The sequence below is a fragment of the Mustela putorius genome, unplaced genomic scaffold (assembly GCF_011764305.1).
Source record: "Mustela putorius furo isolate JIRA1106 unplaced genomic scaffold, ASM1176430v1.1 tig00000228_pilon_pilon_pilon, whole genome shotgun sequence".
Lineage (NCBI taxonomy): Eukaryota > Metazoa > Chordata > Mammalia > Carnivora > Mustelidae > Mustela > Mustela putorius.
The window spans coordinates 6,195,989-6,645,497 of NW_025421322.1; the positions used below are offsets into that span (position 1 = coordinate 6,195,989).

Consider the following 449,509-nt stretch of genomic DNA (forward strand, 5'->3'; position numbering starts at 1 on the left):
GTTCCCTTTAGTGCCCACAGCCAACCCCTTCTAAAAGGTCTCCAGTAGAAATTCACTGGGGTCTACTCTTACAAGTCAACGTTCCCTCAATGGGTTTTCTGGTCTACCACCTTAGGCGGTTAAACTTTTTGTCCTTAAGGTCCTTCTTCCCTACACTTTTCTCTTCTCTGCTAAAGGGGTGCATGGTTTAATTTTGGACACTCCGGAATTCTAGGAAACACAGTGGGGGAACCTCTGAGCAGCCAGAAGTAACAAAAGAGAAGAGATGTTGAAAGGGCACTGAAGACAAACTGCCAGCTTGTTTCCTGCCTAGCAAATACCTCTCATGCAGCACTCAGGAAAAAAAAAACTTGATTTCTGCTCTGCTGTAGACATAGACGTAGATTACTTTGTGATTGTATTCAAGGTGCTGGACAAAACTTACCAGTTGAACTGTGAGCTTGGTCTCCTACTTCTTTGGTAATAACTTCAACCCACCCACCCCCCCAACATACACACACCACCAAGACTATAGCATGTGGTATGGTGCTGGGTCACTATTGAGTGCTGTGTGAGCACAATAAAGTGCTTAAATACTGGTACTGGAAAGATACGTTTTCTGAGTCTGTCCATCTGTCTGTCTGCATTGTATGATATACTGGTAGCACCTGTGAGATTTAATAAGGGTTGGCAGGCTCAGCTGTCCAGAATTTTGAAGTATTTTGACCATCCTTTCTAGAGAACTCTTAAAAATGCCACCTATCTCTTGGAATAGTGCTGAGAAAAGAAGTCATGAAATAAGTCTCTTTAAGGCCCGTCTCCACTCTGAGCTGCCCTAAGGGGTTAGCTCCACACTATGGAATGTTCTCCAAATGGCCATTTTTTTGGTAAGCCCAGGGACGTCTGGGATCATGCATGACACATTAGCACTGGGTATGGCAAGGTCCAGGACCTATCTAAGTCACTGTCAGCATTTAAGTGTAGAGAATGTTTGACATGAATATACTATCGGTTATACCCTTGGCCTGCACATCTTTTCACTATGCAACAACCTTTCTATTTTAGGTGGATTTAGCTGATTTACTACTGCCTCAGAAAATACAGGTCTGAGTGTTCTTTGTTTCTTCAGCCACCTCAAAACAAATGTCAACAGAGCACTGAGCCAAGAGAGGCATGTGTGAAGCATCTCCATTTCTTCCAAAGACAGTTCTCGTGATCTCTCTGCCTTGACTTAGGGGAACACTCAGAATTCCTCCTCAACCAGTGGGCCCCCTCCATTCCTGGACTAGGCTGTGAGGGGATCCAGCTGCGTTGGGTATTAGGACAATGCCCTGAAAATAGGAGTCTCGGTCTTGGAAATTTGCTGGAAATTGCCAGGTTGGCCTCCAAAAGGTGCGGGAGTGCAGGCTCCCAATCAGGTTGGCCGCAGCTAGCCACCTCACCATCGGTGCCAGGAACGACAGGGGTGTTGTTCACGTTCAGTACTCATGAGTATCCATTGCCGGACCACAGGGACAGACTGAAGCAAGGCCAGATCCCCTGCAGGCCAACTTAATTCCTACAGGAGGTCTGGTCAGCCCACGAGTCACCTAATGTAGCTGATCTTCAGAGCCTTTTTCCTGGAATGATGGAATTCTGTGCTGCAGGTGAGGCAAAGACAACAGCCAAAAAACAAACAAACAAACAAACAAAAACCCAAAACAACCCTCATCTGAATGTGTTTTGAGGCTGTGGAGTCTGCATCATGTCATCTTTTCTCTCGATGCTTCTCCAGACCGAGAGGGTGAGACGGGAGAAGAGGATGTTCATTTGTCACTGAAGAGGAAGTTGCCTCCCATTGCACCCAATGTTCAGACCAGAGTTTGCAGCTGCAGTAGTGAGGAAGGAGGGGAGGTGAGAAGAAAGTGAATGCCTACAAGTATGTGAGTGGAGAGAAGGAAGCCCAGGCGCAGAAAGAAGAGGAAGAAGAGAGGAATGAAGCCCAAGGATGCTTTGGGACAGGGCTTTGGGCTCAGCACCACCTCTGGGTTCCCCTCCCAAACCCTGGCTCCCATGTTTCTAGGGCAGAAGCCAAACCTGAGCAGGGGTGAGGGGTGTGTAGGCACCTGGACCCTCACTCAGGCAGATTCCCCCTGGGGCAGCAGTTTAAGCAGGAAACCCAAGTGTCCCAGACACCCACACGATATAGTCAATGTGCTTGAATGCCAAGTTGTTGGTAGTTAGTTAAATTCTGGGGAATCAAAAGTTATATGTGGAGTTTTAACTGCACAGGGGGTCTGCACCCCAAACCCTCTCATTGTTCAAAGTTTATCTGTATCTTATTAAATCCATTTGTGCAAGGGGTCCCCTGGGACAATAGAAGAGATGTAACAGCACCCTTAGCACCACCCCTCCCCCACCCTAAGCAAGGGTATGAACACTCAGCCACTCTGTATTGTCGTCCTTCAAGTCATAAGCCACTTTATTCCAGTCCCTTGAACATCACAGACTGGCTTGATTTCAGACAGAACAGACTCCGTTTCCAGAGGTCCCGCACCACAGAAATGACAATGAACAGCCCAGCAGAGGAATGACCTAAACCTTTCGTCATTCAGCCTTCTGGGTGCTGCAGAGTCCCTTGGCCAAATTTAAGTGCATTGGATTAGACATGCAAAGCCCTTCCTGGGAAGGAATAGAAGGAAAAAAATAACCATCGAGAAAATACAGACAGGGTCAGCGGCCGGCCAGGACAAGACTATTTGTGTATGTCCCAGGCGTGTCGGCATTCATTAGCCATGGGTCTGGCTCTGTCTTCTCTCCTCAACAGCTGGAACCCCTCTTCCTTGCTCCTCAATCCAGCTCTCAGTTCTAGGGAACTGGGTGAGTCTGGCTCAACAAGATGTCCTGACCGAGGGTAGAGCTTAGGCAGGCTTCTAAGGGGGAACTGGTGGGAGGCAATAGGATGTACTGCTGACCATGGCCAGCATGTTTGCTGGGCTCCTCACTCACTGTGCCCTCCACCTCTTAGTTTAATTCCCTGGTTTTCCAACCCAGATCTTACCACTCGGCCCATGGAGGAATTTGGCAAGTCTCAGGACAGACCTGTTGTGAGGAACGGACACTCAGAGGAAGAGGAAGACAATTTTACCATGTTTAGGTCTCCAAATTTCATCCTGGCAAGTTGGTTCATTTTGGTCAACCATGGAAATTCAGATTTTTGCTACTACTTAAAAGGGACTCAAGTAATAAAGAAGAGTCTGGAGTTGGAATGGGCTCAGCGTCATCTTCCTCATAGTTATGTTTGTCTTTCTGGGGGTCGTGGTCTACAGGGTGTAGATAAACCCACTAGGGATCTCTCTGCCTCCTCCCTGGGCAGGTCCTCCCCATCTGGGTCCTTGAGTGCTTGGACTTCCCCAGGCCTACTACTCGTGAAACTATGACTGACTGACTTGAGATCAGCAATTTGTACTCCAATTAGTGTATGTGAGGTCACCAGCCAAAGAGTGACTCAAATTTGCACTGTCCCTTCTGGAAACAGAATTTGGCATTCAGAGAACATGGTGATGGGAAATACTTTTGGATTCCCCACCATGGGCCCTGGAAAGCACAGATACTCTGGGCCATGCCTTCTTCATGAAGAGTCAGCTCACTGCTCAACCTTGAACCCTATGAAGGGCCCCGGGGCATGGAAAGGTCAACACTGCAGATACAGCTCCTTACTCATCATGTGGGTTAAACCATTGGGAAGTCCCAAGAATTTGTGTTTTTGTTGTTGTTGTTGTTGGTTCGACAGCATATTGATCTACTCAGAAAAACACCAGACTTCCAGTCTACTCCCATTGAGCTGCTGGGCTGAGTGGGCTAACGGTGACTTCACATCTCTTGTAAAGACGAACCTTCTGATGCCCAGTGGACATGTCCTACTTAACTGTGCCCTACTTCTATCCTGTAGACACTACCACTCTGGAAATGCACTCAAAATTAAGGTTGGGCCCTAGTCATGGTGACTTTGAACTTCTCTGGAATATATAAAATATACCTGTTGATTGGTGCATTTGTGCAAAGACAGATATGACTTTAAAACAAGACACAGACATTCATTATAGTTGGCTTACTTCACATTAAGCTACTAAAAACAGTCTTCTGTAATAAGATTGTATTAGTGCTCACTAAACATGCATTTCATTTAAACAAGGCAAAACACTTAATTTGGTCTGCAATACCCAATATTTTATATACAGCAGTCTTTTTTTTTTTTTTTTTTAATCACAATAGGCAACAAGATGGGTCTGGTTTTGTTAGGTAAGTTACCATTTGTGTTTAATTTTCAAAGAAACTCATCTTAGCTCAACTAGTGTAAACCATGTGAAGAAACAGCTGAGCCATCTTTTTTCCTCTTCTCTATGAATTTACCTTGAAATGTTCACAGCTTAGACACTACAGCCTGCTGGGGAAGAGGGTGGAGTGGAGGCCTCCAGGCCCCTTTCAGAGCCCAGCCCCAGGGGGTCCCCTGTCCTGGGGAACCTGGAAGCCACCACCCGGAGGGCACGAGTGGCTCCAGACCCAGGTGGGGAGTTTTGTTTTTCAAACAAGCTCTTGGGAGCTGGCCATAGAATCCCGGGACTGGATTGCTTGGCCCCCTCTGGCCTCCCCAAGTCTTCGGTCTGAGAACAGAAACATTGGAATCAGAAGAAAAATAACAATAGGAATGATGAGACATCATAGAACGACGAACTGCACACAGTCCGTGCACGATGGCACGTCCATGCTCTCCACAAGCACGTTGGGGCTCTGGGCATTCCCACAACAGAGGAAGCTGAAGGCGGCACGGAGGAAGGTGCGTCTGACCGCACGGGGGACAGCATCACCATCAATATTGTTTGGCAAAAAAGAAAAAAAAAAGTTTTGTTAAAAAGAAAGGTGGAAAGGGAACAAACACAAGCAGCAGCTCTACAATCCGTGGGGTGCGGAGCTCAGAACTGGCCGGCGCTGCTGGGGTCGCACTGCAGAAGGCGCACTATGGACGGGTCGCTCTTGGCCCCACGGATGAACTCCTCCAGGGACAGTTTTCCTAGAAAGCAAGAGGACAGATGAGCCGGGGGCTGGTGGCAGCTACACGGATGTAGGGTCCCACCACATCTAGGTGGCAGCAACCGCTCACCTTTTCCCTTCCCTCCTGCTCTCCCACCCCACCACCGTGAGCGCCTCGGCCCAGCCAGCACCTAGGACAGCGGCCCCCAGGACAGCGTGCTGCTTCTGGGAGGCCCTGCTCACAGGGGTCAGATGGCTACATAGGACAGGTTCCCAGGAGAGGGCAGGCGGTTCTCACTCGGTGTTTGTGCAACAGATAGCTGAACTTTGCCTTTTTAAGAGAGCAGGCTGCACTCCTAAGGCACCACTTCTGTCATGGGGTTTCCCCAGAGCCTTCTGGCCTCTTTGCGGTAGCCTTAGCTTTGCAGCAAGAGTCCCTCTCCCTCCATGGGAGCAGAGGAGCCCACACAGAATCTGGGGGGAGGGCTCCTTCTTTTGGACAACATGTGAGGAGGCTGCCCCTCCATCCAAAGTAAGAAAGTAACGAGGCTGAGGGGAGCCCTCAGGTCAATCCGAGCAGGCTGGAGGACACAGACTTGGGGTCCCACTTTTATCTGTGGGTCCCCTTCCTTGCTGAGTAAGCTGGGATATGTATGGGTCTACCTCCTGGAAGGTCCCTCTGTCGTATAGTTGGGGCAGGCAAAGCTTCTTCCCCTTTCCTGGTGCTTCCAGAAGGTCCCATTCTCAGGGGAAGCTGCTGGGGCAGCTCTAGATAGGAGCTTCCAGAGGGGACTTGCTCCCTTGACCCCAGTTAACACTGAACTTCAAATAAATAATTTGGGGGGTTCATTTAAGTGTGTCGCAAATATTGCATCGGGAATACTTCTCTAAAGAACATTTGTTCTTCATCAAAAATTCAAATTGATTGGGCCTCCTATATTCCATCTGCATCCCAACATCTAAGGTCCACTATTCTTGAGTTCAGCCTCCCTTTTCACTTCAGATTGTTTGGAATCTCCTCCTTGGTTTTGAACTGTAGGGGGCACCCTCCGGGCAGAAAGTGCTGGCCACTTCAATCCCCTCCTCCCCTGGCTGACACTGGCTGGGGAAGACCACGTGGCTCCGGGAAACCCAACACCTCGGGGCATGCGCAGAAGAGCCCAAGCGCACGCCCTGGGCAGGCTGGGGTGAAAGCCGCCAGGGTCTGAGAGGAGTCATACCCAGTCCCTCTCTGCTTTCCACTGAGCTGACCTGCCCGGCTCCAGCCTGCTGTGGTCTCGGCCTGTCCCCACCTTGGTCCCTCTCTGTCTTGCACCTCCAGGGAGCATGTGAGATGAGCCCTTTCACAAAGACCTGTGAGCCAGGTCCTTGCGGCTATCTTGTCCCTTAGTGGCATCTGCCTGCCTGAGTGGCCCCAGCCCCGCCCACAGTCCCCACTCTGAGAGAAGCCAAGCCCCCACAGCCTCCTACCATCTCTGTTGGTGTCCATCTGGCGGAAGATCTTTTCTGTCCTTTTCTCTGGGGTTGACTCATCTTCAGGCATTTTCATTACAGAGGAAACCATCTTATAGATCGCCTAGGGACAGAAATGATGTGATAGTAAGACAAGAAGTAAGCATAGTAAGATAGTAAGATAAGAGCTTTATTATTAAACCTCCCAGAGAGAGGGGCGAAGGGAATGGCCCCGATGAGCCCAGGGAGCCAGTCCTGTTCCTGTTGATGTGCTGTAGAAAACCAGAGTGTGGTGACCAGCAAGGGTGGCCTGGCCAGTGGGGCTGGCTCCAGCCGTGAGAAGCCAGCAGGAAGGCTGTGTCGCCCCCTGTGTCTCAGACCCTCACGTGCATACAAATCCTCTGGAGATCTTGTGAAAATGCAAAATCTGATTGAGCAGGGCTGGGGGTGGGGGGTGGTCATGGGGCCTGGGATCCTGCATTTCTAATAAGCTTCTGTGTGGAGCTGCTGTTGCTCCTGAGAACCCCACTTCTAGCAGCAAGGCTGAGGGAGACATTCCTCAGGCCAGAAAGATAGGCCGGCATCTCTACACAAGTCTTACAAGGATAATAAGTGCCTGATGGTCTGCAGTTGTCTGCCCACGCCTTCTCCCAGGTAGACATTACCAATCCATCCCGATGCTCTCCCCCACCCCAACCCGCCTGGCCCCTAAATGCAGCAGTAGCCTCACACTGCTTCCCAGCATGTTCCCAGGCATCCCCAAGATGAAGCCGTGTGCCACCCAAGCTCTGCACTAAATGATTATGCAACTCGAGGCTTGAGATAAATCGGGTACATCTGAACTCTGATGAGCAAAAACAGGGTTCTACTGAGTTTTGTAAGTAGTACTGAAACGGTCTCCCCCAATGCCACGGACCCCCCACACTACTCAGTAAAGGCCCTGGAGGCCTGTTGTCAAATGTAGTTTGGTAAACGAATGTGTCCTGGGACACTTGGAAACAAAGGGACATGGGGACTTGGATCAAAAAGGCCTTTCGACGTTCCTCCCTGCCTATTGTATCTCATTCATACAGTAATGTCGTTCTTGTGGGTGGTGGTTCTCTTCCTGGATTCTCTACCTAAATCTTTTTAGGCAGTTGTGGGAGAGGTGTTCCTGAATCTCCTGGGTTTCAAGAGCTGTTCCTGAATCTGCTGGGTTTCAACTGCTTTTTAACTCAAAAATAATCTTCCTGCCGAAGTGCCCATCATGGGGCAGCCTGCCCTTGGCCCCCACAATTGTTTGGTCTGTCAAAAGCTATGGGTACTCCCCTTAGAAACCAGGCACACACTGTGGCAGACAGCTCCAGGGGCTTGTGGATTTGAGGGCCCCCCCCGAAGACCCCAGGTGAAGAAAATCCCTGATCTCAGTTTCCCCCTGTCCCATAGCTCATGCATTCACCCCTTCCCTTGGTCATTCCCCACCTATTTATTGACCAGCTATTACATGCCAGGCCTATCTGTCCCAGCCTGGCCCTCATGGGGTCACTGTCAAGGCAAATGTAACAGGGGACCCTTCTTTGCCAGGAGGATTAGGGCAGGCTTCCATGAGGAGTGAGGCCAGCAAGGAGATGAAGGAAGTGGAGAGATCCCAGAGGAAAACGACAGAGGGAAAGACCTGCGTGGATCCCCAAGTAGGAGGAATGGTAAAAAGGTGGAGAGCATGAGCACGAGGGAGCCTGCTACAAGATGTGGCCCCACAGCAGGTCAGGACGGACCCATGGGGCCCCCCCCAGGGAGCACGGGAAGGGATCTGTCATTCTCCAATAAGCCACAAAAAGATAGAAGTGATATGAATTTGGATTTACCTATTTGCATATACTCTCCAAACCTCCCTCTTACTTACAAGCAGTGGTATTCAGAGAATCAAAAAATTGTCATTCATCAGTTTTACTCATCAGTTATTTATTGAGTGTCTACTGTGTGCTAGGTGGCAGACAGTCAATTGTCAAAATGACCAACACAGTGTTTCTTAGTCTGTATCTCCCCAATCCTCTGCCAGAGTGCTTGGGCGACACTGTATTGGTGACCAAAAGCACCCCATTTTGTATGACCCCCATTTAGATGGGTACAGTGATTCCAGTGTGTCTTCATAACTCTTGGGGAAGCCTTCATCTACGCCACCTCTGGCTCCCGTGGTGGTGAGGAACTCTAAGCCTCTAAAAGTTGGGTCTCATGAAATCCTCCTTCTTGGAATTCTGATGGCAAGTCAACTGTGGACTAACCCAGAGATTAATTCTCCTGGTTGAACAAATGAATGAAAGACCATGCAAACAGATGACTTTGTGTGAGAAAATGAGGCCCCTGCATTCAACCCAAGGTCTTCAAGAGATTTAGCCTTTAGCGCTCAGGCCAAAGAAGTGGGGTTGGGACAGAGAAATAAAGATGGGTTAATATAAAAATCAAAGAAAGTCAGGATGCCTTTACATGAGTATATTTGCAAACAGGACTTCTGGAATGGGGCAAAGGCACAATGTTTAAGTGTATCGCAGGGCTTAGGAGGAAGTGAGGGCTCGCATTCCAGACGTCTCTTTTGTAACTCTAGATTAGATTTTTTCTGTTTAATGCGCATCAACAGACAGAGATTAGTGAATTATTCACAAAACCAGGTCTATGACGTGTGTGGCACCAGAGCAGTGAGTGAAGAGCTGAGGTGACAAATCCCAATGGTCCCAAGATGAGTAAGTAGATGGCAGCCTGGAAAAAACCACATTTGGGAAATTGTCCCTTTGTCCTCTTCCCATGGCATCAACAACCCAGAGCCGAATGCACTAGAACTTCAGAATCTAAGGCTCCCCAGCACGGGGAGAGAGAAGACACAAGGCCAGGCAGCCATCTGAAACAAATCATGTCTTTTATTAGCCCCAGTTCCCCCCCTTCCCCAAATTTAATGGGATTAAACCATGAAGAGGCCAGGCGACTTCCCTACTTATTTTTAGCAATGTCAATGAGAGCCCCGGCAGGAACATCCTGTTTTTAATTAAACTTGAAGAGCCCCATTCTTGAATCTGGGTAAACACAGAGCTAGAGGACACCCAGCTCTGGCTCTGCCCCTACGTAGGCTTGGGATGGCGCCGGCCCTGTGACCGGGGCTCTCTCTAGCTTCCTCATAGCCTATGTTTTTCTTTCTTTTTCCCTCTGAATGAACCACCTCTTGGGATGCTGGAAAAGGAGTCACGTCTGCACTGATAAAAGTTGTAGAATGATTGCAGGGCAGGCACAGTTCCAAGAGTTAAAGCACAACCTTCTCTCTGAAGGAAACCAGACCACCTGTTTTCACCAGAAGATGGAGGGTCCCATGACAACCAACCAAAGGCACAAGAGGTTAGGCAGTACAAGGTTGCATTTAGATTCTAGATAAAGAAGAACACCCCGCATAGAAGGATATTGCCCACCAGGAAGTGAGGGTGGAGAGAGGCCATGAGGATCTTTCTCGGAAACACTTTTGAAATAGGATCGATGTCCGTGTTTCTGGAATGGTGTAAGTAGTTTCTTGTTTAGTGCTTAGAAGAATACATGCAGTCAGGAACTTTCCTAATGTTCTCCCCAAGGAGCTGTAGGTACTTTTCCTGGGAGGGGAGGAGATGACACAGGCCCTGCCCCCTTTCAACCAAAGCAGCTCCATTCTTCCTTTAGGTTTCATGGAAGACTTTGCCAGAAAAAGAGCAAACTCATCATTGCCCTCCCAAAACTTGTCCACCCTGTGGTCAAGTCAGACATCTTTGGTGCCTCTCTGTCATCTATCCTCACATCTGGCAGTCAGCAGACCCATTCAATCAGCCTCCTTCATATTTTCTGAAATCGGTCATTCCTCCTGCCATGGTCTTCTGTCAAGTCTGTGGCGGTACTCATCATTTTTCGATAAGGACAGTTAATGTTCTTTTTCAATCTTACCCAAAGTGCAATGCAAAAGCAGCTTCAGAGAGCCCCCTCCAAAGGGCCCTTTTATTACTGTCCTAACAGATGTTCCAGAGCTGTTATATTATAGGCCTTCACGTGTGGGGGGTGAGGGGGTAGGGATGAGTTTGATTGTGGAATGCTGACTTTGTGAAATAGCAGAGCAACAGCTCAGTGAAGATGTCACAAAGAGTAGGACATAACAGGGGCGCATGGCTGGCTCGGTCAGTAGGGTGTGCAGCCTTGATCTCTGGGTTGTGAGTTCCAGCCCCCCGTGGGGTGTAGAGATTACTTAAAAATAAAGTCTTAAAAAAAAAAGTTGGACCTAACGGAGCTGGAGATCTGGAAGTCATCAGCTGTTTCCTCCTTAACGTGGGGTTACCAAGGTTGTTGTAAAGATTCAGTGAGAGGAGGCACGTGCCGCAGGTGAAACACTGTCCTGCCAAACGTCGTGTTCATCCAGAAGCTAGCGGAGGTGAAAGAACTGAGGTGACCTTCTTTGGAAAAAGGGTTTTCACAGCTGTAATAAGGTTAAAATAAGATCAGGCTGGATTAGGACAGGCCCCAACCAATCCAGTGACTGGAGTTCATGTAAGAAGAAAGAAATCTGGACTCAGACTCACAGGGAGAGGGTCACAGCTGATGGAGGCAGAGGCTGGAGTGACGCGGCTGTGAGCCAGGCACACTGAGGGTTGTGTCACCACTGATGCTAGGAGAGAGGCATGTAACAGATGACCTCCCCTGCCGACCCCCAGGAGTCTCCAGAAGGAACTGACCTTGTCCACACCTTGATTTTGGACATTTGGCCTCCAGAACTGAGACAATACATTTCTGCTGTGTGCCAAGCTGCCCAGTCGATGATAATTTGGGACGGCAGACCTAGGAGTCGGACACAGCGTGGAAAGCCCTTGGCACGGGGCTAGCCCTTGGTGAGCACTGAGGAGAGGAGACTTCTGCAGGAAACACGGGCTGTAGTTGGAACTCTGCTTGGAAGTGTCCATGTTCGGGCAGCAGAAGAAAGACGAGGAGGCCATGAAGGCTATGGGAAGGCCACGAATGCCACAGGGAGGGACCTGCTGGAGAGGGGCACCTCACTCACATCACCAGATAGCACACTCCATGCTAAGAGTTAAACCCTTGTCATAAGATTAATCCCCTAATAAGAGGGTAAACCAAACACAGTGGCACGCACGAAGATTAGCTCTTCCAGAAAGTCAGTGGTCTAAGCAATGACTTTACAGCTGCCTCCAGGAGAGAAATCTTAAGTTGCATTCTGGGGTTACATCTGTGGTCCACGTTCAAAAATGGGAATTAGGCAAGGGTGTGGAGCTGAATTCCCAGGGGCCATATCAAAACGGATTAGAAGCTCTTGTCCCATCACCCACTCCCCACCCCCACCCCCGGAATCAAAAGAACCCAGTCTTTAAAGCTTCCAAGGAACATATTAAATTTTATAGAGTATCTATGGCGTCAATTTAGAAAGATGATCTGGAGAGAAAATGCAAGTGCCACTCAGGAAGTGGCTCTGAAAGAAGGTAAAGAAGTTTCTCTGGTCCTCACTTTGGTCCTCAGCGGCACAGACACTCACAAGTGGGCTGGTGATCTTGCCACCAGCTGGGACTAACCCGTGCCTTTGTTTGGTGCTCCTGGAGGGCAGACATTTGCCTGGCCCCCACCGTCCCCTCCTTCCTCCTCATCCAGCTGCTCTGTAGGTATGTGAGCCTTTCATCACATGAGGGAATGAGAAAAAAATTTCTAATACTGCTAAAAAGAAACAGAAATGAAATCTTCCATGATGAGCTGCCAAGATGCGCCTAATCTCCTTCCCTCAGGTTGCACTCATTCCAAAATCCATGAAAAGGTAGATTAAAGGTGTCCTGACACCCGCCCAGCCTTCATTTAAAATGCCAATTAGCCCATGTCACAACGAGGAGGGAGAGTCTGATTCCAAGACAGTAATGATCTGAACACCAGTATTTTCGAAGCAATCATTAACATCCAAGTAATAAATATGCTAATTACAAGATTTCCAACCTAATTTTCAAAGTAAGTTTCCTGAGGACTGTTCTGGGTAACATGATGCCAGCCTGGGTATATCCTCTCAGAAAGTCTCTAACTTGAACTTGAGAACCAGTCCAGCTTTGGGGCATTCCTGGTGCCAACCACATTCTCTTCTGGAAAGCTGGTCATTCTTTCGTCAGAGTCCTGTGAGCATCGGAGTAGCCCGGAAGGTTTAGTTATTCCCAGATGGGCTGGTGTTTGGTGGGAAAGGTAAGAGATGAAGAAGGTCAGGAACTCCTAAAGTCATCTATTCCAGAATATCTGTGAGTTCCATCAGTTGAGGGTTTCGTGGGGTTACCTCCTTCCTCTTTGTTAATATACATTTTATGACTAGGTGAATTCAACTTAAAAGTTTTTTTTAAAAAAGACGTATTTATTTATTTATTTGACAAAGAATGAGACCGTGAGAGAGGGAACACAAGCAAGGCGAGTGAGAGAGGGAGAAGCAGGCTTCCCGCTGAGCAGGGAGCCCGACACGGGGTCCTGGGCTCTGGCACCATGACCCAAGCCAAAGGCAGACAGACACCTAATGACTGAGCCACCCAGGCACCCCTTAACTTAAACTTAATTGAAGATTCTATTACCTCGTCCTTTGGGAAACCATCTCCCTTTATTTAGCAGGAAAACATCCTGTCCTAGCTCTGGGAATTGCAATAGAATAATGGTAGCCAACATTTACCGAGCTCCCTCACAACCCAGGGAGTGGCCAAGCACTCAAGGGCAAATCAGCAACGTCCCTTCCCCACTCCCTCGGCTCCTTCCTTAGACCCTGAGCTGGGACGGGTGTTCAGTGCAGGCCTGTCTCCAGCTGGGCTGACAGGTGGCTACATGAGGCAGAAGGCTTCTCCCAGATCTTGGGACCCCCATCTGGAGGAGAGGACCTGCTGTAACAGGAGGAAAAGGTCAGAGCTGTTATCTGTCTGGCTTCTGACTCCTGAGAGGCAGTTTTGATGCAGTAATAAAATACTGGGCCTAAACCGTGTTCCTAAATTTGTCAGTTGAAAAAAAACAAACACGTGAACGTGAAAATGTTCATTTAAGGCTCTAAAAATAAATCTGCATATGGTTTTGTTTGTTCATCCAGATGTTGATAGAGCACAAAATGATTTTTTAAAAAAAGGAACATAACTGCATTTTGGCATATGTGGTAGACTGAATAACAATCCCCCCAAAGATATGCAGGTTGTTACCCCCAGAACCTGTGAATATGTCACCTTACATGCTAAAAGCGTGATGGGAATTAAGTTAAAGACTTGCGATCACAAGGTTCTCCTGACAGGCGTCTCCCAATGTAATGGCAAGGGTCCTTCTGAGTGGAAGAGAGAAGCAAAGGGAGATGCCCGGAGAAATGCTGGTGTGAGAAGGACTCAATCCATTTAAACTTGCTGACTCTGGACATGCAGGAAGGGGGCCACAAGCCAAGGAATGCTTCCAGAAACCAGGAATGGCAAGGAAACACATTTTACCCTAAAACCTCCAGAAGGAATGCAACCTATGGACACCTTGATTTTTCGTCCAGTAAAACTGAGTTCAGATCTCTGACCTGGAGAACTGTTAAAATCATAACTTTGCGTTGTTTTAAGCAACTATGTTTATGGTAATCTGTTAGAGCAACAAAAGGAAACTCCCTGGGTGTTATGTCAGTATTGGAGTCTACAACAGACTAAAGCTCGCCCCATAAAAAATATTCTGTGGTTGCCAATGCTAAACTCCGAAAAGCAACCTCAGGGAAGAAAAACTGGAAAATTTACAGAATCCCACACTTCATTCTTGTCGAGCCTAATTATAAACTCATTTGGACCCCAATCCACACCTTGACCAGTCTTTAGGGTCTGTCAGTGAACACCATGAATTCGCCTTTTATTAAACTGCTTGAATTTATGAGTCTTGGAAGAACAGAAATTCACCCAAGAATTCACACTTCGGTGCCTGCCATCGAGTTGCCGGTTTTACTCACTTTAACAAATGGAAGCGTCCTTTGTGAATGATTCTGGGGCCCACATCTTGCCCCCGTCTCATCACCCCCTAACACAGATGTACCTAACACAAAGCAGAAACCCAAGGGACAGTGACTGGTCTGAAGTAGGCGCAGATCTGCAGAGGTCCTTGCTGGAGGGCGGGAACCAGCTGCAACCAGCACCCCCTCCGCGCCCCACCCCCCAAGAACCCGCACACTGGTACACGGCTTCCTGGGACAGGCCCAGCGTCCGGAGTGCTGGCCTTCGCTTTCTAGGTGGGGAGAGAAAAGAGGAAACGAAAAGAACGGAAAGTCTGATAGTGTCCTCCACATTCCAGTTCACCCTGTCACCGCAACCCAGGGCTCAGCGCAAGAATAAGGCAGAATCCGGAACTGTCCGTTTGCAAAGGAGCAGAACAGAATAACCTAGTCCTTCGTAGGAAAATGGCTCTAAATTTAATTGAATTTCTTTGGCAATTTGGAAAGCGCCTCGGGGTGCTGCAATGTTTCCTCCCCACGGTTATGAATATTAATCATTGGAGGGCGGAGTCCCCATGGTCATGAATATTAATCATCGGAGACAGGGCTGCAGGAAACAATCAAGGAGACTTGAGGTTTCCATTTGCAGGCTCCTCAAAAACCCTGAGTACATAAGCATTTATTAAGGACTCCGAGTCCTTCCTGTGATGACCTGGAAACTTCCCCTGGGCCTGTGAGCGGACTGAGCTACTTATGGTTCGGGGGTGTAGGGAAGAAAATGTCTTGTGAAGCTGAATGACCCTTCGTTTCTATGGTCCCTTTCTACATTCCATGCTGAACACAGGGCAGGGGCTCAGCGAGTGCTTACTAGAACTTTCTGGGTGTCCTCTGCCAAGTCCCCACCCACCCTTGCAAACCAAATTCCACAGCCTGGGGAGGGTGTCTGTGTTGCTGCCCACACTCTATATTCCCGGGGCCAGCTACCTAGTTGGTGCTGGGAACTGTACGTGTGAGCCCATGCTTGAATGGTCTGATGTTCAGAAGCCCAAAGATTCTGGAGGGTTCTCCCTGACTGAGGGTCAACATCTTCATCAGTACCGTCCACCAAACCCCTGCCTGACCAGGGGCAGCCAGGAGAACTGCGCAAAAATGTTCGACAGGAGAGAACACAGTGGCTAACGAATTCTTTTTTCCCTTAGATCCCAATCAGGAAGTCATTCTCTTCAAAAGGAGAACATAGTCACCCCCTTTCTCTGCAGCGGGGCAGAGGACACGGGGGCAGAGTGCAGCACTCCCCCACCCCCAAAAGGAGAGACAAAATAAAGCTAATTAAAACGAATCACCTTTGAAATTTAAATGTTTGTTTAATTAGCAAAGATGAAGAAAAACCGGAAAAGTGCAATGCCACGGCAACTCCTTCATTCACTCAGGCAGCGTGTTTGGGAAAATAGCTTGGCAGAGAGCATCTAGCATCAGAAATCAGTGCTCCTTCCCTTTGGCCCAGTAACTATACTTTTGGGAACCCATCCTAAGGGGATAATGCTAAATATAGAAAAAGCAGCACGCACAAGAATGATCTGTTATTTTATACTTAGAAATTACAGTGTATATATTAATAAAACCTGGAAACAAGCTATATATCCAACAACAGAGGAAGAGAAAGTAAGTTGTACTGTATGACTATTATGCAGCTATTAAAATATCATTTTATTAAAGTTTTTATGACATGAGCAATACTTGCATTATTATGTTGAGTGAAAAATGGCAAGAAACAAAATTTCATATACTTTATGAAATCATTTAAATGATGGAAATAAGACCAGAAAATATTATTTTCTAATACTAGAAAATTAATAGCAGTGATTCTCTTTGTATGTGGAGTGGGAATATGGAGAATTCTCTTTTGCTTTTGTATTTTTCTGCACTGCCCATATTTTTACCACTGACATTATATTATTTTATACATTTATCCTTGGGGGAGGTAAGAAATTCTTTACTCTTTTTTTTTTTTTTAAAGATTTTATTTATTTGGTGCAGAGAGAGAGAGAGTGAGAGCGAGCGCCCAAGCAGGGGGAGCAGAGGGAGAGGGAGAAGCAGGGTCCCCACAGAGCAGGGAGCCTGACAAGGGGCTCCATTCTAGGACCCTGGGATCATGACCAGAACTGAAGGCAGATCTCTTAACCCACTGAGCCACGCCGGCACCCCTGAAATCCTTTATTCTTGTTTAAGATCTTGGCTCTGACAGATTAATTTAACATACCGCATTCAGATAGTCCCGGCTCCAGGGGAAGGAAGAGCCACATAAAGAACTAGCTGGCAGGGGCGCCTGGGTGGCTCAGTGGGTTAAGGGGCTGCCTTCGGCTCAGGTCATGATCTCAGGGTCCTGGGATCGAGTCCCACATCGGACTCTCTGCTCAGCAGGGAGCCTGCTTCCCTCTCTCTCTCTCTCTCTGCCAGCCTCTCTACCTACCTGTGATCTCTCTCTGTCAAATAAATAAATAAAATCTTTTAAAAAAAAAAAAAAAGAAAAAGAACTAGCTGGCAGATCTGGGAACTGGACTCCTGCTCCGCCCCCAGCTCCGTGTGCTCCTGTCCCTCTCGCTGCCCTTTGGGGTGAGGCCCCAGGAGCAGACCCCAGGCCTCAGCTACAAGGGCTCGATGACAAGGCAGTCATGTGGGTCTCTTTCGGCTCTGACATTAGGCTTCTGCAACAGGCTCTCCCTGGTTCTTTCCTTGAAAGCAAATGCTCCCCTGACTCCACCCCCAATCTCACCAGCAGAGGACTGCTCTCCCTGTCCTGTGTCCCACCCTCTCCCTCCCTTCCAGTAGCCCCACCTGTCCTCCCAGGGGCTGTAGATCTTTCTCAGAACCTCAACACTCTGGAAGGAGTGCTGACTTCTGAGATGAGCCCTCCAGGAAGCCAAATGCCCACTCTCTTGGACTGCTGTCTGCTTCCAGATGCTTCCCTCTTGTGCCCGTTCTCCTGCCAAGATGGTGAGTGATGGTCAGCCCACCCACCTACTCCTTTTTATTGCCTGCAGCTGAAGCTGTCCTGATCATCCCCTGAGCTGTGTCTTAGTCCCCCTAAGTTCCTCCCTGAGTCCCACTCACTGCCGATCAAGCTGGTGGTGGCACGACCACTTACGGCTCCTTATGTCTCTTCCCTACCTTCCCTTGGGGTCTGACAAGGAAAATGTGGCCAACACCAGGGCCCCTTCTCCTGGCCTGTTCAGGGTATTTACTCTCGGTGAGTGATCTGGGGCAATAAAATGGAGTGCTTACTTGATTCTACAATGTTTGCATTTCTGACGAGACAGAACCCAGCCCTGTCCCTGCCTTTATTCAAGGGTCTAAGAGAGTTGTCAATTAATGATGGTGGGGATGATGAGCTTTTCTGCTTTTCTGTATGCCTGGCACTGGGCTAAGCGTTGAACAGGGAGAGTCACACCTAATCTTAAACTAACCCCAAAACATGGGTGGCAGTTCCCTTTCACAGATGGGGACACTGACGCTCACTTAGGTGAATTAAGTTGGTCAGAGTCATAGAGGTAGTGACTGAAAGGGGCAGGGTTTGAACCCCAGATCAGAGACTGATCATTAGACACTGCCCCAGGGGATATAACCCCAAAGTCTCGAGGTCTGGGCAGGTCCCGGGTGCATGGAGGGGCCATAGTGAGCAGAATTTGCTGAGGAATGTATGTTCATCTGTGGTGGTGGTGGGGGAAGTCACCACAAAGCAATCAGGTGACTAAGGCCAAGCAAGAATGGGGACCCAGTGTTGCCAGATCTGCGCTTCCAAGAGATGCCAAAAACTCTGCATGTTTATGTGTACTCTTCTGTTTGCAACTATGGGTTCAGCATTTTCAAAAACTGCGCAGGCCGAATCAAGGCTGCACCCTGCCCCATGCTGGATAGAGCCCCTGCCAGTTCTTACCTGGGACTCATGCCCTTGGCTTTGTAAGAGGTGAGGGCTACGTACCTGCACGATCTCTAGCATTTCCGCCTTGCTGATGTAGCCATTCCCATCCAGGTCATACATGCTGAAGGCCCATTTCAGCTTCTGCTCCAGCTTCCCCCTCGATGTCACGCTCAAGGCTATGATGAATTCTCTAAAGTCTATCGTCCCATCGCCATTGGCATCAAAGGTGCGGAAGACATGCTCTGCAAATTTGGAAGCATCCCCGTAAGGGAAAAAGTTCCCATAAATTTTCTTAAACTCTTCCATTGACAAGTGTCCACTGGGGCAGTCTCTCAAGAAGCCTTTATACCACTCCTGGATCTCGTGCTCTGTGAAGTCTGTGCTTTCCAGCAAATCCTGCATGACCTCCGGGCGCAGTTTGCTGTTCTGTTTCCCCATCCTGGCAGCGAGGATTCAGCTGCAGAGACAGAAGAAGACACCTCGTTTTTAGACCTGTTCTTTGGAGGCACACTTTAGAATTTGTACCTGTTCCTCTGGGGAAAAGAAATGGACTCTTTGAGTCCATAACATGGTCTGGTTGTCCAATTCAGCCAAACAGAATGACAGAAAGACAGGCAGTCCGAAGATGTCAAGTGGAAATACCATGGACCAGAAAACGGATGCCTTCTCTGTACTGAACCAGGAGGAAACAGGGATTCATCATGAAAGAAAGAGGGAGAACAGGAGGGATGGGGAGAGTCAGAGCCAGGGCCAGAGAAATGCGCTACTTAGTTCTGCCTCATCTATTTGCAAGAGGTCTAGCCCGACATGAAGACGACTGAGGCTGTAACACGCAATCCCAGTATGAGCAGGGAGAATGTGAGGAGGAGAACTGGAAGAAAGAGAGAGAGACAGAAGAGGTCATTTATGATTTATTGCTAGAAAATACGTCCAAGGAAAGTGCTGCTTGGGGACCTTCTGAATATTAAGAAACAGGTATGAGTAAGGACAATACAAACCCATTTAATACCATTAAACGCTACCAAGCTAGATGGGTTCTTTAAATTCACAAGGTCAATTCACTGTCAGTGTTGGGTTCAGATGGTAAAGATGAGGCTTTATAAATGGTTTACATGCGTGCTTACAAAGAGGCCAAACTTTCCTTTTTAAATACAATCAACTTAATATTGTATTATAACAGTGGTACACACTCATCAAAACAAAGTAAGACAGCACAGCAATGCATAAAGAAAAAAGTTAGCAACACTTCAAATCTTCACACTTATACATAACCTTGAGGTCATTTTGGTGTGTGTCCTTCCAGATTTTTTAAAGGCATGCTTATGTAAAATGCTATTAACATGTCTTAGTACATTTACACTTCAAAAAAACAAGAATATATATACTTTTGTTACCTATTTTTAAACTTAACATAATGTGGGGAACAAAGGCAACTTTTGTTAGATGGAAAAAAAAAACCAAAACCCTAGAATTATCATCATCCTATTCACAGAGCCATCACCATTAAGTAAGTGAACACCAGGCACCGGGAGTGTGTTGCGTGCCGTGGATTCAAAGAAGAGTGAGATGTGGCCCCTCCGTCTTCGGAGGCCCCCAGCTGTAAGTTCAGAAATGGTGGTGGCAGTTAGGGGACAGACAGTACAACAGATATGCAACTCCGTGTTACCAGGGTAATGGATGTGGCATGATGTGAATACACAGATAGGGCACCCAAGCCAAAAGGCAGCATAGGTGCTATCAGGAAAGCCTTCCTGGAGGAGGTGGTATCTGAGCTTTGTTCCTATTTCCAAAGTCTTATGATTTAAACACCGTCGAGAAAAGCCCCTTCTCATACAAGGGGGCTCTACACTTACACTTTTCATTTTTCCGATATTGGAAAAAATCCTGAAAATAAAGCTTGGGAAATTATAGGCTATTTGAAAGACCACACAGTCCCATTTTAATTGTGATTCCCAATTTTCTTTGAGGTTTTCTCTTGTGGTGTTTATTTAATGTCTGTCTCGGTCTCTCTGCAGGGTCAGCCCCTTGAGACACAGTCTCTACTGGGACTACTTTTCCCTCTCCGGCTCCTACAAATAACATTTGGCGAGTCAATGAAAAAAGCAATGACCGATGGACAGCTGAATCATCACAACATGGAAATCTGTAATAATCTTCCCAGAAAAGAAGTCTTTCCCCTACAGTGATGAGGCCCTGGACGTGCCATAGGATTTATTTATTTTATAACTAGAAGTTTGTATCTTTGACCTCCCTTTACCTGTGCCCCGCCCCCGCTCCGCCCCCCCAGTTCGGGAATCTCTTCTATTGAATTGCCTGCAGCCCTGTCTTCTGCCCCCAATAAAAATAAATTCGTAGAGGGCAGTGTTTGCATCTCACACCGCTCCAATTTCTTGCTTATATCCAGAGTTCAAGAAATGCCAAGCAATCTTAGTAAATGGCAAGGTGACTGATTTTGTTTTCTGAGTTTCGCCCTGGAGGCAGAGCAGGCTCCACCCCTGCTCCTACCTGGGAGCCTCGGAAAGGGCAGGGAGAGCAGAGCACCCGGTCCTATTAAGCAGGACCAACAGTGGCAGGGGCACGAAGAGCCCTCTTTGTGTGGAATCAAGCAAACACCGTTTTATGCAAGAGCAAGTCTAAACTCCAGCTCCAGATGAAGCACAATTTATAAATTGAACCTTCCAATAACTTTCCTTTCCCTTGTGTGTCCCCCCCCCCCTTTTTTTTTTCTGGAGGGAGAAAAGTGAAGTTAGAGAGGCTGGTTTGTATTAGAATTTGAAAACTGTCATTTAGTTGCTAAGTTGGCAATTTGCCTGAGGCAGGAATTCAGAAACACGAGGTAATACATAATACATGGCTTTACAGAGCTCCGGGACATTTTTGTGAAATTTATAAGTAATTTCGGGTTTTCCTTTTTGGGGGCTCTTTAAAGTACAGTTCTTCGGTGTGGTGTTCAATCAAATCACCATCCCTGTACTTTGCTTCCGTGCAAATCACCGTGTGCCCAGCCTTAGGAAAAAAAAAATACCATTCTGCCATTTAAATATACTCTCTTAAAGAATGACTTCTTTTTTCTGGGTCTATACAACACCGTTTCTTCAGAATTAAGCTTAAGTTCCTTTCTCAATGTTTAAAAAGTGCTTCTCACTTATTAGCTGTTTTTGTACTCGAAAGAAATTGCCTCAACATTTTGGCTAAGTCTCCCACTGAGACTGATCTGTGTGTAGCTATTTTTCAGTAAACAGTAATTAAACCACATTTACAAATTCATTAGCACAGAAAGGCCATAACACAAACAAGGCAGAAGAGCATGGCATAAGTGATTTGGGAAGCCGCGTTTGCAACTGAGTCCAGAATTTGTTTCCATAGATAACTACAAATACTTGACCAAGTATGATGTCTGAACTTGAGACAACCATCTGGACTTGGTTAGACTGTACAACAGAAATCTCAGGGGACATAGGATAGTGCTTCTTTCCCTGGGGGAGGAGGGGAAAGATAGAGGAATGCCTGGCAATACCTTTTTCTTTTGGATGACGGGAATTTCTGCCTGTTTGAGTTGAAAAGGGGATAAAAATACCATCAGGGGACTGCTACGTTCATTAGCAGTCCAGAACAAAATCGTCTGGAGACAAAAGTTGCACGTTGGGTCAAATCCTTTTCATTATTCCATTTGGTTATTAAGACATTAACTTTGTGCTAGTAGAACGTAGTGGGGGAAAAAGATTGTGGAATAAAAATGCTTGGTTTCAAAGCCTGGCTGAATTGCAGACTAGCTCTTGGGCAGTTAAGTAATTCACTGAACTTTTTGGTGCACCTCAGTTTTCCTATATATAAAATGAGTTCAGGGGCGCGAGTTTGTATTTCACTGATTTGAGAATTAAATGAGACCGTCCTATCCATAAAGCTCTGGTGCTGAGCCTGGGCCAGACGCCGTGGTAAATGAAAACCACATCTTGTCTTTGATGGTCCTTTATCCATTATTCTGTTGAGACTTCATGGCAACTCTGAGTGACAGCCGGGGCAGCTTCCTCCATTTTAGAAGCACAGAAATGAAATCTCAGGCCAAGCTACTTATCCAAAGTCACACAGCTTGGGAATGAGGCAGCCAAAGGGTAAGTTCCGTTTGCACTTGGCTGTCCACTGGTTTTACCACTGTGTCCTACTAACTCCATGGACAAAGCACAGACAGGAGTTAAGACAACAGTTCCATAGGAAGTCAGAAAGAAGTAGTTAAGAGAGAGGAGACGACCTCCTATTAGCATGCATTCGTTTCACAAATAGGTGCCAGGTGTCTCCTAGGAGAGAGGTATGGCTGTCACATCAGGGAACAGACCAAACCCTAGTTCTCATGGAGCTGATTGTCTAGTGGCAAGAGACATATGATAAATAAGATCAATAAGGGGAATGTTGGAGGGAGTTGCTCCAAGGAGAAAAGTAAAGAAGGAAGGGGGTTGGGGAATGCCAGGAGTGGCTCGGTGGGTGTGGAAATGTTAACTAAGAAGTCAGGGAAGGGGGCGCCCACATGGCTGAGTCGTTAGTGTCTGCCTTCGGCTCAGGTCATGATCCCAGGTTCTGGGATCGAGCCCCACATCAGGCTCCCTGCTCAGCAGGAAGCCTGCTTCTCCCTCTCCCATTCCCCCTACTTGTGTTCCCTCTCTCACTGTCTTTCTCTCTCTTTCTGTCAAATAAATAAATGAAATCTTAAAAAAATTTTTTTAAAAAGAAGCTAGGGCTGACCCCATTAAGAAAGTGACCTTTGGAAAGGAAGAGAGGAGTTGAAAGAGGAAGCCACGGAGATGGCTGCAGAGGCTATTTCAGGCTGGGAAAAACAGAAAATGAGAAGGGCCTAGACAGGGAGCAGGCTTAGTGTGTCAAGGATGCAGCTGGAGCAGAGGGAGGGAAGGAAAAAGAATGAGGCCAGAACGGTAACAAGGGCCAGGTGACGTGGGACCCACAGGAGATGCTAAGGGTGGTGGCTTCCACTCCGAGTAAGACGGAGCTATGGCAGGAGTTTGGTTTCTATTTTAACAGGCACTCCCTGGCTGTTGCTTTGAGAGTCAACTAAAAGAAGGTAGCGCAGAGGCAGGGAGACAGTTGAGAAGCCACAGCAAGGACCCAGACAAGAGCCAACGGCGGCCAGGACCAGGGTGGCAGCAAGCAGAGAAGGTGATAAGTGCTCGGATTCTGATACAGCTTCAAGGGAGAGGCCATAGGATTGGTTGATGGTAGGTGAACAAAGAGAATGGTCCAGCATTCCCAAGGTTCTGGCCTAAGCAACTGTAAGGATGAAGTTGACCCTGAAATGGGAAAAATGCAGAAGGAGGGCTCTGGGCTGAGAGGCAGAGGCATGCCTGTCCGTGCGTCTAGGCAGGTATTCCTTCTGGGATGCCCAGCATATATCCAGGTGGAGATGTCAGGTGGGAAGCTAGATGGCAAAGTCTGGGGTTACAGGAAAAGGTCAGAGAGAGAATCAATTCGGGAATCATCAGCATACAGCGGAATTCGTAGCCAACGACTGGATGGGAGTCCCAAGTCAGTGGCGGTGGGTAAACAAGAAAAGGGGACAAGTGAGCCCATATTTGTTCTGACATGTAGACTTGGAGGAAGGAGAAGGATTTGGTAAGGCACAACGAGAAGGAGACCAGCGAGGCAACAGGAAACCAGAAAGCTGACTCTGCCTGCTTCTCGGCTATGTCCTCCGTACCCAGCTCAGGGAGCACCTGGAAAGCATTCAGTGCAGAACAGAAGGAAATGTGGCTCTTGGTTCCCTCTCCAAGTGTCCCCGCCACCTGCCCCGCATCTGTGGTGGATGCCATCTGCCACCCAGTTGCCCACTCCAAAGCCCGAGGAATCTTCTGTCATTCCTTTCACTTTTGTCGCCAAATCTGTTTCAAATCCATTGACTTCTCAGCATTTCCATTGTCACCACCCTCGTCCAAACTGCCATCATCTCTGTCCGGGATTCTGGATTCCCTCTATCCAATGGGATATCCCAATCCCCTCTCTCCCTGTCACCACCAAGCCCCAGTCTCTCCCCATGGCCCCCCAGAGTGACCTTTTAGAAACACACAATAGATAATGTCATTCCTCTGCCTAAAGCTCTAAGAAAATAAAATCCAGACTTCTCTATTGGGCCCCCAAGGCTCCGTGTGAGCTGCCCTGGGCCACCTCTAACTCATCTCTCAGTCTCTGTGCCCAGGTCCCCTGGCCTCCCACATAGCCCATCTTTTACCTCTAAGGACTTTGCTTTAGGGCCTTGAATAAGACTTTTAAGTATTAAATATATCTCAACACTTTAGTTTATACACCTATATATATAAGTTTTAAATATAATTATGATATATAAAATATGTTTACTAAATATATATATAAAATATATATCCTATATCTTATAAATGTATAACTATTTATGTAATGATATATATTTATACATATTATTTTTAGCTGAATCTGTGCTGCATTTCATGAAGTGAAATGCACCCCAACTCTGTGAGAATAGGTATTTTGTTACTCAGTAGTTTACTCTGGGATGGGCAGTGTGTGAAATTTCCCAACTTACTTTAGGTCACACCCAGTCTCCCAGGGTCCAAAACGTAAACCTAGGGTTAATACTGACCACAGATGAGAAAGGAAAAATATAGATGAGAAGGCACCAAACCACCAGCAAACAACCATGACCAGGAATCTAAAACATAAAGTCAACTTCCCTTTTAAAACAAAGAGAAAAAGGAATATGGTGAGTTCCCCAGGGAAAGGAAATGGTGAGTGGTGGACGCTCTTTTGGAATCCAGGCGCTCCCTTCTTTATATCTTGCTTCTGGGATTCCTCGTCAGGTTCCACAAACGCCGTGAATTAATTCTTGAAAGCCCAGAGTGAGATTTTCCAGAGAAAAGCCCAACTTACTCTGGAAATCCTTGTTGACTTGAAAGAAGTCTCAATGCAAACTGCATCCAGGGCCCCTAAAACGGAATTTGCAAGATGCTAGCGGCTGAAGTCAGGTCGAGCGGGAACAGGGAACACAGACCCCACAGTGATTCCAGAAAAAGACCAGGTTGATTAAAATGTGTGCCTATGTGGACATGTGACCTTGTCCTCTGTGAGTTGTTTTGAATTTCTGACCGACGGAATGTCTACATTATGGAAATGTAACCAGGAAAAGTTTCCTAAAATGTAAGGAAGGACATGGTAAGAATTATAGATGCATGGGAACATGTGTCCATCTGCGATGACATCAGATGTTGTGGCCATCTGAGTTTTGTAGGTGGCTAAGATCCAGCAAATTCATTTCCAGATCAGTTGTTCCTGATTGTCACTGAACAAAAAAGGGGGGGAGGGGACTACAGAAAAATCTGAAGCGCACTCTGCTCCAGAAATTTTTTTTCAATGGAACTTGTCTCTTAGTGGGAGTTTAGAAGGAGAACTTATAAATAAACTGACGAGTTTATATATAGTGCACAAATTAGGAAATAAAACAGCAGTGCATATAAGGAAGCATTAAAATATTAAGGAGGGGGAACGTAAGTCATATAACAATTTCACTAACTTCCTTTCCTGTTGCCCAAAGAATATTCTCTTCTCTGGCCTCTGGCAAGGGTAGCTGAGACTTACTTCCTACAAGTCCTGTGCCTCACAAAGGTGGCCTTGTTGACATGGCCTGGAGAATGGTTCCCTTCCAGTGCTGCCCCCAGGCCACCGCACCCGTGGGGGTGGGCAGGCAGATGCACACCTGTGACTGATTGCTGGTCACACGCCTGGTGCTTGCTTGCTCACCTTGCAAGCAGAGGTGACAGGGTCTGAGATGAGCACTGAACCCATAGCAAATGCAGCGAGAAGGGGACTCACTACTAACAGCCTTGTTCTCCTTGCTGCCTTCCCCAGGCTGTGTGGCAAAGCCCAGGAGACATAGCTGGTTCTCTCTGGGTGAGCAGGCCTTACAGTCTCTGAACTACCTGGGCTCTAGTTCTATGGGCTCTGCATTTCAGACTGCAGAGGGACTGGTCTTGGGCTCTATCCCAAGTCTGCTTTCCATTATCACTGCCAATAAAATATATACATTTTTAAAGATTTTATGTATTTATTTGACAGAGAGAGAGATCACAAGTAGGCAAGCAGAGAGGCAAGCAGAGATAGAGAGTGGGGGAAGCAGGCTCCCCGCTGAGCAGAGAGCCCGATGCGGAGCTCGATCCCAAGAACCTGGGATCATGACCTGAGCCGAAGGCAGAGGCTTTAACCCACTGAGCCACCCAGGTGCCCCAATAAAACATATTTCTGATAGAATCTGAAAAGAACATTGTCAGACAGCAATTCCCTCCCCCAAATGGAAATATCATTTTTGGTTTTGCTCTTTACCAAAGTGATACATCATTATTGTAAAAACTATAGTTGGTAAGAGAAAGATACAGAAATTAGATAGAGATATAGATACAGAAATTAGAACGTGGACATTCCCCCCCGTGATCCAACATTACTCTACAGAAGATAGCTCTTGTCAGTTTCATGTGTATATATCTTCTTAGGCATTTAAATGCACATAAATGAAATCTGTACCCTCCAACCACAAATGGGATCACATGATACTATTCTTCAACCTTTATTTTCACTGGAAAGTATGCTGTGGATATTCTTCCATATTATATACATGGAGGTATCTCATCTTTTTAGATTGCTGAATTTTCATTGATTGATTCAATGGACAGTACTGAGCACTGACCTCTCCAAGCATCGAATTGAATTGGGTAACTAACAGGGGTGTTGCCAAAGTGAGGCTTACTTACAGTCCTTTGGTGTTCCATTGCATGGTATTCGTTTAACTAATCCCTCTTGAAGGACCTCTAGGTTGATTCTGCTTTTCTTTTATTCTCTTGGCATTTCCCTTAGTCCTGCTTCCGGGATTCCCTGGATAATGTATATGACAAAGAGGCTCTTGAGGTCTTCAGTAAGTACCATGATCTCAGACGGCCCCTTCAAAATCCTCCAACATTTTCTTCTGGAGCCCTTACATCCTCACTGTACATTTTGCAAAAGTTTACACATCAACTAGGATTAGACTCGAAGAAGCATTGGAATTGGATTGGGAATTCCATCCCAGTCCCTTGGACTGCCTGTGTTACAGGCACACATGTAAGAGTGTAGCCTTTACTATGTCTAGCACTGAGGAGGGCACACTCAGCCTGCTCTCTTAAGAGTGCATGACTAGGAGCATGAAATGCCCCTTCTCTAGGTTTGGCCTAAAGAGATCTTTTGTCCAAATGGCACCATAAGTGTTCTGCTTTACGATGGGCTGCCTGACCTTTATTCACACCCACTCCTCTCTCTGCTGCTTCTCATGCAGCTCATGGCTGACTCCCCACCACTCCCCACTCCCTCCTGGATGGCCAGCAATTAGAGATGAACCAACACCATATGCTTCATGTGCCCTAGTCACTAAGTGGCCAGGGCCATACTCAATGGTCACCTTCCAGGCCTGCGGAAACCACAAAGCTGTCTGAGATGGAAACCGCTAGTGTGCCTGAGGTTGAGGGATTGCAGATGTTCCCTTGCCATCAGACCTGCCTGGCTGCGCTGCCTCAGGCTGGGGGCCAAGTCAGTGCTGGCTGCCATGGTGGAAAGAGTGGGGATTTCTTGGGGGGGGGGGTCCTCAACACTCCTCCAGGGCTGTCATAGGCTAAGACCCTACCATGGCTGACTTCTGTGGAATTCTGATCGCCAGAAATGGCTACTTAACTAAAGATGCTAAGTATTTGCTCATTTAAAAGATAGGTATTACTACCTTGGGTTTTGATCAAACAATGAAGGAGAACAGTAAGCCATCATGGGCTGAGGAGGACAAACAGGTCAGCTATGGGGATCCAGGCCTCACCAGCTCACCAGCAGCCGGAAGTACCAGAGGAGCTCTACTCCCTGTTTTTAGACATCCCCTAGGGGCCACAGATGCATTTAATTAATTGCTACAAGCCCCTCCATAGAGTCTAAGAATAGTTCATCATTCTTCTTCTTTTTTTTTTTTTTTAATTCAGCAACATGTGTTTAACATCTACTGTTTCCTGGCTTCGCATAAATATTCCTATTAAAAAAAATAGTATCCTGTATAAGATAGGAAAAGGAAGGGAATCTGGGATTTGGGTTGTAGCTCAAAGCAGTTTTCATGAATATTTTGTTTTCATAATGTTGGTATAGAGTTGGTGAGAGGGCTATCATACCTTGGTTTTACTGGAAGGACAAGAGGTTCAGAGAAGCTGACTGTCAGGACAAAGGTGTACAGCCTGTGACCACAGACGGGCAGGATCAGAAGCACCCCTGCCATTCCCCAGCCCTCCTCACCCCTGCTCCATCACCTGTGGGGTTTGAAGGGCTGCTTCTGCTGGAATGTACCAGTCGAGCACTTCCTACCCCAGCCAACATGGCTCAAGTATGAGTGTCCGTCCAACAAACGTCCGGGTGAGAAGACTACCAAGAAAACGATGAAATGGCATCTCTTTAGCTCTAGCTCCTTTTGTGTGCTCCAGCGCGGTGTGGGGAATCAGAGTTGGATTTGCCCGCAGAAGAATGAAACAGAAAGCTTTATTATCATACCAGGTTATATGAACTTGGGGAAGTCATTTGACCTCTCTCTTTGTCTCACTCTTTTCCAGAAAGTAAGCATAATGACACCTTTCTCCTAGCGCTCTCTGAAGGATTAAATGAGAAAAAGGAGTCCCAGGCAGCCGGGAAAAGCTCAACATCGTGTCTTGCATCCAACAGATGCTCAGGACCCATCCACTATTAGTCTAAATGAAGTAAGGGTTCAGTGGGTTGTTTACAAAGATGAGCCTTCCAGTTTGGGGCACATTCTCCCCCTTGCTTTAATGGAGAATTAGAAAAAAAGAGTCAACTGTCACACGAGGGAAGAAAATAAGAGAACGCCAGTAAGCTTCCAACCTGACTCCCTTCCCTGGGATCACTTGCCAAGTGTGACAGGCATTTGTAGATTTGTATGCAGAGAGGACTCCTGCCAGACCCCCATGGCTGACTATTTTCCCTGCATGGAAGTTATTATTCTAACCTGATATTAAGCAAGAGGTCCCATTAGAGAAGCAGCAGATGGAGAGAAGGGCACTATTTCTTTCTCTAGTCTTCTGTCCTGAGGCTCGGGAGGGCTAAGTGGGGTTTGGGTAGAATCAGAGCAGGCTCCAAGAAACCCCAGAGCTTTAGCCATCCAGCTCTGGAAAGGTACTAGTGCTATAAGGACGACTCTAATCCAGGGTCTGGCTGGACAAGACTGGTATTTTCAGAACAAAGTGGATACATATTAGATATCACTAACAAACACAGGATATCAGTGATCACCTGAATCAAATTTTCCTCACCTGGGGAACGAAATGATTCTCAGTTTTTTCATTATTTTCTTAAGCCAACTTTTCATGAGAAGATCAGAAGTAAACAAACAAAAAATACACACATGAAAAAACAACCCACCCCAAACCTCGATTCATCATCGGGGTGGGGGGGGTGTGTGTAAAAAGAGCCACAGAGAAATCCTTGTATCTCAAGTTCATTTCTAATTATTGCCTAATTTCTTAATCCAGGCCTTTAGTCTCTCCTACCTGAGCTCAGAAATAGTAACTGCTCTCCATCTTTAAGTCTCCACTTGATCATGTCATGTGTTCCTCAAAAAGCTTCCATGTTCCCTACTGATGATAGATTAAAGGCTAAACCCCATAGCCTGGTATTCTGTGTCCTTCAAGGTCACACCCAAACTCACAGGAATCACCTAACTCCTCACTCGCCCCTGATTTGGGCATGTGCTTTTATTGCCATTCCAATTCTTACAATGGCCAATGAACAAAGCTCATAAGAGAATAAACACAAAACCCTTTGTAAACATTGAGGGGTTTCCTAACAGTCAATAATATAACTGTGACTTGCTCCTTCTCTACCTGCTGACTTACTTGGCGTTTGGATGGAGGTTATTGCTTCCGCCACTCAGCTGCCTTTGCTCTTCTGAGTGAGCCTTAAGCTACTCATGGAGTTTCACTGGTATTTGTCTAGAAAGCTCTGAGGAAGACATAGGTGTGTGAGGATGCCCAAGAAAAGATGGCTTCCTTCTCTGAGATGATTTCCCATTGACCATTGCTTGTGTCACTTTTAAGAACTCCATGAAGCGAGGACAGTGTGGATATTCACACATTTTGGTGCTAAGGTGAATGGCGAGGTGGCTGGCAAGCATTCCTGGTGACTGTTCAGTTGGTAGTAACCAAAGTTACTGTGCATGGATTTCTCCTCAGTGATTTTTCTTCTAAAAATATCTGGGGAGCTGACACCTTCTTTGTCTAGGGCCAAAGTTCATCAGGAATGGTATTCGGTTTGGCTTTCTCCTCACATTTTGTTTTGCCCAGGAAGCCGAGTGCTCCTGGGATTTCCTGGTTGGTAGTATTGTCACTGTAAGCCAGCAAAGGAAAAGACAAAGTCCCCCCGAATACAACAGACACTCTTTGGGCTGAGCTCCTTTCACGGGAGGGGCGACAAATCACAATGGTTAAGTACATGGGGATTGGAATCAGAGGGCCCTCAGATCCAATCCCAGCGACAGGACGTACTAGTTGTATGGCCCTTAGGGACTTCGGCTTCTTCATGTGTCATTCCCCTTAGTTGTAAATTGGGGCTTTTGTCAGGATTGAGTGACACAAAGTAGCACAGTCGGCACTTCCTAATATTTCTTCAACTCTTCCTCCTCCTTCTCCTCCTCTTCCTCCATCATCACCGTCATCATGTTATTGTCTCTCTAACCATATATCCTATCTTCAAACTCCTTCCCTCCACTTCAGCTTCTCTGGTCTCTTTCCTCCAATACACAAGCCATGTTCCCTCATTAGGGTCTTGTCCATGCTGTTCTCAGATGTCCCTGTTTTCTGCATCTTCATGGTTCAGATGTTTCCCATATCCCCATGGCTTAAATGCCACCACCCTACATCCCATAGCTGGACTGCCTCCCCTCATCTCCTCATGGTTCCGATCTTCCCCTCACCCCCCACCGGATCCTCATGACTCCTTCCTCACTAGATCTACTCCCATGTCCTTCTCTCGGCGGTGCCTTCCGTTACCTCCTAGTACAAATTTTAATACCTTCTGTTCTACTTTGCTGATTACCTTAACACTTGGAACACACCATCACCTTAATTCTCACATATCTTACCTCAGTAGATCCTTGGAATAGTATGAGAAAAGAAAGGGCAAGGTGAATCGTCCCCTCATTAAACCGAAGGCGAAGATTTAAAGGTATTCCCAAGGTTACATGGCTACTGATGTCAAAGGGGGAATAGAGCACAGATCGTCGTACTTTATCCATGGAGCAGTGCCTCACAGTGAAAAACAGAGCAGGGCCTCAGGGGGCATGTTGTCAAGTGTTTGAAGATGTGTGTATGTTTGTGTGCTTGAGAAAGAGACTTCCTGTCTAGCTAGTCACACGCTGGTTACGATTTCCACTTCTTGTTAAGAAAAAAAATGGAAAAGGAAGCTTAATCTGAAAAGAGAGAAGGTGAAAATATATCTACAAAATGAATAAAATACAAAAAATCTAAACAAAGGATTCCCTACTATCTGTGAAAGAGACGGTGCACAACCCTGCATACGGTTTCTGTGTCTACTCAGGCAATCTCTTCCTTTAAAGGCCGTGTGTGCCTGGGTGGGTTTATTCACTTATCAGCCTGTTACACCCACCTACCCCCTTCCCCGCAGGAACCCCCTCACACTTCTGCTCCTTCTCAATTCCAGCCAGAATGGTTCATTTCTATTGAGCTGTCTTATCTTTTCTTGTCCTTATGTTACAGCAAACACTAGCCAAGACGGTAGTGATTTCCTCGCATATCACTACCTGGGTTAGGATCCACTGGAGTAATATCAGGTGGTCTCTACCCCCTGCTAATGTGGCAAGGACAAGCCGAGGAGGTGTCCTGCATTCTGTATCACCCGGGCACACACAGAGGGACCCACCCCAGGCATCCATGTCGCCGAACCACAGAATGTCCCAACGTCATTAGAAGAAACTGTAAAGAAAATTACATCCTGCCTTTTCCTTAATGAGTTGACTTCTGGCCTTTTCTACTTAATCTCACTGTTCCAAAGGGCTTATTAGTACACGTAACTTAGTTGTTAGTTACAGTGTCAGCAAATACGCCCCGGCATGGAGCCACAGGCTTGAGTTAAGGAGAGCAGACCTTCCTGCTGTCACACATATAGTGTATTTCCGTATTGTATCTGTGTCTTTCAGAAGCACCATTATAATCATCTTACAAGGGACTGGAACTGACAACCTAAATCCTTCTCCTTGCTGGCAGATCCAAAGATTCAAATATGTTTACCCCAGTAGGAAAACTTGGACTTTATGGATAGGGTTGGAGCAAAAATGACTGTCGTAAAAAAAAGTAATGAAAATCTGAAATGTATCTAAATAGCTTCATTGAAGAAAAAAGCAGTAAGGAAGTGTTGCATTCTATGTAACTATTCTGTTTGAATAATGGTGAAGATAAGTTTGCCAAGACTCTCTCTCCCTTCGTTAATGAATTATGATATGCAACAAAGTATAAAATGATAACTGAGTATTATTACAATCTTCTGAGTCAATCACTTCTTTCTTTAAGACCAGCATTTTCCATTATAAGAAAATTATGCAAAAAATCAGACATAGAGCGGTGCCTGGGTGGATCAGTGGGTTGGGGCCTCTGCCTTCGGCTCAGGTCATGGTTCCAGGGTTCTGGGATCGAGCTCTGCATTGGGTCTCTGCTCAGCAGGGAGCCTGCTTCCTCCTCTCTCTCTGCCTGCCTCTCTGCCTACTTGTGATCTCTGTCAAATGAATAAATAAAATCTAAAAAAAAAAAAAAATCGGACAGAAAGTAATAATAAAGAACACAGAAGCACAGTGAGAGCACTAGAGTTGACCCACTTCAGTGCTCAAAGCTGAATTGGATTCATTTTTACCTAAAAGCCAAAAATAAATTTAAAAATCAGCATTTGACCTGTGGTTTGCATGGAGTTTAAATCATTTCTTTCCTTTAGATCACAGGTCTTTCCAAATGCATTACAAGGTGTACCTGTAAACATTTAAATCTGTCTGCAATAGATCAAATAATGGGATTGAAAGTGAGAACAAACACCACTCCTGGCATGAAACTGAGAGCTCGGTGGGATAGTGTACAAAGGCTTAAGGCAATGTCTTCATTCCAGGAGATGCCATTTCCCTTTGAATGATTTCCCAAGAATTTCCTAAGCACATGCTGTGTACCCAGGGCGGTGCAAGAAGTGACAGTGGATTCGAAGCACAGACGGAGTCCAATGGCATGGCATGGCTGGGTAGACATCACTGGTCGTCCCCAGAGCCCACTGTTTCCCGTCACAGACGTGGTCCCTACACTCCAGGAGCATCATCTAGGCAAGCCAACGAGGTGTTAACCAGGAAGCACTGCGGGTAGGAGTCCTTTCCACTGCGACATTGGGTTCAGAATGTTGGGATTTTGCCTAGAAGCCTACTCATTAAAAATGGTTCAGGTGGCTTCTCAGTCCCAAGGGAACAAGGCAGTGCGCCAGGTGAGTACATAGAGAAAGTGATGCTCTGCTCTGGAACCTTCCAGGCCCCTCAATCCTCAGACTCCCTCAAAAAACACAGAGATGTGGAGGACACTACAAATTCTGCCTGTTTTCTTTTGTCACAAACACCAGAAGAAATATGATGACAATAAACTAATCCCTTCACAGATTTACAAGGACATGCTATCGGATCTGAATTATAGGAACAGCCTGAGGATGAAGCTTGCATGAGAGCTCTGAATACAGCATCTCAGGGCCAATTTTGTGCGAAACCCGTTCCTCTCTGCTTGGGTAGGTACTGAAGAAGGGATGAATGACAATACCCCACCCAATATTTGGTACAGCAACAGTAAGGGGGAGAGGAGCCCTCCACGCTACTGTGTTGGACAGGAAATCACGGAGGCAGCTTAGAGTCCTGGAGCACGTATCCTCACCTCACTCCTAAGAGAAGGTGGAAAAACCCTGAGATATAAAGATGACTTGGAGCAAGTCCCCCCGTGTGACTTCCAAGGAGAAAACAATTTGTTGGTGGAAGGACTGAAGACCGATCAAGGCTCAGTCCCTGCGCCATCATCCCATTTCCATCTCCTCTTTCTCCCTCTACAGCTCCCACTGTGCCTGGCATTCAAGGTCCTCAAGATCCTGCTCAAGAACTCCAGCCCAATCCCTCTGCATCCATCCAGCTTTCTTTCTGACATCCTAATGGGTGTCACTAATTGGGGCAACACAGCTTGGCAGTTGGGAGGATGGCCTTTTTGGATAAACCTAGATAGGTACCCTGTCTCTGTCTCACCAGAATCTCCCACACCCCCCACCTCTTCCCAAAGCAAAAACAAAACAAAACAGGAGAGAAAAAAAATTTAGCTTCTTGAAACTGCAGCATTTTAAACAACTCCCTTTCCAAAAAGAATCGTGGCTTTACATTTGCATAATTCAGAGTCCACTTGGGTGTTTTTCGTAGTCGAAGAATTAGCCCCAAAGTAATACAGGGATCTCTATCTCTAGCAAGACAGATAGTGTTTGCAGATTTTCAAAAGACTTTTTGTTTTTGTTTTTGTTTTTTTTAAAGATTCTCCCTGACAAGGTTTAAAGAAATCTATAATGAGAGTTTCAGGCTGAGCAGGGACCCTGTCTCATTAGTTTATTTACCATAGATCTTCATTGTTCAAGTCAGGCTTGGTCCAGAAACTACCTCTGAGAATTTTTATTTACCGTGTGTTCCTACTGCGATGGGACACACACAGCCAGTGTTTCCTGGCCTTTTAGAGGTCTTGGCACACACAGAAGATAAGGTCACCTGTGCAGCACCCTGGGGTAGGTGGGTGAGGGTGACAAAGGCTCTAGGAGGTCCGAGGGCTCCTGACACCCCTGGAGGGGGTGTGTGAGACTTCTTGGTGCCACAGTATAATCATTGTGCAACATGGGTGTGGTGTCCTTTGCTCTTTTCACCCTGGAGTGTGTGCACGTGTGTGTGTGTGTGTGTGTGTTCGTACGCCAGGTGTCTGTGTAATGGTGCAATAGTGTCTTGCCAGCTCTGTGGGTTTGCTCTGCGTGTTTTACAGTCTCCTCAGTAAAACTTTTGGGGCGCCTGGCTGGCTCAGTTGGTGGAGCTTGTGACTCTTGATCTCTGGGTGATGAGTTTGAGCCCCACACAGGGGGTAGCGATTACTTAAGTAAAAAAATAAATCTTAAAAAAACCCCACCCAACCCTTCAGAGCTGCTCCTTTGTCCTCTGACATTCATTTTTAACCAGGTTTTTGGTTTTTGACTGTTGATTAGAAAGAAGCCCTTAATATAATTACATTATCCAGAAATAAGATCATGTGCCTTCTTTTAAAACCATTTTCTTGTTATAATCACTTCAATTGTTTCTAAATTAAGCCTTATGAATGGCTCGGCAGAATGGATGGTCTTCACGGGCAGAAATGCTTCCCAGAAGAACCAAGCCTTAGTGCTAGAGCTGACCTGTGGCATGGGCCTCCAGCTTAAAACATCCACTCTGACCTGAACCGTGGAGTGGCCTGTCCCAGCAGTCTGGCTAATGATAAGGGGCACTTTGATTTCCCGAGGTCTGTATGTTTATAGTTCCCAGAGGGAAGGGGAGGGGATGGGCAGAACAGGATTTGGGTATTTCCAGGTCTCAGTACAACATCAACTAACACTACCTCATGGAATGAAATGGTAGCCAACACACACCAGAGAGAAGCTTCACTCTCCCAGCAAAGGCCATATGCAATCCTCCTCCAAGATGTTCCCATTCTAGAGACAGGGACGCTTGCACTCCCTCTGTAAAAATTCTCTTTCCTGTGTTAGCAACCAGATAGTGCTTGGCAGCAACTTCCTGTCGGAACCTCAGCCCTTCCTGCCTAGACGTGGATGGTGGGAAGTGAGCAGCCTCGCGTCTCATCTCTTGCCAGGCAATGAGGCAGGCCTGCCTCTTTGGAGAGGTGTTTGCATTTGGCCCTGGGAAATCTGAACGGTGAAGATGTCACCCTTCCATGCAGCGGGCTCTCCGGGCTCTCTTAGCAGGGAAGGCAGGCTGGGCTTCTTCCTTTCTCCCTTCCTCTCTTCCTCTTTCTTTCTTCCTTTTCTTCCTTCCTTCCTTCCTTCCTTTCTTTCTTCCTTTTCCTCCCTCCCCACTCCCTCCCTCTCTTCCTTCCTTCCATCCTTTCTTTCCTTTCTCTTTTTCTTTCTTTCTCTTTCTTTCCTTCCTTCCTCCCTCCCTCCCTTATCAAAAATGAATTCAAATGCAGAAACAGCCTGAGTGTCATTGCGCTTTTATGCTCTGTTAAAAGCCAAGGTGGCAAGAAAGCAAAGCCCATCAACAGATCAATGAATAAACAAAAGGTAGAAGATACACACCACACTATTATTCAGTCTTAATAAAGAATGAAGTTCTTATTCATGCTACACCATGGATAGACCTTGAAATATTATGCTAAGTGAAATAAGCCAGCCATAAAAGGACAAATATTGCATGAATAGTCAAATTCAGAGAGAAAGAAAATAGAATAGAGGTTAGCAGGGCTAGGAGAAATGGAGTGAACAAGGAGTTAGTGCTTACTGTGTATACAGACTTTCTGCTTGATGAAAAAGTTCTGGAAATGGGCTGTGGTGATGGTTGCAAAACACTGTGGATCTACTTAATGCCACTGAATTGGGCACCTAAAGATGGTTAAGAAATTTGATGTTATTTCTATTTTAGCACAAGAAATAGAAAAAGAAATTAAAATAGAAAGAAAGAAAAGAAGAAGAAAGCTTTTGCACAGCAAAGGAAACAGTTAACAAAATCAAAAGACAACTGACAGAATGGGAGAAGATATTTGCAAACGACATATCAGATAAAGGACTAGTGTCCAAAATCTATAAAGAACTTAGCAAACTCAACACCCAAAGAACAAATAATCCAATCAAGAAATGGGCAGAGGACATGAACAGACATTTCTGCAAAGAAGACATCCAGATGGCCAACAGACACATGAAAAAGTGTTCCACATCACTCGGCATCAGGGAAATACAAATCAAAACCACAATGAGATATCACCTCACACCAGTCAGAATGGCTAAAATCAACAAGTCAGGAAATGACAGATGCTGGCAAGGATGCGGAGAAAGGGGAACCCTCCTACAGTGTTGGTGGGAATGCAAGCTGGTGCAGCCACTCTGGAAAACAGCATGGAGGTTCCTCAAAATGTTGAAAATAGAACTGCCCTATGACCCAGCAATTGCACTACTGGGTATTTACCCTAAAGATACAAACGTAGTGATCCAAAGGGGCACGTGCACCCGAATGTTTATAGCAGCAATGTCCACAATAGCCAAACTATGGAAAGAACCTAGATGTCCATCAACAGATGAATGGATCAAGAAGATGTGGTATATATACACAATGGAATACTATGCAGCCATCAAAAGAAATGAAATCTTGCCATTTGCGACAACATGGATGGAACTAGAAAGTATCATGCTTAGTGAAATAAGTCAAGCAGAGAAAGACAACTATCATATGATCTCCCTGATATGAGGAAGTGGTGATGCAACATGGGGGCTTAAGTGGGTAGGAGACGAATCAATGAAACAAGATGGGATTGGGAGGGAGACAAACCATAAGTGACTCTTAATCTTACAAAACAAACTGAGGGTTGCTGGGGGGAGGGGTGTTGGGAGAAGGGGGGTGGGGTTATGGACATTGGGGAGGGTATGTGCTTTGGTGAGTGCTGTGAAGTGTGTAAACCTGGCGATTCACAGACCTGTACCCCTGGGGATAAAAATACATGTTTATAAAAAAATAAAAAATTAAAAAAAAAAAAAAAAAGAAAGAAAGAACTATCCCGAGGTCCTGGGATACCAACTCCATGGAAAAGAAGGGCCCCAGAATTCTGCCCTGACTTCCCATCATCCACATGTCCCTGAGGGCAGAGCTTTTCTGAGTGGCCAAGACAAGATCAAAGCTAAAGGAAACAATGCTCTTCACAGGACCTGGCAAAGAGCACTTATTAAAGCAGTCCCATTGACAAAATAACGACTCCATGATTGTTTCTGTTCATTCAAGGGGACAGCAGGCCCTCGAGGCAGAGAGGGGCAGGCAGGAGCCTGCTTGGACCTTTGACCGAGTTGTCACCCAATAAGCCCGTTGTAGTCTCCAGCACATGATTTAGGATCATAGGTATTATTTATTTTTAAATAAAACTGTAAATTCTCTAGATGTTTCTGAAAAGGAAAAAAAAGGATGATTTCCATCAAACAATGGGATTTTTTGACTACTGTAACTATAAAACTTAACTCCCTCATTTCTGCTTATGAAATATAAAGAGTTTCTGATTCTTTGTGCCATTATAAACAGATTTCCCCCTAAAATGTTTCTAGAATATGTTAATTTTTTTGGTCTCCTTAATAATCCTGGCTAAGAATATCATAACTGGTTATATATATACATATGTATATGTGTATATATATATTTCTTTTAGCCATGACATAAAGCAACTGCCAGCTATAATTCAGTGGAGTTAAAGAGAAAGAGCATAATTTACATCTGCATCTCTATTCCTAATAACAATTGTAAAAATAACTAAAATATTCTGGACCTTGTAGTCATGGAGACACTTCTACCGCCAAAGCATAAAATATAATTTGTTGAGGAATGTCTAGTAAGACAGAATGAAAACTAACAGAGACAAGCAAACCTAATCAAAGTCTTTAAATTCTAGTTTCTTCTTCTTCAATTTGGATTAATTCCTAACAATTTAGTGCCTGGAAGTAACCACAACAGAAAATACCTGGCAAATTTAAAAAGCTTCAGACTAATGAAAACAGAAAAAAGAAACCCACATGTCAGAAATCCAGAAACAGTAATCATGTAACATGAAATCATCCTGCGTTCTTTCATCTGGAAATGGAGTTGTCTTATACTTTATTTTAAGCAAGTAAGGTATTTTGACCAGATTCCAATTCTGATGGACCCCGAAATGGGGAAGGAAAGCTATGTGATGAGTAATAGAGAAATAAGATGGAGCCCCTATTCTGCAAGAGCTAGCTGTCTAGTGTACCCACACACAATGAAAGCTGCATGTGTGTACCTTACAGGTAATTTAAAATATCCCAGTCATCACATTAAAAGTTAAGAAGAAACAGGTAAATGGATTTTACTAATATATATCATTTAGCCAAATGTATTCAAAATATCATTGCAACATGTAATTGACTTAAAATTTATTAATGAAGTATTTTACATCTGTCTTTTTTTGGGTCGTTGTTCTAAATCTTTAAAACTCAATATGTATTTTGTACTGACAACCATCTCCCTTTGGGCCTGCCACACTTCAGATGTGTAATAGCCACATGTAGTCAACGCTACTGTATTGGACGGAGAAGATGGCAGGAAGCACAGAAAATATGCAGGACTCAAACGCAAGACCAGCCTCACCGGGGCTATCTATAAGAGCCCTAAATAAAACATCTGTGGTGTCTTCAAAGAGGTGGTTACATCTGAATTGAGTCTTGAGAGTCTTTAAGTTAGGAAATGGTCTACTCAGACTTGTACTGTATAAAGAGCTGACAGGTGGCCAAAGGGAAGATCAGATCGTTGGGACAAAGATAGGAGTCAGCAGTCTAGACAAGAGATGCTGGGGACCAGGGCAAAGGTCAGGGTAGATTTAAAAGCTATTTTGGTGGGGCGCCTCAGTGGGTTTAAGGCTCTGCCTTCGGCTCAGGTTCTGATTTCAGGGTCCTGGGATGGAGCCCTGCATTGTGCTCTCTGCTCAGCAGGGAACCTGCTTCCCCTCCTTCTCTCTGCCTGCCTCCTTGTGATCTCTCTGTTGCATAAGTAAATAAAATCTTTGGGGGGGGGGAGCTATTTTGGAGGTGGAATTAGGAGATACAGTGACTGACTAGAAATGATGAGACAGTGTTGAAGACATCCTACATGGTTACCCAGCAACCATTTCTTTGAACCTCTCTGTTAACAGAAATGTGATTTTGTTCAGGTGTTTTGCATCTTCTCCAGTGCCTCTTTTGGGGGATGGGGGAGGTGGGAGGAAGATGAGAGGATTCCTAGACCCAGGAGGGTGGATCTTATCTAGCATAAGCCAATTACAGTAACTTTATTTATCATTGATTGGCTTAGGAAGGAACATGAAATCCAGTTTTGGCCAATGAGACTTGTAGATTAGTCTGCAAAAGTGAGGGTGGGATTCCCAGAAGGGCTTCTTAGATCTTAAGAACAAATACAAGGAAGAAAGAGTATTCTTCTGACTCTAGTGTGGAGAGTGGTGAGGATATAATGGCTGAAACTACCGCAACCAATGTCATCCTGAGCTGAGTCAACCAACATTGGAGAACGGCAGAGTGGGTATATGGGCTCTTGATGACGTCATTCAACCATGGAATTACCCAACCTTGGAAATGCTCCACCTCTGGACTTCTTGTTTTATGAGAGAACATATATATGGATTATTTCAGACATAAGGGAGTCATCACGTATTTGCAGGTGAGAGCAAATATTCCTAACAATAGGGAAAGGGAAGAATCTAGACAATGCCTCAGCCACTGGTAATAGCCATGTCTTTCCTCTGTGCAGCATGTTAGACAGCATGTGATAGTCCAAAAAAGACTGCTATCACTTCTTGAGCTTTTTCTATGTGTCAAAAACTGTTAAATGTTTTATATACAAAATCTCATTTACTTCCTTATTTTATCTCCTCATTTACAGAGCTGACAACAGCTCTCTGAGTGGGGTATTATCATCACCATTTAACAGATGAGGAAACTGAAATTCAGAGGGGTTAAATTATAAAATCAAGGTCTCAACGTTAGTGACTCGAACCCAGGTATGTCTCTCTGTAAAGGTTATATCCTTTACCACCATAATATAATAGCACAGAGCAAATCCCTATGTTTACTGAACAAATGAACCAATTAACTGAACGAAATAAACATGCTCAAAGAGATTAACACCTTGCACAAAGGCACCCAGCTAAAGACAGGTCCATGACCTGACACAAGGCTTCCAACCCCAAAGTCATTGTCGTTCCTACCACATTTTGTGACTATCATTTCTTCCCCAGCTTCACTGAGGTATAATTGACAACCCATGCCTATCATTTATTTGGCACTTAGAGACCGCTTTAAATGGTTCCTGGAAATTTCTTTGTGTATGAGTCTTTTCTCTGAAACCAGATTAATCAATTCCTTTGGGTGGCGCAGCTTTTCTTAGCTCTCATGGCAATTAGAATAATGTATTCTTTTTTTCCCTAGCCAACAGCTTGATTTTAAAATACAGTATCTTCAATATACAGATCTATCATGGTTAGTATGACCATAACTCTTGGTTTGCCCACAATCGTCTTGGTTTACACCTGTTGCCCCAGCTTTATTATTAATAGAGTAATATCAATACTCAGAAAAGTAATCCTGTTTGGACAATAAACTGTATGGTCACCTTAATCACAGTAAACGATAACTCAGTTTGGTCTGTTCAGCTATGCTCTGTCAACCACGCCCAGCATAGCTGTTTTCTAATAAAGATTGATCCAACAGTCATCAAGGTTCATAGTCAACACTCTCTCATGCACAGAGGCTACCATACCTCCCCACCTCTTCTGTCCCTCACTTATCCCATATTCTCCTATCTCTCAAAATCTCTTCTCCTTTGTATCACGCGTTTCCCTTCCAGCAGCCTCTTTCCAGCCTGCATCTCACATTCTAAGGCTTGCCAGCAGAAATGGGGTAATGGGTTTGAAAAGTCAGGGAAATGCATTCTAAGAATCCTGTTACTGTCCAGCAGCTGTTTGTGGCTGAAATCTTTGCATCTAAAGATTGACACCCCTTTCTAAACAGTAAGATAGGAAAAAGCAAACCTTTAGTGGCTAATCTTCTACCTTTTAGCCTCTATATTGTATGTGAATATGTAAATACTCTGGGAATGTGGGGTCATATGGTCAACTAGTATATATAAATAATATATATTTTTAAAATCTCTTATTTTTTTTTTTAAGATTTTATTTATTTACTTGAGAGAGAGAGAGCATGAACGAGGAGAAGGTCAGAGAGAGAAGCAGACTCCCCATGGAGCTGGGAGTCCGATGCAGGACTCGATCCTGGGACTCCAGGATCATGACCTGAGCCGAAGGCAGTTGTCCAACCAACTGAGCCACCAGGCGTCCCATAAAATCTCTTATTTTTTTAAATATGACATCTAAACCAGCAAAAATGCATCATAGTAGCAATAAGAGATTCCCAAAAAGTTAATGCCATTGTGAGCTCAGCTTAAACTCTTTTGAGTTCTGGAATTAATTATGACTAATGAGGTGAGAATAAGAAGTAAAAGAATTCTTTTTAAAAAATATTTATTTATTTATTTATTTATTTATTTATTTTAGAGAGAGTGCATTAGTGGGAGAGGCAGAGGGGGAGAGAGAGGGAGAGAGAATCTGAAACAGACTCCGTGCTGAGTGCAGAGTCCAATACCAGGCCCAATCCCAGGACCCTGAGATCACAATCTGAGCCAAAATCAAGCGTCTGATACCCAACAAACCATGCCACTCAGGCACCCCAAGAAGCAAAATAATTCTTAAATACACTATGCATATTGAGGTATCTTGTCAGAGGAGATATACCAGAGATTAAATTTTTGTTCTCCCTCTTTTTTATTAAGACAAATGGCAAAAACGAGATCCCAGTGGCCTCATTTAATAAATGTAGAGCTAGAGGCCTTGCTATCTATGGAGAGGAGTGTTTCAAGACCCTTTATTCTAAAAATTTAATAAAAAATCTGGTTCACTGTATTAAAAACCTTGGCAAAGACATTCCATGAGGTGGCAGATGCTTTAAGAGGCCTTGACTCAGCACACGTGCAGCTCACTGACAGCCTACGAAGTGGCTGTATAGGGGAACTCTCTTGGTTGGGACATCCTCTTGCCTGACTTGTCTACAGAATCAGCGAGGAGTCCCTGAAGCAATGAACGAGCAGTGACTGTCAGACTACTAGGGTCAGTGTCCTACATCACCACTGTGTGACAGTGAGAAGCAACTATGGGAAGACCAGTAAGACCTTAGCAATTTAGGGTAGGAATGTAGAAGTCAGGGCCACTTCTGAACCGAATAAGCCCCGGAGATTGCTAAACAATTGAAGGATCAGATCAAGAGAGACATAGTAGCTTTCCTGCTTGTAGGATAATGGGAATTCTGAAAATTTAACTAAAAAATAAGAGAGATGTCATTTCACTCCCCATGTTGTAGAATAGTTCCCCCAGTTGTAAATGCATCTGACAAGAGAATCTGGCTAGATGAGATTGTTCTGGTAAGAATCTGGCTCAAACATACATTATACATAGTGTGTTTTGTTTCGTGGTTATTGAATTTATCTTACTAGAATCTCTGCTCTGCTATGCACTGTGTATGTTATTGACTCTTATTCACCCTAACAATAAATTACACCACAGTACCCATGATAACTTCTGGAAGGATTCATGCAGTCAAAGGCAATAGTGTCCCCTTCCCACTTGCCTATGTCTCTGTCTTCTCTTAAAGATTTGATTATTCCTTTGCCAACAACATCTTTCCAATAAGCAAAATGATCTCATGCTGTAATCCTTTTTTCTTTCCTTGCTTGCTCCTGGGCTCCATGTCAATATTTACACATCAGCACTCACTCCTACTGTTTGTCTATGATGGCCTTCAGATCTTGTCCTCAACCTCTCATCAAATAACCTCAGATTTTCCATTATTTAATATCATTGCACATAACATTTCCACTTTGACAGGAAAACAACTTTCCGAAGTGCAGTGCTAGTCTCTCTTTTTAAAAAAAAAATTAGCTGAACACTTAGCCATGGTGAACCGTGAGAATATTATCCAATGCTGTCTACTAATTTCTCACTATTCCCTCAACATTCACTGTCTCTTGGAAGTCAGTAAAGAATGCAGCCCAAGCTCAGAAGGCTGCTGGACCAACTCTTCAGAGGGGCTGGCCATCACTAACTCCTATGATTCCTCTTCCCAAAGAATCTAAGGAAAAAGGGGGAAAAGAAAGGTGAGAAGGAAAGTTGGCTGTTTTTCTTCCTTTCCTTAGCCTGATAAGTTATCTTGAATTCCAACAGTTCAAAAAACCTCATCTTCGCATGACATTATTTTTCACTTTCAGAGAGTCCCTGGTTTTTACCCATTCTATTCACCACAGACATCTGCTATCAATCCCAGAAGAGTTCATTTGATTGTTTCCCCTTTCTCCATCCCTTGGCCACACTGCCTTCATTTCTTTCTAGAAAAATGCCCAGATACAATCAGCCTTCAACAGATACTGACAGAGTGAATGTGAACATGATTTCTTGTTTGCACTAGTGTATTCGTTTCCTAACTAGTCTTCCCTCAAGGCTGTTCCTCACACAGCTACCAGAGAGGCCATTAAAAAAAAAAAAAACCTCACATCTCTCTATGCCACTTTGTTGCTTGCAAGCACCAACAACACCCCATTGTCTTCAATGTCAAGTTTAACTTCTCGGCCTACATGACAAATTTCCTCAAAATCTGGTCCCCACCTGTCTTTTCTAAAGCTTTTGACCCTCTCTTCACTCATTCCTGCTGCAGTCACAGAGCGGGTAGGCTCTTCTGAAATGGCCACGAGTTCTTGCCCTCGCGCCCTTCCTCATACGGCCCCAGCTTCTACCAAATAAAGCCCCAATCAATGCTTAGTCTCTAGCTACAAATGAGCACTCACTGAGCATGTTCTGGCTGTCAAATGCTGTCTTGAGCACATTATATATCATTCCAGTATTTCTTCTTTTCTAGTCTATTATTATCCAATAATAACAATGAGATTGGGCATTAATTCATTCCCTAACTTGTGCATCCACTTGATAATGTCAAATCCAGGATTTAACCCCATCCACCTGCCATCAAAGACCAGCTATTCTTACCCACCAAGTATACCATCTCCCACTCCACCCCACCCCACAGCCATTTGTCTCTAGCTAGTGCTCACCACATTATAGGAGAGTTGCTATTGCTGGAGGAAAGTTCCCTGGGGGGGATTATGAACGCCTCAATAGCAAGGCTGGTAGTTCTGTATCTGTATACCTCCAATACTCAGCCTAACGCTCCACATAGGTTGTGCAAACCCCTTCCTATTAGGTAACTGAATTTGAGTCTACGTCTCCAGTAACAGGAAGAACTTCGATCCCTGTTGGATCAGATAGTTTAGCCACATGTAGATCTCAGAGCTCTTTTACCAGAAAGAACAAATCCAGTGACTCAGTTGGATAAGCAAGTGAATCTCTACTTCCATCTCCAACCTACTCTGTAAAATTATTATTTTGAATTCATCCAGAGGAACCTGGCATTGTAATATTCACGGCAGCTATCTGCAATTCGACCAGCCAGGCATACAAGCAGAAACCCCACATTTTCCAAAACAGCACTGCTTAATCTGAAACACTTTTTGGAAGACAAAAGAAGCATTCATAAAATGAAACAGTAGTGAATGTTGATAATGAGAAAGTTGTACAACAAAGTGTCTTGCTGATTTATACAGTGCTTCCATGCCAATCGCTAGAAGAAATTTTTATAAAGATTCTGTCTTCTAAGCCTCGGCAACATGCCAGAGAGGTTGTCAGTGTCTTTGAAGAGGAGGAAACTGAGAGGGAGAGGGGATTGGGAGGGGATTGGGGGGAAGGAAGGAGAAAGAAGGGAGGAGAGAGAGAGAGGGGAGAGAGACTGACTTGCCTTTAATCCCCTAGTACATAGGGGAAATTGTAAGCAGTAAAGTGAAGAAAACAAGACTTTATTTTTCCCCCCTGGAAGGAGCACTCATCTGAATTCCAGGCTGGTCTTGAGAATATCGCAGGGACCTGCATACTCCCAGGGCTGAGAGAGCAGTGTTTTCTTTTCCACTCTTACTTTACTTCAGTTGTACAACAAAGGGTTCTAAAGAACATGCTAGACACACACATCCCCAAAGAAGAACAGAAAAAGTCACCAAAGTTTCAGGTTGCCAGACTGAATTTCCAAGGACAGCAATCTCTATTAATAATTTCCTTCCCCTGTGTGAAAAAAAAAAAAATGTGAAAATATACAGCTACCCCCAGAGCCTAACATGGGTAGCAGTACCTGATGCTCAGAATGTTGGATAAAAATGTATCATCAGGGGCGCCTGGGTGGCTCAGTGGGTTAAGCCGCTGCCTTCGGCTCAGGTCATGATCTCAGGGTCCTGGGATCGAGTCCCGCATCGGGCTCTCTGCTCAGCAGGGAGCCTGCTTCCTTCTCTCTCTCTCTGCCTGCCTCTCAGTGTACTTGTAATTTCTCTCTGTCAAATAAATAAATAAAATCTTTAAAAAAAAAATGTATCATCAACAGCTCACATCAGAGGGGAGGCTGGCCTGGTCCCTGATGAAACACTGCTCCGAACTTACTCTCCCTTAGCCATTCAATAAAGGGCGTTCACTCCTGCGTTCTGTCACTGGCCATACCAGACCCCAAGAGCTAAGTCCAGAGGGTGGGCAGTAAACAAGCTGGCCCAAGGTTATGGCTCCAGTCCCATCAGCTTGGTTCGGACATGACTTTCTAAGAGCTGCGCACTGATAATACGAGATTAGGCCTGGTTAGAGAACATGTCATCCCCTTTCCCCCCGCGGAACACCTCAGATACTGACTGTTTGTCATGCTAGGAACACACAGCCTGGATTTTCCACTCCTCCCACGCTGCTTGGCTGGCCTGGCTAGCAACAGACTTTATTTTTACAGTGCTTATCACCACAGCTTTACCTCCAGGCCAGGGGGCCCTAAGCAGCTGGAAACAAGAGCCAGCTGGGGGCCCAGCTGAGAGCCAGCCACTTGGGAGCCTTCTACACCAGGAGAAGAAAAGGACTGGCCAACGGCCATACCACTAAATATTCTGGGAAGGACAAATGACAACACGAGGGGGAAGGGAGCCTGTTCATCCTAAAGCAAATGCAACCCGTGGATTAGGGGTAGCTGAGGTTCTGGGAGAGCCCTGGACTGCCTTCACCAGAGGCAGCAAATTCCTTGCTAATTCGGATAAATGAAGAAAGGCAGGTGTGCATGAGTGAAATTCCCAAGCCATAGAGCTCAGGCTGTTTCTTTCAAGTCCGTAAAGCAACTCAACTTCATTTTAACCATGAGTTCCAATATGAGGTGTGGTCATGCCCTCTGCTACTGACTCTGACTCTCACCAGGCAGAAGCAGCAGGCATTGAAATGCGATGGTTCGTGAAGTTAAGCCGTGCAGAGGTCTGCTCCCATGAAGATGGTAAAGATCATCCCTGATACTCTTCTTTGCCATATTTACTTATCCCGGCTGGCCTTCCTTCAGAAGCATCATAGAGATAAACTCAGGGTCAGTTCAGTTCAAATGATCGCCAACTGCCAGTTAACTGATGAGGTTTTTCCTTTACGGCTCGAAGGTTTGGGCTCCGTCCCTTCCTCATGGGAGCTGGGAAAAGTTTGAACAGATGTTCAGATCCACGGGGAGGGACGCTTTACTGCTGCTCTATTTACTTCCTCCAGCAGGACCCATTTTCATTTCCTTGTAGACTGGAGAAAACAATTCCACCAGCCTGACGGCCACCTGGGTGAGGGGAAGCCTGGGATCCTGGTTCCCATAAAACATGATGCATTGAGAAGGGAATGCAAGCGTGCCCCGAAACCACACTTACCTCTGGCTTCTAGTTCCCCAAATGAGGTCAGCAAATCTGCTGCAGCAGTAAGTAGCTCAGTGTCTGGGTGCATTCATGAGGCAGACAATCAGTGGGAACACGAACTCATTTTGCACCTTGAGCCTGTTTTACCACAGGCGGCCTCTCCAGCAGGAAGGGGTGTGGGGGTGTGCAGAGAACCTAGCTCTGACAGAGCTGCCCTTTGACATTTATTTTCCTTTAGTATTTACCCTGGGATTGACTGATGCTTGTTTTGGGCATTAGAATAAGAACTCTCCATAAAATCTCTTGGATGAAAGTGTACTAACCAAACCACCCAATCAACAAATATTTATTGAACATCCCCAGGATGCGAGGTGCTGAGAAAGGAAGGTGCGGCTCTGCCCTTCAAGACCTGATTTAGTTGCAGGTGGCAAAAATATTTACAGACATAGGGACTCTCAGTTGTTTCCCAACATCACTCTCTCCTTGGTCTTAGTAATAGAATTGCCCAAGCTGGGCACGTGGCTACAGACGGTGTTTCTTGGCTTATTTTCAGTCTGGTCATGAAACTAAGTTCTGGCCAGTGGATATGGGATGCGAGTAGACATGAGATGTGCAATCGTTACAAGGAAGCCACTTGTTTACTTTTCCTACCCACTGCTCCCTCCCCAGGGTCTAGCATGTGTATGTGGGAGTGGGAGCTACATTCTAGCATCATGAGAATACAGTACAGTAGGGCAATGACATGGGAGGAGTTGGGCACCATATGACCCTGGGAGACCATCTCCGCTCCCTTGACAAAGCCATAAAGGAAAAACCTCGTCCACTTGCATGCCGCTAACTGGCAATTGGCAATTATGCCTTGATAATTTATCAGTTGGAAACAGAGAAAGAAAGAAACTCCTCTGTCTTCTTTAAGCCACTGTTATTTGATCTCTGTTAAAGCAACTGAATCACTATCCCAACTAACATATATATATTTTCCCTAATAGATGAAGAATTTCTAGAAGCTTCTTTATTTCCCCAACCCCAACAAGGAGCCCACATAGAATAAGTGCTCAACTCATATTTGTGCATGATGATACAGCTATAGTTCATAAAAATCCCATTTTGCTCTTGTGAAATACTTTAATACCATTATATGTACTATAAGAAAATAAAAAGATTACTTTGTAAGAACAACTCTAGAATGATGTCTAGCTTGACTTTTTAAGAGCACAACAAGAAAAGAAGACCTGGGGAACATAACATTAACCTGTTAATGTAAGAAAGGTGAGGCTATTTCACAAGAGAATTTTATCAGATGACCAAAAGGTATAGAAAGATTAAGAGAACAGGTTAAGCATAGTCACATCAATTAGTATTGGTCTACAGACCCTGCTATCTGCATAAGGTCTACTTTTAATAGAAAATGGAAAACAGATGCCCAATAACAGTGCTGGAGAAAGGTACCTAACATCGATTGGTACTTCTTGCCTGTGACTTTGTTAAGTACTGTTTTAGAATCACTTTACTCCCTATGAACTGTGTCGCCTTGGCAAATTCTTACTTCCTTTGAGCATAGTCTACTCATCTCTACAATGGCAAAGCATGCAACCAACATTTATTTTATGTATATCAGGCACTGTTCTAGGCCATGTACCCGAGGCCGAAAGATAAAACCACAACCAGCGTGAGTAAGGAAATTATATGGTCTGTAAAAGGTGAGAAGTACTTACAGATAAAATGAGAGCCAAGGAGAGCAAGAAGATAGGTGACAGCAATTTCAAGCATGGTGTTAACAAGAGTGCACCATGAGCAATGGCAATGGCCCAGATTAGGGTAGTAGCAGTGCAAGTGGCAAGCTGTGGTTGAATTCTGGATCTGTTCTGCAGATGAACAGGATCTTCAGACAAGGCTGTATGTGGGATGTGAGAGAAGTGAGGAATCAAGGGTGACTCAGGTTTCGACTCAAGACAAATGGGAAGGATGTAGTTTTCAAGCAGTACAAGGAAAGGTGTAGGTAGAGTAATCTGGTCCAGATCAGGAGTAGTCCCAAGGTGCCCAGGTATTTGGTGTAATACTATCCTGGGAGTTTTTGTGAGGGTGCTTTTGGATGAAATTAACATTTGAATCAGTAGCTATGGGTGGGCCTCACCCAATCAGCTGAAGGCCTGAACAGAACAGAAAGACTGACTCTTCCCCAAATAAGAGAGAATTCCTCCTGCTTGACAGCCTTTGAACTGGGACATGGGATTTCTCCTGCATTTACACCCAAACTGAAACATTAGCTCTTCCTGGGTCTTGAGCCTGCTGGTTTTCAGATCAGAACTAAACCATTGGCTCTCCTGGTTCTCAGCCTTTGGCCTCAGACTGGAACTAAACCATCATTCTCCTCCATAGCTTGCCAACTCACCCTATAGACCTTGGGATTTGCCTGTATCCGTAATCCTTATAATAGAGAAACATCATCTGTCCATCCCGTTGCTACATTCATCCATCCTATTGGTTCCATTTCTCTGGAGAACCTGATTAATGTGCAGTGCTAAATACTAAGGGGAAAGCACAGTAGGCAGCTGGATGTGAGTCTGGAGTTTGGAACTGAGTTTAGGGCTGGTATTATATATTTGGGAATCACTGGCAGAGATCATCTTTAAAGCCAGAAGACTGGGTGAGATGACTGAAGGAATAAATACTGATAGAAAAAAGGAACAGTTCCTAAGTCCTGGGTGTCTGCAATGTCTAAATATCAGGCACCTCAGCCACAGGGATTGAGAAGGAGTGGCCACGAAGATAGGAGGAAACCAAGGAAGCGTGTTATCCTGAAGCCAAGAAGAGAATCACATCAAGGAGGAAGGAGTGTTCTCTTCTACCAAATGCGGCTGATTGGTCATTGCCATTAGTAAATGCCACTGCATTTAGCAATTCAGTGGCCATCAGTTACCTTGACAAGAGACACAGCATTGGAGACATGGGGCCAACGCCTGGTGGTGCGGGTTTAGGAGTAAATATGGGAAGGGGAGTTGGAGATAGTGAGTATGAGCCCTCTTTAGAAGAGTTTTGTTCAACCTACTGAGTCCTCTCCATGGTTTTGCAATGCAGACATTAATACCTCTGTCCCTCATGCAAGGAAACAGACGTTAAGAGAAAGTGAGAAACTTTATAAAACCACATTTAGTCAGTGGCCAGGCCAGGATTCAATTCCAGGTTGTTCGAACTCAAAAATAGGGATTCTTCACCATGACAGTCTATTTATTGCCTCTGGTAACAGCCTGCTACTCATGAAGCCTGCCTCTCTCGGGGAGCTCAGGCCTGTAAGTCCTCCGGGGCAAATGGTGACTGTCCTGATTTCCAGGGAAGGTGGGAAGCTCCTGGCTGTAAGCAGTGTGCAAAGAGAGTTAGATCCTTCTCCAGTCCCAACCTGTAGGAAGGCAGTGGACAACACAACATCCTTATGTGGACTTCTATACACAGCACTCCGTGAAAATGGCCCTTACCTCCCATCCAAGGAGAGGAACTGACAGTAAGCTGCAAATTCTGTTTTCAGAGCAGGCGGGGCAGTGGAGAGCAGTCCTGTCCTTTCTTGCCTAGCACGCTGGTATGGACCCAGGGGGCTTCAGATATAGTTGCTGCTCCTGCAGGTGCCACATGAAACAGAAGAGGACGCTGTGGGAAGGGAGGCTGGGGGAGATGGGGGGCTGTGGGAAGAGGTTCAGGACTAGCCTTGACAGTGAGAACTCTTGGGGTCTCTGGCTACTGTCAAACCCCAACACGTACAAAAATCCAATATATGAAGATTAAATCAGGCTGCGATGTGACAGATTCCTTCTAAAACCCGCACGATGCGTTTTTGTTTTTTTTTCCTTAGTGAAAAGTAAGTAGCTCCTGGATTCTTTGTTCATGCTCAGCATAAGATTTGAGTATAGAGCTGTATGGAAATTCCCTGAAGAGAAATGGGGTGTATATGTGGGGGAGGGGTAAGAATGAGGAGAGAGCCCAGTGCTCCTGGTAAGACGACGATCCTGATACCTCGATTCCAGGGACATCAAGAGTGAGCAGGTGAAGAGCTTAAGGAAACTCCCTCGGTTAAGACAGGATGCCCTGGAAACAGCCATTTCAATTAGTGCTAGACTGGCTTGAAATGAGGATTAAGAGGTCATTTCCAAACTCGAGGCTAATTTGCACAGCTCCTCTCATCGGCAGTGTGGCATTGCCGATTCTCACTTACAGAGCTCCCCCAAAGCCTTAGGCACCCTTCTCATTCCCAGTGGATAACTCTGATAATGCTTTCAGAAACGCCCTTTATGCTTTCCCACGCACACCTACTTATTTTCAGTTACTAACTTCGATGGAGAGTGGGTTTATTTTGTTTTGTTCTGTTTTTCATAGAATAGCCCATAGGTAGTGCATTCCCTACACATCATAGAGGCGTTCTCCACAGCTTTTCCGAGGTCTCCCCATCATCTCTGTGTTATGCCACAAACATTAGAAGCCTGGTCATCGGCAGAAAAATAAGCAATAAATTCCATTTTAGGTTGGAACAACTGAACTTCATTCATAATCTTAAATTTTTTTTCTTGGTTACAGATATGATGCACGCTCCTCGCTGGAAACAAATTCAGCCAATACAGAAAAGCATAAAGGATAATGTGAAAAATTTCTAACAATCCCATCCTTCACAGAGCATGATTAATAGTTTATGTATATCCCTCCAGATTATTCTCTGTAATACATGTATGTTAGAGATCCGTGACATTAACTTCTTCGACTTGTGTGAGAAAGTTTGTGGGCATGTATGCAGATGCATTTTTAAGGATAAGGACTATAACTTCCATCAGTTTTCAAAAAAGCTCACCATAAATATAAATATGTATATACCTAAAAATATACAGGTATGCAAAGTATATATGTATATGTAAAATACATATATGAATATATAACATATAAAGCATAACATATATAAATATATATGTATATGCATTTACACATTCCTATTTAAAATCTAATCATAACCTACATATAACCTTGCAACTCATTTTTTCCTCTTATGGATATTTTTCCATTTTAGAAGTAGCTGTCGTTCCTGCTGTCATTTTATTATCACTTGGTTTTTCTCCCTTTAAGTGCCTAGATCTGGGGCTTGGGGACAGAAAAATTTGGAGTGGACATGTGGCTCCACCATTTACAAGTTTCATTAAGTTTGGAAAGTTCCTCAGACTTAAGAAGTCAGCTTTGTCGTCTGTAAAATCAATCAGAATTGGGCATCTGGGTGGCTCAGTGGGTTAAAGCCTCTGCTTTCAGCTCAGGTCATGATCCCAGGATCCTGGGATAGAGTCCGGCATCGGGCTCTCTGCTCAGCGGGGATCCTGCTTCCCCCTCTTTCTCTACCTGCCTCTCTGCCTTCTTGTGATCTCTGTCAAATAAATAAAACCTTTAAAAAAATCAATCAGAATTATAATAGCATTAATGCAAGGAATAAATAATGAAATCTATTTTAGGCAGCTACCACTTGCAGCGTCTGGCACAGAGTAAATATTCAATAAATATTAGTGCTTTCGGGAGGTGGAATGCACTTGGTCCACGTTCTTGTATCTGACAACATCTGGAGCAGGATTTAGGATGACAATAAAGTGGATTACTGAGACTAAAACTGAAGGCACATTCTGGAATCAGATGGTATTTTCCGTTCCGCGGAAGTAATTTGGCAAGCAAATAATGATTTGTACAGCTGTAAATCTGCCAGGGGCTCAGGTGTCAGCCGCGATCAGCCTCCCAGCATGGCTAAAGGAATTGCCCATGGACTGAGCTGATCTGGACCCTCTGGGATCTTCCTCTTCTGTGATGTTGAGAAGGCCGTGATTTGTGCCACGTCTCCTCACTCGTCACTGGGTTTGTGCTGCACGTTCAGTGACAGTGCAGTGTCCTGCCTCGTGTGTTAACACGCATGGCTTTGGCCTCCCAAGAGCTCTCCGCCCTGCTCGTGTCCACTCCTGACCTCTGGTGTGCCCGGCAGCTCCGCGCCACGGCAGGCCACCATGACCGCCACTCACAGGCAACAACAATTCCCTAGGCACTTGCTAAGTACTTTGCACCTTAGATGGAGAGTCGCAGGCGCCCCCTAGAGCCCCAATGCTTGTGAATGCCACCCCCACAGCTTTTGATGCTATGTAATGAGTTACATGTTACACTTGCAAGACTGTGGTGGAAAGGGAGAAAACACCAATTTGGTACCCACTGGAAGTGTCCACAGAGCAGACTCCACAGCAGGCTTTCTTCTCCTAGGAGGTCTCTCTGCTGCATGATTGGTTCAAAGTCATGGTCCACCCCTGCAGACCAGAGCTGCAATGAGCTCCTTGAGCTTTGGGGGAAGACCAACGAGAAAACCGATTAGAAAGGGTGCATTACTTTGTGTGCGTCTGGCAGAATAATGGGCCCCAGAGATGTCCGCATCCTAATCTCTGAAACCTGGAAATTTGTTGCCTTACATGGCAAAGAGGTTTTGCACCTACGATAGAGTCAAGAATGGTGAGACGGGAAAGTTATCTCGGATTACCAGAGATAATCAGCCCAGTGTGGTCTCAAGGATGCTCATAAGCTGGAGGCAGGAGTATCAGAGTTGGAGAGAAGTCAAGACAGAAGAAGCAGAGGTCAGGGTGACATGGGCAACCTCTAGAAGCTAGAAAAGGCAAAGAAAGACCCTCCTCTACTGTCTCCAGAAGGCAACTCTGTTCTGTTGACCCATTTTAGGCTTCTGATCTCCAGGACTGTAAGATAATAAATGTGCGTTCGGGCCACTACATTTGTGGGGATTTGTTACAGCAGTCACAGGAACTAATACAATGTCCATATCCCAAGTATCTTATAACAATACTGTCCAACATTAAACTAGAAGTCCTATACCAAATTTATTTGAATCCATAGGTTAATGTTTTCTGGTGCTTCAAAGAGCCCATCCATCATGTCCTAATTCATCTGGTTCTCCCTCTTCACAAAGGAAATGAATTATAATAAATTACCTGTGAGCTTTTAACTGGACACTGACTATAAACTCTACATATTTCCAAAATCTAGTAGTAGAAGGCCTAGGCATGCTAGCCTCTAACTGAGATACGCTCACTCACTGATCCACAGCCTTACAAATCTAAAACAGGCAGGCATCCACAGCCTTCCAAATCTAAAACAGGCATAAAACAAAATGCAATCCCCCCCCCCCTTTTTTTTGCTGAGACACTTGTGCACATTTTCAATATCCACCTACAATAGCAACTTTCATCAGGTTGATTGTATGAAGGTTAAAAGGTCTTCTAATTTTGATTTAAATAAATGACTTGAAGAAAAGAGTGTCCCTGTTTGTTTACAAATACAAATTTAGAAGCACTGTGAAATCTCAAACAAAATTAGCCACCGGGGAGGAAAGAAATCAAATAACCCAATTAACCAGGGCCGAGCCATTTACGTTCAAGGGACTCAGGGTAATGCAGGCCAGCCGGACTGAACAGAGGAGAGACAAACACTGATGGAAGAACCAGCAGCCCCAGAGCAGAATTCAAAGAGCAGAGTGAAGATCATTAGCGGATTGATGAGGCTTTTGTTGTCCTGGTCATTGAACATGAAAAAGAGTCCGGTAGCTCTGGAAGGTTCCTAACCATCATCATTGATATTTGAATAAGACAGGAAACATCAGATTTCAGAAATGCATCCTTTGTGGCCATACATTTCAGAGAGTAGGCTTTGGGTTTTGGAAAACCTGCTGTGTAACCCTGTGCTCTCCAGGCGGACCCCACTATAATTGATGTTTCTGTGTAGATACAAGATTGCTTTGAAATAGCTAAAGCAACATTAGTTGGTTCTCTTGTATTATTCATTTCTCCAGTCAAGAGCTCCAAACAGCTACGTGCCTGGCACCCTAGACTAAGTCTCTTAAAGAAATCTCATCTAAAGCTTGCATTATACTGGTCAGCTTAAATTATTGTGATTACTTTCTTTTTCTGGATTTTCCCCATCACCTACAGTCTCCTTGTCAAATGCCTCCTTCTGATAGTAACAATTTACACTGAACAAATGGTTTAAAAGTGCCAGAATCACTACATAAACACCTTATTGCTTTCTTGCAAAGAAGTAGGATGGCAAATAGTTGCTATTTCTTTACCAGGAAAAAATAAAATTAGAGCGAGTGGCTTGCCTCTGTGTGCCAGCTGTCCTCTGGGACAACAGGGCCTCTTGACCCACTTGGCAAACAGCATGAACTTCCAAGTCTCTTTTGCGCTCCCAGAGCCCAGTGCAGAGACAGACACAGCCTAGATTTCCCGAAAGTCATGATTTCAAATAACTTTATTTTCAAAATAGTGACTTGTTTAATCCTTACACAGGTTGAAGACTATTAATATAAATGTTTAAAAAACATGGGGTACCTGGATGGCTCCCTGGGTTAAAGCCTCTGCCTTTGGCTCAGGTCATGATCCTAGGGTCCTGGGATGGAGGCCCGCATCAGGCTCTCTGCTCAGCGGGGAGCCTGCTTCCTCCTCTCTCCCTGCCTGCCTCTCTGCCTACTTGTGATCTTTGTCTATCAAATAAATAAATAAATAAAATCTTTTAAAAAAAATAGATAAAAATCTTTAGACTCTGTTACAATTCAGGGTTAAAATAATATATTCACTGTATTTTTATACATTATCATGTACATTAATAAGCTTTAAATTTAACTCCCCCAAGTCAAGCATAACTTACAATGCACAAGAGTTCAAATGAATGAGCTTTCTTTCCTAGTCATCTCAGCCTGTGGACCTGATAATAGTCCCAATTCCTCCCTATCAAGTTGGTTGCCTTGCTTCTGCGCACCCTCTCCAAAAACTAAAAAATAAAAAGTGACTGCCATCCAATGAGTGCAGATGTGTGAACCCACAAGCAATAAGGAGCCCCCGTCTCCTTGCACAGCAGTGCCACGGTTAGGCTGTGTGTCTGATGTGACCCTTTGCACAGTTTTAGCAGCAATTACTTTAGCATCATACTACCTCTATATGAGCAAGTCAAGGTGGGTTAGAATGGGAGAAAACACACAAAAATGTATCATTCCTGGGATGCAGTAGCCCAAAGTACAGAAGAAAAACTTTACGTTATTTGGGAACCTGCTGAAAATAAACACTATTCCCTATAAAATAGTCAAAGAAAATAGTCCATCTTGTTCCATCTCTCTTCTCCATTTAAACATGCAAAGCCTATGGTTATTTATTTAATTTTTCTGTGTTGAATGCAACTTTCTTTTTTTTTAATTTAAATTAAATTAGCCAACATATAGTATATTATTAGCTTTTGAAGCCTATGGTTCTAAAACATGCTTGGGGGTAGTCTTTACTGCGCATACCTAGATTTTCAAAAAGGTTCAGACTAGATATGAAAGGGCCCAAGAGGACATTAACAGATGGGTCTAATTCATAAGGGAATCATTTGGATTATATTTTATATTTGTGGAGTTTAATTGTTGCAGACTACTTCCATTACTGTTTTGGAGTGGGATGCCAAGATTATTAAGAAGTCTTTTGGGTACGTAGAAAAGAGTGGCACCAAGTTGAGACCATAACTCACATCTCTTGATTCTTGGTCCTTTTAACAAAATAATCTCAGAAAACACCTCCTCCATCAAGAGTGGGTCAGTTGAATAGTTAACCCTGAATACCGAAGGTACTTTCTATGGCAGTAATTGGAGTTATAAGTAGTAACTAGATTATTTCATTCATCCATTTAATGAATAATTATTCTACAAATAAGCACTATTTGAGTCCCAACTATGTGCCAGAGAGAAGATCAAGACAGGCACAGGCCTGCCAGCCTCTAGTCAATAGCCTCATCTTACTCCTTCTGTGAATGGTAGGGACCTGGAACGAGGCCATAGAGGGTTCTACACACCCCTGAGAAGGAGGAAAGGGTGTTAAGGCAAAAGCCTCAGGAGTTAAGATGGCAAAAGAACCATAGGAGTTAGGTTCCAAGAAGAAAGGGTTCCATGGCCCAATTAGTTTGGGAAACACACCTTACCATATATTCCCCTTAGACATTTACAAGCAAATTAAAAGGACTGAAAAGTTTTTTAATTAAGAAGCATGCTAAATTTCTTTCACCTAGCAAATATGTTTGTCATGGAACATCCCACAGAACCTGCCTTCTGTGGGTCCCACTGTGGGAAATGCTGAGAGGTCCACGGTCTTCAAGCAGAGTCAGAGTGCTCTGCTTTAGAAACCCCAATCTTCTCTCAGCACACATGCTTGTCAGAAAGGCCTGCTAACACACTCAATTCCAGAACCTCCTTGGCTTTAAGCAACTTTCAAAAGAGGCAGAGATCAAAGAAGCCTTGCTGGTTCCCAACAGGGGCTTTGGAAGTATTTTCCTACAACCACCTCCTTCAGCCTCAGGCACCTTCCCTGGTTTCTGGATCAGGGATTTTTGAGGGGCTTGGCTCTATAAACTCTGACTTTGGTAGCTGTCCATCCTCTTTGACTCGAGTCTTGTCATAACCCCTTTGGCTTCCCGGTAGCTGTTCTCATTCTTTGGTCCAAGGACATGGCCTCACCCTGGACTCCGCAGCTTTACCCTGCAACTCTGTGGCCGAGGGGTCCTCTTGTAAGGTTTTATGCATGAAATCTCTTGCTTCTGAATCAACATACGGCTCACTACCTTAAGTCTAACCTTGTGCTGCCTTGTGAGAATGAGTTACCTTGAAGGCAAAGGTAATGGTCCAACCCATTTTAATCAAGAAAATTTCACAGTGATCTAGTTACCTTAGAAAGATTGAGGGGTGGGGCACTGAGGTATAATATATTATCTCATTTCAATGTCCCAACAAATGATGAGGAAGTTGCAACTTCTACCTATTTTCCAAATCAGGAAACTGATCATTTGAGAGATAGTAACTTGCCCGAGTTCACAGAACTTAAGTGATAGAGTCAGAATTATTTGAATCCAGGCAGTCTGACCTCAGAGTGCACACTGCTTGGAATCAATAAGCTTCCCTTGATCCACCCCCCAGGGTCCCCAAACAAGGTCTACCTATTCACCTTCTGGAACCACTGCCCAGGAACATGGCACTCTTCTGAAGTCATGATCCTGAGGCAGCCTGGGTTCCCAACATCACCCCTCCTTCAGCAGTCTGGTCAGCACACCATCCCCTGGGTTTGTTCTCTTCTCCCTGTCCCTCTGTCAGAGCAATGTATTTCTACTAGAGTTAACTAGGAAACTACTCTGTGCTCATGTTCCCTTTCTGGTAACTAAATGGTTTTAAACCAAGCTAAGTGTCTATGTCTCCAGAGACTGCATATGCAGGGTCTCTAATGGACACTTACCATCACTGGGTCAGGTTTCAACTTCAGCATCCCATGAATCCCTGTTTGCTTTGCATGGACTAACATTCTCAATCTCCCTGCACCTGAGCTTCCTGGAAGCTTTTTTTTTTTTTTTTTTTAAACAAACAAACAAACAAAAAAAGCAAGAAACCTATGCCTTGGCCACACCCCAGACCAAAGGACCAAGAATCTCTAGGATTGTGACCCTAGCACTGGCAGTTTAGGTAATTCTTATATGACATGAGAGTTGAATACTCCTGCCCCACATGTAGAGCTATGTTGTTAAGTGGAAATACGTTTTCTAAATTTGGGTCTTTGTACATTGCACAGCGCTGGTGAAAGATGACAATCTGCTTATCGGAGGGGGGGAAGAGGGTTTAAGAGTCATAGGCCTGACTCTGATCACCACATACTATTGGGTCAGAATCCGCTCCTTTGGGATTTGGTTTTCTCATGAAATAATAAGGGATTAATACTGACTTACCTCAAAGGTGAGTAATGAAAAATGATTATTTCAGGTGGTCACCAGGTACTATTTAGGCAGAGTTAAAATATGATTTTCCTCTTAAATATTACCAAGAAAGCCCCAGTAGCTGCACACGAGAACCGGACTTGATTGCAATGAAGCAGACGGCACAAACTCACTAATCACCCGTAGATGGCTGCTGCTCTTTCCTCCCATTAATATCTGTCTTCTGGAGAGCAATTTAAGGAAATAAATCAAAAGGAAAGGACACAGGTTCTTTGGCACGCTCCCAGAAAACCGATGCTGTCTTGCTGACAAACTGTTTCCCGAAAACAGGTGTGCCCTGACTCAAAGAGCGTGGGGCCCTACAATGAAAGAAAATACCCAAAGCATTCTTCCACTTTACAAAGTCTTCTTGAAATAGAAACTCCCCTTGTGGATCGTTAGTTAACTTATTACTCCTGGGGTGAAAAAAAATCATTCCAAAACAGAGATGGAACGCTGAAAAGATCACGTTAACCAGTGGGGAATTAGGATTTAGCTTATAAAACCTTTGCAGGAACTCGTGATATTTGAAGGGAGGTTTAATCTCATGAAGCTAGAAAGAGCTCGAAGAGAAAGAGATATATTTAGGTTGCAAGATACAGTTTTCAGGCCCTGCCAACCACCATCTCATGTCACAAGCGATGGGAGCATGGGCAGTGAGGCAGGGTAGAGGCTCTCACCGACACGGATGTGAGGAGGCCCACCTGTGGCATATCAGCCTCCGTTTACAGCTCCTAAGAGGTCAGCACCAAGGTCAGCCTCCTTTGAATAAGAACCATCTGATACCAACTCCTCGTGTATTTATTATACCCCAAATCCTATGCACTAAAGAAGGCTTTCTAAGGAAGGCATGCTTTCCTTTCTAAGGCATTCCTTTCTAAGGAAGACAATAGGGCATGTTCCCTGACCTCCACTCCCTTGTCAACTTCTTAGGACCAGATATTCAAATCTAACAGCCTTGATCTTTTGGGAAGTGTCCCTAAAAAAGCAGAGGGGTAGGACTGCCAGATAAAATATGGGAAGCCCATTTAAATTGGAATTTCAGATAAATAACTAATTCATGTTAGAACATAAGTATGTCCTAAATACTTCATGGGATATACTCATAATGAAAAAAAAATTCTATGTTTATCTGAAATTCAAATTGAACTGGGTGTCTTGTATTTTTACTTGCTGAACTGGATAGCCCTACTTAAGAGATCTGTAGGCTCTGTTGTAAGCTTTGTGAGTTAGTCCCATTCTTAGGTTGTTCCTCGCAAATAAGGAATTTGGAGTTGTTTTCTAGTTGTGGTAGTGATCTGGGACGATAACCTTCTATTTGCGTCCGATCTTTTGTGACCAGTGGCATATATCCATAACAAGAGTTTTCAGTGATGCGAGTGATGCTAAGTGGCCATGCCGGGTTGAGAGTGCAGATTGTGACTTTATAAATTACCAATCCCTAAAGGCCAGGGTTGCTTGCAAGGCCTAAAGCGGTGCCAGTATTCTAGAATCACTTGTTAAATCCAAGGGCACAGCCATTTGCAACAACATGGATGGATCTAGAGGGTATTGTGCTAAGTGACACAGGTCGGATGAGAGAGACCAATACCATAAGATTTCACTTAAAAGTGTCATAAAAAAAATCAGATGAATAAAACAAAAGGCAGAATCAGATCTATAAATACAGAGAACAACCTGATGGTTGCCAGAGGGGAGGTGGGGGTTGGATAAAATGGTGAAGGAGAGTGGGAGACACAGGCTTCCAAATTGAATGAGTAAGTCACGGGAATAAGAGCCATGGCATAAGGAATATTCAGTGGTATCGTAATAGTGATGGTTGGTGACAGATGGTAGTAGCTACACTGTGAACACAGAATAATGCATCACTGAGATATAAACCTGAAACTAATGTAACATCATATGTCAACTATACTCAAATAAAATAAGAATAAAAATAAATACATAAATAAAACAAATAAATCCAAGGGCACAGAGCTTGCTTCCTCCTGCTACGTGCTGAGCAGCCACATGCTCGACTGAATGAAATTCCTGGTGCTGGGTGGTCTGTCTACAGCAAGAGATCCTTGTAGATGGAGAGGCCTAAGAGGTACTGGTGGTTGTCAAAGGTTAGCTGCTGAGAGTTAAGAATCACCTTGAAAATCTTGTGAAAAGGTAGATCCCAAGCCCCAGGCTTCTGGATTCCAATTCCAAAGTCCTCACTTGAGCTGCGAAGTCCTCACTGCAATTTGGACCCCGTGCTGGGGCTTGTGTTTACACCTTGTGCCTCTCCCCCCCAGGACTCCTGGGAAGATCCCAGTCAAGAGCTGGGTGCCCCCACCCACTGACCCAGCAGCTCAGATTCCATCAGGACTTCGAATAATGAGAGGACTTGAACTCTCTTCCTGTGTCCTTTTCGTGCAACTGTTTCTCTCCTTACGTCTGCAGGCCTGACTACTGCCAAGGCTGCCAAACACGAGACCCTTTATGCCAGTCGCTTTATAACGTTAGCATTTCTGGATCTGGCTTTCCTATTAGCACGGCCTGGCATTTCAATGATGCTCGTTAAGGTAGCTCCTGGGTCATATACCTGGGGATGTCCTGCCTTACACGGTCCCACACCGAACACCACACAGCTTCACTCTTAAAAACAAGCCCACTGCAATGCTGAGAAGTTGAGGGTGTGATGACGAGCCCTTTGAGTCAGGGTCTCTGCCTTAGCAGGTGAGGAGCAAGCCCACTGGGAGCGACATATTTCCCAGACTGTCTTGTGTTAGGAACAAATAGAAGGACCCTCGGGAGATGTGTTTATTGAGCGTCTAAATCTGAGAGTGATTTGGCCCCGAAGACGAGAGATGGGTGATGGGGCGGAACAGAAATGACTGAGACGGAAGCAGTAAATGGCCTGCAATCTGAAGCAGATGCCAGCACCTACCTGGGGTAACTGCAGGCAAATGTGCTCCTTGAGTCTAATTTCAGAAAAGGTAAACCTAATCCCTCTTGGATTTCATTCATTCTTCCACCTGTTTGACAACTATTTATGGAACACCTGCTATGTGGATAGAATAACACATCTTGAAGTGAAAAGACTTGTATTAATTAACCAGAAATCGAGAGCCTACTTGCCCTGAAAATCAGTAGTTTTTTATTAAGTTACCAGAAATGGGAGGCGAGGTCCTCAGACTTCTGGAGAGGACTTCCAAGTGGTGAGTGAAGTCAGAGGCGCTGGAGCAAGGAAGTTCTGCCAGGTAATTGTGTGAGAGGCAGAGCCCTGCAACAGAGGGGCTCCTGCTGTACCGGTTTCCAGTGGGCTACTGGAACCCAGTAGGGCTTGGAAGCCCCATTCTAAGCGTCTGTGTTTTCACCTCCTGCAAAGTGAGGCCTCAACACAGGTAATGCTATTGAAAACAAGTGTAAGTGGATCTTTTCACGTAAACTGGCAAAGAAGACTGGTGTAGGTTTTAACTTGTGATTATAAAGAACCAGGAAGGATCCTTTATCAACACCTAAGGAATTGGGGAACCAGCATTTTTGCCAAAATACTATCGTTCTAATTAGACCTGCATTCACTGAACTGGCAAAGATCAAAGAAACTCGTAATAAGACTGCCACTGAGCACAAAAGGATACAGCAGAGATTAGAGATTGTATTTGGATGAATCAATTATCTATAGCAACTATGAGAACCACCACCAGTACCCCCAAAAGGCCATGCCCCAGTTCACCTTGGGTTTTTTTCCATGATGCTCCTCCTGCCTGAAACACCCTTTCCAAAGCTTCTCCTGACAATCAGGAGGTCAGTGGTCTTGTTTTCAGCACAGAAATACAACACACCTGTTTCCAAGGTCAACATCAAGCTTGTTCATTCCCTTGTTCATTCATTGAGTTATTTTGTTCTTTGACCTATACTGGGCACTTAATGCATGTCAGCCCCTATGGGGTACATTGAGGATACAGACATGAAACACAGCACCTCATTTATCCTCGGGGAGCATGAAGTTTAATGGAAGAGACAATAGAAAATTATACAACTATGTGGTTAGGGTTATAATAGCAGTTTTTATTATGCAAGAATACTGGGGATGTTTGGAAGGCCTCTTAGGAAAGGCAGGGCTTGAGTGGAGTCCTAAAGGATGAGGAGGCACCTGTTGGAGGAAGATATTATGATCTATGATGGAATCAGCTCATGTGACCCATCTTCTTTCACTTTGCTCTCTATAAATGATCTATTTTGATCATATATCTAACCAGGATTAGAAGTGCTGTCTGAGGCCATGAAAGAAAGAGAAATGGCCTCGCAGAACAAAAGACATGTGCCCTGGTCTCAAGCGCTAACACACGGGGATAAACATTCTGCATGTTAAAACAACTTCACTTTAGGATGACAGCTTAAGCATGCAAGTTCATATATTCTATCTCCCAAAGTTCCACGGAAATGGCAGAAAATATGTATGAGAAAGAATAATCTGTAACAGGGATGGAAATCAGAAAAGGTTACCATCTGTAGACAGAAATTCTTAAAAATTTCTGGAAAATAGTGAAGAGACATGGTTTGGATTGAGCCAACAAAAACTACCAGAGATTAGATTTCAGAGAGAGATGATGTAGAGGTGAGAGCTATTCTTCCCAATAGAACCCCTCCGGAGAATGCAGGTCTAGGGCCACAGAGAGAAGGAGCAGACAGGGGAATTAATAGAAGGGCTCTGCAGAATGCTTCCTCCCTCCCCCTTTTGCACCCATCCCAAACTCTGCACAAAAGGGCAGTACACCTATGCAGTTCACTGCTCAAAATATAGTCTTGCTAACTTGGGCACTTTGGACAGTCAAAAGCTTGCCTACCTGCTTCTTATTCTCAAATAAGAATAATATTCATATTCATATTCATAAATATGACTGGTCCACTCAAAAGGCAACAGTTATTTAAGAAAAACCAAGAGCATAAAAGAGAAGGATCCAGAAGAAAAACAGAACAACTGATGCCAAAGGAATTAGAGTTGAAACAGGACACAGAAGATAACTTTTTTTTTAAAGTGTTATTACTGTTTTCAGGGAAATTTAGGAGAATATTGTATCCATAAAAAGGATACCCTTTTTATGTATCCTTTGAAAAAGGAGCCATTTAAAAAAAATTTTTTTCCCTAAAACTAAAGATTTTAAAAAGACCCTGAGTAGAAAGTTGAATTACTGACATGAAATGACAAAAATAAATCTGAAATCTGGAAGACAAATTTGAGGAAACTCTGGAATCCACATAAAAGAAAAAAGAGAAAGGGACGTCTCGGCGGCTCAGTGGGTTAAGCATCTGCCTTCGGCTCAAGTCATGATCTCAGGGTCCCGGGATCAAGCCCCATGTTGGGCTCCCTACTCAGCTGGGAGTCTGCTTCCTCCTCTTCCTCTGCCTCTCCCCCTGACTTGTCTGCTCTCTTTCTCAAATAAATTAATATATAAAATCCTAAAAAAGAAAAAGGAAAAAGAAAATATTAGAGAAAATTTAAGAATATAGAGGAGAGAGATCCAAGATCCAAGAGATGTAGTATCTTCTGGGGCTAAATGATATAATATTCTTCCAAATAAAAGCTATTGGAGGAGAAAACACAGATGATAGAGAAGATGAATATTTCAAAGAAATAACAGGATATTTTCCTGAGCTGAATAACCCTTAAATCTTCAGATTAAGACAGCTTGAAGGGGACTAATGAAAAAATGACATACTTAGACATTTCCCAGGAAATTTTATGATCTCCAGATACAAAGAGAAAATTCTAAAAGCTCAGGGAGGGAGTAAAAAAGCTACCTGTAAAGAGAAAGGCAGTAGACTTTGCATCTGCTTTTCGGTTTGCTAGAACACATTGGAACAAAGCCCATAAAATTGTGGTGGAAAGTTATTTTGAAGCTATATTTCAATTATAAGGGCAAAATGAAATCTATAAGGAATTAGCCCTTCTGCTGTTTTGATGAAACAACTCAAAAATATACTCTAGAAAAACTGAAAATGAACCCAAGAAATAGGCAGACCTGGAAACAATGGAAATAATCCAGTTCTGATGGAAAGATAACCTAGCGGAACAGCCTATTTAGTCAGAATTAGGAAACAGGGCTGTGAAGAAATCTTCAACAAACAAAAGGTTATCACGATCGACTGGATACTTAAGAATCAAGAAGTAAACGATGACAGGCCATGTATGAACTTAGTTCCTCCAAGTCAACCAGAGAAGAGAAAGAAAATGAGAAATGCTACAAGATAAATATTAATAAAAGAAACTCATGGTCTCAATATGAAGCAAACTAAAATACAGTTTGCATTTAAACAACGGACTCTAAAAAACACTGGTGTCTGAAGCACGTGAAGGTAAGCCTCTGTGGTCAAGGTTAATAAATATAGTGAATCCCTCTAAAATCTCTGTGAGTTCTAGTTCACTGGGTAAAATAACTGCTTCCCTATTGTATGATTTATGAGTTTTTTAAAAGAAGGTTGTAACTTCATGGGTTTTGTTTCTTACAGATTATGCTTTTTTCTAGGTTTTTCTTTTTCTTTTTTTTTTAGGATAATATTCCTAAGGGTGGAATTAAGTTTCGAACGCTGGTTAAAAACCTTTTATTTCCCCAAATGTATCTTTGTTTGATTACTTATGGTCTTTTTTGATCTTCATGAGATGGTTAACTAAGCTTCAGTAACTGAAAATATAAACCTATACCTATTAAGAAACAATTAGCTTTTAAGAGATGTTGATTCCCCAATCTCTTTGTATTTGATTGATTTAAAATTTTTTTAAAGACTTTATTTATTTCTTTGACACAGAGAGATCACAAGTAGGCAGAGAAGCAGGCAGAGAGAGAGGAGGAAACAGGCCTCCGGCTAAGCAGAGAGCCCAGTGCAGGGCTGGATCCCAGGATTCTGGGATCATGACCTGAGCTAAAGGCAGAGGCTTTAACCCACTGAGCCACCCAGGGGCCCCAACTGACTTAAAATTTTTAACTGGCAATTCAATTTCATTGAAATCCAATAATTCCTGCTTTAAAGAAATCAATACCTGAAGTTCAAATCCTCAGGTTCATTTTGGAGTTCTTTTTCTTCTGTTAAAGTAAAATGAATTATAATGCTTTTTAATTTGAAAATATTAACTGTGCTTATTTTAGGCAGTAGAATATTAAGAGTGAGGTTTATTTTCTTCTTTATGTCCTTCTATGTTGTCCAAGTGTTTTATCACAAACATATATTGCTCAATACTTAAGTTATGTAAAATAAACATTAATAGAAGGTAAGTATAAGACTATTTAAGTATATCACTGGGACCAGAAAGTCTCAGGTTCAATGCCTTTCTTTTATCAAGCAAAGTGGCAAGCTGAATAACTATGCAAAAATTACACTAAATAAGATTTAAGTAGGTGGTTTGGAAAAACACGTTTCAACCCATCATCTGCACTGTGTCTGAAATCTCTGCATCATGGAATTCTGCATAAACCCTGCCCACTTGTAAACCTAAGAAACTTCCAGTTACTTGGGAACTTTTAATAGGGATTTTACTAACTGAAGAGTGTATATACAGGAGAAATTATAGGTTCATTTTAAACTTTCTTAAAATGCACCTACTTAAAGAAAGTAAAATGGTGATTAGCAGGGCCTGAGATGAAGGGAGAATGGGGAGTTAGTCTACAATGGCTACAGAGTTTCAATTTGGGAAGATGAAAGAGTCCTGGAGAGGTATGGTGTTATGGGTTGCACAACACGAATGGCGCTTAATGCCACCAAATTGTACTCTTAAAACTGTTAACATTTTAGGTTAATTTTATGTTTTGTATATTTTATCACAATAAAAAAAAGTCCCTGTTTTTTAAGTTCAGATGTGATTTAATGTGATTTCAGTGAGAACTTTCCTTTTTTTTTTTTTTTTTTTTTTTTACACAGTATCTCAAAATCAGTACCTTTTTGTCAACCTGTAGCATAACAAAGTTTTGTGCCCTTAACCCTTTGGGACTTTACTGAAGTAATCCTCCTGGCAAGGATGCCCCGTCAGGGCAGTAAGGCACCTCGGTCCAGGCTGTTTGGAAGGCCAGAGCAAGAAGTCAGTTCTTTTCAGAAGAGAAATGGACTGGGCTTTTAAAGTTGGACGTTAGCCAACATTTTTGGAGGTGACTATAGCAGATTTTAATAGTAGTTATCTTTACAAAATGAAATTTGGACCAGGGGCTGCCTTTTCTTAAATAGCTTCTATTCTGTGAAAACATCTTCTGGAGAAACCAGCAAATAATCTCATGAAAACCGTAACTTGCAGTTAAACTTCAGCTCCGTTTCTCTATAAAGAAAGTTCCCGAGAGAGTGAGGGGTTTGAGTTAACTGCCCTCAGTTCAGGGATCACTAAGGGTGCCATGGCCGTTCACGGCCAAATAGCCAGGAGGGAGCAAGAAGCAACTAGGTGTGCAATGGGCTCAGGAAACAGAACTGATTTCCAAACAGGCACAACTGCCAACAGCAGGGGTGAGTCATGCTCTAGAAGCATAAAGCACAGCCTTTACTCTCTGTCCTCAGTTGCGTTAAAATCCTTATGTGGTTGGACACTTCACAACTATATCACAGATTCAATTCCTGACAGCCACTGGACCTTGGGGACAGTACCAACCTGCTGAGGGCCATGGCAAAGTTATCAGCAGTATGACTCCGTCACATTTTTCTGGAAGGATTAACAAATGATGTTTTTGTTATTCTTTTACAGTGTGTGTGTAAATATATGTAATATTTATATAAATATATACATATAAATATATATGTATATATATATATATATAGTGCACAGCTCTGTATGTATAATTTATAATATTTTTCTTGAGAATGGGATATTTTGATTAAAAACATTCTGATAGTGGGGTGCCTGGCTGGCTTAGTCAGTAGAGCATGGGATTCTTGATCTCAGTGAGTTCAAGCCCCATGTTGGGAATGACAAACCTACTTAAAAAAAAAAAAAAAAAAAAAAAAGAAAAAACAAAAAAAATTCTGATAGTTGCCAAACACATAATCTGATGGTCAGTTTTCAAAGACTAGATATAAGGAAACATGCTTCCAACTAAACTTTACTGAATATATTTTAGTCTTTCATTGATGACTCAATTAAAAACATCAGAACAATGGTGCAATGTCCCACAGGTTTCATTATGAATATCAATTATCACTACAGTATAATTCTATGGAAAATCTTAGGAAGGCTTCAATCTTTCATCTGGCTTGGGTTTTATGTGACTATGACTTTGCTAAAAACAGATTATAGTTTTAAAGCTATGACATTACATAGCTCTCCCTCTAGGTATCACCCAGCTAATGGTAAAAGGACCATTCACACAGCATTGAAGGCAGAAAATAATTCATATTTCTTTTACTTTAAAAAGTTAGAACTTTCCTATGAGAAAACAGAGAAAAAGGAAATACTTAACACATAGTGGGGCTTTAAAATAAATTTTATAAAGCAAAAGTAAACAGGGTTGTTAAAATATTGTAACACCATTTGACACATACATCACTTACCTGTTCCCAAACTCACTAGCTTCCTGCTGTCTATCTGGTCAAATCCAGCTTACCTTAAATTGGTCAATTCTAGATCACCACAGACCCACCTCAGGTATTGTATGGTTGTTGTTGTTTTTTTTCCTCTTTTCCAACCATTTTCTCAATCCCAGATGGGTGTCAATTTCTGTTACCAGGATGTACTCACAATGTTTGGTACTCATGGATGACCCTCTCACTTTTGCAGTCATGCCAAATATTCTCCATTTTTTAAGACCCAGTTCAAAGCTTAATTCCTCCTTGAAGGAAGATGCCTTTCAATGTCACATATCATTCTAGGGTTAATTCTTCATCATTACCAGAGGTTTAATGAGTAGATACAATGTGTTGCATGCTACACTAAGCATTATGAGTGGTTGGATACAGCTCTACAATTTGTTGTATGTTGTATGTTGTCTAGCCTCCCCATTGGACTATAACCTTTTCAAAGACTGGCTGGTCCTGTATTATGCGTGTAGTATCCTGCTTAGCTGGGACTCCTTGAATGAAGTGTGACATGTATTAATTATTGAAACATTTGGATCATTGGACCACATCGGCCTGGTGTTAATGGTAAGCAAATGAGAGACAACTGGAGGAAACTTACCAGTCCTTGGACACAAAAGAGATCTTTCCATAGGTACGTGACAACAGGGCCCACTATACAAAATTAATAAAGAGTGAATGAACAAATGAATGAGTGAAAAAAACAATTAACCTTCTAAAGGCATGGTGGGAAGACCATCAGGAGAGGGTGGCATTTTAGTGAGAAGACAATCAGAGGTATTGATATCTCTGCAGCAGAAGAGACAGCAGGGTCTCTTTGAGTGAGGATATAAGGGTTATAGTTCTGAATATTCCAAGTGCTAGATGTCTGGAGCCACAGGCCAGTGGGACAGTTGCCATTTTGGCAGCTTTGTAAGAAGACTTTGCTGAATGAGCTTCATTGTACCTGGCCAAGAGGAATTCCCTAGCTTTACTGTAAACCATTAGAGCAGAAAAACAGGCTTAGAAGGATTGGAAATGAACCAAAGGAGAGTGTCAAGAAGACAGTAGGGCCTGACAACAGAAAACTGGGCAGCAGATTAGAGTAGGTGTGAGCAAGGGAGACAAAAGCAGATAAGGAGGGCTAAGCAGTGACCAGGGAAAAAGAACACAGGTACTACTGTCCACACAGCCTCTCCAGTGGAGAGGATCCTAGGTGGCAGAAACAATGAGGGAAATTTTACTAAGGCAAATAGTCAAGTCTCAGAGTAGCCCAAATCTTCCAGAACCAGCAACAACATTAATAGGTAGGACACTGTTCTGAATTTACAAACAAGATGCCCATTTGTAATTTGGTAACTGAAATATATTTTCCTCTAGAAATTATTTTAATTAGGTTAGGTACTTTTCCCAAATCATAAAAACCTATTTAAATAATATGTACCTGAAGTTTAGTCCCTTACACAGGTGTTTTAGTCATACCTAATTACCCCGTATGTCCCAGCTACTCTGGCTGCTTAAGAAATAATGCCCAAACTGATGGACTTAAAACAACAACAATGTTTATTTTGTTCATGAATCTGCAATTTAGGGCAAGGCTCAGCAGCGATAGCTCATCTCTGGCCCACTTGGCATCAGAAGGGAGAGGAGGACTTAAGAATTAGGGCCTGGAATCCTCTGAAAGCTTCCCACTCCTATCTCTGGTGGTTGGTGCTGGGTGTTGGCTGAAACACCTACATATGGCCCCTCCAAATGGTCTGGACTTCCTCACAACATGGCAGCTGATTTCCAAGAGTAAATGTCACGTGTGAAAGAAAAAGAATAGCCCAGAGACAAAGGAATTGTATCTTTTTATGATCCAACCTTGGAAGTCATCTAGTATTGTTTCCACTGTGCTCTATCAGTTGGACCAATCACAAGCCTATGTAGGTTCAAGGGGAGGGCAACAGACTCCTGCTCTTTATGGTGAGTGGCAAGATTCTAGAAGAGCATTTGGGAGCTGATATAATTATATGTGAGTAAAGAGCCAGGACTCTAGGGTCATATACCTAGAGTTCTGTTATATATCCTTGTGTAACACTGGGCTATTTACTTAAGCTCTCTGTACCTCAGCTTCCTCATTTGTAAAACTGGACACTGAGAAGAAAAAATAGTTATTTTGAAAAGAGCTTAAAAGTCTATCTAGCTCCCTAAATGTTTGCTACTATTTTAACACCAGGAAGATACCCACACAATTTTGGGCAGTGGTACTTCATAGTTTTGGGGAAATGGTGGTGGTAGCCGCACTATCAGAGGAAGAAAGTTAATGATAACAGTTGACATTATTGAACACCTAATACCCGTCAATTACTATGCCAAGTAAGCTGGCTTAACAACCAGTAAGGTAGGCACTGATATTATCCAGGAAAGAAAACCGTGACTTAGGTAACTTGTCCTAAGTAACATCTGCAAGTTGTAGATGTAGGACTTTCCCCAGATTAGTTTAACTAGCTAGAAGTCTGAATTCCTGGACAACTGTGTGGAGTAGAACCTTTCTCCTAGGGGTGCCTGGATGGTTCAGTTAGTTAAGTACCCAACTCTTGATTTCAGTTCAGGTCATGATCTCAGAGTCATGAGATGGAGCTCCATGCCTGGCTCCACACTCAGTGGGGAGTCCGTGTGAGATTCTCCCCTCTGCCCCTCCTCCTGCTCATGTTCTCTCTCTTCCTTTCTTCTCTCAATAAATAGATAAACCTTAAAAAAAAAAATTTTTCTCCTAAATCTGATTTGCGGGTGAGTGAACAATGAATGGTATTATGCCATTGGGAGTACTATGCCATTGGGATTTGGGGTTATGTAGTAAACCTATCTTGACTGGATTAGTACAAGAAAGATAAGATAGATACACAGTTGACCCTTGAACAACGCGGGGTTTGAACCATGCACGGGTCCAATTACACATGGATTTTTTCCTGATAAATACAGTATAGTACTGTAACTATTTTCTCTTCCTTATGATTTACTTAATAACATTTTCTTTTCTCTAGCTTGCTTTATGGTAAAAATACAGTGTATAATAATATAACATACAAAATATCTGTTAATTGACTGTATATGGTATTGGTAAGGCTTATGGTTAATGGTAGGATATTGTAAGTTAAGTTTTGGGAGAGTCAAAAGTTCCATATGGATTTCCCACTGCATGGAGGCTTGGCACCCCTAATCCCCATGTTATTGAAGGGCCAACTGCACTTGGGCACTACTAATTTAAGGATTCCTTTCTTAAAATAAAATAGCTCTTGTTATTCGGGTAAGACAGCATATTTGCCTAAAAGAAAATCATTCTTTAGGTCAGTTCCTACCAGTCTCATTCTTTTGCTGATTTAGAAGACAGCCTTTGGCCCACTGAGAATAGGGCTAGGCATACTGATCTGGAATGCCTGACACTGATAAGAACAGATTGCTTACAAATCAGGCCAACTGTTCACCAGCTGAAGAACACCCCTTCAAAGGTTTAACTTGGGTGTAAAATCTAATGGCTCCCAGTTGTTTGCTTGTCTCTTTTGTTTTGAAGTTTGTTTGTTTCTGTTTTTAAAAGTAATTCTCATTTTGTCTACACTGGCCAGCATGACCATGAGGAAGAAACTGTGGCTGTTGAGAGACATAGGATCCCTAAAAGTGGATTTTAAGTTCCATGATGGTAGAGACCTTGCCTGTCTTGTTCACCGTAGTATCCCTGGTGTCTGGGCTAATGCCTGGCACACAGTAGGTGAGCAAAGCTTGTTGAATATATGGAAGACTCAGTGCTTGAGTTAAAGCTCAAGCAAACAAAAATCAGAAGTTCATAAAATAAGCTGAGTTTTCTATGCCAGTGGCATATATCGCTCAAAACTATGTGCGGGAAGGGCCCCAAATTTTTCCTGTAATATGGAGATGCGGCAGCCAGTTAATAAACACTTGGTTCCTGTGGCATCTGATGCCTGGGAAGGCATAGGATGGGATAAATTTTGATGGATGCTATTTTTATCCCCAAGGATGTTGTAAATATGGTCATCACAAAATTGGTTGTGGTTTTCGTTGTATGAATCACATGAAAGTCTGTGGGAGTCAGCTGAGCAGAGTCAAAGAATAGAACGCTTCTCAACATTTGCCCCTAATGGATAGGGTTAAAGTTCATAAAAGTAAAAAAAAAAAAAAAATCTGGAATCATTCTTTAAAAGATTCATCCTCGCACAAAAGCAATATGCAGCCTTAGCTTTTCCTACAGTCGTTGGGATAGAATTCAGAAAATATGAATGATCCTTCCATTAGGACAAACAACAGCTGAGTATCATTCAGATTAAGAGAGTTCTTTCCTGCAAATCAAATATAGAACTTTAATGTCAGCTGAGTATACTACGTTTGACATTAATGTAAACTAAATTTTAAAGAAATGCTGTGTCTCTAATTAAAGGCATTTATAGAAATATGTCCCAAAAAACTAAGGTTCACTGCAGAGATAGAAAGAACAGACTGTCTTTAGTTTGAAGAACATGGCTCCAGCGAATTTAAATATTTATCATATAATTTTTATATAGAAGTTTTAATGAGCACTAACTTTTATGGCATCACTTCTGGAGACAATAAAAAAAAACTATATTTTGGGATGCTATTTCTAGTCAGATTTCCATCATGGGGCACGATTTAAATAACAGTTGATTTCATGAGGAGTAATGGCACATTCCTTTCTGAAGTTAAAATTTCAAACACCTGCCATCGAAGAGGCAAACAGTACAGCTGGGAGTCAGAGATTTTTAGACTTTTTCCAAGTTTCTTTATCAAGTTGCCTCTGAGACTCAAAACCCCCAAACCAGGTGTTCTCTTCTTGTCCAATGACTAAAAAATGTTTGAGAAAAATCCTCTCTCATAATTCCCCAAGAACACATGAAGGAAAATTGCTAAGCTTCCATTTCAAATGTTAGGGATTTGGATTGAGTTTAGACAACAGCTTGTACAAAATGTCACGGCTCCAATTCTCTTACGCTGAGACGGGGGATGCTGATGTAATAGAGCAGCTTTGGACAATCTAGAGGCAGGGTTGGAAAGGTAATGATACATGATGTCAGCCAACCAACCAACTGCAAAGCTACCTAGTAGGTTGGAGAAGAATTGTAGGCAATATCTCCTGCAAATTCAAAGTTACAGGAGTTACCTCCTGTATTGTTCTCAAATAACCAATAAGTCAAATAGAATCCTGAGTTCAAATTACTTAGGAAGTGTCTCCATTCTCCATTTCATTTTGAATGTGGCCCATCCTGGGGACCTCTGGTAGATAAATTAATAGGCTCTATCCTGAGTAACGAAGTTAGTATTAAAAACTTACGGATTCACACAAGTATGTGCTTTACATTACACTGGGAAGTTATGTAAGTTCTCGAATGATCTCACATAACATCCTGCATTCTTCATCTGAGTACTCCTGGCTTATTTTCTCCGAGTGGATAAAAGCCATTTTGTTGCTAGCTTTAGTCTTACTTCTGTGGTCCATGGTTTTAACTTGCATAACTTATGTTAACACTATAAGTCCTTCCTCTTCACTCTTTTCTAATGAGGTAAGAGTTTCCCAGTCCATGTAACATAAGAATGTTTATGGATTTCAAGGAGGAAAATGAACGAAAGTTATAGTTTGGTAGCTGTCTGGATATACCATTCCTTTTCACACAGAAATTTGAGAATACTGTGAAATTCACACATTCAGAGAATAAAATCAGATGTGGAACTGGACGTGGAAATGGTGGCGTTTTGTCCAATGCAGTTCTACGAACTTTCGGCCTCATTTGCTTACCTATCATTTAATTCAGGGGTGGACAGAATTCTAGGGAATCCAGGAACTTGGATGGGAAAAATATGACACTTTCAGGGTTTTGCCATCGGTCTCAAGCCTGCTTCCCTCTCTCTCTCTGCCTGCCCCTTTAGTATGATTTCTCTTTCATTAAAAAATGTAGGCTACAAACACAGTACCTGTGATTTTGTCACCAAGAGAAATCACGGATGTTCTCACATCACATTACAGTTGGTACAGATATTCCGAAATACCTTCTACACTCGTCACTACTTCAAAATGATGGTAGTTATACCTGCTGCTAGTTTGTATTATTTAAGAATAAATTATTAACAAAACACATATCACAATTGCAAAAAAAATCTGGTTAATGTATTTCAATAAAAGTGGTTTCCTCTGTAATCTTGCATACTTTAACATACGCATTTAAAAGCATCATTCTGAGAAGTCTATAGGCTTTCCCACGTTGCCAAAGAAGCCCATGACATGAAAAAGGTTAAAAATCCCTGAACTTATACACAAAGCAACAACCAGGTTTCAAGCAAATCATTCCTCGCTGCTATCTTTTGAAGCTGAAACAAACTTGACCTTGAAATCAGCACAGTCTGACTGCTTTAAGTAAATGACTCTGATGACAGTCATTTTCTTTTTATTTTGCCACAAGAAAAACCTGTGGATTCTAGAGCATCTCTGAGATCATAGCATAGGGTGCTCTCTTCTAGTGATAAACTTTATCATTGACATTTTGTCATTGACACAGACTTGTTCTCTTATATTTCACACTGCTGAAATCCAGTGTATTTTATAAAGGCATTGAATATAATCATTTCATAACTTTAATTTAAAATATCATAGAGGGAAATATATAGAAAATCTTTGCTGTATCTTTGCTATCTAAGCTACATTACTTATTTTTTATTTTTATTTTTATTACTTATTTTTCATAAAAGAAGCAAACATCAAAGTAGTCAATCAAAGATAGAGCTTTTAAATGCAATGCTAACGGTCCTATCCATGCTCATTTGAAATGTTGCAAACCGATTAACATATTTCTAGGAGTGTTAAGAATGTGGTCTCTGAGTTACTATAATTATGAGATCAATTAAATGATGAGATGATGCCTCAGTAGATGTACCTTAATTGTAAGCACATTAGACTTTTTGGAAAATCCTCTGTGGGATCTCTGGCCAAAAACAGATTTACCAAATGTCAGTCAGTTCAATGAATATTCAGTCATTGAAAGCAATTGAAAAATTATTGTTGCATCCACAATTATTCACTTATCACTGAACCTAATACTGCTCAAAATTCTTATCTTCAAGAGAAATATAAATGCAATTAGAATTCTAAAACTAAAAAAGAACATAAAAATAAGAACAATATATAATTTCATTACCTTGAGATATAAGTCACATATCACAAAATACATATTCATATACACAGTGAAACCATTATTTTCTAGCCATCAAAATAGTAAGTATATTAAGTGTGCTGCTCTAAAATTTTCCTATTTCTCCTGTTGGATTTGTAAGATTTAGAAACCTGATTATAAATGTAGGCTTCAATGAGCTTAAATGCCAGAGGTTTCCTTTGAATTATTAAGTACAAAAGTACCCAATCTATCCAATGATAGAAAAATCCAAATTTACGAAACTTGGGAAGAAAAGGAACTACAACAGTGCAAATAAAACAGTTTGCATTGTATACTGTGCTAGGAATAAGGAGATAAAAAGTCTTATTAATCACCATTACCAAATTACTCATTCAAGATCTGGAGCAAATTTTAGTGACTATTTATATCTGGATTTGAATTAAAGTAACATCTACTATTGTTTCCTTCTGTGGGCAAGATTTCAGTTCCTAAATACAAGAACAGCTTGCATGACTCCTTAGTGAAAACTACCCAATGCCATTCTCTTCACAGCTGAATTTTCAGAGGAAGATCCTGAAAACGGGCACTTTGCTCTAACAACCAAAACCAGTGACAGGCATACACACATAAGAGGTTTCACCCCAACTTCCCTGGCATATTCCAGATTATTTTTCCTCTAAACAGGAAGCTGTTGACAGTTTCCCTGGTATTTTCAGACTACCCTATTTACAAGAAAAAAAATCCCAACTTTTGTTTCAAAGTATAATGTTCTTTCCCGCTGTGCCTATTGTTGCTAATTATGCATGCTGCAAACAAGATAGAAACCAAATTCCAAACTATTCTAGGCTGATTCAGAAGGGGTAACAATTGTAAAAAGAAAAAAAAAAAAGCAGTTAGTAACATTGCAAGACTATGCTGGAGTCTTTAAACCCAAAACAATGCTGAAGGGAGGATTCCTGGAATTCAACGGGGAATGTTTGGCTCCAGCTGTAAAATCCGTATCTCTGAATAATGTCATGTTAGCAAGTGTTGAGCAAGAAAGGCGATTATATTTTAACTTACTTCGGAGAACATTAATCCAAATTTAACCAAATTCCAGAGACTCCGCACAAAATTAGCAACTAGAAGCTGCTTCACATTTTTCCCCCTGGTACAACAATCATTGCTCATGACGATAAACTTGTAGGAGGTAAAAGAGAGGGGGGAAAACCACAGTCATCTATAAAACATATAACTACTGTGTATAAAGCAGGCTAATTACCTCACACCAAAGAAGTGCAAGATTTAACAGTCCATGCTCTGCGGCCCCAGGGGAAGCAGGGGTGCGGCGGTAGGAGCAGCAGCAGGAGTAGAGCAAGCAGCGGCAGGAGCGGCCAGCATCCACCAGATTCTCCCAGGCCTTTGACTGTGTGGACTCAGCCACAGACTCTGCCTCCAGCTGACGTCAAAGTCCCTGTCACATGGCCAGATGAAAGCCAAGAGAGCATTGGTTGTCGTAGCAACCACAGAACAGCTCTGAAATTATTTCAATAGGTCATCTGTCACTGTAGGGTGTGTGTGTGTGTGTGTGTCTGTGTCTGTGTCTGTGTGTGTGTGTGTGGTTCTACACACGCACCCCACAATCATCAGGGACAGCTCCCCAACACCCTCAACCTCCGAGGCTGCCACTCAAACGTTGCCTACAACTTTCCTCTTTAAGACTTTGGTGTCTGTTCGTTACAGTTCCTTGCAGGAAAATGCATCTGTCGCTCTGAAGTTGCTACTGGTCTCCTTATCACCAGAACGAAGCATGCATGTCTCTCTCTGGAGCAGAAGGAGAGAAACTGAAAAATCCTGGGGGTGGGGGGGGGGGCGCGGTAGTTTTCTGAGCTAATTAAAGCTATTTGTAAGCAAAGGGATAAAAACAGAAACTCAAGGGGATTTGGAAGAAAAGATGTCTTGACCCCGCAAGAAGCCACGTCGAGGTCCTGAGACCACGCTAGCGATGGAAAGAAATAAAAGAAACACGGGGGGTAATGGCCCAGAGTTGGCTGAGAGAATCTAATGACCCCGACACCGAGTGGGATGGGGCGGGGGGCAGGGGGGAGGTATGAATGCCAGAGTCCCTCACTATAAAATGTCTATGCAAGAATGATGAGTAGTAAAACGGCACCACTTTAAAACGACCTCGTGAGTACATTTAGAACGTGTTTAGACTCTCGTGTGGAGGTCACCATACAGGGGCCAAATCCTCTCCTCCTAATGCTCCCAGGCACAGCCGTTTGGGGCTCGGGGCGGAGTAAATGGGGGACTGTCCCACAGACGCCGAGCACAGTGACAGCCTAGAGCAGCGAATAAAGGCACGGTCCTGCATGGTCCTGCACGGTCCTGCGCATTTCTAACTTCAGCTTCACTTCCTTTAGCACCATCCCCGCTTCTTTCTAACTCAGCCCACGTGCTTATTTCCCAGGGCCTCCTCCCTCTCTATTAACAGGAAGTCAATTAAACAAAATGAAATGAAGGTATTCTGGAAAATACACGCAGAACATGTATACTCATTCAGAGGGCACAAGGGCTCAAAGGCAAGGGGAAAGAGCCTGCTCTCAAGACCGAACAAAGGACCTTTCCATGGCAGTGTCATCAGGATCTCTATTCTGGCTCTTAAAAATTAAAAAAAAAAAAAAAGTTGCTCCAGGGCGCTCCAAAATATATGTACTGCCGAAGCGAGCACAAGGGTGCTCCAAAATATAAAAGGAAGCTAAACCACCTGAGCCACTTGAAAAGAAGGAAATTTCTTCATTGTCAGAAATTGCTTCTTGTTGAACAATAAGACCAATGTCCAAACTGCGGCTATAAAATCCTCCCATTCCGGCTTCCTCTTCTTCCACTTGTGTACCAGCCCCAACTGGGAGAAAAGACAGATTTGTATCTGAAGGGCTATCCTCCTGATGCTATTAGCTGTAGCAGTGCAAAAGTCAAATCAAGCTGCCCATGCTACAGTGATTTCAGAGACAGGACAGGTGGGAATTTACCTGTCGGCACAACAACAGGGGGCTCATTGAACCCAATGTCCATCTAGATGGATCGGGATGTCTCACCCGGGTCAGATTTCTGCAACAGCCACAATTCATCGTTTTGCAGTTTGTTCCAGCTATGTCTGGGTTTCTGTTCAGAAATGCATATCGTAGTAATGCGTGGATGGGCAGAGAGGAGGGAAAGCAGGTCCTTCCTGACTTCCAGGGCCCCAACTCCCATGAGCTGCCTGCTTTAGCATCTCTCGGACTCCAGATCCCTGGCTGCCTAACTCTTCCTCTTTCTGCAGCTCGGGCTTGAGGAAAGCTGCAGTACCCAGCTCTGCCGATAGGTGATGTCCTCTGAAACAAGAAGTGCCTGGTTCTGAAAATGCCGAAAATTCAAGGGCTTTCTATTTGAAAGCTAGTTTGAAATTTAGCAAAAATCTAACACCTTTTCGTTTTGAATTTTTGATTATTTTTAAGACTAGGTATACCTTACTATATATTGATTTGGGCTTAAACTCATTATAAGTTAGAATACTCAGTGGACTAAACTTCCAAATGAAAGGTAGATGCGCTTAAATCCTCTTTCTGTAGCATGCTTCCCACCTGTTATCACTCATTTTCACTTTGCAAACTACCTAGGATTAGAAATTCTTCTTACAGCTAAAGAAGCTACCAGTCACCTGCAGCGTTGAAATCGCGGTGATGATCTCTTTGGAGCCAAAAGTTTCTACCAATTTGGCTAATTAATCCAGATGTAGCTGAAAATATTATAGGAAATACAGAAAAGGGTTTCTCCATTCACAGCCCGTCACATTGAGGGAATATATGTCCCTTTACTTTTTAAATGACAACTCATTTTTTTAGGTGAAAATGATTCAGTGAATTTAAAAATACCCATTCAAAAATAGTTCTGCACCGTAGTTTTCGCTTGCTGTATGAACGTCAAGGCTGCCTATTATTAGTTTGACCACTTTCCCGGAAATAATTGGTAAATACCAAAGAAGGAGTCTGACTCAGGTTCACACACCTAAAATAACAGGTAGTATGGGACACTGAGCAGAAAACTATAAATGGCCTTTTATTTGATGTTTCTAGGTAAAATGTTCCTGTCTCCCCATCTTAACATTAGTGGGAAGGCCATGGAGCTATTTTTTGGAGACACTGGGTTCAAATCTCATCTGGGCAAGTTACTTCCATCCTCTGATCACCAGTGCCTACATCCTAAGATTGTTGTGAGGATTATAAAGTTAATGTATTCTAAAATTCTGACTCCTTACCATAGGGTAGATGGCTTAATGTGTATGTCATTTCGGGTTTGTCCTTCTGATTCTGATAAGTCTACAAAGACTTATTGGCAAAAGACACACTCTTATTCATTTCTACAACTCACAAAGAGTGCTCAGTAAATGTTGAGTGTCTCAACTATTGGGAAATCACTGCTGAGCAACAGAAAGAAATGGTTCCTTTTTCTCCCCCGCAACAGAGAAGAAAGAGCTCCCCTCAGCTCCCCAAAAAGGCAAAGGAAGGAAAAATAAAAATAAAACCATGGAGTTATCACAAAATTTTCTAGCAATGAGAGGGTTCAAATAAATTTCCCAAGTAAATCAAACTTATCTCTGCTAAATCATGAATACTTCTCATGAGTGTTCATTAATTATATGCTGATGTATTTTATGGCTATTACTGTTGATGTTGGATAATCTTTTATAGTAAGTGACATTAATTGAGCACTTAATACATGTGAAGCATTGTTTTAAGTGCTGCAGAGATATTAAATCATTCACTACAATAACCCTAGGAGGCAGGTGTTATTCTCTTTTTCACATTTCACAGCTGATGAACCCTAAGCATAGAGATGACAAGTACCTTGCCTACCTAGTACATGACAGAACCAGGATCTATACCTGGAAAGCCTGGCTTCATAAATTCTGGGAAATTATTTACATTTGATGTATTTTTGGAAAGAACTGAATTGTTTCTTATGTTTATTTTATACATGAGGATTGTTTTTATTTTCAATTTCTTATGAGGGAGAGAAGGCTAATTTATCTTTTCTATATCTGAGAACTCTAATGATCTCAATCTAGTTTTGGCCTAATGAGTAAATATGGCAAAAAAAATCTAATCAGGAAGATTTGAATCAAGGAAAATGGACAAAGTGCAAAGTGAAAATATCCTGAATAAAACTGTGCCCAAATTATTATAGTTTTCACTGAAGCAACTCTTTGGATTGAACTCGCTTGGGTAACTTCTGTTGCCCATTATGATGGAGTTTCATGTGTTCCATCCAATATTCTCACTGAGAGAACAATAAAAGCTGGAGTTTAAAAAAAAAAAGTGGTTGGAAGGCATCAAAGAGCAGCAAGGCAGAAAAATCCTTAAGTTCCAAGATCTCAGATAAAAGGAAAAAAATCTACTGATAGAAGCCCAACATTCTCCACGTTATCTGCTGCTTTTCTCCTCAAATTATTTGATAATTCTTAAGTGGTGCGGGGCTTCTAGCACTCTTGAAGACTAGAGAGATAAAAATTGGGAGTACAGATATTTAAAAGCACAGAGGACTTTGGGGATTAAGAACCTGATTAAAAAAAAAAAAAGGTATCAGAGAGAAGTGATACTAACTTCGTGAACTGTTTTCCCATTGAAGTATTTGCTAATTCCTAACTGATGTTAAGCAAAAGAACAAGAAGTAAAACATAAAACTGCAGCAAAGAGCATTAAAACATGAAGGGAGAGCTTAGCAGTCTTATAGTGCTGGGGAGACAAAAATTAGAGTTCAGGATTCTCCAAGGAGTTGGAGCTGGTCAACACCCTGAGTTTTCAAGCCTCCTAACTCAAAGGCTGTGCCATGGATGTAGTGTAAAACAGGAGATAGAGGCACCCTCACAAACACCAGGACCCATCCTAGAAATTTTAAAATGCCTAGTTGGATCGAGGTAATTTGTCGCTATTCTATCTTCTAGAAAAAAAAAAAAATTAACCCTCTCTAAAGAAAGATGACAGCAGATAGAACCTCTATCATTTTTCACACGCTACTTCCAATTCAGTCCAAAATCATTAATCATGCCAAGAGATAGGTCTAACTGACCAAAATCCAAGAGGAAAAAATAGACAGTAGAGACAGATCCAATGGTGATTCTCCTTTTGTAGTTATCCGACAGGGAATTAAAAATAGCTGTAATTTTAATATGTTCAAGGAAATAAATGGCCAGAAGGATAATTCCACCTGTAAAAAAATTAAATCTATGAAAAAGGAACATATTCTAATAAAGATCTGAAAAGTACAATAACTGAAATTAAAAACTTAATAGATTGGTTCGAGAATAGGGAAGATATATCAAAAGAGAAAAATAGTGAAATGAAAGGTAGGTCATCAGACACTATCTAGACTGAAGTATAAGAAGAAAAGAATGGGAAACACAGAAAACAATGTAAAAGACATGTGGGACATGATGAAAAGGCTAACATGTGCATTTGGAAGAGGAAAGAAGAGAAAAGAGGTAGGACAGAAACAATGTTTTAAGAGAATTGGCTGAGACATTTCCAGAATTTATAAAACAACAGATTTAAGAAGTCCTATATAACCCAAACAGGATAACTACAAAGAAAATCACACATAAATACATCATGACCAACCTGCTGGAAGCTAAAGACAAAGACAAAATTTCTTAAAAGCAGTGAGACCAGAAAGTCATATTAACTTTATAGGCAAAACAGAAGACTTTTTAATAGTAAAACTCAACAGTAAGACAAACAATCCAATTAGAGAATCAGCAAAAGACAGGAAGCGACATTTCCCCCAAGACTATATACAGATGACAAATAAGCACATGAAAAGATTTTCTAACATCATTAACCATTAGGGAAACGCAAGTTAAAAAAAAAAACCATAATGAGATATCACTACACAACTATCAAAATGACTAAAATAAAAAGTATTGAGGATACTGAATGCTGGCAAGGATGCAAAGAAACTGAATCACTCATACATTGCTGGTGGGGTTGTAAAATGACACAGTCACTATGGTAAATGGTTTAGCAGTTTTTAAAAATATTACACAGGCAACTACCATATGACTCAGTAGTTGTACTCCTGGCATTTCAGAAAAATGAAGACTTAAGTTAAAAGCTTGTACACAAAAGTTTATAACTTTGTGATGGTCAATAATTGGAAATAATTCAGATGCTTTTTTTTTGTTTAAGATTGATTTACTTATCTGAGAGAGAGATCACGTGTCTGTGTGTGTGCACTCACACAAGTCAGGGGAGGGGCAGAGGGAGAGAGAAATCTTCACGCAGACTCTGTGCTGACAACAGGGCCAAGTGTGGGGTTGGATCCCAAGACCCTGAGCTCATGACCTGAGCCAAAATCAAGAGTTGCTGCTTAACAACCTGAGCCACCCAGGTGTCCCCAGATGCCTTCAACAGGTAAATGGATAAACAATTTTAGTATATCTACCCCTTGAGATACTACTCAATACTAAAATGGAACAGAATACTGATACACATAAAAACCTGCGTCAATATCCAGAGAATTTTCCTGAGTGAAAAAACTAATTCAAAAGGTCACATACTATATGATTCATTTATATAACATTATTAGTATGACAAAGTTATAGAAATGAAAAACAGATTGGTGGTTTCCAGAGATTAAACTGACTATTCGTGGAAGAGAAGTGCTTACATTGTAAAAATACAACATGAAGGATCCTTGTGGTGATGAAAATTCTACACCTTGACAACTTCTGTATCAACGTCAGTGTCCTGGTTGTAATGTTGCACTATAGTTTTGCAAAATGTTACCTTTAAGGGAAAGTGATAAAAGATATTTGGATTCTCTCTGTATTGGTGCTTTCAGGGGCATGTGAATCTACATTTAATGCAAAATGAAAGTTTAATTACATTTTTTAAATGATGATAACATGAGACATTTTCAGTCAAAAACTGAGGGAATTTGTTCAAAAGAATTACAATAAATTTCTAAAGAGAAAAGGGAGAAAGAAATAATCGCAGATGGAAACACAGAGATATAGAAAGGGCAACTGTTATATAGATAAATCTAAATTATTACTGATTTTCTAAAGTGATGTCTTATGGGGCTTAAAATATATGTAGATTCAAAATATAGGGCTAAGTTAGCACAGAAGGTAAGAGAGGATAGACAGAATAAAGATGTTCTAAGATTCTTGTATTCTAATAAAAATACTAATTAATAAGTTTCTAATAAGGTAAGGATTCACAGTGCAATCCTTGTATCCACTAAAAGAATAAAAGAAGAATGCATAGCTAATAAACTAATAGATTAGGAAAATCACTTTTAAAATTACTCGATGCCCAAAAGAAGCAGGAAAGGAGGAAAGAAAATAATAAGATAAATAGTAACATCTAAGATTTAATCTCAAACATAAATCATTACCAAAATACTCAAACTGATGAAATATTTTGGTTAAAAGATCCCAAACATCAGATTGTGTTAATAACCAAATTCAAACTTTTCTGAATATAAGAAATGGGAAGTGATATACAAACTACCAAGCAAAAGCTGGTGTAGCTATATTACTATCAAGAAATAGTAGTTGATAGTCATACAAGCAAGAAATACTACTAGAGATATAGAGGAAAACTTCATAATTCACTTTTCTAAATATGCATATGCACTTAATAAAATAACATTAAGATATAAGTAGAAAAAACCATAATCATAGTACTGATTTATCATATCTTTCTCAATAACTCATAAAACAAATAGGAAAGAAAGGTAGAAATATAGAATATTTCAATGACAAATTAACCAACCTGGCTTAATTAACATATGAAGGATAATCTCAATTACAAAATACACATCTTTTTTCTCAAATCTATTTAACAATATTGACTACCTGCTGGACCCTAGGAATATCTCAACACATTGTAAATGATCAAAATCACAGAGTATATACTCTTTGTACACAGTGGAGAAAAGCTAATAATCAATATTAGAAAGACAAATAGAAAACCTCTAAATGGAAACCAAGCAATACATTTCTAAGTAACCCACGCATTAAAAAGGTTACATTGCAATTTAGAAATATTTTGAACTGAGCAACAAAATACCATGCATCAAAACTTGCATGCACCTAATGCACTAATGGAAATGTGTAGATATGTTAAAACAACACACACACACACACACACACAGTTCTACTTTTAGAATGGCACTTCGAGGAACTCCATGGACCTGCTCCCCAGTGAAACAAGTATAATCAGTGAAAAATACTTTAAAATATCATGAAGTCTCTGAAAATCTTATTTACGACATATAGCCAACAAAGAAATGTTTATTCAAGAAAATGTACTAAACTTGATAAGAACGTTGAGAGTCTGTGGCACTTGAGTCATGACCCACTTCCTCCCTAATTCCTCAGCTCAATTTGATGGAAGCTAAATTCTGGGAAGTTGTGACCAATAAGATAGAGCTCCTTCTACCTCAATCAAAGGATATAGAACCTCACTGGAAAAGGCAGGCCATCAGCATTTCTCCTGTTCTGGTGTTAATTCCTGATGAGTACAGCTAAGAGGTTGGCGGCTCCCTTCCTCTACCTCAGCCCCACTCACGGAGAGTATAGGTTCTACTCCAGGTACAGTAGGTAAAAAAATAAAAATGAAACAAGATGGGATTGGGAGGAAGACAAACCATAAGTGACTCTTAATCTCACAAAACAAACCGAGGGCTGCTGGGGGAAGGGAGATGGGGTTATGGACATTGGGGAGGTATGTGCTATGGTGAGTGCTGTGAAGTGTGTAAACCTGGCGATTCATATACCTGTACCCTGGGGGATACAAATATATTATATAGTTTATAGAAAATAAAAAATTTTTTAAAAAATGCCGGGGCCTTATTGGTCTCAACCCAGTTCACTTTTAGGACAGAGAGTCTAAGTCAGAGGCTATCTGAGAAGCCCAGAAGCTACCACCATTGTCCAGTGCCGAGAGTAGTTATTCAGAGTTTTTTTCAGAGGCAGTCCTTAAGAATACTCTGACGATCTTCCCAAAGGAAATGACTTTATTTGAAATAGAGTGTGGGGAAGTTCAAGTTTAAGGGTGGTCTTGAAAACAATGGAGATCTGGGTGGTAAAAATTCATAGGAGACTGAGAAAAGGGCAAAAGTTAACCTGCAGACCAGTAGTTTACCAGAAAGAACCAGCTAAGAGGCAGCTAAAAAGAGCCCTCTTGGAGTCAGAACAAACCTCAAAGACTGACTTTAAAAACCCTTTGGTGAATGTAACTGGATGGTTATGGAGCAATTTATGCCCCAGAGCATCATAAGAAATACTAGCCCGAATCAGCAAAAAATTAGTGAAGCCCAACAGTTGGGTGTGATACCATATGTGGCAGAGGGCACAGCAGAGATCCGGGCCAGAGACAAGGAGAGCTGTACTAAAACTAGTCTTCCCAGGGTGACTGGGAAGTCACTGAAAACAGTGGTATGAATAGCACCCTTGTATTGTGCACTAAGGTTTACTTTCAGGATTCTATTTCATTTGACCCTGAACCAATACAAGCATTTAATTTTTTTAAAAGATTTTATTTATTTATTTGTCAGAGAGAGAGAGAGAGAGCGAGCACAAGCAGGCAGAGTGGCAAAGGCAGAGGAGGCAGAGAGAGAAGCAGGCTCCCCACTGAGCAAGGAGCCCAATGTGGGACTCGATCCCAGGACCCCGGGATCATCACCTGAGCCGAAGGCAGCCCCTTAACAGACTGAGCCACCCAGGTGTCCCCCTTTTTTTTATTTTAAGATTTTATTTTTTTTGAAGCATTTAATTTTTTAAAAGGCTGAATATCCATACCTTAAGTCTCTACCTCAAGTAGTTGGGGAGAAAAAAGGGCAAAGTAAAGCAAAGAAAGTAAAAGGAAGGAAATTATAGAGACAGCAGAAATTAATTCAGTTGAAAACAATGTGCAATAGAGAAAATGAGAAAGCCAGAGCTGATTCTTTAAACAAATTAATAGAATTTATAAGCACTTAGAAGTATGAGCAAGAAAAAAACATCACTAATATCTTTATTTTAAGATATTAGTGATTTTAAGATATAAGTGATTTTTAAGAAGGACATCATTATGGGTCCTACAGATGTTAAGAAATAATAGATTTCACAGGTTCTTGGACTAGAAGATATCTTAGTGGTCAGCCAGTCCTATCTTTCTTCCAACCTGCTGCTTGAATACCCTCCAGACAGAATGAGCTCTCCACTACAATATGTCAAGTCATCCATTGTAGAAATGTTCCAGCTGTTAGAAAGTTCTCCCTTATAATGACCCAAATGTCCCTTTCCTGTCACTTCTACATTGCTCCTTGATGTTACAAAGAGTAAATAGAATCCACATTATGGCCCTTCAGAGATCTAAAGGAGCAGCTATTATGTCTACAGCTGCAAGCTGTCCCCCAATATCCATTTTCTCCTTCACAGAAATAGAATCCTTAGCTGGGAAACCGCTGCTCAGAATAAAGACTTCTCCAGCCTCCCTTGTAGCTCTGTGGCTTAAGGACAGGTGGATTGGATGTAAATAAATATGTCACATGATGCTTCTAGGAACTTCCTTGAAAAAAAAAATGAACAAACAAACTTGTCTGAACCCTTAGACTTTTCTTTTTCATTCCGTTTACCATCCTACTGCTTGGGAGCATGGAGGCGATGGCCACCACTGTAGACCACGGAGAGGTGGGCTATATACCCTAGAGATGGATGGTGAAGTGAGCTGGAAGAAGCCTGGGTCCTGAAGCCTTCATGGAGAAAAGCTGCCTTTCTAGTTCTACATTACTTTCCTCCAGGCTTGTGGCGGTTGAGGGGAGAAAGAGTGAGAAAGGGAAAGTCCCTAAAAACATTTTTTGGGAAGATTTTATTTATTTATTTGTCAGACAGAGAGAGAGCACAAGCAGGGGGTGTAACAGGCAGAGGGAGAAATAGTCTCCCCTCTGAGCAAGGAGCCCAATGCAGGACTCCATGCTAGGACCCTGGGATCATGACCTAAGCTGAAGACAGATGCTTAACCATCAGAGTGACCCAGGTATCCTGGGAAAGGGACACCTCATTTAAGCACCTGGCTGGCTCAGTCGATGGAGCATGTGACTCTTGACCTTGGGATCATGAGTTTGAGCCCCATGCTGGGTGTAGTGTTTATTAAAAAAAAATTTTTTTTTAAAGTTGGGGATTTTGTGCAAGAGAAGTGCTACATGTTAAATAAACTTGTGGAACTTCATGAAACTCCCAGGAATCCTTAGAGAAGAAAACAAATTGTAATATAGCCAAAAGCATTGCAGGAGAAGTCCTAGATAACAGCTCTTCATTTCTCCAAACAATGAAACTACTACTCTTTAGTTATAGTATTCATGAAAGACTCCTTCAAGTCTTTCTGGACAATGAGGAATCACATGGCTTGAAGAGAAAGAAATAGGAGAAAAGAGAAAAGAGACAACAAAATCATTCAAAGAATAAAAATGGCCTCTTCTTTCACCCTGCCGGCCTTTTCATAGATTGAATGAGAGAAATAAATTCTTTTTTCAAAGAGAGAGAATTTCTCATAGCAAGCTAACGATTTCATTTTATGGAAAAACTGTCCACAAATCATCTTTATATTTAATTTCCCATACAAAAGAAAAGCTGCAAAATGTCACTTTTCCATCAGCAACATCTAATACATTTAAAGCAAATATTGTAATAAGATCTTTGGTTTTGCTTTTTTAGAAAGATTGCTTTAAAACCATAACTCTTTCTTTGCTGTCAGACTGATACTGCTGCACATTTATAAGCCTGACTTTCACAAATCATCAAGGATTCCTACTTCCAAGGGATAAGGAAATAAACCCAAAAGGAGTGAAGAATCTAGATGGTTTCCTTGTGGCGCCTGTTGAAAATGCAGTTCCTATCAACAAGAGGGAAGCAGTCCTGAAATTCATCTTCAGCCTGAAGTCATACGTTTTGTTGAGTTTTTGTGCAAATTGTTGGCATCAAAGATTTTTGCCATGTTAGAATGGAAAGAGTATGAGCTTTGGGATCGGGTACACTCACTTAAATGTAGGCTTCCCCACTATGACTTTTTTATCTCGTTGACTTTGGACAATTTACTTACCCTCTCTGAGCCTTGATTTTTTTTTATCTGTGAAATGTAAACACGAATGACTACCTTGCAAGGTGGTTATAAAGAATGATTTTCAAATTAGTAGTGCATCTGCTATAGTTCAAGAGACAAAGCTAATATTCACAATTAATTAAATAATAATTAACAGAGGTGCTTATTAAGGTCCAGTTTACCTTAAGTAGTGCTTTTTAAAAAAACAAATTTACTTAGAGTGTGACTTTCTGTTTTCATTGAATTCCTTAAAGAGTAAATTATGATAGTTCTTAATATCAGAACTACGAATCTCTATTTCCATAGCCTATACATCTATTTAGTAGCATTTAATGACAGTTAAAACCACAGCAAAGAATCCTCTTTAGCCTATTAAATTATTTATTCCTCATAAAAGAGGGAAAATAGGACACTAGTTTATTAGTTTGCCAATATTAGCTTTGCTTCTAAAAACACCATCCCAAAAAAAGCACATACCACATATTCCAAGAACTGCAAATTTATAGGTTTTTAAAAATGTAACTATAGAGCAAATGTTCTAACACTATAAAATATGTGAATCTTGCCTTAATAAAATCAAACATATCTAAATCTTAATATAGCACAGTAATTAATTAGAACATTTAGAGCATAACTACTTCCTCTGGTGCATATAAAATCTAATTCAATTACAGAAAAAAAATGATTGATTATAAGTTTTTAGAAAGTCATTTTACTAAAGGAGGTATCCATCTTCTTGACTATTGTCTTAATTATCAGACTGCTTATTTCACTTATTGTGTTTGGGTAACATAATAGATTAATACTCTCCCTTTCTCCCACCCTCTGAGACCTCTCTCTTCTAATCCCAGGAGAATATGAATATGTTATTTTACATATCAAAGGAGAACTAAGGTTGCCAATCAGCTAACCTTAAAATAGAAAGACTATTTTGGATTATCTGATGAGCCCAATGTAACCACGAGGGTTCTTAAAAATGGAAGACAGGCAGAAAGATGGCAGCTTGTAAAGGTCTTGGCCCAATGTTGCTGGCTCTGAAGACAGAGAGAGGAGCCATGGGCCAAGTATGCAGGCAGCCTCTAGAAGCTGGGAAAGAAAAGGAAATTGCTGTCATCTGAATGTTCATGTCCCCCTAAAATCCATTTGTCAAGAACCTAACCCCCAATGTGATGGTATTAGGAGGCGGGCCTTTGTGAGGTGATTGGGTCATGAGGATGAAGCCCTTATAGAAAGGGTCCAAAGAGCCCCATTGCCCCTCCCACCACCTAAAGATACAGCAAGAAGTGTGCAACCTTAGAAGACTCTCATGACCATTCTGGCACCCTTATCTTCGACTTCCAGCATCCAGAACTGGGAGAAATATATTTCTGTGCTCTATAAGCCATCCAGTTTTAGATATTTTTGTTACAGCATCCAGACTCACTAAAACAGAAGTGGACCCTGCTCATCCTGTTCTAGAACCTACACAAGGGATCACAGCTCTGTCTATACCTTGAGTGTACCCCAGTGAGACTCATTTCAGATTGCTGACCTCCAGAACTGTTAGACAATAAATTGGGATAATTTTTTATAGCAGCAATACAGGTGAGAAACTGTCCTGCGCACACCTTCTAAGCAAGACTTTACAGAGGAGATGAAGATGAGTGTAGACTCAAGGAGCTAGTAGGACAGAAAAAGGAAGAAAGCACATATCCCAGGAGAAGCAAAGCAAAGTGCCATGAGGCCTCAGGGGAGGGAAAGGCTCCTCCCAACTGGAAGCAAACCCACTACTAGAAAACCTGCTGTAGTGTCTTGACAGCAATCTTCCCAGAAGGCAAAGGGTTGCCCTACTTGACTTTTGGTCATTCCATCAAGTCCTCTGATTCTAGAAATTATATCTACAAAATGATTCGTGTTGCAATAACAATATTTTCAAGAGCTGGCCTGAATGTGGCTCAGGTCAGAGAACATGCTGAATGGCAAGCAAGAAAAGAAACCAAGGGACCACACTGCTGTCTTGCTATCATCTTCAGTTAGGATCTGACCCAGAACTACAGGAAAGGGTACATTCTCTGACTGGCTGGGATGAGATGGTTCATGGCCAAAGCTACTCTGGACGGCTGTCCTATTGAACCCACCTTGAGGCTGTTTTAGTTTCCTGTACTCTTACCTGTGGGAAGCCACAGCATTGTCATATTGGTATGAACCAACCAACCAAAATATAGGTTCTCTCTCAAGAGGCACAGTGACCACTAAAAGGACACTGGGTGGAGATTCAGGAGATCCCCAAATCCCAGCCCCTCATCACCACCACCAAAACAGTCTGTGAGTCATGCTCCTCACCAAAGCTTTTAGGGCCTTGACTTTTTTTTTTTACCTGTAAAATGAGATGTTTAATCAGTAAGTTTCCCATAATGTTAAGTTGCCAGTATCCCCAGAGCTCAGCCGTGGTATCAGAAACCTCGTCAAGAAGAAGCAAGAACCCACAGTGCCTAGATGTGCTTGTGCCCCCAGGGCTGGAAGGCGTTCAGAAACATTTATGGAGCAACTAGACTTCATGCTCAGCTTTTCTCCAAACAACTTTTTGTAAAGGATTTTACCATGAAATTCTCCATTGCCAGTAGAGATTGCTGAAACAGGGATGGGAGAAGCAATGGTTGGGGTGGGGGGCGGTGAGGGTAACCCTCACCCAGGAAGCAGAATCAGGAGTCAAGATGAAAGGAAAAATTCTGACATGCGATCCACTTGGAAATGAGTAACAGTGGGACCTTCCAAAAGAAGGAGAGGAGGGGTCTGGAGTCAGAGGCACAAAGCAGGAGAACCTGGTTACAGCCTCTGAGCTCCCCTAGGGCCTCTCCAGTTCCTACAGTTCCTCCATGGGTTCCAGGAGCCATCTCAGCAACGTATCAGTAACTTCATTTTTTGCAGAGTCAGCTAGAGTGGGTGTTCCATCCTTTGAAAGCAAATGAACTCTAATACAAACACAATCAGCACGTCTTTGTCCTTCACTGAATTAGTGCCATTCACTTCTCAAAACTGGAAAAGACCCTGGAGATCATAGAGCTCGATTCATTCATTCATTTAAAAATCTTCAGGGGCACCTGGGTGGCTCAGTGGGTTAAAGCCTCTGCCTTCGGCTCAGGTCATGATCCCACGTCCTGGGATCAAGCCCCGCATTGGGTTCTCTGCTTAGCAGGGAGCCTGCTTCCTCCTCCTCTCTCTCTCTCTGCCTGCCTCTATGCCTACTTGTGATCTCTGTCTGTCAAATAAATAAATAAAAATTTAAAAACAAATCTTTAAAAATCTTCAGTGAGTGCTTTCTGTGTGCCAGGCACTGTGCTAGGTCGGGGGAAATGCAGCAGTGAATAAGAAAGACACCGACCTTGGCCTCATGGAATTGACAGCCATGAAGAACATTTCAGTTTGCACAACAGGAGAGCTCCCTGGTGCTAGCCCGGGAGGACCTAACTCTCCCTGGGATTTCAGAGACCATGATCCTTGAGTGAAGAAGAGAGGGGAGGGAGACAAGCTGAGGAGTTATAAGACTTGAGAAAACAGTGAGTTTGAACGCTCGGGGCTGGGAGGTAGCCTGGCACGTTAGAGGGGTTGTAAAGGGGCCAGGACGGCAGAATGCTGAGAGGACTGAGTGCCACACCGGGAGTGAGCAACTGTGGAGCTGCATGTGGCGGCTTCATAAGCCAATGTAGCAAGGTAACTGAGCCCTTGCTCAAGGACACACAGCTGACAGGTGAGGAGAGCAGCCTAAGTCATCTGAGCTCTAAGATAAAGATCAATTAACATTTTTAAAGTAATGGTCATTTAAAATTTCCTTTTTTTTTTTTTAGATTTTATTTTTTTCTGATTCTAAAGCAGCACATGCTGATTATGGAACAAATGTGTCTTTTATTGGCACAAAGACCACTTTTATGTAAATGGCCCTAGGTGGGCTCAGGACACACCTTGCATGATGTACAGTATCACATGACGAACCTCAGCAAATCCATCCTCCCCAGACCTCAGACATCTTCAGAATGTCTTTCATTATCAGATTTGTCCAGATTGAGCCACAGAAAAGTCGGCTGCTTGCCCAATTTTACTGCCTAAAACTGGAGACTGGAAGATCACCTAGTGAGTCTACTCAGAAAAGTATCTCTAAAAAACATCCACACATCTCCTCATTTCTTCATGACCGGGTCTCCAGAAAATTCCTATCCATTTCAAAATTGGAAGACGGTATTTTAATCACTGCACCCCAGGAGCCATGTAAGATGCCCCTGCCTCATCCCCGCATTCCTGACGGCTCCTGTTCCTTGGTCAAACCCGAACTGCCCGTTTCTGATAAGGCTTCCTGTGCCAGCGCAGAAACCCCCTGTTCTTCCCTCTGCGAAGGTTCCCCGCAAACCTAATGGAACCAGCATTTTCCCCTTAGTTGATGTGGTGAGCAGACAAGCTCGGGAAGCCTGGGGAGCAGAAAAAATGCTCGATCAAGATGCATTTTCTTCACAGTTAATTGGTAGATCATTTTAGGAGTTCATGCCTTAGAATTTGTTCTTTCCTGATTGTCATTTTGTTTCCATGCCACCCATTAAAAGAGTCTCTTTGCCCGACCTAGTGGTTCCCAACCTAATAATAACTATGGTTTCAGCCTCTTGCCTTGAGTTTCTGACAGCATAAATAATGCAGGTGCACAGGAATAAAGTGTGGCTATGCTGGCTTTTGCTTCTTTAGCCAATCTGCTACCCCCACCGCCCCCCCAAAGTAGAGACTGAATTGATAGAAAGATGCATTTACCGTCCAGCTGCCAAGAGGGCATGGCCAACAATGAGGATTTCAGAATAATAACCCTAAAGAGAGGAGCTTCAGAGTGTCCCATTCACTGCGGCTGGCGGGCCTCCTGAAAGAGGCATTGTCCCCAGCAGGTCAGGTGGAAGACCCCTCCCATGAATGCCGCATTCTGCGGAAATGCGAAGCCATCCATTTTTTTAAAAAACCGTCTGACACCAGAAATTTCAAACGTGATTCGGTTCTCAGGGAGCAATATTATCCCCTCACAGGTGTGGAATAATCAGGCATCTAAGAACAGCAGTCTCTCCGAAAACAGCTGCAGACAGTATAAAGATACAATTCGTCCATTTTAAATCTGTGCAGTGGACTCTCCAGCTTAATGTTTGCATTCTGAGTGCTGTGGGAAGGTTGGGAAATCTGGCTTTCCAGCTGCTGGGAAAAGGAGGGGCCCTGAGAGGAGGGCTTTGCCCTGGGCTTAAATATAGTTTTTAAAGTGCTCAAGTATAAAAAGAATAAAACGTGACACAGAGAAAGGCTCAAAAATAAAATGTTCCCCCCCATTCCATTATGCTGCTCAAGACCTTTTCCCCATTTCCCCCCCACCATGTTCTCTTCTAACCTTTAATTTGACAAATAAAAAAATAAACATAGAATTTGGGGGGTTTGTTTTACACTTGGCACTGTGCTAAGGGCTTTGGGTAAATTATCTGTTTGATCTTCACAATGGCTGCATGAGGTAAGAATCATTATTATGGGCTAGAGAAAACTCAGTCTTAGCAGAGTGGTCATCATTTGCTTGAGATGCCTGACCTAATTTGTAGAGTTAGACAATTTATGCCAGAGCTGGCACTCAAATCCAGAAGCCAAATGTTTTAGAAGCCAAAGGTTTTCCATTTTTTCCCATTCAATGTGGGTTAATGAATACCTTTTACAAGCCTTCAAAGTCTCCATATTTATCCCTTCCAGTTGTTCCGCAAATGCCAACGAACAGATACGCACAGTATAGTTAACCATTCCCTGCTTGTTGCAGAATTCAGTTACTTCTAGACTTTCCTTATCATAAATAGCATTAGACAAACATCATACACTGACTTTTTTCTTTGACTTGTATCCTTAAGAATGATTCTAATGAGAGCGATTACTAAGTGATGGTTATGAAAATTGTTGTGCCTGTTGATACTACTTCTCTTCAGACTTTTTAAAAAAGATTTTTTAAAAATTTGTTTTAGGGAGAGAGAGAGAGTGAGAGAGCATGAGTGGGAGGGGCAGAGGGAGAGGGAGAGAGAATCTCAAGCAGACTCCACGCTGAGCGCTGAGCCCAGTGCAGGGCTCCGTCTTACAATCCTGAGATCATGACCGGAGCCAAAACCAAGAGTCAGTCACTTAACCAACTGCACCACCCAGGTGCCCCACTCTTCAGACTTTTAAGTGAACTGATTGTTTTAATTGCCACTAGCAAGAAGCAAATATACCACTTCTCCACAGCCTCATAAGCTCTGTACCAGATATATATGTATATATATACACATATACATACATAAAATAAAATGTGTATTATACATGTGTATATATATGTCAAATATAACATATACATAAAATCATATATATTTATTTATTGTTTCTAGCTTAATAAATACCAAATAATAACTTGCCATCACTTGGATTTTTATCTCCTGAACTACCGGACAGGTTGAACATGTTTTCACATAAGTGTCTGTCATTTGTATGTCCTTGTCTATTATATTTAGGACCTCTGCTTCTTGATTCACTGAGGCTCGGATTTCAGTCCCTCACTAGACAGAGCTTTGCACATTCCAAAACAGATCTTTCTCTCCCCTACTCCCAGTTTACCCTGGTGAGATGATGACGACGATGATGATGGTATCAGCTCAATGTTAATCTCACACCTAAGTCCCTGTCTTCCTCATGGGTTTTGTCCAAGCAAAGAAACACTACAAAAGGCATTCAGAACCCTGTGCCATAAGGAGATTCAAGCAAAGAGCTCTAGAAGCTCAGGATGGGCATCTCCACCCATCAGAGTGTATACGGTTTCTTTGATCTCATAGTAACTTTACAGTGGGAAATATACGTTGGCAACCTTTTTATTAATCCTATTCTCTCCACATCCAGGTATTTCCAGGGTTGTGAGCAAAAAACTCTTAATGTTTTCCAGGAGATAGGGCACCACATACTGGCTGGAAACTGGTTAGGCAGAGTTCTTGCCCCAACTCTGGAAATGAAGAGCTGTGAAGCTTTTTCTGAGACATTGCTTTCTGGGAGGATAAAAGTAATTCTTGTCTCACAAGGCTGTTGTAAGTCCTAAATGAGAAATATCTCTGTATCACCTGGCATCTCTATCAAAGCACAGGTCAATGTCAGTTGCCTCCCTCTAAAACCTTCCAAAGAAACAAGTTATAAAAGATAAACTACAGAATATATTGCTTGATTTTTTTGCGGTCAGATCCCATCCTTAAATATCAGATAAATGAAAGCTATTGAAAATGTGAAATATTTTGCAGGATGAAAAACCATGTGAGCATCTCCTTATTCATGAAGTGGGGCCGCGGGGAGTGATACACTGGGTTGTTCTCTGTCAGGTTCATCCAAAACACATTTCACTTCTGTGCAAAGGAGAGAGATGAGCTAGTCACTCGCCTATTTGCCCTTATTTCTATTCCTTCCCTTCTGTGCTCAGGTCTGTTCTGCAGGGCGTGGACCCTACAAGCCCCACTCTCCAGAATCCTGCCAACTGACTTCCAGTTGGATCAGGGCAGTGGGAGACACAAGAGTGGGGGAAGGGCGTGTGTCTGGAGGAGAGAAGCCATTGTTCCCTTCTGCTTCCGGCTATGGTCCAGCCGGGTGGGTGTGTTCTGACGGAGCCTGGGTCCAGGGGGTACTGGCTGTTTCAGCAGCATCAGGAGGTTTGGAAGTAGATGCAGACTCCAAGGGGCTGCAATGAGTATGTACCTGGGCCCTGGGGCACCTCCACTTGAGTCTTCTGGTAGTAGCAGACTTACATTCTCGTGTCCGAGTGAACCGCCTCCCCCTTTTTGTTCCTTCAGGCCTTACTTTTAAAATCAGTCCCCTCCTTTAAATCTCCTTTGTGTGACACACCTAACATAGTTTTAATTTTTCTAATTAAAACTGAACTGATGTAATTAGTCAAAAAGTGAACGAGAAATCCCTTTCTGAAGACTGGGATCATATTCAACCCAAACAAAGCCCATGAACTATGGTCTAATTATTTTTATGAGCCTTGTGGGGATATAAAAATGTCCTTTGATATTTTACGTTTCTGTAGAGTTCAAAAGTTTTCTGACAACAAATGGCACCTCCTCGTAGAATGACAGGATATTTTTTGGCAAGTAGTTACTATTTTAGAAAATTAAATATAGTAAGCATGTAAAATGCAAAAAAAATTTTTCCTGCTGTTAGCAAGGCCATGAGATTTTCTACGTAATCAAAAGAGAAGAAAAAGAGAGAGCTTGAAACTGGCTGAAAAACTAGCTCCTGGAACTTCCGTTTACCTTCAATGCTCTTTCTTCAAGTCTAGGTTTCCATATGTAAGGCCTTGCCATTGGCAAATATCAGTCTAACCAACATCCTGAGTTTTGGTCCACCTTGTAATTTCAAGGTGCTCTTTTGTGGCCCATCCTGGCAGGACGTTGAGCAAATACAAACCTAAAGATCATCAGTCTCCAGGCTTCTGAAGGTCAACAGCATAGAGAAAAATCATTTCTAGAAAGAAGAAGGAGCCAATGGGTACTTACACATCTGATAAGTCCTCAAAATACTAGAAAATTCAAGACTGTACTCAGAATGTGTTGTTCTTAACTGGGGGTTAATATCAGAATCCAGGAAAGCCCTAGAGAGAAGCCATGAACTTCTGAGTGTGGTGGAAGATGACAACTACCCACGGGCAGCACTGTGGGAGTAATTATATAGGGCAATGCCAATGGAATCAACTGAGAGAAAATTCTGGAAAGATCCCTCTGTCTGCCTTCCAAAATCCTAGGAAGAAAATTAAATGTAGCAGCTTACTTATTGATCTACATGGGGGCAGATTGCCTTTCAAATTTTTATTTCCTTTTGATCAGCTGTCAAAAGGAAACAGTGCAAATCCTACAATTATCTTGAACAAAATGTCATTTAATTGTCATGTAACTTCTATATCCAGTCAATTGTTTCTTTGTTCTGATCTCAAAAATAAGGGAAGGGGAAAAAAAAATACCTTCTGTAAGTAGAGCATGGAACCTATGCTCTGTTCTAACTGTGATCTTGGCCTGTTCCCAGCCTCCATATAGAAGCTGGAGTATGTTATTATTACTGGCAGTATTTCTTACTGATAAGTGCCAACTTCCCTATCTACTGAGCCCTCTCAGTTCCCACTGGCCTTTTGTACCATGGTCTGATGGTGTCCAAGTCTGTGTCCATGAAGGAAACATTGTCATTATTCTCCCAGCATGACAACAGCTTCCAAATTACAAATAAAACCATAGAACTGGGGTACGAATATGTGCAGATCCTGTTTTACCTTAATAACCCGCTGTAACTCTCTTTTTATCCTCCTGCTTTATAGATATCCTTACTTTTTGTTGTTGTTGTTGTTGGTTGAACCACTGTTCCTGCCACCTCTTCAGACTGTGAATTCATTAAATTTACTGCTCTCCTTCATCAATAAGACCAGCTGAAGAGGGCAAAGAACTGTGTGTCTCCCCTTCTCCCATTTGCCCAGCAGTATGGAAGTCTTTCATATTAACTTTTTTACTAAATCCTGACATGAATGCTGAGTTGAAAGTATTATCCCCTCTTACAGGTGACAAAACTGGAGATAATCAAATTGATGCAAGAGTAGGAGTAGAATGGGATGAACCCAGTATTTGAACCTGGGTCTGTTTGATCGGAAAATGCAAGCTCTTTTGAGTGTGCCAACACTCTGGAAGTCAGACTGGTCAGAGGCCATCATCATTCCACACAAGCTAATTGTAAAGCACATGATACTGAGAAGAAATCTGGATGTTCTTAACTACTGGCATCACTACACAATGAACTTTGCTTCTGAAATGTGACCAAGAATCTTTCCCAAGAGGCAATTATATGGGCATTGTTTTTCCTCCTTTCCTTTCTTTGTGAAGTGTCCCAGTGGGACTACACCCACAGATGCAGCTTGCAGAACTTGCTAGTCTTGTCCTACCCTATAGTGATTCCTCTGGGCTTGGAGGTCACCACTGTCTTCCAACAGCAAGCACTTCCCAGAAGGCCAGCTTCGGACTGCTTCCCGCATCTGCTGTCACCTCTGAGCAGAAGGATGGGTCATCCAATTAACCCAGAACACACAGTAAGGGTTCTCCTCCGTTTCCAGTGTGCGCAGGACAGGATGTGGGGCGTCACTGTCTGGAGGGCTTGTCCATTCACTGCACTGACACAGGGAACAGCTTGAGGGCTAAGGAAGTGTTACAGCACCTATGAAGACAGGAAGGGACAGCCCCAACTGGAGGGTTCTTGAGTACCTTGTTGGATCTGGGCCACCTTAGAATGTAGCTAAGAGAAGAATAAGACAATCCTCAGGATGGGTTTTTCCACCATACCTGGGATAGTTCAAGAAAGAAGCTAAGGGTCATTTTGAACTAGACCTAAATCATACTTTGGTCTCCAAGCTAATTCAGACTCCCTGGAACTTCTGGAACTAAGTGGTGGGTTATCCTATAGCAGGATAATATGCCAAGTCGTTCATTTCAGTTCTGACCTTACTGTACTTTTCTACCTCTGTTAAAAAACAGTCAGCAGGGTCTGAGTTCCCTTGACTGAGAGCAGGGATCCACAATCTTTCTGTAAAGAGCCAGATAGTAAATCTTTTAGGCTTTGCAGGCCTGTCTATCTTTGTTCAAATACTTAACATGGCTGTTAACAGCAAAAAAGCAGCCCTAGACAATAAATAATGGGCGTAGCTGTGTTCTAATAAAACTTTACTTAAAAATTAAACAGGATGGTGAGTGCTGTGAAGTGTGTAAACCTGGCAATTCACAGACCTGTACCCCTGGGGATAAAAATATATGTTTATAAAAAATAAAAAAATTAATAAAAAAAAATTAAACAGGAGGCTGCCTGGAGTTAGCAACAGGTCATAGACTTCTTAACTAAAGAGAATTTAGACATCAAGGTCAAAAGATGTTAACTAAAGACTATTTCCCTTATGATTTTTGTTTCCAGAAATTAAAGCTCATGGAAGGTTCTCAGGGGGAGGGAGAGAGGTTAGGGCTTTGGATGGCAGAGAAAAGCATCTAGTTACATTAATAAAATATTACCAAGGTTCATGGGGTTCTGTAAGTAGTGAGGACCAGCACCCTCCGCAGCATTCAAAATAAATGGGGAATGAAAATAAAATAAATGACCGCTTCCCCCAAGTATTCAAAATAAATGGGCCCACAGAGAGGACTATGAAGTTGTCCTGGGAAACAAGGTATTCATCTCTGGTAATCAGTTCCATGTGTACAAAGGGGCATGGCAGCAAACAACAACAACAACGACAAAACACTTCAGGAGAATATAGGAATTCAGTAATGAGCATTTCAGCCAAGACTACTTCACCATCCCCAGGATTTTTCTCTGCAAAAAACTTCCTGGGTCTTTCCATGATTCCTGGGTTGGAGTGTTACAAGGTATTTGAATGAGGGACACTCAAATATAACTGAGATTGAAATATTTAATTAGACTTTTTTCATCACATGCAGTGTAAAATCATCTGCTAATGCCCAGTACAGCATTCTATACCAGATAGGAGCTTGCTCAATTCTTTTACAAAAAAAAAAAAAAAAAAAAAAACAGGGAGAGAGGGAGGGAAGAAGGGCAAAGGAGAGAGAGGAAGAAAGATAGAGAGCAAGAGGGAGACAGAGAGATTGAGAGAGAGAGATGGGTAAGCATGTAGATGCTTTGGAAGCTTTGGATAGATTGAATTTTAACCATAAAATAAGAAAAAGCATAAAGCAAGATGGCTCGGTAGTATAATTTCCTTTCAACTACTATTTATTATTCATAAAAATGCTAATTGGCAAGCAAACTTTTCATAACCTCATTTAGGAGGGTCTCTGTTTAACAGTTGAGCGGACATCAGGATACCCCATAAATCACCATGCCTTGGCTTTAAAAGCACTTCTGTTTGTAGAGTCATTATGGAAATACTCACGGATAAATTTCAAGACAATCTAACTGCTCTTTGGAAGCACAAATAGCTATACAAGAAGTAGATTAAGCTTAGTTCACTGCTTTATCAATGTATTAGTTTCCTGTGGCTGCTGTAACAACATTACCAAAATATGGTGGCTTAAAACAACAGAAATGCATTTTCTTAGAGTTCTGAAGGCTATAGGACTGAAATATGCATGGCTGGGCCAAACGTAAGGTGCTGGCAGGGCCAAGCTCTCTATCCAAAAGCTCTAGAGGAGATTCTGTTCTTGCCTCTTAACAGTTTCTGGTGGCCATCAGCTTCTTTGGCTTATGGCCCTCTCACTAAAGTCTCTGCCTCTAGGTCACCTTGCCTTCCCTTCTGTCTCTGTTAGATCCTCCTCTGCCTTTTGCTTAGAGGGACACTCATGATTGAAGTTAGAACCCATCCAGATAATCCAGAATAATAGCCCACCTCAAAACCCTTAACATAATCACATCTGCAGGCACCTTTTTCCACATACGGTGAGACCTACAGGTTTCAGGGATGAGGACCTGATGTTCTGAGAAGGCACTACTCAATCTGTTTTAATTCTCGAACAAGTCACTAAGCCAACAGCATTTGAGACTGTGGCTTCTGCTTTGTCTCTGTGATCATGTGCATTGGCGAGAGACTTCCAAAAGACATCAACAGATAGCTATCCTTAAATCATCGCCACATGGGCCACTTCGAGGATCCATGCTGCATTCGACGGGAAAGGTATATCCTGGAATTGTGTGGTACAGTGGCTCCAAGTATTACATCGGACCAAAATGGCTTTCTGTCTGACTCAAACACCCAGAGCTGTATTGGGAAAGGAAGGATTCCTTGAAAATCAACCTCTGTGACCAAGAATATACACCCCCAATCATCCTCTTTCTCATAATAACACACTACCAGCCACTACATTTTCCCTTTAATTCTCTTCTTTCTTCCCCAAAGATTTTATTTATTTATTTGAGAGGGAGAGAGCGAGAGCAGGAGTGTGGGGTGGGGGCAGGGGGAGAGGGAGAAGCAGACTCCCCACCTGAGCAGAAAGCCCAACGCGGGTCTCCATTCCAAGACCCTGGGATCATGACCTGAACTGAAGTCAGAAGCATGACTGACTGAGCCGTCCATGTGCCCTTCCTTTAATTCTTAAACAATTTACATTTTCTACTTCAAACCCTTGCATTCACAACTTGAGAATTAGTTCTGTAGAATCCCCCAAATGGGCACGGCTTATTTCCCCAAAGGAGATTTTATGATTTTTCTAAGTGAGGCACTGTGATAGGTACTGGGAAAGCACAGTTCCAGTGGAGATGAAAGAGTAAGTTGGTTATTTCTATATAATCTAGTGATGGAGCGAATTCAACCACCTCCCACTGCCTCCACTCTGGCCCAAGCCACCTCAGACCATTTCTCACCTGGATCTCTGCAAAGTCTCCTACTGGCCTTTGTTTCTGCACTCGCTCCCCACCCCCGTTATGGACTGAATAGTCTACCAAACTGCCCAAACTGGTACTCTGAAAGGTGATGGCATTAGGAAGCCAGGTGTCTGGGCGGTAATGAGGATGTGACAAGGTTGTGAGAGTGGAGCCCTTGTGATGGCGTCAGTGTTCTTCTCAGACTCACGAGACGCCTCACTCCAGGTCTCTGGTCTCTACCATGTCTGGATAAGTCAGCAGTCCAAAAGCCTGGACAAGAGCTCTCACCAGATCCCAGCCATGGTGGCACCCTGTTGGACCGTCAGCCTCCAGAACTATGAGAAAGAAATTCCTGTGGTTTATAAGCCATCTGGTCAGTCTATGGCCCTGGTTACAGCAGCCCATTTGGTCTATTCTCTGCAACAGCCAAAGCAGTCTTGTTGAAACAGAAGTCTGACCAAGTCATGTCCTCTGCACAGAACCTGCCAGGAACGTTCCATCTCACTTGGACTAAAAAGTCATAAGCTTTGCAAGGCCCACAAGATTCTGCGCAGTCCGCCACTGCCAGCCCCACCCCCCACTGCTTCACCTGTCTGACCTCAGCTGCTTCCTCTCCTCCTAAACCCAGAGCAAAGCACAATCCTTCCTCAGGGCTTTTGTCCTTACTGTTCTCTCTGCAGCATGAACTCTATCCCCAGACACCTGCAGGACTCGACCTCTCCCCTCCTGTAGAGGTTCATTCAAGCATCTCAGTGATGCTTTCTCTGATTACTGAATTAAAAATTACAATGTACTCCCTGGCATACCTGATTTCCTTCTCTCCCTTGTTTTTCCCTTATAACATTTATCATTATCTAACTTACTAAATGACTTATTCATTTTTAAAAATGATGTATTTCCCCTGCATACTATGTAAGTTTCATGAGAGCTGGGATTATTGACCGCTCTGTTCACTGTCTATCCTGTATGCCCTCCACCTAGCATGGTGACATCTAGTAAGTGATGAACATGTATTTGTTGGATCAAAGGGTGATGAATGGATGGACGGATGGATGAGAGGATTGATAGATGGAAATACGGGTGGATGAGTGTGTGGATGTGTACACAGGGCATTATGGGAGTGAAAGACAAAGACACATGACCTAGTCAGAGGCAATGGGCTTTGGGAAGGCAAACATCCCCCTTTACCTGGTCACACCCTTCATGAGTCAATCAGACAATGATTATGTCTCTCTCGCACTTTTATTCTTCATGACATTTTTAAGTGTTAATTTTCTTTTCCCAAAGCTCATTTTCCAGATAGTATAATTATCACTGCAGAAAAGGTCAGCCTATGTATTAGGTCTCATATTTTAATAAAAGAAAAATGAGCAAGTCATCCCAACTCGAACAATTCCTTTAATATTTTGACAGAAGATAACCTCAAGGAATTTACAGAGAACCTCTCTGTATTACACGAGATTGTCACGGTCATCATCCATTTCATTTCACAGTGTTATAAAGACTCTACTATATTTTAAAGGTCTGGTTTTTATAAAGTTAACATTTTGTATATTTTTGGTACTAACTACTTTGTTATAAAACTTTGCTGTGTATGAGTCAGGGAATGACTTTCATCTGGCCCTGTCTTTGTCTTGGTGGTCATATTCACCTAGGCTTTCCAGAAAATACTTTTTAATTAAAGAAGCAATTGAATTGTTGAAGATGTACCCTTCCCAGTACATTTTCCCATACACGGTATACACGCATGCACACACATGCACACGCATGCACACGCACAGTGTAAAGTAGCTCTTTAAGCTCTGAATTAAAATTCTCATAATTCTGGATTGAAACAGCAATTGAAAGTAGCAGATACTCTACTAGGCTGAAACATATCGACAACATATGTGCTTTTAAAGCATATATGGACACAGCAAACATCCCACCATATATCCTCTGTTCAATCCTTGCTTCTTCAGCCATTCTGCAATATTTTCTACTTCTATTCCAGTAGTATTAGCTGACAAAAAAGGTATTTTGTCACTACATATTTTTTTTGTATTATTTCAACATTTTAACAGCACTAGGAAGAGCAAGTATTTACCCAGTCATATGTAGCTTTTTTTTTTAACTAATAAATTTTTAAAAATCTCAAAAGAGACTTAAACATTTGTCAGTAAATGTGGCAAACATTTAAAGTACTTTTTGGGAGCACCTGGCTGGTTCCGTGGTAGAGTATGGGACTCTTGCTCTTGGGGATCTAAGTTTGAGCACCACGGTGGGTGTAGAGATTTCTTTAAAAAAATCTTTACCCACCATTGGTGGGTAGGGGATGGTAAACTGTGGAAGCTTGTTTACATGTTCAGTTTTAAGTGAATTGTTAATCACGATGGCTTCCTAATGTCCTTGAACTTTTATTACAAGATACAATGGATACTTGAGTGACATTCATCATCAAGAATAGTGAAGGTAATTCACTTTGCAAAAATGTTTTGGCGACTTGTTAGCTTAGATGATATTGTTGTTTTCAGCATCATATAAGGGCTGACAACAAGCATATACCAGGAGTAACGAAAGCATCGGCTCTTCTGTTTTCTGGGCGTGACGTGTGCTTGCCTCATGAGTATTATCCCCACTGATCATTTCTTTGCAAGAAACATTTTAAGTTGCATATTCACTGTGTCAGAGGAAGGAAGACAATGAAATCTCTAAGTTCACCTTACCAGAGCTAAATAAAGGGCAACATGAGGCCCTGGGCTGAAAGTGAACAAGCTAGCCAGGGAGTCGCTCTGACCCTCTGAGATGTGGGAAGCCCCTCAGTCCTCAGGAGACCGAACCTGGGAAAATGCGACACAGGCTGCCCGGTGTACAAACCGATAGAAAGTGTCATGCTCAGTCCATAGTTAAAATGTTGGTAAAGCTTAATTTTTTTCTTTTTTCATTTCTTCTTTTTTTTATTTTTTAGAAAAAAAAATCTGAATATATATATATATATATTTTTTTTTTCCCAAGCAATGGATTATTTTGTGTACTCTTGATAGTGTAATGGGCTGCCCATTTTAGAGGCCACTGGTCTAAAGAGTGCTAGCCTTAGAGGGAAATTACTCATTAGACTGCCAAGAGAATGGGCTGTGAACTAAAAAGCCATGCCAGTGAAAGAAATGAATGTTACTGTCAGGAAGATCTACCTGTGTCATTTGAATTTTCTTAACCTAAGTCCATTAACTTCTATGTACCCATTCTCGAATTAATGTCCACTTCCCTAGAGAATCAGAATTGTAATAACTCAATGGAGGAAATTTACCAAAGGATATTTGAAACTCTAAGTAGATCACTGCTCTTCTGTTCTCCTCCCCATTTTTATACCTATACGTTTTCTTTAAAGAAAAACTGTGATGGGGGTGCCTGGGTGGCTCAGCGGGTTAGGCCGCTGCCTTCGGCTCAGGTCATGAGCTCGGAGTCCTGGGATCGAGCCCCGCATCTGGCTCTCTGCTCAGCAGGGAGCCTGCTTCTTCCTCTCTCTCTGCCTGCCTCTCTGCCTGCTTGTGATCTCTCTCAAATAAATGAATAAAATCTTTAAAAAAAAAAAGAAAAACTGTGATGCGTTAGACAGACTTCTTTGCCCCTTAAAGGTTGTTTGCTTGGTGGGCTCAGTGTAGCCTATTCCATGAACCCTGAGAATCATCTCCTGAGGGCACAGACCCCCCAGGCATCTTCCCTTTTGCCCCAGGAGTCAAACCCCACTGAGCCCTCAGCACAGGGAACTAAGAGGGAGTTGCCATGTGCTCCTTCTGACCTCATCTAGAATATTCTGGATCCAGATGGCCAGTTGGGGATTACAGTGGGCTCTGTTCCCATCATTTTAACTGGAACCCACAGGAACCCCAGTCCTTGTTAAAAAGTCCAAGTTTCTCATGATTCCAGAGGTATGAAGATTCTGCCTCTGCTGCTACTGTTCTCACAAAGCAGCCAGGATTCACAGAGTGTCTCTTTATTTAATTAGCAACAATGGAAACACTCTCCTTTATGTTCACCAGTACCGATGGAGTCCTCTCGAACAAACCAAATCGGCCTCTGGGTTTTGCCAGGACTGTCATCAGCCTGACTTCCCACACCGAAGAGAGAGAGGAATGAGGAAAGAACTTATGTTGAGCCGTTCCTGTGCCCCAGACTTCTCAGCCTAGTCTGCCTTTGAAGGCAGGTTCTGTATCATTTTTATGCACCCCGCCCTCAAGAGCAAAGGAATGCAAATCTTCCTTTTTCTACCCCCTCTAGGGGAAAGAAACATCTCTCCCCTTCTCCCTTTCTGCCACTCTCTAGGCCCATAAACCCAGAGGGACCTCCTATGGGATCTCTAATAGCCTGACCCTTGTGCCTAAGGCAGGGAGTTTAGATCCATACATGTGACAAAACATCTTAACTTCTTCCTCTCTCATCAAAAGTACATGACATTTTATTCTCTTTATCTTGATTTCTTTTTTTTTAAATAAGATTATTTATTTATTTATTTATTTGACAGACAGAGATCACAAATAGGCAGAGAGAGAGAGAGAGGAGGAAGCAGGCTCCCCACTGAGCAGAGAGCCCGATGTGGGGCTCGATCCCAGAACCCTGGGATCATGACCTGAGCTGAAGGCAGAGGCTTTAACCCACTGAGCCACCCAGGCGCCCCTTTATCTTGATTTCTATAATAATTGTTTTCCTTGTTTCCCAGCCCATAGGAAGGTTTGACAATCAGAAACAATTTCTTTTTTATAATGAATGTAAAATGTTAGAATCTATACATGGGTGACCAATTCTATTGAATTTATGGCTCTATTTACAGTGAAAATAAAATCTAACACAGCCCCCAAAGAACCAGGCTGCCTCAGGTAGCGATTGCATCAAATGTGAAATATGAGACGTAGGTTATGTTTATTGTTTTAAAGGAACACCTGTCTCCAGGGCCTACTCAGCAACAGACTTGTTGGAGATTAATGAGGACGTTTCCTCATATAAACAGGGAAAACTCCAACATAAATATCATGGGGTCTGACCTCCAGATTCCTTGAAGAGTAGAGACAACTGTGCTCCTGCCTGCCCTGAGAAACTGGTCCCAGCCAGGGGTCTGAGTACATGGTGACTCCTCTTTTACCAGCCAGGTCTGCAATGCCAGCTCCTATCTGTTCCCCAGGGTAAGTCTTTCACCGTTGTTTTTAGAAAAGGGCCCTTTTCCACCACCCTGTGACCTCATACCAGGGGAGACCACAAGTTTCGTGGAAGCTTGCTTTTAAGATTTTTCCCGTGCCCTAGCTTGCACTCTGAGAAACTACCTGGGCCTCAACTTCTTCATATGTCAGATGAAGAAGTCAGACTAGACAAGTGTGCCTCGGATTTTCATGTATAAACAAACCATGTGGGGATCGCACTGAACCGCAGATTCCAACACCATAGGTTCAGGGTGGGAGGTCCAGCAGGGTCTCGGGGGATGGTACTGCTGTTCTCAGTCCACAGACACACTTTGAGTTCGATGACTTCTAAAGACTCTCCCAGTGCCACTGGGAGGTTTTCCTATTCAAAATGATGCAAATAGTAAAGCAACAAATGTTGCAACATAATACAGAAAACAGAAAAACTAGATATCTAAAGACTGAAGTCTCTTAACTGTTACCCAGTTCAAGGCCAGTCCTGCTCTGGCCAGGACTACTAAGAGTTTTCAGTTTAACAAAGCATGTAGGACCTCAAATGTCTGCAGAGTTTGGGCTGAAAGGACTAGTTAGCAGAAGAGAAAAGCAACTGATCTGAATGAATTTGGTAGTGGTAAAGCCGGCACTCAGCTTTCTCTAACAGGGGAGAGACTGGCTTCTGCTACTGGTGAGAATTTATAGGATGTTAACCACCTGGGACAGATGACCACTGTTTTGTAACAACGCCGGGGAAAGCAAGTCATTCTTCCCTCCATAACTGACACGAGAGAGGGAGAAAACGACTGCATCACTGGTGCCTTCTGGGCAGAACTTGAAAATCCCGGAATGGTGCCAGGCCCCACACGTTCAGAACTGGCTGAGGGGACTAGAGGGAGCATGGAACCGAAGAAAGAGGGTGTGAAAGCAGTGTGCAGGGTGCATTAGTTAGCACAAGTCCTGCACGGCTGTCTCCAGCGTTCACCTGTCTCATGTGTGAGGACATGCCAGGGCCCCCCTGCTGGGAGGAGTAGCACCCAGCTGCCCGGGAAAGGCCTGTAGGCTCAGCATGCCCAGAGCCCGAGCCAATGAGAGTCAGGCTTCAACTTCTGCTACAAACATTTTTTCTACTAGCAATGGGGCTTTTCTCTGACTCAGTGCACATAGCAGGTGTGGAGAGGCCAGCCTCCAGGCGCTTGGTTTCCTGGTTTTCTCAGTCCTCTCCTCATGCCAGCTGCAACTCCATGCTGGCCGTGCATTAGGGACTGATCTGCCCTAACCCCGTCTTAAGGCCTTCCCCATCCTTCTGGACTAGCTGACTAATGCCATCAAGGGATCTACACGGATGGGTAGCGTATGTAATGACATTATCCCTTCTAGGAATAGCTTGCATTTGAACAAGGTCTTTGAATACCCCCAAGTAGTGACTCAGACCATAGAACACAGTGAACAGGGAGTGACACGTGATGGCAGAAACTAACTGATGGCACTCTATCTGCTCATCCTACCTGAAGGACTGGGTTGATACTGGCCCAGGTTTTGGCCAAGGTTTTGTTTTTGGTTTTTTTTTTAAAGATTTTATTTATTTATTTGACAGACAGAGATCACAAGTAGGCAGAGAGGCAGGCAGAGAGAGGAGGAAGCAGACTCCCCACAGAGCAAAGAGCCCGATGCAGGGCTCGATCCCAAAACCCCAGGATCATGACCTGAGCTGAAGGCAGAGGCTTTAACCCACTGAGTCACCTAGGTGCCCCTTGGCCAAGGGTTTTGAGACAATTCTTCTTTTCAATGTGGCTGGCTTTATCACTTCCATCTGTTGTTGATTAGAAAGGACTAGAGGTAGGTGACTGCACGTTAAGTCACTGATCAAAGCAACTGGAGGCCTGAGCCTTTGCCTCTGTTTCTCTTCAGCTTTGAGATCCTGGACAAGTCAACTCACTTCTCACCAGCCGTGAGATCCTGGAAAAGTCAACTCACTTTTCAGCAGCTGTGAGATCCTGGACAAGTCACCTCACTTCTCCCCAGCTGTGAGATCTTGGACAAGTCATCTTGCTTCTTTGTACCTGGTTCTCATCTCTAAAGGGAAGAGGCTGAATCTTTTCCAAAGATTTTGTTCATTTTTATTTTTCTTGAGGAAAAACCCTTTCTTTAAAGGAAATCTTACACAGAAGTTCAATTCACAAAGCAGATCAAAGCACTGGGTTTGGTCAGGGGCTACCAGAGGCTTTGTCATATGGATCTCAAAAACTTACATAGCTTAATAATCCAATGCAATAATTTCTGGTTAGCTTTCTATTTCATGGTAATGCAGGGACCCATGTTTCCTCTCTCCTGTGTCTCTGCAATACTCCATGCAGTGGTTCTCAATTGGGGGTCATTTTGTCCACCCTCTTTCCCCTAACTGGGGGACATTTGGCAGTGTATGGAGACATTTTTGATTGTTACAAGGAGAGGCAGGTGCTACAGGCTTTGAGAGAATAGAGGCCAGGCATGCTGCTAAACATTTTACAAGGCTCAGGACAGGTTTCCTTACCCAAGAATTATTCAGCCCCAAATTCTAATAGTGCTGAGCTTAAGAAACCTCAGTGTAGGTCCTTGAATTCTATGCATTCAGCCAACAGATCAGGAAAGAGACCAGGAAACACTGCATGGGAAGCTTTGATGGCCAGACCTAAAGGGGGCACACATAACTTCTACTGACATCTCATGAACTAGAACTTAGCTATGTGGCCTCACTCTGTGTGTGTGTGTGCATGTGGATGTGCGCATGTGTGCGGGTGGGTGGGAACTGTGGGGGTGCAGCATGGGAGAGGTGTGACCTCTGACCAAGTAGCCACTTCCCAGAAACAAATCTATGCTACGCAATTGGGGAGCATGAAGAGCTAGTGGGCAGCTACCAGTCTGCCCCCCAGAGTCTCCTTAGCTAAATACACTTAGTAACAAAGATGACAAATGATGGAATGGAATGGACTAAACAGGTAAGGCAGAATCACATAAGGCCTTGGTACCCAAAGGGTGGCAGCAGCTGGGAGTCTACATAGGACTCCTTGGTGTTCATAAAAGCAAGGTGAGAGCAAGCCTGCTCTAGCCAGAATCACATAGAAAGTCTCAAACAAAGATATGGAAATCCACCTGAAAATAATAAATCCACAGAAATAATATAAACATTATTTATCCAATGTAGAACTGCATTTCACACTGAGAGGAGGAGGCTGGGATACGGCTCTAAGAAGATTCTCTTTTTCTATTTGAAGAGTGAAGATGAACACAGTCAAATACAATAATGAGATAAGAAAGGCACGGTGGTTTAAACCTATGTCCTCTCTCCGGCCAGGACACAGCAAACATTCTTTTCCACAGTTACTATCACTAATCAGACAGTGGACACAGGCATTTAGGAATGTAAATGAAAGGATATACAAATGGTGCTAGGTTTTCAGAGGAAAGCTCAGTGAAATAAGTCAAAGTATCTGAACCTAAAACTTATTTCTGCTTCTGACAAGCAGTATTTGTGGGGAGATTCATGTGTTCTCCTGGGCCTAGGTGCCCTCATTGGCAAAATGTGGAAACTGGCCTGGAGTAGTGGTTTGCAAACTGTGTCCTGGGGAACCCCTTGGAGCTCAAATGGAGCAAGCCTATAGAAAGTAGTCCCCATATTCAGCTACACTTTTGTCTGTCTACACACCACGCTTCAGTGTAATATTTTGTTTAAATAAAGCATTCTACGGCTAAACAACATTTGAAAACCTCCAAGCAGGTATCACTATACATTTCCAATTCTAACATTCCATGACTAGTCCTCATGACTAGAACAATCTTAGTAAAAGCCTCTATTCATCCCACAAGAAGACAATTTTTCACCCCTAAATTTTAAATTACCAGTAAGAAGGCAAAATTAGGTTGGCCCAATTGCTTGATTCTCTATTATGTGTCTGTCAGGAAGTGTTTAAATTTAAAAGTTAGTCTCATTCATGTAGAAGAATATACAATAAAATCCCTCATGGCCTGAAGAGAAGAATCTGGGTAGATTTCAAATAATTGTTGGCTAAATTGAATTTTATATATGAAATGTAGATAACCCTAATCTCAAAAGTCTCTAATAAATTTGATTTTTGGTGTGACCTCTGATAGCTGTTCTCAAGCCCAGCACCTGCTATCCTCAACCATGTTGCTTTGATAGGGTTAATGGATCCTTCCTCTAATACTAAGATGTGGGGGGACTCTCCACTACCAACTGCTCCACTACGATGAGCTTTTTACAACACCCCAATACAACAATAATCTTGTTTTCCATTCCCATGAATGGAATCTTGCTTCCATTCATGGTCGTTATTCTTCCTGTGACCTTGAACCTGCATGCCCTGTGTCCTTGGTTGATGCCATTCCTGAGCTTTAAGCCCACTGAGAACAAAACAGAGCCCCCTCAGTATCTAGCATGGTCCTCTGCATATAATAGATACCAAATAAATAACTAAACATTAGTGTAAGATACATGTGACAAAGACCCGTAGGTATAAATCAAACTATTTAATTCTATTACTTACTAACACTTGGATATCTATGCAAGTCAATCATATCTTATTGTATAATCAAAATGTGCTTCTAGGAACCTTTATTCCAACTTTCAACAGCAAAAATCACTTCCTACTTTTTTTACTTGGGCACAACCATTGCCATTGGAGCTCCCACTGGTGTCCACCCCTTCTCATTACTGATAGGCATCACCATTCTCCTCCACAGACAAAGCACTGAGACTACAAATATAAATCTTGCTACCCTTAGTCAGCCCTCCAACCGTACCTGCAAAAAATACCAAAAATAACCAAGTCTAGAGAGATCACTGTGGACCCACACCGAAATCCCCAGATCCCTGCCCCCAGAGCATACAACGAGCCCCTGTCTGGGTTATTACACAGTCTCACAAACCAGTGATGGAAAGTTCGCTGGAATGTCAAGTTCTAATGTTTTATGAGCTGGTAAAGGTCTCAAAACTGAAACATATCTTCCGTTGCAATTCTGCTTGCTGCTTTGACTCTTCTCTCTACACATGAACAGCTCGAAGCAGGAATCATGTGTATCTTGTTCAGTCTTAGGTCCCAAGGTCCTAGCACAATGCCTAGCCCATGGTAACTGTTGAATGACTGGATGGATAAAAGGCATACAAAGTCATTTGGTGAGCCATTATTAATATGGTATATATCCATTTTTGTTGTGATAACAATCTGAGTCTCTAACAGAGGTGAAAAAAGGGAATATATTTGAAGGTCACATAGCTTTCTGAGGTTATTACTATCTAAGTTTCCTTCCCCCAAATTTCAGAAACAGGGTGAATTTTGGAGAAGTTCACACTAAACGATCTAGGGAAAGATCAGTGTACTCAGATGTTTTGTAAGCCAAGTCAACTGCATTCATTCATTGAAATAAAAATCTATCAGACTAACATTTGGCGCTTCATTGGAGGGTCATTGGATGGATCACCATGTTGTTTTGTCAATACATAATTTTTTTTTTTAAAAAGCACTACTCCACAGCACTTTTATAGGCTATGGGACATTGATAATATGACAGTTGAGTGTAATAACTAATGCTCACAAGATTCCTAAATCAAGAAGTGATGCATAGGCCAGGCCCTTTTACTAAGGCAGGGATATACTTAAGTTTTCTTTTATCCAGAAAATGGTTCAGCATTTATAGGGTTGTGTTTTAGCTGCCTGTTCACCAGGCTATTGGGTAACACCTCCTGCATCAATGCTGGTAAAGAGAGTACCACAATAACAATGAGAGCTCAATTCAACAAGCCTTTACTGAACACCAGCCAGAAGTCAGAAACATCTCGGTGCTGGTGATGTCAAAGTGACTAAGATAACGTTCCTGCTTTCAAAGACCTCAGAGTCCAATGCTGAGGAAAGCTGTTTGTTGGACAGCTGGAATTCCACGCCAGGCCTGCGCTGACCAGTGGGGTGGAGGAAGAGCTGTCAGCATACAGGAGGGAGGGTGTAATTAATTTGGGGGGAGGGGTTGGAAAGGAAGCAGAAGAAGAGAAGAAGCAGTATTTACACAATGAGAGATCACTTCATGAGTGTTGGAATCCATCATCAAAAAGGAGATAAAAAATGCTGGCAAGGATGTGGAGAAAAGGGAACCCTTGCCCACTGTCGGTGGGATTATAAACCCATGCAGCCACTATGGAAGCCTACGGAGGATCCTCAAAAAATTAAAAGTAGCATTATCATATGATACAGCAATTTCATTCTCTGGGACTATATCCAAAGAAATTATATATAATGGAGAATTATTCAGCCATAAAAAATGAGGACATTCTGCCATTTGTGGCAATATGGACAGATCTTGAGGGCACTATGCTAAGTGAAATAAGTCAGATGGAGAAAGACAAATACTATATGATCTCACTTACATATAGAATATAAAGAAGAAAAACAAAAAAACAAGCAGCCAGCAAAAAAAAATCCAAACTCAGAGGCAAGGAGTGGGAGGAGGGGGACTTTGAGGAATGAATGTGGTCAAAAGGTACAGCCTTCCAGTTATAAGACAAATAAGTACTGGGATTACTAAGAATGTGAGGTACAGCATGGTGACGACAGCGAACACCACTATCGGCTACATGGGTAAGTTGTTAAGAGAGTAAATCCTAAGAGTTCTCATCACAAGGAGAAATTTTCTGTTCGTTTTTCCCTTTTTCTTTTTATCGTAACTACATGAGAAGATGGACGTTAACTAAACCTACTGCGGTAATCATTTCACGATATATGTAAGTCAAAACCATCATGCTGCATGCTTTATACGTATACAGTTATGTATGTCAATTCTATGTCAGTAAAATGGGAAAAAATAAAAGGAAGCAGGGTTTAGCCAGGTTTTGGTAGAGGTCCTGGGTGGTTGGGGAGGGGAGAGAATCTAGACTTTGGGAACACCAAAAACTAAGGAACAGAAGAAAAGGGAAGGCTCTGTGTCCTGTTCATGGAATGATCATAAACCTTGTGCAGTTGCAGCCTGGCTATGAGGTAGGCTGGGGTGGGTAGGACAATGGGATGTAAGGCCTGAGAGATATTATAATGACGATGATAATAATATTATAATCGAAAAAACCACTTACCAAGATAACTGACCTTCCGTGGCAGCACCAAAAGGACATTTCCATGAGGAGAATGACCAGCTACCCTGCCAAAGGGTCACTCAAAGGGTGACTCAGGGGCCTTTATACTCACCCCCCCAGCAAATATCCATCAGAAAAAAAACACAATTAAAATAAAACATGCTTGTCCTGCAAACACGCATTCCAGAAAAGTTCCCTAGCCTTCTTCTACAGCACTACCCCTAAATATGCAGAAATCCAGGAGCCATCTTGGGGGGCTTCCATATTCCTCAAGGATGGGCAGAGTCAAGTCAAATGTATCTAGAATAAAGTCAAACCCAGGAGGGGGCTTGCCCTCCCTCTTATTTCAGTCATGGCACCAAACCAAAGGTAGCTGGAGTAATGAGGGATGCTGAGGTCACCGAGAGTAAAACTGCCTGAGAAGCTTGTCTTGGATTCCATCTTGGAGGGCAGGGATCTTGTCAATTAGCTCCAGACTCCCCGTGGCACAAGCTGTATATATTGGCAGTAGAATAACTGAGAACCAATTGTGTCACCCCAGGCAGTACTAAATTAGATGTACTGAGCATCTTCCGCAGCTATTAATAGTAAAGAGCCTGGAGCCATTAGAAATATGGCTGTGTCATAAGGAAATGAAGTGCTCTTAAATGTGTAAAACATCATTATCTGTCATCTATAGGCACCTAGATAGAAAAACACAGCTTAAGAGCATCTTCAAACTGAATGAATATCCCCGTGAAGACTGTAGGTCTATAATAAACCAAAGACTGGAGGAAATCTTGGTCTGGCTTCTAGACCATGGCTAAAAGAGAAGAAGCAAATGCAGAAAAAAAAAAAAAAAAAAAGAATGCAGAGAAGCACAAACAAGTGACTGTATTAGTGGCGATGCTTTAAAAAAATGAAGTCCAAGGCCAACTGATTAGGAATGTTTAAGCAAAAGTGATGCTTAGCAGATCCTGTAAAGTGTAGCCTATCAACAGAAAATGCCTGGCAATTTAAGCTAACTATGGACTTTTTGCTATATACAAAGCTAACAGATTATAATATACCTAAAAATAGGCACATGGTCATCTTAAACAAAATCAGATACCATGACATTGTAAACCAACTTGGCCTATATCTTCTATGTCTTTTTTTTTTTTTCATTTTTATTTGAGGAAAAAAAAATGGGATCTTGCAAACAGTGGCTATAAAGCAAACAGGACAAATTATATATTTGCAAAGGAAATTGCAGGTCACAGTATTGATTTAAAAAAAAAAATCTAGCTACCCTTGTAGCTACCTTGTAGTGAATGATGTGCCTATCATTCACATCTATAAATCTATTTAAATTGTGTTTGCGACGAAGTCAAAAAAGTTGTTGAGGTATTATTTAAACCATAAATATATTTTATTATGCCATTTATTGCTTATGGTAAAATGTCAGATGAGTGGATATAAAAAACCTAATCATTGATTATAGCACTTAAAGAGCTAGTCTTCAAAATTATGAAGGTAATTTAAATATATAACAACAATATACTTTAATATATTGTTTTAACGAGGTCATTAATGTCTTTTAAATATAAAATGGCATTAATGTTACCCAGTGACGAAGGTATTGGAATAATCAGAGCAGTGAAATCTAGTGACTAGGCTGATAGGCTACCATATTTTTATATTTTTAGTTCTATGCGTGTGTCTGACTGCAGTCTCAGGTTCTAAAAAGGCATATTCAAATTTATTTCCAAATCATCATTTGTTTTCTCTTTTCTAATTTTAGTCTGCACAAATCCTTCCAGTTCACTCACATCTCTGACACACAGTTGTGGACAAAGGGTTGTTTCTGGTCAGTGTAATCAGATCAGCGGCCAGCCCTAAGGGGGGCTGTGGCCTGCAGTCAGCTAGACCCACAGGAAGGTGCTGCACACATCGTTCCACAGCAGATACTGCTTCTTGCCTTCCCACAGCAGATACTGCTTCTTGCCTTCCCACAGCCACCCCTCCTCGTTTCTTCTACCACAGGATTCCTCAATCACAGCACTGTTGGCATTTTGGCTAGATAATTCTGTTGAGGGCACTGCATTTAGTAACATCCCCAGCCTCTACCCATTCAATGCCAATAGCAAGTCTCTCCCCATAGGTGTAACAACCAAATATGTCTCCAGATGTTACCAAATGCCCCTTGAGTTAGGAGTAGGATGGAGAAACCATCCTGGATGATAACCATTCTTCTTCCAGAACCCTGTTTATGATCTCGTCCCCATCATTCTCTGACCATCTACCAGCTTGTCAGGGAAGTGGCTTCTATTCCTAGCCAAAGAAGGCAAATCTTTACTGGTCTCATTCAATTATGGTGGTCCCAATCCCTTCTCAGCTCTTAGTTTACACAAGGACATGTGACACAACTCTGACCAAGGAGACAGGTGCAGAAGTCTGCTGAGGGAGCCCGGTGAGAGGATTCTTCACTCTTGGGTTTCTTTTGAGGGAAGACTACACACACACACACACACACACACACACACACATGCACACACATATACATACATGTGGACACCCCTTTGGGCATATGACAAATAAAGGAAAATAAATAATAGAAATAAGAGAGGGTGAAAAAAGGGGAGAGAAGTGTATATTAGTTTGCTAGGGCCTCCATAACAAAGTAGCACAGACTAAGTATCTTAACAGAAATTTGTCTCCAGCTCTGGAGTCTAGAAATCCAAGACATAGGTGTCAGTCAGGTGGTTTGCTCTGAGGCCTCTTTCCTTGGCTTACAGATGTCCATCTCCTCTGTCTGTCTTCACACAGTCTTTCCTCTCCATCTCTGTGTCCAAATTTCCTCGTAAGGACATCCATCTTGGATTAGGACCCATTCTAATTATTTCATTTGAATTCCACTACCTCTGAAAAGACTTTGTCTCCATATACAGTCACATACTAGAGGTTAGAGCTTCAACATATGAATTTGGGGACAGGGATGCAATTCAGCCCAAAACAAGGGAAGAAGAAAAATGAGAAGGGGAGGCAGATGACAAGAAGACAAAAAAAGAAAAGGGCATGTATCTGTTGGGAATTATTTCCTCTGCGGGTGATAGAAATTAGAAGTGTATTCAAATGAGACTGCTTTTCTCACTGATATTAAGTCTAAACATGGTAGTCTGCTAATATTGGTCCAGTTGGTGAAAAAAAAGTGTCAAGAAAGGGAAGGCTCTTTCACTCTTCAAGTCTGCTACCTTTGGATTTGCATGCTATCACTTGTTGTCTCATGGTCCCAAGATAGCTATTACTACCCCAGACATCGTGTCTGCCCTCAAGGCAGGAAGACAGGAAAATAGCCCGTAACAACGATCTTCCTCTTATTCTTATTCCTTTTATATAGACACAAAATCTGTCCGAGGAGCCTCCCTTATGTCTCATTGGCCATAACTGGGTCATGTGGCCAGCCTTGGCTGCCAGGGAATCTGGCAGAACAAATATCTGGCTTTCTAGAAAGTTTGGTAACAGGCAGCAAGAAGCAGTGGGATCGAGATGGCTATTGGATTAATCAATCAACCATGTTTATCCAGGGGAGGGAAGGAGAAAGGAAAGAATAGAAGAGGGCTGGAGGGAAGACAAGAAAAAAGGGAAATTATCTACAAACATTATTAATTACTATATACAAAGAAGCTAAGTTTTCATACACAGCTCTCCCTCGGGTGTTCCCCTAGCCTAATAGCTATTATAACACAGAACAGTTTACTTAAGCATTTCCATGATTTCCCATCCTTTGGCATAAACATATAAAATGTATTTAATCACTGCTTCTTTTTTTTTTTTTAAGATTTTATTTACTTATTTGACTGAGAGAGATCACAAGTAGGCAGAGAGGCAGGCAGAGAGAGGGGAAAGCAGGCTCCCCGCTGAGCAGAGAGCCTGATGTGGGGCTCCATACCAGGACCCTGGGATCATGACCTGAACCAAAGGCAGAGGCTTAACCCACTGAGCCACACAGGTGCCCCTAATGACTGGTGCTTGATAAGAAGTCATAAGTGTACAAGGAACTGCATATCTATTCCCATGTATGGAACATGGGACTTGGCAGATAGTAGATACTTACTAAAGAGCTGCTGAATAAATGAATTAAACCAATACTGATCATTGTGAAAAGAGCTCATACTCCACAAGGGATCATTAGGATTTCTTTGTTGTGAAAACTGATTAGGAATGCAAATCCTCAAGCCTCACGCCAGACCTACTCCATCAGGAGTAGGTAGTCAGTAATCTGGGTCTTAAACATTCTACAGGGGTGTGGATGCATGGTAAATTTTCTGAGTGCACACACACACACACACACACACACATCCCAGTAAACTATCTCCGTCTTTCATAATTTTAGAGCCATGAATATTTTATTTACTATACCTTCTCTTCTGTGTTACATTGATCATCTCAAGGCAACATTCTGTTCTAGGATCTTATTTAAATTTCTTCAATGTTATGAAGTATTAAAACATAAAGAAAAGTACAGAGAAAATATAAAACACCCACGTACATACTCTTACGGTTTAACAACTGTTAACATGTGCCATAGTTGTTTGCATGTCTTTTTAAAGTTGTGAGGCCTGGCACTGTTCTCTCCTATCCTTCTTCCAACCCTCTCCGACAGATGGTCTCTGTTCTTAAGCATCCTGACCTTTTCCTGCTGCTTCCTAAATCCTAGGCTAAGAGACGGCAAGCATGTGATGGGAGTGCATGTTCTCCCTGGCATTCCCCCAGAGGCCTAGTTACTAGCAATTTCCATCACCTGGACTTCCGTTACTCCTTCCCTTAGGTTCTGATCGTAGATGCTCAGACTGGTTTTTTGTTCAGACACTCGTGAGGGAGGTTGACACTGAGCTCAATTAGCAATATCACGTCCTTCTAGTCCAAGTGCAACTCTTAACTTCTTTTGCTTCTTCTTAAGCTCAAGAGCAATGTTCTAGAGCACCTGGGTAGCTTGGTTGGTTAAGCGGCTGCCTTTGGCTCAGGTCATGATCCCAGGGTCCTGGGATAGAGCCCCCCATCAGGCTCTCTGCTCAGCAGGGCACCTGCTTCTCCCTCTTCCTCTCCCTCTCCCTGCTGCTCTGCCTACTTGTGCTCTCTCCATCTCTTTATCAAATAAATAAATAAAGCCTTCAAAAAAAAAAATAAAAAGAGCAATGCTCTTTCACATGAGATCCACCACTGAGAGAGAAAAGAATGAAGTAAACTCAGACAATGGCAAAGATGCTGGGAGTAGTGAGTTCTAATTCTGGCAATATTGTGTGGGGTGCTGGTTCTCACTGCACCTTTTATTCCACTTAATGGAGGAAAGAAAACACTACTAATTCTGAAATACAGTTAGGTTTATAAAGTCCTCCCACACATACTTTGCCATGGGATGCTACCATTTGATGACAAAGGATATCCTTACAGAGTGTCTCGTTGCCCACTGTGTCACCAGCACCCAGCATGGTGCTTGCTACATGGTGGGCCCCAGATAAGTGTGTGTTAAAGAAATGAACAACAGAAGGATGCCTAAGGTGACACGTAAAGAATTTCCAGGAAGGAAGGCCCAGGTGGCTATCTTGCTGGACTCGAGGCATTAGAATAGTGCTTTCTCAATGGAGCCAGTTGGCAAACTATTTGTTTCTTCCCTGCTCTAATTCCTCTTTTGAGAAAATCTTAATATGAAAACAATGTCAACTAAATGAAATAAACAATGAACTTAATAACACACTTGATTTACATTCTAGTTCAAGTTATTTATCTTGTTGCAGACCAGTAAAAAAGAGTTCTTGGATTGGATCTGCGGGGAACACACTTTGGGAGGCCTGGGCCAGAAGACCTAGCTTAGAGCTCCAAGTACTCTGGGAGCAGTTTTTACTTAATAGTAATTAATAGTTATTCGGAGGAAAAATGGATCAATATTACAGAATAGCTAAAACCTCCTTCCCACAAGCCACTGAAGTTTAAGAATGATACATTTCAAATAATCTTTAATTACAAAATCCTAGAATAATCTTTGTTTTGCTATTGAACAGGATAGAAGTCCTTCAAATGAGTAGTAAGGAAGGTGGCATTTGAAGGAAAGAAGCCTTGGACATTTGTTGTCACGCTAAAAGTTGGTTGACCCGGTTCTACTTTCATATAGGTCTTCCTTCAACTTCCTCCTGCACCTAGCAACAACATGATCCTGGATTGTTCTGACTCTATTTGGATGAACTTGAATTGTTTTATAAAGATCCGCTAGTGTCCAACAGTTGCCAACACTTTCCAGCCTACTCTGGTGATGTCAGGATAGGAAGAGCCTAGGCCTGGGGGCCACATTTGGAAAATTATTCCTTTGGATACTCAACACAGTCCATCTGCAGGGGGCTTTCCATTTTATCCAAAGGCAGTACTTTTGCATATTTATCTTGGTAAAGACTTCAGGTTGTCTACCAAATGTCCACAATTTTTTCCCCCAACAGAATGTCAATTTTATTAAGAGCAATAACATACCTAGCTTCAAGAACACTGCATTTTTCAGGCTCCTTTCAGCTACGGATGTCCACGTGACACAGTTTTGTCAATGAAATGTAAGTGGAAGTAACAGGTGGCACTTCTAGGAAAGCCTTTTAAAGGGGGTTGGCAAAAAAAAAAAAAAAAAAAAGGAGGGGTTGGCTTACTGTTGCTTTGTTGGTATTACCACCAACCAGTCTGTCCATCACAAATTGCCCATCTTCCTCCTTCTTGCCTGGAATGTGGACATGACAATAGGAGGGGCTTGGGTGACAAGCAAGTGCAAAAAATGCTTGAGTGGACAAAGGTCCTGGGTCCCTGATGACATCATAAACTATCATGCCAGCTTTGAACTGCCTACCTCTAGACCTCTGATTATGTTAAAAAAAAAAAAAAAAAAAGGAAAACCCCTGATTTATATAAGCCATTGTTTGGGGATCTGTGTTATTTGTAGCCAATGAAATTCTTAAATAATATACCTACCATTTTAAAGACCAGTGCTAGATGTGAAGACACAAAATATAAGACATGTTTCCTACCCTCCTGGAGCTTATGGTACAGCTGTAGAGACAGGAAGTAGACACTGCTACTGGATAAATGTGAGACACAAGAGGCCTGAAGGTTAACAACAGCCAGAAAACCTTCCAGGCATTCTGAGAAACTGTTTTAGAAAGATTTAGATCAGGGAGTATTGGGGAGAATGAGGTATAAGTTTGAATTTAGAAATCTTGAGATAAGAGATCCATTTCAGCTCATGAAAAACAGTGATCCTACATCCCTACAGAGGATGTTGGGAAATGTTCAGGTCTGTAATTGGGATATAAATAAAGAATTATCTATGGTACAGAAGAGAAATGAAAAAGGAACATACATTACCAAAGTCTAAGAAAGGCAATGTCTCAAGAAAGAAGAGAAATGATCCAAAGTTATATAAAGAGACTTTGGAAGTCAGGCAGTAACGCTGAGCGCAATGAGCCTATGATTTTGATGGGGGAGAGCACTAGTTTGCAAACATTTTAAGTCCAAGGAGCCCTTATTTTAAGAAAACCATAAGAAAGCCAGCCAAAAATGGATCTATTCTAGCTAAATAAGTTAGAGAACCCAAAGGAGCAGTTAGCAACCTCCTTTCTCCTGTTATATCCTGGGACCTCCACAGAAGACCAGTGAGCTACAGGGACCAACTTATGGGGGAGAAAATAAAGGTACAAGGGGGAAAACTGAGTAGGCTAGATACCATGATGTAATTCAGAGGTGAAGGAGCAGGAGAAAATTTGAGAAAAAGTATTGTTTGGGAATTTGAGACATCCTGAACATGTCCTAAGTCTGCTGAGCTATTAACTCTGATACTGACACAAGCAAGCTGTTAGACCTCTCAGAAGACCCATGTTCAAAATGCTCTCCAGACCTAAAAGCATTTGATTCTAAGTCTGGGGAAATTATGTTTAGAAAAGAAGAAGTCAAGGTTCCCAGATTCTGCGGGTTTGCACGAGGAGTCACACCGAAACGCTCCTAAAATTTTTAGCATTCAGTTTTTCTTTGTTCTTGGGAGTTAAGAAGTTTCTTTCACTGAATCCCTTCTCTACTTTCTGTACTTAAAGAATACGATCTATGATACTGACTTTGAATTTTTACACGTGTCTGACATTAACAAAGAAAAGAAGATTAAATCCACCTGGAAAATGATGTCCTACAATATTGCTTCTAAAAATTGTAAGGCAAATGAGTAGAATTTAATATCTCCTTCAAAGTGTGCTGAGAATCTGTGACCACTCTGTTTTTTTTCATGAGATAAAAAATTAGATGTTGATTCTTGGCCTGAATATAAAGTTATTAATTTGTAAAGTGCCCTGTAATAATTTTTTTGTCAATTATTCATAATGTCACTCTATAAAAGGTCTTCATTTTCCTGCTCATTTTCCAGACAGGAAGCCAGAAAACATGCCAAGGTGAAATTCATTAACTATAGTTTAATGGTGCTAGCAAGTTGCTTGGCTTCATTAGCATAAGGACGGAAGTCTCCTGCATTCTAATCTTTCTAAAATTAGCCAACACAGCCACTACGATGGAAAGAACCATTCATTTCATAAACCTGCCCTGGACAGAATTATAAGTGAGTAGAGACAAGCTCATGCCAACTTTTATCTCTGCTGCTCTGACTGGCATGGAATTTGAAAGGAGAGCAAGAACAAAAGGACAAGCTTCAAGCAAGGCAATGTAGTCCATTCACATGAAAGACAGGGACCCTTTCCTGTGGCTCCCCAACGGCCCACATAATTCAGGACATTCTTCTACATTCAGTAAAACTGATACAGTTTTTAAAAAGAGATTTCATTTATTTATTTGGGGGGGAGAGAGAGGGAGTATAAACATGGGAGAGGGAAGAGGGAGAGGGAGAAGCAGCGGGGAGAAGCCTGATGATGCGAGGCTTGACCCCAGGACCCCGGGATCATGACTTGGGTAGAAGGCAGACACTTAACTGACTGAGCCATCCAGGCACCCCAAACTAATAAAAGTTAAAAAAAATTTTTTTCAGATGGTATTAATTCAAAGTATTAATATTTTTTTCAGATGGTATTAATTCAGCCATACCCTGTCACATCTGGAAAGGTCTTCAGACTGAGCATGTACACAGTCCAGCTCTGACCGGTGTCACTCAGAGGGATCCATACTGCCCTTTGCAGTACATGTCACTAAAGAGGCCTCAGGCTTCAAAAAGCCAAAGGAGAGCCACAGGCCCTGGCGTCAGCCACCTGCCCTGCAGAGGAAGCCTCACTGTTTCTGAAGTCTTAGGTCCTCTGGGCTAATACCCAGACGTTCTTCTCCTATGGGGTGTAACCCAAATGAACCCCGAGTCAAAGCATTTCCAAGATATAGGGTGACAGCTCCCCACATACAGCCGGTACACACCAGCTGACCTGCTGTGTAAATGAACCTAACACAGAACAAACTGATTCCTGGGAGATCATATTTTCTGTAAGTCAATGAGAGAGAAGCACAAAAGTACACAGAGGCTGTGAGGGAAAAAAAAAATGCTACATACCTGTACTAAAGAAAACCCTGTATCAGGCTACTGTTTTAAATGGAAGGCCACTTGGGAAAGAAAAGCAATATGGGAGCAATAACCTCCCATAGGTTATTGGAGAACCCTTGAATGTGTTTTAACAAAACGAAACAAAACCACATCTTGAGCCATTAGAAGATAGAAGATAAAATGGTGAAAGAGTTGAAATAATTTCTACGTATGTTGTGTTTGTTTTCTCATCATGTAGCCTTCTATCTTCAAAGATGTGTGACGTAGAGAGTAGAAGACTTGTTATTCCGATTTTCTTCAAGTGAGGTCTTTGGGAGTTAGATAAATCGAAAAGTACAGAGTGTGACACCTTCAATGAAAGCAGCAGCGACAATAACCAGTCTAGGGCCAGGGTTAGAAAGCCATTTAATGAGTAGACCTAGCTCAACAGTTCTCCAAGCGCACCCTGCAGGGTGGTAACAGGGTTTATGTGAGAAAGGAAAAGCTCCACGGAAAACTGCATTTGAGAAATACCGGATTAAAAGTTTTTTTTTTTTTTAACTTTAAAGCAATTCAGAGCCTTGTATACATGTTAACATGTGTAGCAAGTCTCAGAAAGGGAGATAAAACATGAAGCACTTCCCAAAGTTATTTGTAAAGCCCTTTAATTCCTGGAGAATCTGGTGGGATTAGTGTACCTTGGTTTTACATTTTGGGAAGTGCTGAGCTAGATAAGACCTATGAATTGAGATAAAGCAAGAAGGGAGTGAGGGAGAAAAAAAATAACAAAATGTGAAATCTTAGGTGATTTGAGGTCACATGTCCATGTCATACTCCAAGGTGTAAAAAGCGAGGGAAATGTACGGCATTCTAACTAAACTTTAAAAAAAAATATAAATAATAGCTGTGATTTTTTTTTTAAAAAGTATTTATTGTTGTCACCCATTAGTCTATCATAGTTTTCTCTTCTAGCCCATTTATTTTATTTTATTTTATTTTATTTTTAAGATTTTATTTATTATTTGACTGAGAGACAGCTAGAGAGGGAACACAAGCAGGGGGAATGGGAGGGGGAGAAGCAAACTTCCCACTGAGCAGGGAGCCCAATATGGGGCTCGATCCCAGGACCCTGAGATCATGACCAGAGCCGGCGGCAGACACTTAACTGAGCCACCCAGGCGCCCCAGACCCATTTACTTTTGAAAATAAAACTAAATATAAACAAGCAACTAAAAATGGAAATAAAACACAAGGTGGCAAACCTTGTTTAGGTTATAAATAATCGATCTCCATCATGGATTTGCCCCTGAGAATGCACTGGACCCCCCCCCACAGCCCAAGCACTCCCTCCCTGTATCAGCAAACTGCAAACACCCACTAGTCTTCTCAGGGGTCACTCAGGACCTCCATGAATTACCCGGGGTGCCATACTCAACACTGAGAGCGCACTGATTCATGGACTGCCTACAGCAGTGCGGTGGGGCTAGAGTATTGGTTTCTCCATGAATAAGGCAGTGTAAGCTCAGAGGACCTGAAATCACCTTTTCAAAGGACTCCTAGCTTCCCGACTTGAGTTCCTCCTCTACTGCTACTTCATACTATGTTCTTTTTACTTTCTTACTCTCCTAACTCCTGTGCTCTACTCTGAACCTGTGGCCTCTGTGTTGCCCTTGGTCCTCCAGAGCTGGGACTTGTATTGGTCTTGGAACCTTGCTTTTCACTACTGGATGCCAGTGTGGCATGTCTTGTGTCCGGCTGACTGTGGGGAACCAACCCATGACATCAGCCCCTTGGCTAGAATGGGCTCCAGAACAACAGGAGTTTGAGACCCCAAGCGAGAGGGAGTGACTCCCTTCCGTCCAGTCTTCTCTTTGGGACAGATCTACCATTACACAGAACTTAATGGAACTATGGTTATAGGATGAAGGGTGGAAATTAGGAGTCTACAAGATTGAAGACCACATTTTGGAGCTGGCGCCTGATGGACTGGAGCAGTGTCCAGACACTGAACAGCCAGAATAGAGGTCCTAAGCTCACAAACTGGTAAGAGCTTGGAGGCTGTAGCCATTTGGCATGTGTGCGCCTGGTCCAGCTCAGCTGTTGTTGCTGAGTTGGAAAAATAAGCCACCAAACATACCATGCCTGGTGTCCCCATTTTCAGAAGAAGTAAAAAAAAAAAAAAATCCAGATTTCTAGGTAAAATTTTTAAAATTTTGGATTGTGAATGGGCCATGTAAAACATGTTTGTGAGCCAGTCTTCATCCTCCGATCTCTAACACTGAGTAGGGAAACAAGCAAGCAACATGAGAGGCCGCAGAGCACAGCAGCTAAGACATAAAGCTTAGAGCCAGATTTCCCATGTCCAGATCCTGGCTTCCTCACTCACTAGCTCTCCTGCAACCTCTCTTTGCCTCATTTTCTCCTCTGTAAAATGAAACTAATATCAGTCCTTACTAATAGGGTTTAATGAGCATTAAATGAATTAACATTCATAAAGTGCTTTTAATAGTATCAGGCATTTAGTAAAGGGTTAAATAAGTGTTTATTTGAAAAGATCTAAAAAACATATCCCAGGAAAGCCTGCCCAGGCCAGCTCTGGAACCTCCCGGATGGCAGATACATTCAAAGTTCTCACTCAGGGGGCGCCTGGGTGGCTCAGTGGGTTAAAGCCTCTGCCTTCGGCTCAGGTCATGATCCCAGGGTCCTGGGATCGAGCCCCACATCAGGCTCTCTGCTCAGCAGGGAGCCTGCTTCCTCCTCTCTCTCTCTGCCTGCCTCTCTCCCTACTTGTGATCTCTGTCTGTCAAATAAATAAATAAAATCTTTAAAAAAAAATTTTTTTTTCTCACTCAGGCTTAAGCTCACCAGAATGGAAAGACATTTTGGAATAAAAGATTCGATAAAACAGGTGGGAATAAACAAGGGACGGTCAGTACGACATTTTTGGTGGCAGCAGAATATCCCAGTGCTAAAACCTAGTGGTGTTCTATGGAAATGAGAGGGGAGTTGATTTAAGAATGTATTTCTTACTGGTCTTAATAACCTTCCCCAAGACTTGGGCAGTTCTGAAAGAGAAAGCAAACGGTCTCTCCTGCACACAGTCTCTGGACTGCGCTCAGTTACTCTGTCGGCTTTGGGTGGGAGGCAGTGTAAAGTCAGGCCCAGTGGCTGGGGAGCTGGTGCTCGTTCTTGGCTAACAGGCAGAAAAGGAACAGCTGACTGTGAGATGGAAACTCATTCGCTTCCTCTCTTCTCAAGAGACAAGGACCGTCCATCTGTTAAAGCTTCCCAGGGGACCCCAACATCCCATTTAACCTCCTTTCCACCAACCCAGTGTGAAGTTAAGAAAACCAAACCCAATGGAAACACAAGCCCTTACACATCGGAAGTCATGGGAGAGGACTGGTTGACCTCCAGGTCACTACATGAGACGCAAGAAGCAAAAAGGGACTTTTAGGAAAAACTGCTGCCTCGAGGACTGTAGTAAGTCAGAAGCCTAACATCTGCTTTGACCTAAGATCCAGCTTGAGCCCCACAAGATGAGAAATATAAAGTACATTAAAAAAAAAAAAAAGTTATCTTTAGTTCCTGCTTGTAGCTTAGAAAAAAGTGCAGAGGTCTCTCTGAGTGCTTGGAACTAGGGTGGCCGCTGCTGCTTGGGGGTCCCTCTGAGGTCTGACTTGGTGTGGACACCAGCTGCTGGCCCTGAGATGGGTGTTGCTGCCTGAGGACAAGGAGCCTCTCCTTTCAACAGAGCAACCGCGTATCATGAGGACAAGAAGGGAGACACCCACTTCTAACCAAACAGTTTGGTTTCTTGCAATCGAAGACACCAGAAGTATTTGCAGTCCTGAAGCCTTTGGGCAGGACGGCCCAGCCCTCACTTTTCTACTGCCCATTTCCCTTTTCTCCCCCCTTCCCTGCCACTCCACCTCCCCTCCCAGCCCCCAGCGTCCTATTCTATTTCTTATTTCTGAGTTCCCCCTCTCTCCAGTAAGCCTTTTCTTATTCTTGATGTTTCATTCAATCTAGCACAAGACCCGCAATCAATCAATAGTTTATTTAAATTCAAAACTGTATTTTACTCCTGAATAAACATAGTTTTCCCAGTCTGCCCCGAAAGAATACATGGGCCTTAAACGCAGGGTTAGCTGGCACAGCTGTTATCCTGGAGTGTTAACAGTGTGTTTTGATACAGCTTCCTATGGCTTTTTAAAAAAAATTTCACAAGATACTAGATTAAGCGGGGCACCTGAATCACTCTTTTAGGAATTTACAAGATTCATCCATTCACCTTGTCACAGCAAACCTATATGCGTACCTACGTGTACCAAGCACTCTTAATATGGGGATCCTGAGATCCATAATGTAGGCCACTGAGATGGTACAACTGAGAGGTCAGCACGCCCCACACAGACAAGCAGTGAGAGGGGCTGGGCTAGAGGTAAGCCCGGAGTGCCTTGGAAGCATGGGTCCAAGCCTCCGAGGAGCTTGCTGGGGGTGAGGGGAAGAAGCTGGAGAAGACACCTGAAAACAGTGTTCCAGTTGAGCATGGAGGGTGAGTGATAGGCTAAGTCAGAGGGGACGGGCATCCCTAATAGAGAGAATGGCAGGTGCAAAGTAATGGAAAGGGAATGTACATGGCTTCGTGCAAGATCTTCTGGCTACTAAATCTGGCTGAAGTGTGTGGGAAAGCGATGAGAAATGAAGCTGGACAGGTAAGTCTGAGTGAGTCAGCTCATGAAAGGTCACACTGAGGGAAGAGAATTTATAATGAAGGAGATGGGAGCCACTCAAACATTCTCCATCGCTCTGGAGGCAGTTAGAGGATGGATGGGAAGAGAACCAAATGACAGGCAGGTGCACCTATTAAGAAATTATTTTTGTAATCTAGGTGAAATATAGAAAGGGTCAAAATGAAGGTGGTGGTGATGGGGATGAAACAGAGAGATGACTGAAGGAGACATATTTAGAAGCAATGAGGAACAACGACACTTGGCTAAGTGGCTGATTATATGTAAAAAGTCAAAGAGAAATTCAGAATGATCCTAACTGTTTGGCTCGATAATATAATAAAACTTCTATTATTCCCTATATCTGGCTTTTTTCTCCTTTAGACACATAAGAGGGCAATACCAAATGCTGTTAAGTAGGACCACATGATTAGGTCTAGACAATGGATTGTGAGAAGTGATATATGTCATTTCTAAGCCAGATTATTTGATTGCTAATGTGAGCTCCTCCAGCTTTATCTTTCCTTGGAAGCATATGCTGATAAGAAGTTTCCATAAGATGAGTAGCAGCCTGGAATACCGAGCCAACACATGAAGAGTCACTTGAACCCACAAGAGATTTCACATTGGTAGGAAAGAAACTTCAGCTGTGTTGAGCCACTGAGATTTGGGACTTTCTTTTTAATAACAGCATAATATAGTCTGTCTTGACAGATACAGTCAACAGTACTTAGAGGAACTGACATACTCAAGAAATGGATGCTCAGGTTTATTTATTTTTAATTATATATATTTCATATTTAATTATTCTCTTTTTTTCTTGGTCTAGAGTTTTGTCAATTTTGATTATCTTTTTAAAAAACAGCTCTTAGTGGGGTACCTGGGTGGCTCAGTTGGTTAAGCATCTGCCTTCCACTGGGGTCATGATCCCAGGGTCCTGGGAATGAGGGTCTGGCTCCCTGCTCAGTGGGGAGCCTGCTTCTCCCTCTCCCTCTGCCCCTCCCCACTCTTGCAAGCACTCTCTCTCTCTCTCCACCCACCTCGTGAATAAATAAATAAAATATTTTTAAAAAGTTCTTAGTTTCATTGATCTTTTCTATTGTCTTTTTAATCTTGATTTCATTAATTTCCTGCCCAATCTTTTTATTTCTTTTCCTTCTATTGACTTTGGGCTCAGTTCTTTTTCTAGTTCCTTGAGGTGTAAAGTTAGAGTGCTTATTTGAGAACTTTCCTGCTTCTTAATGTAAGCATTTATCACTATACACATCTTCCTCCCAGAAGAGCTTCTGCTATATTTTTCCACTGTAAGGTGCTATGATGGGTAGAAGATATAATTCTTGCTCTTGGAGAACTTATAATCACTTAATATCTCATAATTATATAACTGTCATTACCAAAAAAATTCCTTAAGTTTGCAAAAGGGTTCATCACCAGGTTGCCCTTGAATATCAAACAAGACTGTTATGTCTCCTAATGTCACTAAGAATTCATTTATAGGCTTTTAACTACCACATCTGACAAAGAATTAGGAATTACTGTGAATTAAACTCCTTCAGAAACAAAGACAATGTTGCACAGATATTATAATGTATGTTAAATGTGAAACGAATTATAAAAATTCGTGTTAGGCACAGTTGTTCAGAAAGAGTTTTTATGTAAGTCAAAGTATATCTATATAGTAATTAATGCAGTACTATGCAATTATCACACTTTCTGGGACTTAGTGGATTTTCCCTAACCTAGTTATCCTTTTGAAGCCATAGGCACAAAGCCTATAACTTGGTAGCTGGTTCCAAGTGAATAATGTTTTCTTAATTATGATCCATGAAGTCATTCTTAGGCTTGATATTTCTTTTTAATTTTTTAACATTTTTAAAAAAAGACTTTATACATTTATTTGATGGACAGAGATCACAAGTAGGCAGAGAGAAAGAAGGAAGCAAGCTCCCTGCTGAGCAGAGAGCCCGATGCGGGGCTTGATCCCAGAACCCTGGGACCATGACCTGAGCCAAAGGCAGAGGCTTTAACCCACTGAGCCACCCAGAAGCCTTCTTTTTTATTTTATTTTTTTAAAGATTTATTTATTTATTTGAGAGGGAGAGTATGAGCAGGTCGGGCAGAGGGAGAGAGAATCCCAAGCCCAACTTGGCTTGATCCCATGACCCAGAGATCAGACCTGAGCCTGAAACCAAGAGCCAGATACTCAACCAACTATACAGCCTAGGCACTCTTAGGCTTGCTCTTTCTAAGTCTTGGACCAAAGTTAGAAAATGTTCAGCATGTGCTTCACTTTACTATGCTTTTCCTAAAAGTTATCTACTCAAATGATAAGCAAACACTAACTCGTGATTAACTTCTAATAGCATAATACAGAAGGAACACAATTTGCATAAATTTTTTTTAAAATGAGAAACACCCAAGTACAGCTTTGCACATTTCTCATAACTTCAACTACTGTGACTTAGTGTTTATTTTAACATTACTTTCCCCTGACAGGGACAAATAGAAAACCCTTTTAGTGTTTTGGAAGAGCCAAAGATCGGTCACATGTCTTGGTCCTGGCTCCCTGGGATTAATGCCACATGACTAAAAGAAAACTTTTTTGGCTTTCTCTGGTAGTTCATACTTAAAAAATAAATAAATAAATAAATTTTAAAAAAGCATTAATAATGGTAGATGTTTAAGCATTTGCAATTTCTTAAGTGCTCTGCTGAAAATTGTTCATATAATTTCATTAAATCTTCACAACCGGATATGATAGGAGCTCCTGTTATGCTCACCTTATAGAGAGAAAGTGAATGTTCAGGAAGGAAGGTCAAGTCTGTAAGCCCTCACAGCTGCTCAGCAGTGGTGTGGGGTTCAAATCCAAGAAGGCTGACCCTGGAGCCTGCTGTTCTACCAGCTCATGCTTGGCTTCTCCAAACTTGTGCCAAGCTCCCCAACCCCTCACTCCAATAACCTTCTCATTGTCTTTCATTAAGGATGTGAGGTGTAACTTGGAAGAATGCAGCATCTCTGTCTCATTCGTGACTTTTTTTTTTTTTCTCAACTCTGAGGTTTTTCCTTTGACCAACCAGATTGATTCACTCAATCTGGATATTGGTTCTGTAACTGTAGAGATGAAGTTTCCTTCCATTTGTCAGCTTGGCCTCTGCCAAAGACTTGCTTTGAATTTTTAGAAAGATTGGATCTCCTCCCCTTTCTTTTGAAATGACTCAAAACTATGTTTCTCACTTGGCAGGGGGGAGGGGGGGGAGACAGGCTTCCTCTATCATCTGCTTCTTCCCACCAGCCAGAAGGATTTAGGCTAGCATTGCATTCTGTGGTAGATATTCTTAAAATAAATAGGGTATTGGAAATTAAAGGATGACACCTTAGGAGGGCAGGTTCCTTTTTCTCCATGAAAATGGAATTTTAAATTCCTTATCTGTCCACATATATTAATATCATGCCGGGTAGCCATTAAGTGCTTTAAAAAACACAATAACATTTTAAGGAGACAGAGGTAACTCTAACATGCAGGAGGACAGAGAACTGAACTACGTTAATCAGCAATCAGAACACCCCCTTAAATCAGCAGTATTATATAATTTTGAAAGCATTTTCATTTACGTAATCCCAATTAATCTCAATCAACCTTATAAGACACATAAAGCAAGTCTACTTACTGCCTTATGGTGGCTTAGGAAATATAGAACTTTTCAATTCAAGTCGCTTGTGAAGTCAATTCTAAGCTTCAGTCTCTTTCCAAGAGGCTAACACAGTGAGTGAAAATGCATCTACTCTTTATATACAGATGTCAACAACAAAGAAGAAAACAGAACTATGACCAGTAAGAACTACCATGCATATTAAGTGCTGGGATGCCAATGCTGACTAGGGTCAAAGGTATTAATTATGAACACCCTGATTGGAAGAGTGCGCTCTCAGATGCTGGCGGAGGAAACAGGAGCAACCAGGAGAAAGAGGGGAGCTAGGTATTTGAAGGTAACAATAAATAGCTTCTTTATAAAGATTTGACAAAAACATCCATATTGTATATGACCTGATAGGATTGTTCTAAATTCCTCGAAGGACAAAGAGTGCTTGTAATCTTTATGACTCTGGAATGAAGGGCTCCAAATGGAATTGTTCATAGGTTGATTATGAAGATTGGTTAAAGTGATGTAACTCAATCTCTCCCAACAGCATGTGGACTCAAAGGAGTCAAAGTGACAGGGGCTTCTGGTTTCTCCTTGGTCGTTGACACACCCATACACATGGCCATATAAGGATTATGTGCATTGATACTCCACACCCAGTGCTTGATTTTCCAGAGTAAGAGGGATTCTGTAGAACAAAAGTTTACTTGTTCCTAATGTCATCTTCCCCAGTGAAAATTTTGCCATTGTTGTCAATCAGACTTAAACCAGAGTCCACCAAATACAACAGTTTGAATTTCCTTTCCTGTTGTGTTTGTTGGCACTTGGTATCAAGGTCAAATCACTCTTCCTCCAACTTTGTGTTTATGTGAGGACTTCTCGAGGAATATTCCTAGCCTCTCTCCTCCCTGACTCACAATACCAGGGGAGAAGCAGTGTTTTCTCGAATCAGAGCTTTGAAGATAAGAAGCAGGCATGAGTAGCCTCAGACCTTCCTTACTTTTTTTTTTCTTTCTCTTTGGGGTATTAACTGCCTACAGGAAGTATGCACTCCTGTATGCTCTCACTATATGGTTAGGGATTCAGGGCTCATCCCTGTGGGGATCTCTTACCCCGCCCCCCATAATGGTGTGTATTTCTCCCATTAAGTTTGAATTCACAGGTTCTGATCTCCAGTATGGTAGATGATAGACTTACTAAATTCTGGCAAAAGAGAAATTCAGATTTTCTCATCCAGGTTTATGGCTTTAAATAAAATCTATATACTGATAATCACTATTTTTATATCTCCAGCTTGGCCCCTCTCCCCTAAACTCCAGACCCATCTGTTTAAATGCCTGTTCATGCACTTTTGCGTGTTTTAGTATCTTAAATACAAACTCCATAAGGGAATGGGTTTTTTTGTGTTTCCTCACTGCTCTATCTTCAGTAACTAACACACTGCCTGGCACATTAGAAAAGCTCAATAATTATTTGTTGAATGATTAAATGACTGTGAAGTAATTTCTCAGAGATTTCTGAAGTCATTTCAAACTTACAGAAGTAATTTTAAACCTTAATGGTTAGAACCTTGATTTCCTTGGACTTTTAACTCTCAAGGACAAGAGCTTTTTATTTTGGACCTTAATTCTGTTGGACTTTAACTTTGGAGTTTTCACTCGTAGACTTTTTCTCTGCGAAATTCACAATGGGAAAATGTTTATAACAAATTGAAGGCATTGCCATATTGTTGGCGTTTCATTAATATTTATCTCAAAATTGTCATTTAATCTTCCTGCTAAATTTCTGATGAGTCTATTGTACAGTGTGGCACAATTAGAGATGGATTTTCCAGCTTTGAGTAATTTAATTAATGCATCCTCTCTGAAATTAGCATCTATGTTCATTGTTCACTCACACAATACAGCGTTGTCAATTTCTAGGGAGCCTGTGCTTATTCCTTTAAACTAGAGGGCAATTGCAAACTGGAGAGCTGAATGGCCCTGTGCAGCTTTTTCCCTTATATGGTGTTTAAAATAAAGCAAAAACAGAGTTCTAGCTTTGCCCAAAAGAACCAAAAGATGTTGGGGCGCCTGGATGGCTCAGGGGGTTAAGCCGCTGCCTTCGGCTCAGGTCATGATCTCAGGGTCCTGGGATTGAGTCCCGCATCGGGCTCTCTGCTCAAGGGGAGCCTGCTTCCCTTCCTCTCTCTCTGCCTGCCTCTCTGCCTACTTGTGATCTCCCTCTCTCTCTCTCTCTGTCAAATAAGTAAATAAATAAATCTTAAAAAAAAAAAAAAACAAAAAACAAAGAACCAAAAGATGCAGCAACACGGGGCCTCTTCCTCCAAGATTGTATTAGTGCTGCTTCCTTTAGAAGGGGCAGGTGGTCTTTGTTTTACAGTCTACCTCCCGACATTCACTTATGTCACCCATCTGGCTTCAGAGGCAAGACTGGTCCTGCTCTGATTCTCTAGCTTTAGAGGTCTTATTTTGGCTGTACTCCTCCTCATGAGTCAAGGAGTCCAAGAGCCAAGGGCATGTGCCCACATCAACTTTGCACTGACCTTTCCTCAATTCTAGACTACCTTCTAGCCAAGGATCCCAGAATGTCCTGTCTGATGGGTCTGAGCTACTTCTAGGACCTGTGTGAGCCCTTCCCTGCGTTGGCCCTCCCAAGGGCAGACCAGCAGTGCTGCTGTGGTCCTTAAGAGCAGGCAGGACAGCTCTTCGTGTGTGTCAGTGGGTGGGTAAGAAGATGGAGCTTAAAAATGCAGGACTGGAAAGTTCACGTGGATGGTCAGCCCCTTGAAAGAAATCTGTGGCCTCATCCCTGGAACCTGTGAATTTGTTATCTTACACGGCAAAAGGGACTTTATAGACATGAAGAGGTTAAGGATTTTAGGATGAAAAGATTATCCTGGGATAACTTGATGGGCCCAGTGTAATCACACGAGTCCTTATAAGAGGGAGGCAGAAGAATCAGAGTCAGTGGTAGAACATGTGATGAAGAAGAGCTTGGAATGATGAGACAAAGGGGGCCATGAGCCAAGGAATGTAGGCAGCTTCAAGAAGCTAAAAAAGGCAAGGGAATAGAGTGTCCCCTTAGGGCCTCCAGAAGGATGCAGCCCTGCTAAGACCTTGAGTTTAAACTTCCAACATTTGGAATGACAAGATAATGAACTGGCGTTACTTGAAGTCCCTAAACTTATGGCAACTGGTTACAGAAGTTCCCGGAGACTCATACAACAGGCTTGCATGTACAAGAGGCCTCTCAGGAGGGGCCAGAGATGGGAAGGGAAGAGCAGTGAGGGGCTGTCAGGCTTCCACCTTTGCTCTCATCTCAGGCAGCATCAAATAGTAGCTTGTAGTGATACGGGCTCAAAAGATACTGTTTCCATGAAAGACTTAAACCAGAGCCTACACATATATTTTAAGTTTTGTATGTTATGTCTGTGCAGTGGCCAAAATGCCAGGTATTGTTAGCACAACAGTATTCAAGTAATCCATCCACTTATGTAGAAGTTACAAAATTATTCAGGATGGGCTCCAAGGAATAATTTCATCAAATTGTAATAAACCAGATACAAAGAAGAAAAATGTTTCATTGGGACTTTCATGCATCTTTTTGACAAGCTTCAAACCAAATTTTCCTGTATCATATTCCTCAAATATTTACTTACTTTATTTACTGTTCCCAGGAAACAGACATCATAATAGGTTATTCTACAGTTTAAAAATTAAGGAAATAAAAAACAGAAAATACACCAGGTAATCAACAAGGGCAGAATGCTAATTCACCTGGAGAAAGGAGAGCTGTATTGGATGTCCTGATCTTTTTAATTCAGACTCCTCAAATTCATATCCTTAAGGAACATTTTCCCCATGATAAATGTGATTACTTCAGGGGCTTAGGTCTACAGAACAATGATTGTTTTCCCTCCTAGAAAGCAGTGCTGGAAATGAGGGTTTGGGAGGATGGGTAGAAAAAAATACCTAGTTAGAAAACATTTTCCCACAGTTTCTGCTTTAGCTCAGGAGATTCTTTTCAATTTTTATTTGGTTGTACATATATTTTCTATAAGTCACTTTGTTCACATAAAGTTCATAAGAAATAAACAAGAATCAAAGAATGATTGAGCTATACAAAGCTTTGACTTGGTCAAAGCCTTGACAATTTCTAGAAAATTCTGAAAGTCAAGGCATGTGCAAAAGTGCTTTCATGTGTCCTCTCTCTTTCTCTTCCTCCCTCCTTTTAGAGGGGAAATGCCTGGAGAAATAAGGCTTTGTCCATGTGTCTGCCTCTAAAGAGAGCTAAGTATAAAATGTAGAAGAGAAAAAAAATAGGTAAAGAGTAGAAAGGGAACTTCAAGGTGCAGTGCTCTGACCAAGAGGAAAAAAAATGAAGAAAGAAAAAAGTTTTCACAAGTTATCTAAAGAACATCTGGCAGAAATTGACCAGAAAATGCAATTTCAGATGAGTGTTCTCTCAAGTCTGGAAGGAAACCAAAACCTTACTATAAATCTCCTAGTTGAGGTTTGAGAAGAACAGTATATGAGGCTGCATTTCGTGTACTTTGAGTGTAGTTAATTCTTGGGTTTTTCCTAATTTCGTCTCAGGAAAAGGTAATCAATAGCATTCTTGGCTCAGCTTGACAAAGAGCTTCTTGTCTCGGGGCTGACTCTATTCTCTTGAATGGATGGACCATACCCAGTCTCCTCAGAGGCTCCTCGTTTCCGTTCTCTTTTGGAAAGGATAGAAACCATTTCAGCACTCCCTTTTAGAGAGCACTATTTTTAAATAGAAAAATTTGGAAAAATACAAAGCAACACAGAAATTTTTCCTGATTGGCCTTTGTGGATCTGACTTGGTTCTTAATGTACCCCTCTCCCCCTGCAAACAAAATTCTATGCTATCAGGACTCAGCAGCTTTTATGGGAGTCCAACGTACTGCATGTTGGACCCCAACACCATGCACCCCTCCAACACACATACAACAGGGCTGTGACCATCTGTAGGCACTCACTTCAGCTGTGTGCCAGAGGACTTGTTCCCAAACAGAGATATTTTAATCCTCTGGAATTCAGATTAAAAAAAAAAATTTACTCTTCAAATATGATTGACCCTTGCACCTGTGTGGGTTTGCATCAGATCTGTATTATCATGAAGATCCTTCCCTCTCTTTATTAAGTGTGAAAGGATGCTAAAGAAAATCTAGACTTTTCTCTGTCTGATTGTATTAAATCCATTTTTCATGCCAAAACCATGCATCAAGGAGGAGCTCACATGTTCAGAGCATTTTATACCATTAGCAGCAAGTTTACTGAGGAATACCATTTCTTGGCCCTTCAAGCTGCCCTCAAGTGTACCGAATCAGGGCTCACACCATGAATGAGATCCTGGGAGCCAAAAAAAAGGGAGGCTCTCTAAAAAGTCTCCCCCACCTTTCATGTAATGCTCTGCTTCTGTGAGCACCTCCATTTCCCTCCAGTATTCTCCACCACCACCCCTCTTTGTTTTCCTGCTCCTTTATCTTATTCGAGTTCATTACTTTCTCTTCCACACTTTTCCTCTGCTATTCGGTCCCATTTTTTAAGCCAGCAAATATCTTTGTTTCCTCCTTCCCGCTCCTTTGGGTCTCTTCCACGAAGGGAAGCCTTAGTCACTTCTATACTTCATTCCAAACCAAAATAAAGTGAACAATCCTCAATGTGTTAGAATGGGTTCCCCAATATTTTCATTGAGAGGAATGACTTTTTCTGTCTTCCCAAGCTCTAAGATCACTGGGGGAGGGACGTTGATGACAATGAAGTCTCCAGGGCTCTGCCCCTCACCTTCACAGAGGTGTTTCCCAAAGTGTGGAGAGTGTATCACTAGTGTTACTCAGGCAACTTTAGATAGTGCAAGGTTATGGTAGATTTTGGTTGTCTGTTCGTAATGTGCATCATGCAAAATACAACTGGCATTTCAAATCTGTAACTTCACAGTTATTACTGCTTAGAGCAAATCTAAGTTCAAATATAAAAAGGGAATGTTTTAAAGAAAGATATTAGGTAAGAAATAGTATAGATGGAATGTGGATATAGTAAAAATCACGAAGATGGGACACAGATGACTAAAGCTTGGGAAACTCTGTTTAATGGAAATGATTTGAAACCAAGAAGAACCGGGTATGATGTCAGCTTCTGGCCATACTTTGTCCTTTCTTGCAAAGCCCTGAGCTCAGGGCAGAGGGTGGGAATGCAGCTGTTACCAAGGTTGGGATTCACAATTTCACACCAGAGACCAAAATACAAAAGAAATATTTCTGAACGGATAAATCAAATTCATATCCTGCTATAACCAAGGATAGTATTACCATTGACTTACAGTTAGAAGCACTCTGATAAAATCCTTTCAGTTGAGAAGCTAAAAAGCCCAGAGAGGTCACATGATTTGGCTAGTTATCATCCCAGTGAAGAATAGCAGAACTAGAACTCAAAGCCCAAAGTTTGCTCATTCTAAATCTTTCTATACTACATTCTTGTTGCCAGATGAGTCTTTCTGACACCCAAGTCTTACCTATTTCTGTTTCTATCTAGCTAGACTTAAGAGAGTAGCAGGAGGTAAAACCAGAGGGACAGTACAAGGGGGCAGAGGAGACTCTACCAAGAATTGGCCAGTATGAAATCTTTTGCAGGATTCAGCCAAAAGGTAGAGCGAATAATTGTATCTTCTCCAGGCAAAAGAGCCAGAGGAAGTGACATAAGAAAAGAACCATCACTAGGACAGTCTGAAAATATTGCTATCGATAGAGTCCTCTTCACAGAGCCCTCTTTTAAAATGTTTTCTTATGGAAAAAAAAGAAAAAAATAAAATGTTTTATCTTGGAATAATTTTAGTTTGCGGAAAAGTTGCAAAGGTAGTATGTATAGATTGTTCTCATATCCCTTACCCAACTATTACTAACATTTTACACAGCTATGGTGTAGTTATCAAAACTAAAATTCATATTGGTACAACACTATTAAGTAAACTACAGGCTTTATTTGGATTTCTTCAGGGTTTTTTTGTTTTGTTTTGTTTTTTCATTGTTTTGTTGCTGTTCTTCTAGCATACAGCTTAGGATACCATACTGTATTTGTCATGAGCTCTCCTGAGACTCCTCCAGGTTGGGACAGCTTCTGGTCTTGCTCTTCATGACTTTGACACTTTACAAAAGTCCAAGTATTGTACAAACTTTCCTTCAATTTCAGTTCATCTCATGATTAGACTGGGATCAAGGTTCTGGGGAAAGAAGTGCCCTTCTCATTTGCATCATAGCAATGGATACATGATATCGGTATGATTATCAGCAGTGACATTAACCTTGATCACTTGCTTAAGGTGGTGTCTATAAGGCTTACCCAATGAAAATTTTCTCTCTTCCTTTCCGTGTTCTGTTTGTTAGAAGCATGTCATTAAGTCCAGCCTACATGCACAGAAAATTAAGCTCCACCTTCTGGATGAAGAATTATCAAAGAATCTGTGATGTACATCAAAACTACCACAGTCATTAGTAAATACCTGAGAGAAATACATTAAGGCTATGCAAATATTCTCTTTCTCCTTAAATGTCTGCCGACTGATCTTAGGATTCACCAGTGGATCTTGCCCACAGCAATTATTGTTGTGATGTCCTAATGATGATTTTCTATCGCCCACATTTCTTCTACATTTATAGTTTAGAATTCATGTTTAAAAAAATATGCTCTTTCTATTCCATGTATTTATTTAATCATTTATTTATATCACTATGGACTCATGAATATTTATTTTATTCTTTCAGTTATAATCTAATATTATTATTACTTGTTTTTTGGTCACATTGTTCCAGCTTTGTTTATAGAGAACTTTGAGGTTGACTCCTTTATCCTTTTGACATGCTCTATCCTTTAAAAAAAAAAAGAAAAAAAGAAAAAGGTTTTTTTTAGCACTTTCAAACTTTCTAGCATCATAAGGTGCTCCACATTTATCTTGCATGTTCTCTGCCTTAGCTCTACAATCAGCCATTTTTCCAATGATCCCTGGTTTCTTTAATTGGAGAAAGGTATTTAGAAACCAAGATGTGGAAGCTGGGTGCATTCATTTTAGAACCCACATATACACACATATCAATATTAACTTATATGTTACTTGTTTCTATATATAAATATGTACATCTGTGTTTATGAATATATATACAGGCATACATACATATATGTGTATGTATTTGTGTAAATGTACTATAAATATATAAATATATATAGATTTACATATTTCAGTATAAATATAAGATTATACTGAAATCCCCAGAAGTACTCTGAATATAACTGGCCTAATACTGACAACCAGTGTCAATTTAAAGGCTCCACCTTGTCTCTACAGTCCTAGATTAGCAACTGTTATGGGTTGAATTGTGTCCCCACAAAAGACATGTTGAAATCTGAAGCCACAGTACCTCAGAATGATCTAATTTGAAAATGGGGTTGTTGCAGACGTAATTAGTTAAGATGAGGTTATACTGGAATATCCTTAATCTAATATGACTAGAGCCCTTAGAAGAAAAGGAGAAGGTAGAGACACAAAAGAAAGACAGCTATGTGAAGACAGAAGTGGGGATTGGAGTTATAGTGTCACAAACCAAGGAACACCGGAGGCTATGAGAGATGAAAGAAACAAGGAAGTATTCTTCCGTAAAGCCTCTGGAGGGAGCATGGTCCTACCAACACTTTGATGGCAGACTTCTAGCCTCCAGAACTATAAGAGAGTAACTTTCTATTGTTTTAAGTCACCAGTTTGTGATATTTTCTATGGCAGCCCTAGGAAACTAATACAGCACCTATATATTTGACAATATCCCCCCATTGGAATACTAGCTTTTATTGTTTGTTTGTTATGTTAGTCCCCATTCAGTACATCATTAGTTTTTGATGGAGCATTCCATGATTCATTGTTTGTGTATAACACCCAATGCTCCATGCAATACTATTTCCTACCCTTTATATTCTGATAACACACAGATTATCCACTTTACTCCAAAGGCTATCTCAGTTATGTCACATTTAAGACCATCTGGATGCTTCCTAGACCTCTGTCCTTGGTAGCAAAGATAGTATCTTATTTTTTTGTTACATCACTATCACCTGGTTCAGTGCCAGGTAAAGGTGCTCACTAAATGTTTGCCACTTGAACACCTACAGGCCTCCTCTGTCTGTCAACCTATTACAGTATCCAGGAGAGTCTTCTTTCAAATACTGCCCCCCCCCTTTTTCTTTTTGGCCTTAAGATCTACTAGGTAAGGTTCATTCATCTGTCTTTCCTTCCTCCCTTCCTTCTATCCTTCATTTCTCCCTTTCTCCCTCCCTCCTACTGTCCCTACAACCAATATTCACCGAGCACATACCATGCATAGACTAGTTTTAGACATAGAGAATTAACAGTGAACAAAAGAGACAAAAATCCTTGCTACCTTGGAGGCTTACATTCTAATGAGGGAGAAAAATCTAGATTCTGAATGGCAAATTACCTATGTCTAAATGACATATAAGTAGTGGCACAGAATGATAGACTGTACTTTGGGAATGATTCCCATGGGTTACTTAGCCAGCTGTGCTCTGGTAGCTTCCTTCCCCAAACCAAAGCCCTTGGCTGAACAGCTGCACTGTTCTTACTCAATTTTTAAATTATTCTCTTCTCCCTAAGAAGGAGAGGGGGCTGAGGGAGAAGGGGAGAAAACAAACTGGCCAGAAAAAGAGTAGAAAGGAAGGAATGAGAATATTGATTCTCCTACAATGTATTTTTTTTTCCATAAGGAATACTTTTATTATGATGCAAAAGCAATAACTGTTACATCTGAGTCTGAAGAAATTTCTAAACATTTCCTAAATAATTCAGCAGCTTCAGGCATACTGGGTCATATTACACAGTAAAAACCAGAATCCACATATCATTCAATTCTGAACGAACTGACATTTAGAGTTATCATTTTAGCCAACTCAACTTTCCTCTCATTGTATATGATTCCTTCCCCAAACCATGCCTAATGTTCCTACAATGTATTTTAACACCAACCCTTCCTGAGCTGTGTCAGGCCTTACCTATGTTAATGTCTTTGTTATAATTACATCATTAATTGAAAACACAACTAGATGGCTAGACAGAATTGAGAGTTTGCTATGTGCCAGGAAGTGGTCTAGACACTCACCAACTTGATCCCACTTAGTCCCCACCACAATTCTATGAGACAAGTACGATCATTTTTCATTTCACAGATGAAGAGCTGGATGCTCAGAGAGGTAAAATCATTTGCTCTGAATCTCACAGTTAGTAATGGCAGAGTCCAGACACAGATGTCAGTGTGTCAGATTTCCAAGTCCTGACCCTTCCTCCTATTTTTAGGGAACCCTCCCTCTCCAATGGGCGGCACCAGCTGGCCAGAGCTGCCACCCAACGCAACCTTCAAACAAAATTCCTTCCATGAAAATGTTCTTCTCAACAATGGACCCTCTTGCTGACCCTGTCCCTTTCAGCACATCATTGTGAGGATTTCTTTCTTTCTTCCTTTTTTTTTCTGAACTGCTCTGTCCCAATGCTCTGTCTCCCCTGGTTACTGGGGTAACATATCTTGGATGATATCTGCTGGATTTCCTATGGCCATGGCCTCTTTATCTTTCCCAGCACCTCTCAACCTTCTAATTGTCTCCTTATTATTTAAGCCAGCATGAAGCAATTTTCCAAAACATCCAATTAGCAAGTGCACAGAAGGAACTGGGTCCATAATTAATTAGTGACTCTAGGACACAACAAAGCAAAAGTAAAGCCAAGGATGTGGAAAGCATTGAAAACTGAAACTACAGGAAGAAGAGACACACATTCCAGGACCCTTCCCCACGAGGGGCAAAGAATCCAACAATCTGCTCACTCATTCAAATCCCCAAAGCCCCTCCATACATTTTGGGACTGAACAACATCAATCACTGGGTGACAGTCCCAAGTGGAACATCTCCCCTTCAGGATGAATGGCTGCTTCTGTTTTTTTTAGCAGTGAACTGATTCTTTGCCCATTGTTTTCATGAGAGAAGGTCGGCCCCTCTTTCCTCCCACAATTGTTCAAGCCTCTTCAGAGACAATCTTCCCTGCAAGATGGCCCCAACCACAGGATTTCTTGTTCATCAGCAGAACAGAGGCCAAGTTAGAACATCAGGATTTAAGAGTCCAAGCTAGGATGACTGTGGCGGCCAAGAAAGGGAAGACTGTAGAAGAATGCCAGAATTCTCAGATGTACAGTTACTATTCCAATTTGGAGAAGAAAGAATGGCTTTGGTAGAAGCTTATCCAGATACCAGATTCCCCAGACACCAACTCATTCTCAACACACTTGTGAAGTGTAAATGGCAGAGGAGTGCTAGAACTGCTATTAGTGAAAGAGTTACCTTTTCATCAGGAGGAAATAAAGATGATCTCTTTGGGTTTTCTGTGGGGTTACCTTTTTCTTAGGAGGAAATAAGGATTATCCTGTATGGTTTTTGGTTAATATGGACTGTCATTATTGCCTGAAAGGCCAGAGCCAACAAAATAAGAAGTCTGAACGGCATCACAGCAATTTCCCACATCTCACAGGGATGACATCACCACCATCACATACTTGCCAGCAGGGAAAATTAGAAGACTTATATAGAACACTAGAGTTGTAGGAATCTTTCACTATTTTTTCTTACCCATAGCCTAATTTCCTTTTGGCTCTAGACTGAACTAACACTAGCTTTCAGGGCTGATTTCTGTACTTATGGGATTATACCCCAACCCACCCCACCAAGCCACAGTCTGAGCACTTTGATTACTACCATGGCAATGAATATGAGTAAGATAAGATGAAAGGAAAGTGAAAATAGCCCCTAAGACCTTTATAAGACAGACTAGCTGCTGCCACTGCTGCTCAAAAGATGCATGTTGCTAAGCAATGTTGCATTTTCAGTCCTTAATAACTCCATTAGCAACAAAGGATGACCAACTACATTTTGAGATTGATGAGATGCTTTACCTTGCTTCTGTGAATAATCAGCCTCAGCAACCATGGCTCCTAACACAAAGCAAAAATGGTTGTCCTTTGTCCCCTAGCTGGGATGCATATTAGAACTCAGTGGTATATGTCCCTTTGGAAAGTCTAAGGGTTCTCTGCTAACTCATCTTCCGTGGTACTTTAAGTCTTAAAGAAAAAGACATGAATTAATAAATAAGCACACATTCTTTCCCCAAAATGCTACTTCTTGCTTATGATATATATATATATGTAATGAGTGCTTGAAACTGTGAATTTTAAATACCATACCCTCAAAGGTTTGTAGTACCATGACTGTACAAATTATCCATCCTTCTGACTCAAAGATAGTGCTGTTCTGGGGTATTCTATGTGAAGGTGACCAACTCTGCAGACCAGTCCCAGATCTTGTGTTGATAACAACTACCTGTTGGTTTATAGATGCTAGAAAATTGCTCAAAATGAGCTGTCAACTAATGGCGTCTTGCCCTTTTCCTCCAGTTACCCAGAATTCCCAGTTACTAAGTAAGTATTAGAAATAGTCTGCAAGAAAGTAACCTCTTCAGCAGGATTCTACCTATGCAATTCTGGAACTTTTCATCTCCTTAGATAAGCAATGCTGCACAAGAGACACTACGATCTGAAAGAGCAGAATCTTGAGCCAGACTTTCTAAGGTAAATCTCAACTACACAAGTTCCCATTGAGTGCCTTGGGCAAATTCATGTCTTCCTGCCTCTATTTGCAATGATAAAATAAGTTTATATATGCAAATATATGCAAAAATAATATGGTATATGTTTAAAACAGTGTCTTCTTCTGGCCCCTTTTGGCTCTGGAGAGCCAGAATTCGTTTGCAAGAATCTTCAAATACCTCCTTGAAACAGGCAAATACCTATTTGTAAAGGAGGAAAAAAATGACTCCAGAGTGCAACCTTAGGATCTGTATTTGCTGCTTTTATATTTCAGGGGAAGTCACCAATCTAGAGAAGCTAGAAATTGCCAAAATTTGAATTCCTATAACATCAAACTGTTACTAATTATGGTTCTGGTCATATGCCATATGTTTGCCAGAAATAACAAATGTTCCATGGAAAAATACGTGGCTAATAAGGGTGGGAAACACATATAGTAAATGTTCTTGTTTTTCTTGGCCGTTAACTTGAAAATAATGAAATACTCAATGAAAAGTATCCAATTGCAGTGACTTCTTACCACTTCAGAAAGATATTCTTGAGTTACTGAAAGTTAGAAATCTATGTTCAAATAGCATCATCAAATAATTTATTCTGAATATCTTACCTTTTAAATTTTGAAAAATTTAATCTCCCAGGTGTTTTTCCCAATAGAAATTACAGTGGTAGATGTTAAATTAACTCCATGTGATTCTCATTTTCAGAAACACAATTTTAGACTAGTGAAGACTTTCAATGTGTCCCCTTGAGCGTCATGAAGAAAGTCTTTAAATATAGTTTTGTTTTTGTGGGGTTTTCTCCTTCTAGGAATACATTTCTCTCAATTTTTCAGTATTGCTATTTAACAGGCTAAGTGTTTTAGACTTCTTTTAAACTCCTTTTATTTTACTTAAATGAATATGAGTGCAATGAGTTTTTGCAACTACCCAGTGAAAGAAACTTAAATTACTGATCAAGTGCTCTTCACTTACAAAGGCCATACCAGCAGTAGGAAGAAGAGGGTGCATTTTATTTCAGTAGCATTTACACTAAAGAGCAGAATTTTTTTTTTTAAATAAATCAGTCTGGTATTCTCCTTCATTCCTATTTTCTGATATAAGTAAGGCATGATAATCCTGTAGGTGCTAAAAATTGATCAAGATCTGATCCAAGCTACTTTGCAGACAGGTGCTGTTACCTATAACATGATACTTCTACATGTAATATGTGTGCTTACTAGGTGACAGGCAATGTCCAGGGCTAGAATTATAATAACGGAAAAAGCAGACGCAGGCCCTGTCCTCATGGAGCTTATATCTGGGGCAGTGCTGTTTAAAGTGCTGTGGAGCACAGTGACCTCACGAACTATTCTTATCAGACTGCAACAGGGTTAGTATAGATATTGCACATAATTGTTCAGACATTTTTCCAGTAGTTGGACATCACTGCAATACCCAAACGTGTGATTGAGTGAACTCATCTCACTGGATAGAGTACAGATGGGGTACATGCAGAACTGACATAATCAGTTTCCCACAGAGAGGTGTAAGTACTCGTTGTAGATAAGAAGATATGTATTGGCATGTGATGGATTGGAAATTAAAAAAAAAAAAGAAATCTAGCCCTCTCCAAGGATAGTTTGAAAAGCACTAGACTAATGCTTTCTAAGCATTATAGGGAAGAGAGAAAGAGGGATGGAATGGAAGGAAGGAGAAAAGAAGAAAGGGAGAGAGAGAGAGACAGAGACAGAGACAGGGTGGGGTGGAGAAAGGAAGAGAGTTTAATTCCAACTGAGAACATCTGCAAAGCTACATGAAAGAAATGATTCTTAAGCATGAATTTGAATTTCAGAGGTTAGAGATCACAACACAAGAAGAGCTAAGAAGGCAGAAAAGGGCAAGGAGATGCTCGTTATGCAGCTCAGGCCGCCTGGTTCATGGCTGTCAGAGAGCGATATGGAGACAGAAGCAAACGGAGTTAAGAAGATGAATCTGAAAAGGTAGGCTGTAGTCAGTTAGTAGAAAGCTTTGAGCATCAGGAAAAAGAATTAGAAATTTATTTTTGAGACAACGGTAGTTTTTAACTATGACTCAACATGATAGGGAAATAAAAGAAAGCTCTATTTTACAAAATAATACTGGAGTCATTTGAAGTATATGCAATATTTTGAGGCAGGAGGCATTGAGGTAAATAATAACAGTAAAATATAATTTTAAAAACTAGTTTCCCTAATGGTGCCATATATTAGTCACATGTCGAAGTAAATGTATGCAATATTAAGTCTTCCCAGCACCACAGCATAGTAAAACACCACTTCAGAAGACCTAATCATGCGTGATTGAAGTGATTTTCAAATGCCATTCCTTTGCTTAACAGTGACAGAGAGAACGCACACTCTTTCCATTTTCAGAAACTTTGATTAAACCACAGATACTAAGGGAACATTAAACCACTATATTATTGTAATAACTTATACTTAAATGTCAAGTACCATCACCAAAGGACAAAAGAGTGGCACTTTTTTCTCTCTGTTGTTCTAAGCTTCCCATAAAACTACAATTGCACTCATTAAATGTGCCTCATTTAAGTTTCTCTGTGTCCCCAAAAGGCTATTAATTCTGGCAACTGATTGAGCTGGAGTCTTTTTAAGATTCCCATAAATGTATCTTTAAAAAAAAAATAGGTGAGCCACTAAGTAAGTTTTAAACTTTGAGGATAAAATTTTATAACATTGTAACAAATAAAACAAGCATCAAAGTATAGGCACCCTTGCCCCCCCAAGAAACTGTATTGCCATGTTGGGATTTCACATGTTTGACTGAGTAAAAATGTAATTAATTACCCTTCTAAGATTGGTTTCATAATATTATTTTTAATTGTAATGTAAGAACTATAGAACTATAAAGATACCATCCTGTAAAACTGAAAGCTATGCATTTAGGATTGGACATGTTTGCAGTACAACCATAACACAAAGCGAGAAGACAGTGCTGGGAGTCGCTGATTACATGTACTAAGGCATTAGCAATACAAGAGACGACTGCCATGATGGTGGGATTCTACCGGCACCAGAGTGCTCCCAAACATTCTCCACTGCATAGGACAGCCCCTTGTGACAGAATGATCTAGTCCAAAATGTCAACAGAGCTGCAGTTGAGAAACCCTATACTAAAGGACCCAAGGACCCCACTAACATTTCCATTATTCTTCTTGGCATACCTGGAAATAATCACGTTGATTCATGCAATCTGAATATCGGAAATAAAAGACGTTTCCGGAGACTGAAACAGATTATTATTATGCCTCTCTTGGCTCTAATGAACTCTCCTCTGATTTCTGCAAGCAAGACCTGAAGGTGACCTCACACGTGCCCTGGTTTAATTCCATCAATGGTGATACCTTATATGCAGATATGGAAACACTGCCAATCAGGGAATCTTCAAGCAGATCTTCAGAAAAGACTCAAACAAGTTTCCAGCTATGTCTGTTTTTCTGAGTTGTAAGTCACTTATTATTTTAAGATGCATCATCAATTAAATAACAGCTTTTGGGAATGTGAAAATGATATACCTTTCCTTAAATGTAAACATTGATTTTAAGATGTGTATGTTTTTTTGGAGATGGTAAATGTGCAGAATCTACAAAGTATATTAAGTGTATAATAAAACATACCAAGCTCTGTGTTAAAACAAATAGACGCTGACATACTCTCCTTCTTGGATCCTTCTCCATCAATGTTAGCTTCCATTGTTTTCATTTAAGTCTTTTTATTGCTCCCCTTGTCTCCTGCCCACCACTCGAAGACGAGGAGGTAAGGTGCAACATGGGCTGTGGTATCACTAAATCCTCAGAAACAAGTATACAAACCTCACAGCTTCCCTCTCTTATGTCCTCTCTTTAACTGAAATTAAATCTCCAAAATCTTTAACTGAATTAAGTGCCATGAAGAACATCTGTCTAAGCATGGTCTTCGTGCTGCTAGAACATATCAATTTACTTAACTAAACAAAGGAATCACTACACTTAGATACAATACAATAAATATTTGAAATTATTTTTTAAATTTCACCTAAAGACTACCCACACCGCTCATGAACAAACACTACATTAAGACTATACATCTCCTTATTGGCATATTATCTGCTTGTTCCATTAGAATTTAGGAACCATGTGAACAGGAATTTTGTCTTGTGTGCATTGGCTGAATGAGTGAATAAAAGAAAGGATGAATGAATATCACCTCCCAAAGAGCACGGTCGTTATAAAGTCACAAGCTTCTTTTATTTTCACACTAGTGATAGAAGACAATAGGACTCATTCTGTTAGAAACTATTCATGTTCATTCATGTTCTACTAAGTCTTTCATGATCTACCCCTGCCACTTTTCTAGCTTTCCCTCACATCATGTCCCTCTTGCTCTCCAGCAACACTGGCCTGGGTGCAGTTCCCAGTAAGTGCTATGTTCTCTGCTACCCCAGGTTCTCCCAGAACACTCTCCTCCAACCCAACCTCTTCCAATTTCTTCAGGGAAGTCTTCCCTGATGACTACTTACTAAATGTAGTACCTGTATTTTATGGTCTCAGTTTCCCATATTTGGTTTTTTCCCATCATAGTAGTGATCACATTGGTAAAATGTGCACAGTTATTTGATGACCATGTCCGTCGCATCCCACAACACTCAACTGTAGGCAGAAACCCTGCCTGTTTTGTCCCCCCGTTAATATCACCATGATTTAACACAGTGCCTGTCATAGAGCAAGTATTCAATACGTATTTATTGGATGAATGAATGAATTATGTTTCTAGGAACATTATGTTATAGAATACAAAAGTCCAGTTTGGACTGTATCATTCTCCACTAGAGCTAAATTGGTAGGTGCTTTATCAACACTTTTTGGTTAATTGCAATCATTTATCTACTGTCACTAAACAATCTGCTCTTAAGTCTATCTGAAACTAAGTCTACATGTCGCAAAATTGCTAGAAATCAATTGCTCTCTTCCTATTCTTTTTTTCCTCCTACATACTAATAAAAAAGCACCTTGGTTTATTATTTTTTTCCACTGAATTTATTGGCTACTTTTACATTAAGAACATGACTGTGTGGAAAATGGTTGTCAGGGAATCAATTATTTGGATGATCAGTATTGGTCTCTGAAAACATCTGGAAGCATACTTTAATTATCCCCTAGATATTTGGCATCTTGTGTTCTCAGCTTCTGAGATAATCTCTCCTCATGACTGTTCTTGAATGAAAGACATTCTCTTGACACAAAAGGTGGGGGTTTTGTTTTGTTTTGTTTTGTTTTTGTTTGTTTGTTTTGATAGAGGAGAATTTATAGGACATTGAAAATAAAGAGTGGCAAGTTCCCAGGCTAAAAGGATCAAAATCATATTTTTTAAGAGGAGAAGGAAAAGGGTCTTTAGTGCAGAAAGCTATAAAAAATAGAATTCCATGCAAAGTCATGTAACTGAGAAGGTAGTTACATAGGAAGCCTTGGGGAAGTAAGGATTTCTTGAGGATCTAGACGGAATGACTCTAGCCTAAAGGAGCTAAAGAGAGAAACCCAGGTGACAGGAAATCAGAAATCATTGTAAACCTGGGCTTTAGTCATAAACTTCACCTTAAAATAGTTTCTTTGCATATAGCTTTCCTATCTATTGCTATCAAGATCTCTGTCACTAGGTAAGAGTATCTGAAATTCTTGAACAAGATTACAGAAAGCACAGAAAATGGGACAGTATTTGCCAACTTCAGCCATCCAGGTGGAAAGCCTCAGTTAGGAGGTTTAGTCTCCTCATCCCTGCTGTACCCACTCTGCTCTCACGACAACAGTTGTTGCTCCTTCACTGCCTCAAGACTTTTCCTATCAATTTCTCATTCAAATTGTTCTTTTTTGATTCTGGAAGATGCCTTGAATGTGCGGCATGAACTCCTACAGCCTAGCCTCTCTTTGCTCTACAGAAACCAGAGATGAAGTTGAGTGTAGCTGGGGCTCACTCACACAGAGAATCTACAGTAGGGACCTGTCCCCAAGATCACAGAAGAGAGACCTGTATGCTTGAAGAGGGGCAGGGACACCAGAAGCCAATAGCAGACATGTTGATTCTTTGCACCTCCAGGTCAATGGGAATGGTTCTTAAATTAAATCTTAACTCATGCTTTCCTAATGTTTGGGCAAGAACACACATTTTCCTTATTTAGTTTGATGTCAGAAAGATCCAAGGAACTCATGCAATGGCTACTATCATGTTTACAGTTGTGATGATTATAAGTATTTCAACCAGATTATCACAAGAAGAAAGAGCCTCTAGACCTGTCTGATCACTACCAACGTAAAAGCACAATTCTGTCTTGGTCTCCAGGAGAAATATATTGGGGTTTAGGCTCAGTTCTCAATGATATGAAGGAAAAAAAGTTAGAGTTAGTTTAGCATGACTTCAAATATTTCATTACTGTCTTATGTATCTCATTGAAAGGACTGTCCTATCAGATTTGGAATATAGATTTTTTCACTTTCACTTTCTTGTTACATACAGATAAGTCATGTTGTTCATCTAATACCCAAACCAAAGAGACTTAATGGGGATAAACAAAGTGGGATGAAAAAGAGATGAGTCCACTTAAATTTCATTTTACATCAACTTACTTCCTTTCCCTGCCACATCACAAAAATACAAAATAAGGTTCTGTTCTCACCCACATTTACTTTATTTTTGCCATTTGTTCTTCATTTCAAACTACCTGGGCAAGTAAATGTTAGATTAATATTGATACCTTGTTTACAAACAGCCATAAAAAAGTATTACCAGGGTCTAAGCCATATTATTACCTTGCTTATAAATCTTATCTGGCTCTCATCTGGGACCATTAGCATATCTTGAAAAATTTCCAAGAACTTCATATACCAGTAGATTTCCCTTCCTGAAAAGCCAATTTCCTAAATATTCAATGAGATGGCTTTTGAGACCCACCCACATCAACAAATTAGGAAAGTAATGATGTTCCTATCTTAACAGGAAATCCACTACTGCGGGTGCTGCTGCCCTAATTATACCACAATAGAATTTCAAAAGAATTGTTTCTGAGTTAAAAAAAAAAAAAAAATCCCATCTACTTGCTGCACAATATTGGCTTCAATTTTCCACACCGAAAGAGTAGATTTAGAAAGTAAGGAAGGGTACATATATATTGCTTTTTTTCCCCCAAGTAAGAAAGTCAGGTTTTTACTTTCGTGATCATGTCTCCTGTTAGTTTTTTATTTTTAAAGCAAATTTCTCACACTTAAATAAGGTTACCATTTAATCAGAGTCACCACAGAAGAGAACAGATTTTTAAAAAAAAATGAGAACGTGTCATAGTTTTCTTGTCAGTAACATACAAATTCATCAAGAATTAAAGTGGAAATAGATACCTTGTGGCCAAGGTTTAATGGCAGATTAATAAGCTAGCATTTGTTATTTACCAGACAGCAAACATATAAACATGCAACAACCTAGCAGAGATGCAACATTTTTGCATTCTGAATCATAACTTAATAATAACCACAATTTAAAACCCACACATTCAAGAGGTTCAAAAAGGGAACTCACAATGTACAGTCGGGCAGCGTCTTGGGTCACAGAGCCTTCCACAGGATCACGACAGATTTTATCACCAGCAGCTCAAGGGCCCTGCAACTGAGATCACTCATAATTAATAAATATTTTACTTGAACATTTGACAGTTCAGTAAGCATTATGTAAGGCCGGTACTTTTGTTTCTTCTGCAGTTGCCTTTGCAAACAGGAAACAGGAAACACACCTACAAGAACACTGACATATCTTAGCCTAATTGGTTTTTGGCTCAAATTACCCAGGGGCAAATCTTCTATTACAGGGGTGATAAGTACAGTCCCCAAAAGTATGAGACTCAGGTCCTAACCTTTCACAGTTTAAAATCTTCTAGATAGATGCTACGCAGGCCATTTATTACAGAGAGCGACAGGCTCTCTTAGTAACATTCAGACCTTATGACCTTAATCTGGGAAGGACTATAAATCTCAGAATAAACTCATGTATATACCAATATGTATATGTATGAATACATATTATATATGTAATATACAGACAGGTTTGCATATATTACATATATACACATAAATATATACTATATTAATATATTATTTTAAACTATATAGATATATAAGTAATGTATTATTTTACTTTTTTAATATATTAATTTTATTTTTTTTCATGTTCCAAGATTCAATGTTTATGCACCACACCCAGTGCTCCATGCAGTATGCGCCGTGCCCTCCTTAATGCCCACCTCCAGGCTCACCCATCCCCCCACCTCCCTCCCTTCCAAAACCCTCAGTTTGTTTCTCAGACTCCACCATCTCTCATCTTTCATCTCCCCCTCCAATTCACCCCATTTCACTTTTCCTTTCCTTCTCCTAATGTCCTCTTTGTTATTCCTTATGCTCCACAAGTAAATGAAACCATATGATAATTGACTTTCTCTGTTTGATTATTTCACTCAGCATGTCTTCCAGTCCCATCCATATTGATAAAAAATTTGGGTATTTATTCTTTCTGATGGCTGTGTAATATTCCATTGTATATATGGACCATATCTTCTTTATCCATTTGTCTGTTGAAGGGCATCTCGGCTCTTTCCACAGTTTGGCAATTGTGGCCATTGTTGTTGCTATGAACATTGGAGTACCTGCAGGCCTTCTTTTCACTACATCTGTATCTTTGGGGTAAATACCCAGAAGTGCAATTGTAGGGTCACAGAGTAGCTATATTTTTAATTTTGGGGGGAATCTCCACACTCCACACATTGCATTCCCACCAACAGTGTAAGAGGCTTCCCCTTTCTCCACATCCCCTCCAACACTTGTTTCCTGTCCTTTTGATTTTGTCCATTCTAACTGGTGTAAAGTGGTATCTCAGTGGGTTTTTATTTGAATTTCCCTCATGGCTAGTGAGCATTTTTCATGTGTCTGTTAGCCATTTGTATGTCATCTTTGGAGAAGTGTCTGTTCATGTCTTCTGCCTATTTTTTGACATGATTATCTGTTTTTGGGGTGTTGAGTTTGAGATCTTGGATATCAGTTCTTTGTCTGTAGTGTCACTTGTGAATATCTTCTCCCATTCCGTGGGCTGCCTCTTTGTTTTGTTGACTGTTTCCTTCGCTGTACAGAAGCTTTTGATCTTGATGAAGTCCCAAAAGTTCATTTTTACTTTTGTCTCCTTTGCCTTTGGAGACATGTCTTGAAAGAAGTTGCTGTGACTGATGTCAAAGAGGTTACTGCCAATGTTCTATCTAGAATTTTTATGTAATATATTATTTTAAATAACATACATTTTTTTTCCTGGAACATATATGGAAACTATCATGCAGGGATCTTTTGGCTACAAATAACAGAAACCCCCAACTCAAACTCACTTATTCAAATAAATAACAAAACAAGGAAATGTTTTGGTTCATTGAGCTGGGGAAAAAATATCCAGACATAGGGCTGGTTTTGGGAAAACAGAGGTTCACTACATCATTTGATTCTCTGAAATTCCCTTGGCACAGGCATTCTCTGCAGATCCATTTCCACTTCAGGCTGCCGCCCTTTGGTGCAAAAAAAATACTCCCCGTAGGGCACCTGGGTGGCTCAGTGGGTTAAAGCCTTTGCCTTCAGCTCAGGTCATGATCTCAGGGTCCTAGGATCAAGCCCCACATCAGGCTCTCTGCTCAGGAGGGAGCATGCTTCCTCCTCTCTTTTTGTCTGCCTCTCTGCCTACTTGTGATCTCTGTCTGTCAAATAAATAAAATCTTAAAAACAACAACAACAAAAAACCCTCCCTGTAGCAGTTTAAGACTATATATGTGTCCCCCAAGAAGACAGCATCAGCACTTTGGCAGTCCCAGGTTCTGAGGTCTCTCAGATTTCCCATCACTGAATCAGTCACTATACTTTGCTGAATCACTTTGAACTAATCAAGCCTTATCCCTGGAGGTGAGGGGAGGATCAGTCCAAAGAAAAATCACATGAAAGGTCATTCAGGATACTGAGAGGAAGGGGAAGAGATTATTGTGGAAGAAATCAACCAATGTCCACCACAACTTCTGACAATAGTCTGAAGATAGGTATTTGAGGATGCTTATTTATGAAAACACAAGTTCTTGCACTATTTAAAGATGTCAACAAGAGAATGAGCTGAGGTTCAAGAGATAGTGATTACCCAAATCTTTACATTCAGCAGGACTTTCTGTTAACATCGGATTTGCTCTCTAAGAAAATAGGTCAGAATATTTCCACTGGGGGTTCCTGGGTGGCTCAGCTGGTTAAGGCTCTGACTTCAGCTCCTGTCATGATCCCAGGGTCCTGGGATCGAGCCCCACATTGGACTCCCTGCTCAGCAGAGAGTTTGCTTCTCCCTCTCCCTCTGCCCCTCCTTCCTACTTGTGTTCTATCTCTCACTCTCAAATATAGAAATTAATTAAATAAATCTTTTTAAAAACAGAATTTTTCCACTGTGTTTATGAAATACAGTTTATAGTCTATGAAGTGTTCTTGCATTTGATCTTCCATTCTGACATCCAAACAACCCTGCAGGGGGAAGGGGGGTGGCGGGGTGTGTGTGTGTGTGTGTGTGTGTGTGGGCAGGCATTCCCATTGGAAGCTTAGAGGGTGGGGCAGACACTGCTGGTTACCTATCCAATGCCCTGTCAACTGTTTTTCCTTACAGAACTTTGGTTTTGTTCAGAGCAGCAATTTGCCCTGTAAAAACTACAGCTAAGGATGGGCAGGTAGCACAGTTTGGGCCCTGGCCATGTAAGCCTCAGTAACTGTGTGGGGCTCCCAGAAAAGATCCTTAAAAGAGCTCTCCACTCACTTTTTGATCTTTGCCCTTCCTCTTCTTCATGCCTGAAACATTGATTCAATGCCAGAGATAAAGACATATTTGCAGTCATGAAGTGACAAGCATGAAGACAAAAGCCACATGCTGTGAAGATTAAACTGAAAAAAAGTGCCAGTACACTGGCCCTGGTTTGCCTGCTTCTGGGCTGTTACATGAGAGGGAAAAAAAAAAAAAAAGGAGAGGAAGGGGTTGGGGAGGGGAAGGGAGAAGAGAGGAGAAAAGATAATAGAAGAGAAGAAAGACAAGAGAAGAGAAGAGAGAAAAAAGAAAAGAGAAAAGGAAAGGAAAGAAAACAAAGAAAAGAAAAGACAAGTCAGGAAAAGAAAAGAAACCCCTCTATTTGGCTAAGCTACTGTAGAAGGATTCTTGTTATATGCAGCTGAACACACTTTGGCTACAAGGAGGTTGCGTGAACATGTAATGACAGATCAAGGCTTAATTCCTGGGCTCTTGACTCCTTGTCCAGCGACATTGCCAATGAACTGCAGGGCATCTCCAAAAACAGAATCTGTCCTCTGCATACCATGCAAACAGGCATTTTAAATTTATGCTTTCTTTCTCAACAAATGGCTTCTTTAAATGATCTGAACCGCAGTTCAAATGGTGAGAACAGTTTCATTGTTTTTGTTTTTTTGGTTTCTTTAGCTTTTTAATATGTGACACTCAAGCACTCGGAGAACTGCTAAGACACAAATGCATTGGCTACCGTAAAGAAGCCCATCATTTGACCAAAATTTCTTTCGAAGCTGCCTAGGGAAGAACTGGCCGTCTTCTGAAATCTTGCCATGTTGGACGTTTTAATGGACCTTCTCAATCACACGGGTATTAAAAGACAAAAGAGGAGTTTTGGTGTCTGGTTCCGCATGTGAGGGGCTTGGAAATCACCATTCTGCCCTAACAAGTAGAATTCAATAACTCTTCTTGGGTCTGTAAGAGAGGGAAGGACACAGGGAAAACCTCTGCCCCCAAAATTGGAAAGAGGAGCAGGGGAATACAGGGAGTCTTGGCTTCCCTGGGCAGGGACTTACCCGCAGAAACTGCCATAGGAAGCAGGGCTGGGGTAGAAGACCTGACTTGTCATTTCTGATTTGCTGGAATCTCTGTGGGGCAACTAAAGTGCCAGGGGAACCCATCAATAAAAAAAGGGGGGTCCTCACAACACTGTGAGATATACTTCCAGGACATCTACCAGATTCCCACAGTCAGTGTCAGAGGAAAACCTCTTCCAGCTTCCAGAATGCAAAGGGGGAAAGGAGCCATTTTGAAATATGCCAGAGTACTCTGTTTTGTTTTTTTTTTTTTTTAAGATTTTACTTATTTATTTGAGAGAGAGAGAGAGAATGAGATGGGAGAGGGTCAGAGGGAGAAGCAGACTCCCAGCTGAGTAGGAAGCCCGATTGTGGGGTTCAATCCTAGGACTCCAGGATCATGACCTGAGCCAAAGGCAGTTGCTTAACCAACTGAGCCACCCAGCGGCCCCAGGGCACTCTGTTCTTAAGAAAACCTACCCTCAGAGTAAACTAGTTAACTGGAGCCTAACCTGCTGGAGTGTTATGAAGACCTAACTGATGTGGGGAAGGGAAATACTGGATCCAGTCTCCTCTAGCCTTCCACTGTGGGAGGAGGGAAATACTCAGCTGCAGCTCACGCTAGCCATCCTGAGAAAAGGAGGAGAAAAAAACTAGAACATTGTGAAGGTCACAGTCCAGAGACACGGGCTCTCTAAAAGACTGAGACCTAATCATAGGATGTGCAGAGCACCTCCCGTCCCTGAAAATCTCACCACCAGGATACTAAAGATCTATTTATAGCAGTTCCTATCACCTGGTACATCATGTCTGGCTATCAGGAAAAAAATTACAAGGCATACCAAAAGGAAAAAAAAATCACAATTTGAAGAGATAGAGCAAGCCCAGTACCAGTCAAGGGTGGGAAGATGGAATTAAAAGACAACAGAGCTCTCACAAAGGATGAAATAATTCACTGAGCCAAAAGTCAAGGAGGAGGCATACCCAGAGATCAATACCCGAGGGATTGCAAAATGTTAAAACTTGTAGAAAAAAACATAAAGAACATGTTTTGGATCTCCAAATGGGAAAACAGTTCTTAAGGCACAAAAGCACTAATCACAGAATGAAAGACTGATAAAATTGCCCCATTATAATATTAAGATCTTTGTTTATAAAAATGTACAACAAAGAAAGCAGAAGGCATGCCAACATCTGAAACAAGTATGCAACAAGTCAACAAAAGACCAGTATTCAGATTATATAAAGATATGTTACAAATCAGAAAGAAAAAGACAACACAATAAAAAAATGAGCAACACATCTGACACGTTGTCACAGAAGAGAAAAACAAGAATGGTAAATATACATGTAAAAATATGAGCAAACTCATTTGTAATCGGGAAAATGAAAATTAAACTGATGGTGAGAGTAGAAGTTGATAGAAGACTTGCAAACAATTTAACCTTAACTCATGAAGCTGAATGTTTATATGCCTTCCAACTGAATAAACCCACTCTTACCTATATTCTCTAGAGAAATTCTTATATGTTGACCCTGGAAGTCACGTACAAAATCTTTATAACAACTTTCTTTATCATAACAAAATGCTATATTTAACACAAATGTCCATCAACTGTTAAGCAATTAAATAAACTGAGTTATATACAAACAATGAAATACTAGACAACAAGGAAAATCAATAAATCTGAGCTACAGGCAAAAACTTGGGAGAACCTTAACAGCATAATGAATGACAAAAAGCAAGTATGAGGTAACTACATACAGATAGAGACCTTCTCTCCCTCCCTTCCCTCCTTCCCCCTTCCTTCCCTTTTCTTGTTTTATAAATAAGACCCAAGAATAGCAAATGCAGACAATATTTTTGTTTAGGTAAGCCCATATGTGATATATATTTTACAGTTACATATCATTTTGTCACATGTGAAGATTTGTGTAACCAGCACTGCAGTCAAGATGCAAAACTACTTATCACCCGAATGTTTGCTGCAGCAATGTCTACAATAGCCAAACTATGGAAAGAACCTAGATGTCCATCAACACATGAATGGATAAAGAAGATGTGGTGTATATATACAATGGAATACTATGCAGCCATCAAAAGAAATGAAATCTTGCCATTTGCAATGACGTGGATGGAACTAGAGGGTATTATGCTTAGCGAAATAAGTCAATTGGAGAAAGACAATTATCATATGATCTCCCTGATATGAGGAAGTGGAGATGCAACGTGGGGGGTTTGGGGGGTAGGAAAAGAATAAATGAAACAAGATGGGATCAGGAGGGAGACAAACCATTAGTGACTCTTAATCTCACAAAACAAACTGAGGGTTGCTGGGGGGAGGGGGGTTGGGAGAGGGGCGTGGGTTATGGACATTGGGGAAGGTATGTGCTATGGTGAGTGCTGTGAAGTGCGTAAACCTGGTGATTCACAGACCTGTACCCCTGGGGATAAAAATACATTATACGTTCAAATAAATAAATAAATAAATACATAAATAAATAATGCAAAACTATTTATCAGCACACAGAATTCCCTCCTACTACCATTTTACAGGTACACCCATCCCCTCTGCTCCCACCTCTTATCTCTGGAAATCACTAGTCTGTTCGCCAGCTTTATAATTTTGTTATTTCTAGAATGTTAATAGATGGAGTCATATAATATATGTGATTTTTTGATAATGTCCTTTTGATATGTGACCTTTTGATATTTAGAGGTCATATAATATGTGAACTTTTTTTTTTTTTAACTGAGCTAATGGCCTTGAGATCCAAGACATTGCTTGTACTCACGTGGTTGTCTGCATCTGGTTTGCCCCCTTTTATGGCTGAACAGTATCTCATGGTTTGGATGTACCATGGTTTGTTTAACCACTCACCTACTGCAGGGCATTTTGGTTGTTTTTGGGTTTGGGCTTATTGTAAACAAAGCTGTTAGGGAAAACTGTCTACAGGTTTTTGTGTGGATATAAGTTACTTCTCTGGGATATATGCCCAGGATAGTGATTGCTGGGTCAGATGGTTGAGTTTGTTTAGTTTTTAAGAAACTTCCCAGCTATTTTCCAGAGTGGTTGTACCAGTTTAACCACCAGCAATGTATGAAAGATTCAGTTTTCTTTGCATCTTCCATGGAGGGTTCCCATCTTTTATTCCTTGATCTAATCATTTGTCTATGACCCATATCAAAGCTCCTCTACAGGAATAGAAGGAGGGATCCTAGACTCCCTGAAGACTTTCTCTCTTCTTTCCTTCTCTTTGATGCCTGCTGGCAGTGATATGTTTAGGATAGAGCACTTCACAACCTGGGGCCTGACTTTAAGGGGTCAAAAGTTTCCCTGAAATTCTATACAAAAGTTTGTCTGCATGTATTTTTCTCTAGGGAATGAGTTTCTAGCTCAGAGAGATTCAGTTTGGCCACATCTTGGCCAATATTTGGTATTATTGCTATTTATTTCAGGCTGTTCTAATAGATGGGTAGTGGTATCTCATTACAGTCTTCCTTCGCATTTCCCTAGTAGTTAGTAATGCTAAATACCTTTTCATGTGTGTATCTGCCAACTGTACATCCTCTTCAGTGAAATGCGTCTATCTTTTGAATATTCTCTAGTAGAACTTTTTTATCTGTTAAGTTTGGAGTTCTAGATATAGTATAGGTATAAGTCCTTTATTGGGTACATGTTTTGTAAGCATTTTTTCTCAGACTGTAGCTTGCCTTTTCCCATTTCTTGGTATATTCTTTCAAATTAATGTTTTTGTGTTCTTTGACTACATATACAGTAGTGCGATTACTGGATTATAGGGTAGTTCTATTTTTAACTTTTTGAGCAATCTCCACGCTGTTTTCCACAGTGGCTGTACCACTTTGCACTCCCACCAACAGAGCTTAAGAAGTTCCTTTTCCTTCACATCCTTGCTCACACTTGTTTCCTGTGTTTTTGATTTTAGTAATGTTGACAGGTGTGAGGTGAGAGTTCACCATAGTTTTGATCTGCAGTTCCCTGATGAGTGATGTTCAGCATCTTTTCATATGTCTGCTGGCCATCTCTTTGTTTCCTTTTCATATAAATTTTTACAGTAATCTTATCTGTATCTACAAAAAAAATTTCTAAATTTTTAAAAGAATTTCATTAAACCTAAGTATCAATTTGAGTAAAATTGACATCTCTACTATGTTGAATCTTCCAATCTATGAATATAGTATGGTTCTCCATTTATTTGGATGTTATTTGATTTCTTTCACCAGCATTTTGTAGTTTTCAGCATACAAATCCTATACATGTTCTGTTAGATTTACACTTAAGTATTTTGTATGTTTTCGAGCTATTATAAATGATATTGTATATTTAATTTCAATACCCGTGCATACATTGCTAGTATACAGAAATACAATTGATTTTCTTTTCTTTTAAGATTTATTTATTTATTTACTTGACAGACATCACAAGTAGGCAGAGAAGGAGGCAGAGAGAGAGAGAGGAGGAAGCAGGCTCCCTACTGAGCAGAAAGCCCGATGTAGGGCTCAATCCCAGGACCCTGGGATCATGACCTGAGCCAAAGGCAGAGGCTTTAACCCACTGAGCCCAGGCACCCCTACAATTGATTTTCTATGTTTATTTTATATCCTGCAACTTAGCTGAACTCACTTTTTAGTTCTAGTTTTTTGGGGGTTTTTTGTTTTTTTTGTAGATTCCACTGGATGTTTTTCATGCCATCTGCAAATAGAAGCAATTTTATTTCTTGCTTTCAGATCTATATGTCTTTATTTTCTCTTCTTATTTTATTATACTGTATAGAACTTCCAGTGGTATGTTGAATAGGAATAATGAGAAAGGATATCCTTGTCTTGCTCCTGATATTACGGGGAAAGGATTCAGTCTTTCACTACTAAGTACGCTGTTAGCTACAAGTGTTTGATATTCTTAAATCAATATTAAGAAGCTCCCCTCTATTCCTATTTTTCTGAGGCTTTTTTTAAAATCATGAATTACTGAATTTTGTTGAATAATTTTTCTGCTTCAATTAGCACAATTGTGATTTTTTTTCTTTAGACTGTTTACACAGTGGAGTATACTGTTGATTTTCAAATACTTTTTAAATATTATTTACTTGACAGAGACAGAGAGAGAAAGAGCACAAGCAGGGACAGTGGCAGGCAGAGGGAGAGGGAGAGGGAGAAGTAGGCTCTCCTCAGAGCAGTGAGCCTGACATGGGTCTTGTCTTGATCCCAGGACCCTGGGATCATGACCAGGGCTGAAGGCAGACACTTAACTGACCAACCCACCCAGGCACCCTGATTTTCAAATGCTGAATGAGCCTTGCATCCCCAGAATAAATTCCACATGGTCAGGATATATAATTATTTGTATATATTGCTGAGTGGTATTTGCTAATATTTTATTAGGGAGTTTTGCATATATCTTAGTTTTCTTATGTTGTACTGTCTTTTTCTAGTGTTGGTATCAGAGTAGCCTCATAAAATGAATTAGTAAGTGTTCTTCTATTTTCTGGAAGAGATTTAAAGGGTTGATGTTATTCTTCTTTAAATATTTGGTAGAATTTTCCAGTGAAACCAACAGGGTCTGGAATTTTCTGTTTTGAAAGTTTCTAATTACTAATTAAATTTTCTTAGTTATAAGGCTATTCAAATTATCTGTCTTTAATTGTGTGAGTTGTGGTAGTTGTGCTTTTGGGAAACTGATCTGCTTCAAATAAGTCACGAAATTTATATGTGTAGAGTTGTTTGACATATTCCTTTATTATTATTTTTGATGTCTGCAGGTCTGTTGTGATGGTAAGTCTTTTTTATTCCAGATACTGGTAATTTGTGTGTAAGAGCGTTCTCAATTTTGTTGATCTTTTCAAAGAATCAGTTTTGGGTTTAATCTATTCTATTTTTTTTTTTTCAATTTTATTGAGTTCTGCTCTTTATCATTACTTCCTTATGCTCGATTTAAGTCCATTTGTTCTTTTTTGCAAGTTTTTTTTTTAAACTAGTTTTTGTTTAAACTAGTTTTAGTCAGGATGAGAATTTTGATTATTAACTTGGGATATTTCCTCTTTTCCATCATATTTAGTGTTACAAAATTTCCTCTCAGAACTGCTTTAGCTGAACCTCACAAATTTTGATCTGTTGTATGTTCGTTTTCATTTACTCCAATGTACTTTTAAAAAATTCCCTTTTAATTCCTCTTTGACCCACAGATGGTTTTAGAAGTTTGTTTCAGTTCCAACTATTGAGATTTTCCTGTCCTTTTTCCATTTTTGATTTCTAGTTTGATTCCACTGTAGTCAGAGAATACACTCTGTATGATTTTGATTCTTTTAAGTTGAGGTTTGTTTTATGGCTTATGGCCTATCCTGGCATATATTTTGTGGTGCTTGAAAAGAATGTCTTTTCTGCTGTTGCTGGGTAGATTCTATAAATGTAAATTAGATCTGGCTGATTGATAGTGTTGCTGTTCTCTGTACTTGCTGGTTTTCTGTCAGTTGTTCTATGAATTGTTAAAAGAAGTGTGTTGAGATTTCCAACTCTAATTATGGACTTGTCAATTTCTTCAGACTTATCAGTTTTTGTTTCACATAATTTGCCCTACTGTTTGGTACATATTTAGGATTTGCATGCAAAGTATTACGTTTGCTATGTCTTTTTGGTGGATTGATCCTTCTATCATTATGTAGTGTCCCTCTGTCCTTGATCATTTTGTTTGTTCAGCAGTCCTTACCTGATCTTAATATAGCTGCTCCTGCTTTCTTCTGATTAATGTTTGCATGATATATCTTTTTCTATCATTTTACTTTCACCCTCCTATATTGTATTTGACAGTAGTTTCTTGTAGATAGCATATTGTTGGGTCACTTTTTTAAAGTAAGTTCTACACCCAATGTGGGGCTTGAACTCATAAGAGTCACATGCTCTACCAGTTAAGTCAGCCAGGTCCCCTTCCTTGGATCTTTTTAAAATCTATCATGTCAACCTCTGTATTATAATTTGTATACTTAGGTCATTTACACTTAATGTAATTACTGACATGCTTGGATTATATTCTACCATATTATTTTCTGTTTACTATATTCTTTATTTTCTCTTTCCTTATGTTCATTTTTCAGTCCTTTTGTGGATATGTGAATGCTTTTTAGAATTCAATTTTTATTTATCTTTAGTTTTTTGAGTATATCTCTTGGTATAGCTTTTTAATGGTTGCTCTTGATATTCCCTTAAATATGCATAACTTGCCAGAGTCCATTGTTTTCAGTATTCTCTCACTTCACTTAGAATCCTTACCTCCCTTTATATCCTTCCACTCTTCCTCATTTATAAAATAACTTTCTTAAATATTTCCTTTATGTACATTGATAGTCACATCAGACAGTGTTATGTTTTTGCTTCAATCATCTAATTTAGAAAACTTAAGAGAAGTAAAGTTTATTGTATTTATCCCTATTTTTACTCTTTGTTTTATTCTTTCTTCCATACTGATGTTCCCTCTTCCATCACTTCTTTTTTGTTTAGAGAAATTCTTTTAGCCATTTTTTAAAGATGAGCTTGTTGGTGACACATTTCTAGGTAGTCCTTTTTCTGAAGGATATTTTCACTGTTCGGGCTGACAGTTCTTTTCTTTCAACATTTGAAAATTTTCTGCCACTTACTTCTGGCCTCCATGCTTTTTGATGGGAAATTCACTGTCATTCTAATTTTTTTGCCTTATAAATAAGGTCTCATTTCTCTCTTGCTGCTTTAATTAGCAATAATCGCGCCTCGGATAAACCTCATTGGCTACGATACTGCCACTGCGCAAAGCTCTCTCTCTTGCTGCTTTAAAATCTTTTCTTTGAGTTTATTTTTCAGAAGTTTGACTGAAATATGTCTTAGTGTGGATTTTTGAGGGTAATCCTGTTTGGGGTTATAATCCACTTTTTGACACTATAGGTCTCTTTCTTTTGCCAAACTTGAAAACTTTCAGCAATTGTTTCTTCAAATACATTTTTTTAGCCTTGTCCTCCTTTTTCTCTCCTTCCAGGATGTTGATGATACATATGCTGTACAATTTTTATATTCCCTTAGGTCCTGAAGGCCCTGTTTGTTTGTTTTTTTTTTTCTTTCCCCCTTCCTCCATTTTCAGTCTATTTTCTCTGTTGTTCAGATTGGGTAATTTCTATTATTTTATCTGTAAGTTCACTGATTCTTTCCTCTGTTTCTTCCATTCCATTGTTGAGCCCACCCACTAAATATTTTTCACTTCATTTATTACATTTTTCAATTTCTAGGAAGCTGAAAAAGACAGTAAAATTTTAAAGAACACAAAAATCAAGCCAAAACATTTTTTTTTTTGAAGTTGCAAAAAGAAACAACTCTTTTCTCCTTCTTACGAAATGAATACATTGATGTACAGACAAGGAGTTCAATGTCCATGCAGATTGATAAGGTCTTGCTCTTGAGAACATGTCCTGAGGGTTCCTCTCCAGAGCAATGGGGTTGTTCTGGGCATAAGTGACAGCCAGAGACAGGGCAGGCAGTTGAGGCAGGAACAAGCAATGCTGTAGTATTAAGCTGTAACATACTACAGTACTATGGTGATATAGAGCTTTCTTCCTCTGGCCTTTGCAGTCCTAACTCTACCCCTCCTTATTTTAACCTTCTCCTCAGATCCTTTACTCTTTGCATGGATTTTTACATTTTTCTCTTCTCTGGCATCATCTTCCTCTAGCATCCTTCTTGTTTAGCTGGTTTACCAACACTTTTTACCGTTTACCTGTTACCTTACCAACACTTTTTACCTGTTTTAACTTTTACCTGTCTACCAACACTTCGTGTGTATAGTATGACATTTTGTGCATGTGTTGATCCCCTGACTCAGCTCCTTGACTGGGGCTCTTGCCTGGCTAAACACCACCTACACATTTTAATAGGTTCACTTTACCAGTGCTTGTAGAATACAGATCTTTATTTCTTCTCTTCAAGGTGGGGGTGGGGGAAATTGATTTTCAAGGTCCATAGCCTCCTCTCTCTAGGGGATGTTTCTGTGAGATCACCAGCTGCTTCCTGTACATGCTACTTCCATCCCAAGCCCAGCACGTGGAGGCAGGAAGAGAAATGGGTGGGAGGACAAATTAACACTGAAAAGCTTGATAAATACTAACAGCAAATACTAAAAATAACTAGGCAGAAGTAGTCTACTTTTAGGAATTTCATTTGTGCCTTTGTACTGGGGACGAGGAGGAGGGAGAGAAAGAGGGCTGTGGAAAAGGGGCTGGAAATGTTCATGTTCTCTGGAGGTGGAGGCACTAAGAGTTTCCCCGGGCTGGCAGCAGCACCCCACCCCCTCCCTGAAATAACTTTCTCAGCTTTCTCAGGCTTCCACAGTTCTGCAAATGGCTCCCTCCTTGTGCCGCAAATGGCATGTCTGTTCTTGACAGCAGAGAGGAAAAGCAGCTAAGAGGTTATAGGCTGCTTTGCTCCTCAACTTCATGCTCTCCCAGCTGTAAAATAGTCTGGCCATCTTTTGACCTCAGCTCCCTAGAGTAGAGCGGGGTCAGGATCAGTACTGTGTCACTTGTATGTCTCTGAGTCCCTGGTATGCTGGGTGTGACATGACACATGGTGGATACAGGATCTCACAGACTAGGAATTCCACATGTTCCCCCCAAATGACTTTTATATAACATGAGGGAAATAAATGGTTCCCACTTGGATGAATTATATGCACTTTTGGGCTCTGCATCATATCTGTCCCATGCAATTAGCAAACAGGGAGTATCTTGAGCCCGAGTCTTCCCTCGTGTTCCCCTAATCCTTCCTCCACAACATGTAATCTCAATTGCACAATCAGACAGCAGAAAGAAATAAAAGCCTTCCTTCCTCTTCCCTACTCTCAAAATTTCCACATCTTTATCTCCCCCTCCTTCTTTCATGACTTGGATGAGGAGGGAGCATCCTCCATACAAAGGTTAATCCCTCCGTTTCTGTCCTGATTCTCCCCTCCAGCATCATCCACAGCTTACTCCATTTCCTAACCCCATCAACCCTCCTACATCTTCAGAATGCCACTAGCCTGGGCTCCTCAGAGGCTGGAAAACAGCCCTGGCCTTTCTAATCCTGAAAACCTGTCTTCTATTTTGTTTTTCTTTACCATCTCATATCTCCCTTCTGTTCTCCATCACAATTTCTAAAAGAGTCATCTACATGGATTATTTCCATCTCCCTTACTTTACTCCTTAACCCTTGTAACCAGACCTCCATCTGCTTTCTCAAAGGTTCCTAATGAGTTTCATGTTGCCAAATGCAATGGCCTTCACCTTTTTGTTCAGCTCTTTGGAAACCCACTCTACCCTTTGATTTTGTGATAGTACAATATCCTAGTTTTCCTGGGATCTATCTGTCTACTCCTAGGCTCTTCTACTATCTCCTCCTCTTCTGACCATCCCATAATTATAGGCCATTCCCATAGTCAAAGGTTGCCAGATTTAGCAAATAAAATACAGAACATTCTATCAAATTTGAATTTTAAACCAACAACATATATATATGTTTTTTAGTATTGGTATGCCAAATATTGTGTGGAATATTCTTATACTAACACATGATTCTTTGTTGAACTGAAATTCAATCTTAACTGAGCATCCTATATTTTATCTGGCAACTCCACCATAGTTGTTTCTTCAACACTCATCTCCTTTCTCTAAATTCCTCCCTTAAGATGTTTTTGATGCCCAGGCTTCAAAGATTTTCTTTCATCAGATAATTTCTAAACTTCTATCTCCAGCAGTTTCCTCTCTCTCTCTCTCTCTCTCTCTCTCTCATGCACTCCTCTGTTTTCTCCTGGATATTTTATAATATATAAATTCATTTTATGTAAAACCAAACTTAGTATTTTTGACCCTAAAACCTACTTCTCTGCCTGGCTTCTCTATTTCTACTAATACCTCTCTACCCTCTCAGTCACCTCAACTCCAAATCCAGAACCCCTTCTTAATCAAGTGCCTGAATATTGGTTAATTTTACTACTTTCACTGTCTTTCTTCCCATTCCCATGGATACAACTAACTAGAGGTCCATGTCATCTCTGGGGACTACCAAGCATACTAGGCTACTGAAATTGCCTTCTGATTAGTCCCCTTACTTCTATTTTCATCCACCCTTCATCTCTCCACACTCAATTAATATCCTAACTAAATCACAGGTATGGGTATGCCATTTCCTCGATCAAGGAAGTTTCTACTGGCTCCTGGTTAAAGTTCAAACTCCCTAGCCAGCATTCAGAGTCTTCCATAAGTTGATCTTTCTCTTCTTTATCTCCCTGTTGTCTCCTATATGCACCCCAATCTTAAGGCACATCAGAACACCATGTCTGGGGCTTTCCTGTCCCTGCTCACACTCCAATTTAGAAGTAGACTACTTTGAGGGGGACTCTTAAATTTCCTGCATATAGAGATGCTCACTAAATGCTTGTTGAATATGTGAAGTCAGTTATCCATATTAACAAAAATGAAGTAATTAAATCCACAAACCATTTATGTGATAATACTAATGAATGCATTTTTCAGCAAACACATTTTTTCCTTCTACCAGTTACGGGAAATATCAAACTCTCATAAATATCTCATGCCTTTTGATGTCAAGTCACAACTAGACTCTCACAGAGGACCCACAAGGGCACAGACAGACACAGATCTCACCCACTCTTTGCTGTCTCTCTTGATTTACTTTTTGATCTCTGATACCTTCCCCATTTCCCCCGGTTCTACAAATGAAAGATTATAATATTCTCTGTAAATGTTCTTGAATTCTCTGTTACATAAATTTCCAAATGACTATATTCTAAACTGTTGCCAACCCCATATACTGATCCAACAACATCTGATTGCTTTAAAAATCTAAATCAGAGATCCACATCAGGCTAGATCCTAAATACTTTCAGGTTTGCAAACCATATGGTCTCTGTTGCAATTACTCAGCTCTGGCATTGTGGCCCCAAAGTAGCCACTGACGACACAAAAACAAATGAGCAGGTCTGTGTGCCAATAAAACTTTACCTACAAAAACAGGCAGTTGGCCTGTGGGTCATTGTTTGATGATAACCCCCTCTCCCAACATCAGTCACGCTTCTGATAAACCATTTACTTCATGTTTTCTTTCCAAACTGTATTTCACTGTGGTAATCTCTTAATTGGAAAGAAGCCTGGGATTTTACCTGATACAGCCTTTTTTCCCCCACACACAATTATACTGAAACCAAACTCAAGACCCCAAAGTGGGTGGGGGAAATACAAAGTGGGACTTTCTTCTCAGCCCAGTGGACATCACCCCAGGGTGGGGACAGGATGAGGCAAATGGGGTGAATAGCATAGTCTCTTTGGGCACAAATCTTAAAGAGGCACCAAAAAACCTCAGTAATCAAAATACATAATACTTTAATGCAATATTTTAAAAACCAAAAACATCCACAATGAACAAAGCATCATTACTTATTTAAGTAAAGACATGATCACTATTACTGATTTTTTCTTTAGTCTCAGCCTCTAACGTGGCTCTGCATAGCAATGTTTCTGATCCTATCTTTATTTAAAATGTTGATATTTTGTTCATCATGAATTTTTTTGCATTAATTTTGATTTAAAACATAATGTATTCAAACTTATTTATCTAGATTATGGAATTTTACAATGCCCTCTTCAATTTTGTACTAAAGTTTTAGACTGCCATAGTCACCTCCCTCCCTATCCCTTAGAATCAAGCCCATGTAGCCTTTTGCATTATCAAAGTCCATGCCCATTTCAGAGAATGATGTACATCTCTTTAATGTTACCTTTCAACTAGGTCATTCCTCTTGGCTGCTTTGATACCATTTTAGTCATTGGATCTGCCACATACACAGGTGGATTTGAAACATGTGGAAAATCTGGTACCAGACTCGAATCACTATTTTTTTTTTAAATATTTTATTTATTTATTTGACAGAGAAAGAGGGAACACAAGCAGGGGGAGGAGGAGAGGAAGAAGCAGGCTTCTTGCTGAGCAGGGAGCCTGAGGTAGGGCTCGATCCCAGGACCCTGGGATCATGACCTGAGATGAAGGCAGTTGCTTAACGACTGAGCTACTGAGGCGCCCCTCCAGAGTCACTTCTTAAGAGACATATTAAGATGACAGGGAACTAACACATACCAAGTGCCAAGTGGTACTGTGCTAATGAACTTTATATGCATCATTTCATGTAATCTTCACAACAATCTCATGAGGTTTGATTATATTCTTTTTGACTCATTATTTCTTTTGAAACAGAGGCTCAGATAAAATGAGATTATAGAAAATGCTAAAGCTAGGATGAAGCTTTCTGCTACCTCACATTATCTGTCAAGAAGCTGACATTCTGGACATGGTTAAGGTACTTTCATGCCTTCCTACCTTATATTTGTACAGAACCACTCTCATTTTTAAAGAGCTTTCAAATGCTTCATCTCATATGAGCTTTATTATAACCGTAGGTGAAAATCTTATATTTTAAGGATACTTATTTACTTATTTATTTATTTATTTAGCGAGAGCATGAGTCAGAGGGAGGGGGGCTGGAAGGACAGAGGGAAACAGAGACTCTCAAGCAGATGTGGGGCTTGATCTCATGAGCCCGAGATCATTACCTGAGCCAAAATCAAGAGTCAAGACACTGAGCTGATTGAGCTACCCGGGTGCCCTGAAAATCTCATATTTTAGATGTGCTAGCCATCAAATACATTATATGAGTGAGAACATATTCAGAAACATTAAGTGACATAACACAAGGTCATCAGCTAATAAGTGGCAAAACTAGAATTAAAACCCCAGATCCTCTGAGGTCTGGTGAGTTTTCATTATATCCTTTGCAATCCAGAGGAACATATCCAACATCGGTATCTTTGACCCAATATTATCCATGTTCAGATCTCAGTGAGTAACCTAAGGAACAGTATCTGGGAAATAGGAAGAAATTAGCACATGTGGGAAGAAAGCTAAAGTACGGAATACTATCTATCCTGATGAGGAGGGTCTGGGTCTGAAAAAAACAGGGGCATCAGAAACAGAGAAGGTTACCTATGGGCTCAGGGGTTTAAAGGAGTATAGGGGACATTAGGAGCCTCTGGAAGGATGGCACCATGAAGAGGCTCAGAAGGGAAACATCAACCTTTGCTGGCTTCTCCTCTGCCAAATGTCATTCCTCTTGGGCCTAGGAGCCATTGTAATTATAATCAAAGCAACTTCTTTTTTTTTTTTTTTAAGATTTTATTTATTTATTTGACAGACAGAGATCACAAGTAGACAGACAGGTAGGCAGAGGCAGGGGGAAGCAGGCTCCCTGCTGAGCAGAGAGCCAGATGTGGGGCTCTATCCCAGGACCCTGAGACCATGACCTGAGCTGAAGGCAGAGGCTTAACCCACTGAGCCATCAAGGCACCGCTCAAAGCTCAAACTTCTGTTCAAATGCCCCAACCTTTCCAGATTCCATGCTACAAGAAAGCAAAGGAATAATTTTCAACTTTCAGTTACTATACATGCCACCATGATTTTGTGATCAAAAGGAGCATCACACAAGACACTGTGGAGACCATTCAGATGGGCGAGAAAAATCAGACCAAAGGGAGGACAGGATACAGGAGCAGAGGAGAGGGGCATGAGACATTAGGACATCATTTCCAACCCACAGCTGGGGACAAAATGGCAGGGACTCCATTTTAGAAAGAAATCACATTTCATGTTACTCCAGGCAACTTCCAAGGAGGCATCAGCCCACATAAGAAGTCACACCTGATATTATATCTCTATAACAAGATGCACAACGGGCACTCTCAAGTGTTTAAAATACTTGAAAGTGCAAAGTTTCACAGTGAGTCACAAGTTCATAAGAGCTACGTGCTTCTTTCATTGGGGAGAGGCTATACCATGCTGGGATTCCAGAGGGCAACATGGCTTCCCCACTCTTCAAAACAGAACAGCTCAAACCATCCTCTGACAATTTTAAGTACAGAGAAACAGAAAACACCCCAGGCAGAGAGTGAGAGACCAATTTTGTAAACAGCAGGATGGCAAGGTATAAACAAGAATGGAAAGAAAACATTCAACTTATTTAAAAAAAAATCACTGCAATTGACAAGGATAATAAGATGGGAATAAATTCACTCTCAAATATCATGGAACAACAAAAGCTCAGAGAAGTGTTAAATCACAAGCCAGGCGGCTGGAGGAATTTGCAAGGATCCATTCCCATCTGCCAACTTGTCCCTTTTGGCACCAGGCTGGATGGCACAGACTCCTTTTCCAGCTTCACAAGCTTGGGGGTTGTTTTTTGGTTTTGGTTTTTCCTTCCATGCAGCACAACCAGCATTTTCAAGGCTGGTGCCATTTTCCCAAGTCACATCTTTCTTCTTCTCTGACCCCACAAACGAAGTTGCTTTGGAGAACCACACACCACAATATTTCCATCTTTCATTTGACTGAGTCATGTTCTTGCATGCAAGGAAAATACGTTCACATATTTATATTAAATCATAGTAAGTCTTTTATATAATCACTTGTATTGTTGGAAGACATAATGCAGCCAAACACCAGCATCTTCTGTCCTTTCAACCATTCTACCAGTAATTAAGTGCTGAACACATACTCTCAACAACAGCCTAGGGTAACAGAATGAGTTGGGTCCTGGCTCTAAGGACCACACAGTCCAATTGAGGAGACAGACTCAAAAATAAATAATTCAGAGAAGGGGTGAAGCTCCCTTAATCCTCCTCTGATATTTTTTCCACTCCCCAGCAGTCTTCTTCCAAGCCAAATATGCCTCTGTAGGCCAAGTGATCAGAGGATTGAGTAGCTATGGCTAAGCAAGCACAGATAGATATTGAACAGACTCATGTTTTCCTGTGAGAAAAGGAAGTCCTTTCTACAAAGTTCTCTTTCATCTTCCTCCACCTCCATCAATGCCTTGCTTTACAAACCTGTTCTCAACCTCAGACTTCCAAACTGCCTTGTTGGATTTAAAATCTTCTCTAGCTCTAGTTACTATTTTTGATGGCACCCATGTCACACATACTTATTATATGCCAAGAATGGCCCATATAGTAGCTTGTTGAACTTTCATAAAAACCTCAGGGTGGGCTTCGCTTTTGTTTGTTTAAGACTTATTTTTAAGTAATCTCTATACCCAACGTGGGGCTCGAACTTACAGCCCTGAGATCAAGGGTCACACGCTCTACTGGCTGAGCCAGCCAGGCATCTCTCAGGATGGGCTTTGCTATCCTGGTGTTACAGAGGACAGAAATGAATCTCAGAAAAATTTGGGGACTTGCACAAGTGCATAAAACTGACCAGTTGAAAAACTGAGATTAGAAGGCAGGACTGTGTGATTAAACAGATTCTTAAACAGTACACTAGTCCGCCTTGGCAGGCATGTGTAGTCCAACTCCCCTGCTTGGTTATTCACACCGTAAGGACAGAGGTTAGCATTTCCATTTTTTTTAACAGTCCCTAGGCAGGGTGGGACTATGAGCAGGCAGAGTAGGCATCTGCTTGTGTGATGTGATTTAAGGGAAGCTGGACAAGGATGGGTTAAAAATATCTCCACCATTGCCCAGCAGAGTGCCTGGACTTTTACCATTGGAGGTGCGTTACTTTTGGCCTGAAGTCTTTCTGGTCTCCAGGGTTGCTTTATTAGAACATGGTTGCTGTAAGAGGAGTCATACTCAGCTGAGATCTCAGTGAGGGTCAGGGCCTCAGAGCATGAGTCACAGGAGTGATGTCCAGAAAGGAGACTGGCAGCTCCCAGTGGGTACAGTGGTCCTGAGGGGACAATGGAAGGTTCTGAAGACAGGAGTGGGCATTTTGTTGGACTGGGCCCCCAGCAAGGAGGGAGGCAAATGGAAGGTGTATAATTCCTTTGGTTTGAGGAAACACCATTTGATCAGGTGTAAGAGTTGCAGGCATGGGGCATGGTGGCCGGTGGGCATCAATCGCTCAGGAACCCGCGCCTTGTGAAGGCATAAAAGACAAGGCAGTGGAATCCTTGCCCTCAAAGAGCTTACAGTCTCTCTGTGGAAGGTAACTGTCAATAGCAAACAATGGGTGTGTAAGACAAGACAGGAATGACCAAGCACAGACATATGCGTGTAACAGGAAACCGGGGAAAAGAAGATCTCAGTGTGGAAGAAGGCAGTTTCAGCTTCATTGGGGGTACACGGGGCTCCCAGAGCAGTACCAAATAGAGACTGAATGACTCGGCGAGAGCCTAGCTTATGCCAAAAGACCAAGTCGGCCACAACCAATTGCTACCTCACCCCTCTAAACCAGGAAGTCCACCCCGGATTTGATCACCATGAGGCACAATGATGTTAGGATGATCTACAAACAAAATCTGAAAACAGTTCTAATGTACAGAGATACTATTTAGAAAATATATTACTGCAAGTTAAGTCCAGCTTTTTAAATGAAAAGCTCTAATGGTTGTTCCAATCATAATAAATAAATCCAGAATTTCAGTAATAGGTGAAAGTATAGGATTTATATACTAAAACAGATGGCAAAGGCAAGTCTCAGTCTTTCTGAAACTGAGGGAAAGAGAGCCGATGACTATCATGGGCCAACAACCTTGGCAAATCCCAAGACCTTCCACTGAATTCAGCTCTGATAAAGAACAGCTTTATCCTGTGACCTTCCAGCAAACGCTAAATGCTCTTCTTCTGGGCTTTCCCTGAATACTTCCTTCACGAGCAGGAAAGGTTACTTCTATTTACTCTAACTTATCTGGTATTTTTTTTTTTTAAAAAGATCCCTTTATTTAATTCTCACAAAGAAAACAACCCGAAGGAAGAAAGGAAGGAAGAAAGCAAGTAAGCTTTGACCTTTCTATGCTAAATGAATGATTTTTACTGATAGCTATAGGTGATTATGTTCTCACCCTGCTGAATAACAACCCTTTGTATACCTGGCCCAAGAGAAACCAAGAGCTACAGCCTAAGGCTTGCTTGTGAGCCAAGCAGTGAAAAGAAAACAATAGAGGTAGAAAGACGTGAAAAAGAGGTAAAGGATGCGAGAGAGGAGGACCCACAAGAAATCCTTCCGCCTTTGAATTTCTTAATTGAATTATTGCAATATATATTATACTTCCTTTTCATTTCAGCTTGGTTGCTAATAAGCCTCCTTTCCACAAGTTGCCTGTTTTCAAGGCAGCTGCATATTGGAGACACAAGCAGCAAAGGTCTCTGGCTCAGTCCACTAATAGGTTTGTATTGATCTCTGTGGAGATGCACAGACCCAGCCATCACATGATACAAACCCGCAGTTAGAAACGGGATCTAACAAACGATACATGTGCTTTATTTCCAGATGTAAGCAGCAACTTGGCAACTATTGCTCCAATGCCAAAAAGCTAGGCTTTCTGGAGCATTTGGTGTTACAAGGGGCAATTTTTTTTTTTTTTTCTCAGATCCTGAAAATCTGGGTGGTGATTACAGCACTGGAGCAAAATGACAATACCAGTATTTCTGTATGTAACATTTTATGAGAAAAGGATTCAGAATCCAGAAAAACGAAGTCAGGGAAAATGAATATTTAATATATTTAAATATTAAATATATTTAAAATGCACAAATTTTAAGCATCATGTAAAAATTAGTACCTAAACAATATCAACCTATTAATCATTATTAGTAGACCAAATTTTAAAACATAAGTATTAAAAAACTACAGTCTCAAAAAAGAGAAAAATTAAGTCATGAAATGTTGAAAATGAGATCATATTATTTAAGCTTTCATGAGAGTTCTTAAAATGCAAAAATATTGTTGAAATTTTGTCCAGATTTCTTCACTGCTAATAAAAAAGAAAACACGAGTTAGGAAAATGTGATGTATTTATGAATGGTCTCCAAATATATTTTTCTGGCTCCTTCAGCTTGAATAACTGGAACTCTCATTTGATAACTTTGAGTAATATTTTTAAATTTTGCGGAATATATTTAAAACATAATTATGGGCAGGGGAGGGGTTTGGGGTGGGGATGAAACTTATTTATTTCCTTCAAGATGTAGTTTGCTTGAAAATAAGAAGCCAGCCTTTGCAGTTTGTTCTCTTCTTTAGTTGGCTCATCTCTGCCCAGCTGCCTGGATCTGTTTCAAAGCTCTCCTGTGGTAGTGCATATGCTCTAAGGCGATCCCCAACGAGCCAGGCCCTAGTGTGATCCTCTCTTCTAAGGAGAAGACAGAGCCTGTGACCTGCTTCTAGCCAATAGACTACGGCAAAGCCTACGGGAGAGTCACTCCCTTGATAAGATTACATCATGCAAGTCTCCACCTTAAAAGACTAGAGTAAGAGATTCTCCTGCGGCCTCTGAAGTCAGCCTCCCTGAGAGAGGCAGGCAGCCCCACGGCCAGGAGCTGCGAGCAACACCTAGGAGATGAGAGCACCCAGGTGACAGCAAGAAGACAGGGGACCTCAGTCCTCCAACCTTAACTGAATTCCACCAACAAGCACATGGACTTGGAAGAAAAAAGCTCCCAAAATGACCATAGCATAGTCAACCTCTTGCTTATACCCTTATGAGACCTGGAACAGAGGACCCATCTAGATTCCTGATCCAAAGAAACTGTGGGATAATAATTATGTGTTCAATATATAACTAATGCACAAATCATAATACACTTGGAGCTCCAAAAACTGTTATTCTTGGGGATGATAAAAAAAAAAAAAAGGTTTGTGTTGCCAATTGTTATCTTCTTCCTCCACTTGGAGATAGCAGAAATACAGCAGAATGCTTTAGGGATATGTCTACCTTTATCCAATTCAAAACGTTAATGTGGAATGTAATTCTCTGTGTAGGATTCTCAAAATATAAATTAGTTAAATTTAGCATTTTTCAACATGGTATTATTTTGGTACTTAGAAAATGGAGAGTACACCTCCAAACCAGTTTGTTTTTTTTTTTTTTTTTTAATGTGCACGCTTCCTTATTTTTTTAAATAAATGCTTTATTTCAAACAGTTTTAGATTTGCAGAATTATCAGTATATGAAGAGTTCTTGTATATCCCTTACTCAGATTTTATCATTAACATCTTATATTACTATAGGACATTTTTCACAATTAATGAACTAACACTGATATACTATTAACTAAACTCTATAGTTTTCAGATTTCCTTGGTTTTTATAATATTCAGATTTCCTTGGTTTTTACCTAATGTCCTTTGTCTGTTCAAGGATCCCATCCACAATGCCACATTTACAGTTAGTGGTCTTGTCTTAGGCTTCTCTTGGTTGTGACTGCCAGTATTTTTAATGACCTTGGTAGTTTTGAGGAATAGTAGTCAGGTATTTTGTAGGATGTACCTGTACTAAAATTTGTCTTTTGTTTTTCTCACAAGGAGAGTGGGGTGAGGTGTTTTGGGGAAGAGGACCAGAGGTAAAGCATCAGTCTTATCACACCTTGTGAAGGACATGGACTATCAAGATGACCTATCACTGGGGAAGTTAATCCAGATGACCTGGCTTGAGATAGTGTTTGTCAAGTTCCTCTGTGGTATGTGGCTCTTCTCCAGCCCCCACCCCAACCCCTTTCCTACTGTACTCCTTGGAGGAAAATCGGGGTGTGCAACCCCCATGGGGAGTCATCCTTTACCTCCTGGAAAGCAGAATATCTACATGGAGTATTTGGAATTATTCCACGTGGAAGATTTATCTGTTCTCTTCATATATATTTTTTTTCTTAAGATTTTATTTATTTATTTGTCAGAGAGGCAGAGAGAGTACAGGCAGGCAGAATGGCAGGCAGAGGCAGAGGGAGAAGCAGGCATTCCGCGGAGCAAGGAGTCTGATGTGGGACTCGATCCCAGGATGCTGGGATTATGACCTAAGCCAAAAGCAGCCGCTTAACCGACTGAGCCACCCAGGTGCCCCTATTCTCTTCATATATTGATCTAATTATTAATATCTGAATATATATTGATTTTATTCTTTGGGTTATACCACTATTTTATTTTGTTGCTCCAAGTGTGTGGCTTTGGTGGTTGGGAGTACTTTTGTTAACTCCTATGTCCTTGTGACATACTTTGTGTCACACTTTTGTGAGGTGTTTTTTGCTTTGTTTTGTTTTTCATTTTTCTTTTAGCATTACCTTACTTTCTGGTACTACAAGATTCTCCAGGCTCATTCTGTGTATTTCTTGCCTTAGTCCTAGATCAGCTATTTCTCCAAGGAGCTTGGGTTCCTTTTACTGGAAAATAGTATTAAAAGCAAGATTTGGGCAGTAGGTGTGTTTATTGCTACTGAGGTGTCATTGCTTCCAGGCCAAACCAATTTTTGTCTCTAGACATGGGACCTTGGAATGTTCCTATATGCATCATGTATTTTAATTTATTCAACATTTTTACAAAGATTACTATGTGTCAGGCATTATTTGAAGCCTTTTGGTAATATTAACACATTTAATCCTTGTAAAAACCTCTGATCAAGATAGGTAGTATTAGTAGCCCCATTTTATAAATGAAAAAACTGGGATACTGAGAGGTTTAAACATGAGGCCAAAGTCATACAGCTAGTAAGTGGCAGAACCAGGAAATGAACCCAAGCACCTTGTTCCAGATTTGGGGGAATAACCGGCACACCACATTGCCTTACAGTGGCAAGGACCTCACGGAGAGGCAGATTAATGGATTAATGAGTCTACCTACATTCATTTCCAACCAATACCTATTATATGCCCATTAGGTGCTAAATTCTGGGCTAGATGTTAATTGGCTTAATGCCATTTGAGATACTTTCTTGGGCTACAGCCCAATTTAAAATGAAGGAAGAGGCTGTTGTAATGTCTCCTCCCCTGAGAGGACTCTGGCAGCTGCGAAGGATGAAGATGATGAAATGAAACCACTCCACTCAGGGGCTGCAAATACACTTTCTTCAGCTACAGGTAATATCCCAGGGTGAGAGGCAGTGCCTGCTTTACTTCATACCTTTCCGGTATCTCTTCCAGAAAGAAAAGGTTAAAGAAAAGGTTTATTATCTTTTCCTATATATGAAACACCCAGTCATGATGCCACCGTTCACTGATAAAATATTTGAAACGGTCTTTTGTGAAAATCATTGAACAAAACTGAGATTTCCATTTACAGCTGACTGAAAGAAAAATTTTAAATGTATACTTACTTTATGACGGTCACTAATGGGTGGTTCCCAGAGACCAAGCCGAGATAATCTGAAAGGAAACAGGCAAAATAACCATGCTGAATTGAAGTATCTGCAAGGATTACAATATTATTTTTCCCTGTACATTTAGTGGCAGAGCTCTGTGAAGCATCTCGTGACCTGGCTTTAGTTGCCAATAACACGTTTTGGGAACGGGAGGACAGGAGAGATGGAGCTGGGTTTGGCAGAAAGGACTCACCTAGAAAAAGAAGGTGGAGGCTGACACAGTGGGGAATCTTGCACTGACCTCTTGCTGATATTTATAAATTCCTTGGAAGAGGACATGGATTCAAGGGAAGGGATAGTCAAGAATATGGACCTTCGTTTTTCAGGTCAAGAGCAAGGATCAAAAGAGCCACCTTCGAGATGTACCAAGGGTTAGGGGTATTCCAAAAGAATTAGCAAACCCAGTGCCTTAATGCTACAATAAGAAATCACAATAGGTCAATAAATGGGAATAATGTAGTGATTAGATTCATAGGTCAGGGAAAAGGAATAATCAAAGGGTTTAGTCTGTGAGAAGCCAACTGAGTTTGGCTGAGTGGGTTTGATTGGGAAGACTTCAAGGAGGGGGTGTGATGCATTGAATCCCTTTGCCAATGGCCATGGGAGAGGGGTGGTCTCTCAGATTTTGTTTCTGGCATTTACAACCTCTCTCTGATTAAAAAAAGTGCATTTGGGTATCTCTGGGGGTACCAGTGTAGACAATCTAATTAGTCCATCAGATATAGTTTCAAAACTATCAACAGGGTCAAAGCCCTCTTGGGAAACTCACATCAATTAATTCTTAAATATCAAAGTATCACTTTTATCAGGAATTGGGCAATTGTTTGGATTTCTAAATAGCATCCTTTTTTAATTTAAAATATTGTAATAATTCAAGGAAAAGGTGTTCCAACTGACATGTTAGAAAAAAAATATTCTATCGATTTCAGTGTATTTGATGATATACCAATCATTGCAAAATGCATCTGTTAATATACCAAGGACTCATATTCCTGCAAGCATTTAACAAAGTATTGAATATACTTAAACCAGAACTAGGAGTTTTACCAAAGGGTTAATAGATTTGTCCCTTCAAACATAGACTAGAGGCAAAATATTTCAGTGTAAGGACCTCAGGCAGGTTATTAAACCTCGGGATGTTCCACAAATAATAGTTATAATGTTATTCTTAGTGCCAGCAGTATAAGAATTCTGATCCAAGATAGGTTCTTAATGTTTTTCTTACTTATAATTACCTACACATTTTAATAATACAGATATTTAGAAGAGACTTTGGTTTAATAACATGTAACCTTTCCAAGCATGATTTTTTTTTAAGATTTTATTTATTTATTTGACAGACAGAGATCACAAGTAGGCAGAGAGGCAGGCAGGGTGAGGGGGATGTGGAAGCAGGCTCCCCACTGAGCAGAGAACCTGATGTGGGGCTCGATCCCAGGACCTTGAGATCATGACCCAAGCCAAAGGCAGAGACTTAACCCATTGAGCCACCCAGGCACCCCTCCGAGCATGTTTTTTTTAACTGGAAAAAAAAAAAATCTGTGAAATGGCTTCTATATATTTTCCTTTATCTCATAGTTACTTTGTTGACATACAAACAGATTACAACCTGAAAAGGGGTATTTTATAGGTTTTCATTGTTAGGATGTGGAATCTAGTCAACATGAATTCGCAGTGTTTTACATTTTGAAATATAGTTGACTCCATTTCAGACTTTCCGATTTTACTGAAACAACAACAACAAAGGACACTTGGTTACAATGGCAAGGTAGATAAATGAGCAGTTACTAGAGCTGACCTGGCATAGGACGCCAACAGCTGTCGTTACTATCAGAGTGGACAGGCCATTAAAGACCAAGCTTGTTGGAACCATCTTAGTCAGTTGGGCTGAGACCAGGAGAAGAGAACATCACATGAAAGGTATCAAAAGCTCTGCTTGCTCTCTAGGCCCCCAGACAGCTTTCATTGATCTGCGCATAGGAGTACATTGAAACACAGTCTGTCTTACCTATTTTTTCTCAGAGATTGCTAAAACAATGCTGGAGGTCGGGTGTGAAGGTAGATAGGAATGCAGCTGTAAATAATGAACAGGGTATAGAATCTATTTTTATATAATAGCAGCTTTCGTTGAGATATGCATAAGGGAAATTCTGTAGATTACATACGTATCTTGCTAATTTAAATGATCGCTTCAGGAAAACAAGGAGATAAGGTGCAAAGGACAGGAATTCCGGGGTCTCGTCCCGGCTCGGCCATCATAGCAGTCGCTTACTATTACTAGGCCTCTTTATACAGAAAAGCACATGTATTAACTCTAAAATCCCTTTCTGACATCCATTTCAAGTTGGCCCTTACTTTTCCTAGAAGAGCTCCATCAGGAAGTTTATGGTTGATGAGCAAATAAATACAGATGTAGCCAAATTTGGTTTTTCAGAAGCTTGAAGTGAATCTTCTTTTAATTGTGTCAGTGCATGAAATAGTTACTTTATGTATTTTGGGTTGCATATACAAATTTCAAGGCTTATGATATGAATGTCAGAGAACATTCAGATAAAAACTGCTTTGAAATGTTTTAAGTGTTGTATGAGGATACTGTTCAGTTACCAACACCAGTATTTCTAACTATCTTATCCGTCAGCCCTAACATCCACTCAAGTTAATGATGAATAAAATGGTTTCTAGTCTCAGTGTCGGTATCTAGTTTTTCAGATGCCAAAACATAGCATTTTCACTGAACAGTATATTGTGACATGAACTTGTAAATAGAATCAAATAGCTCTTTACATTTTCATTTTAATATGATTTAATAAGTCTAATAATTTGAATATCAGAATCCAACCCTCATTTTCCTCAGGAAGTGGAAAAGGCTTAATATTTATTCATCTAGAAAAAAAATGTGCCATGCTCCAAAACACAATTAAATTAGAAACAGATGATACTCATCCTCTCAGGGGCATTTAGCACATGCTAAATATATTCACAGCACAGTTGATCATTTATAAAACACAGCTACCATCGCGACCAGAGAGTCGTGTCCACGGCAGTTCATTCATGATCTAGAGTGAAAAGCCATGAATTCTGCAAGGCTGGAGGCCACCTCAAAACAACAGGCAATCGATATTGCTCTGTTTTACAAAATGCTTAATAAAAATATTTTAAAACATTCTATTCTCTTGTTTTCTACTTTTAGACTGAGTGCTTAAATGAGGATTAATCTAGTTCTCTCCACTTCAGTAAATATGGAAATCAAGCATGGAGGGAACAGGCTTAATAGGATTCTAGTTTCCATGAAAGGATCATTGTTTGTGCCCTTGTTCCTCATGGCACAATTTCACTTATGCAAGGTGCTGTCCGGAGCTGCTTTCAGAGGCCATGATTCATTCTGATGCCATGACTCTGTGACTCAAGTTGGGAGGAATGGATAGTATTCCCATTTCTTTCTTAAAGCTGGTCTTAAATTCAGAAAGCATGTTATGATTAAAAAAAATAAAAACAAAACAATAACAAAAAGAAGCCAAATTCATTCCAGGGGCGAGAGACAGGATAAATGGAGGTTATACAAATGTTTTTTTTCTAGCCAACTGGTCAGTCAGCAACATTTATAGAGAACCTATAAGGGCAGAGCCCAGATGGAATTACTATCTGCAATGTCGCATGTGGGAGAATTGTAGGCTGGGTCACAAGCAGAAAAATACAATCATCTGATAGCCATACTATGGGTTTATCCATTCTTTCAACAAACATTTAGAGAGTATCCACCATGAGGCAGGGGCTAAGGGCTAGAAATGAATGCTACGGCTTCACCTTTAAGATACTCACTCCTAGAGGGGAGAACCCAGCTAGTCATGCAGGATAGACAAGAAAACAAATAAAATAATCAAAATGTGAACAGTTGAATGACAGACTCACATAAATTTGAATTGCTGGTCTGAACAACACCTGCACCCACACCTTGCTCCTTCCCTTTCTGATGGTTTTTCTCATTACTGCCTCCTCATGAGCACAGTTATCACTTCATGTCATACGTTTATTTGTTATTTTGGTTTTCTGCCTCCTTCCTTGAAGGCAAGAGATTTCTTTGGTTGACTGAGGTCAACCAGCCCCCAGAACAAGACTTAAAATATATAAGTAAATAATCATTATAGAAGTCATTCAAAAGAAGGTACGATTATCTGGAAAGTCGGGAGGCAGTGATATTGGGTGATTACAAAAGGGGATTACATTTTGGCAAAGAAGAAGTTGAAAGTCAGTCGAGAGAAGTTTGCTGGGCAGGTCCTCAGGGACCCCCAGCAATAGGTCCACGGAGCATGGGCAATTTTGTCTGCCCAGTGTCCTGACCTCCTGGAACAGTCTCCCAGCTCCCTGTGGCTTTAATAGGGCAGCTGCTCCCAAACATCTACTCTTCTGACCAAGGGGGAGGAAGCAAACCAAGCTAGGCCAGCTGGTTCTCCCTCCCAAACCCTGAAGCCTGGACAAGAACAAGGAGCAAAGGCAGCCATGCCAGAAGCATCTCAGAAGGATGGCTTCCGTGTTCCAGCTTCTGAGACCCCAATTGCCCTGGTTCCTGTCATCCCCAAAACCTGTTTGGTCAGCTCTTCCCTCAGCTCCTTAAGCTATTAATATCCTTCCAATTAACTTTTTTTTCCCCCCTCTGGCTCTGGTAGTCTCAGTTTATTTCTGATGATTACATTCAAAGCGCTCTGTGACCACAGCTGATTAAAAGATGAATGTGGTTTGGAAAGACTCAGAGTGAAGAAATTTTATTGAGCGCTCACCATGGGCAGGTACAGCTCTTTTTTTTTTTTTTTAGCCAATTCAACCTCTACAACCATCTCCATGAGTACCTCTTCCCATTTGAAAACCGAGCCAAGCTCCCACTCTATACCAAGTGGCTGAGCCAGCATTTGACTCTACAGACCACAGTCTTAACAGTTCCCCACTGTCCTCCTGGGAAACACAATTTCGAGTGTGCAATAAGTAACTAGAAATGCCACTGGTGTCATGGTCGGGTTAGGGGAGTTCAGGTTAGGGGGTAGGTAGAGATGGGTATCCTTAGGGAGAGGGTAGAGTTAAGGGTAAGTGGCACTGACTTCCATGCTTGTAATTCAGGACTCTGACATTCCGAATTGTGGTATGACTCTTTTTTCCTAATTCATGAAAAGAATTAAGGAGAGCTTCCTAGTGAGAACTGCTAAAACAGGTGCCTGGAACAGGTGGCTCCAAAGTCTGAAAGATAGCTTAGCATAATTGCATATTTGTATTAATTAACCACCAGATACATGTATATATGGAAGGGACTATAATCATATAAATACCTCTAATTAAACTTGACAAAATGTATCCCCAATTCAGCTTCCTCTTAGACTGATCCCAAAGATGCCCCCTCGCTACGCCACTGTTTTCATATATGAGGGGAAATGCAGTCACAGTGGAGAGACAGTGCTCTTCACCAATTATAGTCTAAAGCTCCTTCTCTTTAAAAATCTTACAAAAGGGACGCCTGGGTGGCTCAGTCGGTTGGTCAACTGCCTTCGGCTCAGGTCATGATCCTGGAGTCCCGGAATCGAGTCCTGCATCGGGCTCCCAGCTCCACAGGGAGTCTGCTTCTCCCTCTGACCTTCTCCTTGCTCCTGCTCTCTCTCACTGTCTCTCTCTCTCTCAAATAAATAAATAAAGTCTTTAAAAAAAAAAAATCTTACAAGAACGTTTGGCCCCATGGGCCAAATGGTAGGATTCTGAGCTTCTGAGCTCACGGTGCATCTGGCCAAGTCTGCTGTACCCCCACGATCGGAGGATCCTCTTCCTCCCACATCACTTCAAATAGGAAGCAGAAAAGGGTACATGCTTTTGGTAAGTCAGGAGAGGTCAGGTCTTCAGATCCAGAGTCATGAAAATGTGCTGCCTCCCTCATGGAACACAGTGGAAACTGCACTGCAAGGTGCATTTGCATTACTCATCCCACTGGAGCTTAATGAAGTCTTGGCTCTACTCTATATCCCCGGCATAGAGATCAAAAGAGTGGCATCCAAACCATCCTCACTGGTACCAGTGTGTGGGGGTAGGAGGGAACAAGGCCCTCTGTGGCCAGGGTATCAACTGCCTTGGCCATCACTTTGACTTCTTCAACTCCAGGGAAGTGGTGGCATTGCTGCTCCAGCAGCCTCTATTTCTTTCTCTTGCAAGGCTTGCACAACTCCTTTTGGGGAGATTTCACCAGTGATGTTGTCTTATGAACTAGAAACTCCTTATCAGTGTCACATAATGAGGAGGAGAAGACTGTGCCCCAACGCCACCGTTTCTGGCACTGCTGAGCCTGAGGCCAGCCTGACTGTTCCATCAAATTTCTTTGTGAACCGCAAGGTCAGCTGGCCTATGGCAGATTAAGTACTTATGGTCTGTATTCCAAGGACCAGTGAACGAGCAAATCCATCCCAAGGTGAAAATTGCTGCCTGGTGGGGATTTGCACTCACAAGAACCTGGTTGATGACCTACAACAGTTCCTTTATCTTTGGTCTGGACGCAGAACCAAAACTCCTCCAATGGATGAAGATCAGGCCTATCGTCTCAAGGTTGACCAGGTCATGTTGGCAGCCCTAAAGCAACCCCAAAGTGTTGAGTGTGTATCTGAAGTCAGACACTCTACCAGAGAAAATCCAAGGAATTGCAGTGGAAAGCAAAAGAAATCTGGAGTCAGGGCTCTAGTAAAATGTGTGCATGACTTTATATCCTGAGCTATGAAATAGTCACAGACATTATTCAGCAAGAAATATGCACATGCATGACTTTTCTTATAGCAGATGACTTGGGTGACAATCAATAACCTTTCTTTTCTCCCTAACTCTCTCCCTTTCTTTCTTCCCCCCTTCCTCCTTTCCTCCCTTCCTTCCCTTTTTCCTCCTTTCTTTTTTCCTTCCTTCCTTCCATTTTCTTTTTTTCGTTCTTTTCTTTACTCTTCTTTCTTTCCTTCTTTCTCCCCCTCTCTTCCTGTCTCTTCCATTTTCCTATTAGCACAACTACCTTCATTTATGGGTATAGGCATGTCCCAGTCATCTTGCAAAGCATTTTGCATACATTACCTCTTTTACTTCATATAACAATCTCAAAAAGGAGAAACTGTTGTTCATATTTTACTGTGAGGAACAGAGGTTTGGGGACATGACAGCTGTACTAATGGGGTGTGACCCCATATCTGTCTCACTCACAGCCCTCTCAGTCTCTACCCTGACTCAGGACCACTTGTGGTAAGGTGAATAATGGCCCTTCAAATACATCCATGCCCTAATCTTCAGAACATGTAATCTACCTTATATGGCAAATGTGACAATGCCAATATGGTTAAAATAAGGACCTTTAGATGGGGAGATTATCCTGGATTATCCAGATGGGCCCAATATAGTCACAAGGATCCTTATAGAAAGGAGGCAGGCTGGGTGCCTGGGTGGCTCAGTTGGTTAAACAATTGCCTTTGGCTAGGTCGTAATCCTGGAGTCCCGGGATTGAGTCCCGTATCAGGCCCCCAGCTCCACGGAGAGTCTGCTTGCTTTCTCTCATGGTCTCTCTCTCAAATAAATAAATAAAATCTTAAAAAAAAAAAAAAAAAGAAAGAATAGAGGGAGGAATGTCAGAGTTAAGGCAGAAGGCAGTGGAAGCAGAGATTGGAATGATGCAGCCAGAAGCCAAGGAATGCTGGAAATGTCTAGAAGCTGAAAATGGAAAGGAAATAGATTCTCCCCTCAGAGCCTCCAGAAGAAACCAGCCATTGACTTTAGTCCACTGAAACTGATTTCAGACTTCTAACTTCCAAAACTGTAAGAGAAAAACTTCATGTTGTTTTAGTCTAAGCTTGTAGCATTTTGTTATAGCAGCCACATGAAACTGATGCAACCACCTTCTTACCCTGACACTTCTTTTCTATACTGACCTCACCAGCACCCACCTTTGCTTCCCTCCCAACCTACACACTACACCGAAATGAGGGATTTAGAAGTAGTTCCTTCCTCATCAACCCTGAACAACTTGCCCTGGGTGTTGGGGCACTCAAGGACCAGAAACTGTACCATGAGGATAGGAAATGCTTGCATGCAAGGGGTAGGATGTGCAGAAACAATTTAGGACAGTAGTAAGGACTACTGAAAAGGAGTTAAGAGTCATTAGCATATAGGTGATGGTTAAAATCAAACCATAGCTTGACCATGTAAATACATGAGAATGACCTTGACTGAACTAGGAAGTGGAACAAAGGAATTAACTTTCCAAATAATAGGCTTTCCAGAGATACCATAGAAGGTTAAGAGAAAATGTGATCTAGAATATAATTTTTAAAAATTTAAAAATTTAAAAATTTATCTCAGCTAGGTCATGAAGAGGATTATATCTCAATCAGAGAGAAGCAAGACTCAAAGAAAGCTCTTGAGTCCTGTACTGGGTAGAGGAATACAAAAATGGTCATAGGGGCGCCTGGGTGGCTCAGTTGGTTAAGCAACTGCCTTTGGCTCAGGTCATGATCCTGGAATCCCGGGATCGAGTCCCGCATCAGGCTCCCAGCTCCATGAGGAGTCTGCTTCTCCTTCTGACCTTCTCCCCTATCATTCTCTCTCTCATTCTCTATCAAATAAATAAATAAAATCTTAAAAAATACAAAACAAACAAACAAACAAACAAAAAACAAAAATGGTCATAGTTCCTGACTGTAAGGAGATTACAGATAATTTCATCATAATGTAATACATAGTATGATAATGGTGTCAACAAGTGTACTGTGGGGGCACAGTGCAGGGGACAGTTAATCCAAAGGATAGACTGAGGAAAACTTTCCTGGAGGAAGTAATAAGTCATTTGTAGGATGAGTAGGAGAGAGAGAAAGCAGGGGAGCATTCATGGTAGAGGAAATAGCACAAAGTCCTGGTGGGGGGGTAGTAGTTAAATCAATATAAGTGGATGAGTTTCCCCAGGAAGATTATGCATAGTGACAAGAACAGAGAAGCAAGGCCAGAACCCTGGAGAGGAATAAGTGTTGAAAAGAAGCCCACAAATAAGCCCAAAAAAGACCAAAAGGATCCGGAGGGAAATCAAGAGAAAAATGGTGTCATGGACCCCAAGAGGGTAGAGAGCTTTGGGAAGGAGGGAGTTTAGGGAGATGAGTACTAAAAGGGTCAAGAGAAAACAAGAAGTGAGTTTTCTCAGAGAAGACATTAGACAAGGAGAGTAAAACTGGATTGCAAAGGGCACAGGAAAGAAATGGAAGCTCCATGTTGAGACAACACTTTCAAGCATCTTGGTTGACAAGAGAATGAGAACCATGCCTCCTTGTCAGGTTTTTAAACTTTGGAGACAAAAATAGGCTTTACAAGCTGCCACTGAAATGAAGAGATAAGATTTAAATACACAAGAAGATAAGAATCAACTTGGATCTTTCTCCTCAAACTTAAGACAAAGCTAAAGTGCATGCAAGTACAAGAACAGAGGGGCGAGCTGGCTAGAAAGAAGAAAAAAGAAAAACATTTTAGAAGTAAAGAGACTATATATTTAAAAAAAAAAAAAACTTGTAAAAGAAGTCTCAAATTGAAGATCCCAAGAAGAATAAAACAGATCTGGAAGCAGATGAATGAGAGAAATAGGGGGCTGGGGAAAGAGTTAAAGACGCTTAGGCCAAAGGAGTGGATTCCACATCAAAGAAGCTAAATCAATAATAATTACACAAAATTTTATAAAAATTACAAGGTTAAAAAAATAGAAATAGATGAAGAATTTCAGACAACTATGCTATAATGATAAAGTAGGAGATAAAGGACTATTTAAAAACCCAGTTTCCATGGTCATTCCAAATTTGGCAAACATTCACCGAGCACTGACATAGTAGGAAAGGATTACATTTACTTAATAGCAATAAACACAAAAATAAAAGATTTTGCTCAAGAATTACATTAAAATGTTCTTTCATGAAACCAAGTGGCTGGATAAGATTTTGAGGGATCTAGTATAAAACTAAAGAGTTTAAAGTTTGCAACCGAATTCAAATAATTCAAAAGATAGAGAAAAATAAAGAACAAGAAAAAAGGAATGCTTAGTGGTGTCAAAGCTGTTGCAAAGTCCACAGTATGAGTACTGAGAAGTGATCATCAAGAGGTCACTGATGACCTTGACAAAAGGTTTTGGGAGCTTTTTCAAGTTATACATATTTAGAGAATATTGTTAAGAAAAGATCAAAATTATAACATCAGGGTGGCAGGCAAACAGCATGATCCAACTCAGTGCTGTCATTTCTAATCACTTCTTAATAACCCTGAACAAGCAGAGAAATAATGGTAAAAATACACAAGTAGCAATAGAAACATGCAATATATAATTGCATCCTAAAAATATCTTAATAATGATAACCACCTATAGTGTACCTTTAAGCCTGAAGTTGAGGTCAGTTGATCACCCATGTCTCTCTGGCCTCACCTAATGTCTGGGTCATCCCTGTATTCACTTCTGGATGTCAAATGATTGACTCTTGACATGCCCTTATTCATTCAAAGGATGGAGTAAAGTGTGCATGAGATGATTTATTAAACATCTTGTTAAGCCTGGTATCTATCAGTATTTGGATCTGATCAAGATTTGCAGATAGAGGGAGAAAGCACATTTTCACTGTTAAAGAAGGCAAGTTTTATCTCTTTCCCTGATGCCAGAAGAAAAATTCTTCTGTAACTGAGTGCTAGCTCATTGACTGGCTGTCAATAAATGTTCTATGAATTAATGAAGGGCTAAGAAATAGGAGTGTAGCAATAATTAGCCTAAGTGTAGTGTAATGTAAATGTAATGTAAATTTCCATAATTGAATAAAGGTCTTTCCCACAGTTTTGGTGAAGGATGGACAGCTCTTTACCTGAACTCAACGTTCCATTTTTGCAATGTCAGAGAAACTCACGGATTCAGATTAACTGAAAAGGAAACACATCTTAATTGATGAGATGTCTGAAATACAGACTAGTTTTAATGAGGCACGCCTTTGTAAGTCGCACAGAAACTAATTGCGTACAAATCAGTGGCAAGCATTACTAAATAGGTTGTCTCTCCAACCCTTTCAGTGACTTAGATAATGGTTGTTTTTAATTAATTCTTTCTCTTTATTGCAAGTAGGAATTTTTAAAAGCTGTAAGTAGCTTAACTTTTCTCCTTAGCGCCATTCCAGTTGACAGAAAAATTTGCTGAGCAAACCCCTTCTTCTCAGTAAGAAAAATAAACTGCTCAACCTGGTCTAAACAGCTACAAATTCTGATTTAATGTGTAGTTTGTTAAAAATTAAATTGAGTGTACTTATCATTATATAGCATTACAGTCACATTGCATTAACAAATGGGGCAGAGAGAAACCAACATTGTGGAATGGCTACCATTTGGGACGTACTTTCTATTTGATGATGTCATTTGATCCTCATGACAACACCATGAGGTAGCTACCATTGTCCCCATTTTACTGAAGCTGAAACTGAGAATCAGAGATGTGAAATGGTGGCCTTAAGATCAGACAGGTAGTAAGTGACAGTGGCCAGTGTGATTCTAGGGCAGTCTTACCAAAAGCCCATGAGTGCTTTCCTCATCATATGGTTAAAAAACAAAAGACCTGATTCTCTGGGAGCCAATTCATTGCAGAAGTGGAGCTTCTAGGAGAATGGTAGTCAGCATGCAGTTAGTGCCATCTTTTATCACTTATATTCTTTTCAAGGTTCAAGGTGTGCTCTTTGAACACGTATCAACATCTTGAGCCTAGCAGATTTTGTTGCATTTGTAATTTTGAGAGGAAGACTACCTGGATGAATGTTCTGGAGTCTAGCATGTTGAAATGAATCTCAAATAATTCTAGAAAATGATTTATTAAGGCAGAGACAAAGGGAAACCAGTTGCCTTGGATTAGATAGGAAGGAGAAGCTCCTGACACTGAGACAAGATAAGCACTGAAATGAAACAAGGACATTTAGTGGCACCCCCCTTGTGTGAAGATATATGTAACAATCAGTGATCCCCCATCAGTCACATGGAGTACACAAGGAAAAGCAAAAGCATAGTCTATTTTGACTGACTCCAACACGACTCCCTCAAATGTTGACACGACTGATGAAAATGCAAATTGTTTTGTGTGATTTTGTAGGATGGTCAGTCATAAGGGGAGACACAGAAGAGATTCAGGAAGACAAAAGTTTATTATACTCACAGGTCCTGAGGACAGGAAGTACACCACCCCATACAGGCCACATGGGGGAAGCCTCAGGATAGTCAGGAGGCAAAAAACAAGAGTGAGGGGAAAGCCTAGGCCACAGTCTTTACTGGGGCTTCCATGGGAAACGCGAGGCAGGGCAGGAGAAACAGTTTAGGATTGGCTAGTTTGAATAATTCCAATGGGTTTGGGGCTACAGTGGTGGTCGTTCATTGGCTGGCGTGAGTAAGGGCCCTGGTGTGAGTAAGCAGGGGAAATGTTGGCTTGGTGTAAATGAGCTGATGGAGGAGGCATGGCTCTAGATTGGTTATTTTTCTTATCAAAGGCATGTTGCCCCTGAGTCTTTGCTATGGCTAAGAACTGGTTAGCCTGGGGAGGGGCAGTGTCTCCCCAGCCAGAAAGGTTTTGAAGGCTTCAAAATATCATAATATATAGGAAATTAAAAATATAAACCATACACAAATATACCAAAAATTAGCACCAAATAGTAGAATCTAGATAGAGCCCTGGCATCTGCTTAACCTTTAGTATAACAGAGTCTACTGGTCCCCAGAGCCTGGACAAACAGCCGTATGCACAGCTGGTTTGGGGAAACTCACAGGACAAACACAGTACAATGACCACAGCTCTTAGGCCAACAGACAATCCCAACCCAGAATGAGACAAGCTGAAGGTTTGGATGTAAGATATTAAAAAGCATCACAACATACGGATAAACTGTACAGAAGCTAATTGGTCAGCTGCTGAATGGAAAACACACAAGGTCAAATTGTCTGGAAGTTAAAGGCACATCACACAGAACAGCTAAATCCACAGTCGCCACAGAGAACACATTTGGATGCCCCCAGAGGCTACAGAATAGAACCTACCACCAAAGTTATACATATTTTATGATAAAATTAAGGCTGCTTACAAATGTGTTTTTAAGAGAAGTACCAACTTTTTACCAACAAACAAAGCCAACACATTTAAGATTTTAATCCGGTCTGAAATAACACATAGAAGGGAGAAATTCTACTGGATAAATTCCTTTCTATAGTTTGGCTATAATACATTTTAAGCCTTGAAAGTAGTCTATGCTTCTCTTCGATCAGAAATATACCACTCATTCATTTACTATCTATATGAACTAATGTTTAAGATTATTCTGAAGTATAATATAAACTTATGAACCAGACTGCAAAAATAGCATCTGTGCATCCTTTCAACAAACAAGGGCTCACACTGGGCATTTCGTGGTGCCCTTGTCATGTGTGTGCACCTGCAAAGATGTTTACCAGCAAGTAGGGATGATTGCTGGAGTGTTGACTGAAAGCATCATTTCAGCCTAAGTACAGCAATTTCTCAAGCAAATCATTGTTTGATGTCAATTCTTTTATAGTCATTAATTTATCACAAGCACAGGTCAAACCATTTCAAGTCAGACAAAGATATATTTCTTTTTACCGCAGGAAGGTCCCAAACAGGAAGTGATAAATTGTTACTTATGTTCTTTTTCTTTTATCCCCAAGCATCTCAAGTCATTAGCCTGGGGAGGGAATGTAGTTAGCCATCACCTGAATGAGTCATCTTTGGGATATGGCTGTCTTTCTAGAACAAGCTTTGTGGTGGTAGAATTCCAGGTTGTGTCAAGGGTATGACAACTACATTTGAAAGCAAGCGAATGTTTCACATAAGGGGAGTGAAAAGGAGAGGCCCCAGCTCTCACTTAACACCATTCATTTCAAACACTGCATATCCCTTACCTGAAGAATAGGAAAAGACCCACTCTTAGCACCAGTATTTGTGTTCAGCCTATGTACTTGCTAAACCACATGAGCTAATGAGGAGAGGGAGATGCACCGAAACCAAAAACCCAATTGCTGTTGGCCTCTTGCTAATTCAAGAATTCCACTGACAAGCGACCAGTGTCAATGCTGACCAGCTAGCAACAAAAACCTTACCAAGGTATAGCCATTTTTCATATTAAGCAATTTCAAACATTTATTTCTTACTGATGCTTGCCTATAAGGACCACATAGTCCAACATGAAAGACAAAATCCAAACAAGGACAGTGTAGAAATAGTCCTAAAGGTATTATTTATATACTGTAGGAACACAAGAGACAGATAACCTCTCTCTGGCAAGTTGGAGAATAATAAGAAAAATTGCAACGTTAACAACTACCACCAACATTTATTGAGAACTGACTTTGGGTCAGGCATGATTCCAGTGCTTTATATGTTTTACCTAACTTAATCCCTACAATCCAGTGAGATAGAAACTAATAAAGCAGAGCACTCATGAAACATTACCATGTGTGAGGCACTATTCTATAGGCTTCTTCTTCAATAAACTCATTTAATCCTCACAGCAGATCTGTACAGATCTTATGACCTCCATTTTCCAGGTGGAGAAACTGAGGCATTGAAGGGCTCATTAATTTTCTCAAGGTCATACAAATAGGAGGTGGTGAAGCCACCATTTGAAACCAGATAGTCTGGCTCTGCTGCCGACACGCTCAACCACTAATACACGCAGCCTCACCCAATTACTCTCCCATGGTTACAGATAAAGAAATTAAGGTCCAACTGATGGATGGCTAGATAGAAAGTTTAAGTGGTCTGACTGCAGATACTGCCCTCCCAAGCCTGGAAAGAGGCATCTGAGTTGATGCTGAAGGATGAGAATTTTACAAGATTGAGAGAAAAAGGAATATGTGTTCTCAGGAGGGAAAAGTATGTGTGGAGAGTCATCCATTGTAGCGAGTTCTGACATAGAGAAGTGGTCTGGAATGGCTCAGTAACTGCTCTGGGGTTGCCTCCACCAACCTGTTCCTGAAGGGGGTGACTTAGAGGAGAAGCCACACCAAGGAGAAATGGGCACCGCACAAGTAGAGCATCCCTGCCACCAATCAAGGTGGCCATCCTGAAACTTTCCCAACAGCTGCTATCATTTTTTGTAAATTCAACTTTCAACATAATCCAAAATGCCAGAAAACACTCATTTCCTATTTGCAGGAGGTTTCGCAGAGCTGATTATGAATAAAAACCGTCATGCCCTGTTCCTTTTATCAGGAACCTCACTGACAGAGTCATTTACTTTTTATGAAGACAAATGAATATGGGTATTCTGATTAGAAGCAGAACAACATCAGCTCATGAACCAGACCCTGAACATAACATCTGGGACATGACAGCTGTCAGAGGCGGACGCTGAAGACGCATCACAGAAAAAGAAACAGCCACGCTAGGCACATCTGGTGAGTTCAACTGACAGAGGCAACTTGACCTGTGTTAGGGGACTCTAACGGTGAGCATTAGCCTGTCTGTCTCTCTCAACAACTGGACATTGATATTATTATGCTTCATTAGGGAGGATGGTCACCTTGGGGTGGAAGTGGGGGTGACAAATTGGACATGCAAGGTGGCTTTAGTTAGACCATTTCTTCTGACAAGTCTACCACCCACAACATTTTTTGAGACATTTTTCACTCACAGGCCAGCCTGCTTTTGAACTGGCTAGCTAACTGAACCAGAGACAAGTGCGTAAGCCATAGTAATCTGTCCATAACAAGAGAGTGACACCATCAGATTTTTTCTGGAAAAGTTTAGGCAAGACATATAAAAAATAGTAGACCATAGAGTGGAAAAAAAGCAGAAAGACTGAGGAGTAAACTAATGTCAGGCAACAGCAGGCACCGTGATTGATCTGGGTGGTGGGGAGGAGAATGAAGTTGGCCACAAGCAGCCTCTCATTATTTAAAGAAAGAGTCACTTACAGACAACAATGGCACATGCTAGCTTTCCTCCTGCTCCCATCCAGATCCACCTAGCACCCTTCTATGCCCCAGGAAGCTGATCTCTACAGAGTGCACCACCTGAGACGCCTTGCTCTCTGGCTTCCTGCTGAGCTGTGCCAGTTTAAGACATAGCAAGAGATTAAAGGTTGGGAGGAAAAAGAGTTTGGGGCATTTCTTCCTTTTTCCCTCCCTGCCTTGCATCGTGCTTCTGGCAATGACACTGTCCTTCTACAAGTATGCCCCTGTGAGTGGCCCTTTCCACACCTGCAGTGCTGGCCAGCTCTGGCTTTTAGCTTTAGGCTCAAGAGTAAGTCTCACGGTTAGTCCCTGGCTGTTTCAGCACCTGCTTTGGCTCCTCTGCTCCTGCCCACACATTTACGGACAATCCCCTTCATTAAATTACTTTCAAATCCCAGCCTGGGAGCCTTTTCCTTCCATGGGGGCTGATTTGTGGAAGAACACAAAATAGAGAGCAGTAAGACAAGAATGAGTGGAATGAAGTCTGCTATGAGGCTCTTTACTCTTCCCTGCTCCTCTGTGAAATAAGCCCTTTCACCTGAGGTCAGCTGTGTAGACTCTGGAGAGCCTCAGGAATCTACAGGGCAGTAGGGCATCACCTACAAGCCTTTCCTCATTAGGACAGTTGTTTAACCAGTGATATTTTTACATAAGCGTTTATTGAGCTTCTACTATATGCCAGGCATCATGCAAGGCTCTGGGGACCAAGTGGCAAACAAAAAAGGCACAGTCTTTGCCCTTACGGATCTTACAGTGGTCAGGCAAGTAGGGAAGGCAGGGTTTGAAGTAGTCATGGAGCAGAGAGTAAACAAATAATCATGTAAGCAAGCTTATAATTACAAACCTTGACAAGTGACTCATTGGAAGCTAAGAGAATAATAAGCAGTCTCGTTTAGAAGACTGACTCTATTCAATGACTGGAGTTGCTTCAACTTACGGATGAAAAGACTAATAAAAAATGAATATGAAGAAGACAATGACATAAGCATGTTTTGGGTAAAAATGCCTGGGTTCATAGGGCAAAGCCATGTCCCCTCCAACACTTCCTTTTGCTCCTGAGAACAGATAAGGCTGAGTTTTGATAAGTAGGTTATGTGGAGGACAAGTACTATGGTGACCAGGTCAGTGCAGACACCATCTTCAGTCCCTGCTTCCAAAATTTCCTGTCTCCAGAGAACGTGCCTCTAGAGAGGCAAGAATTTCAGTGTTTGAAGAAGTATGAAATGAGGCCAACAGGGATGTCAGTCACCATATCTACCTTTCCACTACTGTCTCAAAGCCGCATTGCTTGGGGTATGAATGATCTGAGTGAATGAGTGATCTCATTATGGGGTATGAGTGATCTGAGTTAATGGGGTGGCAAACTTTCTCTTTTTAAAGATGTATTTATTTATTTGAAAAAGAGAGACCATGAGGTGGGGGGGCAGAAGGAGGGAGGGAGAGAGAGAGAGAATCTCGAGCAGATTCCCTGCTGAGCGGAAAGCCTGATGTAGGGCTCAATCCCAGGACCCTGAGATCCTGATCTGAGCCAAAACCAAGAGTTGGAGCTTTATTGACTGAACCACCCTGGCACCCTGTGGGGGAGGCGTCAAAACTTCTGAGGGAAAAAGGAAGAAAGTTCTCTTCTTACTTTCTTTTGTTCCCCAATGTCTTGGATAACCAGCAGTAAAGATATGTCTTCAGTTTGCCTTCTTATGTGATAATCCATTAGTACAAAAAAAAAAAAACATTGAATTTTGGGGGGTCTTATTTTGGGAATGGGCAATTTGAAACCTTTAATGTTTTTATACAATATTCATGTAATATTCAATTAATAATTACTGAGTTCCTATTAGGTGCAAGACCTTATGCTAGTCTCAGGGTATACAGTAATGAGCTCGACCTACATGTCCTTGCCTTTAAGGGATTTCTAGTGTGGCCAGAAAGACAGATAATTAGAAAGCAGTTGCAAAAAAATTATAGTAAGTGTTACACAGGATACTTGTGAGACACTTAATAAAGATTAGAAAAGTCAAGGAAAGCTTTCCAAAGAAAGTTGTCATTTTAAGTTAAGTACCTAAAGGACTTACAGCGGAACAGCTCTAGTAGGTGAGGGATTGGGACTGTTCCAGGCAAAAGAAACAGCTTCATGTGCAAAGGTACTGGGGTAAGACAGGGGTGCATAGGGATATTTACTGAAGATCCCTATGGCTGTAGGAAGGGATGTAAAAAAAAGAGATGGGAGATAGGTTGAAGCTGTAATGACCACTTGGAAGCCCTGTTCAAGGTGCTGGCCTTTATCTTAAGATTATCATAACAACAGATAGTAATTAAAGCCTGCATTGCAATTGTTTAACAAGAAAGTAGTGAAATAAGAATAGAATCTGAAGAAGAACACTGAAGATCATTTAGTGGATTATCAAAGGAAGAAGATCCCAGAAAGGCCTGTCTAAAGAGAATGGGAGGTACACATGAAGGCCACCCTGTCCCTGAGTTCGTAGGGCAGTTATCCGGCAGACCTCTGAGCCAGGCTGCCTGTCGGAAGGTCCTGGCTCCACTCATAAATGACACGACCTTTAACAACTTACTTAACTTCTTTGGGCCTCAGTTTCCCTCAGTTTAGAATGGTGGCAATAACATCTATAGAGCCCACTTCATAGAGCTGTTCTGAGGATTACATGACTTAATATTTAGAAAGTGCGTAGAAGAGGGAATGGCTCTTACCAAGTGCCCATCAGGTGTTAAGTATCATTAACCATTCCTTATAGTGAAAACTTGCAGATTGTGAATAATTTGCTGAGTTCATTCAGCTCGCCAGCAGTGAGGTGTTCCAAGCAATGGAAGATATAAAGAACGGATTTCTTACTACCAATATTGTAATAACTACTTACGTCCATAACTTCCCTCAAATAAAACTTGTACTGGGACAGAACTTTTTATTTCACAAAGAACTTTCATTGTCTTTCATTTTCCCAGCAACCCTGTGAGCAAGGCGGCTTGTTTCCTCATCCAGGAGAACAAAAAATTACCCAAGGGAATACAGAATGTAAGAAGTAAAATCAGGGTTTGAACACCGGTTTTCTGGCTCAAGGTTCACTGTTACAAGCCAGTCTCCCTTCCTCCTGTGCTTGGATATACGTATGGAGGTCCTGTCCCAATAGCACTCCACCATGTTTCCAATCAGTTTCCAGATGGTTTTCACCTGCAACCACTCTTTCTGGTACCTAGCACTGTAGAGAAGCTTGTACATAAATCTAGTACATAAATATTATTATTACTACAGCACTCTTGTCCTCAGTCTTCCCATCGGAGGGTAAGATCCAATAGTCAATCCACATTTAGAAAGCATGAAAGAACTGGTCAAACTATGAATTAACAGAGTATCCCTCCTTCACCTCCATTATTTCAATGAAATGATAGGAAAAAAAGAATGAAGGCAATCAAAACAGAGCAGGTGTTGCATTTTGTACTCTTTGGCATTTCAACTTAGTATCAGAAAATCCACCTTGTTATTACACACGTGTGCACATGTGTGTGTTCAACTGAATGAGTCCTAGGACTTAGGTTCAGATTTTTAAAAAATAGCGATGTAGATTCAGAACTCTGAAGAGGTAGATGGCTTCTTCAAATGCATCTGTGTTTATGGACACAACACTGAGTCAGAAAGGGTTATTCTGCAGCTCACATCGTGTTCCAACCACCAGCCAGACTGCGAGGTGAGTCACCACCCCGTCAGGCACTTCCTCAGAGTTCCTCCACTCGGTCGTCTCCGGGCAACAAGGGGCTCTGAGCAGCACATAATTAAAGCCAGAGTAGTTGAAGAGGGAAAGGAGACTGATCATTAAGGTGTCAAGGAAGAGCCAGGTGGGAATGATGATGGATTGAAAACATGGATTTAGCCTTACGCTCTCCCCAAGCCCCACAAAAATGACAGTAAAAGGATTTTATTATAGGCCTAAACTCACAAGAACAAAGAAAATATGAAAAGAAACAAAAGCAATGAAATTTTGGAAGCTGGAAAGCAGATGGGTGAGTGGTAACTGACTCAACAAACCTGAAAATATGAATCCTAAGGCGGTAGTGGGAAAGACAAGAAGCAACCAGATTTACGTAACCCCCCAAGCGGCCCAGGAATTGGCAGGACCAGGTATTTCTGGAAGAAGGAGGTGATCCTGGGGCTAAAAGAAAGAGGATTAACTGAAAGTCTCCTTCAGAGACCATTGGATTCCCCAGATAACCTCCCTGTACAGCAGGATAACTGTATATTATAGATTTCACTAGCTTCTCAATTCCTCATCGCTCCCTTTGGTGTGTGATTTTGTAGGTAAAATCACTAGAAACGGAGTATGCATCTCTGCCTCCCTGATGTTGTGTTGGCCAACGCAGCAGGTTCTGAGTCTAAGCCTTAAAAGACATTGTATGCTGGCCCATGTCCCTGCTGCACCTCTGACATGGCTGTGGGAAGGCTCTGCCCCTGGGAACTGCTGGTCCAAGAAGAATGAGACACACACACAACGGACCTGATCTAAGCCCACAGTGTGGATCTACGCCTAACCAAGCCCAGCTGAGCTATAGTCACGTGATCTGAAAGCAGTTGCTTGTTGCTGTGATAGGCCATTGATATTTTGTGGTTCTCTGGAGCCCAGCATAGTTGACTGCGATGCAATAGGACTGTTCAAGCGGAACGCTGCCCTAACGAAAGTAAAGGATGTAGTGTCTGGCTTTGGAAGAGGTCACAGGTGGTCAAATGAATAAATATATTAATATATTTATATATGGCAATATATATATTTTGAGAGGCCAAGAAACGATGAGGAAAATACTATAAAGGATGAAAAAATGGAGCCCCATGTTTTGTAATCGAAACATTTGGTATAATTGTAACGTATGGTGATTTGGAAGATAGAAAATATACCATATGAACTCAAAGCCTTGAGCAAAGAGGTTTCCAGGCAGGATGTTGACAAACAGGACCAGAGCATCCTCAGCAACCTCAGGCCAAAGCACATAAGGAGTGGGGAGGCGGCCCAGATGCAAGGATGTAGAGGCGAGGCCATGCTCTGTGGATGTGTGGCAGCTGGATTCAGGGCACAAGACTGAGTGCAGACCCTACTCCTACCTCCCTCCATTGGGGCTTTGACGGTGTTTCCCAGCTTGATTTGGAAGCACTAGGTTTGAAAAGGCCCCTGTGTCTGCCACTGGGCATGACTGCACATGCTGGAATAGTGATTCCTCAAGCACATTATTCCTATCACATTTTACCATTTCTCCTGGTGCCTGGTACTCAGCAAATGTTTCTTGAACAAATAAACAAACAAACTGAAGCCACTTAACCCCCTGACTTCAATTCTCTTGGTCTTTTCCAATGTTAGGTTTCCACAATGGATACTTGTCCTAATTCTCTAGTTATAGTGAGGCCTGGGAACTTCTGGGATCTGTTTGTTCAGCTTTACACTGTCCTTCAGGCATCTGCTGTAGGACCCAAGAGGTCTATCTCCTCCAAGCTGAGTCCCTGCTTCTCCCAAAGTCAAGGCATCACATCCACGCTTGACAAAACAAGAGAGAAGAGAAAGAAATTGAGTTTATGTATTGTTTAAAGACCATTAGGTCTATTTCAACTACCAACAATATTTTTCTTCTTTTTTTCTTTTTTCGGTCATTACAGCAAAAAGGAGCAAGTTCTTCAGAGGGCAGTGTTAGATCCAGGTGCTTCTTAGCATCCCCGAAGATGCCAGGCAGGAGGTAAACAGGAAATGGCTGCTGTGCGGATGCAGGAGCAAGCCCCAGACAGCTGCCCCTCACGGTCCCCCACCCCTGTGGCAGCTGTGGCCCCCCGGTTTTGTCCACACAAGAATGCAAATGCAAGCTACACGGGCCTCCAGATCTGTAAAATGAAACTACTAAAAAGCTCACATGTTCATGTATTCATCTCTTATGCTCCACGCTTATCACACTAGACCGGCTTACAAACTGCTTCTCTTCTCCCAGCTCAGGCAACTCTCTCTGATGCCAGCATCTCCCTTTCCCTGTGATTTCATCCTCCTAGGCCGGCAGAACCACACTTCCTTTTTACCTGCTGGTTTCCCTGGCCACAGGCAGGGGGGGCGGGGTCACACAGGCAACACCTACCAGACACACCTCATTCCCAGAGAAAAAGGTCCCCTCCCTGAGCCCACTTGCCCCACCCATCAGAGCTGTAGAGCACACCTGTTACCCAGCTCTGGCTGGGGACTCTTCATCAGCTCCATACCCAGCAGAGGAGAGGCAAAAGGAACCCAGAGAACAGGGAGAAGCATCTGACATGCATGGCGTGATGATGAGAAAGATGTACACGTGGGTGACCCTGAGAGGTTTCCTGGGGCTACTTTTTTCCCAGGGTGCTATGAGAGCCAAGAGATGTCCACTTTGTCAAGATGAGAGAACCTGTCTCCATGGGGACTTACTTGCTGCCTGGCAGCTGAGCACGCATGTGTAACAGAGGCGACCAGAGGGAGGCAACAGCCATCCTTTTCTTTCGAGAAATCACACCTTCTCTTTCCCAAGTTCCCTTCTGTCTTCCTTCTCTCTTCATCCCCACAGGTTCCGAGGCGTTTGGGTGGCTTCACATCCCGGATCTCTTTAATGGGCCTGGATTTCTTCCAGGAGCCCCTCTGCAGCTGGCCAAGGACACAGATCCCGCGCTTCAGTGGAAGGGAGCTGTCAGGACAATCTGCATTTGCATTTGGAAGAACCACAGCATCTCTTTCACAGTGAAGTAGATATGGGTCGGTGGTTATCCCTCTGTCACCCACTTAATCTGTCACTACATGAAGAACAGCCACTACTGATGGTGACAGGCTCCTCAAACTGGGAATATCTGACTGCTGGCTCTTTTCCCAACCTAAAGAACATCATAGGAAGCATGAGGTTGCCACAGCACCACTGAAGTTTTCATGACATATACAAAGGATCAGTTGATGGCTCTTAGGACCTTGCCTTAATTCAGCTGCTGTGTGTCTGTCTTGTCTGCAATCTGGGGAGACACTGAGTATACAGCAAAAATCTTCCTCGCACTAATTTGTAGAACAGAGGTCAGTGCAGCTATCACTTGCCCTTCTCAAGAGCCAAGGAAATCTTGCGATTTTGAAATGAAGGATCAGAGACCTCAGGAGGTCCCTCAGTAAAAACCACTTTTGTGGAGCCCAGTGGGGCCCAGACTCTTGCTCATGAAAGGCATTCGATAAATGCATGCTGTTTCTGTTGAGCCAGAAGGAGACTAATGCAGGTTGTTGATGTGAATTTCTGAGGGCATAGCCATCTCTGCCTTACAGCATTGCAACTGGCTTACTTCTGCTTGGATGCAGAGGACCTTGGAATAATCATACCTGGAGAACTTTTCTTAAATGGTTCCCTTGTACCTGGTCTTCTGTTCAAACACCTTCAATGGCTCCTTACTGCCAATGGATTTAAGCCCTGGCTACTCAAGGCATAATCTGATTCCACTGGCCCTGGGTTACCGATCTCATCCTACTCTCTGCTTCTCCCTCATGTTCAGAGTCACATTAACAGTAGGCTAGCCAGATGTCCAGTGCATAAAGGGTACACAATGAAAGGTCTTACTCTCAAACAAATGCAAGCAAAATCTGCATTCTCAGTCTGAAGCTGCTGGCATTTAACAAAACAGGATTTGATAGAGGCTGGGAGTCTGTTAGTTGGAGTAAAGGACAGAGAGATCCAGGGAGGGACAGTCTGAGCAGGGAAGGGCGAAAAAGGGAAAGGTAACCCAGCAGCTGCATGGTGGAGAAGCAAGTCTTGGGAGAACAACCAGATCCTTTCAAATGAAATAATTCAGACTTTTTCTCCTTGTGCTTTTTGAAACGGTAGCTAAGAAGGATCCCTGGTATAGGTAACGTGGCAGGCAGTGTGCTAAGTGACTTTTCTATACAAGCTTGTTTAGTTCACACAAGCCTAGGAGGGAGACACTGCTGTTATCCCCAGTGGTTTCGTGGCTTGTGCAAGGTCAAAGAGCTAGTGAAGGATGGAGTCAGGGCCAATGCCAGACTCCAGGCTGTTCTGCCTTTTCCATCCAGCCTGTGTTGCTCACACACCGCTACAGATGGTAGAGGTGGAATTTTGTTTTGGAGAAGGCCAGAGAAGGGGGAAAGGATCCACTGACATGCGGATGAAAACATTAAGGAAGGAGTAAAGAGTTATTAATAGGAAACTGACTTATGGCTTCCCTCACTAAATACATATTGAAAAAATACCCACATACCATTATTAAGAGGACATAAAATACGGGCCTGCCCAGAGCAGACACACATTTCGAGATGCTGCTGATGGTGCCTCTAACCCTCATGCCCTGGAAACACACACACTGAGCCTTTGCCCCCCACCCCCAGGGCCTTCCTATCCTCTCTCCTCACCCCGCCCCTTCCTGTCCCCTCTCTGCTTCCTGCCTGTCAAAACCCTCAGTCATCCAAGGTCATGCAGATGCCACCCTTTCTGTGCACCTTAGGCATGGCACCATTCCTACCAGGCCTCGTTTTATGGGTGTTAATAGACTCACCTTTTTTTTGAACAAACAGTGTTGTTGTGTTTTTTTTTTTTTTTAACACTCCTACTGTATAATAAAGAATTGACAAAGGCCAATTCCTAAAAGGGATCCTCTCAACCCTTGGAATTTCCCAAGTGACAGGAATGTCCTTGTTGCTCTTGACGGTTCCTTGGACCATACCTAAGTTTTTATGCTAACAAGGTGACTAACAGTAGCCCCCAGGATAGTTTCTGGATGGAGGATGGCTATACTAGAAAAACTAACCATGTGAGCCTCTGGTTTCCTTGTCCTCGGGCTCAGCTCCTGATAGCAGTCTGACATCCAGGGAGGGGAGGGAGGTTGGAGGCAGAGTTCAATCACCTAGCCAATAACTTAATCAATCATGCCTATATATTGGAACTCCAATAAAAACTCGGCACACTGAAGCTCAATTGAATTTCCTGGTTGGTAGTATGCATTATCGTGCCCGGAGGGTGATGTACCTTGTTTGGGGAACCATCCAGACCTTACCCTGTGTATTCTTTCCTTTGACTCGTTCTCATTTGTAGCTTTTATAATAAAACTCTGATCACAATGATAGCATTTTCCTGAGTCCTACATCATTCTAGCAAATTACTGAAACTGGAGAGGTAGGGGAAGCCCCACAGTTTTACCCAGTTAGTCAAATGTGCAGGTGGCCTGGGAATCCTAGAGTCTGTGCTTAGTGTCTGAAATGAGGGTAGTCTAATGGAGGCGTGAGCCCTTGCCCTGTGAGATCTGACCTAACTTCAGGTATTAATTACTGTCCGAGTTGCATGACAACTCCCAGTAGACTCTGTAGATACATGGTGAGAAAGAGACACAGACCTTGACCCCCTTCACGGGGCTGAAGCTGGCCAGGATGGCAGACACTGACTAGGCATCAGTAATGTGAGGAAGCTTTGTTTGTTTGAAGTGCATTACAGGGCATGGTGGGGCCTATGGCAGAAGGAGCCCCAGCACCTAAGGACATCGCACAAGGACTGTCTCTTATTCATCCATATTTGCAACAACTAGGATGATGACCTGGACATCTCAGGTGCTCATAAATTATGCCTAATTAAAATCAATGGAATACAACAGCACTTTGTTCAGATCAGAACATTTTCTACCTTGAAAATTCCTAGATGAGTGACCCCCCTCTCACCTGGCCAGGTGGGTTATGCCACATGGAAACCAGAGATATTCCCAGTCCTAAGGGCCTCCTCATTTGCCCTGACTCTCCTGGCTTGTCTGACCTCTGCTTTTATTTTCCTATTCAACTCACCCCCTCCCACATCCCCCCCTTGTGCTCCTTCTCCCTCTCATCAAAGAAAAACATCCATCCTCACTTGGGAAGGAATAATCATCACCCTCCTTCAATCAAAGGGATGGCTAGTTGTTCTGCAGTAAAAATCAATAGGGATTTGGCTGTGAGAGGACAAGAGGAAGAAAGGGGAGAGCTGGGGTCAGAATTCTTCCCTCACCCACAGTGCTCTGGGAAGGCCCTACAAAGTGATCCAGTTAACGCTTGAAATGAACCCTGCCTGCCACTCCCAGCAGCACGAACTTGTGCTATAGGGAACAAAGAAATGAGAATCACCGTCATCATCAGTCTACATACTCACTATGAGCCAGGCATGGTGCTAGAGTAATAATTAATGTTTTCATAAATGATTTTTCCAGGAAGACCTTGCTCTTGTAAGTGGCAAAGTGAAGACAGGAGTCTTATCTATGTAAAAGCCTATCTGTGACTTCAACAAGTCAGTTCTTTATCTGCATGGTAGAGCTTAGACCCATATCCAAGGTCACGCAAAAGTCAATAAAGGAGACTGGGCTAGCTTACTTGGATGATAGTCAAGGAATAATATGGACCATCAGTATAATCCTAGTCTCATACCTAATCTCACAGAACTGAGCAAGGAAAATGACTGAAAAAAGAACATGCTTTAAAAGGCTGAATATCCTTTTACCTAACCCACAGCATCATGCCCAACCAGAAGGGTATAATCATGTCACAATTGCACTTCGCTTTCATTCTTAAAACACATTTTACCCAAAGTTCATTGTGCAGCTTAATAAAATACAGAAATAACTGGGGAAATTTTAAATCTGAACAAAATTTTTAAATAAAAATTTTATGCTTCCCCCTACCCAAAGAAATAAATGAAAACAGGAAAGGCTTCTTCCTTAATGGATCTCAGAGATAAACACAGATACTATCATTAACCCACTGGGATTTATGAAAGTAATTTTGATTCTTCATTATTGAAAGGGCTCTAGTTCTGGCATACTCTAAATTCTAATTAAACAAACAAGGAAAAAGTTTTTAAAGTGAACAATGCAATCAAATATAGACATTCTATTTAGACACAGTAACGTTAGCATAACAAGTGAGTTAAAAAAAGAAATGGGAAAATAATTATTAAACAGATGGGTGGTGAAAAGAAAAGTTTTTCTTCTTTCTTTAATGCACAGAGCCTTAATCTGAAGCCAAGCAGAGATGAAGATAAACAAGAAGTTGCCCTCCACGGCCAAAGAGCATAATACCCAGGAAGTCAGATGAAACTAGTCTAAAGTACTGCCTGCAGTTAATATGAACTTAGCATCCTGATGCCAAATGAAATATTAAAGTTAGTTCCCTATTTTTAGGGCTTTGTATCTTGGTGGTTGTATAATGAATCAGGATGTGTCTTGGCAAACTTGCCGGTAGCCTGGAGAATATTTGTTTTCTAACCAAAAATAGTTGGAGTCTCTTGAACTATGGGGTGGACATTAAGTAATCAGAGCACTTAAATTGGACTTAACCACTGAAGCAGAAAAATCGGTCAGGAGCTCAAGACTAAGAAAGGGCCTGACACCTTGCCTGGCCATGCAAAAACCTGCTGGAACACAAGGATGGCCGTGAAAAGTTCAGGCAGCACTTTGTTTATGGTATGCAAAATCCGTTTTACACAGATCTCTTGAGAAAAACTGGGAGCTTTTCAGAGCCGAGAGCTTTAGCAGGCTGTTGGAGTGGACCCTCAGGCCAGAATGTAGCAGGCACACTCACAGCCAAGACCCTACTTGGAACCTGGTCAACCCCTTCACTACCACCTGAAAGATGTGCATTTCTCCACTAGAAACACTCTTCTCCTTCTGTCACCAGACCTCAGCATTGCCCAGGCTTCTTCACCTCTATCTCAGAATGTCTCTGAACTCCAGTGCTACAATCCTACCCAGACATCTTTTACCTCTCTGTGCTTCAGTCCCCGCCCCCATAAAATGGGAGGATTGAGCCTATTGAATTCTGAAGTCCTTTCTAGTTCTAAGGGTGAAATCACAATGAGCGATTCTAGATTCCAAACACCCCAAAAACAAGTTTTTGGTCTTAGATAATCTTGGCTGTGGGTGCTAGCCATCACCATGTTTTCATCTGGCCAAATCTCACAATTATGTTTACTCAGCCAAAGATGGAAAAATGGCCTCCCCAACAGCTCTTAGGAAGGTTATAACTCTGTCACCAAAATCTGAAGTTTGTAGGAATTTACTTTCACAGCATAATTGGCCATATAAGGTGGAGCTTAGTTACACCACTGCTGAACATAAGAAGCAGTCCAGTACAAGGAGTCCTTCTTGGAACTCGTTCAGGGAATTGGGTTGTTAAAGGACCAGCAGTAAGTTACATATTTTATCAGCTGTTTACCATATGCCAGGACCTGTCCAGGGTCTCTGCCTGATGAAATCTCCTCTCAAACCTTTAAAATGGGTTATTATACCCCATGTGCTCAAATAGATGAGAGAAATGGATACCAAGAGGATACATAATTCACCCAAAGACACTCAGAACTAGAATTAGAACCCAGACAATCTGGTTTCAGAACTAGCACATTTCAAACAAAGCTTCTTTTTTAAAAAAAAATATTTTATTTATTTATTTGACAGAGAGTGGGAACATAAGCAGTAGGAATGGAAGAGGGAGCAGCAGGCTCCCCACTGAGCAGGGTGCCTGATGCGGGGCTCGATCCCAGGTCCCAGGATCATGACTTGAGCCGAAGGCAGAGCTTAATGACTGAGCCACCCAGGCACCCCTCAAACAAAGCTTCTTTTTAAATACAGCAGTATGGTGTATGAGGGATATCAGTCCCTTTATCTTCTAGCCTGCTTTTACTTAAAAACTTTTTATTTGGAAACAATGCCAAAATATAGAAAAGTTGACAAAACCAGTACATTAGAACATTTGACAATAAGTTGCTAGTATTCTGCCCTGTCACATCCATGAATACTAAGCTTTAGTGCATTTATGTTGTAACCAAAACACAACCATCAAGAGCTGGAAATTAACAAGGAAGTGTTACCATCTCATCCTCAAACTCCACCTCCGTTTACCCATTAGTCCCAATAATGCTGTTTCTAGCAAAAGGATCGTTAGAAAAGCTCAAGTTGCATTTAATTGCATTGCTATTACTTTCCTTGAAGCTGCAATTGCTGCTGCATTTTTTTTGAAGTTCTATTTTTATTTATTTATTTATTTATTTATTTATTTATTATTTTCAGTATAACAGTATTCATTATCTTTTCACCACACCCAGTGCTCCATGCAATCCGTGCCCTCTATAATACCCACCACCTGGGACCCCAACCTCCCACCCCCCCGCCACTTCAAACCCCTCAGAATGTTTTTCAGAGTCCAGAGTCTCTCATGGTTCACCTCCCCTTCCAATTTCCCCCACTCCCTTCTCCTCTCTAACTCCCCATGTCCTCCATGCTATTTGTTATGCTCCCCAAATAAGTGAAACCATATGATAATTGACTCACTCTGCTTGACTTATTTCACTCAGCATAATCTCTTCCAGTCCCGTCCATGTTGCTATAAAAGCTGGGTATTTGTCCTTTCTGATGGAGGCATAATACTCCATAGTGTATATGGACCACATCTTCCTTATCCATTCGTCCGTTGAAGGGCATCTTGGTTCTTTCCACAGTTTGGCGACCATGTCTATTGCTGCTACAAACACTGGGGTACAGATGGCCCTTCTTTTCACAACATCTGTATCTTTGGGGTAAATACCCAGGAGTGCAATGGCAGGGTCATAGGGAAGTTCTATTTTTAATTTCTTGAGGAATCTCCACACTGTTCTCCAAAGAGGCTGTACCAACTTGCATTCCCACCAACAGTGGAAGAGGGTTCCCCTTTCTCCACATCCCCTCCAACACATGTTGTTTCCTGTCTTGTTAATTTTGGCCATTCTAACTGGTGTAAGGTGATATCTCAATGTGGTTTTAATTTGAATCTCTCTGATGGCTAGTGATGAGAACATTTTTTCATGTGTCTGATAGCCATTTGTATGTCTTCACTGGAGAAGTGTTTGTTCATATCTTCTGCCCATTTTTTGATATGACTGTCTGTTTTGTGTGTGTTGAGTTTGAGGAGTTCATTATAGATCTTGGATTATCAACCTTTTGTCTGTACTGTCATTTGAAAATATCTTCTCCCATTCCGTGGGTTGCCTCTTTGTTTTCTTGACTGTTTCCTTTGCTGTGCAGAAGCTTTTGATTTTGATGAAGTCCCAAAAGTTTATTTTCGCTTTTGTTTCCTTTGCCTTTGGAGGCATATCTTGAAAGAAGTTGCTGTGGCTGATATCGAAGAGATTACTGCCTATGTTCTTCTCTAGGATTCTGATGGATTCCTGTCTCATGTTGAGGTCTTTTATCCATTTTGGGTTTATCTTTGTGTACAGTGTAAGAGAATGGTTGAGTTTCATTCTTCTACATATAACTGCATTTTTTTTTAAAGATTTTATTTATTTATTTGACACAGAGAGAGAGACAGCAAGAAAGGGAACACAAGCAGGGGAATGGGAGAGGGAGAACCAGGCTTCCCGCTGAGCAGGGAGTCTGATGCAGGGCTTGGTCCCAGCCGGACCTGAGCTGAAGGAAGACACCTAACAACTGAGCCACCCAGGTGCCCCTGCTGCATCATTTTCATGACCTTGGCATTTTTAGAAGATTACAGATCAGTTATTTCAAAGAAGGTCCCCAATTTGAGGTTTTCTGATGTAGTTTCATGACTGGATTTGGGTTCTGATCTCTGGCAGGAATATTGCAGAAATGATGCTGTATTCTTCTCACTACACTTATCAGGTGGCACGTAATTTTGACATGTCCTATTACTGGTGATGCTCACTGGGGGAACCTAGCTGCTATCAATGTAAACTACTAGTTTTTCCTTTGTAACTTGTAAGTTTTCCATAAAAAGATCCTTTGAGACTGTCAACATCCCATTCCTCAATAAGCTTTCAAGTTATGTATGTATGGATATGTTTGCATTAATGTGGACTCAAAGATTCTTGTTTTATTCACTGGGTTATAATCTGCACATTTTTTTTTTTTAATTCTCAAAGTATCCCAGTGAGTAGGAGACCCTTCAAGCGAGTGTCTGTTCTTTTGACATATTCTATCATTTTTCAAGCACCCTCTGACTTTTTGGCATAATATGATGTTCCAGGTTCATCTTGTACTTTCCCTGCCGGAGTTCCGGAATCAGCCAGCTCTCCAAAGTTTCTTTCAGTGGAAAATGGTTTCTAGAAACCAATATGTGGCCACTGGGTGTGCTCACAACTGCTGCCTGCTGCCATTGCCTTCCCCGCCCCAGAATAGAGATGCTTTTCACCCCTCTCCAGCTTCAATACCCATACTGTGCAGACAGCCTTCTCATCCAACCTGAGCTCTAACATCCTGCCTGAGCCCCTTCAGCATCCCTCCTCTAATCCCATGATGCTCATCCCCACCATGCACACTAAATAAATACACACCTTGCTCAGCCCTATCTAATGGTTTTTGGACTGGACTGTTCAGGAAGAACAGAGGACAAGGGCTTAGCCTGCCTTCAGATCACCTTGTTTACTAATTCATTCACAAGTCTCACCAAGAAGCAACACCAAAGAAATGCCACATTATTAATTTCCACATTCTGTATCTTTCCATGGAGATGCACCAGTGCCCACCATACCATCTGCTGCCTTAGCCTGGTCAGTGTCCAAAAGGAAACGGCAACACCAGAAGAACAAAACTTATTGAAATAACTGCTGGAAGACTTTTAAACATCAGAATTTATATAAGGAAAACATGTTTCTTCACTACTTTAAGAGCAGAATGCAGTAAAGCATGCTGTCCCTGACCCATTTTTTGGTGGGGGTGGGGGCGGAATTAGCTCAATCACTTAAAGAAAAAAAAAAAAAAAAGAAAGAAAAAGAAAATTCATTGAATGTACTAGCATAACTGTTTTTACACGTAGGAATACTGTGAGTATTGTGGGGAGGGAGATGGAAAACAGCATAGCATGGGACCTGCATGTGTTCAATTCAGAAGGCATGCCATCCTTGCCACTGAACAGCTGATTGACCTTGGGCAAGTCACAGCAACTCTGTGTACTTCTGCTTCTCATTTGTAAAATGAAAAAGTGCTAGAAAAGGACCAAAGATAAGCATAAATTGGATCATTTCACTTCTCTGCTTTTTAATCACTCCCCACTACCAACTACTCCAAGGTTTCTGACTTTTCTAAGTTCTTTACCTTGTCCTTCAGGATCCTTCATACTTCCTACTATATTTCACTTTTACCCCTTACCATATAATCTGATCACTTTGACATGATTCCTACCCTTTGAATATATTAAGCTCCTTCCCCACTCAGGGCCTTGCACTTACTGTTTCCTCTGCCTGAAATACTCAGTGACACTCAGATGTCAGTGCAAATGTCACCTCCTCAATTCAAAGTCATCTTCCTCTACCCCGGACACCGTTTATTATACCAGACTGTTTTATTTTTACCACAGTCCTCGTCACCATCTTAAATTATCATACTTGTTGGTTTACTTAATTATTGTCTGTTGCTCTCAATAGGATACAAGAATATGAGTGCAGTAACTTTAATTGTATCCCCAGCACCTAGGACAGTGGCTGGCCCATAGCAGGTATGTATATAAGTTTGAATGGCATAAATGAATGAATAAATGGTAGTTGTTTCATATAATTTCATGAGAACTAAGTGAGATAATAAATGTAAAATATTTAGCATAGAACCTGGTACATAGTAAATCAACAATCTCTGGTATAATAAAAAAAGAACTGGATACCAAGTCCTAGTATTGGCTCTTCCTCCAGCTAGCAGGGTAACTTTGAGCGAGTTATAAATTCCCTAAGCCTTAGTTTACCATCTATAAATGCTGCAGAGTAGGTGAGCGCATCTCTGAGGTCTCTTCCAGGATTAAAATTCAATGGTGTTGCCTGGTTCATGGTCAAAGTTTCCAGGGTTGCCCAATGGCAAGTTAATTCTTTGCTGGTAAAAACTGAACTACTGTTGCCTTAGCAGCATCTCAGAAAGGTTCATTTTAGTATTGCCTGGATATTCCAGTTTCCATTTGCTAACTATACTTTAGCTCAAGTTTACAAGGGGTTTCCAGGCAACTTTGCAGAGTTCTTGCATTTTCCACAGCCCCTCCACCCTTTCTCCCTTCCATAATTGCCAGACACAAAACAGAGGCTGGTTTTAGTGTAACAGTCATTTGGCCTGAACCATAGGAAAATATTTATCAAAACAGAATCAGGAAACTTTAAAAAGATCAGTAAAGATTGGTGTTTCACCCAGAGAGTCTTCATGAAATTTCTGAACCCTGGATAGAAATCTACAACCCTGGAGACATCAGTTTATCTCCAAAGAGAAAGCCTCCTAGAAACACTGTTAAAGTGGAGAACCAAACTGTGGGATCATGCATTTTGGTACTCCCAGGAAAAGTGCAGAAGTCTATTCTACCCGCACAAAAGCTCATGAAAGTCTCCTCCATGACCCTGAATTCACCAGCTTAGCAAAACAGATCCAGGGCAACAAGGTTAAAAACAAAGCAATGCATCTGATAGACAAAGCTGTGTGGTGGCAGAGTCTGCCAAACCCAAGTTGAGAGCCTGCATTTGTCTTTTTACCTGGGTCGTCCAAAGAACATATGATCTACCTACAACATAGGATAAACACAAAAGAAAAAGGATAAGCATCTCTTTCCAATCAGCTTGCTCTCGTTCCTTGATTTGTTTGCACCAATCAAGCCAATTTGGCTGCTGGTCTGTTTGGTAACTAACTAGCTTCAATCAAATCATTTTTAGTGCTTCCAACAGTCTGCTTCCCTGGTTTATACCTGGAAAATCTCCTTCCATTTAATCAACTTAATCAAAGGCAGTTTCCTTCCAGAACCAGACATAAAAAGAGTAGTTCCCTGTTCTTACTGCAAAATGTCACCTGGAGAAAGGACTCCTCTGATGTAACATTTCTGTTATATAATAATAGTCTCCCCTTCACCCTTTTCTCCTGAAACACATTTTAAAAATTATGGATTGAAGCCTTGCTACTCAAAGTCCCCAGACCAGCAGCAGTGGCATTACCTTCAGGCTTGCTAGGAATGTGGAATCTCAAGCACTTCTCCAGATCTCCTGAATTAGAACTCATATTTATAGGATGTCCAGATAATTGGCATGCACACTAAAGTCTGAGAAGGAATAGGTTAGAATAATGCCTTTGAAGTATTTACTTCAAATGAAATAAACTTATTCGCAACCAATCCCTATTCATTTGGGAAGAAGGAGAAGAGATTATTAGGCTTGTTTATCATGGAGCGATAACTGACTGTTAACCTCATGAAATCTTTTTGTGATATTATTTTGGTCTTTGAATTTATTTTTCCTTTTTCTTTGGTAGGATTTCTCATAATCCTGGAGTAGGTTAAGAAAACCAGATATACTAAGCAATATCAATGGTGTGCTAGTAAACTGAAGGGAAATGTGCTGATTTGTACTGCTTGCCAATTTGCATGGTGTAAATACTCCATAATCAATTTTAAGCTACCAATGATTTAACAACTGTTAGGCAAAATTTTAGAAAATTTAAAAATTGGCTTTTACAAGCTGTTGTGAACTACAATGAACGATTCCAACACATCACTGAAAGACCCTCAAAAAGGAAATTTATTAAGTCATGGCCACTACTCACTCAACCCTATTCAAAATGAAATAACATCAGGTTAGACATCCTAAATATAAACTTTTCATTATGCCATGCCTCTGCTCCAGAACCTAAGAAGCTTCCCGTAATTATTTGGCATATATCTAATCTTATTTTCCTGTTTTTTAAAAAATACTTCTCGTTCCTCATACTGCGTTTATCCCATTTCATTTTCTAGATCTCCTTAACATGCACCATATTCCCCACTTGTGTTTCCTGCAACCTGTCAATTCTTCAGGCCATGATTGAGGAAGCGTGTCACTCCAGTTGTTATCATCTAACATTAAAGGACAAAACTGCCATAGGATTGAACTATCCTATCCTAGGATAGAGCAGATGAAGAGATGGACAGCAACTGGGAGTTGATAACATCTTCAAATTTCTGAATCAAACTTTGCTGAATTTCTCAGTCTTATGGACTTTCCATTATATTAACCAATAAATATTTAAGCTTTATGCCTGCAACTGAAAGGAAACCTAATGGTGGGCCTAGAAGAAAGTTCCTTGATGGAACAATAAGCCGCATCACTATGAAAACAAATAAAGCCATCATAAACACAACTTGTAATGGTTTCTACCAGCCCTATAATCCTAGGAAAAGAGAAGCTATTTGGAAATATATTAGATCAACTAAGGAGTTGATTATAATAACAATATGATATAGTAGTTGATAGACTCATTGAAACTTAGGTATGGAAAGGATCTGAATTGTCTTATAATTCTACTTTCCACCAAAGGCATCCATGACAGGTAATTACCAATCTCATAGAGTGAATGGGAATTCATGTCCTTCTGAAGCAGTACATTTCCATTACTTTAAATTCTTTGTGTTGAGCTAAAATATATATTTTTGTAATTTCTAGTCACTAGTCAGAATTCTCCTCTCTCAAAGCACACCCAAAAAGGCCTTGAGATATATGAAAATTTTGATCATGGCTTTCTTCTAAGTACTTTATTCTCCAGTTTCCAGACATCTTACCACTTCTTATCTACAGAAAGGCCAGACCTGAAAGCATACCTCTAGACATGTCCCCTCACATTGGTATCGGCTTGCATTAGTCTATATTTTTTGTACAGAGTGTTTCCACCTAATACAAATATAAATTTTCTCCAACTTGACCACCAAGAATTTAATATTAGTTCAGGTGACACCAGCTGCTGCAACCAAATTTCAGTGGTTTAATCTAATAGTTTATTTCTCCCTCACAAAGATAAAAGGATTCTGATTGGTTATGATTCATCATCCAGGATCTTTCCCTCTCATGACTCCACCAACTTCAACATCTGGCTTCCAAAACTACCATGAAAACAAAAAGGACATGGAGACTCTAGTAAAAGGTGTCGCTATGGGTCACGTCTAGTTGACATCACTCCTGCTGCCATTCCACTGACCATAACCCAGGGATACACCATACCTGACTAAAAACACATACCTGAGAAATATAGATAGCTGTGTGATCAGGAGAAAGAAGACAGAAGCTTGGTGAGCAGCCAATCTCTGTCACAAATACCATATGAAAACATCAAAACACTTGTCTAAATCTCTTGACATTAATAAAAATCCAAATTATTCATAAGGACAGTCAAGGACTCGGCTAACTTTGAAAGAAGAAAAGGAGAGTCCTACAAGAAAAAGAATGGGAACCTATTTTTAAAATTTCATAAAAACAGAAAATATTTTGACATGAACAAGAATGCTTCCAAAGGTTTCCTAAAGAGTATATTAGTAAAATTCATTTCCTCTACAGCGTAATAAAAGAACAACAGTAGGTCAAAAGTAAAAACATTTGTTTTCTAAAAAGATTTTCAGTTGCCTGATCTGTAAAGAATAGTAATGGTGTGCTTTATTCTCACATCATTAATACTTATTATTTAATAAAATGAAAAACATCATAAAGGATAGATCTGACTATGTGAAAATTAAAGCTTCTGTATGTCAATAAACAGTGTAAAATTGAGAAAATATTTGAAATGATTGTGACAACGAGACAATATCTCTGGGATATAAAGAACTCTTGCAAATAATGAAATAATGAAAAATAAATTCTCTGATGGAAGAAATGAAGAGTAAGATTAGACAATTCACAAAATATAAATTATCAGTATAGTAAAATAGTTTGACAGTAGCAATCAAAATTAAAAGGGGGAAGTTCTTCCTCATATTTTACAAATCAACTTAGTAAACCATTTTTTAAAGGTTAGTAAACATGCTGACAAGAATGCTAAACCGGGGTGCCTGCATAGCTCAGTTGGTTAAGTGTCTCCCTTTGGCTCAGATCGTGATCTTGGGGAACTGGGGTGAGCCCTTCAGGGGACTCCCTGCTTAGCAGGGAGTCTACTTCTCTCTCTCCCATGCCCACCCCCATTCCTGCTCTCTCTCTTTCCCTGTCTCTCATATAAATGAATAAAATCTTTAAAACAAAACAAAACAATGTGCTAAACCATTCTCATTTAGAACTGACTGACATAAGTATGAAGAGGCTTAAAATTGCTTTCTGATCCAGACATTTCAGATTTGGGAGCCTACCTTAAAGAATAATCAGAGATGGTCACAGAAATTCCCAAGTAAGGATGTTCATCATAGCATTATTTTTAATGGTGAAATGAAGTTAGCCAGTGTTTCTAAAATTTGGTTAAATAAATTATGGCACATTTGTACAAGAGAATGCAACACACCCACTTAAAGTCACACTTTTGAAAAATATTTAAAAACCCTAAATACTGTGACATGGTAAAGCAAATTAGGAAACAAAATAATATATACTACATGATCCTAATTTTATAGAACATATGTGTTCAGTAGTATACAATAACATTTCTATGATAAGAAGCAGCTGGAACACTTGATAAAGAGAGCTAGAGCTTGGTAAACTAAATCCTAATTATTTCTACTTCTTATTTATCTGTTGGTGATCACGAAGTGCTTACTTATGGTATGAACTTAAAATTTTTAAGCTTTGCCATGGATCCACGCACAGTGTTATATACCACAATAGAGACTACTGGAGAACTGTGCTGAATTCCCATTTCTCCAAGGGGAGAGCAAACAGGGTTAAGAAATTCAAAGACATTTATTTGGAAACACCACAGTGCTTCCTCCGTACCTTCTGAGGTGAAAACAATACAAATACAGGCCAGCTTCCTCTTTTGGAGAGGTCCATCTTCTTGAAGAACCCCTGCCTGTGTGGGGTGACAATCCTAAGAACCACTCTTCAAACCAAGCAGTCAGATGTGATTACTATCTCTTTGCCAAGGAGGAGGTCAAAATTTGGATCGGCTCTTTGAAGTGCCCCATTCATCGCTACTGTGGACAGCCCACAGTGATGCTAAAAGCCCACTCACTCCAGTCCGGGCCTGCCAACTGGTGGGTGGTCCAGAACCAGATTTATCAGTGCCAGCAAGGCCCACTCCACAGCCGGGTAAGACAACTGGGGGTGAGGATCCGCTCCCACCCTCACTCTCGTGGATACTCCACTCCAAAACAGAACTGGGGTCCCAGCATTAGAGCTGCTTGTGGGTACATCGCTTACAGTTTACACACACAAATGCACACAGGCACACACACAGATATTTTCCGGTCAGACCCCTCTGCCAAGGCAGGTTATTCAGAGGGGTTTTAACATCAGAACCTCCTTTCTAGTATCTCCAACTTAGTATGGAATCCACATCACTAGCCAAGAGAAAGGGTTAGATCCTCAAAGGGAAATACAATATGGAAGGTTGCCCCTTAAGAAGCCTTATGCAAATCTGTCCAGCACTCTGCCCAGGAAACTTTCTGTTCTGCATAATAATGAGTTTTGGAGAACTTACAACTACATCTATCCATCCACAGAGCTCCAAGCCAGTTTTCTCCAAGCCCCAAACTCTCCTGTTATATTCAAGGAGTAGTGGGTCTGTATTTGCTTTATTATCTACTAAAGCCCCCCACCCATGACGTGGGACTTCCCAGAATAAAGTCAGTTTGCTCCCAGACAAGGAAATCACAAAAGCTGGAAGGAGAAATAGTTAATAACCTCAAATGGCAGTTTGACCTGCTTAAAAGGAAAAAAATACATAGACTTAAGTTCCACTTCACCAGGCCCCCTGTATCTCACAACAACCTTTCTGGATCCAACAAGGAGATCAATACATAATTTTTGTGGCTAATAGATTTTTTTTTCCCCTGCTGTAGTTTTAGCCATCTAGGACTAAGTTATGGTAAACAAAGGTCAACTCTTGGAAGTCAGTAATGGAGACCATCGAACTGCCTGGAGTGCTTCGCTGTTGAAGCTCAATCTTTTCATCTGTCATATGAGTCATAATGCCACCTGGCTCTCAGGGTGCCATGAAGAGCGTGTGATGTAATTGACGCATGTGTGTGGGACACATGATAGTACACATGCACAATAATCTGGCACAAAGAAAGTGCTCAGAGTTTCCTTCCCAACTCCCACCCCCAACCTCTCCACACCCTCCTCATGTACAACAAAGAAAAACAAAACTAAAACACAAAATGCTAGTCCAAATGGCATGCATGTGCTTTCTATATTGTGCTCTTCAAACCCCATCAGTGATGTTCTGCCTCCAAATAAAATCTCAGCAAAACCCCAAAATGTCAACAGAACCGATGAGCCTGTTCCCGAAGCAGCTTGCTTAAAGCTCCATGGCCTCAAGTGAAAAACACCTGCTAGCAAAATGCAGTGTAAGCATCCCTGCAGACCCCAGGCTGTTCTGGAATACAGGGCAGGATACTCTGGGGTGGGATTCTCCTAGGTTCACAGAGGAAAAAAAAAAGCAGGTGGGAGCTTCCATTGGCTCAGTCATTTAAACCACCTTGGAATCTGGCAACGTCGGTGTTCTCTGCATGTGAGGAAAGCACCCAGGGCAAAGCTGAACACCACCTGTCTCCCTTAGATCTGGTGACATGCAGAACCATTTGTTCCTTGCTGTTCTCAGCACACAGCTAGAGATATTTTTAATTAAAAAAAAATAATATGGTGCCATCCAAATGATGTCTTCATTTTTATCTAAATCAAGCTCAGCAGGCCTATTCTCACATGAAGGGGAGAAAGCCCCCATCGGTGTTAGCTGGCGGATACAGGGCCCAGCGTGGACAGTGAAGCCTGCGCGGTTTCTCCTACTGGAGATTGCGTCCTCCTGGTTCTGAGCAGCCTCAGTCAAATTCCCCCACACTTAGCTTCCCAAAGCCCTTCAACACTTCTTGCATTTGACTGAGAGCTATAGGTTGGTGGAAGGTATTAATTACACTAATTATCATCTCTTTGAACGTAGTCCTAAGTAGAACCCAGGTATCCTGACTCCTGGCTGGGCCCACTACCCACGACAGCCCAGGACCACTTCTACCTGGCAAAAGCAAACAAACAAACACCCCTTGTTTTAAGATAAATCAAAGGACTTTTTAATTTCTTCCGATGTGAAGCTTCACCCTCGATAACTACCACCAGTTAATGGATAATATTTCGTTACATTTTCTAACCCATCCAGAATTTACCAACCCCTTTCATAAATTAGATTAAATCAGATGAAATGCTGCTATCTGGCATCTTTTAACTTACAAAAACAGCAATTTCATATGATTCAACCTAATACTTTAATCACTTTCAACCTTCTGTAGGATAAATAGGTTTAAGCTCTTAGTTTTATTTCAGATCTGGGAAATGTACAAAGCAGAAATAAATCTAATTACATGTGTGTTTATAGATAATAATGCATCAATTATTTGACTTAGCCACTAAAATACAGCTCCTGATATGCTATCAGAATAATGATAGTATGTCAATAATAAGTAAATAAACAAATACAATTATAAACGTTAAGCACCTTGCCTCTAACTTATTTCATATTAGCTTTATTTTTCCAATCAGTTGATCTCCATAGGTAATTTAGCTAACACAAACCGTCTCCAAGCACAAGTCCCTATTTATTTCTGCCTGTACTCGGCAGATACTGAGAATGCAGGTGATAACAGCCTTCTGTATGTCTTTTATTACTTATTCTTTTTTTTAAGATTTTATTTATTTATTTGACAGAGAGAGAGAGAGATCACAAGTAGGCAGGGAGGCAGGCAGAGAGAGGAGGAAGCAGGCTCTCCATGGAGCAGAGAGCCCGATGCGGGGCTCGATTCCAGGACCCTGGGATCATGACCTTAACCGAAGGCAGAGGCGTTAACCCACTAAGCCACCCAGGCGCCCCTTATTACTTATTCTTAACAAGGAAATTATGGAGTTTGGTTCATTTATTTAAACTGCTTCTGTTTACTTCTACTTTTCTTTCCAACCTTTTTTTAGTCACATGGATTCTTTCACTGCATTACTGTATTGCACTGTAATAGTACTGTAATAATGAATTTTTTCCATGCAAACTTCCCATCACCCCTACTCCCTGCCCCCTCCTGGAGGAGAGATTTCTACCATTGAAAGAGACTGAGAATTTTGCAGAGTTGGTGTGGCCCCAACCAGTAAAGCTCTATCTGCCCCCAAATAGTTTTACAAGATAACCATATTTTAGCACCACGTTACTCCATATAGTGGTTAAGTTTCAGGGCTAAAACTTGACATGTGGTGTAACATAAACCCAGTTCTTCATAAGAAGGCATATTACAGAATTCTACTTCTGCCATTGTTGTATTAGGCTTATGCTTTTATTTTTTGCTTTTAAAAATTTTTTTTAATTTTTTTTAATAAACATATAATGTATTTTTAGCCCCAGGGGTACAGGTCTGTGAATCGTCAGGTTTACACACTTCACAGCACTCACCATATCACATACCCTCCCCAGTGTCCATAACCCCACCCCCCTCTTCCGTAATCCCCCGACCCCCAGCAACCCTCAGTTTGTTTTGTGACATTAAGAGTCTCTGATGGTTTGTCTCCCTCCCAATCCCATCTTGTTTCATTTATTCTTTTCCTACCCCCAAGCCCCCCATGGTGCATCTCCACTTCCTCATGTCAGGGAGATCATATGATAGTTGTCTTTCTCTGATTGACTTATTTCGCTAAGCATCATACCCTCTAGTTCCATTCACGTCGTTGCAAATGGCAAGACTTCATTTCTTTTGATGGCTGCATAGTATTCCATTTATTTATATATATGCCACATGTTCTTTATCCATTCATCTGTTGATGGACATGCTTTTTGCTTTTTAATTCAGAAGACATTCATAAATCCTCCATGTGGGATCAACTGTGCCTGTTATCGTGTTAAATTTCTCCCCCTGCTGAGGTCATTGCCCCGAAGGGTTCTAAAGATACAAAGCATAAGGCTTTGGTGTCTATCATGGTCTTTTAACTTCCCCTGTCTTTGCACCATCACCCCTTTCCTGAGAATACAAAGGTTATGTGATGGCCCACGGTGATACTAGACCTACAGTGGGCACCAATCAAAGGCTTGTCTCCATCAAGTTGGATACTTGGATGGCTGAATGAAAGATTAAGACCCCAGACAACTGATCTGGCCTCTTCCCTCTATTCTTCTCCACCTGGCTGCCAACCTAACTCCCATTATGCTCCCCTTCCTCTTCATCTTCTAGGTACCATGTATGAGAAAGCTAGAAATGGTATGAGAAACTATGTAGTTGGGCCAGAAGACAGCCATTCCATTTTCCGTACTTGGGAGAGAGGATCCTTAGGGAAGAGACTCAGATCCAAATAACCTTCCCAAGGTTATTTGATTCCATGAATCAGTGGATTCCTACTGGAATCCACTGATTCATGTGAGGAAGAGGAAGAGGAAAATGCTGCTGAGGACAAAAACCCACGTGCAAAGTAAAACTTTAATTTCTGTAGAGCACTGGCAACAATGAAAACACAAGCCAGGGACCTGAACAGGATCAAGCATTTCCAGGGACAGAGATGGCAAGGCTGATGGAGGGCTGTGTCAGGAGACAGCACAGTGAGAAGAGGCCAGGATTGGAGTCAGGCAGTCCTGGGTTCTAGACTGGAGCCCACTCATGGGCTGTACCAACCATCACACGAAGTTCATTCACCTCAGCTTCCTCATCTACACCTGGGACAAAACTAATCGACTTCAAAATGTCATAGGAATTAAATGAGATTACCAATGTACTGCTCCAGTAATGTGGGGTTAAATATCTGTTCCCTTTTTTCCTCTTCTTTTCCTTGACATGGAATTGAGAATAACATGGATCTGAACCTACTTTGCAACCTGAAAAGAACTTCTGCAGGAACAATGAAATTTGAAAGCTAATGTGAAATCTGCTACTCACTGAATTCATTTTCTTTCCAGAGCATTCAGCGCTAAGCACATTTTTCAAACATCCCCAGTATTTTTCCCCAACCTACTCAGTTTAGAAATATTTCAGTGTTGAGTTTTGGAGGAAAGCACATGTAATTAATACAGAGAAAAAAGTCTTGAAAGAAGAGCAAACCCTTTTCTCCATAATGAACATGGACTTCCCAGTACAAGTCAGCAGCCCTGAGCTAGACCACACCGGGAAATACTGTGACCCCAGAACCCCCAAGCACTGTGTAGTGATCGGTGTTAGTGCTAATAATCAGAATCAGTGCTAGCCTCTCAGTCAGTTTGCTTGGTCACTGGCAGAGGGAAGAAACAATTATAACTTCAATAGCAACTGGGTGAGCTATGGCAGAACAAAGAACTCCCAAAGTGCTCCATGAAAGAAATTAGTGATGATAGAGGAGGGAGACAAAATTTAGAGGTGCCCCAGAACAGGAGAGGTTTGAGGAAGAGAGGGGCAGTGATGTGGTGGGGCAGGAGGCCGGGGCCAGCACCTTAACCAGGACTATAAGAAAGAAAATTGGCAGAGAGAGCTTTCTGTTCCAGATATGTGACTAGGGACTTTAAAAATTATTATTAATATTAGACTTTATTTTTTAGAATAATTTTAGATGCATAGGGGTGCCTGGGTGGCTCAGTGGGTTAAAGCCTCTGCCTTTGGCTCAGTTCATGATCTCAGGGTCTTGGTATCGAGCCCCACGTCGAGCTCTCTGCTCAGCGGGGAGCCTGCCCCCCCGCCGCCCCGCCTGCCTCTCTGCCTACTTGTGATCTCTGTCAAATAAATAAATAAAATCTTTTTAAAAAATAGTATAATTTTAGATGCATAAAAATTAAAGATTTATATATATACTGTACCCCACCCCTGTTATTAATATATTAGTATGGTTCATTTGTTACACTGAATTAACCCAGTATTACTCCATTATTATTAACTCAAGCCCATAGTTTATTAAGACTTCCTTAGGTTTTTACTTCATGGCCCTTTTCTGCTCCAGCTAACACTTTACATTGAGTTGTTATGTCTCCTTAAGCTCCTCTTGGCTATGACAGTTTCTTAGACTTTCCTTGTTTTACATGACCTTGACAGTTTTGAGGAATACTGGTCAGATATATTATAAGATGGCCCTCTACTGTGATTTGTCTGATGTTTTGTCATGATTAGACTGGGGTTATGGGGTTCAGGGAGGATGATCAAAGAGATGAAAATGTACCACATACTATCAATGTTTTATGACTGTCGATGGTGACCACCTGGCTGAAGTTGTGTTTGTCAGGTTTCTCCACTATAAAGTTATTCTTCACCTACATTTCCATACTGTCCTCCTTGGAAGGAAGTCATCATGTTGTACTTAAGGGATGGGAAGTATTTTCCCCCAGGAGAATTTCTAAGAACAAAACTAATATTTTATCCTAAAATATCTATGTGCGGAGTGCCTGGGTGGCTTAGCCTTTGGCTCAGGTCATGATCCCAGGGTCCTGGGATGGAGCCCTGCATCAGGCTCCTTGCTCAGCAGGGAGCCTGCTTCTCCCCTGCCTGTCATTTCCCCTGCTTGCTCTCTGTTTCTGTCTCTCTCACTCTCTCTCTCTGTGTCAAATAAATAAATAAATCTTAAAATAAAATAAATTAATAAATATGTGTTAATAGCCCCCAACTGGTATCTCTGAACACTTAAGAGAATTCTACTGCCCAGAAATGCCAGGTTTGAGAATTGTTTGGGGAAACTAAGGAAAGGGGATAAGAAACTACATGTGGGTCCATACAGAGCAGACAGAGGAGAATAGATGAACTACATGAGCTCAGGAGCAACCAGAAATCAGAGCAAGAGTGGGCCATGAGACCACAAGCCTCCAGGATTTTAGAATACCTGGGATGGAATTCAAGTCCATTTTATGTATATCCAAAAGAACAAGTGACCCCAGGTGACATCTGAGTTGCACATTTATCTGCACTTCAAGTATTTGTTAATCACTACTAAAAGACAGGCACTGCACTGGGTACAAGGAGCTAGGGACACAGTGATGAACCAAAGATTGCTTCTTCTCTAAAGAGCCTTAAGGAAGGGGCACCTGTGTGGCTCAGTGGGTTAAAGCCTCTGCCTTCAGCTCAGGTCATGATCTCAGGGTCCTGGGGTCGAGCCCCACATTGGGTCCTCTGCTCAGTGGGGAGCCGGCTTCTCTTTCTCTTCCTGCCTCTCTGCCTGCTTGTGATCTGTGTCTGTCAAATAAATAAATAAATACCTTAAAAAAAAAAAAAAAAACAGAGCCTTAAGGAAATCTACTAGCTTGATAATCCTCCTGTTCTTGCACTTGCTCAATTCTTCCATTGGCTTATTATCTTCAAAATATGTCAGGTTCACTCGGAAGCAGGTCAAGAAGTGGTGAGGGCAAGAACTTTGGTCCTTCCTGCCCCAATAATTTCTCCCCCATAGCCAATTCAAATATTTTTTAAAAGAGTGTTCTTTGATATAATTCATCACCATTTTATCAATTTTCTGCATCCTGTAAATAAAAGCATCTTTGGAAGATTTTTCTTTGGAAAATTTGGAAAATTTTACAGATTTTGATAAACTAAGAAAAACAACGTGTGCTTCCTTTACAAATTAACTTTCAAGACAAGTAAATCCGATCTCACTCCCCACCCCCAGCAATAAGATTACTGCCCCCAATTCTCTACCATGTTGAAATTCTATAGCCACTACATGTGATATTGGAGGCAATATACAATTACGGTTTTCAATACATAAGAAAATGCAAACACAAAAACGATGGGCGATAACCCAAGATGTTGGATTTGTAAATCACATTCAGAAACAGGATTAGAACAACTCTGAGCCTGCCTGCTGAACCACAGCCTCTCCATTTTAAAATATTTAATAGCTTAATGCATATATGGACAGCTCAGGCATGTGAGATAACGCAAGGAGATGTACAATGACACTTTCTGCAAATGCTTTGTGTTCAAAACAGCAGCAGGAGATAAAGCAATTAAGGATGTGCTGCCAAGGAGTGACTGCCATTCTGAAAAATCACACATGCATTCAGGACAGAAAGGTTCATGGGCACGCCCCTTTGGCTGTACCACAAAGGACAGGAAGTGGAAAAATAGCACCTCTAGCCATAAGTTAATGCTAATATTTTGAAATAAACAAAATATGCATCTATGTAAGCTACAAATATAGATCCCATACACACTGAATCAATGGAATTGACACATGTACACACAGCACCATAAGACATTTGAACAAGAGGAAATCTTGCATCATCTCAAGCCAGGTTTTTTAAATGCTTCTCAAGCTTTCAAATGTAGTATTATAAAAATAAATTTACCAAATTAGTTGAGTGGATTGGCCCAGAGACCACCCTCCCAAAGCTCTGAGAGACTCAGATAAATACTGAAAAACCATTTCTTTAATCCAATTTCCTTATTTTATAGGACTATTTGAAAATATGCCAAGATTAAGATAACAGTGTGTGAGCAGCAACCGAAACAAGTCAATCAGAGAAAGACAATTATCATATGATCTCACTGATATGAGGAATTTGAGAAACAAGACAGAGGAGCACAGGAGAAGGGAGGGAAAAATGAAACAAGACAAAACCAGAGAGGGAGACAAACCATAAGAGAGTCTTAATCTCAGGAAACAAACTGAGGGTTGCTAGAGGGGAGGGGGTTGCTGGCTGGGTGATGGACATTGGGGAGGGCATGTGCTATGGTGAGTGCAGACTTGTGCCCCTGAAACAAATAATATATTATATGTTAATAAAAAAAATTGTGTGAGCAGCAGTGATGTAGGGGTGTGTGTGTGTGTGTGTGTGTTATTCACAGCCTTGAGCTTATATCTTCATGTTCCAGACGTTTATAATATCTGCTGAAGTTTTTCAAACTCAGGCCTGCATGGGAATCACCTAGATAGCTGACAAAACAGGTTTCTGAACCCTAACCCTGAATATGCTGATTCAAAAGTCAGAGTGTGGTCATGGGTTTGCATTTCTAATCAGCCCCTAAGTACTGCTGGTATTGCTGGTCTGGGACCCTCAGCTCGAGATCTGCATTAAAGGACAGTGTCCAGATATAGCCTTGCACTACTGGAAAATGAGGGCACCAAAAAAAACCTCCCTTCCAAGCTCTCATGTTCAACACAATGAGGTACTCGCAAATATTTGCTGAACAAATGACCAATAAGTGAGACCTCTAGGATTTCAGGTTAGCAGCCACCACTGAGGAGCTCCATGACATTGAATACAACACTTCTCATCATTGGAAAAGTGTCCAGGTTGACCCTCCAAAGCCCTCCCATGAATATCCTCATTCCATTATGTTTTTCACACTTTCCAGGCTATCTGTGTCCTCTGGCAAGTTTAAGGAAGGAGGCTCAAGCTGTATTTTCTATTATCTTTTACCTTACATCTTCTCTTTGTACCCCACATACACCCTCCGCCTTGCTCCACCATGTTGCAGGCCCTGCACAACTGACCTTTTGGACTAAAACAATGGGTTCCCTTATCCCCTGACTTCTGGTTGGGTTGTACCAATAGAAGGCACTGACAGGAGGTTAGAGGTGGCAGAAGAGTGAGGTTTCCAGACTTCTCCCTACCAAAGTGCACTGAGTGGACTGTGCTCAGTTACCAAAGGGCACAGCCCCCTGTCAGGGGGCTATCTTCTGTCACCTGCCCTCCCTGGGGGGTCTGGTAACCCTCCATCCTCTCCCCTTCAGGACTAGCAGGAGTACAGCTCCCAGCTATAGCTAGCCCTGGGCCACACTGCTCTATCAACGGCTCCTATAAACACTACCCTCACATTAGAAAGCCATCATCTGATTAAATTCTCCTCAACTTACCAGTTCAAGGGCGTCTTCCACTTCCTGCTAGGACCTGACTGGGACACAAGCAGTGTACCAGCTGGGACCCTTGACCGCTGTCATGAGAGACCCTGGCATGGAGACCTACCTCTACCAATGACTTAGTCTCCCTGTGCTAGTCTCCACTTAGTAGAACTACCAACCCCTTCTCTTTCTCATGTAGGGATGAGAAGATAAAATAGTCTATCTGAAATCAGTTCACACTTTCAGAAACTCAAAGGTTCATATCCAACTTAATTGTAGCATTTGACGTATGCCAAGACAAAACAAACATCATGCGTGGGTTCTTTTTAGACTTTATCCAATCGTTTGCAAGTGTTTTGTAAGGAGAGTGATTCTTTCATTAGCAGGATGCCTGTCATTCAATAAATGTTAGCTATCAGTCAACAATGTAAACTGAGCTCTACAATGTGCCAGGCACTGGGTCAGGCCCGGTGTCCATGAAGGCAAACAGAACGGTCTCCTCTCCTGCCCTCATGGAGATGACAGTCTGGCAAAAGAGGGAGATATTAAAAAACAAATTACAGAATTTATTCTTAGATTACTATTCTGATAAATACTGTGATAAATGCTGTATAGGATCATTGCTAAGAGGACATCAGGCAAAAGGGGTAAGATGGGAAGGAGGCTGCAGGGAAGCTAGCCTACACTTGCAAAAGAAACAGCTCGTTTCGGAGGACATACTTCGGACATACTTCGTCTCACAGTGGTCTTTTCCAAAGCTTCTTTTAATGGAAATTTAAGTTTAAAGAAGAAAGACATAAGGAATGCAAGTTCTTTGAAAAGGATGGGGCAGGGAATTCAAAGAGGGAGAGAAGGAGAAACAACTGTCCAGCATGAAACATTATTCAGCAAAGGTTATGGTAAAAAAAAAGGACAAATATTGTGATTGTTACACGTGTTTTCGCACCCAGAGAACAAGTCTATTTTCTATTTTTGTCCTAAACTATTTCTATTCCATATTCACACTCTACTATGTTTAGATACCTCTGCTGAAAAAGTCAAAGTATTCTAAGAGAATGGGGAGACTTTTTACTTTCCTTTAGTACGTTTTGTTAGAATTGTCATTAAGTTTCTCCAAGAGTCATTCTAAGTTTCTAAGTGCTCAAATTACTTAAAAGGCACTAAAAAAAAAAAAAAAAAAAAAAAAAAGAACCAGTTGGCAAATGAGCTGAATTTTTTAAACAACAAGCTTGGCGTCAATGAAGGGATCTCAACATGGCCCTTTGGACACTGACCTGCTCTACACCTATTTCAGACAGACACCACACTGAAGGCCATATGCATGTGAACACTCACAGGCAACGCCACTGTCCTTCCAGGTCAATCTTCCCTGCCCTAAGCGTGTCTGAGTCTTCTCCTGTCAGGCTGTCTGCGCCCCCACCCATCCCCCGCCCCCTGCCCTGCCCCGGCCAGCTCCAGTGCACACAGGTACAGACCTTCCCATTTCCTAGATGACACATGGCGTTCCTCTCACACTATGATACCCACACTGCAATCTAGTCAGCCCTGGGCCATACGACATATTACTGATTTTCATGCAATTTACAGAAGGTCATGGTACTTAAGATGGTGTTCAATTATTTAAAAATAAGGCTAAAAAAGCTAGAGGCAAGTCATGGTAAATAGAGCAGGAAATGAGAAAGCCCAGGAGCTTTATCTTCTTTCTTCCTTCTCTCCCTGCTCTGGAGCTTGTTCTCAGCAAGCCTCTTGTGTTCCCTCAGTAGCTTTTTTGTCAAGAAGACGTGGGGCCCATGTACACAGCGACCAGAGGCCCAGGCAAATCCTTGGCCCCCTCCCCAGAGAAATGCATACACATGCGTGTCAGACTGCACCGGCTGATTGTTGGAGCTCAGAAAATACGGTCACTGTACTCATATGTAACTACGTTTACCTCTTTTTCTCTTTTGTGAATTTAGATCCTATTATCATAACCATTTCCAAATGGTTCCTCCAGGCTCCCAGCCATTATCACCATCCTCATTCTCATTTGCAACAGTTATTAAGACTTGGGTCCTGCCCTAAGTGCTTTATATCAATTGTATTTCATCTTCTCATGAATTCCTTAAGGTGAATATTAGTGTTTTCCGTGTTCACCAATGAGGAAGCTAAAGCGTTACAGGTTAAGTTGCTTGTCCAAGGTCACCTAATAAGTGGAAGACCTGGGATGTCAGTCCATGTCTGTTTAATTACACTCACCTATCTCCACATTGTAATGATATTTGTTAAACCAGAACTTAACCCTCTAACTGAAGCATGTACTGTGGGCTGGTGTTCACGGGGTAGGGCGTTGTTTTTACGGTAGTCTCTGCTAAACATTCTTGACTGTAAGTTTGGAGAGGGCAGGTATCCTGTTTATCATATTTACCATGGTATTCCCAGAACCTTAGCTCACGGGACTTTGTACACAGAATGTGTTCAGCAAATGCCTGCTGAAGAAAAGGAGAGAGAGAAGACGGGAAGAAGGAGGGAGGAGGTACATTCAGAAGAAGGCAGGCAGGCAAGTAAGCTTTCAAAATGAAAAAGTATATTTCATAAAGAAGCATAGAGAAACGTGTAACTCTCGGAAGCTCAACTCTTGGATGTAAAGTCTGTGGCCCCTTAAGAAATAAGAACGCATTTTTATATTGTACAGGGAGAGAAAGGAGTAATGAACAAGACTAGGAACAAAATATTTGCCTTGGCCAGCTCTCTTTCCAGGTAGTAAATATGGCATTCAGATCAATCTGTTCAGATCACACAGAAATGGGCAAAACCTCAGGGAAGTATAAGGAAGCAGGCAGAAGATCCCAGGAGCCGGGGTACACAATGACCACTGGTGGAGGGACACTGGGAGCAACCCTAAGGGACTGGGAAGTAACCAGGGAAGTATCTTTCAGATAGCACTTGTTCTCAAAATTTTTCTCTTTTGGCTAAAACCAAACAATATTCGGAAGGCCACCCGCACTCCCAAGTACGGAGAAGAAGGCATCTGACACCAAGAACGATGTAAGCGACATTCAGTGCACAGATACTTCCTGCAAGTCTACCATGTACGGATGCCAGGGATGGACGGAAGGATAAAGACAGTGTTTCTACTCCTCTGCAGCTTACAACACATCCGCAAATCGACATGAGAAATACCAGGAAGTGATGAGTCTGTGCAGAGAATTAAAATAGCTCTTCCAGAGCCTACAGCAAATCAACAACTAAACGTGAGCAATATCGGAATGGGAGAAGAGAGCTCTGCAAGAAACCACGCTACTGACTTTAAAATAACAAACTTAAAACCGGGAAGTCACTCTGAGTTTCCTTAGTAAAGCCAAAAGCTACAATCTACACTTCTTCCCTGAATGTAGAGACAGACTCCTCCTTCCAGAATGCTGCAATAAGCGTACTGAATTGGACGGCAGCAGCTCAAATGGATGTGAGACAGAGCAAGATGAGCAAACAGGAAGGAGTGAATGGAACTCAGTCTATCTCAGTGTTGAGGATAGACTCTGCGGGCCTTGGCCAGCTCTCTTTCCAGGAACTAACCTATTTTCCCAGCCAGTCTAAATGTCATGGAAGACCCTGCTAGCTTCAAGGGGTGGTGAAAATCAGAAACTCAGCCAACAAAGCCTTTGCATTACATCAGAGCCTGAGGGCCCACAGGAGCTCACACTGAGCACAGGGGTGGTAGAGGCACAGCTTTCATCAAAAACTTGGCAGCTATGAGGAGCAAGACACAGCACTGTGCTGAGGCCAGAGTAGTAGGAGTGTCAGTCTGAGGGTTCCTGGGAGCCCCACACAGAGGCCGGGAAAACAAAAGGGCAGAACCTAGAACACTCAGGCAGTAGCCTTGCTCCCTCACCAAAGGAAAAATACCACAATCCCAAATCCCCAGCTCCCTCTCCCTCCCTCCGCCACAAGAACCTTGCCCTGCATTAGCCAAATCCGCTCCCAGGGAAGTGCCAGTGGGGACACATGAGAAGCTGCATCACAGTTACCCTGTGTCTTCTGGCTTGGATGGCATTTTACAGAACCAGGGACATCGCGCTTGATTTTTTTTGCTCCCCAATTATGTCACAGTGCCAGGTAATGAGAAGTCTGGGGGCATTCTGTGGGAACAGGAGAGCCACTGAAGGTTTTCAACAGTGGAGAGACCAGCTCCGGGCTCTGCAGGAGAGAGATGGATTGGCAAAGGCAGGGTGTTGAGATACAAGAGAAAAGCGACCAGGATGGCAACTTCAGGAAGTAACGAAAAATGAGGAACAGCTGAAAGCCCTGGGAACAAGAAGACTGAGGGGACACAACACAGTCCCCTTCAAATACTTCAAGGGCTCGAATCTGAAGAGGGATTTAAGTTTCCCTGTAAGAACTCAAATGGAAACTAAAGAGTTGGACTGAAGAACGGACATACATTTCACCTGAAGACCAAACAAAAGAACTTTCTGGTGACTAATACGGAGCAAAAATAGAACAGGTTCCCCACAGTGGATGTGACTCAAGGGAGGTATTCAAGAACAGTCCAGATCACGTGACCACGAGCAGCCCTGTCCATTTTAAGCTTTATTATTTCATGATTTTCTCTTATCATGTCCAAGGTCCTTCCAAGCCTATCAAACTCTACCCACCCTAAGTTCCATTTCCAAGTCGTTCCTGGCCCTTCCATAATCATCTCTCCCTTTTCTGAATAAAGTACTGGTCACCTCACACCACTTGCCTGGGAGATAAGCAGGAGCAACCTTGTGAACATTGTTTCCATCACAGTTACTTATTTCTTGCATATCAGTAACCTCTGTAGTCAGACGATAGTCACTTGAAGGCAATAACCTCACCTTATATTTCTAGAACCGGCCCTGCGCCTTGCACATAGTAAATGCCCAAGACTCCTCAGGGCCTGCTCTGTAAAACTGTGGAACTCAGTATACATTTCTTGTGTGCATCCATTCAAAAAACCCTGTGGGCCCTTTCAGACGTCTGATCCTGATTATTTTATTTCCTGATTAGACTCAGTTATATTTTAGTTTTATTGAGCTAAATTTTTCTTCCAACTAAAATAGTATTCTTCCACAGCATATTTTTAGAGAAGGGAAAAAAAGATTGACGCTTTTAATTAAAAACATTTCTAACCTTTTTTTCCATCACAAAATAAAAGGAATGTTTCAGCAGCAGAAAATGTCATCCAGAAAACCAGCCACTTATGAAAGGATTAATTTTTCTCATGGTTGAATTAAACAAGTGCAATTAACACTACTGATTTATTCTCCCACACAGAGGCTGCCTTTGTGAATATTTAAATTCAAGGCCAATAACAAATTAAGGTGACTTTCAAATTGAATGACCATAATGAAATTTTTAGCCCTTTTGTGTCCTCACATGGTTGTATTTGGTGAATGTGGGTCCTCCAAGGACTCTAACCCATTTATGTGAACCTTTCTTTTTCCAAACACATCCTTCAATGTATATTCCCACTATTGGAGGATAGTCCACCACCTTATTTTTTTGGATAAGGAACCAGCTTCATTTCAAAGCCTAAAAAGCTAAAACTGCTTTAAGATACTGCTTTTGCACAGTCACCATGAACTCACCATATACCAAGTCCTTTTGCTCCTATGGGATTAAGGCAAATTGAATGGGAAACACCACAGACCCACTTCATGTGTTGTAAACCACTGTGTGTATAGTCAGGTTTCTTATAAAAGGTTATAGTCTTGAAAATCCCTATAATTTCTTTATACATAAAAAATTCCACATACCATTTCCATGTGGTGTATTTTCTAACTAGCATATGTTGGAAACTGTAATGGGCTCAGTAGACATACACTCTTCCTTCTATCTTGCCTGACCCTACTGGGCAAGCAGCATAACGACACTTCCATTTTTAAAGAAGAAACAAACCATGGTGTAAAGAGTTCTAAACCCCCAAAATATCCATATTTCACCAGACAAATACACTTCTGAGATAGAGGCTGGACACCTCTTAGAGCTTGTTCTCCTCTTTGAGCACACTGACCACAGAGGTTCACCTGACTCTGGGGTCCTGTCTCCCTGCACCAGGAAGCGAGGCATGCTGCATTCTAATTGATGGGCAAGTTTCTTCCTCATCCCCATTCCTGGCCTTCTCGGAGGATCTGCCAAAGGTTTATTTCCCAGTACGGAACCAGTGTCTCCTTTTCTTTAGGAAAAGTTAGTTCCAACTACCTCCGCTGTCTACCCTCAGAACTCCACCTTCATACCAAGGCCTGAAGAAAGCCAGAAATAGGAAGACTCGAACTCCCTCTATCCCCCAGCTAATGAATTTGGGGGGAAGTGCAGGGCCTGGAGGGGCAGGGGGATGGGCATTGAGGAGAGGGTAGATTGTAAGCAATCTGAATTTTCACCCATATCCTATTCAAGAGAAGCTTATGTTAAATTCATCATGCAACTAGACCTACCCAATAAGTTTGTCTTTGGGAAAGAATAACTAACAAACCAAAACCATGGGGTTGGGTTTATCTGTTGTGGATATTTTCCACTGGCCCCTTCAAATCTGCTATCTATTCTTCTCCACTCTGCCCTGTACCCTAGAAGGTTGAATTTTATGGAATGTAGCAATGAGCTCCTTGCCTTCTCTTTTGAGTTTTGCCTGGGGTCTACTAATAGAAGGCCCTGGCAGATGATGAGTAGGAAAGAAAAGAGAAGTTGAAGGGTTTACTCCTACAGCCTTCTTCCTGATGGCTGGATGTGTTCCTCTGCCAAAAGCATAGCCCCTGCCAGTGGCCTCTCCCACATCTAAGCCTGGTTCCCTTCCTATGCTCCTTCTAGCCAAAGGGTAATAATGGCTCCCCAGGGTGCTTTCTTTGTTCTTTGCTGGTTTCCCCTAAGCACGCCTACACTTTTATAAATAGGTTTTTCCTTAAACTGTCACAACTACCCTACTTGAGTGTGCCATCTATTTCCTGCCTGGACTCTGTAACATCACTTTCAAGCCAACACTGCCTTCTGAGGTTTCTACAAACCATGAGCACCAAAGGAACAGGTGAGAGGAAAGAAATCAAGTGGTTATACATTGTTTATAAAAATGACTCATTTATTATTCTTTGGACAGTTCTCTGTTTCTAGTTATTTAACATTTCTAAAGATTGTAATGCCAAAAAAACCTCTGCACAATTAAAACATCATATACCACAATTTTAAGCTCTGCATCCATTAAACCAAGTTTCTGCTCCTAAGACTAATGATAGAGATGGAGCTCTCTGCCAGCATATGGTTTCGTGACACAGTCTTAATAAATATCAGCATACAGCATATATCATTTTGACAGCCAATAGCATTATTTAGAGAAGAAATGGTCAAAGCCTTTAAGAATAAAAACCTGCTCTACAGGACAGCTGACTAAATGTTGAAGCTCTTAAGGGAAAGGAGTTTGGAATTTAATATGGAAATTGTTCAGCTATTACTAAATGACTCAAAAACAACTCTCAGAAACCTGGGAGATGGACAAGTACTAAAGCATGTTCTTTCCATCAGTGGAAAGGGCTTGAAGGACTCTCTAAACAACATCTGCTCTCCCCCATATTTGAAACTAAAGACAAGCCAAAAGCTATCAAGTATAACTTCAGCCATGCAGAACCGATCTAAAGAAAACAGAGCAGAGTAAGATTCTCTTGATTAACTTTCCTTTAAGAGCAAGGTTAAAGAGTGCTGATAAACAAGCACTTGACTTTCAAATCACAGAAAATGGCATTTTACGACTGACTCTGTGACTCTCCAAGACTAGTCCACTGAGGGGGTTCCCACCAACAGCTCAGATCACATCTCTGTGATGCGGTTTCTCATCTCTGCTGAGAACTCAGGTGTCCCACATTCTTTGGGACTGAAAGACCTCAAATGGACACCAGTCACAGATTAGAACAAATACTGTAAAAATGTCCAGAATACCCAAAGCAAGCTATACATTTAATGCAATCCCTATCAAAATACCAACAGCATTTCTCACAGAACTAGAATAGACAATCCTAAAATTTGTATGGAACCAAAAAAGATCCTGAACAACCAAAGCAATCTTGAAAAAGAAAAATAAAGCTGGCGATATGACCATTCCAGATTTCAAGTTACGCAACAAAGCTGCAGAAATCAAAACAGTATAGTACTGACACAAAAATAGACACACAGATCAACAGAAAAGGAAAGAAAGCCCAAAAATACCCCCACAATTATATGGTCAATTAATTTTCAATGAAGGAGGCAAGAATATGCAATGGGAAAAAGATAGTCTTTTCAACAAATGGTGTTGGGAAAACTGGACAGCTACATGCTAAAGAATGAAATTAGACCATTTTCTTATACCACACACAAAAATAAGCCAAAAATGCATTAAGGACCTGCATGTGAGACTTGAAACCATAAAAATCTTAGAAGAGAACACAGGTAGTAAAGTCTCTGACATTGACTATAACTATAACAACATTTTTCTAGATATGCCTCCTGAGGCAAGGGAAACAAAAGTAAAAATAAACTATTGGGACTACATCAAAATAAAAAGCTTCTGCACAGTGAAGAAAGCAATCAACAAAATTAAAATGCAACTTAGAGAATGGGAGAAGATATTTACAAATGACATATCTAATAAAGGGTAGGTATTCAAAATATATATAAAATGTATACAATTCAACACCCCAAAACCAAATAATCCAATTAAAAATGGGCAGAAATCATGAACAGATATTTCCCCAAAGGAGAAAACTGCTTGATATCACTCATCATCAGGGAAATACAAATCAAAACTACAATGAGATACCACCTCACACCTGTCAGAATAGCTAAAATCACAACACAAGAAAGAAGTGTTGGCAAGACTGTGGGGAAAAAAAGGAACTCTCATGTACTGTTGGTGGGAATGCAAACTAGTGGAAAACATTTCCACTGTGGAAAACAGTACAGAGGTACTTTAAAAAATTAGAGATAGAACCCCCTATGATCCAGTAACCCCATCACTGAACATGAAAACACTAATTCGAAAGGATATATGCATCTCTATGTTTATTGCAGCATTATTTACAATAGACAAATTACAAAGCAGGCCAGGTGTCCATTGAGAGATGAATGGATAAATACACACACACACACACACACACACACAGGGATATTACCTAGCCATAAAAAAGAATGAAATCTTAACATTTGCAACAACATGGATGGAGCTAGAGAGTATACTGGTAAGTTAAATAAGTCAATCAGAGAAAAACAAATACCATATGATTTCACTCATTGGTGGAATTTAAGAAACCAAACAAATGAAAAAAGTAGGGGTGGAGAAAGAAGAGGCAACCCAAAAAAAAAGACTGTTAACTACAGAGAAGGAACAGAGAGTTCCCAGAGGAGAGGTGGGTTGGGGGATAGGTGAAACAGGTGATGGGGAGTAAAGAGTATACTTATCATCATGAAGCCATCATGATGCATGGAAGCCAGGCAGCCATGGAGAGACCCACGTGAAGAGGAACCAGGACTCTCCACTCCAAACTTCTGGCTATCCACCCTTCCAACCAAACACCATAGCCAGAACCCACTTGCTAGCTATATGAGTGCATCTTCTTTTTTTTTTTTTTTTTAAGATTTTATTTATTTATTTGACAGAGAGAGATAACAAGTAGGCAGAGAGGTAGGCAGAGAGAGAGGAGGAAGCAGGCTCCCTGCTGAGCAGAGAGCCCGATGTAGGACTCGATCCCAGGACCCTGAGATCATGACCTGAGCCGAAGGCAGCGGCTTAACCCACTGAGCCACCCAGGCGCCCCATGAGTGCATCTTCTAAGTGAATCCTTCTCCCACCACCCCTCCACTCCCCAGCGGATGCTGCATGGAGCAGAGACGGGTCTTCTCAGCCCAGCTCAAACAGGAGATTCATGAGGTATATATAAATGATTGCTGTGATATGTCCCCAAGTTTGGGGGAGATTTTTTATGCAGCAATAGATAACCAGAACAGATGCTTAGACTCAAAGTTTTACTGGTAATTCCAATATAAAACTTGTTAAATATGTTCTCATCTAGTGAGAGGACAGAGAAATGAGGGATGAGGCAGATTCTATAACTGTCATATTTCTTAAAACCATGAGAACCTAAATATAATGGGGAAAAAAAGCACCTGTGACCTTTTACAGTTTGACACTTTACTCACTTTCAAGGGCTAGAAAAATTAGAAGAGGAGAGGCGTTCAACATTAATGTTGCTAGGGCTGGAGAAGCAGACACGAGTGGGCATGCCAATCCCTGTCCTTTCACTTTAAGATCCTTCAAACAGTTCCTTTTTCTTCCCAAGCTGCTTATTTTCACTGGCAAGATTATTTATAGTCAACCCTTCTTCCTGGAAGGACATCAGATCAAATTCCAAAAACACTCATTCGATAACATGCAAGAGGTAAGGGTTGAAGCTCTGATTGAGGAGCTGTTTTCCTGAAAACTATTCTGCATACCCCTGCCACAGGAAGTTCCTGACATTGGTCCATCAGCATGTCTTCCTCTCCTTCAATAACAAATGATCACCTCTTTTTATTTACTGTATTAAATCTAATTGTCTTTGTCCATCTTTTGTGGTACTATGGTTTCACCTTAAGTATTAAATTCTTTCCCAGTGTGCCTTGGCTATTCCCTCCTCTAAGCTTCATTTCATAGCCCTTTATCTACATCTTTTCAGTCAACCATCTTTCAAAGGCATGTTCAAGCCTCATATCAATTTTTTAAAAAAGAAAAAAATTCCCTAAACACGGCTGGTGACCACAATCCCTCTCCCTCCTCCTTTATTTTTTTAAGATTTTTTAAAAAATTATTTATTTGACAGAGTGAGAGAGATCACAAGTAGTCAGAGAGGTAGGCAGAGCGGGGCGAGTGGGGGCGGGCGGAGCAGGCTCCCCACTGAGCAGAGAGCCTGATGCGGGGCTTAGTCCCAAAACCCTGGGATCATGACCTGAAGGCAGAGACTTAACCTACTGAGCCCCCCAGGTGCCCAGGCACCCCAATCCCTCTCCCTCTTTGAATTCTTATAGCACTCAGAGTCCACACTGCTCTGACACATGAGCAGATCTGCCCATTCCCTTCTACTGTTTATAGGTCCTTCAGGGGCAGGACCATGTCTTCAGCATCTTTGAATTCCTCCCCTCTACTCCAAACATACTCTGAGCCTCATTTGGAGTCTTGAATACCTTCTTTGCTAAATTGCTGCTTATTAGATTAGGTAAAAGAACTAGATAATGTGGCAAATAGCTTACAAAACTCCTTCTAGGAATATTTTTATTATAACCACTGCCTACTCTTATAGAATGAATCTTTAGTTGTGCAATTCTGAGTCTGAGCCAGCCAGTTAGGGTCAGTCAGTAAATATCTGGGGGAAATGGGGATGCCCTCAACAGCGAGGTGGTGGCCCAGTTGTTGCTAGACATGCCCAGGAAGTCCCTGAATCCTACCAGCATCATATGGGCAGAATCTTTAAGATTATCTAGCATAGAAATGTTATCTTGAATTTATGATGTATGAAGAAATTGTGGAAATTAATGTCAACCTCATTTTACAGATGAAACCTCATTTTACAGTCTCCAAGTAAGACTTGGGGAGATTAAGTAATAAGCCCCAAAGCAGCTGGTTATCAGCGTGAACTTAACCTCAGGTCTGTGGACTGCTTTTCCAGTATTCTTTCCACAACCAAAACCAGGAGGACGGTTGCCTTTTCTCAATGAGTACTCCTCTTTGAAGTGTAAACTAGTGTTTCAAGCAAACATCTGAATGATGGCTTTAAAGTCACTTTTTACTATGTAGGGTGACCTTAATTGCTAGACATTTTCTTCTTAAGCACAACAAAGCAAAAATCTATTTTATCCCCTCTGACTGAGAAACATGTGTTCAGGTACCTGACTTGCAAGCAATTTTTCCCAAAACAGAAGGGGTCTTTTCTGAGCACTGCATCACACACTGTCTCTAGGCTAAAAGCAATGAATTATACCATGTAATTGGCATATCTAAAAGAAAAATACAGCAATCCCTATCAAAATACCATCAATTTTTTCAAAGAAATGGAACAAATAATCCTAAAATTTATATGGAACCAGAAAAGACCCTGAATAGCCAGAGGAATATTGAAAAAGAAAACCAAAGTCGGTGGCACCACAATTCCAGACTTCAAGCTCTATTACAAAGCTGGAATCATCAAGACAGTATGGTACTGGCACAAAAACAGATACATAGATCAATGGAACAGAACAGAGAGCCCAGAAATGGACCCTCAACTCTATGGTCAACTCATCTTTGACAAAGCAGGAAAGAATGTTCAATGGAAAAAAGACACTCTATTCAACAAATGGTGTGGGGAAAATTGGACAGCCACTTGCAGAAAAATGAAACTAAACCATTTCCTTACACCACACACAAAAATAGACTCAAAATGGATGAAAGACCTCAACGTGAGACAGGAGTCTATCAAAATCCTTGAGGAGAACACAGGCAGCAACCTCTTTGACTTCAGCCACAGCAACTCCTTCCAGAGACATCGCCAAAGGCAAGGGAAGCAAGGGCAAAATGAACTACTGGGACTTCATCAAGATCCAAAGCTTTTGCATAGCAAAGGAAACAGTCCACAAAAACCAACAGACAACTGACAGAATGGGAGAAGATATTTGCAAGTGGCATATCAGATAAAGGGCTAGTATCCAAAATCTATAAAGAACTTATCAAACTCAACATCCAAAGGACAAATAATCCAATTAAGAAATGGGCAGAAGACATGAACAGACTTTTCTGTAAAGAAGACATTCACTTGGCATCAGGGAAATACAACATTCACTTGGCATCAGGGAAATACAAATCAAACCACAGTGTGATACCACCTCACACCAGTCAGAATGGCTAAAATTAACAAGTCAGGAAATGACAGATGTTGGTGAGGATGCAGAGAAAGGGGAACTCTCCTACATGGGAATGCAAGCTGGTGCAGCCACTCTGGAAAACAGTATGGCGGTTCCTCAGAAAGTTGAAAATAGAGCTATGCTAGGACCCAGCAATCACCCTACTGGGTATTTACCCCAACGATCCAAATGTAGTGATTCAAAGGGGCACACACACCCCAATGTTTATAGTAGCAATGTCCACAAAGCCAAACTCTGGAAAGAACCTAGATGTCCATCAAGAGATGAATGGATAAAGAAGATGTGGTATATGCATATATATAATGGAATACTATGCAGCCATCAAAAATGAAATCTCTCCGCTTACAATGACATGGATGGAACTAGATGGTATTAAGCTAAGCGAAATAAGTCAATCAGAGAAAGACAATTATCATATGATATCTCTGATATGAGAAATTTGAAAGGCAGCGTGGGGGGTAGGGAGGGAAAAAATGAAACAAGATGGGATGGGTGGGGAAACAAACCATAAGAGACTCTTAATCTCAGCAAACAAACTGAGGGTTGCTGGGGGGTGGGGCAGAAGGGATAGGGTGTCTGGGTTATGGACGTTGGGGAGGGTATGTGCTACGGTGAGTGCTGTGAAATGTGTAAGACTGATGATTCACAGACCTGAAGCAAATAATACATTATATGTTAGAAGGAAGGAAGGAAGGAAAGAAAGAGAAGAGAGAGAGAGAGAAAGGAAGGAAGGGAGAGAGAGAAAGAGGAAGGAAGAAAGCAAGCCCATGCCTTAAAAAACAAGAACATAGACTAGATGTGTGCATTGATCTGAGAAATTGATAAAAGCAACTTAAACTATGAACCCTATTCCCTAAGAGGCTCAACAATTGCTCCCTATCAGTATACTAGCAAATCCTTATTTACCACATTTTATATTCCCAATTCTAAGATGAATTACATCTTTCCACTGACCTTGTCAAAATAGACCTTTCTCATAACAAGAAGTAATAAAAGCAACTTCACGGTCTAGATCAATAAGATCAGACAGGTGGGCTGACAGAGACAGTAGCAGAAAGTCCCCAAGTGATTTTTAATTTAAAAAAGCAACTCATAAGAAATGAGCATTCCACTTTGTTTTCAAGTTCTTGCTCAGGATTTTGAGAAAAGGAAGGAAAAGTTACAGATCACAGATCCAGACATAGATCTCTAGATCATATATATGTTAAAATAGAATGAGTACAATATAGTAGCTAAGGACCCATACTCTACAGCCAAACTATGTAATTCAAATCCCAGCTTGGTTACTGACTGTGTGACATTGAGAAATTTACTTAAAATACTTTCTAGTTCAGTCTCTTCATCTAAACACAGAGTTTATAATATTTGCTAATTCACAGGCTGTTGTAGGGATTCAGTGACAATACATGCCAGGGACTTAGAACAGTGCCTGGCCTCTAGTAAACATTCACAAATATTAGCTGTTCCTATTATCTGCGACAGGGACAAGATTATTGATATGTGAGTACGTATAGTCTTCCCCTTTCCCTTCCTGCTTCTGAGAAAGGTATCTTTCTTGCTTGTCGGGTCAGCTCTAGAGTGTTCTATTGCTGTGTGAAGTCTGAGTCTGGGTTTGAGGAAATCTATCAGAAAACATTTAGACTGTATTACTCGGGGGAGGTTCTCAGTAACAGAAAGGGTTATGTGCAGGGTGTGTGGGCTTTTGCAGATATGGGTGAATTCTTGATCTAGATGATAGGTGTCAACATAAAGGGAACAGAGAAGACTTTACAAATATGGTAGCAATGTGAAGAGAGAAGGAAAGGCTTCTAGCAACTGCACTGTGTCATAGAATTGAAAAAGACATGTACGTTTTTACGGTTGTTGTTTTTTTTGTAAAGATTTATTTATTGGGACGCCTGGGTGGCTCAGGTGGTTGAGTAGCGGCCTTCGGCTAAGGTCATGACCCCACCGTCCTGAGATCGAGTCCCACATCGGGCTCCTTGCTCAGCAGGGAGCCTGCTTCTCCCTCTGCCTCTGCCTGCCATTCTGTCTGCCTGTGCTCGCTCTCCCCCCCGCTCCTCTCTGATAAATAAATAAAATCTTTAAAAAAAAAAATTATTTATTTATTTATTTTAGTGGGGCAGGGGCAGAGGGAGAGGGAGACTCTAAAGCAGGCTCCACGCTAAGCATGAAGCCAGACATGGGGCTTGATCTCAATGACCTAAGCTGAAATCAAGAGTCAGACACTTAATAGAGTCACCCAGGTGCTCCAAGACACTGTAGTTTTAAGAAACACCAAAGTTTTTCAAGAAATACAACAAAGATAGGAATTAATTTTCTGTAATTGCTTTTGGTTGTTGGATGTTGTTCTGTGAATGTGATGTTGTACTGAGACTGGACCTCATGAGAACCTAGATTTTATATGTATAACAAGGTCTACAGAGATAACAGTTTGGAGCACATAGTTGGTTTCAGGCTGAAAACAAGAGCAGATTAACACAATGTGGTAAATGTCATGAGTAGAGCACACAGCTTTCAAAAGGAACTAAAATATTCCCTATGTGTATTCACTACAGCCCTTAAAAAAATATTTTGGCAATAGGTATCCAGAGCCATAAAAATATCTGTCTCCTTTTCATGCAAGGCTAATTCATCCTAAAGGAAAAAAGTTTGGTATACAAGATGCTCATGGCAACATTATTTATAAGAGTAGAAAATGGAAACAACCAGCAAATTAACCATAATAGAGCATGTTGATTTAATAGAAAGGTATGACTTGTTCAGAAAGATAATACTGAAGCTTAGAAAAAAATGTTATGACATAACATTAAATTATAAAAACTTAGAACAGTAATGCTAATCCTGGAGCTATCTACATCCAGGTTAAAGGACACAGAAAATAACACTGCTCTTAGAATTACAGGGGATAGCCCTGTTTGCTGATGCTCTCTGGCCATCCCAGCTTCTCCAAGCTTTCATAAGCCTGTTAGTTTCCTGAGACTAAATGACTTTATAAGAGTAACCCTCATTCAACTGGACTACGATCGCCAACTGCCTACCCAACTTAAAGAGACCTGAGCCTCGCCCTTCCAGCTCTCCTTAATTTTAGTACAAGAAGAACAAGAAAGAGAGGAAGGAAGGAAGGAAGGAAGGAAAGAAGGAAGGAAGGAAGGGTAGAAATAAAGAGAAAGAAGCAAGAGAGAGAAAGAAATAAGAGCGATGGAGGGAGTGGGGAGGGAAGGGAGACAGGGAAGAAGAGAGAAAGCAAGCTTTTGTACTTATTCTTTTGGTTTTAAAGCTTTTTAAATTTCACATTCTCTGACAACTGGATTCAGAGGGTTAATAAAGCCTTTCACAACACATTTCTTGAAATAACTGTCCCAGCATGCCTGAACCTGCAAATAGAGAACCAGGAACAATGCTTTTTTTGAGAGCCTGTGTGATCCCTTCCCCACAGTCTGTAGAATTACACCTAGTTTTTTATTTAAGGAACTTGCAAAATAGGTGGAAATATCTTAACACCACTCATTCATCCACTCATTCATTCCACAAGTGAGCACCAACTATGTTCCACATACCATTGTGGGGTATGTCACAGTCCCAATTTGCAAAAGATGATGAAACAAGTAATTTGCAGAAAATGTGAAGGGTGAAAATATAGGGAGACCAAGGAAGCACAGCTAACCCAGGTTTGAAGAAGCTAAGGCAGAGGAGATAACATGCTCCCTTAGTTCAAATTCTAATAAATTCATGTAGGAAAAATGAGGAATCAGGCCCAATTCAGACTGTATTTGTATTTCTTTCTTTTTTTTTTTTTTTAAGATTTTTATTTATTTATTTGACAGATGGAGATCACAAGTAGGCAGAGAGGCAGGCAGAGAGAGAGGAGGAAGCAGGCTCCCCGCCGAGCAGAGAGCCGGATGTGGGGCTCGATCCCAAGACCCTGAGATCATGACCTGAGCTGAAGACAGAGGCTTAACCCACTGAGCCACCCAGGCACCCCTGTATTTGTGTTTCTAAGTCATATTCTCTTAGACTGTCCTGGCATTAGGGTGTCAGTAATAGACACCATAAAAGTAATTTGTGGAACCAATTTCCCAGATGAACTAACATTCTCCAGCTGCCCAAAGTAGGCCAGGCCCTCAAACCAACTTCTATTCTTTGCCATTTTGCTTTTCTCTGTCCTGGATGAAAATATTCTTTCCTCCCCATCTGGCTCTGTGAATGACAGTAGTAGGAAGTAGTTTATTTTGGTTTTAGGAAATAGAGAATATATTTTGTTATATTTTTAAAGGTGGGAGAGAGCACGCCGGATCATATTCTTTTGCTGACACTGTATAGACAACATGTTTTTTTATGGAAAAGATTCATCTTCTCCGATGCTGATTGTCCTAAGTAACCTCAGTGTGATAAGTCAGAGAAACCACACATTGACACAGCCTTGTCACAACTGCTATAAATTATCAGGTGTCCCCAAATCTCTCACGGAAAAACCACTAATGCTACTTGTTCCCATGAGACCAAGACCCTCAGAGCTTCACACAGGATGAGAATTCAAGAAGAAAGAGATTCAACACTGATCTATCTGAATTGCAATCCTACTAATACAAAACCCCTAACCTTGAAATATTCTTACTTTGGCCTCTCCAATAAAATTTCAGGAAGAAAAAAAAATTTTTAAACACATAGAAGCTTGCAAAGTTATCTATTTACCATAAACAGTACTAACTTGTGTGCCTGAGTTCTCTCCTCAGGCTTGTAAGAGCCAAGGAAGTTCAGGGAGGGCCAAGAAGGGCAAAGGTTTGGATGCGAACCAAGAAAAAGACAGGGCCAGAGAGACAGGGAAAGAAGAGCTCAGCAACCCATCAATAGCAAAGGAGTCAGGTAGTGAAGAGAAAACAATGGAGAATGGAATAAATCTGGAGATGCTTTTTTATAGGTTGTCTGTGGACAAAGAGGGAACCACAGAGAACCCAAACCAATTCAGAAGGCACTGTCAGTACATTAAAACATGTGCTATGTGTCTGACCTCTCATTGCTCACCATCTAGGGTAAATGGGCTCTCTTAAAACAGCAGTGTCTCCCTGGGACCTTGCCATACTATTTGTCAAAACTTCCAGCACAGCTAGGTTTTGTTCTAGCACGGGAGTAAATAAACCTGTTTCTTTTGGTTGAGTACCAGCTGAACTACTGGGCTTCATTTTGAAGCCATGTTGCATGAAAAATACATTATTAAAACTGCATGTGGCAAGATGCTCACCCCATGGAAGTCATGTGAGAAGTGAGCCATCTGATCAAAGAGCATGGGCTATGACCCATCCTGATGGAAGGATAGATAGATTGTTGGTATTATGCAAATGTTCAATGGGCTTGTTCTTTCTCTTTCTCCCCCACTTCCTCCTTCCCTCCCTCAATTCTAATCACATAGAATTGAATTATGATAAGGAATGTTGTATAACCTTTTCCCAAGGTCAAGTGAATTAATGAATTTCCATTAATGCCAAAAAATACTGAAAGACATATGGACAACCAATGCATTATGGATTGATGAAGAACACCAGGCTATCAAGGAGCTCAACCTTCCATTTTGTGGCTGTCAACCATGTTGCTCCATGTCATAATAGTATGAATGGCCAACATCCCAGCCTTGCCACTTAATCAGCTGGCTAAATTTGGACAAGGTAATTCTCATCTGTGTCTATACTGTAAACAGGATTAATAACTGGCTGTGATGAGAATTAAAGGTTATAAAACATATAAAGTGTTCCACGTGGGCCCTGGCACAGTGCCATTACGCTGTGTGATTCTAAGGGTAACTTTCCCAAGGCTGTCTATGTGGAAAGTTTCCGTGGGAGTTGTGCAGTACACAAACATGCCCCAGCTTAATACAGAATAAGTGCTCACTCAATATTTGCTTTTCTTATCATTTACTAAGTCCTTATTATGAACTGAGTCATGCTGAGCAATTTTCAAGGATTTTCTTGCTTGATCTGCAAAATAACCCTATGAGGTGAGTACTCTTATTAGCTCCATTTTAGAAATGAAGAAACTGAAGTACAGAAAGTTTAAGTAACTTAACACACTAAGTCAAGCATCAGGATTCAAACTCTGATGGCATAACTCCAGCTCAGGTCCTCACTGGCCATGTTACCTACCATTGCCACTAGTAGGGATAAACATTAGGCCAAAGGGACTTGGGTTAAGTCAACTAATTAATACAATTAATCCACAAGCATACTCTATAGAGAAAATGGTAACAAATCACTCCTTTCATTTCCAGAATGTGCAGTTCAGGATAATGAGCTACTGTTACCACTTTTTCCCTGATGCTGTGAAGAACTGGAGTGCCACAGCCAAAATTAACAAACATCATCACTTAGAAAACCAAAGCTGGTGGTGTCACAATTCCAGACTTCAAGCTCTCTATTTCAGAGCTGGAATCATCAAGACAGTATGGTACTGGCACAAAAACAGATACATAGATCAATGGAACAGAACAGAGAGCCCAGAAATGGACCCTCAACTCTATGGTCAACTCATCTTCGACAAAGCAGGAAAGAATGTCCAATGGAAAAAAGACACTCTATTCAACAAATGGTGTGGGGAAAATTGGACAGCCACTTGCAGAAAAATGAAACTAAACCATTTCCTTACACCACACACAAAAATAGACTCAAAATGGATGAAAGACCTCAATGTGAGACAGGAGTCCATCAAAATCCTTGAGGAGAACACAGGCAGCAACCTCTTTGACTTCAGCCACAGCAACTCCTTCCAGAGACATCACCAAAGGCAAGGGAAGCAAGGGCAAAATGAACTACTGGGACTTCATCAAGATCCAAAGCTTTTGCATAGCAAAGGAAACAGTCCACAAAAACCAACAGACAACTGACAGAATGGGAGAAGATATTTGCAAGTGGCATATCAGATAAAGGGCTAGTATCCAAAATCTATAAAGAACTTATCAAACTCAACATCCAAAGGACAAATAATCCAATTAAGAAATGGGCAGAAGACATGAACAGACTTTTCTGTAAAGAAGACATCCAAATGGCCAACGGACACACGAAAAATTGTTCAACATTCACTTGGCATCAGGGAAATACAAATCAAAACCACAGTGTGATACCACCTCACACCAGTCAGAATGGCTAAAATTAACAAGTCAGGAAATGACAGATGTTGGCGAAGATGCAGAGAAGGGGAACCCTCCTACGTGGGAATGCAAGCTGGTGTGGCCACCTCAAGCTGGTGTGGCAGTTCCTCAAAAAGTTGAAAATAGAGCTACCCTATGGCCCAGCAATTGCACTACTGGGTATTTACTCCAAAAAATACAAATGTAGTGATTCAAAGGGCCTCATGCACCCCAATGTTTATATCAGCAATGTCCACAATAGCTAAATTATGGAAAGAGCCTTGGTGTCCATCAACAGATGAACGGATAAAGAAGATTGGTATATATGTACAATGGAATACTATGCAGTGATCAAAAATGAAATCTTGCCATTTGCAGTGATATGGATGGAACTAGAAGGTATTATGCTAAGAGAAATAAGTCAATCAGAAAAAGACAATTACCATATGATCTCACTAATATGAGGAATTTGGGAAACAAGACAGAGGATCATAGGGGAAGGGAGGGAAAAATGAAACAAGATGAAACCAGACAGGGAGACAAACCATAAAAGACTCTAAATCTCAGGAAACAAACTGAGGGTTGCTGGAGTGGACAGGGGTGGGAGGGATGGGGTGGCTGGGGGACAGACATTGGGGAGGGTATGTGCTATGGTGAGCATTGTAAATTGTGTAAGACTAATGAATCACAGATCTGTACCCATGAAACAAATAATATATGTTAATTTAAAAAAAAAAAAAGATCATCACTTGTCCAAAGTCAGCAACGATCTTCCTGTGCCCATGCTCCTAATGAGGGCACTTGTCATTAGCTAAATAAGCAAACCTCTAAAAATCACTTTCTATTAAGAAAGGTCAATACAGGGCGCCTGGGTGGTTCAGTGGATTAAGCTGCTGCCTTCGGCTCAGGTCATGATCTCAGGGTCCTGGGATCGAGTCCCGCATCGGGCTCTCTGCTCAGCAGGGGGCCTGCTTCCCTTCCCCTCTCTCTGCCTGCCTCTCTGCCTACTTGTGATCTCTCTCTGTCAAATAAATAAATAAAATCTTAAAAAAAAAAAAAAAGAAAAGAAAAAGAAAGGTCAATACAGGGGTGCCTGGGTGGCTCAGTGGGTTAAAGCCTCTGCCTTCGGCTCAGGTCATGATCCCAGGATCCTGGGATCGAGCCCCATGTGGGGCTCTCTGCTCTGCAGGGAGCCTGCTTCCTCCACTCTCTCTCTCTCTGCCTGCCTCTCTGCCTACTTGTGGTTTCTCTCTCTGTGTCAAATAAATAAAATCTTTAAAAAAAAAAAAGAAAAGAAAGGTCAATACAAATGCATCTACTAATTGGCTGATGAATTCATGTCCCAGAAAGCCTAAGGAATCTCCATTGTCCATGGAAGGCCAGAATTTCAGCCTCAGCTCTTTTGACCATCCCTTGGTGTCCAGGGAGTAACACTGAGTGAAGATACTATTTTAAACTAACAAATATCAGTTATGCATGCAAAAAGGGGCAGTTCTGATACAGAATGGGGAAGGGGAAACTGAAGCTATTCTAAGTACCCTCCTCATGTCCCTTCACTGTTCTTTGCTCTCTTGTATACTAACTCTCTAGGCGTTTGACTGCTTGCACTTTCACAAACTAAAAGGACACAGACTTCTGGAGGCTATATGGTAGAACCGGCTCTGGAACCAGACAAACCAGGTTGGAATCTTGGCTCTACCACCTCCCATGGTGTGATTTGTCCCATGAGTCCTCTGAGCCTCAGTTTCCTCATCTATACAGTGGGGACATGAACAATGTATCTACCTTATGAGATTGATAAAAAGATTAAACGCAAGTCAACTCCCAGAATAAAAGCTACTATTAAGGACTCTGGATTGATTGAAAGTGATGACATATTTTTTTGTTAACTTTCAAGGACACAGACATTCAAATGAATATTATGCTCTTCAAAGCAATCATCTCAAGGTATCGCTAGGCAGCAATTGTTTCCTCTAGTTTCTTTTACTTAATACATTTCTGGAACTTCACCTTTGGAACTGCCACTAGCACGAGTATCTTTGGTAATGACAAATCTCTTTGCAGATGTATTATGACCAGAATGGTCATTCAGACCCAAGTGCAATATTGAGAAGAGGAACATCTTTTTGGCCAAACATAGGCCAAAGGAATGACTGCAAAGTCCCAACCTAGTCCCCGTACATATGCTTAGCTCTATCTGCTTCAACCACTCCCCCATTTTATGCACTCAAGGTTCCTCATTCCCTGAACAAGTAGAACCTTTCCTGCTCCCAGAGTTCTGTGCAGTTTACTCTTCTTAAATGGAATGGCACAGCCTTTACTCCCTAGTCCAGCCAAAAATATCCAACTTAACCACCCCATCCCAGCCATGTCAACCCTTCTACCAGCAGTTAAGAACACAGAGGTGATTGAATATTCTTTCCTGCTTTGCCTCAGATTAATTGGCCATATAGTTGAGGGTCCATTTCTGCGTTCTCTATTCTGTTCCATTGATCAACGTATCTGTTTTTGTGCCAGTACCATACTGTCTTGATGACTATAGGTTGAAGTCAAGAATTGTGATGCCTCCAGCTTTGGTTTTCTTTTTCAATATTACTTTGGCTATTTGGGGTCTTTTCTAGTTCCATACAATCCTCAGAATTGCTTGTTCCAACTCTCTGAAAACTGCTGTCTCTTCAACAAATGGTGTTGGGGAAACTAGACAGTTAACTTGCAAAAGAATGAAACTGGACTGCTTTTTTACACCATATACAAAAATAACTTTAAAATAGATTACAGGTCTGAAGGTGAGACAGGAATCCATCAAAATCCTAGAGAACACAGCCTCTTTGACCCTGACTGCAGCAACTTCTTATTAGACACAACTAATTGTGTCTTATTAGACACAACTCCAGGCGCGAGGGAAACAAAGGCAAAAATGAACCACTGAGACTTCATCAAGATAAAAAGCTTCTGCACAGTAAAGAAAACAATCAGCAAACCTAAAAGGCAACCTATGGAATAGGAGAAGATATTTGTAAATGACATATCAGATAAAGGGCTGGTATTCAAAAAGTTCTATAAAGAACTTATCAAACTTTCCCCAAAACAAAAACCCAGTCAAAAAATGGGCAGAAGACATGGCTAACAGACACATGAGAAAATGCTCAACATCACTCATCATCAGGGAAATTAACAACTCAGGAAACAATGGATGTTGGTGAGATGCAGAGAAAGGGGAACCCTCTTATACTGTTGACTGGAATGCAAACTGGTGCAGCCACTCTGGAAAACAGTATGGAGGCTCCTTATAAAGTCAAAAATAGAACTACCCTATGACCCAGCAATTGTACTACTAGGTATTTATCCAAAGGATACAAAAATAGTGATTAAAAGGGACACCTGCACCACAATGTTTTTATCAGCAATGTCCAATAGCCAAAACATGAAAAGAGCCTAAATGTCCATCAACAGATGAACAGATAAAGAAGATGTAGTTATTACATACGACAGAGTATCACTCAGCCATCAAAAAGAATGAAATCTTTCCATTTGCAACAACATGGATAAAACTAGAATATACTATGCTAAGTAAAATAAGTCAGCTAGAAAAAGACCAAATACAATATGACTTCAGTCATATGTGAAATTTAAGAAACAAAACTAATGAACTTAGGGGAAAGGAAGGAAAAATAAAATAAGAGAAAAACAGAGGGAGGCAAACCACAAGAGGCTATTTACTATAGAGAACAAACAGGGTTGCTGGAGGGGAGGTCGGTGGGGGGAAGGGATAACTGGGTGATGCGGATTAAGGAGGGCACGTGATATCATTATTCTTCTGAAAAAGGGGAAAACCAGTTCAGCTGGCCATATGATGTGAGGGGGTTTGAAAACTGAAACAGAAACCACAACTTGCAAAATTGTACTATGACTCACGAAAATAGAAAAATTGTACCAAACCATGACACGCAAGACAAACTAAGTTCAGACTCTTTAACCCCAGCCCATTCAGACCCACGGTTGTTCTAAAGAAGACCACGGACAAACCGGTCTAAGAGTAATTCCCCACAAAGTCCGATGTCCTAAAGATCACTGACTGTTTCAGCAACTTCGTACTTCATAAATTCTAATGTCTAGCCAAGACCATTCTGTGACTAATGCCAGTTTTACAAACTCTGTAGATAATTCTTCCTTAAAATCTATCTCCATCCTGTTGAAATGCCCCCAAACCCTCCATGGTATATGTTCTCCCTTGCAGCCTCAAGCTAATAAATAAACCGAAGTCCATTTGACTACGGTGTGTCCCTGGTAGTCTTTGTTTGGTGGACTCCAACAAACCTTAGCATGCCAAGGACTTGGCACGGCACCGGGTACAGAGCAGGCATTCCATCAATTGTGTCTTGAACAAAAGAAGGCAGTAATGAGACTCTTACTTTTATAAGTTAAGGGTTCAGAAGATAGTTCTAAAGAGAGCATTTCAAAAATATTAGGAGCCACATCAAGCAGCCTCGCAGGGATGATGTATATAATTTTCCAAGCTATAGATCTTAATGAGGAATTGCTGAAAATATGTAATCAGGAATACTGGTTAGAAGCCAGTCTTGCGCTGTGCTCTTACGCACATCAAGTATCATCCCTGCTCGGTAGAAAATGATAAATTAATCAAGGACACAAGGTGAACAGGCAAGTGGACATGGTCTGTATTCCTACAGTACTGGGCACAGGGCCTTGCTCACAGCAGTTGCTCACGGAAATTTATTCATTGGTTACTGACAGGCATTTTACTCTGCAGGTGATAAGTGGCTGAGAGCTTCTATGCAGAGGCAGACCTGATAAACATGATGGTCTAGGAAGCTTCCTTTCCAGGAGCAAGTTAATACTATGAGCTGGCAGCCTTGCCGGAGGTTATCGCAATAACCAGGCCATTAGGAAGATCCTTGCCCATTGAGATAACAGTGGAAAGGAAATGAATCTCTTTTGCAAAGCTTAGTACCATGGTGACTAGCTGATTTTGAGGGAGCGTGGAAGGTACCAGAGTTAAAGAAAGATGCATCAATGTTTACCACCATGGGATCATTGGAAAATGATCCTGACAGAGACAGAAATAGCTGCGAGGTTGGAAGTGACCTTGATATCTGTGCTAATGCCTGTTACTACAGATTCAGGTTCTTCAAATAAATAGCATGGCCTTGCACTTACCACTTCCTACCTGCTCTACCACCCTGCACAGGTCAGATCAATAAGGGCAAATACATCTTTGTACCCACTTAGAGTAACTATCAGCAGCTCATTGATTCAAACTACTCTAAGCAATGACATTCCCTTTGTAAGACATGATCGACAGATTTTTTTTTCTTTCGTTTTGCTCAAAATGGCAATTAAACTCATTTAAGCTATGAAAGCCCTTGAACTTAGAGCCAATCGACTTCTAGAATGAATAGCTTATGATGATTTTTTTAAACCTTTTTCTTTAACATCTTCATAATTTAAACAGATCAGCCACGGTGGCAGAAGACAAAACCAGGCCAGACATTTTTTGAAACTAAGGAAACAGGAAAGACAGTTGAGACTGATACTAGCAACTAACTAACCAAGATATATAAGTAAATACTATTCTCAAAAAGCGTGATTTTATTTTTTTCTGGAGCCTTTTAGATAAAGGTAGCCCTGCCAAGAATCCACCACAGATTTGGAAAGAAAAGGTGGGGTTATAATAGAAAAAAAATTTACAGTGACTAGAGGAGACTTATAGGCTGTCACTGCATCACATTTAAAGATTTGATATGAAGCATTAAAGAGAAATAACCCACAAGGAAAAGGAAAATCAAATATGAATTTATTTTCCAAATAACGCAATTTTCTGGGCACTGCTGACTTGTCACTCACTAAAAACCCTCAGCTAAAGAAAACATTTTCAGGTCCTTTTTCTGAAATTGCTGCAACCAGTCTATTTTCAGCTCTCTGAGCCTCCCAGAAAAAAAAAAAAAAAATCCTTAAATGATCTTGGGTCCAGGTTTAGTTCAAGCTGCCAGAAGCTTTTAAGATGGTTTGCTACTGGATTTATTAAACAATTGAAAATCTAAAAAAAAGAGATGGTTTTGCTACTTTGCTTTTGTTTGATTTTCAACTCATGTTCTGACTGAAGGTATATATGGGCTAGAATGAATGCTTTTCCCCCCAAAATGAGCCTTTCTACCACTTGGTTATCTGGGTCTGTTCTCATTAAATAATTCATGCACAAATAATCAATGAACAACTGGAAAAGATTATTTGGTAATTTCAGTTAGCCTCAAAAGAAACAAGCCACTGAAACAATAAAAGCATATAGTAGTCTCCCATTATCTTTTGGGATCATGTTCCAAGGCCCGCAGTGGATGCCTGAAACTGCAGGTAATACAAACCCTACATATACCACGTTTTTTCCTGCACATACATTCCTATGATCAAGTTCAATTTATAAACTAGGCACAGTAAGAGGTTAACAATAACTAACAGTAAAATAGAATTATAATAATATACTGCAGTATAAGCTATGTTAATGTGGTCTCCCAAACTGTGTTACTGGACTCATCCTTCTTGTGATGATTGTGAGATGACAGAATGTCTGTGTGATGAGATGAAGTGACATGAACGACACAGGCACTGTGATGCACTACCTGATGATATTCAGAAGGAACAAACATCGTCAGCCTGTGGACCACAGTTGACAGAAGGACACTGAAATCATGGAAAGCAAAATCACGGATAAGAGGGAACTACAGTCCCTGTTATAATGACCATTTCTAAAATGGCAGTTGGGACAACCAATAACACGAGTTATGCTGGTCACCCTCCATCAGGACCCCTGGAGGTCAAAATGAGGTTCCCATTATGTTAAAGGGTCAACATGTTTCTTACCACAACGTGTTTCTCACCACATAGTGAGGCTAAGAAAACATAACAGAGCTGTTATGTGCTAAAACTTCAGAACAAGCAAGGGGAGTAGTAAGCTTGTAAAGTGTTAAGAGTGGCTTTACAGAAAATTAATTTGCTCATTAATTTGATGCATCCACTTTTCATTTTCTCCAAACCTAATGTTACAAGTAATCATTTTGGGGCTCAATGGCAATGGACCATTTTGATAGTTATTCCCCATACTCCCCCCTTCAATACCCCCAACCATACACCACCTCTCCTGCCCCAAGCCGGAGGACAGGAGGGTTGTGATCACCTAGACTCCCTGGGCTTCTAGCTTCCTGTTGGGTTTGACTGGTGCGGGGGGCACCAGTCAAATATGGAAAGGTGGGAGAAAGCAGTGTGGTGCTATTTTTCCCTATTTTCTCTCCGTTTTACTGCAGTGTCTAGCAAGAGTTCTCTCCCTGTGCAGCTTTGGCTTCTGTTGAGTGGCCCTTCCTCCATAATTACAGCCCTCACTGGACTCTACATCTGTTCCTCTTATCCCTTCAGCCTGGGCAATGGCATCCCCTTTGCTGTTAGTTCCTGGGAGCTGAACCACCCCTTGTTTTTCCTATAACATAGCCCACAGGTTTGCAACAGCCCCGTCATTAAACTCTCTTCATTCAAACCCTCGGAGGTAAATTCTGTTTCCTGCCAAGATCCCAGTGCAGCCACTGTGCAAAATAAATACAGAAGTGTTTGTGTCCTGGCTGAGGATGGTGAGCAAACACAAAAGAAGACTAGTATCTGTGAAAAACATGCATGAGCAGAATAAACCTCTACCCAGCTGTCTACTGGGGCAAATGTCAAGCTTAATGTCAAAACCAGCAACATATACCTAACAGTCCTCCTTTCTAACTTCTCCTTTTTTGAAATGAGGGGGAAAATACAACATTTTCATCTTCACTATCAAAATATTCCCACTGGACAAGTCCCAGGAAAGCCAGTTCGGAAGACTAGAGATTCTCCATAAGTTACATGGATGCTTGAAAAAGATGAGCTTTTATTCCATTCCTGTTCTTTTGCAATTAGAAAAAGAACATTGTCTGAATTTTTTTCTTGGGTGCCCAGAATTCACCTTTCAATGTCTTTCAAACACTACGGTCAATTAACAAAATAGAAAAAAAATTTAAAGCACTGTTTTATCCAAATCGTACAAGGTGGTGTATGACACTCAAAATCTATTATCTGTTCTAAGACTATATCTCAGATGGCACTTCTTTTTCTTCAGTCTGGATATTCCTGTATTTAGCTGGAGACTGCCATTCTCTTTATCTCATTAACCCAGCAAAGGGGTATTTGTTGAATTTGCAATAAGCCGAAAAACTATACAGTTTCCAAGACCAAATGTAATGTTTTCATTGGATCCTCTTTTTTTTTTTTTTAATTAAGCTATGGGTTCCTAATGACATAAGAACTATGGATTAATAAGCAGAGCAGATATTTTGGGACGCCTGGGTGGCTCAGTTGGTTAAGCAGCTGCCTTCGGCTCAGGTCATGATCCCAGCGTCCTGGGATCAAGTCCCACATCAGGCTCCTTGCTCGGCAGGGAGCCTGCTTCTCCCTCTGCCTCTGCCTGCCATTCTGTCCGCCTGTACTCGCTCTCTCTCCTTCTCTCTCTGACAAATAAATAAATAAAATCTTTAAAAAAAAAAATAAGCAGAGCAGATATTTTAACTCAGGCACAGTGAACTAATCAGGCCATCTCTAATTAAGAAATTAATATCAGCATTACACATTTTGCTTTACACATTTTGCTTTACACCTCTCTCTAAATCCATTCTCCAGACCCATTCTCCACCCATCATCCCTCCTCTGTGCCCAAGAACAATGTTGCCCATTCCCTGCCTTCTGGTTCCTTGTGGAGTTCTGTCAATGGGAGATACAAGCAGAGGTGAGAAAGACCCGGATGTCCCTGCTCCATGTCCTCTGTACATTGGAGTCCCACCGTTCTGGCAGTAGCCGGCTCTCCACTGCATACCCTGACCACTACTCCACCTGAGCAGGCCCTGCTCTTCTTGGCCCCATCCCAAAGACAGTAGAAGCTTCTCATTACTAAGCATTCCTGATTGTCTTAATATCCCTTATGTGCTCCTTTCACTCTGTCTATACCTCTGTAAATAGTACTTTTGCCCAATTCTCTTCAGAGTCCTGCAGTGTGTGCCTTCTGTTTCCTGCTGGGTCCCTGACCAACAGGAGCATGACTTGGAAGGAAAAGCACAAGGTTTCCTCAGGCAGGGGGAGGGGGGGAGGTACATTCCCTACTCTCCCCTACCCATCCCCACCACATGCTTCTGAGCCCCAGGATTAAAAATGAAGATCTGAGGAGAAGTTGGGAAACCATCACAGATCCAAGGAAACAAAGGAGGTAGGATGACAAAATGGAACATGGGATGGAATGTCCTAGACTGAAGAGGAAAAGGATGTTAGTGTAAAAGCTGGTAAAATTGGAATAAAGTCTGTACCTTAGTATTATTGCTGGTATTAATTTCTTAATTATGACAAATATATTCTGGTTACTTAAGAAGTTAACATTAGGGGAAGCTAGATGAAGGAAATAAAAGAAATTTCTGTACTATCTTGGCAACTTTTCTATGAATATAAAATTATTCCAAAAGAACATGTTTATTGAAAAGGGAAAAAAAAAATAAAGCAGATTCCCAGACCCTGCACCAGACCTCTGAATCACAATTTCAGTAGCAGGTACTTTAGCAGGTGGTTTGAGGACTGAAACTTGGAAAGAACCACCCCTAAAGAACTTGGAAGCTATTAGTTCTGGTTGAGATAGGATGGAAAGAATTGTTTGCTGATGCTAAATTACAGCATAATTACTTGGCTATTTAAAGAAAAGAGCCAATTGAAGCTTTGTCAAAGTTCACCTTCTATCCTAGTTAATTAGAATGATTCATCCCTCGACCAATCTCTGCATTTAGTTTCTGGCATAAAAACACTTGAAAAGGTACAGGTAATTATAGAACCAAACAAAGAAAGTGACAGTAGAGTTCTTCCACTTCCTCCTCCCTCTGAGATCAAGGTTTTTTTGCAATGTGTGTCCTTTCTATTTCTCTCAACCGAGTTTCCAAGAGGGCAGAGCCTCCCAAACAGACCGTGAGTGGTCTTCTTCATCTTTTCCATGGTGGGCTTCTCCAAGCTGATTTCAAGCTCTTCAAGGCAGGGCCTATAACTACAGCATCTTCTGTGTTTTTCTACAGCTCAGTTCAATATTCTTCACCCATTACATTCATGGACTTCCCCACTCATCCACATCACTATTTATTTTAGATACCTGTAATTCTTATATTCAACATTTTCTACGCCATTGGAGTTTGTAAGAAGGGGACAGGTAGAGGTGAAAATGTTAATTATGTTATTATTATTTGTTCATTTGCAAAAATGTTAATCGAGCCAGGCACTATTCCAGGCCCTGGAAATTTAACAATGAATAAAATAATTTCCACCTTCAGGTAGCTTGAAGTCAGATCAGGGGGACAAATGATTAAACAGTTAAGTTCCAAACAAGCCATGGGTTCTCCCTTCCCATCCTCATGCTTCGCCCACTATGACAGGGCAAATGGAATCTGACTTGGGAACAGGAAGAACTGATTTTAAAGGAGACATACTCTTTCTCACTTTCAATCACCTCATTCAAAAAAAAAAAAAAAAAAAAAAAGAAAGAAAAAAGATGGGAATTAAAAAAAAATCTCTCTGCTCTGAAGTGTGTAAACCTGGCGATTCACAGACCTGTACCCCTGGGGCAAATAATATATGTTTATAAAAGATAAAAATTTTTTTTAAAAATCTCTCTTTGCCTTTATAGGGCTGTTACATAGCTGAAATAACAACAGATGTATATGGGTTCTGAATATTGCAAAGTGTTACAAAAAATGTCAAGCAATGCAAACTAATGACTTAAACAGTCCCTGTCCACTAACTCTAAGGCAAAAAGATAGTGGTCCTGTGGCCTTTCCATTAACCAGATATTTCAGACAATAAGATTTCATAAAAAGCAATCCTTTCAAAGATCTAAACTCTGTTTCTTTGGAGTTAGTGATTAGTGAGAATTAGATTAACATCAAAGAACTGTATCAGAGGAGAGAAGTCTTCTGTGGAGAAAGCAGGCCTGCCATTCTATTCATGGTAGACCCATTTTTGCTTCACTCTCCCTGAACAAACAGGAGGGCTCAGTTACTTCGACGCTTCTCTAAAATTGAAAGGGGTTTCTCAGCCAGAGCCATTCACATTTCTATTTTACTCAAAAAGAAGCTTCCAGATCAGCGACGAAAGAAAATCTGCTAAAGTCAGTGCGAGCACATATAACCTGTGAGCAGTTTTCAGCAGATATCAAAGATTATGCTTGAGAGAAATTTTGAAAATCAGATTTGCTGTTGCTGATAAATATAGTGTCTATTCTCAGCTTCTAAGGTAGAAAGTGTTCCGCTGGAGCAGTTTACCATCTTTTTCTCTGCCTGGAGAAGTCGATGAGCTTCTAAGGGCTCTCTGGATACCATGGTAACCGCATGATTCTGATCAAGTCTGCAGCGTCTGAGGTACAGGTTAAGGAACCTTACAATGCTACCTAGGAAAATCTGCATTACAGACACTGCTGGTGTGTTTGAACTGGACATCTGACACACCACAGCAGGTGCACATATGGCCGCGAGCCTCCGCTGCATCCCAGTGCTGGACCAGCATGCGGGTACCTAGTGACTGGAGGACACCATTGCAAAGAACTCACAGTGGGCATGGCGCCCAGGCAGCAGCAAGTTCATTATAAAATATACAAGAGTATATAGGACTATCTTGTAAAGTTTTAGCTTTTATTCCAAATTGGAATTTTATTCTCTAGCTTTTGCTGTGATTTCAGTTTTGGAAGTCTTTCATGCGGATGACTTCGGCTAAATAGAAACTGAAGAAGTAGTTAAATATTGAGCAGGGGGGACAGTAAGAAGATCAGAAAGAAGCTGAGGTTGTTCCTGTGGGACTTCAAATTCACTTAGCCGGAAAAATCATGAAAAGGAAAATGAAAACTATTGGCTTCTATAAAGAAACAGCATTTTTGGCTCTACCGGTGAGGAGAAATCACATCCGGCACGTGGGACTCTGAAGTCTACCTAGACTGTCTCCCTGGTGATGCTTTCCCTTCCCCCAACAGGAATGAACAAATATCAGATGACAGAGACTTCCTCACTGTAGCACACGTGTGAGTGCTCACACCCTCAGATTAGACCAGGAATCACTTTGGGGCTCACCAGAGACATAAACCAATGAGCACTTCAATCATTTCCACATGTGTGAAAGAAATTTGATCACTGACCCCAAATGATCTTCACAAAACCCATGAGTGAGCTGAATTTCTTCAGGAAATATCTAGGAAGCACATGCTAGAGCATCAGAATGAACCAAGAGCTAAAAGAGACATAAAAGAAATACCAGGCCTGGCTCCGTTTTACCCTTTGGTTGAAGAGATAAGACAGACTTGCAGGAAATAGGTAGCATTTTGCTCTCCCACCCCTTAATACTCTCCATGTCTTTGATGACCTCATGGAGTCCTTCCATCCACCCACCATGTCCATTAATTACTTCCTCCACCTTCATGATCCTTCCCACCCCTCTCCACCTACACACACCCCTTGGGCTCCTTTCCTTCTGGGAATAATCTGATGCTTATGATCTCTCCATAGAACCCTCAGTATGTTTGTCCTCTTCTCTTTTTAACCCTGGATTCATCCTGTATTCTGTGTTCTCTGCTCCAACACTCAACACTCCTAGAGAAAAACCACATAATCACATTCATTGTTTGAGGAAGCCATGCAGAAAGGACTACTGGAGGATGTTAGTTTCCCAATTAGAAGGTAAGTTCTTTGAGGGAAGGAGGTATGTCTCATGCTGTTTTGGGAAACCTGAGGGCACCCTACCAGACTTAATAATCCTTATTGTAAAGCGGTTAATACCAAAACCAAAAACTTAGGGAAAAAAAATACAGTCCATACTCATTAGACAGACAAACTGATTTTTTTTTAAACTTTCACACATGGTTTATGTGAAAAAAAACACAGCTATTCCAAAATAAAGCATTCAGTAAGGTAGCTTTAGAAGGTAGTCATACTTAAAAAACAGCTGGTAAAAGTTATTCTGTGGATTTCAGTCTGCGAAAAGTTATAAAGCTCTTCAAACTTATTTTATGAATTCAGAATAGTTTCTAACATAAGTGCATTCTTCTTGCTAATTAAAGCAATGTAGTAAGATCTCACTTACTACCGCTCTCATACTACATGGAAACCACCTCTAAAACTTCACCAAATAGGAGCCATCCTTGGTCATATCTGTATTTCTCCAGGGAAAAAAATGGAAGCATCTTTCCAGGTCAACCAGAAAGGTAAATATCAAAGGAACCCTGAACTAGCTTATTGCAGGGAGAAGAGAACCAGGATGCCATCCAGGGCAAGAGCCACTGTAGGCATTAAGCTTCCGTGTGACATTGCTACAGGAACATGAGGCCCCAAAGAGCCTTGCGTACTTGAGCCCAATGTAAATGTAAATGTAAAATGTTCTCCCCTAACACCAGTGGCAAAGCTGATTCAGTTGGGTAGGGGGTCACTGCTTTGCCAAGCCAACTGCACCGCAGGCCACGACCCTCATACCCAGCTTGCAGGGTATTCTGATTCTCTTAACAAATTATTGCCTGATTCTCTTAACAAATATAATAATATCCAACAAGAGACTTAGTGGACAGCATGCGATGTCATTTCCTCTAATTAAGGAATGCTCGAGAAAAACCAAAATAGCCACAAAGCACTGTCAGCAAAAGTAATCAGCAGCGACAATTAGCTGTCAGCTCACAAGCCTGAGCTGAGCCTTGTGTAGGGAGCTGGGCTTGTTGTGGGTTTCCAAATCAGCCTGACAGCAGGAGTCAAAGATGATAAGGCTGCTGCATACCAGTCGGTGAGGGGAATAGTAGCAGCTTGTTGGTTGGTTGGTGGGCTGCTATGTGGCGGTGGAGGGGACCCTAGGAAGAATCCTATGGGGGCTTCCAAAGGAGCTTGGAAGTCTGCTGGCTACAGCCCATGCTGCATTCGCCACGACTCGCCCTTCTCTACCTGGGACAATGCTACCCAGTCTTTACAACGTATACACAGTTTGTCTGCACCTCCTTTGTGAGGAATTCACAACTTCAGCACGTGCAAACTCTCCCTTTTCTCAGCTCCCATAGCCAATGATTAACTATACTACAAGGTCATTAACAGCAGGAGTTGAGAAATGTATATAAGAAACAAATATAACACAACAGCATCATTCTACAGAATTATACTGAGAGAGAGAGTGTGTGTGTTTGTGTGTAACACACACATATGTATATAACAATTATCAGGAGGAACACCATGCTCTCCTCCCCAGGGCACAAAAGACCAAACCCTTTGTCTTCTTAAAACTACTGGAAGATGACAGCTTCCCTTTGATTTATCCCTTCACCCCTCCTCCAGGAAGTGACTTCTCAAGGGGCCGAGACTGAGGGAAAGGACCTGGAGGTCTGGGCACCCTCCCTTCTACTTCTGGCCTTAGCAGTATTTATTTTTCTTTCCCATGAATGACTTTCAGCAGCAAAAGTAATAGGAGGCCTGATAACAGCTGGCCGTGACCATAATTTAAGCTCCTTCTCCAATCCAGTATCCCTGGGAATAAAGCCGACGTTTAACTCCCTGTCTGGAGTCTGCATTCAGTTCCCCACCCATAGCAAACCCAGCAGCAATGTGCCCAACTCCAAAGATCCATTTCCCAGACTCCCTTGCAGCTAAGGGTGACCATTGACATTAAAGCAGAATTTAGTGGCCTCGGGCAACTGAGACTACTCTTTGCCTGGGTTGGCCTTGTGCCTTTCTCTGTTGACATGCTGAGAACACACACATGATGGTCCCACGTTGAAAAAAATATGTTAAAGCAATGTAACAATATCACCAGAACTCTCTGACTTCATGTCAGAGACATGGAAAGACAAGGAAAGGGAGAACGAAAGCAGGCACTATATTCTAGCGATCGTGGCTGGCTTTTTTATGGTATCAAAGGAAAGAGGACAACTTAAGAATTGGGATAAGTATAAAATTAACTTTTATAGAAAGTTGAGGAAAAATAAAGAAAATCAGAATTCTGGCAGCATATTCCCATCATTTCATCACAACGTACTCAAAGTTGGGAAGATTTGAAAGCTGAGGGCTCTTGGCAAGGACCTTCACAGAGGGATGGGTCCTTGCTGGAACCCTTCAGGCCAGGTTTTGAAGCATCAATAGAGGCTTCATGCAGGAACTACTTCCTTTCTTTTTTTTTTTAATTTATTTTTTATTTTTATTTTTTATAAACATATAATATATTTTTATCCCCGGGGTACACGTCTATGAATCGCCAGGCTTACACACTTCACAGCACTCACCCCAGCACATACCCTCCCCAATGTCCATAACCCCACCCCCCTCTCCCAATCCCCCTCCCCCCAGCAACCCTCAGTTTGTTTTGTGAGACTATGAGTCACTTACGGTTTGTCTCCCTCCCAATCCCATCTTGTTTCATTTATTCTTCTCCTACCCCCTTAACCCCCCATGTTGCATCTCCACTTCCTCATATCAGGGAGATAATATGATAGTTGTCTTTCTCCGATTGACTTATTTTGCTAAGCATGATACCCTCTAGTTCCATCCACATCGTCGCAAATGGCAAGATTTCATTTCTTTTGATGGCTGCATAGTATTCCATTGTGTATATATACCACATCTTCTTTATCCATTCATCTGTTGATGGACATCTAGGTTCTTTCCATAGTTTGGCTATTATAGACATTGCTGCTATAAACATTCAGGTGCACGTGCCCCTTCGGATCCCTCAGGAACTTCTTTCTTAAACTGAAGAGAGGAAGGCCAAAGTGCCCCTATGAAGCCAGCTTCATAGGTCTAAGAAATACCTTTATAAGAAGAAGCAACAGAAAAATCCTTGCTACAAGAAAAAGTCAAGGTTTTTGAGGGCTAGGAACCAAAGCTCAAGAAAGCTTTTGAAAATAAGATTTTAAGCACGCATATCAATGATCATTGTTCAATTAAATTCAGTAACTTAATTAGAAAATTCATTTAAATGCCTTTTTTTATGCACTATGTCCCAGTTTATTCTTAAGGTAGGATTACCTTCACAATATTTTGACTTCGAAGGATTTTAATCTCATTATTAAAAGCACAGTTGGCTAAAAGGGAAAAGAAACAGCGATTTTGTAAAACACCACTTCTCAAAGATCCAAGGGCATAAGAAGCCCTCCGAATCTTGTTAAAATGTAGGTTCTGATTCATCGGGTCTGAATGGGATGTGCACTCCACATTTCTAACCGGTTCTCAGGGGCTGCTGCTGCTGCTGCGCTGGTCCCCAGACCACCCCTGGAGTAGCAAGGATACAGAGGGTTAAACATATCCAAGCCGTAAGTCGACATGACTGTGCCTGGCATGCTGGGGAATCAAGACGCATCTGGAATCACGACATTGCACTCCTAAGTGCCGTGGCCATCTGGTCTTCTTCAGGACACTGTGCTTCACACCCCTTTTCTGAGACACCACAAACCTCCGCAGTGCCTGCTTGCAATCTCTTTCTTGTTTTCTTTTCCCGGGGCCTCCCTTTCTCCTCTCCTTCTCATGAAGGCAACGAGGGCAGGGAGAGGCCACAATCAAGCTATTCTATTGTGCAGTTCCTGCCCCCGTAGGCAGTTACTTCCTGAGAAAGAAAAAAGAAGAATGCCAACCCAAGAGAAGAAGAAAATTTAAAGCCTCTCAGTTTTCCCATTAAGTTTTGGATTGTGGTTTTATTGCCTTCTTTTGATTCGACTTTCATCCATTTTGGACTGGCATTTTGATTTACAACCCAAATCTCCCTTTAAGACCAGAGACTCTTAAAAAGCTACAACATCGTTCTGCATCCACTGAAGATACACAAAGCCACAGAAAAAGCTGTCTATCAACAGAAGCATGACTTGCCCTGAGCCGGTCAGAGAGCTAAGGTCACAAGACAACCAGGTGAACTAATTTAGAGAACAGCATGGATCTCCAAGGCAGATGGGACACCCAGACTGTGACCTTTGACAGAGTATCATAGGAAGGAGTGACCACCATAAAAGCAGGGAAGAAGAAAACAGCCACCATATTGATGAATCCTACGGGGCTAGTGTGTACTAGCATGACAGTATAGAATCCCCGAGAGCCTCTCTTCAGCTTCTTTCCCCATAGGTTTCTAGTGCTACTCCTGAGAAGGACTGTTAGGGACTGAAGAGTGATCTTTTAGAAGGACACAGGCCAGAAATCCATCCACTTCCCACAATTCTATTCCACATTAAGCTCTTCTCCACTGGGAGAAGAGCAGAAAACCATCCCACTCCCTAGACTCAAGCAAAGATCCACTGATTCTTGAGAAGGGCAGAAGCAAAAGCTATCTGCCCTGATGGAAAGACAACAAACTCTCAGACCCAGAGTCCAGTAATGACATGAAGAAGAGGTCCGCTACCTACACCCCCCACCAGGGAGGGGGAGGAAAGTCTCTCTCCCCAAGATACCCGCAGACACAAGGCAGAGATAGACCGCCAGGAAGAGGAGAAGGAACAGGGACAAAGACCAGGTCCCGAGGTGTAGACACACAAGGCCTGCCCGAGACTGAGGCTGGACCAGAAAAACGGACAACTCCACCACCACAGTCGCTGCATTACGCTGAGCACAGGGCAAGAATGGTCTACTTCTAGATGAGCACCAACATGGAAAGAGATCCCTTCAGTGGAGCAGGTGTGGCCAGTCTGCTGAAAGCTGAGGATAGAGCGTGACAGTGAGAAAGACCCTCTGGCACACCGGCCACACTAAGCACAAGGTAACTACAGGCTACCACTGAAGAATGCTGGCGTCTGGTGGGCTGAGGGTAACTCCAGCAGCCGGGAGCCCAGTCCCACCCTACTAACTTCCCTATTAACTACTTACTGATCTTGTCATCTGCTAACAAGATTAACATGACCCCTCACATCGATCACCTGACAAAAGAAGAAGTGTGCCATTTCTGGATAGCAATATTATTTACTGCTTTTCTAAAAGCAATGTCCAACATTCAACCAAAATTATGACATATTTTTAAAACTGAGGAAAATCAATCCACCGCCAAGACAGAGCAACTAGACAGAGATGATTCAGATTTTGGAACACTCAGACTGAGAGTTTAATATAGCTATGATTAATATGTAAAAGGTACTCATGGAAAAGAAGAATAAATGCAAGAAAAGATAGAAAAAATCAGGAGAGACATGGAAACTATAGGAAACAAAGAGAAATTCTAGAAATAAAAAATGCCTATCAGAAGTAAAAATTTCATTTGATAGGACACATTTAAAGAATCAGTAAACTTTCAGATTGATCAATAGAAATTATCTAAAGAGAAATGAGAATTTTTTTTAAGTATCCGAGAGCTATAGAGCATTATCATATAGTCTGATATGCACTTAATTAGAGCACTGGAGGAGAGAAAGAAAGAGTGCCAAGGTAATTAAAGAGGACAAACTATAGCCTTTTTAAACACATAGTGCTGGAAAACCTAGACGTCCATATAAAAAAGTGAACTGTGACTTTTACCTCACACCAGATACAAAAATTACCTCAAAATATATAACTAAATACAACATTTAAAACTATATAATTTCTACCAAAAAAAAGTACATATTTGTAGTCCTGGTTTTAGGAAGGATTTCTTAGGACACAAAACTGATACTCATAAAAGAAAAAAATTGATAAGTTGAACTTGTGAAATTAAATGAAAATTAAAAATTCTGCCCTTTTAATGACACTTTTAAGAATATGGAAAAAAAAAAAAGCCAGAGATTGGGAATAGGTATTTGCAAGCACATATTTGATAAAGAGCTGGTATCCCCAATATATTCAATTAAAGATCTGTAACAGAAAGATAGGTAATATAAGTTTAAAAATGGGTGAATGATTTGAACAGACATTTCACCAAAGAAGATATACAGATGGTAAAGAAACAAATGAAAAGGTACTTAACATATAAGGGAAATGAGAATGAAAGCTACAATGAGGTACCACTGTATACCAACTCAAATTCCTAAAATTACAAAGACTGATTAATACCAAGTATTGGGAGGCTGTGGAGCAAGTAACACATTAATATATTGCTGACTGGAATGCAAAATGACACAGTCACTTTGAAACAGCCAGAGGGGAGGCACCTGGGTGGCTCAGTGGGTTAAAGCCTCTGCCTTCGGCTCAGGTCATGATCCCAGGGTCCTGGGATCGAGCCCCTCATCGGGCTCTCTGCTAGGCAGGGAGCCTGCTTCCCTTTCTCTCTGCCTCTCTCTCTGCCTACTTGTGATCTCTCTCTCTGTCAAATAAATAAATAAAATCTTAAAAAAAAAAAAAGAAAGAAAGAAAGAAACAGCCAGAGGGATTGTTCTCAAATAATATTAAACATACAATTGCCATACTTACCTTATGACCCAATAATCTGACTGCTAGTAACTTAACCAAGAAAAGTGAAAACATAAATCTATACAAAGACCCATTAACTAATGATCACAGTAGCTTTATTCAGATAGCCAAAAACTATAAATAACCCAAGTGTTCATCAATTGGTGAATGGATAAACACATTGTGGTACATCCACACAGTGGAATTCCACTCAGCAATAAAAAAGAATGAACTACCAATACAGGTAAAAACAGGTATGAATCTCAAAATCCTATGCAAAGTGAAAGAAGTCTGAAATGGAAGTCTATATACTCTATGACTTCATTTACATATTATGAAAAAAGAAAAATTCTGGGACAGAAATCAGATCAGTAATTGTCAGGGTAGCAAGTAGGGAAAGTAGATCTTCTATGAACAACACTCTTCCAGGTGTAGAAGACCGTGGTGGTGGCTGTGGTGGTGGTTACATGACTGTATACATTTGTTGAAACTTATCAAACCATAAACTTCAACAGAGTGAATTTTACCATGTATTAATTATTCCTCAGGAAGCCTAACCAAAATAAATAAATAGATAAATAGTACTTCAGCCAAAGGATGGTACTTGGTCAAGTGTGTATCCACATGGAAAAAATTAATCTTGACCCTCTACTTTACATGATACACAATGGAATCAATTTCAGATATATTATAGATCATAATATAAAAGTAGAATGATATAGCCTTCAGAAGGAAATAGAAAATATCTTTCTGATCTTCGAATAAGGCCAAGATTTCTTAAATAGGACACAATAGTGCCAACCACAAAGGAAAACAAAAAACAAAAAAACAAATACTTTGTACCATTTTAAAGGAATTTCTGTTCATTAAAAAGAGAGTGAAAGATAAACCCCAGGAAAAAGAGGAGATATTTACAACACATATAATCCTAGCAAAAGCTCAAATCCAGAGTACATATTATTAAAAATGTCTACAATTTAAAAAAAAGATAATTCAATAAGACAACTCAATTAAAAAAAAAAACAGAGTAATCACCTCAATTTTTTTTAAGATTTGAAATAAAACAAGATATATGGACAGTCAATTAACATATGAAAATGTACTTCACTTTACTGGTCTATAGGGAAATACAAATCAAAACTACAATATGATACTACACACTCACCAGTAGAGCTTAAATAAAAAGCAACCAATCAAACTAACAAAAACAGAAAAAACCTTGTATTGGGAAAATATGGAAAACCAGAACCATCACACATTCCTGACTGGCATGTAAAGTTTTAAATCAATGCAACCATTTTGAAAAATTCTTTGATAGAGTCTGCTAACGCTGAACATATACCTACTCCAAGACCCAGAAATTCCCCTCCTGCAAACAAAGCCAACAGAAATGTGTGTATGTAGCCAAAACCATAACTTAACAAAACTGACTCAAGAAGAAATAGAAAATCTAAATAAGTCAGAAATCAAAACAGTAGGTGAAAATTCTTCCCTCAAGGAAAACACCACACCCAAACTGTTTTGGTGTCAAATTTCATCACACATCCAAGTAGCCAGGAATTCTAGTATTTTGAAAACCATTCTTGATAGTGAAAATACTAGACAGGAAAATTTTAGCCAATCTCAGGACATAGTTTAGCAAACTACATCTCACTGAGTACAGAAAGGGTATGTATCATTAGCAATGCAAGATAGCTTAACATTAGAAAATCAATTAATGGAGGAGGGGGGCTAAATTACCATGAACAAAATTTTTATCAAAGGATAAAAATCACTTGATCACTTCAGTAGATTAGAAAAACATTCAATAAAATTCAATGTACAGGTGACCTAATTTACTTTTAACAAACCTGGAGTAGGAAAGAAATTTCTTAATCTGATAAAGAATATTGGTAAAGTACTACCATCAAAAATGATGTACCCTCATTGATTTGATACAATTTAACTACTGTTGGATGTTTAGATTCTCTCCTTTTTGTTTCATTCAGCTACTGTAATTTATGCTGCCCTAAGCACCTTTGTGCATGTTGATAAAATTGTCAGACCTCTCTGTGCCTCTACTTCCTCATGTACAAGATGGAAATAAGGCAACACCTGACTCATAGGGCTATTCCAAGGATTAAATAAGATGTTGAATTTAGGTCTTAGGGAGTCTTGGGAGAGAAGTGTGGCTTATAAATCTGAAAGCTCTTGTTCTATATTTACCTGGTGGCAGATTTCTCAAAGCACGCTGTAGGCTCAAGTCAGAAGAAGTCACTCTGTCAAAAACAAAGAAAGTTATTGTGTTAGATTATCAGGAATTAAGGATATAATATCTGAGGAATGCAATCAGTGATGGGAACTATTGCTTACTCCAGGATTCCCCCACATCATTTGATTACTTCTGCCCACCCCAATTTCCTTCCCTGGAATCAAGTGAGGATGGCTACTACCATGCTCTTGTCATCTGCTCTTGTCCTACAGCCTTCCATTTGGCAGCCAGAATGGCAATTCCAAAGTTTGAGGACACAGACTACACTCCTCCTGAAACCCCTTCCATAACTTCCTCTTATACTTGGGCAACCTTTTTGTCATGTCCTATAGAGCCTTTCATCATCTAAGGCCCACCTACGTCTCTAGCTTTGTTTCTCATCTCCAGAACACTGTCCGTGCTCCAGTTACCCTATACCTCCTTCAGCTTCTCCTTCCTTGCCCCTTTGCTGCTTTCATACACAATGTTCTCTCCCTCTGCCAAGATTATCGCCCCCTCCCACTCACCTCCACTTGACTATTTCCTACTTGTCCTTCCATTCTCCACTCAAGTGTCACTTCCTCAGTCAGCCATCTGCTCCCCTGCTCCCTTCGACCATCTTAAGTTCCTCTCTTTATACTTCCAAAGAAGCTAGCACTTCTCTGTAACATCATGCATGCAACTCCTAATTCAGTAGACCTTGCCTTCCCTGGGAGCCCAGGGATCATGATTGCTTTGTTCACAGCTATATCCTTATGCCTCACCCAGCCCTGGTCTCACAGTAAAACTTAATAAATATTTATACAGTAAAAGAATTTCCAAACCCATTCCTCACTCCTTAGCTTTCTAACTCATCTTTTGATTCATGCTGCTCATTTAACAGACTTCCTACTTTCCTACCACATATCATTAATTGTTAAGATTCTCTGATGGTAAGAGAAAATGCTGTTTTATATAACAACAAGGAAGGAAGAAAATCAGCTGCACATTAAACTGTGATTCACTACAATTTAGGACTTTTGTTTCATACTTACTGAAAGAGCCCTACTGGACTTATGCAAAGCCTGGGTTTAACATATCCTTAAAAGAGGAAAACATGAAAAAGTGAGTGGAATAAATTGGTTAGGGATGCAAGTTTACTTTGGTTTGGGTATTCACATTCAGAAGCCATTCTTTGACTCATATTTGACACAATATCCAGGGAGTGCATTTTCCCACATAATATTGTCCTCTCTGCCACTAAGAGCTTTAGTAATGCAGCACATCCTAGGATTGTATTAGGGATTTTTTTCTAAGCTTCTGATACTTATCCACAAGCGCTGGCAAGAAAATCTTACTAATAGATGGCAGAAGATTGCAGTCAACACCTGGGACTTACATTCCTTTCTAAGATGGTCATCAAATGGATTGCTGACTGAAGCAATAGGGTTTCAGTTGTTGTCACGCTACTGGAACTGCCAAGTTCACACATGCCCAGGCAATGCAGCTACAGCACAACCACCACCCGACTGGCTGCAACAAAAGATGCTTCTGGTTGTAGGCACATTCTGGTATCAGGGTACCAAAATGTGAGAAAGATAAAACTTGAGAATCAATGAAATATGAGAAGTTAAAAAAGACTCTTCAGAGAACTCAGGAAAGTTCTTAAAAGGAAGAATGTAAATTCTTTCTCTCTCTCTCTCTCTCTTTTATGCACATGCACACACACACACACACACACACACACACAAACACAATCAAAAGTATGACCAGAAATTTTGAGCGGTCACACACTGAAGTAAAGAGATGAGTGCTCAAGGCACTGGCCTAAAGGGGGAGGGATAAATTTAACCCCCCTCCTTCAGCCAGGCCCCTGGAGCAAGAAGGCATTTCCAGACTTTCCACTAGTCCAGCCACACCCTTACGAACAGAGTCCTCCCCAAGGTATGTCTTCTCTCTAATGACTTTTTAACATATTAAAATACCTCTTCTTCTTCTTCTTCTTCTTTTTTTTTGCTTCTTATTCTGTGTATGATTAAAAAATACAAGAGAGACATCTACCCACTTGGACTTTTAGCTGTATAATACAGTGTTGTTAACTATAGGCACAATGTGGTACAGCAGATCTCTAGAACTTGTAACTGAAACTTACATTCATTGAATAGCAACTTTCCTTTTCCCCCCTCCCTGAGCCCCTGGCAGACATCACTCTACCTTCTGCTCTATGAGTGTGAATATTTTAGACACTTCTTACAAGTGGAATCATGAAGGACTGGCTGGTTCATCCATGCTGTTGCAAATGACAGGATTTCCTTCTTTTTTAAGGCTGAATACTATTCCATTGTCTGAATACACCACATAAAAATACCATTTTTAAGAACATCATTTTTAAGTAAGAGGAAAATTCCTAGAAATGTGCCATCACATTAGAGTAGAGCAGACTACAATTCCTTCATCTGCAGTCCAGCATTCCAGGGTCCTGGAGTCTCAATTTATGAATGCTCAACCATTGCAGAGAAAAGGAGCAGAAAAGAGATACCACCGGAAAAGCCAGTAGGCCTCTCTGTGCATCAGTTTCCTCATCTGTAAAACAGTTATATTCAGGGTCCCAGAAAGAAAGAGATTACAACTTAAATAGGAGTTTTAATGAAGGGGATTATTTACAAGGCATGGACAGGGTTAAGGAAACTGCCAAGGAATGGTGAAGCGGGTACCTTCCAGTGGCCAAATCCAGGAAGAAGCCACAGGCCAGATAAACCCATCGATTGTTATCCTTGGAAATTATGGTCCCAGGGCTCGGAACAATGTGGAAGAGGGGGAAGACTAGATCTGGGAAGACAGGGAAGACCCAGCACACAACATCTCTGAGTTCCCATAAAATTCCAATATTCTATGACTCTGGATACAGATTTAAGCTCTGCTGCAGCAAGAAAAAAAACTCTGTTTACTCCAAGGATTTGAGGATAATCCACGAGGATGCATTTTCTCATCATTCTGTGTGCTTAGCTCAGCTAACAGCACTCATTTGTTGCTCTTGGAGACAGCTCAGGTTGAGAACATCGCACTTAAGCAGTCCCTCTTTGCCTTTAACTGAGCTCTTACAAAGGTGGCAGGATTCTGCTTTGAGCTAGTAATTGATGTTTCCCCCTCCTTGTCTTATCCCCTGAGAACCTCCCCTTTTCCAGAAGGAGGATCCTATGGTGTCCACCACCTCACAGAAGAGATGCTCAGGCAGGAGCAGAGAAAAAGGTTTTGGCTTTTGAAACCCAGCACTTAGTCTCAGAACAGAGACAACAAAGCCAGAGCAAGGCTTAGTACCTGCTCCCACGTGCGCCCCGCCCAACCCCACACCCAGATGATTATTTTGTTGGGGGAACGTGTAGAGAGAAAGGACTGAGCGCACATTACGTTTCACAAGTGCAAGGCTCCCAAATTCTTTCCCCACAAGCTGAGACAGTAAACAGCAAGTTTCCCTCTTCTCCCTCAAACTCATTTTCAAGTCTCCCAGGCGTTCCCTGTCTGGGCCCTACTCCAGGGACCACCTCGCCTACCCCATGCCCGCCCTCCAGTGGCAGCAAAGCCTATAGACCTCAGGAGTCTCAAGGGTGCTCAGTCCTAGGACACTTGTGTAGATTTTTAATTTCAAGAATCAAGGATCTTTTCAAAAATTTCATTTTGATAAACAGTTGCTTCTGGAGAAGTTCCTAGTATCATCTGTTCCAAGGGCTCACGCAAAGGGGCCAACCAGTTTCTAGCAACTCTCCTTTCCTGAACTTGGAGGCAATACTGTGCTCAAAGCCCATGGGGTTTTTGCTGTAACTGTTCCGCAGACATCCAGCGGGGCAGCACCGGCCATTAGAGAGATGTCCCGCAGTGCTGTGAAAGCTCTCTCAGAAGAGAAGGGAGTCACACTGGGTTCGAATGAAAACCCATTCGGGGAAAAAAACAAAAATAAGTTGCTGAGTAAAACGTTGTTTCTCCTTTCAAAGGAGATAGGTTATTTCCAAGTGGCTTCATAATGTGAAAACAACACTAACTTCTGGCAAAAAAAACTGAAAAGAAGAGGGAGGCTGCCATTCTGCCCATTTGGAAGGGGGAGTCTAGGAGGGCTGGAGAGTTCAACAATTATCTGGATGGCTACGGCCAAATTCTTTAACCTCTCTGTGTCTCATTTTTCTCATGTGCAAAAATGCCACGGTTCAGATTAAGATAGTTATTGAGGTCCCTTCCAACTTTAAGAATATATGACTTTCAAGCAGGAAAGGAACTTTCCAGTTCAGAGTCCAAGGATTTGCTATCGAAAAATGAAGCCAAGAAAGAAGAAAGAACTGCCATTATCACAGCCAGTGGGGCTGTAGTCTGACAAATAACAGAAAAGAAATGTTCTATGGATCCTGTCACTCGACATGTTATAGCTGAGTTCCCATCCTGGATACCACACGAATGGGCCATTCCATGCGTCTCAAGAATGCCCCGACCATATTAGGAATTCTCCTAAGTGGCTCCTCTGTGACATTACACAGCGCTGGTCCTGACATGGCCATTTCAGTCAGCTTCAGGCTGAATTCTAGATGAAAATATTACAGTTGGATGATTTGTCAAGTGCTAAGTCTAATCCTTGCAGCTCTTTTTCCAGAGTCCTTAAAAAGAAGAGTGCCAGATGTTATACTTGTATATTTAATGGGAAGCTGAATGGGAAGAAAACAAAACGCAGCAAGCTTAGTGGTAATATTTAACTGTTTTTGAAAACCCACCATCGAAACATACCAAAAATAACATATTTTTCAAAACGGTGACAAAGTCAAATATCTCTCAAATACAAAAAAATAAGTCTGTCATGAGCTATTTGGAATTAAGCAATCTGTCGGTTGTAAACTGCAAGTTCTCCTTTATAAGTAGTTTGCATGCTTCCAACTCTCTCAATAAATACCATGTTAATACATCAGAAATATTCAGGGAGAATTTCATCAGTGTCAGAAGACACTAACTAATCAGTTACTTGGGTAACAATAGGCTGATCTCCCATAAGCACTAGCACTTATCAGGGATAAATATAACTCATCCTCTATTGCCCCAAACTGTTCCCCTCTTGCTATCCCTTTCCACTTACCACACAAGCCAGGAACCTGAACATTATTTAACACTCCTCCTCTCATCAATAACCAAATTCTATAGATTGTGCCTGATGAGCATCTTGGTCCTCTATTCTCTATCCTTATTGCCACTGCCTAGGTCAAGCCTTAATCCCCACCTACTGGACAGTTTCAAGGTCTTTTAGCCTTCAATGACTTCAACTGATTCATCCATCCTTGACATTTCTTTTCCAAATACATATTCAATATGTCATTCCCCTAATCATACTCACTCTTTAATGGGTTACCTAATAGGAAGAATTTAAATTTCAACATGGTGTCCCTCCTCATACCCCATGTTTCAGCCTTGTCACACTGTTTACAGTTTTCCACTGAGTGATATCCAGGTCTCTGTGTTCTTTAACCAACCAACCCCTCCCCATCCCACTTCCAAAAGGGTCCATCTAACAACTCCGGTTTTTTCAAGATGGAAACTCCTCCCTGGGCCAAGGCAGTCTGTCCCCTGCCTCTCCCTTCACTTGACACTACCCTCCTTCTGCACTGCTCAGCCCCAGTTGCACCAGCCCTCTGGAGGCTCTGCTTCCCTCCTCCGGGCAGCCATTTGCACATGCGGTATATCCTTTTCCAACTACTCTACACTTGCCTAACTTGAACTCATTCTTTGGATTTCAAGTTCAATGTGACTCTCTCTGAGAGGCCTTCCCTGACCTCCTAAAAGAAAATCTTGTTCTTCTGCTACATACTTTGTAGGCTACTATTTTTTTCCCTTATTGCACTTAATCATAGCTGATGGTTATGTTTATTATCACAGTTCTTACCACTGTGAAGTAGAGATGATCAAGTCCAAAATTTATTCCCAGGGGCTACCACAGTGCCTAGCACATAAAAATGTTGTTTCAACAATTCACAGTACTGCCAGCTTCACTTACTTTGCAAAAGTTCCTCCCATTCCTCTCCAAGCGTCCATAGCTTCAAGCTACTGGGTTGGGTGGGCTATAAGGAGGATCCCTGGCCTTTCTAAAGGCTTAGGGCCAACTTCCAAACCACCTACCTTTCCTCCCACCTCTCCTTGACCCCAGCCCATTAACTCATCTCAGATTCTTCATCACTCAATTATAAAAAGCAAGGAGCAGTCTTGGCAAAGATGCAAATGTCTTTAGAGAACTGGAGAGAAAGAAGAAACTGAGTAGGGAAAACCAAAATTCTCTGAGGAAGAGAAGGAGTAGAATTTCAAATATTGCATGTTAACAGTATGTTAACTGTTGCTTACACACACATACGTACACACGCGCACAGAGGCAGAGAGACTGCAAGACGAAAAGAGGTAGAAGAGACACAATGGATCAAATCCTGGATCCAAATCCTGCTTAAAAACATTTCAATATGGGCTGTATATTAGGTAATTTTGGAATTATTGTTAATTGTCTTGGGTATAATCGTGACACTGCAGTTACGTAGAATAACGTCCCTATTCTCAGGAGAAGCATGTGAAAGTGTCTAAGAGTGGAGTATCATGATGTTCTTAACCTATATTCAAGGGGGTCAGGAAAAGAATGTGGACATTTATAGATTAATCTTGCTTAAACACAAACCTAATCTAGTGTGTGTATCTATGGAACCAGCAAGAGAGAGAAAGCACACAGAGCGAAATGAAAAATTGTGACTATGTACTGTTCTGTCAACTCTTCTGTAGGTTAATTTTAAAAATAAAAAAGAATGAAAAATAAATAAGTAATAAGTAAGGAAATAAAGTCCCTTGTACGTGTGCACTGAATATTCTCTTTTGAAGCTCTAAATGCATTGACCTAAGAGGGAACAATGCCCACAGCTCTTCATACAGAAAGGAATTGTTCATTAACCCCTCAGAGAACCCAGCCTTCTGATGGAAGAGTAATAGCATCTGGGCAGTGCCAGTAGGAGGACAGGCCTGGGAGGGATCAAACTAATCTCTTCAGCATTTCCTGAGGGCTTCAGCACAATGGACCCAGCACAAGGCAGTCTCATTTCTGTGAAATTCCTTTTTTTTTTTTTTTTAATTTATGTGTGAGAGAGAATGAGAGAACATGAGAGGGGGGAGGGTCAGAGGGAGAAGCAGACTCCCTGCTGAGCAGGGAGCCTGAGGGGGGACTCAGTCCTGGGACTCCAGGATTATAACCTGAGCCAAAGGCAGTCACTTAACCAACTGAGCTACCCAGGCACCCTCATTTCTGTGAACTTCTTTGCCCTTCTACAGCCCCTCCTCATAAATGATGGGAGATTCAACATGGGTATGAATGAAGCCCTAATCCTCCAGGTACTTATTCTAAGAGTGACTACTTAATTTATTATTCAAGTGAAGATTCTTTGGAGAGTGAAAGGTTAATTTATAGACATTTATTGGATTACATAGAGAATTTCACAGGGGAATAATTAAAAGACTATGTTTCAATTGTTTTCAATTTTATCCCAGATATTGGACTAGACAAGAGAACATGCCTCAAAGAAGAATACGTCACTCCAGAGAAAACTATTAATATCAAATCTTTCTGGAAAAGGTGAACAACACTGGCAAAGCAATCTCATTTCCAGAGAGAATGGCCCAACAGGAAGCCAGTGCTCTGGTCCCTAAATACAACGCCTAGAATATTTGTAAATAGAAAAGCACATATTCTGTTTCTCTAGAGCGTGTGCCCCATTCAAAAACTATTCCCTGGTCAGTATAGGCCATAAATGAATGATAAAAAGGCTGATCTAGAAAGTAATTCTCGAATTTTCAATCCATGGAATTTTATTTCTATAGGAACATCCAGGGAGTAAAGAGGGGCCAACTTTAAAAGGCTGCCACTGGGCTTTGAGCTTTCCAGAAGAGAACTGCAACTAAACGCAGCCCATCATATGTGCCTACATTCACAAGTCACACATGCATATACACCTGTGGAGGATGAAAGGGGATGACTTCATCATTCTGAAATCTGATAAATAAAATAGAATCAAATGTTTTTCTTGTCTCTCCTATATGAACTATACCACTGGGTGACCAAAAAATAGAGGAAGGAAAACAATTCTTTACAAAGTATTCCCTCTGATAAATGGGGGGGGGGGAGTCTAAACTAGAATATCACCATTTTACTGATCCCAATAAGTGAGTAAATCTGAGCACTGAGCATTAACGATTGTTAGCGAGACAAGTATTACATGCTTCCTGATGGAAGAACACTCCTCTAATATTGCCCCCAAAATTGTCTGTGCATCTGATCAAACCTGAAAATCAGCTACCACATTGCAGGAAGTAGAGAAGACAGAGGAACACAGTGAAATGTACCAGGACTATGCAATCAGCAAAATCCAGACTCTGAAAAACTCTATAGGCCAGAGGGCAGGATTCATCCACACCTAAACTATACAGAAAAGAAAAAGATGGAGCAGAAATCTGTATAGGAAGAAAGGTGCATCCATTTTTTAAATGTGTGAATATATTTAAAAAGTATTATCTAGGGATACACGTTTGGGTGATTACTGTAAAAGTCTGATCACTTATGAAGGAAAGTGGAGGGTCTGTGATTGAGAATGGGCACATGGAAGGGAACTCTGGAGTAGGTGGCAAATTTCTGTTTTCTGACCGGCATGGTCATTACAAATATTTTTGCCTTATGGACAATTATTAAGTTATATATTTGATTTGGAAGGGGGTAGTGTATTTCTGTGCTTTGTTTTTAGAATGAAGTTGATTAAATTTAAAAATAAGAAATTTCCAGTAAACTCACTGGAAGCATGAGAAAGCCTCTAAAGAACCACCCTATATTTTCCAAATTTGGGGGAGGTATGATAGGTAAATAAGGCAATAATGATTCCTATTGGGGCTAACATACTGTCAGTGCATTTCTACAATCAGTAGTAGAAAAACAATAAACTAAAAAGGAATATAGTTCAACTAGAAAAAATTGAAAAAAAAAATTCACTGATACATATAACTCTTTGGCCTCCCCTCCCAAGGAACCTCCCTGTGATTCCCAAAATTGTTGTAGCCCATCTTCCATGTACAAGAAGGGATGGTGTGATAATCCAGAGGCAAGCCCGATATAAGAATCACAATTTAGAATACTAGCATTTTTGAACAAAATTAGCCTTTTCTGCTAATTTTCTCTCTCTGAGAAACAGCTTCTGCTATTTACCCTTGAAAACCAGTTCCTAGGCTCTTGTGGAGGTAGGACTCCTAGCCTTGGAGACTGTTGACCACATGACCTGAACTGCCTACGATAACCTGTGTCCTTTAACCCACCAAGCTATAAAATCAGGTAAATGCAGACACACTGGCACCAAGTGGAAGGGATATGTAAGAAGGGTCTGTAGCATGTCCTAAAGGTACAAATAAGTTGCATGCTTAGACGACTCTGATTTGACAGTCCCACTGAATGCTGCTACATTGCTTTCTCTCAACCCACACATATGACCTCATGAGGAATGCCCTGTAACCAACTGGTGGTGGAAAAAAAGACTCGGGCATGTTTTACACATGATTCTCCATTATGGATCAGCACTTTGTAGAAGTATGCAGGGGGGTGGCCAAAAAATACTGGAGCGAGAAACTCCCCGCAATTGGTAGAACTCCTACAGTGTTTCTGGATATCCACTTTTTCTAGACTGAAAGATGGCCAGAAATATAAGTCTATACTAACTCATACATAGTGCTTAATGATTTGGCCAGATGGTCAGAGGATTAGAAAGAAGAGAATTAAAACACTGACCAGAAAGAGGACTGAGGAATGGGTATATGGATGACCCTTTGGAATGGGCAAAGGATATGAAGCATTCATATCTCATGTGCATTCTCTCCTACAGAGCAGGCAGGTAGACAAGGGAACACATTCTGAGGATGTCAAGTCTGCCTTCTTTTCTCAGCTACCCCAGTGCTCTATCCAAGCGCTTCTCTTTCGAGTGTCCATGGCAGCAACCAAGCAGGTTATGTAGGCATAGGCTCACCAAGGCCAATCTGGCTCCCAACATTACTGAGTACTCAACCCTCCAAGAGCAGAAGCCAACAATGAGCCCTGATAGATGAGCTAGCCATCTGATGGGGGTGGATTTACACTGGTTCCCTTCCGTCATGGAGGGGCCAAAGATCTGTCTTCACTGGAATAAACACAAACACACTGCATATGGATTTGCCTTCTGCAAGTACCACATATTCAGACAACGCCTTGTTTTCCCTCATAGTCGCCCTCACATTTCTTCTGGCCAAGACAATTTCTCAATGAAGGAAGAAACTGACTATGAACACATAATTCTATGGTCTTGCCACATACTCCACTGTTCAGGAGCAGCTGGCCTGAAAGAATGGTGGCAGCACCTAGTGAAGGCTTAATTGTATCACTCACTGGGAGATAACACCTTGAAACCTTACGGCACTACCTTACACGATGCAATATACACTGTGGGTCAACAGCCCACAGAGGACATTAGTTCTTCCCTAACTAGAATACATAAGTCTGGGAACCAAAGGTTAAAGTTGGAGAATCCGCTCCTACTATTACACCTAATAACCTAATCACAACAATTTTGTTCCTTGGCCCTGAGATTTGGGGGTCTGCTAGTTTAGAATTATTAGTTCTCAAGGGGAAATGTTTCCATTGTAGGCACAAGAATGGTTCCACTGCACTCAAATTTGAGACTGCCCCCAGTTGTTTTAGACTCCTTGTGCAATAGAACCAATGGACAAAGAAAGGTTTTACTATATGAACTGGGGTGATTGGTATCAATTATCAAGATGAAATAGCCTGGATGCTGAACAACACAGGCATGTCTGTAATCCAGAGGATTCTCTGGGGTTCCATTTATTACCTCTATGTCTAGTAGTAAAGTTAATAGAAGATTTTATCAGACCAATAAAAGAGGGATGTCTAAGGACAGATGCTGCAGGAATAAAGATTTGTGTCAACCCATCAGAAAAAGAATTTTTACAAAGCAAAGGGCTAGTTAAGGAGAAAGAAACATGGAAATGGATAAGGAAAGAAGGAGAATATATAGCTATAGATATAGACTAATATATGTAGATCCTATATCTGTATGCAGATAGATATAGATATAGATATATACATATATACAATTATGGCTTAGGATCAGTTACAGAAGTGAGAACTGTAGCAACTACATGTGTTTCCTTTCTTGTTCTTCATATTCATATTTGTATATAGAAATCATCTTCCCCTTTTTCCTTTTCCCTATGTCATGTAAGGAAAGTTATTTGATAGTTCACTGTACAATTTAGTTTTCCAGGTTATAAAGTAAATAGGATTTGGGTTCATCTATGAACAAAACTAACACCACCCCAGTATGGATACACCGACCATAGAACTTAGTATCTCCCTCATCAGGGAAAGAGTGGGTATGCTTTCAGTTATGAAATGGATAGTACCATCCACAGAAGCATTATAATCCTGCTGTTGTTGTTTTCTAAGGTGTGGGCAGAAGGCTGTGTATGGCTCAGAAGAGATGGAGGGGTGGCCTGTGCCTCACAGTTCCTACTCTTGCTCAACTCCACATTCTCTCTTCTCCACACCCTCCTCCCCTGACGGCACACCACATTTCTTAGACTAACTCACCAACTGACTTCCTGTTGGGTTCTGTCAGTTGGGACACTAGCAGGAGAATGGAAAACAAGAAGAAGGGAGAAGCAATGGCGGTAGCAATGATGACACCATGGCTGGTGCACATGGGGGCCTGGGCTCCTGCCCAGCCATTTTGGTTCTAACAGCAGAAGTGAACTATAAGCCAACCATACACAGGGACTATTTTGTATTTCTGTGTTCCTTACGGTGCCTGCCCTAAGGCAAAAAACTCATAGTAGGTACATGGTCATTTTGATTTTGTTGTGGTGGTGGTAAAAAACACACAACATGAAATTTACCATCGTAAGCATTTTTAAGTGCACAGTTCAGTAATGTGAAGTATATTCACATCGGGAAACCGATCTTCAGAAAGTTTTCATCTTGCAAATCTGAAATTCTATACCCACTAAATAACAAATCCCTTTTCCTGCTCCCCACAACCTATGGGAACCACCACCGTATACTTCCTCTTTCTACGAATTTGACTGCTTTAGATAAGTAGTCACATGATTTTTAATTCTTTTTTAAAAACTGACATAATTGTAAAATCTCAGAGTTGAGATTCACCCCCATGCATGGGTCCTGCCTTTTTTCCTTGAAATGCACTAACATCTATTTTTTGATCAACAGATCTCTGCTGGAAGAATCCCAGTGACAGTTTTAAATGCTGAGCCACCCTATGGGTGAGCACCTTTTGTGATTTTTTTAAAAAAAATTTCTTGACATTAACCTAAAATGTTGAACTTCTGCTCTTTGATCCAGAACAGAGCATGTTCCCTCCATCTTCCAAAGCTGATATGTTTTTGTGCTATTTTACAAACATCTTTTTAGCTGGTATGTTTTAGCCTGCCATGAGACAGCAAGATTTGCATAAAGGCAGGAGGAGAGTATCAACTGCTGTTAATATCCAACACCCAGCAACAGCGTAGCCTCTAGCCAGGGGGAAAGCAGCAGAATTCAAAGAAACTAATTAAACAGAGAATCCGGCTTGTTCCTGAGGTCTGTTGCACACCCAGACCTTTAAAAATAAATATTCCACCACATGTTCACAAGATTACTGACAGTTTCCCATTAGGTGGCTACTTAGCAATTTAATAAACCAAAAGATTCTCTCCCAGGTAGTCATAATATCTACCACGATGCAAGGATGAAAACTGTCGCTAATGAAATTTCCCTGACAAAAACCCATCAATTTTCAAAATGATGTCTGAAGTTTCAGAGGCAAGATCTGCTTTTTGCAGTGTTGCTTGAAACATTCATGGCAATCCTTCCCTGAATAATTCGCACAATACATTATTTATTTATACCACACATTTATACTGTTGCTATAGAAGCATAACCCAAAAACAACAATAATGAAGAATTTGAAGAACACAGACACTGTGATGAAACATCCCTGGTGGAAGATCAGAGGCTGGACCAGCCTCGCATGAGAACCTGACTACATGATGCCACTGCCCCTGTGGCATGTGCTATCCACCTTGGACAACCTGTCCTCACCCTCTTCACCTTCATTGTTGTTAAATGCACTCAATAGGGCTTTGATAAGAAGCACCTGATGTGGGGCGCCTGGGTGGCTCAGTGGGTTAAAGCCTCTGCCTTTGGCTCAGGTCATGAACCCAGGGTCCTGGGATCAAGCCCTGCATTGGGCTCTCTGCTCAGCAGGGAGCCTGCTTCCCTTCCTCTCTCTCTGCCTGCCTCTCTGCCTACTTGTGATCTCTGTCTGTCAAATAAATAAATTAAAAATCTTAAAAAAAAAAAAAAAGAAGCACCTGATGTTACTTTATTTATTATTTTTAAAGATTTTATTTATTTATTTGGCAGAGAGAGAGAGAAAGATCACAAGTAGGCAGAGAGGCAGGCAGAGAGAGAGAGGAAAATAGGCTCCCGCTGAGCAGAGAGCCCGATTCCAGGACCCTGAGATCATGACCTGAGCTGAAGGCAGAGGCTTTAACCCACTGAGCCACCCAGGTGCCCCTTAATGTTACTTTAAAAGAGAAGTGTAAAAATAAGTAAAATCCAGGAAAAAACGATTTATAAAGAATAAATGTAAATTACAAATAAACAGATGGGGAAAATAGCTTGCTTGTAATCAAGGAAGTGCCAATCAAAAGAACAGGAGACACGGGGCGGGGGGTGGGAGGTTGGGGGAACCAGGTGCTGGGTATTTTAGAGGGCATGGATTGCATGGAGCACTGGGTGTGGTGCAAAAACAATGAATACTGTTATGCTGAAAAGAAATTAAAAATTAAAAAATAAAAAGAATAGGAGACACTACTTTTGTTTCAACAAGGCAGAAACACTCGCAGTGGTGCAGGTGGACGTCATTGGTACAACATTTTAAAGAATAATTTGCTAATAAATAACAGCAATCTGTAGAAGATTTATATATTTTGGTCCAAAAATGTTGTTTCTTGGAATATAGCCTAAAGAAATGCTTTTTTTTAAATGAGCTATAGAGCACAACATAGGGAATATGGTCAATAATGTTGTAATGACTATGTATGATGACAGATGGTAATGAGACTTATCGTGGCGATCACTTCGCAATACATAAAAATACTGAATCACTACGTTATACACCTGAAATATGTAATATTGTACATCAATAATACTTCAGTAAAACAATAAATCAATTAAAGATTAACATAGAATAAACACATTAAAAATGAGTACAAGAGTTTCATAATTTATAATAATAAAAAATTGAAAACACCAAATATCAAGCCATGGATGATAGATTCAAAAAACTATGGCTTACCCAGAAAATCAAATTCTGTGCAACCATCAAAAAAAACAAACATTATGCAGTATTTACTATGTGGCAGGCTCTATTCCAAGCAACATGTAAATGCATTAACTCCTTTCATCTTTACTATAATTCTATGATATAAGTACTAGTATTGTCCCCATTTTACAGAGACAAAATTAAGGCACAGAAGTTTAAGTACCGGGGCATCTGGGTGGCTCAGTGGGTTAAGCCTCTGCCATCAGCTCAGGTCATAATCCCAGGGTCCTAGGATCGAGAGCCCAGCATCCGGCTTCCTGCTCAGCAGGGAGCCTGCTCCCTGCCCGCACCCCCCCCCCCCGCTGCCTCTCTAACTACTTGTGATCTCTGTCTGTCAAATAAATAAATAAAATCTAAAAAAAAAAAAAAAAAAAGAAGAAGAAGAAGTTTAAGTACCTTGCCAAGACCACCAGATTCGATAATGTTGAGCCAGTTTTCAAACTCAGGCAGTCCAGTCTGATCCCAGACTCTATACTCTTAACCATCATACCATTATATTACAGAAGAATATTTAAAATCTTGTTAAAAATCTCAAAGTATACTTGTAGTAATTTTTTAAATGTGACCAAATTGTTGTGTATACATACATGTATGTGTGTATGCAAAACCATCCATATCCACGCCAAAATGTCCACAGCCTTTGTTGGAATTAGGAGCATTTTTTTACTTTCTTCTATTTTTTTTCAATTTTATGTATTACAATGAACATATTTATAATTAAATTATAAGCATGCTCTCAGTACCATCGCTTAAGTATTCCTGATACTTATTCCTGCCTTCAGCCCAGATTTTCAAGAGGACGCGATTTTTTTTTAAGATTTTTAAAATTTTTTTTATTTATTAATTTATTTGACAGAGAGACAGAGAGAGAGAGATCACAAGTAGGCAGAGGGGCAGGCAGGGTGGGGGGGAGCAGGCTCCCCGCTGAGCAGAGAACCCAATTCGGGGCTCGATCCCAGGACCCTGAGATCATGACCTGAGCCGAAGGCAGCAGCTTAACCCACTGAGCCACCCAGGCGCCCCAAGAGGACGTGATTTTTAACATGACTACTGACATGAATAACATGAAGTGTTTCACACCTGTTTACCTCCTACTTGACCATGAGATGCTGTTGTTTTTGTTGTTGTTGTTGTTAAATTTTCATAAAAACTAAAGAATAAGGGATCCTGACCTCAACTGAGAGCACTTTGTAAATAACCTCTTATATTAGTAAAAGATTTTTATTATTTCAATACCTAAAGTATCAAAGCACCCAACCTATGCCCAAATAAAGTCTCTTTATTCCCCACTTTTACTCCCTAAGTGATCTGTGTTTAAATATCTGTGCAGATATTTAACTTCACAAACAAAATTCCCAGGCTGGTGAGGACAGCATTGTTTACTTTAGAGCCTCCTACCCCGTGACTCACCGGGATTTCCTGACGGCCTTTGCCTTACTGTACTACGCTGACCCCAGAGCTCCTCCGTGCTAATTCCTGACTGACTCACTTTTCAGATTTAAATTCCCCAGGAAAAGCGTGAGTGAGATGTGACAGAAATTAAACCAGCACCTTCCCACAGACACACACACTGCCCACACTGTAAGGGAAGGAAACAATGGCCTGTGGGTCCGTGGCACGGAGGCGGTAATTCCATTCTCTCAAAGAATAGTCCCTGCCCTGGATAAGGGGTGTTTACTGCCTGATACTATGTGTGGGGCTTGCAGAGTCTGTAAGAAATAGGGGGCGAGGGGTGGCTCAGTCAGTTGGGTGTCTGCCTTCGGCTCAGGCCATGATCCGAGGGTCCTGGGACTGAGCCCCATATAGGCTTCCTGCTAGGTGGGGAGCCTGCCTCTCCCTCTCCAGCTCCCCTCTCCAGCTCCCCTGTGCTTGTGTTCCCTCTCTCCCTGTCTCTCTGTTATAAATAAAGTCTTAAAAAAAAAAAAAAGGAAGGAAGAAAGAAAGAAACAAAGGAAGGAAAGAAAGAAAGAAGGCGAACCCATGAGCCTGCAAAAGCAGCTGCATCGACTTTCACCAAGATCAAGTCTGAGAACTACCTGGGCAATTTTCACCACTGGGCATTCGGTGGCCTTGTTTGTTCTCATGGCAGTAAAACCCCTGAAAACCCCCAAGTACGCAGACTCCCAATTCTGCAGCACTAACCAGAATAGTAAATAAATACTATTTGTATTTGTGGCGTATCCATATTCATTAATAACCCATTCCTCAATTTTTTTTACAATTCACTTTAGCAATGTTGCTGACACCCTCTCATAGGCCCCAAAGCCACAATGACTATAATGGGCAGAATTCTAGATGGCCCCCAAGATCCCCACCTCCAGGAGTACACATCTTGTATAATTCCCTCTCCTTGAGTGTGGGTAGAACCTGTAGATATAATGAATGGCCACTTCCTCAATGAGGTTACATTACACGGCAAGTGGCGATGGGAGAGCCACTCTGTCCTAGCCAACCGAGAGACAAGGAGTCAGAAGAATGCCCTCCAACTGGCCTGAAGAAAGCAAACACATGTGTGGCAAACTACCAATGGGAACCACTTGGCAAGGAACTAAAGGTGGCGTCTGGGAGCTGAGCGTGATCTCAGCCAATTGCTAGCAAGAAAACAGAGACTTCAGTCCTCCAGCTTCAAGGAAATGAATCCTGCCAACAACCAGTGAGCTGGGAAGATGACCCTGTGCCTCCGAGATCACAGCCCCTGTGGCCACCTTAACGTGACCCTGGGCAGAGGACCCCAGCTAGTCTGGACTCAACTCCCGAACCCCAGGAATTGTGAGATAATTAATCTGTGCTGTTTGAAGCCCGGTCTCTTAAATTGAGATAATCTGCCGTACAGCAATAGAAAACTCATACATGACCCCCTGTGACCTTGTCAGAACATACGTGCCACTCATATTCTTTCTCAGATTTCTGCTCTTCTGAAGAAATTCACGTCTATGACATTCACCGCCAACGAGAGTAATAACCGATATTTGTATAACCGTTTGGAGATTATTTAACTTTCAGATCAATCTCATCTGAGTTTTATATCACTAATCTGAGCGAGTTCAGGCGATAGTGATTAGGAACAAAGATGCAGGGGCCACAGGCTGCCTGGATTTGACTCTCCCTTCTGCCACTTACTCACTGCATGGGCTCACACCAGTTCCGCAACCTCTCTGTGCCTCAGTTTCCTTACCTGTAAAACACGAATGTGATCATCCCCACCTCCTAGGGGCTTGTGAGGATTAAATGATTTTATATAAAGTCTAGCTCCTGGTAAGCACAGGCTAAGTGTCTAGTGTGACTGCTTTCAATGGCAGTATCTAAACACACAAACACACTAGGAGAGCGAAGTTAGCTTTGTTCACGTTCCAATAAGAGACGCCGCAGGAAACGCAGCCTCAGGTTTTAAGAGGTTCTGCAACAGTGAGCTTGTGTGTTCTCCTGGAGAAAGGTAACCCAAAGCAGGGAAAGAATGGGCCTCCACTCTCCCTCTAGTTGAATGGGGAAAGCATAAGCAAAAAGGAAGGAGCCTTTCTGTCCACCCTAAAAAGGACCACAGATCCAGGGGCAAGCAGGAGTGTAATGGCTTCCTTAGGTAGCCTTATAAAGAGAACCCTGGTTTCAACAGAATTCTGGATTTGAGATGAGACACAGACACATGTGGGTTCCCACCACTACAACGACTCACATGGCCCGTGCCACACACATCCCGGAGCCCAGGTGAGCTGCCTGTGGTTTGATGCCATGTTCATCAGCTCCAACAGGTGTTCCTTCCAAGTGGCTACGGTAATAGTGCAACCATTGAAAACACCTTCCCTAAATTCTTCTGGCCAGCTGGAGTGGGCACAGGAGGGCTACCATATCCATGGGTGACAAAGACAGTAGTGGCCTTGTCAGTGGGTCTGCTCAAGGCGTACCCACCTTCATACCACAGAGACAGACTTGTAGGACACTTTCTAGTTCAACGAGTACCCAAGAGTATTAAAGGTATGTTTTCCCAGCGTGGCCTTTGTCCCATTAAAGAACCACCAACCAAAAACCTACTTAGGCCTCATCTGTTTTACTAGTTTATCAACTTAAGTTTTAAAGTAGTATTGGCATCTGAGTAAGTATCTAATTCTCCTTCTGTCTCTGTGTGTGTGTGTGTGTGTAATAAATCTCCCCTCTTTTGTGTTCAGCCCTCACCTGTGTAGCCCTCATGCCACACAGAGAGGCATGCCCAATGTCCCCTTTCTATCCTTTTGGTACCTCCCCATCATCCTCCTCCCGCACCACAAAGCAATCATTGATTAAGCCAATGGAAAACTACAGCTAAAAGTACTTTGCCTTTGCTCCCAGTTGCACAAAGGCATATTGGTTTGTTTCAGAAAATATACCTTAATTTAAATTGGAAGATACCCTAAGAGATCCAAAAAAGAGGCAAGAAAGTTCAAATGTCTGCAAGATGTGTGCAATGAGCACACAGGAACAGTGTAACCTCAGTTAAAATGAGCAAGCCTCGATGCCTTGCCTTTTAAAACACTGCAAAACAGTGTTTTTAACAAAACAGCCCAACAAAAATCTTGCAAGTGGACCATGTACAGCCTGGAGCCACTACTTTGTCTAACCCCTGACTTAGATAAAGAGTAGGAGGTCCTTGCAAAGGCCAGTTTGATACAGGGAATGCAGACCTCCAGGCGAAGACATGTGGAGCTCAAAGAGAAAGTCAAAGCAACTTGAACTTTCTGAAAATTGCCACCCAGGATGATTTGCGAGCTCTAAATTCTCTACTTGGCCCAGCCTAGACGTCCAGTGGAAGGCTGGAATAACAAACCCATCTAAACCCAAAAGGCCACAATCAAGAGGAAATGCCTCAGCTGCTGGTACCCAATTACCACTGAGATCTTGATAAAAGAAAAACATTTCCTCTTTCTAATTAAAAAATCTGACCACCTCCTACGGTAGGGTAGGTTTCAAACCACTTAGTAGCAAGCTCCACTAATCAAGGCATTCCCTATTGGTGGGTCTGTAAAACAGTCTTTTCCCTGGGAGGAATTGCCTACTAACATCCCTAGAGAGCACACTCTGCTCTAGCAAAGCTTGGTCTAGGCCTGCTAGTACACACAGTCCTCAGAGAGTAGCATCTGTTCGTTGTACATATAACAGAATGACAAAACAGAAAATTTCTTCTCAGTTTAGAGATGAGAAACCCAGGACAGATTTTCAAAGTTAGTGTCCCAGGACTACTTAGAAGACACAGAGCCCTCAGCTACAACAAGAATATCAAAGTCAGAGATGAGAGAAAAGCAACTGAGGAAAGGACTTGGAAGCAGGTTGTATCTGGAGAAAGCAGTACATTGACCTGTGGGAAGGGGTGGGGTGTCTATTGTCACTTCAAGCTTCATAAAGGGAAATTCAATGGGGCCACTCAGAGAAATTGACATGTGATTCCCACATTAGAGAAGTCACAGGGAACTGAAAATGCTGGTGGGAGAGGGAGGGGTGAAGGTAGACCGGAGCTGCCAACGTGAGTTCAAGGAGAGGCAGCTGTGTTGGAATCTGGGTGGCCTCAGCTCATCCACACAGAGAATGCCTTTGTGTTTCCATGACAGGAAGGAGATGGGGCCACTCACGGGAGTGCTGGTATGAGGTCAAATTAGGTCTTGTCTTATAGGATCTCCTGGATACTTGATGAAAGCTGGGGGTGACTCCAGGGTTTTTGGGATGAAGAAGGAGCACATGAAGGGCCAGAGTAGAGAGTACACCGTCTGCATCAAGGCAGCTACAGATGAAAGGGTCCCAGGGATTAGGCAAACAGGGTGCTGCTGGGGGGTGAGGGAGTGGAGAGGTTCTAAAAAAAAAATCTACAGAAACAGCCAGGAGAAAAAAACAGTTAGCCTTAAACCCCTGCCAGGATCGCAATATAAAGCTACCTAACAGCAGTGATATCAAGTAAAAACTTGGTGGCTCCCTTTATTTTTCTGTCCCAACAGGGAGGACTTGGACTTGGTCACAGGGATGGGCAGAAGAAGTGAACCCAAGTGAAGCAGGCAACCACATTCCTTCTCCACGTGCCCTAGGAAAATACCCGCCACAAACAAAACGCCACTCCAACAAAAATATCTCCTGATATATATCTTAGATTTGCTGTCATCAGTGTGTCGAGAGCAAAATAAGAACACACAAGGAAGTCACATCAGTCACACTTGCTTATTCTTATTTTAACTTTACTTAGATAACTACAGTCATTTAACTAGATTCCCCAATTAGTATATGGCTCATGTGAGTTCTTTACCCATTTCCATTTGAGGATAATATTTTACTGAAATTTAAGCTTTAGAAACTCTTCTTTAACAAGAAAGGGTTTAGAGCTGTGGGTTTTGTTTAGCTGGGGTTTTTCGGTGTTCTTCCTTCCTGCTGATTTCTATAATTGTTCCCATAGAGTGACAGCCATCGTGTCCTTCTACCAGACACAAGGACTGGCACTGCCCATTAAAACACAAATAGGCTGTCAGGTTGAAAATCTGGGTGTGAGCAAAGTGCTATAAAAATAATTGAAGGCTGAGAAGTAGGGGGCTTGGAAATGGAAAAGTTAGGAGAGTTGAGACCAGGAGGAACTAACATGAAATTGGGGCTGAGAGCATGAAAGACAAAATGTGAGAAGGTTAGCAAGCAGCTGTTACCACCATTATATCACAGAAAATGGAAAAAAGAAGAAGAAAAAGGAAAAGGCTACATATGTTGTACTAAATCAGGCTGGAGTTAGAAGTAGGGATTGAAAGAAGATTTCGAAACCACTCATTTTTGTTGCTTTTCCTGTTCCCACCTGAAGGAAAAAGCGAGGCCAGAAAGAAGACATCTGGAAGCTACGCCTCAGCTCTAGGACTCTGCTTACATCTCTACTGGGAAGAAAAACAATTTGAGCATTTGTCCAAAGAGGCTAGTTTGCCTCAAAGGACGGAAACTAAAATGTTCCCAGACTCCCTGAGCACCAACACTTGACATTTCCACATATTTTCACTTACTTGCAGCCAGTTATGGCCTTCATTTCAAGCAGAACATGTGAAAAAAATGGCATGGGAAAATTGCTACATGAGTTATTTAAAAATAATTATTTTTTTAAAGAATTTAAGTCTCTTAAATTGGATAATTTGGCCTGATAAAATACTAGAAGAGACAGAAGAATTTAAGAAGATGCTGGAGAGGCTATGAAGTTATTATTTACAACTTTCAATGGTGAATAAACCAGTGGGGGAAATAAAATAGTTCATCCTTGCTAGGGAAGCTGGGGATGCATAGACATGGGTCCAGGGAGAGAGGAACATTTGGGAAGTTGCTTCTGTAGACTGAGGGGGAAAGCTGGCAGAACTTCTCGTGGCCTAGGAAGGTGCTATGACCTCAGTGAAATGTAGACTGGGGGTATTTATTATGTGCCTACCTTGCCACTCTCACCAAGGTGAGAATGAAATCAGAAAATTCTCACATTTTATCCTTTGTTATATAACTTACTATATACGGTTATTATATATAGCATTGCTACATACATTATATTATAGTATTATATATATATATATACATATATATATAATGTTTTACAAATAAAATGTGATTTGTGTAAAGAACTAAAAGCACTGGCTGATGATAAACATTCAAATTTAGCTATTCTTGTCATCATTATCATTATTAAAGGTTCAGCTATCCAGTTGATACTTAAACCTCCTCTATACCCCTGGCTTTTAAACACTTTTGACCACAACCCATGTAGAAAAAAAAAAAAAATCATGGAGACTCAGTATGCCCATACATATGTATTTGAAGCAAATACTTTTACAATATGATATCTTTTCTTAATATACCAGTATGCTCTGGTATTTTCCATTCAATTTCCTTCCATTTATCAAATGCTGGTCATGGCCCCCTAAACTGGTACTATTCTCATGAACTAGGTACAGTTTAAACAACAGTGCATTGCACCAATCCTGCCAACCATTTCTAGGAACTCACGAAAGATACTTAGTTGAGTTCACTAATGTTGACTGAGCCTAAAATGTGGTAAGCACTGTGCAAAACATCAAATGCTTATATAAGTCTCAAATTACATAGTCGATGCCTAAAAATGTCTTTGCATACGTGAGGAAAAAAAATACATTGGATCCCTCATAAATAAGCAATGCTGATATTAATTTTGCTATCACAGACCATTCATTATCTTACTTTAGACCCTGTCCTCCAATTACATTAAAATAATTTGGTGTTGGGTGGATTTTCCCTGATGTTGTACCAAGTACCTACAAACTCCACTTTACCAATTGGGAACAGTCCTCCCAGAACTCAAATGGATTCTCCTTAAAAAACTGTAAACTTAGTCTGTTACCACAATGATAGTGCTCTTCCCTCTCGCTGACCTTCCTCTATCTGTTTAAGTTTCTCTGTCAGAATCACATACTCGCTAAGTATCTCCCTTACATGTTCTTTAGCAATGTTCACAAATGAGAAGAGTAAAAGTAATGCATTCCCCTGCCGGCAAGTTTTCCAGGTAGGTAAATACTGAACCTCTAGCCATATTATCATCATCATCATCATCGTCATCATTATTATTTTATTATTACAGCTTTGTGCTACTTCATCTCACAATGAGTATTTTTTAAATGTTACAGAGGTCATATCTGATGGCATTAATTAATTAGCTGATACTTGAAATGACTCTTAAGCAGCACTGTCCAATACAACCTTCTTTGACGATGGGTTCTATATCCCGCACTGTCCGATACATGTACGAGCCATACATGGCATTCAGCCCTTCAAATGTGGCTAATGCAACTGAAGAACTAAATTTTTAGTTTTGTTTTATTTTAATTACTATAAATTTAAACAGTTGCATGTGGCTAGTAGCTAATATTTCAGTGCATATCTAGAGTACTTATCATGGGATATACAATGATCCTGATGATGAAGAAAATAATAATAAAAGAAGCCATTTACTGAGAATTTATCAGGACCAGGCAGTAGCCTAAGCCTTTTTAATTTTTTTTTTAAGATTTTATTTATTTGACAGAGAGAGATCACAAGTAGGCAGAGGCAGGCAGAGAGAGAGAGGGGGAAGCTGGCTCCCTGCTGAACAGAGAGCCAGATGCAGGTTTTGATCCCAGGACCCTGAGATCATGACCTGAGCCAAAGGCAGAGGCTTAACCCACTGAGCCACCCAGGCGCCCCCTAAGCCGTTTTTACATACATTATATAGTTTGCTTCTCACAAAAGTTCTACCTGGTGGGTACCATCATTATTTTTTGTGGTTTGGTGGAAGAAAATGAGATCATATAGCTGGTAATCCATGGAGCTGAGGTTCCAACCTGGTCTGGCCCCAGAGCTGAACTTTTTACAATATCCAATGGCCATGTGTGTATATGAATTTCATTTCAATTGATAGAAAAAAGAGCTGTACATGAGACTTCAGAATTAATGACTTTTGCTCTATCCTTTAAAAAACTCCCCTCTACTTAGTACCCAAGACTGGCCTCGAAAGAAAGAAAAAGTCTATGACTGAGGACTCTTTTAGTTTTAAAACAAACGTCTCTGATTTAAATAAAAGGTTTGAAAAACTGAGGGTATTGGAGGGGAGAGGGTGGGGGGTTGGGTAAGCCTGGTGGTGGGTATTAAGGAGGGCATGTATTACATGGAGCACTGGGTGTGGTGCATAAACAATGAATCTTAGAACACTGGGGGAAAAAAAAAACCTCTTCAAAGGCAACACTCAAAAAAACAGATAATCAGGTAAAAAAAAAAATGGGCAAAAGATATGAACAGATACTTCTCCTAGGAAGACATACAAATGGCTAACAGACACATGAAAAAATGTTCATCATCACTAGCCATCAGGGAGATTCAAATCAAAACCACATTGATATACCACCTTACACCAGTCAGAATGACCAAAATTAACAAGACAGTAAACAACAAGTGCTAGAGAGGATGTGGAGAAAGGCGAATCCTCTTACGCTGTTATAGGAAAGCAAGTTGGTGCAGCCACTTTGGAAAACAGTGTGGCGATTCCTTAAGAAATTAAAAATAGAGCTACCCTACGACCCTACAATTGCACTACTGGATATTTACCCTAAAGATACTGTTATAATGAAAAGAAGGGCCATCTGTACCCCAGTGTTCATAGCAGCAATGGCCATAGTCGCTGAACTGTGAAAAGAGCCAAGATGCCCTTCAACAGACGAATGGATAAAGAAGATATGGTCCATATATGCAAAGGAATATTATGCCTCCATCAGAAAGGATGAATACTCAACTTTTATATCAACACCTGGAGGAGATTATGCTGAGTGAAATAAGTCAAGCAGAGAGTCAATTATCCTATTGACTTGTAGAGCATGAAGAATAACATGGAGGACATTAGGAGAAGGAAAGGAAAAGTGAATTGGGAGAAATCAGAGGGGGATATGAAGAATGAGAGACTGTGGACACTGAGAAACAAACAGAGGGTTTTGGAAGGGAGAGAGATGGGGGATTAGGTAAGTCTGGTGGTGAGTATTAAGAAGGGCACGTACTGCATGGAGCACTGGGTGTGGTGCATAAACAATGAATTTTGGAACACCAGAAAAATAACATATAAATAAATAAATAAATAAATAAATAAATAAATAAAAGGTTTGAGATCAAGAAGTAAGTTGGAATTCAAACTGTGTTTATGGTTTGGAGAATCTCTGTCCACTTGAGGATATGACACTATTTTTACATTTACTTGAGATTTACTCTTGCCTACTTCTGAGAGGATTTGGGGGGGGGGCTTATAGATTAAACTGTGCTTGAGATATTTAAGGATTATAAAAAGCAGAGATCATTTGGGAAAAAATTAATGTAAAAAGGTTTTTAAGCACCCAATTTCTGAGAGAGAGGATTACCTAAAGCTTTCCAGATAAAGCAAATAATTAATAATACAACAATAATTAATAAAAATGTGGGACATTAGGTTGTACACAAAATCTGTTGTTCCCTGATTTTTTTCTTGACAAGAAATCATATTGATGTGTAGTGTTTATTAAGGATACAGGACACTCAAGCAATTCCCATTCTCTCAATTCTCTCATTCTCCCAATCTCCTCTATAAAAGCAGACAATATTGCAGGAAAACTTCAGTCAGTAAAGGCAATTTTCTGGGAAGTCCTATAGCCCAGCAGCTCATTGTTTGATCGCATGGAAGTGTCCTTATGCCCATCCAGCACGAACACAGATGTGGCTTCCCTGCTCAGTCCCCTCTGAATGGCCTATGCTGTGCATTGTTACTGCTGACCACTCAGACAGTGGACTGGCGGGGGGTGGAGGGGAGTTAGCGGCCCCCTCCACTTCCAGCACAGGAAAACTCGGCACTCGGCTCTACAAGTATGCTCTCTCATGCATGGGAAATCTTTGTAACTGAAGAACTCTCTGTTGTCATTTACTTGCAGTTGAGCTGCGTGTGTGTGTGTGTGTGTGTGTGTGTGTGTGTGTGTGAGTGTGATGGAGAGACAGAGACAGAGACTGACATTTCGTTAAATGTTTTAAATTTGTTTATGGGTTTTGCCTCCTTATGTACTTTCTTCTCCCTATTTGGAGAAGAGAAATAATCAAACATGCATGTTCTTCTTTGGAACATTTACTTTTTTTTTTTAAAAGATTTTATTTATTTATCAGAGAGAGAGTGGGGAGAGAGTGAGCACAGGCAGACAGAATGGCAGGCAGAGGCAGAGGGAGAAGCAGGCTCCCTGCTGAGCAAGGAGCCCGACATGGGACTCGATCCCAGGACACCGGGATCATGACCTGAGCCAAAGGCAGCTGCTTAACCAACTGAGCCACCCAGGCATCCCTGGAACATTTACTTTTTAAGGGGATTTTTCTAAAGAGAGGCAACTGTCTTTATCAGGTCAGACAGTTAAAAGGACTGAGTTGCCTCTTACCTTTGGTACACAGCTGCCCCGTACTCAGCTTGGTCCTCCCTACATTCCCTTGAGCTGGTGGTGGAAGGAATGTTAGGTTAAGGAGGATAAAGGGGTACAAAGCCTTTGACATCCTTAATGTACCTCCAATTCCACAGAGAGAGAAAAGGAAACAGGTGTCTAGTTTGTATGCATACAATGTGTGAGCTGCTTTACATGCTTTAATTTAATCCCATGGATCCATCCATCGGAGGGATGATCTTTACCTGCATTTTGCAGACAGAAAACACTGCACTAAATCTTACACCCAAGATCTCACAGGTGTCAAAGCTAGAATCAAAACCCAGATTGTCTACCTCACATCTCATGACCAAAGCAAATAGATATGATCCCCCAAAGGGAAGGACCATATCTATAATGAATACACACATCCCCAGGCCTAGCACACAGTAGGATTCAACAAAGATTGGCTGACTAGTCAGCTGGCTAAACGTTCCTTATCTTCATTTCTCTTTGGTTACACCACAATCATGCACTAAATTGGAAACTTGAAGAAAGAGAAATTCAGAAACATTTCAAATCATTGCTAAGAAATCACCCCTCCCTCAGAACACTTACAAAGCCTCAACAGTCTTCCTTTGTTCTAAGTAAACTGGGATTCACCAGTCTTCTCCATTCATTCTTCTATCCCATTCTTATTAATTCCAGTCAAGATATTTTTCAGTACAATGTGAGCAGCTATGGAAATATACATTCTAATTAATTATGAAAGAGTGGGTGAATTGCTGTTCTCTTATAAATGGGGTTGAGAATTTCAAAAACTAATGAATGTTAACAAGAAGGAAAATAGATTAAGAACCTAAATGTTGCTATTATCCCATTTATTTGTTTTAATTAGCAGACTTCATTTTTAGAGCTGTTTTAGATACAAAGTTCCCATATATTCTCCCTCCCCTACCCCATACAGTTTCTGCTACTATTAACATCTTACATCAGTGGCATACATTTGCTACAACTGAAGTACCAATATTGATAAATTACTTTTAACTAAAATATATGGTTAACACTAGATTAACTCTTTGTATTCTACATTCTATGGGTTTTGACAACTGTATAATGACAAATGTATAATGTATAATGTATCCACCATTCTGGTATACAGAATAGTTTCACTGCCTGACTTCAAATATTCAATCTCCCTCTCCCCAAACCCTTGGCAAGCACTGATCTTTTTACTGTCTCTATACTCTGGCCTTTTCCAGAACATCAAATAGTTGGAATCACAGAACGGCTAGCCTTTTCAGATTGGCTTTTTTCATTTAGCAATATGTGTTGAAGGCTCCTCTGATGTTTTTCTGTCTTCATAGCTCATTTCTTTTAATCACTCAATAATATTCCATCGAATGGGTATACCACAGTTTGTTTATTGAGCTATTGAAGGACAGCTTGGTTGCTTTCAAGTTTGGACAATTATACATAAAGCTGCTATAAACATTCATCTGCAGGTTTCTGTGTGAACATATGTTTTCAAATTGTTTGGGTAAATATCAGGGAATGTGACTGCTGGATCATATGGCAAGAGTATGTTTAGTTTTCTATGAAAGTGCCAAGGTACCTTCCAAAAGGTATCTATTTTGCATTCATGCAAGCAATGAAGGAGAATTCCCGTTGCTCCATATCTTTACCAGCATTTGGTGGTGTCAGTGTTTTGAATTTTGGGTGTATAATGGTATCTCATTGTTGTGTTAATCTGCAATTCCTGTGACATATGATGTTGTGCATACCTTCATATACTTATTTGCCATCTGTCTATCTCCTTTGGTGAAGTGACTGTTAGATATTGTGCCCATTTTTAATTGTTTGTTTTCTTATTGTTGAATTTTAAGAACTTACACTCACTTTTTTCATCATTTTAAACACAGAAAACTTCCTCTCTATTCCATAATTTTTTTCTTCCTTTTGTCAGTTAGGTATTATAACTCAGCTGCAGTAGACTTTCTAAATGCTGCTGGGTGCTATGTTGGCGTCAGGGTTAACAATTTTACTCAACAGCACTGTACTCCAAAGGTCAATAGGGATAAGACAATTGGAAGAAATAATGGAACCACCTCAGTGAGGTCTTGAAGAGTCCTGGCCCAATGACCAAGCCATCCAATCACAGAAGCTGAAAACCACGATGTGCCAAGCAGACTCCAAACCACAGTGTATCAGGTTAGCACATTGTTCCATTAGTTCAATATTTTTTAAACATGAGACTCCTGGAAGATATCATTTCTCTAGGGTGTTCATTCTGAACAATAATGAGGAGCTATTTTAAAAAAGGAATTTCAGTAAAAATTTAAGTAAAGCAGGTCTTCAAATGGGCAGAAGAATGAACATTTCTAAACTTGCTGCAGAGAATTATATCCATCAGAATTTTCCTATCTAGAATGAAACTGAATTTAGTGTTCTTTGGACTTTTATCAGCAGCAAGGTAAACAGGAAGAATCTCTCAGAAGTGCTTTATGTAGTTATACAAAGAACTATTTTTTAAGCATTTTATGGTTGGCAGCTTAAGATAATTTTTTCTTAAATTTTAAAGGAAAGGATTTCTTGGTTCTTCTGACAGGCTGATAACATGTACCACAGATCTCAGTAATTACAGCAGATAAATCCTGATGAAGCAGTTGAGAAGATTACAGCCTAAGAATATCGGAAAAGAAAATGGAAAAACACTCCCACTGGGTTATGTCCTTTTTATCTAACACATTTGGCCTAAAAAATTACAGACTACAGACCTCTATTCATAGGCTCCTTCTTGACTACCTTAAGTAGAGAGGCCCACCTGCCATGACAACCTTTTGATATCAACTGTGAAGGCATTTTGCTTTCTCTCACACAGTGCTTCTGAGAGCTTCCACATGCATTCCCTCACAAGTTTAGGAGGACTTGAGGGAGTTAAAGCCACACATAATCCAGGAACTCTTTTTTACTGAAATGCTCCTGCCTCTGACCTCACCTGCTAACAGTTTCCAAAATGGACAAAGCTGAAGCTCACCTCTTTGTTCTACCACATTTAGAACTGAACAGGTGTTGGCAACCATCTCCTGTAAAGGGCCAGATAGTAGTAAATGGTTTAGGCTTTGCAGGCCATAGTCTCTTTCACAACTACTCAGCTCTGCAGCTGTAACATGAAAGCAGCCATCAACAAGGGCACACAAAGGAGTCAATGTGGCCATGTTCCAACAAAACTTCATTTATGGACACTGAAATTTGAATTTTATATAATTTTCATATGTTATAAAATAGTACTTTTCTTCTGCTTTTTTTCCCAGTCATTTAAAAATGTAAAAACCATTCTTAACCTTAAAAGCCATACAAAAATAAACACTGAGTCAGACTTAGTCCACAGGTTTGCCTTAGAAGAAATCTCAAATCGTTAGACAGTCATAGCACAAACCAGAACCAGATGCTTCTATTGTATTACCTGTGGAATCCTAGGAGACAAGATTCCAATTTACAAATACAAAGAACCCTATGCTCTGGAAATATTTAGCACCTACATTTGAAAAGATCCTATATATGTTATAATCTCGTTTTATATGTGCTATGAAAATTCAAACCTAAAGAAGAAATCTCGATTCATTTAAAATCTAATTAAATACACCCTCTCAAAAATTGGGAAAGTTTAAAATGTTAAATATTTAAATACCAATATTAAATATGGGGGCACCGGGATGGCTCTGTCAGTTAAAGCAGCTGACTCTTGACTGCAGCTCAGGTCATGATCTGAGAGTCCTGGGATCAAGCCCTGCATCAGGCTCTGTGCTCAGTGGGGAGTCTGTTCAAAGATTCTCTCCCTCTGCCCCTCCCCCCACTTGCATTCACTCCCTCTCTCTCTTTAAAATAAATAAATCTTTAAAAAATTCTAGCATTAAATATTTTAAATACTTAAAGTTGGGATATTTTAAAATATTATCTCCATTCTTAGCTGTCTATTTAAAGTAGCATTTTCAAAGTTAAATATGAAGAGATGTGCTAATGAGTAACACTGCTTGACCACTTAACTGTACAGCAAGCACTGGAGTAAGCACTGGATTAATTCATTCAATTCTCACAGCAACTCTAGGGGCTGATCACTGTTATCCCCATTTTACAGTGGCGGAAAGTGAGGCACAAAAGTAGTGAGCAGTGGAGCCATGATCTAAACCCAGCCGGTCTGGCCCCAAAGTCAGCATTGTCATCCACCTGGCAACACTGACATAGGTCAGATCACTTAAGCGTCATTTCCCTTTGACTTTGAATCAGTAATCTCTTAAGATGTGAATGGTTTCTCATCCCTCTAGGTGTTTATAGATTTCTTTTACTGCCTCCAGACTACATCTGGACTCTTGTTGCAATATCAAACCTTCTCTGGGTCTCCAGCAGGCCAACCTGCCAAGCAAATTTCAAACTTGTCAGCCTCTACAATCACATGAGCCAATAACTGAAGATAAATCTTTCTCTCTATATATATACTTATATTTTTCTTATTTTTATTTATACACACATACATATGCAAATACATATATACATATCCTATTGGTTCTGTTTCTCTAAAGAACCCTGATTGGGCAAAAAATGTAAAGCTCATGGACCACTGAGATGCAGACAAAGGGAGCTCTCCCACACTGCTGGTGTGTGTCATCTGTAAAACCACCATGGGATGCAATCAACTGCTGTCTAGTGAAGAGAAAAATGCATTCATCCTGTGACCCAACCCCAGAAGAGAAACCAAATGGCACAGCAGAACCAAACTCAACTGGGAATCACTGCGAATTGACAAAAATAACTCCCAAGTTTCCTAAGAATGATTGCACTTAGTGTGAAAGTTTCAAAACTATCTCAAATCATTCAAGAAAGACAGACCTAAGTCACATGGTTCCATTGGCTTTTATAGCTTATAAGCTATATAAACTTTATAAGCTATTATAAGCTTTATAAGCTATAAAAGCCAATGGAACCATGCCCTACCATATCTGGACTCCATGGCACCCACGGATTACCAGCCACCCACACCCAGGAGGAAGGAAACTACATTAATGACAGAAAGAGAAGAAAGCCCCTAGAGCAGGGTCTGCCTATTGTAAATGCTTGATAAACATTAGCTATCATTAAGGATATAAAAATACACATTTCATGGTTTTCATTTTAAGTGACTTGTTTAAAAAAAACACCTGCCTTCTCCCTGGCATCTGTACCCCCACTGCTATGGTGAAACCAAGTGAGCCCTTTTGATAGAATCATCCCATTCTGCTCAGCCACAGCTGGTTGATTCTTTTATCACCAAATTAATGTAGAGTGGGAAGTGGTCAATCATCAGTCAGTCAGCCGGAGTGTGAACTACACCATCTTTCTCTGAAACACACAGCACACCATTATGTGTAAGTTCACAATGAATGGCTGACAGAACAAAAGTAAACGAAAATCTAATTTCTCCTCCAGCTTTCTTATTGCTTTCTTTTTATTCCCTAGTAGATCTTGGTGAACACCAAACTATTATTAGAACCTCATTTTTCCCCCCACCCCCTATTGTTGTAAATCAAAACAGAGCCCTTCAAAATCAGCACAGGGAGCACATGACAGGCACAGAACAAACACTCGGAGGTGAGTTTCAGTTTAGCCTTAGTTATCTTTTGGGACCAGATTAATATGAAGAATATACATTTTTGGAAATTAATTTGGCATTTTTCCAGGAGATCAGTTTCCCATTTTTAAAGCCTTAACATTTTGCACACTTTTTAAAAAAGCAATTCCACTTTGTAGAAATTACCCAAAAGGAAAAGTAACATCATTTTCTAAAATTTCCACAAAGAATTTGTTCAACTTCTCTAGGGAGAACTGTAAGGCTTGTGCTTGTGTTTGTGTTTGTTTGTTTGTTTGTTTTAAGAGCACAAGCTTTAGGTGAAATAATCCTGAATCAGAACTCTAAGGCTGCTCCCTTAAGAGCTACATAACCTTGAGGAGTCACCTTCTTTGACTGCTTTGAGATCTGCGAAATGGGAATAATACACACACACACACACACACACACACACACACATCCCCAGGAGGATTTCGTACCAATCCAAAGAGATAAAATTCATCACAGCTTGCATACCTACATTTCACCACCAATAAGTGCAGTAGTGTGGATAAGCAAGTGAACAATCGAACAAACAATCCCAGAGTCTATGCAGGGCTAGTTGGTCATGGTGAGGAAGGCAGACCGTTTCATGGGCCAGAGTTCTCCACCTTGACCTCAGACTCCAAGGCTGAAGGAAACCACAAAGAAGCTAGGTTCCTCTGCCCTCCATCTCTATCGTACCAAAGACCTGTTCCCTTGTCCCACCTGACTGATGAGGCTTAAAGACTACTGTTGCCAGGTCCTTGGCAAACAGCTCTTTGTTGGCAAAGAGCTGAGCAAACCTTGGTTAACAAGATCAATGTGACTCTCATGGAGCAACATTATTTCTTAAACATTAGGTGAAGATAGGATTTGTATCACTGGCTATTCACACTTAGAAACAATACCAAGGGCTACAGAGCCATCAGTTCAAGTGTTTAGTTTTGAGGCACAAACTTTGAATTTATTGAGAAGAAAAGAGAGTGTGGCTGTAGTCATTCACTAAGAGCCCTGACAACTGTCCTTCAAAGACCCCCTACGATCCTTAGGATCAAGTGAAATCTCAGGACATGACCTGCAGTTCCCTTGGTAATCTGCCCTGCTTACTCCTTTGGCTTCATCTGTGGGCATCCTGTGGTAGAGACCAGCAGGAAATCTTTAACTCCTCTATTCCTCCCTGCTCCCTCTTGCCTCTGTGCCTTTGCACTTGCTTTGTAGGGTGCCAAGTTCTTTCTACAAATAACTGCATTGACTCCTTGCAACAAGCTTTTGAGGTGGCCAGAAGCTGCCATGCTGTTGGCAGAAATGAGACTCAGAGCTACATTCCCCCACAGGCAGAAGATAAAAGTCACCTCTGGTAAAGGAAAGAACATAGCAGTTATCGGCATGGAGACAGTTTGCAGAGCTAGGGTTTCAGCAGCATGCTGTGTGACCACCAAAGACCCATGAAGGTACCCTCCTGCCCTTGATACCACTGGACCGAAATGACGATCCCACCTTGGCCCTCCAGTTTCTCCACCTTGCCCTAGTTTCCTAAAAGAGGGCTTTACATCTTTATGACAATGTTCACTATGCCCTGCTGATCTGGTACAGCTAGGTACAAACTCCAAATGAACACTATCTGGAGTTTAAATGTACCCTGTCTTGAAAATAGTCCCCAGTGAGCGTATATCTGACCACTCACATTTCAGAGCAACCTCAGGATGTGAAATCAAAGCCCAACCCCAGGTGCCCTTGAGATCTGACCACCTGGGTAACTGGCATCCAAGACAGCTCCCATCTCCTAGCATTTACATCTTCGTGTCATTCTGTCCTACATTAGACATGGTTGGTCACCATTTGTCTCTGTGACCACTAAGTGATGGAATATCCCTTCTGAGATGAGATTATAAAGGACTACAGCTTCCATCTGGGGCTCTCTCCTCTTGGGTCACTCATTCTGGAGGAAGCCATATCATATCATGAGCAGCCCTTTGGAGAGGCTCATCAGGGAAGGAACTGAGCCTGCTGCAAGTTAAGTGAACTTCTCATGGGCTATACAACTATGAAGGGATAAAAATCAGGATTGGAACACAGTTGTTCCTGAGTCCAGAGCCAGTGTTTTCAAACCACAGTAATGTATACTGCTTCCATTTCCTCTTTACCATCCCTGAGTCTGGGATTGGAGCCCTGCCACAATGCTCCCAGATGACTCCCATAGAGCTCTGTATTTCCTCCCTCACACCCTGTCCTTATTACACTGTATTTTGGTTTTCTGTTTAAGACTCCATCTTCCTAGACTCTTAATCTCACAAAACAAACTGAGGGTTGCCGGGGGGTGGGGGGGGGGCGTTGGGTGAGAGTGGTTGGGTTATGGACATTGGGGAAGGTATATGCTATGGTGAGTGCTGTGAAATGTGTAAACCTGGCGATTCACAGACCTGTACCCCTGGGGCTAATAATACATTATATGTTAACAAAAAAAGTTAAAAATTTAAAAAAAAGATTCCATCTCTCTCACATGAAACTACAAATTCCTGGAAGGTGAGATCCTATGTTCACACATCCATTCATATGAATGGATGTTCATGCATCCATTTGACAAATGTTTATTGCTGGGCACTGGGAATATAATGACCAACCTAAACAGATAAGACTCCAGCCTGGGACAACCTCAAGTCTAGTGGAGCAGACAAGCATCCATCAAATAAATATAAAATTGTAACTGCAAAGTGCTACCCAGGGGCTCCGGGAAGCATTTGACCTAGTCAGGAAGGGCAAAGAGAACTTTGATGTGGCTGCTAGAAATGAGGCTGAAGTGGGGTAACCACAGTGGTTATCCAGAGAAAAGGAAGGTGGGACCCTCCAGCAGCTCAAACACATAGTCCAAGTTCCCCAGGGGGAGGAGGGAGGAAAGCAGGTTTGGCCAACCTAAAGGAGGCCAGTGGGCAGGAGCACAGAAGCCTAGGGTGAGACGCCCGGAGGGAAAGGAGGCTGGAAGAAGTAGATGGAGCCAACTACGCATTGCCACCCTGCAGACCACGTTCAAGAGCTTAACCTGCCCCTACAAGCAAGGGGAGCAGTGCCACAGGGTGGGACTACAGGATAGCAAGATCATACTTGTGGTTTAAGTCACTCTGGGTACATTGCAGGCAGGGGTAGTCTGGAAGAAGGCTGGAGAGGGGCTGGACAGATCACAAGGATGTACTTGCAATGGCCCATGAGAATTGAAAGGATGTGTTCATGTTGGACCCCTGATGCCTTGCACAGTGTCTAACATGGAGTCAGCCCTCCAGAAGTAACAAATGAAGTGAAGTACATACTGAAATGAGCGAACAGTAATCTGCTATCAGTAAAACAAAAGAAAGAAGAGCACAGAAGAGCTCTGATTCCTTCAGTGTCTCAGAGGTCCCAGGAATCTCCCCAGCCTCAAAAGGGAAGAAACAAGGTTCACAACACCGACAGGTGGGAAAGGCTTGCGAAGTTCGCCTAATGCAATGTGTCAGCCCTGGTATATCAATTTCTTCTTCCAAAACTTATTACATGGAAGCCATGCCTCCTGATTACACCTAAAATAAGAAACGAATAGAAGATTGTTTGAGACATGAGACACAGCCTGGGTGATATATGAGCCAGTCTAAAATCCTATGAGTGTCTGTCACTCACTCCAGAATCTGTTTTTTTAAAGATGAAACCGGATGGTGCCAGGCAACTCTGCAGTTTACAGAGTTTTGTAACTACTTTGCTAATTTTATCCAAATCACAGCAAAATGAAAAGAGAAGAATAAGCTTTAGAAGTTTTGTTTTTATTTTTTCCTTTGAAGCTGAATATCTCACAGTCATTCATATATATATTTAAAAGTATACGGATTAACAAATATTCTATATTCATATATATGAATATAAATATATATACATATATGTGTGTGTATATATATATACATATATATATATATATATATATATGAGTCTTGAACCCTAAAGGGTCCCTCATCTGCTGAGTAGGCTGAAGTATTTAATTTTACAGATTCCAAGGTTACAGAAGGTTGGATTAAGAAGATTCACTTTGCATGGGAAAAAGGAAACAAAGAGAGAGAAAGATCTAGAAGGGCAGGATGGGGTGGCAGAAGGAATGGGAAGAGATCCAGGCACTGATAAGCTAAAATCAGAGACTTAGGTGAAATGTCTAATGGGGATTTTTTTTGTTTAAGTGGAAAAACCCCACAGGGTATGTGATAAACTGCCCCATCCCACCCTTGAACTTCATCAAGAAATAATCTAAGTGGATTCTGTGGAGGGAATGCCAAGTGCTAAGTCCAGCTATATGAATGGTCTGAGGCAAGAAAGGGGCTGCCCTGGGACAGCAGCCATATGGCTTATTCTTGCTGAAAGAATTATCTGGTTGGTGGCTGGGCAGCAATGGCCCCGTGTGCTCTGCCTCTCTCCTCTCCACAGACCTGCAAGCCCACAGACTGTACCTTTTCCAGGCCTCTTGTCTCCGCCTTTGAGGTACACACATTCATTCTAGCACTGCCTATAGCTGATTCAGGAAAAGGAATCCACAAGCCCACCCAGCCTCACATTTAATGCCTGATAAAAGCTACATTAAATAATGTGGCTTTAGACATGAGACTGAGTGGTTTTGTAGATACATACACACATACATACACATAAATACATACTTAGTCCAAACCACTCAAAAGACCATTTTTTAAAGATGAAACAAAACACAAGACCATTATACACATAATTATATAATGTAATACCCAATATATGTTATATATATATATGATTTTATAATATATATATATAATTTATATGTAATATTTTTCATCTGTCTGGTTCCTATGTTTCTTAATTAGTTCTGAACTCAAGCAGGAGAAAAGAATATTATTTATAGAATCCTTCACTTATGACCTCAACATCTGTAAGTATACTGAAGAAGGTTTGCAAGAATACACAGCTAGATATTTAATAGAAGTTATCTCTGTATAAGTAAATTTGATAATGTTTTATGGTTTTCCTATTAGAAACATGTCTTGCTAAAACGCCCAAACTCCAGCCACTACTTAAAAATAACTCTTTCATTTTATATTTCTGTCTGTCTTGATGAGATAGGATTTAAATTCAAGTCAAATCTTACACTGATCTACTGTTCTTCTCAGTTTAGGATAAAATTACTTCTTTTGACTCTTCTCCTTCCACATTTAGTTCTCAGAGGCATCTAACTTGTACTCTCTGACTTTCTTCTCTCTTATCCCATCCCAGTGGTGAAGTATTAAGGGAAAAATCATTTTTAACAGTGATAACCTACTTACATTCAGGGTAGTTTTGCTGCACGAAGTACTTGGTATTCACCAAGTTCTTACAGTCTGAACTTTTAATATAATAAAGCATTTGATGGAGATTGGATCAGAAGATATATAGTTTATGGGCAATTTAAAGTCCATTATTGCTCATGATAAATATTCAATAAATATTGGCTGATGACTGTTCAAAAATGCATTCTAGATCACACTAAGATGATTTCCAGCTTAGGGACCTCAATGTTAGGGACTTCAAACGGCCAGCAAGGTCTCCTTTTATGATATGCCATCTTTAACTTTGGGTGAAAGCAGCTAAAAGAATGAGGACAAAGGTCAAATGATGTGGTTGGAAAGGGAAGTGAGCAAAATTTACTGTTATTCACTGCTAAGGGACACTGCAACCTTCAGACACTGCAGATATAGCCTTTCTTTTCTTTTCTTTTCTTTTCTTTCAACTACAGCAATGCAATGCTAGTTTTTACTGACGACCAAATCCTTATAACTTTACCAAAACTCCTGAGAGTCATGGTGGCTTACCCATTAAATTTCTGGATCAGTGAGTGAGACAGATACAGCACGAAAAACCAGAAAAAGAAGAAACGCAATTTCTCAACCTACCTACACCTGTGCCTGTGGCCAACATCCATGTTTCCTCAACAAAGAAAGGGATTACCTGTCTCAAATAGTCAACTGAATTAAGTCAGCCACTAAAATTCTTAGAACTTGGGCTTCTGCTAAGAGCAGCTCTGTTCCATTTTGCCATACACGTTTCCATACTTCCACGGCATTTCCTCTCTCACTCCTGCCAATAACACAGCTACACAGAGCTTTCTAATTCATTCTAAGACATTCTTCACACTGTCAGGCATCCATGCTTTCCCTGTGGCAGAATAATGACCCCGGACGAGGTTCTAATCAATCCTAAGAACATGGGGCTATGTTGCCTCACACAGCAAAGAACTTCGCAGATGTAATAAGGTTAACGACCTTGAGATAGATGGATTACCCCAGATTGTCCAGTAGGCGCAACCTCATCACATGAGTCTAGGCAACCAAACAGATGTCAGCATGAGGACACTATCAGCTGTTACTGGCTCTAAGGACAGAGGAAGGAGATCAGGAGCCAAGGAATGAAGCTTGTTTTAGCTGGAAAAGGCACAGAAATGTCCCCTAGAGCTTCCACAGAGAAATACACCCTGCCAACACCTTGATTTTAGCCCATTAAGACCCATGGCAGACTTTTCATCTATAGAATGATAAATAAGTTTATATTATTTAAGCTACCAAGTTTGTGGGAATTTATTACAGCAAATACAGTCCTGTATGTATTCTTGCTACTTAGAACATTCTCCCCTGTCTTGACTATCTGGTCAATATTTTATTCCTTTAGGTCTCTGTTCAGATATCACCTTCTCTAAGAGGACTTCCCAAAGGCCACTATTCTATCAGGTTCTGTAGGCTACTCCACCCTCTTGGTTCCCAAATCTCTTTATATTCCCCCAGGGAGGCCCACTGTGATTACTGTTATAAACAAAACACCATCATCTGCCTATACATCATCTGCCCCCCTTTCCTTGGGGGCAGAGACCAGATGTTCTCATCTAAGCACCGAGTCTATCTTGCACATAATAGAAACTCCATGGTGTATGAATGAATGTTTAAAAAAAATTGAGGTCACAGGCTTCTAAAAGAAGTCAGGGCAAATATGAAAGAAATCAGGCTATCACAATGTAAAAACATTAGTAAAATATCAAAATATGATCTGAACATCCACTTTTCTAAATTTATAATCTGCCATGAATCACTGTTACACTAGCGTTCACATTTAGGGGGAAAAACGAATGAGCATTTAATGAACTCTTACAAATTACCATCCTGCTAAATTTAACTATTGAGTAGGAGGGAAAAATTCTCTTTTCTGTGATAAGCCTTGCACTCTCCACCTCTAGTCGTAGGTAATAGATTTGGGGTTCCTAGTGCCCTTTCCTTCACCTTTAGGGTGTGGTTCGACAATGTAGGATCTCCTGGAGGACTTGTTAAAACATGTTGTCCGGGCCCTACCCCCAGACCCTCAGGGTATATGATTCAGCAGGTCTGGAACAGGGCTATGAACTTGCGTGTCTAACAAATTGCCGGTGATTTGGAAGATGCCAGCCAGAACTTTGAGGACCACTTGAGAACTTTGAGAACCACTGATCTAGGACAAGGCTTACCCCAGGCCTCTGGTTCAGACCACCCTGGCTTCTCTGTACAGTCAAAGGAGACCTCACTTCTGCATCCAGGCACTGGCCAGCATCCCTTTGCCTAAGCCCCAGGTAAAATGATTTCTTTCCTCCCTTTCCCAAGCACAGGGAGATCTGTCTTTTGGAAATGAACTCTTTTCAGCTTCAGTTTCCCCAGCACTAATCCTTTCCCTCTGACACTGCATCACCTCTCCCAGAGGCTGATCATTAGAACAGATCAGCCATGGCATTCAGGTCCTGGGAAGCCGTGAGTTACCAGAGAAGCCAGGGAATCTAACAGCCTAGAGAGCGGATCTGATGAGATCACATTATAATTGGGCAACCGTGTCCTGAATGCTTTAGGCTTAACTCAATCAGAAGGAAAATATTAACTGCTTTACATAGAAATCAAACGTTTCTAAATGGGTGAACCATTTACATAGAAATAAAACATTTCTAAATGGGTGAACTGTTTCTAAAATAGAGCTAAAAATTCCCCGATTCTGCACGGTCTAGCGGTATTATTTACATCTGGAAACAAGGCAAGAGTAATCTATCTCCTCCTTTCTCACTGCTTAGTCGGCCTGGGCTCTTTCAGACTCAAGAGGGTCCAACTCCTCCCCGCAAAAAGGCACCCCACACACTTATAATTCATTCCTCCCTGCTTTCCCCCTGCCCCAAGCAAAGAAACAAACAAAAACAGCGAGATAAAGCAGAGGTTCTGAGAAAGAACAAGAAACATCATCCCAAAGATCATGGAGGGTTGAGCCTAGCCAGAGCACAGTTACCTGCAGAACAGGCAGAGGGTAAGCCAAACTCTCTCTGAGACTTCTCCTTACCAATGGCTCCCCACGGTGGGTGGATAAAGATCTTTTATGGCTCTGATGGACATCCAAGTACTTCACGACTGTGTCAGTATGGCTACCCCTCCAGCCCTAGACCACTGACATGAGGCCTTAGACATAAGGGACCTGGGCATCAAAGCAAAAGAGTTCAAATTTCACTACATTCCAAAGTGCAAGAAATTATTTCTCAAATTGGCTGCTACGTGTTATCATCTATCTAGCACTGATCTGGGCAAGCGAGCCTTACTTCCTGGGAGTTAAACCTGAAACGGGCCTTATGACTTTCAGGTCTCCGAGGACTGAATACTGAATACTCCGAGGGCTGCCTTTCAGCCCCACTCTCCATGAGTGAAGTAAGAAATGTGAATTATTGCTGCTGATTCCCAATAGTCCTGAATTCATAAAACTGAACTTTTCAGTCATTTGAATAATATTTTTAAACGTATTCAACATTACATTCAAATTCCCTTCCCAGGATGGTGTTTTCATTCCAGACCAGCCGCCACCGACCTCCACAGTCGGCAGAATTTTCAGACATGCATAAATATAAGTGCACACGCAGCCATTTACCCCGGTGAAATTTCACGTACACGGAGAGGTTATTTTTAGTTAAGGAGCCCAGTCAAAACTTTGTATAAAGCAAAATCAAGCAAGAGTGAAATTGGTAGACAAAGTGATGATGTTCTTATTTTTTTTCATCTATTTTTATATTCTTTTCTAGACATTTCTAGACATGAGTCAAGAGTCGTAAATGCCTTAATGGAGACAGTTTTGATGATAATGGTGGCATCATCAGTAGTCAAGTTATTTCCTGACTGTTTTGTTCAATATAAAATCCATATGCAGACAAGATCACATCTATCTAGATAATTGTCACTTTCCAAACATGTCAGAGAAAGTTAGTTTGCTTATTTGGAAAAGGGAAAAAACAAAGCATTCATCAGATACATAAGTAGTCAAACAAAATTATTGATCATCCGCTAGAATGCATACTCACTAAGACTTGGTATGTATTTTTGATGCTACAGCCCTAGCACCAACAACAACTGGCATCAATAAAATAAAAGTGCTCAATAAAATCCAAGCTTACTCACTCCAGTGTGGTTAACTAGTCAATATGGGAGAGCTTAATTAACAATCAGCTATTGCCACAATAATGCTGTGGCAAACAATCACAGATCATACAATACTAAGCATTTCTTTCTTGCTCACCTATCTGTCAGCTGGTTAGAGTTTAGCTAATCGAGGTAGGATTCAGCTGGGTTCTAGTCAGCTGTACATGTCTGTCATCCTCTTTGGGACTAACAGCAGCTGAGCCATGATCTTCCAGAGAGAGAGGAAAGGAGTACAAGACACCAAGCCAAATCACATGTTCCTTTCAAGCTTCTGTTTTTGTGTCTGCTAATATCCCACCAGCCAAAGCAGGTCACATGGCCACACCCAGCATCTCGGGGATAAGAAAGAGTACTCCTTCCATGGAGGTACTGGGGAGAGGCAGCAAGTGTCTCCCACAGACCAGCATTTCCAAAACTTGAATAAGGTTCTTTCCTTTTATTTTATTTTAAGATTTTATTTATTTATTTGACAGAGATCACAAGTAGGCAGAGAGGCAGGCAGGAGAGGGAGGAGGAAGCAGGCTCCCCGCTGAGCAGAGAGGCCAATGCGGGGCTCAATCCCAGAACCCTGCAATCATTACCTGAGCCGAAGGCAGAGGCTTTAACCCACTGAGCCACCCAGGCGCCCCTCCTTTCCTTTTATTTAAAATAAAACAAAATTCCTCAGTGACCTCTAGAGTTGGCCAGTCATTTTTATTATAATTCACTCAAATATATAGAAATATAAAATGACTTAAATATATCCTGTACTGGTAAGTCTTATGCCACTATTAAAGCAAATGGGCAAACTAAGCCCAGACAAAACTGCAAAGCCAATAAAATTCAAAATACCATTAATGCATGTAAAGGATTACATTGTTTCATTGAAACTAAATTGCTGCTTTCAATTGGACTATGGTGCTAGCTCCTAGGGTCCAGTTTCCATTGCATTCATCACGTCTACCTTGCTACAAGCCATAGGAAGACCCCATTTCCCAAATGCTTTTCTTTCTTCTAAAAACAGCACCCGGTGATATCATTTGGTCTGTACTTGGTGCAAACACATTATTTTTGTATTAAGCCAGCTTCTATTTTTTTTCTCCTGAGACCATGAAATTAATGAATTTCTATTTGGAGCCAATGCTTCAGAAAACCCAGTGCACCAAAAATAAGAGAAGGATTAATGCTTGTGGTATTAAGTATCACCACACGATCCAGAATGAGTAGATAAACGGCCATATTTTTCAGACTATTATTTAAATGGAACTTCAGAATTTTTCACCACTCATGGGAAAACCAGAGAGAAACACAGACCTCAGGCAGAGAAAGCCCACCATCTCCAATCTACAGCTTTCTCTCCACAGTGTGTCATAAAGCCACTCTGAGCACACACTGTATTCAGGGATCCACAGCTTCATCTCTTGCCTCTCTACTGCTCAAAGTTAACCAACATGTCCACCACAACCCTAAGCCATGCTCTAAAATCTCCTAAGTATTCTTGGTAGATTATCTAAGACTAAATAGCCAGAAGGATTAGGAAAAAGGAGGCCTGAGAAATACACTGTCATTTCATCATCACGGGTAGACAGCTGTCACTGTCTGCCTTCCCAGCATCCACCGGAACTAGCCGCAGCCCCTGCTTGCAGTCTGGGTGGGCCTTCCGGTAAGGGGATAGGCAAAACGACCCAGCCAACTTGTTCTTCCAGGAATCTGAATCTCCAGGGAAAGAATGTCCGGATGGAAACAACTGTAGCTGATTCATCCTGATGTAAGTCCTGAAAAGTCTATCCCTTACTTGCCCAATATTCAGAGCCCCAAAGCTGCTCAGCTTCCTCTCCGAGGCCAACTTATACACCATTCATGCTTTTCCTTCAATTTCAGAAGTTGCAGGATAGCCTTCCGGTGGATTCCTTTTTGGCTAAAGTAACCAGAGTTGGTTTCTGTACCCCAACTGATAAATATTCTGACATGAATTTCTAAACATAAACAATCTCAAACAAGGCAATGATTACACGAACAAATGCAACTGTGTTTGCCTTTAGGTTCCCAAAACAGAAGTGATCTCATCTCCAAATGCTGTTTATGCTGTATATTCAGCTGCTGCAGCCCTGGGATTAACTCTTCTTCTTCCATCTTCCAGCCCCAGAGCTCTAGGAACTCCACCGACAGAAGACAGCACTGACAAAGGTCACTCACCCACACTGTCAGGGTTCAGGGCAAGGGCCACTGCACACTTGTGTGAAACAGATTTATGCTCCTCTAACCCACTTGCAAACCCCTCAAATGATGCACTGGGGCAAGGAGAGCTGGAAAAGAACCAGTGGATGTCTTGCCACACCTCCATGGCACAACTAGATTCAAGTCTTCAAACACACCTAATACCTGTGGAATCACTTTATACTCTTTTGTTCTTTGTATGAACATTGCTCCTCCCTTCCTGACACACTCTGGAGCCCTTTCTACTTCTACAGTTGATGCAGGTTAAAAACAAACACCATTTCACAGACAGAGAGGCCCTTTGGGATCAGGACTAAATCTCACTGACTTTCAAAACCTCAAGGCCAAGCATAGTGTCTGCATGAAGTACCTGCTCAGTGAACTTGTTCATTTTACAGGATGACTGAACCAATTAATCAATCCCAGAATATACACAGGCACTTCTGGATCACCACTGCCACTCTCCTCCTCCCTCCCCACACCCCGTCCCTTCCTCTTCCTTTATCTCCTCCTCCTCCTCATAATCATCATAGCAAACATTGACATAGCACCTACTCTGTGCCAGGCTCTGTTCTCAGAATCTATGTGTATTAGCATTCAATCTTATAACAGCCCTAGGAGGTAGTCACTATCATCATCCCAATTTTACAAATTAAGAAATAGTCTAGAGATGTGAGGTAACTTGCCCAAGTTCACCCAGGTAGAAAGTAGGAGAGTAAGGATTCAAAAACAGGCTATCTGGCCCCAGAGTCTCTGCTCTTGACTATTATACTGCACTATTATGACAAGAATCTGCCAGGTCAAGTCCTCTTCAATGCCTGAAGAGGGGGAGATGGTGCCTTTATCCCCCATACCACTTGCTACAGCAGGTGTCAACTAAATGGCTCAAGATGGACATGATTCATTCCTATTCCTTCCAATACCTGCTACAAAGGGACTCAAGAAACAGTGAAAGACAATCAATTACATATGTATTATAAATATATTGTATCCTGAATACCTCAGATGCTTACCCAGTCTTATATTCATAAATTATAGTTATTAACCAAGTCCACTGAGAGACAAAGAAATGTAACACACATTAAGCCAAGCTGAAGGTACTCTTGGAAAAACTTATTTTTTGGATGGCATGAGAAGATTTATCATTTTTAATTTTATATCTAAAAACAGACAAAAGGAAAAAGAGACACATACTGCACTTCAAAAGTATAATGATTTTGAGAAGGAAAGGCTTTTCATAAATTATGGTTTGATGGGAATTGAAACAGAAACTTCAATATTACTTACTGTCATTAATACTGCAACTAACCGGGATGCCTGGGTGGCTCAGTTGGTTAAGCAGCTGCCTTTGGCTCAGGTCATGATCCCAGCGTCCTGGGATCGAGTCCCACATCGGGCTCCTTGCTCCACAGGGAGCCTACTTCTCCCTCTGACTCTGCCTTCCACTCTGTCTGCCTATGCTCGCTCTCGCTCCCTGTCTCTCTGACAAATAAATAAATAAAATCTTCAAAAAAAAAAATACTGCAACTAACCAAGAGTCACCTGGGTGGCTCAGTCAGTTAAGTGTTAGACTCTTCATTTCAGCTTAGGTCATGATCTTGTAAGATTGAAACCCATATCAGGCTCTCTACTGAGTGTGGAGCCTGTTTGAGATTCTCTCTTCTCTCTGTCCTTCCCCCTGTGCATGTGCTTTCCCTCCCTCTCTCTCAAATAAATGAATAAATCTTTTTTTAAAAGGGGGGGATGGGGTGTGGGGGGTGCCTGGGTGGCTCAGTCGTTAACCATATGCCTTCGACTCAGGTCATGATTTCATGGTCCTGGGATCAAGTCCCTCATCAGGCTTCCTGCTCAACGGGGAGCCAGCTTCTCCCTCCTCCTCTGCTCCTCCCCCTGCTCCAGTGCACATGCGCACACGCTCTCTCTGTGTCACAAATAAATAAATAAAATCTTTAAAAAAGAAATACTGCAACTAACCAATTAAAGGAAAAGCTAAATCAACAGCATCCAGTACAAGTAAACAGACACATTTAAGAGATTAATCGTAAGATATTTCAACTTGGCAAAGTTAGCGGAGTTGGCCCTCAAGAGCAAAATAAAAGGAAAAGAGTTCTTTTAATTTAAGTGTTCTCTAGAAACAAAATATCAAGATTAAAAACAATTTCTAAGTATTTTATTTTATCCCTTGCATGAAATACCAGAAAGAACCTGTACTTCATTGCTTGTGAAATGGAATTCAACAACTTATGAGTTTCATCTCCCTGAGTTGGCCCATCCTAGTAAATAGCCAAACGCCTGCACAGCTGACAGCTGCTCAAGCCAGCAGAGATACAGAGAAGGGAAAAATACATACATACATGTATATGCTTTAGCCAGCTACCACTGTCTATGACAACTAAGCCAAGTTTGTTGCTTATTGACGCTATGATATGTACAAGATTATCTGCCAAACAGGAACACACCCTTTCTGTCATGAATGTTTGAACCAGTGTGCCAAGTTAACCAGTGGCAGTGCGACGTGCCCTTGCACAGTGGCCAGTGGACAGAATGATTCCTTTCACAGAAGTTCACGCTTCATTGTTTGGGGCTGTGTTCTTCTGTCCCCGTGTCATCAGCTCATGTGCCCACCCATTCAACCAGCATTTATAGAAGACCTGCTTCAGTGTGACATTTCTTCAGCTGAACCCAGCCTCTGATAAAACATCAGATAAAACAATTCTTCTCAGCCTCACAATCAAGAACCCGCAGGCAGTGGACTCCACAGCCCTGGAAACAATGAGAAAGCTAACAAGCAGAAGGGGTTTTGGGGCCTGAATGGGGAGTGGAAAAAAAAAAAAAAAAGAACAGTTGGAAAGATGCTCTCCAGTCCCAAAATAGAAATGCTGAGAGGTCGCTGCAGATTTCAATCTGCTAATCTGCAGAGTCACATTACTTTGTTCTGATATGAATCAGTGAGGCATTGTTTCATATCCGCCATGTATTTCCACTGCCCCAAACACAGGCACCGCCTCCTGAGGAAGCCCGTCTGCAGGCTACCTGTTACCCCCTGGGAAATGAGGGAAGGGTGGGGCTGTGGACAGCTCCAGGGACCACACAAGCCCCTGCCCAGCTACTGGCCAAGGGCCAGGGAATGTTCGGTTCAGACCTGTGGGAGGCTATTCCTCCATGTTCAAATGCATAAACACAGTGCTGAGGGCTCTCAAGTGATTAAATGGGAAACACCAAGGGCAGGCAAGGGGCACTGAGCCTTTTGGAACTCAGCTTCTGCCCAAATTACCTGCACCCTGACTCTTGCTCATCCCCAATCTCAAACTCCCCCAGGGCTACAGAAGTTACCTACTGGACTCTAATATTAAAAACATCACCACCACTCTCCCTCAAAAAACAAAAAAGAAAAGCAAAGAAACAATCCAGGACCTTTCCACCCAAATGCATTTCCAAGTAGATAGTGCCGCGGGGTTTTTTCTTGACAATTTTAAATAATTTCATGACTATATATGGCTCTCAATTATTCATAGGACGTTAAACAAGTCTCTAGAAAACCCACCAGGATTCTTTCAGCTATTAGTTTCCCTTACTTTCCTGTACCCAACACGCAGTTGCTAATAAGAAGTAGAAAGAGTCATTTTTCTTCGCACTCCTTTCCCTGAATGGTCAGGCCAATAAATACTGAAACGATCAACATTCCAAAAAGAAACATGGCAGGTCATGTAATCTGGAATTATCAAGAGGACATAGAACTAGAAGTAATTCTTGCCTTATGAAGGCTATTGGGTGGGCCGGCCGGAAATGCAGGAGGAACAATAGAAATGACCCCCGGGGGCCGCCATCTTCCAGCCTCCTCCCTACCTTTTCCTTAACCCTAGACTCTCCCACCAAAAGGATGTGTGCCCAGGTAACCTGATACCTATGCAGGAAACAGAAGTATCAGGACCCTCCCACCCTAGACCCTCGGATCACCAAATACCCTACCATATATGGATGTGAGCCCATGCCCTGCCTTGGCCTGATAAAAGACCCCCGCCAACTCCCTCCCAGTGCGACTTTCCCCACTCCCCTTTCCGGAGTAGAGGAACCTCACCCAAGGGTGCCCACCTCCTCCCGGCGGCGCAACTTTCCTGGCTCCTCTTCTCCTGAGCCCTGAAACTTCACAGGAGAGTGCCTTTAATAAATCTTGCCTTGTACCCACTTCGCCTGGTGTCGTGTTTATCTCACCTATAAAACCTTACAAAGGCCAACTCCCTCCTCAGTCCTCCTAAAATGGATGCTATGGTTTGGGTGGTGGTTTCCTAGGACCTTATTCATTTGCTATGAAGATCAGTTTAGCTTTTTGCCTTAAATGAGAGAAGGTTTGTCTCTCTAATACCACTTTGCCATTAATTAGAGCTTTGTTCAGTAGTTCTAGATCTTTACTGAGCTACTCTGAATGGCATGGCTCTGGACCTGGAGGACACAGCACAAACAAGACACAGCTCTACCCTTGTGGGGTTCTGGGCATAGCCAGAGGGGCAATCATTAATTACATCAATAGCTATTTAATTACAACTGTGATGTAGCTTTTAAAGAATATAATTTGTGGAAAACATTTCCTTTCAAGACTTACAGTTAGGGAGGAGAGGAAAAGTCAGCAGTGAGCATTAACGCCTCACTGTGGGGTATGTCTGAAAAGGAGCGTTCTACCTAATTCTTATTTATTCTCTGAGAAAGTGACTTGAGTTTTATGTCACAGTCACAAGTCACCTGTGCGAGATGCACAAAATGATGCTAAATCAAAATATTGAAGAAAAGTCTTCAACCGTTGCATATTTCAGAGGGTCTTTCTGTGCACAGCCCCAAATTATGAAGGAGGCATTTGGCCTGAGGATTGTTCTTGATATCATCCTTCTGTAGCTTCTGTCAACACTGAATTTCCATGCCCGCTGAGCTCCTCCAAGCTCTACCCCTCTCCATCCGTCACAGGACACTGACTCCTAAGCTCATTTCTACTAATTCCAGCAGAAACAGTAACTGATAATGTAGGTACTGAGTGACAATGGCCTGGGTCTGAAATATTTGCATTTTAAAGGAAGATTCCAGGAGACTAAGAGAAATCTTTCAGATTCTAGAAATTAAAATGGAAAAAATGATACCCAACAAATCCTGCCTTGGGTAGAGAGCCCTCCAAACTGTTTGTGCAATCCTAATGCCTGGGGAGAAATGGGTCCACTCCCTGAGTTCTCCCTCGCATACATGCAAACTGCCATTTCTTTTTTACTTTTTTGTTTTTTAAAGATTTTATTTATTTGAGATAGAGAGAGAATGAAAGAGAGAGCAAACATGAGAAAGGTCAGCGGGAGAAGCAGACTCCCTGCCGAGCACAGAGAGCAGAGACGTGTGGGACTTCATCCCAGCACTCCAGGATCATGAACTGAGCTGAAGGCAGTCGCTTAACCAACTGAATCACCCAGGTGCCCCAAACTCTCATTTCTATTTGGGCTTATTTCTACCACACTAGACCCCGGAAAAACTAAGGGACAGGAAAATATGTGAAGCCATTTTATTTTATTTATTTATTTATTTATTTATTTATTTAAAGTCCAAAACTTTATTTCAAAAATCCTCATAAGCAAAAGTAAGTTGGGGGAAAAAGAACTCATAGCATAGATGACAAAAGACCAATTTAAAAAAGGGAAAGTAGGAAAAGGGCCAAGGGTATGAAAAGAATACAGAGGAGAAAGAATAGCAATTGATCAATAAGTATCTTGAAAGATGCTCATTCTCAGTATTGATTTTAAAATAACTTAAATCATGACACATCCGTACAATGGAATACTCAGCAGTAAAAAGAAATGGAATGCAGTACCAATACACACAATCATTTGGATCAATCTCCAGAGAGATTGAGTGAAAAAAGCTAATACCAAAAAGTTAAATGCCTTGATTGCATTTGCGTAACATTCTTTTTGTTTGTTTTACTGAGATGTAATTCACATACCACACATTTCACCCAGAATGTACAAGTCAGTGGATTTTGTTTTTTTTAATATACTCACAGTTTTGCTGCTATTACCACAACCTAATTTGAGAACATTTTCACCACGCCAAAAAGAAACGCTACCTATTAGCAGTCCCTCCAAATTACCAACTCCTCCTTTTCCTAAGCCTTAGACAACCCCCAGTCTACTTTCTAGTCTATCCCAAGTCTGTCTTTCTGTGTTTGCCTACTCTGGATATTTCTTATAAATGGAATCACGCAATACGCGGTCTCTTGTGACTGGCTTCTTTCACGCGGCATGTTGTCAAGCTTCCCTCATTCCGTGGCATGCATCAGTGCTGCGTTCCTTTTTATTGCCATTCCAAAATGTAGTAGGGAATCAATGACTAATTCTCCAATTTTCAGATTCTTTGATTCTCTGATCCCAACTGGGTATCCTAGAGCTCAATTCAGTTCTGATACTAACTGCCCAGAGGTAACATCAGACTCCACAGGTAGGTACGTATGTATGTGTTTATTTATTAACTTTTTTTTAAACTCTAGTATAATTAACAGAAAGTGTTATAGTAGCTTCAGGTGTATAGTGATCTGACAGTTCTCTACGGGACTCAGTGCTCATCACCATACATACATGTACTCTTAATCCCCTTCACCTGTTTCGCCCATCCCTCCATCCTCCTCCCATCTGGGAACCAATGTCTTCCCTATATTTTTTCGTTTGTCTTTTTTTATGTGAAGCCATTTTAAAATAAAAACTGAATCTAAATCGGCAGTCAGTCAGTACACCAAATTTAGATCACAGATCATTGGGGGGGGGGAACACATCCAAACATTTAACTCGGCTATGACTTTTTTCTCATCCTTTAACTGTGTGCTTTCAAGTGATACAGAATCACTCTTGTCCCAAACACACACACACACACACACAACTGTCCTTATATGACCTTGATATAATTTCCTTTTAACAAGGACTTTCCAGGAAGAGAATCGAGTAAGTACCACTATCTTTTCAAGTCATCACAACCGCCTCCTGATACCATAGGACACTGGTATTTTGAATTGCGAAATAATATAAACCAAATTTTAAAAAAGTTAATCATACACCTTTTCCGCAGCCTAAGTTGTATCATTTGTACCCTCTCTTCCTAATCAGAGGAATTTGTAGCTCAGGACCTCATTCCACATGTTGTGTTACCCTATCTCACGATCCTACAATAGGAACCAGGGGCCCAATGAAAAAGGGAACAGAAATACAGAATATCACAATCTAGCAAAAGACTTCCCCTTTCATGTTATACTGGGTCCTGTTGCTCCTGCCCTTCTATCTTTCCTCATCTGATAATATTCGTTTCCATCTGGCTTCATGATGCCAGAGTCCTTCCCATCATATACATCACATCTGCTCTGTTCTGGAGAATTACATTTACATTTCCAGTCCTCCAGTTTTGCCAGCCTTGTTCTATATAACTGGCTTTATTTTCTGGTGTTTCACACAAACCCACCTGAGGACTAATTTTGTGATCTACCATGATCCAATGCCCAAAATGTTTAAAGGAGAGAGAAATGCTACTTTGTACATGTAAATGCGCGCTGGAGAAGTAGATCAGGTTCATTAAGAGGCGGGACACCAAGTGACAGGTGCCAGATCCAAGAGTGACCAGGGAGATCTCATGCTCCAGCTTAAACCCACTGCCCGAAAAAAATCCACTCCTTTCATGGCCTACAATTGCTGGGTGACATGGTCTTTACCTTCATCTCCAGCCTCAGTTCACATCCTATACCATTTCTCTCTTCGTGTTCAAGCCACTCTGGCCTCTCTCCTATCCTCTCACACAAGCCAAGCTGTATTTTGCCTCAGGGCCTTAGCGCTTGCTGTTTTCTCTGTCTGCAATGTTCTTCCCACCACTTTTCAAAAGGCTAAAGCTGCTTTTGTCTTGGATCTCAGCCTAACAGTTATCTTCGAGTCCCCAGAGGGGCCTTCCTTAGCTACCCGATCTAAAATCACCTCCCTATGCCAGCCCAGTTACTCTCAATTCCGTCATCTTGTTGCTGAATTTCCTTTAGTCTACTTAGTATTTCTGAAATAATCTAGTTTTTTTTCCATAGTAGCTGTCCAAGAAATATTTGCACGATAAGATAATTAATTACTAAATTAACTTGTGTTTCTGCTCTTTGTAGGTCTCTCTCCCTTGGTCCATGAAAGTAGTCAAGCCAAACTCTCTTGGAAAAATCTTGCTTTTCACAGTTCAAAGTGAAGTTTCTAGCAAGATATTTTCCTTTCTGATCTTTTTTCCCTAAAACCTGAGTTCATTGAAGATATTAGCTAAGTGTCCTTAAAGACAACAAAGGGATATGGGTAAAAATTAACTGACATTGGCAAAAGAGATGGAATTGGGCAGTGATAGCCGACCTGCCACTGAAGATTCATATTCCTTTTCCACAAAAGAACTGTGGAATAATAGAACTGATGCTGGGAAGTATCTGCTTAGCCAAGGACACATTTCCCAGTTCCCCCATGCACCTAGGTGAGGCCATAGCGACGGTTCTCATCAATGGAAAGTGAGAGGAAGTGTTGTGTGTCCCCGTCTGGCCAAGGGTTCCATCCCCATATTCTTTTCATCCTTCCACATGGTGCAAAGCAAAGGACTTTGAGTCCCTGAAAGACAGTGAATTTGTAAGATGGAAACAGCCCAGGGCCCACAGTGCCTAGAGGGGAGCTGTCCAGCCAGACTATCTGCATTCAACAGTGCATGAGGAAATATAATACATTTATTACATTAAACAGAGGCTCATGGGTGTGTTTCAACAGTTGTCCACCATGGCCAGTATAAGTCGGGTGGGGTTGGGAGACACAATAAGAGGGAGGGAACTTACCATCCCCTCGTGACAATGTCCTAAGGATGTGCAAAGTGTGTGTGTGTGCGGGGGGGGGGGGGGGGAGGGGGGGTTGCTATGGCAAGAAATCTGAACTCTATGCCCAGATCCCTCTATTTGCAGTTAAAGGCCATTTATTTGTATTCCAAGTACCTTAACCATAAGCCTTCTCCATTCTGGTACAACCCTGATAAGGAAAAGGGCCTTTAGAACAGCTGAGATTATATTTTCAGTAGTCCGGAAGATGAGAGCTCCAAGTCGAATTTAAATTAATTTTTTTAAATAATCATGTAATATTTCTTACTTGTCTACATTTTGGGGCTGAAATTTCTACCAGCTACATTAGTTGAATAAACTAACAGAGATTAGCAACCCCACAGTCACAGAGGCCAAAGAGCAAAAACAAAACACTCTTAACCAAAAAAAGTATAAAATTAATGGATATCAGCTAATCACCACTCATCCAATGCCACAGAAGGGATTATCTGCTGACTGGAGCAAGCCTGTGCAAGATGGCGATGAAGAAAGATCCTGAACTCACCTCCTTCCACAGACACACCGAATCCTCAGACACACATGGAACAGTTTCCTCCAGGAAAAGACCTGATAACTAGCTGAGCAGCTGCTTCCCATCAGCGAATAAGAAAAGAGCCACATGGAGGTAGGGAGGATAGGCTGAGACTTGGTACCACCATAAACTCCACCCACGGAAAGCAACCCACATTCAGGAGGGAACTCAAAACCCGGACCTATTCCCTAGGAAATCAAGTTTGCACCCCAACATGGGGCACTCCAGTGTTTAAGACCTGAACCTGAAAGAGACAATCCCCCAAATATCTGGCTTTGAAAACCAATGGAGTGCCCATCCACAAGACCAAAAGGCTATAACCAACACATCTTCTTAAAAGGCTTGTGTGGCCTCACTCACCCCAGGGCCCAGGGCAGGAGCAGCCATCTGGAAAACAAGCAGACTTCACGTCAGAGAGATTCATTTGCTAATCTGAAAGCCGGTGCCTGAGGGGACAAGAACTATTAGGATACCCCACCGGATGGAGGTGCTGGTGAGCTCTCCTTCTCCCTTGCTAAAGCCAGTGGGGGCTTTTTTCTATTTTTTTTTTTAACTCCAGACTTTCTGTTTTTTTGGCAGAAAATTAATTATCTAATAAATATGTATTATCATCTTAACCTTCCAAGGAGCAGGTGCCACCTCTTTTTTATTTTTTTTCTTTTTCCTTGGAAGGTGCCATCTTCATGCTCTCCCTCTGACACGCTCTGCAGCACCAGGATCTTCTAGAGTGGAGCTTTTGGACACATCTGGTGTCCCAGTTTTTGCAGCTGCAGCCAAGGGGACACCCTTTGATTGCCTGGCTGTGGAGTCTGGCTGTGGAGGGTTGGGGGGATGACTTGTGTCCCTGGGTCCCATGGGACTATAACGATGGGAATGAGTGCTTGGCAGGCCGCCACCACCCCCAGGGCACCACACAGAGAGCAGCCTGAAACACACTCCTGGTCTGTGACAGAAGCCTAGTTGCTTGTCTTGGAGCTTCAGCCAGAGGGGCACCTTCAGGATCAGCACACATCCAAAGGCTACTGAGGAGCTCTCACGGAATGCACACTGGCAGATGCCATCTTTATGCTCTCCCTCTGTCTTCCTATAGCTCACAGGTGTCTCTCAGAAAAGTGCTTATAGAGCCACCTGGGTGGCTCGGTTGGTTAAGCAGCTACCCCCAGCTCAGGTCATGATCCCAGCGTCCTGGGATTGAGTCCCACATCAGGCTCCTTGCTTGGGGGGGAAACTGCATCTCTTTTTCCCTCTGCCTGCTTGTGCCTTCTCTCTGTCTCTGTCAAATAAATAAATAAAACCTTTAAAAAATAAATAAATAAAGGTGCTTATATACACATTTGGAGCCCTAATTTTTATGACTGTAGCCTAGGGGACACCTCCAAATCACCTGGTCAGGTGGCCTACAGGACTGTACATATTTGCATACTTTAAAAGCCATTGTCTGAGGATCTGACTTCCAATAGGCCTGAATCTAAGTACTGACCAAGGTCCTCCCTCTGGGATATGGTCAGGTTTTGGCACATCCTCAACAAATGGGAGCTATTAAAAATAAAATAGACTGCTTAGACAATCACAAAGATTCAAGAAATAACCAAGAGCTAGAACAGAGTTGAAAAATAAAGTTCGCTGCCTCATGAGACCACTCCTTCAAGACTGGCAAAGGGAGCGGTTTCATCTGATACATAGAAACAAACAGAGAGAGTCAAGCAAAAAGAGTAAATAGAGGAGCATGCTCCAAATGAAAAAAAATATAAAATCTTGGGGAAAAAACCTTTACAAAATGGAGAGAAATAATTTGCCTGATAAAGAATTGAAAGTTATGGTCATAAAGATGTTCACCAACTTAGGAGAACGGTGGAATAAGTATATTGATGTTTTGATTTTTTTAAACACCTTTATCTGTATTCCTGACACACACTACTCAATTACCTAATAAATATGTATTGAACACCTCCTATGTGCCAAGCACTTTCCTATAAGCTTGAGATACATCAGACAAAGCTAACAAAAATGTCACCCCTACAAAGCTTAGATTCATATGATAGTAAATATATATATAGTTCATTGTTTTTAGAATAAACTGAGTTGATATATAGAACTGATAAGATGATAAAATTTGGCTAGATTGGCAGTAACTTTCTAATATTACATAAAAATAATCCATGTTATTTTTTAATTGTTAAGTAAAAGCTCTAACTGCCAAATGAAATGCGCTATTTTTTATTTAATGTGCAAACAAAAATCAAATAGTGGTCCTTAGAAGCCAACATTAAGAAAAGTTGACACAGACAATATAAATTGTTGCTGCTGTTAGGTAAAATAAAAATAAAATATATAAAGGGAAGGACATATTGAGGACAGTTTTTATGGGAAAAAAAATAACCAAACAAAAAATCTTTGATATAAAAAAGTCAGCTAAGAAATGCAGTTTTGAGGGAGTTTGAAAGTCCAGTGTCAGTTAAGAATACTTAATGCCAAGACCCTACATCCACTCAGAAAATCCACAGAAAAATAAGCCAACCTTTCCAGAAGGCCCAATGTCATGGGTCATCTCCACAGACCACTCACAAAAGAAGGGAAGGGAAATTAAAGTCAAATCAAAAGAGCCCCAGAGTCAGAGCACAGCAGCCTTCAAATTAAGACTGTGTCTGACTCATAAGAACAGAAGTGCTTGCTCTAGGGCTCAGGTTTGAAATAATCACCTTTTGTAATCCTTCCCACCTTTATTTCATTTCTACTCCCAACAGAGAGAGCCCTTTTCTCCTTCCCTTTTATATTCCTACTCTCATTCACTCAGGTGGTTACAATAGCAATCTTTCACTTTTTAAATACACCTAAATCCACAATCCAACAAGACCCCCATCCCGAGACCAAATCCAGATCTCCAGATCAACATGTCCACTTGAAAGCCTCACATGTACATGTAACATCTAAAACTGAGGCCATTTTCTTCCCCCACCCAGCCTGTACCTCCTTCAGATGTTTCTCATCAGTAGTCTCTTTATCCACCCAGAAACCTGAAGTCAACCTTGATATTTCCCCTCTTTCATTTCCACTTACATAAAATCAATCCCCAATTTAAACAATTCTTCTTTTGAAATTCCCCTAACATCTGCCCACTTCTCTTCATCTCCACTTACCCAATAGAGGCCAAAATTGCTTAACCCTGACCACACCCTAGGTGGCCCGTGCTCCAGGGACAAAATCCAAAATCATTTCCCAAGCCTATACTGCCCTACACTCTTCTAGCTTCATCATGCTCTGTCCCAATCTTTTTCAGGTTTCTGGAAGGTACCCATTTTCTTGTCATCTCAAGAATCACATATGAGGCTCCTGCTGTATTCATTTCTCTCCTGTAACTGTTTTCCCATTGGCCAACTCTCATCTGTCTCAGCTCCCTGCCCTCTCAACACACATCAGGTGAGGTCTCTACACTATGCTTCCATTGCACACTGTTCTTTTCCTCCCTCCCACTTATTATAATAAATATAATCCATTCATTATGTAATTATTTGTTCATTGTCTGTTTTCCTTGATAGAAGATTTCAAAAGGGAAGAAATAACCATGTCTGTCTTGATCCCTGTTGACACATACTGGAAACGTAATAGGCAGTTGAAGAACGGATAACCTCATTTTCACTCACTCTGTAGGATTCTCTCAGCTCTGAACCTCCACTCTTGGCTCAGCCTGGCCCCTGTGATGGCATTAGTCCACCCTTGGCACTCCATCAATAATAAACTAAAACAGATCCTCCCTGAATCCTTACAAATTAATCCAGAATCACTCACCACCCTGCACATAAACGCAGATCATGAGTCTGCTCCCTCATTTTGATGTCCATCTCCTGAAAGGTGGTTTACATGTAATCCATGTAAACAAAGTCAGTGTTAAGGTAAGATAAACCTCCTAACTCACAATTATGCTTGATAACTATATGGTGTTGCCCAGTGTCAGTCAAGAAGACATTTTAATACATTACCCAAGTCATTAAGTTATTATTCATAAAGATTAAGTGACTTGTTCAAGATCTCGAAGTTAGTGATGGAGCTAGTACTGGAGTCCAGTTTCCTAGACTCCCTGCCCATGGCTCCTGACAACTGGTTGAGTCAGCCCTGTGCTGAGATCTGGGAGAAAGAAGTTGACCCAAGAAACACCCTCCAGAGTAAAGGGCCACATCACATCCACAGCCATAACTCAAATTTTAGTGGTATCTAAGGAAGGGGACTTAGGGATAAAAAATATGGGTAAAAGGGATTCCTTTCTTACACCATCACCTTCTCCTCCTTGTCCTTCAATACCTTGTTCAAATATAACTTCCTTCTCTGAACACTCCCTGGACTAACTATGCTGCCCCCTTGAGCAAACAACATTGACTGGGTTTCCTGCCCCTTGCCAGGACCCAAGAAAACAAAAAGATCAGGAGACCTGGCCCTCCAGAGCCTGTTGGTGTCCGCCAGAGCTTGTCCAATTCTGCTCCAGTACACATCTCACTGAGTACGAATATTTGTTTATCTCCATCACAGAACGGGTTTCAAGGCTAAGGACTTCATCTCTCCCCCAGAATGCCTCCCTCCCATTCTGAGTTCAGAAGTGCCACAAAAGGAAAGAGATGAAGGAGAAAGGTCAATAGTCAGAGGTGAGTTTCATGGTTTCACATCAAACCACAGGAACCAGGACACTGACCACACTGACCACTAGTTTCCTCCATTGTAGGTTTGACTTTGTGCACAGACATTTTAAACAAACACCTAACTTCCTACTCCTTGGTAAGTTCCCTGAGGGTAAGAACCCTACTGGTCTAATTGCTAGAACCACAGTTTATCTAACTTGCTCAAAGGCCACAATGTTCCCCGCATTTTGCAGAACTTAATGGAATTCTAACCCACATGTTAGGAACAAATTACTAGCATAATATGCATTCATACGATATGAAATTACAGCAGGAAGCACCAAGCCCACAAAAATGAGCTGTTGCACGAAGCAAGATCGTCGGCTTTTGCATATTAATGCTTTAAAATGTTGGGACTCCTTGTTCATTCATTTTGACATCTGCAAGTGCTTGCTGGCAGAAGAAGCAATAGTAGTCACCTAACCTAACTCCATTCATTAAATTAACCTCTTTCTTTAATATGTGGAAAATATCATTCTTTGAGGCTGGGGAAAAGAAAAGTCCAATTCATGAAATCAGCATTCTGAGGAAACCTACCCTGGGATTCACAGCTGTAAAATAAATAAATAAATAAATAAATAAATAAATAAAATATATATATATATATATATTAGCAGTTCAGCCACTGACAACTCCATTTTTGTTGTAAATGCCCACCAACAAAGCCTTCTGAATGCTGTGGAAGCTAGAAGGTGCCAAGAGCATGCTAAATCACATTTGCCTGGGTCCCCAGAAGAAATCCTATAAAAAGATAAAGATACATCCTATGTCCCAGACTCAAATCCTAACCAAAAAACAGCAATATTGTGGTCTTAAGATGTTGACCAAGTAGCCTCCGCCCACTTGAGATGACCTCAGTCTGCCTGAGTTGGAAAACCCTTTTTCTTATAGGATGAGTGATTTTCTAGCCAAAGGAAGGTTTGACATTACAGACAGAGATGAAATAACTCACACTTACTATACTCTTATGTTAAATTTAGGATTAAATTTTGTAATCATCAGGATACTCTGGATGCATATGACATTTAACTGTTCATAAAACAAGAACTGACATTTAAAAATCTGATGGATTTTCTTCATAATTTCAATTTAAAATGTACATGACTTTAGACTTAAAAGCCTGAAGATGAATGTATATCATTTAATTTACCATTTATGCATTTATTTAATAATTATTAGGCACATTCTTTGTACCCAGAACTTGAAGAATACAAAGGAGTTAATATAGCATTTCAGGGCTTCAAAGGGCCCTGTTCTAAAGAAGTCTATGAACTGGTGTTATGGTTGAATTGTGCACCCCCCAAACTTCCTATGTTGAAGTCCTAACACCCAGCATCTCATAAAGCGATCTTATTAAATAGAATCATTGCAGCTGTAATTCAAGTAGGATGAGGTCATGCTAGAATAGGGTGGGTTCCTGACCCATGTGACTGGTGTTCTTCTAAAAAGGATAGCACCTCGGAGCACCTGGGTGGCTCAGAGGGTTAAGCCTCTGCCTTTGGCACAGGTCATGATCTCAGGGTCCTAAGATCGAGCCCTGCATCGGGCTCTCTGCTCAGCGGGGAGCCTGCTTCCTCCTCCCTCTCTCTGCCTGCCTCTCTACCTACTTCTGATCTCTGTCAAATAAATAAACAAATTCTTTAAAAAAAAGGGGGGGGTAGCACCTTAACCTCTGATTTCTGGGCTCCAGAGCTGTGAGATATTAATTTCTGTTGTTTGAAGTCACCCCGTTCATGGTACTTTGTTAGGGCAGCCCAAGCAAAGAGATACAACTGGCTCTTTACCCCTTGTCTCTTAGCTCCAACCCAGAGTTCTCTCTCCTGCTCTGTGATCTGAGGCTGGGACCACAACATTTATGTCATTTACTCCCTTGTCAGCTGGCATCCTCTAAGGCTGTGCCAACACAAGGCTCTAGAGAGAGAGTGGAAGGTAAGAGGAGGGAGAAGGGACTTCATTCTGGTGTCAACTTTCTGCCAGTGCCATACCAACGACAGGCACTAGCTGGCTTAGGTCCCCAGCTTTTCTCTACCCTTCCAACACCAGCCATCCCCAGACCCCCTCAGATGTGTTGGCAGCTGGGCCACACCCACCTGGCAGTTGGGAGTACCCATCTCTGCGGGCCCCTGTGTGCTCTTGGGTCTTCTCAAGAGCTCCTGGCTAATTTAGCTTACAATCCCCATGAAGAGACAAATATATAAGGAGTCACAAATATAAGCAAGTCAAGATTTACCATAGATAATGTTAGTAATGGTACAAGTAAACATTCTCGATTTGATGTTGCTGAGAATATAAATGAATTCATATTTTCAGCAGGGGAGTTTGGCAGAATAAATCGAAAGATAAAATATACACAGCTTGAGCCCCAAAATACCACTCCCAGAAATCCATCCTAAGAAACTAATCAGATAAATCCTCAAGATTTATATACAAAGATTTATATACAACATTGCAATGTTGCTTATAATAGTAAAAAAAAAAAAAATCTAAAACAAAAATACCTATCAACAAAGAACTTGTCAGTTAAATTACTTAATACCTGTGTGCATACATGCACACACACACACAGTGTGTCCTGGGTAACTGTTAAAATTATGTAGTTCTGTATTTCTCAACATGGAAATATAGCCATATCACAGATTGTTAAGTGACAAAAGCAGATTTCCAAACACTAGTTATAGCATGAAAACAAAATATGGAAATTAATGGTAATTATTTTGTACCCAGTGATTACAAACAGTAATTATTTCTGGGAAGTAGGAATTTAGGTGATCAGGCAAAGTGCCCATTGCTGGGGGCAAAGGGAAGTGTTCTATTAATAATAATCATAGGAATACTTAGAACACTGCTTTAATGTCAATATGTAAATTTTTAAGAGACCCAAATATATAACTTTCAAGTGTTTAGGGAAAAAAGTAATCACCCTGCATTTCTATTATTTAACCCAAATTTACAAATGTATGCATTCTTTGATTTTTCTCTCTTCTATTATTTCTCTGTTACTTTCATTTTTCAAAGTGATCCTATGAAACAGCAAAAACATAATTAGCTCATTCATACGCTAGTTCTTTAATGATGGGTTTAATTTGTCAACCAAAGGGGAACGGAGAGCAGTCCCTGTGGCCGAGAGTCAAGGCTGCCTTAAATACTTTAGCAACCTACTGTTTATACAGCTAACAGCATATCTGCATCTTGCAAAGAAACAAAGAAACAATATAATTACCTCCTGAGACACAAACTCCTCATGCAATGCAAGAAACATCCTTGTCCAGCCACATGGACAATGGAATCTAGGAAAGAAAGATGACTACTGCACCCAAAATGCAAAAATGGGTATCAAAGTCCAGTGAGAGCTTTTGCTCCTGCCTTGGGCGTCTGCAGCTCACAGGCTGCCACTTCTCCACTCCCATGAATCTTCAGAACAGGCAAGAACGACTGCTTACTGGGAAAAGACCACCGCCCCCTTACGTGAGCCCTCATCCTCACTCCTTAATACAATTTCACTCACAAACCCCAAGTGCATACTAGAAACCTAAAAATAACATTGCTCGTTGGAATTTAAAGGCTCAAAACTGAAAATTTCCCAGGCTTCACTCCAGTAATATTGAAAATGCAGATTCTTTTTTCTACACCAACAGAAGCTTGGGGAATTGGGACTGAAGGCAGTGAGGTCCAGGAATCCATCTGCTCCATGCTATCCTGGGGAGAAGCAGTCACTGCTATTTTGGAAGTTTCAAAATGCTTGGCAAGAGTCTCCTAAAAGGACATAATGAATGCTAACACAATACCAGAGAAATATCCAGGAATTGAAAACCACAAACCAGGTAGAATGACCCAGGAGTCTTCAAGTTACCTGAAACAATACTGGCAAATCAAAGATATACCAACTCACAAAAATGAGTTTTAATGAGCACACTTTTTCCTGGTGGTAGTTCACTGACCATATAGAAGAGTAAATTACAACTTAAGTTCATTATTTTCCCCATCATAATTTACACCGTCAAACAAAGTTGTTTTTTTAATATTATAATTTTATTTTTTTTTCAGTGTTCCAAGATTCATTGTTTATGCACCACACCCAGAGCTTCATGCAATACATGCCCTCCTTAATACCCACCACCAGGCTCGCCCAACCCCCGACTCCCCTCCCCTCCAAAACCCTTAGTTTGTTTCTCAGAGTCCACAGTCTCTCATGGTTTGTCTCCCCCTCCAATTTCCCCCAACTCACTTCTCCTCTCCTTCTCCCAATGTCCTCTGTGTTATTCCTTACGCTCCACAAGTAAGTGAAACCATACGATAAAGTTTTCTTAATATCTCCTATGTTTAAAGCACCATGGTAGGGCTTTGTCTCAAATCTTGCCTTACAGTTTAGTCAAGGGGGAAAGAAGTTACAGAAATTGTGCAATAAGTTAAGAAAATAAAATAAACAAAAGGCATAAATATTACAAAGGAAGGAGTAAAACTTCATTAGCAGATGATATTATGTATCAAGAAAATCCAAAGGAACTTATCTATAAACAACTATTAACATAATATGTGACTTAAGGGTAGGAAACAAGATACAAAATTAATATATAAAAACCAGTTGTGTTTCTATATACTATAAATCAATCAGAAAAAGATATTTTAAAAATAATGCCATTTATATCAACATAAAAAATCAGATACATAGGACTAAATTTAACAAGATACATGCAAGAATTCTATGCTGAAAACATTGCTGAGACAATGAAAGAAAACCTAAGTAAATGGAGAGATATACCATAGGCATGGATTGTTAAGACACCAATTCTCCCAAATTTACCTGAAAAAAATTTACATTCAACAAAGTCCCAGGTAAAATCCCAGCAGGTTTTTTTTGGGGGAGGGGGGGTAGAAATTGATGAACCCATTCTGAAATTTATATGGGAATTCAAAGCCAGGAAAATTTTGAAAAAGAAAAATAAAGGTGGTAGGTTTAAAATCTCAGACTTTAGATTTACCATAAAACTATAGTAATTAAGACAATAGTCAAAAACCTTGAACAGGTGCTTTAAAAGAGAAAATATCCAAATAGACAATAAGTATATGAAAATGTGTTCAACATCATTATTCATCATGGAATTAAAACCACACACCTCATTAAAATCACAGTGAGATACCACTACACATACAATAGACTAAAAAGATGTATACCATCAAATGATAGCAAGAATGTCAATCAACTCTCATGCATTTCTGGTGAAAATGGAGAATGGAAAATGGCACAACTCCTTTGGAAACTGTTTGATGGTTTCCATTAATGTTAAACATATGCCTACCCTATAACCTAGCAATCCATTCTTAGGTACATGTGCAAGAAAAAGAAAGATTTTCTCAAGAATGTTTATAGCATCTTCTTATAATTGTGAAAAACTGGAAACAAACCAAGTCTCCACCAGCAGGAGAATGTATAAACAAACTGTTATATATTCATACAAGGGATTTCTACACAGCAATTTAAAAAAAAAAAAGAAGAAGAACAAACTATTTTTTTAAAAGGCTTTATTTATTTGACAGAGAGAGACAACGAGAGTAGGAACATAAGCAGGGGGAGTGGGAGAGGGAAAGCGGGTGGCTCTCAAAGCAGGGCTCGATCCCAGGATCCTGGGATCATGACCTGAGCCAAAGGCAGACACTTAAAGATGGAGTCACCCAGGCACCCCAAAAAGAGCAAACTGTTGATAGATACATAGCATGGATGAAACTCAAAAACATGATGTTGAGGGAAAGTAGCCAGATGCGAAAAGAATACACATTGTATAATACCATTAATTTGAAATTCAAAAACATAAAAACTAATCTATGGTGGTAGAAATCAGGACAGTCATTAATTACCTTTGGTAGATGACAACAATTATTAACTGGGAAGAAGCATGAGCGGACTTTCTGCAGTGCTGGAAATTTTGTGTCTTGATCTGAGCAGTTGTTGCAAAGGAATAGGCATATGTAAAAAAGCATCAAGTTGTACAATTAAATTTTTTACATTTACTATATGTAAATGATATCTCAATATAAAAGAGAGTACAGAAATAACCAGATGGTAGGAGGAGAAAGTTCCAGAAAGGATGTGCCTCTAAGAGGCTATTGGAATGGTGAAATTTCTAGCCAGTAGTGAAGGATGGGGAGAAGGCAGGGATCGGTAAAAGTATTACAGTTAAAATGACCCTTGAGAGAAGGAAAAGATTTGAATCTAAATAAATGTAGTGTGAAGGCAAGAGAAGGTAAAGAATATTGCAGGAGAGAAAAAATTACACACTGCTATGGTCCGAGAGTTTATATTTTCCCCCAAGTTCATTTGTTCAAATCCTAGCCTGCCATGTAGTGAGACGGGGAGGCGGGGCCTTTAGGAGATGCTTAGGTGATGAATGTGAGCCCCAGCAAATGCGATCAGTGCTCTTAGAAAAGGGTCCCTAGAGGGGCCCTCTGCCCCTTCCACCATGTGAGGACACAGCGAGGAGGCCATCTGAGGAAGCACGCTCTCCGCACACCCTGAATCTGCTGGCACCACGCTCTCGGACTCCCAGCCTCGCATTTATGATAAATAAATGTTTGTGGGCTCTAAGCCACTCAGTTTATAGTATTTTGTTACGATAGCCTAAGCAGAGAACGACACACATTAAGTCATGAAAATCTGAACTGAGGTGGATTTAACAGGAACAGAAGAGACGTGAGTAATATTACAGAGCCAGAGTGGGGCTGACTTGCCAACTCAAAAAACGGACACCAGAGCTCAGAAGCGAGGTCAGAGCTAACGAGGGCTGGAGAGTCCTCCTCAAGGTGGTGACGTGCTGCACTTGGCTAATAAATATTGGTTGGGAGGATGAACAAATGGACAGACAGAACAGTAGGCAGGAGAGGAAAGAAGTTTGAATCAGATTATCAAGAGAAATGTATCAGGTTTAGCCATATAAAACGGCTGGTACTTTACCATTTTTTGACCTTCTAAAAACTGCATTTTCAGGGACACCTAGGTGGCTCAGTCAATTAAGTGTCTGTCTTTGGCTCAAGTCATGATCCCGGGGTCCTGGGATCGAGTTCCACATTGAGCTCCTTGCTCAGCAAGGAGTCTGCTTCTCTCCCTCCCTCTGCCTCTCCCCCTGCTTGTGTTTTCTCTCTCTGGCAAATAAATAAATACAATCTAGAAAAGAATGAATGAAGGAAAGAAAGAAAGATAGTTAGTTGCTGAACAGTCATATGACTGAGTCATATGACTCAGTCTTAGATAAGGAAAAAATTGGGAGTCAAGGGCAACTCTTTGGGCCACTCCTCCATTTAGGAAGAAGAAGAAAAGTCAGAGAAAGAGCAGACAGGGAAACACATAACAATGAAAACAAGAATAAAGACTATGCATTTGGGGAAATGTATTGCCTTAATTTAAAAATGTCCGATTAGAAAAAAAACCTTGCCTAAAGACATGAACTGACAATTTGCAGAAAATACACAAAGCCAAAATGCATATAAGAAATGTCCAGCATCACAACAGAGAAATAAGCATTAAAACCATGGGTTACCATTCCAGTGATTTTTTTTTAAATAATAGTAATATCTTGCAAGGCTTGTAGGAAAACATTCTCACACATTTCTTTCAAAAGTATAAATTCATACAGACTTTCTAGAGAGCAACATATCTGCATATATAAAATTCTCTAAATTTTTCATATCTGTGACTCAGTCATTTCACTTCTAGGAATTTGCCCTAGAAATGTATTATGTGCATAATAAAAAAGGCACATAAAGATAATATGTAGAAAGACACTTACCATATCTTATTTATATAAAGTAACCTAAATGTTCAATAATAACTTACATGCCTAATGAAGAATTTAAGAATATTATACAGTTATTTTTTTAATCACCCTTTTATAATGATATTTAATGATGCAGGAGAAAGCTCACCATAAATCTAATCTTCTAAATAACATTTTGAAATTGTCCCCTTTTTGATGAGGAGGAATATAAAGGTATCAATAAAAAGAATACCCAAAAGAAAATACACCCAAATCCCCCCATGGCAGGATTATAGTACATCTGTATTTCTGCGCTTTTTGTTTTCTTTTTTGTAACAACAGCAAGGATGGCCTACAATTTTAAAACAAACTAAACACTATTTATTTTAAAAAAATACATTGCTCTCAGGTTGTCAGGCAGCACTCAAGGCAACCAAAATGTACGTGTGAGCCACGCGCACATCTCTTTAAAGGAATGCACAGAGATAGGTCCAGCTTTCTAAGAGCACACAGGCCTCTCTAGAACTCTAGGAGGAGTCCTAATAATGTGCCTACACAGTAATTTGTCTTTGTTTTTGTTTTGCTTTAGAAAGCTATTTCAGCAGCAACAGGTTAAAAACTGTCTCTTTCCACCACCATTTCTTCTCCATCCCACATTGTCTCACAGCAGGTGGCACTGGAGATGCCCTGGACATTCCTGGGATCCAGATAAAAGGAAGTTAAGTTGCGATACATTCAGTTTGAAGCTTCACAGGACGTGTTAATGAGTCTTTTGATCATTCCATGTGTAGTTGAGTTATTGTTTGATGTCCCAGGGTAGATAACGGGTTTTCAGGAATGTTCCTACCACCCGTTGTGCTGACTCACCCAGAGTCATTTCATAAAGGTGCAAGGCCAGAGGATATGATGTGTCCTAAAGTGCCCAGCACTGGAAGGTCTGGGCACTTCCAGTGTGTGGGTAGTAGAAGAGAAACAAGGTTTGAAACGCACAGAGCCAGAAGCTCATCTCTGGGAAAGATGTTCCAACTACAACAGACAGTTAGTTCTCATTGAGATCCTTCCTCATTTTTCAGGACTCTGTCCCACTAGAGAAGTACCAAGGCAGAGGGTAAACTATTCAACGGATTCAGGGGGAGAAAACAGCACCAGAAGTACAGCGTGGTGTCCGTGGGTTGCTTCTTTCATTTTGACCCGCTTATTGGGACAAGTTCCTGTTCTAATCTGTAAATTTCTCCCTGCCTTTATTACCTCTGCAGTTCCTGACCTTGGTGTGACAACGAATTCTGAAGCCCTAAGACTCAGACCTAATTTCCTGTTTATAACATATACTTCCTTTGATATCTAAATCCTTGTGCCCAAAACTAGACTGGTGAATTGTATCCTTTCTCATTGGTCTCTTGAGTCTTAGGAATTAGACGTGGCCTTCAAACCTGATTGAACTTTATCAGCAGTGATCATGGCAGTTCCTTAAGAGTTCCTCAACCTCTTCCTGTGGGCATACTAACTTCCACATAATATTTATTATTTATGTGTATACAGATTTAGGCCTATTTCTACAAAGGACGTGAAGAAGCTTATAAAAAATACACACAATAAACTAGAACAAGGTTACTTAATCAACTATGGGCATACAAGCTGTGTATCTTATTTTACTCCTTCACCATTCCATATCCATGTCTTTTTTTCCCAGGCCACAGGATGGCTGCTGTATCCCTATACACCAAAGTTCCATTCCAGGCAACAGAAGAGGGGGAAGATACAGCACCATAGACTTTTGGTCAGAACTGAGTTCCATGACCACCTTTAGCCGTTAGGTAGCCTGAGAAATTGAGTTTTTAACTGAGCCCATTGCTGCTCAGAACAAAATCAGATTCTGTTAGTAAGAAAAAAAGGGGGACACATAGCAAGTAGGCAACAGAGAGCAACTGCCCCATCAAGAAACCAGGTACACCTGGGTAGATGTTACCAGAAGTATGTGTGGTCTAAAAAGTTTGTCCTTATTTGTCTGTGAACATTTTTATAACATTATATGGTTATATAATCCTATATGATTATGTAAGTCTCCTAAAAACTAAAAATGTAATAACCTAGATAATTACTTATAGAACATCTAAGGGTTCCCATTTTCTTCTTTATTTCTCTCCTCTGAAAGTTTCCCCTCCTTATTTAAACCAATAATAAAATCTTAATGATAAATTTAACAGAAATTTGGCAATGTGTATCAAGATTCAAGAAAATGTTCCTGTTTTGACTCACAATTAGGGTTGCCAGATTTAGTAAATAAAAAAAAAAATTGTGAATACTCAGTTAAATTTTAATTTCAAATAAAAATGGACACTTTTTAGTATAAGTATGTACCAAATGTCACACGGGACATACTTACACTAAAAAAACTATTCTTGGTTTACCTGAAATTCCACCGTGGCTGGGAATCCTGTGTTTTACGCGATAACCCTACCCATATTACGACCTGAGACTTCATCCTAAGACTTCGTCCATCCAAAAGAAAGGACGAGAGTCCTGCAGTGACAAAATAGTGGAAAACTGGAAACAAAGTAAATGCCCTCAAAGAAAAGCAAATAAATTGTGGTCATTCTAAATACGGAATAGCATTCAGAAAAACCAAGCAATTAAGTTATTAAAAAGTATAGAAGAATATGCACACTTTGTGTATGCCATAATTAAAATTCTAAAAATGCATATGAACAGTAGAAAGACCAAAAAGAAGTCAAGAAATAAAAAGGTTGTGTTTATTAGGGAAAATGTGAGAGGTTTTCCCTCCTTCTCAACTTTTGAAATATCTTTTTAATCTTTTATAAATTATAAAATCTTTACAAATCTTTTAATATTGTAAAATAGTCTGCTAAGAGAACACTAGTGAATTATCAAGTGAAGCTGAGTGAACAGATAGGTTTGCAGACGAGGAAAATCAGTCTCATTTTTCCCAGGAAGGTGCTGAACTACCTGCCTTCCAGGTCATTGCTTTGCTGGGTCCAACAGAATGCCTCCCTGCAAATAAGACCTAGGGGTTGGAGCAGAGAAACGAAGTAAGATTTCAGCGGCCGTGTAGTATTTGCCACATTTCAAGGGCATTAAACTCAATAATCCAAGTGAGAAAGGTCCACAGCTATGAGAGAAATAGAAGCTCGAGATGACTTGCTAGGGAGAACGCATCCTCTCCCAAGAGAGGAGAATCAAGGGAACAGACATGAAATAATACCTGCTTCATCTAAGAGGCTTTGTGTTGAGTAAGTGTTCTTTGATTGTATCTCTGAGCATGTCCCACTAATGCTGGGGAACAGGTGACTGCAAGTCTATACAACGAATGGCATGCCTTCATTTTTCAAGGACGCACACTTCAAGCTGTTTTTCTAAAGGTGATGATGGATATGTGCAATCACCCACGCCCTCCACCTGGCTGTGCCTGTGGCCCACCTGCAGACCACATCCATCCAGCTGGCCAGGAGGGAGAATTCGGGGAACAGAGTGAAGCAATGCTAAACCAGTTTCCGCCAACAACCTCCTTCCCTGAGCAAGCATGTCAGGTCTTTTAATCAACATCCGCTCACAGCATTCCTGAACTTGAGTAATGCTTCCCTGTCTCTCCAACTGTTCACCCAGGGCAACTGTTCCTCCAGGGCAACTGTTCTAGGATGCCTTAGCACTCTCTGGGTGAAAGATTTATTCTGACGGTGTGCATGAGATTGAGAGGGTAATTTCACCGCTACCTGGAGAAGAGTCTGCTACGGTGGTGGCCCCATCCGATGGCTCTTCTATAGCCACAAAACAGTTCCAGGTTATGAATGCTGGATTGTCTCCATGAATGTGGATGTGGAAAGGAAATTTTTCAAGGCTGGGCCAAGAAAGGAAAGAAGACAGAAAGACGGGAAGAAATCTAGGTACTGGTGGTACTAAGGGCCTCTGAGAGCCTTTGGAAGGTAAAAGGTAAGACAGTCCTAGTAATAAGCCTACAAAAATAAATCAGAAGAAAGCTAAGAGAAAGAAAGTGAGAAGTAATATGCTTAAGAGTTGGTCAACAAAACTTCAATTACATTTTAGGCCAGGTTTTAGAATCCCTGACCTGTCCTTTCCCCTTCTCAAGAAATCTGATCTTGCCCACAAAACTCAGTGGACCTCAGCAGGGTTCACCAGCCATTCTCTTCAGCTACTACTGCATGGGACAGGAGTACTGAGCAAACTTGAAGGGGACCTACATGTTGGGGGGCTAGATGTCAATGGAATTCACTGTCTCTGGAATTCGACCTCCTCCTCAGTCTTCTGGGCTGGCTTCCCTCCTCTTCCCCACCTCTAGATGTCAGAGTATCACAGGGATTAGTCCTGGGCCTCCTCTGCCTGGCAAGCACAATCTTTCTAGGTGATCTCAGCTGCAGCCCTGGTCAGAATTAGCTCCCAAATTCTAATGACCAGTCCCCACCTCTGCCATCCTCCAGATTTAAACAACCAAGTAGCTGCTTGACATCTCTATTTGGATGCCTAGCAGGGATCTCACAACTGAACACGTTTGGAACATAAATTTAATTTCTCTCCTCAGTCTTGTTCCTTTCCCAGTCTTCCCATGACAGCAAATGTCAATTCTAGGCAGTTGGTTTCTCCAGAAAAACACTTGATTTATCTCTTCCTCAACATCCCACAGCCAGCTCACCTGCAAATCCTGTAATGTCCCCAAATGGCCAGCTCTCACCAACTCCACCACCACCAGCCTGGCCCAAGACATCATCTTGTTTCCTGAGGGTCAATGCCACAAGCAACCTCCTACCTGGTCTCCTTGCTTCCACCCTACCCCCTCCTGCATTGTGTTTTGCACACAGCCACCAGAGTGATCTTTAAAAATGTGGACCAGATCATGGTGCTCCAACTTAAGACTCTTCCAATGGCTTTCCATTTCACTTAGAAAAACTCTGAACTCTTCTGACTAAAGTACAGGTCCCTGCATGAGCTGACCCACTCCTCATCTCCCACCACTTGATCCTCGTGCATATGCTCCCGTCACTAGGGCTTCTCACTCTTCCTTTTACCCACTGCTTTCATTCCTGACTCTGAGTCTTCATGCAACGCTGCTTCCTTTGCCTGGACTCGAGTCTCCCAGATCTCCACATTGCCAGCTCCGCTCCTCCCTCAGGTCCATTCAAATACTACCGTCACTCGTTTCTTTAAGTGCCGCAACACCCCATCTCTATCACTCTCTAGCCCATCATCTTATTTTATTTTTATTCATTCATCTAGATCTGAAAGTGCATTGTTCATTCACTTGTTTGCCAGTTTATCAGATGACTGAACTTCCTGATGGGGCAAGACTTGTAGCAGGCCCTGGAGCACCGGTAGGCACTCATTAATCCTTGTTAAAGGAAGGCAGGTGAGTGTCAGAACCTGTAGATGGTCAGCAGTGACTTCCAGACCTCATGGCTCATCCATACTCAAGCCTGGGGGTCTCGCTGAGGAGGCCAAGAGGAAAAGACTCAAAGTTGAAGGAAGCCAGGCAGCTCCTTGGGGCTAGAGACTATGGGCATCGGCCTTGGCTTGGGCTTGGGTTTCTAGTTGTCTCCCTTCAGCAGCTCCCAGGTAGGTAGGCTGGTTGCATTCCAAAGCCTGTTTGTGAACCCATCTGTTGTATCCTTTCCTCTTGTACTGGAGCTAGCTTCAGGGAGCATCTGTTTCGAGCACGCACACGTGGCACTGATACCAGCTTAGAGCAGAGCCTGCAGGGTCCTCCCCCCCACACCCCCCCCCGCGTTACTTATTCCTTTTCGAGCCCTAACACAGGTCAGTCACCCTGGGGAAGTGACAAGGACAGAGAGGATCCTCTGCACAACTGTGGGGTGTCTCCATTTTACAGGGAGAGACACTGTGACCCGGAGGTGTAGGCATCTTTCTCATGAAGGCCAGCGAATCCCTGGCAAAGTCAGAATTTCAAGACAGGAAGGATCAACTCTCGCTCTCACGAGAGATGATCTCTATACCTACTACACAAAACACACTCTTTTGAAGACAATCACAGTGTGACAGCCTTCACTCTCCACAAGGGGGGTGGGGGATAGAAACAACTCTGTCAACCAGAACGCGATTTTCATGAAATAGCGCTTTTAAGTTAGAACTGTGCCTTTCTTTCAAAGGTTCTGAGCGTAACAGCCAAAAGCCCTATCTATAGCAACAACTGCTGCTGTTTTAACAGTCCTTTCCTCGCACACCTCCTACAGCTAATCACTTGACAGCTTCATATGATCATTAACTGCAAAGCATCATTAATAAGTTGGATGACTTTCCCTTCGCACATCTGAACATATGAAAGCAATCTGCCAACATTTAAGGAAATCCCGTCATGCCACGAGGCGTTAAATCATATTTAGGGAAGTGAGAAATTAAGACACAGGATAATGGCAAACTTGCCCAAACATTATAACGCACCTCCCGCGAAGTGCCGCAGCGAGGAGGCACGCCCACTGTTCCTCCGCCACCAAGTGCTCAGGCCTTGTCAAACAAGGGCAAAGATCTCACACGCACAGCCACTCCACAGCACTTCTCAAGCCTTTTAAATAAAAATAGATCCCTGCTACCACCCACCTTCGTTTAAAAAAAAAAAAAAAAAATCCGCCCAGAAAACATAATTCATCTCTCTTCCAATGACTTCATACAAAAGGGTAACGGCCCTGTGTGTTGTCAGCAGCCAACCGTGTTTGCTATTTTCACTTCTCACCTAAGAGCCCCATTATTCTGAACAATCCCAAGCGAATACCTTTATTTAAACCACCCCCGGCCGACCTTTATTGCCTAATACTAGGTTCATCTTGACAGCTTCCTATAAGCATTCATTTCGAGACTAGCCTGCAGAATTATCCAAAAACAATGTACCATGTCACACCATGGTATTCTTTCGTGTAGCACAAATGGAGGGAGGAGGCAAGCCGAGTATTTCACTCAGGATTTTAAGGGTTGGTTCCTGAGTATATTATTGTTCTGTTCCTGTCAGAGTTGGTCACGAAACTTCAGGGGACCTGAACCCCACTGGATTAAAGTATTCTTGATAGAGGTTGGGTGCAGAGGGGAATTTTCATAGTTGTTCCCACGAATCAAAGAGAAAGCTTAGGAGTTTCATTTTACTTGGAAGGAAGATTCTCAAATAAAAGCATGTACTCTGGGGAGCCTCTGGGGGACACTAAAATTCTGTGACAACTCCATATAATGGGCATGAAGGGCTTGGGGCCCCCACAGAAACTGCAAATTACAAGGAGACATCAGGACTGGCTTGTGTTGTACCCAACCAATGGTTCTCCAATTAATTTCCGACCAGAGGGCTCTGAAGGACTCCAGCTAGTCTAGGTCTCCAGCCCACTCATTACGCAATAAGGCCAAGCTTCTAAGAGTATACTAAGGCCTAAGAGTTTGATATATGGGACAAGTTTTGGTGCTAGAGAGAGTCTGAAGAACAAATTCTTTTTGTGGTTTGGTTTGGTGTTTTCTCTCCAAAGTATGATGCTTAGACCACATGCAGCATAATTATCTGTGGCATTTGTTAAATATTCAGATTTGTGGGCCCCATCCTTATGTTTTGACTCTGTCCTGGTATCTGTATTTTATGTAAGCTCCCAGGTTTGAGAACCACTCCCTTAAGAATAGAAGCAATAAAGGGAGTCTTTTATGACCCCTTCTCTTGGTTTGTCTCTTATTGGAAAAAAAAATAAAAGTAGAACAAAATATTCATGCTTTCAATAATATTAGAAAATGAACCATTTACCATAATGTCAGTAAGTCACATGAATACAATATGGCCAGACTACAGGTGGGTCTGCTTAGAATTCAAATGCACTGGCACATTTTTAAGGTTCAGTCTCTAATGAGTCCTCTGGTATTTACCACCTCAACAAAGCCCCTCTTCTACAGAAAACTAGTCTTTAATAGTACTGGTGTCATACTGACAAAAACAAGGCTGGACCTTGGCACAGACAGTCCCTGGGCTTAAAAACAGGTTAGTCCATTTGCACCACTAACTGATTGAATGTTGAAAAGCATTCAGATAATGAGAAGGTAAAAGCCCATTGGTTTCCTACACATATACACTCTTTCTCCTCTTCCAAACTAGCATTCTTTTTTTTTTTTAAGACTTTATTTGTTCATTTGAGACAGAGAGATACAGAGAGAGAGCGTATGAGCAGGGGGAGAGGCAGAGGGAGAGGGAGAAGCAGACTCCCTGCTGAGCCGAAGGGCTGACCAACACAGGGCTCAATCACAGAACCCTGACATCATGACCTCAGCTAAAGGCAGACACTTAACCATCTGAGCCATCCAGGTGTGCCTACACTCCTTTTCTACAAACTCTCCCACTGGCTCAGGCAGCCAGTTGAAGTACTGCCCACATACCTTAAGCTAGACATCATACTGGTATTTAAAGATGATTGCCTTTTCATCATAAGAAAAACAAAGATAGACCATTGTCTAAAGCTGAATGTTTATGTTGTCCCCAAATCCCTATGTTGAAGCCCTCACCACAATGTGATGTAATTAGAGGTGGGGCATTTGAAAGGGGAATAGGCTTAGATTCGGTCCAGAGGGTGGAGCCCTTATAATGGAATTAGTACCCTCCTAAGAGAGTAAGAGAGTCTCTCTCTCCCTATTCATGCATCACAGGTGTGTACACGCGTGCAGCGCATGCGTACACCCACACACACACACACACGCACACACAGAAAAGGCCCTGTGAACACACAGCTCATGGCCACCTGCAAGCCAGAGAGTGGCTCCCATCCACCAGACAGCAAAACTGAGGTCATCTTGATCTTGGACTTCCCAACCTCCAGAACTGGGAAAAAGAGTTATCTGTTGTTTAAGTAACCCACTCTGTGGCACTTTGTTATAGTAGCCCCAGCTAAGACAGAAATCATTTAATAAACATATTTTAAAAAATGAAAGAGCTCAGCTGCAAGCCCCTTTACAAGGCCCTGGAGAAACGCTCAGCTGGGCATGGCTGGTGCTTTCACCAACACGAAGCCTAGTGGAAGCCAGCAGTTGCCAGACCAGTCCCAGAAAAACAAGAATTTGGTCTGTTGGTGGGAATGTGAGCTAGGAGTGGCTGGTGGTCTTACGCAGGTGATCCTAACCTACTGCTTGGCCTTCCAGCAATCACATAAAGAAAGGAAAAGGATGAGCACTGTATCTAAACTGCCTTCCCAAATCTGGCTTCATAACCCACCACTCTGCACTCCCTTGCTGAAGATACTTACTGATGCTGCCACTGCTAAGTTAGCTAACTGTGTTTCACTTCTAAAAGGGCAAAAAGGGGGGCGCCTCGGTGGCTCAGTGGGTTAAAGCCTCTGCCTTCGGCTCAGGTCCTGATCCCAGGGTCCTGGGATCGAGCCCTACATCGGGCTCTCTGCTCCGCAGGGACCTGCTTCCTCCTCTCTCTCTGCCTGCCTCTCTGCCTACCTGTGATCTCTGTCTGTTAAATAAATAAAATCTTTTTTTTTAAAAAAAAAAGAACTAAAATATCTTAAAAGGGCAAAAAGGAATAAAGAGGCATCAGCATTTGTCCTAGGGCACTGTCTCCTTATGCTGATTATTTTCAAGTAACAGCCCTTGAGAAAGCAGTAATTTGGGGAGTAAACCTCTCTTTGGAGATATGATTGATACACGTGCTCTCTGTCCCGGACAGAAACTGATCAAAATTAAAAGGCCTCTTTAAATTCCTGTTTCTGCCCAAATCCTTCACTAACTAAAATGGATGTAGAGGATCCCCCTTCCCACAACATCCTTTCCAAATGCTCTCAAATATGCAATCTCCACAAATGCCCCACAAGGAAAAACATCCCTATGTGTTACTGAATATTAGAAATTACTATTTCCTCAGTCATTGCTAGAATCATTGTTCTTCTTTCTGATGGGAGGCATCACTAAAGAAATCTCCAGATTTAAAAAAAATGAGAAGAGAGCGTTTTCAAGATAACACACGGTTCAATAGAAGCCTGTTCTGTTCAGAAGACTTTCTGGCAAAAGAAACCGAGAGCTCCCTCTCAACAGGGTGCATTTGTATTGGGGCTGCAAATTCATGGGAGCTTTTGGCCTGCCTCTCCGTCGCTGGCTGAGGCCCTTCTACCACAGCTCTGATTCAAATCACTCTGCAGTCCATGGGTGAATAATGCAATAAAGGACTCAGAACAAAAACAAGAATTACTACTGTGACGGGCACCTCTCCTTCCCCTCCTTCCAAAGCGCAAAAGAAAAACCAATGTATTTCACTCCTTGTGTTTATGAACAATGATTCTTTTTCTTCTGGTGCATAAGGATTGAAAAACCAGCTTCAGGAGGCAAGACTCTTAAAAATAAAATAAAATAAAATAAAAATACAACCTGAGTGTCTCCCCTGCTGGGGAGTTCATGAAGTCTGACTCAACCCTAAAATGGCAATGGCATAACTTTGATTCTGAAATGGTCTAATTAAATCTACAGACCCAAGCCAAGAAGATACTTTACTTCAATTGAAAAAATCCATGAATAGTATTTCAAACCAGCTCAGCACGGTTTGGACTTATGGACACCATTCTGGAGCCCCTTAAAAGCCTTCCCATAAGCAGTCACAGTATGACGGCTGCAACCATGAAAATCAAAGGTGTAGTTAGTGTCCCTGTGGATGGGGACAGGGACCCTTTCCTGTGCAGCAGTTTAGATGCCAACTGAGTGATCCCACATAAAGCTAAAAGATACCTTTATTCCTTTTATCTTAACTTTTTAAAAAATCAAATAATACAAGTATATTGTTTTCAAAAGTCAAATGGCACTGTAGGGTTAGAAGAAAAATAAGCATCCTGGTTACCCAACCCCGTCCCACCTCCCCATCCCATTCCCCACAGATAACAACTACCCCAACTCTTTTTAGTGATCTCCTACCATTATAACCTCCATGTTTCCGTATTAGAGGTTTTATTGCTATTTCTTGTTTTCTCTTTCCATGTGGATGTTATCTACTACATCTGTCAAAGATTAGAATCTAGCAGTTACATTACTCCTCCCGTTTCCCCACCCCACTGCCACCTCAAAAGAGTAACATCACTATTTTGATTAAAGCAATATAAAATTTACATCGTTATGACTATGAACCCAGACTGTCTTGATTGAAATCCTGCCTCCAGCAGCTACCAGCTATGTGGCCTTGTACATCATTTTCCATAACTGTAAAATGAAAACTGTATCCACACCCACTTCACAGATTGCCGTGAGGGTTAAATGAATAATTACGTGCAAACTCTTAAAGAGTGCCTGGCATAGAATGAGGCTCTCTAAGTGCACAATCAGAATAGATTTCCTTTCTTGCTCATCCTCTTTTCTTTGTCTCATTTTTCATTGCTTTAATGTTCTGTATAACTTTCACAACTGTATCCTGAAAACTCCCACAGTTCTCTAAAATTCCTCTCATTGCATTTATTACACTAAATAGTATTCATTTGCTTTCCTCAAAGGCATCCCTCATGGAGGGCTCCATCCTCCTGTTACAATCTGTCCAAGCTCCACAGGCCTGATGCCTACTTTAAATCAAGTATTCCCTTCTCTTTCTGCTGTGTGGGTCTTAACCTGACCCCAAGTCCCACGGGATCCCAGGTTCCTCCATCTTGATTTATATTCCTTTTTTGATAGTGCACATCTTACAGCATATTCCTAAGTCAAGATACATAGGAGTTAAATACCTTCAGTCACATAACTTTGGAAAGGCTTTTATTCTACCTCTACATTTGCCTGAATTTCTGCTAAATTACAGAATTCTAAGTGGAAATAACTTTCCTTCAAAATGTGGAGGGCAATGCTCTGGTCAATTCTAGCTGCCAGGGTTTCTGTTGAAAAGTCTAGTTCCCCTCTGGTAACTGTTTTCTTCTTGCCTCTGATGGTTCCTAAGATTTTTCTTCATTCCTGGTATAACTTTTCATGATGATATTCATATCTTGTACTGGGCACCCAGCAGGCCCTTTAATCTTGGAAACTCCTATCCTTACGGGAATTTTCTTGTTGTTGTTGTTGTTGTTTTCTTTTTTTCTTTTCTGATTTCCTTCATGTTCTTTTAGAATTGTTATCAGCTGGATGTTGACCTCCTGGACTTTTCTCCGTTGCTCTACTTTTCTCTTCTGTTTCCCCATCTCTTGGTCCTTCTGCTGTACCTTCTCAGTTCCTCAACCTTACTATCCAACCTTTCATTTTTACTTCTGCTCTCATAGTTCTAATTTCTAATAACTTCTCTTGTTTTATCAATATCCCTTTCTTGTTAATAACAGAGTGGTCTAGTTTAAGAAGGGTAAAAGCATCTCTTACCTTTCTCTAGAGATACTATAATAAGTTACTTTTAATGTTTTCTTCTGTTGTTTTCATTCTTTATTTTTCTTCTAGATTCCTCTTTTTTCCTTTTCATTTTTATCTCCTTTTTTCATGAAGAGACTCACCTCAACTATCCAGTGAGGCTTTGCTCTCTGGCCATATGTAAGACACTTTCAAAAAGAGAAATGAGGGGCGCCTGGGTGGCTCAGTGGGTTAAAGCCTCTGCCTTCGGCTCAGATCATGATCCCAGGGTCCTGGGATCGAGCCCCGCATCTGGCTGTCTGCTCCTCGGAGAGCCTGCTTCCTCCTCTCTCTCTCTCTCTGCCTGCCTCTGCCTACTTGTGATCTCTGTCTGTCAAATAAATAAATAAAATCTTTAAAAAAAAAAAAACTTATTTAAAAAAAGAGAAATGAAAATTCTGGGAGAGTGAGTAGAACTTATTAATGAGTGACTGGCAGGAACCTGTCACATCGCTGGGACAATTACAGATGTCTGTATGTTTATCTTTGCTAGTAAACTTCCCAGTCAAGATATTCTTCCATCTCCTGTAGTTCCTGTGCATGCACATGTCTACAGTAGGTAAGGAGGGAGGGAGTATCACCCCAGATTTTCACTTAACTCAGAGTTTCTCAACTGCAGCTCTAATGACATTTGGGGGCAGATAATTCTTTGTTGTGGGGGCAGTGCTGTGTACTGTAGAATATTTAGCAGAATCTCTGGCATCTACCAGATGCCAGTAACAAATTCCCACAAAGTTGCAACAACAAAAAACGTCTCCAAGTATTGCCAAGTATCTGTTGACTTTCCCTACAGTCTGGGAGCTCCCAAGTTCATCCTCTCTAGGCAAAAACCTATCCATGCGGAGTAGAGGAAGCATTCTTGTCTAGCATCACAACCGGAAGGAGGGAATCCTTTTTATTTTTTTAAAAATATTTTATTTATTTATTTGATAAAGAGAGATCATAAGTAGGCAGAGGCAGGCAGAGAGAGAAGGAAAGCAGGCTCCCCACTGAGCAGAGAGCCTGATGGGGGGCTCAATCCCAGGACCCTGAGATCATGATCTGAGCCTAAGGCAGAGGCCCAACCCACTGAGCCACCCAAGTGCCCCGGGAATCCTTTTTAAAATAACATTCCCATTAGCCCAACCTCCAGAGGTATATCTAGTGCCACCACCAATGTCTGAGTTTGTCACAAGAAGTAGCTTGCTTATTATTGGCCATAGCAGGAAAAAGCTAAAATCCAAATCGGTTACCATTAATCCATCTACTTTCTAGATCTCAAAATCAGTCATTTCCTTCCCTATTTTTTTTTATCCTCATGAGTTAATGCTGTGTAATCCTTTCTCTGATGTTTTAGTGGTATTAAGGATGGGGGACAGTAAGCATTACATAATAAACATTGCATTTGGTCACCATGTTTAACCTGAAACCTCTCAATCCTTTAATTCTCAAATTCTGGTAAATGAAGAAAGTTAACAACTCTCCCAGCAGCAAGGTACATCACCTAAGCATCTCTTGTGACTGTACCGGAGTGTACAGGTTTTTGGTGTACATTTTGTCAAAATCCCAGAGCTGAGGGTTAGAAAAACATATGAAATAAAAAAGATTGCACTTAGACCAAACCAGGACCAAATCTCATCCTAACCCAAGCCTGGTGAAGCCTGGGCTATTTTGAAATTGAGCAATCAACTTAATCTATCAATAAATCTAACAACACTATCAATAAATCTAATATAACCACTATCTCTTTCATATTAAAGATGAAATTCTGTATCTCAAAAAGACACACCTGGAACATCATCAGACCTCAAAAGTCAGATGGCTCCTAGAACTACATTTGTCCTCCTGAATCCACCTACTTCTTTCCATGCCCACAACTACCAGCATCCTGCACCAAAGCCACCATTCATCACTTACCCAGACTCCTGTCTAATCTGCCTGCCACTGCGCAATCCAGTCCAGTCTATCCTCTATCACAGTAATCTTTTCAAAGAACTAATAATGTTCATTTTACATACCCCTAACTCGACCCCACCTTAAAATTCAGTGACTTCCCATTGCTGTTGGGAGGGCAACTGAAATCCTTTTAACAGGCCTAACACAGCCCAGGAAGGCTAGTCCCTGCCCACCTCTCTAATCTCCTGTCCTGATGTGCTTCCTCTTGCTTCTCTTACTCCAGTCACATTAACTGGCCTTTTTCTATGCTCCTCCCATCATTGGCCTTCATCTGTACTATTCTTTCTTTCTGGAATGCCTGGAATTCCTGGAATGCTATTTACCACACAGCTCCTTTAACTAGTTATTTCCAACCCATCCATCAAATTTCAACTCATCTGTAGAGTCAAGAGCTTACCCTAACTCTATACCCAGAGAGTTCCTTTTATTTGACCTAAGACTTGTCATTTTTGTCATCACATAGAATTCCTCATGTCTTTATGTGTCACTTTGATTCACGCTCCTCTGCTCCTCTGCTGGACTGTAAGTAGGAGAGCGGGGACTATGCCTGTCTCACTCATAGCTCTGTCCTCAGAGCCTTGTACCTTGCCAGACATTTAAGAGACACAAACAACTTACTTACTTACTTGTATAACAACAACTTACTTACTTGTATAAATTAATCAGTTCACTAAGTTCTCATGAGTTAAAGAATTACCCTGTGTGCTCTAGAGAAAAACCACTCTTTAGTTCTTCATGAGTGACTCTTCAGTATGATTGATAATTGTGGTTGGGTAAAAGGAAATGCATTTTTATCATAAAGGGTATGATCTAATAAGTTGAGAGAGTTCAGCCAGAGATTATTAAATGCCAAGGTATTCATTCCCTCCTATCTGTATTATTGGGTGACAAAGTGTCCTACTAAAACTACTTGTATCTCCCCAGCCTCTCTTACAGACCAATACAATTAGTTAGATTTAAAAAACCAAAACAAACAAAAATAAAATGGAGGGTAGGGCTTTGAGTGTTGATTCAGCTGGAAGTTATGGCTCTATGCATCTTTGCTCCATCTTTCTATCTGGAGCATGGATGTGATGGCTCCAGTTCCAGCAGCCATCTTGAACTATAAGGCTATCTCATTTTTTTCTTCTAACTTTATTGAGAAGTAACTGACATATAAGACTGTATAAGATTGAGGTATAAAACATGATAATTCTATATATATATATGATTATCACAATAAGGTTAGTTAATATATCCAACGCTTCACAGAATTATGATTTAATATGTGCATGGTGAGAATTTTAAGACTTACTCTCTCAGCAACTTCCAAATATACAATACGGTATCATCAACTATAGTAACCATGCACAGATTAGATCTCCAAAACTTACTCATCTTATAACTAGAAGTTTTTGACTACCTTTACCCATTTCTTGCACCCTTGGCAACCACCAATTTATACTTTTGAGTTCAGTTTGCATTTAGATTCCATACAAGTGAGATCATATAGTATTTGTCTTTTTGTGTCTGACTTATTTCATTTACCATAATTCCCTTAAGGTTTATCCATGTCATTGCAAATGGCAAGATTTCTTTCTTTTTTATGGCTATATATAGAATATGTATTATATACACACACACACATATAGTATAAATATATATGTATATAGTGTGTGTGTGTGTGTGTGTGTGTGTATAGTCATTTTCAGTCTTGGTTATTATAAATAATGTGGCAATGAACTTGGGGATACAGATATCTATTTGAGGTCCTGATTTCATCTCCTTTAGATATTTACCAAGAAGCAGAATTGCTGGGCCACATGGTAGTTATATTTTTAATATTTTAATAATCCTGTTTTCCATAATGGCTGAATCAATTTATATTCCCACCAGCAGTGCACAAGGGTACTTTTTTCTCTGCATCCTCATTAGTACTTGTCATCTTCTGCCTTTTTGAGAATAACCATTCTAACAGGTGTGAGGTGATATCACATTGTGTTTTTGATTTGCAGTTTTCTGGTGAGTGATGTTGAGTATCTTCTCATGTACTTGTTGGCCATTTGTATATCTTCTTTGGATAATGATCTATTCAGGTCCTTTGCCCATTTTTATGATTATTTTTAGAGAGAGCAAGCACATGCGAGCATGGGCTGGGGAGAGGCAAAGAGAAAGAAAATCTTAAGCAGACTCCACTCCCAGCACAGAGCCCAACAAGAGACATGACCTTGACATCATGACCTGAGCTGAAATCAAGAGCTGGATGCTTAACTGACTGAGCCACTCAAGCACCCCTTTAAATTATTGTATTTATTATTTTGCTATTGAGTTGTGTTAGTTCCTTATATATGTGGGTATTAATCATTTACCAGATATATGATTTGCAAATATTTTCTCCCATATAAGTCTATCTCAAGAACAGAAATGTGCAGAAAACTCGAAGAGTACTGAATCCCAAGGAACAAGACGCAGCCACACCTTCCCTGGTCTACTTCCCGATATTTATTGTTAGAAAAAAATAATAAATCTTTATTTCTTAAGCCCCTGAAAATCAGCTCTGTTCCCAGCAACCAAACATAATTCTAACTAATATGATAATTAATAAAAAGACACAAATCATGCCCCTAAAAACCTCACAGATTCCTGGGGATAAAATAGATGGCCTAGAGGCTTTCACTACCCTATCCTGCTTTGTGGTATTTTAATTTATAATAGGAAGTGAATGTTTGATCATTGTCCCACTTCCTGGGAAGGAGCTCTTAAAAGCCTTGGAATTTTCTAAGTATAGAGAGCATAGGGATGTCTTTTGTTATGTTAATGAGGTGACTTTTGGAAAGCCCCTAGATCATCTTGGGATGAAGGCAAGAAATCAGAGGTTCTCACAAGAAATCATAGGGTAATCAACTCCAAGCAAATTCCTAAGGCAATTGTTTTGAATTGAACCAAGTAATTTGATCATCTATAAAGTTTCCTGTGTTGGACCTCATACCACCCACTTTGAGATGGAAAAGGCATTTCCTACTGCACTTCCAAAATTATCAATTATACCCGAAAAGAGTCACTCTTAAAATACAAAACTTGAGTAATGCTCAGATTGGTTAATAATCTCAACATTAGCCATAGAGTTATAATGTTTAAATTCTATGACGAGTACAAAGAAACCTGCATATTAATTTATATGATGTCCGCTCAATTTTAAAAGGGAAGTGAGAGCGGGTGCCTGGCTGGCTCAGTCAGCAGAGTCTGCAACTCTTGATCTTGAGCATCATGAGATCGGGCCCCATAGGGGGTGTAGAAATTACTCAAAAATAAAATCTTTGGGGGTGCCTGGGTGGCTCAGTTGGTTAAGCATCTGACTTCTGGTTTCAGCTTAGGTCATGATCTCAGGGTCCTGAGATCCAGCTCCACATCAGGCTCTGCACTGAGCACAGAGTCTGCTTATGATTCTCTCCCTCCCTCTTCCAAGCCCACGTACTAGTGCGCGCTCTCTCCCTCTCAAAAAAAAAAAAAAAAAATCAAAAAACAAATAAAAGGGAAATGAAGTGACTGATAGCATGGACCGAACACTCAGTCAGATGCGTTGTGTAAACTGAGTCATGTGAACCTCACTAAAGGTACTATGCATGGTAGACATGGTAGTCTTTATAAACAAGGAAACTGAATCAGAAAAGGTAAGTGACTTGCCCAAGGCTTCTCAAATGAGTACTGGAGTTGGGATTTAAACACAATAGCTCCCTCTGTGCACAGGGGATACGTTCCAAGACCCCCAGCGATACCTGAAACTGAGGAGGGGACCAAGCCCTATACATGGTGTTTTCTCCTCTACGTACATACCTATGACACAGTTCGGTTTACAAAGTAGGCACAGTAAGAGATGAACAACAATAATAGAATAATAATACCAAAACGCTATAATAAAAGTCGGGTGAATGCGGTCTCTCTCACAGTGTCTCATTATGTACTCACCCTCCTTCTTGGGGGTGGTGTGAGATGATAAAATGCCGACAAGATGAAGTGACATAAAAGACGAGTGACGCAGGCGCTGTGACGTAGCGTTACGTTACTACTGACTGGCTGACGATTGGTCAGAAGGAGGCGCGCTCAAGTCTGCGCAGTTGTCCCCAGGGAAACTGAAACCTCCGGAAGCCGGAAGCGAAACTGCCTCCAGCGAAACCTCAGATAAGGGGGCGACTCCAGGTACTTCGGTACTCCATGGTCCGGTACCAACCATTTTCACTCCCCTATCCTGCTTTGTGATATTTTAATTTATAATAGGAAGTGAATGTTTGATCATTGTCCCACTTCCTGGGAAGGAGCTCTTAAAAGCCTTGGAATTTTCTAAGTATGGAGAGCATAGGGATGTCTTTTGTTATGTTAATGAGGTGACTTTTGGAAAGCCCCTAGATCATCTTGGGATGAAGGCTGATCACCACCAAAGGAACCAACTCTGTGATTAAAAGGGTAGAACTCAGTCCCACTCCAGACCTCTGGGGAATGGAGGAGGCTGAAGATTGAGTTCGGTGGCCAGTGACTTAATTATTCATGCCTATATAAGGAAGCCTCCATAAAAAACAAAGGGTGGGGTTCAGAGACCTTCTGGGTTCATGAACACATGGAGATGTGGGGAGAGTGACATCTTGGGAAAGCATGGAAGCTCTGAGTCCCTTGCCATATACCTTGCCCTATGGATCTCTTCCATCTGGTTGTTTCTGAGTTATCTCCTTTTATAATAAACTGGGGATCTAGTAAGTAAAATGTTTCTCTGAGTTCTATCAGCCACTCTAGCAATTAGTTGAACCCAAGGAAGGGGTTGTTAGAACCTCTGATTTATAGCTGGTCAAATGCACAAAGGACAGCCTGAACATCTGAATGGGAGGGCAGACCTCAGGACTAAGCTCTTAGCCTGTGGGATCAGTCACTATCTCCAGTTAGATAATGTCAGAATTGAGTTAATTGCTTGTTAGTGTGATTGGGGGTAGGGGGGACACTGGAGTTGGTATCAGAATTGAAGCATGAAAGCCAGCAATTATTATCTTGAGTGTGTGGTTGACTTCAACAAGCCCTGTTAATGAGCAAATGCTCTTCTTCACAGGATTAATCAGCACAAAGTTCTTGTGGATTGAATTGTGTCCTCCATAAGATATGAAGATATAAAGTGCTAACTCCTAATACCTGTGAATGCGACATTATTTGGATATGAGATCTATGTGGCTAAAATCAAATTATGGTCAGGTCATAATGGACTAGGGAGGGCCTTAATTCAATGACTGGTATCCTTAGCAGAGGAAAATCTGGACACAGAAACAGACTAAGAGAGGAACATCATATGAAGCCAGAGACCAAGATTAGACTGATGTGTCCAAAAGCCAAGAATGCAAAGGATTGTGGGCAACCACCAGAAGCTCAAAGAGGGAAGGAAGGATTCTCCCCAGAGCCTTCAGAGGGAGCATGGCCTTGCCAACAGCCTGGTTTCAGACTTCCAACCTCCAGAACTATTAAGAGAATAAAATTCTGTTGTTTTAAGACGTGCAGCTCATGGTGATTTGTTATAGCAGCCCTAGGAAAATAATATAGAAGCTGACCTGACTTTGAGCTGTTTTGGCCTCAGCAGGACCATATGTTTGGTTGAGTATAAAGTTATGTCTGTGTCATGTGATGTGGGAGTGAGACACTGGTCAGATGGAGCTGGGAATGTGTCTAGTATTCCCTTCTGCCCAGTCCAGGAAGGCCCTGAGGATGAGAGAGGTGGAAAGGGACAGGTGGAAGGAGGGGGCAGAACCAGTGTGGTAGGTGGCTTGGACTTAAAAACCAAGATAGGCCAGGGAGATGTGAACAAAAAACAAGTATTCAGGATGGATTCAGAAGCCTTCCTTATTGGACCTGAATACTTGAAGGATCTCATTTTTTCTGCTCACCTATATTAGGGCCACGAAAGGTAAGCCAACTTAGTCCTGTGTTTAGATTTTGAACATGTGTTAAGTTCAGACTAGCTAAAACCCAATGAATCGTGGCTGGCTCCAATTTTATATTTCATCTAATGCCAAAAATGCTGTTTCTGAGTTCATTAAAGGGTTCAGTCGACTGAAGCAAATGCTTAAAAATCACTGGGGAGGTAATTACTCAAAATGTATACCCTGAAATATGTGAAATCACCAATGATACAAACTCAAGCCAAGAAAATACTCTTGTTAAAATGAAACTAAGTTTTGAGGATCAAGACAGAGGATCCTACAGGAAGGGAGGGTAAAATGAGACAAGACAAAACCAGAGAGGGAGATAAACCATAAGAGACTCTTAATCTCGGGAAACAAACTGAGGGTTGCTGGACTGGAGGGGGTGGAGGGGATGGGGTGGCTGGGAGATGGATATTAGGGAGGGTGCGTGCTATGGTGAGAGCTGTAAATTGTGTAAGACTGATGACTCACAGACATGTACCCCTGAAGCAAACAATACCTTGTATTTTAATTTTTAAAAAGTGAAACTAAGTAGGGGATAATGGAACTGAATGGTATCTCAAACTTGTTTTTCACTCTTAGGCTTGTTTCATGGTGGAAGTACCCATTTCTAGATAGTTTCTAGGAAAAAAATAAATATTTCAAAGATGATAATTCTAGCAGTTACAACATTCTCTTAGACCAGTCACCTTTCAGTGAAGCCAAAGAGGTGAAATAAATAAACCTTGCCAAAACTTTCCTTTTATTAGGGTGACCAACTCATCCCATTGTGCCTAGAAGCATCCTGGGTTTAGCACTGAAGGGCCCACATCCCAGAAAACCCACAGTCCTGGGCAAAGCGGGACAGTTTGTCACCCTCCCTCTAATAAATGAGAAATGGTCACGTGATCAAGCACTGCACAGCAGGAGACCGATGCAAAGACCCAAAACATATATTCAAAGAACCACCTTAGGAGTCAAATAGGTCCAAGGTATGAATCCAAAATGAGGCAAACAGGTTAAAAATCAAAGGTCACTTTTCAAGTGTACTCACACTGGTAACCTCTCACTTCTCACTGATCCCTCCCACTCTCCCTTCACTCAGCCCTCACTATTCTAGGGCTCAGCCTGGGCCCTCTTTTTCCATCTATGCTCACAGCCTATCCCATCCACCGCAAGATTTAACACCACCCCTAGACTGACAACCCCCAAGTCTCTCCAGCATTCATGCTTCTCCGGGTCCATACATCCAAATGGTGACTTCACGTCCCCTCTTGGGTCTACATGTATGAGTTTGCGGAGTCTGCCATAACCAAGCATTATAGTCGGAGGGGCTTAAACCACACATAGTGATTTTCACCCAATTCTAGAGGCTTGAAGTCCAAGATTGAGGTGTCAGCAGAGTTTTTCTTTTAAGACCTCTCCCCTTGACTGGTAGATGGCCAGCTCTCTTCTCTCTATGTTTTCACATCGTCTTCCATCTGTGTGAGTCCGTGTCTGAAACTCTTCTGACAAGAACCCCACTATTGGATTAGGGCTTTAATCCCTTCCCCCGGCTCCATGACTACTCCTGCCCTTCTCAAGCCACCGTCATATTTGGGGTTACAACAAAACCTAGGGAGCCTCCTCACTTCAGCTTCTACTCCCTACGGTCCATTCTTATCAAAAGCAACCATTGCTCACATGTAAAAAAGAACATGCCACTTTCCCACCTAAAGCTCGTGGGTGGCTTCCCATTGCCCTTAGAACAAATCCAAACCCACTACCCGGGCCTACAAGCCCCTGTGTGCCTGGGCAGCCTTGCCATAAGCATTCTTCTTTTGTCTTCTAGGTGAAACCCAGTGACACTCATCAAACTCATTCCCATCTCTAGACTTCTGCACTGCCTGTGCCTCCATCTGGAATGCTCTTCCCTGCCATTCTCCTGACGTGTTTCTTTTTGTTATTCACAATTCAATTTGAATCCTCTTTCCTCACAGAGGTTTTCCCTGACCATTCAACAACATAGGATCCCACTATCATTCTAGTCTCTATGAGTAGATATAATTCTACTTTAATTAGGACTCTACTTTCAGTTCTCTTTAATTCTACTTTAATTCTATTTTCTTGAGAGCAGAACCCTCACTTGCCTTTTGCGTCTCCATATTCCTGAGCCTAAAAGAGTGGATGGCACAGAGCAGGTGCTTGGTAACTATTTGTTATTTCTATAGAAACGGATTAGTTGCATGCCTGAGGCAAGGGTACTCCCTCTTCTCCAGGATGAGCTGGGAAAAGACACACAAGGTACAATGGGTTACTTCTCTGGTGACTTCTGAGGAATAGGACCACAGCCCTGAAAACATGGGCACAGCCAGAAGCATGGATGTATAGGGATTTGAGAAGGCTGGCGGTTCCCAGAGAACTGACCTAAGCTTCATAGACTCAATTCAGCTAAGTCACAGCCTGATGAGTAATGTCTAAGACACTACAAAAGGGACAATGAAGCATTCGGGACCGCAAAGGAAGTAGGACAGGAGACAAAAATGAAGAAAGGCAAACAATGGCCCATTCACCACATCTACCATTCATAGCACACTTGATAGTCTGTGCCTACTGCCCAGGGTTCCTAATCACAACCAAGGGGACCCCACACCAAGCTCCAAACCCAAGGGTGCTCAGGCAGGAGGCGATTTTATTATCTCTTGCTATTGCGTTTGTGGCTTGTCACCAAACATGTTTATTCCACATCTATTACTCCTGATGAGGTCAACAGACACAGATGCTCTTTCAGCCGAGGTTGGGTGAGTGACGAAGGCCAAGGCCAGGAGTTCAGGATGCCTGCATGAGGCTGGAGAGAGCTTATTTGTTAGTACCCCCTCTGTGGCAAGAATCAATAACTTCTTTCCAAAGTACCTCCTTATTCTGGATTCTCATCAACTTCTCCCACCACTTTAACGGGGGAAACCTTGGTCCTCCTGCTGTCTGCCCTGACAGCACCTGTCTGATCACGGGACAAAACACAGTCTGTCCCTCTGCCACGTACATAAGCCATTATGGTCAAATCTGAAATGATGGCATAATAAATCGTCACTCTTTCTCTCATTCTTCTTGGACTCTCCCACTCTCACCCCACTCCAGGCCCCCCAACCAGCCAACACGAGATTCAGAATGTACCACAAAGGCAGAACCACAAAGCAGGCCACACAGCACAGTTTCAGAGGACGCGGGATGTGAATGGCGCTTTCCACACAGCCTGAGTAGCACCTGGGCAAAGGCGTGCGGCAGAGAGGGTACCAGAAGTGTGGTCTGCGTTTGGGCTACGAGTCACAGGAGGAGCACGGATACATCCTGATGCCTCAGAACTAGGTCAGAAGAAGACCAAGAGTGAGAAAGAAGACTGGGATGACCTCTATGTGTCCTTCCGCATCATTGGAGACTGACCTGCATGTACTAAACGGCTAGGGCTCTCTTGTCCCCTGGCTTCCAGATGGATTCAGGCAGTGGGAAGCACAGCAGGAGACTGGAGTTCAGGATGAGAGGGAGATCAGGGTATTTCTCCTCCCCAACTGACAGAGACAGTTTGATATGTCTCTGTCCGAGGCCTCCCACCCGGCCTCCCTCTCCTCAGCTACTGCTTTCTCTGCTTCCAGGACAATTCCTTCCCTTAGCCCTTTAGGGCCTGAGGATTCTCAGAGCTCCCAGTAGCTGTTGGCTCTGAGGCACTTTGCCATCCCTCAATGGCTTCCCTTAAGCTCGATGACATCCTATAAATAATTCCTTAATTATGCTCTCTTCAATCACCCCTTTTATATGTTCATTTACTCAGTGATCATTAATTGAGTCACTCTGTAAAAGAAGTAAAGATGAATAAAACTGGTCCTTTCCTGTAGAGGATTTTCAGTATACCTGGTATCCTGGGCATCTTTTTTCTTCTTCTGACACCAGACCCTGCCCTTCCAGTGAGGAATTCATCCCAAACACTTAATTTTCCCCTAGATGCCTTAACCCTTAAACATATTAACTAGTTTTAAAATAAGTTTTAAAAGGGGGCACCTGGGTGCTGTCAGTTAAGTGTCTTCCTTTGGCTCACATCATGATCCCAGAGTCCTGGAATGGAGCCCCACCTTGGGCTCCCTCCTCCACAGGAAGCCTGCTTCTCCCCTCTGCCCCTTTCCTTGCTCATGCTCTCTCTCTCTCTCTCTCAAATAAGTAAATAAAATCTTAAAATAAGTTAAAAAAAAAAAGGTTAAGTCCTCATCAAAAGACAGTAAGTCTATATTAAGATACAGAACTGGTCATTGAAATATGATTTAATGCTTAAGCCCATTTGCAGTGACAGATGCGCCCACGCAAATGAAGACTAGCATGTTCTCTTAAAACTGGAGGTACTCAGAAAATAATAAAAAGTAATTATAGCAGTAACTCACATAAAGCTTTGCTGTATTAATTTCAAAGTCTAGTTTATAAAACACTCTCAAAGAAATGCAGTCATAAAGCTTTCAAGAAAACACCCAAACTGGAAGCTCTAAAATCTTATGTAGTAGGAAAACTGCTATGAGGAGAGGACCAGCTTTAAGGAAGAGATTAAGAAAGATTTGAGATTTGCATCTCCACTATTTGTAAATTCTAAATTTTTTTCTGGAAGTACTTAGAAACAATTTGTTTCTTAAGGAGTTTACTTTTCTCTATGCAATGTTAGTTGCCCTCTTGATTTCCTAAAGTTAGGTCCACAACTGCATTAGTCCAAAATGATAAACAAACAGCTACCCAAATTCTAGCCCAGGTTCTATTTAAATAATCAAAATTCCAAGTCTAACATCAAGATTTTGTTCACATAATAAATGGCTATGTTAGCGAGTGATATTTGGGCTGATGTTATCATTAATAAAAAATCAGAAATAGTTCTCTTTCAAAAGGAAGAGCAAAAATTTATTTGACCTTTCCATTTAGTACTCAATAAAAAAAAAAAAAACAACAAAAAACAAACCTACACTTTTCTCAGCTTAATGCAACCTGAAAATTCAGAAATAAAATCAAAATTACTTTTATATTTCCCATTTATCAACACCTACCAGAAAAAGTTCTCATTAGTATACATAGCACACCAAAGCAAGATGAACAAGCTTCCTTCAGATAAGAAAACCAAATACATTGCAAATTTCTTCCTCCAACAGGAGCTTTTCATAACTAAATTCAAGACTGACCAAAATACAAAATGGTACTTCCAGATATTTTTATTAATATGATATTAATTCTGAAAATCCCACAATAGCCAGTTTTTACAATTTTAAAGAATCGAAGTCATTTTTATGCAATGTCTTGAAGGTTTTTTCAGTGCTTCCCAAAGAAGTGAATTTGTTAAGCCGAAGCCTGGACCTGGAGGGCTCTGCCTTTGGGAGACCAGCAAAAGAAAGCAAAGCTGAAAACAGGAGCATCACTCCTATTGTCAAGAAAATTGCCCCAAACTGCAAATGCTTAAGGACTCAAATAGATATTTGTGCCCACCTTTTAATAGCAACACTTTTCCCAATAGTCGGAAGGTGAGTAAACTGTATCCATTGACAGATGAACAGATAAACAGAACATGCTATATACCACAATGGACTAGTAATCAGCCTTAAAAAGGAAAAAAAAAATTCTAACACATATATGATACGCAGAAACCTCGAAGAGATTAATGCTAAGTGAAATGTACCAGGCACAAAGAGCAAATACTGTATGATTCCACCTATGTTAGGGACCTAAAGTAGCCACATTCAGAGACAGAAAACAGAAAGGTGACTTCCAGGGGCTGCGGGGGGTGGGGAGGAGGGAATAAGAAGTTATTCTGTGAGTACGGAATTTCAGTTGGAAAAGATGAAAAAAGTTTTGGAGGTGGATGGTGATGATGGTTGCACAGTACGTGAATATTAATACCACTGAATTGTAGGGATGTGTGGCGTCATGGTCCTGGAGTCCCAGGTTGGGGTCCCACATTAGGCTCCCTGCTCAGTGGGGAGTCCGCTTCTCCTTCTGACCCTCCCCCCTCTCATGCTCGCTCTCTCTCTCTCTCTCTCATTCTCTCTCTCTCTCAAATAAATAAATGAAATCTTTAGAAACAAATACCACCAAACTGTATACTCAGAAATGGTTAAATGACACATTGTATGCCATATATATTTCACCACCACCACCCCCCAAAAGAGCAAATGCTTACAGGGGCAGACAAGCCTGCAGCGGAGGGGGGAGTAAAGCAGCGTGGGGTCTGTGACAGCAGGAAGGGTGGAGACTGGAAAACAAGAGTGGGCCTGCGTGTCCTCTCTAAAAAGACCAGGCGTGGCTGAGGTCTCCGAGGGCTGCCGTGTAGGAATTGGACCTTGTATTAGAGGCAGATGTTATGATTTTTCAAGAAGTCTGAAATCTACATTTTTGAGACCTCCTCTATTTTCTTTTTGAAGTTGGCCACCAGTGTTTCAAGTTCCAAAAACACTACAGGTCAAATAAGACACGTGAGCAAGAGCATACAGCTCTCGATGTAGATGGTGAGTTGACAGCGTTGTCTTCAGGCACGAAGGCCCCACGATAAGAGGGCAGCAAGTTGAGTCCTGAACAGCATCAGCCTGGGCAGAGAAATTATTCCCAGCCTGTGCCGCCGGCCTCGCCATTGAATACAGAGCGTGCAAGTATATCACAACCGTAAGCTTATGCTAGGAAGCTACAAACAAGTGGAAATGGGGTGCTTTGTGTGCGTTTAGCTCTGCTTTTGTTTATCTAAAATGACAGCCTTTAGAATTCTTGCACATGTAAGAACAGGTTGGTCGTGTGTTGGCCGGTTTAACAGATTCCCACGTTAGTCTCAGATAAGAAATGCATGTTCCACTGAAGAGTCGGTAGAATAAAAATGTGAGCAGCATCTATGCAAATCACACAAAGGACAGCTTAGTAGTATGAACCCCCCCTAACTCTTGCAAATGGGGCTGTGGGAACCTGAATTTTAAAAACAAAATCAGTGTTGGGACGCCTAGGTGGCTCAGTGGGTTAAGAGTCTGCCTTTGGCTCAGATCGAGTCCCAAATTGGGAACTCAGCCGGAATCTGCTTCTCCCTCTGCCTACCGCTTCTCCTGCTTGTGCTCTCTCTGACAAATAAATAACATCTTTAAAAAAAAAAAAAATCAGTATTTTAATTTTCTATCTCACAAACTTGGGAGACAGGGGTGATCATTTCAAAATAATGAAACATCTTAGAATAAACTAACATTTAGTATTTAGAGTCATTATTTTAAAAATGTGACTCTGGAACCTCACTGATAGCCCTTAAAATGTATCCTCTGTTCTTCAAAATAATGACTTTTGGTTTTTCTTGTGTCTCTCCTGTTATTCCTATTCTATAGATGAAGCAAAGAATGTCTTCAGTGTAAAAGTATAATTTGAATCAACTGATCGCTGGGCAGTAATAGTCAATTAAATTTAACAAGTGTTTAGTGCCTTTTCACGTGGTTCTGCCCCAGCAAAGCCTATAATGCTCCCCTGACGAGATGTGGCCTCACCCTCCCTCCACCTCACGGCTCCTCTATGTAACTACCATCTCTACCTCCCTGCTCAGGATTTAAGGCAAATCTGTTTACATCTGTCTGCTCAGGCTGCCATAACGGAATACCACGGGCTGGGTGACTTAAAGATATTTATTTTCACACAGTTCTAGAAGCTGGAAGTCCAAGATCAAGGTGCCATTCATTTTTTTTTTCCTGGCAAGGTGCTCTTCCTGGCTTACAGAGGGCCACCTTTTCACCGTGTCCTCACATGACCTTTTCTCTGTGCATGTGAAGAGACAGATCCCTGGTGTCTCTTCCTCTTCTCATAATGATACAATCAGATTAGAGCTCCACCCTTATTTATGGCCTCATTTAACCTTAATTATCTCCCTAAAAAAACAATCTTTAAATACAGTCTCTCTGGGGGTTAAGGTTCAATATATGAATTCGGGAAGGGTGGGGCACACAACTCAGTCTCTGGCACCATCTAAGTGTGAATTATACTATAAAGAAAACCATATAATTAGAAGTTTCCAGTAAATATCTTTAAAGTTTCCATTTGCAAATAATAATACTCATTTCCTGGTTTTATCAGAGGCTTAGCTATGGGAAAGACATAAGGTAAATGCCACACTCCCCACTTATATTGCACAATTCATCTTTGAAGGGGCAGGACAATGCTAGGGTTCAGCAGAGAGAGGTCCACCACACACTAATGATGAGGAAAACCCTCAAGTTTCCAAAGGCAATATTGCAGACTGTTTAAGGGAGTAGACTCTGGAGACAACCTTGGGTTGTATTCACCGATAGGCTGTGTGACTTTAGGCAGATGGGTTACCCTCTCTGAGCATCAGATGCCACATCTTTGCTTTTTGGACCACCCTTTGTACAGGGAAGGGATGAGACTTATTTAGCTGATACTATTAAGGAAACCAAGGGCAGTAAAGAGGTGGGTGGCCTGGGAGGTAACTAGATTTCTGCTTAATTAAAAGTAATGAATCTCTAATACGGTATCATGCCAGGGGGTCCTTCCTGGGGTCATTCAAATTACACTCAGTGGGAAACAGTCCTACTGCTCAGAATGGCCACCATTGTTTTTGAACAACAAAGTACCCAGAAGCAAGACAAGACCCTTTTCTTGAGGATGTATAGTAATTTCTCATATTTTGTGACCAAACAGCATTTTTTAGAAGACTCTTCCACATTTGAGAAACTGCCCACCTTATGAGTTCTCGCCTCCCCAAGATGGAGGCCAGGCATTTGCCCACCCAGCCTACCTTGCACCTACGGGGCAGGCATGTGACCTGGGCTCTACCAATCAGCAGCATCCATGTAAATATCAGAAGAGTGAGGTTAAAGAAGGAGGTCCTGGGGCACCTGGGTGGCTCAGTAAGTTTAGCATCTGCCTTCATCTCAGGTAAAGATCTTGGGGTCCTGGGATTGGCCCTGCATCAGCCTCCCCACTCAGTGGGAAATCAGCCTGTTTCTCCACTCTTCCCCCATGCTCACACACTTGCTCTCTCCCTCAGATAAATAAATAAAAATATTTTAAAATTTTTAAAAATTTTTTAAAAAGTCTTTAAAAAATAAAGAAAGAGAGAGGTACCATGTGGAATTCACACGGGTAGGGATTGGTGAAGTATGGCAGAGAGACACTTGGTTTGCAGACGTGACAGTGATGGGATATCCAGAAAGAACTCACTCTATGGTATGAGCAGAGAGATCTATATTCTTTGGTAGCCCCCCAGGGTGTCCACAAGAACCACGAGTGGTATAACTTGGGTAGTGTTCCTGGCTGCATGGCCTCCAAGTCTAATTCTGATCCTCCCAGAAATTCTTTAAGCTCCTTAATACCCTTAAAACAACAACAACAACAACAAAAAACTCTCTTTCTGTGCAAACTAGCCAAAGAACCTCAAACCAGCATAAAACCACATAATAGTTGCATAATTAAATGAAAGTCAAGAGAAAAGAAACCCCTGTTGGCATAGGCGTGGGCTTTCTAAATCCTATAACGATAAAATTTTAAATAAGCAAAAGAAATTAGGCAACTGTCTGCAAAGCTCTGATCATCAAAAGAAGCTGATTGTTTGTTGCAAAGGACAGCTGGGACCACTGAAGTATATACAGTAAGCAAAGACAGGGCAAGTTTATCAGCGTTACATCTACACACACACACACACACACACACACACACACCTGTACCCCTAAACTAATGCTCAAGACCTGAGGTTTCACAGATTCATCCTACATCTGTGAGCATGGGAACTTGCTATTTTGACCTCCCCTCCCTTGAGGTTTTGATTTATGAGAGTTAAAAAGAAAGCAATTATTTCCCAGTGGGTGTTAGGATCACTGATATATAAACAAGGCAATTTAATCATTACCTAGATATACTGGGTCTTAAATGTGGCTCTGAGAACGGTTTACATAAAACTTTTATGTAATTCACCAAAGTCATTTCAAGGCCAGGATAACTTAGACTTTAAACAGAGGGCACCTAACAAAAGCCTTTCAGATCTTACCCCATACTTGATAAAAACTGAAGACAAAGCCATCCTATAATTAGCTTTCCCAAAAAGATGCACATCTTAACAACAACTTCCTTTGGCTTAATAGCATCATCTTTAAGGATTAATGACCTAGCAAACAGAAAATCTAGGCCTTTCTAAGCACTTTGGATTTCCTAGGATTTGGGGATTTATCACATACAAATCAGATAAGGTCAGTGACCCAGACTGCTTACCCTGAGTCCCAAAACCTTGACTACAGGTTTCCCATTATTTATAACAAACCCGAACATATTCCAAGGTGGACATGGGTTATCTTTTCTTGGGCAGCCTCCATTCCTATTTCTTCTGAGTACTAATATCTCAATTGTCCCTGGAGACCATACACTCCCCCATTCCCAGGCTATGTGCTTTAACAAGAAGGTAGTTTAATCCTCCTCCAGGGGTCAGCATGACCCAGGATTGACCAATCAGCCTGGCTGCCATGTTTGGTTGAAAGACCGGCATATAACCAATTCAGGACAATGAGACTCGAGAATTTTGTTGAAACTATAGGGCAAGAGAAGCTGCTTGCTGGGTGTCTTGTCCAGTAAGCCTGGAGCTTCTGATGTCATGAACCAAGGGCCTGCTTGATGATGAACCAACGCAGAAAAATGCTGGGCAAGGAGATGGCAAGAGATAGATATCTGAGGATATTACTTGAGACCTGGATCAGCCATGCCTTTGCCTTTACAGTTACAAGAACTGATTAATTTGTTTTCTAAGTCCCTTTGAATTAGGTTCTATCTTTTGCAACCTGAGAGCCAAAACAGATAGAGTCATTTAAGCTGAGACTTTATAAAGGTAGCAGAAATGTTAGAGTAGTTGGCTTTCAATATTAAAGTATAAAATGAGCTTGTGCCACAGATGCTAAATCCCCGCTATGAACAACTTTGCATTCCAGCATGTGCTGCCTTACCCATAATCCCCCGCTCAGGGAAATGGTGCGAAAGAAATCTGTGCATGAGACAGTCCACCAACGGACCTGGGGTGAACAACCAACCCAAAAACAGCTAATTCCTTTTCTGGCCAGGTTCCAATGGCTGTGGGGCCTCGCTCCGTGAGCTGCACCAATAGGAAACGCTCACTTATAAGTTCAAGCTAGGAAATACTGAGGTCTCAGCCAGTGGCCTTATGGGTTGACCCTTCAGGGGCCATATGTAGAATGAAGCAGCCAAAGAAGGGAGGAGAGAAAAAGAGAGAAGGCAACTGAGCAGAGACCCCATGACCTCTGAGAATGACACTGACTCCCTTCCCAGTTTTCCAGATCTATGTTTTGGCCACCATGAGACCAAGCTCTGCTTTGTTTGACAGGCACAGAATCCTTTGCAGGGGCAGAGCAGTACAGGCATTAGAGAGTATGGCTCCCAAGTGACAACCTGGGTGAGAGCCTTGACTCCTGCTGCCCACCCACATGCCTGAGGCCACATTGTCTACATCTGTTCCTCCTCAGTAGAATAGGGATAATAACACACTCTCTGCCGGGATAGGGGAGAAGAGTCCCCGTGACAATACATTCAGAATAGCATAATTATAGTTGTGGTGATTGTCACAACGAGCCTCTCATGGTTGAGTTAGTTGGAGTGATGTCCCCGTCCTTGACCATCGAGAGGGCCCCACGAAAGCAACAACTGACTAAATGATTACCTTAAATATGAACACATTTCTCCACAATATATAAAGAACTGTCAATGTCCAGATAAAACTACATTGTAAAATTTTCTTTAATAGGGGAAAACCGTAGCCATGGGGAGCACACTATAGTGCTGAATCCGGTAACACTTGAAAGAGGGTATGATGCCCTCATCCTCGTTTTGTATTACGCCCTGATCCTCCTGGGTCCCACAATGACCCCTGAGTAGTAGTTACTTCTGTACACCCCAGGCTGACAGGCCAACCTCTGAGACTTCTCCTTTCTGTCTGCAACTGCCCAAAGCTTAGCCTCCTCTTCAACTGCAATCTCCAGCTCTAGCTCTTTCGACAGAAAATTATTCTTGTGAGGCGGGTGGTGGGGGCGCCATGTATGTGCCCTGCAGAAGAGGCAGGTGCTGTGAAAAACAGGAGACATTGGGCCTGAAGGAAACAGCTAAGGCAAATCCAGAAGCCTTCTCTCATGACTCAAACCACTATACTGTGATTACTTCCTGTTTTGAGCAGCCCCTCCCCTTCTGAGGTTGGAAAAAAAATCACCTTGAAGCTGAGGCTTTTACTCTTAACTGTCCTGTCCCCTTCTGTAAAAGCTACACAGATGACTATTCTGACTCCATCCCTTTCCAAAAAAATACTGTTCGATCATTCTGAATGGTTGATGCATGCTTTCAAAGCCTTAAAACAAAACAGTTGTTTAAGAAAGATGATATAAATCACCTTTTAAAGATCCTTTTGATTTAGAAAAAAAAAAAAATCAGTTTCCACACGGGGGGAAAAAAAATCCACACAAATATTCTTCAAATCTGTTCCCCAAAACATGTATGAAGAATAAGAGGCAGACACAGGAGTCCTGAGAAAGGAACAGAAGTTTGATTTCTTAAGGAAAAAACAAGAGCCTTTCACGACGACTCTGGTGTGTTTGGTTTTGCATTGTTTGCTAAAAGGCAATCATCAAAGAATTAAGCCTATATTTCCTAGGTCTTTCTCCCTCCCTTCTTTTGGTAGAATCAGGATATGTGTTTTTTAGTACAACTGCTTTTCTAAAAACCAGAGAACCACCGTATTCTTACAGCTACCCAAGAGCGCCAGGGGAGAGAAGAACTAAATATGTCATGCACACTCCAGAATTTTTACGCAAGATGCCATTCCCAAGTGGGAATAAGCCACTTTTTGACTTTACAGTCAGCCCTTGAATTACAAGCTGATCAGGCCACATTTCTGATCAAGTTCCAACCTGGAATGCTTAGAATCCAGAATGTCTTCTCCCCTAACAACAATGTTCTAAGCACTATGTCACCCTAAAAGAGCCATCCTAGCCCCAGAATTCCTAAGGAATCGCATAGTTTTGTCCTGCGGGTCCTGCACAGGCCAGACACAACTCGTGATCTTCCTTTACGAAAATGCATTCTGAGTTCCAAATAAGACATAGTGTTTCAGGGCTTCTGACCTTACAGGACTGTCACCAGTGCCAAGACATCAGTGGGGGCCAAGGCCTGCCCCCCTTCCTCTCACCCCACCCACACTGACCAGTGAAGGGCACCAAGACAGGTACTGGCAGAAAGAGGAGGGGTCTTTTTCGTTCCACCTCCTGGTCCCCACTTGGCCACCAGCAGAGAAGGCAAAAAGCAAGAACTTGAGGCCAGCAGGGTGGACGCCAGGGCCGCAGCGCACAGGAACTGGGGGGAGGGAAGGAGAATTCTCTGAGGCTTGGGCTGGCCCGTTCCCCCAGCCAGCTGGGGACTGCCTGTGCTCTTAGCTTTCATTTCCACTGTCGGTTGCTAAGTGCTATACATAATGCAAAAGTAAATAGTTACACAGCGCAGTTTGGAAGACACAAAAACATACATCAATCAGCCAAGGGGGGGGAAACCTCTCAAAGTTTCTAGGTTTATTTTTAGATCCCAGTTAGCCAAATAAGTAACCTAAATGCCCAAAGGAAGAGACGCCAGGGCTGAAAAGTGCATTCAGAAATGGGAGACACTGATACTGCCGGTCTCTGGCTCGTCTTAGCTTGTAAAATATGCATCAGGCCAGTCCTCAGGTGTTCTAAGCACCACGCAGCAGCGCTTTGAATAAGGGCCCGGCATCCAACACACTCCCTAGACTCGCTGCATAGAAAACATCATCCCCTGTCATGAGGTTTCAAGACATTAGAGTGAGCACAACACAAAATAGTGACATCCTTAAGTGAAGGAGTCAACTTAACAGAAGAAAAGAAAACAATGCTATAGTAGTAAGCGTACATCCACGAGGAGAGTAAAAAGGGTTTTATTCACCTTCTACTTCCTACATCCGGCAGAATGCCTTGAACACAGCAGACACACAACAAATGTTTACTAAATTAATAATAATAATAATAATAATAATATTCCCAGAAGAGTGCCTATTTCTAGGCAAGACTATCCTTGTGACCTCCAGAGAGCCCCTATGTGATGATCACACTTGAAGTTTCAAAGATACATTTAACAGTATAAAAGGGAATCAGAAGAACAACAGAACAACAGATAGCGTGAGAGAAAATAACGAACGGTCAGAAGGAAAAGCAGGAGTAACCCTGAGTGACTCACTGAGATGTGCTCGATTCTTCACCTCTACAATGAGATTACGTCTGTGGCCCCACCACCTCGTGGCAACGAGGCAGAGACAGATGAACAGACACACTCCAGGCTTCCCAGACCACAGGGGCAAGCTGCAAGGGGATATCCATGTTACAAGGCAAAATCTGAGCCTGACTCAACCAAGTTATTCTCAGTGTAACCAACTCATTCCAGGCAAATGCAAAATTGTCCTTCCCTTGAAAAAGACCCTTCTGATTACAACGCCATGCGTTTATAGTTGGAAAAAAAAAAGCACAAATAAGAAAAGTCACTTGTTTTATGTTAAGGTTTAAAAAAAAAAAAAAGAACACCAGGAGGCACCTTGGTGGCTCAGTTGGTTAGGCATCCCACTCTTGATTTCAGGTCAGGTCATGATCTCAGGGTCGTGGGATGGAGCCCCACATCAGGCTTCCTCCTCAGCAGGGAGTCTGCTTGAGATTCTCTCTCTCCCTCCCCCGGTCCCTTCCCCCACTCACAAGCTCTCCCTCAAATAAATAAATCTTAAAAAAAAAAAAAAGAAACACCATTTAGCAAAGTGTGCTGGGACAATTGGTTAGCAAGTTAAAAGAGAAAAATAATCAGTTTCCCTCCTCATTTCCTCCCTGCTCTACCCCAAAATTAATTATAATTTGTGTTAAATAATAATATGGGGTTTTTAAGGTGAAGAATTCTTCAAAACCAGTAGAAAGCAGAGCTGATTACTAATGAAGCCCTATGAAAGAATGGAGCAGGCTGTCCTATCACTGGAAGAAATCAGAGTGAAATATTTGCCCACTTAACCACTGAAAACTGTATCAATTGTACAAGCAATTCACTAAGGAAATAACTAGCAAATGTGCCAAATATATTTTATTACATATTATTAAAGACCTTATACCCATGAGGTATATTTTAAGTGAAAACCAAAGCAAGCTTACAGAAAAATGTGTATAATATGCTTGTTTTGATAATAAAAAGTGAGCCCCCTTTCATCTTTAAAAAGACTGGACGCTCAAACAACGAGAAAGGTGGGGAAACACACCTTAGGCCTTTAACACTGGCCACCAGGGAGGCATAGGAGAAAAGACTGGCCAGGAAAGCCCTTAATGCATCTTTGTCCTGAATTATAATTTGGAAAAAAAAATTATGTCTGATGCAAAAAAAATCTAAAGGCAAAGAACAGAGACTAGAAAATCAGGAAAAGAAGAAAGGCAGCTAGTATACAATCTGAAAAAGAACTGTTCAGCCCCACTAGTTTTCAAAGAAGTAGAAAGACAAATAAAGTATTTTGGGGACCAAATTAGAAAAAGAATTTCGAAGTGATGATATTCAAGGTAAGAGACAGATGAAACCAACACAGTCATATAGCATGAACTCCTTAAATTTCCAAATTAATTTCCAAATTTCCATTTAGAAAGCAAATGGCAAAGTGAGTTGAGAATTTTTAATAAAAGTTCAAACATCCAACCTAGTAAATCCATTAGAAATACATCATAGGCTATAATCTCATATAGAGAAAAAGGTTTTGTACAAAAATAATAGCAGAAGAAATTATTTAAAATTCTGACCAAATGACCCATCATGGAATGGCTAAGTGAACTGAGGCATATCCATTTGATGAAATATTGCATGCCCAATTAAGCATTATCTACAAAGAATATATAACGAAATATAAAATCCTCACAGAATTAAAAACTTCCATTTCTTTTACTCTCAATATTTTACTTCTGATGCAATCACGGGAGGTTTTTTTTTTTCTTCATACCACCCAATTCCCCAACTCTCCAGATTCAATTCTGATGCTAACAACCCAGAGTCAGCGTAGCCCCCACGGACTGAGGGCTCAGTCCTATAAGACTGCCCCCCAATTCAAATGCCAGTCACAAATCTCAGATACTTGTACTTCTGACCGATTTGGCTAAAAACCAGGGGTTCCCACGACACCCTCCTTGGATTCAATAACTCGCCAGAACAGCTCACAGAACTCAGGAAAACAGTTTGCTTGCTTCTTATTATTGGTTTATTATGAAAGGATATGGTTCAGGAACAGCCAGATGGAAAAGATGCCTAGGACAAGGTATGGGGGTAGGAGTGTGGAGCTTCCATGGCTTCTCTGGGCAAGCCACTTGACCTGCACTTTGATGTGCTCAGCCACCGGAAGCTCTCTGAAACCCACTGTTTAGACTTTTTTCTAAGTTTTTATTTTGATTCCAGATAGTTAACATACAGTGTAGTATTAGTTTCAGGTGTACAATATAGGGATTCAACACTTTCCTACGACACCTGTTGCTTATTACACATGCCCTCCTTAATCCCCACCCCATATTTTACCCACCCCCCTACCCACCTCCCCTCTGGTAACCATCAGTTTGTTCTCCATAGTGAAGAGTCTGTTTCTTGGGGCGCCTGGGTGGCTCAGTGGGTTAAAGCCTCGAGCCCCATCAAGCCCCATCGAGCCCTGCATTGGGCTCTCTGCTCAGCAGGGAGCCTGCTTCCCTTCCTCTCTCTCTCTCTCTGCCTGCCTCTTTGCCTACTTGTGATCTCTGTCAGCCAAATAGATAAATTTTTTTTTTTTTAAAGAGCCTGTTTCTTGGCCTCGCTCTCTTTTTTGTTCCTTTTCTCCTTTGCTTTGTTTCTTAAATTCCACGTATGAGTGAAATCATATGGTATTTTATGGAGGCTCTATAATTATGTAGACACAATTGATTAAATCATTGGCCACTGGTGATTGAATTTCATCTCCAGCCCCTTTTCCCTTCCTGGGGGTAGAGGACAGACCTGAAAGTTTCAACCCTCTAATCACATGGTTGGTTCCTTTGGCAACATGCCCCTCTCTTCCTAGAGTCACCCCTTTAGCATAAATGCAGATGTGGTTGAAAGGGGTTTAATTATATGATAAAGGACACTCTTCCTACTCTTATCACTCAGAAATTCCAAGGGTTTTCAAGGAGCTCTGTGCCAGGAACTAGGGACAGAGACTTAATATATATTTCCTATTATATCACAGCTCAGGGTATACGGTTAAATGAAAAACTAATTTTAAATTTATATTAAAAATGACTAACATTACTAAGAAAAAATATTTCTTCATAAAAATCATGAAAGGAAATATTCCAAATATTAACAGTGTTTGCCTTTGACTATTTGGATTATGGTAACATTTTTTTCTTCTAATTTTCTATAGTAATGGTAGGGTTGAAGGTATGGAGGGAACAGTGGCCAAGGTCTGTGGAACATATTCTTTAAATGACTGCTTTTAAAAAATCTAAAGCAAAAAAAAAAAAAAAAAGTCTCCCCATTGCTCTCTCAAGAAACCTCCAAGGCCAGAACTGACTTCTAATTTCACTGTTTGTCCTTCGGCCTGGCTTGGAAGTGGCTGTCATGTCTTCCAAAGGGGTAAAGTGGTGGGAACTCAACATCACAGGCTTCCCACATCGCAATCCACCCCTTCCAACAAGTCAAAGAGCTCTTCTTGCAAATGTTCTATTAGAAATTTTAGATCACATGTCTAAAGAAATGTGTGTGTGTGTGTGTGTGTGTGTGTTCGTCCGTCTGTCCATCTATATGCTTCCTCCTCCTTTCTCTATCCTCAAAGGCAGCAAAACAAATCCAAGACAATGATGCAGCAATTGACTGTATTTATCAAAGGCTAAATCTCAGTGATAATGGATAAATCTATTCATCTAAATAGAATAACAGTGCAAAAGTGTGAGAACCAAAGGAACCCCAGCCAGGACCATACCCCAATACTAAACAATTTTAAATAATAATGGATTAAAGTCCATCTCTCCTCTCACATTTGCCATACAATCCAAATTAATAATCTCAGATCCCTACTGCACTATTTCAGGCCCTATCCCCAATACTGAGTCAGGCTAAATATTTCCCCTTGGGATGCATTAAATGGTCAGATAAACACTCTTAGTGCACGGTGCTTCAGAGATACGCATCACATGTATCTTTATATAAAACTTGTGAAACAATCAGAGCCTGGATAAGTTTGTAGAGCATACAACTCTTGATCTTCATCTCAGGGTTGTGAGTTCAAGCCCTCCATGGGGTATAGAGATGACTTAAAAAATAAAAATCTTAAATACTGAAAGAAAAATTCCAAATATTAATGCTGATAAAAGAAAATGTTAGTAAAAGACGTTAGAAAAAAAAAAATTTAGTGAAAAAAAAAATGATCTCGCAATTTTACCTCCTTAGTAAATTCAAGTATTTGCAGTAGCTTGTGTGACATTATTTCTTCTGAATGGTGGTGCACTTGACCTTTGTTATAAAAGAACACCCACGCCGGCAGCATTATTTCTGTACAGGAGATGTTGCACCTCGCACTCGCCTGTGTTAGCCCACTTTACCTTCTCAACCCTGACAACAACCCCACCACGCACGACCAGGGTTGTGCCAGTCGTTCCTTAAAGGTGCAAGTTCCGGGAGGTCGCGCACTTGAAGTTGACCACATGAAGACTGAAGGTAGCTAGGCTAGTCCAGCTCCAGAGTGGACATGCTCCTGCTTCTGCAGAACTAGACAGTGCACCCACATTCTTTTTAATTTACACCAAACATCTCTCCTGCCCAAGCCCCGCTTAGACAATTTGTAAGCAAAACAACTGATATCAACTACCCGAGCAAACAGACAATCAGTACCGATTTCGTAATTTCGAATGAAGAATGACTGAATTACTCCATCACTTCTCAGAAAGTTACAGCCCCCAGATTAGCACCAGAGGAAGTTATACAGGGCCTTCCAGTAATGGAAAGAGAAGAAATAAACCAATTAAATGGTCTGGTGGAGAAAAGGAAAGGTATAAAAGGGCCTAAAAATAGTTTCCATCTTATCTCTGCTGTAATAATAGCAGATTAGCATGCATTCTCTTGGAAATGTCACCTGGGCAACCAGAAATACAAAGATGGAGATGTTCGGGAAAATATATGTACATAAACCTATTTCTGCCATCTTTGAACATAAGTGATCACTATTATCACTATTGCAAGAAGGACAATAACTAGACTATGTATGGAAAGAGAAAAAAGGCAAGTACAGAAGAAAGTTGCATAAGTCTCCAGTATAAAGTAGGCTAATAAGATATAAAGGTAGGTCTTTCTACAAGAAGCCCTAAACCATTGCCTCAAATTTGGGGCCAAAAAACTACTAGGAATGCTAAACGTACTTTTCCTACATTTTTAAAATGTCATGTTTTGAATAAGCCCAAGGCAGACTAATATGAAAGAGGGTAGGCTGACAAATTTTAAAATAACATTTGGAAAACTATCTCGGGGGGGGAGGGGCAGGGACTATCTTAAGCTCCACTTGACTGGAGTGACTCTATGTTTCTGTTTGCCTAAAACAGTCCGTGTTTGTGCCTCTTGTGTTGCTGTAATTATTAAAAAGCAATACTCCTCTTTCACTTTCTTTTTTTAAAGATATTTACATTAATCACTTTGTTTTCTTTTTTAAGATTTTATTTATTTATTTGACAGAGAGAGAGAGAGATCACAAGTAGACAGAGAAGCAGGCAGAGAGAGGGAGAAGCAGGTTCCCCACTGAACAGAAAGTCTAATGTGGGGCTCAATCCCAGGACCCTGAGATCATGACCTGAGCAGAAGGCACAGGCTTAACTAAGCCACCCAGGTGACCCTCCTCTTTCACTTTCAAAAGTTTCTCAGTGAGCACAATAAGTTACAGGGTTCCCTTACATTTAACCAAGATGTATTTCTTGACCAATTAACAACACGCTAGCAACTAGGTTGAGAACTTAGATTAGTTCAAAAAAATTCTACAAGCTAGAATCCCTGACTTCCAGAATGCTGCAATCTGATGGCAAAGACAGAAATAAGACCCCAAACAATAATGAAGCAGTGAAAAATTGATCATCATTCCCAGAGCCCAGGCCGTTAAGTGGAGCAGACAAAGTAGACTGTGGATCCCCCTGAGTGAGATACTCCATAGAAATTGTGCTAAAAGCCACCATGCTTCCTGAGCACTTACTGTATACCAGGGACTGTGCTAGGCATGACACACGTGTGATCTCACTCCAGACTCAAAACAACCCTAGAAGGGAACTGTCCTTATGCTCATTCTCTAGAATCGTCCACGTGTTACCAGAGAATTCAAATGCCTGACTCCAAAGCGCACCACTTCCAATTGGTGCAGGCTGACCCGGGCCTGAAGCCATGGTTAGGAGAGCTCTCAGCTTCTCTTTCTCCTCGGTAGCAGCGCAAGGTGTGCTCCAACCCTGGCAGAGGGTGGCTCAATCAGCCAGGGCCCGGGTTGGAAACGGGGGTGGGGGGTGGTGGTGTTTCATCCTACTGAGGAGTCCTCCTATTGGAGAGGCTACAGAGAAAAGAGTAAGGAAGGGTTTAGTCAAGCAGCAGGAAGCCGTTACCATCCTCAGGCCTCCGTGTGTGGGGTTGGGGGTGGGTGGAAGAAAAAGGAATTCCGAAGAAGGTGGCCTGGTGGAGAAGGCACCTGGCAGGAGCTGTAGCCTTCAGCGCACAGAGGAAGCCAACCTGTAGCATGCAACCCAGCAGAGGGAACAGGGGAAACAGCCTCCCCCACTCCCCCCTACTCCCCAAGTGGTGGGCTGGACCCCCCCACCGCTGGCCATATTATATCAGAAATCAAAGACAAGATGGCCCCTGATGCTTCTCCGGGACACAGAGCAGGTGGATGAGGGAGGGAAGAGGACACAGAAGAGCCAACAAGAGGTGCCCAGCCTGCTCGCTGTGTCCTTGCCCCCCGCATAAGTGTGTGCTCCCAACTGAGGCAGAGTAACCTGGAAAGTGCTACCTTAGCAAGAAGATGTCATCCTCAGCCTAGGTGTGAGGCCAGAGCCAGTTCACAGCCAAGTGTCCTTTGTAGTTAAACTTGGCCCCGTGCTTAGAAGGGCCCCACACTTGGTCTAATGCTCTGCTGACACCATTTTGAAATTTTTGAAAAAAAATTTTAAGACGTTATTTATTTATTTGAAAGAAAGCAAGTGAGCAAGCACAAGCAGGGGGAGGGGCAGAGGGAGAGGGAGAAGCAGACTCCCCACAGAGCAAGGAGTGTGACTCCATTCCAGGACCCTGGGATCATGACCCCAGCCGAATACAGACGCCAAACTAAGCCACTCAGGCACCCCGAAATCCTTGATAATTTTTAAACAAGGGCCCACAGTTTTTTCATTTTGTACTGGGCCTCACAAATTAAGTAGCTGGTCTTGGGCAAGGCAAGCCATTTCTTTAGCTGGTGAGACTAAATTCTGGTAAGTATCACAAGATTCCAAGTATCTTATTCAAAGCAAACAGACCCAAAGTTAATATTAACCAGAGTCACAGTGATACAGCAGAATATATAGCATAATAGTGAGGGGACACTTTACCTTTTTTTTTCTTTCCTCTTTCTCTTTTGAAGTCAAACAGCAAAGTGGCTGAGAAACCAAACTCAGCTGCCCCCTGGAGAGAAACGGAACTTAATTATGACAGCCTTTCCACAGCACAGAGGGAATGGATTTGGGCTCTTATCCAGTTAACGAGATCAACGCAGACAACCAAGCTGAATAATTTATGTCCTGGGTGGCCTCTCTGATGTCCCCCATTGGATGGGATATGGTCTTCAAATTAGCCAGGTAATTACGAAAACTACCTCTGACCTTGCCTGGGCCCTGCGTACTTGGCCCCAGTCTGGGACAAGGTATTGAAAACACATGCATAGTGCTTGCTTCGGCAGCACATATACTAAAATTGGAAAACACATGCATAGAAGCCTCGTCGATGGGCCAGCAACACTTATAAACCGTATTTCTAAGCTAATGCTTTTCAAAAGCCTAGAAACTGAAGCCTACACTACTGCTGTTTCCCTTTCCCAAGAGACCCCAACCTCCCTAGCCTTCCTCAGAGTAATTACCATAGTGAGATTGTACACCCAGGTGAGAAGCCAGAACAGGGCCCATCTCTTCTCGTTTCCTCCAAGGCCACAGGGCAAAGCAAAGCACAGAAAATTTCCATCCGAGGCAGGGATCAAACTGGGTTTATTTAGCCTCTTTCACTCACCTCTCCGTGTCAGAAATAAGGGATGGTAGATTTTAAGTGTTTTGTAATTTAAAGTTAGAATAAAACTTCAATAGATCAAATCAGAAGGATTTACCAAACGCCGACTGTGTCAAGGAACCTGGAATCCAGGAAGTACATCAAATCAAGGGGCATTATGACAGAACCAGAAGATTAAGGGTTCCAGGGTACTGTCATGAGCCCTGTACTGGGGTGAATGGTGGCCCCCCACCAAAAGACATCCACCGCCTAACCCTGGGAACAGGTGAATGTGATCTTATTTGGCAAAACGATCTTTGCCAAGGTCATTAAGGATCTTGAAGTAAAATAACTCCAGATGACCCAGGTGAACCCTAAAGCAAATGCTAACTGTCCTTATAAGAGACACCCCAAAAGAGGAGGCCACGTGATCACCAAGGCAGAGATGGGTGCGAATCAGCCTTGAGCCCAGAAATGCCACCAGCCCCCAGCCACTGGACCAGGCAAGCAAAAATTCAACCCCACGAAGCCTCTGGAGGCTTGGCAGTGCTAATACCTTGATTCTGGACTTCTGGACTCCAGAATGGTGAGAACACACATTTCTGTTATTTTAAGCCACCCAGTTTGTGATAAGTTGTTACAGAGGCCACAGGAAACTAACCTAAACCCTCAGCCACATGGTTCACCCCTGGCCTCAGCTTCACAGCCTCCAGGCATGGAAAATATGAGGCCCTCCAATGCAACAGGGGATGACTTCTGACCCCAGAATAGGTCTTTTCTCTGATGCAATGCTTTGTGTGTTTGTAGACCACAATAGCTGGGTTCCCACAGAGTTTTTTCTGGCTAGAGAGCCTTTCAGTCATGCCTTGGGGGAGGTGGGCTCCCCACACATGAGACACTGCTTTCTGCATTCATTCCCTCCTGCCAAAATAGCACAGAAAGAAATACCATCTCCCTTGCTCTGGACACTCTTCTAACATCGCCCAAAGTCTCATTAATGTTTAAGCAGCCAAGTTACATCGTCTAGTCCTTTGGAGCTTTCCACTAAAAGCAAAACAAAACAAACTTCTTTCTCACATGTGTTTCAAGGACATCGTTATCACCCCCACCAATTATATAGAAAAGATTTTTTTGATCTAAATATAATCATTCAGTTATGAAATGTGCATATGAAATACATGCTGGCCTTTGTTGGGGGGAAAGGGGAAATTCTGAGCAGTCACTTACTGTACTTTTTGACAACCAAGCCAAGTTTGTACAGATCAGATTATTTCCAAAGAATCAAAACACATAGCTTTGGGGAAAATCTAACATTCCAGATCTGACTGGATGTACACTGGAAATGTTTCTGACTGGGTTTGAATCCCAGCCCCACAACTTATTGGTGACCTCAGGCAGGTCATTCAACCTCCTGATGCCTCAGTTCCCTCACCTGTGAAATAAGGATCATCAGAGCGCTCCCTCCTGCTGAAGTCTCTCTGCTTTCCTCCCCATATCCAGCGTCCTCCCTCAGCCCTGGGAGGCTGACTTCTACCTACAATCGAGCCCTTATATCAACAAGTTTTCTTGCCCTCTGGACAATTGGGAGGCACCAGGAGAAATCAGAGAGGGGAAAAAAGAGCGGTTGGGGACTTACTTACCTGCATGCCTCTGTGCCAGGCCACTGTTTGGAAGAAGCTGCGTTCCTCTACTAAACAGCCATTCCAGAAACTTCTCTTTCACCTCACCCTCTCAGGGCTGGTGCAGTGAAGACCAAAAGGCATTGCTGGCCACTCTTGGCGATTTCCCTTAAGGCTGCCCACATCTTTGTAGTAAATAGTCCCCTCACTAAACTTTCTTCAGTTAGACCCTAGGAGTGTGTCATTGGCCTGCTAGTGGGACCCCGGCAGAAACCCTCTAAAAGATTTCTCAGAATTGATTCAGTTAATGTCAGAACATGCCATGTTCACAGAAAGAGCATCAGGGCATCTGTAATCATAGTTGTCACTATTAGCAACAGCAGTCCACTTGTCTGTGCCCATCCTTGGTCAGGAGATAGCTCGGCGCCACATTCACCTTTCCTCCCCAAGGCCAATACCATTTAGTGTGGCAATAAATATAATATCCTCGGTTGTACACACATGGAGAAAACCATTAGGTTCTCTTTCATCTGAATATTTAAAATAACCCCCTAACCCTTCCATTGTCTTTCCTCGCTTCACTCTCTCTGTTGTGAGGGAGTGATCATGCCAGCGCCACAGGGCAACAAACACTCAAAAGTTCCTCTGGATGAAATTCAGATTCTACTACTGTCCTTCCTAATTTGATCCCAATCTACTTTTGAGACTACATTAAACATTTCACACCCACTAGGATGGCTATTATATTAAAAAAAAAAAAAAAAAACTTAAAATAACTAGTGTTGGCAAGGATAGAGAGGAATTGGAGCCTGTGTGCATTGTTGATGGGCATGTGAAATGGTGGCTGCTGTAGGAAACAGTACGGCAGTTTCTCCAAAAATTAAACAAAATTACCATATGATCCAGCAAAATTCCACTTCTGGGCATATCCCCAAAAGGACTGAAAGCAGGGACTTGAACAGATATGTGTACGTCGATGTTCACAGCAGCATTCTTCATGGTAGCCAGAAGGGGGAGGCAACTGGAGTGCTCACTGATGAATGAATGGATAAACAAAACGTGGTGTAGACACACAATATCATATTATTCAGCTTCAAAAGGGAAGGTCATTTGGACATATACCACAACATGAGTGAGTCGGGGAGACAATACACTAAGTGTCATAAACCAGTCACAGAATGACAAATATTGTATGATTCCACTCAACACAAGGTACCTAGAGTAGTCAAAGTCCTACAGACAGAAAGAGGAATGAATGGTGGTTGCTGGGGGATGGGGGGTGGGGGGTTGAGGGAGAGTTTTTGTATACTGGGTATAGAGTTTTAGTTTGGAAACATGCAAAAGTTCTGGAGATGGATGGTGGTGAGGGGGGCACAACAATGTGAATGTCCTTAATGCCACAGAACTTGACGCTTAAAGATGGTTCACGTGGTAAAAGTTGTGTTATTTGTATTTAACTGCAATAAGAAAAAATAGCATATTCAGGAAGCACTTATTGCTTGCCTATCACACAAAGCACTGTGATGGGGATGCATTGGGAAACAAACAAGGGAGGTCACTGTCCCCATCAAGGGGGCTCTGCTCCTGTACCTACCCCGACATCACACTCATTCCAGTCAACCTGTCCTCTAATTATGTCTTGCACTTTCTCATGGAATATAAATTTCTTAAAGGTAGGGAACTAGATCTTATTCATCTTACACCACTAGAACTTAACACATGCTGAACATGTGGAAACTGCTAAAAAATCTTGGTTGAAAATGTAAGTAAAAATCCAGCCAACGAAGTCTGTGTCTTCCTTTTCCTCATCTCTTCCAGCCTGCCAATACTTAGCATTTCTTGAAGTTAGTTAGCTATATTTTCAGATATAAGAGATTAGGACTTTTTTACTAAGCTCACTTTAAATTGTTCTGTTCACAGGGCACCTGGCTGGCTCAGTTGGCAGAAACTCTTAATCTCTGGGTCAAGAGTTCAAGCCCTGCGTTGTGCATGGAGCCTACTTTTTTTTTTTTTTTTTTTTTAAGATTTCATTTATTTATTTGACAGAGAGAGATCACAAGTAGGCAGAGAGGCAGGCAGAGAGAGAGGAAGGGAAGCAGGCTCCCTGCTGAGCAGAGAGCCCAATGCCGGACTCGATCCCAGGACCCTGAGATCATGACCTGAGCCGAAGGCAGCGGCTTAACACACTGAGCCACCCAGGCACCCCATGGAGCCTACTTTAAAAAAAAAAAAATTGTTCTGTTCACAAATAATTCTACTAAGCATATAAATTGTGGGTTTCAAATTAAAACTCCGCTCTTATCTAGCCATGTGTCCTTGGGCACGTTATGGAGTGTTACTAAACCTGTTTCCCTCCTCTATGAAGGGTGAATGTTAGCAGTACTATGGCGGACATCTGTTGCTTTGCAATCCATCATCTATTGGCCCGTCTCCTGGTGACAGTGTAACAGTGTTCTCCAACAGTGTTCTCCTGGAGAACTACCCTGCTCCCTGCCCCTTCACCTATGGCTCAGGGCTAAAACCTGATCAAGCCCAAGCTCAGCTGATGTGTGGCACTGCAGCCACGGGAAGAGGCGCTGGACCCAATCAAAGCAAATAAAGCCATAGCACTGCAAGAAATGCTGGGATAGAGTCTCTCCCTTTCAGGCTGGATTTAAGCCCATGATGAAATGGAACCTAAAAATGGTGTCAACTTCAAGAAGGAAACCAAGAAATATGGAGAGAGAAGTCAGTCCGTGGTAATGATGCTTAAGGTCTAGATCAAACCATACCTGAAGTATCTTCCCCTGGACTGAGGAGTTATAAAAGCCAAAATAATGTTCCTTTTTTTTTTTTTTACTTGAAATTATCTTACACTTGCAACAGAATAATAGTATAACAGTATAATAAGTATCTCCTGAAAAAATTACTACAAAGTTTAAATGGGATCCTTATGTACATACACAGTACACACTGGATAAATGGAAGCTACTAATGTTAATGGTAGTAAAAATTAACCAGTATGGTATGGTAGTGGTAAAAATTTCCTGGCTTCTTCTTAGGTTGACTTTTAACTCATGCGTTTTCTCCCTGATTTCTGCCTTCATTATCCTTCCATGATACTCTCATGGTGATAAAGATAGAAGGATAGTAAGAATAAAAATTATAGGCCCTGACAGACATCACTAATTGATCACAGAGCTCTTTAATGCTGAGCCTGGATCCAGCTTTGGATTCCTATTCCACCCAGCTCTCCAGGTGGCCACTACCACTCAATCAAAGATGACATGAAAAATGAAACCAGTGGGGGTGCCTGGGTGGCTCAGTTATTAAGTGCCTGCCTTTGGCTCAGGTCATGATCCCAGAGTCCCAGAATCAAGCCCCACATCGGGCTCCCTGCTCAGCAGGATGCCTGCTTCCCTCTCCCACTCTCCCTGCTTGTGTTCCCTCTCTTGCTGTATCTCTCTGTCAAATAAATAAGTAAAAACTTGAAGAAAAAAAAGAAAGAAAGAAAGCTCCAGAATAGTAGTTGGTGACATTTTCCTATAAAGAACTGGGTAGTAAGTATCTTAGTCATGGTCTCCATTACATAGTCTTCTTCATATTTTGATTTGTTTTGTTTACAACCCTTACAAAATGTAAAAAGCATTTTTGTTTCCTCTGCTATACGGAACTCCCTGTTCTGGAGCCTTGAAATCAGACTCTGAGATGGTCCCTGAGAACGGGGCACCATCTTAGCTCCCTCAGCACAGCTCCTGAGAACCCAATAATGGAATGCTTGGAAACACTGCCTCAGACAGAAATGCATCTAGAACATACTGAATTGACTGATATGTAACAGAGGAGCTTTGATGGCAACATAGTTCCTGTCCTCTTAATACAAATTCCAGAACAAGCTGAAATCTGCGCTCCAGGGGAAGCCACAATCCAAGGACCATCTACAAAGCCCCTGTGTGTGGTAACATTCACCTCTGCCTTCAGAACCAAAGTCACTGCACAACCTCTTCAAAGAGCTGGATTCCCAGGGCACCTGGGTGGCTCAGTGGGTTAAAGCCTCTGCCTTCAGCTCAGGTCATGATCCCAGGGTCCTGGGATCAAGCCCCGCATCGGGCTCTCTCCTTGGCGGGGAGCCTGCTTCCCTTCCTCTCTGTTTCTCTCTCTGCCTGCCTCTCTGCCTACTTGTGATCTCTGTCTATCAAATAAATGAATAAAATCTTAAAAAAAAAAAAAAAAAGAGCTGGACTCCCACCCCTCCCAGCCCAAGAGATGCCCCACCTTTCTATCAGGGAAAGAAGGGAAGAGTTCAAATCACTACATTTCCCCATTATTAGTCTGACCCTTTACAGTTTAAAGGGTCTGAAATGGTTCCAAGATAGTATGCCACATTGCTTTTGACCAACTTCTGGTTCCTTAGTATCTCGCAGAGTTTTTTTATTGTACAGCATTATACTGATGAAGTCCCAGAACCTAAGTCAGGTTCGGTGGACTAAAGACTGGCTTGGTCTTTCTATTATTCTGCACGTTTGTTTCTGGTTTTAGTGAAAAGGACTGAACTTTGCTTGCCGTTCGTTTATTAATTCGACAAACATTTACTGACACAATCCATCTCTCAAGGCACTTGCAGGTGAGGAAGACGTACACAGATGACAATGCAGGGCGCTGGGAGGGGTATGCACGGGGTACTATGGTCACAGGAAGCAAGAGCAGCTCAGTTATCTGGGGGCGCAGGGGTGGGGGGCTGCCAAGAGGTCTATCGGTAGGCACTGTCGCTGCTGATGAATAGGGAAAAATTCACAGGAGTCACCCAGCCGAGGAAGGGTGGGAGGAGCTGACAAGGAGAGGCTCTGGAGATGAGGCTGGGGAGGAAACAAGGGTGAGGTCATGAAATTCCCTGGAGTCCCAACTCTACCCTGAAAGCCACGGAAAACCTCTGAAGGAAATGAAGCAGCGTCACCGGTGTAGATTTTTGTTTTCCAAACGAGCAATCTACTGGCACTTTGGAGAATGGGCTGGAGCAAGAGCATCCCGATTCAGAGCAAGCCCAGTTAAGAAGGCAACTGGAGCAACTCAGGCAAGTGATACCAACATGAACTACACCAGTGACAGTAGCCGCTGTGAGAAGGGTTAATCAACCACAACAACAGTGATAACAGCTCACATTTCTGCAGCCCTTACTAATGACAAGGCACTGTGGGAAGTGCTTTCTGTGTATTGATTCATGTTATCTTCACAACAAACCTGAGATACATTTGGTACGGATTATCAACCTCATGCCACAGATCAGGAAGAGAAGTTAAGTATGGAGCCCAAGGTCACGGGGCTACTTGGGTCCCAGCCAGAACAGTTTGGCTGCTCAACCCATGCTCCTCACAGCCCCCTCACCTAGCACACTCAGAGAGAGGCAGAGGGTCGGTCCTCAGGACTGGTGCTGACTGGTTGAAATGGGAGAAACTCCAGAGGTAATTTCCAAGGGTCTGGCTTAGGCACCTGAATGAACATTTGGGTTTCAGGTTCTTGAGCCTCCTCCTCTGAAGGAAGCCCCTCCCACCATCACACTACCTCCTTCTCCTCTGCAATCCCTGCACCCTGCATTTGACCCCAAAACACTGGCATCTCCCAGACAGAGCAAAAAACCTCACAAGCATTGCCAATTGGGTCTGAGAAACCCGGACCTAGAATCCTGCCCTTGATAATACAGCTGCTTAAGTCTGTTATTTTTAAATCAGACAAAGCTAGGAAAACTTTGAGCAAGATTGTGTGGTTTCCTTCTCAGCAAGCGAGACCTTGGCAGCCCCCCCTTCTGTGTTTCACACCCTGCGAACAGAACCATCATTTGGGGCCCGTGTTTAATGGCAGAAGCACACTTGACCGGCCTGGCCTGCAGCTTCAGACAGACCCGCAGGAAGAAAGTGGCCACAGCGGGGGGGGGAGATCTTCCGAGAGCCAAATGGCCGGCTTTCTTTGGGCTTGAAAGTTAAAGCAAGCATCTGCAGCAAGAAACTTGTGTATTTCCTGCGGACAGGGAGACCTCCTGCCCCTCCCGGGCCGATACAACCCACTTTGCACATCCTGCTTCTCTGGGAGCTAAAAATAAATCGGTATGCACTGAAAAACACTCAGACACATCTCCCCAGCACACCCCTTCCCGAGTCCCTGACGGCAAGAGACGCAAATCTTTCAGGTTCTGAGACCCAAATGCATGCTACTTCCTCCTCTGGGTTCAACCACCGCCTTCGGTGGCTCCGAAAGCCCCCTCCCCTGGGCCCCACTCCCCACACACACCTCCTGCAGCCTCTCGGCGGGGGGGCCGACTCTGCAGGCCCTGGAACCTGCAGTGCCCTCGACCCCAGCCCCCGCCCCGAAGGGTTGCTCCAGAGGTCCCCGGGCCACCAGGCGCACGAACGCCCCCTTCCGACCCAGCGCGCCCCCATCCTGCCCGCCCCGCGCCTCAGCGCGTCGGTGTGCAAAGTTGCTCTCTCCCTTCCTGCCACCCATCCTCGGGGGCTTTGGCTTTGTTTTCTTTTCCCTACGCGGCACTGAGGGCAGGACAGGGAACTGACCGGGTGAGCTGCCCCGGGAATGGCTGCGGGGACCGGGTCCCCAGGACCGCGCAGCTCCTCGCGCCCACCCCTGCGCCCGCCCGGCCCCGAGCGCGCGGGTCCCCTCTCCAGCAGCCGCTCTCGGCGCCGCCGGCCCCCGCACACCCGCCCTGGCTGCAACTCCTATATACCCTGGATCCGGAGAATCGGAGGGAAGGCGCTGCGACTCACCGCCTCGGCTGCTCCCGGCGTCTGTGTCGCCGCCGGAGAGGCGGCAGCAGCAGCGGCGGCAGCGCCTTCCCTCCGCCCGCCTCCCCCTGGACAGTACCGCCGCCCGCCGCGCCCCCCTCCCCTGCCTCGCGCGGTGTCTCGGTCCTCGCGGCCGCCGACCCCCCTCCCCACTGCGACCCCGCCTGCAGCTTGCCTCCCGGGTGGGCTGGACTGCGGGAATGCAGAGGGGGCTCGGGGGCCGGCAGAGGCGCGCGGTTTGCAGGTGCGGTGAACGCCCCGCCTGTTTGCCTGTTCGGGTGCGGCCGCCGGCCTTATCCCCGTGGTGCCCGCTTAGTCCTAGCGGTGGCCCAGGGTTCTAGCCAGGCTGCACTCGTACTTTCCCAGGGGTGCCATTTGTTTGCCTGTTCGGGTCGCAGGAGGTGAGATTCGACCTACAGCACCTTCTTCTAGGCTTTGATTAGGACGGGCCTGGGGCCTCTGAAGCAGGGGCGTTCAAAGGAACCTTGCAAGGACAGGCCCACGAGGTGGGAGGGGGCTCCACCTGGAGCCTTCTGTGAACAGCCTGGAACAAAAAACTCGGGAGGAGGACATTCCCATTGGAGAACGTCTCCAGAGCTTCCATCTCAACTGCCGGTGATGAGAAGCAAATGTCTTGTCAATTCGTGCCACCCATCTTTATGGATGGCTGCCAACACATGTTCCTGTCTTGCTGTTTTGGCCACTTATGACCTCTTAAAAAGCCACTGTTAACTTCTTGTACTTGTCAACCCCAGGGACATTGCCAGAACCCACAGGGCTCGATAGCAACCAAAATCCATTGATTAAAAATCTTGCTGTTTAAAAATAGAAGAAAAGCCCCATGTAAAACCTTAAAGGCATGGTGACTTATCCATGCTTCTTACAATAACAAAATCTTCTAATATGACTAGTTATAGAAATGAGAGTTAACTTGAGTGTCCAACCCCCCACCCACACTGACTGGAGAATCAAGTAAAAGTTTCACCTGACCAAAAACACTCTTTTGTTTTGCCTTTAATCTCCACATCATTTACCCAGTCAGGCAATGCTTGAAAAACAAAAGTCATCTGAGAGGCTGTTAAACCATTATTGCATACTAAAACCTTTTCTTAAATTAGCAGATTAGCCCAGTGGCTCGCCTCCCTAGATACAAATTGGAATCACCTAGGAAGTTGGATTTTTTGCTCCGTTTCTTCCTGTTAGGCCTGTGCCCCACTCCCCACCCCCACCAGGAGATTCTGATTTAACTGGTCAGGGGCACACCCTTACTTAGGGATTTTTTACTTTGGCCCCTGGAGGCTCTGTGGTGCATCCAAGGTTACCAACCCCAGGATTAGCCAATCATCAAACAGGGCCTGAGGGAATGAGATGCAAAATAAGGAAGTTTTGATGCAGGGAGAGCTCTGAGCCGGCTTGCAAAACTTAGATGTCCCTAAGGCCTTAAAAAAAGAGGGACAAAGAAGTAATTTAGACCAAGCATGCGGGAGCGAGCGAAGGAGGGAAGGCATCTTGCCCTAAAGAGGGCAGTCTCATTTTCCACGTGGAGAATGCAGATCTGGTGTGGTCCTTGAGTTAGATTTGTTTCATTTTGTTTATTCCGGAGAAGCCAGAAATCCACATTTAATGTGAACCTTCTCATTTTAAAAATGTTGGTTACTAAGTTTTAAAATCTTAAATGCTCTATATGCCAAGAAAGAAGAGTTTGTAGGTCATGAGGGACCCCCAGGACATCAGTGTGTCAGCTGTTCTGAGCTCCCAGCTTGCAGGCTGCAGGAAGAACCAGGGTCAGTTGAAGATAGCGGTGGGAAGGCAGAAGTGCTTGGAGACAATAGTGTCTCTGAGATAGTGATTTAAAAATCCCCTTTATTTTATTTTATTTTATTTTATTTTGGGGTGAACCCTCCTACACTGTTGGTAGGAATGTAAGCTGGTGCAGCCACTCTGCAAAAAAGTATGGAGGTTCCCAAAAAGTTGAAAATAGAGCTACCCTGCGACCCAGCATTTGCACTACTGAGTATTTACCCTAAAAATACAAATGTAGTGATCTGAAGGGACATGTGCCCCTGAATGTTTATAGCAGCAATGCCCACAATAGCCAAACTATGGAAAGAACCTAGATGTCCATCAACAGATGAATGGATAAAGAAGATGTGGTATGTATCTACAATGGAATACTATGCAGCCATCAAAAAAACCTGAAATCTTGCCATTTACAATGATGTGGATGGAACTAGAGGGTATTATGAGTCAATAAGAAAAAGACAATTATGATATGATCTCCCTGATATGAGGAATTTGAGAGGCAGGGTGGGAGGTCATGGGGGGAAGGGAGGGAAAAAGTGAAACAAGATGGGACTGGGAGGGAGACAAACCAAAAGAGACTCTTAATCTCAGGAAACACACTGAGGGTTGCTGGGGGAGTGGGAGGAGGGATAGGGAGGCTGGGTGATGGACACTGGTTAGAAAGAATGTTGCTGTGAATATTCATGTATAGGTTTTTATGTATACATACGTTTTGTTTTGTTTTAAAGATTTTATTTATTTATTTGACAGAAATCACAAGTAGGCAGAGAGGCAGGCAGAGAGAGAGGAGGAAGCAGGCTCCCCGCTGAGCAGAGAGCCCAACGTGGGGCTCGATCCCAGGACCCTGGGATCATGACCTGAGCCAAAGGCAGAGGCTTTAACCCACTGAGCCACCCAGGTGCCCCTAGACATACGTTTTTATTTCTCTGGAGTATATATCTAGTTCTAGAATTCCTGGGTCACATGGTAACTCTATGTTCAACATTTTAAGGAACTGCCACTCTGTTTCCCAAAATAGCAGCACCATTTTATAGTCTCACCAGTCATGTGTGAGGGCTTCAGTTTATCCCTGTCCTTGACGACACTTGTTATTTGCCACTTGTTAAGTCATACTATCCTAGTGGCTGTGAAGGTGTATCTCACTGCAGTTTTTATTTGCATTTTCCTAATGGCTAATCATGTGCCTTTCAAAGAGTCATATACAATAAAATTTTAAAGGACTAGCTCTGCAAATGTTGGTAAATACATGGTACTATCACTCCAAAAGTGTTGTTACCCCTTGTAGTCAAACCGCCCCCCCAACCCTAACCTCTGGCCATCAATGATGCATTCTTTGCCTCTACAGTCTATCTCTTTAAGAATGTCATATCAGTGAAATCATATGGTCTGTAGCCTTTCAAGTCTGGTTTCCTTCAGTTAGCATAAGGCAAGTGAGATTCATCTGTGTTGTTGAGTATGTCTGTGGTTTATTCCTTTTATTGTTTGAATGTGCCACAGGTTGTTTATTCATTCACCAGTTGAAGGAAGTTTAAGTTATTTCCAGTTTGGGACAATCACAAATAGAGCTACAGTAATATTGGCCTGTGGGTTTTTGTGCGAATGCAAATTATCATTTCACTTAGGTAAATACAGACAACTGGGATTGCTGGATCCTGTGGTAAGTGTATGTTTACCTATTTAAGAAACTGCCCATATTATATGGTGCACCTGAAACTGTATAGTGTTACATGTCAATTACACCTCAATAAAAAAAATTAAAAGAAACTGCCAAACTGCTTTTGAAATTGCACTCCTAACAGCAATATATGAGCATTCCAGTTGTTTTGCATCCATTCCATTTGACATTGCTAGGTTTTTGTTGCTTTGTTTTGCTTCAAGTCATTTTAAATGGCCTATAACAGCTTTAATTTGTATTTCCTTAATAACTAATGATGTTGAGCATTTTTATGTGCTTATATATCACCTATTTAATTCCACTGAAATCTATTTTAAAAATTTTCTTATTTCATTCTTTTTAAACATTTTATTTATTTGAGAAGGAGCATGAGAGGGGAGAAGGTCAGAGGGAGAAGCAGACTCCCAATGGAGAAGGGAGCCTAATGCAGGACTCGATCCCAGCACTCTGAGATCATGACCTGAGCTGAAGGCAGTTGCTTAACTGACTGAGCCACCCAGGCACCCAAAAAATTTTTCTTATTTCTTAATTGGTTCATTTTCTTGCTTATTGTTGAGTTTTAAGTGTCCTTTATATAAATTGGATACAAACCTCTTATCAGATATGTGATTTGCAAGTATTTTTCTCCCTATATGAGGCATGTCTTTTCATTTTCTTACTGTGATCCTTCACAAAGCAGAAGTTTTGATTTTGATGAATTTGAATTTATCAATTTTTCCTCTATGTATTATCCTCATGGTACCATATTTAACTCTACCTAATCCCATGTCACATAGGTCATCTCCTAAAAGTTTTATTGTTTTACATTTTATATTTAGGTCTATGATCTACTATGAGTTCAGTTTTGCATGAGGTATAAGGTATGAGCTAAGGTTCTTTTTGTTCATGGATATCCAATTACTACAACAGCATTTACTGAAAAGACTATTTTCTCCATTTAATCATCTTGCAGCTTTGTCAAATATCAACTGACCCTATATGTATGGATGTATTTCTAGACTCACTGTTCTGTTACAATGATCTATGTATCTGTCCTTTTGCCAATACCGCACTGTCTTGATCACTGTAGGTTTCTAATGAGTCTTGAATCAAGCAGGGCAAGTCTTCCAACTTTTTTCTTCTTTTCCAACATTATCTTGACTGTTCTAGCTCCTTTTCCTTCCCAAATACACTTCAGAATCATCTTGTCAATATCTACTAAATTTCTACTGATATTTTGTAATGGCACCGAATCTATGGACCAATCTGGGGAGGATTAGCGTTGTAACAGTGTTCAGTTTTATAATCCATGTATATGATGAATATCTCCATTTAAATCCTCTTTGATTTCTTTTATCAGTGTTTTGTAGTTTTGAACATAAAGATCCTGTACATTTTTGTTAGTCTTATAACTCCGTATTTTTTTTAACTATGTGTTATTGAAAATGTAAGCGTCAATTCCCAATTATGGATGGCTTATACATAAAAATATGATTGATTTTTGTATATTAACCTTATAAACTGTGATCTTGAAACTAACTCACTAGTGCTAGGAAATTTTTGTGGATTCCTTGGGATTTTCTATGAAGACAGTCATGGCACTGGTGAACAGAAAGTTTTATAACTTCTTTTTCAATCAAAATGCCTTTTGTTTATTTTTCTTGTCTTACTGCACTTGCTAGAACATCCAGTTCTATGTTGAATGGAAGTGGCAGGAGAAGACATCTTTGCCTTGTTCCCAATCTTAAGGGGAAAGTATTTAGCCGGATGAGGAGGGTACTTTGAGTTGTCTCCCTCAGAGGGAGTAAATGGTGTATTCCCTATGTATTTTAGATTCTGTATTCTTTAAAAGCACCCACCATACCCACTCCTAAGGTGATTCTGCTGTTCAGATACATTTGAAGACATATAGTCTAGAAGATAAATTTATTCCCTTCTGGGTTTTAATTTCCATGACACAAGCTCCTTTATTTAATGACAAATACTTACTCCATGTTTTCTATATGCTAGGCACAATTTTAAGCCCCTGCTTACAGAAATTCAAGCTCAGTATGTGCTCTCGCCAACCTCTAAGTCTAGTGGGAAAGACACACATAAGCCTGTGTGGATATGTAATGTGAATGCTCTGTGCACTCACTTGACTCACTCTTGGTTTTCTAGATCCTTGAAGAAGGAGGGATGTCTGCCTACTGAGTTTTTGCTGAAGCCACTGTGCCTTAGATCAAAGCTATATTCCTCATAGCGACCTAAATGCCAGTCTTTTCTGTATTTTGCCCACAGAGCTTTCCTCTTGGTTATGGAGTCTCAGAATGTGTGGGCTCCCTTTGAGACAATTTGAGCCTACCACCTTAAGTAAGATTTAAAAATTTCTCCTCTGATTTCTTTTTTTTCACTCTTCAATGCACAAGCTCTATAAAATTAGCTTATTTCTTGTAAAGGTCTCTGTCTTCCTCTCCAATCAGGGATGATCATATCCTCACACCTCACATGTAGATCATGTTTTTTCCCTCCTACATGTATATTTAATAATGTAGTCTTCATTTAATTATAGCTCATGCCCACTAGCTGAGGATATGCTGACAAATTCCACCAAAAATCACAATATCACCGTGGGGGCTTGAGGAGAAAAGAGTTTTTGTTCAAATGGATTATCTTCCGCTGTTCACACAGTACTTCTCTTGATCTCCAAAGTACATCTGTGGGAAAGCAGACTCACAGCTTTTGATGGTGTTAGCTGACTATCAGTTATTTTCTAAATGTCCTCATTAATCATGATTTTCCAAAATACATCATTTCCATCAATTAGTACATTTAATCATAATAATTTGGCTTAATCTGAAAGGGTTTCATAGCAGATAAAGAGTGAGAAGTCCCCAAAGTTTGAAGAAAATGTTATAGGAGAAAATTGTGCAATTGAGAAAACTTTATTCATTCACTTTTCTTATGGTTAGGAAAAGATTCATTTTTTACATTTAATGGGAACATACTTTAACCCAGTCATTTTTTGGGAAGCCTCTTTTGTGCCAAGCGTGAGGGGGTTACAGAGATATATAAGTTAGCTTCCCTATCATCAGGAAACTCTGTTTAATAGAGGGAAAAGACACATAAACAGATGGTGACATTGCAAGATTGGGTACGCTACGGTCAGGAAAGGACAGGCTTCTGTGAGAGTTCAAAAGAAGGATCTCTAATCCAGACCCACAATGAGCAAACATACCTAAGTTCTAAAACAAAACTGGCTAACATTCACTATTGCTATGTGCTAGGGACTCTTAAGCACATGGCACATATCAGCTCATTTAATCTTCACCAAATACCCACCATTACCCCACTACCAAATGAGGCCTTTTGCAAAATTAGTAACTTGCCCAATGCTACATAGTTCTGAAGACACAGGGTTAGAATCCAGAACAAGGTCATGGCACACAATAATGGCCCCTCAAAGATATCCATGTCCTAACTCCCATGATCTGAGTATTTTACCCTACATAGCAAAGGGGAACTAAGATTTCAGGCGGAACTAAGATTGCTGACCCATTGGCCTTATGTAGAGAGATTATACTAGGTTATCCAGATAGACCAATGCAATCCCAAGGGTCCTTAGAAGTAGAAGAGGAAGGCAGAAGAAGAGGTGGGTTGGGGGTAGCGATATGAACTACAAAAAGTAGAAAGAGATGCAGCATTGCTGGCTTTGAAGATGGAGAAAGGGATCCCAGAGTCAAGAAATGTGGTCAGCTGTGCAGAAGCTTTTGATTTTGATGAAGTCCCAAAAGTTCATTTTCGCTTTTGTTTCCTTTGCCTTTGGAGACATATCTTGAAAGAAGTTGCTGTGGCTGATATCGAAGAGATTACTGCCTATGTTCTCCTCTAGGATTCTGATGGATTCCTGTCTCACATTGAGGTAGCAACATGGACGGGACTGGAAGAGATTATGCTGAGTGAAATAAGTCAAGCAGAGAGAGTCAATTATCATATGGTTTCACTTATTTGTGGAGCATAACAAATAGCATGGAGGACAAGGGGAGTTAGAGAGGAGAAGGGAGTTGGGGGAAATTGGAAGGGGAGGTGAACCATGACACACTATGGACTCTGAAAAACAATGTGAGGGTTTTGAAGGGGTACCAGGTGGTGGGTATTATAGAGGGCACGGATTGCATGGAGCACTGGGTGTGGTGCAAAAATAATGAATACTGTTATGCTGAAAATAAATAAAAAATAAATTTTAAAAAAAAGATTAAAAAAAAAAAAAAGAAATGTGGCAGCATCTAGAAGCTAAAAAAGCCAACGTTTTCTTCTAGAGTCTCCAGAAAGGAAAACAGTATACTAACACCCAGCGAGACCCATTTCAGACTTCAGAACTCCAGAACTATAAGATAATAAATTTGCATTTTTTTAAGAAATAAGTTTATGGTAATTTATTACAGATGTAATACGAAACCAACTCTTTCTCATTTCAAAGCACAAGGCCTTGCTTCTAGAACCCTCTTCCTGAGTTCTAAGTTAGAATACTATAAGCCGGGTGCCTGGGTGGCTCAGTCAGTCTGTCTGCCTTTGGCTCAAGTCAATCCCAGGGCCTTGGAGACAAGCCCTGTGTTGGGCCCCTTGCTCAGTGGAAAGCCTGCTTCTCCTTTTCCCACTCCCTCTGATTGTGCACTCTCTCCCTTTCTCTTTCTGTCAAATAAATAAAATACTTTAAAAAGAAGAAGAAGAAGAAGACTGAAACCAATATTTTTGCATGGATAGTTTGAAATATTGGATCCTGAATTCCTTACCTATAGATCCTATGAGCCATACATAGATATATTTGCAAAATATGTGTATGATTATGTTGAAGGCCAAGACTGTATCATGAACACATTTAAAGAAATAGAAACAGAAAATTATATCTAAATTTGCAGGTAGAAAAGTTGCCTGCTGGGTACTGGGGCAGCATATTAAATTTTAGGAGTGAATTAAAATGCTCTGAATTGCATTCAAAAAGATAATTATTAAATTCAACTTTATGTTACATTCTGCCTCTAACTGGTTTGGGTATTTCTAATAATTTCTTTCAAATCAAAAAGAGAACCAGGGCTCCCTTCTTACCCTGTGATTCAAATACCAATGTCTTCACAGACCTCATCTTTTATTTCCCTTTAAAAAAGCAGCCCTATCCAAACCCTCATCCACCATCTACCATAAGGCGACCAAGAAACATTTCATTTTTCCCTTGACTGATATTAAGAACTTTTACATCCAGAGTGATTCAGAAATACCACTATTGATTAATCTGTACATGATTTTAGAGGTTGAATTCCTGCTATAGCAAATTCCAGGGAAATTAAGATGGTCTGATGATGAGTCTCGTCCATCTAGGAGCCCATTTATTTCAAGAAAAATTTTTTCTAAAGATCTTATTTATTTATTTGAGAGAGAGAGGGAGAGAGTGCATGAGTGGGAGGTGGGGGCAAAGGGAGAGGGAGAAGCAGACTCCCCGCTGAGCAGGGAGCCTGATGGATGCCATGCAGGGCTCAATCCCAGGACCTGAGCTCATGACCTGAGCCAAAGGCAGACACTTAACCAACTGAGCCACCCAGCTGCCCTGTTTCAAGAAATTTTAAATAAAGTAATTTGGAATTTGGTGACAATGGGAGTTGATCAATATTTTTCATGTCTTTGTGATCTGACACAGCCACAGAGATCTGACACAGAGATACAAAATTGGGGATTAAAGATCCTGATATTTCTAGGAATCTCTTGTTCCATCCATCTATACAATCTCTACTGCTGGTGCTGCCATTCATACTAAAATACCTTTGTTTCTGGTTCTAGTACACTATTAAGGCAGTAGTGGGTTCATGCCCATGAACTCCAACGTCACCAAGAAGCAGCTGGCCTAATAGAACACTGGTTCTATTTCCTTGTCTATTTCCTTCTATTACCCTTGTCCTCCAACAAAGGTACCAGTTGGGAGATAACACTGAATGGATAAGGCAAGATGCAGTTATGCTTTAAGTTAACAGCAAAGATAAAGCAATGTTTCCTCAATAAGCAGAGTATATGGTTCCAGGAAGCAAGAGGTAGAAGCGAAGAGTAGTTCTCTCACTATTACACGTAACAATTCCCTTCAGAATTTTTGCTTCCCCTGCAACTTTGAACTCCACTGGTTTGGAGGTTAAGAGAGAAATGTTTCCATCATGAGACAACAACGAAATTTCCCAGTGAACCAGAAGCTGAAATGTAACTTAGCCATTCTGGGTTCCTTGTACTTCTGAACTAATAGACAAAGAATAGGATTACCCTTCTAGCTGGTGGGACTAATCCCCACTAAAAAGGTGACTAGATTGCTACCCAATGAGAATGAAGAGGATTATATCTGGAACCCAAGGAGTTCTCTGAGGTGCTTCTTAATACTCACATATCCAAGAGTAAAAGATAATGAAAATTTACAAAAAAAACAAAACAAAACAAAAAACCAAAAAACAAAAACCAGGGCTACTGAGGATGCAGACCCATTGGGAATGAAAGTTTGAGTCATACTTTCAAGTAGAAAACTCCAATCAACTGAGATGCTGGCTAAGGACAAAGAAAACATGGAACGGTAGAGGGAGAAGGAAGACCAATAGCTTCTTGTGGCCATTTATAGATATGAGGACTCTAACAGTTAAGCATACTTCCTTCCTCTCTTGTTATGTGTATTTTTTGTGTGACGTATATGTATATATTTGTGTGTATATGTGGGTGTGTATGCATACTAATACAGGTAATAATATAATACCTACTATGATAGTATATATGCTAGTTATTAGTTAATTATTAGGGTGTGTGCATGTGTGTATTTTTATAATTCTCTCTACTCCTCTCCTTTCCCTTATTATTATATACAAAGATTGACAGTGTTAATTAACTTTATGATTCACCTTTAGGTAAAAAATACTCAGTCGGCGCTGCAACTGTATTTCAGAAGTAATTAATGTAGCCTAGAGATATCTACCATGATTGTCTCATAAAGATTTATTCAATAACTTCTGAAATTTTTTATTTCTTCGTTCTGAGGAGAAGATGAGAAATGTTTTTAGTTGTACAAAAATTAGTTGCCCTTTGCTAGGTGACGGCCTAAAGAAGTCATTGTTATTCTACGGAAGTTTAAAATGTGTTGAAAGGTCATTATGAATGCTGAGTAATTAAGGGATAAACTGCGTCAGTCATTAAATTTTTGTGTATTTGCTGTTGTTGGGTGGAGTGTTCTAGAAATGTCAATTTCATCAAGTCGATACTGTCATTTGAGACCTCTATCTCTTTGATGAATTTCTGCCTACTTGCCTATTCTGTTAATTACAAGAGGAGTGTTGAAATCTCCAGCCATAGAGTATAGAGAGAGTGGGTTAAAATTGAGAGACCATAGTTTAATAACTGACACAGTTTATCCTTTTGGCTACTCTCTCCTCCAAGCTAAAGAAAGAGAGAGGTTTGAAAGAAAAGGAGGGAGTCAAGCGCACTTCTAACGTTCCAGAGACATTAAATAAGAAGAAGCCCATGAAAATCTCATTTGTCCAGAGGCCTTCTAGTGAAGTGCGTAAGGCAGAAGTTGGATTGTCTTTGATTGTATTGGATTGAGTAGGATTTGTTTGACTGTATTGATTTGATTTGATTAAGAACTAAACAAAAGGTGAGAAATTAATGGGAAGTGGGTATCATATCAGCTACACTTTGGAGGGTGTTAGCATCAAAGTGAAGATGATAGAGGTTGGAAAAGCAAAGGGACTAACCTTTGCCAAGAGTTCCCTGGGGGCTAAGAGGTTTGGTAAATTCTGTGTGTAGTTTATTTTATTGCATCCTTATAGCAGTCCAGTGTGGTAATATTGTCCCCATTTTATAGATGGACAGAGTGAGGATTAGAAAGATTAAGAAACTTTCGAGAAGTCACACAACTAGATGGGGTGCCCGAGTGGCTCAGTAGGTTAAGCATCTGCCTTCAGCTCAGGTCATGTTCCAGGAGTACTAGGGTCAAGCCCCACAGCAGTCTCCCTGCTCAGCAGAGAGTCTGTTTCTTCTTCCCCTGCCTCTTCCCTGCTCATGCTCTCTCTCTCTCTCAAATAAATAAAAACAAAAATCTTTAAAAGTCACACCATTAGGAAGACAGGGCGCTAGCTTGATAATCTAGCAACACCGGCACTATAACCCACATGGAATGTTTTGGCCACTCAGCCCTTCTGCTGCTGATAAGCTTGAACTGCAATAGGGAAACTGCACGTTCTCTACTTTCATCTTGTAGCCTTCAGGTAACCCATGAGTGGTCATGTGGCCTAGGCTTCAATCAACACAGCACGTATCACTCGCATTCTCTTTGTCATCATTTTTGGACAATAACCCAAGGACTGGCATGGATGGGGCAATGACCCAAATCCTTCAAAATCTGGGCCTATAGACACAATTCTGGAATTTTCTCTTAAACTGCCAGGAAAGCAGCTACTCTGTTTGGAGGTAAGATTAGAACTGAGAAGCTGTTCTGAGTTCTACAGTCATCTTGCCCACCCCTTGCCCCCTGCCACCCCCACTGAGAAGAGAGCCTAGCAGTGCTTTCATGCTCTCTAGAGTATGAAACCAGCACTGCAGTGAGATGGACAGAAACCAGGTTCTGGTGACATTATCTGAGCCACTGAATCCAGCTTCCCCTTGGTTAGACAACCCTAGATCTTCAACCATCTCCAAAAATTCCCTTTCTAGTTAGGCTGGTTATAATTGATTTTTGTCTCAACCTCAGCTTCTACTGGAAAGAATCCTAATGGATATAAAGTTTCTCTCTCTGGATAGGGATGACTTGAACACTTCTGTAGGTTGAAAGGAGGCTAGTTGAAAAGAAAATTATTGGGGGGATTATAACACAAGATAGGTGAATAACAGTTTCTTTACCTGAGATAGTACACATCATCTTACATTTTATTCCTGTTACATATACACCCCTATTACTCTCCAGAGAAAGAGCCTCTGAGACAAAGTAGGAACTCAATATCTCAAAGAGCAATTATATGCCATCCCCTTTATTTATGCAGCTAGCTCCTACTATGTCTTCAAGAATTAGCTCAGTGGTGTCAAATTCTAGAAGGGTGTCCTCTTAATTCTTCCTCAACCTTATCCCACTCCCAAACTAAATGAGGGGCCTCTCTTTGACATCCCATCATGTCTCCTGCATACTTTTAACAACCATCTCGTGGTCATCTGATTGCTAGGACCATGAAGGGCACCCACTGACTGGTAAGCTCCATTGAACCATGAGGGAGGCAGGATGAAGAGGGAAGCAAGACCTGAGAAGGAATGAGGTACCTTCTACTCTCTCAGACACCCTCTCTTCAACCCTCTGTATGCTAATGAAGGAGTCTGTAATTTACAGCTCTGATATAATGGAAAACATTAGAACAGACTGACTTTTGTGTAATGTCTACAGTGTGCTTTATTAACAGCCTTTTTGGCCTGGCTATACTTATCAAGCTTTGAGGCTAAAGGGAAAATAAATTGCACATAATTTACATAAAGTTAGAGGCTTTGGAAGAACCATTTTCATCTGACTACAGGGGGTCCTGTGGAAGGAGAAAAACAGGCATGTATGTGTAATTAGTTTACTTTTAGGATCCCCATGTATTTCAGGGGGAATAAAGACTCCAGCATTTCTGAGTTCTCACTTTTACCTGGTATGCTGCTGAAACTCAAAACTGACTAGAGAAGGAAGGGGTCCCCACCTTTCTTTGTCTGCAGGTTGTCCTTTCAACAAATCCCCTGATTTTCACTAGATGGAAGAGAGAAGACACGAAATTCAAGCAGCCACAGAAGGACAGTGAGATGGGATGCAGGCAAAAGCTTTTCCTGGACCATAATAGAATTTCATTGAGTAAACTTGAAAATTATACATTTTTAAAAAGTATTTTATCTCCATCTAGCCAGTCCATACGAGGACGAGAAGGAAACCTCAACAATGTATTCAGTCAAATTGCCTTCAACTTGATTCTTTCCTCAAATCAGTCTAGGTTATCATTTACTGCCATCAGCATAGAGTTTGAGAAACGGAAAGGGGGTGTAACACACAACAGAATGTGACACAAAGTGACATGTGAAATTGGCTTCGTGAATTATCAAGGGTGAGCCGTGGTTCTGGTTGTTCTGCTAAAGTATACTCTTCAGAAATCCTTCACTGAGATAGACACACAAAGAAAGATTAACCACAATGCCATCTCTCTCTTAGCCCAGGTTCTCCAGAAAGATGAGCCTAAGGCAAGGGTTAATGTAGGGATGCTTTCTTTAAGATGTGTGAGCCTAGCAGGAAGTGAGGGTGAAGAAAAGTGGAAGTGAGACACCGAAAGATATAAAGCGGTGCTGTTTGATTTGTGGCTATGCTGGCTGGTCCTTTAATGAGTCACAGAGAGAGGTTGTGGGTCATTGAGCACGTTCACTTGCTGGGGCTGTGGGACTTTTCTAGAAGGGCTACAAAGAGGGACAATACATCATTAAAGTCTATAGAAGAAAGAAAGAAAATGGAATTTATCTGCCCAGTCTACTCCCGTCTCGCATTTCCTATTAGTTAAGGTCGATGCCATGGAGAACTAATTTCCCTACACTGTCCTGTGTCATCCAAACCACTGGAGACCACTAGGCCTTGCTTGCTGCACTTGCAGGAAGGAACACTGTCCAGGGCTAGAAGTGGAAGGAGTGACTCAGTACCGATGAGATCTGTGTGTAAGAGTGTAAGGTATATTGTTCGTAAAGGCCTGGGGTTTCAGACCGGGGATCCCTGCACAAGGTCTCCCGACTTCCCAATAAGATGTGCCCCCGGCAATTAAGGAGTGTCCTTGCTGTGATAAGTGCTGGGTATATATGGAAGGGCTGAAGCACTATATTGTACACCTGAAACTAATAAAACACTCTATGTTAACTACCGGGAATTGAAATTAACACTTAAAAAAAAAAGCCATGTCCCTGATCAAGCTGTATCAGGGCAGTTCAAGTTGGAAATCATGCCAATCGATAATCAAATTTGATATTAAATTAAGATCTATGGAGGATATGAAGATGTTTATAACTCAATCCTTTCTCTTAAAATACCCAAATAGACACAGAGATCAGAGTTCTGGGCTGGTAAGGCTGTTGGAATGGTCAGGGCAGGGTACCTAAGAAGAGGTAGACCGGGAGGGGCACCAGAATCATGCATAAGAATTCACTGCCCCTCCTTGGCCAAGCATTGATATATTAGTTGTGTATTTTGCCAAACGCCAAAACTTAAGCAGCTTAAGACACAATACTTTCATCATCTTGCAGTTTCTGTGGCCCAGGAATCCATTTATGGAAAATCCCTCAGGATTTTCACAAGACTACAATCATCCAGAGTAATGAGGCAGGATCCATTTCCAAATTCACTTACCTGGCAGTTGGCAAGGTTCAGTCTCTCTGTTGGGCCGAGGGCCTCATTCCTCGTTGGCTATTGGCTTGAGGTTATTCTCAGTTCCTTGCCACACAGGCCTCTTCAATACGGCAGCTTATTTATCAAAGTCAGCAAATCTGGAGCAAGACACAAATCACATATGCTGTAACCTAATCACAGAACTGATGTGCCAAACCTTTGTTATAATCTACTGGCTAGAAGCAAGTCCCCAGGTGCAGCCCACACTCAAGGGGAGAGGATTGCATAAGGGCTTAAATACCAGGAGGTAGTAGACTATTGAGGGCTATCTTAGAATTCAGCCCTCCACAATCAGATTGCACTCAGGCAAGATTGGAAGGCCCTGAAGAGACTGACACTAGGGGGCGCCTGGAAGGCTAAATTTGGATTAAGAGAGAGAGAGAAAGACTGACCCCGAAGGGGCTGACAACTGGGAAAGCCCCAAATATTTAGAAAGTAAACAACACATTTGTAAATAGGCCCTGGGGAGGATATCACGAAGAAAATCAAAAAATATTTTTAAACAGAATGATAGTGAAAATGCAACATATGAGAATTTGTGAGCTGTATTGAAAGACATAATTAAAGGAAAGTTATAACCTTAAATGTTTATGTGAGAGAATAAGAAAAGATTAAAATCCATGACATAATTGACATTTAACGAAGATAGAAAAGGATGAACAAATTAAACATAAAATAAATAGAAGGACAAACATAAAGACACAACAGAAATTTAAAAAAAAAAGAAAAAGAAATATGGAAAATTAATAAAACCAAAAACTGATTCCTTGAAGAGATCACAACTGATAAACCCTTAGCAAATCCTAATAAAGAGAAAATCCAAATTACCAATATCAGGATTGAAAGAGGGGACAGCACTAGAAGAGCCACAACATTAAAAGTATATGAAGAAAATAATATCAATAATTTTATGCCAATGAGTTCGATAACTTAGCTTAAAGGGGCACATTCCTTTAAAAACTCAATTTACCAAGTAATGAATTGGCACGCAGCGGAAGCTTCCTTGGCCCCTGTTTTGGCACAAGATCTTAAACGGGGAAGGAAGAATTACAAGAAATGCTAAAGGAAGCTCTTCAGAATAAAAGGAAATGACACCATATGGTAACTCAGATGGACAGGAAAGAATGAAAAGCATCAAAAATGGTAGTATGTGGATGAATATAAAAACTGTATGTTTTTCTTTCTCTTCTCTTAATTTGTCTGAAATTCATTCAACTCTTTAAGACAAAAAGAATAGCATTATGCTGTTACGCTTATAATATATACAGGTATTATGTTATTTCATTTATAAGAAATGTCCAGAATAGGCAAATCCATAGAGACAAAAAGTAGGTGAGTAGCTGGGGGGCTGGGCTGGGGGAACAGGGAATGAGAGTGATCCCTAATGGGTATGGGGTTTCTTTTTGGACTGATGAAAATGTTCTGGAATTAAATCATGGTGATGGTTGCATAATTTTTTTAATATAATAAAAGAAAACACTGAATTGTATATTTTAAAAGAGTGAATTTTTTTAAATTTAAATTCAATTAGCCAACATATGGTACAACATTAGTTTTTGGTGTAGTGTCCAATGACTCATTAGTTGCCTATAACACCCCGTGCTCATCAATCACATCTCGTACCCTCCTTCATGCCCATCCCCCAGTTACTCCATTCCTCCCCACCCCCTCCCTTACCACAACCCTTGGTTTGGTTTTTGGAATCAAGAGTCTCTCATGGTTTGGCTCCCTCTCTAATTTTTTTCCCATTCAGTTTTTCCTATACAAGGGTGAATTTTATGGTATGTGAACTATATCTCAAAAAGTGTATAGAGAGGTAATACATATGGTAAAAATAGCAAAAAACGTGGTGGGAAATGCAACTGTACTACTGAAAAATTTCTACGTCTTTCTTGAAGTAATTCAATAAAAAAACCTAAGAGGATTGTGATCAGTTAAAGATGTATGATGTAATCCCTAGAGCAACCAATAGAAAATAAATAAAAAGAGTTATAGTTTAAAGAGCCAAGGTGAAAAGCTTCTGTTTCCAGTCATGATAGAGTAACAAGGGCTGGCCTTAACCTTCCTTTGTGGGAAAAATGAAGAAAATACATGAAATAACTGTGTTCTGACATGGGACAACAGGTAACACAGGACAGTGACCTGTGAGAGGAAAAAACCAGATAACTGGGCACTGGAATTTCCCTAGCTTTTTGCCTGAAGGCAATTCTGTGGCCACAGGTATAGATAGGGGGAATCAAATAGAGACTGGTGACCTCATGGAAATAAAAATATAGACATTAGAGTTTAGGGAGACCAAGGCAGCTAGAAGCTGGGGACCAGGCATCTGGATTGGAGGGGACCATGTAAGAAGACAGAATTTTGCACACTTGTCTGCTTGAGACTTTCATGAGTGCTGGATTAGGCATACATAGAGTGAAATTTCACAAAGTGAGGCCAAACATGATCAGAGCTGTAAATATAAAATTCCCCAGAGCTCACACAAGGTAGGAAGACAAAAGTTCTGACCAGCCAGGGTGGAGGGTCCTCAGTGATCTCTCAGTGAATTACCAAACACCACAAAATATGATCTCAACTACAGCAACTTACTTAATGAGTAAACCTTAAACATACAACACAAGGAATAATATTGATGCAAACCATTTCCACTTTAGGAAGCTTGATCTTTCTTCTTTTCTAGAGAAAAGAAACTCACACATTGTTGATGGGAATGTAAAAAAATGGTAACGCCACTTTGTAAGACAGTTGGGTGGTTTCTTTTAAAACCAAACCTATTTTTTTTCACATAGCCTAGCAATCATACTCCTTGGTATCTAACCAAAGGAGCTGAAAACTTATATCCTTGAAGAAACCTGCATGCAAGTGTTTACAGCAGTTTCATTCACAATTGCCAAAACTTGGAAGCAACCAAGATGTCCTTCAGAAGGTGAATGGATGAACAGTTACATCCAAACAATAGAATCTTAACAGCACTGAAAAGACATGAGCTATCAATCCATAAAAATACGGAGGAACCTTAAATGCACACTACTAAATGAAAGAAGCCAATCAGAAATGGCTACATATTATATGATTCCAACTATTAGACATCTGAAAAAAGCAAAACAATGGAAACAGTATCAGATCAGTGCTGTCAAGGGCTAGGCGGGGTGGGGTCAGATAGAGTAGGAGGATTAGGGAGGGCACAGAAGATTTTTAGGGCAATGAAAATACTCTATATGCTACTGTAACTGTAGATACATGTCATCATATAGCTAACCAAACCCCATGAAAGGTATACCAAGACAGGACCCTAACATAAAGTATGGTTTGGAGTTTTAATGATGTGTCAATGTACAATCCCTTGTAACAAATGTATCACTCTGGGGGAGGGTGTACATAAATGAGGGAGGTGTGCAGGTATGGAGACAGGCACTAAATGAAAAATCTCTGTACCTTCCACTCAAATTTTGTCCCAAACCTACTGCTCTAAAAAACAAAATCTAATTTTAAAAAGCTCACATATTCTCTGACCTAACGATTGTGTTAAGAATTTACCTCACAGGGGTGCCTGGGTGGCTCAGTGGGTTAAACCTCTGCCTTCGGCTCAGGTCATGATCCCAGGGTCCTGGGATTGAGCCCTGCATTGGGCTCTTTGCTCAGCAGGGAGCCTGCTTCCCCCTCTCTTTCTCTGCCTGCCTCTCTGCCTATTTGTAATCTTTGTCTGTTAAATAAAATAAATAAAATCTTTAAAAAAAAAGAATTTACCTCACAGACATACCTATGTCCACAAACAAACATTGTCAAGGAATTTTACTGTAATATTTGTATAGCAAGAGCCTGGAAACTTCTTAGTATCCATCAACGTAGGGCTGATCACATTACTTATGCTAGGTCCTATGGTAGAATACAAAGCGATCATTTAAAAGAATAAGACATGATGGAAAACAGTACTGCAGTTCCTCAAAAATTAAACATAGAATTGCCATACTATCCAGCAATTCCATTTCTGGGTATATATATATATAGAAGAACTGAAGCAGGGACACAAACTGATACTTGCACACTCATGGTAATGGTGGCGTTATTTTGAGTGGCCAAAAAGTGGAAGCAACCCAAGTGTTTGTGGTCAGATGAATGGATACACAAAATAGGGTCTATACATAAAATGGAATATTATTCAGCCCAGAAGAGGAAGGGAATACGGATACACACTGCAACACTGACGAAACTTGAAGACATTATTCTAAGTCAAAGAAGCCATCCATGAAAGGACAAATACTGCACAATTCCACCTGGATGAGAGATCTAGAGTCATTAAATTCTTAGAGACAAAAACTATAACTATAACAGTGGTAGCTGGGGGCCAGGGGGAGGAGAGAATGGGGAGCTGGTGCTTAATGGATGTGGGATTTCAGTTTGAGAAAATGAAAAAGTCTGAAGATAGATGATGGTGTTGGTTGTACAACAGTGTGAATGTACTTAATGCCACCGCAATGTGTATTTAGGAATTGTTAAAGTGGTACATTTTAGGTTATTTCTATTTTGCCACAATAAAAAAAAAATATGACTCCAAAATGAAATAATTTAATAGTGCAATTCTAAGTTCAGAGACAGAGAAGAAAAAGAGGAAGAAGACGATGAAGAAGGGGAGGAGAAGGAGACGGAGAAGGAGAAGAGGGGGGTGGGAGGGATGGGGTGTCTGGGTGATAGACACGGGGGAGGGTATGTGCTGTGGTGAGCGCTGTGAATTATGTCAGTCTGATGATTCACAGACCTGTACCCCTGGGACAAATAACACATTGTATGTTAATTTTTTTAAAAAAGGAAGGAGAAGAAGGAGACAGAGATAAAGAAGTGGAAGAGGAGGAAAATGGGGGGGAGAGGAAAGAGGAAGACGAGGAGGAGGGGGAGGAGACGAGAGGAAGGAAAAAGAGACGGGGAAGGAAGAGGAGGAGGAGACAGTCCTGTGTGAACTGGACAATGATGAGTATTTTACATGAAAAAAGTGAGGGCAAAACAATATGAGTAACATGATACTATTAGTAGAACAAACGCACAGACAAACACAAATATTCTTATGTGTGGGTGTATGTTTATCTGTTCACAAGAGCTATTTATAAATACAAAATAAAAACACACCTATGTGACTAAATGTGACGGAATCTTCGTGGAAGGATGCACAGCGAGCTGGGAGAGTCAGGACTCTGGTGTGGAGAACTGATTGGCTGACAGCCATGGTATCAGAAAAGTAATTTTTAAATATGTGTCCTTTTCCAATCCTTTGCATTTTGGATCACGGGCCTGTGTTAATCACTCAAACCTTCTAAAAATATGTTTTTAGTAAGAATTTGCGCAGTGCCTCTACAGGGTGCATGGCATTTGGTAAGGCAGAAAGGAAACACGTCAGCCCCGCTGATGATGGAAGCTTCCATGATGTTTCAGAAGCAAGGCCAACACGGCATTTGGGCTCCCTGAGGATGACCGAGGAGGCACAGGGGACGGTCCGTGGGTGGTGGGATTGACGGGGACCCGGCTGTCAGGGGCCAGCAGACTGGAGTTTATGTAGGGGGCAGAACAGAATCCCGAGGAAGACTCTGATGAGGGCACAAGACAAAGGACAGGGGAGGGAAGGAAGAGACATCAGGCAACAGCACACGTGGGTTTAACCTCCAGAGTGTGAGTGGGCAATTCCCTGGGATCTGGTGGGTTGACAGGAGCAGAAGATAACCTGGGAGGACAGACAGTGAGGGTAGCAGAGCTCTGCAGAAGAGGCCTGAGCCAGGGAAGGGGGTAAGAACAGGGGGGGGCAGGGAGATCCAAGGGCCAGACCTCACAGGGAGGAAGGAGGTGGTTGATCACGTGCAGCTGCTGGTTTTGAAAGCTGGCCATGCCTCAGATTCACCTAGAGAATGATTTTCTTTGTAAAAAAAAATACTGAGTCCTACTTCCTATACTAAATCTACAGAATTTGGAAGTGGAGTGGACAGGAGAGGCAGTAAAAATATAGATACTGATACCATCTCCACCACTAACCTCCTAGTCCAGACCATCATCTCCTGCCCAGAATGTGGCACATGTACATACTGGGCTCCTGCTCCATCCTGTCCCCTCTCCTATAGTCTATGCTCCTCTTCAGGACTATCAGAGGAATCTTTGAAAATCCAACGTTAGATCTTGTCAGTCATCTACTCAAAACTTTCAATGCCTTCCTGTCTTACTCAGTGTAAGGTTCTAAATCCTTCTGATAGACTAAAGGTCTCACCTAATCTCTGCCCAGACTCCAGCTCCCTCCTCTCACCTCCTGAGTCTCCCTGTACCCTGACTTACTACCCAGACTCACTCACTGTCAGTCACTGCTGGCCTCAATTGCTGTTTCTGGAAGAAGAACATAATAAAACAAGTATCACTTATCTCAGGACCTTTGCACATACTCTTCCTTCTGCTTAATGGCTCTTTACTCAGATATCCCCCCAGACACACACGTATCTTCTTCTCTCACTTCCTTCAGACCTCTCCTCATAGGTCACCTTATCAGAGAGGTCTTCTGTGACCATCTCTCTAAAATAACATGTCCCCATTCCCACCAACTCTGTGACCCTCACCCTACCTTGTTTTTTTATAGGACTTGTGCCCGTCTGACATATCATATACTTATGTGTCTATTTATCACATATCAATGACCCTCACTCTTCTTTATTTTTTTTTTCACAGCACTTGTGACTATCTGATAGATTATATGTTCATGTATCTGTCTTACGTGTGAGCTCCATGGGAGCCAAGTTTTTTGGTTCACTGCTATATCCCCATGTTTAGAGAACCTCTTAGTACTAGTACATATTAGAGATATAATAAAATTTTTAAGTAAATGAAATTATTTATAAACTCTTCCAGGTGAGTCTCCCATAGCCACCCTGGTGTGCAACTACTGGTGTAACAGTAAATTCTCAAATACTCAAATGTGGATTTGGCACAGCATTTCTCTCAACTACCACTGCTTTCATGGGCATCTAGGGAACAGACATCACCCCCCAAGAATCTCCTTTTAAGGCTATGCCTGGGGTAGGGAACAGAACTTCTACTCATTTTGTTCCCTGTCTATTCTCGGAGGCAACCATACCCCACCCCACCCCTTCCCATCTCCATGGAAACAAGACCGCATCACTGAAGTCCTTGTGAAGGGAGATGTGCTAACTCCTCAGAGGAGTCACAAAGCCTAAGGAATTCAGAACTTACTGAGTGCTACTTTCTGTGGTTATGAAGTTTATCTTTTGGATTTTAATTTTCCAATTTGATAATCTCAGTGCTTAAATCACTTAAATCACAACAAAGAATAGAATCATGTTGAATAGGGAGCACGTGGGTGGTTCAGTGGGTTGGGCTTCTGACTCTCCCAGCTTTGGCTCAGATCCTGATGTCAGGGTTGGGCTCCTTGCTCAGCAGAGAGTCTGCTTGGGATTCTCTCCTTCTCTCTCTCCCTCTGCCCCTCCCCCAGCTTGTAAGCTCTCTCTAATAAATAAATAATCTTTCTTTTAAAAAAATCATGCTGAACAGCAGTCAAAGGGACAACCAGATAATTAATACTTTCTATATATTAGAACCTCATCACTTACAAGAGGTTTCCATATATCTTTTCCCATGTTAAACCTCTCAATAGTCCTGTGATGGAGACAGTGCTGGCCTCAAGGTCCCTATTTTGTAGATGAGGAAGCTGGAGGTCATAAAATTTGGTTGTCTTGTCAAGTAAAAAAATGAGTCAAAGACTTTGATGGCTCACCAAAGAAGATATACAGATGGCAAATAGCATATGAAAAGATGCTCCATGTCATAGGTCATCAGGAAAATGTAAATTAAAGCAACAATGTGATACCACTACACACCTATCAGAATGGCCAACACCCAGAACAATGACATTGAATGGCTATTGAGAATGTGGAGAGACAGGAACTCTCATTCACTGTTGATGAGAATGGCAAAACTGTACAATAACTCTAGAAAGCAGTGGTTTTGTAGAAAACTAAACATACTCCTATCATATGATTAAGAAATCACATTCTTAAAAAAAAAAAAAAGAAAGAAAAAGAAAGAAATCACATTCTTGGTATTTACCCAAAGGATCTGAAAACATGTCTGCTCCAAAACCAGCACACAGATGTGTATAGCAGTTTTCTTCATAATTGTCAAAACTTAGAAGTGACCAAGATGTCCTTCAGTCGGTGAAAGGATAAATAAACTGTGGTATATCCAGACTGTTGAATATTATCCAACAGTGAAAAGTAACGAGCTGTCAAGCCATGAAAAGATATGGAGAACCTTAAATACACAGTATTAAGTGAGAGAGGCCAATCTGGAAAGGCTGCATGTCGTATGCATATGATACAGTCCAACTATAATACATTCTGGAAAAGGTAAAACTATGGAAACAGTAACAATATTACTGTTACTGTTAGCAGGGAGGGAGGGATCAGTAGGTGCAGCACAGAGGTATTTTAGGGCAGTAAAAATACTCTGTATGATACTATAATGATACTTGTCATTATACATTTATCCAAAACCCATAAAATTTACAACTGCAAGATAGAACTCTAGGAACTACAGATTTGGGGTGATTATGATAGGTCCATGAAGGTCCATCAAATGTAACAAATGTACACTCTGGTGGGTGATGTTGATAACGTGGGAGACTATGCATGTGGTGGAAGAAGGAATATACAGGAATTCTCTGTACCTCCCTGTCAATTTTACTTTGAATCTAAACCTGCTCTTAAAAACTAATCACCTAGTTTGGGACACCTGGGAGGCTCAATGTGTTAAAGCCTCTGCCTTTGACTGGGGTCATGATCCCAGGGTCCTGGGATGGAGCCCCACATTGGTCTCTCTGCTCAGCAGGGAGCCTACTTGCTCCTCTCTCTCTGCCTGCTTCTCTGCCTACTTGTGATCTCTGTCTGTCAAATAAATAAATAAATAAATAAAATATTTATTTAAAAAATTAGTCTTTTTTTGGAAAATTAGTTAAAAAAAAAAAGTTGGTTGCCTTTTCCAAAATGACTGCCAGTGAATGGTAGTATTAGGCCTAAAACCTTTCTGTTTCCAAATCCCAATCTATTTCCACTGCATCATTTAATCAGATTGAGAAGAATTAACTTGAATCTATGTCTCACACACCATTTACTATCATGTCATTACCATTGTGACCACTGTACCTAATATCTATGGAATGTTTACTCTGTGCTAACCTCATGGTGTTTTACACACATTATTCAATGTAAGTCTCATAACAATTCAAAAAGGAGACATCATTATTACTTTAATTCTCAAAGAGGAATTTGAGTCCAAGAGGTGGAGGAACTCTTCCCCATGTAACAAAGCCAGGTAAAAGTGGGTTTAAAACTAAATTCTGGCTAATTCCAAAAGCAAACTAAATTCTGGCTAATTCCAAAAAACAAGGTTTTAACTACAATCTCATATTTTCTTTACTAAAAAGGCAGTGTTATAAAGATGAAACATTCATGTTACTAAGGTTCATGTCCTCATCTTCTCTTTTCTATACTGTAAAAACGTCCATCCCTCCCCCAAATTTCTCCATATTGGAAGTCTTCACTATCTCCCTTTCATCAATTCTTTTCCCATACTAAATTCTAAATAATCTTCCTAAAAGACAATTGGGCAAAAACAATCTCTTATTTGAAAATCTCCACTGATTCCAGGGAGCCTAAATTTCAGCTTAAGTCATGCTCTTATGGTTATGTGACTGAGCCCTGCTTTGGGCTCCATGACCAATGCAGGGTCTGTTTATCCCTCTCCCTCTGCTTTGCCCCCCCAGCCCCACTCTCTGTCTTTCACACATAAATTAGTAAATACATACATACATACATACATACATACATAAAATCTTTAAAAAAGGAAAAGGAAAAAAAAGAAAATCTCCACCGGTTCCAAATTACTTTGATGACAAGGGTTAAACTCTATGTCATTTCTTTAGATGCCTTTCACAAATGAGACCTAACTCGTTCTTCCAAGTTCATTCTTGCAGTTTCACTCCGCTCAATGTAGGTTATATTCCCAGAAGTCCCCAGACTTCTCTGTGCCTTTTTACACAATGCTCTTTCTGCATGAGATACTTCTACTGTCTTCTTCTGGAAAACTTGTACTCACCTGCACTAGTAGGTAGAGAGTAGATTGTGCTACAGAAACAAACGCACTCTCAGTGACATAAAAGGTTTTTTTCTCACTCATCATGAGTCAGCAGGGAGTTCTGTTGAGTCTTCCTTACTCAGGAACCCAGGCTTATTGAAAAGCCCCTATTTAGAGTGTTGTCAGGCCCTAAGGAAGGAAAAAAGGGAGAAACAGAGAACAGGCAAGCTCCAAATCATCCATTGTTTAAAGCTTCCATTCAGAAATAGCATACATCAATTCCAATCACTTTCGTTGATCAAAGTAAGTCACAAGCATGGGTTCAGGCAAGGATTTAATTAGGTTTGGAATATTCCAGAAGAATGTAATAGAGAAAGAGCTAAGGATGGAGTATTTAAAATGATGGGCCATGGTGCCTGAACTGGATAAGGAGACAAGGGAAGTCATAATGTGTTTGATAGTGGTGGGGTCAATGAGTTAGAGACTTCTATAAGACTGAGGGTGAATGGTCTCTGGAGGAATTTCATGTTTATTGGGAAAGATACATAAACAGGCTGGGGGAGGGGCCACACAATTCAACCCACAATAACTATTAATTTTCTTGTTTAAATATATATGTATTTTAAGTTTTTAAAAAATTTTTCCCCAACTCAGTTGTAAGCTCCATGAGAGCAGAGACTTTGTCTGTCTTTCTAACCATTGTATCCACAATGATTAGAACAAAGCCCAGCACACAGAGGCTGGTTAGCCAAAAGCTGATAATGAATGAATGAATGAGTGAATGGATGGATGAGTAGTAGGTTTCTTCTGAGAGTAAGGTTTCTTCTCAGAGTAAGGACTCCTGAGAAAAGTTGGAAATGACCAAGTCACCCTGCATAATCCATCAACTCCAAAGATCATCCCATCACTTTCCTCCCTCCCTGTATGCCTGCACTTTTCTTCCATGGAGAAGTGGAGCTTATTTTTCCTTCTTTTGAATCTAAGCATCCTCTAGAACTTCTCTGATCAATAGAATCCAATAGAAAAACATTTTGGGATCTCTTGGCCCAGGCTTTAAGAAAACTACAAGCTTTTCTTTCCTTCCTCTTGGAACTCAGCAACAATGATGTACAAACAAGCCACATGGAGGAGAATTCAAGTCCTTTCTATGGCAGCTCCGGTCCAGGCACCCTCTGCCCACCAGCCTCAACTGCCAGTCGTTTGAATGAACATTCCAGTCCAGTGTACCCTCTGCAGCCCCACACAACATCACACAGAACAAAGCAACCTCCCTGCTAAGATAATGGACCAAAAAAATTGTGGAAAATAATCCAATAGTGGTTGCCTTAAGCCACTAAGTTTGGGGGTGATTCAGTGACAAATAACTGAAACAAAAATCAGCACCTACACGTGTGATGCTGCAGTAAGAAAAACATAAAACATAGAGGACCGATTTGGGGAGCAAATGGTGGCAGGAAGCCTAGAGATCCTCAAGAAGGCTATTGATGAAGGCTGGCAGAGCTAGTGAGGAGATCGCTATTGGATACCAGAACAAAGGGAATACAATTTATATACCAGGAGAAATTTTACTGAAACCATCACCTGTGTTAACATCACAAATGGAAATGGTGCCTCACAAACCTATAGATCTGGCTAAGAAGATTGCCAGGCAAAATGCTGAAAGTGCCATTTGGCTTCTCTTAGCTTGCTAGGCTATGATAAAACACAAGAAGAAAGGAATGAGCTAGATAAAGAACTATTTGAGTAGAATTTGGAGGAAATACAAAGGGTACAGGGAAATCTTCAAGTTAGCAAATATCCTCCAAAGTAGGAAGTGGCCTTGAGGCAAAGCTCAAATCTAGGGTGTTATCAATAAAACATGGCTTCAGTGTGAGATTCAGATCAAAGGTGCAAGATCTTTTGCAAAGACAGAATGTTTTAAGTTGGTGTCTAAGAGACCCTTAGGCCAGACAAAAATATCTCTAAATATCTTAAGGGCATGACTTGTAGATCCCCAGCAATAGAACTTCTAAGAATATTAAGGCTATTATAGCAACTTTGATGCGAGTGTATACCTAGTAAACTAGTAAAGATAAATTATAATGTTAACAATCCAGTGGAAATGCGGCTCCAGGGAAACATATCGTTGACAACGCTATAGAATTGTTTCAAGCTTTCTAGAAAGCAGTCTGGCAATAGGTAACAAAATGTTCCTTTTTTCCAAATAGGTTTTTTTTTTTTTTTTAGAAATATTGACCTAAGGAAATGGCCTGAAGGAGATAATTTTTAAAAAGCCATTGGTCTATGGGGCGCCTGGGTGGCTCGGTGGGTTAAGCCTCTGCCTTCAGCTCAGGTCAAGATCTCCAAGTCCTGGGATCGAGTCCCTCATCGAGCTCTCTGCTTGGCAGGGAGCCTGCTTCCTTCCCCCCACCCCCACTTGTCTCTCTGCCTACTTGTGATCTCTCTCTGTCAAATAAATAAATAAAATCTTAAAAAAAAAAAAAAGCCATTGGTCTAAACAAGCCTTCATGGCCACATTATTTATAATAAAAAGAAACTGGAAACAATCCAAATGTCCAAAAATAGAGATTTGAAAGTGCAAACTGTGGTATATTTACATGACAGGCTGCTCTATAATCATTAAAAAGACAAGTTTATGGATTGTGTTGACTCGAGGTGATGTGGGCTTGAAATATCATTAGTAAAAGAGCAAAGTATGAAGTGGTAAATGCATGCTATTTCAATACCCTAAAAATAAGTACCATCTATGTATTTTTAATAAAATAAAGAAAATGTGTACACAACAACTTAATGTCAGTATGCTTTAAAATTGAAGTACTTGATATTCCAGTTTGAAAGAATGAAGTGGATACTGTGAAGAATTACCCAAAAAAAGTTAAGGAAACTAGAACAGACACATTTGTGTGCAGGGCGTGTTTATTAAGAAGTGCTGACAAGGACTTACCATGTTCACAGCCCTGAGCTAGGCATAGCAAGTAGAACAAAGGAAGAGTAGGATACAGTCCCCAGGCTCAATAAACACCCAAAAACCAAAAAGAACACAATAGATTACAGTGTAGACGAGTTTTTTTTGGTTCAATTCTGTGAAAAAAGACCAAAGGGGTTTTTTGAAACTCTGTTTTACAAAAACTAGAATTCTGTGAGACGTTTTGCAAATGGAATTAGGCTTTAGACACTTTTGTTAAATTGTTAATTTTTAAACTACTGTTCTGTTTTTAAAATACTCTTTTAAAACATTTGCACATTATGGAGAAGAACAAAAAAGAGAGTAAAATAAAAGCATGTCACCTAAAATCGATCCCATTCCTGAGAAATCATCATTTATACTTTGTAAATATCATTTTAGCCAGGTTCACTTAGTCAGGGTTCAACCAAGAAAGCAGAACCAGTAGGAGATAATATTTTTATAGACTTATTGCAAGGAACTGGTTTACATAATTGTGGGGGCCAACTAGACAAGTCCAAAATCCATAGGACAGACCATCAGGAAGGACAGAATGGAAACCAAGGACACAGGCCGAAGCTGGACACAGACAGAACTACTTCTTCAGGGAAACGTCTGCTCTGCTCTTAGAATCAGACCCACCCACATTATCTAGGAAAATCTCCCTTACTTCAAGCCAACTAATCATGGGTTTTAATCATATCTTAAAACACTTATACAGCAACACTCAGATTAGTATTTGATCGAATAACTGAAGAGTTTGGGCTCGTCAAGATGGCATGTCAAAAGACGATCACAGTCTACCCCTTGTCAATGTGGCATCCATACACATTCCCTTAAATCACACTCAACCTCTAAATAAAGGCAAAAACAAAGTCATATTTTTGCTTAAAATGATATAACTATCCTGTATACAACCGAGATCTCACTAACCCTTTCCTCAGAAGGAGATGCAAAGTTCTTAGGTGTTGCTTACTTTTCTCCTTTGTTATCCTGTAACTTAAATACCATCATATAAAATTAACAATTACTGGGGCACCCAGGTAGCTCAGTCAGTTGGGTGTTTGCTTTTGGCTTGGGTCATAATCTCAGGGTCCTGGGATGGAGGCCTGCATGGGGCTCTCTGCACAAAAGGGAGCCTGCTTCTTTCTCTCTCTGCCTGCCCTCCCCCTGCTTGGGCTCTCTTGCTATCTCTCTGACAAATAAATATATAAAAATCTTAAAATTAACAATTACAGATACATACTATGTTAGATGATAAGGGAATAAGAATGGGAAGGAAGCAAGTATTTCCTTAATATATATTTATATAAAAATGAGGAATAAATACTCATAACGATTAGACCTCATTTCTGTAACTGGGCACCTGGTCATAGTATTTATAACTACATTCTTCTGCTTCCCATTCCACATCCTCTTTGCCCTCAGCAAGCACCTCCGCTGGCCATGCTCCTTTACCTGGTGGGGTGACCCAAGACTTCATTCCTAAAGCATGGAGCATGAGCAGTCTAGCCCAAATTCGGTTGTTGTAATTCCTTTGACTTTAATCACAGAGTCACACAAAGAGGCATCTTTGAGGGATCACCTATATTCCAGGCATAATCCTCCCTACCTCCATTGTATAGTGGTGCTCAGTTTCTCCTTGGTAATCAGTATCAGTTACTCCAGCCAGTATAGTTAACTTTCTTTGTCTGAGGATAGAGGCATGAATATCCCAAAATGACCAAGTGAGAGTCTCAACTTCCAGGTCAAGGAACAATTGTTGTATCTGTTTAGAAGTATTTCTCCCTTTGGAACTTAGATCTCTAGACCAGCAGAAGCCAAGGACCCAGAGATAAAAAGCAAAAATTGTTCTGATGTATCACCAGCCATTCCCAATCCTATGCTTTAATCAAAGGCTGATGAATCCTGGCTACAGGAAAAATAGTTGCATATATTGGACACTGATAGCATAGGATATATAGCAGCCTGATTTAGGTCACCTCAAAGACCATTCTGGAGTCTTTCCCCAATAACAAAATGGAATGTTCTGGAGCTTCAGAAACTTCTCTCTCCAGAGAAACAGAAATGATTCTCTGGAAACACCTTCCCTTCCTCTCTCCTAATGCCCTCCCCTTTACTTTCTTCAGGCAGCTACTATCACATCTACTGGGGGAAGCAGCCTGGAAGTCATTCTTTACAAAGAGTCTGTCTAAATACTCAATTGTACATTTTCAGTTGAAGGTTCCGTGCTTCACAATTTTGGTTTTTGATGCATATCATTTTCTCTTTTGTGGTATAAAAAAATGTGGTACAATAGCATAGCCTTTCCTCTGCCCCTTTAAACAATGTTTTGATTCTAGTGGGTCAGCTAAGTGCTGGCAGAATTAACTAGTTTTGCATCACGAGAAACTACAATACATCTTAACTAAGTGGTATTCAGTAAAGAGAAAGAAAAGGAGAAACATGTGGTGTAGCCCCACTATGGGAGAGGGTGCGAATGGGCCAAACTTCTAAGGTTCAGAGGTCCTACTTCCTAGTATCTATGTCCCACATCACCTCTTAAAATATCTACTCTTTTGTGTTTCCAAATCCTTATAATCAGCTTTTGTTGGTAGAAATTGTATTATGAATTCATATCTTTAATTCCTTAGTTTTTCAACTAGATGAGTTCATAGGACCTAAAAGATCAACCTTAATAAAGTCTGAAGATGTGAGATGGAGAGTAAAGAGGAAGTAAGAGACCATGGGGCAGCTCTCCCAGAGAACAGGGATGCAGAAAGCCTTAGCACCACTAAAGGCCTGAGAGAACACTGTCCAATCCTCTGAATAAAATTAGTGTGGAGGATTCTTTGTTGGGCCTCAACTGGTCCCATAGAATTAACAAGGCATCATGTTGTTGGGGTATACGGTTCCTGTGACTAGACTGGTTTGTATCAGAATCACTTGAGGCAGAACTTTTAAACCTTACACACACACACACACACACACCAGTGATTCTAGAATGGTCCTGATATAGAAGGAGAAGACAGGTTTGAAAACCTCCCTAGGTTATTCTGCTATATGACTTGATCCATGACCCAGTCATTTCCCTGGCTTAACATGAAAAGCCACAAGAAACACTTTTTTCTTCCTCCCCCACAAATGCTGCTCCCCTTGATGTGCCACTCACCCCCAGTAAGCACAATTCAAACTGGTTTAAGACTAGGGAATGTAGTGGCTCACTTTTGTGTGGTTTCAGGTACGGCTTGATCCAGGACTCAAATGGTATCACCAGGACAGGATTTCTCCATTTCCTTAGCCTTAGTTCCAACATCTGACCCCATGTGGTTGGTCATGAATGACTGCAGCAGTACCAGCCACTACATCCTCTCTCCTTCATGTCCAGCAAGAAGAGAATTAAGAGTCTCCCAGGATTCCTGGTAACTGTATCTTTGCACATCGTTAGCTCATTCCTGAACAGATTACTGTGGCCAAGAGAATGCGATATGTTGCTTAGCAAGTCAGGGCCTACCTCTAGACCTGGGGTTTAAAGTCCGTCACATCCAGGCCACAAAGCTGGGGATGGGTGCTGGACATCAAACCAGTGGTAGCCACTGCTCTCCTAATCTGCAGCTAATCAGAGCAAGCATCTCATGCATCACTCTGAATGCTGCTGGATCAACCCCACCTGGGGGTTTTGTATAATGTGCCATTCCTTTGACACATCTGTGCAAGACTGACAAAGACATATGTTAAGGAGACTTGTTCCTTGACCTCAAGCAGCTTATGGCAATCCAGTCAATGAACAAATGTTTTCATTTTAGAAAAGAAAAGAAGAACACCTGGTCTATGTAACCAGATATCTCCTTTCTCAGACTTCAACTCTTACTGACCCAAGAAAGTTCTGAAAGTAAGAGATTATTATTTTGTTTTGAAAGTAAGAGATTATTAAAAATGGTTCATTTTCTTTGAGTAGGCATTTAAAACCTCATTCATTTCAAATGTTCCCTCTAAGACTGCCAGCTGTTAAAAATTGTATAAGCTGTCTCCACAGAGCCATCTAATGCACTCATTTTCATTTGGGGACATCTACTGACAAAAGCAATGAGTAACAGGTAAGGAGACAGATGACCTGGGTCCTACCTACTTCTCAGCCATCACTAGTGATGGGATGCTGGGTAAGTGGCTTTGTTCGTTAAATAAGAAAGGGCTTTTTAAACTTTACTATGACATGGAAATCAAGGGAATATTGTTCCTGTTAAGTAACTAACCTTTCAAAGTTTACAAAAAGAAGCTTTTACTTTCAGGAAAATAAAGATGCTCACCAACAGATATATACTGAGCACTCACTGCATGCCAGGCACAGTGCTAGGCTCTAAGGATAGAAAGATACAAAAGGCCCAGCTCTTTGGAGTGCCTGGGTGACTCAGTCGGTTAAGTGTCTGCCTCTGGCTCAGGTCATGATCCCAGGGTCCTTGCTCAGTGGGGAGCCTGATTCTCCCTCTTCCTCTGCCTGCTGCTCCCCCTGCTTGTGCTCATTCTTTCTGTCAAATAAATAAATAAAATCTTCTTTTAAAAATTATAATAACAAAAGGCCCAGCTCTTACCATGTTAGTCAGGGAGACAGGTAAATAAACAATTACAGTGTCATGTGCTTTCTGCTGTAACTAGACTATGCATGGGCTGCCATGTGAATTGAAAGCCTAGGCATGAGTGTTGGTGGTTAAGGGCTGAGTTTTGCACATTAGCAAGGCAGCAAGGAACGGGGATTAGGGTTAGATAAGCATTTGGGGCAGAGGGAAAAACACATACCCAAGCAGGAAGCATACTGTATATGCTCCATACCCTGTTTGCCCCTCCAGAGGCACTGTCCATCCCTGTCCAGTTTGCTCTGTGCCCCAGAACTGGCCTCTGTGGAATGCATCTCTGGAGCTCCCTTGCCTTCTGGCTTCTAACTGGATTCAGCCAATGAGATACACTGGGTGGAGAATGGAAGGAAATGAGGAACAAAGTTCAGATGTGTGTCCCCCGGCTCCCTCTCTGAGGAACAGGGAGACCACAGCTCCAGCACCCTAGGCTGACCCCCCTTACTCTAGATCCTAGGGGCAGCTTTCTCACTTGCCTCTTTAGATCTAGAGGTGATAATGACCTTCCATTCTTGTTTCCCTTAACCCTGTCCTCACCTTTGTAAATAGCCTAGTAAACTCTTCAGTTACCTCTTTTGTGTGTATCATCTGACTCCTGCCAGGACCCTGACTGATACACGTGTGGATTATGTAGAAATTGCAGGGCTGGAACATAGAGTATATGTCTGCATAGGGCAAGAGTGATGAGGGCAGAAAGTTGGCAGGAACCAGGTCCTTGGGGGCCTTGGATTCTCTGCGAGGAATGAGTAAAGATTTTACCATGAAGGTAATAGGAAGCCAATTTTTTAATCATTAGATTACATTTAAAAAGTCATTAGTAGTCATTATGGATAATATATGTACTACGTATAATTCAGAAGCAGCTCCTTGCATGCTACCAGGCCTTAGGAGAAATGAAGTATGGATCATGAGTGACCATGCAGCTGCCCGGGGTGGGATAGGTTCTGTCGAAGGTGAGCAATCCTTCAAAGGTGAGCAATCCTTCGTATGATAGAAGTGGTATATCCAGGATCAAACACAACCAGGGCCAGAAGGTACAAGTAAGCAACAGATGCAGAAGGCCCCAAATCCCTCTACTTTAATTCATATTTATAGCTGTATCAGGGCAGAAGGGAGGCTTATTATCAGCTGAAAGAGGAGGAAAATAAGTTGATCGTTGTTCATGGATGGGTTGCCTTGTGTTTAGATGGCATTGTGTCCCACCAAAATTCGTATGTTGAAGCTCTTCCAACTTGATGGTATTTTAGAATGAGGCCTTTGGAAGGTAATGAGTCAGGACCCCCATGATGGGATTAGTGCCCTTAGAAGAGACCTCAGAGAGCTTCCTTCTTCTCTCTCTCTCTCTACCATGTGAGGACACAGCAAGGAGGTGGCTGTCAGCAATCCAGAAAGAGGGATTTCACCAGAACCTAATCATACTGGCACCCTGGTCTGAGACGTCTATCCTCCAAAACTATAAATTCTGTTATTCAAGCCACCCACTTTTGTGATTTTTTTTTATGACAAACCTAGCAGCTGTTGTTAATTCATGACATTAGTTAGTAATGACTCTGAAAGGTAGGGAAGTCCTCCATTGTCAACATTCCAAATGTTATATCTAGTCATTCACTGTGTGTGGAAAAGAGAAATGAACTGATGTAAGATTATATACAGACTCAGAGGGAGTGGCAATAGCTTGGCTGGTTGGTCAGGGAACTGGAAAAAGAAAATTGGAATACCAGGGTCAAAAAGATCTGAGAAAGAGACACTTGGACTTATGATAGTTGGCAAAAAATTTCATTGTGTCAAATGCTAACACCTGACAGAGATCATCCACAATGGCAGAGGTAGTAAACCCCAAGTAGACAGAATGACTGACCAGTTGGCATCAGCCCGTCTGAGATAATATAGGTGATATTAGTATCACCTATTCTACCGCTGACATCATGGGCTCATGGATGATAGACCTGGTGGTAGGGATGAAGGTTATGCCCAACAGCATGACTTCCATTCATCCAAGTGTTTCCAGCTACTGCCACTGCTAAATGTCTAACATCCCAGCAACAGAGCTAAGCCCCTGGCATTATACCATCTCTTGCAGAGATCAACTATTTTCACCCTTCAAGAGGCAGCAATGTTTGTCTGAGATCAATACATATTTTGAGCATAAGGTTGCCTTTCCTTCCTGCAGGGCCTGGGCCCCAAACCACCAATCAAAGATTTGCAGAGTGTTCGATTTACCTGTGTGGAATGAAATAACATTGTCTTAGACTGAGAGACTCACTCTCCAGGAAAGAAGTGGTGTAATGGGAGCAAGATCATGGCATCCACTGGTCCTATTAGATTGTACACTACTAGAAGCCATCATCCTGACAGCAACAGAACAGTCTCTTACAGACATAAGTGAGGTGCCAATTCAGAGATGATAAACTGAAGGGGTTGGGTGCCATTGCAAATGAAATGACTATTGTGTAGATTACATGGGTTCAAGAGACAAAGGGATGATGTAGGAATAACCCCACTTATCCTCACTCCTTAGAACACAAGACCAACCAGAATCTTGTGAAAGTTGCTTTGAAGTGGGGCAAAGTTACTATAAGTAAGAAGTCAGTATGAATGGCACAAGGGTGGACTGCAATGGATTCTGTGGTACTCCACCCAGATCTCCCCTTGGGATATGCACATATTCCTCCCAGCTGCTAATATCAGTTGCTGACAACTTAACAGCTGTGCCCCTCACAGAATGTTGTCCTCAGCCACAAGACTACACCTTGCCCAGAACTATGACCCTTTCCAGAGGGCAGCCCCCAGCTATGACTGGTTGACTCAGGATTATGAAAACCAGATTTCTTTAGAAGGAGCTAAAGCCTCAGTCTCAACCATGTTCCTGGTTAGTTTCTCACTCTGACCAACACTGCCTTCTTTTTTTTTTTTTAATTTAATTTAATTTATTTATTTGACAGAGAGAGATCACAAGTAGGCAGAGAGACAGGCAGAGAGAGAGGGAAGCAGGCTCCCTGCTAAGCAGAGAGCCCGATGCGGGGCTCGATCCCAGGACCCCGGGATCATGACCCGAGCCGAAGGCAGAGGATGAACCCACTGAGCCACCCAGGTGTCCCCCAACACTGCCTTCTTTGTGTCCTTATAAGTGTATGTCCCAAGAGCACATCCCTTGCCTTCTGCATATAACTCTCTGTCTCAGAATCTGTTTCCAAGGGAACCCAATACAAGATCTAAAACTTCTATTCACTCTAACAAAGAAAACACAATGGAAAAGAAAACAAGGAATTACTTTAATTTTAGGTTAGTTACTAGGTGCAATTAGACTTCTCTTTTGAAATTAGGAAACTTTGTGTTTTTTGTTTTGTTTTGTTTTGTTTTTAAAGAGAAATATTGTGCATAGTGGCTGGCATTCTCATAGTCACCCATGGTTTTTTTTGGCATGTTAGACACTGATGAATGTCATTCAAGCCACTCCATCTATAGTATTTTGTAATGGCAGCCTAGGCAAACTAATAAAGGCATCCCAGAAACTAGGGTGAGGCGCTATCAGGAATATCCCATCGTGGAAAAGAAGTCTTGTGTCAAGCCAACAGAGAGAAAAGAAGGTTGAAAATTTTGTAACCCACATGGGTTTTATTGTATTAAATTCAGCCTACTGTTTATCACTACTAGAAAGTTATTTTGTGACCGCTTCTTCCCTTGAGGGTTTTGCAGTGGCAAGTGAGAGCTGATAAAAGTACTAGTCATGATAGACTAGGTTATACTGTGGCAATAAGTGTCTCTAAACACCTCAGTGGCTTGCAATGACAAAGATTTGTCTCTTCCTTATTCTACCTATCAAGTTAGGGTCAGCTTCTGCTCTGATCTAGTTAATTTCACTTTGGGACTCAAGGTAATGGAGAAGTCTTCTTCTTCACATACTGACTTACAGCTTCTACTCAGAAGTGGCCTCTATTAGATTGGCCAAAACAAGTCAGGCAGCCACTTCTGAGTACAACAGGGCAGTGATGGGTAATCTTCCCATAGACAGAGACACCACAGAGAGAAGCACCAAAATTACAGGTAAACAGTAATACAGTCTACCACAGTGAGGTGGGTTTTTTTTTCTCCTTAAAGAGTGGTCCAGGGACGCCTGGGTGGCTAAGTGGGTTAAAGCCTCTGCCTTCGGCTCAGATCATGATTCCAGGGTCCTGGAATCAAGCCCTGCATCAGGCTCTCTGCTCAGCAGGGATCCTGTTTTCCCCCTCTCTCTCTGCCTGCCTCTCTGCCTACTTGTGGTCTCTCTTTCTGTCTGTCAAATAAATAAATAAAATCTTAAAAAAAAAAAAAAGACTGGTCCATATGCATGGAAATCCAATCAAAGTGGACCCATAACTATAGTGGTCTTTGCATTTCTATATTCCTGGGATTTAAAGTTTAATAATATCTGTATTTTGGGGGTAAATACCCAGTAGTGCAATTGCAGGGTCATAGGGTAGCTCTATTTTTAATTTTTCAAGGAATCTCCACACTGTTTTCCAAAGTGGCAGCACCAACTTTCATTCCCACTAAGAGTGTAAGAGGGCTCCCCTTTCTCCACATCTTCTCCAACACTTGTTGTTTCCTGACCTGTTAATTTTGGCCATTCTAACTGGTGTAAGGTGGTATCTCAATGTAGTTTTGATTTGATTTTCCCTGATGGCTAATGATGATGAATATTTTTTCATGTGTCTGTTAGCCATTTGTATGTCTTCAGAAAGGATGAATGCCCAACTTTTGTACCCACATGGATAGGACTGGAGGAGATTATGCTGTAAAATAAGTCAAGCAGAGAGAGTCAATAATCATATGGTTTCACTTACTTATGGAGCGTAAGGAATAACATGGAGGACATTAGGAGAAGGAAAGGAAAAGTAAATTGGGGTAAATCAGAGGGAGAGATGAAGCATGAGAGACTGTGGACTCTGAGAAACAAACTGAGGGTTTTGGAGGGGAGGAAGGTGGGGGGATGGGTGAGCCTGGTGGTGGGTATTATGGAAGGCAGGTATTGTATGGAGCACTGGGTGTGCTCCATACAATGCATAAACAATGAATCTTGGAACACTGAAAAAAATAAAATTAAATTAAGATGTTAAAAAATAAAGATGAATAACATAAAACATTAATATAAAGATGCCATGTATTTTGAGTATTATTGACATTCTATGAGATCATTCTCATAAAAGATAATTATTTTATTGTTGTAAACTTTATTGTTTAAACATTTTGCTATTTCTATCATCAGAAAATTAGAATCTCAAAATCCATAATGTAAGAAGACAAATTAGACAGGCATATATCTAATTTGTAAATACATGAAGGGAGGGAAGAAAAGAGAGGGAGGGAAAGAAGGAAATAAGAAGGAGAGAGTGAAAGGCCTCACTAGAAATCCAGCACCATGTGTAATACTAGAAAGTCCTAATATGACCTGGGAGTTCTGCAAGGAATCACCATGGACAGTTCCCATGGTGTGTGTCTGCAGTGGATAAAGTGACTATACTTCTTACTGCTAAGAGGTGTGGAGTTCTGGAGTAAACAGCCAGGCTTATCACCTTTCCAAATAAGATGACCATTTGAGTCTTGTAAAGTCATCTAATAATCCAAATATGCTTGGGATTAAAAACAGGGTATATTCAAGCCATAAGCATTTTGGTAGGGTCATAGACATCTCTGTATCTTCAGATATCAGAGAAATGCCTGAAAGGTGATCCTGATAAGGAAGAAGAAAATAAAAAAGATCTTTGTTTGTGATCCTCTCTTGGCTGTGTCTCTGGGATCAAGACACGAGAATCAGCCCTTTGAGTTACTCCAAAACTAACCCAACTTTGTGGAGTTGCATAACCCGGTTTAGCGAAGTTAGTGGTCTTTGGGATCAAGCATACCTGAATCAGAATCCTATCTTTGCCTCACACCAGCCATGTGACCTAGAGCAACTTAACCTCTCTGAACCTTGGATTCTTCATCTGTAATATGGGGATAATAATCTGAATTATTTATATGGTTGTGATGAAGATTAAATGAAATACATGTAACACTCCTGGCACATGACAAATCCTTACTCAGGTGTAGCTATCATTAGTCATCATAATCATTAGCTTTATCATCTTCATCATGATAAGCCAATCTATATAATTAGGGAGGTAGACTTGTACCTCAATCATAAAACATCCCACAGGCTGAGGAGGTAATGTTTGTTCCCACAACTATGTTCATAGTGTAATTACATGTTCTAGATTTCTTATTTCAAAAACATTACAATCTATCTCATTAATAAACTGATTAGTGATTTAATGCTTTGTTTTTAATGGTTTTAAAAATCTGATTATTACATCCTAATTGTTTTTCCCATTAAATTTAGCATCAGCCACAGCACCACAAAAATGAGTGCCTTCATAATTGAACGATTTCCATTCTCATTGAGACGTATCTGAAGTTTGTGATTTTATGAACTGAAATGATTTCTTTGTCTTCATTCAGAAAGAGAAAACATCTGCTCTCTAATAATAATGTCATGGGAAATTACTACAGAAATCAGTCATTTTGTACTTCCTCCTTGGGTAAATTTGCAAACTTCATAACTTTGTAGGGTTATTTCAAGAGAAAAGAGAAAATTAAATCTATCCAAAAATGCTGCCTTCTAAACCTAATTGCTACAAAGCTATTTTCTTCCCATATTCAGACTGTTACTGGGTGAAGCACAATTTGTGGGATGGCATTTTTTGGGAAGGCACAATAAAGAAAATTAATTATAGAGCTCCAGAGCTCATCTGCCCAAGCAGAAGGAAGAAACATTATTAAGCGGCTAACTAGAACTCACACAAATCTGAATAGTTCCCTTCCTAAGAATGAATTGTTTTTGGATGCTTTGATAGCCATGGGCTGTATGATTAGAATATAGACAATAAATGGGCAGGCATGTTAGGCTTTAAAATGCCATTCTATGCCAGTTCTCTGGCCATTTCACCAAGAGTTTAATTTAATCTGAAATTTATTTTCTGTGCAAAAACATTTTTTATTTTCTTACCTGAGGAAGGCAAAAGTTGGAGATGCTTTCCTTATGGGCTCATCTCCCTTCTCATAATACCCAAAGACTGCTATCTGTAAATGGCTCAAGAAAAAGAGAATAGAACTAGAAAACAAAAATCCTAGAACACAGTGAAAAAAAAAGCACAAATTTTAGAAACTGTGATTTACTTACTTGTGAATTTATCATTTTTAAAACAAATAACCAATACTGGAAAGAAGATTGAGAAATAGGTACCATATTCCACTGTTGGTAAAGCTATGAACTGATACAAACCCCTTGAAATGTTGGTACCTCATCTCCAAAAACAAGAATGTAAGAATCTTAGACTATGCGCTCTAGAGTTGGAAGCCTGCCTTCTAGTCCTTACCATTACATGCTGTGTGACTGGATAAGTCTCTTGGGTTTCCTGAACCTCGTTCTCCTCATCTATAAACATTAGAAGAATAGTACTGTCAACCTCTTAGGTCATGAAAGTCAATTGAGATAATAACTATAAAATATTTATTACAGAGTATATTCATTTTCTCTTGCTGCAAAACAATTTACCACAAAATCTGTGGTTTATAACAATATATATTTCTTATCTCACAGTTTTTGTGAGGTACAAGTCTGCATATGGCTTGCTGGGCCCTCTGCAAGGCTGCAGTCAAAGTGTCTGCTGGAGCTGTATTTTCATCTGAAGGCTTGATGGCAGATGTAATTGGCTCTTGGATGAAAGCCATCCTCATCTCCTAACAGTTGCTCTCAACTCCTTGCTACGTGGGCCTTCTAACATGAACACTTTTTCAAATCTAGCAAGGGAGAAAATCCCTAGAATGAGTCTTCTGGAGAAATTGAGCCTTATATAATGTAAGATAATCACATCCTATCACTTTTGTCATATTCTACCAATTAAAAGTAAGTCAGGTCTTGTTCATTCACAAGGTGGGGAAAATAACCCAAAGCATGAATACCATGAGTTGGGGATTAGGAATGCCATCTTAGAGTCTATTTCCAACAGTGAGACTGGTATTAAATGTTAGCTATTGCATGTAATAAGAAATTCGGCACAGAATTATTTATGACATAGAAAAATGTGAAACAACTTAAATGGCCACCATTTATGAAATGCATGGTCAATATGGCTAAAGCATACTGTGTGAAATGCGGGGGGACAATGGAATTACCAAATCAGAAGGAGAAGGAGAGGTCAAAATTTTCCTGGTTTAGCTACAGAACTCCCTCAACAGAAGAGTACAAGTGAACCCAACACAAGGAGTGGGGATACGTAGAATTTTTTAAAGTGATATAAAGTATTTCTTTAGCCATAAACATAATTCTGGGGAGGATGGGATTATTTATAGAATGTTTAAAAATTATATAAGGTATTTCGTTAGCCATAAACATAATTTTTATCAGTCATAGCAGAATTTGGGTCTAAATCACTGGTTGTGAACAGAGGAGAAAGTTTATAAAGAGAAACAGTAAAATATAATAAGTTAAGGTTCTGTTAGGTGTCAGGAGGGACAGTCTTCTTAACAATGCTCTGTCCCAAATGTATTTTCTCTTGCCAAAGATGATAGGATCAGTGTCTTGAGAGAGCAAAGAATAAACAGAGCTTCGTCTTGTGTTTTGGTTTTATTTTAACCACGATACAAAGGGAAACAGAGAACTAGTGTTTTACATACCAGAAATTAAAACATAGTTTTAAGAGTGTTAGAACAAGAAACTTCACTTTTGGCACTAAAAGAATTTAAACTCTTGAGGGTTTATTTTAAGTTCAGTTATATCTGACCTGACTAATATATATATTATATATATATTATGAACCATTATTACTCTAGTCATGTTTTGTGACACCTCATAATTTCCTAAAACATACTTCATGGTCCTTGAGGGGCACAAACACATGGTAAATTTACATAGTAGATGGGTAATGACAGGTTCTTGTAATAAAATAATTTGACATTAAGCATATACCATGCCACTTTACAGTGGATAGCAAAGAATTTCACCACCTAAAACAGTAAAGTCTGAGACCCTGTCTCCCTTAATTATTCATTCTATAACTAATCCATAATCAATGAATAAATATTTAGTTCCTGAAGGCCAAAAATATACTGAATCCTCTGACTTCTTATCAGCAAATAGAAAAGAAAAAAATTTACAGGCAGTGTTGGAATAAAAATTTCAAATGTTTTCTTCAGAGTTTCCCTATTGAAACTGATTTCCTTCTTAAAGGAAGATTTGCATTTCTGATTCTGCTTCTTCTTTCTCAAAGAGAGAACTTGTGTTATCTGTTTTCAGAGAAGACCAACATGCCAACAGACTGATGAGGAAAAGTACCCAGAATAAACTGTAGGAATATGACCAGATGGATGGGAATAAGAACACAGATTTTTTTAGTCAGAGGTCAGTAGATCTGAGATTCTTCATGTCTAATAAGCTCCCAGGTGATACCTACAGAGTGGGTATGAGAACCCCAATCAGAAAACAAGGTATAACTAGTGTGAGGCCAGGTTGAGCTGAGTGACCCAGCATAGTCCACTGTGGTCAGAAATGTAAGCAGGACCAGAAGGAACTAGGAAACCAGTGCAGATGTTAACCTTATAGTCAAGTGAATAAGGCAGGTCTACTAGAGCAGGGCATCCCTACAAGTATACCCCAAGACAATGACCCTTCAATCATCCAGTGGCTGAAGCTCTGAGCTCATCACCCTCATACCCTGAAGCCTCCACTGGGGCTCCAAGTCTTGCCAATTTGTCACAGAGTGTAACAAAAATGTCATTTTTTCAGTGTGTCAATAATAGGTAAAAAGTTGGGAAACACTCCTTTGGAGTTCTGAAGTCTGAAGATTTAGCTTTCATGTACTGGTACCTAAGAAAAAGTCTTCAGAGGCCAAAATGTGGAAGAAAATGTGAGCAAAAGAAAGCTCAACATGGAAAAACCCAGACACCAAGAAAAGAAAAAGCCAAATGGTTGCATAAGAATGCAGTGTGAAATAATGCTCATTTTTTCAACATCACTCATCAGGAAAATACAAATCAAAACTACAATGAGATACCTCACACCTCACATCTGTCAGAATGGCTAAAATTAACAAGTCAGGAAAGAATGGATGTGGGTGAGGTGAGGATACGGAGAAAGGGGAACCTTCTCACATTGTTGGTAGGAATATAAGCTGGTGTACCCACTCTGGGAAACAGTATGGAGGTTCCTCAAAAAGTCATCTGGGTGATCAGAAGAGACCCCGAATTGCTAAGGAAATGTTGAAAAAGAAAAACAAAACTGGGGGCATCATGTTACTTGATTTCAAGCTTTACTACAAAGCTGTGATCACCAAGACAACATGGTACTGGCATAAAAACAGACACATAGACCAGTGGAACAGAGTAGAGAGCCCAGATATGGACCCTCAACTCTATGGTCAAATAATCTTCAACAAAGCAGGAAAAAATATACAGTGGAAAAAAGACAGTCTCTTCAATAAATGGTACTGGGAAAATTGGACAGCTATAAGTAGAAGAATGAAACTCAACAATTCTCTTACACCATACACAAAGATAAACTCGAAATGGATAAAAGACCTCAACGTGAGACAGGAATCCATCAGAATCCTAGAGGAGAACATAGGTAGTAACCTCTTCGATATCAACCACAGCAACTTCTTTCAAGATATGTCTCCAAAGGCAAAGGAAACAAAAGAGAAAATGAACTTTTGGGACTTCATCAAGATCAAAAGCTTCTACATAGCAAAGGAAACAGTCAACAAAACAGGCAACCCACTGAATGGGAGAAGATATTCACAAATGACAGTACAGATAAAAGGTTGATATTCAGAATCTACAAAGAACTTCTTAAACTCAACACACACAAAACAGATAATCATGTCAAAAAATGGGCAGAGGACATGAACAGACACTTCTCCAATGAAGACATATAAATGGCTATCAGACACATGAAAAAATGTTCATCATCACTAGCCATCAGGGAAATTCAAATTAAAACCACAGTGAGATACTACCTTATACCAGTTAGAATGGCCAAAATTAGCAAGACAGGAAACAACGTGTGTTGGAGAGGATGTGGAGAAAGGGGAACCTTCTTACACTGTTGGTGGGAATGCAAGTTGGTGCAGCCATTTTGGAGAATAGTGTGGAGATTCCTTAAGAAATTAAAAATAGAGCTTCCCTATGACCCTGCAATTGCACTACTGGGTATTTACCCCAAAGATACAGATGTAGTGAAAAGAAGGGCCATCTTTACCCCAATGTTTATAGCAGCAATGGCCACGGTCGCCAAACTGTGGAAAGAACCAAGATGCCCTTCAAGGACGAATGGATAAGGAAGATGTGGTCCATATACACTATGGAGTATTATGCCTCCATCAGAAAGGATGAATACCCAACTTTTGTAGCAACATGGACCGGACTGGAAGAGATTATGCTGAGTGAAATAAGTCAAGCAGAGAGAGTCAATTATCATATGGTCTCACTTATTTGTGGAGCATAACAAATAACATGGAGGACATGGGCGAGATGGAGAGGAGAAGGGAGTTGAGGGAAATTGGAAGGGAGGTGAACCATGACAGACTATGGACTATGAAAAACAATCTGAGGGTTTTGAAGGAGTGGGGGGTGGGAGGTCGGGGGAGCCAGGTGGTGGGTATTATGGACGGCATGTATCGCATGGAGCACTGGGTGTGGTACATAAATAATGAATTCTATTACACTGAAAAGAAATTTTTTTAAAAAGTCACGTGGGTGGCTCAGGGTGTTAAATGTCTGCCTTTGGCTCAGGTTGTGATCTCAGGGTCCTGGGATTGAGCCCTTAATCAGCCTCTCTGCTCAGTGGGGATTCTGCCTCTCCCTCTGTGTTCTCTCTCTCTCTCTTTCAAATAAATAAATAAAATCTTTTTCAAAAACTTAAAAATAGGGCTACCCTATGACCCAGCAATTGCCTTACTAGGTATTTATCCAAAGGATACAAACATTGCAATTCAAAGGGGGCACATGCACCGCATGTTTGCAGCAGCAGTGTCCACAATAGCCAAAATATGAAAAGAGCACAGATGTCCATTGACAGATGAATGGATAAAGAAGATGTGGTATATATACAATGGAATACTATTCAGCCATCCAAAAGAATAAAATCTTGCCATTTGCAATGGCATGGATGGAATTAGAGGGTATCATACTAAGCAAAATAAGACAAAGAAAATTATCATGATTTCATTCATATGTGGCATTTAAGAAACAAAGCAGATAATGATAGGGTAAAAGAAGGAAAAATAAAATAAGATGAAAATAGAGAGGGAGACAAACCATAAGAGACTCTTAACTATAAGAACTATAAGAAACAAACTGAGGGTTGCTGGAGGGGAGGTGGGTGTAGGGATGGGGTAACTGGGTGATGGGCATTAAGGAGGGCACGTGAGGTAATGAGCCCTGGGTGGGTATTGTATGCAACTGATTACTAACTAAATTCTACTTCTGAAACTAATAAGACAGTACATTTTAATTAAATTGAATTTAAATTTTAAAAAAAGAATGCAGTGTAGCCTGGTGGTAGACACTCATGATGCACGATGCCTTGACAGGTACTGATGATATTCAGGAGTCTGAGAGGTAAATAAAGATCAATATGAAATTCTAGCAATGAACACAGGCTGGAACCAGAAGTACAGAGTTCAGAAAAAGTGGACTAAAATCAGATTTGGGAACAGCTACTCATGGCTAGAGGAGTTTGCCAAACTCTTGAGGAAGAATTGGAATTTGTGTAAAAAACCTGCAATGTATATTGACATGTATGTGAATGCTCTTTTTTTTTTTTTTAAAGCAGACTATGTAACATTCATATAGTTATGTTTTTGTTCTCAGCTCATTCCTTTTGTTGTTTCCAAAAACTGGAGAATCAAGAAATGTCTTCAGATATGTCCTCAGTAGTGAGCCCCGGACATACCTAGCTGAGCACCTTCATCTCTTTTTAGAGAGAGATAGAGAGCAGGTGAGTGGGGGAGGAGCAGACAGAGAGGGAGAGAGAATCTATTTTTTTTTTTTTTTTGAAGAGAGAGACTCTTAAGCAGACTCTAAATTAGTGCAGAGCCCAACTCAGGGCTCAATCTCAGAACCCTGAGATCATGACCTGAGCCAAAATCAAGAGTCTGAGGCTTAAATAGCTGAGCCACCCAGGTGCCCCTGAGTACCTTGATCCTGATGTCTTATGTCAGGACTCTCCTTAACTAGGTAGCTGTGGACCCAGTGATTTGTGTCTGTTTGCCAGCAGCAAAGGAAGTATGCAGTCAAGTTCTCCCTTTAGACTTTTCCCCAAAGTCCTATACAACACAAGTATCAGCCCACCAGTTCCCACACTGAAGATGGTAGCATCACAATTTCATTCCCTAGAGAACCTCAACTTCACTTTCCCAGCAACATCAATGGGGCTTTTACCAGGGGTTCAAGTTCATCTTCCTTCCTTGACGTCTCTGGAACCCTCTATGATTACTTATAACTCTTCAACTTAAAAATGTCCCAGTACATAAAATTAAACTTGTTTGCTATTTTTTCCAGTACAGAGAATTGTTGAGACCTGTAAGGTAAATCCAGTCAGTTTAATCAATGAAACTTAACATTTCTGGATCTTTTTGTCCTTCCTCTTTCATGTGTTAAATCAAGCTGTAAACAAAATGTAACTTTATTTTTGTCTTCCAATGACCTTTTAAAATTCATTCAGTGAGCATACTTCTACCCTGCCCTGGATGAAAATTTGGGTAAGTACCATGGCTTTTTCTGTTCCTTCTTGGGTTATAGACTTCCTAGGGTCCATGAATTGCAAATACAGATCAATCAAGTAATTTGTATTCTGAACACCTACAAACTCAACAGGAGAGCAAAGAGAAGAATAGTAGCAATTTCAGGAACAGAAAAGCGACAACTTTCTGGAAGGTAGGACATGTGGAGAAGTGAATCTGAGGCAATATAAGGAAAGAGGGACTGCGGGGGGAGGGGCTGGCTCCCAGCAAATGGCAGAGCAGTGGAGCACAAAATCAGAACCTTGAGAAGTTTGCCCCACTGAGGGACTCACTCCAGAGGTTAAGCCAGGGGTCCAGCCCTCGTGGGGAAAGTGTGGTCTCAGGACCCTTGGGGTTACAGAAAGATGAAGGTGCCTGAGTGTGGCAGAGCTCCCAGGTATCAAAGCAGGGAAGCTGGCTGCAGAGATGGACCTAAAGAGGGGCATCTCAGCTTGGGATTACCTTAAACTGTGATCCAAGGCACAGTCGGGCCACTACTTTTTGGGCAGGGACTCCACAAGCGGCAAATCTGGAAAGACCTCCTCTTTCCTCCTCCGGGAGGAGCAGCACAGGAGCACACTGCAGGAATCTGCTGAGTTTGGAGACTCCAAATGGGGCCATGTGCCAGAAATAGAAATGCTTGGTCATGGGCTGGGAGAGCACAGAGTACAGCCAAAGACCAGGGAGATGGGAGGGATTCACTGCTTTTCTCTGAGGGTGTACTGAAGAGTGGGGCCCTGAGCTCTCAACTCGTATGGTTCCAGAGATTGGGAGGCCACCATTTTCACTCCCGTCCTCCAGAGCTCTATGGAAAGTGTTCAGGGAATAAAAGCTACTGAGAACAAAACCGAGCAGATTACTTAACCTGGCCTCTGGCAAGGGCAGTGTAATTCCGCCTCAGGCAAAGACATTTGAGAATCACTGCAACAGGCCCTTCCCCCAGGAAATCAGCAAGAACATCCAGGCAAGACCAAGTTCACTGATCAATGAGAACTTCAGAACTCCAGAGCTAGGGGAAAGCAACACATAGAATTCATGGCTTTTCCCCCATGATCTTTTAGTCTTTGAAAGTTTTTTTTTTCTTATTCTATTTTTAAAATTTCTCCACTTTCCTATTTTAACCTTTTCAAACTCTTTTATCAATACCTTTTTTCTTTTGTCAACCAATTTATCAATTCCTTTTTAGATCTTTTAAATTTTTATTTTTGCAGTCATCTTACATCGCTTCATCTTGTTTACCCTTATTTTTATATATGTATAAGCTTTTATTTCCTTAAAATTTGGGGAGTCAGTTTCTTCTAGCAGACCAAAATATACCCAAAATCAAGTGTGTGGCACTGTTCTAATATATATATATTTTATGGAAACAAATGAAAATGCAAACACAACTGTTCAAAATCTTTGGGAAACAGCCAAGTCGTCCTGAGAGGAAAGTAATAGCAATACAAACCTTTCTCGAGAATCAAGAAAGGTCTCAAATACACAACCTAACCCTACGCCTAAAGGAACTGGAGAAAGAACAGCAAAGAAAACCTAAACCCAGCAGGAGAAGAGAAATAATAAAGATCAGAACAGACATCAATGAAATAGAAACCAAAGAAAAGTAGAACAGATCAATGAAACTAGGAGCTGGTTTTTTTAAAAAGAATTAATAAGATTGATAAACCCCTTGCCAGACTTACCAAAAAGAAAAGAGAAAGGATGCAAATTAATAAAATCATGAAGGAAAGAGGAGATAATACAACCAACACCAAAGAAAGACAAACAATTATAAGAACATATTATGAGCAACTATATGCCAGCAAATTTGACAATCTGGAAGAAATGGATGCATTCCTGGAGACATATAAATTGCCAAAACTGAACCAGGAAGAAAGAGAAAACCTTAACAGACCTATAACCATTAAGGAGATTGAAGCAGTCATCAAAAATCTCCCAACCACCAAGAGCCTAGGGCCAGAATCTTCCTAGGGAAATTCTATCAAACATTTAAACAAGATTAATACCTATTCTCCTGAAACTGTTCAAAAAAATAGAAATGGAAGGAAAACTTCCAAACTTGTTTTATAAGGTCAGCATTACCTTGATCCCAAAACCAGACAATGACCCCATCAAAAAGGAGACTTACAGACTTGGACTTACAGACCAATAACCCTAATAAACATGGGTGCAAAAATTTTCATCAAAATAATAGACAATAAGGGGGCGCCTGGGTGGCTCAGTGGGTTAAGCCTCTGCCTTCGGCTCAGGTCATGATCTCAGGGTCCTGGGATCGAGTCTCGCATCAGGCTCTCTGCTCAGCAGGGAGCCTGCTTCCTCCTCTCTCTCTCTCTCTCTCTCTCTCTGCCTGCCTCTCTGCCTACTTGTGATCTCTCTCTGTCAAATAAACAAATAAAATCTTTAAAAAAAAATAATAGACAATAGGATACAACAGTACATTAAAAGGATTGTTCACCACGACCAAGTGGGGTTTATTCCTGGGCTGCTAGGTTGGTTCAACATCTTCAAAGAAATCAATGTGATACAATACATTGATTAAATAAAGAACAAAATCCATCTCAATAGATACTGAAAAAGCATCTGACAAACTACAGCATCCTTTCCTTTTTTTAAATTTTTTTTTAATTTTTTTGACAGACAGAGATTACAAGTAGACAGAGAGGTAGGCAGAGAGAGAGGAAGGGAGGCAGGCTCCTGGCTGAGCAGAGAGCCCGATGCAGGGCTCGATCCCAGGACCCTGGGATCATGATCTGAGCCGAAGGCAGAGGCTTTAACCCACTGAGCCACCTGGGTGTCCCTACAGCATCCTTTCTTGGTCAAAACACTTCTCAGTGTAGGGATAGAAGGTACATACCTCAATACCATAAAAGCCATCTATGAAAAACCCACAGTGAATATCATTCTCAATGCGGAAAAACTGAGAGCTTTTCCCTTGAAGTCAGGAACATGGCAGGGCTGTCCACTATCACCACTGCTATTCAACAGAGTACTAGAAGTCCTAATCTCAGCAGACAACAAAAATAAATGAATGATCTGAATCTGCAAAGAAAAAGTCAAACTCTCACTGTTTGCAGATGATATGACACTCTATGTGGGAAACCCAAAAGACTCCACTCCAAAACTGCTAGAACTCATACAGGAATTCAGTAAAGTGTCAGGATATGAAATCAATGCACAGAAATCAGTTGCATTTCTATACACCAACAACAAGACAGAAGAAAGAGAAAATAAGGAGTCGATCACATTTACAATTGCACCCAAAACCATAAGATACCTAGGAATAAAACTAACCAAAGCAGCAAAGAATCTGTACTCAGAAAACTATAAAGTACTCATGAAAGATATTGAGGAAGAAACAAAGAAATGGAAAAACATTCCATGCTCATGGATTGGAAGAACAAATACTGTGAAAATGTCTATGCTCCCTAGAGCAATCTACACATTTAATGCAATCCCTATCAAAGTACCATCAACTTTTTTCAAAGAAATGGAACAAATAATCCTAAAATCCATATGGGACCAGAAAAGATCCAGAATAGCCAGAGGAATATTGAAAGAGAAAACCAAAGCTGGTGGCATTCACAATTCCAGACTTCAAGCTCTATATCAAAGCTGTAATCATCAAGAAAGTACAGTACTGGCACAAAAACAGAGACATAAGTCAATGGAACAGAATAGAGAACCCAGAAATGGACCCTCAACTCTATGGTCAACTCATCTTTGACAAAGCTGGAAAGAATGTCCAATGGGAAAAAGACCATCTCTTCAACAAATAGTGTTGGGAAAATTGGACAGCCACATGCAGAAGAATGAAATTGGACCATTTCCTTATACCACATACAACAATAGACTCAAAATGGATGAAGGACCTCAATGTGAGACAGGAATCCATCAAAATCCTTGATAACACAGGCAGAAACCTCTTTGACCTCAGCCACAGCAACTTCTTCCTAGAAACATCGCCAAAGACAAGGGAAGCAAGGACAAAAATGAACTATTGGGACTTCTTCAAGATCAAAAGCTTTTGTACAACAAAGGAAATAGTCCACAAAACCAACAGACAACTGACAGAATAGGAGAAGATATTTGCAAATGGCATATCAGATAAAAGGCTAGTATCCAAAATCTATAAAGAACTTATTAAACCCAACACCCAAGGAACAAATAATCCAATCAAGAAATGGGCAGAAGACATGAAAGAGAAGACATCCAAATGGCCAACAGACCCATAAGAAAATGGTCAGCATTACTTGGCATACACATCACTCAGAAATACAAATCAAGATGCTCTTCAACGGACGAATGGATAAGGAAGATGTGGTCCATATACACTATGGAGTATTATGCCTCCATCAGAAAGGATGAATACCCAACTTTTGTAGCAACATGGACCGGACTGGAAGAGATTATGCTGAGTGAAATCAGTCAAACAGAGAGAGTCAATTATCATATGGTTTCACTTATTTGTGGAGTATAACAAATGGCATGGAGGACATGGGGAGTTAGAGAGGAGAAGGGGGTTGGGGGAAATTGGAAGGGGAGGTGAATCACGAGAGACTATGGACTCTGAAAAACAATTGGAGGGGTTTGAAGTGGCGGGGGGTGGGAGGTTGGGGTACCAGGTGGTGGGTATTATAGAGGGCACAGATTGCATGGAGCACTGCATGTGGTAAAAAAAATAATGAATACTGTTGTGCTGAAAATAAATAAAAAAATAAAATAAAATAAAGAAATACAAATCAAAACTATAGTGAGATATCACCTCACACCAGTCAGAATGGCTAAAATTAACAAGTCAGGAAATGACAGATGTTGGCAAGAATGTGGAGAAAGGGGAACCCTCCTACACTGTTGGTCGGAGGGCAAGCTTGTGCAGCCACTCTGGAAAACAGTATGGAGATTCCTCGAAGAGTTGAAAATAGAGCTACCCTATGACCCAGCAATTGCACTACTGGGTATTTACCCTAAAGATACAAATGTAGTGATTCAAAGGGGCACATGCACCCTAATGTTTATAGCAGCAATGTTCACAATAGCCAAACTATGGAAAGAACCTAGATGTCCATCAACAATGAATAGATAAAGAAGATGTGGTATTTATATACAATGGAATACTATGCAGCCATCAAAATGAAATCTTGCCATTTGCAATGACATGGATGGAACTAGAGATTATTATGCTAAGTGAAATAAATCAATCAGAGAAAGTCAATTATGTTATGATCTCTCTGATATGAGGAATTTGAGAGGCAGGGCAGGGCTTCATGGGGGGAAGGAAAGGAAACATGAATCAAGATGGGACCAGGGTGAGGAGACAAGCCATAAGAGACTCTTAATCTCAGGAAACAAACTGAGGGATTGGTAGGAGTGTTAGGTGTGGCTGGGTGTTGGACATTGGGGAGGGTATGTGCGATGGTGAGTGTTGTGAATTGTGTTAAGACTGATGATTCAGACCTATACCCCTGAAACAAATAATACATTATGTACTAATTAAAAAAAACTTCTAACTTGATTTACCGTTAAATATACCAAATACACTCCCCTCATCCAGTTCAAATCTATTTTCTTGCAGTGGAAAAAAGCAGTGTGTTTGGTTTTGTCTCACGACCATCATAGTTGTTCACGCTGGGCACTGAGCAACTCTGGGGAAGGGAAGAGTGTCACCACACATAACCATAGACTTTCCCCTGATTTTCACAAAGAAGCTGTTTGGTGGAGGCACTTCTGTCTTCCTCTCTACCTCTCTTCTTGCTCCAGCTTGCCTATGTCAGAACAGGGGGAAAGAAGTATGGAAAGGGACAGAAAATTTCTTCCCCAAACTGGTACCTCCTTCAGGGTGATTTGTACCTCCTAGTTTGGCAGAGGTTTAAAGCTGGCTCTCTCTTTTTGTGGGCTCTTCTTAAGATTTGGGGAGGAGTACTCAAAGGGCCACTCCAGTTGCAATATTATGATGTGGACAATGCCAGCTTTCTTCTCTTTGGCAGCTTTCAATCACTTTTAGATTTGACTCTCCTGGAGGTCAGCCCACACATACTTCCACAGTGAAGAGTGTCCTTCCTTTGCTCTTAGTTAGGATTCAGACAGATCCAGGCCAGCTCTTTCTCTCCTATCTGTGGGAGTTCCTGCAAGTCCTGCCCAGCACAACCACCTCAATTTTGCCACCACAGCTCCAGAGGTCTCTCAGCTGTGAGTACAGATCGCCTGCCACCCCCGCCCCCAACCTGCCATGTTTCTCAACTGCAGGAGAACATTCATCAAGCTCTCCAAGGGATCCTACAGAAGCTCCCTTACTCGGCAAGATGGAAGTAGTCCTCATCCCTCCCTGGAGAACGGTGGGACTCACAACAGAACAACATTTCTCTCCAAAGAAATCCACCCACGTTCTCTTTCTGTTCCACTCCAACCCCTATTCAGAGCCTCAGTGTGGCCGAAGGGCCCAAGCATTATGGAATAGTTCTGCACAATGTCATGTGTACATTCTGCATCTGGGGGATTGGATGCATTTTTGTATCTGATGGCCATTGTATTCTGGTCTTTTAAAATTAAGTCACAGTTGCAGCCCTTCCCCTTCTACTAGTAACAAAAGCAGTAAGACCAAGCTGTCAGGGAAAACCATAGTTCTCCTTTCAGATTTAATAGGACGGGCAACAGCAGAGTTCTCTGGGTAACAAACACTGTTCAGATCCCTGCAGGCGCTGCTGGGCAGCCAAGCTGAAGGTCAGCCTGGGACTCCCTCAGACAGCAGCTCCTCGAGAGGCAGGCCACCTTCTGGTCCTGACTGTGATGCTATGGTTCTTTCAATCAAGCTGGCAATTGCCCCGAGGCTAACGAACCAAGTATTAACACATCAAGTTAAAAAAACACCCTGTGAGTGACAGACACAAACCCCAAGGTATTTGGCTTGAGATGAAAGTGGATTTCTTATAATTACATTTTTTTACAATTTTATTTCACATTTCGAGAAGGCCTACTCAGACTCTCCTGCTAGCCAAATAACTATCTCCAAGAAGTGCCTCTTCTCTGGGAGGTCCAAATTTCAGTGTACTGAGGGCTCCAACGATACCCTTCATGCTCCAAACCCTGTGGCCAACTGTCTGGGATGACACTGAGCTTGCAAAGCAAAATTACCCACTGTTCTTGATTCTAAGGAGGATGTAGAGGAAGGAAGGAGATCCGTCCATGCCACTGGACAATGGACTAGAAAACTTTAAGTCCAAGTCTTCATCTGCCTGCCCTGAAGGGTTCTAATAAACTTGGGGTCCCAGCATGTATTTAACTGTGCCGTAGTTCAGTCCAGACTGGAATCCGAAGTCTGGCTTCTTGAAGAACTCATGGGCTGTTTGTGGTATTGATTTGCACAAGCTGGTGGACCTAAGGGGCGTGTGTGTGTGTGTATACGTGTGTGTGTGCATGTTTGCATAGGCCTACCCAAACCCTAGAGGAACCGTTTTCCGAAGGGAGTTTGTGAGACGCCAGGCGCAGCCAGTACTCCTCTCACAGGGCACCGCTGAAAGGGTCTTGGTGAATGGGAGGATGGGGGTGGGAGGAGGGGGTAGAGTAAAGGTGTGGCGGATGCCTGTGGGGGCGGAGCCTGACAGACTGGCGTGAGAGCCGCATGAGGCCCTTGTCAGCCTCTCAACCCACCAAGGGCTGGTGTATTTCACTGAGACAGGTGAGGGCAAGGGCTGGGAATTTGGGAGACTGATTATGGTGGGCTTTAGTTGTGCCCACAGCTGATTCAGCCTTGATCTGCCAACACTGAACCAAGAAAGAGCCGTTTACAAGATGGGGGCATTTGCAGTAACAGTCAAGCCTGGATGTAGCAGGACTCGTGTTAATGGATCTGGGCTTCTTCTGGGGCAAATTGTGGCCTGGAAACAAGTCCGCCTTGGAGTACACAAGACATACCTCCAGAGTCTCTTTAAGCATGCAGAAAATCAGACTGAGTAGATCTGGGGCTTAAGCATCTGCCAGCAAGGGCCCTCAGCTCCTTCTGGAGATAGTGCACTAAGCCGCAAGCTTCGACAAACACTGCCTTATAGTAGCAGGCCATCAGGCTTGCACACAGAGCCTAGAGTTGGGGACACTGTCACTTCCACCATGAGACTGAAGGTTGGAAACAAATGAGCACACGGCGACTGCCAGGATTCACTGTCCACATGCCTCTCCTTACACAAGTTGCCCTTGGCAGCAGGAATAACCTTTGACGGCAGTCGTGCTGCTTCGAGGCTCAAAGGTGACAAAAGTGCCATCTGGCTGCCCAGGGAAGAGTTGGCCTTTTAATACAGGAACTTTTCACCCAAGGGCATCTGCCATCCCCCACGTAATCACACGTGGATTAGAAAGAGAGCAGTAGTGAAAGGATCCTTGAACAAATGAATGAGGCAGATAGTGAGGTGCCGTGGTTTTGCTCGGAGGGCTGGAGTAGAGAACATGTGTTGAGCTGCCCAGTAACAGGGAAGATACCAGGAACCATCCCCCGTGATAGAGACTTCAGTGCAATTGTTCCCAAGAGCTTGTGAGAGAGAACTAAATGTTCAAGAAGCCGAGCCTCTAAGATCACAGAACCCCAGGACCAAATCTGGAGTGGTGTGGGTCAGGGCTATCTAGAAAACTTTGTTACCGCATGAAGAGGCTTGGGATCTGCTTTGGCTTGGGCAGGAGCCCGAGTGCATGAAGAGGCGGGAGGAGGAAGAGGAAGGCAGGCTGATGAGAGGGCCAGGCAGAGCCTAGGGAGCACTCAGGGCTAGGCAGGAGCCAGAGCGATAGCCCAGCAGGCAGGCCTCACTGAATTCCCACGCTTAGCCAGCAGCTGGCATGTTCTGTGTGCAACATGTCTGAGTGTATTGCCTTTAACTTTCCTGCTGTTACTTGGCTAATACCCCAACATCCTCTGAGAGCAATAAATTACCAGTTTCACTCCATTCCATAGTCTGGTTGTCCTCAAACATGTATTTGTGTCAGAATCACCCAGGGGGTGATGAAAACTCTCTAATCTATGGGCCCCAACCCAGGGCTTCTGACTCAGTAAACCCAGGGCAGGGCCCGAGAACTTGCATCCTCACAAGCTCCCAGGTGCTGCTACTGCTGGTGTTGGCACTACTTGAGGAACCACTGAGGGAGCCCATCCTTCCCTCTAACATGTGAAAAGGGGAGGATGGGCGGAAGTTGGGCTGGGAAGAAGGAAGAGGCCTGATAAGAGGCGATCTGCGCCCATGCAGGTGCGGCAAGTTCATCCGTGGATACTGGGATCTCAGCGGCCGTGGAAAAGTTAAGAATATATATTTTTTAAAAGTTTGTAACAGGTGATTGATGGCATAAATTTCATATGCAGAATTTACCATGGTGGTTTGAAAGCAAATACCTTGGAGAGGAAAATATTACCCAAAGAAGTTATCAGTCATTGACACTTTACTCTGAACAAGTTCTAAAATTCATATCTTTATATAAAATTATCTGCAAAAGAGACAGCTTTACCTCTTCCCTTCCAGTTTGGATGCCTTTTATTTCTTCTTCTTGCCTAATTATACTGGCTAGAATTTCCAGTACTACGCCGAATAGCAGTGGTGACAGTGGACCTCCTTGTCTCATCCCTAAGCTTGCGGGAAAGCTTTCTGTTGAAGGTGAGGTTAGCTTTGGCCAAGTTCATAGCTGAAAGTCTGGAGGGTGAGGAGGAGTAAAAGAGCACAAAGAGTGAAAACAGCCTGTCTGTTTTTAATTTTTCATTTTTATCTAATTTTGCCCATGGCTGGCCTGAGGCAGGAAGTTTTAAAAGCCAAGTTACCAAGCTGCATTGAAAGTTAAAAGTGAAGACCTAGGTCTGGTTGCAGTGACTGTTCTACCTTGCAATAGCTGTGGGACCTTAGATAAGGTTCTTGACTCTTCTGGGCTTTAGTCCCCTTCTCTAGAGAACAAGCCTACACTAGATGATCACATAGCATTCCGAGAATAACACAGCTTTAAGGAGGGCCTGGCCTGACCACAGGAGAGTCAGTGATCACTTTAAATCATTTAACAGGGAAAGCCCTGTTAAAAGTCAGGCCCAGCTCAGCCATACCTGGGACCTGGCCCCCCTCCCTCTCTCCCAGAGCGCTCCTCTTTCCACCCTCAGCTCAGATCTGGGTTCCTCTTAATTCTCTGCAGTGAAATGCAATCCCTACTCTGCAACTCCTTCAAACCTTGGAACAAAATGCATTCCCATTTCGCAGATAGAAAAACTGAGGTTCGGTGGGGTGTAAGCCATTCACCCAAGGTCACATGGCTAAGAAATGGTAGAGTTGAGACTTTTCCCACCCCATTTTCCTATCTGACTCAAGTATTTCATCTTTTTGCTTTACAGTTCTCTGGGACTCCCAACCCAGCACTGTTTTCAGTGTGCCACACAGAGAGACGTGGTCTCTGGAGTCGTGGTCTCTGTACCTGCAGTCTGTCCACTGGAGTTTCTGCCCCTCCTCCCACTCTCTGCTCAGTTATCGAACCCTGAACCAGGCAAGGGGCCTTCCTTACCACCTGCCCCTTCCCCCGCAGCCTCTCAGCATGAGCACACACTTCCACACCCGCCATGCACTATTTGTGAAAGTGTGGGCTACAGGGTGGAAATAGGCCCTGTCATTTATTCCCATTGTAGGAGATTTGAATATTAGCTAAATCACAACAGGAAACCAACCACTCAGGAGTAATGCAATCAAACACTTTGCTCAGTCCTAACCTATCTGCAGAAGGGAAACCAATCCCAGCTGTCTCTAAGTCTGAAGGAATCACTGAGCCCTTTGTATTCCAGGCACGAACACCTCATGTACTATTTTCAGGGCAAAAGTTCTTATTTGAACATTAAGCCTTTCTAACTTGGTCTTGGTTAAAATGCACTAATGCAGAGATCCCACTCGAAGTAACCCCTCCTCGGGAAGAGGGTATAGTCCTAAGATGAGGAGCAGGCAGGGCACCCCAGAACAGACCTCTGGAGTGCCTCAGACACAGTCTTCTCCGACCTCACTGCCATGGAGGTGGAAGGGTGTGGCCGCAGGGAGAGGCCACAGGGAAGGCGGCTGACTGCTCACAGGTGCCCTGTGTCCTCAGCCAAAACATGGAAGAGCCAGGCTGTACCGGGGCTGGGTGGCCAGAAACGTTTGTGAAGGATGCCGGAATTGCTGAGAAATGGATCCGGCTGTCTTACATTCTTATACATTTTGTACAGGATGTAATCACAGGATGTAATCACCATTCCTATGGGCAAGGAATACAGGATGAGAGGGAAGAGATAATGCTCTTATTCGGAACTGTTTTAAAGAGGGAAGGTTGTTTCTGATAAGATGCATTTGTTATAAGTAATAGAAGCCATGGGTAAGAATGGCTTAGGGAATCTTGGTACTTATTGTCTCACAGAACAGAAAATGGGAGGTAGGAGTTACCACAGCTGATCTATGTGACCATATCGCCAAAACCCAGGTATCTTTTGCTTTTTGCCTTTACTATCATCAGCATCTTAGCTTTTTTGTTCTTGCTCATGTATGTTACCTCATGATCACAAAGTGGCTGCCACTGTAGCAAAGGTTACACCCTCACACAACAGTTTGAAGGCAGGGCACAAAAGGAGTATTCCTGGCAGAGATTTTCATTTCACAAGCCTCACTTTTGAAGCAGAGAGGAAAAAATATTTCTCTGTAAGACCTAACAGGCTTTACTCTATGTTTCATTAGTCAGACTGGGCCACTTAGCCACTTCTAGCTATAAGGGCATCTGGGAAAGCAAGTATGTAGCTTTCCCAGCTTCTGTTGTTGGAAGTGGGCAAGGGTTGGGTATGGCTTTGGAGTAGACAGCTAAGAGTATCTGCCATAGGAAGAAATAGAACTATGGCCAGAAATAAAAACAAAAAAGTTTCACCTAAGTCCAAAGAAAAAGTTTTAGAATGTATCCACCATTTTAGTTAAAAAAAAAAAAAAAGTATGTAGACGTTTGTATTATTTAAAAGAGAAAAAGACAGACCTGAATGTATATGCGTATTTTACTTCCATACACAGTTAAAAGAAAAAAGAAAAGTGAAACAGGCACCTGGGTGGCTTGGTGGGTTGAATATATGACTCTTGGTTTTGGTTCTGGTCATGATCATCATGGTCTCATGGGTAGTGAGATTGAGGCTCGTGTCCAGCAGGCTGGACACTCAGCAGGGTATCTGCTTGAAGATTCTCTCCCTCTGCCCCTCCCCCACTGTGTTCTCTTTCAAATAAACAAATCTTTAAAAGAAAAGTGAGGCAAGTTCAGAATTCTACATTCCTCTGACCCAATTTATCTTAGAGAAAATCTTGGATATGTATAAAGTTGTATATATACTTGTATATATATAAATTTATATATATACACATACATATATGGATGTTCACCACCTATTTTTTAAAAATATTTATTTATTTATTTGTCAGAGAAAGAGAGAGAGAGCACAAGCAGACAGAGGCAAAGAGAGAGAAGCAGGCTCCCTGCTGATCAAGAAGCCCAATGTGGGACCCGATCCCAGGACCCGGGGATCATAACCTGAGCTGAAGGCAGTGGTTTAACCAACTGAGCCACCCAGGTGTCCCATTCACCACCTATGTTTTTAAGAGCAAGAAGCTGGAACAACCAAGCAACCCTACTTCACACTGCTCTCCACTGGCATTGGCACCAAAGTCAATTACAAATTGGCCTGGAAAGGAGCACAGACCTCTCCCTTTGTGTTCTTCTTTGTGTGGTTCATATCCCAACATGAGCAAGGTTGTGTGAAACCACTCTTTCAAGGTCTGCTTTCCCCCTTGTTCTACTTGATAAGGTTTGTGTAGTGGTTTCTGTGCTACATTCAGAATCTCTGCCCAACCCATCACTTGGGTCAAAACCATCAGATCTGTCCCCTCCTGACCCCAGAGCCAATTCTCTCCCAGAAGTCCCCATGCTAAGAAGCTTCACCCTATGAGCGAGTCATGACCCAGCCATGCCTAAGTCCCAGTGGTAGGCCTTAAGGCTCAAACTGAGCTCCCTAGAGCCAATGATAACCAGTCTGACTCCCACCTGATGCAGGGAGGGACTTTTAAGGCAGAAAAGCGTCAACTCTCTACCCTGAAGCTCTCAATCTAGTTGGGGGAACAACAGGACCAGATCCACTGGGACTGAAGATTCTCCTTAGAGCAGTGATACATTGTGGCTCTAAAACTACTTGACTTTGCTACTTGCAGAACCAAATAGGAATCACTCATTCGGGGCTTTTGATGTGTTTGTTAGCCTTAAAATGCTAATGAGAACAACAAAGGATGTTAAACCTATACAGATAATTAAGGTGAGCCGAATTTCCCTTATTGCTAATGTTGCAGGAAGGGCAAAACTATCTTATTTGTTAAGGAAACACAAAAAGTCTATTTCCTCGCCAAGTAACATGCTAGATACTAAGACCACTTATAAATTTATGCTAAAAATTCGAACGACCAGTCTGTGCGAGAGAACTGAAACCTGTACAGAGATGGAATTTTTCAAGGAGGCACAGCAAGGAGCCAGTAACTCAGCCTTCGAGGAACTATTGACTTTAAGGTCATCTAAGCTAATGGAAATGTTCCAGGCCTACCACTGGAATTTTAATGCCAAACAGAAGCTTTGAGATAATAGCTTTAATTATGGAGGGCTTACTATGTGCTGGGCGCTATTTTAAGTGTCCCGCATATTTGTACGACAGCAGAAGAGGTCTACATGGCTGTTCTTCCTAGTTGCATATTTAACTTGCGGAAGTCATCCAGCCAGTAAATGGTAGAGTCAGGGTTTGAACCCAAATCGTTTGGCCCTAAAGCCTGTGCTCTTCCACACCTCAGCATAGCAAAATCTAACATTTTGAGGTACTTCCTGTGGGGTGTAAGTCAATCAACTGAGTCAAGATAGATTTAGTATTCACAGGATGGAGTATCATTTAATGACCCCTAGCTCTCAAGAAACCTGCTCCCCACATCTAAATTGTGAAAATATTCTGCCCTGAGCATAGATATCTCCATCTCCCTCCTCAGACTGAGGCAGACGGGAGCTTCAGGGATCCAGGGCCAAAGGAACTGGCATGATCCATTCTGGTACAACAGATGAGAGCTAGTACTTTCCCCTCCACCCCTAGATCTTCCCAGAATGGGCCAGAGGGTAAGTATTATCTTTCTGCCATTTCTGACCCTCCCCTCTCTGCCACCCCTACCCCAAACTGATGGATAAGCAAATAATAAAATCACAGGCGAGTCTGTGACAAGTTCAGGGCTCCAGATGCTTCATAAAAATGTGTTGTTTTTGTCAGTGGCTTCATGAGTGCTCAGCATCTGTCTATGGAAAGAAGCTTTCCCTCTTTCTGTTGGTTCCAAAATGCAGGGCTTCCCTATGGGAAGACTAGACTAGACTAGGAGGACTAGACTTTCATTTCTGAACGGTCAGCCAGAGGTGAAATTCCCCAAGGGAGTTTGTGCTGAGCAGGAATTTCTTCTGTGTGTCCAGAGTACCCCCCCGCCCCCCCCCCAAGTCCAGCAGCCCCAGCTCACCCTTAAACAGAATGATTCTTCTTTAAATTCCACCTCCTTAACTCCCACAGTGAAGGAGCAGCCTCTGAGCCGGGAGAGAGACCAGTGGTTCAAGGGCTCCATCCTGAGGAAGTCAGGAAATGAGACCTCTGGCAAAACCACCACCACCTGCAGGAAGTCAAGAACAGGAGGCCAGTGGAGCTGCCAGGTCGCAGTTGTCTAGCAAGAAAGGGGACTTGGCACCGTGTCCCCCACCCCACCTCCCACGCAGTCACTTCTTCCCCTGACCTCGGGGAAGGCTGGGGGGCCCCTAACAGCCTTCTTTGGCTTTCTCCTGACCCAGGCAGGACATGTGAGGGCTGGAAACTGAGCCCTATATTGGTAGCAGCTGGCAAGATCCTGAAGCTATTCCTCCCTTGTAGAAAATGAGATGGAATTAGCTTTGCTAACTTCCCATCAGCCCTGCCCACCAAATCCCACGCTGATTGCAACAGGGCTGCCTGCCAGCTGCCAGAGGGATGTGAGCGGAGTCTGACCTTCACCTCCACGGGCTTCTCGCTCCTAGAGCCTGAGAAGCACCTGTGGCTGCTGACTCTCAGCTCAGGCCACACAGTCCTTTGAAGTGGTTTGGGGCCCACTAACCCCTGGGACCTGGGACTCTGTGCCCATCAGAGCTTCAGTGATGTCTTGATCAGGAGATTCTAGGGAAAGCATGAACTTTGGCATTCAGCAGAACTGGGACGGAATTCTGGCTTTATCTGTACCACTTTAAGCAAGGAGTTGGTCAGGAGTAAGCCCTCTCTGAAAGTCACCTTGAAAATAGAGGAAATAACATTTTCTTTGCTTATGAGTGCACCCCGCTGTGCTCCCTGAGGCAGACGTCCTGTCTGTATTTTCATGGTTTGATCTCCAGCACCTCCAGCAGTGTCTGGCACTTAGGATACACTCATTAAATATTTGTGGAGGGAAGGAAGAAAAAATGCCTTTCCAACAGGATTCAGAGCATTAAATGACATGGTCTATGTGAAGCATAGGGGGCACGTGTGCTCTGTAAATGATGGTTTCTAGCTAACAGCTTATGCTGATTACAGGACACCAGGGTTCATGATTCAACTAGCTATGACTGCCATTCATTCATTCATTCATTCATTCATTCAGGAAATACTGAGAAACTCCTGTGTGCCATATGGAAGACACATGTAAAGAGTACTGTTCTCACCTGAAAGGGGTTCAATTAAATGTTAATACATCATGCACCAGTTATGGAGAGCTATGAGCACATGGAGAAAGGACGTTTCCAGAGGATGAGCAGGGACAAGCCAGTAAAAAAGGCAGGTGCAGAGGAAAAAATCTGGGAAGGGAAAGATCCTCTGTGTCAAACTCTGTGGCCCATCAATGAAGCTGAGTCCCTGGAGATAAGGACAATTGTAGCACCCACAGGAGATGTGTTTGGAATACATTTTCTCAGAAATGTAAAGGCTGATTGTATCTGGATACTGCCTTCGGTGGGTTCGACTTGCTTTTAGAGAGACGCATGAAGGATGGTGCGAGTCCTCTGAGATCTGGGGTGTTGGGAATTAGAGGCGAGTGCTGCTCTAGCATCTGAAATTTAAATAAATTGCAGCAAGTGTATCTTTATTTGTTATCACTTTACAATCTGACTTCTGAGAAGGACTGCTTGGGAAGCTCTGATCTGGACAGCTCTTAACGTTTTAGACAGTATAGATAGGATTTAAGGTTTCCAAAATTGCACCTCTGATGTCTTCAGACATTATCACCACTCCAGCCAGGCCGCAGCAGGTTAGCTCTCTCCCCACTCCATGAAGTGCTGCTTAACACAATTCCCAGCAAGCTCTAGGGCATGACACATGAAGCTCTAAATTGACACCTGCTGATGGAGTGTATCAGGGAGAGAATCGAGGTCTAGGGGATGATATCCCATGAACAATCTTGAATATCACCAGCAGTAGCAGCAGAAATTTGGGTGCATTCAGTGAAAAGATGATGAGATTTAAAGTAATAATTCCTGCCTCTTTTACCAGTTGCATGGCCTTGGACAAGTAACATGGCTTGTCTGAGCTTTTTGGCCCTTTACCAATATTATGGGGACAGAGCAATTTCTCATAAAACTAGTAGACCAAAGAAGTGGTTTGAAGAACAAGTTTGAAGGTTACCTTATAAGCACTGAAGTATGTACAAATGCTTATTATTTTACTGGGAATTAAATTTTCCTTGCCGAATTTGGACACTCTCATTAACGACAAAAGGATATCAAGAACATACCCCTTGACCCTTACTCAGGCAAACTGGAGAATGCTCGTTTTCTAGGATGTGGTAACACGCTAACCTGGAGAGATGAACGAAACAGATGTGGTTGTGAGAAAGGTCACAGAAAGCAAGGACAGCTGTTTTTCTTATTGCTGGATGACCATGCAGGCCAGGCATACCCCATTCGTGTGCAACAATGCTGCTCTTCTAAGGCTCACATCTCAGCCATACTTCCCTCTCCTACTCTTCACCCCGCCCTCTAAATAGCACTTGAGTTTCACTGAAGACCTCATCTGGCTCTCAGGATCCGCCCAAGGAGCAAACTCAGGGCTCCCAGCTCTTTGATACATGCCTGAACACTCTGGTTCTTTCTAATCACTGTTTATATCCAGGAGTCAATTTTTGTTTTACCCAGGGTCCTTTTGGTTGCAATTCAGGAATAATCTTACTCAAAAAGAACACACACAAAATGATGCAGCTATGATATAGTTCATTTCAACACACTAATCAAAAAAATAAATAAATAACTTATTTCTTTGGGAAAAAAACCCTGAATCCTAAGTAGGCAGGATTGGCTTGATGGACCACAATGTATTTAAGCAAAAAGACTCAGGTACACCACACCTAATAAGGCTCTCTACATACACAGTAGATACCGAGTAATTTTGCTAAACTACCCTACATTTGGAAAAATCAAGACATATTTATAAAAGTCAAATGCACAAGTTAACGATCTTGTGAACTTAGGAAGCCTGAATTGTTATATTTTTCTCTGTATGAAAAACAAACAAGCAAAAAACCATCCATTCTCTATCTTTCCATTTTCACCCATATTTTCCTTAACAGAATTAAGCCCCAAATTTGAAGGCTTAAATCCTTTCTTCCTAAGGCCCTAGGAATATCGAGTTTTCCTGCAAACTTGTAATTGTCTAAAAAGGAGAGTATTTAAAGGGTGGGAAAAACAAAAATACACAGATTTCCCTT

At 41.6% G+C, this 449,509-nt stretch overlaps 1 protein-coding gene, 2 long non-coding RNA genes and 1 other non-coding gene across 7 annotated transcripts; 2 read left to right on the forward strand and 2 right to left on the reverse strand.

Moving 5' to 3' along the window:
• Positions 1-2,413: 2,413 nt before the first annotated feature.
• On the reverse strand, positions 2,414-385,458 carry NCALD (neurocalcin delta). Of its 4 annotated transcripts, XM_004768878.3 has the most exons (8): positions 385,394-385,453; positions 376,380-376,452; positions 269,115-269,167; positions 179,853-179,901; positions 153,363-153,449; positions 18,351-18,747; positions 6,460-6,565; positions 2,414-5,029 (listed from the first exon to the last, which is right to left on the reverse strand). In XM_004768878.3, exons 6-8 carry the CDS (start codon positions 18,726-18,728, stop codon positions 4,932-4,934), a joined length of 582 nt encoding a protein of 193 aa, XP_004768935.1. In that variant the 5' UTR covers positions 18,729-18,747; positions 153,363-153,449; positions 179,853-179,901; positions 269,115-269,167; positions 376,380-376,452; positions 385,394-385,453; the 3' UTR covers positions 2,414-4,931. The 4 variants fall into 4 exon arrangements, with proteins under 4 accessions (XP_004768935.1, XP_012920207.1, XP_004768936.1 ...); XM_013064753.2 differs by lacking the exon at positions 376,380-376,452 and having other exon boundaries at positions 385,394-385,458; XM_004768879.3 differs by lacking the exon at positions 376,380-376,452 and having other exon boundaries at positions 385,354-385,403.
• On the forward strand, positions 107,880-110,208 carry LOC123391450. The gene is made up of 2 exons (XR_006606135.1): positions 107,880-108,114; positions 110,014-110,208. It is a non-coding gene; the product is annotated as an uncharacterized LOC123391450 (long non-coding RNA).
• LOC123391499 lies at positions 165,370-165,505 on the reverse strand. Its single transcript, XR_006606213.1, has one exon. It is a non-coding gene; the product is annotated as a U4 spliceosomal RNA (small nuclear RNA).
• On the forward strand, positions 207,789-214,992 carry LOC106007450. Its single transcript, XR_001182206.2, has 3 exons — positions 207,789-208,064; positions 212,292-212,362; positions 214,616-214,992. It is a non-coding gene; the product is annotated as an uncharacterized LOC106007450 (long non-coding RNA).
• Positions 385,459-449,509: the final 64,051 nt, after the last annotated feature.

What these genes read in the sequence shown, in the direction of transcription:
- NCALD (XM_013064753.2), bottom strand. Translation starts at nt 18,728, where the DNA reads ATGGGGAAACAGAACAGCAAACTGCGCCCGGAGGTCATGCAGGATTTG. An exon ending in AAATGCTAGAGATCGTGCAG is followed by an intron (nt 6,566 to 18,350) that starts GTACGTAGCCCT and finishes TTCTGTCCCTAG; the next exon opens with GCGATCTATAAGATGGTTTC. An exon ending in GATGGACACCAACAGAGATG is followed by an intron (nt 5,030 to 6,459) that starts GTAGGAGGCTGT and finishes CTTGCTTTCTAG; the next exon opens with GAAAACTGTCCCTGGAGGAG.